General features: G+C 34.4%; 1 protein-coding gene, 1 long non-coding RNA gene and 1 pseudogene across 4 annotated transcripts; 2 read left to right on the top strand and 1 right to left on the bottom strand.

Moving 5' to 3' along the window:
* Positions 1–65933: 65933 nt before the first annotated feature.
* LOC122218860 lies at positions 65934–66043 on the top strand (annotated as a pseudogene).
* Positions 66044–153396: 87353 nt separating this feature from the next.
* Positions 153397–162735, top strand: LOC122217129. Its single transcript, XR_006201297.1, has 3 exons — positions 153397–154068; positions 159923–159978; positions 162589–162735. It is a non-coding gene; the product is annotated as an uncharacterized LOC122217129 (long non-coding RNA).
* Positions 162736–171710: 8975 nt separating this feature from the next.
* Positions 171711–517396, bottom strand: EPHA5 (EPH receptor A5). Of its 3 annotated transcripts, XM_042936273.1 has the most exons (18): positions 517201–517396; positions 484054–484118; positions 437821–438484; positions 336403–336558; positions 332078–332413; positions 264900–265024; positions 257142–257301; positions 249520–249625; positions 224299–224364; positions 214477–214544; positions 212815–212940; positions 211882–212067; positions 198647–198708; positions 197020–197229; positions 193598–193747; positions 184023–184216; positions 180332–180487; positions 171711–172138 (listed from the first exon to the last, which is right to left on the bottom strand). In XM_042936273.1, exons 1-18 carry the CDS (start codon positions 517394–517396, stop codon positions 172033–172035), a joined length of 3132 nt encoding a protein of 1043 aa, XP_042792207.1. In that variant the 3' UTR covers positions 171711–172032. The 3 variants fall into 3 exon arrangements, with proteins under 3 accessions (XP_042792207.1, XP_042792208.1, XP_042792206.1); XM_042936274.1 differs by lacking the exon at positions 224299–224364; XM_042936272.1 differs by lacking the exons at positions 171711–172138; positions 180332–180487; positions 184023–184216; ... (8 more) ...; positions 257142–257301; positions 264900–265024 and adding an exon at positions 322243–322616.
* Positions 517397–576716: the final 59320 nt, after the last annotated feature.

The raw sequence follows: 576716 nt of genomic DNA, 5'->3' as shown, positions 1-576716 counted from the left end.
ATACATAATGGAAACTCAAACTTTGGGGGGGTTAATATTTATCAAAATATTTTTGATTTCCTCATTTTGACTTAATTTGTCTATTTTGGTGATATTATAATAGTTAAATTTAAATTATGAAACCCACAACTTTTGCTATTAGTGTGAAAACATGGCATATTCAAGCTCATATTGACTGTATATTTATGGAATTAAGTGGATTTGTTTTTGGCTTTTTGGAGGTGGCTAATATTTTACAATTGAAATATATATTACATTTTCTAGAATTTGTATTGTTTTTTAGGTAGTTTTCTATGTTTATCTTTTTGAGTTAGATATTTGAGGAAAAGTATCTGTATTTTGTAATAAATGAAGGAGTTAAAAAGTTAAAAGCTCATCCAAAATGACTAAGAATGTATACATATGAATTAACTGTTAAATTTTTAAAAAGTATGGGGCACCTGGGTGGCTCAGTCAGTTGAGCATCCGACTTCGGATTGGGTCATGATCTCGAGGTTCGTGAGTTTGAGCCTCGCATCAGGCTCTGTGCTGATGGCTCAGAGCCTGGAGCCTGTTTCGGATTCTGTGTCTCCCTCTGTTGCTCTCTCTCTCACTCTCTCTCTCTCTCTCTCTCTCAAAAATAAACATTAAAAAAATTTTTAATTTTAAGAAGAATTTTTGCTGGGACACACATTATATGCACATTATAAAAAACATGTACATTATTAACATATGCACATTTAAAAAACATTTGCATATTATTTTTAAAAAACATAAATAAGCTGAATGGTAAAAAGTATCAAGGCACAGAAATTTCCAGTTAAATTACTAGGTACTATGTAAGTAGTCATATCTATAACATAAACCACTTAACTGTGTGCTGTGTGCTGTTAACTCTTCAATTATCTGTAGATGAAGGAGTTCAAAAACATTCATAAGATCTGTCTCCATCATACCTTCCATTGTCATATGTGCTTCCTTTCCTTTCCCTTCCCTACATCCGTACAGATGTCAGAACTCAAGGAAGTGAGGCAGTGAGGGAGAAAGGTGATGCTTGGTGACATCACGGGCAGTACATCTGACAGTAGAGGAAGCCAGTTAGTGGAGGTCGGGCAATATAATATGCATTCATGAAATCATCAGTCCTCTGAGGTTGTTCTTTTATAGTATTATGAGATTTAACTGAAGTATAATTTTGTTATTTAATAATAATAATAATAATAACAATAGAGATTGTCCTTTATTGAAGGTTCACAAGATTTGTAGTAGATTCTTTACTTTTATTATATAACAGGATATTTATAATAACCTTGGAGAATGGAGAGGAAAACAAATTAATATTTTGTGAGTAATTACTGTGTCAGGAACTATTCTAATCACTTTAAATATGTTACTTTATTTAAGACTCATGTGAATATCTTTGAGAGATAAAGAAATTGAGGGTCGCCTGGGTGGCTCAGTCGGTTGGGCATCCGACTTCAGCTCAGGTCACCATCTCGCAGTCCATGAGTTCGAGCCCCACGACAGGCTCTGGGCTGATGGCTCAGAGACTGGAGCCTGCTTCCGATTCTGTGTCTCCCTCTCTCTCTGCCCCTCCCCCATTCATGCTCTGTCTCTCTCTGTCTCAAAAATAAATAAACATTAAAAAAAAATTAAAAAAAAAATTGAATCTGAATGTCACATTATTAGTAAATATCAGTGTCAAGAATTGAATAATATATGGTTTTAAAATTCATGCCCGTTTAATCATAACATGTTGTATATAATGACATAATATGCATTAATTACTTAATTAATTAAATGAAACAGATCAATCTTGTCCATAAGAAAGTGATATACATTTAGTCCAAATATGTATTAGTACCTACTTACTGCAAAATAATTTCCAAGTTGTTGTGGAAATTTAAAAAATAGTTAACCTATGATTCTTATTCTTTTTTTGCTTAGAAGATTATTAGGGAGATAAGACAAAAACAAGAAAAAAATTTAATATTAGCTTTTTTAAGTGTTTAAGAGTGAAGACAGTGAATTCTCCAGGATTTAAATGCAAGGGACATTTTTCTCACTGTTCTGAGGAAAGGGAAGTTTGATCTGGGCTCATAACGTATCCAACCATTTATTTTTTTTCAATTTCACTTAGTTAAGAACAAATTTCAAAGTTCTGGAAACACTGGAGAAGTTTTTCACAGTCTATTCACCTCAAAACAATTATCAGAACCCTTTGTTAGGACTTCTCTACATTAAGGGACAATTGTGGTTAAATATTAAGACACCATTTTCTCACTGATTAATAAGTCACCAGTTCAAAGTACATAATCACACATTTGACCCTATTTTAGTCATCCATCATTCTCAGAACTTTTTAATTTTTACTTCTTTTCAGGTAGTCAGCTCTTTCATTAACGTGAGACATATTTAAATATATACTATGCAAACTGCTACTAATTATTATTCACAATGGGCTGTTGACATTGAGCAACATATTCTGAGACAGATTTGCATACCAGATATCTTTGGGGTAGTGTCTCAAGAATAACTTTTTGTAAAGCACAGTTGGGTAGAGAGAGAAGATGAACTGTAATGCAGTCTCAATAAAGTTTCAGCCCAATCTTACAGAGATCTTTGAAGCTGGAATTGCCTTCAGGGATTAACCTGAGAGTTAACTTCTCTTTATGGGGAGAATAATGAGTGTCTTAATTCTGAAGAGCTTGAAGTATCCCACCGTAGCATTCATTACAGTTGTGAATGACTTTAATCTAATACAGGAATTTCTTAGGAACATTTGAAATTTAATTTTGTTATCCTTTAACAAATGCTGAATTTCTTCTATACTGTGCCTTTTTGATATGTTAATGTTTCTGAGATTAGGATATATCTTGTAATTAATATGTACCTTTAGTTTCTTTTTCTGAAAAGATTTGAAACCAGTATTATGCTTTACAAAAGATCCCATGATAAAATGGAGAAAATAAAGTATGTACAAAATGGTGAAATTTTCAGTAAGACCTCACATCCATAGAAATATATCTGGCCTTAGAGTTTTTTTCTGCTTTGATCCCTTCAAAGCAGATCAAGTATGTGATTGAAATTCTTCCTATGTATTCATGGAGAGATCTTTTACTAGAGTTCTGTTTTGCGGTCTTTCTAAAAATCCCAATTTACTTTTACTTGTGTTGATTCAAATCCTAGCAAGCTAACCTGGGATCATTATTTATTTTATGTTAAATATATATCTTGTAGACTATTACCATCCAGAAATCTTCTTGTAGGCTTCTATTATCTCCATTGATCTTCTCATGATACATTTTTGTATTATCTTTGCTTCCCCCCAATTACCAAACATCATCAGGTATCCTTGACATTTCCCAGGCTAGTACATAACTTCTCTGAGAGGTCTTTTTTTTTTTTCATTGAAAGGAATGTTTTGAAATAGAGTTAGTAGGATTAACAATTTTCAACAAAATTCATATGAAAATCTCCTTAAAATCATGTTGGTTGACCAATGAACTTTTTAAATCCACAGAATGAGAAACTGCATTTGCAAAATATTTGTATAAGAGTGTTTTGTTTTGTTTTGTTTTGTTTTAGTGAAAGCTGTGATATATTCCTCACATGGCATCCAATTAAAATAGTGTGGCAAATCTGGAATCAGCACCTGTTTTTGTTTTTTTTTTTTATTTAATTTTCTAGCCTTTCAGACAACCTATTTATAGCATCCTATAGATGTAGAAAACTTGTAGAGAACAAAAGACTCTATATGATCCCTACACACCCTCACTCCAACTGAATGCTATTAGATATTTCCATAGTAGTAATAGTTTGAAGAGTCCAGTGAAGGGTTAACTCCATTTCTAGAATCTATAGAAGGACAATCTTTATTTCTTTCCACAAAGATTAATGACAAAATTACTAACAGCATAATATTTCACACTCTTTTTCAAGTTCTAGCTTCAAATAATCTTACATTTTCAACACTGATACCCAAAACAAATATCACTCATAGATATATTTAAAGATATATTCTAATTATTTATGTAGACATGACTAAAAACCAAATGGCTTTGGGTTTTGACCCGTGTTTTTAAAAAGATGGCTGAGATCACATGTGGTTGTTCTGATTCATCTCACTTTGCTAAGATCTATGGAGAATGAATGAGTCAATGCAAGACTTAACTTGATTTAAGGTGACCAGTAAAGGTTTGTGTATGCCTTCGAGTAGATTCTCATTAGAAGAAGACTTTGGTTCTAGGGATTACATCTGAATGTAAGAGTCTAGTATGTCACAGTAAGTTACAGTTGATTTGGACGTTATACCAGTCCAGTGGCTCACCATATGACCTCAAATGTTAGCAATCACAATAAGTAACATCATGAACTTTAAGACTCAGAGAAATGAAAAAAAAAAAGTAATTTCTGGAGAGGACAGAAGAATGGAAGTTAAAAAAATCCATGAAATATTTATGGGTTTTCACGTATCATTCTAATAAGAATGCAAATATTGTGAATGCTTTCTACTCATACAGCACTGACATTTACCAAATAGAATTCTGTTATTTGACCTCCTTCTGTAAACATTGACATTGCACTCACATTTATAATAGATTTCTGTCTGTTTTACCACAGTTGAATGTTTCCACCGGGAATGTTATTAGTTATTATGGCTGAAAATGCACCTGCACCAGCTGTGCGGCTAAGCATAAAGAAGGCACCAGCCAAAATCCCGGAGTCTCTTAACAGACCTTTGCTGCATTACTGCCATGGATCCAACATTCATCCTAAACAGCAGGGAAGAAAACTTCTTCCAACACTTCATTTCCATAGAAATGAGGATCTGATTTCTACTCTTGCTTGCCCTCATGGTAGTATCTACTGTTCCTTTCCTTGCATCTGAATCTTTATCATTTATCCATTACTTGTAGACAGTCTCATGTTGTTTTAGTAAAAACTATTATAAAAAGAAGATGAAGTCAATTGAGTCATAGGAACATAGGAATGTGAAGAAAAAAATCAATACAAGCAAGTTTATTTAAAGCACAAAAGCACAAAGGGAATGGGGGAAAGCAAGAGCGTGGTCTATTTTTTTTAAAAACTATTGAGTCATTAACAAAAATTCCATCACTGAGATGTTCTCTGAGATCAGAAACATTTTCCAAATAAATTTCCTGTTTAGATTAAACTCTTGGGTAACTTATATTTTTATAATTTGTGGTTAGTGGGGATGGGGACAGGAGTCAGTTCAAATCAGAGTAAAATGTTAAGAACAGTCTATGCAATAGCCCAAGCTAGAGGAACTAGTAAAACACTCACCCAAAATATGATTTAAAATCATCCTTCTTAGATATTGTCTCTCTGAATCAATAAAGATATTTATAATCCTTAACAAGTTTTTATTACACTATCAACTGGCCTGATTATTTTCAAATACAGTAGCTCAAAGAGGTTATTTTTTATGTTATGCATCTGGTAGTCAATTTTATTGTATTTTATTTCTGAGTTTGTTATTCTGAAAACATTAATCAATATTATATGATAGACCCAATTTCGACTCTGTTGACAACTTTGTGGGTTAGGTTTAAATGAGCAGTCTATTTTTTCCGATCATCATGAAATAAATTTTTGTTGCTGTTGTCTGTTGGAGGAGGTAGTCAGGGGACATTACTGCCAATTTACCCTCAAGCTGGGACTCGGGGAATCAGAGGATCTTCCTCCCCTGTCCTTATGTGCTTTACTTCCCTCCTGGAGCTAGAGGTTCTCTTCAGGACACAGCCTTAAGACAGTTCTGTGTCACTGAGACTATTTGGACTCTACACAAGACCGACCCAGTTAAGGGCTCTGTAGAAACATTTAAGTTTCTGACTGCTGGGTGCTGAGACCTGCTCATCCTGTGTCCACACAAAACAATTCTCACATGTAACTTTCCTTGTTTATGAAACCAGCTACCTGCAATCAGGAATGACCTTCCTCTCATTTCAGTCTCTCCTTGTACTTGCTTTACAAGGCTGGTTTCAAATTTCACCTGGGGAAACTCCTGACATTGCAACCCATTATTCTTGCTCACAAAATTATAAGTTTTCTCATTTGGTTTTGTTTGCGTTAGTTCCAAATAACAGATTCATGACTACTTGAAAATCAGTGGCAAGAAATACATAGATATGAATTCTGGGTCAAAAGCTGAATTAGTTACTATTATTTAGTCAGTAGTTTTTCTCCCAGCTGATATGCTTAAAACACTATGCTGAGGGGTCATTTAGGCACGGGAGACATAATCCCTGCTCTTAAGAAACTTCAAATAAAATAGAGATAACAGATAATCAAAAATGTATTTATAAGTCATTCTGATTATGATAAAATGTGGGTACTTTTTTGTAAATAAAAAAAAATATTTTATTTTCATCCTTACAATAGTTTTCCATGCCACATTGTAAACCTGACACCTGGAATTCCAAAAAGGTTTGAGAAAATATATATAAAACTATAAGACATGGAAGATGATTATTCTAAATGAGACTAATGTGTATGTGTGCACATGTGCACCCATGAACATGTGTGTTTTCTCTGATGGCGTTTTAAAAGAAATGCACACAAAGCAAAACCTGTAACTTATTTCCTAAAATTGTCTCCAACGCCCTTTCACCATCATAATAGCAAAATTGAGCTGGTGACTTCTCTCTCCTCCAGATATTTCAGCACTAGAAACTTCCCACACGCTAGTTTTTCTGCTTCTCCTGGTCAATGCTTCTGTCTGAAAGAATAATCATGTTACCATGCCCAGGCACTAATTAAATTGTGTAACTATAGTCATATTTGATTATAGCTCTTAACTTTATTTTTTAAATTTTTTATGTTTTTATTTATTTTTGAGAGAAAAAGAGAGAGGGAGGGAGCACGAGTGGGGGAGGGGCAGAGAGAGAGGGAGACACAGAATCTGAAGCAGGTTCCAGGCTCTGAGCTGTCAGCACAGAGCCCGATGTAGGGCTCGAACTGACAAACTGTGAAATCATGATCTGAGCCAAAGTCAGACACTTAACCGACTGAGCCACCCAGATGCTCCCCCCTCTTTTTTTTTTTTTTTTTATTTTTAAGAGGAGAATGATACTAACATACATTTTTAAGAAGAGAATGATACTAACGTACATTTTTAAGAGGAAAATGATACTAATGTACATAGTAAGAGTTAAGAATGTTGTAAAGTGTTTTCCAAACATAAGGATGTACAAACTCTTTCAATCATGGTGCTTAATTTGCCTTAATTTCACTTCAATAAAATAAAAGGAAGATGTTGGCCAACCTAATATTTTTTGCTAGAAGATTTAGCCTCCACTTGGATTGGTCCTATGATTTATATTTTGCTTTCTTCTTCACACTATTTTATAAAGTAATTAAATCATGAAAGTGTATTTTATTATTTATTAAATACATATCCACTTGTATATAAAAATAGAAATAGTAAAACAAAAGGTAAAAACTAGGTGTAATATTTCTGTGATTCAATAATTGCAAAACCTAATAAATTTTGATCTAATGTAATGTAGAAAAAAATATTAGAACAAAAGAGAGAAAAAATAGCTTAACCTCTTCATCAATTAATTTCTTTATCTGAAGCAAATTGCTTTATTTGAAGCAAATTTCAAAGCAATTCTCTATATTAGATTCTTGTAGCAGCACCTGTGTGTCTCAGTCAGTTGAGCATCTGGCTTCAGCTCATGTCATGATCTCACGGCTCGTGAGTTCAAGCCCCACATCGGGCTCTGTGCTGACAGCTCAGAGCCTGGAGTGTGCTTCAGATTCTGTGTCTCCCTCTCTCTCTCTGCCCCTCCCCTGCTCACTCTGTCTCTCTCTCTCTCTCCCTCTCAAAAATAAATAAAAACATTAAATATATTTTTAAAATATATTAGATTCTTATAAGGGAAATGTGGAAAATGAGAAAAATTATGATTACCACAGCTTTTGACAGAGGTGAGACTTCATACATTCTGGATATGTAACAAGAATTAAGTGTGTGAATATAATTCAACATAATATAGTTGCAATTAAAATTCTGCCAACTATTATGGTCTTGGGAAAAGCAACCGATCATTGAATAAGAATTAAATTATTCTTAGATGACTTTATGTGTGTCACAGCAGTTGGCGCACTCACTTTATTAATCAGTGCATTCCCATGTCAAAGTACCACTCTTATTACCTAAAAATGACTGTAGAAATAAGTAGTTCCATGCTGCTCATAGCAGCAGATGCCAAAAATTAGAAAATAATGATACAAAATCTAGATGGCCAAAGTTGATAAATATGCTATATGGTATGTTTAGTTATCTTTAAAAATGTATTATATTAGTGGCACCTGGGTGGCTTAGTCGGTTAAGCGTCCAACATCGGCGTGCTGTCTCTCTCTCAAAATAAATAAGTATACTTTAAATAAATAAAAAACTTTAAAAAATTAAAAAGATAAATAAAAATTAGTTCTCTTAGTTTATTGCAATTACAATGAAATTATAAATAGATCTACTTTATGTCAAAAAATAATAGTCTACAAAATAGAATTACAACACAGTTTTGCTGGAGCATTAATTTTCAGATTAGTTTATCAGTGAAAATACCTTCTGCTTGTCCTTTTGCCATTACAGGAACAGCACAAATAAAAGCAACAACAGGGTAAACGACTTACCCTGAGGCATTTACTGTGACAAATGTCATACAAAGCATTATAAAATGTCAAACTCTACTTAACATGCACAGTAACATTAAAGTAGGTATAATTGTTACATACGTGTAGTAAATAAGAAAAGTGAGGTTTGGGGAAGTGATGTACTCCAGATCACAATCATTAGGTGATGGAGTCAGAATTTATTTTATTTTTTTTTTTTTAATTTTTTTAACGTTTATTTATTTTTGAGATAGAGACAGAGCATGAATGGGGGAGGGTCAGAGAGAGGGAGACACAGAATCCGAAACAGGCTCCAGGCTCTGAGCTGTCAGCACAGAGCCCGACGCGGGGCTCGAACTCACGGACCGCGAGATCATGACCTGAGCCGAAGTCGGCCGCCCAACCGACTGAGCCACCCAGGCGCCCCGATGGAGTCAGAATTTAAACTTGCATCTGTGTTGAATAAAGTATATGATATTTAGTTCAGGAGAAAAGAACAATACAGAAAGTTGCCAGTGTTCTATGCCTTGATTTTTCCATTCATTAAACTGATATGTTTTATAATAAAACTGAAACTAAACAACACAGTAAAATCAATTTACCTAGTTTAAGGATTAAGACACGATGAACTGGAATCTGAGCAGTATCCTGTAAGCATAGATTCGAAATCAATCCTTAGCACCACACAACTCAAGGGAACGTAATTTTGAAATATTCAGGACTGTTTTCTCATTTATGAAATAAGAGGACTAGACTAGCTGATATCTAACGTCTTCCTAGAACTAAGATTCTGTCTTATTATTTTCTCAGAACTGTCAAAGAAAGAACCACCAATATGGCCATGAAATGGTGGCTGAGTGAGCTTGTCCTTTAAATCCATGTAATCAGGAGTGCTTGAAGGATTTTCTCTAAATAGTAACATAGTTGTTAATATCTATTAATAACATAATATAAAAATATTGCTCTGACTGGACAGTAGAAATGGCAGGTGTAGAATGAGCAGCACTTGATTTTGAATGACAGTAAAGAACAAAGGAAGGGATGTGCGTCAGCTGAAACAATTTGGGAATAGAAGTAACATTTACTGAAATGGTGAACATTGAAGGGAGGTGGTAAATTTGAGAGGGACAAAGTTGAGTTTTGTTTTGGACATTCGCTACCTGATGAGATGTGTTAAATACTGGACTAGGCACTTCCTTTGAATTATGCAATACATGGAGATAAGGAATATTTAGAGGCTTTAAAATATATTACCAAATTGCCCTTTAAAGAGTATGGATGATGCATCATGTCGACTGGCATTGGATGAGAGTGCTTATTGTTCCACACTATTGCCAGGTGTGAATATTTAATATATGCAAACCTCTTTGCCAGTTTTACAGGATAAAACAAGATGACACTTTTCTTTTTTTTTAATTTTTTTTTTAACGTTTATTTATTTTTGAGACAGAGAGAGACAGAGCATGAACGGGGGAGGGTCAGAGAGAGAGAGACACAGAATCTGAAACAGGCTCCAGGCTCTGAGCTGTCAGCACAGAGCCCGACGCGGGGCTCGAACTCACGGACCGAGAGATCATGACCTGAGCCGAAGTCGGACGCTTAACCGACCGAGCCACCCAGGCGCCCCCAAGATGACACTTTTCAAGGAAGAAATATAATACAAGATTGCTTTAGGAAGCTTGTAAATTTTATCTGAAGATGTCTTAACTGGCTATAAAAAAGGTGAAAAAGTTTATAGAAATTACAAATTTTGAGGTTGACAAATGTTATTTAGGTTGCAAGGCACAGAAATTTCAATTTTTGATTTGGTAAATTTGATGTGATTGTGAAGTCAAAATTTCCTGTATTAGTGACTTGTATTAGTATTAGTAATAACTAAGTATTAGTGACTTGATATATTAGTTATCAATCGCTGCATAACAAATTACCAAAGGCTTAGAGGTATAGAATAATATATATTTATTTTCTCATAATATCCATACATCAGGAATCTAAGTATGTCTTGACTGGAAGCTTGGCTCAGGGATTACAACACTATAATCAAGGCAGCAGCAGGGCTGTGTTTTTTCTGGAGCTCAACGCCCTTTTCAAGCTCACATAGTTGTTGGCTGAATTCAGTTTTTTTTTTTAAGAAATATTTTTATTTGACATAGAGAGAGTGCAAGTGGGGGAGGGGACAGAGGAAGAGAAAGAATCTTAAGCACGCTCAACACTGAGGGTAGAACACATTGTGGGGCTCAATCTTACAACTGCGAGATCATGACCTGAGTCAAAATCAAGTCAGATGTTTAACCAACTGAGCCACCCAGGTGCCCCAAATTCAATTTTTTTATCATTGAAGAACTGAGGGCCCTTGTTTTTTTTGTTTTTTGTTTTGTTTTCTTGTCTGAGTGTCAGCTAAGAGTGCACTCAGCTCCTACCTTCAGGTCTTTGCCATATGGCCCTGTCACAGCATGCAACTTACTTCCTTCTTCAAGACCAGTAAGAAAATCTCACTCTACTCTGTTAAGACAGTCTTATATCTACCAGTTAGAAACAATGTATACACTTTGCTCACACTTAAGGGGAGAAGATTATACCCGAATTTGATTCATTAAAATTGCCCAAGGTGGGGGGCGGCGCCTGGGTGGCTCAGTCGTTTGAGCATCCGACTACGGCTCTGGTCAGATCTCACAGTTTGTGAGTTTGAGCCCCATGACGGGCTCTGTGCTGACAGACCAGAGCCTGGAGCTTGCTTCGTATTCTGTGTCTGCCTCTCTCTCTGCCCCTCCCCTGTTCATTCTCTGTCTCTCTCTGTCTCTCTCTCTCTCTGGATAATAAATAAATTTAAAAAAAATTAAAAACAAAAAAGTTGCCCAAGGGTATATTTATCACACCTAGCCTTCAGGTTACCAAGTCTATTGTTTTTATAGTGCAAATAGAATCACTCTGTGTTTTGGTTAGGACATATGCGGCTGCAAGTGTCAGAATTCCTTTCTGAAAATAAATACAAATTTTAGGGTTATTATCCCACAATGGAAGAACAATAATGGTAGGGCAACTCCAACACTGATGTTGCAGCTTGATGAAGTAGATAGTGATGATGGTGGTTATCATCTCTCCGCCATGCCATCCACAACTTAGCTGTTGCTCTCTCTCCTCAGGGTCACAGATTGGGCTCAGTACGTTCCAGGCTTCTTGTACATCAAGCAAGGAAGAGTCAGAATAACTTTCATTCACTTTTAATAAGAAGGACAATTTCTTAGACTTCTTCGATCCCATTGGCTAGGATTGGATTATATAGTAGTATATAGTAGTAGCCTATATAATATACCAGTATACTAAACTTGTATACTAGTATTACCCTAGTATACCCTAGTAGCAAGGATGTCTGGAAGCATGCAGCATTCTCAGATTCCAAAGTTTTGGAAAGAAATCTTCCATCAAAGATGGGCCATGAGAGCATGGCTGTTGGGTGTAGCAACAGACACTACCTTCATATTATTTAAAAAAAAAATCACTTTTTAATAAAAAGTAACACCTTTAAACCAAAGCTCATATATAGATGCATGTTGTATATAAGAAACTGTAGAATAAACTACACTCTTCCTAAAAGACTCACATTTTCATCCTATCAATAAGAAGCATCTGTTTTATTTCAGTTTCAACTTTGACTCTAACTGAGAAATCTGTTTCTAATCTTTGACATAATGGTTCCTCTGAGAGAAAGGAAATACCAGTGAGATACTTCCCACCCTTCTCACTCCAAACTCACTGGAAACAAACTGTTGTCCTCAAGACATCAAAGAGCCTCACAATTAGAAACCCTGATAAACAACTATGTTTTAGATCTCCTTTCAATATGTTCCATACAATATGTCCATTTAAGTTTCCCATCTAAGGAAGGCTTTGCATGCAAGACAACAGCACATACTTGTTTAAAATGATGCCTTGGCTCAGGTCAAACGGAACTCCCTCCTATTATTCCTACTTAAAAGAAAAATGTCATTTGAAATCCCAAGATAAGGCAACAAATTGGCCATAATTCAATGATGTCTTTGGTTTCATATGACATTTGGCACATTTTAAATCCTCAAACAAAATTGGAGTTTCAAATTACTTGACTATCTTCCTGCATCATGAAAATTGCTTCAAAAGACTTGGAGGCACTAATACATTTAAGATAGAATTTCAGGCTTTCTGTAAACAAGTAATTTCCCTAAGTAGCTAATAAAGTTCTGTGACTTCATTTATTGTACTCTTGTTGATAGATGGGCAAAGAAAATACAAGTGTGTCAAATGATTTTTTTTTTTTTCTGGCAACTGAGTGTTTCAGAAATTCAGTTCTTTCTTTGTAGTATGTATTGTAAACTACTCTTGCTTGTTTTCATTGACAAAAAAAAAAAAAAAAAAAAAAAAAAAAAAAAAAAAAACGTTCCCCAGATGTGCCAAGAAAACAAAAATTAGAAAACAGGATTTAGATAATTAAATAATTAAAACAACACATAATTGCAAATAATAGCTGTAGATAAGGATGATAAATGTTACCCAAAGCTAACACATGTTTTAGATGTGAAGTGGAGGAAATACACTTTTAATCATCAAAAAATACTTTGATATCACATACAATTTATTTCTGGCTCCTCATATAGTAATGCTCTTGTTTTAGTTGTAGTTATTGTTATTTTAATCCAAAATGACTCTAGATGATTCCTGAAGACAACAGTGATTATGGAAAAAATATCATTGCTGAATTTTAAATTAATTTGCTTGCAATCCCTACTTAGATAATAATGTGAAAATACTATTAAATATAAAATTGAAATCATGCAACAAGATAAATTTTTACACAACTTTCTATTTTTTGGACTGTAAGTCATGTCAACTCTTCCATGTCTAGAGCAACCATAATATCTCCCATGTCATTACTTGATCATTCCAGCTAAAGTTAGTTACCTATTCATCTCAGGAACCAATAGCACTTTATCTGTGCTTCTCTACTGACACCATTGTTTTCTGTCATATTATATTTCATTCTTGTTTTATCTATCCATAAGCAGCTTGAGGTTAAGATGTAAGCCTCTCTATCTTCTAAAGCTTCTGCATACTGTTAATGTTACTGATATATAATGACTACATGAATGATTAAATTATATGTTGAATAAGTTGTGAATGCTTTTCTATGGGCAATGATTTCCTAATACCAAAGACTATTTATAGTTATAACGATGGACTTCAATTTACTTCAATGTTTGACAAAATAGATACACATGGTCTAATAGTTATATTGTTATACTACCTCTTCAGGTGATAACTAATTTATGTGGGTTTCTGAGAATGAACATGGGTCAAGATAAAAGGAATGATGCTATCTTAACTAACAATCGATGCTTGTTACAGGTCAGAAACCCTCTACATATTATCTCAGTTAATCAGCAATATAATAGCAGTCAGGCATTATTTTTGTCTTCATTGTACAGATGACAAAGACTTCCCAGTTCACACAACCGGTAAGCAATAAAGGGATTCAAAGCCAGGCAGCTGGGTATCTGATACCATATGCTAAACCATAATTTGAAATGAAAAATCTATAAAAACGATAAAGTTAAGGTGCTACTAAAGTAGACAGACTTACTGCCATCTTCTCTCCCCACCCCTTCTCATAGGGTCACTAAAATTGTGGGTTTTAGTCAACCATTTCAGCTTATCTCAGAGCAAAGAACAAAAACAGACTTCATTCTCTCTGCAGGTAGGCAGATAGATACAAGTGAAGCACAGACAGGTCTAAGTCATTTGCTCAACGCTTCTCCCTCATTCACCTAACAAACAACCTATTCCACCCTTGAGTAAGAGTGCATAGCAGAGAGAAGTTGGGGGTTTTCTGGGTGCATCTCCCTGAGATGGTAACATTAAACCGGGGAAATAGAGAGTTCTCCTCATAGGATTAGACCTCTGGAAATAAAATTGGCTGGGGGAGGTGGGAGAGACAAAATTAACCATTAGGCTAACGGGTATCTGCATAATGTAACCCCAGTGATTCAAAAGATCAGAATAGAAGTGGATGGTGTCAGAAGGCTGTTCAAAACAGTTAAATTAGGAATAGGTTGAGTAAGACTGGGATACAAAAGAAACTCTAAGGAAACTACTCTCAAAGAGATGGGAAACAACAAAATATCATTTGATAAAATTATTACTAATCCCAATGTAAAAAGATAAAAGAAATCAACCAACAGAATTTGTTAATCTGTATAACTTCACTTCCTGAGAGCATTAGGATATATTTCTAAGAAACTTAATTTAAATCAGTATCAAGGACATTATATTAAAAAAACGTATCCTTTAGGGGCGTCTAGGTGGTTCAGTCGGGCCCAGGTCATGATCTCATGGTTTCCATGATTGAGTCCCGGCACCTGTTGGCAGCTCTGCACTGACAGTGGGGGACATGCTTGGGATTCTCTCTCTCCCTCTCTCTCTGCACCTTCCTTGCTCGTGCTCTCTTTCTCTCAAAATAAGTAAACATTAAAAAATGTGTTCTTTAAAATCAAAGACCTTGAGAAACTTTGATACTGGAAACCATATCAGGAACGAAAAGATCTCAATAAAATACCTTTAAGTTGGGACAGATCAGATGCTGAGGCAGCCTTGCTTGGAGGTAAAAGCCTATCAGAATTTGTTCCTGCCTCCCTTAGAACCAATCAGAATATTTCACCAATTCTTTAAGAACCAATCAAAATACTCTGTGCTTAGACTGTGTAATATATGTAACAGATTCAGACCCTGTTTGAGTGTCTATTTAAAGAATTTTTAAATTCCTTAAAAGAATTTAAAGAAACTGCTTCTGAATATAGGTATTTCCTTGTGCCCAACAAATTTAATAATTTAAGCTTTGTAATCAGTTGGTCTCGTTATGTTATCAACAGATTACATAGGAGACTTTCTAGTGAGATGAGTTTTATTTTTAATTACAATAGTAATCGATAATCATTATAAAAATAATTAGAACGGCAAAAATAAAAAAGTTAACTCTTTGAGGGCTTATTTTGTACAAAGTTCTTCTAACTGCTTTACATATATTAACCATTTTAATCATTAGAATAACCAAAGCAGGTACTATTACTACTACCATTTTGATGCACAAAATGAACCGCAGAGATTCATGCATCTTCTGATTTGTGAAGCTCGGTTTGAAGTCAGCTGAACATCTAATAAAAGCTCTCAAAAGCTAATACTATCATAAATTCCACAATATAGATATAACCACTGTTAAGAATTTGTTGTGATTCCCTGAAGAGTTGTTTTCCAAAACAAACATATATAAGTTTTTTTTTTACAAAAATGAAATTATACTACAATATCATTTTATAATCTCTTTTCATACTAAAACTATATTGTCAATATTCTCCTGGGTCATTAACGATTTGAGTTATCATTTTAAGGACAAATTTTGAATTTATCTTAATTATTTAACCAAATCTTATTATGGGATATTATTTCAATTTTTTATTCTTACAAAATACAAAAATTAACAGTATGTACATACATTGTTGTAGAGGTATGCATTTATTTGTTGAAGATAAATTTTAGTTATATATTTTAAATGCATTTTAATTTGTTTAAAGACAACTCTCCAAAGAAATTATTTTTAAAAAATTCACAAGACATAAATAACAAGATTGCCTGTCCCTTCACACTTATTTCACTTCTGTTATAGTATACTTTTTAACACATTTTACAATATGATAAACAACAAACATCTCTTTTAATTGCTACTTTTATTTATAATACTGTTTAATTCTGTATCTTATTCAGTTCTAAGTTTATTTCTAGTGAAACATTTAATAATATATTTGACTTTTTTACAGTATTTTATATATATGTATATATATATATTTGTCTTGATGTTTAAGTTATCTGTGTAATATGAATATTTTAAGTGTGTAATAAATTCATCAAATAAATTCCCAACTCATGAATGGCATGTCAAAATAATTCACTTAAAGGTTTCTATTTCAGTGATTAAAAACTATTGTAAGAAAAATAATCATGATTTGTTTCCAGTTTTTATGATGCCTTAGGATAAAGACTGCAGAGGTGCCTTCCAGAAAGCACTATTCATATAATATTTAGGGGGGAGGGGACACCAATCACTTAATGTTCTAGGTAAGATATTTCCTGAAGTTAAACAACTTCTTGACTCTTCTTAGGGCTTTCCTATCTCCAGGAATATTTAATTGCCTACAAAAATTTTCTCCTGATATTTTTATAGTTTAGTTTTTTCCCAATTAAATTTGTTATATTTATACCTGGAATATATTTTTATTTGAAATATGAGATTTACTTTGATCCTATAAATAGACATTTCAGATTTTCTTTAAAAAGTGAGTTGTTCCATTGTTATATATTTAACTACATTCTTTTCCTTTTGATGTGAAATGTTAACATTTTCTTTTTTTTAATTTTGAGAGAGGGAGAGAGAGAGAGAGCACGAGCTGGGAAAGGCAGAGAGAGGAGAGAGAGAATCCCAAGCAGGCTCCTGCTGTCGGCATGGAGCCCCATGCAGGGCTTGATCTCATGAACCATGAGATCATGACCTGAGCCAAAATCAAGAGTTGACTGCTCATAGACTGAGCCATCCAGGTGCCTCTGTTAACAATTCGTATAATTAAAATTTAACATATATTAACTTGTACTAGGTATGTAGTTCTTTTCATCTCATTCATCGGTCATTTATCTTCAGAGAAGTATCACACTGTTCTAATTGTGGATATTTTCTAATAGGTGTTTTTTTTTTTTAATTTTTTTTTTTAACGTTTATTTATTTTTGAGACAGAGAGAGACAGATCACGAATGGGGGAGGGTCAGAGAGAGGGAGACACAGAATCCGAAACAGGCTCCAGGCTCTGAGCTGTCAGCACAGAGCCCGACGTGGGGCTCGAACTCACGGACCGCGAGATCATGACCTGAGCCGAAGTCAGCTGCTTAACCGACTGAGCCACCCAGGCGCCCCTCTAATAGGTGTTTTTATCTAATAAGATGATACACCCCTTTTCCCACCTCTTCCCCATCCAGACATTCTTATAAAATAAAATAAAATAAAATAAAATAAAATAAAATAAAATAAAATAAAAAAACTTTCTTCAGATTTCTGCTGAGTTAATCTGTGTAAATAAAAGGATCATTTGGTTAAAGTGCAAAGTATGTGGTTTCATGTTCAATTTGTAGTTGACTAATCAGTCATTTAGTAAGTAGATATCAATTACCTTTCCTTCCCTAGGAACCATGCAATCAGTGATCTAAGGATGTACTAGTGGGCAATTAGTTATGAACCTGACTTCATGGAGATTCCAGACTATTAGGGATGGCATACCTTAAGCAACTTATAACAAATACAGTGTGCTAAAAATGAAGTAGAAGAGGTGTTGTTCCTACAAAAGACAGGGGAGTAACGATCAGCAGGGTCAGGGCAAGCCTCTATGAGGAAGTGATGTTTAAACTCTCACACTGGATGTCAGTATACCTTAGTCATAAAAGGTATTAAAAGGGGCAAGTTTTGAAAAGCATATTTTTACGTGTATATTTGTTTACTTTTTATCTTCTCAAAACAGAGTGTAAGCTCCACAAGTGCAGTGTCTGTTTTATTCTTCAGTGCATGCCAGGAACAGAAGGAGAAAGATCAAGTACAGGCAGAGGGAGAGGAGGAGAAGGGAAATGTCTTGTTTGAAAGATGGAAGACAACACTTTTGTAGAATTTAAAAAACCGATTTTGTCTAGAGCACAAGAAGCAGAAGAGAGGCAGATTATGAAGGGTTTTAAAGATCATCTTAAAGAATAAATTTAATTCTTTTTTTAAAAGTTTATTTATTTTTGAGAGAGAGAGCGAGTGAGAGTGGGGGAGGAGCGGAGGGAGACAGAGGATCCAAAGTGGGCTCTCTGCTGACAGCAGAGAGCCCCATGAGGGGTAGAAGTCATGAACCTTGAGATCATGACTTGAGGTGAAACCAAGAGTTGGATGCTTAACTGACTGCATCCCTCAGGTGCCCCAGAATGAATTTAATTCTAACAGCACTGAGAAAATATTGAGAGGTATTAAGAAGGGAAGTAATATTCAGGGTTCTTTTGCTCTTTAAAAATCAATCTGGCTGTAGTCCCAAGTATGGGTTTGATGGACAGGAAGAGAAAACACAGGAATTATGTATTTGGATTAGAACAGTAACAGTGGTTACAGCAAAAATTGGACAGAAGAAGAATTCATACAGGCAGTAGACAAGCAGGATTTGATCTCAAGTTCTATGGCTTGAAAAACCAGGGGTAAATTGAGAAAAAGTGAATTTGATGAGTAAATTATTTGACATGTAAACTTGGAGTATCTATAACATATTTAAGTAGAGATATCAAGAAAGCAGTTAAACCTGAGTCTACTTGAATTTAAATTAAGAGGGACGTCTTTGGTAGAATATTAAGCAATTTTGTAATTATTCTTTATTTGTTCAATATTTGCATTAGTGACCTACAAGATAAGATAAGTTTACCAAATTTTCAGGTGACAAAAATCTAACACCAGTTAATTACATGTGAAATGAAAATAGTAATAGTGTATTTTGTATATGACTAATGTGAGTATTAAATGAGATCATCATCTAGCGCTTGTCTATGAATTGATAAATGCTCAATAAAAGTTCAGTTTGAAATAGCAAGATTCAGAATCAAAATAATATTTTCAGAAAGAAAAAAATGTGATAGAACTGAAGAGATGAAGCTAATAGAAATAACTAGACACAAGCGCAATTGTTTCAAAAGGCAAATTCACCAGTAGAATGGAGAAGTCTTGGACTTATCAGTTCATGAACAAAAGTCCCAGAGACTCCATTGACCAATAGGTCAGTCTGAGGCCACAAGTCACAGTATGAAAGCAGCTTAGATGAAGGAGAACTCTATGGCCTGCACTGGACAGATGGTATGTGATGGATTATCTTCAAAATTTTGTATCACACACAGAAATGCATCCAGAGAATAACCAGGATATTGAAGAACTTAGAAGCGTTTCAGATGAAGAAGTTTTGAAAGAACTAATTGTTTTTCCTAGAAAATAATTCTAGGGAAATAAGAGAAACATGAAAAAAATAGTGCTTAATAGTACTTTCCAGAAAGCAAAATATGAATGACTGGGTGGAATTTTAAGAAACCAATTAGTAAGGAAATATCTGACTTAATATAAAAATTAAATCTATAAAATCTTCCCAAGAAATAAGTTTTCTGTTAGTATAATTATGTGAATGTGGGTATATAGCTTTCTTTAGGAATGTGGTCAGAAATAGATGAGCATCAAAGGCTTTCTATATTTTCAACATAATTTACAAAATCCCATCAATAATATGCAAAAAGAATACATATCAAACTATAATTGTACAGTTGTCAGCACATGTTGACTATGTATGTGTTTCACAGGCTCATTAGAACAGTGAGTATTCTATCCAAGGTGAATACTAAAAGTAACATTTAGTCTACTGTATTAAGTTACATTTAGCTTAGTATACTATAAAGTATACTTACTTTATTTTTTAAAATCACATTTAGTATCTCACAATCTGTTTAAAACCTATTTGTCCCACTAGAGTGATTGTATATCTAAGAACCTGAGTTCAAAATAATAATCATTTGCATTATTATTTGAAGTACCGGGATTGGAATATCTTGAATTATGTCTTATTATTTGGAGTCTACATTTTATAATTTAAGGCTTTCTACTTCAAATCCTCAAAATAAATAACCAAGAAGAAAGCTTTTAAGGTACAAGGGAACTCTAGCCTCTATCTGATCTGTTTCTTTTTCATAGGAAGGGAAGAGTTAAATCTCCAGAAAATAAACAACAAAAATATTTAGCCCATCAATTTGCTCTCAGAGACAGCATGAAGAAACTGAAGCACAGAAACATTGAGTCACTAGTCCAAGGTCACATGGCAAGGATTTGACCTCAGTCAGTGTTGTTATAGAATCTTTATTTTTAATGTATTTTTTAATTATTTTAATGAAATAATTAAAAACTTCTTGTCAAATTGTAAAGGACAAAGTAGATACAGTAAATTTAAAAGATACTGCTTTTGCCCATTTCAAATAGTGAAGGACATATTAAATAATAAAGGGAAAAATGGGAGGCCAAAAATAATGGCTTCAAATTTTATTTGCTCTTTTTTAAAGACTTTGGTAATAAAGAGAATTTTGTCCTAGAAGGCTCCTTAGAATTTCCTTGAGAGGATTTTAAAGGGAGGTTTGAAACACTTGCAAAATGCAGGCCTTTTCTCACCACCTGTAGCAAGATACTTAAAGAAACCTTATCTCATCTAAAGCTGGACACATCACACAAATTTAGCTATTTGGTAACATTACATCGTTGCCATTTTCCTTGACCTTCCACCAGATGGAAAGCATCAACCAGTAATTTTGCTTTGGAAATCCTAATGTTTGTTGTTTTGTTCAAGAGGAAATAGCATATTGTTATATTTTTTCCATCAGTGTCCTTATTATTAAATCAATGATGCCATTTTCCATAAAAAGAGTTCCATGAAAACATAACAATCTCATAAATAAAACAGGCCTAGCTCATCTGGTGAACTGTTTCTTACACATCAAATAGCACCAGATGCTTTAAAGGTACTGGTACTGGGCCACAATGCTATTTTGACCAGATTGTTTATATCACATTCATTCATCCAGTTCTTTCCTTGAATAAATATCATTATTTTGTTAGCCTTTGCACAATTTAAAAGGCTTCTGGTAATTTAATAGTGATTTTTTCCAAAAGGAAGTTAAATATTTAAATCAGTTCCAAATCACGGAAACAGACGAGGGCTACCTAGAAGTAACAGGATTCTCTTCATCTTGTCAGACTTGACAGTATGATTCATTTTAGACCAATAATAGACCAATTGCTATTGTTCAGAAAGATGGGACACTTTACCTTTAAAAAAGTATAGAGGTTTTTTTTCTTGATGAAATTCATGAGCTTCTAGCTCCTTAGCAAAATACAGTGATGGTGACCCACATTAAAGAGATTCAACTGCTAACAAATTAGTGTGGGAAGATATCCATGAATATGGAATCATTGGCTTTTATTCATGTCAGATGAAGAAAGAAAGACATGTTGAGTGTATACAACACAGGCAGACACACGTGCGCGCACACACACACACACACACACACACAATTACTAACAACACTACCACCACCACCATGGTTTAAAAACAGAATAACGTATAATCGTAAGAGACACAGTTTGGTTAGCATTTTTTAAAAGCCATTTTTAGGACTTATAATGCTTTTCTATATTTGATCTTAAAACATTTTTAACATATATCACATATTCTCAGTTAAAATGATATAATTGTAAACATTTAAGGATCAAGTGACCCAAACACTATTATATAAATAATCATAAATAAATAATAATAATTAAATAAATATATAAATAAATGTTTATTTATGAAATAAACAGATGTCAATGAAGTCTTTCTTTACCCTTCACGTTGTGTAAATCTAACTCTGTCAAAATTATTTTACTTTGCATAGCAGGAACATATTATATTCATCCTTGTAAAAATTCATTCCTGATTAGTTTCATATATGAAATTAAAACTTCAAAGTAATCAAAGAATGAGCAACTTTTTGAGTAGTTTTAGTACTATCAAACCAAGTATATGAACTAATTACCTATTATTAGGCAATATTTGGTGAGCACCTATCTGCTAAGATATTTGCTTAGTGTTTTGTTAAAATATTACGTAATCTTACCTAATAAGATTATTGTTGTGTCCATTTTACTGTGAGTTATTACAGTGCTAAGTATTGAGAAAAAGGAAAAAAAGCATAAAGTATGTTTCTAGAACTTAGAAGTTCTATATAGTTTTAAAGAGATATCAAACAAACGATGCCAAAATGTTAGAAAACTTTTTTTTTTTTAATGGTGTAGCAATAGTTTCTAACTCAAAATATTTAAAGATTAGTGTGGACTGGAGCAATGTATTTTGAGTTTGCAGGCCATGTAAAAGCAGAGGTGAATTAGCAAAACAGGTAAAATTTGTGTAATTAAAAGAATAAAACAAATTCCTTCCAAACTGGAGTCCAAGTGTGGCAAAGCACAGAGGCTATCATCCATATTGAATGTAGTTAAAAGAAGTTCCAAAAAGGACAAAGAGATTACAATGGATAATATTGAGAAATAGGATTAAATAGATGAAAGGGAAAACTAGTACCATGCTCTACAAAGCTGAGAGCTTTCCTTTAGATATGATGTAAAAGACCACTGAGAATAGAGTTATATAACAAAAGTTTTACCTGTCTTGATCTATTCAAATAAAATTTAGGTTATATCCAACTATTTAAAGTCCCTTGTGTCGTAAAACATAAATATTTCATTAAAATTACCTCCACTATCTGACTACATTAGGTTCTTTGTTACAGGATATTTTTGCTTGATTTCAAGAGGATTGGGAGGAGAATGGAATTAAGATTGGACCTCAGACATAGAGTTGCAGTATATGTAAACACACATATCAGCGACAGAAGAAGGGATTGAGGGTTCAGTATGAGCCAAGATGGGAAAACATTGAGAGAGAAACATGACTAAAGAAAATATTTCAGTAGTTTCTGGGTGATGCAGTCCATGAATACTCTAGGTTATTCTTTTTTTTTTAATGTTTATTTATTTTTGAGAGACAGAGACAGAGTGCAAGTAGGGGAGGGACAGAGAGAGGGAGACACAGAATCTGGAGCAGGCTGGAGGCTCTGAGCTGTCAGCAGAGAGCCTGATGCAGGGCTTGAACTCACAAACCATAGATTATACCTGAGCCACAGTCAGATTCTTAACTGACTGAGCCATCCAGGGGCCACTACTCTAGGTTATTCTTAGAATTGAACTGTATATAGTAATAAGATCTACATTACACCTCAAGACTTAGGAATTGAAATACAGTGTAGAAATTGGAATTCAAAGTTGGTAGTGTAGTGAATGAGGGATAGGGGAAGAACATTTCTATTCAGACAGCAGGTAGACTGTGTTTAAGATTTCTGTAACTTTAATAAACAACAAACTCCAAGCTTCTCAACTGAATCTAAAAACTAACGAAATGGACAAATATGTATAGACCAATTTAAGATTAGTAAATTCATTTCAACCTTTGATGTTGATTTGATTTCAACAAGGTTATTATCCCTTAACATGAAAGGTAAAGCAGGCTGAAATGAATGCTAAATTAAAACCCAAAATAAAGAGAAATTCTTATTTGGAAGTACTTATGTAATAGGAAACGTCTACCTTCAGTATTTAAAAAAGATACTTAAATTTAATACAAATTTTTAGGGGGCCAATAAATAATATTCAATTATTTGATTCTTTGAACATCATCCAACTTCCCTGTAGATAATGCTTATAAAAAAAAATTAAAACATGCTTCACAATATTTACTGTCTTCTCCATCTCTTTTTCAAATATCTGTTTGATCTAGACATTCCCACAAAGAGCAAAGTGAATGTTTCAAATTATAAGTATGAAGCTCATGGCATTTTCAAAGGCTTTTAATTTGGAGAACATCTTATATTCATTTGGCCTGGAAGAATAGTAAGGGTTACTTTGACCAGCAGCATGTGTGACCAACTTTAAATGCATTGACTACCATTAGCCTTGATGAATTTTTTCCATGTAATTTTTCTAAGGTATTCTCAACCCAGAGAATTTTTAATGTGTAAATACCATAAATTTGTTAATTGACATAATTTTTTGGAAACCCCCATTTAAAATTTTCATGTTCTCATTCTAGATTATCTTCAATAAGCAAGGTATATCTATAATAAATTATTTTCAAAATGGATTTATTTTCCAAGCTATGCAGTATGGGTACATCTTCAATTTATTAAGTTGAATAATGTTTACAAATTGTTTTTCTTGTGAACTCATTTTATTTCAATGAAACAAATATAGTTTAATAAAATCATTATCACTTGTCCATAAATAGCATTGTGTTTGATCACACATAAGTAGACATACTCAATATTTTCACAGAATACTATTTTTATGAAGATGATAAATGCTTTAGCTAATGAGTTATTAGCTTTTATAAAATAAACAATACATGACAACATAATTGATGAATATGATGATATTATTCCTTGTTTATTGATATTTACTAGGCTTTGGTCTATAGCTCAATAGAACTATTCTTTAAAGACCTCACTTTCACAAGTTTCCAATAATGCATATTGGAAAAAAAAAAAAAACCTTCAGATATGTGGAAATGCAGATCCAGTATAAGCCAATAATACTAATTAATTGATCCACTACTTTTTAGAGAAGGAGGTGGAGAAAGAGCAGGAGAGGATTGTTTCATTCTTGCAGGTTTCTCTACCCTAATGGTGTTGCACATTATTTGCCTTTAGTTTCATATTTTCTATCTCTCAGCATAGAAAATAAGATAATGTTTTTTTATCCCTCCCTAATGGCTTTAAATAACAAATTTTGATTATCTAGAATGAGAAAACAAAAAAAAAAAAAAACTGTTGTGTCCAAGAAGAGCAGCAAGATAACATAGCAATAACCTCAACTCTACCACATACTAGCATAAGACCTGACCTCTCTGTTACTCAGGTGTTTTTGTTTGTTTGTTTGCAAAGTGGAAGTAATATTACTTTACTTAAACAGTGATTGTGAGATTGTTGTGAGCACATCAACCTTTAGTTACTGTATTAAATTTCTGTGCTGCATAATAAATTACAAATTTAGCCTCTTAAAACAATACATATTTATCATCTCACAGTTTCAATAGGCCAAGATTCTGGGAATGGCTCATCCAGGTCCCCTGCTCAGTTTCACAAGGTTGCAATCAAGGTGTTGGCTGAAGCTAGGCTTTCATCTGAGGCTTTGAATTTTCTTCCAAGCTGATGTGGTTGTTGGTAGAATTCATTTCCTTACATCTATGCAACACATGGAAATTTGTTTCTTCCAAGCCAACTGGAGACTATTCACAATGGATCTGGATTCTCTTTCATATATTTTCACTAATTAAGTGAGGCCCACCCAGGTAAATCTCCCTTTGATTACCTCGAACTCCACTGATTAGACAATGTAATTATATCTGCAAAAACCCTTTACCTTATAACATAACTTAATCACAGGTGTGAATCATGATCACAGATCTTCTCACATTCAAAGCAAGGTGACTATAAAGGCTGTGTATACCAAGGGATGGGAATCAGAGAGCTTTCTGAGAATATTGCCTACCACAGTTATCTCCTAAAATTGGGTATTTTCATTCTTTCCTTTCTGTATATCTTGTAAGAGTTCACTTTTCTGCCTTGTTAGAGTTGGAGTTAGGTGTTAACTCTTTGGCCAGCAAAATGGGAGAAGTAGTGACATGCATTATATGCATAGAGAAGCTTTAATAATCAATGGAAGCATGCTGGTGATGAAGCATTTGTCAGCCTGTGTCTCCAAGTGATTATAATATGAAGACACTCTGCTCACTCTGGACAGGTAATGTGACTCAGAAACCATTAGTGTATTAAGTCCCTGAGATTTGGGGAATTCTCCTCACTGTAACATAACTATTCTGTCAGAGTATATAAGCCCCATCAACATTTGGCACATAATAAGCATTTATTACATGCAAATTTCATGTTATATGTGCTTCAAATATAGGTACAGTCAACCTACATTCAGAGACTAGTGTTTCAATTTATCACTTATTTTATGAATTGACAGAAAATAAGATATGTATTATTAGAAAATTATTTATTCTAAGAAATACCAAGTAATTGCAGTGAAAATAAAAGAACAAAACCTCACCAATATTGGTAGGGAAATAATTAGTTAACAGTCATACAGGAAAAACCTGATCTATATCTCTATCTACATCTACCTATATATTCTGATTAGCAGGCCTTACGTATTCTTCCTGCTCAGAAAGTCAAGACTGATGGCACTATAGGAAATTCCAGCCCTCAACCAATCAAGCTGGGAATGAGGAAGGACTAAGTGTCAGTTGTATGAACCAAATAGAGGACATATAACAGATGTCATCAATGGCTGCATTGCATGGCACCAGTGCTATAGGAGTTCAAAGTTAGCAAAGGCAGTGTGATAAGGTATTGTAAAGAGAGGCTTCAAGGATAAATTGGGGATCTTGAAAGAAGAAGAAATTTATATTAGCAGAAATTAGAGGGGCTTTTCCTGGAGATGTATTAATAAGGCATTTTTAAGCCAGAGACCATCTTAATTAAAATAAAGCTTGTTAGTTTTCACCACCTCTTTTCTCTCAGATTTACATGTATACAATCGATTGCTAATTGTCTGATGTTTCTCTGTGTTTTTGAAATTACAAACTTGCTGTGTGTGGAAAAGATGCAACATGTGTAAGTACTGTTTGAAAGATCACACAATGTCTGTGTCAATAGTCGTTTATGAAGTGGTACAATAAACACACCTCATAGATGTACAGATCTACCAGTTTTCACAAACTTCCTGCCCCTCATCCAGATAAAGAAATAAGCCCTACCTGTGTTCCCTGGTTGTTATTACATTCTACACCAGGATAACAATTATTCTCACTTTCAAAGTTAAGATTAATTTACTTGATTTTAAATTTTATAGAAACCAAATCATTATTTATTCATTAGTGTCTTTTCTCTTTTGTTCCATGATAAGTTAATAAAATGCATGTATATTTCTGCATGTGAAAACATTTCAGTCTTTTTGTTTCTAGGTAGTGTTCATTGTATAAATATGCCATATGTTTAGTTACCAACTATACTATTGATAGATTTGGGGATTCTTTCCAGTCTTTGGCTATTGAAAAATATGAGCATTCTTGTAAATATCTTTTGATGTCCATTTGTACTCATTTCTGTTGGGAATATGATTGGCAGTAAAATTGCTTGAACATAGGGTCTACATATGGTCAGGTTTAGTAGTGTGAGTTTTACTAAGAGTTTGCGGCCATTTTAACTGCCACCAGTTGTATTTCAGAATTCTAATCATTCAATACCTTGATCAATAAATACTATTACCAGTCTTTTATAAAAATTTTATCCTTTATTTTGAATGTACAATATTACTCATTCTTATTATATATGTATTTTTGTGATGCCTAGTGAGTTTGAGAATATGGTTATATTGAGGTATAATTGACACACAACATTGTATAAGTTTAAAGTGTGTAGCATGTTGATTTGATACATTATATACTGCCATATGATTACCTAGAGAGCTAGCTAACACCTCCACCAAGTTCCATAAACTCCATTTCTTTTTTATGGTAAGAACATTTAAGATCTAATTTCTTAGCAACTTTGAAATATATAACACAGTATCATTAACTATAATCACATGCCGTGTATTAGATCTCCAGAACCTATTTATCTTCTAACTGTAAGTTTGTATGCTTTTAATAGATTATTTTTATACATTTAGATATTCTATTTTATAAAATACCTATTCAATCCTTTATCCATTTAAAAAAAAACAGGTTGTCTATACGTTTGTTGTTGATCTGTAGGAGTTTTATGTGCATTCTCAATATGAGTCCTTTTGTTTTTTGGATTTATGTATTGCATATGTATTTTCCTTTCCTAACACATGTGTTCTCCCTCTTAATGATTCTCTTTTGGTGAACAGAAGTTCTTAATTTTAATAATACCCATTGATCGTACTTTTGTTTATGGTTAGTGTTTTTTGGGTGCTCAGTTTGCAAAAGTTCATTAGAGCCATGTAATGCAGATACACAGTAGGTGTCACTGAAAAAGAGAAAGAGAGAGAGAGAGAGAGAGAGGAAATACTATAATCTTCTTACTTTTTATTACCTATAGCTCAAGCAGTGTATAAACACTGTATTCATCTTGACCGATATTCTAGAAAAGAAGAACACTGTTCCCATAATATTCTATATATTTTATAGACAGAAACATCAACATCATTAAATATCAAGGAAGCTCCCAGGTCTGGAAAGTGTCCCTATTATAAAACAAGCACCTCTAGAGTATAAGCTTTTGGTATCAAGTAGAGTTCTATCTTCTGCTGAATAAACTCAGACTATTGAACCACTGTTCTACAAATCTTCTGAAAGGGGAGACAAACCACTAACATTTGTTTTTCTTCCATCCTCCTGCAGCTCTTGGAGGCATGCTAAATACAATAGTCCCAAATGGCTGCACAGTATGACTTTGGATTTAAGTAATTTCCATTGTGTTGTCTGAGAGAGTGCATCAGTGTCAGATGGAAGGCATACATCCAATATTGTATGGAATTGTTATTGCGAACCACTCCCTGGAATGTTTTTTAAAGGCTGCCCATATGGGGCACCTAGGAGGCTCAGTCAGTTAAGCATCCGACTTTGTCTCAGGTCATGATCTCACAGTTCGTGGGTTCAAGCCCTGTGTCAGGCTCTGTGCTGACAGCTCGGAGCCTGGAGCCTGCTTCAGATTCTCTCTCGCGCGCACTCTCTCTCTCTCTCTCTCTCTGCTCCTCCCCCATTCATCCTCTGTCTCTGTTTCTCAAAAATAAATAAAAGTTTTAAAAAATTTTAAAAAGTCTGCCCATATAGGTCATAGTAAAACAGAGTTAGTTTATCTCCTGCTTTAGTCTCCAATATGTTCATAATCAACTATTAGAAGTCCTAGTTTCTCCACAGTAATAAACCACATTGCCTAAACTCTGAAATAATGAGTTCCATAGGAATGGAGAAGTTTGAACTTTGTCATTCATAAGTAATCCCTGTGCTTCTAGAACTACAGAGGCTAAGCTAGTGTCTATGTTAATGATAAATGCATCCCAACTATTCTTGGTCTTACCATAGGAACTCCCCATCCATCAGCTGAAGTGAAAGCAGGATTGAGAAAAGGAGGAGAGTGTGATTTTTCTTTAAAAAGACAAGAGGATATACCTATTTCTTCAAATTCCCCCACCTTCTCCACTGTAGACTATCAGATGCCTAGAAGCTCATATAAGGCAGAAGTGGATAATGGCCACATCCAACTTTTTAAATATTTGAAGACAGCAGAACAGAAAATCGATAGATGTTGAAGATACCGACATAACTGGTAAATGTTGCAAGCTTTGCAGGTAACTGCAGTTTCTACACAAGTCAAACAATTGTCATTGGGACCTCAGTCCTTTCTAATAATTCCCATTAGACTTCCAGAAGACTCTAGCAGAGATGATAGTTACATATGCTTAATGATATTTGTTAATTCAGATCCTTTTGTTTAGATCAGAGTCCGAAAAATTACAACCTGAGACCAACTTCCTTTGGTTTTGCAGGTCCAGCAAGCTAAAAATACTATACAATTGTTGATGATTACATTTAAATGGTTGTATAAGTACCTACATAATGTCCTCTATTTAATTCATGGTCCATAAATCCTAAGACATTTACTATCTGGCCCTTTAAGAAAAAGCCAAGGTCCTTCTTTAGATTTAGTCAATTCGTATGGCCATGTACAAATGTGACATAAGGACCAAGTTTTTTTTCTTTTTTTCTTCCCATAGAGAGATGTCCTATCTGATTATACCTTTATGAGTTCAGCCATTAAATTTGGTCCCTGAGTCTGTATAAAGGAACATTTTAGTCAGCTACAGAATAGTTTGTTCTATGTCCAGGAGAACCACATGAAAAATATCCATTTGCACACTCTCCAATGCTATGGGCACTCACCAACTCATTGGATTTGATAATGGATGTAGCATTACTATTAATTTGCTCATCCCAAAGGTAAGCTATTCTATCATAAAAGCAAACTCTCCTTTCAGGTGCCATGTCTCATGGAAGAGGCCATCAGTGAGCAAAGTCATCTCTGTGCCTCATGGATGAATATCCATCAACATATGAAGGTAGTAAAAATCTCTGGATCCAGGTGTGTTCTGTAATTGTAAGTGTCAAGAATTAAGTGGGCCTTGTTATACCTTAATGAAGTGATTGAAATAGGACATCTTTTAAGGTCGGTATGCCAGGTTGGAGATTCATGCCTATTACTTCACAGTGTGATAGTCTGTCTCCAATAGGCACTAGAATATCCTAGAAATTGCCCCTTGAGTTCAAAAAGCTTAAAGAACAAAAAGCACAGGTAGAATCTGAGAACTAGTAAAGTCTCATTGTTAAAGCTTTCCACTCAGCTGCAAATTTGTCAGCCTCTTATAACTTCATGGAGTCTGAAGGAGAGAGAAGACTGTAGGGTAGGGCTTATTCATTATTGATGAGTGCACTATTTTCAAGGTTTTTTACCGAAGAAGCCCCAGCTCAAACGTGTCTGCTTTTCTAGTGTCCTGCAGGGGAGGATATAATAAAATTCACAGGAGTAGAATGTACTGTTTCTAATATCCAAAAAGTCCAAATAAGCATTTGGTCTCCTTTTTTTGTGGTTGATATCTACAAGGTTAGCTTATATATTATATTCTTATATTATATTATTATATTATTCTATATTATTATTATATAACTTTCCTTAGCATCAAATGCAATGCAACCAGTTGCCTGGTGATCATTATTAAAATGGCATCATTGTAACAGAATGCCTGCCTATTCATCAAGAATTTACATTGCACAAGATTCATCAAACCAAATGATAACTATGAAAAGATAATCTATGAAAACATTGGGACGATGAAAGCTTGCCAATAAAGGCAGGTATACTTTTTCATTCTTCCTGAAGTGTCAGCCGTATCCAAGAGAACGTGAACCATATCCAAGGTGGTATGTATACCAGGTGTCTGAAGTGGAAGTAATCTGTTTAGTCACTGTTGTGATGTCAGGTACGGTGGGAACAACTATAGCGTCTTTCAGTTTAAACCCTGATAGTCCACAGTAGGGCTCCAAGTAAAGAATCTATCAGTAGTAGAGTAGGTTTGACCCCTGAGTCAGTACTGCAGATATCAGTCGCTTGTTTTTACCCAGTGTTCTCTGCTTTTCCACGTACACCACAATGTTTTCCACATAAAGACCTTTTCACTGTATCACTATGCTCATGTCATTCTCATTCACTGAATCAACCTTTTGTTCAAAGTGCACGTATTTCTTCCTTGTTGTTGGTACCCAGCACAAGTACTGGGAACAATCTCCTGATGGCTGAATACCAGTTGTGAGCTGGCCTCTTCCTAATTTCATCACTAAAGAAAGCCTTTGGCAATGAGCAGCAGAGCCTTGACGTTAAGCATGCCTTCCCCCTCTTTCATTTTTTTGCTTGAAGCACTCAACCTTCTCTCTTTGACAAGACAGTTCTGACCAAGAACATCACCTGTGGCATGAAATCACATATGTAAATGACTGCCATCAGACACTGAGATTTCACTTGAAGCACATAGCAGCATACTTCCTTCATGGTGGCAATTAGCAGTCCTGGAAGGGTCCATAGCAATCAGGCAGTGATGCTGGAACCTTCTTAGCTTGGGAAGTGACTGTCAGAAAGGGTGATAATCTGAAACCCATGTGTGAATATCAAACTCTTCTGCCACTGAACTCGGATCTGCTGAACCACGTATCTGGCAAGCCACCAAAGTGACCATTGGATAAGCTACTATTACCTTCCTAATCTGTCTTTCTTCAGTGATGTTTAAAAATCTAGTCATGAAAGTATTCTTCTCTCTTAACTCCAAGAAGTGTTTCTAATTTTTTTTTTTACATTTCTCACATTTAAATCTTACAGTCCATCTCAAATTGCTTTTGTGTATACAGAATCAAGAAGTCAATATGAGTCTGTGTGGATATGCACATTTAATATATTATATACACACACGTGCACACACACATATATGCACACATATGTACATATTTGCCCATATTAATGAACTCAGGACAATTTATTGGAAGGGCTGTCTTTCCCGAGGAAACTGCTGCTACTGTGGCATATTTGTGAAGTAATTATTATGTAAACTTGTTGTTTGACTCTCTCTTCTTTGGTTTATTTTACTATTCTGCCAACATCAGTCTATCTCATTCACTGTTGCTTTATGATAACTCTTGATATTGTTGGAAGACAATTCTCAGGTAGATTATCATTGTTCTAGTTTAACTTCTCAAAGGTGTTTGTGAACAGTCAAGTGAACAAGTTTAAAAGGTAAGAGAGGATTTCTTTTCCCAGACCAAAGGGAACCTTTGCTTATAACCTAAGAAAGTAGAGGTAGTGTTAATTTCTGGAACAAAGAGCCAGAATACTCACTGTCTGCTATAGATTTGGGGTTCTGTAAGTTTAGGATTCATCTCCTGTAATGCGTGTACTTCTGCATGTGCTAGTGTCATCTGTCCCTTTATGCATCACTTTGTGGGAATTAGGGCTCGGGGAGCTGGCACAAATATGTCGGTGTTTTGGATACTTCTATTGCTATGAATAACGAAGTCCTGACCCAAGGATTGAAGCTTGACTGATTTTGTTATGAGAGTGATAGTAGCCTAAAATGTTAGTTTCCTTCCTTCATTAGGTTGCATCATAACACAAGACCAAAGGTCAAGTTTAAGGTTATAAAGCCATACTGATTTTCAAAGAAGTACATAGAAGCAAACCATAAAAAACCAACAAAATGAATAAGAAAGTGAGATATTACTTTGCTTGAAAATTGAATATAGTCCCATGTTTTGAGTATGTGACTGTGTGCTATGTCCAAAACATATAATAACAAATGTCATATGTTCTAGTCATTGATTCTTTTTATTTTTACATCGACATGGTGATTATTACAATAACATTAAAGAATAATATCTAAGGATTTCATTTTCAGAAATCAAGAAGTAACTCTGGTAGAGTTTTATAGAATTATAAAAGATTAGATGGATGAGATTTAGACCTTTAAATCTATCCATTGTTAACATGATGCAGTTCTTTTTGATTAATTTCACTTTATCTTCTTTTTCCATAGCTGGAAAATGTCCTTATCCATCTTGTCTAGATAAAAAATACCCACAGTTTCTAAAAGCTAAAGAATGCCAGGATTTAGCATTAAAATTTAAAATACAAAGTGTCTCAAAGCAATTAATTAAAGTTGGCTCCGTGTCAGATAAAAGTGCCATGTAATAAAGTCCTTAGAAACTGATGCAAGAATCTAAGAGTTAAAGCAGTTAGTTCTAAGCCTTCCTTCCTACTGATTTAATACGTAGGCAGACAGGGGTTAGTGTTCACCCTCCCACACCCTGCCCCCACACTGCTAAACCAAAGTGTTCTTGCATTTTCATTTCATACCAGATCTTGACATACTTTTGAATTTATTTTACATACTTGGGGAACATGAATACAACTTTATGCTTTCATCCTTTTATAAGACATTCATTATGTGCATTAACTGACAGCTGTGAAATTATCTGCCACTTGTCTCAAATAAAAGCAAGAAAATTCAAAATAGATGTGCATTCTGTACTTAGGCAAATTTCACAGAATCTTCTTTAATTCAAATTTCTCTAGACACTTCTTTTAATATAGGCTTTAAGTACAGTGAATGTGTTCAGTCATTACTACGTATTGAGTGTCTGATGGTTTTTGAAAGCTCGGGAGGCAGTCTACATTTTTCTCACTTGTTTCTAGTGTAACTAGATTTGGCAGCTCTATATGAGTTTTTGCATCTTAAAAAAATCTCCATCTCTGTTGCATTTTATTGTTTTTTAATATTCATTTTGCCATTTAAGTCAAAGTTGTCCAAAAAGAAATCAGTAGTGAGTACATCATTTGCAGCCATTGATGCTGGTACCACTTCCTAAAGATCCTTTTTGGAGATAAATATAAAAAATAATAGCTGGTGGGAAAATTATGTTTCTCTTAGGGAAGACGGTCTGAAAAAATACAAACAGTCATTTTTAGACACAGGTCTTTGTTCTGCTTTTCAGAAAGATAAAGAATATCTGATTAGATCAGAAGGCAAAAACACAGAATTTAAGTAAAACAGAAGCGTTTACAATGAGTAAAAGTGAAAAGCCCTATCCTGGACATTCAACCGTGAAGACTCCCACCCTCTTTTTCACTATTATTTAGGTTCTTACAGCAGTAAATTGCAGGAAACAAAGTAACAGCTGCTCCACAGAGTAAGAGAACGTTCAATCCTTAGTTTTAATTGCATGGGCAAAAACTTCCTTTGTAACATGCTCACATACTTTATCAAATTAATGTGTGCTTTCATGTTTGAGATATTGATATTAGACAGATGGATAAAATACATACATAACAGTGTATCTATCAATAATTAAATCAGCATAAAAATTTAATGGGGCATTATTTTTTTTTTTATTTGACTTCTTTTATCTTGATGGATAGGCTTATATTTACCTAAATAAAAATGTAGGTGAAAAACCTATAATGCTCTTTAACATCTTGTGCTTCCAAGATATTCTTCAAAGGTATGGATCTATCCAGGGTAATGTATCTGCTAAGAAAGTAACCTAATTCACTCCAGTATAGGGCTCCACTTTAGGATTTACCTCAGTTTGTGTGTGTGTGTGTGTGTGTGTGTGTGTGTGTGTGGTGTTGACTAAGTATTAGTAGTAACGCTATTCGTGTTAATTTGTTACTACTACTACTAGTCTCATTTATATGACAAGACAGGAACAGATAATCCCAGAGATAAATATAAAAGCACAACTATAGTAAATACAGTGCAGAGGTATGTTTTAGTGAAAGAATATAACAATGGGATATAACACTCTTGTAGATATCATGGATTGTTTTTAAATGGAAGAATCAATTTAAATGACACCTCAAAGATGATTAGGTGTTAATTAGATTAAGTCTCGGCAAATCCAATAAAAACTATGTCAGTATTTTCGTGAGGTTTGGTATTCTGCTTATACAATTTATTTGGAAAAACAAAGTGTAAGAAGAGCCATATTAATTTTGAAAAACAAGAGAGTAAATTGGAGGAATCTGCCCTACCAAATGCCAAGGTCTAACAATTAAAAATATGATATTAGCCAACAAAGAGATCGTTAGAACAATGGAACTGGATAGAGAAACCAGAAAAGAGCTCATGTTTATAAGGGAATGAAATACGATACAGGGGCATCGCAGAGACCTCTGAAAAGATGGACCATAAAATGCTTCTTGCACAATTGATCCTCCTTATGGGAAAAAAAGGAATTCACACCTGTCATCTTAAACCTTAAGTGTAAGTACCAATTTTAAATTTAGGAATAAATATAATAGACAATCTTTATACAATTGGAGAGTTCTTAAATGAGGCTTAAAAATACAAATTTAAACAAAACATTGATAAATTTGTTTACATTATAATTTGCAACTATTTATATCCATAAAAAAAGCTATCAGAAAAATAAAAGATAATCTCAGGCTTGGAGTATTTGTATCTATATTTTTTTTAATTAAAAATTAAGGAAGAAGTCAACCCAATAGACAAACAAGCAAAATATTTGATTGGACACTTCATAGAAGAGACTAATAACATCTAAAAGGGGCTTAAATTTTCTACTATCACAATGTGACTAAAAACATAGTAAGATTGAGTTTCACACCAAGTGATAACAAAGATGCAGAAAAATGATATGTCTTATTCTGCTAAGGAAATATAAACGGGTATAACTTCAGACAGTATTATGATAATTCCTAGAGTAATTGAAGGTGCATAAACAATGTACGTTACCCACCTGTAAATATATATACAAGAGTTATGCTACATTGTTCATATTAGCATTTGTTTTATTACTCCAAGAAAAGGAAGCATGGTAGAAGGAAGAAAGGATGATAGATGGAAAGAAGGAAGGAAGGAAAGAAGGAGGAAAGGAAAGAAGGAAGGAAGGAAAGAAGGAGGAAAGGAAAGAAGGAAGGAAGGAAAGAAGGAGGAATGGAAGGAAGGAAGGAAGGAAGGAAGGAAGGAAGGAAGGAAGAGAGGGAGGCAGGGAGGGAGGGAGGAAGGAAGGAAGGAAGGGAGGGAGGAAGGAAGGAGGAAAGTTAAAAACCCTAAGTGTGATCTTTACAGGTATGGTAAGGCAACCATGTTGCATTCATACATGAAATATCAAACAGCATTGAAAATGGATAAACTAGCTCTATCTCTCTAAATATGGATGAGCTTTACCAGTAATACTGAGTGTAAAAAAGTAAATTGCCCAAGACTATCTACTCTGATATTTAATGGTATATGGTATGCTCCAATTTACATAACATTTTTAAATATGTAAAGCAATTAAAGCAATAATTTATTGCTTATATTGTGGCACAAAATATTTGTTAAATCTGTGAAATTGATAAGCCTTCAAATCAGAAAACTGGGACTGAGAGTGGGCAGGGAGTAGACAAGATTGGAGTGCCAGGGATTCAACTCTATTGACAATGTTTTATTTCTTAGCCTGAGTGCTGTAAATGATTGTTGGTTATATTTTCTAACGTGAGTGTGTGTGTGTAAGTATGTGTGTCTGACAGGACTTAAACTTGGAGGAAAGGACTTTCCAGACAGAGGAATTTGTGTATACATAGGCCATGAGAGAGGAAGACACAAAGGACCACAAGGCCAATGTGCCCAGGTGGAGGCCTCCAGGGGCAGAGTGTTTGAGATGAGATAGAGGTAGGTAGGAAGATCACACAGCCTTGCTAGCTGTGCTTAAGGGAGCTTTGTTTTCAAAGCTATGGGGAAATATATAAGTGATGTGATCATGTTTTTCTTATAAGACTATAAATTCCCAATTTTATTGTCTAAGAGTGGTTTCTATCTTCCTGATTTTATGGCTATTATCTTAATCTAATCTAATGTAATCCACAATCTAATTTAAGAATATTTGTAATTTAGATACAAATATAATCTACATTTGTACTGTCTTATGCAAAAGTAGGAGACATATAGAAATGTAGAGTGTACTTGCTATTTAACTGGGGAGTTTCCTGTAGATTAGCTTTTCTTGGGACTGAAGTTTCCAAAAGGCAATAGATTATTCCAATAAGGCCATTCATGACCTTAGCACAAAACTTTTTCAACAGCTCGTGTACTAAACCTTTTCCTTTATTACTATGGATTCAACAAATGTATTATTGTCCTCCTGGTCCCTTTTAAGAATTAGCATTGATTTTGATTCCAAAATATGAGAAAGAGTAGTTTATGGATCAACTCTTAAAACAAGATTTTTCACAATGTTTTATTTTTATAATTTAAATAAGTACAGCTTCCTTAAATAGACTGAATGCTTCTTATGATCAGGAATTAGGGTTTTTTTTGTATCTTTTTTCCTCAAATACTACCATTTAGCATATTCTGCATAAATAAGTAGGTGCTAAAGATGTTACACATTGACCAATATTTCTTATGCTTATAGAAACACTTCAATCCTCAAGTCATTTCTACAGTACTTTGGGGGAAATGACACTGCCTCATTTGCTCCATATAAGAGAGTTTTCATTACTCCTGCTTTAGCTTCCTCGTCAGGAAAATAAATGCATGATAGACTTCTTAATGACTGCCAAACTCTTCCAATGAAGCTAAACCCATTTTGCTTCCTAAGTCTTATTCTTCTTCAGCAACTGAAAAACTCTGAGGAATACAACAAAACTTAACGCTCATGATGAATTAGTCCATACATCATTAGAATTGTCACACTGCTGTACTGTTCGTGTAATAGATCTTTGGTGCAAAGGCACGATCCTGATATATTACCCAAAAGGTAGGTTCTTCTGAACAGTGGATTCAGCTTAATAAGAACCTTGCCAATTGTTCGAAAACATAAATTTTCAAAGTGACACCTTATAACAGACCTAATAGCACCTTCTACACAGTAAACAAATAAACAAACTACCTGTTACATAAAGGATATGAAAACACGCTTTGGAGTGCTACATGCAAATATACGATAATGAACAATTACACAAATCTAGACCTTAAAATTTCATAAATATCTATATCTTGTGAAAGTTCAATTAGTAAGAGAATGGGTCATTTAGACGTTATAAACTATCTTAATTTAAATGCTTTTCAGTCTTTTCTTCTACAATTATTTCTATGTATGCACAATATTTCAGATTAACTATTTCAGAGTAAAATATAATGTTGTAAAAGTCATGGTGCAATTTTTTGTCAATATATACTATTTATTTTTCTCTTTCTCGAATATCAGACCCATCATAGGCACAATATTTCAGATTAACTATTTCAGAGTAAAATATAATGTTGTAAAAGTCATGGTGCAATTTTTTGTCAATATATACTATTTATTTTTCTCTTTCTCGAGTATCAGACCCATCATAGGCACAGATTTTCCCCAACTTGCAATGGGGTTATGTCACAATAACCATCATAAATTGAAAATATCGTAAGTTGAAAATGCATTTAACACACCTAACCTACCAAACATCCTAGCTTAGCCTTGCCTACCTTGAGCACGCTCCACTTAGTTTAGCCTAGGGATGGGCAAAATCATCTAACACAAAGCCTATTTTATAATAAAGTGCTGAATATTTCATGGAATTTATCGCATGTGGCACTGAAAGTGAAACACAGAAAGGCAGTCTGGGTACAGACTGGTTGCTTACCCTTGTGATCACAGGGCCGACTGGGAGCCCATGGCACTGCCCCTACTCAGCATCACAAGATGATAGTGTACCACTTAGGGCTAGAATGGGAAAAGATCAAAATTCAAAACGTGAAGTATGGCTTCCACTGAATGTGTACCACTTTTGCACCATCATCAAGTCAAAAAATCATTAAGTTGAGCCATTTTAAATCCTAGACCATGTATAACTCATTACTTGATCTTATTAGAAAATATACATTGGTTCTCCAAGGTTTTCTGGGAATTAAGACCTGGAAGTAAGACTGTTTATTTTAGGATACAGTGTACACTAATAAAACTGAAATTATCCCCCGTATACATGATTGATTATCATTCTTATCCATTCAAATACATGTATTCAGGAAATACAACCAGTCTTTTTTCTAGGAGGTGTTATGACTCTATTATTAAGTCAATGCTACTGAAAATAAGTTAATATTTTTCCAAGTAAACTCTTAATATTCTTTTCACTCTACATGGAGCTTTAATTAGGTCCAAACTTTATTTAATTGCTAAGTATGAATTACTCATTCCAATATCAAAGTCATTCCAAAAACAAGAGTATTAGGTTTTTTCGTAGTATTTGATCTGATTGTGTTCTATCTCCATAAGTTTGTCAGATTTATTTCGAATCATTTTGTTAATACAAGATTCAAAATACCAAATACCATTCAATAAATATTGCAATCTTTCATAAAATATCAGAAGGCCCAGGGATGGGAAAATAATTATCCCACCTCATTCCCTGTGACTTCCTAACTGCCCAGTGGCAGGATCTTCTCTGAAATATGTCTCTACTTCTCACTGGTCCTCCTAGGTCTAGGCTGGAAAACTAAGCATGCTTCTCAGTATAGGAAGTGACATATCTTCAACAAACAGCATTTTCAAAGACATATTTATGAAAAGGAAAGAAGAAAAAGGCCTAACATGTTATCCATTTCTATATTCACATATATCTAATTCATCAATCTATTAGAAATACATCAGATTCCGTAATGTCTTACTTAATTCTAATTTCTTTCATACTTTACATTTTGACATATATTAAACTACTTGGACGAATTATGATTTCCAATAAAGCAGCAATTTAATATAATGGTTTAAAACAATGATTAGATACCAATGCTGGACAATCTTTTTTCTCCTTGAGTATTTTTTGCTGCCCATTTTCTTTTTAAAAATCATAAATGATTGTAAAGGAGAGAAATGGAAGGAGGGAGAGAGAATCTTAAGCAGGCTCCACGCTCAGCGCTAAGCCTGATGCAAGGCTCAATCCCAGGACCCTCAGCTCATAACCTGAGCTGAAATCAAGAGTCAACACTCAACTGACAGAGCCACCCAGGCACTCCTACTGTTAAATTTTAATAATTTCATACAGGGAAGATATTTTCTGTTCTCCTGGACCGGTGCTTTCCTTATATTTCTTTTAATAAATGGCATTGTATCCTTCAACTAACGTCTCAACATTTTTATGCATTTACATAATCACAGTCCACGGAAGTATTGGCTTTTATTTACGTCTATATATGCATGCTTTACATCATTACAAAAAGAACTTAGGTCAACTTATTCTAGTAATACTATTGAGTAGCACATAAAATTAAAAAAAACTGGGGGTGCCTGGGTGGCTGAGTCAGTTAGAGTCCGACTTTGGCTCAGGTCGGGATCTCACGTGAGTTTGAGCCCCGCATCCAACTTGCTGCTGTCAGCAGAGTCCTCTTTGTATCCTCTGTCCCCTTCTCTCTCTCTGCCCCTCTCCCACTCAAGTTCTCCCTCTCAAAATTGAATAAACATTTAACTCCTCCCCCAAATTTTAAAAACTGTGTTTACTAAAAATAAAGATTAAATGTTAAAATAAAACAGAATGTAAACCCTGAACAGAAAAAATCCTACGCAAGTATAAACTTCATTCAAAATTTGATTACAATTGTCTCATCAAGTAAATCTAACAGACATATAAATTACAAGATTCATAGATTCTATTATATTAAGGCTTATAGTTCACCATCAAATGTAGAAATTTGGGTAACACAAAAAAAGTCTTTTTATAGCTTATCATAAATCAGAAATTTACTATTAAATTTCTTACCAACATTTCTACAAAAATATCTTAATTTTTGTTTTCTTATAGGATTCCTCAGTGAAACCTAATGAAGAATAATCTGGTAAATGGATGTTTGTTAATATTCTCTGCTACTTTTCACACTAACAAGCACCAAATAGTCCTTTGCTTCCTTCTTTCCATACTGACATTTCTCATGAAAAACAGTCCAGCTTCCGGTCCAGTCTGTCTAACTCAGAGCCAATCCTCTGAGTAATGAGCTTTGTGCTGTATCTGGGTGTGGCTCCTCTTGGTCCACTGACCTACAAATGTAAAATGTAAGTTATCTACACACACAGACACACACACATACACTCACACACACTACTTTTATTTCTATGGACTATAACCTCAAAAGTGGCTTGTCAAATCAAATTTTAATTATTTTAATTTATGAATTGTAATAAATCACACTTGAACTAGCATATTATATCTTTAACAGCAATATTATAATTTTTACCAATCTAAGTGAAAACTTGCATCAACTCTCTCTGAATTGCATTGTCCAAACTCCTAGAGAGGCATTTCATGTATCTGAAGGTTTTTACATTCACAATCTTGCATTTTGCTTTCTCTACGTTTTCCATTTTTATATTATATCCCTTTTATTCTTTTCCTTTAATTGAATTTTTTACAAATTTTTGGGACACATCATGTGCTGCAAATATTTTTTGAGACTGTTGTTTTTGTTTCTTTTAAAAAATAGAATCTTTTCTACAAAAAAATTATCATATAATAAAATAAACTTTTAATTCTACATTCTGGATTTTTGACTCTGAAAAATTTCCCTTATCTTAAAGCTTACATAAATATTTTATTTCTCACATTCTTTCACTCTTATAGTTTTGTTTTAACACGAGTCTTATAATCTATTTAGTGCTTATTTCCAATATTTTTAGACATGTTTTCTAATTACTTTCAAAAGTATCATCAACATTTTCAGCAGCATGTATACAATAAAATATGATGCAATAAAATGAAGTTTATCATAAATTTATTTTAATATTCATACATGCATGTTCTGCTTATAGATTATCACCTTTTTACATTGATTTGCTTCTTCAGGTACTAACCTTATGTAATATTGTAAATATTATCTGTAGTGTATTTTTCTCCTCAAGTATTAGTTTTAAAGCTCTATTGGAAATCTTGTCATAATTGTTCTTCCAAATAAACTGTATTTTTTTTAGTTCCATGAGAGAAAAAAAATCCAGCTGAAATTCACATCTGAATTTCACTACATGACAAATGTACTAACATACATGTGCTATATCTATGTATTTCCATTCAGTCAGTTCATAAATACTGTCACATAATAATATTATTAAGTTTACCCTTTTCTGTGTTTTCATGTTGTTATCTTTAAATTTATTTTCTTGTGTCTCCTTTATATAGTAAAAAATACGGTCTTATTTTTTGGAGCATATAGACTCCACCCTCTTTCCATAACATAATTTTAATAATGACATTTTATTAATTTTCATATAATTTTAATTTTCTGTTTTAACCTCCTCTTAAATATATAGATTTAAGAATATATATATACACATATAAAATATATACATATAATATATTCAGTATAATATACAGTATATGTATTTACATTTTATATTTACATAATATATTATATAAATAATATATTATATGTATTACTTAATATATATATTTACATAATATTTATTTAAGGACTAAGAGTTGATTGAAAAATGAGATATTTTGTGTAGGGAGATAAAAGTAATACAATAACACTGGTTTTCATTGGTCAAAAAAAGAAAGAAATATAGTTTTTTTCAAATGTAGCAGCTTAATAAAGACTTTAACCTAAATTGATCTCAATGCCACTTCTGCCCAATGGTGAACTGTGAATGTACCTAATAAAGACCATTATCCTTAGATAATCTCTGTTCTGCTGCTCCTTTCCTAGAAAGATAGTTGAGAAGTAGTAATGGGACAGAGAAGAAGAGAAAAAAGAGGAAAAGGATTCTCAATACAAACATCTAGCTCCAAAGTGTTAGATATAAAGGGTCTGGATATTTTAGTCCAGAGTAATAATCAGCCATGATTCAGCTACTTCAGCTATGAGATATATAGGAAAATATAGAAATACAATTAATCAGAGAAATGTCCCCATAACACTTAATTGACAAGTGGTTTTTCCAACGGAACCATTTAAAATAAATTTGCTCTAAAATGAACCTGTTACTGGGGCACTTGGGTGGCTCCATCGGTTCAGCGTCCGACTTCCGCTCCAGTCATGAGCATGATCTCATGGTTTGTGGGTTGGAGTCCCGCATTGGATTCTGTGCTGACAGCTCAGAGACTGGAGCCTGTTTCAGATTCTGTGTCTCCCTCTCTCTCTCTCCCTCCCCCGCTCATGCTCTGTCTCTCTCTCTGTCTCAAACATAAATAAGCATTAAAAAAATTTAAATGAACCTGTTTTTAACTGTATGTTTTGAATCACTATGTAGAATTATTAGAAGTTCATTTAACATGGGAATACTGGTGGTTTCCCTCCAAAAAATTTAGTTCTACAATAATTAATCTCATTATATCTCTCTATATATTAGATATCATAAAAGTACCAACTGGACTAGCTTCTGTCTATAAAAATTTAACTTTAGTTAGTGTCCTACAATTACAATTTTATTCAGAGGAAGTGACAGGTATAAATACAAATCATGAAAAAATTATTTTAAGTCAAACAGAAAAGGTTAGAATGAAACAAATCAAATCACAACCTATTTTATACTAATCAAAATTTTTAATCAGTACACTGTGTAATTTTTAAAATTATAAGCTTTACATTACTTATTTTTTAACCTTTTGGTGATTATATTTATTTCCATGGAACCCATATTCCTTTAACAATGATTGAATGCCTAAATATATGGCAGTATTGATGTGTATTTTAAATTGTTGTAATTTACTGATATCACTTACATAACTGTAAACACCTTGGGTCCAAGAAACAAAAGAAATGGATAAAATCTTGCTATGTCCATGGTGATCATGAATGATAAGTAATTGTTCTTAGGAGTTTTACATATTATTATGGGTCTCAACTTCAAATTTAATATCTTATGAAAAACATTTATAGTTTTCCATAACAGAAAATTGAACTTTTTATAATCAGATTTTGGACACCAGGAACTGTTCCCCCATTTTAGTGTCAAATTATAGAACAATACACTGGAGTAACTGAAAAAGTTGGAGGTCAACTTGATTAAATATATATTTATGTTCTGTAATATGATACGCAGTAAAATTTAGGGGAAGTTTTAAAACTATATATACATAAGTTGTTAAATTTGGGTGAATCTGTTAATTTGTGTTGGTTTATATCTGCAAGAGCTTATGAGTGAAATCTGAAAATGCCCCATACACAAAGGGCAGGAAAAGACCAAAGGAAGAAGCAGGCCACTTCGTGTTGGTAGGTGTTAGGTTTAATATGCAGGGAACTTACATACGAGACTTGATAGTGTGAGTGGTTGCAAGATGAGTGGATCTCTACACTGACACACCAGATTCTTAAAAGCTTAGAAGCATTAACTGTATTCAGTCACCTGTACTGTCCAGAAGAGCATATTTTTGTTATTATTTTTAGATTTCACATAAAAGTGAAGTTATATGGTATTTGTCATTCTCTGAATTTATTCCCTTACCATAATGCTCTCAAGATCCATCCATGTTGTTGCAAATGGCAAGACCTTGTACTTTTTTAGGGCTAAAAATTATTATATGTATTATATATAATATATATGTTATATATTATATATAATGGATATATGTGTATATATAATATATATTAAATATTGTATATATAATGGATATATTATATATATATATATATATAGATCGATAGATAAATGGATACATGAATAATCACATTTTCTTTGTCCCCTCATCCATCAATGGACACTTAGGGTTTTTTTCATATCTCATCTGCTGAAAATAGTGCTGCAGTGAACATGGGGATGCATATATCTTTTTGAGTTAGTATTTTCATTTTCTTTGGATGAATACCCAGAAGTAGAATTGTTGGATCATATGATAGTTCCATTTTTAATTTTCTGAGGAATTTCTATACTGTTTTCTACTGAGCCTGCACCAATTTACATTCCCACCAACAGTTCCTACAAGTTCTCTTCTCTCCACATCCTCACCTTTTTTCTTTTTCTTGTTTTTTCTTACCTTTTTGATATTAGCCATTCTAACAGATGTGAGAAGACATCTCATTGTGGTTTTGATTTGCATTTCCCTGATGAATAATCATGTTAACCATCTTTTCATGTACCTGTTGACCATCTGTATGTCTACTTTGGAAAAATGTTTACTGATATTTTCTGCCCATTTTTAAGCAGATTGCTTGTTTTTTTGTTTTTGATAGGATTTACACTAAATCTATAGATTTCTTTTGGTAGTATGGACATTTTAATAATAGTAGTTCTTCCAATCCATAAGCATGAAATATCTTCCCATTTATTTTATGTCTTCTTTAATTTCCTTTTTTTAATAACTTGTGGTTTTCAGTACATAAGTCTTTCACTTCTTTGGTAAAATTTATTCCTAAGTATGTTATTCTTTTCAGTGGAATTATAAATGGGATTGTTTTCCTAATTTGTCTTTTTGATAGAGTTTTATTAGTGTATGGATGTGCAACAGATTTTTACATATTGGTTTTGTATCCTGCAACATTACTAAATTCACTTATAACAGTTTTTGGATTTGACTCTTTAAGGATTTCTATACAGACATACCTCATTTTATTGTGTTTTAGTTTATTGAGCTTCACAGATGTTGTGTTTTTCCACAAATTAAGGATTTGGGCTAATCCTGTATTAAATAAGTCTATTGGCATAATTTTTTGAACATCATTTGCTCACTTTGTGTCCTTGTGTAGCATTTTGGTACTTCTCACAATATTTCAAACTTTTGTAATCATTACATTTGTTAGGATGATCTGTGATTAGCAATCTTTGATGTTACATTTCTAATCGATTTTGGAGTGCCTCAATCTGCACCCATTAACACAGCAAAGTTAATCAATAAATGTTGGGTGTGTTCTAACTGCTCCACTGACTGGTTGTTCCCTTGTTTCTTTCCCTCTCTTTAAGCCTCCCTATTCCTTAAGACAATGTTAAAATTAGGCCAGTTAATAAACCTACAATGGCCTCTTAATGTTCAGGCAAAAGGAAGAGTCACACCCTTTCACTTTACATCAAAAGTGATTAAGTTTAGTGAGGAAGGCATGTCAAAAGTAAAGAGAGGCCAAAAGCTAGGCCTCTAAGTAATCAAACAGTTGGCTGAACTGTAAATACAAAGGAAAAGTTCTTAGAGAAAATTAAAAAGTGCTATTCCAGTGAACACACAAATGATAAGAAACCATAGCAGACTTGTGCTATTTTTTTTAGGTTTATTTATTTATTTTGAGAGACACAGAAATAGCATGAGTCAAGGAGGGGTAGAGACAGAGGGAGAGAAAATCCCAAGCAGGCTCCGCACTGTCAGCACAGAGCTCAACGAGAAGCTCGAACTCATGAATGCTGAGATCATGATCTGAGCTGAAATCCAGAGCCAGACACTTAACTGAGGCAGCCAGGCACCCAATAACAGCCTTGTTGTCTATATGGAGAAAGTCTTAGTAGTCTGGATAAAAGATAAAACCAGCCAGACATTCACTTAAGGCAAAGCACAATTCACAAAAAGGCCTTAATTCTCTTTAATTCTATAAAGCCTGAGAGATGTGAGGAAGCTGGGAATGAAAAGTTTGAAGCTGGCAGAAGTTGGTTCATGGGGTTTAAGGAAAGAAGCCATTTCCATAACATAAAGTGCAAGGTGAGGCAGAAAGTACTGATATAGAGCCTGCAGCAAGATACTCAGAAGATCTAGCTAAGATAATTAATCAGGATGGCCTCATTAAAAAACAGATTTTCAATGTAGACAAAAGAGCCTTCTCCTGGAAGAAGATACCATGTAAGACTTTTACATCTAGAGGGGAGAAGTCAATACCTAGCTTTAAAGCTTCAAAGGACAGTCTGGCTCTCTTGTTAGGGGCTAATGCTGGTGACTTTAAGTTGAAGTCAGTGCTCATTTTGCATTCCAAAAATCCTAAGTCCCTTAAGAATTATGCTAAATCTACTCCGTCTGTGTTCTAGAAATGGAGTACAAAGCCAGGATAACAGCATATTTGTTTAAACATGATTTATTGGATATTTTAATTCTACTTTTGAAAACTACTGCTCAGAATAAAAGATACCTTTCAAAATATGACTACTCACTGATACTGCACGTGATCACCCAAGAGTTCTGATGCAGATGTATGGTGAAATTAATGGTGTTTTCATGCCTAATACAAAACCTATACTGCAGCCCATGGATCAAGGAGCAACTTCAACTTTCAAGTCTTACTTAAGAAATATACATGGCTGTAGCTGCCATAGATAGTGATTCCTCTGACGGATTTGGGGAAAGTAAATTGAAAACCTTCTAGAAAGGATTCACCATTCTAGATGCTATTAAGAACATCCATGATACATGGAAGTGGTCAAAATATCAACATTCACAGGAGTTTGGAGAAGGTTGATGCCAAAAATTACCCATGACTTCAAGGGGTTCAAGACTTCAGTGGAGGAAGTAATTACAGAAGTGGTGGAAGTAATGAGAATTAGAATTCAAAGTGGAGCCTGAAGCTGTAACTGAGTTGTTGTGATCTCATGATAAAACCTGAAGGACCGAGGAGCTGCTTCCTATGGATGAGCAAAGAAAGTGGTTTCTTGAGATGAAATCTATTTCTGGTCAAGATGCCATGAAGACTGTTGAAATGACAACAATGGATTTAGAATATTACATAAACATTGTTGATAAAGCAGTACCAGGGTTGGAAAGGACTAACTCCAGTTCTGAAAGAAGTTTTACTGCACGTGGAACACTATCAAACAGCAGGGCATGCCACAGAGATACCGTTCATGAAAGGAAGAGTTCATCCATGCAGGAAACTTCACTGTTGTTGCCTTTTTAAAGAAATTGCTACAGCCACCCCAACTTTCAGCAACAATCACCCTGCTCAGTCAGCAGCTATCAAAATCAAGGCAAGACCCTCTGCCAGCAAAAAGATTATGACTCTCACAGAAAGCTCAGATGATGATTAGCATTTTTTATCAAAAGCACTTTTTAATTAAGGTATGTACATTTTAAGACATAATGTTAGTGCACACACATTTTTAAGACAATTCTCTTGTACATAATGCTGTCAGACTACAGTACTGTAAAACATAACTTTGATATGCATTGGAAAACCAAAAAATTCACTTGACTCACTTTATTGCTATATTTGTTTTATTGTGGTAATCTGGAACCAAACCTTCAATTTCTCTAAGGTTTGCCTGTATTGACTCAATTAACCCTTTTTTTAATGTTTATTTATGTATTTTGAGAGAGACAGAACGAGTATTGGAGGGGCAGAGAGAGAAGGAGAGAGAGAGAGAGAACCCAAGCAGGCTTTGCACTGTCCGTGCAGAACCCAATGCAGGGCTCGAACTAATGAACCACAAGATCATGACCCAAGTTGAAACCAAGAATCAGGTGCTTAACTGACAGAGCCACCCAGGCAACCCTTGACTCAACTAATTCTTACCACAAACCTACAACATAGTTAGTTACTAACAGTAGTAAGAAAAGTTTGTAGATGGAAAAAAACTGAGGCATGGAGATTAAGTAACTTGTCCAAGGTCAAACAATTACTAATTCACTTAGAAAGAATTAAATTTAGCACATGCTTATAAAGACCATACATAGAAACCTATGCTAGAATTATTCTCATCATTATTAATTCAGAATGCAAATTTTAGACTCAGATGGCATACTTTAGAAGGACAACTGTCATTGCAGAATGAAAGAAATTAATTATGCAGAGAAAGAAATGGATAATCACTCTAATTAATAACAAAAGACAGGGTTAGAACTCACAAGATAATAGCTCTTTCTGGAAAGCTTTATGATCAGAGAAAATGAAACATCATTTTGAATAAAAAAGTATACTATGTAAAGTATAATCACATTTTGAAATACACACTTTCTACCCTGATGTGCAATGTGACAATATACATCTTTGGAGTAGGAGAATTAATGAACTTAGAAGAAACATGTATTAGTGTTTCATTGTGTATGACCTTAATATTTAAACGTCTTAATTGACATCACTAAATGTTTTCATTCATTGATTTAACAAATATATATGCTGTGTCAGATGATATTCTAAATTCCACTGTTACACTCATGAGGCACATAGTTTTTCTTCTCATGGTGTTTATATTATTTGTGTGTGGGGGGTGTAAGAATAAGCAAGTTAACATAAAATCACAAAATGAACTAGGGGATTTATATAGTGATGTCTTCTGAAAGAAAATAAATAAAACAAGATGACTAGAGAAAAGGGGTTTGAATTAGACTAGGTGGCCAGAGGCTTTACTGAGTAGGTGATATTTCTTCAGAAACAGGAAAGTTAAGGAGGATCCAGCCATATAGAGTTTTGGGGGCCAGAGTGTCCCAGGCAGAAGGATGAACAAAAGCAAAGACTATGAATCAGAAATGAGTCTGGAATGCTTTAGAATCTGGTAGAAGACCACAGTGGACAGAATGAAGAAAGAAAGGCAATGAGTCAGAGAAGCTGACTGAAATCAGATAATCTAGGGCTTTGTGGGTTTGAGATTCTCAAATTAATTTATATTCTGATTGTGATATAAAGTCATTGGATAGTTTGTGTAACTGAACAAAGTATAGAATTTTCATTAAAATTTGTTTGATGTTTATTTATTTTAGAGAGACAGAGAGAGGGACAGACAGAGAGAGAGAAAGCACCAGCAGGGGAGGGCAGAGAGTGAGGGAGACACAAAATCTGAAGCAGGCCTCAGGCTCTGAGCTGTCAGCACAGAGTCCGATGTGGGGCTTGAACTTGTGAACCATGAAATCATGACCCAAGCTGAAGTCTGATGCTTCACCAACTGAGCCACCCAGGTGCCCCTAGAATTTACATTTTAAAATAATCATCCAATTGTCTTTGTAGAGAATAGACTCAGAGAGATGAGAATAGGATTAAGGTAACTAGTTGGTAGTCTATCACAACAGTGAATATGGTCACTTAATTGATGTCCTATAACTGCTGTAAGAAATTAGTAGAACCTTAAAATCGTAGAAATTTATTATCACATAATTCATGATGTCAAAATCCTGAAATAGGCATTACTGGGCTAAAATCAAGGTGTCAATTTGGTTGCTTTCCCTCTGGGGGCTCCAAGAAGAATCTCTTCCATGTCTTTTACAGTTTCTGGAGACCACCCACATTTCTTGGTTCATGGCCCTTTTCCCATCTTCAAAACCAACAATGTTGGTTCCAGTCTTTCTCATAGTACTAACTCCTTGATTCTCTCTCTCCTGCCACTTTTTTTTCAGCTACAAGGATCCTTGTGATTACACTGGACCCACCCAGATAATCCAGGATAACCTTCCATAATGATTAGCAATTTTATTAATTAGTAATCAACAGATTAGAAATCTTGATTCTAGGGCAACCTGGATGGCTCGGTCAGTTAAATGTCTGAGTTTGGCTCAAGTCATGATCTCACCATTCGTGAGTTCCAGCCCTGCACTGGGGCTTTGGATCCTCTGTCTCTCTTTCTCTCTGCCCTTCTCCACTCATGTTTTCTTTCTTTCTTTCTTTCTTTCTTTCTTTCTTTCTTTCTTTCTCTCTCAACACTAAATAAACATTATAAAAATAGAGGTTAAAAAAAATCTTGATTCTGTGCACAACCTGAAATCCTTTTTGCAAATTCCAGAAATTAGGGCATGTACATCTTTGGTGGCCCATTGTTCTGACCACCACTGATGGTAACAATACAAATGGTGAAAGGTGGTCAGACTCAGAATAGGATTTGACAGAACTATGAGGATTTATGGATTCATTGGATGTGGAGCAGGGAGCAAACATTAGTAAAGACAAGATTGCTAACTTTGTGGTGTGAGTGAATGGTGGTACCATTTGCTTACAGTGGGCAGTTCATTATAAGAGGCCTGATTTGGGGGGAGGGATTAAAGCTGGAGATACACATTTTGAAGATTTTGGGCTTAAGTGGTCTTGTTTTGTTTTGTTTTAAAAATGTTCCATTCAGCCCTCTACTCAGCATGCTACAACACTAGCAAATGAATTATTCTTTACTCTTTCTCACATACCTGATTTTCTGATATTTCTTTTATATGTGTCTTCTTCTGTAAATTTTAATTATTTGGTGCTAAACAAAAGAGTAATTTAATGTAGAAAGGAGACATTGCTATCCATCACTCATGTGTTTTGACAATGTAATGAGAAATCTCTTACTTGATTTGCTGTGTCCCTCTTTAATAATGCAGAGTGCTCAGCACAACCCTGTTAGAAAGGCTGCATCAAACTAAGAACTGATAATTACTACTTTTACTTTTAAAGGAAAATCTTAATTTACTCCATCAAAAAAACGAATTTAATTCTAGTAAATGAAGCCTTTAGATCTTCTCAAATTGAAATTATCTATACAAGAAGGGTCACTGCTCTGAGGTTTTTCAAATAACTCACTCAATATGTTAAAAATGAATATTATTGCCATTAAGAGTAGGTAAGCAACTTATATGCATATGCATTTTATCCTTAACTTTCTTGAAGAAGCACATGTAATAAACTAGAAGGACTTTTTATGACAACAAAACATAAAAGTAGCTAAAAAACAAAAGTAGATATGGATACAAATAATTAGTTTCATGTGACTAGCATTGCATTCGCAACTGATTTGACAGAATGGATTTAATACCAATAGGAAGAGATGTTATAGTGGTTTCCTTAAAATATATTGCCACCAATCATGGAATCCCACAGAGCTTGAAACATCATGAAACTGGGTCCCTCAAAGATAGTGGATGACAATAGACTGGGGGAGGGGTACAGCAGTAGAATACCCTTGTATTTAAGAAAAAAGTTTTTATTTTTTTTTAATTTCAAAAGTTTTTAAAGTTTTAAAAGTTTTTATTTATTTATTTTGAGAGAGAGGGTGAGAGAGTGGGCATGTGAGCACAGAAGGGGCAGAGAGAAAGAGAGAATCCTAAGCAGGCTCTGTGCTGTCAGCACAGAGCCCAACTCAGGGCTCAATCTCATGAACCATGAAATCATGACCTAAGTCGATATCCAGAGTTGGATGCTTAACTGACTGAAACACACAGGAACCCCAGGAAATGCTTTTTAAATTGACTATTTATACAAAGTCTTTGGTATAAATGTTTGGTATACTGTGTTTAACAGTATGAAAATTTAACCACCGTTATCATGCATATTCAACCATGTCCATAGGTATAAAGTCATTTGCTTTGATTAACTGAAACATTTTTTACCCCAAAAAGGCAGCAATATTTTGTTTATATAGACTTGGCTGTAGATGACTTATATTTATAAATTCAACTATTTTTAAAGTATATACTATTAATTTTATTCAAATACGTTCATTTTAGTATTTGAAATAGTGAAATCAATTTAGAAAAATCAATGGCAACTCCATTTTGGACAGTTCTGTGAGGAAAATATACTTTAACAAAATTATATCAATAATTGAATCTATTTACTTCAACTGAGTGTCTAGAGAAAGGGGAGTGTGTAAATTTTTAACAGACTGCTCTTATTACTTTGCATTTGACCAAATTAACAGAATTTTTATGTTAAATACTGACATTTCTTAATTACACACACACACACACACACATACACACACACTCGAACATACAAGCAATGTTTTACTAACATTGTAATTTGCTTACTATTTTTGGCTATCATTTATTAAAAGCATTAGATTCTCAGTTAACATACATTTAACAGTGTATTTGTCTCTCATACAAAGTTGTCCTGGTCTAGTGCCTTCTTAAGGCAGCTCCCTTCAAGCAAGCATGACTAGAGGATCCTGGTGGCCTCTTTGTTCTCAGACTCTGGTGTCTCAACAAAAAGCCTTTACGGTCACCACAACAGAGGAAGGAAATGGAGTGAGAGCATTGCCTCTTCCATTTCTCAGCTTGGAAGTAACACTTCATTCCTTTGGACAGAACTAGATCTTTTCATCTAAGTGAAAAGCAGCTTGAGAACTGTACTTTTTCTGTGTGCTCAGTAACAGAAAAACCAAAAGGGATTTGGTGATCACATAACTTGTTCTCTGCCATAGTGATTGCTCTGTGCTGGGCAATGTGTTTTGTTTTTATTATGATAGCCAGGGTTGCTGTTTGTAATATAATGCTTTGTAGCCTCAAAGGATTTTTCAAAGAATTTTTCAGCAAAACTATCCCTCGCTTTATATAAAGTTGGCTTTTTGGGAACCGAAGAGAAATCAAGCAAACCTCAAAAGCACCTCAAAAGCATCTCTAAATACGCTTTGCCTCAGGATAGCATCCTCCCTCTGTGATGCCAGGACACTTGAATAGAGCACTTTCTCTAACCTATTTTAACACAGTACAAATTTCTCTCAGGAGCAGCACCTCTTAGAGTTCTTTTCTCTTATAAAAATATACTTTGTATGAATTAAAGACATAGGGCCAGCTTCTCATCCCCCTTGTAACTCCAGGGGAATACCTACTCATCAGACCTACTTATACTGTATTTCCCTAGAGTTCAGAGAATGAGATTCTGGCCTGCAGTAGTTTATTCTCTTGCCTTAGAGTGCTCTAACTTTTTCTAGGACTTCATAATTTGCCAATCTTATTGTCCCAATTTTCTCTTCTAACATTTCCGTTAAAGTCTGAGCCTTATTACTTCACTTGCCTTCACTGTTATCCCAGACTTCTTTGACACTTAATCTTCTCTACAGTATCGCTGATGCTCTGAGATGCAGGGTTTGTTTGTTTGTTTATTTGAATGTTTGTTTGTTTTTCTATTTTGTCCATATGTGAAGATGAACAACAGTAATGAGGAAAAGGAAATATTTTGGTTTTTAAAAAAATGTTTTCAGTAAACATAGATTGCTGATAGATTTCTTTTCTTTTTTTAGAAAAAGAAAAGCAGTGTTAGAGATCTTCATTTTTTCTTCCTCAGAGTCAGACTAAAACTAATCTTTTTTTTTTATTTCCTTAAAATAAATTCTTATGTAATGTGAAGCAGTTAGCAGGGATTGTGTTATTTGATGAATAATTGATCTGAAAAATATGGCAACTCATTGAAAAATACGAGTTTATCTCTTCAATATTTTTGAAGCAGCTTTTTCATATCATTCTCTAACTGATCTAATTAATCTGGATGTGGAAAATGTTGTCACGACATATAAACATATTCTAAATTTTTATTGGTTTTTTAAATTTGAATTTTCTTGTCTCTAGAATGGGTCACTACCTCTATGCAGCCGCATCTTTCTGTAGATCAATGAACAGACTATAATGAACTCAACTCATTCAGCCCCTTCTACGTGGCTGGTATTGACACTGTTCAAATTAATTGGGATCTATCAGCAAAACAGAAAATATACTCTCCTTCAGATTGGAGATAGGCTAAAAAAAACACAGAAATGAGAAAATAATGTGATATGGCTCTAGGAAAGAAAAACAATGAACAAACAAAAAAAAAATAGAGCAGAGTAAGGAAGCAAAAGTATAGTTTTAAATTAAAAAATCAGAATTAGATTTATTGAGAATGTAATATTTCAGTTATGACTTCAATCAGTGAGGAAGTTATTCTTGCAGAGACATAGGGAGAAAGCACTACGGGCAGAGTAAAGAGCCACTGTAAATGTCCCAAAGGAGGGGCATTCTCAGTATGTGTTAAGTAAGTATGCTGAGGAGGAGGAGGATGTGGTTACAAAGAATAAGCAAGGAGAGAGAATTGGGAAATAAGGTTATCAAGAGAGGAAAGTGCAGATCACATTGGATCTTGGACACATTTTCTGTATTTTGGCTTTCTTGGGGGGGGGGGCAGGGGGTTGGAAACAAAGATCTCTCACAGGGTTTTGAACAGGAAAGACATGGTCTGACTTATCTTTTAAAAGGTTTTCTGTGGCTGCTGTGTTGAGAATAAACAATTGAATGATAGATGCAAGGATCGCATCTATATGGACAGTTAAGGGATGATTACAGTAATTTTAGCAAGAAATGATGGTGACTTCCTGCAGGGCACCTGCAGTGGGCTGGATAGAGTGATCAGATTCTGGTAATATTTTGAAGGTAGAGACACCAGGATATGGCATGAGATTGCCTTTGGAGCATGAAGAAAAGAATGTGTCAAAGATTGCACAGTTTTTAACTAAAAGGTGCAAGGACAGAGTTGTCATTAACTGAGATGAAAAAGGCAATGAGATGAGCAGGGGCTCAGAGGAAGCCCAGAAATTACATTTTTGGTATGTTGAGTTTAAAATTTTTATTAGACATCCTAGCAAAGGTGGGAAGTAGGCACTTGCAAATACAAGTGTGTCCATGGACAAGAAGGCTGAATTGGAATCATAAATGGGGACGTTGTTTGTATATTGATGGTATTATGGTATTTAAGGACAGTGGTTTAAATGATTTTGCTAGGGCAGTGTGTCCAGAGAAAGAAGAGGACCAAGGACTGAGCCCTAGGTTTTTTCTACATTAAAATATTGGGGACGAGAGGCGAGATGAGCAAAAGGCCTAGGGTAGGCAGTGATATTGTAAGAAAACTAGAAGAGGATGTTAACACGAAAGACAAGAGAAGAAAGGGTTTCAAGGAACAGGTGTAATCAGCTTTATCAAATACTAGAGTCAGATGAGCTAAGAAGAGAACTGAGAGCGGAAACTAGATTTAACTATGTAAGGCCATCAGTGAACTTGTCCACAACAGTTTTAATACAGAAAGGCAAGCACCATATTGATCGGAATGGGTTGAATTGTGTCCTCCTAAAAGATATTTAAGTCTTAATCCACAGGGCCCATGAATGTGATTTTATTTGGAAATAGAATCTCTTCAGATGATCAAATTAAGATGAGGTTGGCCTATAATCCAATATGACTATGCTGTTATGAAATGGGGAAATTTGGACATAGAGGCAGATGTTCATAGAAGTGAGGTGATGTGAAGACAGAGGGAGAACACATCTAGAAGCCAAGGAACACCTGAGGATACCAGAAGCTTCCTAGCTTCCTAGACACAGGGAATAGATTCTCCTTCACAACTCTCAGAAAGAACCAATCGTGCCCACACCTTAAATTTGGTCTTCTACCCCCTAGAACTGGGAGCTAATAAATCTCCATTGGTGGGTCAATCAGTTTATGGTACTTTGTTGAAGCAGCCCCAGAAAGCTAGTAGAGTGCACTATGAAAGTTTAAGAGAAGAGGAATTAGAAACAGGAATTAGAAGCACCAGTTAGGGCACCTGGGTGGCTCAGTCAGTTAACTATCCGACTCTTGATTTTGGCTAGGTCATGCTCTCACAGTTCATGAGTTTGAGCCCCACGTTGTTGGGGAATCTCTATTCTCTCTTGGGATTCTCTCTTTCTCTCTGCCACTCCCCTACTCATGCTCAATCTCTTTCTCTCTCTCTCTCTCTCTCTCTCCCCCTCTGTGTGTGTCTCTCTCTCTCAAAATAAAGAAATAATCATTTTAAAAAAGAAAGAAACATTATAGCCCACATGTGATAACTATAGCTATGGTTACAGAAGACAGTTGCTCACGTGGTCTCTATGCCCTTCAATACAAGTACATTCTTTCATTCATATTCAAACAAGTGTTTATTGTGTGATAACTATATGCATTCAACTTTAATAAACACTGCAATGGAAAACTGAGTTACTGGCATCTAATCAGGCTCTCAGAAACTCATGAACTCCTGCTGCATTTCCCTATTTACAATTCGTTCTAAAAATAAGGCTGTTTGATGTGCACCGCCCACCCCTTCCAGTCCCCAGCTTCCTGACTGACTCCATCTCCTGCCTCCCTTCCCCTCCCTCACTCTGTTTCACATTGGTGGATCTCCTCAAAAGTTTTGCACTTGGCACATTGTCTGCCTAGAATGTTCTTACCTGAGGCTCCATGTGATTTCCTCCCTCCCTTTCTTCAGGCCTTTACTCAAAAGACACCTTTTCGGGATGGCTTTTCCTCGTTGAAGCCTACCCAAAATCATAACTGCCCTTCTTCCCACCACACAGATACAAGAGAAAGACATGGCAACACATCAGTAGTAGAAGATTCTCTGTGAAAGACACAAGTGTACCAATAAGAGTAAAATATAAGATATAAATAACATAACAAATATGTACATATAGTAAATAGGTTTTATATAAATCTATATATTCACACGCATATGCATAGGTAGATACATATGTATGTAAGTAAATCCTTCACACTGAAACTAAACTTTTTTTTCAAAACCTGAGAGTGCATTTATAAGGATCTTCTGTATATTAGACCACAAAAGAAATCTCAGTGAATTTGTCCCTCTCTGCCAAATACCATGCATGAAATAGTTTGCAGGAACATGGGTACCACGTAGGAGTAATGGAACCAGGCAGGCAGCACTCTGGGACTACAGCTATAGCAGCTCCCTTGTTTTTGAAAATTGAGAAGAGAACAAGCACTGACCAGACACTAGTGTGTGTTCCTCTTGCAGCTCTGTATTCCCAGCTACCCTGGCTGGCAGGGCAATGACTGCAAGACGGTAAAGGAAGCTTCATTAAAGTGTTGGAAATACCTGGAAGAAGAAGAAGAAGAAGGAGGAGGAGGAGGAGAGGGAGTGGGAGGGGGAGAGGAAGGAGGGGGAGGAGGGGGAGGAGGATAGGGAAGAGAGGAAGACGACTATATTAATTAGTGCTGAATGCCAGAAAGTAATTTCTTCTCGTCTTCTTTTTCTGCTACTCTAGACTTGACATTCTGATTTAGAAATGCCAACGAAACAGAAATTTCTAAAAATTTCACTAAAAACCACTGCCTTGTAACTTTAGATGATTTCTCTTTAGTCAACCTTGACTGAACAAAATTACTGACAGAGTTGACCTTCTTTTCCTGCCCCCATAGTTCCTTTTAAAAACCTGACGGATTGCCTCAATGACTTTCAAAAGGAAAATGGATAGATTAGTAAAAAACATTTTTGGTAAGCATACGCATTTACAAATTTGTACCCCATACACCTCCAAAGGAAGAAATTTGTCATCATTACCATCCCCACTCATCAAACACAGGACAAGTTGTGAAAACAAATGATACCTAAAAGGAACAAAGAAAATCCCAACTCCATTACCACATAGAACTGTTGCTGGAAACACAAAGCTTCTCTTCAAGCTGCTATTTATGGGTATATTAGTGGCTCAGGAAATGGTAAAATTGTTTCATTTTTATACTAGTATACAATTTAGATGTAAAGATGATAATGATTTGTAATGCCCTTATATTTTTTTGTACTGAAGATTTGAGTCTATTACTAAAGAGATCATCTGATAAGCAAATTGTACACATTTTTTTTTCAACGTTTTTTATTTATTTTTGGGACAGAGAGAGACAGAGCATGAACGGGGGAGGGGCAGAGAGAGAGGGAGACACAGAATCAGAAACAGGCTCCAGGCTCCAAGCCATCAGCCCAGAGCCTGACGCGGGGCTCGAACTCACGGACCACGAGATTGTGACCTGGCTGAAGTCAGACGCTTAACCGACTGCGCCACCCAGGCACCCCGCAAATTGTACACATTTTAAAGCCACATTACTAGATTGTGGTCAGTTTGTCTTTCTTTTCCCCCTGGAGTCTCTCTATGTTATTTTGGTTCTTTACACTTATTAATTCTAGCCAGCATTTTTTTTTCCCTCTCCCTGAGCATTAAGCTAACCACAGAATAGACATTTTAACCAAATATCAACTTTAGATGGAACTAAAAATCACATCTGCCACTATTATCTAATCCATAATGGTCTAGGTTAACCACAAAGAGAGTAGTGATTCAGCTTTTGCAATTTGTCAATTTGATTTTATTTTTTTTAATATTCTATGAAGTTAAATAGTAGTATATTTATGGGACAATAATATAATCTTGCATGCCCTTTAATGATTTTAAGTGTATTGTTTTGCTAAGGAAATAACACTAATTTTTTTCTTTCCTAAAAAATGTACTTCACATACAATTTTGTATGAAGAAATATAGAGAGGATAAAGGAATATGTTCGGATAATGATCTCTCATTGAGTGACAAGTCTCAGAAGGAATTGGGCTAATATCTATGAGTGTTTAAGTCAGGAAAACCAATGGGTTCTTCTCACTTAAAGAAATACAACTGTTGTACTGAATTCATACCTTATAAAAAATTTACGTTCTCACAACATTAAAAATAAGGTGATGAATTAGTTCCTTAAACTCTGCTTATGTATGTATGTGCCAGGCACTATTCTATGTTCTAGGGATTAGTGAACAACAGAATTCTTGACCTCAGGGAGCTTCCATGCAAATGTCAGAAACAGGAAGCAAATAATGCAAACAAACAAATATGTAAGAAATGTATTAAGGATCACTATGAAGATGAGGTAGGAGACATCCTAGTTGTTACTGGGAACTGCTCATTCAGAGAACTGAGCAAAGGGTCTGAGCAAGGGAGAGGTGAGGGGCTCAGCCAGAGAAAATTGTATTTGAATCCATACCTCAATGAGGGGAAGTAAGCAAGATGAAAGGAGCCTCGAAAAGTGTATTTCAAACACAGAGAAGAGGAAAGGTAAAACAACCTAATTAGTGCAGATTTACAGAGTCTCAATTCAGGACTCTTAAGTACCAACCATTAACCTAGCCAAAGTAGAACACTGGAACCTTGAACTGGAGACATTTACCATTTGATTCATAAAGAAATATCACTAAATATCTGGAAAATATTTTTAAACACCCCGGCTTCAGACCCATAAGAGTCTATGGTTTCTTTATTATTAATTTTTTTAATTTTAATTTTAATTTTTAAAAAAATTTTAATGTTTATTTTTGAGAGAGCAAGAGACAGTGCAAGGGGCAGAGGGGCAACAAGAGAAGGATACACAGAATCCTCTGAAGCAGGCTTCAGGCTCTGAGCAGTCAGCACAGAGCCTGATGCGGGGCTCGAATCCACAACCATATCACGACCTGAGCCAAAGTCAGATGCCCAACCGACTGAGCCACCCAGGCGTCCAAAGAGTCTATGGTTTCTAAGGGGAAAAGATACCTCTGGAGCTATAGAAAGAAGGAAACTAACAGGCCCCAAAGCAGTGTAAATACCAGGACTGGGTTTAACAAAGTTTACAGTGCCGTGGAAAGTTTAAAAAAAAAAAAAGGAAAAGGAAAAGAAAATAGAAGCTGGGAATTAGAGCCAGGGAAAGGATACACATGAAATATACCTTTTAAAGAGTCAAGCAATTATAACAAAATATGAGATGTTCCTGGGAGATCAGAAAGAGCTAAATCTAGAGAGTAATCACCTTTATCTTTGCAGATCTGACTCAGGTTAGAGGTTATTTCTCATCAAGCAGTAAACAAAATATTATCCTATGGGATTTTCAAACTCTGCACTTTATGAGAAATCTGTAATGCTATTCTGGGTTTTGTTTGTTTGCTTTGAAAGAAACCGGGATAATTGCTTCACAGAAAAGAAGTCAATATAATCAGGATGAAAGACCATATAAGTAGTAATGAAAACTTGGGAGGAGAACCCAACCAAGGTAGACACTCTAAAAATCTGGGTAGTTAAAATTCCTTCTCCCAGTTTTGAAGCCAAACAAAGGAGGGTATGGGGGAAAGGTTAAAACAGAGTCAGTACCATGGCATTTTCAGAAAGGAGGGAGAACCACAGTTCTTTGGAAAAGGCAAAATTTCCAACCACCAGGTCTAAAGAAAAAATTTTTAATTCTTTAATTTCTTGAGTAATGTTACTGCAATGCAAAACACAATCAACATTTATCTAACAAAAAAAGGTCAGGCATTTCATTTGGTTCTTCTTATAACATTCTGTTTTGTATGGTTCTTCTTATAATAACAGTCAAGGACATGTAACACACTGAAGGGAATGTTGTAAAGTTAAAATATTTTACCTGAAAATATTTGGTTTTCTGATGATCAGGCTTTATTGAAGTAGAGTGAAAAGACTGAAAGGACTACATATCTTTCAAAGAAATTCCCTAAATTCCTTTCTTAGCTGGGCTTTTGATAGGAATTTTGAAAGAAAATACTTTATTCTCTTGGAAAAACCTCAATTGTTAGTATGAGGTACAGGTTGAAGTTGCAAACACACACTATATAAATATTATATAATCCTAAAATAAAATAGACATTCCCTATGAAAAGTTAGGACTGCAAGCATAATTTTCAATGATTGATTTTAGGTTAATCAGATTTTTAAAATATTTATTGTTAATGCCTTTCCTTTCTGTATTTAAATCAGTAAATACCAGTCATTTATTTGGGTGCATGATATAATGTAGATTTTGAATGTAAAACATGCAATAATTCCACTTATAACAAAATGGTGATAAACTTCATACATCTTTACGACTAAAATGCTCTATAGTCAGGTATTTGTAATCCTTATTTATGTAATCATGCAGAGATGGTACCAGTTTCTGAGGTCTTTTTTATTTTGCCTTCTTTTTAAACTATTCTTTCTTTCTTGTTGCTACTTTTCTGTTTTAATGGTTCATCAGTGTTAACTCAGTCATATTTTTTGTAGTTTTGTCTTATTTGAAAACAATTATTGATCTTAGTTTTACATCAGTGAGTTTTTTTTTTCTTTTGGCATTTTGACATCTCTCTGTCCCTGCTCGCTGAATATAGGCAGTGAAAGCCAGTACAGGCCAGAGAGAGGAGATTCCAAGGATGATGCAGGATATTCAGGAAATACATCTGAGCCCAGTAGAGCAAACAATGGGCAGATATCCATGTGATACCCTTAAAAGGGTTACAAAAATAATGGCAGCCAAAATAAAATTAAAATGTGTCAAAAACAAAGACAGCTAACATAAAATGTATCAGTGTCTTTTGTAGATTTATTTCCTCTTCCTTTTTGGAAGCCAGAAAATGGAACAGCTTCTTCTCCAAGTCTTGGGCAGCATTTCATGGATATTTTATCAATTTATCCATTGTATCCATTTCACGGATATTTTCAAAAGGAATTGTGGAAAATAAGTTGTGGATATGCTAAATTGTATAAAGTTTAAGAGATCACTTTAGAGCAAGATAGTTCGGTCTTTAAAATGCTAATAGACTGTTGAAATCACCAACAAGAGAAATACAAAACATGACTTTTCCCAAATGGAATAGTTCTTTATCATGTGACATCTATTAATCTTATAGAAGTTTATTGTTTCTTGGAATACGGTTTTAAGAATTTTGCTTTAAAATATCAGTTATCTTCCTGCTGGCTTTTTCTCCTATGTCAATAAGTTGCTCTTAGTAATTCCCAGGGTCCAGAGAGGTTTCCATTTAGCTGTTTGTCATTCTGTTGACTGAATAAAGAAATTGAGTTCTTTGTATATACAAAGGCTTGCATGAATACCAGGGAGCAGTTTAAAATGTATCCAGAGATGAAATGAAAATGTTCTCTTTCCTGATTTCTGATTCAGCATCCACTATTCACAGAAGACTATGCTTTTCTTGTCTTTGAATGACAAAAGAGCGATCTATTTCTCCTATGGGCTTCCCAGTTTGCTATCTCTCATATCACATGACTCACTTGTTTCACCCATTAATAACAGATATCTAATTTTTGTCTTATGCCTAAACTATAATTAAATCATTTTAGCTAATGTCATTTTGGTGATTTACAAATTTTTTAATGTTTATTTAGTTTTGATAGAGAGAGATACAGCGTGTGTGGGGGAGGGGCAGAGAGCAAGGGAGACACAGAATCTGAAGCAGGCTCCAGGCTCTGAGCTGTCAGCACAAAGCCCCACACAGGGCTCGAACTCATGGACCAGGAGATCATGACCTGAGCCAAAGTCGGATGCTCAACTGACTGAGCCACCCAGGTGCCGCTATTTTGGTTATTTTTAAAGCCACAGTTTTGTCCTGTTGCTCCAAACCTTGATTTTAACAGTACCTCCCATTTTTCCTTTTTCTAATCCAAAGAATGTTTGTCGCATAACAGGTGGGGCCCAATTGATAGCAATAGCTGCACATTGCTTTCATACTTGTCTGCTTTTAGATTGCTGTATTTCCCTGATTAATATGGTATGTAGAACTATGATTAATTTGTTTTACTACATCTATTGAGTTAGTAAAGATGTTTAAAATCCATCATTTAATTTAGTTAAGTCATCCTGTATCCCTCAGTAATTTCTTTCTCCCATAATATGTGATATTTTACCAAATTTGGGAATGTTTGTATCTTCTATATTTTGTGCTATTTTATTTATTTATTTTGAGAGAGGGAGAGAGAGAATCCCAAGCAGGCTCCTCACCGACAGTACAGAGCCTGATGCAAACTCAAACTCATGAACTGTGAGATCATGACCTGAGCCCAAACCAAGAGTTAGACACTTAACCAAGATGCCCTTATTTTGTGCTTATTTTAAACTAATATATTCTGATGAACGCAACAGTGATGAAAAATATTCATAAATGGATGTTCCTTGGATTGTTTTCCTTCTAACTACTTAAAAATTTAGCTAAATTAGTAATTTCTCGAGAGTTCTAAATTGCACCTTTCTTTACATCCATAGTAAAAGGTACACAGTTTCCACCCCCCCTTTAATTGACACTTCCTTGAGAAAAAAAATTGATTCATTAATACATATGCTTTTCAGGAAGTATGATTTTATTTTAACCAAGCTCTTCAGAACACAAGCCTTTCTGAAACAGAACACATACCCCACTTTCTTAGTGATTGTACTGCTTTCTGTACATTTATTTCTTTTAAAGCTGGCCAACATGTTTTCCAAATAGTTTCATAGATATACAGAATGTTTTAATAATTATACAATAAAAAGTGTTATGAAATGTGTAATTAAAAATATTTAAAATGTAGTGTTTTCTGGGAATAAAACAGAATCTCATTTTCAGAAATCACTTGCTATCCAAACACACTTAAAACAAATATTGTTCTCAGTTGAAACCATATGTTGAAAGAGTAAAATACTGAAACTAAAAAGAACTGATTCTTAGGAGTAGTAGATGAGTATAAATCCCCAATGAACAAGTCAAATGAATGAACTTATGAATGATGAGTATCTTAAGTCAGAGATCAAATTTATTGATTTTTGTATTACTCTCATAACTTAGTTCAGTGCTAAATGTATATTGAGTAAATGACTAAACAAATACATAAGTATATCAAAATATAACTTCTCTCTCTCTTTTTCCCTCCTCTCCTCCTCTCTAATTATAGCTATTAATATATGGTTTATCTATATGGTTATTTCCTTATATCTAGAGAGACCACATATATGTATATACGCATATGCACACATATATATTTACCTATATGTAAATATAGGTACATACAACACATAGGTGATAACATATATACATAGTAAGAGAGAGGAAACACTCTCACAACATTGGAAATGAGATCAACGTGAAAAATCAAAATGAAAAACAATTCAGATTATCCATTCATGTATTCAAAAATATTTATTTGAAAATGCACTGGAAACTTGCCACATGTATGATTTGTATATAAGTTTAATGCATACCAAGTTTTATAAGGTTAATATCTTCCACTTACTGTATTTCCAATCACACACAGGCACACACAAACACACACACACACACATATTTGCTTTCTTGCATGAAAATATCTCTTCAAGGATAAATATATTGATAAGAAGCTTAAGAATCCATTCTGTCCTTAAGCTAAATGACAATAAGCCAACAATTTGACAAGTTGAAAAAATGTAGAGTGGATAAAAGATTTCCATCTCAACCAATGTTGAAATGAAAACTATCAGGGTCCTAGCGGTCAAGTATATGTGCAGCCAAGCACTGTCCTCCTTTCAGGATGTGAGCAAAATTTGTGACTCTTTCCATTCTGTGAAGAATATAAATCCAGACCAGGCTCCCACTGGCAGATAGAGGGATAGATCTAAAGGAATAAAAGAGATTCATTCAGTTCCCAAAGTCTGTCACTCTTACTCCCAACATCCTCAAAATCACACTGGGAATTTCTGAGGTTAGTTCCTATTCAAGTTCATCCTAGTGATTTTGATACTTTTATCAGCATTACAGCTAGAGGTTGCATTGAAATTCCCTATGATTGATTTTTTTATCAGATAATAATACTACTTTCACAAATTTATAGAATCTAAGTAATATTTATTGCCTCTCAATTGTATTTGCAATGGAAGTGCTGAAGGCACCATGACACCTTGATTAAAAGGATAATGGAATAAGGTCACATGATGACCAGTGTCTCTGACAGTTCTTGAGATTTTAACACAACTAACTGTCTGATAGCAAGGCTGATATCTGACAGCTGCTATGATGAAGAAGGCCAGACTCTGGAAATGATGTATAATTTCTCTTCATTGGCCTTCGGGCATAATAGCTTTACAGAGTCTTATATGACAATTTCTAATGGACAGGTTATACGTAATTCATACACTCAGCGTATTGGATTTTAAATGTTGATAGTTTCTTTTCTACTATTTCAATGCAGCTTCCAAAATATGATTATTTCAACTTTTAATAACAAACTATATTATTTAAATATCATGTACATGTATGTTTGCACACTTGGGTTAGTATCTCTTAAGTATAAATAATAGAAGTGAGATGGCTGGGCTAAAGTAAAAGTACATTTAACATTTGGATAAATATCGCTTCTCGGCCTTTTGGCTAAGATCAAGTGTAGTATCTGTTCTTATCAGTTTAACATTTGGATAAATAGTAACATATCTCCATTTTAGACAGTTGACAAGAATTTACAAGTTCATCAGAGTGACCAAAAAATGTATCTTTTCATATATATTTTAGCCAAAAGAGCATTAGATTAAACTTTTGAAATATTTTCCAAGCAAACAGGTGAAAAGCTGCTATATATTATTAAATGTTTATCTAAAGTCGAGTATGATAACATTTTTTTGTATTGTATTAGATATTTATAATTATTTTTCTATTAACCTTTTTGAAGCCATTTAGATTTTTTTTCTTTTAAATCACAGGTGTGTGTGTGTGTGTGTGTGTGTGTATGACAGCTAAATCACTAGAAACTGCTTAGCCTACCTTTTCTATATGAATGCCACCTGTTGAAGAGAAAAAATATATATAATCATAATCAGCAACAACACACACACACACACACACATAAACAACTATAGCAACTTTTCTTGAGGTACAAACCTCAGAAGTAAAGTCCTTAGAGTAAATAAATAAACAGAATACTTGTAGAAGATTTAATATGCTGGTAGTTTTGTTTTGTTTTGTTTTGTTTTTGTTCAGGAATTCTTATTAGTAAAAAGTTTCAGAGAATTAGGCAGGAAAAGGCTTAGATAATTCATTTACTTCAACAGAACTGCACAGGATGTATGATTGCTAGATTCTAGGAATCTCAGTGGATATTGTGTCCTATTCTCCAACTACAAGTCTAAAAACTTAGAATATTTGACAAATGTTGTATAAAAACAAAAAAAAATAATGTAACCTCTTTGTTGGCAAATAATGAGTCATGATAAACATCCTCAAATGGACATATAAAAAAACATCATTTGAACACACAAAAAAACTATAGGACGGAGCTTCAAGTATTAGAGTAAAAGAATCATACTTATATTTTCAGTATATTTTCTTAGCAGTGTAAAGAATAGTGAAACTAGTATATATGTGAAGAATATATAGAAGAGTTATTACAGTCACCCAGGCATAAAGAATGGTTATCACAGTTGCTCAGGCATAAAGGATGGTAAGGATTCTGAGGTATTAGAGATAGATATGGATAAACAAGGTCATATTAAATGTATTTCAAGATAGAGTTAACAACACTTGGAATGTGAAGGATAGTGAGTGGTGGTACTTAAGGAAAAAAGAAGACATCGTCGGTCATTGAAGATCAATGTCATTATTGATGACATTCTGGTGTGAACTAGCAGATGGTTTTGATACTGGACTGAGACCAGGGATCCTTGGAAAAGGAGAGGGATTTTTGTATTTGTGTTGTTCTGAACTTAGCGAGAGATTAGGAGATATGTTTTGGACAAGACTTTGAATTTCCTGTAAAACAACTCAGATATGTCAAGTATGAAACTTGGATGTCAGAAGAGTGTTCTGAACTGATGATATAAATTTCTAAATAATAGTCATAATTTATTGATGGTATATGATTACTGAACCAGGCAGTGTAGTATGAAAAGAAGGGCCAAGGACAGAACCCTTTAGAGGAGCGATAGAATTTTCGGTGTAGATAGACAGGAGGAGCCAAGAAAGAGACCTAGAAGAAGTTGGGAAGTTATCTGTGAAACAAGAGAAAAGTCAAGAGATTATGGTGTCACACAAGCCAAGAAAAGAAAATTTTCTAGAAGGACAATATTGTCAACTTAAAAAACTAAATGCTTCTGGAAGTTTAACTAGGATAACTGAAAGGGTTCCTTTTTATGGAGCACTGTTTAATCACTGTTAAGTTTAATAAAATCAGGTCTCAAAATTTACATCACTAAGGCCTTAAGCTAGTGGAAGAATAATTTTTAAATAATTTTGACAATAACAATTGTGTGGAAAAACATGTTTATCACAGCTAACATTTGTTCTATAATTTGAGAACAATTAAAAAGATTTTAGATATGCGATAAAACTTAAAATTTAAAGTATACACACAATATTTTTGAAAATACTTTCAACACTGGTGCAAGAATCTACAGAAAGATCAATGGAACAAAATAAATAGACCTGAATTCATTTCTAGTACATTTAAGATCTCAATAAATGATTAAAGAGAAGTGACTAATGAATGGAAAGTCACACATTCTTTCAAGAGTATTGGTATAAAATTTGGCTATCTGAACAAAAATTTATCTAACCATATTGCCAAAAAATTCCAAGATGATTAAGTATTTATGTGCAAAATTCAATAAAAAATTTTAAGCAATTTTTTAGTCCCCCCCCCAAATTATTGGTAATAAAAAATTATTGCTACTAGAAATAGAAAAAGAACTCCCAATTCATTTCATAAAGTTACTATTTTATTTGCAAACTGGATAAGGAAAATTTAAGAAAATTGTAAATTTATATCACTTAGAGATAAATCAAATGTTAGCTTAAAATTCAAAACAGTATACTTAAAAATAATATTCATAATCAAATACCTTATCTCTGAAATACAAAAATCACTGAACATGTTGTACATGTTTCAATGTTATTTACTAAATTACTACTAAACCAATAGTCCAAAAAACAAATCATATTATCACCTCAATAAATATAGGAAAACAAACTTTTGTAAAAGTCCTTTACCTTTTTAAGAAATATTCTCTTAGTGAACTAGGTAATGAAAAGATTGAAGTAAACCCCAATTCAAAGTCATCAAGCAAAAAACCGATTAATAGGACTCTTGCAAAATTAAGGATCTTAACCTTTAGTAAATATTACAGAATACAAATAAAAAGAAGAAAAAATAGAGAAGATATTTGCAGTACTTAGAAGTAACAAAAAAGTTAAAAGAACTCTTGAAAATCTACCGGACACCAAAACGGAGCTGGTGGAGGAGAATTGCAGTGGACAAACGGGCAAAGGTTTGAACAGAAATTCAGAGTGCCAACAAAAGGCAAATAACCACAGAAAGAGATGATCGAACTTATTAAAATTAGAGAAACGTAAATGGAAGCAACAAGGGAACATAACTTTGCTCCCAGAAATTTAGTAAAAATAATAACACAATAATTCTGATAATTCAAGTACAGGCAGGTGCGAAGGCATTCAGGAATTATGTATGCTAACAGAAGTGCTGATTGGCATATCCTTTCTGGAGAGCAATCTAGCAATATTCAGTCAAATTGGATAAAAACGTACCTGTGTTTCTGATTTCCTGCTGCTGGTTATACACACCAAGGAAATTTCCACAAAATTCATAGGGACCTATATAATGATTATTCACACAATCATTTGAAATAGAGGAGTTTTGGAAGGAATCAAGGTGACCCTGTCCGGGAAAATGGGTAAGTAAAACATGTCACATACACATGAAAGAATGCTATAAAGAAGTCAGAATCACCTAACTATGGCATAAATCACATGTAGGGTGTTGTGTGAATAGAAATAAGAAAGAAACTGAGGCTTACAGTATAATTCCATCTATGTAAAATAAAAATACAAAGAAACAAAACTATATGTATATATGTATATACATGACAAGTACACACAGAAGAAAAAGAATATATACGAAACCCATTAGAATGGCCTTTTAGGTGGAACTGAAAAACAGAAGGTAAAAGATTGGAAATATATTGGAATAAAGATATATTGTATATATTAATGTTGCAACCTCCTCCAGAACTCAGCAGTATTAATTGCTCAACTCTCTCTACCTGGAATTTTCTCTCTTTACTTAGGTGATTTTAGTTTAGAGGATTTTCTTAGTATAAATTAGTGAGAGAACTTTTAAAGAATATCATTGATATATGTACACAGAAATTGATAAAGTGTCAGGAAAAAAAGAGAAATGACAAACTGAAAACAATTTGTGCAATAAATATGACAGGCATAGATTTAGCTGTATTGCTATGTAAGTTCTTACACATCATTAAATAAATGCAAAGTTTCTTTAAAATGTGTATGACATTAATAGTCTATTCAAATACAATAAATACAAACGCCAATAAAGAGATTAACAATATCCAATCTTATTCAAAGTCATGCAAATATAAAGAATTTGTGCTTTTTTCACTCAACAATAATATACAATTACGATAATATTCAGTGCTTGCTGGAGAATGGTGAAATAAAAATTAACCAATAATTCTATATGCAAGTTGCGGAATGGCCTATATCAGTCTAAATTTTTAAAAGATCCCATGATGAGCCAAAATGAGGGAAATCAAGCATTGTGACAGATGAAATTTTAACAAATTTAACCAGAAAAAAAAAAGGAGAAAGTCATATCCATTTATCTGTAGGTAAACAAAAGGGTTTGTTGAATAAACATTCTATAAGTAGAACGTGAAGATGTCTAAAATGACTGGTCTTAAGTTTTTCTTCATGTCTGTCCCCATGCTAATTAAGGAAGTTTCCAGGAGCTAAGCCTTACAGAAAAATGCTGTGTGGAGAGCACAAAGCTGTGTGAAAAGCTTACAGGTCAAAAGAGGTCGAACCCACAAAGGGCTCATATAATCAAACACTAAAATTTTGAAAAATGAATTGGAGAAATCATGAGCATACATGGAGTTAAAATGTCAGCATTTTCAATTATTTTCATTATTTTCCCAGTTAGTTGCTTATGTATTCATACCAAATATTAACACTCATTATCTCTTTGTTAATTTCTTTATTTTGTAATTTTTCATCCACAAATATTATGCTTATAATCGCAAATATATTTAGGAAAATATCGTAAGTAAAGTCCACTCATGGGGCGCCTAAGTGGCTCAGTCAGTTAAGCATCCGACTTCGGCTCAGGTCATGCATGATCTTATGGTTCGCGGGTTCGAGCCCCATATCGGGCTCTGTGCTGACAGCTCAGAGCCTCGAGCCTGCTTTAGATTCTGTGTCTCCCTCTCTCTCTGCCCCTCCCCCCTCCCTCCCCCCTCCTCTCTCTCAAAAATAAATAAATATTTTAAAATTTTTTTAAAAAAGAAAAGTCCACTCACAAAAGCCCATTAAGTGAAGAACTCAGTTCAACTTGAGCTCTGTTAGTTGACTTGTGTTCTCAATTTGGAGCATTCAGTTCCCAACTGGTGGTGGGAACTAGGTGGACAGGATGATCTCTGGAATCCAGAAACAAAGAGTGATTTTGGGGAACGAGGACAATGTTTGTGTTCATGGAGAACTAACACCAGTTTAAAGAAAAAAACTTGAAAAAAAGTTTTTATAAAAATTGTCAAAGTATTTTCTTTTAATTTGTGGTTTTAAAATGTTATAAAAGAAGACTATAATATATTAGGACGTTAAAAGTAAGAGAAGAATCAAAGTTTCGCTAATAAGGCACTGGAGTAGTGAGTGACAGGCAATTTCAAACCCAAAATGATTACATCTTTTCACAGAGTTGTCACAGCTTTACCACCAGGGAAACTGTCACATTTTCAGAGAAGCCCCTAATTTAAAAAGAGTTCCTGCCAACTTCTTTCACTTTGTTTTATTTTACCTGACAAAAGTATTTACCTCATGTGATAGGAATAGTCTCACAGTAGTAATTAAGAAAAGGCAATGAACAGAGGTTGGTGGCAAAACACTTTATTATTGATTTTTGGTCATGTCTTCTCATTGTATATATAGCTTATAAACTCAGAATATGACTGCATTTGTGAATTGAATGGGATCTCTAATGAAAATCATAATACTTAGTGTATAATATCTCATAAGCAAAAGTCATTGTGTTTTTCAATGACACACATTCCTTCATTGTGAAAATCTCAAACCTGAATTTAGTACATGAAGTACTGTCAAGTAACACTTTCATTTGAGTCATTGCCCTGCTTTCTTCAAGGTAACTTCATGTTTTTGGTGCCTGTTATTTCACCTTATAAATATATACCAGAGCCTATATTTCCATGACAACACTTTCAGTAGTCAGAAATGGGGAAAATGGAAATATATATTTTTTGATGGCAAATAGTTAGCTAAACCAAAACCATCAACCAAGGATAAGACATATGCTAGAAGATTCTTATACCATATAATAACAGAAAACTTAAGTTCAGTGAAAACAACAAAAAATTTTAATACATTTATATGAGAACTTTATCAAACCAATGGCATTTTGAAAGATCACTCAGTCAAGAAGCATACTAATTGTGTTAGATCGACATATCTCAATGTTCGTTGTACAGTGAGTTTGTGGAATATTAATAAACATTACAGGTTAAAAATGTTTCATGGATGAGGATATCTGGAAATGCTTTTTTTAAATAATGGAAATCATTACTGATGAAGAACTTGTCAGAGCGTTTTCAAGAACTGTCAAGGTCTAGGCTTTTATCTTACTTGTAAAGGTTACAAGTTAGCCGGCTAGTTTCATAGATGCTAGCTAAAGTCTCCTGGTCAGAGACAAATGGCTTTGTAACCCAGGGCACAGCAGGCAGTATGAACATCAGTGTGTTTGCTTCAGTTCCCCTTGCCCTTACGTCCCACAGAGGCAATGTGAACTGGCCCAGAGGAAGCTTGCACGTGCGGTAGGTTGCGTTACAATAGAGGAACCCTAAATGTAGGAAACGTGGATTTGTTACAATAGGCAGTAAACATCCTTCTCCTCTGCTCCTATCTTTTAAGGCTGTTCACTATATAAATATACTTGAAAAGATAGATTAAAAGACATTTTGCACCTCCCTCCAAAAAACATTCAGAAATTCAATATCCCACGGAGAATTATCTCCTAACAATCCCTTAAAATGCTTATTTGCATTGGGAATCTTAAAGATGTACTGGGATTTTCCAAATCTAATTTGAATATGAAAATTGTATGTGTGTGTGTGTGTGTGTGTGTGTGTGTGTGTGTGTGTGTGAAAACCTCTCTTATAGGAGGTAGAAATCAAGGAAAAATTGAAAGAAATCTTTTTCAATTTCGTATGCAGATAAAGATTCCCAGTCAACTTGATATTCTCTTACTATTGCATTCTTAACTATTTTAAGAAATAATAGGAAATGGAACTTTTTTGTGAAGTTTAATTAGTTGCTTAGGTATAATGGTCTGTGTTTGAATCCCAGCTTCAATACTTAACTGTTTAAATGTAGGGGGAATAAGAGGAAAAAACTCTCAGAACTTCATACTTTTGACTGAAATTTTAACTTGTGAATTAATTTCTTGGGTTAAATGACATCATGCATGTAAATAACAATGTTTTAGCTAGTAAATAGTTTTTACAATAAAATATATTATATTATAAAATACTATTTATCAGGGTGCCTATGTGGCTTAGCAGTTAATTGTTCGACTTCAACTCAGGTCATGATCTCGCAGTTTGTGAGTTCGAGGCCCTCGTCGGGCTCTGTGCTGACAGCTCAGAGCCTGAAGCCTGCTTCAGATTCTGTGTCTCCTCCTCTCTCTGCCCTTCCCATACTCATGCTCTGTCTCTCTCTGTCTCTCAATATAAATAAATGTTTAAAAAAATTTAAGAAAATACTATTTATTGTATTATTTTATAAAATATTAAAATTGTATAACTATAAAATAAATCTAAAATTTACCTTATTAAAGTAAGGGTCAACTAGAAACTGAATTAAACGGTATATACATACAGAGGCATATGCAAATACACGCATAAAAAAAATTATGAGAAATACTGGGGTGCCTGAGTGGCTCAATTGGTTAAGCCTCCAATTCTATGTTTGGGCTCAGGTCATGATCTCACCATTTGTGAGACTGAGCCCTAAGTCAGGCTCCAGAGCCTGCTTGGGATTCTATCTTTCCTTCCCTTGCTGCCTCTCCCCTGCTTGCTCTCTTTCTCTCTCTCAGAATAAATAAACATCGAAAAACAGTATTTTTTAAAAGTGACAAACAATAATAAGCAAATTTCAATTTTAACTTTCTTTTTAATTTCATTTTCATTATTTTTTTATTTTTTTGAGAAAGAAAGAGAGTGACAGAGGGACAGAGGGAGAGAGAGAGAGAGAGAGAGAGAGAGAGAGAATCTTAAGCAGTCTCCATGCTCAGTGCTGAATCCAATGTGGGACTCAATCCTGCAGCCCTGGGATAATGACCAGAGCTGAAATCAAGAGTCAGATGCTTAACAGACTGCACCACCCAGGTGCCCTGCGAATTTCAATTTTAAACAAAGGTCAAATATAGGAGAGAAACATCAGCAATAAGAACAAAATATCATTTCATTTAATATCATTTCATTTAAATATTTCACATGCTTTCCCTTGCTTCAGGAGACATATCTAGAAAGAAGTTGTTACAGTTGATGTTAAAGAAGTTATTGTTTGTGTTCCCTTCTAGGATTTTTATGGTTTCAGGTCTGACATTTAGGTCTCTCATCCATTTTGAATTTATTTTTGTGTATAGTGTAAGAAAGTGGTCCAGTTTCATTTTTCTGCATGTTGCCGTCCAGTTTTCACAGTACCACTTGTGGAAGAGACTATCTTTTTCCCATTGGATATTCTTTCCTGCTTTATCAAATACTGATTGACCATTTAGTTGTAGGTTCATTTCTGGGTTTTCTTTCTGTTCCATTGATCTATGTTTCTATTTTTGTACCAGTACATCTTTGTAATATAATTTGAAGTCCAGAATTCTGATGTCTTCAGCTTTGTTTTTCTTTTTTTTTAACTTTTTTTAATGTTTATTTATTCTTGAGAGAGAGAGAGAGAGAGAGAGAGCGGGGGAGTGGCAGAGAGGGAGGGAGACACAGAATCCAAAGCAGGCTCCAGGCTCCCAGCTGTCAGCACAGAGTCTGACTCAAGGCCCTAACACACCAGCCACAAGATCATGACCTGAACCGAAGTCAGAGGCTTAACCGACTGAGCCACCCAGATGCCCCAATTTGTTTTTCTTTTTTAAGGTCGTTTTGACTATCTGGGGCCTTTTGTGGTTCTATATAGATTTTATGATTGTTTGTTCTAGTTCTATGAAAAATGTTGGTGGTATTTTGATAGGGATTATATTAAATGTGCAGATTGCTTTGGGTGGTATAGACACTTTAACAATATTTATTCTTCCAATCCATGATCATGGAATGTCATTCCATTTCCTTGTGACATCCTCTTTCTTTCATCAGAGTTTTACAGTTTTCAGAGTACAGATCTCTCACCTCTTATTTAGGTTTATTCCTAGGTATCTTATTATGTCAGGTGAAATTTTAAAAAGGATTGATTCTTTGAATAAACTTTCTGCTGCTTCATTAATGGTGTGCAAAATGCAACAGATTTTCATATGTTGATTTTGTATCCTGTAACTTTATTGAATTTGTTTACCAGTTCTAGCAGTTTTTTGTGTAGTCTTTTAGGTTTTCTATGTAGAGTTTTCTTCCTTGCCAAGTTGGATGACTTTTATTTCTTTTTGTTGTCTGATTGCTGTGCCTAGCACTTCCAGTACTATGTTAAATAACAATGGTGAGAGTGGACACCCCTCTCTTATTCCTGACTCATAGAGGAAAATCTCTCAGTTTTTCCCATTGAGAATGCTATTAGCTGTAAGTCTTTCATATATGGCCTTTATTATGTTGAGGTATGTTCCCTCTAAACTATTTTGTTGAGGGTTTTTATCATGAGTGGATATTGTACTTTCTCAAATGCTTTTTCTGCATCTATGGAAATGATTATATGGTTCTTAACCTTTCTTTTATTAAAGTTGTGTATCACATTGATTGACTTGGGAATATTGAATCACCCTTGCAGTTCAGGAATAAATCCCATTTGATTGTGATGAATAATTCTTTCAATGCATTTTTAGGTTTCATTCACTAGTATCTTATTGAAAATGTTTGCATCCATGTTCACCAGGGATATTACCTGCATTTCTCTTTTTTAGTGGACTCTTTATCTGGTTTTGGTATCAGGATAATGCTGCCCTCATAGAATAAGTTTGGAAGTTTTTCTCTCTCTTCTATTTTTTTGAATAGTTTAAGAAAAAAGGGGAAAAAAACTATTGGGACTTCGTCAAAATAAAAAGCTTATGCATGGTGAAGGAAGCAATCAACAAACCTAAAAGTCAATCTATGGAATGGGAGAAGATGTGCAAATAAAAATTCTGATAAAAGGTTACTATTCAAAGTATATAAAGAACTTATAAAACTTACCACCCCAAACCCCAAGTAATCCAATAAAAAATGGGCAAAAGACATGAACAGACATTTTTGCAAAGAAGACACATAGATGGCCAATAGACACATGAAAAGATTGTCAACATTACTCATTGAAATGCGAATCAAAACTACAATGAGATATTACCCCACAGCCATCAGAATCACTAAAATCAACAACACAAGAAACAACAGGCATTGGCAAGGATATAGAGAAAAGGGAACCATCTTATACTGTTCATAGGATTGAAAACTGGTGCAGCCACTTTGGAAAACAGTTAAAAATAGAACTACCCTAAAATCCAGCAATTGCACTACTAGGTATTTAGATAAAGAATACAAAAGTACTAATTTGCAGGAGTACATGCATTCCAATGTTTATAGCAGTACTATCTACAATAGCCAAACTATGGAATCAGCCCAAGTATCCATCAACTAACAAATGAATCTTCTTTATTATATTATATAATATATATATATACTATATTATAATTTCTATTATATATAATGGAATATATTATGTTACATTCCATTGTAATATACAATGGAATATTACTCAGTCATGAAGAGAATGAAATCTTGCCATTTGCAACAATATGGATGGAACTAGAGCATATCATGCTAAGTGAAATAAGTCAGTCATTTAAAGACAAATACCATATGCTTTCACCCATGTGTGGAATTTAAGAAACAAAACAAATGAACAAAGGGAAAAAAAGAGAGGGGGCAAACCAAGAAACAGATTCTTAACTATAGAAAACAAACTGATAGTTATCAGAGGGGAGGTTGGTGGAGAAATGGGCTAAATAGGTGATGGAGATTTAGGAGTGTACTTGTTGTGTTGAGCACAGGGTGATGTATGGAAGGGTTAAATTACTGTATTGTATACCTGAAACTAATATATTGTATGTTAACTAACTGGAATTGAAATAAAAAACTTAAAAATTTTTTTGACAATAAAAAAATTTCACTTATTTTTTTAACTTTTTTTTTAATGTTTACTTATTTTTGAGAGAAAGAGAAGAGACAGAGTGTGAGGAGGGGAGGGGCAGAGAGAAGGGGAGTCACAGAATCTGAAGCAGGCTGCAGGCTCTGAATTGTCTGCACAGAGCCCAACACGGTGCTCAAATTCATGAACTGCGAGATCATGACCTGAGCCAAAGTCGGACTCTTAACCAACTGAGCCACCCAGGTGTCCCTATTTCACATATCTTTTTAAATTTCCTGTGTAAGTATGATTTAGAACGCAAGTTGTTAACTGGTCCATCATATTTATAGGCTGGAAACAAAAATATGGATATTATATTCCATGTAAAAGATGTATGGACAACCTATAAGGAATAAGATTGATGCCATTTTTCCTTACTGGTTTAAATAGTTTCATCATACATGCGGAGCATTGTTCCTTCTTCCTGTTAGCTCATATTCTCAGGAGTGTATGAAAATAATGCCAACAAGTCAAGTTTCTATTATTTTTATTATGAATGAATTTTATAATTCATAGGAGCCACAATCATGTTAAACATTAATTGTTTAGAAATGTGCCGAAATAATTTATAATTAGAAAAAACATTTTCTTTATTAAAATCTAAACAAACAGAACATAATGTCTCAACCAAATTCCTTTTAAGATGCATGGGGCTTAGATTAAAATTGACTTTAATGAAATTAGAATAACAGCATCCAAGACTAAATTTTAGACTTAATGTGCTCATTACTTGTGTTATACTCAATCATTTTACTGCAAATTTTTATTTGTATACAGTAGTTAATTAATTCAAAAAAAGATAAGCTTTTTTTCAGTTTTTACTGCTTATTTCTGTTCAATTATTCTAATAAATTAGACAAAGTCAAATGTATTTTTTTCAATGATGCCCTTTTAAAAATTCATATCAAGAAATTGGGCTGGAAGTTGTGAATTGTTTAAACTACCAAAGCTCCAAAATACCTCAGCGGTATTGCCTTTGTTAATGAGTCTGGCATAAGCATTCTCCAGAAAAGGTATTAAGCTGAGGTGTTTTCTGTAAAGTCAATATTCTTACTTGTACTCTTTCCAGATGGCCTTACCCAGGTCATCATTTTTCAGCTGTCCATGAAACAAATGCGAGGCCATCATTTGTTTGGGAATTACTTTGCCAGAATCATTAAGTCCATTTTGAGGGAAGCATGTGGGAATTCCATAATATATTTGAGCTGTGTTTGGGGATATTAATGAAATATTTGAACAGGAAAAATGGCTTAAAATGGGGTGTATCTGCGAATGCAGAAAAAGTAGTTTTTCAAAGCATATTGGCCTGGCTATAAGGCATTAGTTAGTTGAATGCAACTTCTGTTAAATCCTTTGTAGATTCTTGAATATTTATTTAATACAAGAAAATGCAAGCATATATTTTCTATCAAAAGTATCATGTGTGGGGTATTTTTAGATACTTGAAAACAGTTATCATAAGTAAAACAAGAGTAAATAAATTATTTTCAAACACAAAGAGTGAGAAAACCTATGAACGATTGCAGTTGTAAAGATGTGTGTATTTAAATGTTCAAACAAAGTTTCTAAGTACAGATAATGGATCTATTACCCCTGAAAAATAGTTAATTTTTTCAGTTAGCACATAGCTTTTGGATTTAGAAGAAAGGTAAATAGAGTGGTTAGATGTTTAGAGAAAACAGATTTCTGAAATGTAAAATGGTTTCTACTTTCTTAAATATCTTTTAGACTACATATCTATCATCTATCTATCCATCTATCTATCATCTACCTATCTATCATCTATCTATGTATCTATCTATCTATCTGTCTATATGCATGTATCATCTACCTGTTTTTATAGTATGTGCTCAACTGCTGTCATTCACCCGGTTTTTCAACATTGCTTTCTTAGAACCTGAGTTAATCAAAGATTCTGAAATAATTATTTATGTCAAATATCACGATGGTCTTAATTTTGTCCTTATACAGTCATAAAAATTGATACGGCAATTAATATTTTATGGTTCTGTATCATATCAAGATCAGGGAAACAAGTCATGCTGGTTTTTTAAATGAGGCTTTTTTCTTAATAATTTCCATTTTCTAAATAACCTGGTTAAAGTGAAAAACAAAAACAGTTGAATTTCAGTGAAACTGCTCTTGCACAGGTAAAGTATCCATTGTTTTCACCATCAGTGATATTAACTATTACTAGACAATGGAAAAAATATAAGAATCTAGAAAAAAAGGCTTACCTGGGGATAGTACATAGAACGCATACACACAAAAATAACCCCTATCAAATCAAAACTTAAATCAAACTGGTACAAACCTATAAATTAATTTGTATAGAATGAGAGCTATGGGTGCATTGTTTAGAACGCTGGAGTTGTTCATACATGAGTGTGTGTTTCATCCATACACTCATTCATAAAAAAAATAAAACCACAGGATACCTATAATTGGCTAACAACTATGCTAGACATGATGATATAATGTGAGCTAGGCAAATGAGGCCTTTGTTTTTACAGACGGACTTGTAGGAAAAACAGACAAATTAAGATTAAACCAATATAAAAATTGAACCATGAAGTACACTACAATTGAAAGGTACATGGCATTACAAAACCATAAGGCTAAAGAACTTAGTGATGTCTTCCTTGAAGAACTCACAAGTAAATTGAGACTTTAAGGGTGACCAGTAGGAAGCAGACAAAAGGAAGAGCAATCCGTGAGGGAAGAGATTGTCCTTGCTCTGCTCTGTAGCAGGAAGCCTCATGGTGCATGTGAGGAAGAGACGGAAGTCTGCTGTGACTGAAACAGAAGTTGAAGACAGTGTTGAAGGGGAGGAGAAAAAGGAAGATGAGGAACTCATGATGAAGTGCCCTGCATGTCAACATTAAGGATTTTTGTTTTCTGTCCTAAGAGCAGTAGAAAGTCATTGAAGGCTTTATTCAGGGAGGCAAGTTGCAACATAACCATAGTAATTGGAATTTCATTCTAAAAAAAAGATGCCTCTAGTTACATTCTAGAGAACATATTAGGGGAAGGAGGTGAGACAAGTCAAAATTTTGGAAGTTAGAAAACTTTTGCAGCAGGTCAGGTATGAACTATGTGGTTATGGTGGAGGTAGAGAGACAGAAACAGATTTAAAATGTAGTTAGTGGGCAAAAACAGATTTAGTGATGGATTGAATGAGGGGCATAGGAGAGGGGTGAGGAATGATTTCTAGGCTTCTAGTTTTTACAGTGAGCTGGATGGTGGTGCTGTTATCTGAAATACAGAACTCTGGGCTAGCACGATTGGGAAGGCATGGAGGAAGTTGGTGAGTTCAATCTTAGAAATATTGAGTTGAAGCGTCCTTCAAACATCCAAGAGGAACTATCAGAGAATTAAATAAATATATAGATATGGCCCAGAGATGAGCCTTGATGGAGATTTAAATTTGGAAGTTATCTGTATACAGTTGATACTTAATGCTGTGAGTAATGACGAGATTCCCTGGAGAGGAGGTATTGGGGAAAACTGTGTAGAACTCGCTTGAGGAATTCAGGCATTTGAGAAAAAGAGACAGTCTGAGACACATGTGATCTAAGTGGTAGGAAAAACCCAGGGGAAGAGAGTATTGCAGAAAGGAAGGGAATTGGTGAATGCAGGCACTGTTGTTTGAAATTAGAATACAAGCCATGCAAAATATCTTTAGAGTTTAATGATGCAGATATCATAGTTAGCTTAGTGATTCTGAAATGGTAGAGAGAGAGGGATGAAAACTACATGTACAAAGTGCTAGTTTGGGCATATTAATATAAACATTAGGCTCAGGGAATTCATGCATTTGTTATGTAATATGAAATATAATGTAAAGTGAGAAAATTTTTCATCTTGTCGGCCAGAAAAGGGTTCTTTGAATATGTTTGCTATTTAAAACTGATAATTTGGCAGTATTCCAGGCACATAATTTTACATGGGAAACAACACAGGATGGTGATAAGAACCTTGGTCCTGAAGTTATAGCGTATTGAGTCACAGCTACACTTCACATGGCTGGAAATATACATCTATTGTGAACCTCAGTATCTGCCTGAAGAAGTTTAACAGTGGTAACTAACTTAATATCTCAGGGTTGTTTTGAAGATTTAGAAAGGGAAAGAGATAGCAAATGTGTAGGATAATGTTCCTTAGTCTATAACATTGTAAGTAAATAAATTATGTAAGACATGGATTGATCTGATTGTGTGTAATAATATCCTAAATGGTGCCTCTACCTCTGGCCACCCGGTATGCCATCCCATAAATGCTGCCTTTTACCTCCACCATTACCTTCTCTGAACTTTAAGTATTGAATGAAATGCGTATGTCTTATGTCTTTTGTGTCCCCACAGTGCCTAAGATAATACCTTTGGCATAGTACAGCATCACAAATATTTTATTTAGGGGTGCCTGAGTGGCTCAATCGGTTAAACATCCGACTTCGGCTCAGGTCATGATCTCTCACTTCGTGAGTTTGAGCCCCGCGTCAGGTTCTGTGCTGACAGCTCTGAGCCTGGAGCCTGCTACGGAGTCTGCGCCTCCCTCTCTCTCTGCCCCTTCCTCTCTCTCTCTCTCTCTCTCTCTCTCTCTCGCTGTCTCTGTCTCTCTCTCTCTCTCTGTGTCTCTCTCAAAAATAAATAAACATAAAAAAATTATGTTATTTAAATCTCAAAAAAGGTGTTAAATAAATTTATTACGTATTACGTGTTCAGACATACCTAGAGAGCTTCTGCTTCAGTACAGCCATGTCTCATTGTGTTCACACAGTAATTATTTCTTCTGTATGTGTGTGTTAAGCACACACATACAGCATTACTGGCTTTTAAAAATTGTAATTAATTGACGTAAGTAGCTAAAAAGCAAATCAGTCAGTATTGACAATTGAATCCTTTAAACCATGGTGACACATGTATCTGAAGTCAAAAAGCTGGCAAACTGTTATTAAATACACTTACTTGTTCTCTTTTTGAAACACAATTGTATTTTCTCTTCTTTCCTAGCTGCTTTGTTTTCTCCTACGGCTTCCACCTTGAGTCAGTTAAGGATGGCCATGTTTCACTCAGCGCTAAAGGATATACACAGGCTTTGCTTAATAAATACCAAGCTGAAACCTGACAGGAATCAGTTGTGCCCCTCTCCAGACTGATGGGCCCTTTCCGGGAAGCTTTAATGTGCACATAAAATGTCAACTCTCTGAAATAATTTGCAGAAGATTAGTTCCATGGTGATTCAATTTGATAAGAATGGGTATTAAGAGCTACCTCAGTGGACTTATTTGTACCAGGCTGGCTTATTGGTCATTTCCATAAAGATCACTGAAGTGTAGATGATAAACTAGCAGGAGAAACAGCTCTCAAACCACCAGCCCCCAACTATCCTGACCTGGCAGCTCTCTGGTCGCTGAATGTTTTCAGTTTGCTTAATGTATTTCTCTGTTACGTTTATGACCCAGGATTCAGATACTCAGCTATCACTCCAGCCTTTTGGCCTCAAATCAGAGTACCTGAATTCCAATTGTCTTCATCATTTTTTATTTGTTTTTAAATGAGAGACCTGTACTACTATTTGTCATCTTAAAACTAATAAGCAGGAGGAAAATGTCAAAATAGAAAATACTTTTGCCTGTGAATGGTAGGATCATGGATAATGTTTCTGTTTTGTTTCATTCTTTTCATTAAATTTTCTTTGCTTTTCAAATTCTTTGATCATCGGGGGAAAAAAATCACATGAAATGAATTTAAAATGATGAATGAATACTAACACATCAACCACACAGGTCTTTACCCAGAAATAGTAGAACAAGGAATTCTCTCCAACCTAGAAAAGATTCACTATCATTTCAGTTGAGACTATGAGGGCCATCAAAGTATAAAACTTAATATATGAGAAAAATTGTTAAGCAAGCACACACATAAAGAATACTTACCCATAAATAAGGACACATAAAGGATATTTATCACAGTATAGTAGCTTTTACTCAGAAGATCCAGGGATCAAAGGGTATACTTTTCAAATAACACTCAGTGATTGTTTTCTGCAGCTGAGTTTTGTGAACCATTTGTTTTCACCTAAAATCTTTGGAATAAGGCTCACATTCATCCATTTTATTATCTCTTTTTCACCTTCTTGTTTCAGCCCTTTGAGCTTAGAAATTTCCTTTCCTTTCCTTTCCCACACTACTCTCTTCAAATGTTTTCATGCTTCAATTTTAGGGAATCCAACGGAATAGGTTCTACAAAATCAGAAAAACTGAACTCTGAAAGTAGGCCTTTAATATATCAGCATCCACTACTTAGGTGACAACACTAAAATAAGTTAGAAAATTAGTTTTAACAGAGAGGGAGGTAGGCAAACCGTAAGAGACTCTTAAATACAGAGAACAAATTGAGGGTTGATGGGGAGGGTGGGGGAGAGGGGGAATGGGTGATGGGCATTGAGGAGGGCACTTGTTGGGATGAGCACTGAATGTTGTATATAAGCAATGGATCATGGGAATCTACCCCCAAAACCAAGAGCACACTGTATACACTGTATGTTACCCAACTTGATGATAAATTATATTTAAAAAAATAAAGCATATCTTAAAAAAAAGAAAAGAAAATTAGTTTTAATATTACACTTAAAAAAGGCTATGGTTGCCATTTACACAAACCTCACAGGGATGGGTGTAGTGACAATGATCTCAGATGAAAATATTACATAGCCCCCTATCCACATACCCATGTAGCTGAAAGCTATATAAAGGAGGAGCCCTGCTTTTAATCCTTGTTTAGTTACTCTCTTCTTAAGTGTATACAGTAGAGTTAGTGCCAAAGAGTTTTGGGGTTTCTTCACTAGATTTTGTATAAGGAGCATGAGAAGCCCGACTTCTTCCAAGTGGTCCTTATGCTACAGCATTACTGCTTCCCCTGACGCGCTGACCACCCCCACTGTGCAAAGAGCCTGGTTTCGTGCATGCGCTACCGACCCTCGCAGCCCAGGGGCGCTGTTGCTGCCACTGTTCCTATTAATCACACCCTACCAGCTCTCCTGGTACCAAAACTTCACCGAGCTCCACCTGTGCCTTTTCATAGTGATCTAGCTTTGACATACAAGAGATACCCCTGGGACCTCAGAAGCTAAGGGTTATTTATCTTTTTCCTTTATATTTTTATAAAGCTATATTTACCCCTCACCCCAATTCTATCAATTATGTGGTAAAACCACTGTTGTAGGTTTAGATGACAGATTAGTTTTTCTCTAGGACCCACATATGACTTTATAGGTAAGGATTTGAGTGACAAACCACATGGCACTAAGATGATCTCTTCTTCCAAATGTGATACTCATTTGGAGTCAAGTGTGATCCCACTAAATTCATCTGTACTTAATAATATTTGTGAAACACTTAATTTGTGCCAAGTGTGAGTCTAAATACTTGATTAACATGAACCCGTTTGATTGTTACTGCAATTCTAAAAATCAAGTTTTTACTTCATTTCACAGATAAGGAAACTTAGGCAGAGAAAGATTAATTACTTGCTCCAGGTCAGACAACTAATAAAAGCAAGAGTCATGCTTCAGACCCAGGCATGCTGGCTCTAGTTCTGCGCTCTTAGCTACTCTCTTAAGGCAGGCTCTCTCTGACCTAGTGAAAGCAACTCAGTATCTCATGTCAATAAAACACCTGGAAACCTGACCTACCAGTGCACCATACCTTCCAGGTTAATCTGCAAAACAGTCCACTGCATAGGCATCACCCCCTTGAATTGGCTTCAGGCATAAGAAATCGACTACATATGCTCAGCAATTGTTACCATTTTGTTTCAAAGCTGAAACAATTGCTCAAAGGCATGTATCATCTTTCCTTGTACTTCTAAATATATTTTTTAATGTTTATTTATGTTTTGAGAGAGAGAGACAGAGTGTGAGCGGGGGAGGGGCAGAGAGAGAGAGGGAGACACAGTATCTGAAGCAGGTTCCAGGCTCCAAGCTTTCAGCATGGAGCCCGATGCGGGGCTCAAACCCGTGAACCATGAGATCATGATCCGAAGTTGGACGCGTAACCAACTGAGACACCCAGGAGCCCCATCCTTGTACTTCTAAATATTGCTCTTCTAATTGTATCACCTTTGTTTTTGCACAAGCCGGGCAGGTAGAATAGAATTTAAGGCCACAAATTTTGCAGCCAGACTGTCTGGATAGGATTCCAGACTGCTGCTTATTGTGTGACCTTAGGCAAGTTACTTACCTTCTTTGTGGCTCAGTCTTCTCATGTGTAAAATAAGGATAAGAATAGAATTTACTTTATAGGGTTGATATAGGAATTAAATTAGTTAAAGTGTATAAAGCATCTAAATAGTGCCTAGCATGTAGTAAGCATAATGTCGGTGTAAAATTTATCTAAAGTTTGTATAGTATGCTATCATTTTTTATGCTATTAGTTTGATCTTTCCTAATTATTGGATGATTATTATTCATATTTTTCACAGTTGTAGAGGTGCACAGGGTTTGTTCCCTAAGTGTCATAACTATTATTTTAAAAAATCCCATTTATCCAGGCGCACCTGACTGGCTTGTTGGGTTAGGCGTCCAATTCTTGATCTTGGCTCAGGTCATGATCTTGCAGTCATGTGTTCAAGCCCCACACTGGGCTCTGCGCTGATGGTGTGGAGCCTGCTTGGGATTCTGTCTCCCCTTCTCTCTGCCCCCTCACCTGCTTGTACTCTCTCTATATATATCTCAAAATAAATAAACTTAAAAAAAATTCCCATTTATCCATACATTGCTAGGAAGAAGCTAGTTAAAAGGTAAAGACTTAAAAATTGGAATATAGCACCAATTTCTCTGTGTAGTTTATAGCCCCAACTCTGCGTAATTCCATCCAAACTTTTATCCTTTTCTAATTATGTGGGAAACATACACACTGAATATTTCCAAGGGTGGAGTACCAATGAGATACTGGAAACTTTGGTGGTTTATTTATGTATTTACTTATTTACTTATTTGAGAGAGTGCACACAGCTGGGAAAAGGGGCAGAGAAAGAGGGAGAGAATTATAAGCAGGCTTCATGCTCAGCACAGAGCCCAATGTGGGGCTTGACCCCAAGACCCTGGGATCATGACCTGAGGTGAAAATCAACAGTCAGACACTCAACTGCCCCTTGGTGGATTTTTTTTTAACTTTTTGGTTCATACACATACAGGCTGAGAATTAAACATATTTAAGTACCTCAAACAAACCATATTATGACCCATAATTCCATTAATTTTAGCCAGTTAATGTATAATAGGTTGACTTCTGAAATGATGGGCCAAATATATATATATATGTATATATATATGTATATATATATATATATGTATATATATGTATATATATATACATATATATATACATATATATACATATATGTATATATATATTGCATAGCATAAGTAAGCATGCATATAGAACATTTAATTTCTCATGGAAATGTTATTATTTAGTGGTATTTTAAAACTCTGATAAAGTAATAGGATTTGATCATTTGTGATTAGTAATATGCTCACAAACTGAGGTCAAATGTAAGATGATTAGTCAAGTTATATCTAATATTGTTATAATCCTGTGCTATTTAGAAATGTCAACTGAGCAGTAACAAAAAAATTGACACTCCATTTTCTTATCTTTCTTTTAAATGTCATACCAAAGAGCAAAATAGATGTGGGCTGGAGGGTATTTTGAGTTGTTTACAGACTAAAGTTTTTATATATTTATGTCAATATGTACCTGAGCCTCATTTGTATAACATAGCACCCGGTTTCAATGAAATAAAATGCGAACAAGTTGAAACAGCATAAAAGAGAAAGATTTAACGAGGGAACCATGAGAGAGAAGAAAGAGCTTAATGCCTCCAATTCTGCTTCATAAGTTAGTCAAGCTTCTGTCAATTCTCCATTGTACATTCAACTGGGTTAGACTGATAGAAAAAATTGTCCTTTTGTATGGCTCTGTTTTTTACATGTTATTTGATACTTTCAGGTTCTGATTTATCATCTGGCTTTGGAAGCTTCTGACATACATTTACCAGGTTTCCATGGGGGTAATGAAACTCTCTTTATTCCTGTAACATACATTTATTGAAAATTTAAAATGTGACAGTCTCTGTGTTGGGTTCTGAGGTCATAGAAATGTTTACAGAAAACTGAGGAGAATATACACATGCACAGTCACAGTCACTGTGCTAACTTGAAGTCTGAAATATCTGTGAGACATGACAGAAGCTCAGAGGAGAGATACCTAATTCAGAGGGAGGCACTTAGGGAAGGAATCTGGAGGAAGGGAGACAACCCTTCCGAGGTCTGAAGTATCGGCAAGAGCATTTGAGAGTCTGAAGAATGGAGTCTGACAAACATAAGCTTTGAAGTAATTGAATTTCAGTTCTCCCAATAACAGGTTGTTCTTGGCTGGGACACCTATAATACAGAGTTGTTCAGGGTGTTCACTGTACCAATGTCTCTGGTCAAGAAAGCAAGTCTCAGTGACAATCAGCCGAAGCTCTATTAACTAACCCACAGGCTATGGAAAGAGCTGTGGCCGTGCACATTTTTTTTTCTTCTTTTAATGTTTTTTGAGAGAGAGAGAGATGCTTTTAATATTTTTTGAGACAGAGAGAGAGAGAGAGCCAGCGTGAGCAGGGGAGGGACAGAGAGAGAGAGAGAGAGAGAGAGAGAGAGGGACAGAGGATCTGAAGCAGGCTCTGCACTGACAACAAAGTGCCTAATGCGGGGCTTGAACTCAACCTAGAGATCATGACCTGAGCCAAAGTTGGACACTTAAGCGACTGAGTCCCCCAGGCGCCTCAGGGAACACACTTTTCTAAGGCACAGGCACAGGCACAGTTGGGGCTAAGGACAGATCTGAATTTGGATTAGGTACATAACATCATTAGCCCTCAGCTATCTAAACTGAAGTTTTATAATAGTAGTTATTTCACAGTGTTGCTTTGCATATCCCCAGTAACAGCACAATCACTGTTACTGTCATCACAAGAAAAGATGAAAAGGGGAAGATAAACGTGGAAAAGCGTGGTTACCAACACCAGTATTCTTCCAGGTTAGGGTCTCACAATAAAAAAAAAAAAAGATAAAAAAAGAGAAAATATTCTTAGATATGGAATAATTTCATACATGAACTATATCTGACATCCCGAATTCAGAATGTTATTTTTTACTAGATAAAAGTTTTTCTTTACCTTTTGTATTTTTGTGTTATACCTTCTATCCACATTTTATTTCTTTTTAGACTTTCTATTTCTTCTCCTTTCCCTTCACATTCAGTATATAATAGTAAATTGCCAGCCTTGCTAGTGAATATAACTAATGGCAACTAAAAAGCTTCAAAGACCCAAAATATCTACATAGTAGCCACTGAACTTGAACTTTTATATGTGTGTATATATATATATGCAAAATATATATATACAATATATATATAAATATATATATACAATACATATATACAAATATATATAGTATATATATATATGGCTTTGAATCTGCTAATAGATAAATTAACTTTCATTTCAATTTTTCAACAAAACGAAGAATGAAATTTCAAATATCATACACTTTGCCCCTGCTGATTCTGTTTTTTCTTTCTGAACTACTAAGACCAGTACCAGTGCCAAGGAAATGACTCTTTTTGATTAGAAAATAAATGGAAATTGAAGATCTGTCACAATGTATCCAGTAGAATTGCACAAAGCAAAATAATTCTTCAACTCTGTGATGAAAGGATGAGCTCCTTCTGTGATCATCACTTCCTGGGATTGACGAGTTCATGGTTGTGTGGTTTGAAATTAAACTGAGTTCAAAAGTGTGCATTTTTTTTTCTATTTATCTATTGGAGGAAGAAAACTGAAAGGACCAGACCAGTAAGATATCTGTATTACTATGCAACATAAGTCACTATTAATAGATTAAGGAAACAAATGACTGTGGTTGTTAGTAATTTCTCATATTATATGTTACTCAGAAGTCCATAAAATTAAAACAGGGAAATTATCATGATTTTGGTCAACATATTTTGATCTTTGAGTTTTCTGTTGTATCATTATTATATTCATGTTGCTAAGTGTACATGAAAATTTCCTAAATGTATTATTGGAGACTGTGATATATAGCAATTATGGCTAGTCTATATAGAATGTTAAATAAAAATTACAGAGAATAGGGAAACATCCTTATAGTAAATAAAGTGGCAGGTGGAAAAAAAAAGAACATCTTTTCGGGTACTTCTAAGAGTTTAATTCTAAGACAGAAAAAACATGGTGTTAATTCATCAAAAATAGATCATGTTGGGGCATCTGGGTGGCTCAGTCAGTTAAGCCTCCTACTTCAGCTCAGGTCACGATCTCACGGCTCTTGAGTTCAAGCCCCTCATGAGGCTCTGTGCTGACAGCTCGGAGCCTGGAGCCTGCTTTGGATTCTGTGTCTCTCTTGCTGTCCCTCCTCCACTTGCGTTTTCTGTCTCTCTCTCTCAAAATAAATAAATAAACATTAAAAAATTATTATCAAAAATAAAACACAGGTTCTTAATTTGGGAATACTACTTTCTTACTCACCTTCAGTCATTCATTCAGTGTTTCAGTCATGGCCTTTTATGACTATATTGCAAGTCAACATTTATCTGAAAATAGTGTTGTGTCAATTATTTATCTTTTGTTTCTCAGCATTAATACTTTTTCTTTCCTTCCACCATTTCCTTTACTGGTTTGTGAAAAGACTGTTAATTTTACAATGCTGCCTTTAGGTTGCCTGATATTTAGGAGTAACTGCAACTAAACAAGAAGAGGAAGAACACACATACTGTGACAGAGGCTAAGATCTCGATACTGTGACTGCTGGGAATTCATATCCACTTCTTGTGGAGGTGGTGAGAGAGATTTAATTTGTATGAAGGAGAGTTCTTTTGTTAGGCCGAAGTATATTGTTTATATTTGTCGTGTCAGTTGACATAGTTGTAGAATGATGTATTCCAATGCTGAGTAGCCAAAATAGTGTTCTGATTATTTACTAATGCTATCACAGCTCCAAATAGAAGGCCATCAACAGAGATTCGAATGCAGGAGGAGAGGAGAAGGATGTCCTTCTAACTCTTTGTTTACTGTCCTCAATATCATTGCTTAGCAATACCTGTTTCCTCCAACCACTGTAGATGGTTCTCCTCAAGCTCCTTTTTTTTTAATTTTAATTTTTTTTTAATTAACTTTTTTTTTTTAATTTATTTTTGAGAGACAGAGAGAAACAGAGCCTGAGCGGGAGAGGGGCAGAGACAGAGGTAGACACAGAATCCTAAGCAGGCTCGAGGCTCTGAGCTGTCAGCACAGAGTTTGATGTGGGGCTTGAACCCAGGAACTGTGAGATCATGACCTGAGGTGAAGTTGGAAGCTTAAAGGACTGAGCCACCCAGGAGCCCCTTCTCCTTCTTTTTTTTTTTTTTTTTTTAATGTTTATTTATTTATTTTGAGAGTGAGAGAGAAAATCAAAAGGAAGTAGAGGTCATGCACAGGTTTGTTTATGCTTGTCACTAGTGGTTACTCATAACAACTTTTCTCACCATTCAATGGTCAGGTAAATGACCCCTCATCCTCCTCTCAAACTGAAGTAGGTCTGGAACTAAGTTCACCATCCTTTTCTTCCCTGAGTCACCCTACTCACTCCATCTATAACGGGTGTTCTCTACTATATAACTTAACTCCATCATTTTCGAGCCAGTCTGCTAATCATTCAGCTTTATCATACGTTATTCACACTTTCCTTCAAATACAGTACACCACCCTTGGGTATTTGTATTTTTATATCTATGTGTTCTTATTTATTTTAATTTGACAAGTGACATTCCATATACTTAGCACCTCATGCCTTGAATATTTCTTACTAAAATACCAGTCTTCTTCTGTTTTAAATCTTTTAATGTCTTAAATTAGCATTCTCCCATGGTGGCCCAATGCATATACACACCCTACAAGATGAATTCTTAAAGCAGACAAAAAAAAAAAATGGCTTGCTCTCTTTTTTTGAACTTTATGTGTTTCAAATTTATCTATTCTGTGATGCCTAACACCTTCGACCCCTTTATAAAGTTTTTCAAAATCTGACCTGACCCTAAGCAGACAAACCATAACTCCTGCTTTTCTCAAGCCAAACCTATTTCTCCAGCCAAACCATTCTTCTCATTTTCCCTTGTTCCTTACCACTCCTAACAGAATATGTTCTCCAGGTTTAGAATATATTGGACTTTCTAACATTTCGTCCTTCATCTGTATTAAAACAATATATTTTCTCAAACGCAAACTCAATCCCCACCCTCTCTATCATTCTTAATCACAGTGTATGAGTCACAGTAATGATCCTACAGAATTTATTTTCTTTATCATTAATTTGATTACTTAATTACCTGTGGATTTACAGTCTTTGTACTTAACTTAATCAGCAGTGTCTCATGTCTACCTTGATGGAAGCTCCTAACCAGAATTCTTGGAGGTAACCAGTTCTTAAATTTACATATGATTTAGTAAAATGCTCTATGCATGGATGGTGCCTGGCAAATATTTTTTGCATAAACACAGTTCTTATATGTGTCAACTAACAACATTTGACAACAACATAATTCGTTTTGTTCAAGCACTCTTTGATAATACTGATTTAGAATGGATAGTCAAATGAATATTTAGAAAGAAAAAAAAAATTTAAATCAAAATTATCAAATGAAAAGCCACAGAAAGAGGTCTTCCAAATGTGCTTTTGGGGAAAAAAATACCATATGGCTTCAACAACAACAACATCCAATTCCAGACAATTTTGTGTGTGCCTAACAGATTGGAGTTTTGTCACAAATATGTTGGTTAGCTAATGCATTCATTTGACTGTGATTAACTCCTGGATTGTAGCAAACCTGTTTGTGTATGAAATTATGGTTTGGAATGATCACACATTGGCTTGTGATTCAAATAATTTGGTTCGTATGTAGAAAATCCAATGTGCATATGGTATGAATGCTACTTGTAAAATGTAATTCATAGGAAATGGATAGTGAGAGTTTGTGGTGACTTTGTAAATTCACTGACAACTTATTTTGTGACATATGCTAGAAGATGAATGCTTTACATAGCTCACAAAAGAGACTTTCAAACTCTAGATTTTATTTTCTTTATAGACTATAATCAAAAGAATGTGAAGTTATCTCCTTTGAATTCTTTCCTTAATCCTTTGCCTTAATAATTTCAAAAAATTGTGTAAAAGTCTTTTGAAATATTTTTGACTACTCTATGTTCTTGTATGTAGAATATTTGTAATATCCACATTACATGATTTTTAGGAAATGATAGTAAAATTAGGACAAATCTTCAATGCATTAAAATTGAAATACTAATATTGGGTAAGCCAAGGAAGGCTTTGAACGAAAAGTTTACAAGGGTTTTTTGTTTGTTTGTTTATTTGTTTTTTAGCAACCATTTTCTTTAGTTTCATGTATAAAATTTTACTTAGTTAATTAAACTATTTGTAAAGACTTCGATTTCTGGAAATTTGGAGGAAAGCAATCCTAAAAAATTCTTCTGAAAGAAAACACCTAGGAATGTTTGACTTGATGTTTACCTTTAAACCAACTATAGGGGCGCCTGTGTGGCTCAGTCGCTTAAGCATCTGACTTCAGCTCAGGTCACAATCTCTTGGTTTGTGGGTTCAAGCCCCACATCAGGCTCTGTGCTGACAGCTCAGAGCCTGGAGCCTGGTCTGGATTCTGTGTCTCACTCTCTCTCTTGCCCCTCCCCTTCTCACTCTCTCTCTCTCTCTCTCTCAAGAATAAATAAACATTAAAAAAAACTAGAAATCAGTAATAAATATTGTATATGAATTATTGAAATTTCTAAAATAGACATATTTCACCATATAAATATGTGTTGCCCTCCAACCACTATATACCTTGAACATAATATTTTTCCACCCATTCTGTAGTTTCATGCTATGAAGTTATTCTTTAACAGTATCCAAGGTGTAATGCATTTTTATAAGAAAGATGTAACAAAGAGAAAGTACTTCAACTTATTTTAATATAACTGGATAAAAACATTTCAGCCCCATGCTCTTATCCTCCTCACTAGAAAGTCTGCCAATCAGAAAGACTCAAAAAAGATAGAGGAAATTAATTCTACAGTTATTGAGTACTTATTATGTGCCAAATAATCTCTTAAATTTTATAATGGAAAAGTACAGTGAAGGTTTACTTGCATAGTTTCCAAAGGTAATAAATAATGTTGCCCCTTCCGACTTGATATCTTTCCTGGTGTATTCCCAATAGTGGCAACTATTAAAAAGAACTATCCTTCATTCTAGTGTAAAGTCAGAGAACCACACACTGACTTTGGAAAAAATACAATGCTTATTATCATGGAATGACTTACAATATTTTATAAATAATATAATTTTAAATATTAAATGTCATCAGTACAAAACTGTCATTTTTCATTCCATTTACTGAATGTCATTTGAATAGGTGGGTTCAAGATTTTCTTCTGAACTGAAAAATTTGGATAAAAGATATTTGAGTGTGCTCAGAAATAATACCAGATATATAACATGAAAAACAGAAAGTTATTTATGAGAATGAAAGGTTATGAAAATGATTATGGCTTTAAAAAAAGCACAGTATTTCTTTTAAGACTTTAATATTTTAGAAAAATTTTAGATTCATAGAAAAATTAAGAGGAAGATATGAAGATTTCCCATATATTTAGTGCCCACTCATATGCATATCCTCTATTATCAGTATCTCCCAATATTGTGGTACATTTGCTACAATTCGTGAACCAACATTGACACATCGTAATTACCCAAAATTCATAATTCACACTAGGGTCCCTTTTGGTATTGTACATTTTATGGGTTTACACAAATATATAATAACACATATACATCATTTTAGTATCATATAGAGTATTCTTACTGCCCTAAAAACCCTGTTTTGCCTATTCATCCCTCCCACCTCCCTGCCTCAATCCTTGGAAACCACTGATCTTTTTCTGTCTCCATAGTTTTGTCTTTTCCAGAAGATCATATAGTTGGAATCATACAGTAGGTAGCCTTTCAGATTGTCTTCTTTCACATAGTAATATTCATTTAAGCTTCCTTTTAGTATTTGTTATTTGTTTTCATTTGCAATATTCAACTAAGGGCAATTTTTTCACTGAAAATTTTTAAAGAATAACATAGAGTAAATCACGTATGTATTCATAAATTCTAATGATATCACAAAGGTGAAAATGGTGATAGGAAAATTATGCTAAACTTAACATTGCACTTTGAGTCATAGGCTGTCTTTTGCTGTGGTTATCTAAAAGGAACATTCCCTGAGCAAGAGGGATTTCTCAAACAGGCTGATTTTGGACTTGATCTGCATGATCAGCTGTCCTGGGTCTACCGCTTCCCAATCCACACTGAAGATTTTGGACTAATCAGTGTCCACAGTCACATGACTCCATTCTTTATAACAAATATATTTTGCTATATATACACTTCCTATTAGTTCTATATTTCGAGAGGATAGATAGATATGTGTGTGTGTGTACATGGGTGTATATATACCCCCATGGGTATGTACATGGGTGTATAATAGTGTATGTGTGTACATGGGTGTGTATATAATATAAATAGTGATAGATAAATAGAAATATACATGCTATAGATAGATACACATACAGATACAGATATAGACATAACCAGGGATTTTTGAATAACCTTGCCCTTAGTGGTCTGAGGGATTTCAGGTGACAATGGTTTGTCATCTATGAATACTTGGAATTGGTAAATTGTCACAAAGTCTGATAGAACTGGGCTTAAGTCATTCCATTCCCATGAGGCAATTTAAGTCATTTATAACAGGGAAGTGGAATGAAAGCACACAATGTTCCTTTGTCTTTGTTTCCCACATTATGTCATGAGAAATTCTTTCATGCTTGCCACGTTGTGATATCTCTGATGGTGAATAGAGAAGCCAGCCCCTTAGTGATGCAAATGAGAATGAGAAAGTTGTAATTAGATGTCATCACAGTCAATCATCTAGGCATAAAGGAGAGAAGGAGGTTATCTCAAGGGAGAGAAGCAGTGTGTCCAGAGTGTGTCCATTGAAACACAATGCCTTTGTCTACCTTCCTCAAACACAGGATCTGGAATCAAGGATCAGTAACCAAACCTGTTAAGGAAACAGACTTTGTCATCAGAGGACAAGAAAACAAGCACCCATGGTTGTATTTATCATCCCATGTTAGCTTTGGTTGGGGGTGGGTGGTGGTAGTGGTGGGGAAGCTACTTTGGTTTAAAGAAAACAAAATTATTTCTGATCTGCCTCAGTTCTCTGGTGTCTGAGAGTCCCAGTTGGTAAAGGAAACCAACTTATTAACAGAAAATTTGGCAAATTAAAAGGTATCTTTCCTAGCATCATTTCCACAATTCCCTTAAAACAGTATGCTTATCCTAACTCTAAAGATAAAACTTGTGATTTTAAGGGATTAAGTAAGGTCACCCAGCTTCTCAGTGGCCATGCTTTGATTTCTAACAAAGTCTAATTTTAAATCTCAGGCATTTTGGCTAGAGTACACTCATCACTAAGTTAGCCTCCTTCTGTTTCTCCCTGCCAGAATATAAATGCCACAAGGCACAGAGTGGTGTGTGTGTGTGTGTGTGTGTGTGTGTGTGTGTTATATACATGTAACTATATGGGAAGCACTATTCAACTTAATAAATGGAACATCATTTGTGTCTTCTTGTTTTCTATTCTGTCTCATTTCTGTTTTCCATTGGTAAATCTACTAAGGAAGGAAGCAAAAGCAATTATTATTTTGTGTAAAATAATGTACCTTGTAAAAGTTCACAGTTGATTCAGGACTTGAATCTTTCCTCTGATATGAGTCTTGGCCACAGACCACTGAACAGACCAAACCTGAAAAGAATGTCATTTACTTTTGTCAACATTTAGTACTGAAGTATTTAAATATTTCATGTGAGATTTTACTGGTACTAGAATACTTGAGATAACTTTTTGGTGTTCCAAATGAAGTCAATGACCGGTGATATTTACTGCTAGAAAGATAAAAAGAAAATAAATTAATTAAAATAATGATAACATGAATGTCTGCAGTACCTTTCCTTCTAATCCTCTATTAGAAGCTTTTGACAATAAGTTAATTTACTCACAGAATGCTTCTTTATTCCAGTACTATAGCATTTTGTCTCTGTGAAAGAACCACATTTTGGTTTACGAACATTCCTAAACCTTGGGTCTATGTTTAAATGTCAACCTTGAAATGTATTGCATTTCAAAAAGTCAATAGGGTTTCAATTTACTTTTGGTAAATATTTCTTTTATTGGGAGAAAAATAAGAAACTGTTGGAGGATCGATTCTCATGTGGTCACTAATATACTATTTCTTCTAATTTATGTAGAGCCTTATAAAAAGAATACTTTCTGTTTGTCAGTGTCATTGTCTTGGATTTGCGTATGTGCATTCCAAATTCTTGAAAATCAAGCAGTTCTAATAATATATTCTTCCTTAATGGTTAGATTTTTGGTCCATTGTCTGTCTGCTTGTTTATTTTACTTATTTAGGCTGTACAAAATCTGATATTCTGAACCAAAATGATATATCCCATACATTTATACAAGGTTCTCTTTCTAATTTTTTTATTATTTGGAAATGTATGACTTACTGTTTTCCTTTGTGTGTATAGTGCGTGTGTGTGTGTGGTGGAGAGGGTAAGAGTAACCTTTTATGCACCTAGAATGATTTGTTCCCTTTCTCTTCAATTAAACAATACTGTTGTCTGACTTCAATCTTTTCCAGCTGCAAAGAAAGGCCAGTCCATGGCTCAAGAGGGATAGAGTTCAGGAATTGTTTCTTCTGATAAACCTGCAGTTGATTCTCGTGGTCTCTTTCTAAGAAATGGGTCAGATTGGTGAAATGTCATTTTTGTTGTTTGTCTTTTGCAGTTTGTAAACTTGGAATGCTGCAGAAGTTTAAGAGCCAAGAGAATACTGGCATGACTAGAAGGTCACCGTTACCTTAACACATGGGGTGGTGGGTCTCAAAACACTTCAAGTTCAGAGGAAAAGATGTCAAAATGCTTGTGTGCCGAGTTTTAAAACTGCAATAGTTGTATGAGATTATTCTACGAACCTGAACTATGCTCATTTGGTGCTGTACTTCTACAGCTCCTGGTATCCTCTCAAAATGTATTCTATGCGACAACTATATTTTATAGGATATCAACCCTTGTTTATCACTGGAGAGTCTTAGATGCTACTGAGGATTTGGAGAGAAAGCACACTCTGTCAGGAACCCTGCCACAAACACAACCATGTACCCTCTTAACTCTTTTATATTCTGAAATACGGCCTTCACATTTTATTAGGAACACCTAAAGGGTAGGAACTATAATGGTGCCCATTTTACAGATATGAAAAAGCAGACACAGAGAAGCTAAGTCACTTGTTCAAGATCCAACAGCTAATAAATACACAAGCAAGACTTGAACTCAAGAATTCTGGCTCCAGTGAAAAACCTGCTTCTAAATATGAGCATAGCTATGCATTAGTTGAAACAAGTATTCATTTTCTTGGGCTGCCATTACAAAATATCACAAACTGGGTGGTTTCAACACAAGAAATTGATTTTATCACAGTTCAAGGTGCTAGAAGTCTGAGAGTGGGGTGCCAGAGTAGTCAGTTTCTCGTGTTAACTCTCAGTTTGCAGACAGCAACTTGCCTTTGGGTTTTCACATGGTCTTTCATCTGTGTGCACAGAAGGAGAGAGACAGCAGGTGTCTTGTACATCTTTTCCTCTTCTTAAAAAGACATCAGTCCTATCAGATTAAGGTCCTACCCTTTTAACGTTTTTAACATTAACCACCTCCTAAAATGTTCTGTCTCCAATTACAGTAACATTTGGGGATAGGGACTCAACATAAGAATTTTGGCAGGGCTCACAATGTCCTTTTTTAGTCCATGGCAAAAAAATATATAAAAATGTAATATTTAATACTATCTAAAATAATTTCCCTATAAATCTAAATTAATTTACAATTTGTTCAACTAACGTTATTTGTAACCAGACTAAAAAGGTCTCATGGCTCCATTAATACAGACTCTAAAAAAAAAAAAACTTACAAAGCTGAAAAGAGGTCTATAGCTTTTTGGGCAGTCAATGTCTACACTGTATTTTAAAGCAGAAATAATACATCATCTCTATTTTAAAGTGTAAACATGGTATTGGGTATACAAGAAGAGAGTGTGTATTGAGAAGACAAAGCATTTTCTCATCTCATCCTTTTCTTTTTTTTTTTTTTCAATATATGAAATTTATTGTCAAATTGGTTTCCATACAACACCCAGTGCTCATCCCAAAAGGTACCCTCTTCAATACACATCACTCACCCTCCCCTCCCTCCCACTCCCCATCAACCCTCAGTTTGTTCTCAGTTTTTAAGAGTCTCTTATGCTTTGGCTCTCTCTCCCACTCTAACCTCTTTTTTTTTCTTTTTCTTTTTTTCCTTCCCTACCCCCATGGGTTTCTGTTAAGTTTCTCAGGATCCACATAAGAGTGAAAACATATGGTATCTGTCTTTCTCTGTATGGCTTATTTCACTTAGCATAACACTCTCCAGTTCCATCCATGTTGCTACAAAAAGCCACATTTCGTTCTTTCTCATTGCCACATAGTACTCCATTGTGTATATAAACCACAATTCCTTTATCAATTTTGTCTCATCCTTTTCAATATATGTCACATTATCAATAATTATACCTGATTATAAAAATTGGGGACCTAAGATTCACTGTCAACTGAAAATATGGTTCTGTTTACAGATCTGTTTTAGGAACTGTTGCTTCATTTCTGACCTTGTAAAGTGTAGAAAATATACATCATGGAGGAAAAGGTAAAACAAATTGAAATACAGTGCTTGGTTTCCCTAGAGAATTCTATAATGATGATAAGTATGAACAAAGTGTGACTTCAGCTGAAAACCATATAGAGGGAATAGACTTTGATATGGGAGCTCGCCTCTCCAAGTGTGGTCCAGGGATGAGCAACATCAATATCACCAAGGAGCTAATTAGAGATAGAAATTCAGGTCCCACTCCTAGCCTACTGAGTTACAATCCACATTTTTGTCTTCAAAGTCCTCAGGTGAATTAAATGAACATTATTGAATAAAAAGAATTAACATAAGAAATGTGTTCATGCAGTAATGAAAACTGGTGGATGGGCATAAGTCTTGGATTTTTACCTTATTCTGTTCAATTATTATAGAACAGGAATCAAGTGATCTAATTTTTAGAAATTGCATTAGAACTATATAATGCCTCTTCTATTTATTTTTGTTAGTATCTTCAAAAGGGATAATAAGGAAAATGGCTTAGAAAAGTTGGAGCGATTTATTCTTTTAAAAGATAAATTATTGTTATCTTAAGATAGAATCTATTGCTAAGTTAAATCTATTGATTTAAACTTAGAATTCTGCTATAACTAATTCACAATCATGTATTTGATTCAGAGACAAGTTAATCAACAATAGGAAGTAAATATTGAGAGAACTTTCAGAAAAGTTTCCTTAATCAGTCCATTAATTAATAATTCTAAACCTGCTCTATAGATAAAAGTGTACTGGTATAGAAATCAGAAAAGCCAGATTGATATAAAAATAGGATATGTTACCAAAATTTATATAAAAGTAGGTTAGAGTAAACTTTAACTTACCTAAGGGAATTTTCTTTTAATTTTCCCACTTCTCACCATAGTTCCTGGCTCAAAGATGTTGAAAAATAATATTTGACAAAAGAAGGAATGGATTTTTGATAGAACATTTCCTAAAGTGAAAAGAGGGGCTCAAACTTTAACGAGTTGAACAGACATGGATAGACCTCCAAGTCAACATGCTTTCTGGTCCCATGTGGAATAGAGGACTCTTGACTTAAACTGACGGAATTTAGGCAGTGAATTAGTTCCCCATTGCTGCTGTAACAAATTACCACCAATGTAGGGCCTTAAAAGTACAAATGTATCACCTGACAGTACTGGAATCTGGAAGTCTGATATGGTGTAAATGAGTGAACATCAAGGTGTTGGCAAGGCAAAATCCCTTTCTGGAGGCTCTAGGCAAGAATTCACTTTCTTGCCTTTTCAGATTTTAGGTGCCACCTGCGTTCCTTAGCTTTTCAGCTATCTTCCATTTTCAAAGCCAGGAGCAGCGAGCTGAGTCTTTCTCATACCACATCACTCTGACACTAACTATTCTACCTCTTTCTTCCACATTTAGCAACTTGTGTAATTACATTGAGCCCACCCAGATAATTCATGACATGCTTCTTCTTTTAAGATCAGCTGATTTATTTGCAAGCCTAATTCCATCTGCTATCCTAATTTCTCTCTGCCATGTAACATACAGGGTTTAGGACATGATCCTCTTTGGGAAGCCATCATTCTGCCTAATGCTAGGAGAAGTCAAAATGGGGAAGAAACCTCATTGACTTTGTGTATGGAGCCCTTTGGCCAATTTAATGCACTATTACTTCTACCTCTATGCATGAATGTATAGTAGGAATTGTTGAGTTACATGTATGGATTTCCCCATCTTGTACATTTCAGAGGGTATGATCCCAATTGGGAAGAGCTACATGTAAGTTGTGGTACTACCTTTGTGGGCCCACAGCCCTGTGTAGGTGAATGCATCCACATGCCAGGAGAGTGGCACACCCTAATTCCATGGGTCAGAACTCCTGCACTCAGGACTCTTGCAGATCTCACCTCCTCATTTGACTCTTCATCTGTATCCTTTACAATATGTTTTATAATAAACCAGTAAATGTAAGTATAGTGCTTTTCTAAGTTCTGTGAACCATTTTAACCAATTATCAAACCTAAGGAGGAGGTTATATGAACCCCCTGAATTTAGCTGGTTGGTCATACGAGTCTGGTACATCTGGCATATGAAGTGTGGGTAGTCTTGGGGGACTAAATGCTTAACTTCTGGGATCTGCTGCTAACCCCAGTTAGTTAGTGTCAGAGATGATTAAAACTGTAGAACAGCCAGCTGGTGTTCAGAAACTTGGATAATGAATTGTTGGTATAAGGTAAAAAATCAGGAATTTGAGAACATAAGCATTGTGAGTAAAAACAGTTAGTATTAGTTTTTACTAAATGGAACCTCAGGAAATGGAAACATCCTCTACCTGGAAGTATTTCTTTGGGTTCTGGTCTAGTTGCCTCCTTGACACAGCCACCCGGAACATCTATTTTAAAAAGCAGCTATTATTTTGCTACTGGGCCCTGACAGAATTGGAACAAGGATCCACATAAGTCTTGTGACATTGTGACCTAATACACCCATTTTGAGGTCGATCAATTTAGACTGAACTACTGACAAGGTGGGAAAAGGCTCATTTGTCAAATGGAAACTGTATAATCAATAATGGAAGAACTTAGCCACAGTTGTTGTTTTTTTTTTTTTTTTAATATTTATGCATTTATTTTGAGAAAGAGACAGAGATAGAGAGCATGAACAAGGTGGGGGCTAGGGGCAGAGAAAGGGAAAGAGAGAGAATCCAAAGCAGGCTCCGTCCCGTCAGGGCAGAGCCCCACTCAGTGCTCGATCTCATAAACAGTGAGATCATGACCTGCACTGACATCGAGTCAGACATTTAATTGACTGAGCCACCCAGGTTCCCTGAACTTACACATAGTTTCATCTTGACCTTATATGAAATCGCTAATCCTCTGCTGCCTGGGTGAAGCTACTTCTGAATAGGATCTTGATTCACAGAGTTTCCCCTAAATGCCTGGGCCTTTTTCACTATTTACCTAAACTGAAACCCAATGAGATCCTCAGGGCTGCTGAAGAAATTCAACTTCACTGATAGCTATGCATCATCAGAATGGACATGATCACTCTGTTTCACGGATGGAACTCAAGGATATTCTCATAGCTTTGGTTGATACTCTAAATGATTAACCTTGTTATATTTTTTACTGACACTTGGGCTGTTTCCAATGATGTAGCTGTTTTGTCTGCCACTTGATGCCACTTGATGACTAGAGACTGACAGATTGAAAACATCTTCCTCAGGATTATAAATTGGGGAAACAAATCATAGCTGCCAGTTGAACTGTCTGAGTGACTCATGTAGATGCCATGGGAGAGCCTATTCTTGGATGAGCCTGACTGAAATCAAACTACAGTTAAGTCTCCACTACCCAGATTGCCATCCTCGCTTCCTGAATCCATCATTGTGCTAGACATTGAAACACATCCACCATCACAAACTGGGCAGAAAGAAATGTTTTTTCGGCAGAGACTGCTACTACATGTCAGACATGTGACTCCTGTCAGAAGTTGACTCATTTGTTTCATTGTAAAAGATGACACATTTCATGGGGTATGGCCTTTAAACTTCTCCTAGGAAATTGATTACATTGAACCCTTGACCACCACCATCCCCTTTCATAGCTATTAATGGTATTTCTCTGCTGCTGGCATATTTTCAGGTGAAGGTGTTATTCCAGACTGATCAGCTCACTCCACCCCCACTGCATTAGTTTTCTATTGCTGCTATACAAATTATCACAAGCTTAGTGGCTTACAATCACACAAACTTATTATTTTTGAGTTCTGGAGGTAAAACAAACAAACAAAACAAAACAAAAAACTCCGACAAAAAGGCTTAAAAGCTAAAATCAAGGTGTCAGCACGGTTGGTTTCTTGTGAAAACATCAAGAAAAAAATCTGTTCTTGTTTCTTCCAGCTTCTAGAAGCTGTTAACAATCTTTAACTCATTGGCTCATGACTACATTAGTAAAATCTCTGCTTCCATTGTCACATCCTTTTTTTCCTCATCTGCTATAGTGTCTCCCTCTGTCTCACTCTTATAAGAACACCCATGATTACATCATTAGGCCTGCTCAGATAACCCAGGGTAATCACCCATTTCAAGACCATCAACTTAATATTATCTGCATAATTTCTTTGCCATATAAGGTAACATATTCCTAGGTTATTGGGATTAGAGCATGGGCATTTAGGGGAAATGGGCATTATTCTGCCTACCATAGCCAATATTTTGAACCTTAAAAGTAACTTGTGTTATGTTTTTGACTTTCTGGGCTCTTTGCATCATAACAATAGCATGCCTATTCTCACAAAAGCCACTCAATGATGGGCTGAAAATCAAGAATTTAATGGAACCAAAGCTTCCTACCAACCACAGTGATCTAGTATTGATGATCGTTGGGAGAGCCTCTTCAAATACCAACTCAAAATATTTCTGACCTTACTTCTCTCGCCTCTTCCTGGACTACACACTTAGCAAAGCAGTTTGGTCATTGAGTATATCTATGCCCAGAAAAAGATTTTCTCTTCTCTCTTGAATTCTGAGTAATGGTGTATATGAAAGGTGTGGGAGATTATATTATCCTATTTGAAAATTCAAAACTCTTCCCTGACCATTCTTAGGCATGATGATTTTTTTGCTTCTTTCCCCTAATGGCAAACTAGACTGGCCTTGTTCACATACCATGCAGTTAAAGGGATTTAACCTTAATTTTGATTCAGCCACTTGTACTTTTGTTGGACATAGTTCTAGGTCATAAAGATGATGAATATTTGACTAAGTACACTTCTCACTGAATTTCTCTAGAGTGGTCCACATGGGCCAAAGTGGGGAATATAGGTTAGTAGTTACTATAAATTTTATAAAAATGTCCTTGTGCTTTTTTCCCTGATCCTTTTGGGGAAAATATGTGGGTTTGAATAGAATATGATTGGAAATAGGGTGAAGTTATAGCTACTGGAATAACACATATCAATTTTGTGAGGAGCAAACTATCATAGCACCTGGAGAAAAGTACCTTAGATTCAGAGAAATATAGGGGAAGAAGAAATATTAATATCATTTTCTTCCAGGAAAACCTCTGGAGGCTTCCTCAGCAAGGAAAACACCCTGATTTGGCTCTCCCAAACTGTTGCAGATGCATGAAATTTAACTGACTGCAGACTCTGCCATTCTCCGCCAGATGCTTCTGACCACAATTTGATAATCCACTTAATTTTGCTTAAAAACATATTGGAAACAGCAAGACATAGTCCAATTTCCTTCAACTCTCATGTAAAATATCTGCCAGAACCTCTGGATGTCAGCCTCACCCTGTTCCTATAGCTGTCACTCATCTCTCATTCTATAGATGGACAAATGTCATCTAGTCAGTGAACAGAAAAAGAAGACAGGTTGTATTGACTGGCTTTAGGCAATTCTTCCAAAATCATGCACTAAATGTAATTATTCTAACTGACTTGGGAACTCTAAGGCTTACCAGTCAGCTAGAGGCCATGTTGGAGGTGCCATCAACTTGCACTCCCTAAGTGATGTAGGTCAGATCTGCAGATCACTGACAACTATCAACACTCTCCCACCAAGGGCATCATATATATCCCTAGAACCGTACTCCTTGGGGGAAATCAGGAATTAACTTGCCACTATCCCAGAAACATAGTGATCACACCTTACTGGTGGTTAGGAGAAACCTTCAGTGGTTTAAGGAAATACCACAGTAGATCATGTAGTGCTCAAATGTCTGTAGAGATACCTCAAAGATGAAGCTACACTTGGTTACTTGTTGTACGTAGCTAAGTGCTAAACTCCAAAATATATATTCACATCCTAATCCTCAGAAATGATGGATATTATCTTATTGTGACAAAGGATCTTTGCAAATGTAATTTAGTTCAGAATCTTGAGATGAGAAGCTTATCTTGGATTATCCAGGTAGGCTCTAAATCCAATGACAAATGTTTGTGTAAGAGAAAAGCAGAAGTAGATGTGACAGACAGAGGAGCGTAAGGCAATATGACCACAGAGACAGAGATTGGAGTGATCTGGCACTAGAGAGGGAAAGCCTGGAGCCACCAAAAGCTAGGAGAGGCAAGAACAGATCCTTCCCTAGAGCCTGCAGAGAGAGTGCTACCCTGCTAATACCTTGATTTTGGACTCCAGAACTGTAAAATAATAAATTTCTGTTTTTTTAAGTGATCACATTTGTGGTAATTTGTTACAAGAGCCAGAGAAAACAAATACATTCAAGAAAGCGTCCCAGAGGGCTAAATGGCTCATTAATTTTGTGTTTTTTTACAGACAGTTATCTCAAAGAAGGGAGTTGTTTAATTAGAAAAGATCATATGAAATTTGTACTTTACTTTAGTCAAAGTGATCAGTGACACAACCTCGCCCTTGGAGATATTCAGGTCATACTCAGCTCACTGGTCAGGGTTGTTATGAATGATAGATTTACTCCAACTTCCTCCCTAGGAACAAAGGCAGTGGCTGTGCTAATACATCCTGCTGCACTTAGAGAAATACTTTTGCCAAGAGGAAAGTTCAATTCATAAACCTAAAGAGGAGGCCACTTGGTTTTCTAAGGTAGACACTTACAATTCGGTTTATGGGTTTGTTTACCACTTCGGATCCAGGACTCTACATATTTAAGTACATATTTAAGGTCAATATGGCAAGCTAGCCTCATCACACTGCTTAGAATCTTGTTGATTATAGTCTTAATTAAATGCTGACTGGGTAAATTGAACCTTCTCTGTTGTTCAGATTCATCAGAGTAGTCAACAAAATGGCATACCCATGGGAAGATTCACTGGAACCCAAGACAATGGAGTGACAAGGAGTAGATATTGTCAAGGCACATGCTCTCATGTCGCTGAACATCTTACAAGCGGAACTATTGACTGTTTTTTTCTGACAATCTTTTTAAGAGTATATAGAACAAATAGTCTTAGAAGCTAGAGATAATATCTCCCTCCAGAATAAAGGGCAGATGTATTTATAGTCCAGCATGATAAAGATAAAGTTGCCCTCAGGGAAATGTTTACTGACATTATAAAATATTCAGGTTCTCTAAGCTTATTTCTTTCCCGTAATGCACTTCCCTCCATGTGAAGGTGTGATCTGACCCTCCTTCTTTTGTCCTGTAGGGATTACAGCCCAAACAAAATTTGTGGAGCAAATATCACTATTTTAAGTAATAGCCCTTTGTTTCTGATTCAGGAGTCTCTTGGGCCAGCGCCCATGAAGCTAGCTGGCTAACTTGTCAGCTTGTAAGAAGGGTAAAATTTCAGACCTCAGTTCCTTCACTCTTCTTGCTACCGTTCAACACAAAAGGGATGAATTTTATTTTCTACATATTGTACCTCATTAAAAAAATAATTAGTAAGATGGAGTGATTAAAATACAAGGAAACAGTCTTTTGTTTGACTTTTCAAAAACTAAACATGTTTTTCTTTTTATAAAATACAAACCACTTCTGTTCATATTAATCTAAGTTTAGTTCTAAATCAAATACATATATCATCCTACCTTAAGTAAGTTTACTATATTGTACCGGATATTTGTTAAGTTTCATGTAGGATGCTAAGTGTTACGGCAGAAGTAGCGAATGAGGTGCTTGCTCTAGAATTACTTATAAGGGACCTTAGCACAGAGCTGTGTTAATCAATATAAATTAGGGAAGGTTTCTTGGCTCATTACAATGATTATTGAAATTGTGACCTCAGAACCTCTGGAGATACATAGAATCAAATCAGCTGCCATTTAAAAATATATAAAAATTAGGGGCGCCTGGGTAGCTCGGTCGGTTAGGCGTCCGACTTCGGCTCAGGTCACGATCTCGCGGTCCGTGAGTTCGAGCCCCGCGTTGGGCTCTGTGCTGACAGCTCAGAGCCTGGAGCCTGTTTCAGATTCTGTGTCTCCCTCTCTCTGACCCTCCCTTGCTCATGCTCTGTCTCTCTCTGTCTCAAAAATAAATAAACGTTAAAAAAAAATTTAAAAAATATATATATAAAAATTATGAGAAAAATATTAAAATAAGCCATCATAAACTAGAATAACAAATACATTAGTTCGGCCCAACCAAGAAGTATAGCTACAAGAGGCTTGAGCGTTAAGTAGACAGCAACTTGAGTTATTTGGTATGGACTACAAAACTACTCTTTTTGGACTCAGTCTTCTATTTTGTTTTCATGGTACAGGAGGGCTCAGTATGGCATTTGGGGTGTGGAAAACCTGCACCAGGTAATTGTTTGTTGCTGCAGTTTTCACAATTTGGCTTAAATCTCTGAAAAATATACAAATATTCTGAGATGCCACGTTCAGAATTCACTTGGGACTTGCGTTAGTTTTATCTTGATTCTATGACATATTGACACAAACCTCGCAGCTTAAACGGTGTGAATTGAACTTCTTATTCTATGGGTTAGAACTCAGGTCAGAACAGGTCTTGCTGTTAACAGGGCTCTATTTCTTTCTGGAGACTTTCAAAAATTATCAGTTCTCTTGCTCATTTGGGTTGTTGGCAGAATGTTGGTTTTTGCGATTTTCAGACCAGTTGTCAGCTGAGATACATTCCCAACATTTAGAGGCCACCAACAGTGTTGTGTTCATGTCTCCTTCTTCTAAATCAGCAAGAGTGGATTGAGTCTTCTCATGTCACATCTCTCTGCCCTTCTTCCATTGGCATCTCTCCCTGACCAGGCTAGGAAATTTCCTCCTTTAAAGGATTTATGTGATTGGACTGGGCTGTAGTGGAAAACCCAGGGAGATCTCTCAGTCTCCAAGTCCATACCATTAATCAGCATGCAAAATCACTTTTGCACATCACATAAACATTCATAGTTTTCAAAGATTAAGATGTGAACATCTGCAGGAAGGGAGAGTTATTTTGCTTAGCACAGGACCACATAATTGTTCTTGGTGGGTTAGTATTTTACCCATAGGAAGATTTAAAGCTTGATGTAGAAATAATGAAATAAATTAAACACATTAAAAACTCCTTTTATGTTAAGGAATATTCTGTATAATTTCTCTTGGTATTATTATCATATATAATGCTTGAGAGAATATGGCTTCATTGAATAACTATTCTTCCCAAAATATTTTATGATAATATAATATGTATAATTATTATTATAAGTTGAAATTTTACTTAGGTTATAAACTTTACTGGAATGCTTAAATAAACTTAACAATAAAGGTGTTTATAAGCTTAATTTATCAGATTCACAAGTATTATTTAAGTACTTGAGAATATTTATTAGAGTACTTAATAAGAAAACCAAATGTATTAAATATGTAAATGTAGCTTAAAATTTTAGCAAATTTATCTGTTTGTATATGAGAACAGATATTAATCAAAAAAACCACTTAATGTAATTGTTAGAATTTACTAGATTTAGAAACCGAAAAGTAATCCTTATAAGGTGTAAGTAAACATTCCAAAAAGCATAAAGTTTTGAGTTTAATAGTTTGAATCAATAAAATCAAATTTGATTTTAAATGAAAAGAAGTGCCTGAGTAGTATTTTCTGTGCACAGGATACAGAAACGCATGCACACAGTGTTAACAGCTTAACATATCATATGTCTTAGATGGGTACTTAAAAACACCTACAAGTTAGCCAAGCATAGTATAGGAAGGCGGAAGAAGAAGAATAGGGAAGTAGTAAATTAAGTGGCAGGGAAAGAGAAAGGTTGATTGATTGGTTGATTACAACAGTAGCCCAACAAAACAGCTTGTGCAAAGACATCAAGATAGGAGAGCATGGAGCATTCTATACCCTAAGCTGTTGAGATGCCTTGTTGTTTCGTTAAATCAAACAATCTATTATATAAATGGACAGACATTAAATATTTCATTTTAACTTCAAATAAATGCAAGCATGTTTATTCTGAACTTTCTTATAGTATGGCAGCCACAAATTAGAGTTCCATGTAATTTATTTATCATAAATCACATCCAAAATTAATGATCTATACTCCCCAATTTTGTTTTACTAAAAAGTAAAGATATTTGTAGAGCAATGTAATTTCAGCAATATAATTTCCCCCTCTATTTCATAGTTATCCATTTTGCTTAATTTATTAACCCAGCTTCATTACATCTTTCTAAAATATTTAGTTTTCATGTAAATAATCATCTTTTCCTATTCATGTTTCACTGGTACACTCAATAGTTAGTCAAATTATAATAACAATAACATGCATAAATGCATAAAAGGATTTAGAAATAAATATAACATAATTCTGGCAAGGACGAAACTCACTATATTGGGGCAGAAATGCTGGTTTGTGAAAGAAAGAATTCAGAAAATCATGGAGATCTATCAATATGATTTATGGAAAGAATGATGAAACTTAATCTGGCAAAGGGGTAAAGTGGAGCTTGGTTATTTAAAATAATTTACCTCTACCTTGTTGTAAATGTAGCATAGAGTTTGGTAGAGGAAAAGAAGTTCCAAGAATCAGATAATTAAAGACCAAAGTTGCCACAGTATGTAGATTAGCCTGAAGGAAATTTGGGTATGTACTTAATGAACAGTTGCTGTATGATCAAGTGAGGTATGATCACAGAAAGAGGACACGTGGCCCTAAATGATTTAAATCATACTAAGGAAACTGAGAGCCTAGTGAAGTTAAAAATAGCATGCGTTATTTGTTACAGCTCACTAATTTGTGAGCTATTTTTATCTTCTCAGACTTGCAAAGTTACTAATATAATCTCTCTTCAATTGAAAGAAGAAATGATATGAAATCCACAAATTCTACAATTAATAATGCAATTGGAAGAACTGATTCTCTTTTAGGAGTGGATCCTAAAACCATCTGAATTATCTTCTCTCCTGTGGTCTAACCTGATTACGTTCACAACTCTAAAAGTTGTAGGCAGCCTTTGGCTCACCCTGGAAGACTATCAGATATAGTTTTCATGAACTAAAATGAGGAGTATGAAACCACATGTTGTCTCTTTTGGAGTCAATGAGGCTATAGGTAAACAGTGAAAAATGTTCCCTAAAAGAATTGGCCCCTCAAGAAATAGCTTCCTAAGCAGGTGTCTGTTTTCAAAAGTTTTCTTTTATATTAAGACAAAACTAAATCTTTGTAGCTTAATAATTTGCAGGGCTTTGAATCACATACAGCTAATATAAGGTCTCACGGTTACACTAAAATAAAATAATCATCACAATGGAGTATGAACATATGAAAAATCAGTGAAGAATTGGAAAGTAGAGGGAGGAGGGAACAAAGAGAAATGAACAAAGAATAAATCTAAATGACTTCAGGCTTGGTGAGGTTTTTAATTTAGCCAGTGTGTTATCTCATTAGCAAGGTGTCTTGCCCTAGGGGTGTCTCCTTTTTTTTTTTTTTTTTTTTTCTTTTCTGGCTTTAGAAACAAATTACTCAACTGGTCCTCCTGTTACACAGCTCCATCATTGCAATAATACAATTCATGGTTTATAACATGAGGACCAGAGAGAAGAAGGATTGTTCAAATTCACCATGGATAGTATTCCACACAAACTATGTATGTCATTATATTTCTAGAAATGCTGACCTCCCAGTGTATGGTAGATTTTCTCTTTTCATTTGCATTATTTCATCAAAATAATTGAAAAATATCAGATGGATAGTTCATTTCAAACTATGACCTTGGAAATAAGCTACTACTGATTATTTAAGGCCAAATTTATAGTCAGAAATGTTCTGTCCCCATGCGTATCACCAATTTGGAGAGTCAGTACAGTAATGGATAGAATATTTGCTTTAAGTGAATGAAATATTTGCTATATTAGTGCTCTACTAACTAGTTGTGTCATTTTTAATTGCATTAAGTTCCAGCTACACATAAATAACATCATGCTTTAAATTTTTCTATTATTCAAAACAGGCAAAGAACTTTACTTTCCCATAATCGTACAGATCCCTTTGTATACACTCCTACAGAATGTTGATTTCTAATTAAATGTCATACAATCTCTTGGCTGGGAGTACTGCAGAGTGCTAGAATTTCCCCCCTGAATCTGCAGCTGGTTGTGCCACAGGAAATACAAGCCATCCAGTTCCACAGAACTTTTTAAAATGGTTTTATATCAGAGATTGCCGTCCGTTTTCTTTCCAAATAATAGCATTTCTCAGACTTCACTCCTCCGTATATTCTAGGCATAATTTATATGCAAATAGCCTTCTTATTATAAACCTCGATCCTCCTCAGATGAAGCTTACAGAAGATTCTAAATGTACTTTTGGCTTGCTGACAACAAACATATTTAGGAAAGAAAGACTGCAACTTACAAAAGCTTCCTTTCAAAGACTAGGCTGATTTCAAGGCCTCTGAACTAATCAGATAGAATTAGCAGGAAGGAATGGGAGATGCTGAGTGAGGAATGTGCGAAGTGTTAAGAATATCATGGTAGTTTGCTTCCTCTCATGGCCTGACAGCCTTGATCAGCTAATTAGGAAACCTTTACCCAAACTAGTGTTAATTTGTTATTTAACCCCCCATGGGAAATATTCACAGCAAGAAGTCACTTGTGGTAGAATATGTACAGATATTTCGTTTTGAAAACAGGAGAGCCTGGAAAGATACGAGAAGATAAAGGGAGGACATTTCTTAGAAAAGAGCTTATTTTGTTATTTTATGCCATAGAAACAACGATCTTCAGAATGAGAAGAGACATTTACGTGCAATGTGTCAACTTCTGATCATTTGACATATAATGTGAATCATATGGCTGATTTAATACATCTCTTATGCTAAGCATGAAGCTTAATTATATCAGAAATCGCCAAAGCCCCACTGGCTGCTGGGGGCTGACTGACAGGAACAGTATTTACTGTCAGGTTCTATCTGAGCCTGGCTCCTTCATGTCTTAGAGCTTTCATTCATCAGACAGTATGAATGTTAGACCCCATCTCTTGGGATGGGATTTCTTGAATAATAATAGTAAAGCACCTTGTCTAATGATTTACTTATATTTTTTAAAGCTAACTACAGTGGGCAACAGCACAGGAATAAAAGCAATAGCCTGCTTGGAGACCTGATCTTGGATTATTTCATTGAGAACCACAGTTGTTAAGGTAGTTCTCCTTTTTTCTATTATACATTTTTTTTTTTATTTCTGGGAAACAATAGTCTTTCACAAAATCTAAATATTTAGAGAACCCCAGCATATTAAATGGTTCCAGAAATAAAATGCCAATTCAATACATTTAAACCTTGCAAATTATATTTCCCTTTCATTTGAAAGGAAAGTTTTTAGACAAAACATCTAAAAAATCACTTTTAATCTTTCAAAATATTTAAAATGAATTAAAGATAACTTAAAGATTTCCAGGTTAGGATAATGAAGAGGGAAAAAAATAAAAAGCTAATACACACTGCTCACTTATTATATACCGAAAAAGGAGATCAGAATATGTCATCCCAAAATACGCTTGTTTGATGTAAAGATTATTTTGAGCTGAAGGGAACTAAGAATCAATAAAGGCAGGAAAAAAAAAACAAACTCCTTTTCTGCCAACTAAATTTTCCTTTTATTAGAGACAGACTATTATCAGTCCAGAGATATCTGCCAACAAACCTTGTTAAACTAACCTTTATCTTCCTAAAGAAGATACTGACTACCTAGCACTAATAGAACTAACCCCTAGCTCAGTCCCCTAGTCTTGGCAATGAATTCTTCACAAATGTATTGTTTCTTTGTCTCAAAGGTATAAAAAGTCTACTCTGAAAAAAAAAAAAAAAAAAAAAAAAAAAGTCTACTCTGGTCACTTCTTTGGGTCTTTATTTTCTTGTGAAGGCTCCCATGTACATGTAAAAATTCAATAACATTTGTATTCTTTTCTCCTGTTAATCTGTCTGTCAGTTTAATTTTCAGACCTAGCCAAGGATCCTAACAGTTAGGAAATTTTTTTCTTCTTCTACATAAGCATTGTTTTAAGCACTTTCTATGTATTAAATCAGTTAATCCTCACAATAACCATGTGGAGTAGGTTTGTTAGTATCTCCATTGTGCAAATTAGGAAATAAAGGCTCTGGAATTTTAAGCAACTTGCCCAAAGTCATCCATAAGTAGGTGCTCAAAATCCATTCCAAGTTATAAGGCTTTAAAAAGCCTCCAAGGTAGTGTAAGAGGCATTGTATATGATTATCATGATCATTCTTCCATGTGTTCATTGTATTTCCAAAACTCCTTGAATCATTTATTAGCAATTTATGTAGTTCTTTCGGTTACTGCTGTAAGCATGGAATGAACATGCCAGAAAATAATCAACTTTAGCAGACACACCACTACTGAACACCACATTCTTTCTTTACTCTATAGCCGGAAGCCATCTGTGGCTAAATCTGTTCTACTAGCCCTTGTTATTTCCCTCATCCTCTCATTGTTTGGCATGAACTTCAGAATTTAGGTGAGTACTCATTTCCTGTGTAGGCAAGCCTGCCATTATATATATATAGCCTGAGAAAATCTTAAAGAAATACTTACTAAAATGTTTTTAATTCAAACATTGATCTCACAGGTCTTTTTCAAATCCATTGGTTGCCAGTCTAAGAATTAGAAAGCAAAAGAATATGTGCTGGCTACTTAACAAATTAAAATTAATAAAGTTAATGGGGCACCTGTGTGGTTCAGTTGCTTAAGCATCTACACTTTATGTAGGTTCTTGTAACAACCTTGAAATTTACTGTTAATGAGGTTTAAAGAATAGGGAGTGACATGATCTGAACTACATTTCTAAAAGATCAGTCTGTAGGCTGGTTGAAAAATAGACAAAAGGGGGACAAGGTTGCAAAATGAAAGACAAATTAGAAGTCTTTTAATTACGTGAGCTTTACTCAAAAGAAGAACGGCATAGATAATAAAAACTGGTTGGATTCTGGGGCACCTGGGAGGCTCAGTTGGTTAAGTGTCCAAGTTCAGCTCAAGTTGCCATCTTGTGGTTCCTGAGTTCAAGCCCCCTGTCGGGCTCTGTGCTGACAGCTTGGAACTGGAAACTGCTTCGGATTCTGTGTCTCCCTCTCTCTCTGCCTCTCTCTTTCTCTCTCAAAAATAAACAAAGAACAAAAAAAGTAGTTGGATTCTGGGTACATTTTGAACATAGGTTTCAAAGATTACTATTAATTCTACCAATAGAAAATACCAACGGAGGGGTACCTGGGTGGCTCGGTTGATTGAGCATCTGACTTTGACTCAGGTCATGATCTCATGGTTTGTGAGTTCAAGCCCCAGGTCAGGCTCTGTGTTGACAGCTCAGAGCCTGGAGTCTGCTTCAGATTCTGTGTCTCCCTCTCTCTCTGCCCCTCCTCCACTCATGCTCTGTCTCTCTCTCAAAAATAAGTAAACATTAAAAAGAAAGAAAGAAAGAAAGAAAATACCAATGGAGTGGATATGGAGAGTGAGACAAAGAAAGGGGTCAAGAATGATTCTAGGTTCTTGGCTTGAAGAATAGGAAGAATGACTTGCAATTAATTCAGATGAGTAAGAGTGGATTTAGAGGAGGAATGGATTTAGAAGAAGACTGGATTGAGAGGAAGAGTGGATTTAGAGGATGAATTAAAAGTTCATACTTGGACATATTTGTATTGTGGTACCTATTAGACTTCAAGGGCAGATGTCTAATAATAAGTTGGACAGTAAGTCTTCAGTTAAGGGTAACATTCCAGGCTGGAGGAGTAAATTCAGAATCATGGGCATTTACATGATAATTAAGATCATAGATTGGATGAAATTACTAGGGGAAAACAAGACGTCTAAGGAATGATTCTCTAGGGCACTGCAACACATAGAGCTAGGGAGGAAGGAAGGAAGGAAGGAAGGAAGGAAGGAAAAGAAAGAAAGAAAAGAAAGAAAGAAAGAAAGAAAGAAAGAAAGAAAGAAAGAAAAAAGAAAAATAATTAAGTTAAATTATCTGATGGGCCACTGAAAAGAAAATTATAAAACAGAACCCTATCCTGGATTTAACAGTGAGAAGTTGCTGTGGTTCTTAACAAGAGATCTTTTGGCACAGTAGTGGGAGAAATGCTCAAATAAACTGGGTTCAAGAGGAACAAGAATTAGAGTATTAGAAAAACCAAACAAACAGTGAATAATGTAAAACTATCTTGAGTAGACTAAAAGTAACAACCACACTGGCTCAAGGAAAACTTCTCTTTTTTTTTTTTTTTTTTTTCTTTGAAAGCTACTATAGCATGTTATGCTTTGGAGAATGATCCAGCCAATTTTGGAATAAATGAATGGTTCGAGAGAGAGCCAAGGCCAGTTGTTAAAGAACTGTCTTTGAGAAGAAAGGGATCATTAAATTCAGTTTGCAAGTTTGGGCTTTGAAAGGAGAAGGACGTATTCAACTACATGATGGTTCACAATGCCATCAGGACCACCATCTCTGTTTATAGCAAATATTTGGTAACTTGCCCTTCACTACACAAGAATTGTTTCTGTAAAATATAACATCTTCAGGTTTAATTTTAAACCTATCCACGTTATATCATAACTGCAATCAAAATGAGAAATAAAATAATTTATAACAAAACAATAATTATTTTGTTTAATTTCTAGAAAATAATTGCAATGGAAAACCTAATGAAGCAAATGACCACATTGATAAGAGAATCCATGTTTCTATAATAAGCACAAGGACAGATTGGCAGACGTGCATTGTATTTAGACTCAAATACCTCAAATATAATGAGCTACGTTGTTGGGTATGACTTATTCTTCAAAAACTTTTTCAAAAGGTAAAATTTGCTGCACGTTTACTTTCTAAGTAGAATTATGTTCTATTTATATGTGTATGAATGCATGGCAAGACATTCAAAAGTTGGAAGGCATATAGGAAAACACTTTTTTGAGGGCATTACTATCCCATTTGTTGTTTTTATAGGAGTCCTAATCTGCCATCTAAAAGCCAATGTCACCCCTCCTACCAATTATTTCATTTAAAAACACAAAAAAACAAAAATTAGGAATCTCTCAAAGTTAATGTGATTGATGTTAAGAATCACTGATCTATAATAACAAGAATAAAGGCAGTGGAAATGACTCAAGTGCAGGTTGGCTGGCTAAAGTGGGGGTGGGAACAGAGTTAATTCTATACACTAAGTGTGAAAATGTTGGAGGATGTTTTGGGGGTTGAGAAGGAGAGAAAATCTATGAGTAAGAGAGATAATGAATTAAGGAAATGTAGTCGGTTGCTGGAAAGAGTTCTGGGTTCAGATAATGCTGGCGATCCAAAAATGGATGTCAAGCATCATGGCTCTGCAACCTTTCCCTTGTCAAGCTAGTGCCACCAGTTGGATTTAGTCAGGCTTGGGGCTTTTTTTCCAGGTGAGAACAGGAAGGGGGCATTATAGGTAATATAGCAACAAGGTGGAGTATAAAGTGGTTTCGTTCTGGCATAACCTTAAAGATGGAATATTTAGGATGGAAAAAGGGACGATAATCCTAAAAAGTCAATGTATGTCTAGCTGATAGTATAAAAGTCTGATAAGTTGCCACTGAATATACGAAGCCAAAGGGGAGACAGCATCCTGAAAAGAGAACTTGCTTTTAGTTGACTCAAGAAGGTTTGAAAGATAAGGACATAGGGATTTTTCTGCGATAAGTCTGTAGGTTCTAAAGCAAACAATGGAAGAATTTGGAAACTTGAGGTACATTCAGTCATGGTGTTGATAAGAAACAGATGGCATGCTTGGATGAGGCCATCTGAATTTGGGAAGAGATGACTTAAACAAAGGAACTCTTTATAAAAGTCTGGGGAAATTATGAGGGAGTGACAGCAAGGTACTCTTCTTCTAACCCTGACAAGAGGAGGGACCCAGAGAATGAGCAGAATTGCATGAAGAGGCCACCTGACAGAAGCTACGACCTTTAGTCTAGAAAATACTAACCCATAGAGACCCCACAGGGTGAGAGCCTGAGGAATAAATATACCAACCTCATTCTTCCCCCTGTCTCTCCAATCTACTACAGGTGATTCCCGTTGGATGAATCCAATTAGAAGCCAAAGTACAAGGAACATGTTGATGTAGCACATGTTGGTCAGCTGTCTGGGGCACAGAACTAGGGGAAGAAGTCTAGAGAGTGAGTCTGAAGGGGTGGGAGATAAAGTCAGATTATGGGAAGCACAGACCTCGAAAGTCCTAGTTATGAAGAATGACCCAGGAATCTTGGGATTTTGTGTGGTCAAGTGAACAGAAAAAAAAAGGGGGGGTATGATAAAACCAATCCTAATGGTCTCATTGGCAAGTTGTGATGGGTTAGCTGTGAATGTTTGAGTTAGGGGGAGAATACAGAGATAACAAAATCATTAGGAGCATATAAAGTTCTCTGGCCATTTCCAGTTTGTTATGTTTTGTATAATATTCTACTTATATTTAGTTGCATAAAAATTTTTTGATCAATTACAAATGAAAAATTGCTTTTAATGCTTAACAAATAACATCTTAATAATAAAAAGAAGATCTATATTCAGCATTTTTATGAGTTAGGCTATGTTTCGTGTATATGATATGAATTAATTTTGTGATATCTCACACAAAATTCCATAAAGTATGCAATGCTATCATTCTAATTTTCTACCTAAAGAAACTGATGCCGAAAGAAATTAAGTAACCTGCCATGTTTACATAGGTAGTTAATGATAGAGCCAGAATGCAAACCCGCCTTGTATCCACTATAACAAATCTAGCAAACATGCATGAAAATATAATACAATTACATTCACACTCAAACATAAGACAGAGATAATATTAGTACAGAAAAAACCTGAATTAAAACTTATCTTAAGAATGAATTTTCAAAATTTGCATTTTAAAATTAAAACACGAGTAATCTGAAACAATAAGAGCTTTAATTTAATGAGTAAATTCATTACAAATTTTAACTCTACATATAAAAGTAATAGAGTAAGATGATGATGTGTGCAAAATACAGAACCTGACTTTTCAATGAAGTCCCAACTCTGCCACTGATGCTTTAGATAGCTCTCTAAGTTTCCAACGTCTCATCTGTGAAACGGAAATACTAAATGTGTCGAACACATGGCATTGTTATGAAGCATAAATGAGAAATGCAGTCCCCTTAGGAGACTGTCTGGTCAATGATCAATACGTGCTGAGAAAATGATGGTGAGTCAAAAGTTCATATCCTCAAAGATTGAAGGGAGATTCTAACAATAATAAAAATAATAACAATAACAATAATAATATCATCACAAGTATATAGTCACCATAATAATTATTTGTTAAACATACCAGTTTGAACATAAAACTGGTGTTCAGCAAAACAAAATTTTTATGAATATCAAGCATATCATTATCTGATTAGTTCTATATTAATGACACTCATACGTAATCAGTTTAGGTTATCAAATGATCTTTTTTGGTGGAGTTGGAGTTACAAAACAATTGTCAGAAAAGATCATTACAATGACTTAGAGTAGAGAATTAAAAGATATAAGCAGTTCATTTGAAAAGTGATTTAGAGTTACTTACTAAAATTATATATATACATCATATATATATATATATGTATATATATATATATATATATATAATATTTTTTTCCAAAGCTAGAGCCTTAGAAAAAATAAAAACAGTCTTCTGTAACAGTAAAATTACCAGGAAATTGTTAAAACTGAAGTTCTAAGAAAAGGTTAATTTTATTAAAACTACCACCCAATAAGGAATCATGTGTGGAAATTTCCATTTCTCTATATAATAAACTCTTTATTGTATGCTTCCAACTTATTCCTGATACATAAAGACTCTTTAACTCCATGCTATTTGGCATTACATATCTATGACCTGTCCATTCTCAGTGGCTTCTAGATCACAGGCTTCATGCCCAGTAAGTCCTTGCTCTCTGTCATCATTTCTCTAGTGTAGAGACTGTCAAAGCTTGAGCATCCTCGCTCCCTGATGTTTTAAAGCGGCTGATTGCTTTTAATTTTAATTGTGATTTGAATCAACTTACAAGTGTACAGAATGAATAATCAAAAGAACTCAATGGACTAGGATAATGTCTTTTGTTCCAGGAGGCTCTCTTATTAACATTTTGCCTTTTGTATTAACATCTGATTTTGCATTGCCATCTCAGTTCCCATTTTTATGTAAATAATGGCTGACCTCTGGCACTGGATGTGCTGTTAAAAATGCACACTTGGAAGCACATGTATTTACTAATTAGAACTACTCAGAGGCTTTGCGGGAATAGTAAAGAACAGCATCCGTGGCAGTTCAGTTTTCCCACTTTATGCTCATGTTTACATTCTTTATTCACCTGAACTTTATGCATTTAAAAAAATATAGCGTTAAAAAAAAAAAAAAAAAACAAAACAGCACCAAAGACAGCTGGCAAATAATATAATGAAATGTTTCACTGGAACTAAAAGATTCTGAGAGCTGGGTAAATCTAATACAAATTTGAAATCTGACATTGCACTACTAAGTTTATACGTAAGAGAACTTAGACATTTTTTTGTTATTGTGTGGAAGGCTTAAATTTCAAATTTTTAATTACATTAATAGAAATTAATTTACAAAATAAATCTCATAAAGTCATTCTTTAGGATTTTCTAAATGCAATTGATTTTAAATTGATTTCTGCTTGAAAAACATTTAAAAGTCTCATTTTTATTAAATATGAGCCCCTCACACACACAAAAATATATTGTTAGTCTATTTACTTTTGTATTCGAATAGATTAAATATTAACACATTAGCATTTGATTAGCATTTATAGACCATACCTTGTGTTATTGAGAAAAGAGATGTCATAGGACATCTTATTAATGATTTATTAAAGTGAACTACATTTAAAATTAATAATATAATGTAAATAATCAACGTATGAGTTTTTTTAAATAAGATGCTTTAACCATTCAGGGTTTTTTTTTTCTCTCATCTGTTCAAATAAACAGGAATATGAACAGATAATTCACTTCATTAAATCACTCAGTATTTGGACATTTGTGTGTGTGTGTGTGTGTTTGATATTTTAAAAAATAAATTAATGTTTTTTCTGGTACAAATGTAACATATTCTTGGGTTAAAAAACCAGAAAACACAGAAATATGAATTAAGAAAAAGTTGCCCATAAACTAGCAATCAAAGATAATTACTTTTAATAATTTGTTATATAACCTCTCAGACTTGCTTCTATATGTGGGTATGAGTGAGGGATACCCTTTCCCTGCCCCCAAAAATGTGATCAAACTTTTATAATATTTTATAATAATTTGGTTGTTTTAAATTAACATTATATGATAAGTAGTTCATGGGTTGAAAAAGAATTGCTACTACCTTTATAACAGTTACATAGCTTTATATTATGTTGAGGTATCGTAATTTATTTCACGAAATACTTCCCAATTGACATTTTAGTTGTTGCTATCTTGATACCATAAATAATACTGTGAAAAATATTTTTTGTACATCTTTGCACTTTTCCAATTATTTTTCTTTGCATAAATCACTAGAGGTGAAATTGGTAGGTCAAACTGTATGCACATTTTTAATTTTTATGCATATTGCCTTCCAGAAAGGTCAAACAAATTTCCACACTGGTCAGTAGGATGTGATAGTGATTATTTCCACATACCCACTCCAATTAAAGTGGGTTAAAGTGCCAATCAGGAGAAATGATATCTCATTATTTAACTTGCCTTTTTTTTTTAATCACTGATTATTGTGAGCATCTTTACATAAATGCATAGTATACTTTTATAATACTTTTAAAAATATTTATCTGCCATGTATGTGGCAAAGTTTTCCTAGTTATTTTCTTTCCAATAGTTTTATAGTGATGGGTATTATGATTGAGTAGAGAAGCTTTACATTTTTATGAAAGAAATAATATTTAAATTGATTAATCTAATTTTAAGTATAAATGAGTGTGTTGACAATTACTTCCATGGAGTGAATATTTTTTCTTGTATTTACTACTTTAGCTTGGATTCAAAATTCAAGAAGTACTTCTTCTGAAAACAATGTAGCTTTGTACTTTTAGACACTCCTCTACAGCCAAGGAGGATATGCTTGTCTATCTGTAATACAATTTGCAGTAAAAATTACATGCTTGAGTTTCTCCATCCTTTGCTCCCCAGGGCAGAAGACCTCCTTTACCACTTTAATTATGCCTTTTCTCTTCTTCCCATTGCCAAGATTGTTATATTTGTACTGATTGAGCATAGATAGCTCCAACCCATGTATTTTCCTAGATATATTTTGTATTTGTTGTGACAGAACATTTTCTTCAGAAATATTGCACCAGTATCTACTAAGAGGTTATAAAGCTTTAGTTTCTAAAAATATTTTATGGCATTCTGGTAGATATTTTTCCTTAAATAAAAAAATAGTTAAAGCAACTCTAATATGATTGTATATACACTCAAGCTCTTAATGATTTAAACTCAAAAATGGTTAAAGCATTTCCTCTTAGATGAGAGAAGTATTCGAATGCTGTGGCCTAAGGACAAAAGATTTCTCTGTAATAAACATTATTTTAAATGTATTAGTAACTTTTTTTGAAAAAAAAATAATTCTTACTACATGTAAAATTTAAAAAGAAACTGTGTTGAGAAACAAAGACACTTTCTCAGGAAGGGATATTATTGATTTTATATGTGTAATGCTGAAGTAAAACTAGATCAAGGAAGAAAGTGTGAAATAAGAAAACTATATAGTTCTGACCAATCACAGTCATTTCATTTAATTGGAATTGAATAATTATGTTTCTGATTTCTTCATTATACAAATGAGAAAACTCAGACTCTTGATTGAATCAGTCACAATAAAGGCATATGCATGTGTAACGTCAGTCATGTCTGAGCATAGAATAAAAAACATTTTAGATATCTAAAGACTCAAAACAAATATCTCACATGCATCCTTTCTTAGAAATTGTGTGGCAAAAGTGCTTCCAGAAATAAAGGAGCAAAGCAATTAAAACAAAGTATGAAAATCAGAGGATGACCCAACAGAGAAGTCCTAAGATAAAGGAAGTAAAACAGGTCCAGAGAGAAGCCAGATCATAAGGTAGTGGGAAGAAGAGGGATTACAAGGTGAAAAAATGAAAATTGATAGATGAGCTGAAAGAGTTTACCATTTGAAAAACACTACATATCTGACAGGACATGTAGAAAAATGTAATGGCAAGTATACAGACAACTGAACATCTGAAAAAAATAAAACCAGTAACTTCTAGAAAAATACAGATGTATAAGGAAGGAAGTATAATTATACATGGTACACTATGTGGTTCTTCAGTGAACATATTTTACAGATAGTAATAAGAAAAATTCTAATTGCTAGTTTTAATTAAATGACCATATAATTTTACTGGAAGGATGAGAAAAGGGGAAGGTCAGGGTGTGAGAATGGGCTGTGAGAGGTATGTCTTAATGCATCATCACTGCTAAATAGAAGACTCTACAATTGGCAAGACAAAAATAGCAGTAGACCGTAATTTTTTGGAACATAAGATAACTAACAAAACAAACATCTGGAAAGATTGAAAAGAGTTGCCTGTGAGGAACAGAAGGTACAAAGAAATGGGTTAGAGAATGACTCACTCTTATGGAGCTTTTTGTAATATCCTAGCTTAAAAAAAAAAAAATTAATACATGCTTTACCTTGATAAAAACTAATTCAAAATAATTTTTCAAAAGGAAAGATTTCAAACAAAAAACATAACAAGTATGCTACTGCTCAAAACTCGATACAAAAAACATCACAAGTATACTACTGCTCAAAACTCCAAGTTCATCCCTGTCATTAAGAGGAAGTACTTCTGCTCAGCAAACAATTAGTCTAGAACTATTTTAATGTGAAATGCATGTACTTGTAAGACAATGTTCCACTGGCATAAAAAAATTGGATAATACAAGTATTATTTTAATGTAGAAAATTAATATTTTCTGACCCTCTCTATTTTTTTTTTCTGTCAGTCTTTAAACGCCAATTCCCATAACTGACAGTTTATTAGTTCACCTTTTGCCCATTATTTTAATCTTAAGGCAGTTTTGCAGGTAATGTGATTTTAGGCCTCTAAAAAAACTAATTACAGAAAAAATGACTTGACTTCAAAACAATGTTGCACAGAACCCACATTACCAAACCAGTTTTGTTTTTCTTGGCACCAGTAGCTATTATAATCTTTTTTTTTTCCTATTTTTACTTTTTTCTTTCTGTTTAAACTGCATTAATCAAAGTCAAGGTACTCTCAGTTGCTCTATTAAGCCCTATGATAAGACATGAGAGCAATTTAAGAACAGCAATTCTTTGCAATCCTGAGAAGCACATCAATCAAGGAGTTGTGTTCAAAAAGGGAAAACAATGTAACTGGAAGTTAGATCCATTACTTCTATTGTTAAAAAATTAAAAGTAAGTCATCTTTTCTTTTTATTTGTACTTTGGACACGTTAATATAAAAAGAAGCAGTATTGTCTTACAAGGTTACATTAAATTATATTTTGTTGAAATTAACAAAATAGAACAAATTGATGGCATCCTTTACAAAAAGAGACAGACTTCAGTGTTTTGGTGTGTGGAATATAATAAAGCTTTGTTGATGGCAGTAGGAAATCAAGACATTAAAACTTAGGTTAATAAAAAAGCTGTAATTTTGAACATTTTTATTTTTTAATGTTTATTTATTTATTTTGAGAGAGAGAGAAAGGAGGAGAGCAGAAGGAGAGGGAGAGAAAGAATCCCAAGCAGTCTCCACACTCAGCATGTAGCCTGATGTGGGGCTCAATCTCACCAACCATGAGATCATGTCCTGAGCTGAAATCAAGAGTCAGATGCTTAACTGACTGAGCCACCCAGGAGCCCCTTTAATTTTTTTAAATCATTGAAGATAAAATTGAAAAATAGTGAATATAATACAAATTATAAATCAACTGTGAATAGAAGTCAGTACATTAAAAAAATGTTAAGGAGTTGGTCAGGTGTGATCATTTTCAATTTCTAATACTGTTAACAATATAGAGCACAGCTGGAGTAGGGTGATAGTGTGATTTCTTAAAGCCATTTTCAGTCTTCTGATTCTAAGGCAGTTGAGCAAAGACAGATGAGCTAATGCAACATCTGCATAAAATGAATCACTGGCTTGTATAATTATTGAAGTTAATATTTTTCCTATATAAATAGGATTTATTGATTGATTCATCAAATCCCTGCAGCACAAATGCTTTAAACATAACTAAAGTATGTAATATTCACTGTAGAAAATGAAGTACTCTGAATCTACTTATAAGTCAGCAATATTAACCTAAATCTCACCATTAACCATACTCAATGCCAATTTTCTGATTGTCTCTAGGAATATTTAATATTATACTTTTTACAGAAGACAAAGTACAAAATTTCTCTCAATGAGTCTTAATTTTAAGAAATTTTAAATAATTGTGACTTCAGGGTCACCTGGGTAGCTCAGTGGATTTGAGTGTCCAATTCTTGACACCTACTCAGGTTGTGATCTCACAGTTGTGGGTTCAAGCCCCACATTGGGCTCTGCACTGAGTGTGGAGTCTGCTTGGGATTCTCTCTCTCTCCCTCGCTCTCTGCCCCTCCCCCCACCAAAGCAAATGAATTGACTTTAAGAAAATAATTGTTACTTCAAACATCACCTTATTAATTTAAACTAATAAAAATTACACATTTCATTGAAAGAACATGTGTGCTAGTCCAGGCTTTTAAAAATTAGTGTAGATTCAATTCTGACTTCTATGTGAATAATCTATAAATTGGCATTTTCATTTCTTGGTCCACCTCTTTGTCTGAGTCTCTTAATTCTAAATATTTACTGTGTATTTTGATACATTATTATGTTATCAAATTTGTTGTAATTAATTTTGGATATAGCCTTTCTATTGAATATCTTGATTTCTCATACCACCATAGACTCTATTAACTTGTTTTTCAAGTATTTCAAGAATACTCTTGCCTTCAAAATTTTCATGCTTCTATATATTCTGCTGATCACCATTTTAAGTACCTTATATAAAAACAATTCTGATTATGTCAGGTATAGACAGTAAATTTTATGTATTGACATGCTGGGCCACAGTGCCCGGATGATATTTGGTCATGCATTATTTTGGATGTTTCTGTGAAGGTATTCTTTTTGGATTATATTAATATTTAAATCACTGGGCTTTGAGTGAAGCAGATTATCCTCCATAATTACATCATCTGATTAAGTGAAGGTCTTAATAGAGCAAAGACAGATGTCTCCTGAGCTAGAAAGAATTGTTACCAGCAGGCTGTCTTTGGACTTGCACTGCAGCTCCTTCCTGAGTGTCCAGGCTGCTGTGTAGCCTGTTCTGCCACTTGGGTCATATGATGCAATGATATAATGGTCCTTGAAATGTCAGTGGCAGTTAGGGGTGCTGTCAGGTCTCCCATGGGTTTTGGAGAAAAGCCCTGCCAGTCTCAATGGATAATTACTGTCCTTTTGAGGAGTAGCTTTGGTTCTCAATCAGGTCTTGGCAGAGACTAAATATTTAACCATGGGCCACCAAGTAACCATTTGATCTGAGCTACCGATCATGAACTGGGCATTATCTAACTCACCAAACCCTAAAGTACTCCATCATCATATAGAAATGGTAAATATGATGTCTTCCCTGAGAAGGCCCTGGATGCATAGATAAGACACCTATGGTCTCCACTCTTCTACTACCTTTTCTCTCCCAGCCCATACCATGGCCTCTGGGGGAGTTCCCCACCATCAGTTGATAGACCAGAAGATGACTCAGGCCAGATTTACAGGTGGTTCTGCATGATATGAAGACATCACCTGAAAGTAGACAGCTGCAGAACCACAGATCCTTCCTAGGACCAAGTATGAATAAGCAGAGTTGCCAAAGGGTGGATTTGTTGTGGTTAATTTTATGTGTAAACTTGGTTGGGCCATGGTGCCCATATATTTCTGTTTGGTCAAACATGACTCTGGATGTTTCTGTAAAGGTGTTTTTTTGAATAAGGTTAATATTTAAATCGTTGGGGTGCCTGGGTGGCTCAGTGGGATAAGTGTCAGACTTCGGCTCAGGTCATGATTTCATGGTTTGTGAGTTCAAGCTCTGGGCTCTGTGCTGACAGTGCAGAGCCTGGAACCTTCTTCTGAGTCTTTGTTTCCCTCTCTCTCTCTCTCTCTCTGACCCTCCGCACTTGTGCCCTCTTTCTCTCTCTCAAAAATAAATAAACTTAAAAAATAATTTAAAAAGTAAATCATTAAAAAAAACACACACACATACTACCATCATTCTCTGAGTATATTTTGTGCTTCTAATTTCCATGCATTGCTAAAGGAAGTCTTTGACTGAAATTTGTCCCTCCCCACTCCATTCTAACCTACAAAACCCAAATTTATTTTTCAAGGCCAAACTAAAATGTTATATACATCCAGTTCTAAGATAGAGTCAGGCTAAAAAACTGTGTGCTTGAAACTATACTTCCAGTTAAAGAAGCACTGAGCACTCCCAAGGAAACCCAGGGAAAACATGGGAGAAGTTTACAAACATAATTGAATTCGAAATTGAATGTAGAACAAGAGAGAGAACTATCTGTGAACCAAAAGCAGGTCTAGAGAAAGAGGCAGACAAGGAATTGTAATACTTGCTACCCTGAAATCCTTGGCTATTACCCTCAGTTGTTCCAAACTAGATGCTTTGCTACTGATGCTACAGCTCAGGAGCCAATGAAATCAGGTCTGGAAACATTACAAACACAGTTTAAGAAGAAGATGGCATAATTGTGAAACATAATATGACCCACAACTTGGAAAAGACAGACACCAGAAAACAAACACAAAGAGAAAACTATAACTGAAGGAAATACTTAATAGAGAAATCAGATTATAGCTTCAAAATAAAAATGTGTGAAAGTCTGAGAGATAATGAAGGCAATTGCAACTATGGGGGTAGCGGGGAGGAAACAGGAAAAGACTGCAAGAAAATTATGTTATTATATTTATATCTTAGAAAGGAAAAAGACTTCTAATGGAGAATATGGAAGACACAAAACAAATAAGGCAGCTGGATGATTAATCTGAAGAATTATTCTATTTAAGAAAAAAATGTTAACATAATCAAAATATCCCACTTAAAAAAATTAAGAGATATGGAAAACAGATTGAATAAGTTCTGGAATTCAATACAAAATTTAGCAGGAAGAAATAGAAGTAATGGAGAAAAACAGTGTTTGATGAAATAACAGCTATTAATTTTTCAGAACTGAAGAAGAAGGATAATCCTCAGATTCACTATTTAGAACCATTCTTAACCATTCTTATCTACAGAGATAGATAAGCCAGACCCCATCAGCCAGACACCTTTAGCTGGGGAAGTGTACATGTGAAAGGCAGACATGCATGGAATACTAATTCCAAAAATTGTCATCACCATCAACACCCTTTTCAAGTCTCAGATCTCACTATTTTTGTATGTAAAATCTATATGCCAGATCTAAGTCACTTTCCTTTGCTCATCCCATTACTATCCTCATGCTAACAAATTCATTTTTCATGGAGTTCTCAACAACTGCTTGTAAGTAATCAATAAATAATGAATCTGTGAATAAATATCAGACAAAGAGTAAATATAATCCTTGGTGAGCTTGATAAAGGAAACAGAAGTTATTTTAGAGATAAAATTAATATCTGAGCTAAAAAGAAGTCTTAACTAAAGGTTTCAAGAAATAGCAGAGGGGTGCCTTGGTAGCTCAGTCAGTAAAGCTGCCGACTCTTGATTTTGGCTCCAGTCATGATGTCATAGTTCATGGGATCAAGCCTCGAGTGGGGGTCTGCGCTGACAGTGCACGGCCTGTTTGGGATTTTCTCTCTCTCTCTCTGCTCCTCCCCACTTGCTCTGGCAGTCTCTCCCTCTCTCTCTCTCTCAAAATAAATAATAAACATTTAAAAAACAAGAAATGGCAGAAACGCCAATGGCTCGTCTCACATTCTAAATTATGCATAAACATTTAGATTGAATTGGTAACAATGTATATAGATATAGCCTAATTGTAATTTGTCATGAAATACTGAAAACTATATGTATTTGGATGTACCAAAATATACAGATGTTTCTGAGATATTATAGAATTAGACAGGTTAACCTCTATGTACCCTAAGCATTTCTCTTTTTTATTTATTCTCCTCTCTATTTATTCTATATTTATGCAAAGCAAATAGTATGCATAAATTTCATTGTATAATGATATAATACCAAGGTTGAAAGAGTCTTTAAGGGGCGCCTGGGTGGCATCCGACTTCAGTTCAGGTCATGATCTCACAGTCCGTGAGTTTGAACCCTACATCGGGCTCTGTGCTGACAGCTCTGAGCCTGCAGCCTGCTTAGGATTCTGTGTCTCCCTCTCTTTCTGCCCCTCCCCCATTCATGCTTTGTCTCTGTCTCTCTCAAAAATGAATAAACATTAAAAAAAATTTTTTTAAGAGTCTTTGAAAGGATTTTAAATACTCATTCTTCTACATTCATCAGAAAGTAGACTTAGGTTACTCTTTGATAACTGCATATCACTTAGGAAGGTAATTTTAATTTGTGAGTAAGAGAGAAACCAGCAATGGGCTAGGACTAAATATTCTATCATGACAGGCCTCAAATTCTTGGACAGATTAGAGATATATTACATAAACCAGATGCATCCTTTCTCTCTCTTAATACTTTTGAGAGCTCTAAGAATGGGAATGTAGAGCTAGTCTGCTCTTTCAAGGTAATACTCAGCCTTTCTTATCAATGGGGTAGATGACCTTCTGACTGTCAAGACATGTTGTTCTAAACATGGAAGCCATTTTGAATACTCTTTTGTTTTTTCATTCATTCCTTCATATATGTTTTTTTTTTTTTTCATTCCTTCATATATGTTTAGAGTCTACTATATCTACGGAAACAAAGATGAATGGAATAAGTCCTATCTTTATGTTTTGTTGATCTACATGTGAATCAGACTTGAATATATAGATGTATATGAATATGTACATTGAAGTTTCAAAGGGGGAATCTCATAGACATATAAGCAAATTATTAAATGAGGCAGGACTTCATAGTGCATACACTTGAAACAAAATTCATCAGATTGAGAGAGGTGCCCAGGTGAATACCGCATTCCTGCCAGAAGAATGAGTACCTAAAGAGTGTAGAGGCAACAGAGATAATAAGAATTCCAAAAATGTCATGTGTTTAATATATTATAAGAATCCACTTTATGTGTGATTGTGACATGATTGGGCTGTGTCAGATCATCACAGGCCTTGTATGCTAAGGGTTTGTATTTTATTTTAGAGACTATTATACATTATACTATTATATATACACTTAAGCAGCAAGATAGTCTAGTTTCTCTGTCAGTGATATCAATATGGTTGTGGTATCGAACTATGGTTTTCAATTATTTTTTTTTGCATGAGAGTCATTTTTCATATTAGAATACATTGTGATAATTTTGCAGTATCTCAGAGTTGAGAATTCACATCTTGAAGGATGAGTTGAAGAGATGCAAGGCAAAAGGCATGAAGCTGTTTAAAGCAATTCTCAAATTTTAATGTGCATATGGATCACCTGAGCAGCTTGTTAAATGCAAACCAGGATTCTTTAGGTCTGGGAAAGAGCCAAAGATTCTCCATTTATCACAAGCTCCAGCTGAATGTATTGAGTAAGAGTATATTCTTTGTATGTCCAAGTTACAAAGTCCAGTCACTTGTTGTAATCACCGTTCTCCAATTCTGAAGAGAGTGTTTGGTATTTCTCAGGCTAAAAACATAGTAGATATCCTGTATAATAAAAAGAAAAAGAAGCCAAACCCTGAATCCTATGGAATAGCATCTAACACTGCTACCAATTTCAGGGAAATCTCAGAATTTTTGAGTAATTTCTACCCAAATTTATTTCAGAGTGATGACCTAGAATTCAAACACATTAAATGTATACTCCAAAGAGAAATTTTGACTTGCTTCAGAGCTCAAAATGCTTAGAATATTTTGAAAATCGGTATGCATTTTACTTCCTCACCTGTATTGTATGGCTTTAATGAGAATTTCAGGATAATCTTTCCAAATCCCTAGTATCCCTCTTACTTTTATCTCTCAAAGTGAGTCAAAAGGAACATCTAACTATTGCTATTTACATTGATGTGTAAATTTGGTCATACATATTTTATAGAGACATGTACATTTACATGTCATTCAGCTGAAGCAGAGTCACCTGTTTATACCTTGGATACATGTGTGTACCCCACTTAACAGCCTAACAATTGCAGACACCTGCTTAGCATAAGCAGCTTATTAAAATGCAGTGAGGAGAAGAATACCTTTGTGAGCAATTTTCTTATTGTATTAATAATCCTGATAGAAAAACAATGGAACACAGATATGGACCTTTATACTAGTGAACAGTCTAGACTCTTTCAGTATGAGTTGATACAAAGGACTTAATGGTTTCAAAGCAGTTAATGCCCAATGCAAGGGTTCACATTACTAGAAAAGGCAAAAAGGTACAAAGAATGAAAGATTTCACTTTGATTTAAAGAGAAAATTCATGGAAAACAATACAGAATTTTCACTTGGGACCTACATGAATGTTGGGAAGTAATAATATAATTTAGAAAAAATAAACTAAAATAAACCTTTCCCTCTTTTTTTCATTATATGTTTTCAGAATTAGCTCCCTGAATACTGATAAAAAAGAATTAGAGAAACTAAAACACTGACTTTTAAGTAAAGTCAGATCTTATTCTCTGTACTGACCACTTAATTATGACTGAAATCAGTGTTTTCAAATTTTGAGGATACAAGATAAATGTGATGTCAAGAGTGATCATAGATTTTTCTATATAACCCTAAATAATATTAAAGAAATGTAATATTGATGTTTGTTTCACATTTAAAATTACTGCTAATCGTTAAAATCAAGTTTTGTTAATTTATGTTTTAATTATGATATCAGTTAGTAATATATTTTCCTTTTAGCATGCATATAAACAGAGGTGGAAGGACAGGTTTTCAAAGAAGGTCGCAGTCTAGAAACCTGCTTCTGTTTATAGCAAATTTAAAATATTAGATGGAGTTTTGTTTTGACAATTGCGTATCTGTTTGGACATTAAAAACCAGGGAACATCAGACTTTTTGATATCCTTGTCATCTCCCATGAATGACTCTCTACCAGCTGCCACCTCTGTAGAACATACTAGAATCAGAAAAAGAAAAAAAATAAACCACAAAAGTGTGAAAGGTTTTGAAAGAGTATATGATTGCTGGGAATCTGTTCCATGGGATGCTAGGTATTGTTAGCAGACACTTGGGGGCAATCTGGTTCCATAGGGGTGTGTGCCTTTCATTGTCCTTACTGGTCTGTCATGCAACTCTGTACAGACGGAGAGATGCAGTTGATCTCCTCTTCCCCAACCCACCAGGATGGGAGAGATCATTCCAAACATTGCATTTTATTTTCATTTTGAAGTTGACCAATTTCGCATATATTAGCGAATTCGTCTATACACATGTCTATTCTTAGGAATCTTGAACCAGTGTTAGCATCTGACTGGTTCCTTTATCAATTACAGAATGAGATAAGAAGTTTTGACACATCATTGTTTCGAATTTATATGTGAGTCATGATTTTGCCTTTAAAAATGTATATAGTTTTTAGCTCTTGTTGATATAAAGATAGAACCTCTTTTCCTTAAACATCGTTTATCATCCAAATGTTTAGAACATGGAGGTCTGATTGAGAATATACTACACATTACACCCTCCTTGCATATTTTCAAGTTCACATGAGAGTTTCATGCAAGTGAAGACAATTGTTTTGCTATAAAAACTATTGAATTATTAAGTAAAATAGGTCTTCAACAAGGTACATTGAAAAGTCAATTTGGCAAATTGCAATTATCTCACTTTTTTCATATCCTCATCAAATGCTACATCTGTTCTTTTTATGTTCGGGATATTCTATGTGAATAGTTGCCCTTTAACTCTATGCCAGCATTTTTTTCTGTTTACTATGTTGCATATTTATTCAGTATTCTGTGTGATGACTAGCACCCTGCAATTTTAAATATGCTATATACCTTTTTAGTTTTCTTTTCAAGTAACAGGAATCATAGGCATCATTTATACACACTATTTAGAAATTTTAATTTATGATTCAGGAAGTTTAGAATCATAAACCAGACAAGGGGCACCTGGGTGGCTCAGTCGGTTGAGCGGCTGACTTCAGCTCAGGTCATGCTGTTGCGGTCTGTGAGTTCGAGCCCCGTGTCGGGCTCTGTGCTGTCCGTTTGGACCTGGAGCCTGCTTCGGATTCTGTGTCTCCCTCTGTCTCTGCTCCTCCCCTACTCGCGCTCTGTCTCTCTCTGTCTCTCAAAAAATGAATAAACATTAAAAAATTAAAAAATAAATAAGTAAATAAACCAAACAAGATGCAGAGCTTTGTAACCTCTATGCCATAAGTGGGTTACATTTTTAATACTGATGTAATGACGTAGTGAAGGAGGAATTTATGATTCAAACTGAAAAGACGATAACTGTCGTAAAGAACTTGAAAGTAAAAAAGAATGAGCTCTCAAGCATGGGAAGGGGTTAAATTGGGATAGGAGCCTGAATACCATATTTGATGACCAAAATGGAAAAAAAAAAAAAAAATACACACACACACACACACACACACACACACACATATATGTATGATAGTGGCTAATCCTTAAACAATTATATCTATTTCCTCTCTGTAGCATGATGTAAAATCATCAAATGAGACCGAGGCATAACATATACATACATGTTAGAAGGAGGGAATAGTGATAACCTGAAGTCAAATTGCTAGAGTCTTAAATGTTATTTCTTGATTAGGGATGTATTTGTAGGTAATTAAGAATTGTTAAACTTTTTAATCCATTAGGTGATATCATAAGAGCAATGTTAAAAGATATATTCAGTGGATGAAGAAATGGCAATTGAAAATAGGAGAGATTAAGAGCAAATAAATTGGCTAAAAAGTTTTATAATGGTACACTTTCCAGGTCATGAGGGCTGAAGTGAAGTACTTTTAGTGAAAAAATAAAGGTGAAAAAAATAGGGAAAAAACTCATGGAAAATTGAGAAAAGTTTGTAAGATCCTCAGAAGAATAAAACTTCTAGATAGCCGTTTATTCAAAGAAATGTATACTGTGGTATATTATAACCCACAATATTATAAATAGAAGGATTTTCTTCTCTTTTTTATTAAACATCTATCTCTAGGATGTAATTTCACTAATGCTACCTAATATCCATCACTTTATTACATTGTTCTCAATAAGTTCCATAAGCAGATGCTGAAATAATGAAGAGATTTCCAGAAAAAAACAGATATTATCCTTTGTGCAAGCATCACTTTACTCTAAATACATGATGAATTAAACATAAATACCGCAAAGGTAAAATCTGCTGCTGTGTATTTGACACTCGCAAATCACAGAACTCTGTATTGTCTAGCTAGTAAGACCCTTGGCAATCATAATCTCTTCATTTTATAGTAAGGAAAATGAAGCAAAAGATATTAAAACTAAACTAAAGGAAAACAACTTTGTGCAAACGAAAACTACATGCAGTGAGAAAGTTACTTTTTGTTTTGTTTCTTACAAAGTCTTCTTTATTTTTCACCTGGAGGCTTCTGAGATTCAGTTAAAAAACATAACCACCTGAGTCAGGATTCATAGTGTGCTCTCAAGGACTGATTTGCTGGTGGCGTAGAATAAAAATATTTCTCTGTGTAAATGTATAGTCACGTCACTGGAGTTATTTTTTCAGAGCACTTGTAATATGCCTCCTTATATATCCCGATTCGAGTGTTCTGAGACCAATTCTTTGAGAAATTTTGAAGTGCCTCCACTCTCAGATCCCTGCAGTCACTCTTTCCTGGCCTTGCGACAGCCTTGTAAGAATCCACCATTGTTCAAGGATGTGAGAGACATATATGTGACTGCCAGCCTTACCATGCAAAAATTTAAAGACTTCAGAATAGAATCTGTAAGTGTATAATTAACTAATCAGGTTTATTTGAAGATCATGTTTGGGGTTACCTGAGTGGCTCAGTCAGTTATGCATCCAACTCTGGATTTCGGCTCAGGTCATGACCTCAAGGTTCATGAGACTGAGCCCCACATTGGGCTCTGCACTTAAAAAGAGGAGCCTGCTTGGGATTCCCTCTCTCCCTCTCTCTCTGCCATCCCCCACTTGCACTTATGTGCACTCTCTCTCTCTGTTAAAAAGTAAATAAATTAACTTTTAAAAAAGTCATGTTTATAATTAGCTTAAGCATTTAAGATTAGGATTCTGTAAGGTGTATGATATTCATATTATTAGTTTCTTATAAAACATTATTTCTAGGACTTCTTTTGATCCTTCAGGATATGTCAAAAAGAGCCATGTTAAAAAAATAAAATTAATAATTGAGTTGTATATTTTTTTAAGGGTTTGAAATAAAAATATTATAAATAAGATACATATATAATCAACAAAAAACCCAAAATATTTATTTTATCTATCAGCAAGAATATTACCAAGAGCAATGTTAAGAGCTGGTGCTGGCAATTTCTTAGGTTATTGCTGGAAGTTTCCAAAGGAATGCAAGGGTGGGGGTGGGTGGGTAGATGCTGCATGGGAAGCTGGGGCAAGTATTCACTAGCTCCTGTCTTCAATTCCAGTGTCTGTGGGTGCTTTCGCTCCTCTTTTTATTATTATGTGTTTTCCCCTACTTTGTTAAATAAGAGCAAGGTCTTTGGACCATTTATTTTCTTCTCTTTTTGCGTAAACTTGAGGAAGAATTTTATTTTATTTCATTTTTTTAATGTTTATTTATTTTTGAGACAGAGAGAGACAGAGCATGAGCAGGGAAGGGGCAGAGAGAGAGGGAGACACAGAATGTGAAGCAGGCTCCAGGCTCTGAGCTGTCAGCACAGAGCCCAACGCGGGGCTCGAACTCATGAACTGGGAGATCGTGACCTGAGCCAAAGTCGGAGGCTTAACCGACTGAGCCACCCAGGCGCCCCGAAGAAGAATTTTAATGAAGCAACTAGTCTCTCTCTCTCCAAGCATATGCATTGTTAGATTTCTACCTCTTCGATTACTTAACACCCTTAGTCCTTCGTATCTTTTACGTTTATTTGAAAACCTTGCTTCAAAATCAGCATTACATTTTATAGTAACTTTTTGAAAGTGTTTTTTTTTTCTTTTCATAGCACTACTTTAAAAATATTGACTATGTGATTGGGACAAAAACCAAACAAGACCAGAAAGGAAAACAAAAGAGACACCTGTAAATGAAAAGGGAGCAATGGAAATCATTAAGCCACTCACTTGTCCTTCATGGCTGGTGTGGTAGCTGGAAAAATTGTAACAGAAGCTGACTCACTTTGCTGACAAGAGAATATATCTACCCCATTATCAAGGAGAGAACTTTAACTTCCTTAATTTCAATAATGCACCATGGTGAAAACTAAATATATTCTGTACTATTACATTAAAAAATGATGAAGAAAAATGAGTAGAGTTTTAAAAGCTTTTTTAATCTGGTTTCCATGCTTATTCTATTACTGCGTTCCAGTAAGTAGACTTGAATATCTCATCTTCTAGGACGATGGGGTTATTTATTTATTTTTTTAGAGACAGAAAAATAGATTTTATTATGGATCATCCTCCACAGAATGTTCCTTTTGATTGAGTTTTCTCTTCTTAGCATGTGTTAGACAAAAGGATGATAGCAATTAGAGGAATGTGGACTAATCTAACTAAAAATATATATATATTTTAAATTACATCAAGTCTTTATGTTTTACTCTGGTCTGTGATAGAATATCTTAACATAATAGCCAAAGTACCAAAGCAATTTGATTGTACCATTCCTGAGTTGTAACTATGTGTTTGATTGAAAAGTCCAATTTTTAAAATATACATGATAACTTTAGACTATATTATCCAGAAATTGCCCAGAAGTTTCTAGGTATCTTATTAAATTGTTGCATGAGACTGTATGATGTTAAGGAAAAAGAACTGTTTTTGTCTTGCTATTCCAATTCTGAAAAGAAATTTCAGGGTACAGGGAAGACTATTGAAAAAAAAGAGATTAACTATTGGCCCAAATGCAGAGGCCTCTGAAAACTTGTTGATAAGAACTTTAAATAAGATCATATTATAAGATCATCATAGTTATTATATCAAACAAAAATCTAGTAAATGTGTTCTTTAATATTAAAAAACAAACAAACAATAACAAATCCCAAGAATTGCATCAAGAAACTGAGATGAAGCAAAACTATAGGAATGAAATCTACATCTACAGAATCTTTTAGGGAGATTGCAATGGAGAGACAAATGAAGAAAGTTTTCTGTAGAACATCTTTGAGCCTCAGAATTAATAACCAAACACAAATGGTCATTGTTACCTATGTACTATTTGTAAATATGAATTTCCAAAATCTATATGTTTCCTCTTAATAATAGTTTTATTTGCATCCTATTTTTTGTCATTTTAATAATCTACTAACTCCCAGGTAAGTAAAAAATTAACCTCTTACCGAAAGTATGATTAAGGAATGTGGAGTATTACTTATGGTAAAATAAAAGTAATAGTAACTTAAATTATCCTGCACCCTGTACTACCTAATACTAATTGTGATTGTCTTCATATTGGCATTTAGTTTTCAGGGCTATAAAGTTCAATAAATTTGAGCCAGAATCTAGGGTAGTCATCTAAGATACAATAGTGTGCAAGCCTAAGATACAATTTTATGCTATTACTACAATACAACTAGGATAATCATTAAAGATACGATTCTATGCTCATGGAGTTAGAACCTAGTATCAGAGATAGCTATTAACCTAATGAAATCACACTGATAAATGTATACTTTTAAACTCAGGACAGTACTCTAATGCAGTCCTTATGAAATTATAATGCACACACAAATCACTGTGAAGCTTGTTAAAATGTAAATTCCGTGGCAGCAGGTCCAAAGTGGAGTCCAAGATTCTGCATTTTTATCAAGCTTTTTGGTGATGCTGATGCTGCTAGTCCACAAACCACATTTGTTTGAGTAGTGCTTTAGTCAGAGTTCTCTAGAGAAAGAGAACCAGTGGTAGATAGATAGATAGATGATGATAGATAGATAGATAGATAGATGATAGATGATAGATAAATAAAGATAGGTATAAATAAGTATAGATCTATGTGTTGTTATTGTCCTCTATAGCTATCATGTATGTATGCATGTATGTATCATCTATCATCTATCTATCTATCTATCTATCTATCTATCTATCTATCTAATCTATCTGTACCTACCTACCTACCTAGAGAGATTTTATGGAATTGGCTTATGCAATTGTCAGAACTAGAAAATGTGAAAGTCTCATAAGTAGGCTGGAATTTCTAGAAAGAGTCAATGTTTCAGTCTCTAGTCTGAAGGAAGTAGAATTCCTTTCTTTTTGCCAGGACATCAATCTTTTCTCTTAAGGCCTTCAACTGATTGAAAAAGTCTCACACATACCTTGGAGGATAACTGGCTTTATTCAAAGGCTACTAATGATGTAAGTATTAACCACATCTAAAAAACACCTTCATAGCAACATCCAGATTGGTGTTTGACTAAACAAATGGGTACTCTGGCCTGGGCAAAGGAATACATGAAATTAACCACCACAAGTACTAAGGTTCTAAAGCAGAGATGGGCAAAAATTATGGCCTCTGGGCCCAATCTGGCCAATCTCTTGTCTCCTTCTGTACAGCCCACAAGCTAAATGTGGTTTTTATGTTTCTAAAATAGTTGAAAAAGTCAAAAGAAGAATAGTAATTTGTGCCACAAGAAATTTTATAAAACTCAAGTTTCAGTGCAGCTAAATAAAGTTATACTGGAACCCCGCCACACTCATTCACTTACATATTGTGGACAGAGTTGAGCAGTGTAACATAGTATGATACACAAAGCTTAAAAGATATGTCTTACAGGGGCCCCTGGCTGGCTCAGTTTGTTGGGTGTCGAACTTCGGCTCAGGTCATGATCTCACGGTTTGTGAGTTGGAGCCTCACGTTGGGCTCTGTGCTGACAGCTCAGAGCCTGGAGCCTGCTTCAGATTCTGTGTCTCCCTCTCTCTCTGCCCCTCCCCTGCTCACGTTCTGTCTCTCTCTGTCTCTCAATAATAAATAAATGTTAAAAAATTAAAACAAAAAAAAGATCTATCTTACAGAAAAAGTTTGTTGATTCCTGCTTTAAAAGAAAGAATACGGCTTTATGTGAGTAGATGTGACATGAAAATAAAAAGTAGAGACAATAATGGAGAGTAGCTCTCAAGGTTTATGTGCATCAGAGTAATTTAAATCACTTGTTAAAATACAGATTTGGGGCTCCCACTCTGAGACTTTGTAATTTGATATGTCTGGAATGGAACCCCAGAATTTGTTTTTCTACCAAGTTCCAAGTCGATGCTGGTGCTGCCATTCTGGAGACATGATTTGAGATCACTGATCCAGCATATATTTAAGAAACTTCCAACAATTTTTAGCTGGATAAAATAGAATGAACTTGTAAATGAGTCAGGGAAAAGCTGATAGAAGTAAGAGAAAAACCGACATCAGATAAAAGATATTCTACCAAGGGAGAGGGAATAGTCCAACGTATTAAAATGCTGGCAAATTAATAAACTGGTGATTGAAAATAGCCTTTGAGTTTAAGAAAGGAAGTCTCTGCTGGTCCCTCTATAGTGAGGACTGTTCTGGTATACTCTTGGTATATCCTAGAAATACAACTTCTCTGTATCTTTTTATGGGAACTCAAATGCAATAAGATTGAAGTTAATAAATGATACCTACTAAATTATAGTCATGTCATTAGGTAACTTTGTTATATTTGAGACAGTTTTATGTTATCCCATTACATGATAAAATAAATACATGATATTAGAAGAACTAAAACAATTTATTTGGTAGGTACTATTAAAGTTACAATTATAAAAAAATAAACAAAGTTACTATTATAAATAATGAAAGATTTGCACAATTGGGGCAAAGTAAACATAAGTTTTGTTAAATCTGACCTAAACTTTTGGTGCTGTCTACCATTGGCATATAGTATTTTAATCATATTTGAAAAAATAAATTAAAACAGACCCATATTTAAAGCCTAAATAAAACTGGTATGCTTCTGATATCCTCATAAATGAATTACTCCCAAGAAAATGCTTTATTGAGTTCCTTTTCCTAATGGCATGTATGAGTGAAAAAAAAAATTCAACTATCCAAGAGAAAAGGTGGGTTTTCCTTTTCAGATCTTGGTCCCTTTACTTTTTTAGCCATGTAAAATAAGTCAAACACGCCATTACAAAAATAAATGGTCAACTTTCCTTTGCAAATACATTTTATTTATAAAATATGAAAGACATTACAGTCTTTATTGAAAAATAAAACTGTTATAGTTTTGCTGGAATATTTTACCATTAACCGCCTTTCAAAATTATCTGAAAATGACAAAATTCCCTAAATTACAATAAAAATTTTATCTCCCAAATTCACTAGAAGTCACATCTGGAAGATCATCTTATAATATGGTTTTATTTCTTTTCTGCTTGGAAGGTTCCTGTGAGCTTAGAGATTGATGGGACAGGCAAACCTGCAAGTCCACTGGAAAGGCATGTACTGAACAAAAAGACCAGATTTCCCCCATTGTATGCTTATTCTTAGTTAAGGTTTTTTCTTTTTTTTCCTTCTGTGTGGTTGCAAAGGCAAATAGCTATATATACCAAATTCTTACAGATGTGAGTAATAATCTAAACTTTGCTATTTTTTTTAACTATTAAGATAATAGATTGCATTGAATGATTATTTCATAACCACTTTATAGTATCTGTGAAGGTTTTGAATAAATATTTGATTCCATGTGAATGGGATGTGAATTAAAATGCCGAAAATGCTAGCTGTGTGACTCTCACTCCTGCTCTAGCTCATTTGTATTGTCATTGGCTCTTTGGTAGAAATTGGAGCAATTAGGAGAGATGTGATAGGAAGGTGGGGGGGGGGAGTCTTCATTTGAGAAAATAGAATAAGCTGGGGGAAAAGCAAATTAGTGGCAAGCAGGATTGAACCTTAATTTGGAGACTAGACTGTCTCACTTCAATCACTGGCTCCACCACTATGGGATCTTGGGCCAATCAGTTCTTTTTCTTTTTCTTTTTCTTTTTCTTTTTCTTTTTCTTTTTCTTTTTCTTTTTCTTTTTCTTTTTCTTTTTCTTTTTCTTTTTCTTTTTCTTTTTTTTTAATTTATTTTGAGAAAGAGAGGAGAGAGAGAGCAGGGGAGAGAGAGAGAGCGAGCAAAAGAATCCCAAGCAGGCTCCGCGCTCAGTGCAGAGTTGGACAAATTACTTCCACATGCTTTTTCATGGTACATTCAGAAGTAACTGATTCAGGGGAGCCTGGGTGGTTCAGTCGGTTGGGCGTCGACTTTGGCTCAGGTCATGATCTCGCGGTCCGTGAGTTCGAGCCCTGCGTTGGGCTTTGTGCTGACAGCTCAGAGCCTGGAGCCTGTCTCAGATTCTGTGTCTCCCTCTCTCTCTGACCTTCCCCCATTCATGCTCTGTCTCTCTCTGTCTCAAAAATGAATAAACGTTAAAAAAAAAAAAGTGATTCAAAGAGCTATTACGAAATCGAATATAAGCAATTAAAAGGACACCTAGCATCTAATAATCACCCCGATATATTTTATTTTTATTATTATTACCCTCTAGTGCTTTAAAAGACAGCATTAATCATAAAAAAACATAATGACTATCTCTCACTTGTCTAGTTTAAATATATTGTAATTAATTTTTATCAATAACACTAAATGTTTCAAAATAATGGTGTTTCCTCAAAAATTTTGTTATAGTTAGAAAAATATCAATTTTTAAATCTGTGTTGGAGAAACCCCTCCAAATAGTCCTAGCTTAAATTAATTCCTGTTCCTAGTTGAAAAAAAATACAAATACATGTAATTATAAATTATAGTAACAATATAAACTATATTATAATTTAAATGTTCGAAGTCCCATAAAGTTTGTTCAATTTTGTGCACAAAAGATGAGCATTATACACAACACAGAAGAGATATCTGTATTTGTCATTGAGTTATGGAGACAGATTTCCAACTGTTATGCTCTTTGCCGTTCCTCTGCTCTGTACATCTCATCAAGTTTAATTTCTCTGACTTGCTGTTTATGTTATTTATCACACAGTTTCTTCCCTGTATTTTAGGAGAAACTAAAACTGTTTACATATTTTGAAAACATAATTATAAGGAAGCTTTTTACTATAGTGACATTTCCATTCCAGATTCATGTTATAACATTCATTTAATTATCAAATGTGTGTTTGGGGGAAAGCGGATGTAAGGAATTAGCAAAAACCTCCATGATTCCTTTCAGTTTAGGTAGGTAGGTTATGGCGATATGAAACTGACTAGGATGATATCCTATTTTTTAAATGTAAAACTTAAGACTACTTTTTTTAATTTTTAAAATTATAGAGAAGTCATTTAAAAAGTCATTTACCATGTAGTGCAAATAGCATTTATTTCCAAAAATATCTCTTTCTTTATAAAAGTAAAGAATGATGAAAAACACTATATTCTTCAGTTTCCATTACTAAAGTCGAGTAGTCTATTGATAATGAAATAGTTCTAGTCAAACAAAATCAGGTTTAACAAACTTCATATAAGCGATTATTTTTCCACTAACTTTAAAGGCCAAAGGATATTCTGTTATTAAAAATCAGTTTCCTATATGGAATGCACTTACAGAATAGCAAATTTTCCAAAATAATATAAAAAAGAAAATAAATTTCAAGGAATAAAATAATTTCAAGGCAAAGGCAATAACTTTTTGATAAAATATTAACCATGTTGTAATATAGAACACATTCAACCTATTAACGGTTCTGAACTACCATAAAACGTGACCAATAAAAATACAAGTAAAATATAGTGTAGGACACAAATGTTGTCAATTGTCTGTGTTCCAAATGTGCAAGTTTCACTATTTAAACAACTGTGATTTTAACAATGTTTTTTAATTTTTCTCAATTTTTAAAAATAGCATATTATTAGAGCTACCTGTTTTTAACATGAGTAAAACAAAAACAAACATTATTTAATTACATAAGTATTTTTCCAGTTAATGTTACCTGTTTAATAATTACATGGTATGAAATAGCACTCTTATACAGAGTAAAAGAGAGAAGATGACAGAGGAAAAGAAGGAGAATACAGTACCACAGGGAGGGAAAAGGAAAGGGAAAGGTAAGTAGAAGCTACAAACAGCTAATACTGGAGAGAAAAACAAAATGAAGTTTTATGAATATTGAGCATTCTGTTGCAAACCCAGGGATCTAAATAATAAATTCTTAAAATGTGTTCCTTCATTTAAACATATGCTGCCTGTTAAGATGACAGATTTTGCTGGATTTTAGTCCAGTGCTGGAGGAGCATTAGAGAGTTGAAGACATGATTAGTCAAGTACATGAAGGCCAGGAAAACAAAGTTGTTTTAGATCTTTGTATTTTATAAATATCTTGGTTTTTTGTTTGTTTTTCCTATTCTCTTTCTTTCCTGTGGTGGACTTATGACTCTCTCTATATATATTTTTGAGTTTATTTCTTTTTGAGAGAGAGCGAGCGAGCTGGGAAGGGGAAGAGAGAGAGGGAAAGAGAGAATCCCAAGCAGCCTCCACACACTCACTAACTGTGAGATCATGACCTAAGCCAAAATCAAGAGTCAGCCGATTAACCGACTGAGCCATCCCTGCAACCCTATGACTATTTTAATTTCAAACTTCTGACTGAATTTCTGGAAAATGTTGTTTCTAATAGAAAGGTTTGTTTCATTTGCTCACATATATAAACACCCAAAACAACACAGATCAATTTTTACTGTTGTTCTAATCATGTACTTGAATTATTGAGTAATATATGAAACATTTATCAATGTCAGTGGATCGAAAGATCTACTCTTTATGAAACTCCTAATCCAACTCTTTTTGAAAGAGATTGCCCTTTTGTTCATTATGAATTCTGGTGCAAGAGAAAGCATTTAAGAGTATGTTGATGACATGTATCAGATTAATTCAACGTTCTGTATGCCCACCACCTTTTTCAGTTTTTCTTTAATTCTTTAATTAAATTCTTTAATTCTTTAATTCTTTAATGGATTGAAAATAATTTCATCACTATCATCAGTGATAGTTTATGGGAAATGACATAGTTCTCCACAAACAAGGAGTTTGTCTATTTCTCCAGAAGCACATATTTTCCTTAGACAAAATAAATGATTTAAAGGGAACTACTATATAATTAAAACTATACTAATTTCCCTGATATATCCTAATGACCTTGCTTGTCTCCTAAATTAGTTAAGTCCCAGGCCTTTCTTAAAATCCATTCATTCAACAGATGTTTACAGGGTAGCTGATTTTTCCTCTAGGCACAGTGTTGTGCAGTTGAGATGCTGTGGTAAGCACAAATATCATTTGGTGCTCTCTGGACATTACAATCCAGCAGGATAGATAAGATAATTAAAAGTATGTGATTACAGTAAAGTCTGGCAAATGTGTGTCATTCCTCTTACCAAATTGCTTTCTCTTTTTTTAATAAAGATTGAAACTGATTCATTTTTTGTGTAATGCAACACCATCTAAATCATCCTTCTCTTTCCCAAATGATGACTTATTAATCAATTTGTTCTCTCATTGAACTCGGTGTGTCAGTTATTTATCTAGACATGGAAATAATAGCAATAAGCAAAGCAGACATAATCTTTGTTCTTAGAGAGCTTACATTATAGTAGTTAAAACAGACAATAGGCCCAAAAACAAATACATACATGATTTCAAGTAGTAATTAATTCTGTTCAAGCAAGTTATATATAGTTATATATAATTATATATAATTATATAATTATTATAATTATAATTAATCAAGCAAGTTATAGATAAAGAGTCATATGGAGCAGGAAAGAGAAGGTTTGAGCAGAAATCTGATGGAAAAAGAAGAACCATGGAACTCTCTACTGGAAGGAATAGTCCAACAAGAGAAAAGAGGAAGTGGTGAAAGAAACTTGGTATAATTGAGACATGGCAGGAAGACCAAGTCAATGGGACTAGAATTAAGTGAAGAAAATAAAAAACAAAGGCAAAAACAAATTGCAAGATAGATTCAAGGAATTACTGAGGCTACACTCTAATGTTCTGTCAGACATATTTAACAGATTTTGAAACAGAAACCTGTTGTAGAATCTGAGCAGTAGGCTGACATGATATGATTTATTTTTTTTAAATAGAATTCCAATTACTTTATGAAGAATTTGTTTAAGGGAATAAGAATAGAAGCAAGAGGATCAGTTAGTTGGTTTTATATGTAAGAGAAACAGAAGTGATGAGAAATAGTCTAATTTGGAATATATTTTTAATGTAAGGCCCATAGAACTTGCTAAACAATTATATATAGGATATAGGTACAGAGGACAGTAATGATTTCTAGGTTTTGGCATGAGCAACCGAGTGCATGGTTATTCCTTTTACAGAGGTGGTGAAGAGAAAGAGAGAAGCAGGCTTTTGAGCACAAGGATCAACAGTTCTGTTCGGGATCTGTCAGATTCAGGAATTCTCTTATATATCCAAATGGAAACATCAGAAAGACAGTTGAATACATGTCTGTAACTAAAAGAGTGTCAATTCTGAAAGCAAATATTTTGGAGATATTGGCATAGGCAATGTGAAATTACTTACAGGTACAAACCTGAGTATGATTTGAGTGTAGATTGGGCACGGATAAGGAAGAAAGGAATCAGTAATACTTCCAGAGTTATGAGTCTGCTCTAGAAGCTAAGGGCACAAAGTGTTTCAGAAGGGAAAATTTGATACCTCAGAGGTTGAGTAAGAGGTAGACTAAAATTGACTATTGCCTTTGTCAATATGGAGATCACTACTATTTTTACTCCAGTTTGATTTACAAACATACAGTTTGATTGAGTTGACATACATCATTGTATAAGTTTAAGGCATTCAGTATGATAGTTTGATTTACATATATTGTGAAATAATTATCACAACTTTCCTATATATCACACAGCAGTATTAACTATAGTCATCATGTTATGCATTATAACTCTAGTATTTATTTATCTTTACCAAAACCACTGCCTTGGTAACCACACATCTGATCTCCTTTGCTATGATTTTTGTTTTTTTTTTTTAGATTCTACACATAAATCCTATACTATAATATCTGTAGTATTTTGTCTTTCACTGTCTGATTCATTTCTCTTAGCATGATGCCTTCAAAGTCCATCCAAGTGATCACAAATGATAATATTTCTTCATTTTAATATCATCTTTGGAAAAATGTCTATTCAGGTGTTTTGTGTCTTTTCTAATTGGGTTATTTAGTTTTTTGCTGTTGAGTTGTATGAATTTTTTAATATTTCTGATTAATTTCTTATCAGATATATGGCTTGAAATTTTTTCCCCATTTTATATGTTGAGTTTTCACTTCATTGGTAGTTTTATTTGCTGTATAGAGCCTTTTAACTTAATATAATCCCACTTGTCTTTTTTTGTTTGTTTCTTGTGCTCTCGGTGTCCTATCCAAATCATTTCCAAAGGCCATGTCAAAGAGCTTTATATATATATACATATATATGTATATATATATATATATATATATATACATACATATATATATTTCTCTAGGAATTTCATGGCTTCAAGTTTTACATTTAAGTCTTCTATCTATTTTGAATTAATATTTGTGAGCAGTGTATGATAGAGGTCCAATTTCATTCTCTTACATGTGAGTAGCCAATTATCCCAACACCATTTATTGAAGAGTATCTTTTCTCCATTGAGTATTCTTCGCTCCCTTGTCAATTACTCCATGTGCTTGGGTTTAGTTCTGGGTTCTCCATTCTGTTTCATTGGTCTATTTGTCTGTTTTTATGACAGTACCGTACTGTTTTGATGACTATAGCTGTATTGCATAGCTTGAAATCAGGAAATTTGATGACTCCTGCTTTATTCTTCTTTCTCAAGATTTCTTCGGTTATTCAGAGTCTTTTGTGGTTCCACATACATTTTTTCTACTTCTGTAAAAGTAGAAGTAGGAGTATTTTTTTCTACTTGTGTAAAGAGAAAAATGCCATTGGAATCTTGATAGGGATTGCATTGAAGCTATACATGGCTTTTGGTACTATTAACTTTAATATTTATTTTTCCAATTCATGAGCATGGGGTAATTTTCCATGTATTTGTGTCTTCTTCAATTTCTTTATGTTAATATCTTGCAGTTTTGAGAGTATAAAACTTTTACCTCCTTTGCTAAATTTATTTCTAAGTATTTTACTGTTTTTGATGTTATTGTTAAAGGTGATTAATTTTGTTTTCAGAAAATGTATTAAGGTATAGAAACACTACTAAATTTTGTTAATTTTGTATCCTGCAACCAATGAATTCCCATAGACTTTCTCCACTCTTTTTTATTCTTTTTTCTTTTTATTCCTTCAAGTAATTTCCAATGTCCTATTCACACTGATTCTTTCTTCTGCATGGTCAAGTCTGCTTCTGAAACTCTATTGAATTCTTCAGTTTTTGCAATTTTCACTTCTAGGATTTGGACATTTTTGTTTTTTTAATGGTCTCTATTGCTTTGTCAATCATCTTGTTTATTTTCTGAATTTCATTTATTTGCCTGTTTCTCTTTCTTTTTTCTTTTTCTTTTTCCCTTCCTTACTCCCTTCCTCCCTCCATCCCTGTCTTTCTTTCTTTCTTTCTTTCTTTCTTTCTTTCTTTCTTTCTTTCTTTCCTTCTTCTTTCTTTGTAGGTCATTAAACTTCTTTAAGAGGATAATTCTGAATTCTTTGTCCAACAGTTCATAGATTTCTAGTTCTTTAAGGTCGGTTGTTTCAGCTTTATCAATTTCCTTTGGTCACGTCATATTCACCTGTTTTATCCATGATACTTGATTTCTTACATTAATATTTGTGCATTTTATTGATCAGATTCCTTTCCAGACTTTACAGATTTGCTTTAGCAGAGGCAGACCTTCACCAGCCAACCAGTTTGGATTTCTAGGTGTGTTTTCTGGGAATGTCTTTGGGGAAGTGGGGCCTACTATTATGCTTTGTTCATGCTCTGAGGTTAGGGATGGGGAGGTGTGACCCTGGTTAAAAACATTTAAGTAAAGCTGCTTGTTCCCTCCCTAAGCAAGTCTGTAGGATAGGCTTTATTTTTGCCTGGATTCTCTGGTCAAATTGGCAGGACTAGGTACTATATTCAGTTGTAGATAGGATTATGAATTAGTTTTCCTGCCCTGACAAGGCAGCAAAACAAGACTTGCTGCCTATAAGGCTTATTGATTGGGGACCTGAATGAGGCAAGAGTGTGCTTTGAATTCCCTGGTCATGTGAGGTCACTGGTTTTGGGCACTGGTTTTGCTCTGCAGACAGAGAAGGCCATGGGCTGTGCTTTCTGTTTAAGTGCCACAGTAAGTAGGGCTGTTGGATGACCCATACAGTTCCCCATGTGTTCTGGTTAGGTTCCTTGGTCAGGCAGGCTGAAGACTGTATTCAGTCATGAGCACGGCTATGAATTAGTTTTCTTGCTTCACTTGCTTCTTGCACCACTAAGGTCAGTAAAGCTCTTTGTTACCTTAACTAAAGCCAACCCATTCCCCCATTTCATTTGGCCAAACAAGTCCACTGGCTTTTCTCTGCAAACTATTGGCTCTGTCTGCCCTTTTCTCAGTCCAAGCACCACTGGGGCTCACAGCTTTTAGGTGTTCTCATTGGCTTTTCTGGCCAGATGCTGGTGGGCAGTGTTACATCTTTGCTTCTTCATCTGGATGGGAAGGAGAGAGGCTGCTCCAAGCAACTCTCAATTTCCCAAGCAGCCTCTCTAGTTGGGAAGGGCTGAGAGGTATGTTCAGCCTTGACTATGAACTTGTCCCCCTACCTGTGCATAGCACAGAAAAATTCTTTGCTCAGGGGTGATTTGCTCCTCCTGCTGCTGGACTACACAAGTTTTAGGTGTTCCCTCCAGCCTATCTAGCAAGATATAGCTGGAGGATACTCTCCATGGCTCATGGGGCTATGACTTAGCTCCTTGCCTGGCTGTGGGCAAACTAGGCTTTAGGGCTGGCACAACTCCTTGCTTGAGGATCTGAATCAGGCAGATCTGTACTTAGACAAGTTCCTTGATCAGAGCACCCCAACTTGGTTTTGTAGGTGAATAGAACCCCTGGCTGGGATTACTACTGAGGCACAGTTATGAACTCCATCTGCCAAGATCCGGGTGCTGATGGTTGCATACCTCTCCTTGCTTCTCCATCATAGTCAGATTCTCAGTGGTTGAGCTCTGGATATTACTCTGTAATTCTGTTGTGTGCAATCAGAGTAGTGGCTCCCACAAGGTGATCCCGATGCTGGAGAGGGCTGGTTGTCATTCCCCTCCCACCTCCTGCCTGCTTCTCTTTCCCCCCTGGAGGACTTAGAGGCTCAGGGGAGACCTTTCCACATGATGCTGTGCTGGTGTGTGGAAGGGGCAATGTAGTCAACATGTAGCTGCTTTGCTTACTTGCTAATGCAGTCTGTCTTTGTCTCTGAGGTATGGTAGGGAGTTGCTTCAGCCTGGATTCTCTCAGTGGTGTCCTGTTCTTGAATAGTTGTTAGTTGTTCTTGTGATGGGGAGCAAGGTCAGGAATGACATATGACACCATTTTGTGAAATCAGTACTTGTTAGTACTATTAGTGAACTTGACAGAAAAGTCATAATTGAAGTAGAGCATGTGAGTAAGAAGAAGTTATTGTAGGAAACTGTTTAAAAAAAACAACATTGCTACCTAATGATATAGAGAAGTAGAACAGTAACTGGAGAGAGTTAAGGGACTGAGGGATGGTCATTCAGGAAGGAGGATGTTATCACATGTTTACATACTCATGAAAATGACATAACAGAAAAGATAGCATTGATGATGTCATGTGGGGACAGGAGCTTATTTCTGAAGAAAGAAAGAAAAAGAAAGAAAGGAAGAAAGAAAAAAAGAAAGAAAGATCCTTAAATAGGTGAGGGAGATTAAGGTGAATCAACTAGACAGATACAATAAAGATAACTAGGCAATGTTATGAGCCCAGGTGAAATTTGTGGCACTAAATGCACAGTGATCCCATTGACATTGGACTATTTTCCCCAACTCGGGTTCCACAGGCAATTAGAAGACAGTAAATTTAAATAAAGTTGCAGTTTTGCCAACTGAAGAAGATAGAGGGAGGGAGGTCAAATAATTTAAGAGTGCCTGTACATGTGATTTCATGACTAAAATGGAGAATCATGGCATCTAAGTTGGATAAGGAGATTTTGAGATAGTGATTGGTGGTGAAAATGGTACCATTAAAGAATTGGAAAGTGAAGAGCTATGACAATGATTAGGGTAGGTGAGCTGGAAATGTTAGAGAGAGTGGTCAAAGAAGAGCTCACTTTTGTAATATTTTGGAGTTATACAGCTATTCACAATAGGAGTCATGGTATGTGTCTGGGAGGTGGCAATAGAGGTAGGGTGGAAGTAAGTTATTGATAATGACAAACATTGAAAAAAATAAAAGAGAAAGGAATTAGAAGAATCATTTCTTGGGACAATCTGGTACCCAAGGAGTCTGTAAGCTGAATTCCAGTCCAAATTCTACTTCTAACCCTGGGCTCTAGACAGAGGCTAATCTCAATCTGGAAGGAGGAATTGTTTTTTTAATTCATGTACTCAAAGCAAATGCCTCTACTGAAATTTGTATACACAGCAGAGGCCTTTTAAAGTAATTAAAATAAAATAAAATAAAATAAAATAAAATAAAATAAAATAAAATTTGAACAAATATACTCTTTGTGCTAGTAGGCTCTGGTTAGAAATCACCAAATGTGTAGTAAGAAGTGGGGTGTTAAATCTGCCAATGAATGAGAAAGATTGACAGGAATATTTTATAGGACCACACCAAAAAAAGAGAGAAATAATATGTTCTGCTAGCATATCCTTTAAGTGGATTTCAGCTTAAAAGGGAGGTTTAGCTTAGGTTTGGACACAGCTATAAGAACCAAGGAAGATACCATCCTGCTTACAGGCCTTGTGGGTGTAAAATCATCCATCACTTGACCAGACTGCAAGGTAAGGTGTGCCTTGAGATAGTAGCAGATTTCACTTAGATTAAGAAGATGGAGAAAGGTTTTTGTTTTGTTTTGTTTTGTTTTCACAAAACAGTTTGTAGCCTGGCTTTACCACTCACTGAGTGTTACTGAAAATCTTTGTGCCTCAGTTTCTTCATTTGTAATGTGGGAATGATAATGTAATATGGGAATTATATTAAATTGTCAAATTGCTATGGGGTTTAAAAGAACATAAATGTTTCTTAATACATAGAAAACTCTTAAATATGACTTATTTTATTCTTTATTAGATAGTTCTTAGTGTGTTGTTGTTGTTGATATGTGTACATGAGAGAGAAAATGAGGGTAGGTGTGATGTGTGATAAGGTGTGGTTAGTGACAGTCCTACCATGAGAACTCTTACTGGGGAGGTTCCTTCCTAGGTGCATTGCTAATCATTATTCCACCATTCACATGTAAAATCCCTCCCATTTTATGAATATTTGAGACAGATATAATATTCACTACTCACTAAGCTTTTCAGCCACTATTCCTTAACTTTTGAAAAAAGTTTCAAGATTTTTACCCCATCTCATTTTCTTCTTACTCAAGTTTATTTACCCTAACTTTAATGCGTGGAATGGTATCCCAGCCAACACCTAGACTCTTAATTCCTTGGCCTTTCATCCCTGAAATTCTCCACCTTAAAAACATTAAGCGAAACATGTCCAATTACAATAATATCTATGGAGGGTGGTTGAGGTACAGATGGAGATTAGAGGGGAAGCTAACTTCTCTGTATAATTTCTAGTTTGGAACAAAGTCTGGGAGACTGAAAGTAACCACCAATGTCACATATCTTCGGCTTCTCTGATTTCAACAACATGGGTTCCACAACTGCAACTTACACTGAGTCTCTCATCTCAAGGACATGTTTCTCATAGCTTTTCTGCAATGGGAGTTCAATAATTGTTTAACCAGCAGCTAGGGCTGGATGGAAGGGCAGGAATCAAGCCTGATGTTAACATTTGTTGATTTCCATGGCGTAAATATTTTCACTATGACAATTTCAAGCTACTGCATGACATACTGAATGTGTTTCTTGGAAGTCTCACACAGTAGCACTCCATTGTGTTAGCATTCCACCATACAGATAATAGAGAAATGATCATAAGGGGTAGACAATAGAAAGAAAATAATTAGGACAAGATGGATTTTGAGTGTTAATTTCTTTTGTTCTTCATGTTATTAATTATATATTTATGGAATTTTAATTTTTAATGATGCTGTGTTTTACAACAGGATCTCAAAATTCCTGAAATATTTCTGTCCCAAAACAGTCTTTAAGCCATGATCTTCTTCAGAGCCATAACAGACTGGCCCTTTGCATACTAGTGCAGCCCATGAGAATGAGAAAGTTAAAACCCCAAGGTGCAACTCGCAACAAATATGGATGAGAGCTACTATATAGGTAATCCATGATCCCCTGCTTCAAACAGTCATTCGTGGGAGACAATTTTTTACTCTTCCTTGGTGATTCCAGCTGAAACTGATGTAGGCTAGCTGGGTCCAATAACGCAAGGGCCAAGACGATTTTTGGCTTTGTGCAGGATAGAAAACATAAGCCAAAAGGAATTGAGCAGAGTTTCTGAAGACATACAGTGCAGATACAGAGTGTTTGAGAAAACACAAAACTCAGGTTTTGCTTTGGAAGAAACACAAAAAAATAAAAGGTTACAACCAGAAGCCTTCCTAGGAAGTGAACTCAGAAAACAAACAAAACAAAACAAAACAAAACAAAACAAAAAAACAAAAAACAAAGAGTGAGTGTCATCCTTATTTGGGGTCTGGAGTTTTTACTGAAGATTGTGTCCCAGTTCAGTATCTTCTCAGGAATCCAGGAACAAAAAGGAGTGTGTTTAGGTGTCCTCCTTAGATCACTTATGCCCTGAAGCCAGGGGTTTTGATTAGTCCTTGGTCATGGAAAATGTTCAGGATAACGCTACCCTGTCACCACTCCTTAGATGTTATCTGTTTTGCTGGAAGACTCCAAGGAAATCATTAACTCCTCCACCTTTCCAAGAAGGACATACATTATCTGTTCTATAAGGCCTGTATAAGGTGAGGGTGTAGGTCCAAGCAAGAATAAAGCAGAAAAAGGAGCAGAAAAAAGCAGTTTTTTATAGAATCCCTTTAGTTTTTTGGTCTCAAAACCTCAATAAAGCACCCACTCTGATGTTTTTTCCTCTTTTCCTGTCTCACTTTCCCCATTCACCAACATCTTATTTCTTGGAATCTCATAAATAAATGACTTGCAACCCCAACTTTAACCGAGGTTTTGCTTTGGAAGAAACACAAAAAAATAAAAGCTTACAACCAGAAGCATTCCTAGGAAGTAAGAATTCAGAATAAAATTCTGGAACTAGGTCACTCTGTTATCTTAAAGCATAACTACTTATCTGTCTTATCTGTGGGTCGGCCTGCAAGTCTAATACTGACTCTAGGCCAAGATAAGGAGGAGATAGGCTAGCTAGTAGTTTATAATGAGGTATTTAATGCTTGAAACCTTCTCAGCACCTAGAGCCACCTTATTTTTGCTGTTTAGGGATGTGGAGATTGATGGCTTACACCCAGTGAAATCAATTAGCCGCTGGCTTAGGTATATGCCCATTGGGGCATAAAAGTCCCTCCTGGAAACTTTTGCCCCAGCTCTCCTGAAACCAAGATTCCTCATATATGTCTTGGTAGTTCACATTCTGGTTAAAAAGAAAGGACCCTGGGGGTGCCTGGGTGGTTTAGTCGGTTGAGCTTCTGACTTCGACTCAGGTCCTGATCTCGCGGTTTGTGGGTTTGAGCCCCGTTGGGCTCTGTGCTGACAGCTCAGAGTCTGGAGCCTGCCTCAGATTCTGGGTCTCCCTCTCTCTCTCTGCACCCCCCCCCCCCGCCCACCACTCACACTCTGTCTCTCTCTCTCCTTCAAAAATAAATAAACATAAAAAAGAAAAAAAAGAAAGAAAGAAAGAAAGGACTCTGGAAAACTGTGTGTAAAAAATATCTTGGCCTTCCATACTGATCTGCATTTTATTTCTACTGCTCTGTACAAACTTGTTTAGCTTCATTAAAGCCGTACATGAATATACTCTGTGGGGCTTATGAATCCTTTCAATTATCTGCCCTATGTAACCATCAAAGTCTCTCATCTTCAGAACAGAACACAGATCCCATTGCTGATGGTAACTGGCATGCTGTGATGTCACAATTAATAAGAACTTCATCTTAGCTGATTTGGGATAAGGTACAGGCAAAGTGAAATACTGGATTATGGAGTCGTTCTAGCATTCGACTGGTGTGATGTACTACTGGGTAGTAGCAGAGACTGATGATAAGTGACTTCGTGACCTAATGGAGTTTATGGGATTTATCAGTTCTATTAATTCATAAGGTCCAGTGAGTGGAGTAGCAATCCATCATACAACAGAAAAGGTATATTTTGGATCAAGCTTCAGCATATGCAGTGAACCAAAGCCTATTTCATAAAGTGGTGGCACAGTCTCCTTGTTACCCACTTGTGTTCCACTGATATCTCCCAGTTCACACCTCTATTACTTGAGGGTGTTGAAGCTTCTAGAGACCGAGGAAAATTAGAAGCTTATTTCAATAATTGTTTAGCTTGCTGTGTTGGTGTTATCTAAGAATAAGTTGCTGCTGCATTGAGCAGACCTGTGAAAAGAACTCTTGGATGTATACGTATTTTGAAGGAGTGAAAAATGGCCTAAGGTAACAATATATAGAGAATCTGTATACCTTGATAGGTTGGCTTGGGAACCTGGAAAGGCAAAGTAGAAGATTAGAGACAAGGTCATCTGAGAGGCGAATGCCGGCTGGATCTATGGGAATGAGCACACACAGAGAATTTCTGTGTTGCACACCGATCTCCACCACAGAGCATGCAATGTAGAAGAGACACTCATAAACCAGGTACCTGGAGGATGTAACCTAACCCTATCCATGGGTTCTCCAGTGCTGGAATAGTGGGTTCATGTGCAGTAGTCCTGGTGACAAGGATTTAAGTTATGCAGAGCCCGACAGCATTATCCCCTGTACATCATCTCCTTTAAGGTTGATTGAGTTTGCTCCTTTCCTGACAGTAAGTACTTGATATCCAATCACTAAATCAATCACATAACATACCTTCAACCCTTTCACACCCATACTGGATGTAAGTAAACCTGATTACATCCCCTGATTACGGCGTCTCTATCAGAAATTTCAGGGGAGTGCTGATAGTATGCCTGACTTCCTAACGTTGGATGCCACATAACAGAACATCAAACCAAGGATCCAGTTTACAGTGAAGAATTTGTGATTATGAGTGCATGATCACAGAATCCCCGGATTTTACCATAGACCCATCACTCTGAAGTAGTCAGCCAGAGAGATCCCTGGCATGCCCTCATCTGAGGCATCAGATGCGAAATGAAGCACTGCGAAGTTATGCAAATGTCCTCGAAGCTGCAATGTTTATGATAATTCAGGGACTCATTCATGCTGCTGTAGGACCAATAGGTGGGATATCTAGGTTCAGAGACCAAAGGCTGAAAGTCAGATGTATCATCAGACTCAGTGACTGCTAGAGACTGAAACATGCCTGCTCCTCCACACTCCTAATCCATATGTCAAAGTCATAACCCCCAATATCTCAGAATGTGACTGTATTTGGAGACAGGGTCTTTAAAAACTAATTAGGTTAAAATGAGGTCATTAGTGTGTGGCCTAATCCAGTACTAACTGGTGTTATTAGAAGAGGCAATCAGGACACAGACACACACAGAGGGAAGACCATCTGAAGGCAGAGAAGATAAGGCAGCCATCTGCAAGCCAAGAACAGAGTGCTCAGAAGAAACCACCCCATATAGATACCTTGATTTTGGACTTCTAGCTCCAGAATTATGAAATAATAAATTTCTATTGTTTAAGTCACCCAGGTTGTGGCACTTTGTTATGGTAGCCCTAGCAAACTAATACAGTGACCAACATACCTGTGTTTGTATTTGAGCTCTACAATACTGAACATGCCGGTTTGGGATCGGAAAGAAATTATCCTCTCCTGAACCTGAGTTTAGATTACTGAACCAATAGGCAAATGAAATATGACATTGGCAAGCATAACTGACCCTCATTATTAGAAGGAGTTAAGGTTATTCGTACACAATATGGACAAAGAGAAAGATGTCAAGGTTGAAGAAGTCACTGGGGAATGTCTCTGGGCTTCTCTGCTTTTAAATAGGAAATTGCAGCAACCCGTGTGAGAAAAGACCAAGGGAATAAAGAGCTTAGACCCCTCAGAGTTGACAGTGGGTCCCCTACTCAGCCAAGCAATATCCATTTAGAGTGAGGGAAAACTAGAAGGTAGAGATGAACGTCATTTAGGGCTTTGGGTGTAGTTGCAACAGCTTGTTTCTTTTGTGTTATGTCCTTTCTTAGAGATTATGTCTGGTTACTTCCCTGTAACAGAGTGGGCTCTGTGATTTGTGAGGCCCAATTTAGAGTGAAAACACAGATCCCCTTGCTCCAAAAGCAGAAAGATAGAGCGCCTGGGTGGTTCCATCGGTTAAGTGTCTGACTCTTTGTTTCGGCTTAGGTCATGATCTCATGGTTCCTGAACTCAACCCCCATGCCGGGCTCTGTGATGGCAGTGGAGCCTGCTTGTGGTTCTCTCTCTCCCTGTCTCTCTGGCCCTCTCCCACGCATGCTATCTCTGTCTCTCTCAAAATAAATAAAATCTTAAAAAAAGAAAAAGAAAAAAAGAAAAGAAGAAAGAAAATACTGTTAAAAATACTAAAATGCGGCTTAAAAGTTTTTCCTTTCTATTTTCCAATCTCTCTCTTGACCAGTCAGGGTGTTTTAAATTTGCTATTTAATGTGACATTCTCTCCAGTAGGGGGGTAACTACAGGGAAAGTGAAGAGCTTTACAGGCGCCCAGGATGGCCTCTCAACTTAGCATGTGTGTGAATAACATTTGGGATGTCAGGCTGGCCCTTCTGCAAGCTGCAACACTAGCACACCATGCAGGGCAGGAGGATGTGGGTGGGTATTCAATTTTCCTTTTCCTGTCCCATGATGGACAGGTGGCCCACGAGGGATTGCAAGTTTCATGTTGGGAAGCACTGTGTCTCTGCGTTATGGGTGGACTCGTTATGGCTGGTCCCTGCCTCCTTGCCTGCAATGATGCCAGCCAGGACCAGGACTGCAACTGTTATGCTGACTCCATGACGCTGTGGGGCATGCAGCTCAACACCGACTCTCCCGGCACCTGTGCCCAGGCTGCTACAGGGTCAAATGGGGATGGTAGAACATAGGCCTACTTCCATGAATATAATCTGGTTGCTATGGCAGAAGGGAGGACTGGCAAGAATGAGCTGAGGGAGCCAGGGACCTGCAGTGCTAGAGGGAGCCTAGAATCTTTCCCATGGGGGTGGTCAGAGGTGGAATAATTCAGAATCCTACACTCCAAGTACCACTCTTCCATGTTTACCCACACCACCACCCCCTTACCATACCCCCCGCACCCACAACAGAGGCTTCATTGTTCCATCAGATTTCACTTGCAAAATCCAAGTTCAATGATGACAAAAATCAACTTTAAGCACCAAGCCTTACTGAACACAGATCTTGCAGGACTGCACTGGTCACAGGCCACTGAGTCTGGCTTTGTCTCAAAGAATAGAGAGGCCTGAGCAGATCTGAGCAGTGCAAGAGTTGGACGACAGCCAACACCTGTGGTGTCCTAGGTCACATTCCTTTATCTGACTCATTTTATCCGTAGCTGTAGGAATAGTTCTGTCTTGTGGGAAAAGCACTCACCTTGCCTGTGCTATATATAGCTCTACTTCTCTGCTTCAGGGCCATTGCGATAACCAAAGGAACTCACAAACACAAACCTGTGTGCAAATGCGGCATGAAAGTTTGTGGACGAAAAAGCACCTAAGGGCAACTTTCAGTCAGTGTGGGGAAGGAGTGGGTGGACCAAAGCACAGACCTTTCATTTTCCAGAGACTCATTTCTGAGGCATTATCAAAGCTTCCCAGAGATCCTGATGGAAGTGGAACTCTTCTACAGCTTTACCATTTGGCATTTGCTCCTTCCCCCTTCCTCACTCTTGCCTTCTGAAATTATCTCCCAAATAAATCTCTTGTACCCAAATCATTGCTTCGGGCATTCCTTTCTGGGAATGAAAATTAAGATGTGGGTGGGGAGAATGAGCAGCTGATACTATTACCTCCTTTACCTCTGCACCCCTCAATCATTCTCCAGTTCTTTAGCAATAATTCCTAGTAATTTAAATACGTGAATTGTAGTCTTGAATGAAATTCCCAAGGCACGGATTGAGACTTCTAAACCCTGGGGAAATAAAAGCTTCATTTCAAAGCTGCAGTTTCCTTTTTTCCAAAAATCATAAGCCTTCCCACCCCCCTTATTTTTGAGCTCTTTTTCTTTTTTCTCCTTTATTCTGGCATTCTGGTGTAGTCTTAATAATTATCCCTTTAATTCCAAATGTATACAGCAACTAAGCAAACCACTGTTTGGGATGAAATCTTTGAGGTACTAATGGAGTTTTAAACTTCTAAGTCCAGTGTTCTTTTAATAATGTGGATTGATGTCTATGCCTTTTTGAGTCAGGGCTTTGTCAATAAAAATTGTGTTGCTCCTTTTGGGAGAAATGTTTCTTCTCTGGATATAGATTGTAACTGCACTTTGTAGCATGGCAATGCTTTCTTGCGTCGACATCAATGTTTTCATATTTGAACGGTCACTGAGGCCAGAACTAAGATCCAGGGACCTGCAAATGTGATGTGAAAGCTTGGTCTCTGTCTTTGGTCGAGAAATAATCATGAAAAGAACTAGGCTAGATTTATGGAAGCTCACACAGACATACAAGACAAAACATTCTATATTCTAATCATAGTAAGCAGCCACTTCGTCACCCAAGACAGACATTTTGGATTCATCCTTCTCTTCCTAACCAACGGCATTAATCCATCCGTGTGTCCTACTGATTCAACTCCCTTAATTTATTTTTATTAGTTCCTTTCTCTCTATCAGCACCTCCACAACTATATCCTTGGTTGAAACATTTCTCATCCATATCACATACTATATCTCTATTCTAATTTGTTTTTGACTCTTTCTTACCCTAAGATACCCCACACACAAAATAATGTTTAAGACTGTCAGGTCTCTAGATTAGTGTTGTTCCAGTACATCTTTGTACGATGATGGGTTTGTCTGAGACCTACAGTGTCTAATAGGATGACTACCATCAATATGTGAGCATTTGAAATATGGCTGGTGAGACTCAGGACTTATATTTTTAATTTTAAATAAAATTTACAACTAATATGTAAATATAAATTAAAATTTACAATTAAATAACCACATTTGGCTAAGGGCTACCATATTTAACAGTACACTTCTAGAATATAAACTTCATGAAGAGGCCTTTCCTTAGCCATCAGAGAGCAACTATTCTTTCTTACTTGTTCCTAAAACCCCTTGTACACATAATAGTTTACTTATTTATTTTTAACTAGTATGTCTTACACTGATAGGTTATAGCTTCTTAAGGGAAGAAATATTATCCTGAAAATAACAATAAAAATAACAACCTCAAAGCAATAATAGGAGATAGTTAACACTTACCTTCTCTCCCTATGTCTCTTCTTTAGTTTCAGAAAAGATTCCATGAACGGTTCTATTTTCTTAGAAAAGCCATTGGAATAACACCATTTTCTTTGACTCCACCGGTCACTTGTTCTTTATTGGGGGAAGATTCACTGGGTAGCATCATATGTGCTCCTACATGAGATAACTTTGGCTCAAAATTTGGTAACGAAGAATCACATCTTGACCAGGCCTTGGGGCAGCCTTCCCAAAGAAGACTTGGTGACTCAAAAACTGTCCATAATCTTTTCCACCTTCTACTATTACAGAAACTGAATTTGTGAGGTAGACCAAAATCTCCTATGTGAAGAGTGTGTAAATGTCTTTGACATCACCTTTGCAATTTATTTTACTAACAGGTGACTTCCACAGTTTTGATTGGGAGGGGAAAAAATAAAGCTTCAATTTGCTCTCAAATTTAAGCCAGATTCTTCAATTCAGTTGTACCATGGAGCCCTATATATTAGGACTTATAAAGGCTTCATTTAATAATGATCCCTCCCTTTGATTTTTTTTGTCTCAGGCGGGTACCTAGAAAGAAGAATTGATCAGTGTTTGATACCTCTAATTCCCCAAGCCTAATAATCACGAGCAATTATTTAGGACTTACTGTGTGCCACAATGTGATGAATACTCTATTCTTTCTTTCATTCAGACAGTGTGTACTGAATACCTATGCTATTCCAAGAACTGTGCTAGGTAATAAGCATACAACAGTCAGCAAAACAGACCTGGTTTTTGCTTTTATTGAGCTTCTATTCTTTAGGGAAAGACAGATAATAAGCAAACAATAAAATACACAAAGAAAATAAACACATATTTGTGAGGTGCTTCGAAGGAAATAAACACAGTGCCATAATGCAAAACGATGGGGCATGGTGTGATACTTTTAGACAAGTGGAGTAACCCCTGCAGACATTTAATCAGAGACCTTAAGAATAAGAATAATGAGCCATACAAAGTTCTGTGGGAGGAGCGTTCCTGGTATAAGAAACAGTACATACAGAGATCCTGAGGTAGGTAGTAGCTTAAAAATCTGTGTGACAGGGACATAAAGAATATGGGGTGAGCAAAATACTCATAGTAAATTTGTTATTTTCTGTATTGCAGATGAAGAGGCAGAAGCATCGAGATGTAAACTAACACTCCCCAAAGTCACACAGCGAGTGAGTGACAGAGCAAGAATTTGAACTGCATCTATAGGACTCCAGAGTTGATGGGTCAAGATCTTGAGTACCTAACATAATAAATATTTAAACAAAGGGGAGATAAATAAATAAGTGTTGGAGAAGGGATCTATATAGACCATTAAAACGTGTCTGATCAGCCAAAATATCAACACTAGTCTAGATTTAACACAACAAAACTTGTGTTAGAATCCTTTTGTGAGGGGCTCCTGAGTGGCTCAGTCGATTGAGTGACTCACTCCTGATTTTGGCTCAGGTCATGATCTCAGGGTTGGTGGGTTCAAACTCTGCATCAGGCTCTGCTCTGACAGTGCTGAGCCTGCTTGGGATCCTCTTTCTCTACCCTTCCCTTCTCCTCCCATCTCTCTCTCTCTCTCTCTCTCTCTCAAAATCAATAAATAAGCTTAAAAAAATCTTATTTTGAAAACAAACCTATTAGATTTCACATCCATATAGTTTAGTAGTTAGGTGACTTCCTACTATTTTTTTAAAATTGTTCTTTACATGATAAAATCATTGTTTTAGCTACATAGAATTTGTTTAGTGTTAGTATAGTTTTCTACTTAATTCATAGGAGAATAGAAATCAGATTATGTTATCTTTAAGTTCCACCATGTTATGAAGCTATTATTATCAATATCTTTTATCTACTGGCTTTGAGATACAAATAACTTAATCTCCTAGGAGCATATCTCAGAATGACTCCCTAGGACTTAGATTGAACTTTGGAAAAATCAGTGGAAATAGTAAGAGAGTCCTATTACAAATTCTCTGCTTACAGATACAAGAAGTCACTGACTAGAAGATATTCAATTATTACTTTGTCAGGATTTTTTAATATTTTATGGTCTGCAATCCTTTGAGAATTCAATGATGACTTTAAGAATTCTCCATCCAAAATATACATAGACGAATTCTGACGTTTTACAGTTTTTCTGTTCCCAAAAGCTATCATCTAAGGACATTAAATAATATTTTAAAGGGTTAATAATGCTTGCTTTAACGCCTTTGGTTCTGGATCATTTCTCCAGAAATATCTATGTAGTATTTCCATATTTTTACTTATTTCCTGATTTTATGAGTCCTATAAACACAGGTTCCCTCCACTATCCAGAAGTAGAGTATTCCTATGAAACTTTTTATAAGCTGAAATGGCTTAAAGCCAAGACTGTTTTTTGCTTCCCCCAAATTTGCAATATGTCACTTTGCTTTTACCAAAGACCTACATTAGTACTACCTGTTTTTGCTAAATGAAAGAAATCTAAAGAGAATTTTTGTTTTTATCAAAAATCCATTGCCGGTATTAATGTAGGTCTTTCAAAAGAGAGAAGTGATATAAGGTGAACTTTCACAAAATGGAGGATACCTTTATGTATTTTTATTTTTTATACCTTTCCTTCCCCCCCCCCCCATAACATCCTTTTTAAAGTTTAACAAAATGTGTGTGCATGTGTGTGTGGGTGTGTGTGGTGGGGGGAGGTGAGGCTTTCTCGATTTTCAGTCTTATTTCCAGCTCAGTCCTTTCCTCATTCCCTCAGGGTTGATGTGTAGTGGGATGCACTCCTTTCTACAAAGACACTCGTTCTATCAACAGCTTCTTGTTACCCATTTCTTTTTTTCTCAGACCACTTCTATTCCCTAGGTCTATTGCCTTTCTTGGGTTAGAAGATTTGAAAATTTCTATAACTTTTAGTATCAAATGATGCATTTACCAGGAAATGAGAGTAATAAGACCAAGGTCATGGTTCAATTTTTGTTTTAATATTTTATTCAGTAACCTCTTATTTTAAGGCCACATCCTAAGTACCAGAAATTAATGAAATACAGTACAAGTGAGTAAAGTTGATGAATTAGTTTTTTTATGTTTTAGAGCCTAGACCACTCTTTAGCTGCATCACAATTTCGCTTCTGCATTGATCTCCAGGAAAAGCAGGCATGAGTATGGAAGGATTGCATTGATATAGATACAAGGCAGAGTGGATATTTTCTCATCAGTGCTTCCCCAGAGTAGCATTGGTTGAGAAAATATAACATTCTCTTAGTTAACTTGAGAAGTGTTCAGATGGATGACAATCTACTCTTACAATTACCGTGTGGTAGTAATAACTACTACCAGCTAAAAGGGCCCCATGGTCAAACATTTAGGGAATCATTAAACTTAGGTGAGTCTTTGTATTTCTAGAAGAGTTTGTGAAGCTCCAACAGAGGATAATATAAGCGATGTTTTTAAAGCCTATATGACTCTGACTTTTGAATCACATTTCTTATAGAGCACAAAGGAACATTTATTTTTTGGAAGCTTTCTTTTTTTTTTTTTCTTTTTTTAAAAAAAAATTTTTTTTTTTTAACATTTATTTATTTTTGAGACAGAGAGAGACAGAGCATGAACAGGGGAGGGTCACAGAGAGAAGGAGACACAGAATCCGAAACAGGCTCCAGGCTCTGAGCTGTCAGCACAGAGCCCAACGCGGGGCTCAAACCCACGGACCGTGAGATCATGACCTGAGCCAAAGTCGGACGCTTAACCGACTGAGCCACCCAGGCGCCCCTGGAAACTTTCTTTTATACTATGACCATGTGCTTTGACAGGGCATAAAGGAACAGCTCATGATTAAACATGGGAACATTCAGAAAATCCAGAGGAAGATTTGGGTTTTTCACAAAAATTAGATCATGACCCTTGGTGCTTTCTTCAGCATGAGAAAGCAAAGGACTGAGAAGTCTACAATATGCTTCACCTGAAAACACACCTAGATTGCACATTCTTAAATATTTAATTTGATATCCATATTCATTATAATTGTATTTTACATATTTGCAGAGAATAAATGATTGAAAAACATCTGTTGTTTGGTCTGACTTCCATAGCTCACATAGTTAGGGCTGTTACCCATTCCAGGGAACATGCAGTAAATCATTTTACGTTATCCTTCTATCAGAGTGGAAACCCTTCAAGGATTATCCTTTCAAATGATTGTGACTAAATTTTTATTATCTTCAAAAAATTTTTTTCAGCATAATCCAAATCAATTTATTTGCTGACATGGTTCAGAGCACCTTCTCTATAGGGCATATGTAATTGGACAAAGGAAAAGTCAGTCTGATGCTTTCCAATTTTTTTTTCATGGTCCAAATTTATAATAGTGGAAAAATTTTGGATAAAATTGCCATTTAACGTTTATAATTGATCGCTCAATGATGTAAGATTCCCATTCAATTCCCCTCATAAAAATGCATAAAATAAAATACCAAGCAATTGTGTCCTTTTGGTTTGGGGTGATGTATTAAATTTTCTAGGTGACGTTTCCTACTTAGTTACCTTTGAATTTTGCTTATTTTTCTACATCTGCCGGTTATAAGTATGAGAAGCATATTTAATCTGAAACCAATACAATCTTATGATGAGTTTTACGTGATGCTGAGGAGGAAGGGGATTTAAAATATAAATTTTAGATATTTATCTTTGTTACCTTTATACAAGGTAGTATCTTCTACTAGGAGTATGCTAGAAGGTAGAAGTTGTGTTGAAGGTAAAGGTGAGTTGCCATCTGCTGATTTTAAAAGGCATGTATTAGGGGTGCCTGGGTAGCTCACTCCGTTAAGCATCCACTTTTGCCTCATGATCTCGAGGTCTGTGAGTTCAAGCCCCACCTTGGGCTCTGTGCTGACAGCTCAGAGCCTGGAGCCTGCTTTGGAGTCTGTGTCTCCTTCTCTCTCTGCACTTCCCCCATTCGCACTCTGCCTCTCTCTCTCCCACACAAAAGTAAATAAACATTAAAAAAATTTTTTAAAAGCATACATTATAGCTAATTAGAGATCTTCAGTGTAATTTATACACGTGGAGTTATATCTTTGGAGAAATAGACCACTGGTAATTCCGTATGGATTGCTATTCCCATATCTGTGAAAACTGAAAACTTGTGATTTGATCATTTTCAACGGCAGGCCTATGGTATGGAATGGGAAGAGTATTAAAACATAATTCTGCAATTTAAGCATTTAAAAGAAGAGCAGAATAATAAAAGTTAGTGGAATTGATGGAATAAATGGCCAGAAATATAGGCAAAGCTGGAAAGATTGAGTTCTTGGATGCAAAGAAAGGGGGAATAGTTAAAGTGGACCTTTTTAATGCTGTTAAGACATTAGTAAAGATGACATTGGTTACAGAGGGGATATTTGAGCCTGTGACCACTTTTATATAATGACAAAAAAAAACCTCCAATCAATTTCTTTGATTTGTCTATATAAACTATATCTCATAGTAACTAAATAGTTTATAAACAGAGATTGGTCTTTTTAAATGTAGTGTGGCAATTAAATGAAAAAAAGAAAGATGAAAATCACCATTTCAAATGAAAAGTTATTTTTCAATGCTCCTCAATATACATGACTTGTCTTCTTAAAAAAAAAAAAAAAAAAGTTAAACCTGAATCTGACTTATCTAAATCTGTAAGTCTAACTGACAACTTATAGGAAATAAAGGGAACATTTGGATATTAATTCAAATAAACTGTAAAAAAAGTATGATGAAACACCCATTGATGATTGTGTCCATAAAATTTGAATCCATATGATGATTGGATATTTAAAAATATTTTGAAAGATGATGAGTTTTTAGATAGTGTAACAGTAGTATGATTACATTAAAAATAATCCTATTTGGATATACACACTGAAATATTTATTTATGATATGACAAAAAATCTGGGAACATTTTTTAATCTGGGAGAGCAGAGAGTCACTGAAGTTATATACAAAAAAATAAAATGGCCTTGGTTGATAATTGGTGAAGTTGGCTTATATGTATACGGGAATTTATTAAAATTTTATAAACTTTTATATGTGTTTGAAAGTTTGATATCATTAAGTTCAAACAATTATAGAATGAGAAGAAAACTTTGAGCAAGAAGAAAGATTTCAGTGAGGAATATATATATATATATATATATATATATACACATACATATATATATAACATTTACTGATCAATTGTGGTTGGCATTATTTTCACTCTGTATATGTATTCATATTCTTGGATTCTCAGAATAGCCAGATGATTTCCTCATTTAATAAATGACGTACCTGGAAGCCAGGAGATTAAATGGCTTGCCTGAGCTCAAATAGTGACAGATCAGGCTTTGGTATGCTGGCTGCAGACAACCATATGCTATGTACCCCCTCACATACATGGAGAAGGTAGGTGAAGGGAATCATGGACACTGATAGCTGAAGATATTCAAGACCAGGTGCAATTGATGGAACAGATTCCAAACCAGCTAGGAGAACATCATCTGGAAATCAGAGGCAGAGGATAAACTTTAAAAGAGAGCAGGGATGGGGCGCCTGCATGGCTCAGTCGGTTGAGCATCCGACTTCAGCTCAGGTCATGATCTCGAGGTCTGTGAGTTCAAGCCCTGCATCAGACTCTGTGCTGACAGCTCAGAGCCTGGAGCCTGCTTCGGATTCTGTGTCTCCCTCTCTCTCTGCCCCTCTCCCGCTCATGCTTTCTTTGTCAAAAACAAACATTAAAAAAAAAAATTAAAAGAAAGCAGGGATATAGCAACAAAGTATGTGATCTGAGGAAAGTCACTTAGCCTTGTGTGGCCTCCAAAAGAAAAACAGAATAAATGTCTCACCTAAAGGACTGCTGTGAGGACTGAATGAAAATTTTTACTTTCTGAAAATTTAGGATCACTAACAAACTTCAAATTGAAATAAATAATCCCAACACATTAATATTTTTTATTATCAACTTTAAAAAAATTAGAGGGATGACTTAACTCATAACTTTCTATGAAAAAAACAATTATCTATATTTCAACATTTTTGCCAGTTTTATTCTAATTTATTATTTTTGGCTTGCTAATTCAAGTAAAATTGCATTTAATATTTTATATAAAACTCTATTTGATTTAAATGGTTACTGTGAATTTTAATAAATATATATATATATATGTATATATATATATATAAATTACTTTTGCTAACAGTTTGGTAGAGAATCACTAGTAGCTTTCAAATTTCCACAAACAAAATTCAGATATTATAGATGGAAATAAATAATAAATATGTATTGCAATTTTCTGTGCTTGTAGTTGAGGAAATTATGCATATACTAGAAATATACACTGAATTAGATTGTGCTCCTACTCAGTGGAAGAATTACAAATAACAACTATTTTTGATGCCCAAAGTTTGGCTTACTCTAAAAATCAAATATGTTAGAAATGTAATAAGTCAAATCCTGCTTCCCACCCATGGTTTACCCTTCACTTTGTGGAAATGTTCAGGTCATGTTTTTCTTGCTAAACTTCAGTTCCTCCATCAATTAAATTAGAAGATCGGCCTAAATGATTCCATTATCTAGATAGCATCGCCAACATCGTGAAATCAGTACAGTGTAGTAGAAAGCTTATGGATTTGGTCTCAAATAAATGTGGTTTTCATCCTGACTTTGAGAAGCAGTCAGGACTTGGGCAACTTCTTAACAGCTTTGGGTCATGGATTCCTCATTAGTAAAACAGAGACAATATAATGTGTTTCAAAAGTATGTGTAGAAAATTCTAATCCAGAATAGTACATTCTAATTAAATGTTTACTTTCCACCACCACACCATCCCTCCTGTCTGATCGAGGGTGTCCATAAGACTGGGGGGAAAACCCTTTTATCATAAGATTTTTGCGTTTGCAGCAAAGCAGAGACGAGAATACTTGATAACAGAATACTCGGAGTCTTTACATGAGGCTGTTTACTAAATAAATAATATATATACCTTATAATACTGATTCAGTGCATAAGCAAAGGAGTTAGGGATTATTTCCATATGCATGATGATGTCACTTTTCAGGAATGTAAATGCAAAAATTTACAAATATGATTAATTCCCTTGAATACAGCAGATTGCTTCGTATGCTTTTTACAAAAGGAGAGTAATATGATATAATATATACAGAAGAGGGAGCATTTGTACTTGCTGACACGCTTTCTTGTAAGAATGCAACTCCTCCACCCTACGCCATAAGCAGTGAGAAGACGACCAACTAATGCTGGTCAGCAGAAAGTCTCTTTTTGCAGATGGTACACACAGTTTTCTGTTTTTGTTTTTGTTTTTTCAAGTAATGTATTACACTGTCACAAATCAATTTCTAATTAGGCTTCACACAATTATGCTCATGTCCTACAGTCTTCTGTCAAACTCGACTTGCAAAAAATGCTTGAATGCAAAGATTCATGAATATGCCTTTGAAGGAAATGAATGCTGATTGCATTTTAAATATTTAGCATAGGAAATTCAAACATTTTTATTAGAACTGACTGAAATCATTATACAAAGTCTGTAACTTTAAAGTCTTTTGGGGGAGGGTCAAACATGACAATCGGATTTAACTGTATTCAAAGGGTTTTTTTATTTTCTGAAAAAATATAAAATTTCGTATCTTACACTACAAAAACATGTACACAAACGAAATGCACATAGAGCTTCAAATGGGGAAAAGATACAGAAATGCTAATCCTTTCTTGAATTAATGCTCAGGCAAGAATTTGAGATATCCTGATGCCTAGCATAGAATAAGATACTCTATACAGCTGCTTCTGACCTGCCTGAAACTAAGAGAATTTAATAAACATATTAGCAAGTGACTGAGTCTAAATTTTATTCTTAGACTATTATAAATGAAATTTACATACTGTAAAATTATTGAATGTAAAACTATAGCAATCTAAAGATTCACAAATATGTTGACCACTAAAACCTTTACTGTTAATATATCTCAGACTGAATAAACATGATGTATGTTGCCAATTTTTTTCATTTACATTTAGAAGAAATAAATGACATTTGATTCTTATTATTATAGATCAACTCTCTCTTTTTTTTTTTTTTTTAAGAATTGTGTCTTCTCTTAAGCAATAATTTTGTGGTCATTTGAACAAGAACATTCAATCATTCATGTGTAAAAAGATTTTTTTTCATAAACCAACATGAAAAGAAAAGTTAGTATCTTTTTCTCCTTTGATACATTACTATATAATTAACGGCATAATACAGAAAAATATTCCATGTAACCAGCTGTGCTACAGAGTTGAAGCAATGATGACTTATTGTAGTTATTAATTTCCTAAAACTAGCATTTTGTTGTTCATTCATCATCATCATCATCATCATCACATTGTACCTACTTTTTACTTATTTTGATTTGAAACATCTGGCAGGACATAAGCAAAGACAGTTTACTATCATTACTTAGCTTTTTGTTTTCTCATTTTTAGAAAGAAAAAAATGGGAAAAAAGATCTTATTCTATTACGCAACATCATTCATCTAGTAAATTTCTAACATCTGATGCAAATAGCATTTGCCATCCAATGCACCGTTACAAACAAAAATGTCTTCCACAGATAAATATCTCTACTTGTGCTTCTGAACATCCACTTTAAATGGGAGGAAGAATGGTGTTAAAAAAAAATCTTTGACTTTGACACAGAGATTAAATAGTAGACATGCAAACACATAAGTGTTCAACAGATAATAATTTTCATTTTAAACTTAAGATGTGAAACTATCTCTTCACCATTGCACACTGGTTAAGACTCTTTACAAACTAAGTGAAGGATGTTCTGTATTGTTTTGGCAACTCCAAAACTAATAATGCTGGCCACATTTAAGTTTGGACAGAATATTGGAATATAGATTTTACAGTAATCCTACAACTTTAGAACACTGATTTGGTGATTAAAATAGAAGACATAAAAGATCATGCACATTATTTTTTTTAAATGGGAAAATCAGAATCCTCACATTTTTACATACAATTCAGACATTTCAAATGGCCCAGAAGAACACGTGAGCAAGTAGAAAAATTCGGAAACAAATTATGATTGATAAAAGTAGTAACTGAGTGACTTCAACAGGTATCAGTATTTTGAAAAAAATATTTTTCAAAGTTCAACTCTGAGAGTGACTCATGCTTTAAAGGTATTGCTACTTGATAGCTACAATAACATTATGTATTATTTGACAAATCTATCTTATGTGCTAAAATTATTGAGTCTCTGTTTTATTGTTAGTTGTCTGGTGGGTGACAAAATGAACCAAAGGATAAGAAATCACACAATCAAGATTTGTCAAACCTCACCCTGGGTTACTGCCTCACTGCATTTCACAAGAGCTGCCTCTTCTCCCTGTACCACTTCTCACATTTATAGATGAGATTGGCACTTCCCAATTGGTGACATATCCAGTAGTGAATAAATATTTTAGAAGGGAATTCTTTCCTCTTTTTATTTTTATGTATGTATGTATGTATTTATTTATTTTACGTGGGGGAGAGCATATCTTATTTGGAAGTCTCTTTACTTCTTTTAAAATCATATTGACATTCTCAACCAAAATGGGAAAAAAGAATTCTCAACCGAATTGAAATATCGATGAAATCTATGTGTCTAACTTTCATCTCAATTTACGTTCCAAAATGAACACCAAGATTGCGAAGGAATCTGATCCATCCTAATTTGTAATGTTCTTCGAAAAAGAGGAAACCTACATTGTAGCTTTAAGTTCTAGTCACTTATATATACTTTGTGCTGACTTCCCAATCATTTTTGAACACACAAAGTTAGAAGACAATTCAGAAAATATCTTTGTTATGTGTAAATAACTGTGACTCATCCTAACACTTACAATAGTTTATCTTTTAAATCAATATGTCTGTTCCTACTTTGAAGTTTCTCAGTTGTTACTTTATCACTTAAATTCAGTTGTTTTTACAAAATTCAATAAAGTGCAACACAGTCTCCGATTATTTTGTAAAAAAGAATGTTTAGTTCATTTTGTTTCTTGAAATGAACAAAGACATCTTTTATAATAGTGATGCCTGCTTACTTCTGATTTTATCAAGACAATGCTAAATCCACCTTTCTTTACTTTCTCTGAAAATTTCACTAAACTAATAAAGTATACTTGAAGCATATTTTATAAGAACCCATGGTATAGTATAGACCTAGTAAGTATTTATAGCCAAAACTGGACCAAATTAAATATACTAATATACCATCTGAGAGTTGCTTACAACTTTTTCTTTTTTCTTTCTTTCTTTCTTTCTCTTTCTTTTTTTCTTTCTTTCTTTCTTTCTTTCTTTGTCATGTTCTTTAGCAAGGAGTTACTTTACTGCTTAAGTAAAAGGTGGGCAGGGTAGAAAGAAGTTATTTCTTAAGGATTTATTCTTGTATGGGCTAACATTCAAGTAAAACAAGTGCTTGGAAAAGAGAGAGAACACCATTAATATCATGCAGGAATATTTTCTATAGATTCCATTAACCCAGACTACTTCAATATACTATTGCCCTTGATAATCATAAGTAGGCTATACTTTGTTCAAATGCTGTGCTCCTTGAATAATCACGTATCTTTCCATGGTTCTATAAAATGCAATATCATAAAAAATTGTTACTTCACCAAGGAGTCAGTTTTGTTAGAACTCTAATAATAAACCGTATAATTTGTACCACAAATGCCAGTCTTAACCAAATGCGGCACATAAAATGTACACAAAACATATCTTAAGTTCCTTAAGAAAGCCAATTAAATAATACTTTAGACTGGTTTATCAAAGTAAATTCGATTTGATGAAACTGAATACAAGATGAAATTACCAAATGAATAAACAGCCACCAACAAATAAAACTTGTTAAATCTTGAAACAAAGAAAATTCTGAAGGAAATGTGTATATATATATATATATATATATATATATATATATATATTTCATCATTCCATTGCTGCCTTAGTATCAAAATGTCTACAGCTGAACCACAAGGGAAATGGTTACAAAGGATTAACACTTAGGGGTAATGCTTAGTGCTATGTGCCTGGATTTAACAACATTAACAGAAGCCTGCACAGTTAAATCCTTCTACATCCTGCTGAAAATGTGCCCTTCGGTGTCAACTTTGCTTGACAAGGTATTTTCTGGGACTCAGAAAGGTGAAATTTCTTACAGGGGTGCAAGATTAATGGCTAGAAGAACTGCATTGTCACAGATATCACAAAGTGTTTTCAAAAAGCCAAAGGGGATTTAATCTTATAGACATTTCCCGTTAGTGAATAAAGAGATTTAGTAGCTTTTGGACATATGAGAGGAAGAAAGACACAAGCTTGTGTTCAATTTTGTTTTACTGCTTCCCTATTTCTCCTATTCCTATTACACTCTGGAACACTCGTTCCTGTATGTTGCTAAAATTAAAACACTATTAAAAATGCAAGCAGAATGGTAACGCACGCATGTGCAAGCATCACACACGAAACTCCAACTTAAATTGATTCCTGGGTATATAGCAAATGATACAGTATATACACATTTATTACCTAATAGTTTCTAGAAGAGCAACTAAACATAAATTTTATAACACAGAAAAATAAATATACACCCTGTATTGTACTTGTCCTTGATCAAGCAACATATTTATACACTAGTTTCTATAACTTAACGCTGTGTAACAGCATTTTAAAATTACAAAAGAAGGTATCTATTAGGAAATTATCTAATCATATTGCTCTTCAATACACTTATGTAGACAATTCAGACTTGAAGTAAACTTCAGGAAATTGCAGCTTTTGTTAGCCCACAAATGGCTATAAACTTTTCCTTTCAAGTAGATTCTTGGAAGTTTTGAAAGGGGCTGCCTTAATTCAGTCTGTAAAGGTGCTCTATATAGTTATATTTTCATTTATAAAATTTTGTAGAAGTAGTGGAAAGGATTTTCTTGTTGCAACATAAGATCATGTTTAACCTCATGTTTTTATTCTATGCGGGTTATACTTGCTTCATGAAAAACGAAGACACTGAGAGGAAGATAAGGAGATTTTAGTAAAACACTGATTACAAATTCTGTGGCTTGAACCAAGGCTCTCCTAAGGTTTAGAAATCACTGAGTTTTCCCTTTTCCCCCCCTTTTTTTTTGTTAAAATAAATCTCAGGGCTTGTTTACAAAGTGCAGAATCATTCACTTGACGAAGTGACATGAAAAGGAAGTTACAGTGGCACCATCCCATTTACCAGCTGCACCTTCATTTCTTGAAGGCTGTTCATGATCTTCTTCTGGTGACCGACAAGAGTCACTCCAAGCCGTCTCAAATCCCTGTATGAAGAAAGCACACATTGGATGTATGTATTGATTCAATTGGTAGCACACCTCAATACTTTCACGCTGGCAAAGATACAAACATTTTGCAGAAGCTAATTAGATTACAATCCTATATGAGACATCGATATGATACAATCTGATATGAGACATATCGGGTCCAATTTTCAAAGGCAGGCTTCAAAATTGTACCTTGAAAATCTGTTTGCAGTCCAAGAAATATTTAACATAAGGACTGATATAAGATATAATTGCCCCCCACCTCATCTTTTGGACATCATTATTTTGGTGGCACAGATTAGTGGAAAAATAAATTTGCACGCTTACCAATAACATATTTAAATTAAAGGTACAATTTCATTGAATAATTTTGAAAATGTGGACCTACAACAGGAACAAGAACTTTTTTGTTTTGCTAGAAGAAATAGGCATAAAATATACTTTAAAATTTTTACAGTTAAGCAGTCAAAGACCATACTCTTCAAATGACTCAGTCAGTACAATCATTTTATATAACAGATTATCTTTATGGGATAATGATCACTACATTGCTATCAGAACACCTTCAAATATGTAAAACCTTGAATTGTGAGCAACTTGTTCTGCGAGTGTTTTGCAAGACGAGCAAATATTTCTAATAAATTTTAATTGGATAAAGGAAAAATGTTTTGCAATGCCAGTAGTACATGATACCGAATGTCACATGATCACAACTGAGCCAATGCTTCTTGAAATTCACTTTAATATACAAGTGCTTTGGATTACAAGCATGTTTGCAGAATGAATTATGCTCGCAAACCAAGGTTTTACTGGTCTTTTATTTTTTACTTGGAACCCAAAATACCAGAGTTTTCCTCCTTTACCAAATAATATCTAGGCTCTCTTGGCATTTAGAGCATTCTGAAGATTACACACTATCAGAAAGTCTTTTCAACCAAGATATATTTTTACTGTTTCCTTATTCAAAAGAAAATTATAAATGTTTAGATTTCTAAATTAATAGTGTATTATGGAGTTCAAGGTCAGGGCCCATGGTTCCTAATTGTTATTTCATAGGAAATTCAGAAATTCTATTCCCTTGAGGTACATATTTGGTAAATAAAATTATTCAGGTATGTTTGGCAAATAGCAATATTAATTATAGAAAAAAAATAACAATTTAAGATTTTTAGGTGACCAAACTGTTTGCCATGTTATATTTCTTCAGATAATTACCTTATTGAACACATTATGGTAACAGAATATTTGTGCATTCAGTAAATGTATTAACTTCAGATTATCTTAGACTTCCTTAGAATTGAAGACAATGACATTAGAATCATTATATGTAAAATTGGATAGCTTTAGAAACAAGTAAATCTCTTAATTATCAGAGGATAGAAATTTTAGAAATGGGTATTTAGGCTCTACCTATATTAGTATTGGAAATAATTGCTTATTTAAATAATATCTTAGGTTTCTTTGCCCCTTTATGTTTCATTGGTTTTTTATGAGAGTTTCAGGAAATGGAAAGTAGCTAAAAAAAGAAGCAATTGATACTTATGGTGGCAACACAGTTCTTTCTCTCTTAGAATTGAACATGAGAAAATATTAAAACTATAAAACATCAGTGTAAAAAATAAATATATTTATATTATATTATATTATATTATATTATATTATATTATATTATATATTTATTTATAATGGTAGCCATGGAAGATAATCAGCAAAAAGAAAAAGAAAACAGTAAAAATTCACTTTGAAACAAAATCACTATTATTAGTTATGAAATAGACTATAAAATAGTGAGTTACTGACTAGCATGGGAATAAATTTCTCTTTTCAACTACATCAGAACTTCTTAGCTTTTCCCCTGTTAACATTATGGGATAGATAAGTCTTTGTTTTAAGGGCCATCCTGTGCATTATAGAATATCTAGCATCATCTCTGGCCTCTATCCACCAAATACCAGAAGCATTGCACTACTGTTGACCCTTTGTGGTTACAAGACAAAGCTCTTGCCATATGTCCCCTGAATAGCAAAATCTTCCCTAGTTGACAACTATTACACTAATATAAAGATAATAAGTGAGAATTAAGATGTCCTCTTCCTACATGCTGGAAAAATACATAACTCTATGATAATAGATTTCTGTTAATCTTTCATGGATGAGAAAATGAAGTTTACAGAATTTAAATCACTTGAGTAGATGACACAGCTAGTGGGTGTCAGGGCTAGTACTAAAACCAGGAACCTGATACCAAAGTCCATACTCTTTAAAAATTTCTCATTACTCTGAGATCTGATTTTGAACAAAGTACTTTAAATTACAATAATTTCCTCATCCGTAAAATGAGAACTCTGTAGCTATAACATCAAATATCCAAAATTCTAAAGAAAGACAATATTTAATGAAGGAAGCTGAACACATACTACTTTGAGGCTATGGTAACTCAATCTATACCTCATGGCAATTTCAGTTATGAGCTAACCTATACTTCATGGCCGGTCACTAGCATAATTTGGACCTACGTCAGGTGAAAGGGATGAAAATTTCTTAACCTGAAAATAATCATTCTCTGCTAGAGAATTTAAATAATTAATAATTGAAATGGAGTTTTAAAACATATGGTTTATCATATGCCTTATAAACCCACAGGTGATTCTGACAAATACCCATTTGAAAGTACTGATGCTATAGATACATACTTAGACTGCACAACTCATATGGCTAAACCAATTATTAGGAATGAGCTTTTGAAAATAATCATCACAACTTATTCTGAAAGACCTGAAAAAGAAATTATAGGTTTCCCACTGAAACAGCCTGGATTTTGAATATATAATACCGAAATCTTAATTTAAAGTGTGTGTGTGTGTGTGTGTGTGTGTGATGTGCATACATGCGCCCCACATTCCAAACTTGGTTGTTTCACTGATATCAAATCACTGGTTTGACTTATCATTTCCCTTTCTTAATTATATAGTAGCTATATTATACGTAAGTATAACTTCATTCTCTGAAAATAACTTGACCGCAAGAAAGACTCTGGTTCAGTGCTTTTGAAATTTAAAATTTTTATGACATCTATATCCTGCTAAAGGACACATGTTTTGAGGAATTGTATTTGAGTAATAAATGCTGTTATAGAGCTTGTGTTCATAGGCAAATGCAATCTTTCTTCAGAACATTTCATACATCTAGATTTTGGGTTAAATTTGTGTAAATTTCTCCAGTGTGTTAAATATAAGATTTCTTTCAAGGTCACCTTATAATATGATTATCCCCTAAGATGCATACGGAAGGTCAGACCACTGAAATTCTCTCTTCCTCCCTCCCACCTCCTCCTTTCCATGGAAGAAATGGAATTATAAAAACACAACGCGGCATTTTATATATTGCCATAAATTATGTGTGTCTTTAATGGAATGCTGATGTTTTAAAAATCTGACTTGTCATTTCAAAAGCTGTCAAATCAATGCGCAGAGATTTAGAAAATCGCATGAGTATAATGCATGCAATGTCCATATACCTTTATGCAGTGTGATTTTCAGTGAAAAGGTGAGAGAGAAATAAGATCATTTATGCAAGTTAAAGTTGTTCTCGGCAGCAAAGTAGTTCCTTCAAAACTTGTATTTAATATTCTTCTAATTATATTACAAATGACAATTAAAATAGCATTAGAAAAATGTTTTCAATAAAGGTTTATTCCAATATTGCTAAGTGCATTAATGTATTTTAAGTAGTTTTGCTTCATACTTTCATGACTTCTAAGCATTCCTATTTTACTCTTGTACTGCCAAGTACATATTGAATGGTCAATTTAGCAGTAACAATGTGAGAGAAATTTGTTAAAAATTAAAGTATTTAACATTCGATAATGAAGTTGCTGCTCTACTTAACAGTGTTTGCTGAAAAGTTTTTCGAAAATGATGCAAGATATGCTATTTTACTCATCTCATTTTTCTATATAGGAAATTTTACCCAAGGTAAAGTTATAAATGTGTCTCTTTTATAAATATTACACTAAATGTATCATGATCATGTGTAATCTTAAGTAATACCCAAAGCCAATTCTAATGATGATAAACTATGATTCAGCATAGACTTATGAATTTAAACATGATAAGAGGAGTATTGTTACATAAAAAATAACTTGGCTTTTATCAACAAAGCAATATCAGTTTTAGAAAAGCTGCAAATATAATGAACTGGCATTGATGGAATTACATTTCAGCATATTTTCAAATGTTACTCTATAATATTAAACAATGGAAAACGCTGATATTATGATACTAAAATGGCAGAATGAAAACCATAGAGTAACAAGAGGTGTCTAGTTGATATTGGAACAACTCTTGATTATTCAGGATTTAGTTCACCCATCTGTGGATTAGTCATTCCCTCACTACTTCTCCCTTCTGCTTTACACACCTGTTAGCCATATCACTGGTATTTACCCCAGCAACACTGGCTGGATAGGAGAAGGGAGAAGAGAGATTAACAAATATTCACTAAATTTCAGTGTTTATTCTTGTTGTCATAATTTGATCATGCCATTAACGGTATGCTTGAAATTTTTTGGTTCATTTAAAGATTCCTGATAATCATTTATATATCTACTATACAAGATAAATACATTTACATTTGGCAAAGATTAACCATGTTTGGTCATGATTTTCAGTGAGTGAGACATAGTGATGGTTGGACTAGAAACTTTAGCTTAATTATGTAGAATGAAGAGGATACTAAGTACTCCCATGTGTATTTTAGGTGTGTAATACATTATTCATAATGTCTTTATTGATAAGATAAAAACTCTGCTTGAATTGGTGTGCATAAATTTTGGCCCTAGATTTGTGAAACTTCCATTTTAGTAGTTGAAGACCCCATTTGAATAAATGATACTAACATAAACCTCTTCAGTTTACACACAATTGGCATAATATTTAAATTCACTGGATTTTGTTCGTCTTCTGAATAATCAAAAGTTGACAGTGCTGGTCTGACAAGAAGTTTAAAAAGCAGTGGTAATACTGTCCTTAATACAGGTTTTTGGATTCAATTTGCAACTCACCTCAAGCTTAACAATTCCCCCTGTCAACCACAATTCACTGCATTTACACACCATAGTACAGATTGCACCATTACTGCCACAACAATTGTTCTGTGTATTGTACACAGAATAGCAAAGTTTAGGCACAGAGATGGCAGACAGAAACATCTAAAGTTGAAAACCACATTGCCGAACACATTTTAACTCTAAGATTGTTAACCTGTTCATTTTCTTTCCACATTAAGCCATATATGTATGTTACTGGCAAGAAATAAACAAACAAAAGAAAGAGTAAGAAGAAAGAACTAAAGAAAGAAAGAAAGAAAGAAAGAAAGAAAGAAAGAAAGAAAGAAAGAAAGAAAGAAAGAAGTAAGGAAATCGCAAACAAAATTAAACCTTTATGATGGAAAATTTTTATCAAAGTCAGCAGTTCTGAAAAATTGTAATATTTTCTCTCCCTTTTTTTGAACCCAATATAAGAACAAATTTGATGGCACATATTTTTCTAATTTAATTATATGGAAATTTGATCTTTTGCCTTATATTAATTGTTCTTAACTGCACAAATATTCACTAAATTTCAGTGTTTATTCTTGTCATAATTTGATCATGCCATTAATCATGATTTGATCATGCCCCCCCCAAGTATTTATTACAGGTATACTTTCAGTTCTCAATTTCTATTATTCCTTGGCAATAATGTGGACAATAATATTTATTGTATTATTATAGCATATGCAGCCTCCATAAAATTAGTATTAAATATTGGGTAAAGGCCATGTGTAAAAAATCATTATCTTAAGTGTTTAAGAGCTTGTCTTTGTCTTTGCTGATATCCCAGCTCCTTTGCTGTGTGCCTTTAATAATTATTTTGGTGAAAGGCGAGCAAAATGCACAGATAGTCTTTTTCGTATATTCCTGACCAAACAAGTAACTGATTACTCACTGTTCTGTGAGTTATTTAAATAACATTTTGATAAATGTGTTCTTGCCAAACAGGAAGAATGTGGTCAAAACCACAATAAACAAGAGGACATATATTTAAAGGTGTGGGACTCCAAGGAATCAGCTTCACTGGATTTGAGGTTTGCTGGCTCAGTTCATGGTAAAGAATATGTTTATTGGCCCAGGAGTCTGAAGCAACTGATACATGGAGATAAACATCTCTGAACATGAAGATTTTAGCACAGTTTCCAAATTTCACTTTACTCTTCCGGTTAAGGTAAATGAATCAAAAGACAAAATATCAGAAAAGAGGCAATATAGCCAGAGGCAACAAGATAGCAGAGTAATGGAGACAAAGAGAAGAAACTGAACCAAGTAGAGAAAAATTGATCAGATAAAAACTACCGGAGAATAGAAATGGGTTGGAGAACCATAATTAGAAGAGAGAAGAAGGCTTTAAGTCTTTAAACAAAACATACAAAATGAGAGTTTGGGGATAGAGGAGCTGACAATAAAGATGAGCGAAAATAATTAAAATCAACAAATGAAACGCTAAAATACAATGCTAAGATATTCAACATATTTCTAGTATTTGGGGGCCCCAAAGAGATAAAGTAAAACAGAGGTAGTTAATGCAAAACCATTATTTGTGATTAAAATTATTCTGTGAAGGGAGGAGCAAAAAGATAGTGGATGTATATATATACATATATATATATATATATATATATATATATATATATGTATATACATACACACACACATAGGTATATGTGCTATTTTAATAAAAAAAGAGACATCATTTAATGCAAATAATTTTATTATATATTTACAAGTAATCTGACATTGGGTAGAAGAAATACCTACAGTATCATTTTAATATAAAATGACAAATGACTTTAATAAATTAAAATGACCATTTTTACTGAAAAATTAAATAGCAATCATGTAAAAATAGTTTTAAATTATCAACAAAATTTTGTTTACTATTTTAAATATAGCACAAATGAGTTCTTTGAGTGTTGAAAGAAATAGTGGGCAAAGCATACGTGTCATCAAATAGATACAATTTGGAGGCGATGGTGAAGATGACGTTCAGCAACATAAGAGAGCATGCTGAGTAGTGATTTTAGGTCCAGCATTATAGGGATGAGGATAAGAAATGTTGAGAATGTGACATTAACTGGTGACAAATGATGGTACCCTGTTACCTTTCGTGTGGACTGGCAGTGAGTTCAATGAGTCAAAGAATGCCAGAATAGAAATGGTGAGTGCTCAGTGTTAATATTATGTGAAGTAATGGAATAAGGACTGTGGTTTAGTGCTTTAGAATGTTCTACCATGTTCTAATCCTCACAACAATATTTTAACCTTTGAATTTGTAGGTAATTTAAAGTAAGTTGTCATCATATTCATAGGTTAAAACATTATTCATGTTAATGTAAGCTAGATGGAACCACCATAACAACAGTTAATTTTCACAAATAACAAATATTAGGCTAAAATAATTACACATACAGAGTATATAATAAAATACAAACAACTTACAACCTTAAAGAATTTAATGCTTAACTCTAGTGATTTTTATTTAATAAGATTTGATAAATTTTATCTTAAACGTGCAAACAGAAAAGGGCACAATTGGTTCCACTGAGATTGTACCAAATAACAAATCAGAGGCAGAATCTAATATATCCTTGGATTACAAGAATATAAGGTGCACCACTTAGAGATTAAATGAGATTCCTGCCTGGGAAGCTTTGTTTAAGCTGTTGCTACCCGGGTATTCATCATAGCCCAAATTTAAGAATATGTTTTGCTGTTATGTAGGACTAGCCACACCAATTGTGCTTACAGTTTGTTTTGTAATTACATTCATATAACATAGGTTCCAGTATAAAAACTTCATCAAGAAAACATCTTTTCCACAACACAAAATACCAGTATTTTGCCAAGGAGCTGTTATTCCAATTATTCAAATATTCAAATGCTATTTGTTTGAAGCAAAGAAGCAAAGATACTGGCCACAAGTAGCATTAACCATGCAGTTGTTAACAATACAGGCTAAAAAAGAACAGGCTTCTTTGAAAGCTGTCACACATGGGCAAAGGTTAACTGATTTCCCTTGACCTCATCCAGATTGGATTCCAAACAATTTTTCTCGCCCCAGCAATTATGTAAAAATTATCAGAAAAATTACTCACTCCAAGGTCACCTGAGCCACAGCGTCCATTGAACTGTATCCATTTTCCATGAAAATCTCTGTATACCGGCCCATTTTGATCGCTTCTAGCCATTCACCTACTGATCTGTAGGCCCCAGATCCCAGTGGGCCATGTTCTGCCAATAAATTAGATACCCTAAAACACAGAGCACATCAATATTAAAAGTAACATTTTCATGTCTCTTATTATAAATTGTAATATTAGCTCACTATCAAGGGATTTTTGGGTTTATGGAAGAAAATAATTTAAAATATAGAACACAAACTTAGTCTATTCAGATTTTTTTTCTACTCATAGTCAATGAAAACTTATGATGGCTTAATAAGTAAATGTTCTGTAATATAAAACATTAGCTGAAAATTCCATTAGATGTATTTACTTCCTCCTATTGTATTTTGTTTATAAAAATAATACAGAAAATGCTGCTAAAATTAGATATGAGGGATAATTTGTGTCAGCCCAATTGTTCCTAGACATTGCTAGAGAAACTCATGCTCGTTTAAGCTAATTTCTCAGGAAGTCCAGAAGTTATTTATCCTGTATTTTACACTCTTAAAAAATGTGCTTGTTAACTTGGCCCAGGAGTAATAGAATTTTGAAAACAAAATGTAACCCCAAATACTTTAGAAAACTGAATGGGATTAACCAACCAGGAGATACTCTTAGCTGTACTAGACTCATATTTTTTGTCTAATAATAATAATGATACAATTATGAGAACCATTTCTGGAAATACATCCGAAGTAAATGACTAGGAAAAATGACAAAAAGTACTTGTACCATTTTTTACTAGTGGGAATGAATGCCAAAAACAATTTAAATGTCCATCAGGGGGATTTGCCTCAGTAAATTTCAACCATAAGATATAGGACAAATACATTTCTTTTGATTCATTGTCTCTGTACTTTCTCACACTCTGTTTACACTTCAACCTATTCCAGTATATTTCCTTCCAAAACAATTCTATAAAAATTTCTCTCACTGTGGTGAGGAATGATTTTTATTTTGCCGAAATCTATAAATATTTCTTATCTGCAAAATGATTGACTCCTCAGAAATTTTCAACATCCACCTCCACCACCTCTCTTTTGAATTCCTATGTTGTCTCACAAAGTTTTGAATAATTCTCTCTTTCTTGGCTACCAGGACATTGAATTTCCCTTGGCATCTTTTAAACTTCCTTTGCCGATTACTCCTTTCCCTGGCTTTAAAATTTGGCTCTGTATCTTCTCAGCTCAGGCTAAAATTCCACTCTAGGTAATTTTACCCATTTTTATGCTTCAAGTGGCATCTATTTTTCTCCAATTTTTACCCCCAGCCCAAGTGTCTCATGTATTCCTGTAGCTACTTACACCTCCATATTTCTCATAGGAATATTGCCCCAACATGTCTGAAAACACACTTGTCATCTTTTTCACATCCAATTCCTCCTGCAGTCTTCTGCGTTCTAGAATATGATACAACAGTTCACTCCTTCCTTGTCCTCAGTCCCCTCACAATCAATCATTATGTGTGCTATCCATTCTACTTCCAATATATCACATATCTGATCACTCCTCTATCTCACTTGTTGCCACTTTAGTTGAAGACATCATCATGGCATATCTGCCAACTACTCTAGCCTCTGAGTTATCCTCTAAATTCTATCCTCACTCTGCTGCACAGCCAAGGTTCTTTTTTAATGTTTTTTATTTTGTTCAATATCTTCCTCCTCCAATAGTGTGTTGTTCAATGCTGTATACTCAGCACCTATCCCACAGGATGACATGATGTGGACATGAACATGAATCTGAACATGAATATTGGCTGAGTAAATGGGTATCTTGTGATTTGTAGCCTTTAAGTAATAGGGGTCAAAGATTTTATGAAGGTAGAAATACAGAAAAAAATAGTTGGAGAGTAGGATCTTGAAGTTGACATTATGGAGGAGTTGCGATTTTTAGTAACAGCAAAATCTAGAACATGACGCTGAGAAGGAGAGTTCATGGTAGGCTAGAGACCAAAATTGAGAGATATTCAAACATCATCTACATGGCTACTGAAATCACCAAGCTTTGTGACATGGGTGAGAATAAATACAGGTTAAGACAATGACCAGGAGCTAACATCTTCTAGAATTAGGATTTGTAGATGACCGAATAAAAATGTGTAGTAAGTGCTATAGTCTTCAGCCAAATCTGTTTAAATGAAACCTAGCAAGATGATTCTATATATTGCACACACACACAAAAAGAAAAAAATTTGGAGACTCTTAAACTGTTCTTAATCTATAATGATACCAATATAAACTAACACAATTTAGATCATCAAAATGTCTCTTTATAATTTCTTTTCTTTAGGTCCCTTTAGACAACATAATTCAAATAAGTAGATGAAAGAAATGCTTACATTTTTACATGACAATAAATAACTTAAAGGCAGATATTTCAGTAGCAACATAAGGAATATTCACTAAGAAGATAAATTCTCCAGTTGCTACTACAGAAAGTTAATGATGCTTGAACAGAAGTTGAAGTTTCATTCTTCATTTGTATTTAAAAATGACTTTTTGCCTAATAAACAAATGTTATGTCAGAATCATAGAACTTATGTAACTTTATCAACAGATTGTTTCTCATTTAGTTCATGCTAATAGGAGGCCAATTTGGTTACACTTCTTGTAAAAATAAAGATCTGACTCAAATATAGTGAAAATAACATTCTGGCAATTTTTCTTAAGTACAGAGTCAAACTGATTTATTTTTTGTGAGGATAATTCTGTAATTTATCACGTCAAAGAGAAAAACATGTTTTACAAATATGTAACGTTGTTTAAGTATATTCATGTGCATTCAGAAAAATTGTTTTAAGTATTCATTTGTGGGGCGCCTGGTGGCTCAGTCGCATAAGTGTCTGACTCTTGGTTTGGGTTGAGGTCATGATCTCAGGGTTGGTAAGACTGAGCCCTGGGTCATCAGGCTCTTCACTAATAGCACAGAGTCTGCTAGGGATTCTCTCCCTCCTTCTCCCTCTCCCTCTCCTTCTCTCTCTCTCGCTCTCTCTCTACATAAACAAATAAACTTAAAAAAAATTAGAAATAAAGAAGTAAAAATGCTCATTTATTCACACAAATTTATTCATTTATCAGTTTTAAGTTTTGTTCCAATTGCACAGTAAGTGATTCACCAAGTATCTGTGTACAACCAGATGGGAGCAAAGAATCTCTAAAGGAGTTGTCATTGTTTATAAAATATGGCAGACACTAAAGTCTATTATAAAGAAACCAAAGAGTAATTATTGTTAGATATCTCTGGTTTAAGTCTATCAGTGCTCACTTGGCTATCTCTATGATCTTATAATTTTATTTTGACCCATCCACACTAATGTGAGATCCAAAACACATGAAAATACACACATTTGAGTTTTTTATAATGTTATCTGAACTTGGCTGTAGTTAACATTTTACTGAAACTGGCATTTACACTGGTAGATTAGGCATAGATACTTTCAATTTGATTATTTATATTTCATTGTAAGAGAGTAATATTACGCAAAAACTGTATTTAAATAAATTAGTGTCATACAGATCCATAGATTAACGTGTGTACTGAAATGATGTTATTGATTTAATATTCATGGCATCAAGTTGAATTAGCTATATTAGGAAAAGCTCTCAGGTCTGGCTTTTTACCTGCTCGATGCATTAACCAGCGTCTTCAAGCTACTTGGGTTACGTATCAGCTTATCCAACATGTTGACAATTTCATCAAACTTGGGCCTGCTATTTCGGTCTTTCTGCCAGCAATCCAGCATTAACTGGTAGAGAGCAGCAGGACAGTCCATGGGGCTTGGCAGACGGTAGCCTTCCTCCACTGCTTTAATCACCTGCGTAAAGCAAAACAGAGCCATACTCAATACCACAAACAGTACAGAATAGCTTGAGAAATTTCCTACTATCCAACTTTCATTCTGTCTTAGTCTTACTCTTGCACTGATAACCAGCATCGTTCTCTCTCAAATCTCTGATTACTTCTATTTGCTGCAAAATAAAACAACAATAACAAAAAGTAAATATGTTATCACAATGTTAAAAGATATTTTCTTCACATATTATAAAGAAAATAAGTGGTAATCATTTTTACATAAAATCTTGATGAAGGGTGATTTGTAACATTAACTGACATAAAAATAATGTTCATGTTTTATTTATTTATCCTTGCATTCTGGAACCAAATAGGGATTAGAGTTTTTTAGTGATTTCTCTGAAAAGTTAATGTCTTTGTAATGAAAAATTATGGGCAGATCCACATTTTTTAAAGCAATAGAACTGCAATTTTACTTCAAAAGAGACTTTTGGAGGGTAAATGATGGATAAGTCAAAGGCTAAATTAGCATAACTGTCTCATGTATCATTTAATAATGTCAGAGTCTGGCTGTTTATTATCATCTACTGATTTCTGTCAGGAATTTGGAATGACTGCATAAGTAGCACAGGCATTACAAACATCATCGATTTTAAATAAAACCACACATGTGAGTATTGTCTAATTGCGAAATTGTTTCATCAAAAACATTCATAATGTTGCTGCTGCCATCAAAATGTCTAACTAAGAAGAAATTCGTTTATGCTTCTGAACATAATGCAGGTTTTATTCTAGAAAATTCAAATATTTAAGTGATCCCCAAATCAATAATAATAAACATAGTTCTCAAATTCCTGTTGTGGATATTTCCTTAAATATTAATTACATTTTTTGAGAAAGACTTTAGATTTGATTTGACAAATGAAAAAATATAAATGATGATTAGAATAGGAAATTTACAAAAAAAAATCTTGCAAGATTGGAACGAAAGAGTCTCTCAATGGTAAAGAAAATGGCACCTGCACAAAAGCAGGAGCACATAGAAAGAAGATGAAATGGTATATTTAAGGGAACTTTATGGCCTAGAGGTAGCAGGTAGAGAGAAAGTGTTTAAGTTCAAACCTATCACACTGGATGGTTGTTACTATTTACTTTAGCTAAACACATTCATGGGGGGAGAGAATGTTGTCAAGTATAATTTGGGGCTTGTTTTGTTTGGAGTGCATGGGGAACACCCAGACGACACTTGGCAGGAATCTGGTTAGGGTACAGGAGATATTTGAGATGAAAATGTAAATGTGAGAGTCATCATGACTTGGTTATAGCTTGAAGTCAGGTGTGGTATATATCTACCCAGGAAGGGCATGAAATAAAAGTTCCTGACAAGCACAAATAGTTAAGTTCAGGCACTTCAAGGACTCAAGGACTCCAAAAAATAAATGGTCAAATAACTGAATAACTATGAGTGAAACTCCTGAGAGTCACTCACCACTTTAGTTAACTTAACTCAAAACAGCATAAAAAATTAAATGGCAAACCATGGTAGAAATTATTACAAGAACTAAAACATATGGTTAGCCTCTTTAACGTGTTAAAAGTGGATGCATATTGAGAAATAACATGATAAAACAACAGATTCATGAGGAACAGATACTAATCAAAAATTTGCAAAAGAGGGGCGCCTGGGTGGCGCAGTCGGTTAAGCGTCCGACTTCAGCCAGGTCACGATCTCGCGGTCCGTGAGTTCGAGCCCCGCGTCGGGCTCTGGGTTGATGGCTCAGAGCCTGGAGCCTGCTTCCGATTCTGTGTCTCCCTCTCTCTCTGCCCCTCCCCCGTTCATGCTCTGTCTCTCTCTGTCCCAAAAATAAAAAAAATAAAAAAAATAAAAAAAAAATTTGCAAAAGAAAAAAATGCTAAATAAATTTTGAGAAAACATTTATTCTCACTGGTGATCAATAAAAGAATAGATAGTGAAAGAATAAAAAGTACTATTTATAATTATATATTAATAAAAGTTCATTTATGTATTAGTTTGCTTATTAGAAGACTTCCCATTGCTGATGATAACAGCAATAGCAGTCATCTTTAATAACGTGAGTACCAAAATAAAATGCCCTAATACAGTTTGTCACGAAATATTTCAGTATGCAGTGAGAACAGTGATTTTTACTTATTTAAAACCTGACTTGTTTCATAATGAATTTTCCCTAAAGCTGCTACCAATAAGCTCTCTTTTTTCTTTAACACCTATGCTTTTAAAAATATTGTCTTTCTTTCACTGAGTAGCTAGTCTTCACATGTGAGTGTGAAATGAGTAAATGAAACCAAGCCACTAGTTTTAAAGGAATTTTATGAGTTATTTGATTTGAGATGTAATTTCTAGACTATATTACTTAATCAACTTTATTTTCAGGCAAATTTATAAATAGAAATATAATACCATGTCTCTAAGTTAACCTCAGTACTTGGTCCAGGAAATTAGGTCATTTAATTTAATTCTAAATTCATCTTTAGAATTTATCTTCAAAATATATTTAAACTATAACTTGAGATTTTATATTCCGACATATTGAATTTTGTTTTTCATTTTTAACTACATTCCCTTCATAGTTTGGGGGAGAAATGAATGTATTAGTGCTCTGGTGGTTTGTGAAATGCTTGAAATATATCAAAGTGCAATTCAGGCTATTCATTTTATTACACAGTTTATAATGTATAGCTAAATGAATCATAATCTCCATTGACTTTCTTATTACCATTACATTTGTTAAGGTAGACAGTCGAGATAAACAAAGGAAAGAAAGAGAAAAAAGAAACAGACAACCAGAAGTTTTACAGATTATCTGGCACCTGTTCATATGGGCTACATCTGAAATGTTATTATAAGCTACGCATTTTCTTGGCATTGACATGTAAATCAGTCGTCTAAACACAATTTTAAAAATGCTGCTTCTCTTAATACATAAAACTTCAATACTGAGCACCCGATATGGCACTATTCACTTGGTGGCCAGTTGACTTCACTGGGCCCATTTTGTCATGTAAGGGTCAGTGGCTTCATCCTTTCAGGTACATATACCTATTCTGGGTACGATTTGCTTTTGCTGCCCACAGAGCCTCAACCACCATTACAAGCTTTGCAATACTTGATCCACAAACACTGAATCCCACACAGCATATCACTCAATGAGGGCACCCACTTCCTAGTGAAGAATGTGTGAGTATCAAATACTCAGTGATGTACTGGTAAATATTTAACAACAGGCTCTCCTTGGTGGGGAGGACATATTGTATTGTTTACTTGTTTATATGGTATAAATACTCCCTCCAGGTCGATTGCAAACTGTCAACATGATCTCATTCTGAAAATCTGCTAGCTGGTACAAGGGTGGTACCAGCAACCACTGCACATAGTACGTCATAAATTCATCCATAAGGCATTTAAGCTGCTTTCGCACAGTTGGGGCAGGGAAAAATACTGCGAACCCTAGGTGATACACTTGGGACTTCTTGTTACTCTTTTGTAATAACTGTGGCCTGAAAAGGCTAACCCCAAGAATGAAAGATGGATCCAGGCTACTAGTTGAGCCACCATGACCTGCCATATTGATAAATGAGGGGAATCCAGAATGGATAGTGAAGGAAGGAGAGGCAAAGGACCAGGTGAGGTCCTGAGATCAACTGAAACCACAGGGACTACAGTTCAGTTCATAACCTGCCTCTTCTGAGTTTCCACTTAGATAGAAAAACCCATAGAATCATGAAACAGATGCTCCTGGAACCTGTGTGGGGAAGTAGGTCCGTGCTGCAAAAGGTGAAGAGCATGGAAATCATGAAAATTTGTCTCTCAGATCTTTACCTGCTGGATGCTAATTAATCAACAACCCTTAACCCTAAACTTTCTAAAACCATCATCACATTTACACCAAAGCCAGGCTTTGCAAAGGTTACTTCCAGTCAATTATTGAGCATGGCAGTGATAATAAGATAGGCTCATTTCTATGTGACCCCTATGACAGACAATGTTTTCACAGTCTGACATCTCTCCCAGCTGTCCCGCATTCCTCTTCCTTACAAGAATTTCTCCTTAATAATACTAATGTATATCTAATTCCTTCTTGGAATAGGTTTCTTGCAGGACCTAGACTAGCACAGGCATTATATCATAAGCACTACAACACAAATTGTATATATAATATCTATATTCATCATCATCATATATTTGTAAGATAGTAACTATTATATGCATTTCATAGATGAAATGTACGAGACTCCAGAAAGTTAAGTAATTGCCTGTGTTTACACAACCAAGAAGTAGCAGTGGTAAGATTTACAGGCAAGTCTCTCCGGCAAGCAAACCTGTGATCTTCCCATCCTGATGCTGAGTCTCACCATTGGAACTAGAAACAACTACCTTCCAACTAAATAATTTGGGAGAGTTATAGATCTCACTCCATGGAATCAGATTTCTTGCTCCACAAGAAAAAAAAATATCTACAATTAAAATGTGCTATTTTGGAAAGGAGTGCATTCTTCATCACAGGAGATGTAAAAATGTAAGTTGGATAACTGAGTGGCAGGAATTTTGTAGGTGGAATTTGAGCATCAGCAGTGTGTTTTGATGAATTAAGTTTAACTAAGGTGTGAGCGCCTATGTTGCTAGGTATTTACTTGAAATCTCACACATGAGTCATTTTGTTACTGTGAGATATGAGGCTTTTCAGAAGTGACTGGAGTTTAAGAATATATTCTTGGAAATAATCTCAGATACCAAAGAAATAGTTCTGGATATACCCATTTTTTTCGTAGGATTTATTTTCTGTTTCCAATATTATTAAAGATATATAGAGTATATCTTTTTCTTAGTACATCAATCTTAGATCAGTAGCATTCCAGAGATTAAAGACATCTTAAAAATCCTCTATTCAAGTCCATTCCCTTTGTAATCATTGAAATTGACCAAGAGTTATAGATTCCAAAATGACTGGCTTTTAGTTCAAGATTTTTGGTTTTTGTTTTTGCTGTTGTTGTTAAATAGAAAGGTACAGGACTTTTGAACTGAATATGGATATTTCTTTATGTATCGCTTACTCCAAAGGGATAAGAGTTGAAATGAGGTTACCAGTCACTAAAATAATTGCTTTTCTCTCAGAGCAGGCACCATTATCCTTGCAAGACTAATATTATCTTCAAAGACCAATATTTTTCAAATACACTCATTGTAGATATTATTATACTAAGGCTATTAAGTCAAATAATTTGTTCACTGTCAAATCTTGGTAATTTTCAGTATTTATATGGGACCTAAGTTCCTCACACTTTAATTATAACATGCTGTGTGTTATCATAAAATATTATTTTTGTTTTACCATAAAATATTTCAGAAATATAAGATATGTGTATCTTTTTTTGTCCCATCAGAAATTACAACAAAGAATAGAAGGAGGACGAGAGGCACGCCCCGTACAAAGTAGGCTGATATCCTTTTGGGGTCAAAAATTCTTCCTGCCTTAGAGTAAGATCTAGGCCAGCAGAAATAGTAATAGAAAACAGTCAAAAAAAGAACAAAGAACAAAAGTAATTCTAACATAAGAAGACTGAAAAACAGATAAATGAGTTTCTAAAACATTTTGTAATCTATGTGCTTAGTGTAGTGTACATATTCATATATTTCCCAATAAATGCAAGAGTAAAACACTGTTACTAAGTATAAAAATGCAATGCAATTAAGTCTCTTTTTATTTGGGTCTGGATTTTAAGTTCAGAAAAATGTTGCCATTTAAAATGTTTGCTATCAATAAAGAAGCCTCTACTGACCTCAAGATATTATCTTAGCTTCCTAAGCTTGAATCAGAGTTCACGGTCTGGTATTAAAATTATCTTCATCATTCTGGTTTATTTTTATGATGTGCTGTTATGTTTTTTCTCTGTGATGACAGAGGCAATCCTAAATCAAAATAAACCCACTGCAGCATTCTGTCCCCTTGACATGGTGGAAGATCTCCTCTGGGAGATTTAGAATATTCTGCATGTCTTGGCAGTGTAATATTTTCATGATGCAAAGCCTTTAAGAAGTAGATAGTATCTGGAATGTAGAGATTATGGGATATATCATTCAAAACACCAAATCAGTACTTCTATTTTGTTCTCTGAGAGTTTGTTTCCAAAGAAATATTCAGTGATCATGGTGTTCAAATACAGATCTGTCATGTTTCTTAAATACAAATTTGGATAGCAATTGAGGAAATCAAACTTAGTGCTATATGTAGAAGCTAAATGCTACTAACAATTGTGAACCTGCTTCGAAAATACATAGCATCTATTGTACAATTTATTAAAAGCAGACAGAAAGATCTGAAATTTTATAATCATTTACTTTAAACCTTATCTAGATTCTTGGTAAACCTAGTCAAAGCCAAAATATTAGTTTTTATTATAATTTCCTGAGAATATTATATCAGCACTCCCTTTTATTTTCTAAATAGTTTGAATTAAAGTTATCTGAGAGTGTATCAAAACTCTCAAATGGCTAAAATCAGAAAGAAAAAAAAAAACGTGTCTCAAATCCTTCATACTTCCTTGTTTCTATGTCCCTCTTAGTGTAATTTTATATTGTCCATTCACAATAGGCAGTGTGATTGCCCTAAATATGGGATTGGCCACTGCAACTGGCCTGATTATTGGATTGGCCAATGTAATTTTATGCTACTGGATGAGATGCAATAGGGATCATTCTTGCCCTTCAGTCACTTGACAGATGAGCTCACATCTACACTAGTCTACTGGTCTCCAGAGGAAGATAAAGGTCACGTGGATTAGAGCCACAGTATGCCAGTATAGAGCAACCAACACCACTGCCAACATGAGCAAGCCCAGTCACGATCAACAAAAACTATGAGCATTTACATACCATCATGTTCTACTCTGGTCTATAATTTTATTTGTGACAGATGCAACTATATCACATAAAATTGCCAATAATGTAGATAACAATGCTACACATATCATACACTAGTTGGGAAGGACTAATAATTCTGAGTTACAGAATGAGAATTGAAAAGAAGTTAACTAGGTAAATAAGGGACCAATGTTTTCCTTGGCATGGCAGAATAAAATACTTTCACAACAATTAAAGGACAGAATGGCATTAAAATAAGTCTTAAGAAAAGTTAGAAGCCAACTGTGAAGTGCTCGGTAGTTCAAGTTAGCATTTGGCATTTATCTGGAGAAAAGTAAGTAGCAAACAGGTCTGGTCTTCCTTCAGGTTATAAAAATCCAGAGTTGAATTTCAGTTGAAGATTTTATATTCATCCAGATGGCTGATCTAGGATCATTGGTTGAAAATGGAAGGGAAGAAGCAGACATTGATTTAATTGGAGATAGTGTGGTAGTTTGGTACACAATTTTAGAGAATCATGGTGAAATTTCTGGTGCTACTTTTATTATTTTTTTGTGACCTTAAGAAAGTCATTTAATCTCTCTAAATTCAGTTTCTTAACTGCAAAACAAGAATTACAATAGCATGTCTCTGATGAGAGATGGACAATAGGAATTCAATGATACAGTTTTTTTTTTAACAGCAATAGCCCTAAAATTGTAAAGCTGAAGTGAATAGATACTATGTTCTCCCAAATTTAGAGAAACATAAGCCAGCACTCCTTCCCCTAAACCAAGTGAGTAGGACACAAAGAAAACCGATTGTAGCAATTTTAGATAACTACAAAAAGGGTTCACTGCCTTGCCATAGGCTTGTTAGGGGGTGGGAATGCATTAAGCCCAATTTACTGTTACTTATCAGAGAAGAATGCTATGAAATAAGTCTTAGAAAAGCCAACGTGTGACCTTGACATCTCACCAGGAGATATTGGAAGAAGGCAGGCTGGCTGGAGCAGTCTACAACAGTAGTCCAAAAAGGGAACAATGGCAGAGCATCCAACCAGAATAGGTTTCCCTCTCAGGTGAAGTACACATGTGCACTGGACAGCAAGAGACTGTGAGATTGGGAGCAGACAGCAAGTGAGGTGAACCCTGGAAGTAAGTTGGCATAAGACACCCTCCTCCTCTGGTGACCGTCCCCAGGGGTCCTTTCAAGAGCTCCGACACATACTTCACTAGAGAACCAACGTTTGGGTATTTGACCTGTGGGAGGCATCAACAACTAGCAAAAAAAAAAAAAAAAATCTTGCCCTTTCTTTTCTACATACCCATCAAGGGCAATTCTGAAAAATCTAGATACAAACTTTGCCAAAGGAGGAAGAGGAGCAAAAATGGGACCATTCTTCCTTCTCTAGGTACCGAGGGTCAGGCTGGCCTTGTGGTTGTGGAAAACACTTTGAAATGGATATGGCATTGGCTTTGATTTAGACTGGACTTGAATTTTTATATCTGAAATTGAATCTTAATTACTGGCATGGGACTGTTGTTTCAACAAAATGAGGCTGAAGAGCTGTAGGATCTGTCTAATAACCCCTGAAGGCATAGGAGTGGGAGATTTTACAGAGCATGGATGAAAGAAATAATTGGAGGAAAAAAATAAATGTTTTAAATCAGTATGCTGTTGAGTTAAGATTGCTCCATATACTGGTTTTATAAAGAAGTAACGAGACAGTTGACAAAGCACTTAAGACAGTATGTGGCACATAGTTAGGGTTCAATATATGTTAGCTGCTTTTACAGTTGTTGTTACTTGAAGGGAAAATATCAAATTTCAACGTGATCCAAAATGGGAAGGCTGTATTGAATAGTAACAATGGAAAATTACAAAAGCAAAGACCAAAGAGCCATGTGTCAGGCATCACATAATAAATATTCTGAACTTGAATAGAAGAATCTTTCATAGTTACTTTAATTTTAGGATTCTATTATTCTAAGTGTGAATTATTTTTCCATGTAAGAAAAAAATCTGTTTTCCTCCATATTAGACAGTCCAACTCTTCTTACATTTTTTTAAATTAAAAAAAACAAAAATTATTATTTTTATCCCCTAAAAGCATCCACTATTACATCAATATCATTCATCCTTTCAGTTTGGAGTATTAGCTGTCTTTATCAAATGCAAATCATGAAAACGTGGCTGTCAGTATTCATTCTCTGATGGCTTCTTCTTCATCTTTGAAAATAATACTGACATCAAATGAGTGAACCCATCACTATAGTACAGCTAAAACTGTCTGGCAAGGGACTAAGCTTTTATGTAACAGTAACTTACTTTCTTTTGTACTAACTCATTTTGAGTTTCTGCATAAAGGCTATTTCAACAACAATAAAACAGATCAGAGGGTAAGCAAAGTATTTCATTTTTTTAAGCAACTGTCATTTTGAGAAATGAAAAAAGATTCTTTCTTCCAACTCAGAGAACAAAACATTTCATTCTAAACTCGAGGGAGAGTAGTTCCATACTTACGTCTTGATTGGTCATCTCCCAATAGGGTCTCTCCCCATAAGACACAACCTCCCACATCACGATTCCATAGCTCCAGACATCACTGGCAGAGGTAAACTTTCGGAAAGCTATAGCTTCTGGGGCCGTCCATCTGATTGGAATTTTGCCTCCCTAAAATTGAAAAAGAATACAAGAATTCCCACATACTTCAAGCACATTTGGGGATATTGCTGCCTCACTAGAAAGATCTAGAAAGAGATGTAGCATTTTTAAGTGAATCTGTTTGACAGCATGCAGTCTCTTTTCACATACCTCAGCCCGTAAGCACTTGTAGACTGACTACTAATTGGCTGTCCGGAAGGTTTCTGGTTTAAATTCTATTTGACTACTGGAACACATACAGGACCCACATCTCAATTACAGTATCAGGATGGCAACTCAAAGAGGGGAAAGCAGGCAGTCAAGCAAATCAATAAGGTAAACTTTCATGACTTTCTAACAGAGAGTAAAGGACTTAAAATCCCAGGGTAGTTTTTTTCTTCCTTTCTTTAACATAGGAATTGTAAATGGAAAGTCTTGATTGCTGAATGCAACCCTGAGAAGTTTAACAGTAAGACAAACATGAAAATCAGATATAATTATATTTCCCCCCGACATTGTGCAATTTCTTTTAGACTTGATTTCTCTTATTTTCTGCCAACATATTTTGGTGTTTTTTCTGTTACATACTGTTTTTGTTTTTACCTAAGAGATAGGTATCTCACTTAATTTAACCAAATTAAAAATTATTGAAATTAGATTGCGGGGAAAAATTTATGACATGATACCAAGTTTGGAGTTTTTTCATGGTAAAAAAAAATTGGTTTGGTAGATTTCCTCTTAGTTCACAAAATAAACACTTTTATATCCTTCCAGCAAAGTTAGGAAACCAAACATTTCATCCATAAGCAAAAATATATTAAAGGGGGAGGGTACAGGATTTGAATATTTTCTTGCAGAAAAGATTAACTTATGCCTTCCCATTTTGCAGAGAGGGAATGATTTAATTCATACAGTAGGGAAAAAATGGAACTTAAGGAAATAACAGCTTCATGTAACATTTGAAGTTGTTCTGTGAGCTGAAGTTAATTTGAACTATTCAATCTATGTTTAAATTATTTGTTCCTTAGATATATGGTAACACCACTTTAAAAAGACTTTCCTGATACATACTTTTGTTAATTAAATATTCATAGGTAAGATTATATCATTAGGCTTGGCCGTGTGTCACTGTGATATTCTATAACGATATAATTACAGAATTAGTTATATTCTATAACTAACTATACTATTCCTCTCAAAATTGTAGATTGTCAATTACTTTAAACTTCAGCCTAGAACTTTTCTCCTGGTCCTCTGACCATCATATTTGACATCGCTATTATCTGAAGTTCCCTTACCTTCTCATCTCTCAATATACGGATTTTCCATAAACTGCTATTATGACCCATTTCAAAGAAGTAAGTCTTGAAGGTCTTGGGATCTCTGCCTCCCCTCTCCTCGCTTCCCCCCCACCCCGGCCCCCAGCATGATACATTAACACACACCTTGACAAATCTGTTTTATGCATTTAACTAAGATATCAACCAATCATACTGGGAATGGATTTGTCTATAAACTCCTTCTTGCTTAGGCCAAGTTTATTAAGTGTAACAGTAATCCCAACGGAATTCTTAATTGAGGTTTCACTTAATGCAAATAATGAAAATGACAATTAGCTTTAGAAGAGGAGGGATATCCCATCAATTAATTTATTGATTTATTAAGCTAATCATTAAAAGGCTTTGTTTGCTTAGATAAGTTACTCTTGGACTTCAGTATAGTACAGTCCCTAAATATCCATGAATCACAAAGCAGCAGCTGAGAAAAAAAAGCCTTATAATCTATGAAAAGAGTTTATCGTTAGACTGCGAGTAGAAGTAATTTTATTTTATTTTATTTTATTTTTAACGTTTTATTTATTTTTGAGACAGAGAGAGACAGAGCATGAACAGGGGAGGGGCAGAGAGAGAGGGAGACACAGAATCAGAAGCAGGCTCCAGGCTCTGAGCCATCAGCCCAGAGCCCGACGCGGGGCTCGAACTCACAGACCGCGAGATCGTGACCTGCGCTGAAGTCGGACGCTTAACCGACTGAGCCACCCAGGCGCCCCTTTTTTTAAAATTTTTTTGAAGTAATTTTAAATAATTGAATTAAATAAGCAATGTGTAACATATCTGTCTTAAGAATGTGAGATGACTGGGGCGCCTGGATGGCTCAGTCGGTTAAGTATCTGAACTTGGCTCAGGTCATGATCTCACAGTTTGTGAGCTTGAGCTGTGCTCACAACTCAGAGCCTGGAGCCTGCTTCAGATTCTGTGGCTCCCTCTTTCTCTGCCCCTCCCTGCTCTTGCACTCTGTCTCTCTCTCAAAAATAAATAAACATTAAAAAAAATTTTAAAAAAATGTGAGATGCCAAAAGTGTCCTTCTGTATTGACACAACAGTTAACCAAATCTTATAGTGAAAAAGATACAATGATAAATTTTTAGCTTCACAAGGAGTTGGAAGATTGAGGATATTTAACTTCATGTTTTCTTGACATTGAAAGATTTAGAATTAAACACAGTTTATGATAAGGGATTCAAACTCAAAAGGTGCATGCAATACATAGAATGCTCCAAAAATTCTCTTACACCAATACCCACAGTTTTCCACAGAAAGAATTGTCAGATATATACCATATCGATTCAGGAAGCAATTACTTTGCTGGAAAAGGGTGTTGATTTATGCTAATTATGACAATATGAGTTAGTGGCCAGCTTTCCATAAATGTGGGCTTAGCAGTTAATATAGCATGCCAGGAAAGTAATTAGGCATTAAAATACTTCCAGTGAATCAAAACTTTTTGAAGAAATAGTTATTTTATTCCCTACCATGTGAGTCCTTAAAAGGCAGGCTTAGGTATTTCATTTCTGTATTTGTTTTACAAATGAGGACACTGTGGTGCAGAGAGTTTAAGCTTCCCAATGTTATACATGTTTATATATTCATATATACATATATAATATTTATTTGTTTTAGTTAGGAAATTCTCTAACTTTCTCTTTTACATTTAAAACTCTGTATGTACAATTTTCGAAGCGTTGTATTCACTCTGACCTCAAAGTTTTTGTTTTCAGTATCTGTAAGGGGAAAAAAAAAAGAAATCTTGTGACCCATATGGTGACTACTTTACTTATTTGAGTTTAATATACAAATTTGCTGCTATCCAACCTGTAGAATGATTACATTTTTTACACCATCCCTTTTTCTCTCTGTCTTCCTATGGGAAAGCAATGTTCTTTTTACTATTTCCTTTAAACACCTTTAAAAATTAAACATGTCTAGTCTAGTGTTTCAGAAATGCATTCTGTTAGATCTTACCCTGGTGGTGTAGGCTGCCTCGGGATCGTCTTCCAGCACCCTGGAAAGTCCAAAGTCAGACACTTTGCACACAAGGTTACTGTTGATTAAGATGTTTCTGGCAGCAAGGTCTCTATGCACGTAGCCCATGTCGGAAAGGTACTTCATTCCCGCAGCGATGCCTCTCAGCATGCCAACAAGCTGAATCACAGTGAATTGCCCATCGTTTTTCTGTAGAAACGATGTAGAAATATTAGTCCTGTGGCAATAATTACTGGGGGAAAATTTGAAAGGATCTTCCTTCAAACGCCAAATTAATAGTATCACCAAATTCATATGCCATTCCTAGCTGAAGGAAAATGGAAAAAGTTATGAAATATTTTGTTAATTTTGTAACATTTACCAGTCCTCTGCTTGGTCAAAGCAGATCAAGACTTTGAAAGCTCTTGTCAAAAATCTCATTTAGTTGCCCTTTTCTGCATTGTAATTCCTTTACTCTCAGTAATCAGAGGAGAATGTTCATCACTCCAACTTAGCACCTGCCTTAGATGAACATGGCACATTTTTGAGGTGCTTTAAAATAAGTTAGCTGGATAGGCATATTGGAGTAAAAAAGAAGTGGCTGGAGGAGACAAAGGAGTTTCTTTAACAACAGATGGGAGAAAGATCACTGAGCAATGACCAGACAACATTAGCATTTCTTAGAAGCTTGCTGTCTTTGTCAAGGGCACTGAATTCACTGCAGGTACATGGAATAAGGCCCAACTAATGATTAATTTGAAATAAAGGAATGATATAATCTTAAGAGACTAGAGAACTTGAAGATACGTATAAGAAATTTGACAACAGAATCTGGTAGAGTCTGGAGATTAGAAGAAAACTTTGCTTATCAGTAGACAGCTGTCCTCTTCAATGCACCGGTCCTTGGAATAATCCTCAAGAAAGTCATTGTCCCATCACCTCGCCTAATCAGTAGTAATAGTTGCTACACTAAATGTGAAAACCTGCCAGCCTACAGGTTTAATCAGGCCTGCAAACATGTTACATTGTCCGGCACAAGCTATTTAGTAATATAATGAGTTGCCAACAATTAAAATTTGGACACTTGCACATAAAAACAAAACAATATTTTTCCTGGGACCCAGAAGATCTGACAACATTAGTGATACCATCTATTATCATATAATCATTCCACTGGTAAAAGTGGTGGCTGACCCTCAGATGGATTATAAGTCTATTGGGTCCCTTCATTACTACAGAAAAGTTGCATAGACCTTTTACACATTTTTTTCCTTGTTCTACCTGACATTATATACTCTGAAAAACTTACTATTTGTAAAAAAGCTTCTTTTTTTTCCTTTTCTTTCCTTCTGTCTTTTTCTTTGTTTTCTTCCTTTTTCTCCCCTTTCATTTTTTGGGGGGCAAATTAACATATATTTAAAGAAAACTATGGGGACATATAGTTTGGATTTGTTTACATTTCTGAAAAGGACAATTTTCAGACCAAAGTTTATTTTTGGAGTATAAACATTCTGACCCCCGAAATTTCTATTTCAAAATTCTGCTTTACAGTGACTCAATTTCAACTTCAACATCATAGTCAATATACAAATAACACTTTGAATAATTAAGTTGGTCTCAAACCTACCTTTAAAAATGTATCTAAAGAGCCATTTTCCATGTACTCTGTCACTATCATCACGGGTTTGCCTGAAAAGAAAACATGGTATGAACTGTAATGTTTTGATTTGGCATTCCTATCTAGGAAACGTTTGCCATAAGTTATTACTTCTTCCAAATTATATATATTCTTTTAAAAAATGTCCTCTTTGAGTAGCAAGTAAATTCATGACATGATGATATCTTAGTGTAATGGGAAAGTATCATAAGAATAATAATAGATTGACATTTAAGATATAAAAATACACAATTTTCAATATTAAAGTCAGTTTGTCAAAAATAGTTTAAGGCTGCATTTTAGTTTAATACAGGTAATGATATAATATGCCAAATAACATCCAGCAAAGAACTGTGAACATATTTATCTTTCCCACAATTCTGAATAAAAATTCCTGTCTATCTGTCCTGCATCCGACCCCTTTAATATAGGCTGTATTTTCCTAACTTTATTTCTATGTTCTTATAACTCCTTTCCTCATGGATACATCCTTTTTCCTCTCTGTCACACACACTCTCTATCAGCCCAAATTTTTTTCATTCCTCAAAACTCTGTTCTATGGCTTTTGGGTGGGGGAATGGGCTAAATGGGTGATGGGCATTAAGGAGGGCACTTGTTGAGATGAGCACTGGGTGTTATATGTAAGTGATGAATCACTAAATTCTACTCTTGAAATCATTATTACATTACATGTCAACTAACTTTAATTTAAATAAATATTAAAAATTAAAACAAAACTGTTCTAATTTCTCTTGCTATCTGGAAATTTCTCTAGCAATCACTGTTTCCTCCCCTTTCATGTCTGATATAGAAATGCAACCTAGAGGTCAGCTGGACAGATTCTGAAGTCATGCTGCATGGCTTTGAATGCCAGATCAATCACTTATGATGCAATCTTGAGCAAATCATTTATTATCTTTGTGCCTCAGTTTTCTCATCTGTAAGATAAGGGTATTAATGTCACCTACTTCACAGAGTTGTGGTAAGTATCCAGCAAGTCATATGGTTATGCAAGTCATTTTGAATAGTGCTGGCCAGTTAGAATTTGATGTTTTGTTATTTTATAAACTTTACCTATGTATCTATGGTTTAAATTTCTTGCTGGATATAGGTTGACTAACAGAATAGATCATATTTTATCTTCCTTAAAATTATGGCACTTTGTATATAATGTATCTGTGATACAAGATGAAAAATACATGATCAGGGGCACCTGGGTGGCTCAGTCAGTTAAGCACCAATTCTTGATCTCGGCTCCAGTCATGACCTCATGATTCCTGAATTGGAGTCCCTCACTGGGCTCTGTGCTGATAGTGTGGAGTCTGCTTCAGATTCTGTCTCTCCCTCTCTTTTTGCTCATCCCCTACTCATGATCTCTCACTCAAAATAAACAGATAAACTTAAAAAAATACAAGATCGGGGTGCCTGGATGGCTCAGTAGGTTAAGCGTCTGACTTCAGCTCAGGTCATGATCTCATGGTCCATGAGTTCGAGCATGAGTCGGGCTCTGTGCTGACAGCTCAGAGCCTGGAGCCTGCTTCAGATTCTGTATCTCCCTCTCTCTCTGCCCCTCCCCTGCTCTCTCTCTCTCTCTCTGTCTCTCTCAAAAATAAATAAACATTAAAAAATATATAAGATCAAAAATCCTTATTATATGAGAAAATATCTAAAACATGATTGTTAGTTTTATCACTCTACATTGACCTCACTATATTTTAAAACATGCCCCTTTACTAATTTAGTAAAAGCATGTTACATAAAATTTGTGTTAAAATATTTTTTGTTTAAATTATTTGTTACATTTGTGTTAAATTTTGTGTTAAATTATTTGTTAAATTTGTGTTAAAATATTTGTGTTTAAAATATTTTGAGTTAAGTAAAAGGATACCTTATGTCAGAAAAATTGCTATCTTGGATGTCTATTAATTAACTTTTTGTATTATGAAGAGAAACACTTAAACAATCAGAACATGTTGGGATGAGCACTGGTTGTTGTATGGAAACCAATTTGACAATAAATTTCATATGTTAAAAAAAATAATCATAAAATGCATTATAATTAACATAATAGCATTCTCCAGAAAAACATCTGTATTTTACTGAAGAAGTGATTCATTCAACCCATAGAATTATAAATTACATATTTATTCATACAACATTATCTAGAAGTGCAAATAAAGCTATAGAAAGTTAGACAATTACATATGACAAAGAAATAAGTAGGAAGAAAAAGGATTTTTTCATGTCAAGATCACTTAAAAGTTACTATTTAGAATAATAAGGTAGTACTAATTTCTTACTCAGATAATTATCTTTTTAAAAACATACTTCAGAAGCAATATTCTTTTAATTGAATGTGATGAGTATATTACAAATCTAGACACATTTCTCTCTTCCTCTTTAATGTTTAGAAAAGTATTTAAAAATTTTGTCTAAAATAATTCCTTTGGCATACGTTTGTAGACGCCTACGTTTGGTGAAACATCACATATGCAGAGAACAAACACTAGAGAGGGAGAGTCATCATTTGATCTGAACCTTGAAGACTGAAGGGGACACCCCTGTAATCAAAGGTAACATATTCCAGGAAGAAGAGGCAACATGTGCCAAGAAATCTTGTCATGAAAGAACCCATCAAGCTCAAATATGGCTAAAGCCCTGGATTTTTGCCTTGTCAATTAGGAAGTGATAGGAGATGAGTTGGGAAACAAGTTTCTTAAAACCTGACTGGGCATACAATACCTTAGTAAAATGAATAAATAAATAAATAAATAAATAAATAAATAAATAAACTCATAATGTATTTGCAAGTGCCTGTGACAGCACAAGAGAAGAAAAGATTATTTTTTTTTAAATTAGTTTTTAATTGTAATCTAAGCTCATGAATAGAGAAGTGTTTCCAGTTTAACTTTATTTTAATTATATTGCCACACCCATTTTAATTCAACTTTTAAAATAAACATAATTCTGCTTTGGACCTTTTTAGTCACATTCTCACATCTCAGAGCCCATTTTAGCCTTTCTTTAATGTCGAAGCTCCCTCCCCCCACCCTTTTTTTTTTCCCCCAAACTTCACAACTAATATACTTCCCCAGGGGTAATGGCCAAAATATGTGATAACTGCTTTGGCACAGGTACCTATGTGTCAGAAGTTACACCAGCCACAATGCTGGAGTATCCTAGAATGTCCTGCTATACCAGACCATCATCCCTTCATTTGCCTGATTTCGGGGATTCAGAAGTCACCAGGGATGAAACTGAGTAGGTATATAAAGGGGACACGTGGGTAACTATGCACCAGCTTTTTATCAAACACTATAGAAATATTTCAATAAATTTACAGCTAATAGAGCCAAAGAGTGTGTACTTGCTAAACATTAGCCCTGATCCAACTAGAAGGAGGCCTCCATTTTCTGGAATCAATCAGGGTAGCTCTTTTATTTTGACTTTGACTCTCACTTACAGAAATCCAATGAGGAAACTGTCATAGTATAATTGGAATTGGAAGAACTGATTTCTAGAAGATATCCAGAGAATATAGTATTAGCTTTTCCTCATTGGCATCTCTCAGCGCATACCATGTAAGTAGATGTCTTGTCCATCAGACTGAAACCCTGATTCTTGTCTATCATTATCTACTCTACCCCAAGACCTTTATAATTGCAGCATCTTCCCTATCTTCTGACTTATAAAACTTTCAGTTTCTTTCTACTCTCTTTTTCTAGAATTTCTTCATTCTATCTACCCTCTCATTTGTTGGACTCTGTTTTTACCATTATGGGTTAGTGGTAAATATTTAGTACTGCTCACCCAAGGTCTACCGAGTAGAAATTGGATAGAATCCCCTTATAAAAACATCTTTTTCTTGGGTAAATTTGTTCCTTAAATTCAATCCAAATTCACTAAGCTTAGAAGAAAAATGTATACTCTAAAAAGAATGAACTGATCAGAAGACTTATTGACATTGAAAAATATACATTTGGAAAGAAAAAAATAAATGATTACATTTTGGGGAAATGGGCACCTGGCATTTGTTCTATAAGATTTCCTAGATCTCATCACCTAGTTCCAAAAGTCAGATTAATTATTTATGACAGTGTAGGTTGTAATGTCAATAACAAAAATGTTATTTGAGAAATATAATAGGAAACTAAAATACTTCTCACATTTTAGAAAATGGGAGAAAAGCAATTAAAATGAATGTTTGCAAACAAGCATGATCTTCTTTTGTTGACAAGAATAAGACACTTCAGGACCCATTCGATTATTTTTCATGCTTGAGTCATTTTAATGCTAATTATATTTAGTTTGGCTATGTTTTGTCTCAGTTCCTGCTAGCCTGCAAGAATGACATAGCAATAATTAATGTGGCTTACTCTAACCCTTGTAAATTCAATAAAACTGTATAAATCATTTTCCATTATCCAGCTCGAAGTACAAAGAGTAGATTTGCCAATAATTTTGAAAGCATATTATCAAAAATCTATATAAAAAGAGCTCATAAAGCATGTCAAAACATGATTCTAATCATAGAGTGGAGTTTTTATACTACTTTATATTATTTATCAAAGACCTAGCCCAGAGTCTAAGTAGTAATAGAAACACATTATTTGTGGAATTCACCAATCTTATATTTTAATCATTCAGTATTGATAATCATAAAAAGAGCTACAATTTATGGATTTATTGAATTCTCACTTTTTACAGGGCAGTGTTATTTTTAATTTTATTAAATTCCATAATAGTGATATTATAAAAGACTTTTTCAGAAAAAGAAGAGTGAGATTTAAAAAACAGATTGAATACATAACTTGGGTTGATGAGTATGAATATATAAGAACCAAAGTTGGGAATCGCATTATGTCCATTTGACTATAAAAGCTATTTTACTTTCCTCCGTACTAAGATGCCTATGATTTCAAAATACTAATTTTAAATTTTATTTTATAATCTCACAACTATTTACTCTTTTGTGTTAATACAAGCTTGGTAATCATGACTATGACATGATAAACTATCCAACTACTAATGACAGATCTGGTAGGAATTTAGCTTCTCTCAATAAATAATATATCCTTACATAGGACTATTACTTATATACGTTCTGAGTGGTCTGAAGTGTTATATGGTGAAATAAATGGTCTCGGATTCTATTTAGTTATTTTTTTTTAACGTTTATTTATTTTTGAGACAGAGAGAGACAGAGCATGAATGGGGGAGGGTCAGAGAGAAAGGGAGACACAGAATCTGAAACAGGCTCCAGGCTCTGAGCAGTCAGCACAGAGCCCGACGCGGGGCTCGAACTCCCAGACCACGAGATCATGACCTGAGCCGAAGTCGGCCACTTAACCGACTGAGCCACCCAGGCGCCCCTCTTGGATTATATTTATATGAGGTATCTAAAGGAGTAAACCCATAGAAACAAAAAGTGGAAAGACTCTTGATTTCAGTACAGGACATGATCTCACGTTTTTGTGAGTTTGAGCCTTCCATCAGGCTCTCTGCACTGACTGCACTCATGGAGCCTGCTTGGAATTCTCCCTCTCTCTCTGCCCCTCTTCCATTTGAGCTCTCTCTGTCTCTCTCAAAATAAATTAGTAAAATTTTAAAAAAAGGGGCTCTCATATTTTAATTCCATTATGGTCCTTAGTTGTTGGTTAACAATTTAGGGAAAAATAATTTATAACACTATATAATATTAATTTGGTGAAAGATGATAAAATCAAAAGTCTACATACATTACCTGAGATGGGATGATGAAAATACCAAATGTTTCTATAAATAAAAATTCCAAACTTTCCATAATATCCTCTTTTATTTCAGATTGTTTACACTGATAGAAACTTTTTCATCAGATGCTCATTTCTAAAATTAAAAATGAATTGGAATTGTTCTGACATTAGTGAAGGTAGATAATTACTTTTGGATTCAGAAAATATGGACTTTTCAGAGGAAGTGGGAATCCAAGAATTAAGAAATCTGACAGCTTTGTTTTATTAATGAAAATACTTTAAAAATACATTTACTAATAAACAGTTATTTATAGTAATAACAATTTATAGTAATTACTAATAAATAGTAATTTATTAGTTTTTGTTTCTATATTCTATAATTTTTTTTTTTCAGATGAGCAGGATTTATATATCAGGAAGAGCACTTGTAAATATCTAATAATTATTTTTCATATATTTTTTCAACCTCTTTTTATGTCCTAACAAATAAAAACAGGTACTGAATTAATGAGCTGGCTTTTATATCTATTTCAGCTGTAAATATATTTCCATCATGGTTTGTCACTGGTTCATAGAATTTGTTTCATTTCATGAAATGGATGATGCAAAATTCAAGCATACTCATACTTCAAACATTTTCATTTTTAAGTCCATCTTCAGACAGAACATCAGTCATTGGATCCTTCTCAAATATAAGTGGTTCGAAACTAAACTACTGATTACCAACCACAGCCTTGCTCCTCCCAGACTTTTTCCTGTAAATGGCAATTCCTCTCTTTGAGAAACTAATGACAAATAATTTATAATTATTGTTGACTCCTCTCTTTTTCTCACACTCCATATCTGAATCACAAGAAGTCTTACTGTAATTGTCTTCAAAATATCTAAGAATGCAACTACTACTCTCCATCTTGCTAGATCAGTACCCTGATCTAATCCATAAGGAGGTCTGAATAATGTCAGTAGCTTTCCCATGGTCTCTCTGCTTGGACATTGGCTCCTACCATCTACACTTAATACAGAAGCCTGACTGATCCTGTTAACATTGATAATAGACTCCGTCACATCTTGGTTCTAAAGGCTGCAAAGATCAGATTAAGAGATGGTCTTCATAGGGACCAAAGAGGGTGTGCAGTATCTATCCTCCTGCTCTACCTTCAGATTAGCTTCCTCCAGACTCCTCTCCTTCATTCCACTGAAGCAAAAATGCCCTTGATATTTTTGAGTATCCCATGAAAGTTCCATTTGAGACTTGGGGGTCCTTATTTCTATAACATTCTGTTCCTAGATATCTGTAAGCCCACACCTTCACTTCATTCAAGCCTTATCAGAGAGGGTTTTCACTAAATAAAATAGAAATCACTAACCCTCAGTAGAAGCAATCCCTAGTTTCTTCACCTAGCTTTATTTTCTCATTAAATATATCATGAATGTATTTACTCACTTAATTTCTGTCTCCCCCACCCAAAATAAATTTTATAAAGGCAGGAACTCAGTCTCTTTATCTCTGCTGTATCGTGCTGATCAATATTGATAGACATGTATTATGTGACCAGTTAATATCTTTGAATAAATTAATGTTTGTCAAGTGTATACTGAATGATAAAATATGAGATTGGTAATGTGCGCTATTTAAGAGCTTGGGTTTGGAAGTTATGTAAAACTCTTTTAAAATGTGGCATTATCATATACTAGTTTTATGATACTGGGTAAGGTATTTAATCTCTTTAAAGTTAATTTTTCCTATCTGTAAAATAAGAACAAATACTTTTGTCTAAAAAAATACATTATTTTGCAGATTAGAGATAATATAGAAGGAGAATTAAGCTCAGTAAATTTTTAAAGTAATGTTAATGATTGTAGTAGTAATAACTGTTATATGCAAGATCTTGTGAAAAGATTCTCAAGCAATTTCCTTCATATGAATTTTAATTTTTTTCTAAACAATTGTGGTTTTAAAGAATAAAGTTTTAACAATAAAATACAAACTATATATCACTCTAGCTAGTTTTCACTGTTTACAAAACTGCATTAAGTCATCTACTCATTTAATACCGTTCATGTCTAGCCCTGTGATAGAGACTGGGGGGGGGCGGCTATAAACATGTATCAGTTTCAAGAAGCTCATTTTGTAGTACGGATGATAAAGCATGTAGAGAGATAATTATGATATCATGCATAGCAAGACAAAGTGCAGAGCAATGCAACTAGAGTGTATATGATTGTCTCTGGCTGAGAATTTATTCATTCAACAAATATATGAAATGCTACACATTCTCAGCACTGATCTAGGAATACCAGGTGAGCAAGATAACAAAACTTCTGCATTTAGAGGCTTAAATTCCAATGTAGGACCAGGAAGCTTTCCTTTACTGAGCTATTTGTACAACTGGGAAGTTTTCTTTTACTGAGCTATTCAACACTATTTAGTGATTACTGTATGCAAGGCAGACACTGAGGATAGAAAGGAAAATGAAGATAAATGACACCAATCTAATGGAGAAAGCCACATTTGAATTAATCTTGAAGGTCAAGTAGAGCTGAAGAAAGTGGAGAGGACATTCTAGGGCTGAATGAAGTGTTTCAAAGGGACAGAACAAGAACTAGGTAGAGTTTTTCTGGAAAGGAAATAGTGGAATGTGAGTCATGGCCAAAATTATACCAGGTTAAGCAACAAAGTATATGTTTTTTGCTTCGTTTATTTGCTTGTTTGGTGATTAAGCATCAGAGGAAAGCAGTGATTAAGTAAAATCTACCTTGGGATAGTATGTATGGAGGGGCTAATGTGAGAAAATACAAAAATAGGAAGACTTGCTTGAAGATTGCTTGAAATAGCTCAGGATAATGTATAATATATAATAAAATCGAAGTGACTTTATAAGATAGAATGAAATACTATAGTTGAAGGTAATTACAAATTTATAAAATAAGTCAAGAATTGTCTGACAATGTAAATAATTAATTGTCATTGAAGGTGCCATCTACTCAGACGTAGAAATAAAAAGAAATAGGGAGAGATTTCTCTAAAGTTCCTTTAATATTTTGTTTAAATTGATTAATTTTACAGAAGAACTAAACTTATTTGTACTCGATCCTGGATTAAGAAATATAACTATGAATCACTTTAAGATTCAAAAGAAACATTCCTTTAGTCAACTTCGATAATAATTTCCAGGAGTATGGAAAAATAAGTCTTAAAGAACTAAAGATGCTGTGATGGGAAAATTTGATATTTTTATTTTATTTTTTAATCTCTTTAAATATAAAAGTTGGCACTGTATATATTACATGAAAGCATACTGCACTGTGGATAAGTCAATTAAGGCAGGGCCTTTGGGTTTTTTACATCATTTCTCATGAAATCTCTCTAGAATATATAACTATTTATGATATGCCCTATTTAACAACACATCAGAGAAGGAATTTGAATTCAGGCCCATGTTTCTGGCACATAGGGCAGTGATACCAGAAAGATGAAGGTTCGTGATGACATCATCCATAGAAGCGCTACTTCAGACTCCCTCCCTCAGCTTCAATCAGAAAAATAACACGATTCAGTTGCACTTATGTCTCATTATCTGTGTGCTGCAGGTTGAGAATAATTGTTGAATAAATTAGCATCAGATCAGAGAGCATGAAATTAAGGACACAAATAAAGTGAGTTGCAACATGGTAAATTAAAAACAAGTTGAAGACTTCCTCAGTTGAACATCAAGAGGTACATTTATTAAGGGGAATGCAGTCTGAGTTCACATAGAATATAAGACAGAATTATTTTAAATATTTTCCTTTTGCTTCATGCGTATGTGTAGTTTCAGGGTAGCAACATCAAATAGAACATTCAATTAGGAGACTAGAAATTTCAAATCTGTATTCCCAACCACAGTACTGTTTTTAAGACCAAAATGTACAAAATTTAGGTAGGATCATTTGTTGATAACGACACTTAATTTTAAAACAAGGTTTTCGGGGCACCTGGGTGGCTCAGTCAGTTAAATGACCCACTCTTGATGTTGGCTCAGGTTATGATCTCATGGTTTGTGGGATCGAGCCCCATGTCGGCCTCTATGCTGACAATGTGGAGCCTGCTTGGATTCTCTGTCCCTCTCCTGCTCTCTCCTTCTCTCTCTCTTGAAATAAATAAATAAAAATTAAAAATGAAAATAAGCGCAAATAAAGGTTTCAAGTGCATATAAAGTACATGACAAATTTATTTTTTAAATGTTTATTTAGTTTTGAGAAAGAAAGAAAGTGTGAGCAGGGAAGGGGCAGAGATAGAGGGGGACAGAGGATCTGAAGCAGGCTGTGTGCTGACAGCAGAGAGCCAGATGTGGGACTTGAACTCATAAACCATGAGACCATGACCTAAGCCAAAGTTGGATGATTAACCGACTGAGCCACCCAGACATCCCAGTATGTGACAAATTTAGTTGACTTAATATAAAAGATTTAGTTATCTTAGTTTGTCTCAGTCAGGACCCATTCACATTAAACAAGTTCTGTAATAAATCAGGAGTCTATAAAAGTAGGTAGTATTAGTTAAAATTATTTTAGGGTATTGTCCACTAGTATCTAATGCATTAACTTAGATTAAAATAAACATACCACTATACATACATAAACTACTATAATTACCTGCAGATTTTTTCACATATATACCTAACACAAAAATATATCTGAATTTAATCTGTACAACAGTCTTACAAGTTAGGTATGACTTCCCCCTTTTTTTGGTGATATTGAAGCTCAAGGTGTTTAAGTAAGGTGCCCATAGATTGGTTTAGCATTAAGTGTAATAGGCTTACATAAATTTATAGGACATTGTCTTTATCTTTGACAAGCAGACATTTTTTAGGTAAGAGTTAAAAATATATGCAACATGGAAAAAATTAAATGAAAGATCTGAGTAAGAATTTTGGACATAGGAAGGATCATTATAGACATTTGCAAAAATTTGTACATTGGCACAGTATTCAAAAGAAGGAGGGATTACTTCATGGTGAAGTGGTGAGGGATTGTCTCATGGATGTGATGTGATTTGAACAGGATTTTGAAGGAACTGAAAAGGTAGTAAATACAACGGTGTAAATTTCAGAGGAAGAAGCAATGTAGGCAGATCAAAATATCAAGCATGTTAAAATGGACTAAAAGACATGGCATATGAAGGAGTTCAGAACACAGGAACAGATATAATGGGAAAGTGATACCTATATATCTGTTAGTACCCTGCCATGCCTGTCCTAAACTTTATCTGTATTAATTCATGTCCCTTTTACATCGCTAGGAGCTATCCTTATCTCTTATCATTGATGAGGAAACTATGGTTCTGAATGTTTAGCTGACTTGTGCAAAGTCACATCGTTTATGGCAGAACCAAAATTATAATATATGGCTAGATCCATAGTCCATGTTCTTGACCACTATGCAATACTGTCTTCCATAGTAATAATAGCGACCTGGCACTGTTCTAAACATTACATTCATTATCTGAACTCATTCCAGAAGGTAGACTTGCTGTCTAAGAGCTTCACGTTTACCATGGGTAATAAAAAGTCATGGTTAGAGTTTATTTGAGGAAGTTAAATTTGGCAGTCGTATTAAGGATGAGATGAAGACATGACATGTATTCAGTATTTGCCTACTATTATTATCATGAATATAATTAATAACTACATTTTATATTAGATAGTATCATTAATGCATAGGAAAATATAATAATCACTTACTAGTATAATTCTTGAACCTATAGTATCTGGCACCACATGCTATCACTGATGTCCTTTTAAAGTCCTTTTCCTCAGATAAAATGTGGTCATGTTCAAATTCAGATTTCATTTAATTGCACTGGTGACCATTTTTTTTCCACACCGTATTCTTATTTCGAATATTCCTGCTCATTCATCACTGGGTATAAGTTTTGTAAAATATTTAATTTCTTAGTTACTAAAAAACCATATTTTTCCTTGTTCTCTACCTGTCTCTCTCTCGTCCCTGTCTCTCCTCTCATCTCTCTGTAAGAACCTATTTGTTCTGATAAGAATTAAGGATGCCCTTGCTCCAGTAATACCCTCTTTGGGTTACTGTCAAGGGGACAATAACGTATGGGTATGTACTCAAATGGAAGAAGAAACAAATCTAAATTTTGAAGAAACCCACATGTCTGTAGGTCATTTTATTCTTCTACTACATTCCTCTGTGAGAATTTTTACTGGAAGTGTGTATTTCTTTTGAGACACGGGAAAAAAAAAAAACAATCTCCTAGCAATACAAGCTGATTCAAAAGTTCAGACAATCAACAACACAATAATGTTACTGTGGTCTGTTTCAGGACTTCTAAAGGGATTCTACATTCTCATCTGTGACCTATTGTGAATATATGATGATTTGGGAATTCAATCGTTATTTACCAGGTAAATATTTTGAGTTGTTTCTTTTGTCTGCGTTGCAAAAAAGTTGTATATTGTTTCTGCTCTGTTTTCCATATTTAAAAATTAAATAAGTGGATATCCAACCCACTTATGTCAATAAGTGACGGAAGTCGATACCCAATCAAATGAAATTACTTAGTAGATTCACAGCATTTATTGAATACATATTGCTGCTATGCATATTTGGCACATATAATTTAAAAATTGATTAACAGCAATGGGAAGGGGAACAAATTATTGAAAGCAAGTCTAAAGAATATTCCCTGATTAAATTTCTAGATGATTTAGAAAGTGGTAAGTAGGGTATGAGGGACAAAGGAAGGAATGAGAGCACATAGACATAGCAAAGACTAAATGAATTTAAATAAAATAAAGACCTTAGTTATGTCACTCGAAAATACTTTATTGGATAGCTGAAAAATTACTGGAACTCTTTATACTGGGAAGCTCGCCACATAACCACATTAATGACACACATACACGTTTAAAAGAGATGTGAAACTCTAGATATTTTTGAGTACAAATTAGATTTTCTTTAAGAAAATAATTAATCTCAAGGAACTTTTCCAGTTGTCTGTGGCTGACTGCTGCTTTCCCTAAAATTATTAAACCACCTATGGTTATAGTAATCCTATTAAATGTTAAACTTCAATGCCTCAATCAAAATATTGAAGTTAATATTTTATTAGGATAAAAAGTGAAGAGTCAGAAGAAAAAGCAATGTTGATACATTTACGGCTCCTTTAATTTGGATACATTTTTCTCTGGCAGTGAATTCATAGTACATGAGTTAATACATATGTTTTGAAAAACTCAATAGAAATTCAGGTTCATTGATGATCAATGACTTTGACAAAACTCTACTAAAATACAGGACAATTAGTATTAATGCCAATTAAATTGTTAATAACATTACTGTGGCTATTTTTCTTTTTATCCTGAAATTAATAATAACCTAATAGAAGAAACCCAGATGTTCATAATACATGCAAACACACACACACACACACACACACACACATTCATAATTTGCTACTGTACTTACTTTTGGTCACAACACCTTCTAAGTGGATGATGTTAGGATGATCAAACTGCCCCATGATACTTGCTTCACCCAGGAAATCTCGACGTTGCTTTTCTGTATAGCCTACTTTGAGGGTTTTGATTGCCACAGGTAATTCCCTTTTTCCTGGAAGTTTCAACCGTCCACTACAAACTTCACCAAATTCACCTTGTGATAAAGATGAAAAAAACCCCACAAACTCATTTCAAATCCTTACTCTATGAATACACTAAAGCCCTATTAAGGTAGAGACAAAACAGAATTGAAATGGGAGTCCAACTTTGTTATCAGGGTTAAGAAGTGGTGCTTTGGGGAAAATCATCTACAGGTGATCATTAAACACTCTGGGGGTTATTAGCTTCATTCATCTCACCTACAAAAACCTTAATGAAAACATTAGAAAGAAATTAAATGCAACTGATTGAAAATCACTCGCATCTTCCTTCTGTGTCTACACTAGCAGTGCCTTAATTACTGAGAAGGGAAAAGGAGAAAAGTTTATAGCAGGACAAAAAGGGAATAATTTCAAGGAAGAGATGACTCATAAATAGAGTATCTGAGTGCTTAAATTATGTAAATAGTTTTGGGCATTACAGATTATATAAGGAATGAAAGAAACAGTAGATGATAAAACACTATACACTTTATAATGTATATAAATATGTATAAAATATACATACTTTTGCTACTTTATTTATTTATTTATTTATTTATTTATTTAATAAAGCAAACATTTGCTGGTTTAAATATGAGCTCCACAGAGGGAAGCATTAAAATATGATCAATTACCTACCACTTTGAAAGCAAGTCGATTACAAAAGATTAAAAACATTCTTTGTTAGATCAGGACATTGACATATTACATTCTATAATATAAACACAACTTAAAAGTCCAAGTTAAACACACTATTGTACCTGCTCCAATAACTCTTTCAATGGTGATGCATGAAGCTTCTATCTCCTTGGCAAATTCATGGACAGCTTGATTGGGATCCTCATAGGTGTGTGGATCAATATAAGTTCTTACTCCTGGCAATTTAACTGGAAACATAAATGTGCATTAAAATATAAGTGCTTGTGATGAATGAATGGAATCACAAACATTATTAACATGCACCTCTGGCTTAAATTCCTAACTCCTAGAAATGGCCAAGCTGTAAGGACAGCCCCTCTCCTGAGTTATAGGAGTCATTTGTACAGCTATGTCACTTACATAATTTTAAGAAATCTGGATTGTTGGCCTGTGCAAGAAATGCATATATGACAACATATTTGAAAAGGCACATCACTGATGTTCAGAGAGTCAGTGCCTGAGGCAAACTAAGATAATTTTTTTTTACTAAACTTGGCAATGAAATGTTAGTGAGTTATTTGTTGCTTTGTTATTCTGTTTCACTTAAAATGCCTTCACAGAGGGGCACCTGTGTGGTTCAGTCTGTTGAGCGTCAGACTTCCGCTCAGGTCATGATATCACGGTGTGTGGGTTCAAGCCCCGCGTCGGGCTCTGTGCTGACAGCTAGGAGCCTGGAGCCTGCTTCAGATTCTGTGTCTCCCTCTCTCTCTGCCCCTCCTCTGCTCTCTCTCTCTCTCTCAAATAAATTTTTTAAAAAAATTAAAAAAAAAATAAAATGCCATCACAGATGGTTACTTTTGGTTTCAGAAAAAATAATTTAAAATAATTTTTCTGAAGTTTTGGTCCAGTAAGACTGACACAGAACTAAAAGAAAAGTTCAACTTGTCATACCTCTGTTACTGCATGACTTTATACAAGACTCTAATGTTCTATGAGCCTCAGTTTCATCACATTTAAAGACTACCAATTTCACAGGGTCTTTTTTTTTTTTTTTGAGGATAAATACCATTAAATAAGATGGGAACTATGATAATAGACTCAATATTTTGCAGCATGAATTATGGCTTTAATGGCTTTGATTTTTATAGTCACAGAAGAGTGACAAAAACACAAGAAATTCTTCTCGTAATTTACTTAACAAATCAACTAACACTGTACTATTTATTAAAAATGCACATATTAAAATACCATTAATTAGAACTCATTTAGGCTAATTTATAATGCATGTTATAAAAACTTGATTTTCTGCGTTTTTAAAAAGGATAGTCTTTTTCAAATCATCGAATGAAGCTTGTTGCTACCGGATCTGCTCAGGGAAATTCTTGCTATCATGCTAGAGGAAGAAAAAAAAAAATACTGAGAAATTTTATTCATTTAATCTGATGGTGTTATTGAACCATAGATTTCTACTGACTGTGTTGCAAGAAATTAGAATCGACCTGGAAATTTGGTTTGAAATATAACAGCTTTTTATATTGATTGAAATTTTTTTTAAGTAATTATAATGAAGGTATGCTTTAAAAAATCTAATAAACCATCCAGCTGTTGTCTAGGGTCAACCAGCAGTGCCCCCAAGCCCATATGCTTTATGGAATGTAACATAACACATTGTTTTAAACAAAATATTTTGGTCAGTTATTACATCTCCTTGTCTGAAAATGAACCAAAATAACAATAAAATCTCTTCTATTTTGTTTTCTTTTGATTTTTCACAATTTGCTTACTGTGCCCATTATGAAAATGCATCTTTTCCTCTTCTGGATCTTGCTTTGCTTTGCTGTAACCACACCGCCTGGAACAGAGTAAGCTACAATTAGCTACATCTCCAAATGTTGAATCACGTGAAGCCCAGAAGCATGAAACGCAATTGAAATGAGTGCAGCCCTGACTGATTTTCACACCAGCATCGTGTAAAAACACCAGTCCTTCTTTTGGATGAGTCATATTTCCCAAACCAGCGTCTCTCACTCTTGCCCAGATTTCACGGAGAAGTCTGAAGCCATCCAGACCCATTTAAAACAAACAAACAAAAAACCCCCCCAAAACCCTTCACCATACACCAGACACCAGACATGTTTCTGTTCTTTTTCATTCTTAAATTTTTTTGTCACCTCAGAAGACTTTTTACAGAATGAATTGCCCAAAATAGTTTCTATTGAATTAGTATCTTACTCTATCATTTTTTTTTCTCTTGTTTTGGAGTTTTGAAGTAAAGTTGCTCTTCTCCACTCAGTCTACTTAGATCACTACCAAATTTACCGTAATCTGCAACTTCTCTCAGTGCAGCCCCACTTCCCAAATTTTATTCTCTCCTGTTTTACTCAACTACTTACTAATTTACCAGTCTTTGAAACCTGCTCTTGTTGCTGAAAAAAAAAATCTGTGCTTGGAGGTTCACTAATGACAGTCACCTCATGACTTTATCTTAGTTTTTAATTATTCATGATGGACTGAAATCTCTACTCCTTTTGGCATGCTTCTTACTTCTCTCTTCTACCATCAATCCATTCATTTCCATCCATTTAATTAATACCTCTATTCTGATTTAATTCTTTTGAAAGTTACACTCTTGTCCCTCATAGATTTATTTTACAGGAGTATTCCACTGGCATACAGACTCAATAGGTCTGAAAAACAAATCAGTATATTTCTCTTTACTTTCAATCTTGATCCATTGCCTTCTTTTCCTGTTACTAACATTGGCAAGGCCTTGGTCCCTTTAAGAACAAAGCCATATTCTCCTGTACTTCACAACAAATTAGTTGCCAAATCTCAAGCATTGTATAACGTAAAAGTCTTACAATTCATCTCTTCTTTTTCATTAGGTCTACTGCGTCTTCAATTAAGGCTTTGTTATTTTTCTTTTGGATTGCAGTAAGTGCCTCTGAACAGATGCCCCTGCATTCTGTAACTGTTGTCCTAAATTCTACAAGACATGGCTGTAGCCAGGTTACTGTAAATAAGGTACCTTTCTGTGTTGTTAGCTGTCTCCTGCAAAATCTTCCATAAAATAATAAGGTGTGGATTCCTAAATATAGCCCTCATGCATATTTCCTACATTTTCTCTGTTATCTTCAAGTATACTGAACTATCTTCAGGTCTTCAAGATATTTCCCCATGTTTCCACAATGTGCATATGCTGGTTCCAACACCTAGAATGCTGTTCGTAACAATTTTCAGTTATCAAAGTCTAGTTCAATTTTTGCCTCCTTCATGCTTTTGTTTCTGATACCCCAACATAATGCCCTATTTCCCAATAGCTTTCTGAACCCAATAGCTTTCTGTACCCCTCTCACATTGTGATTCCCATTTCAATGCAACATAATCATTTCAATATGTTTTCTGGGTCTCTTACTCATTGTCAGTTTCTTGAACGGCAGAAACTAGCATTTACCTATAAATTTCTGCAGTGACCCAGCGTCTGTCTCAGAGTTAGCACCAAAAATATTTGTCACATTGATGAATGGATACATGAATGAATGAATGATATTTTGATTGCGTCTACACAATGACAAGTGTTTGGAGAAGAAATATGCTGATGAATACTAAATTGATGTGGTACATGATTAACCATACAACATTAAAACAACTGACAAAAATGAAAATATTTAAATTACTTTTAGTGAAATTCTAAGGAAGTGAATTTATTCTTCATAAGCTCCATAACAAAATTGAATTTATTAAAAACAAAATTTCCATTTATTTCTACATAAAAAATATACAGCCAAAATGGCAGACTGACAAAATATTTTCATTACAAAGTTGGTTGAAAACTACTATGTGATGTAAATGAAGTGTTCAATCAACACATACAAACGAGGACTCTTCCTTGTTTATATATTCTATGTTATTTCTTAAATATGTCTCTATTTTGATGGAAAAATAAAACCTATTTTATTCTATATCATTTCCTAGTGCATAATTACATATGTATTTTGCAAAGTAGATAACACAACCCATCTTTGTGTCATTTTTGAAAGAAAAATACAATTATTTTTGTTTTATCATGTTGAAGAACTGGCAATTTACTAATAAAATACAGCTAGTGAAATCTGAAGAAATTTGAAGTAATAACTTAATAGATATGCTGTTCTCAGGTGAGGAAAAATACACAATGGGGATGTGGTGGCTTTTCAAATTTTACTCATAACACTTAGATAGCTGCATTAGTCATCCAAGAGTCCTTAAGACATCTTGAATCAACTTACTGCAGTGAAATGGAGAGAAAAAAAAATACATAAAATCATACTAAAATTACATTTTGTGTGAAATTTATTTTAATGCATTGTTCATAATTTTTCTAGATACTGTGTTATTCTTTCAATCTTTAATTCATGTGTCTCTAGAGAGAAGTTACTGTTACTTTTGAAAATCAATGTTCTAAATAAAATTGTGTAAAATCATCCTGAGATTTATGTTATTTAAATAATACTGACAAAAAAACTTTGTTAGAAGAATTCTAAAGAGACCTGAAAAGTATACAAGTTGTTTCAGTTTACTTTAGAAAACAAACATTCAGTCTACCTTCTACTCTCCTACCTTCAAAAGAAAAAAAAAGAAAAGAGCTTTCAAACCTGTATCGTCAAATAGTCTTTATCATTAAATAAGCCTCATGGATGTTTAAATTGCATGCAGGTTCCTCATATGAAAATGGAAATAAAACCTTGGATCTCATCTAAAAAAGGGATTTGGGAATACCTTGGTGAGGACTGGTTAACATTTTAATACCTAGGGTGAGAGTCAGGAGGGCAATAGAAAGGAGTTATTTTTGACTACGGGCATCTCGGGAGCTCTATAACATATACGGCTGCATGTCACATTAACATATAAAATTAAGTTCTGGAACCCCCCAAAGCATCATTAAAACAAGCCTCAACAAGATACAGCAAGTAAAAGTGCAGCTGGCAGATACTGGCACCAAGCAGCGGCTCAGCCTCACTAACAAAGCATTGCAGGATGCCTGTTCATTCAGCATCATCATCTGTACCTGCTCCAGATGCATAATTTTAACCCATCAGACAAACAGTCAATAAATATGCCATTCTGTACATAAATTATGCCTCCTACCTTCTGGAACTGATTTTTTTTTTTTTCTGAGTGGAAAAGAAACCGTTTCTTCATTTTGCTCCATATCACAATTTTAATGAGCTTTGATATCATTGTACTAAAAATATCTTTAGTGTTTCTAGTTAGAGGAATCATTTTCTAGTCATTTATACTTATTTTCTCCTAGAGAACAATACCGTCTTACTGTTTAGTAGTAGAGGTGGGCATGAGAAATCATATTAAATGTAGGTGTAATTCATAATCATTAATTAATATTTATTAAAAAGTCCTAGCGAGACAGTTAATAGGTAAATATAACAATGACTTTATAGGTCATTTAGAAATCAGTCTATTTTCTCCCATACTTACCCTAAGAATTTGGGTAATGCATCCTTGATGATGTTAATTCTGATCTTAAAAATTTGGCCCCAACCATGACATCTAAATTTGGATATCTGAGATTTCCATAATATATGAAAGAGCAAGCAATAATCTTTATGTATGTATGTATGTATGTATGTATGTATGTATGTGCCAATGAGTAATTTGGTTCTTGGATGGAAATTAAGAATTTGATAATGAATTAGAGGTATGAATATCAAGCCCTCCTGAGTCCCAAGCAATGCAGAGAATCAGTAATTTATTAAATGGCACCCTTATGGCCAATGAGGAAAGATGAGTGAATGCAAGAGCCAAGGGAGATCATAAATCCTTGCTCAACTATAGCTTCCACAGAATCAGAGTTTTCCATTACTTTTGCCTACAGATAAACACTGAAAAATCACTTTTTTTTTCCCCACTAAATTCTAAATTAGGTGGGGAGGGGTGCAATGATGGGAGAATAAATAGTTCTGCAGTTTGATTTCTTTAAAAGAGTGAGCATATGCAGTCCCTAGCTCAGAAACGGAAACTCTGATCTTGTTCCTCTATTTTCCAGATTAAGAAATGCTTTACCTATATTTTAAAGGAAAAATATTCTTAAGGCAACAAATTGTAGCATACACAGAGGCAGTATGTTTTGCTTACGGAAAATAAAATCTCCTTGTAATTTAAATCTCTTTAAAAACTGCATTTCTCGGGGCGCCTGGGTGGCTCAGTCGGTTAAGTGGCCCACTTCGGCTCAGGTCATGATCTCACGGTCCGTGAGTTCGAGCCCCGTGTCGGGCTCTGTGCTGACAGCTCAGAGCCTGGAGCCTGTTTCAGATTCTGTCTCCCTCTCTTTGACCCTCCCCCGTTCATGCTCTGTCTCTCTCTGTCTCAAAAATAAATAAATAAACGTTAAAAAAATTAAAAAAATAAAAATAAAAACTGCATTTCTCCATATATGCACACTTTCTTATTCATAAATAATAGTGACCTCAACCACCATGTAATGTGTAAGACTTTTATTGCTGGAACTTAAAAAGCATAAGTTACATATCTTGAGGAAATAGTCTGACTTTTTCACTTCAGGATTCTCTCCAACTGAACAAAAGTAGTTTTAATAAAAGCTCAGCTAATTCAGCCTCATAAAATAAAGAGGCATATAAACATGTTTATTAATATATCTAATGAATAATGGAAATAGGTTAGGTTTTGTTTTTGGGGACAACATTCTTCAATAAGAATGTGAATTGAAAATGTAGTGAAATGCGACTTTGGATATTTAGGCTCTATTGCTAGCAGGATCTTGACTCTCATTCATATAGTTCACATTGGTGTATTAGAGTACTGTGTTTTTTGAGTTCCTTAAAGATAGATTTCAGTTATACAAACAATGCAAGTGATCCATTATTGTTTACTGAAAATGCTCACACATACTTTTCGAGAGACAAGGTACTCAGTTGAAAATCACACTTTCCTTGGGATTTGGGAATGGAATGATGATACCACACAAAACAAGGACCTAGCTTGCGAGGTCCCATCTCACATTCTATCAAGATACTAACCACTCTGTGATTAAAGTCAGCATGAGACACTAACTTATTTCTTATTTTATGCTTTACATACCATTTGTAATTTCTACATTTTAAAAGACAAAGAAAAAAGAATACCTTGGAAATTACACATTCCAAAATGGTATAGTACCTATGAATTTGTAAACTTTTCGTGAAGGAACTCTTGAAATCATTTTAGAATTAGCAATACGAAGACTTGTACAATTTCAAATACCTCAAAAAACTCAAAGACGAATTACAGACTTTTCAATATTGAGTTGAATTTTAATTGACTTAGAATTTTGATATAAAAACACATTTCATAAAGTATGACATGTGAAGATTGTCTTCCTGTTTTCAGTAAATTTTGTTCTAATGTGAGAGTAAGTAATATCTCTTAATTTTTAAACTATTTCATGGGTATGACCACTGAATTTCTCAATTAGAGTAGGTCCACTGAGTAACCCCTATTGTCTGTGGTTCTACAAGTATTATAAAAAGGGATTTTGGAACAGTTCAGAGTTGTGTTTTACATAGGAAGCCTTCAAATGGAATTGGAGATATATATATATATATATATATATATATATATATATATAGTAAGCAAGACTCGCATCTGCCTTCTATGAGCACTTTAAATTTTTTTTTTTTTAACGTTTATTTATTTTTGAGACAGAGAGAGACAGAGCATGAACGGGGGAGGGTCAGAGAGAGAGGGAGACACAGAATCTGAAACAGGCTCCAGGCTCTGAGCTGTCAGCACAGAGCCCGACGCGGGGCTTGAACTCACGGACCGCGAGATCATGACCTGAGCCGAAGTCGGACGCTTAACCAACTGAGCCACCCAGGCGCCCCTCTATGAGCACTTTAAATGAGGGTCTAGAATTAGAAGACATAATTTTGTTTTCTGTCTCTTTCTTAAATCTATAAAATGGGATAGTATTTCCACATTCCTCCCTGGCAGAAATGTTGTGAAGAGGAATGAAATAATCTCTGTTGCACGTATATGAAAATAAAAATTTGTTTACTTCAAATTTTAAGAAACTTTCACCTAATATAGAGAAAGAAAAATAGTTTATTGAAACATTAAGACAATGTTCCAATGTAATTTTGTGATCTTTTTGGTCAGAGAAATTTGTTTTGGTTTTGGTTTTGGTCTTAACCTCTGCATTATGAGAGAAGCTAAAGTTTTCGCCTCATATCTCTGATTAATAATATTTAAGAAACTCTTTAAAAATGACACTGATATCCTAAAAAAAGCACAGGATAGGTAAATGAACATTTAATGCTTTGTTTTTGGAATATAAAACTCCATTTCTCTTGCCACATGAACACTTCAGAAAAAATAGTAAGTGGTATACGAAAACACTTGAAAAGCATGAAAATTAATGAATGAAGAAAATAGTCTAGCATATGTTTGAATTTAAGAAACACAAGAAAAGGCTATTTTGGGACCATGAGATCTTTCAGATGGACTTAAAAAAATATTATGCTATAAACATATTTTGCTGTTTGTAAACATAAACACAAATGAATATTAAGGGATAAATTATAATACTATTCTAGAAATTACATACATTAACATCTTACTTGCACTAAAAAACAATTTATTCAACATTGGGTATTTGTAAAAATAGATTTTTTTTGAGAAGTAAAATAATAGAATCTCAAACCAGCTGTGATGGCATATGGTCAAAGATCAAAGCTAAAAATGTAGGCAATATTGGGCATGGTGTAACTAAAATTTAGGCATCAGGTTTCATTCAGAAATATCACAGAAATATCTTCTATCAGTGGGTAGAGAAATATTACAGAAATATCTTCTATCATTGGATAGATTTAAGTCAATGAAGAAAGAGTATTTGGAATATTAACATTATTATATATCTGTACAGATTTCATAACAAGTGGGCAAGTAGAGTGATGAAGAATACTTTGAGATCAAAGGTGGCAACATCGAATTACCAATATCATCTTATAAATGACACATCATGTATTTGAAATACATTTGGTTTTCTAATGGAAGATAGAGCAAAGCTCAGAACTCTGGAGCATTGAGGAAGTTTTAATATAGTTGAACTGTAGAACCAAAGACCTAAATCAATGTCTTCAAAATTATGCTTCTCAGATCCTGAGATTTCCATAAGGTATATCAAGGTACCTTTAAAAGCCAGTAAATTTACAGTGGGCAATTTTAATGTATTTGCGTTGCATTATATTAAGGTCAAAACCAACCACACATGAGTGGTCTTTCCAGGAATGAAAAACAGTGACATTCCAATATCCCCAAATGTCTAACAACCTTTGTTCTGTAATTGTAAATATGTCTATTCACAAATGATGATGATAGAGACTTTCCTTTGAAAATTTTTATGTGGTAATTGACTTATACTGATATGATTATACATATGAAATTAGGTGATAAGATTTCAGTCAAGATTTTTCAGTATTTTACTGACTCTACTAGGAAAATTATTCTTCTCAGCCTTTAATTTCCATTATAAAAGATTGTTTTCTCATCAATGCTTTAATCTAAACAAATACTATGTTTAACTGAAACTACTTAGTGACTTAAAATTCAATTATAAAATGGAGTTTCAGAAAGCTGTTTAACAATAAACATATTTGAAGCTTCCATTCTTTCCCAGTAGTAATTTTGGACAACTCTCTTACAGTCTAATTATATAAGATAAATTATGTTTGTTTCTTTGCTTTATTTTGTTTCATTTCACTAAGAATGCATTAAAAACATTCTGGATCTTTCATATATTTTTCCACAAAAACTGTTGGTATTTTATTAAGTATCTAAGCATATTTGTGGCTAAATCATTCATTCATTCATTCATTCAGTGTACGCACACATACATACACACATAAATATACATACACACACAAATCCCTCACTGCCTCCACAACTGCTAGCATTATTTGAAAAAAAATATTAGAAAAATGACTGTGTTATCTTAGGGTTTTTTGTGAAGGAAGCATTCTGCCTTTCCACTTTTCCTTAAATCAAGCATTTAAGATCTAGCTAAAGTTTGTTTTTGCCAATACTTCTAAGTCATGTCTTCATGAATGTTCATACTCTCATTATCTTTGAGATTTACTTCAAGGTAGGCCTGGATTTTGATCTTTTTTTCCAAGATGTAAAATCTGCCTATTCTGCATCAATGATGATTTATCTTTTATGACAATTCTACTTAAGACTCAAGTAGCTTGAACAATTCAGCAACCATTTTTGTTTGTTTGTTTTAGCTTTTCATACAGCAGTTTAAAAAAAATCACAGTGTAAAGCCATATTTATGTTATACTTTAGCCATTGCCAGATTTCAGGAATTTGTGGTTTGTCATCAAAGCCCCATGCTCATAAAAGAATTTGTGGAGTAAATGAAATCATGTGGAATAAATCTCTGCTTTCACATTAACCTCAAAATTTTCCTTCAAATACACAATTTTCAAAAGGTTGAGAAAAAGATCTCTGATTTTTGGCAACCTGCTTGTAACTTTCTCCTGTTCTCAGAAGATCACTGATATCCACTCCACCATTTCTCACATGTACACACGCATGCATACATATTCACACCAGTTTTTGTAATCAACAAAAATTAATTTACACCTAGAGAATACAAGTTACAATTTACAGTACCCCAAGGAAGCCCTATACTTCTCTAAAATGCATTTCAGAATATCTTTTCCCAGCAAGTTTTACCTACAGATAAGAGCTCAATACAGTAGTACAGCGATGTAGAATCTTTAATCTGGGAAGAAATTATCTACATTATTTCACTTTTAACATGATAGCACACTATTGTTCAGGAGTCCCTCTAAATCTGTGAATAGAGCTCTCTGATATTTTAGCCTAGCCTATAGTTTTATAGCTATAACCCAGATATATATTTAGGATTTGCATTTGTAAGTAATTAAGACTAGCCCTTTGGACCCTGATCTCCAATATGTGCATATTTTTTACTTCACCAGTATCAAATTAGAAATATCACTTCAAATATCTGAAATTATTCACACTTAAAATATTGAAAAAACATTTAAAATTACATGTGGTTCTGTTCTCCAATGCCACATATATCCACAATGATTACCAAAAAAAAAAAAAAAAAAAAAAAAATTCCAGTTAAGTTATGGTCATTCCATGGTTCTTAGAGAGAAATGGTGATTTGAAATAGCATTTCGTCAAGAGGTAGCATTCCATTTCCATATATGATATGATTTTCATCTTAATGGAACAACAAACACACAAACATGTTAAATGTGAAACAGATGCTACGATCTACAATCTTACAGCTTCTGGTTTAAATCAGGACCACAGTAAAAGCTTTGGAAGAGAAGTATGAATGCTTGAGATAAGGATGATGTGCTCTATGTATATTTTATTGACAATTATCCCTTGTGAAATCACTTAAGATTCCCCTTTGGAAATTGGTTTCCATCTACTCTCCTTTTAGGCATACCTGGTGCACTAACTGTTAAAATGTACACAAATGGAGGGAAAAAAAAAAAAGGAATGCTGACAATAATACATAGAGGTGGGACATTACATAGGAGTGAAAGCGGGAGGGGAACACTAACCATATTAGGCTTGGATGGGCAACAGCGCACAGGGAAGAAGCCCTTCCACAGCCACATTCGCAGCAACTGAAAAGCAAACAAGAGAGCCCAAGATAAGGAAGAGATCCCACTCCCTCAGTATAGCATAAAGACACTATGAATTTAGACAGGTGTCAGCTTTGCTTTTCAAAAGCAAAATCCCTAAATGCATTACAATGAAACTTCTTCCACAATGCCTTTCAAATTAAAAAGCATTTTATGGATTTAAGAAATACAGAGCTATATTAAATAGTTATTTTTATTTTTCTTAAAATGCTTATTCAGTATGAAATATAATGAGCCAATGTATTTGATTATGCAATTAATATAGACATACAAATAAAAATGTAAGCCCACTTAAATATATCTTTCCTCAGGAATTCCTACAAAATTTATATTCAGAAGACATGCTAAATTGTCCTTTAAATACATGTTTGCATAGAACCTATAAATTTAGGAGGGAGAGTAATGTCCTGCCCATTTGACCCACTGATTTCTTATGCCAGTGGCATTATTTATTACAGCTTATCGAGATGTTATGCTTACATGACTTCTCCAATCACCTATGGAAGGCTACCAATTTAAATTTACATATTCAGGTTTAAAAAATGCATCTCCAAATATATATTTGTAGAGCTATTGCTATATTAAAAAAAGCAAACTACATATAATACATGCACTTTTCTGGATACTGCAACATTCAAGATTCTTTCAAATTTTTCACATATTCATAAAAAATCCAGAAAATACCAAGTAAATTATTTTATAAAATGCACTTTGTTGTTAGAAACCACATAAACTGATCACAGGATATAACATAGAATTTATTTAGTGCTTCAATGCATTCATTTGTCTATATATTTTATGAATAGCATTCATAGTGATTTCAAGAGAACTGAGAAATGAGCTCAGCAATGATACCATAAACCAGCAGGCCAAGGGTTTTTTTTCTAAAATCTGTCTGTTTTGAACTTTAATTACTTGAAATGTATCTACTCTATTTTATAACAAATAAAGAGAAGAAAATAAAATATAAACATACAACAAATTTGGAAATGCTAACAAAGGTAGGCAAATATTTCCAAATTAAATTTCAATGGGTCTTTTTCAAAGGAAAAGTAGGCAATGTTTTATATATATTTTTTTTTCTTTTTTTTTTTTTCGGAAAACTGATGATGTTTTAATTTTTAGGACTAGTAATTGTCTGGAAATTTGACTGTCACTAAAGTGAAATCCTAGTAAATAAAAATGGTTCCTGTGACATTTACTTCCTATTTGACTATTTATTGTAATACATTTTTTAAAATATGCCAAAACTTATTTCACTGTGGAGATAATGAAATACAAAGTTACAGGATATCAAAATACTGAAATACTTAAAGATTAGGTAAAATATCTGTGAAATACTTTGGCAGATCTTGATATATTTCTTTGTAATTCCATTTATTTCATAAATATCTTAAACACTGATCTCTTCTATAAATTAATTTTCCTAATGTTTCTTTTTATATTAGCACTCAGATTATGGGTTGATAAACTACAGCCCATGAACCAAAACTAGCCCCCCACTTATTTTTGTAAATGCAGTGTTGTTAGAACACTGCCACACTCTACTTGTTATTTGTGGCTTGTTTAGTGTTGTTCTGACATAGTTGAGTAGTTATGATGGAGAATGTACGGTCTGCAAAGGCTAAAACACTTACTATCTGTCCTTAAAGAATGTTTGACTTCTTTTCTTAGACTATCAGTTTCCTAAGATGAGGATGATTCTTTAATCGTTTTATTTCTTCACAGTTTAAACGAAATGAATGACATCCGCAAGTAGTCAGTGCTTTACTGTAACTGATATTAACAATGGCACAATTATTTAAATTTACTGATAGCTATGAATGTGGAAAGTTTGCATGTATGTGTTAATTTCAAACAACACATTTTCAACTCCATCAGTAATAAATAATAATTGTTGACAAATGTATCTATTTTTCAGTGATTAATAAAAAAGGATGATGTCATCTCCTAATAAAGTACAAACATACTTCTAGTTCAGGGTACACTGTTTATAAACTCATGTAGAATTGTGTTTAGGAAGGTGATAACTTCACTGTGGTCGGCCATTACCTATTAGGATTTCATAGTCAGCCAGTGTTCTGAGACTCCAAAAACACACGAATGATTCTAAAAATAATATTTTTTCAGTCCTCTTAATTTGAAAATTATAATAAGATTTTTTTCTTATAGTTTAATACATACACACACATACACACACATACACATGCAATTCGCAGTAACGCCAAATCCACGAAGAACTTAAACCACCATACTTAGCACTAAGATTTTAAAGTTTTAATAAACTTTAATCAAAAATATGAAATCATGTAAAATCAAACACTTGTGCTACTGCTTTTATCTGAGTCATTGCTTTAGATTTGCACTGATAGTGTCTTTGACTTGTTTTAAGTGGCATAAATAAATTACCTTGGACAAGTTAGTTAACCTCTTTGTGTTTCAGTTGACAGCTATAAAATAGAAATAATAATGGATCCTATCTCAAAGGTTTTTTAAAAATGAAGTGAGAATACATAAATTCACTTAGATCAATATCTGGCATATCATGCATTTTGGGAGAAGAGTGGTAGCTTATTCCTCTTAGTAATATCATACTTAGAGTGACAAACTAGATACTTATTATCTCAGATGAATTAGCTTTTTGATGATCCATATAATATCATCATACTAAGTATTTCCATTTACAATGTAACTAAATAGCTAATTATATTCAGACCGATTCATATAAATACAAAATGGTCAATGTAATTTTTTTTGGAAAAACTCAGTTCTACAAAATATATTTTGTAAGGATTTAGTGATCATAGCACCCTATGTATTATTCTGTTATCAAGAAGATTAAAACTGAAGTTCCTTTTCTATGAATATCTAAAGCAGTATAGCCACCCCCCCCCCCAAGTAAATATTTTAAAATAAAGTCTGAGGATGCTGTCACAGTAACACCTCAGCACCAGATGGTATACGTGTTCTTTCCTTAATCAATACATACTTGAAGTACAGGTTGAAAATGCTTACAAGCCTCAGAGATAATTTAGAAATAGAAACCAAAATGTGCTAGAAATAGCAGCCAATCTAATTTATGTGAGCTATGGTTCAACACAGCACATCTGCATTCTCATCAGTTTTTAGCACCTGGAAGTCTGTAAGTAACGGCACGCAGCTATAACAAGTTTTATCCAAGTTTAAAATAGTTTAGCTCTCCCAGGCTTATAATGAAAAACTGCTGGTCTTTGTTTTAACAAGATATTTCGATTTGTCCTTCGGAAGATTAAAATATGATAACAGAAGCTCTCCAGACCCAAAAAAGATTCAAATGAAATTACTTTAGCCAGGACTTACACAGAGTTGATCAATACATGCACGAAGTGTGTCAGTGTAAGTAAGATAACCTCCCTCCTACCAAAGCAAGGTGATTATAACTCTAGGGAAGAAATTCTCAAAGATACTAGATCAGAGAACCAAGACTACAGGCTATGGATAAATGATTTAAATTCTTAAACAAGAGATCATACAAACAGAAAAGAAGAACACTAAGATCTTAATAGATGAATGAGAGAAAAGCAGGAAGAGTAATTTCACAAAACAGGTACTTTAATCAGGTAACAAATATTTTCAGTTTACTGATTAAAAAAAACTTAAAAAAGGTAAGAAAACCAAAAGGTTCTGTAGTTTCCCCATTTATAAATAACTTATGTTCTTTTTTTAGAATTTATTTTTTTGTTTATTTAATTTTGAGAGAGAGAGACAGAGTGCAAGCAGGGGAAGGACAGAGAGAAATAGACAGAATCAGAAGCAGGCTCCAGGCTCTGAGCCATCAGCACAGAGCCTGATGTGGGACTCAAACTCACAGACTGGAAGGTCATGACCTGAGCCCAAGTCGAATGCCTAACCAGCTGAGCCACCCAGCCACCCCTGTGGTTTCCCCATTTAAAATAAAACAACAACAACAGATGGTACTCAGTGGTAGAGAAAACAGAGTGGCGCTTAGGCCACCCTGAAAAGTGAATCAATCCTTTAGGAAACAATCCTCCAAAACCTATCAAAGAGCAAGACACCACTGTATAGCAAAAGAATGAAGATTATGGCGTTTGTAGTCAAACTAGGGGCAGTCCTGGATGTATCCATTACTATATGTATAGTCTGGGTAAACCAGGCATTGATGTAAATGAGATAATAGTGGAGACTCTACGACAAGGCAGTTTTGAAGAATGAGTTTCATAATCCAGTGTGAGGCTCTTCACATTGTCCCAGATTCAAAGTGACAGCTTTGAAGTTTTAAAACTGACAATATTATAATAATCTGGTCCTGGGGCAAAGAATGAGGTACAGAAAATATACATGAGTCTGGGTATATTAAAGGAACTAAATAGCTAATGAATATTTTGAAATAAACAAATTATATTTGTGGAATCTATGATGTGATGAAAATCAATAAGGTATATATAATATTTAATTAGTGTGTAGAGAAATAAAATGGCAACAAGTATTTTTTTAAGAGCTATTGTTGGATTGTTAAATTAATTAGCATTATGGGGTGATTTTAATTTTCTCTGCAGTTTTTGGGGGTTATTTCATTTTATAATTTTAAGAAAATGATACAAATTATTTAAACAATTCCAATTATGATGTTTATCACAATATGCTGTCATTTACACTCTATCAGTTTTTAAATGATGAAAATAATTTAGATGTGTAACAAATATTTAAAACAGAAGAGCTGAGGAAATTGTTCACTGATAGTTAACATTGACAATGTTAATTGTCTTCCAGATTTAAAAAAAAATCTTGTAATGCTGTATCTTTTGCATCTGTGTCTTAATTCCCTGCCCTCTTTTAAGACTTAGTACTGATTTCCGGTTGAAGCCAGGCTAAAACCCTGCAGAAATCTTTTGCAAAAACTGAGCGAGGGATAAAAAGCATAATTATAATGTATGTGGCTCCCAAACTCTACTCTTCATTCTCCATGCTTCTGGCACAAAGGCATAAAATTATTCCACCCTGAAAAGAAGGTAATGCAAAATGGTTATAAAGAACTTTTTTTTAAATTTATTTTTTTTCTAAATTGTGATTTTGAGTTACTCTGAGGGGAACACCACATCTAATACATATGTTGGGATTTATGTGTGCAATTCAATCACTATTTCCAAGTCGTAGTCTAGACAAATTAGAAAAAGATATAGTTATATGCCGTAATTTTTCAATCTTTTTTCTAGTTCTCTGCTTTATTCTCATTCTAGAGCTTCTTATCCCCCAGCAACGGTTACAGGTGCCTCCCTATTATCCCCTGGGATGCTTTACTAACAATAGTCCTGCCTAAGTACAAGTCCCTGGTAGATGGGTTTAAAACATTAGTGGGGAAAAAAATAAGAGAAACATCAGTGTATCTCTTAGTCTTACCTAATCAAGTTCCAAGCATTCTCATATCTTTCTGTGAAATAATAAGAAACATATATAGTATCTGCTTCTCAGTTTCTGACACAGAATTCCTAAAATCCTTGTATATAGGGGTACTAAGAGAATCTTTTGTTCTAACATTTATCTTCGACCCCAGTTCCTGGCACAGAGCTCCTAAAACTCTTGTAATTTCCTAAGTGATAAGAGCATTAGGAGCATTTCTCATTCTATATTTGGTCTTTGACCTTGTTTCTTAACACAAAGCTCTTAAATCTCTAGGAATTTCCTGGGTGATAAAAATTTCTTTTGTACTAATGAAATGGCTCTTGGTGGTTTCCTAGATGGAGGCTGGTCACCAGAAACACCTAGGTCATGATTAGAAGTATGGAATTTTCAGGGACACCTGGGTGGCTCAGTTGGTTAAGCATCTGACTCTTGATTGCTCAGATCATGATCTGACAGTTTTGAGATAAAGCTCCACACTGGGCTCTGTGCCTGCTTGGAGCCTGGTTCAGATTCTCTCTCTCTCTTTCTCTCTCTCTCTCTCTCTCTCTCTTTCTCTCTCTTTCCCTCTCTCTCTCTCTCTCTCCACCCCTCTCTGATGCTCACACACAGGTGCTTTCTCTCTCTCTCAAAAAAAAATTAAAAATAGTTAGAAGTATGGAATTTTCAGTTACACCCCTCACTCTCCAGAGAGGGGAAAAGGGCTAGAAAAGGAGTTAGTGATCAATCATGCCTACATCATGAAGCCTCCATAGAAATCCCAAGTCCAGAGTCCAGAGAGCTTCTCATTTGCTGAACACATCCATGTACTAGGAGGGTGATTTACCTCAACTCCATGGGCTAGAAGCTTTTGCACTTGGGACTCTTCCAGACCTTGTCCTATGTTTCTCTTCAACTGGCTACTCATCTTAAAACTTAAAAGTTGTTGTGGAGAACCCTGCTATAACCTTTCTTTCTTTCTCCACAAATAGCCTGTTACCAGGTTAAAAAAAAATCTGATCAATTAATTCACAATAAATTACATACCTCACTTAAAATGCCTCCATATGGGTCAAGCCCTTACTGTAGCAAAATATAGCAAATTCTGTTCCAAAGTATTAAAGGATAGGTGCCATAACATTACTCAATGACCCAAACTCTACTATTAGTCAATTAGTCAAAGACACGTATAAAATAGAGATAAAATCATATAAGTGACTAAGGTAAAGTTTACATAATTATACATACTTCAAAGATTCATAAAATAAAGACAAATCCCCAAACTCTACCAATCTAAGTGTGCCATATGCAGCCATCCCTCAAGGATAAAAGTCACAAAAGCAAACAAACAAAAACCTACTGACTTTAACTTTGGAATCAGGAACTCTTTTTATTTCTTACTCTGAAAATGACTATTAGGACCTAGAAGGAAAGCATGATGTGAGTTATCTTTAGACAACATTTCAATTGATCTATTTTCCCAAGGTATATTTTAATGAAGATTTCTATATTTCTTTTAATCATTCTCATAGGCCAAATATCATTACAAAACAGGTTCTTTTTCCATGAATGCCACAGGTAAAGCCACTGATGCAACTAGAAAATGTTATTGAACATGTTAGATTCAGTCTGCTTATTCCAGGATATATTTAGGAAATCAAAATGAATTTTACCAAATATTAACCACCTTTGTAAATTTTTTTGCTGCAGTAGTGGACACAATAATTCTCCTTATTAGCAAACATTTACTAACAATCTATGTGCTGTGCTTTAAGAATAAGAAATTATATAAAAACAAGTTTGAAACCACATTGTGCAATAATTCTATACCTAGCCACAGATTAGAGCAACAGGTGATATTTAAACCAACTAACAAACAAAAACCAATGCCCAGGCCTCACCCTAGAACAATTAAGTCAAAATATTGTAGCTTGGTTGTGGGACCCAGGTATCATTATTTTTCAAAAGCTGTCAGTGGATTCTAAATTTCCTCCAGATTGACACCGCTGATCCAATAGGTGCTCAATAAATACTTCTTGAATTGAATGTTGTGTCTTATAATAGTCTTAGGGGAATTTGCCTAATGAATACAAAAGGAAAGGTTATTAATTAGCATATTAATGGTCTGCTGTTAATAAAAACTTCTGAAGTGTCTAGAGGTGCCTAAAAACAATTTTTTCTCTGGTAAGTACTTTAAATAATTCTCCAGAAATCTGTAACCATACAACCATGTAAACCATGAAGACTGGTTTGTTAAGTAACTGTAAATTACATTGTATTCTCTACCTTTTTAAACCACAAGTTTTTTTTCCTAATATTTATCCTTACACGTTTAATTGCTAAGTTTAATGTTTCACGACAGATTCTTTTGAACTTCTATATTTCTATATTAGCTACTTGGATTAAAGTGTAGTCATAATATCTCAAAAATAGCAACACTATAAAATTATCTGTATTCAGCTTCTCTATTTCTCCCTTGTGTCTATTGGACCACAGACTTACATATAGTTATATGAAAGCAAACTCAGTTTTGCCACAGATTTGTCAGAAGAGCTTTCAAGAAGTGGATATCTTGATATAAAAGATTTTCTTTGAACTGTTACTGAACTGGAGTAAACCAGAACCACATCTATATTTATTTACATAATTTTACATGTTACATAGACATATATATCATATTTGTATAAAAGAAAGCTCATGCCTTTAATGAAGCAGGAAGAACGGAGATCAGGATAGGGAGGGTCACAGGTAGAGGCTGTGAAGGCCTTGTAGATGTCTAGGGAGTCACAGTAAACTGAACACGCTATGTGCATTCATTCTTATACACCTTCCTTAATGCTCACTATCAACAAACTCAAAATTCCTCTTCATCCTTCAGGTCCAGCTTAAATTTACCATTTCTGTAACAATACTTCTGTATTCATCAAGGAGAAAATAACCATACCCTCTATTTATTCTTGTACCAATTGTTAAAAATACAATACTAACTGTTACATTCAAATGACATGTGTGACTATTCAACTGCCCATGCTATGAAAGTAGGAAGCATATCAAAGACTCAAATCCCATTAAAAAAGCAAACCCTACAGGTCACCAAGGTCAGACAAATCTACTTTGGTGAGCCATAACAAAAAGAGGTTACAGGATCTATCAAGTACTTATGCAAAAGGCTGCTCTGGTGCAATATTTTGAACAGAAAAATCACATTTCACCTTTTGATACATCGCTTAAATGTTTTTATATTACTCAAATTTGAAGATTAGATGTCCCTACTATATTGTTATACACTTACGTGTATACATTTATATATGACATATGTATTTACATATACATGAAAATATGTAGAAATATATACATATTTACATATATATATATATATATGTATATATGTAAGCTATAATTTAGATATGGTCAATAAAACACTAATGTCTTTTTACTATATTTGGACTACATACTTTTATCACCTATCTGTGATGTTTTGGTTTTAATTTTGAAGCCGGTATCCATCTTGTCAGCTCTTGTCAGATGGAAAAATGTACATTATAAATCATATCACCCTAGGCATGGCCCAAATGGCTAAAGAACATGTAGGCTGAGGCCCAAGGGAAAGGAATGCTTGCTTATTATTCAAAGAAAGTGTAGGATAAGTAGTTAATCAGCACTATCCTAAAGATAGATATAGATAATGATATATATAATGATAATGATATATATAATGATATATAATGATATATATAATGATATATAATATATAATGATATATAATATATAATATATAATATATAATATATAATATATAATATATAACATATAACATATAACATATAATATATAATATATAACATATAATATATAACATATAATATATAATATATAATGAAGTCTCTAACAGGAAGAATAAAGATTTTCTTTCTTTCTTTTTCTTTCTTTCTTCCTTTCTTTCTTTTTCTTCCTTTTCTTTCTTTTCTTTCTTTGATTTCAAGTCTCTTGATATGGAAAAGACCTCTGGCAAGCAGAAGTGGTGCCAGAACACCTGTTAACATGACCTCCTGGGCTTCTGGTAAATGGTGTCCACCTTTTCGAAAGACCCCTGCCCCAAATTTTGCCCCTAAAATCCTCACTTGCAAGCCATCAGGGAGTGTGAGACTTTTGAGGACAAGCTTCCTATTCTCCTGTGTAGTACCACACCAATAAATCACCTATCTTTTTTCACTGCAGAAGCTTGGTGTCAGTCTTTATTGGCTTGCTGTGCATTTGATAGACAAACTCTCGATCAGTCCAGTTATAATCTGCTGAAAACTCATCAAGTGGCAAATAGGAAGTAGAACCTGGTATGCATTGCATAGGTAGGGGACAAACTATAAACTTTGATCTGACCTCAAAAATCGGCAAACGGGTAGGGAAAGGAAAAGTTTGATATTAAGAACCACTAAAAATGCAAAAAAAAAAATTTTTTTTTCACCTTTGTCTCAATTTCAATCCCCCCTCTTTTTTTTTTCTTTCCTCTATCCCTGTTTTCTGGCATTGGAAAGACATATCATTTCTTAACTTGCCTGATAAAACAAAATTCTTCTTAAACAATTTCTATCCTCTCACTGCAAAATTACATGGTTTCTTTCATTAACCTATAAAATTCAAAGTGTTACTGATTTTAAATAGTTATTTATCTGATCACTTACTAAAAGCAATTCACAGTATATTCATGGCTGCACTCCTTAAATTTTTCACTCCTTTTTAATTTTTCTTCATTATTGAACACTCATCTTATAAAAAGACCTGTACTACTATTTAGTGAAATGTGTGAGAGACTGAATGTACAAAGGGACAATGGCTAGACCAAAAAAAAAAAAAACAAAAACAAAACAGAACTCTGATGCCAGACCTGCAGCAACCAGTCTAGGAAGCCAAACCACAAGCTCTGTAGCAACTGACCTGAGTGATCAATTAGTCAGACTTTATCAATAAATACCAGCTTCACTAACTTTTGTCCATTCTAAGTAGAAGACACCAAACATGCCCCCACAAGCAATCCCACAGGATGTTCCGCTTCTAGTTAGCCCACCTCCAGCTATCCCATGCCAATAGCCTCCAATCAGGGAAAAACTGAAGCCTTCCCTTCTCTTCATTTTAAAGCTTTACACTCCACTGCCTGCCGTTGGGTTTCTGCCAGATGCAAGTGATGGTGGCTGATCCCCTTGCTATAGCAACTTCTTAATAAATAGCCTTTGCTTGTTCTCATTTGGGTGTTTTTGTTTATTTCCACAGATGAGATAACTTTACTAGTTCAATACAGGAAAATTGCATAGATTTATCCTCACAATCAACTGGCATCTTAGTTCTGTTCTGGCACAATAATAATGTTGATACACAAAATACTGAATCATGTTGCTTTCTCCTACAGGATGATGCCGTCACTGGGCAAACATCAATTACCTCCATTTATAGAAGCCGAAAGATACTGTGAGCTCCTTCCACTGAGCTTTTCCCTCCCAGTCATTTCATTGTTGAAACAGGTCTATCTGTAAAGCCTCTTTGAGAAGAGTATATGACTCTTATGACTAACCTGCTTGTGCTTAGCTACTTTAGGTTTTAATTTATTTTGAGAGAAGTAGAGAGGAAAAACTAAGAACGGATAAGGTTGCAAAAAAGTGATGCTAATTTTGCCAGCTTAAAAAAATATTTTAAGCATAGTAACATTTGTTTTAAACAGCCATTTGTCTTAATGTAGAATAATATCAATTAAAAATGAGTGGGTCAAAAAAGAAGATATTAATCAAAGAAATAAGCCACTATGTAAGTTCTGACCTACTTAGCTCCCTCCATTATGGCTGTTGAATATTTTTTCAGAGTTGAATCATTTATAGCAGCATTAAATTTATAAGGTAGAGGAGTTAGAAGGACTAATGTTTAAATTTAATTATTTCACACTCAAATAATTAAAGTAATTGTGGAAGTATACTCAAATTATCAAAATATAAGAACTGTGTTTATTTTGTGATAAACAGGAGAACTGAATTAATTATGAGATTGATTTAACAAGAAACTAAGTGTTCATTTTCACATCAAACTATTCAAATTCCATGTAAGCACATTTTGTTTTCTATTCATACGGGTCAGTAACATTGAAATCATATATTACAGAAGTTGCCATAAGTTTTAAAACTTGAATATGGGCATGCCAGGGTGACTCATTCGGTTAAGCCTCTGACTCTGATTTCAGCTCAGGTCATGATGTCACAGTTCATGAGATCAAGCCCATAGCAGGCTCTGAGGTGACAGCACAGAGGCTGCTTAGGATTCTCTCCCTCTCTCTTTGCCTCTCCTGCTTGCACAGGCTATCTGTGTTTCTCTGAAAATAATTAAACATTTAAAAAGTTTTCAAAAAAATTGAATATAATGGTAATAAATGCTAACTATTTTAATGTACACATATATATAACAATGGTCAATTATGATTGCAATTGTTTTTTATACATATAATTGTATATCAATGTATGGACCCATAAGAGTACTTATATAAAATACTTGTAATTATGACTATATGTGATTTCCCAACAGTTATTTGCTAGACCAAACAATGAAACACATTTTAAAATTATATTTAAACTAACATGATCCTGGACCAAATTAGATTAGAATGTTTTGCTAGCCCAGAGGCAGTATAGATAAAAGAATATCTATATAGACACTTACTTAGTATATACTACAGGTGAAGACCTGAAACAATTTTGGGAGAGAGTGATAAACAGTTCTTATACTCACATAAATTTGTAGAAAATATCAATTTAGATTCCCCAAAAGGTACAATTAACAACTGTATCACATGCAAAACAAATGTTACTAAAAAGTAAACAAATCTTGACACTTCTAATGATGTGTCTTTAGTATACAAAGAACTAAGATTCCACTAGTCCAAGTGGGTAAAGAGTATGCATATTTAATTTATAAAACATGTAATAAAATAACTAATGAGTACAGTTATTGCATATATATTAATAAGCCTATTAAATTTCAAAAATAAAAAAAGAAATGCAATTAAAAATACAGAATATTTTTCTTCTATTAAATTAACAGACTGGCTAGTTTGTGACCCATTAGGTAGTGTCATACACTGTTGGGGGAATGGTAATTCGTGCAATGATTTACAATTTGTCATTTGTCATTTGATACATTTGTCAATTTGTATCAACAATCTTAAAAATATTCGTATTCACTATCCTTACATTGAATTATACAAATATGTTCTAAGGACATTAAAGATTGAAATATTAACCCCTCTCCCTCATAACAATGACAACAGAAGAAAAGAAACAAACAAAACCAAAGGGACAGCATATGGGAAAAGTTAGACATTAGAATATAAAAGACTTCCTAAATTTGCTTTTAAAATTTACACAGGAAAACTTTATATGATGATGTTACATCAAAGAAAAACAGAAAATAAAATTATAAATTATGAACTCAACTATATATATGTAAAGATCTTAAGTATGTAGGGCCAAACATGAATATTGATTGCCTCTGGTGGATAAATATGATTAATTTTCTTCCTGCATTTTGTCTTGCATATTTTATATAATTTTTAATCAGAAAATTAAGAAATGCAAGCATAAATAAAATACCAACTAGTAAGAAATTAGGACAATCATTGTAACCATGCCAACTAACTAACACACAGTGTAAAAAGCAGACTGAAATGTATAGAAAAGGCTGGCTGCAAGAGATCTTGGTAAGGTCAAAAAAATCAGGACGTTCATGTAAGGAAATGGCCATTAATCTAAAGTCAAAGATATGTTGGAGCATTGCTAAAGCAGCCCAGCAATTCACATATTTGAGGTCTAAGGAATTATACAGTGGGTGAGCAGATGGAAGGAAGCAAGATTGACAGTGATAGTCACTTCAGGACGTATGATGTACTGAGACGATCCCCTGATAGACTTCCAAATCAGGTTATTTAGGAGTCCCCTTAGAGTGGAGTGTTTTCAAAGGGTTGGAGACATAGCAACTGGTTCCAGTCACCCTGGCTTTGGGAACTGATGGAAACAAAGGGCCAAACTACACAGGTTCCAACCAGAGAGATGAGATGTTCAGAAGGACCTTCCATTTCAATTTCTGGAATGCACATTTACAAGCCTCAGAACTTGGGCAGAAAAATATTAGGTGGTAAAATAGACATCTATTTGGAATTCAAAATGCCAGAGGGGAGGAGGGTTGGGGATGATGAAATAGATGCAGGAGATTAAAAGGTACAAACATCCAGTTATAAAGTAAATGTCATGGGGACAAAAAGCACAGCATAAAAAATGTAGTCAATAATATTGTAATAGATTTGTATGGTGACAGATGATAACTAGATTTACCAGGGTGGACATTTCATACTGCATATAATTGTTGAAACACTATGTCCTGCACCTGAAACCAGTATAATATTGCATGTCAATTATACTTCAATTAAAAAAATAAGTAATAAATAAAAACTAATACGCCATTGGTTAACATCCAGCAACCATAAGGTTTAAATTAATTTTCAAATGATGAAAAAATACAAACATTTGGAGTAAAAATGATCTATAATGACTGTTTTATAAAACTATAAAAAAAAAAGTAGCTATTTTCCTATTGGAGCTGGAGAGTATGTACTAGCACTGGTTTGAAATGATTAATTATAGTTTTTTCAGATTCCAAGAAAGGCTGGGTTTATCTTGGCCATGACATTCCAAATGGCTAGAGAAGAGGTAAATCTAGCAGACCACAACATGTACACATGAAAGAGCTGGAATAGGAATAGATCAGAAAGAGTCAGATATTGACATCAAAATAAATCATCAAGAGGTCCTCATGTACTAGAAAACATCATACAAATGTAAAATTCTGGTTTATCATATATTTGTCTCATCAAAATTTATGTATAATCAAAGTTCAACATTACTTATCATGTACATATTAAATTCATGCTGATTTGATGATAACTTGTTAGATTTTTACACCATCTTTTTCACGATGGGACAGAAATTAGGCATTTTGGGTGGCTCAATTTCACCTTAAAATTTTCCTGAGGATGATTGGACCTGTAGATTGGCTTTTTCCTGGTTATTATACTTGTAGAAAATTAAGAAAACCAGAATAATTCTACAGATTTAATATCTACACTGTTAAAATATTTATGCTGAACTTGGTATCCTTAAAAAAGTAGCATGTGTTACTGGCATATATGATGTCACAAACAACTTTAGCAGTGAGGATTTATAGTAAGATTCTAGTGTATCTAAGAAAAATAATATCAACAGAAAATATTTCACTTAATTTTATATTTCTACATATTTTTAAACATGTTTGTTTAAATATTTGCTCTGTGATTGGATGTTCTGTTTACTTTATATTCTTTTGTGTACTATTTCTCCATATCTGTGCCAGATATCTCTCTGTACGAAATAGTGAAAGTATCAATCAAAGTATTAAATGATTAAAGTAATGAACAAGCAAAATTACATGACTTCAATTGAAACTCAGATTCGTTTTTTTTTAAACGTGGGCACTATTTATATATCACCTATGGGTATAATCAGTTTAAACCAATGCCTAGCACATATCTTTCAGGAAAATCAATGAAATAGGCATAGAAGTGTCCAAGTGGCACTAGGGCCACTCAATGCCAGAGGTATGGAGAGCTCTTGGAGGTGGAGAAGAGGGGCTTGTGAGATTCGAGAGAATTTTTGAATCCTATGAAAGCTTCAGCCTGGAGAGACACTGAAGAGGAATTATAATGTTGGTGTAAGAACATCCTAAGAACACCTAAAAAACAGACAGTCTTTCCTTCACTAAACACCACAAAGAGGTCCCACTTTCCCCACTTGGTATCTTGTCTTTCAAGATGGAAGTGGCAGTGTGAAGAGCAGGCAAACAGCAAGCAAGCAAACAAACAAACAACCTACAATAAACTTCGACCATCTTTCTGGCCTTTGGATCTACCTTGGCTCAAGAGAACTCAACAAACAATGACCAGGATAGAGATGTGGAACCCAATGCCAGACCATAAGAATGGGAAGAAAAGATAACGGGTCATTTAAAAAAAAAAACAAAACAAAACAAATAAAACAGGGATTTAAAGAACAAAAGCCCCAAATAATCATTACAATTCACCGATGTTATGCAGTATTGATGGCTTCAAAAGAGCAGAGTAATGCCTGTAGACTATTCAGAGCAAATTCCTGCCGAAGACCCACCACAGGGGAGTATGCCAGTTTTCTGTGAGATTAAAAAGTCAGGGGAGTAGGAAATAATGAGAAGCAAGGAGTGAGCGATAGTAAAAAGAATTTTGGTAAGCAAAATAATTAGGATATAATATGTTTTGTAGCACTAAAACTACCACAGACATCAGATATATTTGAAGTCAATTCCTCTACATGGCACAATAAAGAATGCAGCTGTTTGAAATTGAGTTGCTAATCCATTAGAAACATTTCTTTCTTTGCAGGTTTATGAAAGTTTTTAAAAAGAGCACAGATCTTAAACAAATGGGGTTTTTAGCTGGAGTTTAAAATCATTTGGAGCATTTTACTGTTATTTGCTTCATTTTTCAGCAATGGATATATTCCTAGACATGGCTCAGGAAATTAACGGGGTTTTGTTGAATAGATGGGCTACCCTTTGGCATAGCGTAGTGCTATTGATTTTTCTCTGTAGAGCTGGATATCAGGTTCCTGGGAGAGCCTGTGTGGGCTCTGAGAGATGTAGTAAGATTCCCAGAAACCTAGCAGAGTCCTCTGTCAGAGCATAGTGTCTGCTGGCATGCTAGCATTTTCTCTTTCACATTTTATAGAAATAGAGCTTTTGGGCAAATAGAGCTTCAGACAAAAAGTGTATTTTGCTCTCTTGTATTAGGCTTTTGACCTGCTTTATGCTTCATACTTGATGAAATCTGAGTCTTTAGATTCTTTGCTATAATAATATATATATATTTTTTGCAAATCAATGATATTAACTTATCTCCGTGTCATAGAATTTTTCCTCCAAAATGTTTGCCTCAATATAACTTCCTGAGAGTTGCCGTGATGTTTACGTGTTTGATCTGTGAGAAATCGCAGGTGGGATATTCAATAATGTTGAGCAATTGAACCAGTAACTCTCTTGGGTTCAGTTTCCTAGGACGATTTACTTCCCACAGTGGGCAATTAGTTGTTGCTATGCTCCTCGTCTTTCTGGCACTACTGTGTCCTGATCCCCATTTGTCAGTTATTAATAAATTATGATCTTCTCTCTAATTATCTTTGATTCAGAGCCTTTGAAGAAAAAAGCATGTAATCATGAGAAAATAGAAGGAATAACAACTCTCAGATATTAAATCAATACACATGCCTGGATTTATTACAGTTTCATAAAGTCACATCTGCTAATTCATAAGCCACTGAGATTTGCTTTTAATGAGAGCTTTCCTAAAATCAGTATTTACATGTGTGATTATAAATATTTGGCTATTTACCATTATTTTAAATTAGGATAGAATGAGACAAAATATTTCCACACAATATTTTTCTTACCAAAACGTACCAAGTTCTGAAACTACATAATTGTAATGATGTTAGAAATGCTAAATATACTAACATATTCATGATACTCATAATCTGAAGAGAATCAGGAGAGAAATCAAACCTGTTGACCTACATTATTATTAATAAAAACTATCGCCACTTGATGCTACCAGGTGTATCATCATTCTGGCATCTGGATGCCCAGATGTCGAATGAATAATATAAGCTAGTGAAGACTTCTTCTTCCTATGTAATACTTCTTTGAAATCACTGCATTTATTTTGTGATAGCACAAAAATTTCAGTAATCAGGAAGAAAGCACATTTATGTGTTAGGTATTCTATTACACTCTTATCAGTGTTGCTAATTATTTTCCAAACTATCAACATTAATAGGAAAAAACGAGACAAAGCACTTCAAATGGAGACTGATGTACGGTTTATCCTTAATTCAATAATTTATGAGGTAGGTTATGTGGAGAGACACAGAAATCTTTATCTTTTATCTTTCACTTACTGAAGAAGAAAGATGTTTACTCAATATACTATAATTTGCAGTTGAAAGTGTTAAATTTCATGATAACTACTGATATATTGTTCTGAGACTTCATTGGAAGGAAAAAGGCTTTGGCTAAGAGAATTAAGGAAGATTTTGTGATAGAAAACGATGCTGAATGTAGATCTTGACATGTGGGTAAGGTTTAAATACTGAGAGATGAAATGCAGCATAAGAAAAAGGCACGGAGCGAGAGCCTCTTTCCACATTTTCAGTTCTTATGCTGTGTATGAGACTGGCCCTGTCTGCAGATTCAGGTGTGAGCTCCTACCGTGCTGGGCCATACAGTGTAACCTCTCCATCCTCTTCCTAGTTAAGGTCTCAAGTGTTATCAATTGACTTAAGTCTGTGGAGCTGGGTTTTGGGTTCCTGTCAGAACCTGTACCATATGGGCTCTGAGAGTGAAAGGCAAGAACTCTAAAGTCAGAGCTGGGGTCAATACAGCGACCATTCCTTCTTCAGTGATCCAATAACTGTCTGGTCTCCTGCCATCTCAAGGGCCACTCCTCAGTCTCTTTCACCAGATCTTTCTCTTTCACTCTCAGTGTCAGTGTTGATGGGCTCCATCCAAATAATCTCATTTTGATGAGTGGCTTTAAATATCACATTTGTGCCACAGCACTCTTCAATCATGTGCCTCCATATTGCATAGCAGACACTATCTTAGTACCTAGATCAATAAGTGTCTGTACTTTGGATTTTTTTTTTTTTTTATACATCTCTGGAACGTTTCACCTATATGATCTATAATTCTCTTTTAGAATAAGTCACTTTGAATTTGGCTTCTGTCATATGCAACCAAAGGAGTCTAGGTCAAAAAAAAAAAAACATAGTGGTAATGCTGGAAGGTATTTTCAGGAATCCTGAACTCCAGCTTCATTCCTCCAATAATGAGATCACTGGGCATTCACTGAGAATCTACACTATAATCTGTTTATTCATGATGAGCACATATCTATCAGAGGAGACATATATAGAATGATGAACTAAAAGTACTTCAGTTGGGAAAAAAAAAACAGTTTTGAGGAAACACAGAGGCAAAATTAATCAGTTTTCACAAAATGAGGAATGGTCATAAAGTTGGTGATATTTAATGTGTTGATTCTAGAATAAATAACTTATCTGTACAATTTTCCAGTGAAGGACTGGTGAATAATTCATTAAAATCCAATATATTATTTATTTACCTTAGTGTCAAGAAATCACTGGCATTAATTTCTAAAAGGTGTTTTATTTATATTACTGGCCAGTTTAGGGGCACTTGGGTGGCTCATTCAGTTAAGCTTCCTACTCTTGATTTAGGCTCAGGTCATGATCTCATGGTATGTGAGTTCAAGTCCCAGGTTGGTCTCTGTGCTGACAGGGTGGAACCTACTTGGGATTCTCTCTCTCCCTCTCTCTCTGCCCCTCCCCTGCTCTGTCTGTCTCTCTCTATCTCTCGAGATAAATAAGTAAGTAAATAAGTAAGTAAATAAATAAATAGAATTATATATTGCTGATCAGTGTGGAAAGGTTTTAAATGTTAATTAATACCATTATTTTTGGCAATAGAGAATCAGTGACTTTGTATACAAGAATTCAGAGTTTCACTAAGATCATACAGTTTAAAGCTTTACAAGTCATGGGGGAAGCTGTCTAATGAAGAACTAAGTCCTAAAGTCAGAGCTGCATTCAAGCCCCAGGCCCCCACTAACTAACTGTATATAGTAATTTATATTCTAGACATTTTCTCAGAAGGAAAAAAATAACCCATGGATAAGGATCTCTGCCATCTTGGATCTTTAGACAAAAAATTAACACAAGAAATATACTTTTAGTAATATAATGGCAATTAAGTGTCATGAAGAGTCAAATCAAGGTAAGAGAGATCTGATATGCAGCAGAAGGAATCATGGGCTATGATTTTAGTTAGCTCGATTGAGAGGATGGGATTTTGTAAAGACTTGAAAGCTGGAGGAAGCCACGTGCTTCTCTGGGGCAAGGGAGCTCTAGGCCACAGGAAGAGCCAGTGCAAAAGCCTCAAGCCTGCACCATTTTTACAATGGTCAAGAAACGGAAAGAAGATAATTTTATCAAGCATAAATTGAAGATAGAACTAATACTGAGACATAGTTGTGTGAAATATTACACGTACAACCCTTGGAACAATGCCTAGTAGGTAGTATGTAATTCATGCTAGACCTTATTGTACTTATTATTACCAACATTATTACTGTGTTATTCCATTAGGCAAAGAGGCTTCTCTGAAGGTTTTATAATACTTCATGCCCTTTAAAAATCACTCACTTAGGAAGCTATTACGCTTTGATATCAAAAGTAGGCAGAGCTCTGGCACTTGTCTGAATTAAATTACACTCACAATGCCTGCATATTTTTTTTTTTATTTTGACTCCAAATAAGTTTGAAGGAAAGTTTCTAAGTCCAGTGGATTTTACCATCAAAACCACTGTTTTTCCTAACCATTGTTTTTCCTAACATAAGAAATGTGACAGGCATGTAATAAGAACTCATTTTTTTTTTTTTTTTTAGTTAATGAATCAGATCACCATTGTGGTAGAAAGAAAAAAAAGTTACCATTTAGGAGGATTCTAATTTAAACCCTCTTTTTTATCCATAGCTGTTGTAATTCTGTTTATGAAATTCTGTCCATTGATCTGACCACGAAATTAAAGTGGAAACACTTTGAGAAAAGAACATTATCTTCTTATTTCACATGCCTGGACTTATCTTGGTGTTTGATGTGCAACAGATGTTCAATAAATGTTTGTAATATATGAATAATATGTCATTTACAACGTGTTATACATTAAGAGATTTGAACCAATTTACAAAAGGCTAAATTTGAATAGTATTTTTAAGTAAAAAAAAAAAAAAAAACAAAAAAACCAAAAAACCCTGAAGCAACATCTTACCTAAATCTACTAGTTTTTTTTTTCCTTGAAATTTCTAACATGGTCTCAGTATCTTAATTTTGATAGGTTAGCCTTCAAGTACACTATCCACTGAAGAATTTTTGCCTCAGAAAACTATGAGACATTTCAAGTCAATTGAGTTCCAATTGTTTAATAAACAAAGAGAGAAATAAGAGTTAGTGGTCATACATGGAGCTACAGGATTTGAACACGAACAGGACAAACAAGGGGAGATCTCTTGCTGAGAAAATAATCATTTTTACAATAAGCCGTGACTCAGACTCGATTTATAATCTCAGGAGCATCATAGTATTAAAGTCATACATTAGTAATCTTAAAATCACACCCAAGGTTAAGCAGCTTGAGGAAATTCTTCTACCTTTTCTTCTGCCCCATAGGTTTTTTATTTTGTTTTCCATTTCTAAAATTGGTAAACAGATTTAACTTCTTTGTACTTACATGCAAAAATAAGTGGAAATGTGTGGGAGTGCATGTATATAATGTTTGTATCTTTGACTCCTGAGCATACATGTGGCATTGATTGAAATAAAAATCAAATCTCTACAATTTTCTTAAAAAATAAATTCATGAGTGTGTAATAAATAAGGGATCAGAAACAAAGTATTAAAATATACTGTTTAAAACCAGGTTGTCTATGTTGACCAAGGTTCAAAGAAGAAATAGTTTTTCTACACTGAAAGATGTTTTCCTTTATATGTTCAGTACCAGTAGGTCCTGTTAATTTAAGCTTTATATCAGGTTAAGAAGTATCCAGTAATCAAGAATTAGGCCTCAAGCTTGAAATGGAGACGTTGGAAAAAAAGTAACTTAATATAATCAAGATCATCTTTAAAGGAAAGGAAAATAGAAGAAGGACACTGTAAAAGACTTTCTCAAACATGTAACTGGAAGTGTGGAGATGACAATCAGTGATGAAAAGTTTGTTCATTAAATAATTTATATCTATAAAGTAGTATATATAAGGGGAAAAACTCAATAAACTTAGTATATAATAAGAAAGTTATCAATGTGCATTGTCATTACTGATAAAAGAGAAAGATTAAAAAACAATTACAACATGCTGTGCATATCAGGAGGCTTAATTTATATCCATTCTAGGGTAATTAGCTCATAGTTTGCTAAGGACATGTCAATTGTTTTGTACTGCAATAAAAAATCCATTTAAAATTAATGGTGAAGAAAGTAAAAACGAGAATCTAAACCCTGCAGAAAATGCTCTGTGGAATATTTAGCACCTTTAAACAGGAAGATCACACAAATTCTAAGATTGATAGAATCCTAAGGTGTTATAATTCTTCTGTTTTTTTAAATGGAACTTTTTCCTTCAAGATGGATATTTGCCTATATTATTTTAAACTCTATCTAAGTAGAAAGACTCCAAGAGGTTTCGGTGTAATCAATTTTAGCCTAAAAAGATTAGAAAGTCTCTATATTTGATTTATGTTTTATCTTTCAATTTATTTTAGAATAAAAAAGATAATTTTTTCTTTGAAGTAGATTAGTCCCATAGTATTCAATATGTTATAATCTTCATTTTTTTTGATCTGGTCTGAATAGAAATACAAATCACCAGTGAATATGTGTCTTCAAGACGTACTTTCTCCAGGGTCCAAACGACATAAATTTCCAATATATATTACATTCAAGTGATATTAATATTTTTTCTATATATAAAAATTAATTCATCTTTATCACCACTGAGGAGTCAAATTATTTGCAATTAAAAGACATTTTACCTAGGAGCAAATATCTGGTTTTTAATATAGTCAAGAGGTTAAAAGTGACAAAAAAAAGTTCAGAGTGAGAGGATAAAGTCATTATATTTTTGTGGATGTTTATCAGTCATATTTTGGCAAAGACAGGAGGGAGAAACATATATAATTCAATGTCTTCAGACCATTCCTAGAACAGTTTTTTTTTCAATAATTTGTCAGTATTCATAAATAATTTCCCACATATTATTAGGTTTTGGCCACATTTCTTCATTTATGTTTTCCTTTATTTGACAAATCTTTATTGAGTTAATTCAGGACACTGGGTACTATGAGATGGATATGGTTTTCTTAGTCCAGACAAAAATTATGAAGCTCATTGTCTTAAATGAGATAGGCAAAGACCTTTAAGAATCATTTAATTTAGCTTTTGAATAAGTATACTTATGTAAAACAACATAAAATAACTTATACATGAAAAATACAAATGGCCAGATATGTTTTTATCATAAGACAAATGCCCCCTTAAATTCAAGAATATCCACTCCAAAAAATGAAGTAATGAAAATTTCATGCAAAAAAATTGCTGGTAAAAAAAATATAAATCTCAGAGTTTGGGGGATAAAATTTGTTTTCCCTTAAGTTGGAAATTCCTAGTCCCTGTATAGTAAGTACCATTAAGAAAAATTTAATATGAATACATGATGCACAAATTCATAAGGTATTGCTATTTTTAAAAAGTAATGTACTTCCACAAGACAATGTATACAAAAAATTATCTTAGCAAGTCACAGATTTAGTTCTGTTAAAAATTAAGCTTTGTATCTTGGGTGTAGCTGTGATTCTAGTACAACTGAGAAATTACACTAAAATTTAATTATTCTCATGCAGCAAACCCAAGTACATATGGAATTTATGTGGTGCGTGTGTGTGCACATGGACACTAGAGCATTGTTATCCTTCAGTTATCAAGTAATGGGTAAATTAAATCTTCTCTCAAACACTTCATCTAATGCTACAGATACATATGTATCTGTATACATATGTATATATGTATACGTGTGTGTGTGTGTGTGTGTGTGTGTGTGTGTGTGTGTGTTGGGGAAGAAAAATTTTTGAGAACAGTGGCTGATTCACATACAAGTAAGCAAGAATCCATAGCTGAATGTCATCAGTAAATTCACATTAACAATACTTAGGTTAAATAAATATACTGTGGCTAAGTATACAATAAGATATATTCTATATATATTTGATTTGTCCTTTAATAAACCCTCAAACATACAGACTTATTGGATTCTAGATCTTGATCTTTCCTTCTGTTTTATTCACTTCCTCTAAGTGTGGACATAACAAATACATCTTCTTATAATCCCCACGTCCCTAACTATAACTAACACTTCCGGATTTATTGGAAATGAAGAAGCCAACTCATACCTCAGTCAGAAGTAAAGAAATGATATTACAAACCAGCTCTGCAATTGTATCATAGTTATCTATCCTTTTGAGGTAGAAAAGACTCATATCACGTGGAAGGTTCCTTAACAGTTACCAGACAATTAACTTATTTGACCAAAATCTGAGCAAGTTTTCATGACAACATTTTTATCTCCCAGGAAGCAGGGACATCATCAGAGCATTCTCCCCAGGTGACTTCAGAGAAGAACGAACAGTGGGGTACCAGCCAGCCAGCTTTCTGGTCCAATAGGCTAGCTGTCCTCAAAAGAACACAAACTGCTTCCTACCTAGAAATTCTAAAAGTGCATCACTGCTATTCTCGCATTAAACATAAGTGATGATTTCTATACACATTCTTAAGAAAATTTTGAACATTCTTAAATAAACAGGAACTAGAAGAAAAGGAATTTTCATATACAAAAAGAAAGGATGTTCAAAGGAATATATTCAACAATGTTTTATGAAAATAAATTACTGTAATTTAAGGCTATAGTTATAAATCTTTTCAGAATATAATATGCAGTATATTGAAAAGTGCCCAATTCTGTATATTTATGAGTTGAATATGTGCTGAAGCATCAAAAGTAAGTAAGTAGAACAGTAACAAAATTAATATGAATATTGATTTCCTGACCTTTTTTTTTTTGGACCTTACATAACAATTTCACATATTTGTGCAAGTCTAAATATTTCCATGAAGACTCTCATCAAGTTATCTGCAATAGTCTACCACCAACACATTTTCAAATGGATGGCACTAATTACTGAATGTCCCTTCTGACAGTGGCCTAGTGAAAAATAGAAACATGTTTGTGGTAGGGATACAGTGCGCTCATGCCTTGATTCATTTACTTATTGTTATTTTAAAAATCTTTTTGAAGGTTGATTATGCTCAGCTCAGTGTCAGGAAATACTTTCTACAGAAGTTCTTCTTGGGTCTCTATCTCTTGTTTTTGTTCACAATAAAAAAAGTAGATGTGCAACACACATGTTAATGTATCTATTGATACAATATTCAGTGCAATTCACTGCAAATCCGTACACTCTATGATTGATGTAGTCGGGCTGAAATCATCCAGAAGCTGAAAATAAAAGCAGTCATTAAAAAGGGTTGTTTATTTCTCTGTTTTCCAGAGTGTCTGCTTCATATCCATCACCCTGTTAGGAAAGAATCCTGGCTAAGTAGAATTATTAGTATTATTCTTATGTATCTACCAGGCACAGGCATAGGTCTTCCCTAACACTAAAACTGAAATGACTATAAATATTTTTGAGACAAAATGAATCAGATTTAAAAAACTGTATCAGAAAAAATATGGTTAAAGATAGAATCAATAATACCAAGTTATTAATTATCTTGTGAAGATAGCATACCTGAAAAGGAGAAATTGTGTGCTTAAATGTTAGCCCTCATATGGACAAGGCAATGCTTAAAAATATCTCTTATATTGTGGTTATCTACTGACATATTTGCTTGCCTGATTTGTTTTGGGATGTGCTTAACAGCCAAATGGTCAGATCAAGGTAAAGAAGAGATCAGCTGCAAAAGTTCAAAATCACAGCTTCCTCTCTTACCTTCCACTGAGGAGGAAGCCGATAACCACTGCCAACAAAATGACTCCCACTGTCACAGACACAGCAATTATAGGAATCTGGCTTTGATCGCTGGAGGCTGCAACTGCTGATAGAAGACACAGAAAACGGAGCCCGCGGTTAAAGAGATCATATGCATTCAAATAAGAGCTGCTTAATAGTCGGTAATCGATGCATGGTTTAAACAATTCACCCACACTTGGCCGAGATTTCCCCCTAATATCTCTGCTCAATGGTGTGTAATTGAAAAGACATCTTTAGGAGAAAATATTTACTCTCCAAATGGAAATTTGAAAGAATCACTAAGTCACTGATTATTTCCTTGTCATCATAAAAAATGAATGTAATTGTTTGCATAGTATTTATCTAGGGATCTTAGGTTTGCAAGATAAAATGAAACTTAGTCCTTGATACCAAACCCCTTACTCTAAAAGGAGGTGCTAAGTATCCGAGATTTGACATTTTAGAGTTTGCATGTGGCTGTTTCTAGGAGAAAAGTCTTGACACCTCAGACAGGGTTTTTTTCCCATAGACATATGTTGAAGTCCAAAATATTGCGGTTATGGCTTCAGTGAAGTTAATATCATATTCTGAATATAATTTTGAAAATCATAATTTCTAGCAGAATATCATCCGTGAGTATACTTTATATATAGGACTACGTTTTGAAAAATATCAAGACATACACTTAGAACTTTGAGAAGTCTACAGTAAGATTAAATTCATTTACATCATACTTTTTAAATACATGGATTTAGATGAAATATTATATATTTTAACTGTACAATTACCATAATAAAAGGAATACGGACCTGTTAAGATAGTTGTACCTAAATAAGTATGGGGATATTTCTTTCATGCTGATATCTGCACTGTGTTAGAATAAGAACGCTACAGAGCAAAATTAATTTTACTAATGTTCTCAAGAAACCCTCAATAAGATACCTACCATGCTATTGTTTAACAATATCATCACTTTGATTAATTCAGAGTGGCATTAGTTACCCTCTTAACAAATTTTAAGTCGTCAAGAGTAATAACAACTATAATTTCCCTGTTAGAACCCTTTACCAGCTATTGGCCCCATCAATAGTTTTGGACATCCAAACACTTCCCTTTCTATTCTTGTCACCTCTCCCTTGATTCTTTCAAACCAAAATTGACTTACTCTCTGACCACTTCTTGCATTTGATCTACAATTTGATCTTTTAGACCTGTCTTCAGACCCAATATCACTAGTAGCTTGTTCATGTACAAGAAAGACTCTTATTGACATTCTAAATCTATGTTCTTACCCTCCCTTTTCTTGGGTAATAATAGTTGCAGTTCAATGGTTCTTTATCTTGATTTTCTCCTTTATTCTCTGATATTGAGATCTGTGGTAGGGAATTTAAAACTGCTGAGCAGTATAAATGCGTAGGGCAAATCTACTCCACTATCACTAGTAACCTTCCCCAAGGTTTGCTTTATTAGTCTCTAAACTCAGATTACTTATAGCATTGCTTTTCTCGGTTCTTTAATTTTCTTTTTGGCAAGAGGCAATGTTTCTAGAAAAAATCATGCAGACATGGTCCACACACAATCAATGTTATTTTTATTAGGCTCTAACTGCTCTTCCAATATTTTTTATTCTTTCTTCTTAATTTCCTAATAAAATCATCATAATGAGTCTTCCTTATTTTCTCAAAACACTAATCTATTATGATTTCTCATGTTTCAATAATGTTAAACTGTATAGATTAAAGAGCAATCAAGTCTGAACTCTATGGTTAAATAAAACTGGATGGTTATGTAGTTTCCTTTGCTTCACCTAACTCCAATGTTAGAATCCTTCCTATCTCTTCCAAGACCTGGCTCCTTCAAAGGTCTCCCTCCAGGAGATCTTTTATCCAGGAGTCAATTATAGGCTACTTGTCTGCTACCTCCAAGCCTGAACAGATAATTCTTCTTAGTGGAAACAAATCCTTATACCTAAACTTACTGATGTTGGTTCAACTTAAATTTGAAAACAGGTCCAACATTTACTAGGGATATAGGCCAAAGCAAAGTATTTAACTTTATCAAGGCTCATTTCATTAATCTCCAAACAGGAATAATTTTCCTGGATCATTATAATTCCATTTAGAGATAATATTTAGCACAGTGCTTCTACTATTGACAGCCTTAAATAATTAGTAGATATTATTTTTACACATTGTTATCTTCTGCTTTATTGAATTATTCTTTCTTATTTAACACCTTGATTGTTATCTAGAGCAGTATTGTTATTTTTATTTATGTATTATTTATTATTATCTGATAACCAACATTATTAAATTCCCTCTGCAACTTATCTTCTTCTGCCTTTGAGTTCTATGCATGACATTCTTGCTAAACACAATGAGTGCTCTTCCATTTACTTTACCATGCATCATAAGGTATTTGCCTTTGTTGAACATAAACTTCAACCTTGAGGCTCTGCTTCATCTTGGTTTGTAGAACATCAGATGAGGCGTTTTTCCCCTTTTCTCCCCACACTGAAGCTCTACTTTGTCAGTTCTGTTGGCTCCACATTCTCTCCCTACATCTTCTGCATGAAAAATTCCTGATGAATGCTCCTGATCCTCCACACTTCTCTCCTTACTCTTTAATCTTTTTCTGTCTTTCTCCCTTCCTGCTTCCTTTTCTCTCTACCTTTTATGGGTACTTTTATGCTTTATGACATCAGTTAACTCTAAGCTCATGAGTCCCAAATTTATATTTACAACTCTTACTTTACTTCACTTCAAAGCATGACCCTATTAAAAAAACAAAAACAAAAACTACTTTCCTTTTATTTGGATTCATTTTCATATACAAATAGCATTTTTATACCACATCCACCCCAAGGACATTAACAAAAACACATCAATAAATAAACACCATAAATCAAACCACAAACCAGACTAATTTGATCTCTTTTCTTCTGGTTTCTTTTAACTATCACTGAATTTTTCTTAACTCCTACTTGGCCATTAATTACCAAACATTTTTGTGTTTCTTCTGTTTTTTCCCACAAACTATATTTTTTTGTCCAACACTCACCTATTTGATTCAAATCTACTGGACTATTGTTCACTGGTTTTATAAATGTTTCCTTTGCCTTCTATGTGTTCACATAAATATCCAAAAATATCACTTTGATCATGTTTCTCTGATCAAAAATTTAATAAATGCCTACTACCTATAAAAAAATTCCCAAATTCTCCATCTAGACTTCAAAAGCCCTTTTAAACAAATTCTAACAAATCTTTCTGGTCTCAATGGGCCATTTTGGGAACTCTGAGATACTATTTTGGAGAAAGGGGGCATGATCAATCAGAGGTAGGGATAAAAACAGGGCAATTTCTGGCTAACCAAACTATTAATTTTGAGAAAAAAAATACTCGTGCTTAGTACTGTCAAATGCTTCATTTTTAACAATTGACAAGATCTAATCTAACAATATATTAAAATATGCACCTAGGTATGGGATATTAGCTTGCAATAAAATATTTTTAATGGCATACTAAAAATTTCAAATGATTAATACATTTTATGAAAATATTTTGTTAATAATGCCAAATCACAAACATTCACATTTACATTTTTTCCTCTACCGTTCACTTAAATCAGATAGTTTTGTATAATAGATAATTAAATCAAGGGTCTATGAGGAAGAATTTCAATAATACATTTTCATTTTTTAAAAAATGTGCAGCTTTGGGGTGCCTGGGTGGCTCAGTCAGTTGAGCATCTGACTTCGGCCCAGGTCATGATCTCATGGTTCATGGGTTCAAGCCCTGTGTCAGACTCTGTGCTGATGCCTCAGGGCCTGGAGCCTGCTTTGGATTCTGTGTCTCCCTCTCTCTCTCTGCCCCTCCCTAGCTCATGCTCGCTCTCTCTCTGTCAAAAAAAAATAAACTTTAAGAAAAAATGTGCAGCTTTTCCTAAGTTCCTTGATGGGCTTTAATTATTTTATTATTTCAAATGTATTAATTATTTTGTGAGCTATTTCTAATAAAAAATAATTCATCAAGATTTTATGCTATTTGTTCATTGTTTGCCCTGACAGCATCAATTATATCCCCAATATATCAACTAACTTGAAAATATATAGAATTGATAAGGTAATGTCAATGTCTTCATACATTTTCATTCTTTAGCACCAGAGGAAAAAAAATTATAAGCACAGTATGATCCATGATTATTACTTTAATATATCATTAAGTTTTTTAATCTTTAAAGATAACAAATTTCTAGTCACTCACATTTCCTATTTTTTTAATCCGTGATGTATTTTTGGAAGAATAGTTAAGGAATGTTTTGGGAATGCTTAAAAGCAAATTTGGGGCAATGTAACACACTACTATTAAAATAATATTAATTATAGACACTAATATTTTTTAGTAAATAATGTTTATTTTTCAATAACTATATACTTACATTATCCTGGGGAACTTTAAGCTAGTATATACTGAGAAGTCATGTTGCTTATCTCATTTTGTTTCTCATACTCCATATTGTGTAGATATTCTCCACATTTTAGCTATATATTTAGATAGTTAATCATGAATCTGAAAAGATTTGTTAAAGCCATATTATGAGGGTTTTTGAAGGCCCAGCTGAAAATTTGGGGTCTTTCTTCCACAGCTGTAACTATCTATTCATTTTCTTGATTAAGATAATTTGATCAAAGCCATAATTTTTGATATGCAATATGAGCACATACGAATTAATGGGGAAATTTAGAACAACCTGGGTGGGAAATACACACATGAAAAGATGGTGAACATCATTAGCCAACAGGGATTTCAAATTAAAACCATAATGAGATATCACCAGCCACCTGTCCAAAATGCCTAAAAGAAAAATACAGTGATAACAGCAAATGCTGATGAGGATGTGGAGAAACTGATCACTCATACATGGGTGCATTGCTGGTAGGACTGTAAAATAGTACAGCCACCCTGGAAACTCGTTTGGCAGTTTCCCACAAAATTCAAAATTAAACATAAAATTGCCATATGATATAGCAATTGTACTCTTGGGTATTTATCCCAGGTAAATGAAAACTTAGGTTGATGTAAAAACATGTCAATGAATATTCACAGCACCTTACTGGTACTAGCAAAGATTGGTACCAGCCCAGATGTCCTTCAATAGGTGAATTGTTAAACAAATTGTGGCCCACACATACCATAGAATACTACTCAACAACACCAAAAAAGAAGCAAGCAACTTGCATGAATCTCTAGGAAATTATACTGAGTGAAAAAAGTCAATTCTAAACTAAAAGGTTGCATACTGTATGATTCCATTTATGGAACATTTCTGAAATGTCAAAATTTTAGAAATGAATGTTTAGAAATTAGTGGTTGTCAGTGATTAGTTATGGGACAGGAGCTGCTCCCAAAGGCAGTTGGTATAGTTATAATAGGTCAACCCGAAGGAACTTTATGGTGTTGGCACTGTGAAGTATCTTGACTATGATGGTAGATATACAAACCTACACAACTGACCAAATTGTATCGAACTTAATGCACACACACACACACACACACACACACGCCTACATCATACACACATAAAAAAGGGTACAAGGAAAGTTGAGTAAGATTGGTGGATTGCATCAATGTCAATATCCTGATTGTGATCTTATGCTATAGTTATGCAAAATGTTACCATTGGGAGAAACTGAAAAAATTGTACAAGAGTTCACTCTGTATTATTCCCTACAACTTCATGTGAAACTACACTTATCTTAATAAAAATATAATTTAAAACAGAGAATAACTTTATTTCAGCAATTTGGTTATACAGATTTGAATCAAGTAGGTAAGAAATGGATAAAAGGAAGTAATGAATTGGAGAAAAAATCATAAAAGAAGCATGAGAGTGTGGGTAAATCTTGGTGAGTGGGAGTTAAGGAAGGTTCAGTGATAGTCTCAAAGTTTCAAGAGAATTTATGTTAAAAGAAACCAGATAAAAGAGCTAACTTGATTGGCTGGATAGTTTCATTCATGCTAGGTTTATTTGCTGGTGTGTTTTAACATTGCTGTTGGGAAAAGGAATGATATATGGGGCCAATTTTAAAGATTTATTTGTATGCATAACAAAATTAAAATAGAATGGATACTATGCAGTTATAAGATAGAAACTAAAGCTTGAGAAAGAATAGTTTAAGATTTTCCACCCAAATCCTCATTTTAAATAGTCTTTCTAAAATAAAGATTTTTGCATTCCTGTGTTTATGTTTGCATTTGGTTTTAGGACTATATTAATGACATATGTGATAATATACATGAAAAAGAAAAGCCCATCATAAAAATTTTATGACCTATGTATAATATAAATTAAATATTATAAATTTTAAAAACTAATCAATGAATAACATCATGCATCATTATTATGAATTAAGTATCCAATTAGAAAAGTCTTTTTACAATAAAAACGAATGAAATCATGCCATTTGCAGCAACATGGATGGAACTGGATGGTATTATGCTGAGTGAAATAAGTCAGTCAGAGGACAGATATGTTTTCATTCATATGTGGATCTTGAGAAACTTAACAGAAGACCATAGGGGAAGGGAAGGAGAAAAAATAGTTACAAACAGAGAGGGAGGGAGGCAAACCACAGAGACTCTTAAATACAGAGAACAAACTGAGGGTGGATGCGGGGTGGGGGAGAGGGGAAAATGGGTGATGGGCATTGAGGAGGGCACTTGTTGGGATGAGCACTGGGTGTTGTATGTAAGCCAATTTGACCATAAATTATATTCATAAAAAAAGGAAAAGTCTTTTTAAAGTGTATGTTCAAGATAATGATTTTCAGTTACCTGAATGATAAGATAGTTTTCACTTAGTAATGGTGACTCACTAAAGCCAATATTCTTAACTGTGACCTACCAAATGAAAATACATACACCCACATATTTGACATTTCACACTACTCCTAGTGTTATTTTCTTCATAACAAAACTTTTATTGTCTTCTTCTAATCTTACTTTTAATGCATGCTCTAGGACAAGTAATCAATATTTTGTTTGACATTAAAGAGAAAAACGTTTTATGCTATTTTATTTGAAAAAAAATGGTGCAAGAAGTGTTTTCCAGAAACATTTCTAGATCCTTCACTCAGAGATGCTGCCAGAGATGTTGATTTTTTAAAACAATCAGATTGGTTGCTGAGAGCACTATTTTCTTGCCAAACTTAATACTAACAAATGCTCCCTGTAGAATTTTCATAGAAAGACTAAGCCTGGTAGAATTGTTCAATAAAACAAGTAAAAATAAATGGCAATAATTCAATAAAGTATGGCAGCCGTGGAAGGAAAGTCTTTAAAAGCAAGGTTTAAACATTTCTTAAGGATCTCCTGATGTTTCATCTCCCAGTAGACTAAATGTGATGAGGAGTAAGGACCGATGTGTTAACCTACTAACCTACCATAATAGCATGACAGATGCTTCCTACCTGAAGGGGTCATGCCTGGGAGAGAGAGGACCAGGAGACTGACAGAATGCCCGGAGAGAGTATTGATCCACTGACTCTTTTCTGGTAACCATTACAGAGACATGAGTTGACAGTAATTAAAATGACTTACACACTGGGATGGTTTCAAACTCAAATCTTCGACTGAAGACACCATAGCCTGCTGCTGTGCGTGCTCGAATTTGGAAGACGTATACTGAAGCTGGCTTCAAGCCCTCTGCAGTTACAGTTGTCTCTTTAGATTTGATAATTGTATAGCTGGTTTCTTGGTCCTTGGATTACACATGTACATACAATAAAAAAGTCAACACGTGAATTACCAATGACAACAAAACTTAGAATCATAAATCAGAAAATAAATCAGAAACTAATAGACTTGCTATTAGTACACATGCAATCTTTTAGAAAAAAAAAAAACTATACATCCTAGGTGTGCTATCTACATGATATCTAAAAGTGTTTTCTAGAACTCAGAATTGGTGGGTAACATGTTCTCCACTCATCCACCATACTTGTCTTTGGCAGAAATAAATTTGTAAACTTTTAAACATGATTTTCAGGAGATAAAATTTTTTAACATGTGTTTTTTTTGAAAGAGAGAGCGTGAAGGGGAGGGGGAGAGAGAGAATCCCAAGCAAGGTCCATGCTGTTATCACGAACACCGATATGGGGCTCAAACTCACGAATCATGAGATCATGACCTGAGCCAAAACCAAGAGTCAGTCACTTAACCCACTGAGCCACCCAGGCACCCCTGCAGGAGATAAATTATTTTACAGACTCTATTTTAGTACTGGTATTCATATGCTTATGTTTCTTATAAATATTTTATTGGAGCACATCTAACATGTTGCCTGTTCATGGAGTAAGGTGACAATGTTTCATATATCACCAGGTAAGTCTTATGCTTTATATCTTTGGTGAGTTTCATTTCTAATTATATTTAGGGCTCGGGAGAAGGAATGAGTACTTGACTGGAGAAATTTAATTTCAATTCATTAAGTCCAAATGGATTACTAAAGAAAAACTGCAAACAAACTTTTTTTAAAAAATTTTTAAACACTTTCTATTTTTTCACGTTTATGTGTTTGAGCTGGATGAGTAGTGAATGGAGATGCAGTGAAAACAAAATCACTTTAAAGATACTTTTAGAAACGAAAACAAATAGGAAACTGTTCCTATTTTGACTGCTACCAAAATCTAGACTAACTGTCCGTAATTTATCTCTGAGATTACCACACTGAGTAGAAAATCTTAGACCTACAAAGATCTAAACACACAAAGTCCCTGTTTTGAACTTTCTTGTCCCTTCTATTTTTCTGTGTGAATTCTTGGCTAACGATGTTTTTGGCTGATGGTGTTTCTACACTTAATACATTTCTGATGGATATTAAAGAATGAATTCATGAGAGATAATGGTCAGAGTTTTTTTTCCCTCTGTTTGTGGGAACTGTCTCTATTTACAGTATCTTGATTGATGACTATAAACCATCATTTTCAAGATATTTCAGAGAATTTTATTTTATAATTAAAAACATGTATTGATTATTTTTTAAAATATAATGGGAATAAGATGTAAAGGATTTTTTTCTGAAATGAGAAAAGAATTGAAAACAAGAATATAACAATTCTTTCTCAAGCCCTCTAATAGGGAATATGGTTATTAGTTAATCTTAATAACACTATTAAAATGCAAAATAAATGCAAACCATGCTTTCATGTTGCATGTAACTTCAACTTCCCTTGAAATTTACAATCGATAGCAGCATGCCATGTTGTGACTTTAGTGTGTACACTGAAATCACGTGCTAAAATAACACAAGTCCATGTTTACTTTTATCTTCAGTTTCCTTAGGATTGGGGTAGAAACTGATGCCTGGATATTCTCATAGAGATACTATAAGAATAAGTAAGTAATGCACATGAAAACATTTAATAAGCTATAAAGCTATGTTTTCATTGCCATTATTATTTGAAATTTTTTCTAATTGGACACATCAAAGTCCACTGGCAGTCATGTTCTACAGAACATGTACCACCAGTAAAATCTAAACTATACAACCTATTAGCATTTATTTGTTTTAAAGCAGGTTTACCATTCCTCATTTAATATAGTCAAACATATAGAATTATCTTAGGGTTAAATGTATCCCAATTTCCATCTAAATAGAAATGTTCTAATTTTTTTTTTTAATGTTTATTTTTGAGAGAGGGAGACAGAGTGTGAGTGGGGGAGGGGCAGGGAGAGAGGAATGTTTATTTTTGAGAGAGGGAGACAGAGTGCGAGTGGGGGAGGGGCAGGGAGAGAGGGAGACACAGAATCTGAAACAAGCTCCAGACACCGAGCTGTCAGCACAGAACCTGATGTAGGGCTTGAACCCACGAACCCTGTGATCACGACCTGAGCCCAAGTTAGATGCTTAACTGACTGAGCCACCCAGGGGCCTGGGATATTCTAATTTCTAATGCAAATAGGCTTTCTGATTCATTCTATGTGAACAATTATTTTTTTTAAATTTTTTCAGTTCACATATTCAATTTAACTGCCGAATCTTTATGGTATAGGAAATATTATTAGAGTCTTACAAAGAATTTAAACTAGGGTCATTAAAGCCTATAAAATTTTACCTAGTAATGTCAGTCATTTTCTTTATTCCCATTCACTGACTTTCTCCTATATACTCTATTATCCCTTCTCTACACTAGGAAAAAAACAGTAAAAAAAGCACACAATTTCTTGATGTGTTCCTTTTAAAAGAGCTAAACTATTACTAGAAACTATTGTACTTACTCATGCTCTCTGGCTGCTCAAGCTTGTGACTGAATATGCAAGAATTATATTCAATAAAATTAGTGAGAATTTCAGTGAGAAATGTTAACTTGCATTTTGTTTAAAGATAAGCTGGTGTAAAAATCTAGACAAAACCAAAGTTTCTGATATATTTGTTATAATTATGATTTTTACATAAAATATTGACATTTATTGGGGTGCGTGGGTGGCTCAGTCAGTTAAGTTTCCAACTCTTGATTTTGGCTCAGGTCACAAGCTCATGGTTGGTGAGTTTGAGACCTGCACTGGGCTCCATGCTGACACTGAGACTCCTGCTTGGGATTCTCTCTCTCCCTCTCTCTGCCCCTCCCCTGCTTGTGTGTGCTTTCTCTCTCTCTCTCTCTCTCAAAATAAATAAATAAACTTAAAAAAAGTTAACATTTATTATAGAAATGGAGAAGGTTTTTTTTTTATAAATGAACAAGGAATATCAGTGTTAGAATTCAAGTCATGCTGTTGTCTAATGAAGAGTGTAAATATGGATACACAACTCAACTTCAATTTTTTCTTCTTTAAAATGGGAAGAATTATTTATCAAGCACAGTGTGAGCACATAGAGATGGAAATAGAGATGATGTACATAACACCAAGCTCAATCTCCGTAACATAACAGTTTCTAGGTAAATTTGACTTGAGTCTGTAGCATGATGGCAAATTTAATAAAAAGAGAAAAAAAATTTAAAAGCTTCTTGTAAATTCCTAATAATTGAGGGATGCTTGGGTGGCTCATTCAGTTAAGCGTCTGACTTTGGGTCGGGACATGATCTTGCAGTTCGTGAGTTTGAGCCCCATGTCAGGCTATGTGCTGACAGCTCAGAGCCTGGAGTCTGCTTCAGATTCTGCCTCCCTCTCTCTGTGCCCTCCCCCACTCACACTCTGTCTTTGTTTCTCTCTCTCAAAAATAAACATAAAAAAAATTAAACTCCTAACTACTGAATTCAGAATTGATATGTTTTGTAAAATTATTATAAGTTGATACTTTGGCCAAACAGGGGGGAAATTCCCATTACAAGGAAACTGGCATGCTGCTCCTTGAAATAATGCGTGATCTAATATCAATTGCACAAAATGACACAACATTCTGATTTATATATTAACATTATGTGTATCTCAGTGGTTCCTTATCTGAGTTCTAGTTGTACTTTGTCTCTCTGGGGTAGTCAAATGCTATATAATCAGAGGTACTCACCAAAGCATGTATCTAAGGGATTGAAAACCAAAAATGCACATTTTGAATTACCTAAGTAGCTTCCAAAATTTGCTTCTGTCCCACTCCTTTTAGTCATTGCTGTACTATAATTTCCTTCATATCACAAACTCTATATACACATCTTCAACACCCACGACCATCAGGCTGCCAAATCCTGGTCAGGGCAATGGCTTTTGCTGCCTTCATACTCCTGCTGAGCAAATGAGCTACATTCCCCAGCTGCTTAGCAAACACTGTTCACATGCAGCGAGGGGAGGGCCTGGGCAGAAGGAGCCAGCTGGCAAACACCCTGCCAAGGGGCAGCTTCCCTTTGCCTCTGCCTTTAATTAAGAGATGGCAATGGGCCCATCACCATGCAGGAGCAGAGAGGCCCAATGACCTCTATTAGAGCAGGGCAATCGCAGGCAGAAATGCCAGCTGGCAAATGCATGAGCCCTGGAAAGCTCTGCCACCTGTGTCTGGACAAGAGCCATCCAATAAAACGGTGGTGTCATTCTGAAGGTTCAAAATGAGCTCTGGAAACCTATAAGCACCCCCACCTCAATCCATGCTATAAAAACTCATTATCCTTTTTTTTTCCTTCTGAAAGTGTTAAAAAAAAAACCTTTCATGTATTTTATTAGTATGCTCAATAATTTTGCTTGGCAAAAATTTCTGGGAATTAAGATTTTCACTGTAAAAAGGAAAACACTGACCAAAAGAAGTTAATGACTTCCCCCAAATAACATATTATATAAAGGTTTCACTGCTTTTAACGGATGTAAGTTGGCAACTTTCTATTCATTTACTGAAACTACGTACAGAAATATTTTTCCCAAATTATTTTTTCTTACATTGAGTTATGCAGATAATAGGATGTATTAATACAGCATTAAATATAAAATATTAAACACAGAACTAAGTTTTCATGAAATAAGTATATTTAAAAAAATTGAACTTTCAAGAAAATAATGCCACGTGTAGAAAATTCATTAGAAGGAATATTAAGAGAAAGACTCCCCCACCACTTGGTTGAGAAACTTTTTTTTTTAATGGAAGCAGTAGCTTACAGAAAAAAAAAGACAAATCCTTGCATTTATTGAGTATTACATATATGAAACTTATGTATATGCTGAGGAGTAATAGTGAAAACAATGAAAGATTACTCATAAGGGGGTAAAATAGGATAATATCATTAGAAACAATAAAGAAAATCAAACCTTGGTCCAACTAGTTGCTTCAGGGGAAGAAAAACTATAAAGAAAAATAACTCCCTGTCAAAGTTTAGTCCTCTTGCTGTTGAACTTTATTTCATCTAAGATGTATATTCAAATAAAGAGTTTTGGTGAACTGCTATTTTTCTCTGATTTTTTTAATACTCCCTTTTATTTATCTAGTTTTTTTTAAAGAAGGCTCTATGCCCAATGTGGGGCTTGAACTCATGACCCCAAGATAAAGGATGGCATGCTCCACTGGCTGAGCCAGCCAACACCCCTGGGGCATATTTATTTTTAAATGCCATTATGCATTTCAACTTTTTAAAAAATAAAGTTCATTGACAATAAATATTTAGAAACTTAAAATATTTACAAAATATTCAGTCTATATATTCAGCTTTGTGTTAGTATACCATATTAAAATTTACAAAAAAAAAAAGTAAATAAGGAATGTAAATCTTAATTTAACAAATTATTTTTGGATACATCATGCATTTAAATTGTAGACCTCTAGAATTTACAATGCAATTTGGACTACTACTCCCAGAAAAATAAGAATCAATGAGGATTATTAATGTAACCACATTTTCCTTGATTTACCGTATTATTTTTTATAACAAATAGTATAAATGAGATCCCAACACAATATTTTTTAAAATTTTATTTTTAATAATCTCTCCACCCACTGTGGGGCTTGAGCTCACAAAGTCAAGATCAAAAGTCACATGTTCCATCAGCTGAGCCAGCCAGGTGCCCCTATCCCAACATAATTTTGTCTCACGGGTATTTGAGGATATGTTTTTATGAAATAGAAGTATCTTCATTTATGGTCTCTAATGATCAAACAGTCATTTGTAATGCTACCAGCAAGTCATTCCTAGAAGGATGACTACTTCAAAAGTAGTAATTAACAGTTTATTCACCTATTTAGAAAATCAATATAAGAACATTTTATAGGCATTCAAAACCTAGAAAGGATGTGTAGACAGCCCCTTTGTCCCCCACTACTGTTTTTACCCTCTGTCATTATCTTTTGGTAATTGTTAAATCAGCGAGTGAAATAAGCAATTAAAAAAAAATCTCGATGGGGCACCTGGGTGGCTCAGTGGGTTGGGCCTCTGGCTTTGGTTCAGGTCATGATCTCATGGTTCGTGGGTTCCAGCCTGGCATTGGGCTCTGTGCTGACAGCTCAGAGCCTGGAGCCTGCTTCAGATTCTGTGTCCCCCTCTCTCTCTGCCCCTCCCCCACTCACACTCTGTCTCTCTCTCCAAAATAAAAAACATTACATTTTTTTAAAAAAAATCTGTATAATGCTAGGCATTAATTTAACATATTTCAATGTATTTACCTATACTCTTCCTTCTACACATGTACACAGAATGTTGAATTTTTAAGTAACTTTCATTAATAGGATATAAGTACTTTTTCTGATATTTTTGCATTATTGCTAGGAAAACCACTTATTCCCTCTCTCTTTTCCGATGTCCTAGCCTGGACAATTTCTGTGGCATTGCAAAGTAAGTTTTTAACTTCTTCCTACCCTCTTCACTATCCCTCTAAGAGAAGGAGTAATGGCTCCATGAGGTTAAGGAAAGCAAATTGAGCAGGTGTGGCTGAGTCCTTTCTTTTTCTTTTGGGATCTGCTTCTCTGCATATGTTTCTAATCTTTTCTACTCCTACTTACATAGGATACATACTCTCAGTCAGAGTTTCCTACCCATCAGTGATAGTCTGGTTTGAGCACACTTCTATATCTCCTCTACTAGAAGCTAGGTTGTTTTAAGGAATGTTTGCTATTCAGATCCAGACTCATTAAAAAATCAAAGTAAAATGGGGGTGGGAAATGTAGGAAGACCCCTGGTGACTACATATCCAAGCTATATCACCTTTATATTCCATCTGTACTATTTCTTTATCAATAGCTCACTTGGTTGTGAATTCAGGAAAGAGGAAGAGGGATAACTATTGCCTTTAGATCTCACAACTATTATGTCAAAACATGCAAGAGTGGGCCTAAGGAAAAGAGAAATTGAGAAAATGTAGAGAATGTGAGGCATACAATTCTGATTTTGTGCCCTCAAATTTTAAAATAAAGTTTACAATACAGTATTAGATTTTTGATATGGATTTTAAAATTATATTTTATATTCATATCTTATCTACCCATATCTCCTCAAGAGCATAGGTTTTATGCAGTGTTAATGGCCATAACCATATGTGTTTTTCCCTGTCGTACATGGCAGTCACTGGTGAAGGTCAAGAACTTAAGTGCAACACCTCAAAATGTCCCATGACTTCATTTTTTAATACTGTGAAACCTAGTTAAGCTGATTAGACTCTATGGCAGTAGTGTGCATCATAAACTATTTGGCATTAATGGAATACAAATAGAATGCTCCCTATACACGTCTAGCCTCCATAATCATGTCATTGATTTACACACAAAATTGCAACATACATTTCTAAAAATTGGATAATTGCAGTTGTTAAAGTGAAACAAAGAAGGAGGAGAAGGAGAAGGAGAGGAAGGGAAGGGGAAGAAGGAGGGGAGAGGGAGGGTGAAGAGAATGAGGAGGAGAAGGAGGAAAGGAGAAGGAGAAGAAGAAATGACATTCTTTATTCTATTAGTCTCACCTTCTCAAAATATTTAATTTCATACTCCAGGATGATTCCATTGGGACGATCTGGCTCTTGCCAAGACAAAGAGATACTGTTTTTTGCAATCTTCCCCTTTTTCACATTGGTGACTGGAGAGGGGGCTGCAAAATAGTATAAATAAAGAATTGCATGATTAACAGAGTCCTGAAATTACAAGGTGGTATAATTTATAATGGCATTCTTAGTATATAATATAATTATACACTAACAATTTAGCAAAAAACTGAATAAACAATTAAATTTTCTTTTAACCTGAAAACAATTTTACTTTCTCTATGTAATAAAAATATTTATAGATTGTAAAGTGTGTTACAAATATAAATCAAGTATCTTGAGAATTTTTTTAAAACTATAGTCATATAGAATCCTACATCTACATTTTTTTCTTTGAAGTTTAGAAACATAAATGAACTATATTACTCTTCTTATGGAATAAAGATGTTTTTGATGACCTTATATATCCTCCAGGTTTCTAAAATGTATTGACTCTGTATAATATATCCCATTAAGCTAGTACACATGATTATCTATATTACCATATTTTCACAATATTAAGATTCTTTTATAATTTTATAATGATATGGGTCCTATAATCCTTGATAAAATCATATCTTAAATATAGTGAGGTTTGCCTTCAAACATGTTATTAAACTTGTAATATTTCTTGAAAACAATAGCAGAAAAAAATCTGATCTGAAAGATTTTCCTCTAAAGTAAGGAGCAAGAAAATGATGCCTATTCCTACAACGTTTATTAAATGCAATATTAGAAGTTATAGCCCCAGCAATTAGGCAAGAAAAGGAAATAAAAGACATCCAAATTGGAAAATAAGTAAATGTGTCATTATTTGCAGATGACATGATACTTACTATATATAGAAAAAGCTAAAGACTCTACCAAAAATGCTATCAAAACTAAAATTAATTTAATCAAGTTCCAGGATATAAAATGAACACACAGAAATCTATTGTGTTCCTATACACTAATAATGAACTACCAGAAAGAGAAATTAAGAGATCACAGCTATAGTTACATTAAAAAAGATAAAATACTAAAGAATAAAATTAATCAAAGAGGTGAAAGGTCTGTATAAGACACTGAAGAAAGAAATTGAGGACAACACAAATAAATGGAACGATATGCTGCACTCATGGACTGGAGGAATTAATTTTGTTAAAATTTCCACACCACCTATAGCAATCTACAGATTCAGTGCAATCCTTATCAAAACATGAATGACATTTTTCATAGAATTATAACAAATAATCCTAAAATGCATACAGAATCACAAAACACACCAAATAGCCAAAGCAATAACAAAACTGGGTGTATCGTACTTCTTGATTTCAAACTACACTACAAAGATACAGTAATCAAAATGGTATGATACTGGAACAAAAACAGAAATATAAATCTATGGAACAGAACAGAAAGTCCAGATATGAATATACACATACATGGCCAATTAATTTATGACACGTGAAGAAAGAACATACAATGGGAACGGATAGTCTTTTCAATAAACCAAGTGAAAGGATGAAACTGGACTATTATCTTGCGCCATACACAAAAATTAACTAAAAATCCATTAAAGACATGAATATAAGATTTGAAACTATAAAACTCCTAGAAAAACACAGACATTATTCTTAGTGATTTTTTTTAGATATTTTTACCTCCTCAGGCAAAAGCATAAAAGCAAAATTTTTAAATTTTTAAAAATGTTTATTTATTTTTGAGAAAGAGAGATAGAGAGCAAAGTAAGGGGAGGGGCAGGGAGAGAGGGAGACACAGAATCCGAAGCAGGCTCCAGGCTGTGAGCTGTCAGCACAGAGCCCTACACAGGGCTCAAACTCATGAACTGTGAGATCATGACGTGAGCTGAAGTCGGAGGCTAAACTGAGTGAGCCACCCAGGCACCCCAAAAAACAAACTTTAAAAAAAATAATGGGATTTTGAGGCCCTGGGTGTCTCAGTTAAGAGTCCGACTCTTGATCTCAGCTCAGGTCATGATCTCATGGTAAATGGGTTCGAGCTCTGCATCCACCTCTGCACTGATAGTGGAGAGCATGATTGAGATTCTGTTTCCCTGTCTCTGCCCCTTCTCCCCACCCCTGTCTCTCAAAATAAATAAGTAAACTTAAAAATAATGGACCTACATCAAACTATAAAACCTTTGCACAGTGAAGGCAACTGTCAACAAAATGAAAAGTCAACCTACTGAATAAGAGAAGTTACTTGCAAATGATATATCTGATGAGGGGTTATATGCAAAATATATAAAGAACTCATACAACTCAACAACAACAACAACAACAGCAACAACAGCAAAACATAACCCGATTAAAACAAAAGTGGAGAGGAGACTTGAAGAAACTCATTTCCAAAGAAGACACACAGATAGCCAACAAGCACATTAGAAGATGTTCAACATCACTAATCATCATAAAAATGCACATCAAAACCACAATGAGATACCACTTCATACCTGTCAGAATAGCTATTATCAAAAGGACAAGAAATAACAAGTGTTGGCAAAGAGATGAGAAAAGGGAACTCTCATGTACTGTTGGTAGATAAACTGGTACAGCTGTTATGAAAACAATATGGTGGGGTACCTGGATGGTTCAGTCGGTTAAGCACCTGACTTCGGCTCAGGTCATGATCTGTGCTAAAAGCTCAGAGCCTGGAGCCTCCTTCAAGTTCTGTGTCTCCCTCTCTCTCTGCCCCTCTCCCACTCATGCTCTGCCTCTTTGTCTCAAAAATAAAGAAACGTTAAAAAAAAATTAAAAAGAAATAAAAAGAAAACAACATGGGGATTCCTCAAAAAATTAAAGAATAGAACTACCATAATGTCTAGCAATTCCTCTTCTGGGTATTTATCCAAAAAAGGGTGAAAACACTAATTTGAAAAGATCTTTATGTTCATTGCAGCATTATTGACAATAACTAAGATAAAGAAGCAGCCTAAGTGTCCATCATTAGATGAAAAGTTATAAAATATGTTATATGTTATACTATATGTGTTATACACTATAAAGATATATATGTATGTATATATATATTTACTTATGTGATACATATGGTATATGCCTGGTATATATGTATGTGTATGTTTGTGCGTGTGCATGTGTGTATATGTGTATACACACATGGAATATTAGCCATAGGAAAATGAAAGCTTGTCATTTGTGACAATGTGGATAGACCTAAAGCGTAGTATACTAAATGAAATAAGTCTGACAGAGAAAGACAAATATGATTTCACTTATATGTGGAATTAAAAAAATAAAACAGAAAACAGAAACAGGCTAAATGATACAGAGAATAAACTAGCAGTTGTTAAAGAGCTGAGAGACAGGGAAATGGGTGAAATAGGTGAAGGGGACTAAAAGGTATCAACTTACAGTTATAAAATAAATAAGTCAGGGGGATGCAATATAATCAATAATATTGTAATGAGTTTGTACAGTGACAGATGGTAACTTGACCTATTGTGGTGATCATTTCATAATGTATAAAAATATTGACTATCTTTTGCACTTGAAACTAATATAATATTGTATGTCAGTTAAAGTTTCATAAAAAATTCCTTCATTTCCATCTCCCTCAAATATTTTATTAGAAGTCACAATTACTTACGATGTTCATTGCTATCTGTCAGTGCCTATTACATGGCTTTCCTAATGAAAATAGAAAATATATGCTATTTTAGATGTGTCTGGATTCCAATAATGTGGATACTTGATTTAACATCCGTTTTGTCAATCTATGGATATTTGTATAGATTCTGGGTGTGACAATACAAATATGTGATGGCTAGTATCTTTCTTGATGTAAGTGATCATTGCCTTTGCAATTTTTAGCTTTGATAAGACACAGGAAAGACTATCGTGGACTAATGAGTGGTGTGCGTGTGCACGTGTGTGTGCATGTGTGTAGAGAAAAGGAGAGTAATAATATATATTATATATTATATGTATATTATATGTATAATGCACATATAAGGTAGAAAAGATGCCAGCCATAGGGAATAGTGTATAGCCAGAGTCATAGCCCTATCTGAACAACATCAAACATCTGGTGAGATCAAGTTATATATACCTATATGCAATTTACATATTATATATAGAATTTAGATATACTTTATATTATAGCATACATATGATATATAAATATATATAATTTACTCACTAAACAGTAAAAGACAAATCCAAAACTGCATACAAGGATTCACATCTTCTGGCACCCTGTATCTTTTCTTACTTCATCTCCTGCTAGCTCTGTCCCGGCTGTCTGTTCTTAGGGCACCTCAGACACACTTCTGCCTAAGGACTTGGTATTCCAGCATCAGAGGTGCTTCTCACCCTGACTTCTCCAAGGCTTTCTCCCTCTTCTGTGGTTTTCTCACTGAGACCTTGTCTGTCCACTCTATGATTTGAGTAACCAATTTTCACCCTTGCCCCTCTCTCCTCACCATGCCCTCTGCTCCTTCAGGATTTTATTTTTCTCCTTAGCTCTTGTACTTGCAGTACCTGATACACATATCTGAATTACAGATTTGTTTTTTTCAATCCCTCAAGTAGAATGTCATTTTTATGAGGACAGGGATATTTTTTATTTATTCATTGTTGAATTCTTATATCTAGAACAATGCCTGGGATAGAGGAGAGTCTAATATATATGTATGGAACAAATGATTGATAACAATCAAAGTGATATCTATAAAACCTTTTAACATTATTTTATTGTGTCAACAAAATCAACTATGAAACTCAAGGGTGAAGTATGTCTTTCATACACATACTAAAATAAATGGAAACAGATACAACCTGTAGGAAACAAAACTTAGTTAACTGTCTAGTGTTTCATATACCCATAATAGGGTGATAATGACTTTGTAACTTGAATGTGTAATTTTTTATTCTTATAATCACAGGCTTTATGATATTCAGGTTCAGAGGGTTCATATATTCAGTTTTATCTTGTTTTCTCAAACATATCCAGTTCCTCAGAGTTTTCTGCAATAATAAAGAACGCTCACTGTGCATATAAACCAAAATTCTCTAAAAGTACCTTTGAAATTGCAGTTTGTTTACTTTTATGGAAATTGTAATTGACAGGTAGTTCTCACAGTCATATTTTGGCATAGGTTCAAAGTCCTTATTGGTTTCCCAATGAGGGAAAGTCACGCCATAGTTGGCACTATGGAAGAAGCATCCAGAAGACAAGGAAACAAGAAAAGAGTAAGCTATGGACTCTGTACTTTATCATAGTGTTTATAGCAAAATAGCAAATATACAGAAGTAGAAACAGTAACAAGTTGATGATACTGCCCCTTTTCTATTCATAAATTGAATTTAATATGTATGCTCCATGAAGGTTGGAATTAATTTGGTTTAGCTCACTGCTATAAAAAAAAATTCCAGAAAGTTACTTGGCATCTAGAAATCTCATAAATATCTGTTGAACGGGTGCATGGCTGAATGAATGGAAATACATACATGATCATGTATGACATCATCGGACAAAACTGAGTTTGTCTCATCTTAAGTGCATACACTAGGATCTTATGATTTGGGAATTTGTGTTTTATTTTAAAATTTAACCAATCCTTTAAAAAAATAATAAACCATTTCAAAGTGAGGTTATCAACTAAATATTAACATAGATATAATTAGCCTGAAGTGGAATACTTTGTTATTTACCTCCATCAGAGTTAAACAGAAATTGTGTAGCTTTCAAAGATAACTCTATTTAAAAAGCACCATTGTTTTCCAGACTGGGTTTTCTCAGAGGCTAAATAGCATTCTTTACAGCTTGGTCAGAGTGGGGAGAGAAGACCACACTCAGGTTAGAATAGTTTAGGAGTAAAGTTCAGAAATAATTTCCTCTGTGACAACACCTCTCTGACTCATTTGGGTAAAGCTGATGAAAGTGGGGACACTGACAGCTCCTGAGGACATAATGATGATGCGCAGTGCTTTACTTTTGTAAAGTATTTTACAGATATTACGCACATTAAAATGACTGCAATTGGCGCCTGGATGGCTCAGTCAGTTAAGCACTGGACTCTTGATTTTGGCTCAGGTCATGATCTCAGGGTGGTGGAATCAAGCCCCTGTGTGGAGCCTGCTTGGGATTCTCTCTCCCTCTCCTTCTGTCCAATCCCCATTCATGTTCTCGCTGTCTCTCTCTCTGTCTCAATAATGATAATGATAATAATAATAATAACTGTAAGCAGATTTGTCAGCATCAAGGGCATGTTTAATTTATGTTAGTCATCTTCCCACTGATACCGTTAACTCATTCTTTGCCTGTTGGAGCTTTCATGAAGTGAGCATGGCACAAAATGAGAACGATGACTTAGAGCATTTCTGCTTGTAAACTTTTGTTGAATGATGTTAAATCATAAAAGTATTACTGCCATAGGGTAGGAAGAACAAAAATACTAAAGAAATCACGTTGTGAACAGAACAAAACAATTTATGTAACTTCTGAATTTCACATTTTGGGTCTGTGAGAACATTCCATTTATTTCTGTATTACAGCTTCAGTGGTGGAGCTGACATTTAAACTAATAGTATGATAAGCAAGGTACTGATCCTTCGGGCTAGTTACAGTTCCCATTATGGGTTAATGTTTTTGTCTGTTTGTTTAATTTATTTTAATTTAAAGTATTTTTACATTTATAGAAAGATAATAAAGAGAGTACAGGAAGTTCCCACATACACCACACTTAGTGTCTCCTATTAGGAATATCTCACAACAGTGTAAACAGTACATCTGTCACAATTAATGAAATTATATTAACACATTATTATTAACTAAAGTCCATACTTTATTCCGATTTCCTTAGTTTTTATTTATTATCTTTGTTCTGTCCCAAGATTCCACCCAGTATACGAGATCACATGGTATAGTCGCCGTGTCTCCTTAGGATCGTCTTGGCTGCAATACTTTCTCAGACTTTGTATGATTTGGTGCTTTTGACATTTTTTTTTTTTCAGTATACTGATAAGAATTAGAATACCTCTCAATCATTATAGATTTGATGTTTCTCTCATGATTAGAGTTATGAGGTTTTTGGGGTAAAGCTCCTTTTTATTACATCATATCAAGGGTACATGCTATCAGTATACCATCACTGTTAGGTTAACCTTGATTGCCCAACTGCAGTAGTGTTGATCAAGTTTCTTTTTCCAGTTTTCCATACTTTAATCTTTGGAAGGAAGTCACTATGTACAGCCTGCACTTAAGGAATGGGGAGTATACTGTACTTCCTTGAGGCCAGAGTATTTGCATAAGTTATCTGCATATGAGATTTGTCCATTCTTCCTTATTTGTTTGTTTGTTTAATCACATATTTATATCAATGTAAACGCAAAGAATTTTTTTATACATTGGTATAAAATCTAATACTTTATTTTGCAACTCAAATTGTTAAAACTTTGACCATTGATTTACTCTTTCAGTCTCTCTGATACACCCTTATCATTGTGGGTTTGTTGGTTTTCTTATATATATATATACATATATATAAATACATATATATATTTGTATTTAATATATTTATATTATATTTATATTATTACATATTATATAATATATAATATATTATAAATATATTAAATTATATTATTATGGTCAGAGTGGGAAGACCACACTCAGGTTAGAATAGAATATATATAGAATATATATAAATATATACATATTATATAATAATATAATTATATATATAATATTATATATATAATATAATTATATATTATATTATAAATTAATATTTAATTTATATATGAATATATAATATAATATATATTATATATATTTTATTTACTTTATGGCACTACTAGATCAGATGCACCCAGTTCTAGAATCAGTCCTTTCTCCAAAGACCGCTGGCTTCTTCTATTGGAGAATGTTATTAGAAACCAAGATCCAGATATGCTCTTTGCTACTGGGGTGTCATGGCTTCTCCTTTCAAGTCATAGAGCTGGGAACTAAATGTGTTTATGTCAACCTGTGTATATCTATAGATATATACTTATATCTACATACATATGAATATTAAATGAAACATGAGTATATACTGATATTACCAACTCTAATCAGTTACTACACAGGTCATCATAGCTTCCACACTAGTTATGTATAACCTCACATTCCAACAGTGGTTCCAACCATCTACCGAACATTTACTTAATTGTTCAATTCTAGTATATATGTCTAGTGGTTAAAGTATTGCTAATCTCTGTCTGTTTGACTTATTGATAATGATATAACTAGAAATCACTAAAATCTCAGCAGCTCAAGCAATGATATACAAAACCCTGCCATCATTATGTAAAGCAGAATGTGTCCTACCTCTTCAAATATGGAAACCTAGCTTAAGGTACACTATTCCCACATGGAAAGAGTGCCATGACATAGCTTTCAAGTCAAACAAAACTGGCTTCAAATCCTTTGGCAGCCAATCATTTTTCTAGCTGTGTGATCCTGTTTAGGTTACTTAACCTCTATAAATGTCCTTTTTATATTTAAAGTAGTAACAGTGATACAAACTCATCTTTTTGTAATGTTGAAATATGATTCTCTTTGTATAATATCAGATATAGGGTGGGTGCCAAATAAATACCCTTTGTAATAATATCAGTTGTAAAATATCAGTCAGTTGTTTCAGAAGACTTCAATAATGGATTCTCCATAATTCTTAAATGATTCCATCAATCAAAATCATTTCTAGCCTCTTCTCTGAACTTGTCACTGTTCTAAATGTTGGGTGAGATCAAAAGGCAGAGTACCTGTAGAGAGAAGATGTTTTGATATTCTACATCCAGTGAATTTCATGAATCTATAGTAATAAATACTTATAGGCAAACTTCCTTGATAATTATAGATTTTTTTATTGCACTGAAAAGGTTTTGAATTTTGAAGTGACTAATAGTTTACTTAGGATAGAATGTCTATAAAAATAAGAGAATGAATATGATGAAAACATAAAACGTAATTGTGTTAAGTGGAATAAGAAAATACCATTCATCAGTCACTTGCCCAATGTTATTTGTGTAGACAAAAATAGATTATAGACAGAACCATGAATTTATTACTTGTATTTAAAAATAATATATCTCCATGCATTTGACTTATCTACCTATATTTTGAATCTTAAAGCTTTGAGAAAGCCAAACAAGACAACATTGAAATCCTTTCAGTCTGTGACAGTCCATGAATGTGTTAAAACTTCCTCAGACGGCACTTCTTTTACTCTCCTACAAAAGTCCCTCTACATGAGTAATGTATTAGTTATTTGCATACAATTTCTAAAAAAAAATACAAGTATCTAATAACTGATTCTGAGGTCAAAATTTGGACATCTGGGTTGTAACTATCTGCCAGCTGGAAGCCACCCCTTATCCCTGCCATGCATAATTCATCATATTTAGGAGCTTCTTATTATCCAGGTTGGCCTGGACCAATTTTTCCTAAAAATATCGATCATTAATTTTCTTTCCAGGAAGTTCTGAATCAGGTGGTCAGACTGGGGCCAAGTTTTAACAAAGACTCTCTAACTGAATCATTTTACTAGTAAAATTTGGGAATCACTAATGGTAAACCATGCTAAGATTAGTTATTTTTTTAACCTAATTATATAAATTTAGAAAACTGAGGTTAGAAACTGGATTAGTGCTAATGTTCTGTGAACTGCTGCTGTCCTAAACCTTTAGCTCACTATTATTGACTGTTATACCCTGATCTCTGTCACTATATTTGTCTTTCTTCATTTGGGTATTATTCTTTCCTATATTTAATATTTTCCTGATCCATTAGTATTTTTGGTAAAGATTTGTTTGCTCATTCATACATAATCTGGTTTAGTCCAACTACAATATGCAAGCTGGTGCAGCTACTCTGGAGAACAGTATGGAGGTTCCTCAAAAAGCTAAAAATAGAACTACCCTACAACCCAGCAATTGCACTACTAGGTATTTATCCAAGAGATACAAGTATGCTGTTTCAAAGGGACACATGCACCCCCATGTTTATAGCAGCACTATCAACAATAGCCAAAGTATGGAAAGAGCCCGAATGTCCATCGATGGATGAATGGATGAAGAAGAAGTGGTATATATATACAATGGAGTATTACTCAGGAATCAAAAAGAATGAAATCTTGCCATTTGCAACTACGTGGATGGAATTGGAGGGTATTATGATAAGTGAAATGAGTCAGTCAGAGAAAGACAAAAATCATACAACTTCACTCATATGAGGACTTTAAAAGACAAACAGATGAACATAAGAAAAGGGAAACAAAAATAATATAAAAACAGGGAGGGGGACAAAACAGAAGAGACTCATAAATATGGAGAACAAACTGAGGGTTGCTGGAGGGGTTGTGGGAGGGGGGATGGGCTAAATGGGAGAGGGGCACTAAGGAATCTATTCCTGAAATCATTGTTGCACTATATGCTAACTAATTTGGATGTAAATTTAAAAAAGTAAAAAAGAAAATTAAAAAAAGAAAAAAATAACAAAAAAAAAATGCTTCAAACTGAGCCTTTAGAGCATGTGAGCTAATATTTGGATAGTGCTGAGAACAATGTTTGCAAAGAGCAGAAATTATGCCAGTTTTAAAGCTTTAGAGTAAACATCTATTATTTGAAGGTAAAAAAATAAGATTTTTTTAAATTAATGAGAAATACAGTTTAATTAAATTACAAACATATCTGAAGTTGTTAAAATGGAAAAGTAAGGCATATATTTTGAAATATATACACACTCACTACATATTATGTCATAAATTTTGTATCTCATATTATATACAGAATATAAATTATACATACACACACACACACACACACACACACACACAAACTTATTCTGCATATAATATATACTTATCACTACGTTGTCATTTGATGCTACTGGACCAAGAAAAATAACTTCAGTGCATTCTCAACACACCTGGTATCCAGGCTCTCTTCTAAAGAAAGAGGGCATTTTAGCAGTTTCTTTCTCAAATAAAAATTCAATCTGCTCATTCAGACAAAACCTACAATCATTCCATTTTAAGAGCCTGCAACAGGATCTTTTGATATATGAGCTCAGTGAAGTTTTGAAAGACCATACCACAAAAACCTGGCCTTAAATGTCAGTAGTTGTAGAGAGGTGATATCCTTTTTGATAAAAAGAACCTATGAACTAAAACGTCCCATTAGGTATGGTGTGTTTTTTTTTCAAAGACTTGAAAATCATAAGATATTGAAAATTAATTGTTTTCAGTAGGAAATAAAGGCAACTTAATTGCAAAGAAGTAATTTTTGGCATGATCAGACTTAATAGTATTAAACCATATGCTTCAAATATCATTTTGAAGTCATATTCACAATGGTGTTAATTAGAAAAGTAAATGGCAATAATAAAAATAGACAACTATATCACTGGCATTTATAGTCACCATTTTCCAAAACAATCATGCAAATTACAAAAACAAATATTAAATGTAACAATGTGTAAAATGACAACATGCCTCTGTCTGGATAACAAAATTAATCCCACATCAAATAAATTATCATAGAATTTGTTTTCCATTTATTCCTTATTACTCTGTAATGGAATTTTTAGTACACAAAGTGGTCTTCATGTCAATGATTATTTAATCTCAATAACCACAGTACCCATTTTATGAGAAACAGAGTTTAAACAATTTTTACAGTATCCTTTAAAAAAATTATGTCTAGTAAATGATGTGGCACAGTTGGAAAACCTTAATCAACCCAGTATTATTCAGTTACATTATATTCAAGGACTATAGTTCTATGTATAATTTTCAATATTGTTTATCCATATTAAACCTTAATAGAAGGTATGATATTGAGTTTTTTAGGTGGATACATAGTAATTAGGTTAACACACTTAAAATTCATATTCTTTTTTTCATAAAAAATAATGTCTTCTTATAAATACACATTATAAAAGGACTTAACCACAGAAAAATCCACTAACAGTAACAAAGACATACAGTGGAAACTGCAATTCAAATCTTAATTACTTCAAGATTTTCACAGTCAAAACTAGTCTGATCTAGCATTTTAAAGAATAAAATAAATACATTATAAATATAAGTAGCTCACGTTTTATCCTTTATCATTTCCCATTGTTCTTAATTTTACATAGCTATGCAAGTAACAGGAATTATTTAATTCAACAAAAATCATGATAATAAGTTATCATTTATTACTTATGGTTTTAAAAAATACATATTAGATTCCTAATATATCATTAAAATTCAAGGCCACCACAACTTCTTTCTCTAAATATATTCTCTCCAAGGCCATCTGACAATACTCCTTTAAAATCTGAAATTGTGCCAGTGGAAGCAAACAAAATTTAAAGTTTATGACTACAAAATAACCAGAGAGAACTGAGTGATACTTATCAGCTGATCTCATAAACATCTCATTCACATATCTTAAAATAGTGTAATTTCTAGCAGTGACATGACAGCTTATAACTAGAAAGAATACAAGATTAGTGATTACAGCTAGTCAACCTTTTAAAGTCCAGAGGAAAGCCAAATCAAGATGTTCTGTTCCAAATTAGTAATGCTATCAGATATTTAATTTGTTGGTCCTTACCATGGGACTAATTTTCAGGGACTCAAATCCACATATTCTCCAAGTTGTGGAAAATCTTAGCCAATATTCAAGAGGCAGGTAAACCCGTTTTGTACTTACAGTTATCACACAGAAATTCTGAAGGCCAACAAAATAAAGCACTATCCATTTGTCATCAGAGGATCAAACGACATAAAAGGTCCATATTTTTGGTTCCCCTGGAATAGTAGTTTGTGTTCACATTTACCAAAAAACAATATCAAACAAACAAACAAACAAACAAAATTCTGGTTGTAAAATGCCCAAGATGATATATTTTGTAAAATTTCAGTTATTAGAAAGAACTAAGTCCAAAGTTTGCTTTGACAAATGTTTAACAAATGTTGGCTAAATAAATGAACAAATACATTTATGGATGTATAAATGGATAAAGCAGCTATTGTAATTACCTCACAATGATGACATATTGCATTTATAGTAAATATTATGTGCTTTAAAGTCTAAGCACTTTATACACATTAAATCATTCAATCCTTCTAACATCCTTAGGAAGTAAGGACTAATACCATCCCCTTCTGAAGTACCAAGAAGTTAAGTAACTTATCCAATCAGCCCATCAGGAATTGGCAGATCTAAGAAGTCTAGCTTCAGAATTTGCATTCTTAAATAGTGTACCATAGAGCAATGAAAGAATCTTTCATAATAGAGATGCTACACTCAGTACTTACTTGAGCATCAAATTATATTAAAGATTACTCACAATATCTAATTTTCCTTTACCTAGCTCAATGTCTTAATTTTCATTCAATTCCTATAGTGTCTTCCAAAGCTGATTACAGAAAACAAAATGTAAACAACCAATCTGTAATAAAAAAAAAATAGGCAACCCTTTATTGTCGTACACACAATATGCACTTGGTGATATATAATTGTGTCTATTCTGAGTTGCATAACCTAAAGCAATTGTTCAAAACAATTTTAACTACCCTAACACACCTAGAATAAAACATACAAATGTGTGAGAGCTCCCTATATATACTTCCATACTGATGAAACCTAAAAATTTTCTTCTTAGAAAAAAGCCCTAAGGTAAATCACAATCTTTACAAGCATTAACGGTACATAGGTAAAGACTGCTCTCCATGTGTGACACTACAGACCAGATGGACTACGGATTTTGAGCACTTTTTTGCAAGCTAGATGCAATTCAGTCTTCTCCGCCACTCAGAAATTCACAGTTAAACTCTTTGAGGCAAATATTATCATACAGAGAACCATGAATATCCTCTAATTTGTATATATTTAATAAATACATATTTCACAACGTTGAAGCTTTAGGGTAAATAAATAATAACTTGCAAGGAGTTACACTGGAACAATCAGGGTCTGTGCTACAGAGTAACACAGAAAGGATGTGGAAGTGTCATGTAAATCTCTCCTTTCTATTTCCCAGCATATTCCTTTCCCCAAGTCTCAAACCATCTACCTCTCTCTCTATCACAGGGTCTTTTAAGAGGCCCCCTGAGGGAAAAAGAATGGTATCAGAAATCCTCCACTCATCTTCCTTCCCTTCCTTCTTTCATAATTGCTGAAAAACCAGTATGTGTCAGAGACTAGTCACTTGGATTATCTCAGTCAACAACTCCACGTGTCCTGGCAAGTGATCATAAAATTGGAATATTAAAAATAAATTATTTGGGAGAGTATTATACACCACAAATACAGAAAGTTAAACTATTCCTCTATTTACCTGCTTCCCAGACTACATAAGTCTTGAGTACAGTGAGTGGCCTAATTTGTCTTTATATCCTCTGTTACTAGAAAAAAGATAAGCACATGGTAGGTGCCTAAGGGGGGTTGGGGGGTGGAATCGAATCAATCAAGAAGCCAGTGAAACAAGAAACTGCTACAAAATACTGTTGACAAGTGGTGAAGATGTAATATCATCATTAAAAACATAATAGAACCTTGGTTTTTCAAAATCTATGGGTGAGACTGACAAATGCCATTGTTACTTTTCTGTTAGCTTTTATTTAAATGCCAAAAGGGAGTAAACTTGAGTTCAGTTAACCTTAACAAGTTCATTCTCTCTTATGAGTAAAAATGAAACCAGATTAACAAATTATTATGAATAGAAGGGACAATCAGGGCAGGTGAAAATTACTAAGAATTACAATAAATATAATTTTATTGTGCTTTTCAAAGACATGGTTATCACATAATCGCCTGTTATGCAGAAAAATCACTATACATACAGAAGTGAAACAAGGCATAGACATTTGTGACCCAACAAAATCATTTAAAAATAGTGGAAGCAAAGTTCATTTGCATCTCTTTATAATGTCTACAGTTAATTAGTGGAAACAACAGTCAGGAGATTTCATAAGTTCTGGTTGAGAATTATCTTATGTAGCCCTATATTGCCGTGTTGAGTTCTTCTCTCAACTAAACATTTCGTCATTTTTCTTCATCATTGACATTAGTCCATTAGCTTTCACTTTCTACTACTGCTTTTATATCTGCCTAGAGCATACTGTATCTTATTTTTTGAGAAAGCAGGTAAAAAATGTTATACAAATTGATAAATTTATATAATATATAATACACTAATACATATATAAATGTATATGTGCAAATATAAATATATGCATATGTAACTATATAATGCATAAATATATATGTAAGTATATTTAGTGCATCTATGTTTTCAGTACTAATAGCTCATAAGCAGTGAAGTTAGGATTTAAACCCAGATATGTCTGATTCTAAAGATAACTCACCTGCTACTTCTATATATAAATGAGGCATACTTTGAATTAATTTTACTAAGCATCTCATTATATAGATATACTTATGACTATATATTATATATACACAGATTATATGTATTAATATACCATATGTATATATCTGAATATATGTACGTTACACACACACATATATACATATATATAATAATAACTTCACCCACTGATTTCAAAGCATCATATGTGATTAAGTACCTAACCCAAAGCAAAATAAGGAAATATTAGGCACAATTTAGGACTGAAGTAGATTCTTTATAGTTCACTAAAATACCACATGATGTTTATTTTTAATATAGTTTTTTGTATTTTTGTGACCTTAAAAATGACTTCAATAATATAAACATATTGCTTGTTCTGTAACAATAGAATCCAGACATAATCAAGGTAAAATTTAGGGAAGGCTCCATATTAAAAAGTAATACATACACAACAAAATATCCCAAGGCCCTAATTATTAGAGCTTAATTTGGTGAAACCAAGACCTAAGGCCATGCTAATATTTTTGATAGTTCCTTAAAATGTGTTATGATAAACATACCTTGGCTACAATATTGGCCTATAATGCTTGATTTCATTCTCCCAGACAGTCAGACACAAAGACACATTTTAACATAGCCCTGGCACATATGTTTCCTATTACCTGTCATAACTACCACATGCTTAGTGACTTAAAAACAAACAAACAAACAAACAAACAAATGTATTCTCATGAAGAGGGAAAAAGTCTAAAATAAAGGTATGGATAGAGCTGCATTCCTTCTGAAGGTTTCAGAAAGAAATTATTCCCTTGCCTTCTCCGCTTTCTAGAGGGTTCCACTTCCATGTCTCTAGCCCCTTCTACCTTCCAAGCATACCACTCCTGCCTCTGGTTCCACAGACATATCTTTCTCTACTTCTAACTCTATTGCCTCTTTTTTTATAAGGGCTGTCGTAATTATATTGGGCCCACACCAATAATACAGGGTAATCGTTCAATCTTAAAATCCGTAACTTAATCACATCCACAAAGTTCTCTTTGCCATGTAAAGTAGCATATTCAGTGATTTCAGGGACTAGGATAGAAACATTTTTGTAGGGCCATTATTCAACCTACCACATGTATACATATTCTGTATATAATTGGTTGGGTTTTATCTGTACCACTTTATAGGCTTTGCCTTTCCACATAATAATATGTTTTAAGCCAATATATTTATGATAACATCTCTGTTATGGAACTGTCAAATGCACCTACTCAATTATATTTTATATACATATTTCCAAACACTTTCCATAGAGTTAAACACAGTACATTAATATCTCACTTGCATTCATTTATGCAGGTTTTTTTTTCTCGAAAATTCATCGAATTCTCTTTGAAACAGTACAAAGTATTAAAAAAAACATTCCTTTGCTTCACCTCCAAATCACTTTTCCATTCATAACGTGCCTTCTACAGAAATTACTACAATCTTCTATCAAATGTTTATAAATTCTAATTGAGGAAGCAGAAATTTCCCCCTTGAATTAAATTGTTACGTTAAAACTAAAATGATTACTAATATTTATTAGACCATGAACTACCCAACCCAGGGAATGCTCTGTTCAGAAGTAATTTTTGTGACTTTTCCAGTTTCTTCAATTAAATGCTCCAACCAGACACAATGCTGTATTAAGATATAATAATTAAAATGAAGTATGTAAACGACACAACACAAAAAATATGGGTCCCTATAATTTCTCCATTATCTTCTTATCTTCCTTGTATACAAATTGTGGCATATAGAGGTAAAGGAATTTAACATCAACAGCCAATATTACATTATAATGACCACATAAAAGAAAAGGCAAATCAAATCTTGACTATAATTTCCAAATCGTGACTAACACTTGGTCCTAAACTAAATATGGACCCTAGGCAAGTTCATGAACTTTCACGATGTTTTATTAACACATAATTAATCATAACTTATTGTCATTGAGAGTTTAAGATTTGTGTCACAGGTGTTTGGGATCAGTATTTGCTTTGTATCCACTGTTATAGGTTTCCCAGCACAGAGAGGAAGTAGTTGCATTGATTAGACCACACCTATGGGCCAAGAATAATATTTGCAGAATTTACTTGAAGAAGTATGCTTGAAGGCATAATAGTTGTAATAGCATTTATATGGTCTTTTTCATCTTCAAAGGATTTTTTAAGTGTAGCACAAACTAAGAAATCAAAATATTACAGACCTTGATACTAACTCACATGACCATAGAGAGCTGGGATATCCAACTGGATTGACAGATCCTAGAAATATTCTGAAGCATTTTTCTAGAGATAGGCTGTTTACTCCCTACTCTTTGTTCTCTGAAAAGTTCTTATGGTTACTAAAAACAGATCAGAGAATAAGTAGAACTTCCATTCTGGCTCTGCTACTATTTTAGCATTAGGAGCAAATCACTGAGCCTTTTTATATGTAAAATTAACATTGTAGAGCAGGGTATCTCTGCTATTTTCTCTGATACTTAAAAAAAATTCTATAAGCATAGCAATGAAGTACTGGGAGGAAAAAGAAAAGTCCTTCTGGAATTGATCAGAGAAGCCCTGATACACGGTAATGTGTCTTGACCATCAGGCTAATTAAATATCTGCATTAATGAAAATTACCTAATCTAAAAATTTTTAAACATGTTTTTTTTTCAACTCTTGGGTCCTAAATATTTGTTATACTGTGAGTATTGAATTTAAACACTTCATCACTTGATAATAAACACTATATTATTCTCAGTGGAGAAGGATAACAACAGTTAATTATGTAATAGTCTGATACAAGAACAAGTTCTATTTATTGAGACCAACTAAGTAGCTTTAGAGAGGAGAGTTGCTGAAATCGACCTATAGTTACAGGATGTAGGTCATTTGGGGTAGCTTCATCTTTTGAGGCGAAGTGGATCTGATGAAATAGAACTAGAAAATGTGGAGACTCTATACAGATAATTTTAATGAAATGATTTGTATTCTTCAAATATAGTATTTAATATTTTGGAGAAATGTTTTTGTTTTCTGATCAACTATTTATCAAAGTCTACTAATGTAGTGTTACAAACAAGAACAAAAAGTGTAACTAATCAAGGGACAGACATCTTCTTAGAGGCACTTTCCTATTAAATCTATATCTGTTCCCTTCTATTTTAAAACTCTACTTAGACAATACAAGGGCACCTGGGTGGCTCAGTCTGTTAAGCATCTGACTTTGGCTCAGGTCATGGTCTCGTGGTTCGTGAGTTCAAGCCCCACATCAGACTCTATGCTGACAGCTCAGAGCCTGGAGCCTGCTTTGGATTCTGTGTGTGTGTCTCTCCCTACCCCTCCCCTTCTCGTTCTCTGTCTCTGTCTGTCTCTCAAAAATAAGTAAACATTAAAAAAAAATTTAAAAATACTTTACTTACACAATCCAATGGTTTATTTCCTTATAATTAAATCATCTCCATATAAAAATGATGGAGGTATTGATGGGGTGATCCAGAGAGTCTGATAAAACAAAACAAAACAAAACAACCCCAAAGAGTCTGATAAAACAAAGATAATTTGGCCCCACATGTGTGTCAGAAGTTCCCTAACTTGAGACAAAATTAAATATTTTTCATTTCACAATATGCATGAAATTCAGTAAAATATTCTTAGATTCAGTAGCACTGTAGATATTTTTAAATGTGCATATTTTAAACAGTCAAATCAGCATGAAATCATACAAATATAGGAATTACCGCAACCATGACTAACTTTGGCTATTTAGACATGAGATTATCTATCCATAACTAACTTGCACCTACTGGGACTTGGAGAGTTTAATGACTTTTTGATCAATTACATAATGCCTAAGGTTGTTTTTTCCCCATAATTCAGTACTCATCTCTTTTCTTTTTATCCTCTCATGAGTAAATGGTACCAGGCTTTTGATCTGTATATTTCCATCACAATAACATGGTAAGGGAGGAAAGAAATCTCTTTTTACAGTGTTCATTGCCAGGAATTTATGAATGATGTGCTAATTTTTGTAAGTGTGCCTAAATACAGTGAAAGGGTGATTTCATGAATATTTACACAAGATAAAAATATATTTAAAAAACAATATTTTCACTTTCCCTTTTTATCCACACATTACAAAGACATCTTTCTCAGACTTATTCTAGAATCTTAGCTCAGAATATTCTTGCGAAGAAGGCAAACAGAGCTGTCATACTGGGCTTATAAATTCTCACAAAGAATCTCTGGCTTCCTGCCAATCAGAGACTATTTCTTATTGTATTCAGTGGCCATCAGTCCTAACAAGTTCTGGGAAACCTTTCCAAGAGGGCCTTAAGCCCTCTTAACATTTGTTCTTCATTAATAAAAAGACATCAAATTTTGGATAATCCATAAAGAGTAATAAAAGACTTTCCATTTTTATTAAATATTAACATGATACAATTGATAATATTTTACTAAACTTCACAACCAATGATACTTTTATAAAAAAAAATCTATAATTAAGAATTGACCTAAATTTCTGATGTAGAAGCAAATTACCAATGCTGCTAATGACAAATTCATTCACAGGATTTCAACTCTGTTACTTCCCAGTATGAAACTGGATTCCATCTTGGATTCTAGAATTAATTTGGAATCCAACTTAAGTTCTGTCCAAAAGTAGTGGCATCAGAAATCCTACTAGTGTCTTACTGTATTCATTTGTAAGATTGGGATTATGTTTGTCTCACTTAACTCCAAGGTCATAGGTATTTGAAGCCATATTAAATTTAATATTAACACAATAAAAATCTCTATATTAAAAAACACATTGATGTACAGAGCTAAAATTTAAGCATCCATTTCCTTTTTCTTTCCTGTGGTGTCTTATCAAATCTCAAAGGCTTCATACTGGTCCCTTTTAAAAAAGTGGCAGAAATGAAATCCTCTGGTTTCAGAATTGAAAACAGTATTTATCTGTTCATAAAACATCATAGTAGAATCATTCTTCCATTTAATTAATTACTTGCAGAGAAGCTACCATTTGCCAGGCACTATTTTAATTGCTGGAAAACAGCAGTGAACAACATAACCAAGTCTCATGCTTTTGTGAAGCTACATTCAAAATACTATTGATTTATCTATAAACCATTAATGTAATGATCAAGAGACCACCAAGAATAATCATACCATTAACTCAAATATTCTAGTGATATCAGTTAGTGTGTCACATTTGTTTTTTCAACCTATTCTTACGTGAATTCCTCCCCCCATACCCCCCACATCAGTTAAATCAATCAAGCAAGCTCATTTACCTCTCAGAATTATATATATGAATATAATTATCAATGTAAATGTGAAAGTATATACATGTATAAATATACATACATACATACATACATACATGTATATATTTTTATGTATTTTCATCTTGTTTGGAATGACCTCCCATATCTGGCTTCTAAAATATGAGCTGAAGACTGTGGAAACAAAAAGGAAGGTAGTGAATAACCACATGGGATTGAGGAGCATTATGAAAGAATTTAAATAAAGAAATACATGAGCTAAAGCTTAAAATGGAAATTTTTCCATCAGATAAAAAGGGCAAGGACCATTTGGACTGAAGGAATATAAGTACAATGACTAAGTGCTAAGAAAATGTTATATCACACTTCGTGATGTTTGCATGAAGGATATGCATTGTAGGCAAAAGCAGGAAAGAAAGCTGGAATAAGAGTTAAAAACCAGATAATATGCTGTATCACTGATGTTATAATTAGGATAGTTTGTATTGTCATTGTTATTATTATTATTAAAATTTTATTTTTGGTGTAAAACCAGTGCCTCCAATAGATTATGAGCTTTTGAAGATAGTGACTGGTCTTTTACAATTTTATTTTATTTTATTTTTAAAATATTTATTTATTTTTGTTTTAAAGAGAGATACAGAGTATGAACAGGGGAAGGGCACAGACAGAGGGAGACACGGAATCCAAAGCAGGCTCCAGGTTCTGAATTGTCAGCACAGAGCTGACACGGGGTTCAAACTCACGAACAGTGAGACCATGACCTCAGCCGAAGTTGGATGCCCAATCAACTTAGTCATCCAGGTGCCCCAAAGTCTTCTACAGTTTTACGCCCTACTTCCTGATACAAGCAATTGTACACAGGAATCACTTGGTAAATGTTTGTGATTGCTATTACTAACACTGCTGCAGTTGGTGCTGATGGCACATGCAATTTATTTCATTGTTATTAAACAATGAAATTAATACAATTGCTTAATAACAATGAAAAGATCTATAGAAATCAAGTGAGATTGAAATGGCTTGGTGGGGACTGCTTTCAGTTGGGACTTGAATGATAGGATATGAATAAGTAGAAAATAAGAGAGAAAAGGAATTTAAACAAACAAACAAAAAAATGTCCAAAGGCTCATATATGCAAAATAGCAAAATGGAGAAAGTATATGCACATTAAAGATACTGTCTTCTGGATTGAAGTACTTCACTAATAAATGTTTGGATAATAAATTTAGATAGTTACGCCAGGTCCAAAGTACTAAAGATTTTGTAAATTAGACTGAGGTTAAATTGTATTGTAAATAAGAAAATACACATGCACAGGTACATGTGAACACACACACAGTCTATTTGCACAATTATAAAGAAACTACCATCATGAAAATGGCACAGTAAGATGATATCCCCGCCAAACCGTGTAGGATATCTGGGATGGAAAGGAGATTGGTGGATCAAATGAGGTGGTAAGAAACCATAAAATCATTGCTCTTCATAGGAAAAGAAGAAAAGATAATTGGGCCCTGATCAATTGTACTATCTTTTCTTAAATAAAGTGTGTTCTTTTTCCAAGGGAATTACAATGCTCTAACTGCTCAAACTCAAACCCTACAACCACTACCCCCAGATAGCTTATGAAAAATAATTACATACCCAGTTGAAAACTTCAAGGATATCATGCTCCCTATATCCAAATATTAAACTGATCACAAATTAATCACAAATTAAATTGATGACAAATATCCACTGAGTCACTTTAAGTTGTTTTTTTTTAAATCTTTCCTCATCTTTATTACAATGCTACCATAGTTCAAGGCCTTGCAATCTTGCTAGACAACTTAAACTGCCACTAGTTGGTACAGGGTTGTCATCACCTATGAAGTTCAAAGCCCTTAACTTGGCATACAAAGAGCTTGACCCTATGCTTCTGGTAACACCTTCTTTCATTACCCTATCAGACGCATGTTATGCCAGCCATCAAGATTTTTCTGTTCAACTGACTGAGTACAACATTTCAAAAGTCTGGAGGCCAACAGTAGAGACAAATTCCACAGAGATATCAAGCATGTTTGGAACTGAAAAATTAATTTTTAGAGTTAGCTACAAGATGGCTAGTGGTTTTAGACTTAAAAAAAAAGAAAAGGGAAAAAAACCTAAGAATATTAGCTTACATGAGTAAAAAATAAAAAGGAAATTAAAATTAAGTTATAACCTCAAGAGATTATAATATTGTATAATTATGAAAGAGAAGTGAAGACAAAGAAATCTTGCTGAGTAAGAGGCCAGTAAAAGAGACAGATGGAGATGGTTTACGTTATAAACAGACGAAAGAGCTTACATTCATACACGCTTGTATAAACTCTACTCTGAATTCACTAAAACACAGCAAACGCTTATGTATACTAACTGTTGTAAATCCGAAAACAACCCCATGAGGTAGGCACTGGTATTGTGCCCATTTTACATATGGGAATACTGAAGTAGCAAGAGGCTACTAAATGGTACTGGATTGATCGAAGCCGGAGAATGTGAAATCAGAGTCTACATGTTTCATCACTGAGGCTACCATTCTATATTGCAGGAGTTGTGTCTAGAAGAGGCAGGACAACTTGGAATACTTAGTTACTTCAGATATGTACAAGTTGCTTTATATTCCTTCAAGAAATCCAGATATTTAGCATCGTAGTATTGCTTAAACTTATCATACAAGTTAGGTTAGTCAATGCATATTTTAGTTGTTTCTAATTCCTAACATAAATGGTACATGATCTTCATTCAACATAAAAACATTTTTCTTCCCCGTCCCCCCCCCCAACTATGAGATACCAAGAATCAGGATCCATTACTCTTTAAAATTCTACATAGTCTAACAGTTCTTACTTGCAAAGGCTGGTTGAAGCCTCTTTCTTAAATCTGAACAGAATTACAAGATTCTGACGGTAAGTGACATAAAAAACATTTGAGTTAGGAAGAAAATGTATGTGAATCCATGATCAAGTAACCATAATGCAGATAACAGGGTATTTTAGCTTGTCTTCTTAGCCGTTTGAGCTGATTATATTCATGATCTTTTTCAAAACTACCCTGATTTATTCTAGTAATTGCAGTAGCATAGTTCAACTTGTGTGCGATATGCATTTATTAGTCTATTTTCTCTTATGTTTGCATTTACCAAAAGGAAAGCAAAATGATTGGGATCAACTGTATTTAATTGACATAGGCAAAATAAATATGTTTGATGTTTTTAAAAAGTAGGAAATACACTTACATTATAGGAATTTCTGTTATGTGGGTAGCTATGGTATTGTATGTGCTTTATTTCATTAATTTTTTGCAAAGCTTATAGGTTGCGCTAACTGCTTATTTTCTAGCTATCAAAAATAATATTTCTCTTCACAGATACTTGCCAGTAATATCACAAGATGTTCTGACATTGAGTCTTTGTAAATGTTACTGTAATATTTACATACAACAGAGTTTAAAGGAAAATAGTTAAGTAAAACAGAGTTCTTTGTCTCTTAATAATCTTTAAATAATTATTTGAAAATAATTATTTCCAATATCAGTAATATTTCCATTAACATCATTAGGCATTTATGCACAGTCAAGATTAATATTACTAAAAAGGTTTCACATAGATGTTATCAAACAAAATAAATAAAGTGTTCTCTGGGTTATTAATTCAACAAAGGTCTTTATAATGTATGAATAATACACTAAGAAGGAAACATTGCTATAAAAGAGGAGATTCCGGAGGAGAGACTGAGATCTGGATAAATATTGTACTTTAATACTATGTCTACAAAGTTGTAGTAATAATGATGCAGAAAGAATAAGATTATGGAAAATATATGAATCTATTGTTTTTATAAAATATATTAATATTTTCCCTAAATTTTTGCAAAGAAAAACAAACACAGGGTGGAATTCTCTGTTCTTGTCAGAAGAGATATAAATTTATTTTCTATTAATTTATAATAGAAACACATATTTCAATTAAATGAGTTCTGTCTGTTATTTTTCAATAGATATTTCCAACATTATTTTTTTTTTGAGCTACATTAATGTTAAGGTTTGACCTTCCTCACTACTGTGTCTGTAGATGCCCCCTTTTAAAGCTATTGAATGTCAAAACACATCACACCAAATCTGACAATCACAAGTTCAAAGGCTTATTACTCACCCAGTCATTTGCAAATCAAGAGGTATCTTTGGGGGAGGGAGGGGTACCACTACAAGGAGGGTTCTCATGTCTGGGAGGAGAGAGAGAAGAGAGAAAAGAAGGAAAGCCGAGTCTCAAGAGCCATTTTGTTAGCCATTTTCACTGTTATGTGTTTGGGCTGTAGTTTGGAAAGAAAGATGAGAAGAAGCTGATGGTTGCCTTGTGTGCAACTTATTAAGCATTGTAGAAGCAAGTAGGGCTGGGATTTCTGTCTATCATCTGCCACGGCCTTTATTAACTGTTCATCCAAATGTTATTTTACTGTGAGTGACTTATTGCCTCCAAACTTATTTCTCCACCATTTAACTATCAAAAATATATTCACTGTTTCAGACATAGAAAGTTAACAATTTTCAAGATGATAAGGCTTGTCAATATACTTGCTTCTTGATATTTATTTCAATAATAATCAATTTCAATTTACCATATTATTTCAATTTACCAATAATTTCAATTTACCATATTATTTATATCATCAGCACATTCTAACACTACTAAAAATGAATAATATAGAGTAGTTAATTGAAAAATGCAAATAACCAATAAATATGAAAAAAAGTGCTTTGCTTCATGTAGATTAAATCATTACTGATCCAGTTGGCAAAATTAAAAAAAATCTAAAATCATCTTATATTGGGGTGCCTGAGTGGCTCAGTCAGTTAAGCGTCCGACTTTGGCTCAGGTCATGATATGGTTCTTGGGTTTGAGCCACACATTGGGCTCTATTCTGACAGCTCAGAGCCTGGAGCCTGTTTTGGATTCTGTCTCCCTCTCTCTGCCCCTCACGTGCTCACTCTTTCTCAAAAGCAAATAAACATTAAAAATATTTTAAATAATAAAAATAAAATCATCTTATATTATTAATGGTGTGAGAAAGCCAATACTTCCATAGTTCATTTGTAAACTCACAAGCTTTTTCAAAAAGTAAGTTTATAATATTTACTTAATTTAAAATGTACAGGGGCGCCTGAGTGGCTCAGTCGGTTGAGCTTCCGAATTCTGCTCAGGTCAAGATCTCACTTTCATGGGTTCAAGCCTTGCGTTGGGCTCTGTGCTGACAGCTCAGACCCTGGAGCCTGCTTTGGACTCAGTGTTTCCCTCTCTCTCTGCCCTTTCCCTGCTCGTGCTCTGTTCCTCTCTGTCTCTTAAAAAAATAAAATAAAACATTGAAAAAAAATAATATCATGTATATGCCTACAGAAATTTATCTTTACCACTAAGTAAACATAGGTGTAAATTAATGCTTACTCTAGTATTATTTATAAGAGGGGAAAATAAAAGAGATAAGAAGAAAGAAATAAAGGGAGAGAAAAATAAAGGAAAAAAGGGAGAAAAACAAAGGTTGGAGGAGAAAAAGAACAATCTGAATGACAGAATATTCACAGTATATCCATTCTATGGAATATACTACAACTGTTAAATAGAGCTAGGTAGGTTATATGTAAATACTAACTTGGAAGGTTCTGCAAAAAATGTTGAGAAAAAAATTAGTTTGGAACATTTGGAAACACCTAAGTCGCCATGGTGAAAATCTGTCTCAATTTGGAAATATGATCTAGGCTATTTGAGTAATCATCAAGAAAAACTACCAGTTAACGAACTCAATTGGACCTGAGTGTATCTTTGTTGTAATGTAAGCACAGGTCTAGATCTTTTTATTCTAACAGATATAGGGCTTTTGCTAAGTGTCAGGATTCCTAGGCATTTTACATGGATTACTTCATTTAATATTTCTTGTAACCCCATGAGTTAGATACTATTATCCCATGTAATATCTAAGTAAATAAATGAAGTACAAATTCCTAAATAAAATGTCCAATGTCATTCAATTTGTAAGAAGTTCCATACAGTCTGACTACAGAAATTTAGTCTTTACCTCTATACTATACTGACTCCACAGATCTTTAGATGAGCACTGACCTATGTAGACACAAGGTGTGTGTGTGTGTGTGTGTGTGTGTGTGTGTGTGTGTGCAGGAACTGGGCCTACAAATATGTAAATATCTATAAATAATAATACATTCAAATAATAATACTTCTTACTCCACATAAATACATTACATTTTTTAAAACCTGAATTCTAGAAATAATAGAGCAGAATAAGTAAAAATGCCTACCATAACCATATTTCTTCTTAGAGATAATTTGTAGCCACATTGCGTCCTCTGGAAAACCATCATTATTTGGTACTGCCCTGTAAGGTGAGAAGAGCTAAGAGGCAGCGGAGGGTAAGTGACTTGTCTGTAGTCACACAGTCACTGCCTGACACTCGGGATGACAACTCACAAGTCTCAGATCTCTACTGAGTTCACCAGATCATGGACATTTATACAGTGAACTTCAGAAGTTAGAAACCCTTTCAAGTTCCTATTTGAACAAACTATATTTTCCAACAGTTCTTTTCAAAGAATAATGCTAGAAACCTCAAATGCCTCAGCAACTTGCTTTTTAGAAGGGCAAATCAGAAATGTCAGGTGTAGTGGATGAGAAGATCCTGCTGCAGTATCCTGGGGTTTGCCCTAGTTATTTTCAACTTGTCTAGACTAAGACGCTATACTTCACAGTTGTGTCTGCTTTTCATTATTTTTTTAAGGGTATCCATTTATAAATCTTTCCTATCTGAATTACATAAAGCTGACCAAGTTTTTCTAAACTATAAATAATTTTATCTGCACAAAATTACCATAATTGTATTAGTTGGGGTTCAATTAGAAAAAAAAAAAAACAAAACACTTAACAGAGGGAATTTAATCCAGGAAGCTGTTTACACTGGTGTAGAAATGTTGAATTAGATAAAAAGGAAATATTGAGCTAACACAGGGACAAGAACTAATTATTCTTGTAGCAGCTATAATCCTACATCAAAGAGAGAAAATCAGGGGATATCAGAACCAAGAACCTGGCTGCTGCTAGTATGTCAGGGGCTTGGAGAAGGGCCTCTGAAGGGGTGTGGTGAGGCTGGTTTGGGGAATGCCTACAGAAGTTGGAGGGTGGAACCAACTGCTTCTGTGGAGACAAAGAACAATTACTAGAGTAGTGATGCCTGGAACAGCAAGCAAGTGGGAAAGATAACTCTTCCCTCCAACTGTCCTTCAATCTCCCTTTATTGCCTCCAGTTGATGGAATCTGATGGGAAGCCACTGGGCAAGAGTGAAACATTTTGCTGGGTCTCAGCCCTAGCATGGAAAAACTGACAATAGTAGGGTGGAATCACATTAGAGACAAAAGTTTGGGTTGTGTGGTGTGTATGTGTGTATGTGTGTGTGTGTGTGTGTGTGTGTGCATGTGAGTGTGTAGGGAAGGAGATGAGGAATACACATAAATATGTGTGGGCTTCCTATAATTTTGGTTTGTACTAGAACAATAAATATTGCTTAGTAACTGATGGTTGACTTGTACTTGAAAGCCTTTCATGGTTGACTTGTATATTAAAAGATAATATACTAACACCTCCACCAAGTAATAAGGTTGTATATATAATGGAAGCAGTTTCAGTTTTACAACAGCACAAAACAAACTTAAATTCCAGTTGTGCCACTTCCTAGCTGAGTAATATAGGAAAAACTACTTACCTAATCTTAACTTCTTTTCATCTTTATAAAATCAAGATAGTATCCGTTTTTAAGTTGTTATAAAGATTAAAGACACCATATTTATATAAGCTAGCCAATGCCTCTTACATAGTAATGCCCAATGTAATATTAATGCTGTTGATAGTAAGCACTTCCATTTGAATAATCTTATTTAGTCTTCATAAAATCCCAGTAGAGAGAAGAACTCAAACCCTATTGAACACTTACAGATGAAGATTTATAGAGATGATCTTTGTTATGGCTATGAGATATACATACTGTCTTGTTTTTCCATATAAGAAGAATTAAGTTTGGATGGTGGAAGTAATACTCAATTCTGCACAGTTATCATTCAAAGCCATTGTATTTTTGTTGTGGTGATGGTGGTCATTGTTTTTGTTGGTTTTCAGATTGTTTTGATTACAGGTCTAGAAATAATACATTCACCTGTATAAAATCTCATGAATTTAGCTAAAATGGATGGTGGGGCACAACCACGGGATTTACTTTTTCTTTCTGGATCAAACACATGTTTTATTTATTTATTTATTTATTTATTTATTTATTTATTTAGTATTTTATTTTGCTTGCCACTGTAGCCAGTATTCATTTTTTTCTTGGTATTTCTACATATTACCTCATTGGCCACCTTGTCACTATTTATTTAAAAAGAAAATAGCAACTCCAATTACTGACACATTTGGCTTGGCTGCTTTTAGGAGTAATATATTTTTTTCTCAAGAGTTAAAATTCTTCTGTCCTTAGATATTTATTTTGCCCATTAGAAAGTATAAAAACACAGGCCTTTATTCTCAATTTCTGTGTGGAGTAAGTATTTAACACATTTCATTTTGTGAACCAATTCAGAAAAGCAAGGCAAAGAAATAGTGATGGGCTTTTGAAAAGTTGTATACAGCTCTCAATTTTGCTGTTTTATCATTAATCTTTACTTTTAATAAATGAAAAAAAAACCTCCTTTGAATTCCCTTTCTACTTTGTAGATGCTTTTTATTTTCCTTGACCATGTCTGGGGTATATATTTTATACAATATCAATAGGCCAAGATTGTGGTAACTTTAAATCAGTCTTTTTAAAATAGCCTTTTGATTTTAGTGTTTTGATATATGACTAAAATTATGATATATGTACACTTCAACTTTCACACAAATTGTTCAGAGTAATTGAGAGTTTCTTCTTTTAATGTGTTATAATAATTTTCATAAGTGAATGGGGAAATACATTTACGTTTTAAGATGCTAAATGATATTTAATCAATTTAATTATAAGTGTAGAAGAGTGTTGATAATGACAGATAGAAGAGGTCAGTTTAAAAAAATAATAAATATCAAAAGACCTTCAAATATCGCTCCTTTATGAGCATATTTAATTGCCCAAACACCTTCTTGGTCAGTGAAGATGGCAACAATATTGTGAGCAATTTCGAGGAAATTTATCGTCAAGAAAGCTAACTAAATTTGCAACTGCTGCTTTGCACACCAAAATTTTAGCTATTCCATAGAGAATTAGCTATAAAAATGAAATATTAGTATATAATATATGAGACGTAGAGGTTCATCATTTTTTATTACAAGCAGTTTTCACTTCACCACACTAAATAGAATATGTGTACTCTAGTCTTAACTTGCAAGCCTGAAAGAAGTGAGTTGTGCCATCTAAAATTTTACCACTTTTTATTTTCCTATGGATCGGTGGGCCATTCATATACTCAGTGACCTTCTCCTTGCCAGAATACACTCACTGAATTCATCATTCAAACTAACAAAAGGATTAATGTTCTTGTACAAAAATATTCATCTTAGTTCAAATAGCTGTGCTTCAAATTCACTACTTCAAATCCAAATGGAAGCACGACCACAAATAGCAAGACCAGCAATTTCTTTATTTAACTCTTCTGGTAGTTCAAGTGATGGAAGTGCTAGAAATGCCTATTAAATACTGAGTCCATTCTGAAATTTAACATTCAAAATGTATATCCATCTTTACTAACATTTTCATGCAGACCAACACCTTCTCTCCTGGATCCTGCAATAACACCAGTTAAAACTGGGGGCCCTTCTTCCACACTAGCCACACAGCTATTAGCCGTAAAGGTGTCAAATTGATGTTTGTGAAAACCAAAGTTCAGATCACGTCAACCATGACGGTAAACCATGTTTAACATACTCATTGTATTTTTAATAAAATAAGAAATTTCCAAAATGATGAATATAGATGTTTGCTTATTTAAATTGTATCAGTTGTTTGTTAATTACTTCCTAAGTATATGTACTATTGTCAGCTTTATGGTCTTAGTATGAATTACTTTATATAGCATCTAGTGTAAGGCCAAAAAAATGTCTATTTACAATATAATGTTGCAATAATCATTCAGAGAATTTATTTCTTTATTCACACAATCATTCATTTGCTTATTCAATAAATGCATATTTTTTTACCTACATTTTGCTAGGAGCTTTTGCTAGGACACCACAACAATAAACAGAAAGAAACAATCATTGACCTCAGAACTTACATTCTAATGAGAGATATGGACAAGAATGAAAGGTTGTTACAATGTAGCACTATGGGAATTAACTACTGTGGTATCATAGTGTACCACACAAGCACATGTGTAGAACACCTCTTGCAGAGGAAGAAGCAGGCGAGTTTCACCAAAGAAAATGACTTATAAATCCAGATATGAATAATGTGCAGATATAAGCTATTTAAAGGAGTACAGGGAATATATTACAACAAAAAGGACATCTTGTGTGTATGTGTGTGTGTATGTGTGTGTGAGAGAGAGACAGACAGAGAGAGAGAGAGAGAGAGAGAGAGCCCCAGCATATGATGTTTCAATATGGCGGCAACACCAATTATGAAATGAGAGGATTTGAGGCTAGTGAGGTAACAGGGACAAATGACATAGAGCCAATAAACTACACTAAGGAGTTTGAATATATCTAAAAATAATTGGGGATATTTAATAGTTACAATTAAAGATTGCTATCAGGATGCTGGGTGGCTCAGTTAAGTGACTGACTCTTGATTTCAGCTCAGGTTGTGATCTCAGGATTTGTGAGATGGAGCCCTGCACTGTCAGCACAATGCCTGCTTAGTATTCTCTCTCTCCTTCTTCTTCTGTCCTTCCCCTGTTCTTTCTCTCTCTCTCTCTCTCTCTCAAAATAAATAAACTTAAAAAAATAAATAGTGATATCACAAAGCCCGCATTTTAAAAAGCTTACTTTGCTTACATGAAAACATTACATTCAAGTGTGTGTCAGGAGATAATAAACCTGTTAAAAGGTAACAGAAATTTCCATTCATGTATCTGCTGTTGAGTGGAGACCATGATACTTACTTAGATATTACAAATACTTCTGCAAATAAATAAACACTATGACATTCAATGTACTTTAGACACCATTATGGTTGATATCAAACAAATTTATTGTTCCTTTTGTCTCAGTTGTTACTCTGAAAAGGGGGGGTTTAGAGGAGGTACCTATGATAGATAGATAGTTCATATATAAAGTATATATTATAATTCCAAAGACTGTACTTCAGAGTGACACAATTTAATTGCTTTTTATTGAAGTAGAAATTGCTAAAATCTAGAGATGGCTGAAACTAAATATACTAAATACTAAATATTATTTTTCCCTAGACAACTTAAATTAAAAATGGACACTCATGACTCATTCCTTGCCAACACAGACAGGTGAACATGTTGAGTTCTTTGTTTCAGATCATCCCACTGGCTTGTGAAAAGCTCAAGATTTGACAAGAAGTGAACTAAAAAGTTATTGGGAATTTCTGGTATTCCTTGAATAAATTTATCCTTGTCTGTCAAAGAAAATACAGATAAAAGGAGATCTAGAAGATGGATCTGAAGAAATTACAACAAAATGAAAATATTTTAATATGACCTCTTAAGTAGGAACAGGCATGGGAGATATTATGAGAAAAATCAGAATTTATCTAACATGAGTTTCAAAAGAAGAGAACAGGAAGAGCCAGGAGAAGACAAGATTTGAAGAAACAAAGGTGACCAATTTCCAAAACTGGCAAATATCATATACCCTCATTTTACCAATTTTACTGTGTTTTAAGAACTAGATGTGAAAATAATCTCAACATCAATTTTATCATATGGAAAATTTAAAAACCACAAATATAAGAAACATTTTAAGATATCCAGAAAAGAAGACCATTTACAAATAAGCTACAATTTACACTGAAAATAGGCTATTCCTTAGAACAATGAGAAGTAAATCAACAGAAATGAAAAAAATTATGTATTTTGTCAACATTTGGCAAAAGAATAGAAGAGCCACAAACCCCATCATCACCAAAAAAAAAGAAAGAGGATACAAACATCACAGATTATCCATAGTTACTATAACTATTACATTATAATTATTAAAAATAAATGAAAGAAACACAATGGTGAGTCTAGGAAAAGAGTCATGTATATATGAGTGCATTATATTACAGTGGCATTATTAAAAGTCCATAAGGAAATAATAAATGATTTAAGAAATGTCATCAAGAAAATGAATCATTTGTGTTAACGTGACATCAGAATCATAACATACAATAAAATAAATTATAGATGAATTAAAGGCCTTTACGTGAAAATCCAAATATAAATTTTGAGATAAAAATATATCTTTAAAAATTAGTTTTTTTAACTGACAGAGGAAGTACAAACTATAAGGAAATGATTGAAAATTTTGAACATGTTAAAAAAATAATGTGTAACAAAATTTAAAACCAATAAAATTACTATCTAGTGAAGGTAAATTTAAAAAATATATTCCAACATAAGAATGGTTTAAAAATTACTAGTCAATTCATAGAATAAACCCAAATCCCAAAAGTTATATGACAAGTTTTAATACCTTTTAAAAAATCAGGAAAATTCAAATAAAAACAAAATGAGCTACCTTTGACACTCAAAATTTAAGCATTCCTGAGAATTTGAGGCATCTTTCTCACTGATTTACATTAAAAAAAATTGTATACTCTGAAATTTGAAAACATGAGAAAATTTAAAACAGAAGAAATCTAATTCTATGCATTAGATCCAAAGATTGTAATGGAAAAAGAAGTTGGCAAATCTCACTTTTCTTCAGTGAAGGAATAGATATACTGTGTTATAATCATATGGCAACTATTATATTCAGTAAGATTGATATTAGATATTGTTATGAATTGAATTACATCCCCCCACAAAGATGTTGAGTCCTAATACCCAGTGCCTATGAATGTGATCTGACTTGGAAATGTGATTAGGGTGGATCCTAATCTAATATGACTGTATTTTATAAATAGGAGAAATTTAGACCCTCTGTGAAGGTGAGAACACCTTGTGAAGAGTGGGGTTATTACTGACCTAAGCCAAAGAACTATCAGAAATATCATGCCCCTTTCAATATCACCTTGATATTGCAATTCTAGCCTTCAGAAATTTGAGACAATAAATTTCTATTGTTAAAGCCATGAAGCTTGTGGTACTTTGTTTGGTCAGTCTTAGCAAACTAACTGAGGTATCAACCTGGAATAGTTTTAAAAGCATTGAAAAAGCAAGATGTTAGAATGTGCAACATCAAGAGTGAAACTTAACATGAGTTATGGACTTAGGGTAATTATGATGTGTCACTGTTGGTTTGTCAACTGCAACAAACATACCACTCTGGTGGGTGATGTTGATAATAGGGGAGGCTTTGCATATGTAGGGGTAGGAGGTATACGGGAATCTTTGTACTTGCCTCTCAATTTTGCTGTCAACCTATAGCTGTGCGAAAAAATTAAGTGTGTACCAAAAATAAAAAAGATGAAAAATTCAAGGTATATAAAATGTTAAAGTATGTATTTATTGAGGACTATATTTGCAGTAAAACTACAAAAACACACATGCAAACAGTACACACACACTTCAGGATCTTGGTTTCTTTTAGGAAGAAACTGAAGAAGAAAGAATCAGAGTCAATTTAACTATAGAATTTTTGTTATCCTTTTTTATTTTATTTTATTTTTTTTGTTATCCTTTTTTAGAGAGTTAAAGATAATTTAAGCTAACGAGAATAAATGTTTCTATGTATTTCAGTTTATTATTAAGTACATTAATTCACATATACTTTTTAAAAAATTGTTTCACCATTACAAATTACTATAATTGAAAGTGAAACACAGAGCACTATATTACTCTACATTTCAATGTCCAGTGGACCACGATCCATAAGCAGTATTCTATAGGTAAAACCACTGTGGCCATGACACGGAGGGACTGATATTTAGAACAAGGTAAAAATCTAGTTGTCATTTGTGTTACTTGTACATTCAAAGCAGAATGGAACATGTGTGATCATGTGAAATATTAGAAATAACAACTTTTGCCCTTCTAATTATGAATTGTATGAAATTATTAAATTGGAGATAATGATCAAAATATTAAAATACTGTTCTTTGAACTAAAAAACAACAGTGACACACTAACAAATTAATACAACTGTCTGAACAGAATGAAGTCACCGACATACTGATTTCTCCATTTAATTTCCCAGCCAATGTATTTATTCACTTCTGATCTCAGAAAAGAATATACTACTCCTAAAGAACTTTAAAATATTTGTGACAAAGAATTCATGGGTACAGATTCTAAGTTACTTTTTCCTCGTCTGTTCTCTGACTTAAAATTGAAACGCAAATAGTGCTTTGCTCTTTAAGTATAACTTTATACAATCTTAAAAGAGTCTTCATGCATGAGGGAAAATGACTCTCCCGTTTTGACTAATGCCTGAAGCATTTAACAGTAAAACCTTATTCCTTACTGCAGACCCTCTAATGATACTTCAAAGACTTACAAAACACCCCAGAGGTTGTTCAGAAGTGCCCATCCTTCCGTGATAAAACCGGGCTAACAGATCAGGTGGCTTCAGTCACTTTTGTATGAGTAGCTTCTTTCTGTGGATATTTTGCATCACAAGTATTGACTATTCAAAAGGCAATAGTAGTTTTAAATTTTTTTTAAGAATAGAAGAAAGAAAGAGGAAAACCATACTTGTTCTTATACCACATTCCTAAGTATCTTCAAAATACATGTGTTATTTCTACAAAAGAAAATAAATAATTTGTCCAAAATTCTGAAACAATATCACTCTATTACATGTTAATCACACTTTACAAACCCAACTATCTACCAAAGTAAACACTTTCATTTTTGCTAGCCATTAATTATAGCGATTCAAGGTGTATTAACTCAAAGTTATATGAAAACTATATTTAAGAAACAATTCTGCACCTAAATATGACATTCAAAGTATAGAATAGCACTTATAATAACTGAATTTATAACTAAGAAAGAAACAACAATATAAAACAAGAATCAAATCAAATATATTTCTGAGCCTGGTAGAACTATTTTATCAAAAGCACTATTAAAATTATGGCAACGGTTCATAGCTATAGTCAAGAGCTCTTAACACAGGATTTTTCTCCCCACTGAATAATAGCATTAACACAGCAAGACCTCTGGCACAAGGACAGTAGGCCTTATATTGTGGTCAGATACATATAAATAGGCTATTTCAGATGTTTACCACCTGAATGTTTATTTCTGATGTTGCCAATTAAGAGAAGGGGTGAACGACCAAGAATGGGAGGAGTCTGTGAAAACCTGCAGGAGAAAGCAGGCAGGGAATATTCAAAAAGCACTGGGGGACAAGGGGGTGGGGGATGTCCTTCTTTTTTTTTCCTCTAGTTTAATTGTTATAATTTTCTCCTGTAAATTTCCAATGGTCATATTACTTTTTTTAATTTAATACAATTTTCCAGCTTGATTGAAGTACGATTGACAGATAACAGTTGTACATATTAAAGGTGTGCAACAATGATGATTTAATATACGTAGACATGATCACCATAATCAAGCTAATAATGTATCTGTCACAAAATCATATGAGTTTGAGAGTTAAAACTCATATCTCATTTCATTAAAATAATTTCAGAGATGAAGATGATATTTGATTAGGTGAGTAGAGGAAATCTATCCAGTCAGTATTTTAGAATCATTAGGAAAATGGACTGTAGAGATAAAACAAAAATCCACTGAATGTGTCATGTACTTTCAGCATATACTCAAAATGGTGTGAACAATATCAATATATTTTACTGGTGAGTTTTTTGTTAAACCAGTTCAGTAATTTCTACTTAGTGTAGCAGTAGTAAAAATTTATAATCTATTTCTGTATAATTCTTTAAACAGGAGATTAATACACATTTCTTTCTACATGAAATATTTACCTTTTACAATAAATGTCAAATAGATTAATATGCCTATTCTTAAAGTAAGTAAAAATGTAATTCATATAAAAACTTTAATGCTAAGGTATGAAAACTTATTGTGTAGTATTCATCAATTTACACACACACACACACACACACACACACACTGAAAAAAACAGCAGGAAAAGGGATAGCTACTTTAAGTAAGCTCGTGACAGAGACAGATTATTGTTTAAAGCAAAGTATATTCACTAGCTCAGCTAAAACACAAAATACAACAAAATAAATAATAAATATTCCATGGCTGTGGGAATTCATAAATTAAAAATTACACAGCGAAGTTTTAATGTCTGCACATTCACTTAAACTGTCATTTTCCTTGAATGCAAGTAATAAAACTAAAATGAGTGAGTAATGTATGTGTTTAAATTGAAAGGAGGAGAGCAGGAATGATGAAGAAATTAGAGTGATCAAAAACGTCACATCCAAAAACAGCTTTGCACTCTATTAATTCTGGTTTCTTTTTAGCATCTACATATTTTTAGTAAAATAACAAACATTTTTTTAAAGAAGAAGAAAAAAAATCCCCTTCAGAAAAGAAGAAAGTTGTGCTGAGCTGGTCAGCATTGATTTTCTTTCCTAGGTTTTCCATTCTCACTGAGCAATAGTTTCTAGGAAATGCTTTCTCCTGTCTTTCTCCATATAAACAATGTTCTACATACTTAGGAAAAAATTTTTAAAGGAAGCTTGTGGTAATAAATGAGCATAATTTTTTGAACTATAATGAAAAAAAGAAATGTTTTATTTTCAAATGCCTTCACCTTCCAAGTAACTATTGTAAGTTAAATGCACACAGGTTTGCAATTTTGCATTCCATGGTTAACCATTTTCTGATACTCATAATGTAAGCTATTTTTGTCTCTAATTTTTCTATATTAGCACATGTGAAAATTATAGGTACTTTAAAATCCTAGTTAAAAAAGATAAATTGTCCTTAAATTGTTTATGTATAGAAATCATATTACAAAATTAGCATAGTAAAATCTAAGCAAACACGAAATATTCCACTGAGTATTGAGATTTTTTTAATATGTTTGATTTATTTGTTACCTATCTTTCTTTCCAAAAGAAGTGAAAATAAATCAATGTTAAGATTTTGATTTTTCTGCTAACTCTTTGGATCAATGAAATTTCCCTGGTAAAGCACAGAATTTCAAAAAAATAATGAAGAACTGGAAGAAAAACTATTTATTAAATTTACTGAATTAATAGTACCTAAATACAGATTACTGTGAGCAATATTCTTACCTCACAAAAACAGCATGGTTTTTCCTAATACCATCAAATCATAATATATTCTAGATTCTATAAACAGACAAATACATTAGATACAGCATTTTCAATACAAAACTTGGCCAAAGTGACAACCTTTCTTGAGAATTGAGAAAATTTAGAACCGAAATTTATATGTAGAGAACGAAAGAAAGAATGAGAGAGGGGTGGAACATAATGATTTGATCAGCTACTAGGCTAGCAAATCATTGCTTTCTCTATCAAGCTAACTTGAGTCATGTAATTGTGACTCAAGAACTCCATGTGCACAAAGCTAAGTTTTGGTGGTGAGAACAGTTGTGGGCAATCATTTAAGTAAAAATTACCAGGTTTCTAATTATCAACCATGTTTCTTGGGCATTTGCTTAGTTATGAAAATTTTCAAGGACATTTTTAATCTCATGTATTTGATTGCAAAAAAAAAATGCCAGCAATGGAAGTGCTGAGGAGAAAAGATGTACAGTTGTTATGGGAAAAACAGATGAAAAATTAGTGGTGATCAAAAGGAAAACATTATATATTCATATATGTTGCAATAATTAGATACCAAACCAAGAAAAATTCTGAAGGGCAAAGAGCAAATTCTGCAGCATGCAAAAAGTTTCGGTCCTATGCAATGTTCAATGAACCTCAGCAAATATGGAAGAAAAGTAAATCCTCAAATGGAAAATCTTTCCATATATGTTTATGAAGCTCAGATCAATGTCAGATGCCCACTAGACAAAACTTAATGCAGGAAGGCTAAGACTTGTTCACTAGGATTTGTTCTATTTAAAAAACAAGGATGATGAAAATCTACTCATCTTTATGTGTACAAACTAAATTTGGAAAGATTTTTTCCTCCTCGAGGAAAGATCAGATTTGAGAGCCATTCACAAGTGCATTCTTCTCCTACTTAACTGGGTAGTAAAGGCTGCCAAAAGGAAAGTTGGGAGGAGAGAGAGACTTGTTTAAAGGAAACCATGAATCAGTATGAATAACTACTATGCAAATTTTCTTGAAAATAGGGGCAATCAGAGTGAATGCCTGAACAGTGTTCTGCCAGTCTGGCACTGAAAGACCTCTCAGAAAACAGCAAAGGGGATTTCTATACCAGAGGCAGATCTTTACTGCTTTGCCTAACTTTGGCAGAGTTCACAGTACTAATTTCTGTGGTTCTATTTCTGAATCCTTCTTTACCCTGTACTTCAATATTCTTTTCCTTCGGAATGGAAGAAAAAGAAATAGTATAAAATACCCTATGATTCTAAACATGCTGTGGTAGCTGTTCTGTTTTCTCCAATTTGTTTAAAGACTAATAAAAAGGAAAAACATGCACTTTGTTTTAGAATCATTGATGAAATGTTAATGCTGATTAGTGTGTCACAAGAAGATTGTATTTTTAACTAATCACGTATGCTGCTTAATTTATGATGGGAGCGCTTGAAGGGAGCCAAGTAATTAATGGGTCTTGGAAATGTTTAATTAAAATTTTAATCAACATAAAAGGTGCATAAAACACAATTATTTTAGTCAAATATGATTCTATCAAAGTATATCAGCTATAAACGGAAAAAGCATGCTAAATAAACACACACACACAACACACCGCTATTAGTTGATTTATAATATGTCACCTATCCACTTTATCAAACTTGATTAGTAATAAATGAAAATTTTCTTTCCATTTCAAGCCATGGAAGCACGTTGATACACATGAAACCATTACTTTCTTCCTTTCAATCTGATTAAACTGTTCAGTACATGAAAATGCATAACCCCAAGATTATATTTGCTATCTCACTGCAGCAGTAAATATCATACACATTATAAATATCATTATTTTATTAGGGTGTGATGTAAATCAGTGTAACCCACAAAGGACAGATAGAAAGAAATGATAACCATAGAACTGACCTTCCGAATACACTAATATTATTTTTCTCAGAGGTAGGAAAAAAAGGGTACTCTCACTTGTGGACTCATTTCTTCAGTAAGAAGTGAAGGGGGAGGAGTACTTTGAGTGTTACATAAAGAAACTGCACTGTGTTTGGTTACTGGAAAGGAATCTGGTATCAGCTTGCCTGGCTTGCAGACTGATCTTCTGCTAGCAAGCTCTGTGACTTAGGCAAGTTACCTAACTCAGTGTCCTCAACTGTTAAATGGGGAAAACACTATACCTAAATTATAGTGTCCTTAAAAGGACTGAAAGGTTTATTTTATGAAAGCAAAATAAGTATTCTATAAGATATATAAATAAATAATGATTTATTCTTCCCCTGTTTCTTGCACTATTGAAATAAATTTCTCCTTGAATTAAAAAAAAATAATTTTTGTTTATTTTTGAGAGACAGAGACAGAGTGGGAGTAGGAGAGGGATTGGGGCAGAGAGAGAGTGTGACACAGAATCCGAAGCAGGCTCCGGGCTCTGAGCTGTCAGCACAGAGCCCGATGCGGGGCTTGAACCCACAAACCGCAAGATCAGGACCTGATGCGAAGTCGGATGCTTAACCAACTGAGCCACCCAGGAGCCCCAATAAATTTCTCTCTGATTTAACAATATATTCTATTTATGTTAGCTAATATCTGTTAAGAATCATTTTTTTAAGTTTTTAAAAAAAACTATTTTGAGTGAGAAAGAGAAGAAGAAAGAGAGGGGCAGATAGAAAGAGGAAGAGGGAGAATCTTAAGTAGGCTCTGCACTGTGAGTACAGAGCCCGACATGGGGCTCAACCTTATGAACTGTGAGATAGTGACATGAGCTGAAATCAAGAGTTAGCTGCTTAACCACTGAGCCACCTAGGTGCCCTACTAAGAATCATTTTTAAATAGATATCCCAGAAGAAGAGTCAAGAGCTCATATTTTCAAACCAGTGTGTTTTCCTACATGCATTACTGCTTTTCTGTTCGCTGAGGAGTCTCATAACCTAAAGCAGTGGTTTGCTAAGCATAACTCAGCACATACTACATAAGAATTAGTGTACACAATTATTAAAAATATACTTTAACCTACACTACATCTACTACATCAGGAGCCTAGATTTTTTTTTTGAAATGCCAGTGTAACATACAAATATACGAAATTTAGATTCATTTTTTAGGAGTTGCTTAAGAGTAACCTTCTTAAATGGGGTCCCTATAATACGATAAATGACTATAGAAACTTTCACTGTAAGGAATTTTTTCACGTTAAATTTTTTTCTTTTCAATTATTTTGTCTTAAAAAAAGTTGAAGGAATAAAGTTAGTTTCATAGTAAGAAACATTAATGTATTTTTAATGCCTACAGAATTAAATAAAATATTTCTATTTTAGTATTAAAGCCCTTCAAAATCTTGTACCAACACACTTTTCAAAACATATAGTCTCATTGTCTCACATACAGCATCATCAAACTAGAGCATTTTAAATTCTTTATATGCTCCTGGACATACCAGTTCTCTGCTTTTACAGAGTATAATTCCACAGGCTGGCATGTTCTTTTCAATCTCAAGACATCTAGATTCTACCTTTATTTCATGACCTTATTCAAATACCATCTCCTTCATAAAACCTTTTGATTCTCTCATCTGGAAATAATTACTATAGCTTCTGAATGTCCACATTAATTTGTTAATCTCCTTAATAAAAACTACTTACAACTCTATCTTCTAGTTGCTTGTATATATCTGTAATTTCTCCTATTAAACTTTATACTCACTGAAGGCAGGAGATATGGTTTATTTCAGCATTTCAAATATTGTCTAGGACGGTATCTTTCTAATAGTAGGTATTCACAATTATTACAAACTAAAATGAATGAACAGAAATAAAGCTAATGTAAGTATCATCTATACATGATTCAATCTTTTATATAATTTGTCATTTACTGATAAGATTTATTTATGCCTGCTTCACTCTATCTAGGATATGAGATTGTATTACTATTAGATGAGTTAACATCTGCATTAATATGAATTTGAATATAAAGTTATTTCTTCCAAATATTAATTTTTCAGTAATTGTAAGTGCCTATGCCATATAATGAAAATGCATGTGAATTTTCACACCTGGTTTTTCAAGAGACTAGGAATCAGTCATGATTCCTGACTAGGAATCAGGATGGTTCCTGATGAATCATCAGGAATGTTTTCACATTCTGAAACCTGCAAACAAGGTCAGCAAGGAAAGCTTAATCAGAAATCTCAATTATTTTGGTTCTTGCCTGTGGAGATTATATAAGGGCCAATTACGTACTATACACACCCAAGGAGTATAATAATCATATTCTATATTTAGTTTAGTTCCTACTTCAAATTGGACCTAGAAACTAAGCAAGAGAGATAATGCATCTCACTAAAGGGCTTCAATTCGAATTTTCTGATCTAACCTTCACAAGTTGTCATATCCGATCACTACAATGAAAACTAAAGAAAAAGTAAAACGGCAATTTAAAAAATTAAGCCATGGGACACCTGGATGGCTCAGTCAGTTAAGAGGCCCACTCTTGATTTCTGCTCAGGTCATGATCTCACCATGAGTTGGAATCCTATGTCAGGCTCTGTGCTGGAGCCTGTTTGGGATCCTCTCCTCTCTCTCTCTCTCTCTCTCTCTCTCTCTCTCTAGCCTTTCTCAAAGTAAATGAATAAACATTAACAAATAATAATTAAAAACTTAAAAATTAAGCCAGATTTATGGGAAACTACTTTCCAGTTTTCCTCAAGTGTGGTATATAATGCACAATTATTGCTCTCTGGGGATTTTCATATATCTTTCATATATCTGTATTTATAAATATTTCTATTTTACCAATTGCACAATGGAAGTATGAATGATTAGATGGAGATAAGGCCATCCTTTCTTATGAGGGTGTCAAGTCAGTGGTCTTAACCGTCTAGTCATATGTGGGAGATTTACTTCTAAGCACGATTATTTTCAAATTTTCTTGTTACTTCTTTCATGCAGGATATTAAAAGAGTGAAATATATAGCATAATGATATGCAGTTCGTTGAGGTTATTTACCACTACAAATATTGCTTATATTTCCAAATATAGGAAAAATAAAATAAAAATCTAAATTTGTGTAAGCATTTAAAGTCTCTCTTTTGTTATAATGGGAATTAAAGAAACACCAAGCCACTAGAGTCAATGTTGGGGACTTAGAAATTTTTACAATGGAAACCTAAGGAAGAAGTAACTTAAAATCAGCAAAATCCAAGAAGAATCAATAAAGGTAAAATACATTTGTTGATCACCAAAAATATAGTTACCCAATCCAACATGGTTAAGACATACACATACACCTAAACAAACAAACAAACAAACAAAGGTGGGAGTGGGCTTGGTACCTAGAGCTATTATTATGAATAATAGCTATTATTATGAAACCCTACCAAAATCTTATTTTGAAATAATCCACCCTCTCTATGGAATTATCTTTGAACCTCAGCCTGGGAAATTTGAAAATAATATATTCTTAAACTCTCTTTCCAGTTGAAATACAATATCTTGAAAATAATCATGCTTGGATTTTTTAAAAAATATACACACATACATGTACATAGATCCTGGTAATGGAAATATATTTAGGAAGATTAAATATGTATGTGCTACAGAATATAACACTATGTAGTCTATTTTCAAATACGTACTATTTTATATTACATTCACACTACCAAATAAGAGTTTAAACACCTGACTGGAGATATCCAGACATAGTTTGAATCTCAGTTCCATTATTAAGTAATACTACTAAAAAAATTGCTTAGTTTCCTTATGCTTCAGTTTTCTTACCTTTAAATGAAAACTGCACTTGGGAAACTAGAGAATTAAATAAGTACTGAATGTAAATTACTGAGCCTTGTGGGTGGAACATACTAAAAACTCAATAACTTTTAGTTATAAATAATGACTTTTCAAGGTCAACAGCTATATAGAGTGTATACACAACAACAGCACATTTAAATATTTTACATAATATGCAGGTATTTGAAATATAGTATTACTCATTATCTTCACAGATAGGTTAATAGAAACAAATAAACTTCTAGGTGTTTACAGTAACTTTTTCAAATAATTTGCATTTGTTTGACATCTGGGAATTAGTTAATTAAACTAAATGTATGTTTCTCTCATTGTCTATAATAGTAATGGTAGAAGAGGTTGTTTGTATTTGTGTGTGAACATGTAACTGTGTGTGTGTATGTATACATATTTGAGTGTGTGCATGTTTGAGATGAAATAAGAGGGATGAAGAATTAGATTATACAGCAAATTTTATTAGAGATAGTATTTTTTGTGATTTGGTACTCAGGTTTCATATGTAAACATTTCACAATAATTATACTGTGAGCAGTCACTGATTTACTATCAATGTCGTATGTTCTATGTGTGATAAAATATCCACAAACACTTAGAAAAAAACATAAACATTTACTATAAATTTTTGCATGATCAATGCACTTTCATTTATTATGAATATCTCTTCAATGCTATACCACATCCCTGAATTTTAACATTTTGAGATTTGCATTCACTTATTAACAAACCAACAATTATACTGTCTTTCTCTCTCTGAAAAATAAATAAAACATTTTAAAAAAATTTTAAAAGGGGCGCCTGGGTGGCTGAGTTGGTTAAGCATTGACTTCTGCTAAGGTCATGATCTCGCGGTTCGCGAGTTCGAGCCCTGCTTGGGGCTCTGTACTGTCAGCTCGGAGCCTTGGAGCCTGCTTCGGATTCTGTGTCTCCCTCTCTCTCTGCCCTTCCTCTGCTCGCACTCTGTCTCTCTCTCTCTCTCTCTCTCTCTCAAAAACAAATAAAACATTTAAAATAATTTTTAAAAACAAACCAACAATTACCAAAAAGAGATGTACTGCAAATCCACAGGTAGCCATCAAGACTACAGTAAAGTCTAAACCTAGGATGTTTTGTGCTGAGGATTTTAAGTCTAGGCACAATTAATGATATCTTTATATCAATATATCATTATATCCTTATTTGGCTATCTAATTTTGTTGTTTTTATGTTTGTTGTATGTTTGCATGTTTGTTTTTCTGTAATTTATTCATAGATACTAAATCACTGTAAATGACAAGTATTTGCACAGAAAAGTTATATATCTAAATTTACCATTCTTTCAAAGGACTTCCATTTTGCTCTAGCATATTTTTGACATTCAGGTTTGCTGAACATATAACAGGTAAATTAATAATGATTCCTCAACATTATCTTGTGTTATTTTTTAAAGTATTTATTTTAATATATTATTCATACAAAAATTTCACTAAAACGTATCACAAAAGAGCAGATTAATGGAGGAGATGGAAAATAAAGGCTATTAGTCAAACCATCTAGCTTATAATGCTATAACTCATGACTTTCATAAAAGATATATAAACTTTGCAGCCTCAGATACAAATGGCACATTTAATGGGTAGGACAAAACTTCACTGACAGCTTCAAAATGGGGTACATTTAAAAATGAGAGATAAAAATCTTAAGCTTTAGAATATGGACATAAAAATGTTATGAAATACAAGAAAGAACAGAATGAGAATAAAAGCTAATGATACATTATCATGAAAGAAACTCAGGTCCGGTCTGCAGAGATACAGTGACATAATATAATTAATATTGAATAATTATGCAGTTAGCCAAGGAGAACATGGCTGTACTGGAGGAATTAAGCACATGCATACCAAAGAGGATGAAGAGAGTTTGACAGACTGACAGAGTGATCTAGATGATGATGAAGTAATGTTCATTAAGTGCTTAAAGTAGTTGGAGTATTTTGTAAACACACCAGAGATACTGGCTATTTTTTTGATTGCCGATCAAAGAAATTTGGTGACTTAGAACAGCAATGATTTACTATTTCTCATAATTCTAAGCATTGGCTGGGTGATTCATCTGCTGTTCTTTACTGGAATTACTGTCATGGGTACATTTATTTTGCACAACTCTTGGGCAGTAGGCTTATTCCACATTGCCTCACCCCCAAAATTAGGGCTTCCTGTGGGAAGGTTGGAGGAGCCCTCTTTCTTCAGGTGCTCTCACATCCTCAAGAAAGCTAGAGCAGACTTCTTCAGAACATGTTCCAAGAGGGTGGGAGAGAAAGCTGTAGGTCTTTAGAAGCCTTGGACACAGAATTTACATATCACTTCCACTGCATTCTATAGTCAACAAAAGTCACAAACAGGCCCAGGTATAAGGGTTGGAGAAATAGACTCTACCTCTGGATGGAAGGAGTTTTAAGAATTTATGGCCATGTTTTTATATCCTACCACAGCCATTATTTTTACTCTAGAAATTAGAAGCTTAAACAAATCTCTATGTACATATAGAAAAAAGAAAGCAAACACTTTATTGAGGGTTCTAAAAAAGTTATGATAATAAATGCAATCTTGAGAATATAAAATGATACTTAATAGCCATGACCCATAAGAAAATAATTTTAATATTTCCTCAAAAGATCAGTGTATAGTACACAGAAGTGAGTATCATTTTATATTTTTATTGTTGAGGTTGTAACTTATGTTTACTATTTGACAAAAAGAAATATTGCGAAATGCAAATATGCATATATAATTTATATTTGCAAATAAACTGAAGAGTACTGGTAACACTTCTTTCAATGAAGATGTGATCACTTGTAATATATGTGTTCTTCTGTAATGCACATTTATTCATTCCATATCCCAGACAAAGCCATTGGGAAGCCATTCAACACAGAGGATTCTTTACTTGGGCATTTAATAGTGACATTAACAAGGATGGAATTCCTGGTTTCAGTGATATCTGTAAATCTTTTTGTCCAAATTGGATTTTATTTATTTTATATGCCATAGCAATGAGTTTGAAACAAGTCTACGGAAGTTGTAAGAAACATCACTTTTGTTAATAAAAAATCTTCCAAGCAGTAGGAATCTTTTTAAGTCAGTATTTGTAGTATTAGAAATGAAAAGCATCAAAGAGATCAACGAGGTGAAATGTGAAGAGCACCCACCGACTGGGAATTCTGGGGACATGGGTGCCACAGCACTGGACCTTTCAATGACTGAGTAGCCTTTGACAATTACTTAATGCTCTACTGTCCTCATTTAAACATAAATCCATTTAGATGTTGTCAAAAGTCATTGTCTACAATGTGAATCATACAAAAAACCTTTATGGGATTTTTCTCTTGTCATTTAGTTATTTATTTTACATGACTATTTTTCTCTTGGCCTAGGTAGGAATATATTTAAGATTTAATGCCAGACAATGCGTGCCTATGTGCACAGAGATTCTGAGAAGGAATAAAAAAGCTATGGCCACAACTCTTAAATGTAGACATCAAAGACGACTCTGCAAATTAGTGCAAAATCTTTCCTTACTCTTAAATTTAAAATTCATCTATAAATTTCTTCTTCACTAATTAAGGCTAAACAAATGATTTTGTTAATCTACTTGTTTTTGCACACACACAGAAAAAAAATCCCACACCCATTAAAGAGTGTAATAATCTGAAATGTACTTTTACTTCTAGACCTCCTAAAGCTGTGCCTTTCACCTATTTGAAGAAGAGCAAAGCCATAGTTTCAGAGTATGATGAAGAATACAAATGAAACTCCAGGCATATACTAAATAAAGTAATAAATACTTGAAAATGTACAGCACAGGAGTTCTGCAAATGTGCACTGATTGGCCTCAGTTTTATTCATTATAAATAATTAAGTTTGAAAACTCGTCAGTCTTCTCTTATGTAGATTATTTTCTATAATTTTTTCTTCATATTCAGAGCCAATTTTAAGTGACTGGAGTGCCTACAAATTAAAAAGAAGATATGTGAATTCTGCCTCAAGGAACTGATAAAGCAACACAAAGGACAAGCAGCCACTTTTATTTTAAGGCACTTAATTAACCTAACCTAAATAGATAATAATTTACACAATCTTACAAAGAATTAAAAGAACCAAAAGCTGTGATAGTTTCACCTAACAATGATTTTGATGTAACACCTTATGAAATAATTTAATTGTGGAGTTGAATAATGCATGCACCATGAGGTACAACAGTATTTTAACTGTTTTAAGAGGAAATCAGGCAAGATTATTTAAAATGAAGAAACTGTGACTGTAAGTTGGCAAAATTAGGATAATTCCATCTGAATACCAAAGTTGCTTTTGGGTGCCTGAAGAGTCAGGAAGAACTGGTCTTAGTATTTACAGGAGATCAGGTCTCTACTGATAAAATGAGATTAAAAAATAATTCCTGATTTTGAAAATTAATAACATTTCAATGAATGGCATTCATTTACTTAATCATTTAAACTACTTATGAACATTTATTATATATTAGAACCATTCAGGACACTGAGGATTCAGTTATGAATAAAGCATGTATAATCTCTGCCCTTAAGCAGCTTAAAGCATAGGGGGAGTGACTTATGAGAAAGCAAATTGCAACACATTTGTATGTAAGGGAAGAAAGTGCCAGAACTCTGAAGTGAGGCCTCATCTCAGATTTGATGAATCAAAGACAGCTTCCTTAAAGAAGTCAGAGTAGATAAAAGATAAAGATTGAGTAGGAGCTAATCAATCAAAAAGTGGAGGTAGTAAGAGGCTAGGGGATGTCTCTCACGTGGGGTCCTCTGATGTCCAATTATGTAATGACATCTTTTAATGCAAGGTAAGCACATAATTTGAGCAAAAAGAAGAGGTCATTGTTTTGCTTGATAAAACAATATATCTTGGGATTTTCAAAGACAAATATGTATTTGTAAAAATACACCTTTCAAGAATTTTAGTTATTCATGCATTAACTCATTCTTCTAGCAATAATAAATAATTATCAAGTTCTTCCTATGTACAAGTACCTTTCTCGGCAAGAAATTATAGTAAACTTCCTGCATTAAGGGAACTTACATTCTCAAGGTGAGACAAAAAGTATACAAACTAAATAATTTATACAGTGTTAGAAAGTGATATGTGCTGTGAAAAAAAAACTCAATATGTGGAATAAAAAAGGTCAGAGTGAGGGAGATTGTGCATGTGTGTGTGTGTGTGTGCGTGTGTGCATGCACACCCATGCAAAAGCATATACATACAATTTCAAACAGGATGTCATGAAACACTTCGGAAAAAATATTTGAGAAAAATGTATTTATGATGTTAAAGTTGAAAGATGTATGGATATTTGAGGGAAGATGGTTTTAGGCGGAAGTAACAGCAACTATAAAAGTCCTGAGGCTGCTACATTCCTGGGAAGTTCAGTGATAAGCAAGGAGGCAACTGTACCTGGAAAGTAAGTGGGTAAAAAAGTATTGGGAGATGAGGTCAGCCAGAGAAGCAGTAAAAGTCCAGACACTACAGATCCATGTCTTTTACTTTGAGCAAGATAGGGAGTCAGTAGAATGTTTTGAGCAAGGAAGTGATATCATTTGACACATTTTAAAGAGATACCTGTGGCTGCTATGTGGAAAATAAATTATAAAGATCTGAAAGAAAAATAAAGGGATTAATTAGGAAACCACTGCAATAATTTAGTTACAAAATAACAGGTTTGAATCACAGTACTAACAATGGAATGGGTGGGAAATAACTGAATTATACATTCATTTAAGTATAGAATGGGTAGGATTTAGTGATGGTTGGGTGTGGAGAAGAGGGAGGAAAAACATCTAAAAGGACTCCAAGATTATGGCCACTCCCAAACATTTCCTGCTGATAAATGATTGTAAGCGGAGACTTTTTGTACAGGTTACTTCTCTCTCTCTTAATTTTTTTGGGCAACAATCCTGTTATTAAAGTCAGATACTTAGGCAGGATGGAGTCATTCTTTCTGTAGTACTTCCCTTCCCTTCTAGGTAAGCCACCCCAGTGTATTTGAGCTGATAGTTGTCCACATGAGTTCCCCACATATTTTTCACATCTGGGAGCAGAAAGCATAAATGAGACATGCAAAAGTGACAGCCCCTTAACCACCAATGAGATAAACAAGGTAGTTATTCAAAAAATATATAAAAGAGATGGCACTCAAGCAGAATGAGACTTTACTTTGCCATTTGCTTCCAAATGGACCATACCCATAACAAACCTAAGCAAATTGATGAACTTGTCTTCCATTCAGTGGGATAAGCAAGAGAGAAATGGTTTAATGACAACCAGTCAGAACAACACGTATGAATGTCAGAAAGCACTAGAGAGCTTCCATGCCTAGAAAATAAACCAGAGGCATTAATGTGATTGCAGAATCTTTTGGACTGGACCAGCCTTGTGACTTTTTTCAGCCAGTAGAAAGCAACATGTGACATCTTATTTTTCTTGGAAACCCGACTTCAGCAGAGACAAACTACAGATTGAAAGACCATATGGAGAAAAGCCCAGATATCCCAACTGAGTCTTTCCTAAATAAGTCAGTTTGCTGATTCAATGTAATCACAAGGGTGCATAAGAATGAAGAAGGAGGCAGAAGAGGAAGTCAGGGAAAGGAAATGCAAAAAGGGCTTAAGCCAACATTGCTGGCTTAGAGGTTGGAGAGGGGCCCACAAGCTGAAGAATGCAGGCATCTTCTAGAAGCTGCAAAGACAGCTTATGACCCCCAAGAGAAAACATGGCTTTGTGGAGATTCTTGATTTTATCCTAATGAGATCCCGTTGGACTCTGACTTAACAGAAATTTATGCTAAAAATTTATGTTGTTTAAGACACTAATTTTGTGCTAATTTGTTGCAACAGCCATAGAAACCTAATATAGTCAACTATCCAACCAACAGCTGTGTAGGAAGGAGTAAGTAGTCTGAGGCAAGATGAAATACCTAGCAGATATGTAGACTGATGAACAAAAATAGTCATTTACTGGGGCACCTGGGTGACTCTGTTGGCGTTAGAATTTGGCTACAATTTGGCTCAGGTCATGATCCTGTGTTTCGTGAGTTCCAGCCCTGCATCAGGTTCTGTGCTGACAGCTCAGAGCCTGGAACCTGCTTCAGATTCTGTGTCTCCTTCTCTCTCTCTGGCCCTCCCCTACTCATGTTCTATCTGTCTCTCTCAAAAATAAACATTAAAAAAATAGTCATTTATTATAGGTGAAATAGATAAAGGGAGTTAAGGATATATTTGTGATGAATCCTAAGAAATATATAGGACTGCTGACTCATCATATTGTAAAAAAAATAAAAAATAGTTATTTTAAGTCACTGAATTTGAGTGAGTTTGCTATATATCCACAGTCATGCATGTTTGTGGAGTGAAATATCCTAATTTTTTTTTTGAGAAAAGAAAAGTCTCCAGGGCAGAACTTTGAGGACTAAAAATGTACAAATTGATGGGTATAATAAAATAAATTACAAAATGAAATGCAAAAAAAAATCCAAAAAAGAAATTTGTTTTTCAAAAAAGAAGGGCTAGGTGTTCCAGGAGCTGAGTGTTTCATGAAGACACTTGAAATACTATTAGACAATCTTTCATAAAACATTTATGGATTAGAATAAAGAACACTGCATGTGGCCAAGAAAACAAGCTGAGTTCTAATCCCCAAGTGCATTCCGTGTACCCTCTATTGTGCCACAGTTTCAGTTTTGACGGGATTGACTCTGGGGCATTCTTGGAAAGGCCAAGGGGTGGTCTATGGGGAATGCACCAGTTGGTTTATTCCCAACACCTCGTCACAGTGATGGGTTCAATTCAGTCTTTCAAGCTGGCCCCTGTTAATGAAATCTAGGAGTCTTGGTTGATAAATGGAGGACAAGGAATTTCCTTCTTTCTGGTATGATGTGTTATATGAGGTCTGGAATTTGCTACAGCTATTTTACTACCATGGGAGAATTCCATCCTCAGCCAAAGCAGATCCAGAAGAAGGTTAAGCAGTATAAATCTTGGAAAAACAGAGCCTGATCCATGACCAAACTCTTCCTGAAACGTGTACCTTTCAATGATGAAATATATTTTCTGTATTGTTTAAATACATTCTAGTTGAAGTTATGTTACTTGCAACTTCCTGGCTACTGTAGAGTCAGGCAACTATGACTTTAAAGCTCTAGTCTATTACTTGTGTGCAAAATAGAGAAACAGCTTAAATATTTCAATGAATTGGTATGAGGAATAAATAAGATAATGAATGGGTGATCTCTTCTGTTTTTTGTATTTTAGAAAATATCATGTATGAAAAAAAATGGCTCTTATATAGGAGAATTCAAAAACCAAAGTCATGGTTGTATTAGATGAATGTGAAATCCATTTAGTTTCTCAGAACAAAAGGTAAGGGTTGAATGCAGGTGAGGAATGTGAGGGCTATTGCATTATTATTTGGGAGAGGACCAGTTTCAGGAATAAAGGATAAATTACGTTGTTATTTCCAATCTCACCAAAAATATTTTAGATATTTTGTTAAAGAGATGTAGTTAACATGTCTCTATAAAATTGGAACAACTTGGCATATAGAGTCACGTGTTTCTACTACAATCATTATTATTATTGCCAACATTTTTAAGTGTAAAAAACATTTAGTCAAGAATTTTATGATAAATTTTGATTCAATATGAAAAGAACTATTCACAATGCTAAGACAAAACAAATAAAATCAAGGAAGGGTAAACTGTTGTTAAACCAGAGTCTAATTGTACTATCAAGGTCATTTTCTAACAAAACAAACAGTAGTTGTTTTTCAAAACAGTCATGGTTAGTCCTTATAAAATTTCATACAATTTTGAGTCCAAAAATCTCATCTCATATGGAATTAACTAAAAAAGACTGTGAGATATCTTGTAAACACATAATAGTAGAACATTTATTTTCTCTGCTGCCTTATAATAATTAAGTTTGTGAATACTTTATCTACAATAACCAAGTTTGTGAATACCATCTCTAACCACCAACTTTGTGAATATTGTCTCTAATAACCAACTTTGTGAATACTATCACTAATAACCACGTTTGTGAATACTATCTGTACAATAACCAAATTTGTGAATACTATCTTCCCAATTAAAGGCAGCAGAGTAACATACAGTGTTGGATTTCTTCTTTAAAAGAGATAAAGTAATGGTAGGGCCAGAAATATTAATAATAAGACTTTAAAAAGTAAAGTCATGCTACATGACATTAAAGTCTCCTACCAACTACATAAGGTGTGATGCACAGTTTTAAGGGGCAACCCACTGATGTTTTCAGTCCTAATCCCCTGAGATGTATACATAAATCCCATGGACAACTGAATGACTAGTGTCTCTCTGAAAGTATCAATATCAGCATCATATTAAAAATGTTAAAAATTACTCATTTAATTTTTGAATCCTTTTATTCTCACACATAATTTTGATTGTTTAAAAAATAAATCACTAAGCTACTACCACAATTCCCATTACCATGATAACTTTGAAATACTACCAATTTACTTTTTAGAGACAGTTTTTTTTTTTTCTGTATAAAATAGAACTATTTCAGTGATATGGGTGGCTCAGTCAGTTAAGCATCCAATTCTTGATTTTGGCTCAGGTCATGATCTCCTGGTTCATGGGATCAAGCCCCATGTCAGGCTCCATGCTTGGGATGCGGATGCTCTCTCTCCCTCTGTCTCTCTCTGCCCCTCCCCCCATTAGAGAGAGTGCTTTCTGTCTCAAAATAAATGAACTTAAAAAAATTAAAAACAACTAAAATAAAATAGAAGTATTTCCCTTAATATCTATAGAGGGTTAGTTAAGTATAACTAATAACAAAGGAAGACTTATTAATAAGAGTAGACTATTGGGGCACCTGGGTGACTCAGTTGGTTGAGCATCTGACTTAGACTCAGGTCATGATCTCACAGTTTGTGAGTTCGAACCCCACGTCGGGCTCTGTGCTGGCAGCTCAGAGCCTGAAGCCTGCTTCGGATTCTATCTTCCTCTCTTTCTGCCCTTCCTCTGCTCACTCTGTCTCTCAAAAATAAATAAACTAGAACAATAAACAAAAAAATAAACAAAAGAAATAAACAAAAAAATTAGAAAAAAGTAAGAGACTATTGATGACAGAAATTATAACCTGAAAGATTAATACTTTATAGGATAATAAAAGTTTTCATCTTTGAATATCATTTACTATTTTATCAGGGAAAAATAAAAACTACTTAAAAAATAGAGATCCTCTAAATTCACTTTATTACTTTTTTCAAACTTTTTGAGTATCGTTGGCACACAATGTTACATTAGTTTCAGTTGTACGGCAGTGATTCAATATCTCTGTATGTTATGTTCACCACAAGTATAGCCACCCTCTGTCACCATATGTTATTGCAATATTATTGATTCTATTTATTCCTATGACTTATTCGTTCCATAAATGGGAGCCAGTTTCCCTCATTCCTCTTCACCAATTTTGCTCATTTTTCCAACCCCTGTTCCTCTGGCAACCATCAGTTTGTTCTGTGTATTTACAGGTTTGATTTTGCTTTTTGTTTGTCTGTGTACTCATTTGTCTTGTTTTCATTTTTCACATAGGAGTGAAATCATATATTTGCTTTTGCACTTAGCATAATATCCTCTAGGTCCATCTATGCTCTCAGAAATGTCAAAATCTCATTTTTAATGCTGCATAATATTCTAATGTATGTATAGGTGTATATTTATTCATTTATCTAGTGATGAACACATAGGTTGCTCCATATCTTATCTCTACACAGAAGGGTATATATATCTTTTTGAATTAGTGCTTTCATTTTCTTTGAGTAAATACCCAGCAGTGGAATTATTGGGTCAAATGGTATTTCTATGTTTAATTTTTTGAGCCCCGCCCCCAATACAGTTTTCCACAGTGGCTGTACCAGTTTACATTCCCACCAAGAGTGCACGAAAGTTACTTTTTCTCCACATCCTTGCCAATACTTGTTATTTTTTGTCCTTTTTTAGTAATTCTGACACGTACTTTGAATAGGCAGATATAACTAAAGCAGAAAAACTGCACAATTGCAATAATATTTATTTATATTTGATCTGTACCACACAAGTCTAAAGGAAATCATTGCTTTATTCATAATTTAAACATCAGTTTGCAAAGCCTCCTAAGCTTGAAGATTAAATAAACTAGCCTCTCTTTTTTTACTAATGGAGGAAAATTTGTAAAAAGTAAGATCAAAAAGCTAGCACTCAAAGTATATTTTGTTTAATGGAAAATATTCCTATCTTCAAAAAAAGTCCTCAAGTTAGATGCTTGTTTTGATAAAGAAGATACTGGGACCATCGTGTCAAGCTACAAAATAGCTTGTTCAGCTGCATTCCAAAAATGTGTCAAATATACTTTCAATTATTAATAAAATTAGATATACTTTCAATTATTAATATAATTAGATAGAACAGAGTAAATGAAAGTGCTCTCCACAGTCAAATAATCTTAGGATATTTTTTTTCTCACTTCATTTTGTGTTAGTATATCACTCAACAATAGGCCATTATCAGTAAAGATTATTATGCTTTCTTGATGTTTACCAAACAAGGCATGACCATTTAAATAGACATAAAGGCAGTTAAAAAGTGGTTTGTCAACTATTTTTAATAAATGAACCTGTATATCATGACTAAGTGGATTTGAATGAACGACTTTACAGATGTACATGTGATAAAGGAGACAAAATAGAAAAAAAAAGATAATGTGAAGTCAACAAGTCAATACATAATGTCATTCAGAGATGAATCTGATGCTATTATTTCTCAGTTTAATATCCAAATTGTCATTAATTCTTTTCTAATTGTTTTCCTTTTTAGACCTTATTTAATTCTTCAGTAGGCAGATAAAATAGTGTAAGGATGAAACATGTCTTCAAATACTTGTGTACCTTTTAGAATGCTCAATAGAGTATAATGAATGCAGGAGGTACTGAATAAATATTGCGTATTTGAATGCATGACAGTCCATTTTGGGAAAATAACATGAACAAGTCATTCCAATAAATTGTGCAAAAAATTCGTATTCTAAGTAAACTTTGTTTTGAACTTAATAGACAATTCAGGCATATGCTTAATTTAAACATGATTTTGCATCTATGGTTTCACTATTATAATACATCTAAAGAGCACACCAAGAAGATTTACATGATACCAGGCCATTGGGAATGCTTTTGAAACTTAGTTCTCAAGGACTAGTAATAAAGGGCAATGGCAATTCAGAGTAAAGGTTCTAAAGAAATTGATATTCTATGCATATCAATCTACAATATGCATCTTTACGCAAATAAGTTCATAGCATACATGCCAATGAGATAAATGATTGAATAGTTCAAATGCTGAGCTGCTCTGATTCTGAGCTGAGCCACAAGAATGTTTGATGGTTCACAGAGGAAATGGATCATTGACCATGTTTCTGTTGAATAGGAAATCAGCTTGCAACCAGAACTGACAGGAAAGAGCAGTTTAAAACCAGCTTGCAGGTGAGCAATGGGCAAAATAGAGTAACTAGATTAGAGGGAAAGAATAGTATTAACAAAATCCTTGCTGGTGTGAAAACAGACTGTCAGCAGATATTTTGTAGACAGCTTTAGGGAAAAAGCAACATCAAGCAAACCTGATTAAGGAGTTGTCACTATTTGCGTAGAGAGGAAGGATAGGAAAGAAATATCAGAACCTCTCACAAGTATCATTGTTTTCAAATGGGGCCAAACCTACCCTGCAGCAGAATCATTAGCTGTGTGTGTGTGTGTGTGTGTGTGTGTGTGTGTGTGTGTGTGTATGTATCAGAGAGAAAGAGAGAGAGAGAGACAGACAGAGAGACAGAGACAGAGACAGAAACAGAGAGAGAGACAGAGAGACAGAGAGAGAATATGTAGATTATCAGGCCCTTCTGTGGATATATTGAATCACAAATTGAGGTGTGGAGTCCTTAAACACATTAAGACTGAAAATATCATGTATTGCCCTTAAATGGCACAGCAATCATTACATAAAATTCTTCTCTAGAATGGGTTCAATCATCCTCAGTGAATTCTTTTGTCAAGATTGGAGTGTCTAAAGAAGAGAGGTTAAGAAAGCAGGCACACCAGCAAATTGGTGGACCTTAAATAACGATATTTTATTTTAAAGTCCTGGAGAACATAAACCTATGAATTACAATTAGGGCTCTGCCTCTGGATCCTTAATTTATAAATAAATAAATAAATAAATAACACCCAACACAAACAAAAATTTGGTTCAGAATTTTTTGAAGACTTCCAAAAATCTTTAAAACACATTATACATCAACATTACTACCAGTAACTGGAATTATAACACTAATTTGCATAATATGGAAACCCATTCATTTATAAACTGAACAAACACAAGTGTTAGGCACTGTTGTGACCCTAAGGCAAGTCCAGAAACATAGACGAGAGAAAATAGTTACAGTGCTTCGTGCTTCAAGTTATTTTTAGAGAGGTATGTCTAAGCTGGAAAGCAGAGAAAGCTTTTCTCCTGGAAGCAGCAATTTAAGCAGATTGGAAAACTGAGCTATCTAGGACAATGATGTAAAGAAACAGGTTTCAGGTAAAGGAAATAGCATGTGCAATATTCACTAGTGATTCAGAGTATCATAGCTCCAGGGAAGAATTTCTTAGTTTAGGTTCCTATTCCCTCACTTACTAGATTTGTGACCTTGGGCAAAGCACTTCACATCTTTAAACGTCAGTTTCTTCATCCTAAAAATGGGAATAATAATAATATTATGTCATGAAGATATTGCTAGGATCAAATAAGAAAACGCAAATCAAGTTCTTCACATGGCAATGTGCACACAGTAAGTGCTGAAACATGTTAGCCATCACTGTCTCTGTCGTTGTCAGCACAGTCTGTAGGAGGAAGAGAGGAAACAGAAGGCTCTCAAGTGCCTTTTAGAAACCAAATCTTTCACAAGTTTCTAAAGCCACTGAACCGAACAAGAATTTTGATAGTTTCTGAAAATATTTACCCCATCCACTAATCCTTGGGATGAATTATGTGCAAACTAATCAGATTAGAGCCTCATCTTTGAGCTATGTTTTCAGAACAGCACATAGGCATAGGAACAAGCACAGAACTTGCACCTCACATAAGTCAAATTTCCATGTAGATGGGTGGCTTCAGTTGGCAAAATTAGAAGCTTCTTTTGGTAGCCAAAATAATAATCTGGTCACAGAAGCATCTGTGTGTGGACAATGTAGAGATGTCCATGATATGTAATTAAACAACATTTGTCTCTTAGATAGTTTTCCTTCAAAACTTTAATAATGGACCAAAATTAGTATTGATCCACACACAATAATGATGTAATTAACAAAATTCATATTTTTTTCCTAATATATTTGGATTCAGATAAGTATTGTCTGTTTTCTTTTTTGTTTGTGTGGCTTTTTGTTTGTTAGTTTTTATGAGCTTTCAGTCTGATTTTTATTTTTATTTATTATTATTATTTTTTTAAATTTTCAAGGTGTTTTCCACATTCTTGCTCTTACTTTGATGATTTTATTTTCTTGTTTCTTTACATTATTGCTCTGGATATTTTATCAAAGTTAGAAAAAATTCAATGCTAATATAAAACCCAATGTTTTAGGAAATCATTGAAGATAGAGTCACTATTGGAAAATAATTTTCTTGTTTACTCCTCCAACCTTGAAGCAGCTCCTTTTTTTATCTGTTGAGTTAGAGATTGTATGTGTTTATTTTTGCCTTTGAATGTTTTTTTTTCCTTGTATCTTATTTACTTCCTCCCTGAGTTTGTCGATATAATACTTGTAAATTCTAAAACCTATTTATCTCATAGTTCTCCCATGGACTGACAGTATCTAGAAAATTATTGAAAGTCTTCTTAAAATGCTGCTATTTAACATTTATTAATACTTTATTACATGCTAGGCATTACACTAATTGTTTTGTAGACAGTAACTCATTTAATCCTTGCAACCATCTTATGTCATAGACACTATCATTTAGTGTCTGGTAGGTCTAAATAACTTACCCAAGTCACACAGCTAGTAAGTGGCAAAGACAGTATGGAAACCAGAAAGTTTGGCTCCACAATCTAGAAATTTAACCAACATACTAATCCACTGCTCTGTGCAACAGATTAACACACACGTGCACACACACAGTTTCTATTCTGTGTTTCATTTTCAAGGCAATAAAACTTTATTAAGTACATGGTGCAGTGAAATGGGAAAAGAACTGAAAATGTGGTCTACTAGTTTTATTGTTTTCTTTTTTCTTTTCTTTTTTCTAAAAGAAAATTTGTATATACTGAATGAAATTCACTATATTAGGACTTTAAAATGAAAACAGAATGTTCACAGATTGGGTACTCAGAGAATCCAGAGCTCTGTTACTGGGTGAGCTGATAATGTAGAGTATAGTGAATGTGTGATGGTTACAAGCAGCACATCAGATGGCCAAAAGCCACATGGGTAGATCCACAAAATATTTAGATTATGGTGAAAAATGAGTAGATAGAATGAAAAATTTAATATACCATTAAATTAAAATAAAAATGTTTACAATATTAAATAAACATTTGATACGAATACTTATAAACAACGACAGAAAACACCACAACATATTAAGAATCTGCTCTTTCATGTATGAAAATGACAGATTTGAGACAATAGCAGTACATAAGAAAATCAATAAACCAGGTGAGAGCCTTGTGTAGTTCAAAGATAGTAATGTGCCATGAGTTGAGACAACTTATTAACTCAACCCTCAACACTTGAAATGCAAATATTTATATATATTAAAGACATAAAATATATCACATAAAATTCATATATATATGAATATATAAATATGCATATATATGAATATATATATACATATGTATACATATACATATACACACATATATACACATATATATGTAAGAACAAAGGAAGGGAGGAAGAAAAGAGAAACAGAAAAAAGGAAGGAAGGAAGGGGAAAAGAAAGAGTTTGGATAAACAAATCTTAATTACTCAAACAAACAAATTTTCCCAAAATATTAGAGATAACTTGTCTAGCAATTGTCATGTAGTAATTTTCATTCAAATTTGAATAAATTCATTGTATATCATCGTTTGAATGGCACTTTATGTATTTATAAAACTGACATAGGTACCTTATATCTCCAACATAGAAATAAGAACTCAAAAAAATCCAGGTTCCTTTTCTGCTACGAAAAGGCATATATTTTGAGATCCATCAAACAGACTTGCCCAGGGAAGATACAGATTCAGATAGGCAACTTAAGAAACCAGGTTCTTCATGAAGTTCTCATTTTTTTTTTTTTTTTGGCTTTCTACTGATGAAGATGGTAGCAAAATATGAATATTTTCTGGTAACAATACTGAAGTCTTTTCAGTACAAGTTTGAGACTGAAATATCAATGCTACTAGGGGCAACAGTAATGACAATAAAGTCAAGTCCCCCACCACAATAAAGTCAAGTCAAGTGGTCTGCTTGACCACCGCAGTCGCAATGTTTCCCTTCATCAGGTCAACTTGGCGGTAGAGTATTGAGCATTTATTCTGGAAACATAGCCTCTAATCTTTGAATCTCTTCTTCTCTATGATTGTATGAGCCACTTAATATCCTGTATTAAAGACCTCTTATGTTTAAACCAGCCAAAGTAGACTTTGTTCATAAGAAAATGGACATTATAAACAAAAATTATTCCCAAAAGAGAAATGTTTTGGGTAACAGTCTTAAAGGGAATGGGAATAAAGAACCTATGACGTCACTTAGCTGTATCTCAATGGAGCAAAGGCCTATTTAGTATTAAGGACTGATAATATAACAATACCTGGCATACATTTCATCAGCCGTGGTCACCTCAAATAAAGTGCTTCTTGAAGGTAATGTTTTGGGTGACAAAATACCACCTGTTTTAGTACTATAAAAGCATGAGAAATAGAAATATGGGAAGAATTGGTTGTATCCAACTGTACTACCGAATTTAAAGAAATAAACTTAAAATTTAAATTTTCAGCTCCAACTGTCTTGAGCTGCCAAAAGTCCTCTTACAGTGAAAAGGATAACAGAGCTACAAATAAAAATCCAAGTCTTATTCCACAGAGTTTCTGAATTGTAAAAATGATTGAACTTACTGCATCACTTTAGGAGGAAATGAGGCCACTGATTGGAAAAAAAGTGAAATCCTGAGCACTGGAATGCAGATATGTGGAAGAATTCAGATGATTCAAAATACTATCAACTTCTAAAACTTACAGAGTCTGTCTTGCTACCTGATTCAGCTGTTCCACATGTGACTGAGGAAGTGGTTCCTTCATGTCTTCATTACCAAGCCCACACCTTATCTAAGATTGTTAATTGATAGATGGACGCAATTCTCTTCCTGACCAAACCTATTACTCCATCTGAACTCAGGATACTGACATAAATTTGAAAGCCAGTTATCTAGTCATATGGAGGCAAGAAGCTTCTTGGATATGAAACTCTCAAGATTCTATAACTTAAGTTTGCCCAAGGTTAGAAAATATGTGTAAAAATGGATTTTATGAGTTTCTCAGATGCATAGGGGCTAGAAGCAATGTAATTCCAGCTAGTATAAATGCATGATTAACGATTCTGGATTCAATGTGCTTCTCCAGGTCACTGGCACGAGTGCTAAATGTTTCTTCAATTTGTTGACCAAAATCTGGATTGAAAGGTGGCTAATGTTAAATAATGTTCAAAAACTTGGAATTCCTTGGTTTAATGTAGAAGAAGGTATTAAATGACCTGCTGAAATAGAAGTGTTAAAGTGGATTTATTTTTCAAGGCTTATGAAACTCCCCACTAATTGTAACTTTAGGAAAGGCCCAGAAGACATTTTCCTTATCATAATGATAAGAAATAAATTCGCAGTGCCACATGTATAAACAAAATCTCCATCATTTCTATTCTCTGTACTTGAGAACACAGAAGTTGAAGCTGCAGTGAAATAATAAGGGTGATTGCCCTTCACGAAGGATTGTGCAATAGCAACATATGTTAATATTGTCCATCTGCCTTTCAGCTTTTCTGAAAAGTATTTCTGACCATTTCTAAATAAATAAAGAGGGGGAGGGGTAAATGACCAAACCTTTTACCAGTTATTGAATCCTGTGCCTGAGCTAGCATTAATCCCTATGTATTCAGAAACACTGATCTGAGTGGATGTTATGGAGGTAATGTGATTAAATAAGATTCAGCCCAGAGCCCATATTACAATTGGCATAGTGATGCCTTCTCCATCCTATCCTTTGACCCTTTCACCAGTTCACTGGTGTATATTGGAAAATTTACCTTGCACATGGAAGAAAGCTTTCTTTGTCTTTGAGCCCCATTGAAACAAAAGCTGTAAAACTATAGTAATGGCCAAACTAAAGTATCTCCATCCTACCAAAAGAGTAAGCACAAATCTTTATTGTATCTCTGTAGAAATCAGTGCCACCATAAAAAAATATAGAAGAATAAAGAATGTGAGTCATGAACTTATTTTAAATGACTTGTTTGGTCTGAGTAGAAGACCAACAATCTTGGCAAACAACATATTTAATCAGGTGGTGATTACAAATACAGCCAATATGATGTCTCCACTGGCAAAAAAAATCAACAAATACCTTCACCTTTGTTTAGTAATGGTCTAACAAGTGACAATGAACTTTTTCTTTAACATCTCAATAAACAGAAACCACCAGAAAACATTTTTTGCCACTTTGGCAAGAGCAACAATTTACTTTCACTGTCTTGTTTCAGCATTCTCTTAAATTTCCAGGTCTACAGCATAATTTGGTCTTCAGGGAACCCTGATCATCTCAACATCCTATGTTACATCATGCTGGTCAACTGCACGAAAGGCATCAAACTGAAAGTACTTGATTAAATGGGATTATCGTGTACCCCAGATACCTTTACAAGAACCAAGAAATAAAAACCATCAAAATATAGGGACATCTTTCTTAGTGATATTTCTGATAGTCTGGACAGGTTGGGCCATCTCCTCCAAAATGTTTGCTGCATTTTACAAATCATATCATGTCAACTAAGCCCTCTGAGGACAGAATCTAGAAGCCTAAGATTAATTCAAAACAATTAAAGTTTGGTCTGTTTTACCCCAGAATTAAAATTCTATCCCTTTGCATACTAAAATGTTAGTGATTTCCTTGTCTTTTTTTTTTTGTTTTTTTTTGTTTTTTTTGTTTTTGTTTTGGTTAGAATGAGCTTATTCTTTCTTGGGATAAAATATACATTTGTATATATTTAAATATATACATATTTTATATACACATATAAATACATATATAAATTTTAGCATTTGCTAGTGTGCCTAGTGCAAAATTATTTTAAAATAAAAACATTAAAAATATGTTTATAGAAGACTATAATAATGCATACAATTTTGTGAGCAGATAATGAAACTTAAAAATATTTGCTTTCAATGGAATTTTAATTTTCACACTATGTATTGATGTATCACTCACTCTCTATCCATATATCTATACATTCAATCATGTATCCATGTAACTAGAAGATTGAGAAACTCAGTCAATATTATCCCTTTTTTAAGTTTAAGAATTTTAAATAATTCATGGTTTGCATATTCATCATTTTATCCACTTTGCAACCTATTTGTTAAGAGATCCTTATATAATTAACATATTCCCAATGAATTTTCCTATCATTTCCTCCTTCTCCACAGATAGTATTCCTTTACCACATGTAAATTACTTTTTTTTTTCTTATTCTTTCACTTTCAGATGTGTTTCTTTTTCTTGGCCATGAAAATCATCACAATTTTACAATGCTTTCCTATCAACCTCAGTACTATTTGCTTCATTTTATAAGGAACATACAGTCCAACTAATTCCAGTATTCAGCTTTTCTTAAAACTTTATATTTTGTTTTTGTTTTGCTTTATTCTTTAAGTAATCTCTACACCCAACGTGGGGCTCAAAGTCATGACCCAGAAATCAACTGACCACTGACTGAGCCAGCCAGGTGTCCCAAACTTATATTTTGACCTTACTATTAAATTGCATGTAAAAAGTACCATTTGAATTTAGACAACTTCTCGCAAGAGTAAGATACTAGACTTCATAATAATATAATGACTGGGAAAATGTTTTAAATACTGTATAAAACTAGGGTTACCTAGTTAGCTAGGGTTACCTAATCAATTTCAGTTCCTAGTTTAATGCAAGGTTCCCATCTTACAAAAAAAATTGCTATTTTTCTTCTTGTACTTTATAAATATAATTTTGAATCTAGGTAATTCATACTATGCACTAAAACTGTAGTAGATGACTGATGCCCAGCCAGTCTGTGACCATCTCAAGTGACCTCGAGGAGAAACCAAAAACAAGACAAACCAGAAAATAAGTTAAGTGGAGGCATGCAGGCAATGTTTTTGAATAATCTGATAAGAAACAAACATAATGTATTAAGATGACGTAAGGGTCTTTCACATCTCTATGTGGAATTCAGTAAACCTTAATTTTTACCAGACCAATTATACCTAGTGACACGCAACTATATGATGGAGAACTGCTTGCAAGGATAAATACCCATTCCCTTTTTGCATAGAATTCTCTGTAAACTGACATGCTTTGGAGCAATTCTTAAGACCAATTTGAAATACTGTCTTCTGGGCTATAGTCCACAGTAAGACAATGAATAAAACATTTATTAACCTATTTTAAGGATGGCTTTTTATTGTAGTCAACAACATATTGTGGTCATGTCACAAAAAATAAGTCAATCAGAAAATGCCAAAACAAATTACAAATCTGAAACAAATTAAGAAATGCATTTCTCAAAAAGAAGTCCTTAAAAGATTGAAAATAAAGTTAAAATTCGCTGAAAGAAATTTTATATAAAAAACACATATGACACAAATAATTTTCTTTAATTTAATGCTTAAAATATTCAAATATTAAAAACTACTAAGCCCACTTTCTATTATGCTGGTAATTGATAAATATGCATCAATAATTATTCAATATAAGACTTCTTAGGAGGTATTTGAAGTTTACAATTTTGGTGAAAATTGAGACTTTGGTTCACCTAAAATGTCAGATACTGAGAAAAATGTCTTCTTGTTTTGATTTTTTTTTTTTTGATAGATTTGCAAGCCTTTGGCAGTATGTGTACCCTGAGAACTCAGAAAAAATCAGCAACCAAGAGTCAACAAAACATTTGTTCTAAATACAAATGTTTGTTTTACATGATAGCAGTGCCTTGAACAGTTGGATGAAAATTATTCTTTCATGGTATTTAAGGTATTTATACATCAAAACCACACTTTACAGTCTGAACAGACTACCAAGTCAAAGACAACTAGAGCAAATATTTATTAGTACGTTATCTTAAATATATACAGTCATTTCCTATATATAGTTCAGCAGAGAAATATCTTTCAAGTAAGTTGAGGTTATGCAAACTAGAAATTATTCTCCCTGAGGAACATAACTCTCAGTGATTGTATTCAGTCATTGAATACATATTCAAACATGTTTTCAATATGTTAATGGAAGATTCATACACAGAACCATGTAAAGTTGAAAGATGTTACATGAGAAACCTGAAATCACATGCTGTAAAGTCAGTGTTCTTCTGATGTGGGAAGACAGTTTGCATTTACTGAACACTTGTGCCATCTAGATACTGTGATGGAATATCGACATACACCAGTATTGCCAGCAGCTGACTCTATTGTGAAAGAAAACTTAATTTTCACTATTTCTATCCAGTTCTTTAACACTTTTGTTAGTTCCACCTTAGGTTAGGGAGTAAATGGAGAAAAATATAAATGATTCATTTAAGGAAGTGGTATTTATGTGTGCAATGTTTTCTCTAAGAATAAAAAAAATGCTGTGGACATCTATGCAACATGGACAAGAATATCTAGACTATTTAGAATAATTCATAATAAATTACTCAATTAATTTCATGTTAGCCAGGCTGCTCTTGAACACTTCCCTTGATTTGATCAGTCAGAAACAACTATGAACTCGACTGCATGCACTTTTTGATCTTAAGAAGTAATGGCTTGATTTACCTGACACATTCAACAATTCAAATTATTTTGGCCAAGATGTGATTACCGACAGCATTCTCCAGTCAACCAAGTCATTCTACAACCTACAAACTTACACTAATGTTTATATGAACTAAGTCCAAAACGATTCAGCCAAACATATCCTATTTCATTGTGAGTACTGCTAGCAACGATGTCTTCACTGATGAAAGTCCACCTGGTGCGCTAATGAGATGGCGATTTTATGCCCATGGACTGAGAGCTGTGGCCAGGGAATAGAGGGAAGTGACATTTAATGCCTCATCCCACCCAGATACCCCATTGTTGACAAAAACAAGTCATAAATTATCCATAGGCTTTGAATAATTCTTCTTACAAAACAGGTTGAATTTTAATTTAATCATAGTTTATCTTTGGTTTTTATTTTACCAGGAAAGACGCCCTCTATATTGATTTACTTAAAATGGAATATCTGAGTGGAAACTATGGGGGAATTTTAGCACAAGCAGACCTGAATTCTCTACCGTCTAATAATTACTCTCGAGAAATTTCAAGAGCTTTATATGGAACATAAATGTGTTTTCATGTATAGTTCACAGTTATTCTAATTTTGATAAGTGGATTTGGCAAAGAAAAATTCATTTTGTACGTTTTTATTATTATAATAATAGAAATGACAAGAAAAGCCTATTTCAATATGTAAAGAAAATTCAGCTGTGGTGCCAAACAAACAAGCAAACAGAACCCGATTGATTATCTGTTAAATTAATAAAATAAACAAAAAACATGAAGTAAAGAAAACAACAAAATATGTAGATTTGAGCTATGATAATTGCATGTGTGAAATTTGAGATAAAATTTTGCTACGAATGAGCCAAAAATGTCTTTTTAGTAATAAAAAAAATTCAATGGAAAATTACCTTATTCTTAACCCCCTGTCCATGGATGAGAGTGCTAAGAAAGCCCTAGCTTTTATTTTTATAGGAAGCATTTTGAGATGTATTCTACTTTAAGTCCTGGCCCTCTGGTTTATGAGAAGTTCTCTTATAGATCTCACAGTTTAGCCCTCACTTAGCTACGGAGAAAGTTGACAGAGCTCGGCCCAAGGTACATGATTTGGTTGGACATCACACTTACCTGCTTGATTTGTGGTTACATTTACAGACACATATTGCCGGGCTCCTGGGCTCAAGTCGGACACTCCATTCACTGCCTCAATCTCAAAGGTATAGTTTGTGTGAGCGAGCAGATCCACCATCATGACAGAGGTGTTTTTCAGGCCGATTTGCCGGGGGAGGTACCTGACATGACCTCCACACTCGTCACACACACCTGCATGGGAGTTGCACTTCTTGCATGCAATATAATATGAGACATCTTTCCTTCCACCAGTGTCAGCAGGGGGAATCCATTCCAGAAAGACACTAGTTTCATTAACATTTGAGATGGCATTCCGAGGAGCAGAGGGGGGTCCTGGTTTGCAAAGTAAAGTGAGAAAAACATATTTTAAGATGACAACATTAAGCATTGTTTACTACACAAGTCCCTGGTCTGAAGAAAAAAAAAATAGATTTGCAATCAATCTTTTAAGTAGGGAGAATGCAACAGTCATCAATTTGTAATAAGCGAAAAATCTTTTTCGGGTTTTGTAGGGACAATAGTGGGATTTATACCCTATAGGAATAACTTATCTTGGCATTGCTATAACTACTCATTTCGTTAAAACAGATGTTTTGCTTACTGTAAATATAAGGAAGTATGAAGTAAAACTATGTATGCAAAAATAATGTTATATAAAAAATTATACATTCAAAAAGTGGTAAGTCCTTTGGCAAATCCAAGGAAAAATTCTCCTTGGGGATTGAACTGATTACTTCCTCATTGAGATCTGTCCCAGTAACCTAGGAAATACACATGAAGGATTTACTAAGCAATGAGCACAAGTGAAAATAGGATTTGCCAGTGTGGTTCTTGACTACAAATTTTGCAGCAAGTAAAACAGCCTTAGCTTACCTCAAAATAAATTGCATATCCACAGATAAATCACCAACAGCATTTGAAATCTCTCTCATGTGTCAAGAAAAATCTAAAGTAGTCGGACACTACAATGTGTAATAAAACTTCACTTACTTTAATATTGTTTTAGTACTATGGCTCTGTAAACTGTGAATTTTACTTAATGGGAAATCAGAAATATATTTTATAAATAACTCTCAAAAACACCATGAGGGTAAGAATGAAAGTGTTCAGATCTTGAAGGATCAGCAGAATGAGGATATATAAGTAATAACAATATCTTTTGTATGTTACTTTATTTCTGAAACTAATAATTAGCTTACTGAAGAGAACTAAAATCAATTCTATATCAGCTGTGACAACTGTATACCATGCTGGTGGAGGGTGTTGATTAGGGGGGAGGCTTTGCATGTGTGTGGGCCAGGAGTATATGGAAAGTCTCTGCCTTTCTCTGAATGTTGTTGTGAACCTAAAACTGCTATAAAAAATTAAGTCTTTTAAAAAAGGAATTGCATAATGTCTATTTTACAGTTGATTACCAAATACTTAGCGTTATAACTTCAGTTAGGTGTTAATGTTATATGGTCAGATGTTCCCAAAGTAAAAATACATTTTTATTTGTTTCAGAGTTGACAAGTAAAGATTTCCCAACAGAGAACAGAATGGACTATAGTGGTAGCTGAATGGTTCATAGGCATAAATTAAGCTGTTTGGGATGGCATAGCCTATTTATCTTAATATTTTTTGTTTTAAACATAGAGATTATTATTAATTTCTACCTAACATTCATTAAGCCATGACTGTTGAAGACTAAATTTAAATAAGGTGATTAAAAAAAAGCTACCTGGTATTTACAAAATGTCTTTTAAATTAAAGGACCCCATAACCCAAAAGTTGTCATTTTTGGCAAAATAATCCCCACCTTGACTACATTTATGGATGAACTCTGTGAATTTTGCCATACATACAACCTCACACATTTCAACACAAAACAGTTACTTTTAAGTTGAAACAATTACTTAAGATGGAAATACAAGTCTTAATTTTTTACTGATTTAATAGTGGAAAGTTACGGAGAAAATGTTGTTTGAGGTCAAAATGTTACAGGTTTACTTCTGAAGTGAAGGTAAACAGACTTGAAATATGTCTCGTTCAGAAAGATATCAAACTTTTTTTCCTCCCTGCCAACTGAAATGAAACCAAATTTAACACCTTTCCTCTAAATCTGTACAAATACATCAGAGTCTGACTCTCCCTTTTCTTCTGGTTGTGCCAGTAACAGTCCCTCAAAATTTTGTGGGGACACATCTGCCTCTTAATGTGAAAAGGAAACTCAAATTCAAGTGAAGCCCTAAAGTAGAGGTAGAAAGTAGCAGCTCAGATGGTCATACACCTAAAAATAATGTAATGAAATTCCACAGCCTGCTAATACATGTGATATGTGAACCAAAACAGGGCTACGTACCCTTGATTTAAGCAGATTCATCAGAAACTTTTTTGTTTTTCTTTTCCTATAAGTTTATAACATTCTATTTTCCAGATTTAGATAGAAAGATAGATAGATAGATAGATAGATGATAGATAGAAGGAATTGGAACCATAAATTTAATTCGAAAGATCCAAAGTGAAAGAAAAATTCAAGATACTCATGTGAACATGAGAACATCAATCAAGCCACCCATTCAAGGGAAACATTTGCAGTATTTGTGGTGTTATGAATGCAACTAAAAACGGAACGCATGCACTCACAGAATATATGTTAGCAAGATCTTCTATACAAGTCCCAACAGTCTTTTGAGAAATGTGTACAAATTAGTGTTCTTTTGAAACACAGTATTAGAAATTCACACACCTGGAAACAGAAAATTTGAAGCCTCAAGTCCTTTAAGAGGACGAAGCAGTCCTTGCCACCAGAGCACAGTCTCATCCCAAACCTAACAAACTTACAGAAAGGGAGACTCAATTCTGTGCTGAGAAAGAGAAAGATCATGGCTGGATCACTTAAAGAAAATAATTATTAGGAAACTAAGGAAATTTAAAAGATAATTCAAGACATGGTTTTCTCTCCCTAATTTACCAGCCTATTGTCTATCCACATTTCCCTCTACTTGGACATCCTTTTGCTCTGAATAATTGAAATCATCTCTACTGTAACCAAAGTGTATCACTTTCAATCATAGTTTTATCTCCTCTATTCAAATGGAACCTCCCCAAAGTGTATACAATAATGTCTATTTGAATAGGAGTTGTTTATAATTAGTAACCATCTAACTCGTAAAACTATCAGTCTGGTGATAAAAGAATTGTCTTTCGCAATACAAAGCTAATTAATATCAATGATTTGAGAAATTATGAAAATATGTCTCACTGACACTATGGAATTCAGCCCTTGAAATTCAGATAAAATTTCAGTTTGTGACAATTTATTAAAGGAATTGTATTCCTATTTATATTTAATAGTAGAATGAATGTCCTAGAATAAATACTAAATTTCAAAAAGTTTTGTCATCATCTTTGAGAGCGACGACATCTTCCTGGGATCAAAAATAATAAAACAAGGCAAGGTCATGGATATTGAATGTAATGAGGAGAGGGGATTTACTTTCTTCCCTTTCATTTTGAGTTTTTGTTTCATTTGCCATAGACTCTGAATGTGGAAAATTTATGAAAGGATTTCTGTCAAATACATAAATGTGCTTCTTTCTCAGAAATCTGTGGAATGCTAGAAAAACAAAACACCAAAGACATTGAAGAATGTGGATGTTTCCACTGCGAAGGTTGGAATTAAATATTTACTATTCATTATTCTTATGATATGATTATGTGCTATAATTAATTAGAGTTAGGGGCACTCCCTAATAAGAAACATGACAACTGCTTGAAAGTCCTAGCTAAAAATTTGGTTTTATATTTGACTCCTAAATCCTATTTGCCAACCCTCACCACTCCATGTGGTGTTTCCTACCTTTTTTTATAGATGACCTTCTCACTGGCCCTTGTAGTTTAGTGTGGCAGATAAGAAAAAAAAAAAAAAAAGGCACAAGTGCCATTTATTGTATGCTTATGTGATCAGAAGCCTGGGTTGGGAGAAGAATGAAAAAAAAAAATTACTGTGAATAGCGAAGTGGGTTCATCAAAGTCATGTTTAGCCATCCTGAACACTAAAAGAAATCACAAAATAAAATAAAATATACTTTATCTGTCTTAGATGTTGAATTTGAAATTAGGGAAAATGAATGCTTCTAACAGCGAGTGATAAAAGAGACTCAAACTTTCCAAAGCTTACTCAAGAAAATCAAGATTTGGTAAAAAAAAATAGCTATTTTGGAAGATTAAACATTATGCCTGTTTTAGAGAAAATGGTGATAGAATGCAACAGGCTTCATCATGCTCTTTCTTCGGAGTGGTGAAAGTTCGGATCACCAAGTATCAGTGGGTTTCCTTACTTGTGCATGCCATTGTGGGTGGATCAGACTCCCTCCTGAAATAATCCTTTTCACAGACACAAGAGGTTGAAGCTTCCTCATGGGTAAAACTGTGAGGTGGACATTTGCTGCAGGTCTGGCTGTGAGGTGAGGCTTTGAAGAACCCAGGTCTGCACACTGTCAAAAGAAATAAGAGACTAAGCTTTTCCTTGGAACAGATGCAGTGTTTGTTTGGTGAATAATGCCATTATTTTGACTAGTATACACAGATTACATATAACACAATATTTGCATTAATTTCAAAAGTGTTTCACAAGCTTCGGAATCATAAATACCAGCCTATTCATTCAGATAATCAAATATTTAAGTATTTAAATTAAACATGTCTGGAATATGTGTATTTTCAGTGACTTCTATGCTGCAGGAGCTTATAAGAAATTATATTATGAAAAACAAATACTTATATGTACTTAAAACTTAGGTAGTCTTTTGAGTATAGTTTTCATTAACTCTGTTATTAATACAAGTGTGTTGAAGAAATGCTAATTTTCCCCGATGCTCATAGAACAGTAAGGTGCATAGTAGGTGCTTGAAATTTTGTTATTAAATTAATTAATTAATTGATAATTAGTAGGTGTTAAGAGCTTCATAAATTTTGTTATACTTGGGAGAAAGCATGGGTGAGCTGGTGTATCATTCACATTATATTGATTTCAGGAGGAGTCCGATGTTAGGCATTTACTTTACATTTTACTCCATTTTAGAACTATTTGATTCAACAAAGCATCTATTCTGATATAAGTCATATTTATACTGTACAAATTATTATGATCTATAAAGGATAGAAAATGTGTCTTACTCAATTTTACATTCATAATACTTATCACAGTGTTCGACCACAGTAGGCGATCCTAAATTGTTATGTAACACATAAATGAATGAAAGACATAGCATGAAGATTGTGACTGAACTATTCAGAATCACATAAAGAAAATGTTCTTTGGGTATCTGTGTTAACATTTCTGTTGGTGGTCAAATAAGTGTTAATAGAGTTTATCTTTTTTTTTAAATTTCTGCTCATTCCCTAACCTCTGGTATCTTTCTTTCTTCTGCATGGCTAATAAAACCAAACTTTTATTCCAACTTTCAATATGTGGGCCAATTGAAAACCACCAAACTGATGGTTTGATTACCTTTTAGGGCTTAGATTACATAAAACTAATCAACCGTATATATCTTTTCTACTTTCAGAATTCAGTACATACACTTATGAGCATTTATTCAGGCATCAATGGAAATTTGCTAAAGCTTAAAGGGGAACTTGTATTTCAACAGAAAATTTTGATAGACATAATGAATTTTGGCTAATTTTCATGTGCTATAAATGATTTGGGTTTTTAGTAATCCGTGCTAAGGCTTTTTGCCATCACCATGAATAATCAGGAATTGACAAAAATGAGAAGGGACTTTTTTCAGTAGATCTAATTATAGCGATAGCAAAGCCTTAATGCTCTTATAAATTCAGAGAGAATGTGAAGGTATTTGAAAGATAAGAAGAGCTTTTTGATAGTATTAGGGACATTCTTGTAGTCAAATGATTAGGAAAAGATTTAAAATATTATTTTTCTTGTAATAGGATTGCTGTAGCAGCCAACACCATTCATTGCTAAGTTATCCATTTTTTCTTCTTTCATCCTCTACAGTAAAACCATTCTCACTTTAAACACTATTTATTTTCAAAGACATGAAGTGTCAATCCACAATTCTGCCTATTTGGAAATAAGTGATCATTTATGAAACAAAAGGCATTTATTTTCTTTTAGTGAATGCCTGTTAACTTAAAAACTTATTTTGATACCATATACAACACTGTTATTTAACCTTCCATAGAAACTTTGAAAACAGAAAGAAATGTAAAAGTAAGTTAAGGTGGTAAGTGTATCTTTCTCACCAGCAGTTCAACAAAATCCTTTCAGCAGATGAGTAGGACAGAAATTTTGCTTGGTACTAGGTTACAGAGGTAAATAAGATAGACATGTCTCTGCCTTTATGATTCTTAACAGTATTACATGAATAATTATAAATATGATTATGATAGAAAAAAAGAAAGAGCATGGAAGTGAAAATTGATACCTAATTTAGACTGGAATATCAAAAAGACTTCTTAAGGAAGCTAAGCCTCTGCTGAGATTAAAACAAAAAATTAAAAAGGAAAATTATCCAATTTGCATTTGCATTAAGGGGGGGCATTAGAATGCATTAATGTGCATTAGAGGGGCAAAATCCTTGCAAACAAATTAAACCGGTGGACAGCAAACGAGGAGATAGAGAAAACTAAAAGATCAGGGTGATAGTAGACTTAAAATGGCAGAGATAAAGTTAGAGAGGGAAAAGGATACCAGGTCACACCTTAGAGGTTTTATTGTTTGAGGTCATTACACAAATTTTAAGCAGGGAAATACTGAGATCACAATGATGTTTGACAGATCAGCGTGGGTAATGGATTAGAGAGGAATAAGGATGGAGCCATTTTCTCAGAGAACTCCAGGTATGAAATGAGTTTGGGGGAAGATAATGATTATGCTTAAGGTATTATTTATTTTGAGGTTAAAGAAATTCACATAACGGTATAGAGAGGAAAACTGTGAGCTCAATGTTGTCCAAGAAAAAAAAATACATGTATATGTAATTATTCATTGCCTTCAAATCATGGCCCCCAATCCAAATGGGACCTACAATGCTGCAAGACAATTTTAGTATTATTTCCTTAGTTAACTTTGGTTTTCAGCACCAGCATGATTATTTTGTAGCTTCTCCTCTCTCTTCTTATTCCTTAGAAGCTCTATTCCTTTGTGATCTCTGGCTGGTACATTTTTCTGTGTGCTGAGAAAATAGAAGTCATTAAAGAAACTTGCTTATTTTCCGATCACCAAATCTCCAAACCTATGTGCACTTGTAGCCACCCTCTCTCCCTTCTTTCTTATGAAAAATTGAAATGTGTTTTTGCTTTTACCAATGAAAAGTATCTTTATTTGAATTAAGAACCTCATCTCTACTCTCTGAGAGTAATCTTTCAAATTATCTACTATCCCTTTTACATACTCAGTTTCTCTCTCTCTCTCTCTTTCTCTCTCTCTATCTCTCTCTCTTTCTCTTAATCTCTGTCTCTCACCTAGTCATTCATACGACCTCAATACAGTTTTCCAGAATTTTTCAATGGAAACAAAGTGAAGCACAACAAACAAATAACAACAATAAACTATCAATCTCACTTGATCTCAGTTCTCTCTGTAGCTATCAAACAGTTTTGCTACCCTTCAGAACACAATTTCTTAAATTATTTTTCCATACATGCATCTCTAGTTCCTATTTTAAATCACACATTGGCATAGTCCACTCCCCTGAAACTGGTTTTGTTAAGATTGCAGTCATCTTGTTGCCATACTTCTCAACAGCATTAGATCATGTCATTTTTGGGAAATTCCAATTAATTTTATTACAAAATGCTAGCATAGTCTGCAAGTTTCCACACAAAAAGAAATCCTTCAAATATGGTCTTCTGCCACACTCACTGTCTCCATCCATACTAATCTACTTATAATTTCTTGCACTTGGGAAACTCTTCTATCTGCTTCTAAATATTGCAGGAAAAGCATTCTAACCAAAGAAGAAGAAGTGTAAGAAAAAGTTTGTAGTCCATGATAAGGACTTTGGATTTAATCTGAATGCATTTGGAAAAAACTGGGTTTTTTTTGTTTTTGTTTTTTTTTTTTTTTTTGAGGACACTCCTTCTGTCAAGCACTGTGGCAAGGGATATTTATATTGTGGTCAGAAAATAAAATTTGTACTTGGAAGTACCGTGAACCCACAACATATATGGGGAGGCCAAAAATAAAAAGTGATAATCAAAAGAAGCAAAATTGACCTTTTTTTGCATTTTAATTACGGCCATATTTAACAAATAATTATTAAGGTGAGTATTAAAATTTCTTTTAATTCCATCTCGATATCGTTTACTTAAACAGTTAAACATAAAGGCAGCTTCTGGAGCAAAGTTTTGTCAAATAATAATTGTATGTTGCCTAAACATTATTTAGAAAATATTACGCAGGTCTATTTAAGTTGAAAGAGGAGTAGGAGACAAAAACTGTATCCTATTTGAATATGCTTCATGAAACTGATTAGGCAATCCTCTGGAGAGAAGGAAACTTTTTTTTTTTTTTTTTTGGAAGGAAGGAAGGAAACTATTTTTAATAATTCCTTTACTGTCCATGCTCCAAGGCTCTTTTTAAGTGCTACCTTTTCCATGATATTTGTGATGATGTCCATGGCTATATAATCTGTCCTTACACATCTTTTACATCTAGAAACTATTTATTTAATATCTATCTTATGGCATATAGCAAAATTTTTGTCAGTTTTATGTGTAGGAATATTCACCTGCTCCCAACTCTACATAAACATTCTGGAGAATAGAAACAGTTCATTTGATTTTCATCATTTGTAACATAATTCAATGTATTGAGTACACATTCAGCAACATTTATTGGATGGATAAATAGTATATTTGTGTCCTTCTCAGGGTCAAAATGACACAGCAGAACTTAATAAAAGCTGATGAAGCTAAATTATTTAAATATTAACTCTTGGCAAGTAAATAATAATATGTGTTAGTTACATCTACACTGACTACTTTAGAAGTTTTACATAAGCTACCAACATTCCAGCTTTCATAGTTATCACTTAGAAAATTAGGATGTTAATTACACCTATTAAAATAGTTTTAAAAATCTAAACAAATATACATCATCAGTATATGAATTTCATTTGTTAAAGTTGTAAAATGGTGCTACCTAATCTAATGAGAAAAATTTTGTAAGTTCTCAAAATTGTCAAAAATGTTTAAACTGATAATTTAGGATTTTTTCCCCACACTTTTTTATTGTCAATTAAATTATTCTTAATGTTTCCAAAAAACTTTAGCCTTAAACGTTCATCACCCTTGGAGTACCTAAGTGAATTCATCTTACAATTCAGGAACATGGTCACCAACAAAAAATTGTAATGTACAAAATACTGGTTAGTAATATTGAATATTATCATTCTCCTCACTAGAATTAAAATATACAGATCATTTTAAAATACATCCATATATATAAAGAAATGGGAATAGAAATGCACAAACTGTTTTTGTCGATATTGTTCAAGATATAATTAATCTTCAAAGTGTTATTGGATTTATCCAATTATGCTTTATTAAGAATGACAGAAAATCACTATGAGCAAGAGTTTCACCACAGTTCTATTATATGTGAATTATTGGAGGATATAAACAAAATCAAATTTACTTTTTATACAGATTTTTTTAAATGAAGTGCCCACAAGATAGTTCAGCTCAAATTTAAAAGATGCGTTTATTAAGAAAATCAGCATAATATAGCATAAGATTACAACTAAAAATAATCCGATAATATGTATACCAAAATTAAGATGATAGATTTATCTTTATATTTAAAATATATCCCAAGCATTAAAAAAAACTGATAATGAGTTAAAACAATGATACATTAAAAGAAGTTTTGAAGTAGGAATTCTATTTTTTAATGTAAGTTATTGTGAAATTGGCTAATATACAGTGTGTACAGTGTGCTCTTGGGTTTGGAAGTAGGAACTCTAAAACTTGACAACATCTTTTGAATGCTTGCACACAGAAATATGAGAAAGATACTACTCAAGAATTTAAAAAAGCTTGTTAGTTAGAATACAACTTTAGATGGTTAAAATAAATAAGCTGATTTTAACATTGTAAAATATCAGAGAAGAAAAGAACAGTATATTTTTATTTTTTATTTTAATACCAGCTTAGTTAACCCTTACACAGGGTTATAGTAGTTACAGGCATACAAGATAGTGATTCAACAATTATATACACTATTAGTCAGTGCTCACCATGATAAATGTACTTTTAATCCCCTTTTCACCTACTTCATTCCCTCCCACGCCTCCCTTCTGACATGCTGTATTTATTTTTTGATATGCTTTATTTTAAATGAGTACACTCAATTAAAGTTTTTTTTTTTTCGATAAGAATATTTTTTACTTGATGCATACTTCAGAATACATGGTTCTAAAAGATATACATAAAATTTCTATCTAAGAAAAGTGGAATATACGTTTTCCTCAAGTACACATGGAATTCCCTGGTTAAATATAAAAAAACAGATGTAACAAATTTAAGAAGACTGAAATCATACCAAGTATATTTTCCAACCTCAATGGTACAAAACTGAAGATCAACAATAAAGCAAAGCTGGAATACATATAATGCAAATATTAAATATTTAATATGTAAATATTAAACAACACACAACTGCACAAGCTGTGGGCCAAATAAGAAATCAAATGGAAAATCAAAAATATATCTCCAAAACAAAAGAAACAGGAAACATAATATTTCCAAACCTATAAGATACAGCAAAAATATACCTTAGCATGAAATTCATGCTAAAATGCCTGCATTAAAAAAAAAAAGAAAAGTTAAACAATTTAACATTATACCACAAAGAATTTAAAAAATAAAAAAAAAAAACTTAGCTGAAATTTAGTAGAGGGAGGAAATAAAGAAAAATCAGAAATAAATAAAATAGAAACCAGAATAAACAACAACAATATTGAAAGAAATAAGTAAAAACAAACAAAGTTTGCAATGTTTTAACTACATTAACTAACAAATAAGGCAGAATACTCAAAAACCAAAATGAGAAATAGAAGAGAAAATAATATAACAGATAACCACAGAAATACATAGTATGACAGCAGATTACTATAAGTAATTATATGCCAATAAATCAGACAGTTTAGAAAAAAAGGCCAGATAATTCCTAAAAATACACATTACCAAGATTAAATCATGAATCTTGATTCCAAGAAATAGGAAATCTTCTTAGACCAATAAAAAGCATGGAGGTTAAATTAGGAATAAAAAAAAAAACAAAAAACAAACAAACAAAAAAACCTCCCAGCATAGAAAAGCCCAAGACTACATGGTCTCATTGGTAGATTCTATCAAACATTAAAAAAAATAATAATAATTAATGATAATCTTTATCAAAATCTTACAAATAATGGAATAGAGGGAACTTATTCAAAATTGTTCCATGAGGCCAATACTACCCTGATACCAAAGCAGGATAAAAGCGATATAAGAACAAAAATGTCTAGTTTGTCCCATATAAGGATTGTTACTGAGAAATTCTTGTGGCATCCATTTGTACGATAAATGTTTCTCTATACCCTCAGTTTCCATCTGCAGGTGTCTTTAGGCCTATAACAAGTCTCTTATAGGCACCATATAGATGAGTCTTACTTTTTAATCTATTCTGAAATTGTATGTCTTTTGATTGGAGTGTTCAGTCCATTTGCACTCAAAGTGATTATTGATGATATGTACTTACTATTATTTTACTTTTTTTTTCATTGTTTAGTCAGATTTTCTCTGATCATTTCTTGCCTTGGCACTTTGGTCTCTCCTTTGCATCTCTCTTTCTATTCTGAATGATAGTCTTGCTGGATAGAGTATTTTTGGCTACAGATTTTTTCCCATTCAGCACTTTGAATATTTCATGCCACTCTCTTCTGGCTTGCCAAGTTTCTGTTGAGAAATTTCCAGCTAGGCTTATGGATTTTCTCTTGTAAGTTAAGGACTTCTTTTGTCTTGTTGCTTTTAAGATTTTATTCTTTATTACTATATTTTGCAAATTTAATTACAATATACCTTGGTATTGGCCTGCTCTTGTTGATTTTGATGGAAGTTCTTTGTACCTCCTGGATCTGGATGTCTGTTTCTTATCCCAGATTATGGAAGTTTTCTGCTATTATTTCTTGAAATAAATTCTCTGCCCCCTTTCCCTTTCTTCTTCTTCTGGGACTGTATGATAGGAATGTAATTACATTTGGTGCAGTCACTGAGTTCCCTAAGTCAATTATTGTGTTACATAATTCTTTCTCTCTTTTATTCAGCTTCACTATTTTTCATTATTTTGTCTTCTAGGTCACTAATTCATTCCTCTGCTTCTTCTAGCCTTGTGTTCATTGCATCAATCCTCTTTCCAATCTCATTTATTACATTGTTCATCTCTATTTAATTCTTTTCTTTAACTATTTTATCTCTATGGTGAGGGTCTCAGTGATGTCTTCCATTGTTTCCTCAAGCCCAGGGAGTATCCTTATGATCGTTGCCTTAAATTGTCCATCAGGCATGTTACTTATATGTGATTTGCTTAGATCTCTGGCTGTGATATTATCTTGTTCTTTCATTTGGAATGAATTCCTGTGTTTTGGCATTTTATCTAAGTCTCTGCTTTCTTCTCTGTATTAGATAAACCAGTTTTGTCTCCTGTTCCTGAAAGTAATGGCCTTATGCAGAGGAGGTCATGTAGTGCCAGGTGGCTGCTCTATCCTTTAGGCCAGGCATCTGCAGGGGTGCTCCTTGCCTGGTGGGGGCAGTGCTTTGTCCCTAGCTTGAATGTGGTGAATTTTAACTAGATGTGCTCTGCTATAATTGTGGAATTAAATCTGACACCAACTCTACCAGAACTGAGGCCCTGCAGAACTTTCTGGTTGGGAGATGTGGTGTAGACAGGGGTTTGTGCTGGTCTTCTGGGGTAGGAGCACACTGCACTGGGACTGAGGCAAGGCAGTGACTGAGGAAGGCAGTCTGGCCAGAGTGCAGGGAAATGGAGCTTGGTGTAAGAAAGTGGAGCAACCAACATCAGCACTGTGCTATATCTCCCACTGGTGCCAGTGGTTCTGTGTTTATGCTGAGGGGTAGGGGAGGGCAATGGTGCTGGTCAGCTCCTCTGTTCCAGGAGAGGTGTCCCTGTGAACTCTGCCTCCCAAGGACCTTTCTGAGAGGAGTGAATTTTCTTCCCACTGTGTGCCCTAGGCATTCTTCAGATTGCTATTTCCATGCTGTGGGCCCCTGGCTTGTCTGCCTGCCTTCTCTCCAGGAGCAGGGCAGTGCCATCCCAATGCTGTCTCAGCCAAGTCCACTAATCTTTAAAACTCCAGGTTTTAAGGCCCACTGTTTGCAAGAACTCATGAAATTCAGCCCCTCTTGTTTTCTAAGCTGTGGGGAAAACATTTTCTTTGTGCATTCCCCTGTGCACTCTTCTCTGTCTAGATCTTCTCAGCAATCATGGCTCCCTCGTCTTCACAGCAGTTGCAAGCTATTTCTCCCCTAAACTATGTCACTGCACTTCCTACCCTTTTGGATATGGCCTCTTCTCTCCCTTTAGTTATAGAGTTGTTTTTTTTTTTTTTTTTCAGTCTTCTGGAAGATTTCTAGAGTATGTAGGGTGATTTGATAGTTATTTGTGTTTGCGGGACAAGAGGAGGGTCTTCCCTTTCTACTGCCATTCTGGGGACTTCTTCTAGAACAAGAACACTATTGATAAATACATTCTCTCTCTCTCTCTCTCTCGCTCTTTCTCTCTCTCTATTTATATGTTTATAATTTAGGCCTCCCAAATATTAACATAAAATCCAATAAATTAAATGGTAATTATAAATGAAGAGTAAAATTAATTGCTACATATCCCTTATATATTCATTCGTTCAATATATGTAATGAGCCATGCTTATGTGTCATGAACTGTACTGGACACTGGATATGCGTACCTAATTAAAACCTGTTCATCGCCATCATGCCATTAAATAACTCAGTCATTTGTAACAATTGGTTACACATATTTTGTCTGGCACATATTTAGAGTTTCATTGATTGTTTAATATTGTTTAATATAAATACACACATTAAAAAAAACTCAAATGACACTCAAAATGACACTCAAAAATGACAATTGTCAAAATGACAATTCAAAAATAGCGTCATGTGTGGGCATGTGTGTGTTTGTGTGTGTACAGAGACAAAACCTCATGGTCCCTCAGTAAGATACTAAACATATCTTCCAATTAAAAATAAAATACAGATGTGTAACTTTAGAAACTTTAGGATTGTATCACTTTAACATTTTAATGTTTCTAAATCTGTATCTTTTATACATCTTTTATACAAAATATATTCTATTTTTTATAGAAATACTGTATCATGCAGTGTCAGTGATCAATTGTAATACTGACCCACCTCCCATAGTTCAGATAAGAAACTATCACTTCTTCTACAGTTTAGAAAAGACCAGAATATCCTTAATTTTAGTAAAAATGTATTCTATACCAATATCTCTTCCTACTTTATGTCTAAGATTAGCATTTATATACTTCATAACTTATAGCTAACAAAATTAGAAAATACTCAAAATTTAAAACATACTGAAGAAAATAAATATCAATATAACCAATTTATAAGCTAGGATGGAATGTTTTCTTTGCTCAAGTAAAGCATGTTGATTCAATTGTATTTTGTTCCATGTTGTATGGAAACCAATTTGACAATAAATTTCATTAAAAAAGTATTAATTCACAAGGGGTACGTTTCAGAAGATAAAATAGTTAAATTTTAGTTTCATAAGTCTAAATACCAAGAAACTTGCATAGTATCCTTAGAGAACATTCTACAGTGATATGACAATATGTTTCTCCACCTTGGCAACACAGACATGCTTAAGATACAGTAACAAACCATGAGGCTCCTTGTGGTTTGGAATGGACTGACACATGACCCCTAAGCTGTGGAGAGTTGTAAGTCATATTACCATTTTATATTTATCTAGCTGAATCTCCATTAAAATAAAAGATACATAATTTCAGCGATTTTTCAAAGACTTCTACAACCTATCTACATAAGAATGAATATTTATTAGAGATAATAAAACTCATGGTATCTCTCAAAGCAGAGATTATTTTCTCCCTTAGTTACTGATGGATTGAAATTCTCTATAATAACACATTATGATAGCTAATTTTAAAGTTTTAATTATTAATTTCACTGGATATTTTTCATATCTCTGTAGTTTCCATAGATACTTAAGGTGCTGAACAGTTTTGCTCGCCCAAACAAATACATATGAATCAATTCAGATCAGCATTCTTCAGTAATAGTGTGTGTAGGATATGTATGGAAGTGCGTGTGTATATGTGTACAAAACACTATTGATATCTGGTTACATATTTTCCCTTTTATTAACATTTTACTTAAAGATTGAAAAGGATACATTGAAGGATTTAGGAGAAGTTAGTATAAAATATTTTTGAACTAAACATACCTTCTCTACCTTTAAACATTATCCTTACTTTTTCATGGATACAAACAAAGAGTTATATATCTAAACAAGAGTTAATCTTGACATCAACAAACACCATATGCAATTGTTTTATTGTATCATTTTGGTCCTATGAACAACTTTGCTTTTCAACAGTGTCTCACAATTTAAATTCTTTGTGAGTTAGGAAGCATGAACTATCAAATATGTTTGAAGAATCCAGATCTCAGTGAATTTGTAATTTACAAAATCAGAAAAATAGTAATTAATTTTAATCAAATTAAATGACTTTTGAATTTTAAATGATAAATCTTCTGGTTCTATTTTTTATTATGCATTCAATCAGTGAAAGGATTAAAACTGAAAATAAAAATCCAGGAGATGACTAGATTATGAAACATTGATTTTAGAATTCCTTTTTAGAATACTTAAATTCTGTTTAGAGTATCTAAAAGTTAGCACCATGCCTTGAAAATATTTTAAACATATTTTTGTGGGTTAATTCATTTCCAAAATGCATAATTCTTTTATATCTTCCCAAGAAAAATTAATGTTTATAATTATTCTATAAGTTTAGAGAAAAGCCAGCAATCTATGCTTTTGAGAATAAACATATTATGGAAAACTATACAAAAGGGGAAATCTGTAGATAAATGCTATCTTACCTATAACACAGCACAAAGTTTAGCATTTGTTTATTGATAAAAGGACATATTTTCTCTAAATTAAAAGGTAACCAAGTGCCCCACTTACATTTTTCTCTCCTTATAGACACAGATAATTTTTCTGTACAAATTGCTGGAATCTGATGCCATCTAGGCCTTTTCACGTTATTTCAAATTGAATATGTTAAAAAAAATTAAACATTGATGAATATCACAAAATAATCTTATCAGTCTTTAGTGTTTTTCTTCATTATTGAATGATTCAATCCATGTGCTTTTCTGACGATTATTTGTGACAATATGTTTACTGCTTTGATAGAAGGGATGTATTGTTTAAATATTAAGCTAGATGCTTTATCTTGTAATTGAAAGAAAACCTTATAGCCTGTGTATTTGATTTGATGTATCCATTATGTCTAGAATCAGGTAGTGAAAGGCAGTTTGTTTACCTCATGTCTGTATGGTCATAAAATAAGTCCAGTTATGAATCATGAAGAGAATATGTTCCAGTTAATGCAATAAAACTTCCATGAAGGGATAAAAACATCCAACATAATATACGTTTTGAAAGTATATGCAAGGTCTGACTCAGGGTCTTGGCCTTGACAGCTAAGGTAAAAATAGTGATTTCTGTTATGAACATTTCTCCTTGTACCATTGGTCATTACACCTTAGTTCAGTAACTCAGAAGACAATACTGGCTGTGTAACAAAATAATATCTCCTCTGATAAGATGAAAAAGTACACATTAAATATGTACTTTTTTAAAATAAAGAATAAACCATTATATGTAGTATAAATGCATTTGTGATTACATTCTCTCTTTACAAACCAAACAACCACAACAAAAGGAAAATGTATTTCTCAGTACAGTCACAGAATTACTGCCCTGAATGATTATAATTTAAGTAAAACTTTAACGATGTAGTTCTTTAAGAAGCATAGATAGATATAGAGAGATTACCTATAAAAAGTGTTTGAAAACTATAACTTGACTTAAAACAAAATTTTTTTTAAAAAAATTGCCCTGATAATTTGTGGGAAAGTATACCTGGAGTAGAAGATAGAGCTAATTTTTAGCTAAGAATATATATATATGTGTATACATAGATAAATGCTTTGCTTTTTTTCCAAGACTCAAGACTATATGTGAGTGTATAATCTCACATATATATATATATATATATGTGTGTGTATATATGTATGTATATATATATATATGTGTATCTATATATATGTGTGTACACACACACACATATATATACACATATATATATACAGTGAAGTATAAAGAACACATAAGTCATGCGGTCATTCTAATTCAGTTTTCTGCAAATTGTACACTGAGAATTGAAGTGAATTAAACCATTTTGCAAGTGTTCAATTCATATCTATGAAATATTCTTCTTCCAAATTGAAGGTCTGTGACTTAGCAAAAGTAATTGATTAGTGCAAGTTCATTTGGTTAAAGCACTCATCTAGTTGTCCCTAATTTTCAGTGTGCAAGTGTTCTACTGAGTCTCAAATTAAACTATTTCAGATGTCATCATTAGGGGCAAAATTCTTTACTCACAGAATGGGAACCCCATGCCCAAAATGACTTGGTAAATAACTTTAAAAATAAACCTTATTTCTAAAACTTTGACTCAGGCAAACTCTCATATGTATTTCATACCATCATATATTACATTATTTTTATTTGTCTATGTTTAGTTCATACATTTTTTCTTGTTAGTTTATTGTGATCAGTACTATAAAATCATTCAGTCATCCCTAGCATTTATTTTTATGCCCTAGCTATCTGGCAATCTCAATTTCAAAACCAGAATTGGCCTTGGCTTTTTTTCAGAAGCCAGAGCAGGAAGAAAAAGGAAGCCAGAAAAACAATAACTCTAAATGGTTGATCTCAGGGATGATTAGAAAGCAGTTTCTTTATTTTGTAATATGGAAACTTAGACTTTTGGGTTATAATCGTAACCCAAATTAGATTATATTTTAAAGCATATTCCTTTTCCATTGTCATTTTATGATTATCCCTATTCTACCACTGTGTCATCAAATGTCCTCTTTTATAGCCACATAACATAGAGATAATAATAACAATAGTCATACTAATAAAACAAACTGACATATATTCAGCATGTCCACTAGGGCCAGTTAGTCACTGGAACGCTACACAGATCCCTATCATTTAATTAGTACAATGATGATATGAAGTCAGTGGATTAATATTTCCATTTTATAGCTACAAGGCTAAGCAATCCACCTAAGACCTTACAACCGGCCAGTATTAAGTGGTGAATCTGGGAGTTCAGCACAGATGTATTTGGTAACACAGCTCAGCTTTCTCACTGTTACTCTGGAGAAAGCAGACCTTGAGGCACTGCACTGTCTTTCTTGTTCTTGGGTAATAGTCACTCTATCTAACTAACCGTTCTCAAGGATTGAGGATTTCTCAGAACATTTTAAATGTATTGTATGTGATATAGACTGCTATTAGCCAGATCGTAATTCATTATTTTTTTTTTCTTATTACTGTGTTCTCCATAGTGCTTGTTCTTAACTCTCTCACTCTATGTAGCCACACACGCTCTCTTCTTTGGTTAGAAGAACATAGATTTCTAGGTCACACAGACTTGAGTTTAAATCTTAGCAATTTTACATTGTATCTATATGACCCTTGAGAGATACTTTATAACCTTGAGTCTAAATTTACTTACCTGTAAAATATGGATATTTTAAGTATTTAATTGGAATATATATGTATATATATATATATATATATATATATATATATATAATATTTATGTTATATGTAATACACATGCACCCATAAATGTGTAGCATAGAGCTTGACAGAGAATAAGCACTCAATAAATGATACTCTTTAAAAAGCTATTATAACAAATAGTATTAATATGCCAATGGTCATCAAAGTATAGTTGCCTCTATAGCTGTCTAGTTGGATTCAAAACAATTAATATCTCACAATGCCAGGACTGTAGCAGTGGCCATGACTTTGGACTGCCACATGACAGACATAATCCACACACTTGTTAGACTTCTTCATAATGCTCAACAGTAATTCCTTTTACTTCCCTTTCTTTTTCCATTGAAGGAACTAAAACTTGGGTGATAGTAAAAATTGGGTGGGGAGTAAAAACTAAAACTTGGGTGATAGGATACTTCCTGTATCCTAAAGTACACAGGAAGAAAAACATTTCAGGACTTTAAGCCGTTTAACCAAGATACAAAGATTTAACAGCCTGCCTAAAATCATATAGAAGTTAAGGGCTAGAATTTTGGCTTCTGGTTCCAATGTTATACTTTTTAGAATGTATTATTAAACTATTCTCAGAAGGATCATAAAGCATGTTTAAGACAAAAATGAATCTAATAGAACCAAAAGCCATTGAAAACACTTGCTGTCATTGATCTTTTATCCTTTTCACTCTCTTCTCTCAAACATCTCACAGCTGTCTTTACTAATGTCATCCACTCCAGATTTAGATGGACATCACAATATCAGAAGTCTGAGAAGAATGCTGAATGGGCATAAACAAATTCAAAATTTTCACTTCCTTTGAATTTAAAACTTTAAGAGACTATAGCATTTATAAGGTTTATCTTTTTAGTACAATCAGACATAAACTTCTATAAGGCTAAAATTTGAGCCACTTTCCTTCCTCAAGCATAAAAATTCTCAAAAGTTTATCTTTGTGGGCTTCTAAAGATGTAGACTATATTAATTTTCTTATGATTTTGTAGCATAATATCACAATTTTAGAGAAACTGTTTTAAATAACTACAACTTGAATAAAATGAATAGCTAGTCTAAAAATTACAGGTGATGGAAAAATTACAGGCTAATGAAAGCATATGCGTGTTATAGAACCTCGTGTTCTATGTTTCTTTTTTCTTCTTTTTCTTTTCTTTCCTTTTCTTCCCCCCACCTTTTTTTTTACATTTTTACACCATGAACCTACTATACTGATTTATACTTTCACAGCATGAAACCTATGTTGATATTGAAAGGAGGACATTAGTTGTGGACTAAATGTTTATGCTCCCTCAAAATTCTTGCTGTAAAGCCCTAATTTCTAATGTAATGCTATTAAGAGGTGGGGCCTTTGGGAGGTAATTAGAGATAGATGAGGCCTTGAGGAAGACGCCCTCATGATGGGATTAGTAGCCTTATCAGAAGAGAGAGAGACACACAAACACGTCCCTGTTTTTCTCTCCCTGTGCATGCACTGAGGAAAAAACAAAGGTCATTAAGATATAGTGAGACAATGGCCAGTTGCAAGTCAGGAGGAGAGCCCTCACTAGGAAACAAATGAGGTAGCACCTTGATTTTATACTTCTCAGCCTCCAGAACTATTAGAAATAAATTTATCCTGTCTAAATTACCCATCTATGGCATTTGGTTATGACAACCTGAGCTAACATACTATTAAAGAAATGTGTGTGGGGGGAGGTTGGGGGGTGGTTGTTTGTTTGGGATAATGTTGGTTAAAGTACATGTTTTAAGAATTATCTTTATATGAGATCTTTGAAATCTCATGACAGTACCTCAAGAATATCCCTCAAGCATATATGTGTTAAAAACACTATCCTTGTTTAAAAAAAGAAGTGTCTTATGTGAATACCATTTGTAATGATCAGGTTTTATATCTTACAGGTATCTGTATGGTAATGGTGAGATTTTGCCAATGAGACTACATCAAATAATGTTTGCAAAACACTAATTTCTAAAAGTTTCGATTCATCATGCTGTAAAACACTGTGCATGTGTGCATGTGTCTGTGACTCAACAAGACATTCAGAATCATGTAATATCTTTCCACTCCATATCTCCAAGTCTATAGAAACCTACAGTCTTAAAAGACAATGAAAAAGTAACTTAATTTCAAATGCCATAAGAAAAGTTTTATAAATCTTAGCTGACAGTGGGTAAATCACACAAAAATTTTTAGACAGTTATTCTATTCATATAAGACATCACTAATTAGTATCTCAGACTATTACAATGTGTTTTTTTAATGTTTCATTTTTATTTTTGAGAGAGAGCGTGTGCATGCTCGCGCGCACGCGCACACACACACACACACACACACACACACGTGGGAGAAAGGCAGAGAGAGAGAGAGAGAGAGAGAGAGAGAGAGAGGGAAACAGAGGATTTGAAGCTGGGCCTGCGCTGACAGCAGAGAGCCTGACGCTGGGCTCAACTCACGAAATGTGATCATGAACTGGTCAAGAACTGAGCCTAAGAAATCAAGAGTTGGATCCTTAACCAAATGAGCTGCCCAGGCCCCCCAATACTTTGGTTTTTAAATAGTGTATGTTACATAAAAGTTATTTTGTTTAAGGTTATTTATTTCCAAAATTCTAGACAAATATAATCTAATTTTCCCAATCGTAACTGATATTCTTTTCTCTGCTGCTTCATTTCTAGTACATCTCTCATCTTCTGTATATTTCACTCTATCACGTAAGGTGGGGTTCCATGCGCACTTGGATTAAATCATTATGACAGTTTATTGAGTGCTCTATCCCAGGCATATATACAGTTATGTATGAGGGTGAAAAATACACAAGTTTGATAGGTGTCACAATAGGGTTTTGAGGACCAAAACATAGTAAAATCACTCAGTGGTGGGGAGTGTAAAGGAGTCATGGTAGGCCACTTAAATTATGCCTATGTTTAAATGTGAATTAAAAAGTCACTTAATGAATCAAGTATGGACAGGTTGGGTATCACTGAGGAGATGACTGAGCAAAGATGGAGCAAAGGAAGCAAATAGGTTATTCAAGTATGAGCCTAGAGAGAACATGACTCTAATGAAGCAGCATGGTATTTCATGGAACAGAAAGAAAGGAAGCCAGAGTTGCTGGAGCAGGGTGACTGAAATAAAGTATATTAAGGGATGTGGTCAAATGGGTAACAGGCAACAGATCATGAAAGGCTTTGAAGGCTATTGTAAAAACTATTAGTCTTAGGACAGTGATATAATATGATTTTAAAGGATCACTGTGACTTCTGTCTTAAGAACTGATTTTAATGAATAAAGAGGGACATCAAGGAAAAAAGCTGAGGCTGCTATTATAATCCACCAGAAAGATGATGCTGGTTTGGTTCAGGGAAGTAGCAGTGGAAGTGGTTTGAAACCAATGGATGCTTCAAATACTTGAAGGTAGAGACAACAGCATTTGCTGGCTGATTGGATGTGCAGTGTAGGATGAAGACAGGAGTAAACCATGGTTTGAAAAACTGAAAGGATGAAATTGTCCTCATGTGATATGGAGAAGTTTGCAGATAGTACAGGTTTTCAGAAGAGATGGGGGATTCAGTTTTAGACATATTATATGTATGAAGCATGAGACATTCCGGTGACTGTGTCAACTATGAAGCTGGATAAATGACTGGGGAATTTAAGAAAGAAGTCCGGGCTAGAGTGATCCCAGAGTGAGTGAGTATTTAGGCCATGGGACTGAAGAAAACCTCCATGGGGAACAATGTGAATGAAGAAGAGAACATGGCCCTTCAATATCCAACACACAAAATTCCAGACACTGTTGGTCATCTTTGGCTGGGTGCTTAGGACATGGAGATACTACCAAGAGACTCAACAGATAGCTTTTAGCTTTTTATGTATTAATTTTGTGTCTTCAAAATTCTGACTCATTTACTAAGATACACTTAAGTTCATTTCCTCGGTTAAAACTCTCAAGAAATCCATTGAGGTAAATAACATCATGTTTATTTTACACTTAAATCATCTATACTCCTGAAATATACCCAAGAGCTGAGAATCTCAGCTCTGGTCAATTAGAAGTCTGTCCCCCAAACTGCTATTATCCTTTACATTCTCTTTGTCCCAGAAAGGATTCTGACTCTGTCGGCCTTCTTTCTCAGGAAGAATCTTAGCCCCACTCTCTCTTTCCCACTTTCCTTTTGTTTTCAAAGGAAAATCCACACTCAGTTGGACGGACAAGTGTCAGCTGGCTTCGCACTTTCACAATTTTTATTCAGAGATGGCCAAAACTAAACAATATCTTAAATTGTTTGAGGGGGCATATATTTGTTTCCCTTTAAAATTGTAAGCTTCTCTTCAGGTCATCATGGCATTTTAAAAAGTTTATATATTTTTGAGAAAGACAGAGAATAGGGGAAGGGCAGAGAAAGAGGGAGAGGTAGAGAATCCCAAGCAGGCTCTGCATTGTCAGTGTATAGCCCAATGCGGGGCTTGAACTCACGAACCGTGAGGTCATGACTTGAGCCCAAGAAATGAAGAATCGGACGCTTAACTGATGCTTAACCAGCCTTCCCTCATCATGGAATTTTTATAAAAGAATTATGGTGGAAATTGACAGGGAAAAAAATTAAAAATTAATTTTTGGAACACAGTCATTATGTCACAATACTTAAAGCTTCTTATTAAAATGCACTAAATCTGGGGCGCCTGGGTGGCGCAGTCGGTTAAGCGTCCGACTTCAGCCAGGTCGCGATCTCGCGGTCTGTGAGTTCGAGCCCCGCGTCAGGCTCTGGGCTGATGGCTCGGAGCCTGGAGCCTGTTTCCGATTCTGTGTCTCCCTCTCTCTCTTCCCCTCCCCCATTCATGGTCTGTCTCTCTCTGTCCCAAAAATAAATAAAAAACGTTGAAAAAAAATAAAATGCACTAAATCTACTAAATAAATTTAGGAATAGAGTAATAATATAATACAGTAATAATAATAATATAATATAGTAATAGTAATATAAGTTACTATTAAGAATATTTAACATATCAGTAAGTATGTATTGCCAGTGATAAGTGAACATACAGAGAAAATAAATTTAAGAAATAAAACTGTCATAAACTGTATTAAGTTTAATAAAGATGTTAATAGAAATTTTAAATATAAAGGCTGTAGTAGTACATATACCATTTATAATGAATCATTAATCCAATATATCATGAACATGAAACATAAATGAATACACCTAACATTTTCAAATCTATCCTGTATGCAAACATTAAAAATCTAATGACAAAATTCAGGGAAAAAAATCTCTGAGTTTTCCAAAGCCAGATGTGTGCTGGTTTATTAGAACGGAGAGTCTTTAGTCCTATGATCAAGCGTGCCATACAGATTTGACTCTGAGCCTGAAGACAAAGAGAGATTCTCGAATGATGATGTGGTTTGGACAATTGGAGTAATTTGTGGTTAGGAAATATGACATTTGGGAGAACTTATTTTGATGATTTATGTCATATGTGTTTGCTCTACCCACATTTTAGGGCTCAGGTCTAAAGCAATAAGAAGTTACAAATGGTTTTCAGAAACAACTAAATATTGCTGATAGGTTTTCAATCATGTAAGCACATAAATGGTAAGAATTTTTTTTAATTTTTTTAATGTTTATTTATTTTTGAGAGGGAGAGCAAGTGCAAATAGGGGAGGGGCAGAGAGAGGGAGTCACTGAATCTGAAGCAGGCTTCAGGCTCTGAGCTGTCATCACAGAGCCTGCTGTGGGGCTCGAACCCACAGACCGTGAGATCATGACCTGAGCTGAAGTCGGACGCTTAACCAACTTAATCCAGGTGCCCCAAGAAGTTTTTATTTTTTATAAACTAGTCTTCAGACATATTTGATACTTAAAGTTGAAATGAAATCACTCCTAATTATAATAAATTATATTTTATAGTAGAGTATTCCACATAAAAATTTCTAGGCACTTCTGAATCTTAACATTTTTCATGTTGGTTCTCTTTAAGGCAAGTGAAATGATGCCCCCAAACAGGAATAAACTGAAACAACTGTCCACCAGTTAAAATTTTTAGAAATGTATCTCAATAACTAATCTTTTTTTGGTTTTTAAAATCATTTCAACATGTATTGTAATTTTGCTCATGAGAATAAAAAAAATCAGCAGGATATCACTTCTTATATTTATCCACATAATAAAAATCAATATTCATTTATTGAATGCTGATATATGTGCCAGTGCTTTACGTATATCATCACATTTTACCTACCATTTCATCTCTTACCATATGAGTCATCTTCTCAATATAACTCTCTCTGTACATCCCCCCTTTTACTGATCCCAGATCCCTTACTTCCATAACTTCTGAAAATTTACTATTGCGATTCTTGGTCTATTTCAAATTATAAGCAAACTCTACCATATCCTCAATCTCTTTTCATATTCCCTTTACCTGTTAGCTCTAAAAAAACATGATTCTTTCCTGATGACACTAATTGTCCAGTGGTAATGGTTAGCTCTTTCACATGCTCTCCTACCAATGGGTTTCTACTGTATTAAGTGCCCCCTTTGTTTTTCACTGTACTTTCTAGAACTTTCTGTCTGTGGCAGATTTTATTTTTCACAGTGACTGCTCCAAGATCTCTCATGGTATCTTGTTTATGTTTTTATGTATTTATTTATTTGTTTTACTTGATTTTTAGAGAGAGGGCACACAAGCAGGGAAGAGAGGCAAAGGGAATGAAAGAATCTTAAGCAGGCTCTTTTGCTCAGTGCTCAGCATTATGCAGGGCCTCATCTCATGACCCTGCGATCATGACCTGAGCTGAAATCAAGAATCATATGCTCAATGGACTGATCCACCCAGGTACCTCTATCTATCTATCTATCTATCTATCTATCTATCTATCTATCTCTATCATCTATCTATCTATCCATCTATTTGTCTAGCTGTCCATCTATCCATCCATCCACTTATTCATTCATTCATTTTTTGACTGATCTGAGTAGGGAGAGGCAAAGAGAGAGGAGAAAGAATTCCAAGCAGGCTCTGCACTGTCAGCCAAGAGCCTGACCTGGGGCTCCATCCCACCAACCTTGAGATCATGACCTGAGCTGAAATCGAGGGTCAGAAGCTCATGGGATTGAGCCACTCAGGTGCCCCTGCATTTTTTGAATCTAAGTTTCTACCCAAGTTAAGGAAAGCTGAGCTTGTGAAATAAGTGTTATAGAAATGCCAAACCTAAACTCGTCTGGTCCTAATCATTTGTGAGTCACTGTTGCTAATGTTTGCCCATTAGGGAAGCAAAAGCAAACATTTTCCTTCCTTTTCTTTATGCAGCCCATCCACCATCCCCACCCTGACAAATCCATTTCCCATTGCCTGCCATAAACATTTTATAAAGTACTAGCCTGCAGCAAGTACGGCAGCAGCTGTTCAGCCCACTGTGCCTCCCAGAGTTAGAGCTGCTAGAGATTGATTTGTGAAGTTCTGATACTGAAAATCACAATGTAACTTAACTTTTCCCTCCGTCTCAAATTTCACAGTCCTTCTGAAAATTATTTTTGGTTAACGCATAGCTATAATGCTAACAACACACACCTCTGGAACTTAAACCAAAAGGGAAGGGTCTAAGATCTCACTGATTTAAATGTGCTACAGGTGCGGAAAAATCTGAGGCGTGACCTGGCCCTGCTTCTAACGTGTTCTGTACCTTCCAAGAAGGCTCTGATTCTTTTGTGTCCCAATTCTTAAAGCATATTACAGGATCGGGATTTTCTGCTTCCTTCTTGGTCTGCTGGGTCTTCTAAGTAATTACTAATTGTAAATGAACTATATAAATGTACATATTATCAAGGATTACACTCGGTGTACTCAAAGTTAACACTCTCTTATACCTTCCTTATCATTTTCATCTGCCTTTCATAACTAGCAAGCAAAAGACTTCTCTGTATTTAAATATAATTAAAAGAGCAATTCTGACCCTTCTCCAAATCTTCTCTGTCATTAAAATTAGCTATCCAGGGTACTGAGACTTGCAAGTAGATTTTTAAATAACATAGGGGCTCTGTGATTAATACAGAACAGGTTTAAAGTGTCACCCAATACATTCAGTATTTACATTGCAGAAACCTCTATGTTTCCTGAGCACAGATATGTGAATGACATAAGGTTTTAAATCAGTGTAACAGAACCAGCAGAGGCACTGGTTTAATTCATTACTGACAGAAGGCTGGTTGTGTCACACACCATCATCTACCCATGAGGCTTTCCTCACACAGACTGTGTGATCTGTCCTTCAGTGACTCTTCACTGCTATTTCCTATGTATCCAATTCACTTCAGCTGAAATAATTCAATGCAACTTATCCAACAGTCCGAATAAGGTAGTCTCACATTACACACTTTATTTTAAATCGCTTACTCACACTGTAAGTGACATCCTGGGGCTTGAAAGTATATCAAGGGAGTCTAAAAAGCATGATCAACAAGAACCAAAGGGTATAAGGGAAAAGCATCAGGTGGCTGCTAATTTAGGACCAGTCAGTGGACTTCATTTTTTTTTCATACTCTCATCTTGCCAATCTTAATACTTAATCACAGATGATCAGTAGACTACTACTATATACATATTATGTATTATTATTATTAACATAGTAATTATTTTTAATATTATATATATAACTGAAATGTATATTTAACATGATATATGATACAGTATATAACATATTATAGTATAGTGTAACATATTGTATTATTCTTGAAGCTCATAAATATCGCATTAGAAAACTTTATTCTTCCTTTGTGGCATAGTTCTGCATGCAAAATAATCCCTAATTATACACTCTCAATATTGGCATGGTGCTTTGAACCAGCAAAGCAAGAAAACAGAGATTGGGGGTACTCTTTCATTGGGCCTGATATTTCACCTGTCTTTGCCATTGTAATGGTGGATCTGGTTAATTTTCCTATAGTTCTTTGCTATCGGTCTTTGTAAACAGTAAATGACAAGATGCCCAGCTAACTGGGATAAAAGACATGTATGACAGAAACAAAGTTGTTCTGCCATGTGATTAAAAAGAAATTTATAACAAAATGCGCAAATAGGAAAGTGGTTTTAAATTGAGTTTATAAATCTGATGCTGCACAATCTTTTCCTTTATGAAATTATGTGTATATCAGAAACCAGGAGTTATCAATGTGGAACTGAGGCTTTACATAGATAATAAAAAGCACATTCCAAATAGCTTTGGTGAATTTTCAGATTCCTCTTGATTTTTTTAGTTGCTTCTAGCTCCTCCTGAGAAAAAGAAAACTAGGACTACGAGATTTGAATACACAGGATGCCTACAGGCAAAGTTTCAGGTTCAAAGGAGTTTTTTTTCTAACCTAGAACAAAGAAAGGGAAAATGGATGGGTGAGCAACTTTCATATCACAAGAGTGAAGATTATGAAACCCGCACCACAAACTCCTTTGAAAGCTTAGGTGTAGATATCAAACTCCAAAATGCCTAGAAATAATTTAAAAAATTGACTAGACAAATAATTTAGTCTCTCCTTCCAAGCAAATTTGTAAACATATGTGAAAATCTTATTGTCCACATTGCTTTCACTATTATTTTTCTTTCACTCTATTTTTGATTGTTCACAGTGAAATTAAAATACATATGGATGAAATTTTAAAGATAAAATATTTTGAAGTGGCTGAATCAAAGGAGAAGGGAACCTAGACACAGAGCCTAAAGAACTGAATAGATACTGTGCTTTGTTTACTTAGCCAGAGATGACTGGGTAGACAAAGAAGTGATTCTTTTAAATCTTAACACATGAGATCTTTTATTATTGCCTTACACATATATTCTAACGAACATGTATTTCTCTGCTATTTGTGGTCTATATATTTACATACCACTTACCACTTTGCTCAGTTTTATAATTAATTGTCTGCCTCTATACTTTCTCTGCAAACTCTAAACTTCTAAGATCAAAGCTGTGTTGCATGTATTTCAGCATTCCTGTTTGGAGCCAGTCAGATTTTGCTTGAATTAGCCAAATAGCATATTATAAAATAACCTCTAGGTAAAGGAAATTAAGTATCTGTAGATGCATATATAGTACATTTTATGATTTTTATAAGCTGTGCAATTTCAATGTACTTAGCTTTGAATAAAGTCCTGGTCATTTTCCATTCAATGAATAAATGGTGTTTTTTTTGAGTACTCACACTAATATTTTCTGAAGGGTTGGGGGTGATGGGATTGTATGGTAGCTGAAACACTGAGTATATAAGTAATATGACAGATCTACTAGCTTCTCCTACAAACCAAAGGAAAGGCTCCTAAAATTTCTGTTTTAAGTATCTAATCCTTCAAAACAAAGTAGCTAATCCTTCAAAGAAAATCTGTTCTACTCTGCAATGCTATATATCAACAATGCAATAGTATATATACATATATACACATATAGATATACATATATATATATATATATATATGTATATACATATAGTGTGTGTGTGTGTGTGTGTGAAGCAATGTCTAATTTTTTTCCTTTCTTAAAAATATCCCCCATACCATGTCATCTCCTAAGTTCCATGTAGAGTCCTACAGTATGTATCCTGTTCTTTAATGAGAACCTATATTTGAAGGTAGTAGAAGAATTTTTAAAGCTTAAAATTATGTAGTTTTCCATCTCGTAAAAAGATTATTAACTAGATATTGCTTGGGACTGCTGTATTAATGGAGGGACATTTGGCAGGCAGCACTATGATACATTTTAAAAGTCACCTTTATGATTATGGCTTAAAACATAAACAATTTATTATAATTTTATTCATTCATTCATTCACTCTCAAATCTTTGATTATTTTGTCCCAGGGCTATGAAATGATAATAATATAATTTAAAATGACAGTAGTAAATTTTATCATGAATCTGATATATATAGCTTTTCATATTTAGGCTAGAACATTTTCATACAATGTATTTTTTCTTCTGTCTATAGCAGTTATCAATCTGTTTGCTACAAGTCTCCTCCTGCTCTTAAACTATAGAGATACACATCTGCGGCCCATTTAAGTAACCTACTACACCCTTTGGAACCATTGAAAAGCTATTTACTATACTCTAAAGAGCAGTGATTTCTGTCTCAAAGTGTTCACATTTAAAAGTACAGACTTCCTCAAATGAAAAACATAAAGAAATAAAAACACAATGACCTTAGTAAAACACACAGACTCATCATTTTTTCAAAGAGAGCCCCCTGGCATGAATAAACCATAAATATACCGATATAGGAATAGTATAAGAATAATCAAAGCTATAGCATATCTTCATTTCTTTACTTCAAACAAGTATCATGGGATTTTTAAGAATCCCTTCTATATCTTTCTCTGAGGCACCAAACAAAGATGTTTTGGAAATCTCTTGGTAGCTGGGTATTATGTTAGGCATTGAGGTTACATAGATGAAGAAGCCTTCGTTTAACTTGTTTCTTCAGGTTATCGGGCAAATTACCCTCTCTGAATACCAATTGCCTTATAAACATAGCATGATACTACTATCTATCCCGGTAAATTGTTGTAATGAATCACATCAGTATCTAACCCAATATTTGGCTATAGTATTCAATTGATGGTAAGTATCGTTATTTTTCATATATCAAAAGTTATAGGTTATCTGATAAAATTTCAGAGTTGAAATAATTTTAAAAGTGAAAAATATAATACAAATAGGGAGAGAAATGCAACTGTCTCAGACACACCAGGATAACACGCTCACACTATATGACTGTTCTAAGCGCCAGCAACACAAAGGGCAGTAAGCCAGAATATTTAACAAATAAAACAAAATAGAAACAGGCTCATAAAGACAGAGAACAAACTGGTGGTTTCCCAATGGAAGCGGATGAGGAGAGGGGAAAATACACGAGTGGGATTAAGAAGTGCAAGCTTCCAATTATAAAATTAATAAATCACAGAGTTGTAAAATACAACAGAAAGGAACATAGTCAAAAATATTACATTAACTTTTGTATGCTAACAGATGATAACTACATTTATTGTGATGTGCATTTCATAATATATACAAATATCGAATCACTATCTTGTACATGTGAAACTAATAGTCAACTATACTTCAATTTAAAAAAACTGCCCCTTTAAGCTGGCTATAATCAAATGGCAAGCACAGGAGCAAAACATTAAAGCAACCTGTCAATTGTAATTCTAATTTGATTTCATAGAATTATGATGCTCTCAAAATAATTTTATTTCTTGTGCGCTATTAGAAATTTATACCTTATAAAGACTTACATCTTATAAAGTCTAAAAGAAGACAGGTTAACCGCAATTTCTTATTAGAATAAATATCTACAATTGTTCAATATCAGTAAGGAAAATAAAATTACCAGGATTTTTGATATCAATTTAAGTTCCTCAAAATGCCACGAAAGCCACACTGTTTATCTGTAGGCCATTTCAACCATATACCAACTGCATCAGATGACTAAATTTTCTGCAGTCTCAGTTCTACATTCTTAGAAAAATGTAGAATCTCTCTCATTTACTTTCTTTTAATCTTACTCGTCACAATTGATTCAGTTGATAAATTTCCAAAGTATATTAATAGGAATTTCAGAAAGCAAAACAGAAAAAACCTCTACTGTGACTAAACATGAAAAACATGTACATTCTCATGCGTAGTTGGGAAAGTGTGGATTTTAGCTACCATTTTGCAGACATCAGGCTGCAAACCATTTAAAATATTGATATTACCTGACAATTGGTGAGCAAGTGGTAAAAACAGAATTTGTGAATAGTCCTAAGAACAAGCACACTTTGGAAAAACATGGCAAATATCTGCTTAAATTCCCCATTTGTTATGTCTATGTATATCTAGTAGAGAAACATTTATATATGTGCCAACAGCCATGCATTAAAAAGCTTATTGTGCTATTCCTTGTAATAGTGAGAAAATGAGAAATGATCTATCGTGGAATATTATACTACAATAAAATTAAAATTAATTTGATATTTATTCATCAAAGGGATAAATTATGAAGATATTATGTTGGTGGGAAAAAAGAGTTGTAAAATTGTACATATTTTCAATTTACCTAAATTTTGTGAAACTAACAAAACATTAGATACAAAACATTATTATATACTAGAGATACATCCACTCCCCCCCACGCACACACATACACATACACACAATTACACACTGTAATTACAAAAATGCATAACTTCAGGATAGTGTTACCTTTGGAAATGTTTAGGACCTAGGATAAAAAGTAGTGTCTCAACTTTACTTTTTAAAAGAAAAAAATAACCAAACGAAACCAAACTAACAAAACCCAAACCATTTCTTTCTAAAATTAGACTTATATTTTCAACCAATAATTTCATTGTTTTGTATAAAAATCTGAGAGTGATAACTTTGTTGGAACTAGAATGTGCTAGGGAGTAATGTTCTGGGCATCCTTATTTTTAATCATTTTAGTGAATAAAATAAATGTTCAAGGGTTTAGTATTATTTGTTCATTTATTTTATTATGTTGATAGAAGTTTAAGATATTGTCAGCTCGAAAGTAAATCATTTGACCAGTAAGTGGAGAATATAAAATATGTTTCCTAAACCATTTCTTACATAATGAGAGACAATCTCATTGATAAAATATTTGGTGCTGTGAGCCAAAACACCACTGAAGAAATGAGTAGTTTCTAAATTTAGGCTAATTAACTGAAAATTGGATAAAGAAAAATATAATGAGCTTTAATTTTAGCAAAAATTTAAAAAAATCATTATTTTAGTTTAAAGAGTCTAATTTATCTACTCAAGTACATTTTATGCACAGGAAATGTGGTTAAGTCATTTCTTCCTCTGTCCTCCTTCCATCTCTAAGACTAAAACAAACAAAAACAAAAACAAAAACAAAAACAAAACAAAAAACTTTGGTTTCCTCTGTTGCTTAAAAAAACCCAGAAAAGCAAATGTAGAAATTCAATCTATACAGCCACTCATTCATTAAACTCCATCTTGTAATGTTTAATCTTAGAATATTCAAGAGAGAAATAGGTAGTTCAGGATACCCAGTGATTTATATGCTGCATACTTGTCGACAAATATGCAGGGCAGGGATTATTTTCATTTCTTTTTGTTTCATGTTGTTTTTCCCATCTTTGGTTGCATCTGAATTTTAATTCTGTTCACATTCTGCTGTTTGTAGGAAAGTGGCCTGAAGCGGACAGCAAGAAGAGAGCAGTAAATGGAGCACGTAAATCACTCCTTCCCCAGTTCCATCGCCGATTTAAAGAGCATCCTGGCACTAATGCTTGAAAATAATATACTGCCGAGCCCAGCACAGCAGAGGGACTCTACTTCAAATTATAGGATAGTCCAGGTGACCGTGCAATTACAATTAACCTCCTGCCCACAACGTCAGTGATAAACAGTCATGCAAGAGATGGCTCTAGGAAAGTACTCAGGTAATGCAAAAGCAATTTCTGAGGTTTTAGTGTTTAAAAAATATTTTCAATTAAAACATCTCACAACTTCAAACATTGGTTTCCTGATGAATGCAATAGTTTTTTTTTTTTTCTATTAAACCAGCTATATGATAGGACAAAATAAAAACAACTGAAAAAATGTCTGACACATAATATGTGCACACAACATGTTTCTGAAAAGATTATAAAGCGTATTTGCAGAAATCCACAATCTTTCTAACCCCCAAGCATATGTCCAATATTTGAAAGAGTTTTGCTAAGCATATTTTTTGCCAAATCAGGTTTATATGAAATAGTAACTACACTGATACACTAACATCAATGACATTAAATTTATTGTTTCCTTTGAGGTTTATAAACATATTCATATGTGTGTATGTATGTATGTGTCCATATATATGCATATAATGCATGCACATAGATGTAGTGTATCAGGTTGTGTTTATCCTTCATATAGAGAGTCAGAGAATAAGATAGTGAAAGAAATATTGTATGTGTATACTTGGTCTTTCCACTATAGATATTCATAATTTTCATTGTGCACATGTGCTGCAGGGAGTATGGCCAGAGTCGCAAAAGATGAGTCCGCAAACAAAGTGCAGTTAAGTGAAGGTCCTCATACTCCAGTGGGAATGAGGCCCCTACTCCAGAATGAAGCTTCTTTTTATTAGGATAATTGCTAAAGACTACGTGCATAAAGTCAGCTAAGCAAGTGTGTTAATCAATCTAATGGTTTAGCTTTTCAAGGTTGAATTTCGAGTTAATTGGTTTCTATAACACTAGGAAGGGTCAGGTGTGAAGGAGGATCCGGCCCTTGACAATGTTAATGGCTCTAGGAGTTCCTTACCAGCGGCAGCGGTATTCAGCTGTGTAAACATGTCCCAAGGCCTTGTACCTTCTCAGGCCTTCTCTTTTTAAGTCTTTTCCTTTGATGCTTCTCTCCTGCATCTCCCATACATATGGCAGATTCGAACCTCATGAATGTGTGTAACTGCTTATTAATAAATGTCATACTTTAACAAATCTCTGTTGAGGGGCACCTGAGTGGCTCAGTCGGTTAAGCATCCGACTTCGGCTCAGGTCATGATCTCACAGTTAGTGAGTTCAAGCCCAGCATTGGGCTCTGTGTTGACAGCTCAGAGTCTGGAGCCGGCTTCAGACTGTGTCTCCCTCTCTCTAGGTCTCTCCCCTGCATGCACTCTGTCTCTCTCTCCTTCAAAATAAACATTAAAAAAGAAAAAATTAAAAAAAAAAATCTGTTGAGACAAGAATCTTCCAATCTTGAATCACAAAAGTATGCTCGCATACATAAACTGGAACTATGATATGGACATACATAACCTTTACTCTACTAATACAGACCTAGATGGAACACAATAAATTAAACTGATATAGTGTTGTTAATTATAATAAAGGTTTCCAAGGAACTCAACCATCCATTCTTACAAAGCTCTGGTAGGTGTCATTAATGAACTAAAACCTACCATTAGAAAGCAATGTTTTCTAATTCAAAATGACATTATAATCATACAAATTTAGAAACATTGATATTGAAGGTTGACACCAATATGGGTAAATAAGATGATTAAGAAAGCAAGTAAAAGTCAACAATTAAAAAAATAATAATTTGTATTATTTATTGTGAAAGGTGCAGGTGAATACAAAGCGGTATAATAAAATGACTGTTTTCAGATTTCTTGTCTTCTAGCTAGGGGAACGAATTTATCATAGAGTTTTTAAAAAGAAAATAAATGCAGTTAGTACAAACTGTCTCAAAAAGTGGATTTCAAGAATAATTTACACAGTTAAAGAAAATTTACGGAGCTTTTAGGGTTAAAGCTATGCCAAGTAATAACAGAAAAAGCATAATCTTAAAACAGGTAAAAGGAACAGAATAACAGGTCATAGATTTAATGATTGTTACTGTAAGGAGTTGATTCCAAATATGATGATGAAGGGCCGTGAAAATAAGACAGAGATATTTCAAATTCAACTGGTGGAAAATACCTAGCCATTGTTCACGTGTGTGTAAACGTGTGCATTTTTATGTGTGTATGTATGTTGTGTGTTTTTGTATAGGACAGTAAAGGAATAATGTGATCAACATAGAACTAAGGATTAAAAATTTTTTTTTTACATTTATTTATTTTTGAGAGACAGAGAGAGACAGAGCACAAGTGGGGGAGGGGCAGAGAGAGAAGGAGATACAGAATCTGAAGCAGGCTCCAGGCTCTGAGCTGTCAGCACAGAGCCCGATGCAGGGCTCAAACTTAAAAACTGTGAGATCATAACCTGAGCTGAAGTCAGACACTCAACCAGCTGAGCCACCCAGGAGCCCCTAGAACTAAGGATTTTTTTTAATGGATGACCAGGTAGAAATTCATCATAAACTGTAGAAATTGCTGAATAAGTTGTGGAATAAATCCAGCATAAATTGATAGCCTTTATTAGGATAATAGCTTATCTTGATAGATAAAATAGGTGTAAGGCAATTTCTAAATGACAGACATCCAATAATTTTCTTAAGTATTTGACTTTATATAAATAACCTAACCTCTCTAAGCCTCAGCCTCCCAATTGTGTATTATTGACTCAAATGCATAATAATACCATGGTGAAGACAGCCAGCTCTCTATTCACCAATTCTCCCCTTTTATCTGAGCAACAGAATCTATATATTGGGTGTGACAGTGTGCCTAGTTATAAAGCCACATTTATCACCTCTCTTCATAGAATTGAGGTGGGGAGAATGCAATGAGATAAAGGTGGATTTTGTGTGTTACTTCCAGAAAACTGCTTTAAATAGTGCTGACTTAACTGGAAGGTATGTCTTCTCTTCTTTTTGCCCTTTTCTCCTTTTTCCTGCTTAGAATATGGATTTGGTGGTTGGTAATCCAGAGGTCATCTAAGGCTAAGCCAAAAAGTTCTTTAAGAATGAAAGCTATATAAGCAGGATGGCTTTGCAAAACGACAAGGATCTGAGTACCTGATAATAAAGAAGTAACACATCAGTCCTGGGCTGAGTATCCCCAGGCTTCTTTTACAAGAGAGAAAAACATTTTCACTTGTTTAGGCAATGAAACTTATTTTAGTCTGTTGGACTTTCACTTAAGCCCTGTCCCATAGGATTATTGTCTTAAATGAGGCCAAGTCTATATAGGGCAAAGAAATCTCTGTGTTTCATATTTGAAGTCTGACCTTAAATATTTCTTCAGAGTCCTTCCTAGATGGCTTAATGTAAAATAATGTCTCCTATTTTTCTTTCCCTTTATAGCATTTATCACAATTGACAAATATCTTTGTATTGGTTTACTTTTCTCATCTTTCTCTTTATTTTATTCTATGAAATAGGGGAAAGTAAATAAACTTAAGAAATTGACACAGAGCGGTGATTAATAAACATACCTTGGTTAAGCAAATGAATAGCACATTAAAATGAAGCTCTTGATTTTCTCTTAAAAATCCTGCATAAACTAAATAATATTTTCCACAATGACTACATTTTAATTAATTTAATTTTTCAAATGTTTTTTATTTCTTTTTGAGAGAAAGAGAGAGAGCAGAGCATAAGTGAGGAAGGGGCAGAGAGAGAGGGAGATACAGAATCCTAAGCAGGCTCCAGGTTCTGAGCTATCAGCACAGAGCCCAGCGCAGGGCTTGAACCGGCAGCTGTGAGATCATGACCTGAGCCGAAGTCAGACACTTAACCAACTGAACCACCCAGGCACCCCTGCATTTTAAAAAATAGAAAAAACTTTCACTTACTTCCAGTTCATTATCAATTAGCAATGAAATGTAATGTTTTTTTTTAATCTCTCATGAAATGATGAAAACTCAAGACACTTCAACCAGCATCATTCTCTATTTGAAAGAACTTTATTTAAATATTTTCTTAAGTTGTATTTTAGTGATATTATTATATCCAATTCACTTAGACATAATTTAGTGAACAGGTTTTCTTAAATATAAAAGGGTCAATATAATAACAGACTGTTAAGTAGCTTTACACTATTTTGAAGTTTAAACTTTCCATTAACTCCATTATTCTGAAATTCCTTTCTGTTTGCAGTTTCCTGGATTTTGTCTTACCCTTTCAATATCATCAGTGAATTCTTCTACTATCTCTTTTTCTTTTGTACATCCTAATTCTCTTTGAATCTGTCATTGGTTTTATTGTCTTCTCTCTATATACTCCCCACTTAATAATTTTACATAATTGATAAACTCACTTAGCTCGTAAAAAGAAGTGTAACCTCTACATACATGATTTCCAAAATCACAGTTTTCAGTTCTGAGCTCTTTCCAACTATAGGTATGCTTTTGCTATGGACTTTTTAAGAGTCACATTTTATTGCCTTCAATACCATCATGTAAATAGCCATTTGTCAGATGCTGTTCATTTCTATAATTCTCAACAATCTTTTTCTTCTGTCTGCTACATTTTGGTCAAAAGCACAACTGTGCTAAAAACATAAATGAATGAATGAATGTCCATTTTGGCTTTTCCTTACCTTGCTGTATACACACTCAGTCAAGCTTCCCATTAATATTTCTTGTATGAATAACATCACACCCTTCCCACTTCAATTATTCTCATTCAGACCCTCATTCAAAATACCAAATCATATTGAGACAAACGATTCTGTAAAAGTAACTAAGATAAGACAGTCTTTATGCTTTTTATCCTTGGTAAATTTGCTGCTTGAGGCTTTACAAATGTTAAAAGTCAATTTACTCAAGATGTTATTTTTCCATTTGGAAGATTCTCTGCATTAGTTTTACATGCACATAGAATTTTAAAATTTATAAAAACTGTTTCACTGTAAAATGACTAAATAAGCTAGTTAGATGAATAATAATATCTTTATTTTAATATTTGAAACTCAGGCTTGACCTGATTAAATCATTGATCAAAGTGACACATATATATAAGTGTTTGAATTAGAACTTATGTTTCTGCATTTCTATACTTTTGTCTGATAAAATACCAGTGTATTATCTAGTATTTTCTTTTATTATTTGATGAGGAGCAGTGTATTATATCTAAAACTATGAATATCAACTTTGAAATTACTCTATCAAGAGAGCTTTTCAACCAAGCAACAGAGAAGGGTTTAGCTAAGAAGAGTGCTTCACATTCTATACTCTGCAGTACAATGCTGGTTCTCCAGAAAGATCAGTAATAAAATTAAGAAAACTAATACAAAATATCTGTGCCAAATGTATTTACTTTACTCAATAATTCATAAATGTTTCAAGTTTCCAAATACGTATCATACTTCCTATTAAATCATTCTTTGAAAAAAGTTTAAGAAATTAACACATACTTTTATGATCTTCTGTAAAAGTAGCTGCATATTTTTGGTGAAATTGAAACTTGTCTTATATTTGAATTTATGAAATTTTAAGTATTTATTTACATTTTTAAAAATCAAAATAAAAGCTTCATGATATCTCTTTGACATTGTCTACATGCTTGAGATTTGTAAAACAATTTGTTTACACAAATTAAGAACATTTGGGAAAAGTTGTGTCCATAAATTAAAATTAATTTACAGAATTTTCTATTTTCATTCAACCTACAATAACACACTGCTAAAACAAAATAAAGGGGCATTTTTTCCAACGATAATAAAGTATAATTGACAAAACTGTAATATATTTAAAGTGCACAACATTATGACTTGGTACACTGTGAAAAGTTTCTGACAATCAACTTAGTAAATACACCACACTTCACATAGTTATATTAATTATCTATTTTAGGGGAGTGAATGCTTAAATCTACTCTTTTAGCACATTTTGATTACATGATAGAGTATTAGCAACTAGTTACCATGTTACACATTAGATCATGAGATCTTATCTTGTAAATGAAAGTTTATATCCTTTTATCAACCTCACTCTGTGTCCCTGATCACCTGGCAACCACCACTTTGAGTTTAAATTTATTTATTTATTTATTTAGTTAGTTAGTTATAAAGATTTCATTTATAGGTGATATTGTGAAGTATTTGTCTTTTTCTGTCTGCCTTATTTCACTTACCCTAATGACCTCCGATTCATCAATGTTGGTAGCAAGTGGCTGGATTTTATTCACTTTGTTTACTCATTTATCTATCAATAGACACTTAGGTTGTTTCTATTCCTTGGATACCATAAAAAATGTTTCAATAAACATGGGAATAGGATATCTCTTTCAGATAGTGATTTAATTTTCTTTGGATATGTTCCCAGAGGTATAATTGCTGGATCACATGGTAATTCTATATTTCATTTCTTGGGGAAGCTCCATTCTATTATCCATAATGGCCATACCTGTTCACATTCCTAGCAACACAGGGGTGCTAAAAGGGAGCATTATTTACCTTGTGAAATACATTTCAACTATAAAAAGGAAACAAAATGAAAATTCAAATCTATAATGTCTTTTCACTTCTGATACTTTTTAGATTGTTCACATTTCCTACAGTAACCAAGAGGATGAAGATATCTTTGAAAGTTTTTATATCAATGTTATTCCATGTGTACACATATTATTTACTTCATGGGCAACTTTTGCCAAAGATTTGGAGCATGATTTCAAATATATCACATAGGTTGACTGAGACTTTGAGAGGTATGTTTTTCCTATAGATGCAATATTCGTATCTTTGAATCAAGATTATTTTAGATGAGAGATATAACACATCAGTTACAATAAAACATGCTGAAGTAGATATATCATGTTCCTTGGAAAAGTGGCCATTATAGATGACAACCTGTTAATATGGACTCTAATGTTTGTAACAGAAAGTTTTTCTTTAGTTCTAGTTTCTCTTTCAGTGGAAATGGTCAATCAAGCAAAATCTGTGATTATATTTTGTGATGTATTTTGAAAAATTTTTTAAGTTCTGAATTTATTCACTTACGAGTAAATTCCTTTGTTCGATGCCAGGAAGTAGCTTTCCCTTGCTGTTGAACAGGGTTTGCGTGCCACAGATAGTTTTGTGGAATATCACACTATTAAACATGAATTTCTATGTAGGAACTAAAATGAAATAATGGATTTGTTTTATTTTATCTATTTTTCCTTATTATTTGCCATGGGCTTTCCTTCTACTCCACTAATATTATATAATTGCTAATGAGATAATTGTAGTATTAGATAACTTGCTCTGCTTCCCTGACATGATTAAAGGTCTTCTATGTCTGTCTGAGAGATAATGACAGAAAAAATACAAAATCACAAGACACAGATGGATGCTGTAGTGAGGTAAAAGGGATGTATAGAACAGTACGGTGGCTCTTTTTCCACAACTGGAAAATTTTGAAGAACTTTATGCCCTAGAATAAGGATTTCCAAGTAAATTCAATTTCTGAATTTTGAAGAACAGATGGATGCATTCATTTACTGACCTTACCTTTTTAGAATAGATCTATTCATTCAATTTCTCAGTCCATAAAAGCTAGTATTATAAATTTCTTAGATCTGGCAATTAATTACTCTTAATTATTGTGTCCAAACTATTCAATTCTATATTTCAAAGTTTTAGAAAAATTCAATATGTGTAAAATGTCAAGACAGTATTTTGAGTATTCCATTCTTTAATACTGAGTTGAGGGTGTTAAAAAATACTGATAACACCATAGTTTTAAAATGGATGTTATATACTAGAATGTAGAAATTATTGGTCTAGTGAAAGGAAAATGGTATGATCAATTTAGAAAAAATGTCAATTATACCCGGTATACAGATAGCTAAAGAGTCAGAGGATAGCAGACAGTATTTTGACTAGAAAAATCAACCTAATTGAACTAATTGCTGAGTTTTGCCTTTAAGTATATACATAATAAAGCAGGTAGTACAGAAAATTATTAAAAATGTGAATATACCCACAAAAATAGTACAAACCAAATGTAACAAAGATTGTGGTAGCCACAAAGCAAATTATCAGTGTTTTCAGTAATTGATCAAAAATTTTTAAAATGTTGAACATACCTTAAAATCTGTTTTATACTGTGAACTATCCTAATATTATGCATATAGTTTTCAATAGATAAATGGACGATCTCATTCTTGTACTCCTATACCTTTTAGATACATGTTTATATATCATGGTAATTGGCTCTCTTCCACACATCTGAGAGAAGGAAAATATTCAAAGTTTCTAATTTTCAACATCTTTACAAGAAAAAAACTAAGAGAATTTTAAATCCATTGCCTCCATCATCAATTAGCTACAAAAAAATCTTTTTAAAAATCAAAAAGGCAATTATAGAATTACAGTTTTTGAAATGTGTTCAAACGGCCAATTGGCCTCATGAAGTGTAAGTGGAGACCTAACCTTTGCAGGTGCTCTCACATAGACACAATTTAGTTAGCAATACTTTTAATTAATATCACTCTTTTCTGGTAGGTAAAGTTATCCAATTAGGTATTATGGTTTTACAATAAAACATGTGTAAAGGAAAGTTTTTATTGTCTTTGTAAGTCTCTTCACTTAGTAAATTTTTAAAAAAACACATTGGAATTTCATGGAGCAGCATGCTTTATAAGAACATTAAAAATACTTAATAAGCAGTATTATTTGTAATAGCAATAAATTATCAAATCATTTCATGCTTTTAACACACATTATACTTGATCAATACATTAATTTATTAATTATTATTTGCATTTTTAGCCTATTCTGAGTATCATAGTATACTTTATACTACTTAGAAAAGGTGGATCTATATCTATCCCACAGTGCTTTGGTGCAGACAATTGCCCTTTCCTGATTTCTTTTGAAGCAAACAGATAATAATTTATCACTATGATCTGACTTCTTTCAGTTCATATAACTTCTCTGAAGTATGACAGGCATAAAATCTATTGATTCCTACTGAATGGCAACAACACTGCATCTGACAAGATCTTATAGGAAAACAAACTCCCAATTCCATAATATAGAGATTCCATTCCTGGTGAGCTATTATATGAGTAAAACCACACACATTTTGTTAATTGTCTGAGGTAAAACACAACTTTCTCACATCCACTAGAAAGATTACTCCAGTAACTTTTGAGCAGTAAATTCTATTGTACTTTTGGAGGCAGAAATTTTTCTTAAACGTTCCTTAGGTCATTGCATTCTAGATATATATTTAAAGATATTGTTGAAATAGATTAAATTTGGTTTTGAATCAAATGCTAAATAGTAGTCCCAAAGTGTGTATGTGCGCAACAATTTAACAATTTCATCTACATAAAATTAAACATTTATACTCTTTCAATTTGAGAGAAGGAAAATCTAATATATAGAAGATTTAAATTCGTTGTTCACACAGAAGAAACTCTGGAAGGAAAAATTTATGAAAATCTTTACATTCAGATCTCAGATTAATAGCTACGCATGACACCCAAAGGAAAACGAAAACTGAAATTAATGAAGTTTGGTTGCAAGTATCCTACACTTGATTTATCATGCAATATAAAATTGGTGCCTGTCTTAGAATGGTGTTACTGTGATAACAACCCAGTTTTACATCTTTTAAATTGTAAGCGAATTAATCATTTTTCATATTCTAATTGGGTCAGACTATGACTTCAAGGGACAAAATTTCCATAATACCCTTGGGATTCAAAAATTAGAACATATTTCTCACATGAGAGAGATGGGGAATATCTGTATTTTCCCTGTGGTAGAAATAAAGGAATGTACTGAACCAAATTCATTTTCAGTTATAAGAAATTAGGATATGGACCACTTATTTTCCAATTGATTCTTCATAATTCAACTGAGCATGGGCTTATATCTAAATTGGAACATTATCATCTTAAACTTATGGAATAAAACCAATGTGCATCATTAAGTCTTGCAGTTACTATATAACTAGGTGATAAGTAGGAGATACTTTGTGAAAATATATGGCATAGGAAAATCTTAGTTTTCCAGATAACAAAGTTAAGGTGCACCTTGCCATTGTGGCACCAAGCCCCTGCAACTGTAGCAAAGCCTGCAAAAGAATGTTCATCTATCCTACAACACACATTCCCAAATAAACAAAATGCCCAGAAATAAATGTCTAATAAATATGTTCAGTGTCACAGTCTTCATAAGGACTGGATTCTCTCAATTTAGAACAATTTATCATTTGCATCGTATTAAGTGTGGACTTTTCTACATATTTGATATACCTAAGAATCCAAAAGTGATTTCAGGATCAATCCACAAGAGACAATTCTGAATCTTGCATAAAAGTGATGGGAATTTCTATATTGGGACTTCTGAGTCTAGTCCATCGATGTCTTCCTTAATAGTTTATTTAAAATTTTTTAAGTAAATAGTTAAGTTTTTGAGATCTTACAGAGTTCAGATCTTAAAAAACAGAAATAAAGCGAAATATCCAGGAAAAACTGAAAATAAGTATTCTAGCACAACTGCTCTTACTAAATATGTATACTGGAAATGGAAGACTCAGAGATTTCTGTATATCGTTCTCTCACCCTTTTATATCCACAATAATACACATTTGGAGACTGAAAGTAATCATCATAAAAGAACCTTACAAACAAGAGAGTCACACACACACAAGTCATATTCACAAACATAGATTCACCTACATAGGGATGCCTTATTTAAAAAATGCTCTCATCTTCTACTTTCCTTTTTAATTTTTAACAAAATAAAATAACATCTCCAAAAGAATAGAGGTCTAAGGATGTATATATCCTAGTTGCCAAGTAACCTAATTCTGTATTTCAAAAATGTAAAACCTTTAGTCCCACCTTCTCATGTTAAAAAAAACAAATTGGAAAACTTGAATACAAACGAAAAAAAGTAGCTCTGTTAGCGCCAACTTCATAGAAAACGTCCAGGGCTCTAACTGAAACTATCACTCTGATCTTCTTCAACTAGTAGAGACTTTCTCATTGACAGAAGATTGGTTATGTTCACAGTCAACTTTGATTGCAGATCCATATTTAATAAACAATCTCCTCACCTTCCACTCCCCTCTTATTCTAATCCTTAGCCCTGAATACAAAAATATCACTTATGACTGATTCTGCCTTGTCCTGTAGCCTATTCCCATAGCATCTAGGAGAAGTTACTTACTATGGGAAAGCTAACCCAATGGTTAATCGAGAGATACACTACCTAGGATTTGTATAAAGGAACAAGAAAAGGCAAACAAAACAAAACAAAACAAATTGACAGTTGGAGTCAAAAGTAGAGACAGACACCTGACCCATGAATCTATACTATTCTCTATTCTTACTCATACAGCTTCCTGAGTTTTAGTTACGTGTATTGGTACCCAGCTAGTGAAAACATTTCTCAACATGACTTTCAGATAGATGTGATCAGATGCTCATGTTCAGGCAGATTAGACATGAGAGAAAATGAGCCTTATAACTTCCTATATATCTCCATAAGCTGAAGGTACCACTCTGGGCTTCTTTTGTTTCCTTGTCTCTGAGTGAAAAAAAGTGGTGAGGAAAGTAGCAACTGCTGTAATCTACAGTGATTAGCATCCCATGTTGAGGACTGTGGAGATTTTCTACAAGCCAGCATCCCTTCATGATATCAGAAAGTGTAGTCTGCCTACCCACACGTGATTGTTAGCTAAGAGAAAAGGAGTTCCCCTCTTGTTTGAGCTGATGTGTTTTATGTTTCTTTGTTTTGAGGGTAGCCTGAAGCCTATTTAATACAAATACAACCCATTTAATATAAATTTAAGTTAATGAATGTCATTAACTTAGTATTAAGATTAAAAACTAAACCAACTGGAAGTAGAGAGGCATTATAATGAATGGGAGAAAAAGAGGTTCTGAGTCCAAACAAACTGACTGGATTAGAACCCAGTTATCCCATTTGCTAGCAGGGAAACGTGGAAAAAAGAATCTCTCCTTGTCTCAAATTCTATAGTTCTAAGGGAGGATAAGAGTATCCTTCTCGAGAATTTGATAAGATTTACAAATTCATGCAAAGTAAAATAGACTGTAACCTGCCAAGCAGTAGATGCCCAAAATATGCTAGCAATTACTCTGGCTGGTAGGGGAAAATTCAGTTTCCTAAGCACCTGTGGCTGAGGGTCCCTCTTTCCCACTCTCCCTAGGACCAGGTCCCTCCATTTTTGCTTGAATGCTAGTGAGTCAAATCCACATCCTAAATCCCCTTTCATTCCAATAAGCATAAAGCTCCCATTCCTTTCGACCACCAGGCAGAAAAACTGACAGGCAAATCCTGGTTCTGGATGACTTTAACTTTTAAACAAATTTAGACTTTGTAGAGATATTTATCCTAAAACATGATATAGGCCAGACAGGAATTTCAAAAAGTTTTGAATCAGTGTATTAATGATAAGCACTTTTATTAAGGGCAGCCATAGGCTGTAGAAACATGTAGCAAGAATAACGTAGCTTGTACTATTGAAGAAATGGCATGAAGTGTACAAATGGCTTCACCATAGAGCATTTCTTGTCACTCCTATGAGATGCTCAGAGCTCACCTGAAGTGTCCATGGGTCTAGAAAAAGATGGAAAATTTACTCTCCTTTCTTTTAGCTATAAAAGATATTAATTACATATGGTATTACATAGTTCCTTGTATTCCATCATTATTCTATCCAAGAATGGGTCAAAGATGTCATGCTACAAGTTTACTAAAAATATATAACTACAATTCTTAAAATGTCAACTGAAACGAAGTAGAAAAAGAAGGAGGAAAAGGCAGAGTATGGGGTAAAGAGGAGGACAAAGAAGATAAAAAATGAAGAAAAACACTTGTTCAAATATAATTTATTAAGGGAGTGAAGACAGGCCTTTTATGTGTCAGTTGGCATAAAGAAGACACAAATGATGTCTGAATATGACAAAATAATCCTTCTTTAATTGTTTTTAAGCAGATGTGAAATAAAAATATAGCCATAATCCATTTGCTTATATAATCATGTTCAATAGTTTGTTAAAATTATACTGCAAACAGATGAAGGGAAAAGTATGCTCTGATAGCTGTTCTAAGAGTTTGAAAACAGCTGCAATTTGATGTTACACTCTCACTGAAAAATACCTTCCAATTCAATGATATCAGAGAAACAGTTTTTGAGGAAATAAGGAGGTTTTAATTTAGACTTATCAACTTTTTAAAGAAAGTTTATTGAAAGCATACAGTTTTCAAAACCTGAATAATTCTGCTAAAGCTTCATTCTTTGTCATTGTTATTGTTATTATTGTAAATCATATTAGTGATGATACCACTTTTTTGCTCCCTTTTATAATCATACCAGAAGCTAAATAATAAGCTAAGTATCAATGAACCTTATTTGACAATAAAATGTGCACACATCTGCTACATATTTATAAATGCTTTTGAAAGGCTATGCTATTCTGAGATCATTCTTTCAACATAAAATGTACAAAAATAAGCTTATGTAATGTGATCTTTCTACAAGGATACTCTACTGATGAGAAGAAATACTGGGGAAGACAGCACCATGCACGAAATTAATCACACTGAAACAAATGTCAGAAATTCACAGACACTTATCATGACTGTCATAAACAAATGAGTAGCAATAAGAAATGTGTCAATACTCTATTTCACTGCACAGTAGTTTTCCCTGATCCATGGTTTCACTTTCCATGTTTAACAGTTACTGTGGTCAATTGTGGTCTGGAAGCAGAGATCCTTCTTCTGACGTATGCTCAAAAGGTCAATAGTAGCCTCATGCCATGTCACAATGCTTACACCATTCATCTCTCTTCATCTTTCCATGTAGGCATTTTACCACATCATCACAAGAAGTCATGTAAGTACAGCACGAGAAGATATTTTGGGAAAGAAAAAAAAGAGACTGCATCCACACAACTTTTATTACAGCCTATTATAATTGTTTTATTTTATTATTAGTTATTGCTGTTATTCTCTTACTGTGCTTCATCTGTAAATTAAACTTTATCATAGGTATGTATGCATAGGAAAAACACAGTATAGATAGGGCTCAGTACAATTTATGGTTTCAGTCATATATTGAGGGTCTTAGAATGCATCTCCTGTGGATAAGGGGGACAATTGTACAAAACAAAGGATATATTATTAAAGCCAAAAAAGTATTCTAAAAAGCATATTTTCTAAGGGGAAGAAATATGAGCACGAAAATGCATTTTTTCCAAAATAATGAAGTTGTCTCTTGTATTGCACACTTTATGTGAACAATGGGATTGATCTGACACCCGTCTAACTTTGTCACTGGCAATTCAGTAGTTGAATAAGCAATCATTTTTGCCCTCTCTGAATCGTTTAGTCTTCCCCGAATTTGGTGCCCAGAGGATGTCTTTTCAGTGAGTGTTTCAAAGAATAATTTATATGTTGACAATCTGAAAAACTATAGTAACACTAAAAAGCAGAGCAGCATGTTCAGTGTTTTATGTAGTATGAAGAGGAACATTTCAAAAGGTTCCTGAAAACATGAATTTAAGATAGCAGGTTCCTCTTACAGCACTAATCATACAATCATTCAAATACTGCAGGGATTTATTTAACATCTTGCTGGTTTCCCCTAGGCTCTTAGGTGCCACATTGCAAGACAGAAAGTCAAGTGTACTTCATGTAACCTTCTCTGCCGCCTTTTCTCTCATTTTTCTTTCTGTAATGGTCTGTCGTTTGCAAGCCCCCCTCCCCAACCCACCAAATGCTAGAATCTCATAGCAGTCACTTTTTTTTTTTTTTTTTATGAAAAATCCTTTTTAAGTGTTAGTCCCTGAACACATTGAAGTGGTAGTCACATCTGCCTGGTGGCTTCTGTTTAATGGGAGGAAAGGCACACTTTTCCGCAAAGGAAACGCCTTGAAGATGACTTGAGCTGGAGACATCAAAGTGCCACTGTAAGCCCCTCTCTGCCTTGCTGTCTCTCTCTGACCCCCAACCTTCCCCTCCCTTCCTCCCTCCCTTCTCCTACTCTCCCCCTCCCTCCCTGTGCTCCTCCCTTCTCTCCTTCTATTTCTCCTTACCACCTTCTCTCTTCTTCTCTTTATTTTGTTCAACTTTTAAGAAAAATACGCTGTTCAGGTTTTTTTTTTGTTTTCCCTAAGTTTCCAACCTGTGTTCCTTCTCTAAACTATGTTTAAACAGACAGGACTGAAAATTCAATCATGAAAAACTACTTTATGTTCATAAAAGCATGCAGATACTATTGTTATTAAAACCTTCATCATCAAAGCAGCAAAATTTTACCCAGGCTCAATTTTTTTTTTCCTGCCCTAGTAATGTTCGTACTGCTAATTGAATGTCATATGATGTCAACAAATCAGGCGTCTATGATCCTCTGAGTGTGTCCTTGCTATCTTCTCTTCTTTTTTTTTTTTTTTTTTTTGTTACATTTTTCTCTCTGCTTATATGATCTGGATGGGATTTCAAATGGGATAACTTACTGAAGGCAGTCCCCATGGATCTGGTAATTCCCAAAAAGATGGGATCTCCATTTTCCAAAGTAGCCCATCATTCCTAGTCAGATAACTACAAAGATCCTTGTCTTGACCAACATATCTCAAAGCAGAAAGACAAAGTCATGCGATGCTAAGTCTTGAACAGTGCTTATCAAAAATAAATTCTTATCAGTCATTTCTCAGATCTAGAAGTCCAGAAGGGAGAAAAAATTTATAGAATTTAAATACTAGCACAAAAATGTGACATAGTAAGATATGGAAAAAATAGAAAACACAAAACAAAGAATGCTAGAGCTCAAACTAAGTATAAACACCATAAGAGAGCAAGGTGCAAATGGAAAATGAAAAATACTTTTGAGTAATGGATGATTTTCTACGTGACAAAAGATCTTATAAGTGCAACACATATAAACTACCACTCTCTTTAGGTCCAACAGAAGCTTGCATATGGGGCCAGTGATTCAGTTTGCTAGGATCAGTGCACATGGTCTGAAATAAAAACCTGTTGGCAATCGGGTTCCAATGGCAGTAGGCCATGAGTGACAATCAGACAAAATCTACTGCAGGAATCAACTGTAGAGCAAGACTGGAATGGTGAAATGCCACATTCACTATACTCAGTGGTACCTCTAAAGCAGGGGTCTGTAAAGTCCAGATAGTAAATATTTATAACTTGACGAACCAGGTTTCTGTTACAAATACTCAACACTGAGTTGTAGCTTGAAAACAGGAATACACAATATGTAAATGAATGAGCTCTAAGTGGGATTCAGTCCTGCATTTGATGACCCCTATTACTAAAAAGCACATCTTAGTAAACATTTTAAATTATTTAATTATTTTTAATTCTTATTTTATGAGTACATGGAGAGGTGCTCAGGGTTGGGAGTGCTGGGGCGCTCACTTCTGAGTGTCATGTATCATAAACCCATAAACAGCTTCTGTGGTAGAAGCATTTTGAGAATCTAATAAACTAAGAAAGTTGCAGCTCCTGGACACCAATGTAAACAACTATGTATGTATCCCACCATTAATACTTCTTTATATACTGGACATAATCAAAAGCATCAGGAAAAGCCATATTAAGAAATTAAAAGTTGTGATTAAAAAGGAGGCCTGCTTGGGAATACAGCTCATTGCAAATTTGCATACATGTCTATTTTTCTAGATTTAAATAAGCAATCTATTTTTCTAAGGACTCTTGCTTGTTTTTAAACACTTAGTTTTCTCTGTAGATCAGTATCTCCTGAATGGGGCACACTTGCGGATATTTTAGCAGCTGTCCATTGATTATAAAAAGTGATTTTTAATTTTTAATTTTGTTCAGTTAGCAACTGAAACTCTAATTTCATGACGTTAAAGGCACCTGAAAATCATCGATTTTCTTAATCTCATCAGTATATTAAGAACACTTTACAATGTACATGCACTTCAAGATCCCTAAAGTCTAATTCTACCAAAAAAAAAAAAGTTGGCATTATTACTGTAAATAACCATTGAGTTTCTATCAATCACTAACAGCAATGTTGTTTTTAGGAGGGAACACTTTCTAAAAATGTTTACTAATTCAAAACAACTCTGCCCAACTTGCAAAGTAACCTGTATGTGTAATACCTTTGTTGAAAATTTCAACCCCTTCCCCAACAGAATCATTCATAAGTTCCCATGTGACTGGAAGCAACAGTTCTATAATGGAAATGTCACTGCAACCTTAAATATAGCATTCACCACCGTGAAAACTGTAATAACAGATGCTCACAAATGCCTGGTGTGATGAATCAATGCAGAGAAAGGAGAGAAAGAGGTCTGTGTAGGTGTCTGTGTGGAATGGGAGTGAAGAGTGCCTTACAAACACAGGAGTAAACAGATGGCAATGACGGAGGCATGCTGGGGCAAATTTGACTTTTTACACCCTGGGACTTCTCTGCTACCTGCAGTTACCTATACATCAATTGGACAAAATAATGAAGATTCAAAGGCAAGTAGGAAAAAAAAGAAAGAATCAAGAATGACTTTATTGCTATTACTTTGGTGATGAGAACAAAAGAAAATAGGAAATAAAAAAGAGTAAATGAGACAGAGAAGTTATTTTTAAAAAGGTCAGTCAATATACATTGACTAGGCTCTCTGACATATTCCACGGTCTAAAGTAGTTCATAATCCATTAATTTTTTTCTTACTGTTGTATTAAACAATGTTCTAGGTAGTAGAGAAAGACTGAAAAATACGCTTGTAATTCCCTTTTTATTATGATAAAATAGATAATTCAAGCTAACTTTCCCTTTTAGAAAAAGAAAATAGGAAAGCAGGACAAAATACATAACCCAAAATAACCAGGACTCCGAAACAGTGCTAGCCCAAAACAACAAGCAGTATCAACTGATCTGTAGGGACTAGAGTATTGACATTAACAGGCATAGATATTAAATAACTATGAATACAACTACTTTTAAATAACTATATAAACTATGTTCAATGAGAAAAATATAAGAATAATATTTTGTTTAGAAATACAGAAAATGTATTAAAAATCAGAATATATAACAAACTTAGGGACTCAGTAGATGGGACAACAGAAAATTAGACAAAGTAGAAGAAAAAGTGGACTGAAACATAAGTAAGAGGGGAAAAATTCCAGATTGAAATACAGAAACAGAGATGAATGAAAAATATAGAAGAAAAATATGAGACACAGAAAATACACTAAGAACTAATGTATCTCTAATTGGAGTTGGAGAAAAGGAGGAGAGATAAAATGACTCAGAAGTAAAATAAGGCAATGGCTAAGAAATTCCCAAACTTAATAAAAGATGTGAAACCACAAATTCAAGTCGGTCTAGTAATTCCAAGCATGTGAATATAAATTAATACATTTCGGGAAATTGTTGTCTCTGTTTCATGTTTCTGCGTGTCTTAGAAGCAGAAGCACTAACTGGTTTTGTTCTAGACTTTTACATGGATGCTTGGATAGCAAACAGCCTTGAATAATAAGAGTTAGTGCCTCACTCTGGAGAAAGGGGAGGTTTCTGCATGCTCCATTATAACAAAGGTAAAGCTATGAACTCTCATGTTTCTTCACCTCAAGGTGTCTCACCTGAAATGCAACCCACTGAGTGCAGGTGTCATGAGGCCCTTGGCATTGCTACCTGGGATTTAAGGCTCCGGAAAATAGCATAATCCTAATAGTCTCCTTAGTGGTAATATTGTGAATAACAAAGTCCTTGCCTGTATCCTAGAAGCATCCTGTCTTCTGCCAAAATGCATGAAACTGTGGCAAGATAATTGTTTTAGCTTCAAAGTCAAGTAAAAAATAGCAAACCTTTCACAATTATTGATATATACATATGTATATACATACACACATATATATATTTACACATATACATTTACATATATATATACATATATGCATTTCAATACACACTTCAATACACATAATGAAATACACATTTCAATAGAAATTGTGGAACTGAGAAGATAGTAGCATGATATCAAGTCTTAGAAGAAAACTCTGGCAATCTAGAGTTCTTCAATCAGCAAAAATGTCCTCAATATTCAAGGTGATTTTCAGATAAACAAATAGAGAATATTTATTACCACCAGACTCACACTTAAGGAATTCTAAAAAGTATGCTTCTGGCAGCAGTAATATGACTATAAATGGAAGCCCTCAGATGCAGGAATGATGACAAATAGCAAAAATGTATATATGGCAAAATTTAAGTTAATTTATACATCATGTATGTTGTTAGAAATATAAAACCGATTAAAATAAAAGACAGCAATGGCATTAAGTTTGGAAAAGAGTTGGTGGTACTAAATGTTCTAAGGTGATCTTTTTTCGGGGACGAAAGAAACTTCCTCATTTTTACTCATAATTGTTACACTAGTTTATAACAAGTAATGTTGGTTAATCTTGCTCTTAAGTTCAGAGTCCTAAAAACTGAGCTATTCCTATGTAGGTAGTACAATTATTTGGATCATCAGAAAGAAGCTAGTGGTTAATTAACTATATGTTAACATTTTTTAAAAATATTTATCAAGCTTGTACTTGCATGTATAGTTTGGCAATTTTCTTCTACAAACTAGAGGAAGAGCAGCACACAACACTGTAAATGACATTCACCTTAAACAAGCTAAGCAATGATTTAGGCTTCAGTACATTTCTACCTGTCTCCTCAGCGATACTGTGTTCTCATAGAGCAGGGGGAAAAAAGACACCAACCCCACTAATGAAGCTGTTGGGCCCTGTGGCCTGATGTCGGAACAGCCGACGCTGACTTCATCAGCATTTAAGTTACAGGAGCAGAGAATGTTTTCTAGTTGAGCATTGTTCCAGTTCTTTGAACAGACTGCCATGGATTCCTGGAGCTTGACCACATTACAATTTTCACACTTAGCAACTGTAAAATTGTTAAAGCGATATCTTTCCACACGGTTTATCCTTTATTACTGCGAAGTTTGGCATACCACCTTAGTTACGGGCTTTAAATGCCACTTTCATCACTTCCCAGGGTAACCTTGGCCATGAAATCGGAAAATCAGATCATTTTCTGGTCCGTTTTCTTCTTTTTCTTTGGATGAGATTAGATTTTGCTACGGTTGACTGACAAATCTCATTTAGGATTCAAGGAGAGGCCCGGGCCCGACCTCTTTAAGAAGTGGGAGGTGAGATGTCTTAGGCAGTGATGAGGAAGAAAGGACCAATTTCAACTCATCACACAAAGGCAATTAGTGATTAATTCACACTGTGAGACAAAAATACTTGTAAAAGTGTTTCTTAGCGTCAGGTCACAACATTAGTTAAAATTCTTTAAAAATACCAATCATGTTCAAGGGTTTTCCTCTGCATGTTTTGTTTTCCTTTCAGATTATATTTCTAGGTCTGTTGAAAGGTAAAGCACAAACCAAAATTGTTTTTACCTGATTAAATGTGTTCCATGATGAATAGGAAAAAAATAATATTTTATTTTAAGAAAGAACAAACATAAATCCAAAATAGATACATTTCCTATGAAATGTTAACTTAAGGCCAATTGTTTTATTATTCAAGAACATAATGATTAGTTGCTGGGTGGTACATATTCCAGATATTGATATTGCCTGCTTTGGGGACATTTATTCATTGCAGATAGGTGAAAAAGTGTGGTTGGATAAAGGATGAAAATAATAATTGATAAATGCTTCAAAATTAATATTATGTATTCTAGACTTTGCTCTTTGAGTAGAGTACGTTTAAAATCTCAAAGATGAGTTTAGGGATGAGCTGGCATTTTGAAATCTATGTCCTACACAAATTTACATTAAACTGATTGAAAGAAGAAAGTCAACTAGATATATTATCATGAGAATTTGAGTAAGTAAATGGATCAATGGGGCATTGAAGCCATCTTCTTTTCTTTAGAGAATTGTTCAACATTGAAAGGCCATTTGATTCAAATATGCAAACTTGGAAGAAGAATGGTATCTTTAAAGAGCTACTGGCTTCAAATGGCTGTTCCTTTATGTTGATTTTTCCTTACTTCCTTGTTTCTTTCTAAATTTCTTGGCTCAGTCAGTTAGGCATCCTTCTTGATTCAGATCATGATCTTAAGATTCATGAGATAGAGCCCCGCATCAGGCTCTGAGCTGACAGTGTGGAGCCTGTTTGGAATTCTCTCTCCCTCTCTCTCTCTCTCTCTCTCTCAAAATAAATAAACATTTAAAAAATAATTTAAAAAAACTGCTTTTTCTGACTAGCTGCATTTCTAGGAACTGTCAGTGTATCACATTTTATATCACTTAGGCTCTAGTTACTTCAATAAGAACTTTTAGATGTCCTCAATTTCTCTTTAGATATCTTTAGTTTCTGATGTGTTTCCAGTCAATTTGAGGCTCTAGCCAAATACCTAGTAAAAGAATAAGCTGAAATCCATTTCTAAAATGTTATATGAGGGGCGCCTGGGTGGCTCAGTCCGTTAAGCGTCCGACTTCGGCTCAGGTCACGATCTCTCGGTATGTGAGTTCGAGCCCCGCGTCGGGCTCTGTGCTGACTGCTCAGAGCCTGGAGCCTGTTTCAGATTCTGTGTCTCCCTCTCTCTCTGACCCTCCCCCGTTCATGCTCTGTCTCTGTCTCAAAAATAAATAAACATTAAAAAAATAAATAAATAAATAAAATGTTATATGAGGAAGAAGTGTGGATCACAGGAGCTTGAATAAAGTGCTAAATAAATATTTGTGAAATTGGGCCATCTCCCTTAATCTCTCTAGCTGTATAAATACTGCAGTGCACATAGCAAGTATTCATATGTAGGACTCAAATGTTTTGAAATCAATTATATGCAAAGATTCTCAGCTGCCTAAAAGCTTAGTTTTCTCCAAAATGGAAAATCTTTTAGTAATACGGCATATACACTACCCTAATGGAAAACTCCACTGACGTTTGATTTTATTTTACATATTAGGTGAATTTCTGAGAAGTGGTGCAAAGCAAGCATATGTATAAAAGGGAAAAAAAATCTCAGTGGGTTTCATTATACTTTCGGTTAGATATCTCTTAGCAAAAGATCTTGTCTTTGGTACATGAGAAAAATTATTATGTACCTAGGAATCTCAAGGTTCATTTCAGAAAGTACTCCTCTTTTATCCCTATGCTTCTAATATCATATACACTTTGAAGATGCTAGGCAAGTAAGGGAAGAAAAATCTCTAAAATTTGCATTTCTGCAAATCTCAAAGATATACACCCTCACTTAAAATCTCATATATGTATGAATATTAAAATACAGCATCTATACAATTTCCATTTTGTTTATGATTCTCATTAATTTCACGATACTATTACGTAGTGGGCTGAAATTTTGACTATGCTGTCCATGATATCAGTAACATTCAGCTCTATTTTATTTATCAAATAATAATTATTTTCAAGTATATGCAAATTAATTTGTCTTAAAAGTTAATAACATGCTACAGGATATACAAATGAGAGATATGATGGTATTTGACCAAAATATTTGATAGTTGGGCAAGGAAAAAGGTGGTAAAAGAAAAATAAATACATGGGTAATTACAATAAAAGTATACTATAGATGTCATTTCTCCTAAAACTGTACTTTATTTTTTTTTCAGGTACTTAGTCTGTATTTTATTAATAAACGATTCCCCTCTGTGTGGTCAATGGATTTAGCAACCATTGAATATATTTCCATGGTGCATATTCTTTTATTGTATTAAAAGAGTTCTCTCATTCTAAAGATAGATATACAAATTATCAGATTATTTTTCATGTAGCCAATATTTAGCTAGAATTTACCCTATCTCAACAATTGTTTTAAGTCTGCGTTATATAATTGAGAGGTGAGTATCTCGGTCGCTGGACCCCCAGCACAGTTTTCTCTGTGCTTTCAGTCAGTTGATAATGTTTCAGAGACAGAGAAAATTCACTTCTAGGTATAAAATGTCAGCACTTTCCTCCTATAGAACAGAGTAGATTTTTGACATTTTTGTCCATTTCAGGCAAGTTATATACATATTCTATATAGGTTGTTCTGTGCTTTGTGCCTAGTTGGGTTTCAGTATAAATTGGATTCCAGTAACCTAAAGGTGTCTATTTTTCTCAGTGTCTTCCTAAAACATTGAGAATACTCTGTGACCCAACCTTTTTACTTCCAGGTGCATCTTCAAAGCAATGGATTCATGTGTTCAGGTTTTGCAGATTTAGAATAATTAAAGAAAGGGTATGGCAGCTGGGAATCATTGGGAAGAAATGTCAAAGGCTGTATTTGTACACATCAGCATGACTCAAAATACTGATTTGAAAATAGTGTTTTAAATATATACCTTGGATCCTAGATCCTAATTTCACTTAAAAAAAAAATGCTCCCCTCTCCATCTATGGCTATCAGTTCAAAACAATAGAGTGAAACTCTATCACTTATGGTTTTCAAAGCAAATAAGGTTTCTTTATTTTTTATTTCATGTATTTTACTAATTTGACATACTGTTCAAAGCTAGGCTACTTCACCAAACTCTTAGGAGATCATTCAAATATTCTGACAACTGACAGTAACTGATTAGTTAGTGTGAATTTTTATACTCAGTCATGTGGCCAAACTAATGCTACAAAGAGATATATGCTGTATTCAGACTGTCAAATAGAAGCACGAAGACAACATCCAGGAGACAGTATTTTTCATGTGGCATTTTTCAATCTGTATTTGTTTAGAAGCTTTTTTTTTTAAATTTTGTGTAAGTCATTATCAAATACAAGGGGGAAAAAGCTATGGAAAATATACAAAGCTTTCCAAATTTTCAGGATTTTACTTTTCAAATCACAACACCATTTACCTCAATTCCAACTACATATTTTTTTAATGCAAGTCAAAAAAATGCTCTACTGTTGGTGAACATATGCAGGCTTCACCAAATTCTACTGATATTTTATAATGTCACTTAGACCTGTAGCCTCAGCAGCCTTTCTTTATTGAGAAAACACATCTTTCTACTGACATATCAGTTTTGAAAACGTATAAAGCCAATTTGATGGCAAGTGTGGATATGTGTTATTTCATGACCAGTCAGATTAAATGGAACAGCCTCAAGAGATCCTGCAAGAACTATTATGATGTCAATAAAATGTTCCATGAGTGGCAGGGCTAAGCCCAGGACAATTCCCCCTCTCACTACTGGGAGTCCAGTCACATGCTGAGGGCACTCTGAGGAGTACTCAGCAGGATTAGAAATAGCCTCAGCATGACCAATATAATTTCTTCTCTCCAGAAAAATAAGCATTTAACAAGTGGGGCCAAGGAGAAATATTGAATTAGAAGGATTAAGCTATGTTTCTACCACTAACAATAAATTTGTGTTTGGTAAAAACACTTTATCCAACTGTATTATATACATGGTGATCTAAAGGCACATTGGGGAACAATTTCATAGAATTTAGAGGATTCTAAGGACTTTAAAGATTAATATAATAATATTAATTGATATTAGGTTTATCTCTAATGCTATTTTCAGGGTATGGGTAACATTTAGTAAATAGACTACAGGACTTAGCTTGATTTTATTTTAACTATAGACAATTGGCCTATAATATGTTAGAGTCTAGGAAAAGAAAAGAACTAGATCCGCATCATTTTTGCCTCCTTGCATTGGCTAAGATCAGAGTAAGTATTTATTAAAAGCTATCACATCCAAAGGTTAGTAATGGACAATTCTGTAGTCTTAAAATCAATCAGTGATCTATTCCAATTCCATATGAAGTGAATTTTCCTTCACTTTCTGTACACTTTCTGTACTTTCTGTCATTAACTGATACAAATCCTGTGTCTTTTCTTTATTTAGGTGACTATAGGTCTCATTTTCTCTAGTTTCCTATTTTATGAAGTGTGTGCTAAAACTTAGAAACAGATTAGAAAAGTAGGACTGATGCAAAAATTAACTAAGGTTCACATGGAATATTTTAGGCTTCACTATTAGGGCTAAAAATGAAAATAGACTTGGGAAAGGGACATGGTAATAGAGGCTGTAGCAGATCATTTCTCATACATCATTTATACTAGTGTATAAATGTTTTCTCTCACTTTGTTACCACACACCTTAACCTCATAAATTTATTTATGAATGTTTGGGGGCAGAGATGTTGGAAATCATTGTGAAGCACAAATGATCTATAACTAATATCATTAAAAATTTAAAGTTAGCTAAGTACTTTTATCAACCCTGAGCCATAATTATTTAATAAACATTAAATTTATAATTATTATCACCAGCATTCATTCAGCAAATATATTTATAGTATTTATGATGTGCCAGCCTTTGATCTGGGTACTGAGGCCACAACGGTATACAGAATAGAAAAATAATAAAATCATGAAAACAAATTCATGGATATTATCTCACTAAGTCCTTAATCCAGGAGGCCAGACAGATACCTGCATTAAACAAGAAGTTTTGATAAGGAGGTAAAAGGCAGAGCCAGTCAAGCACATGTCAAGGAGGAAGAAAGCTTCAGAGGTGGATAAATAGGAAAGGAGCTGAAACTTTGGGGTAATGTGAGAAAAAAATGTAGCAATGTTCCTACATCATTGATTACTGAAATGATTCTCAAATTTCCAAGCCAACATTCTTCATAAGCGCTACCACTCAAAAAATTTATTTTCTGTCTTTCTCTACTAGGTGTGTGTAAGTGTAATTATATGTGCATTGATTGATATAACAGATCGTACCTGCATCAAGTTACACTTGATGTGTATTTAAATTTCCCACAATTCGTTGATAAAAATGAAACCTAAAATGCACATTGATATTATTTAGGAAAAATTAAATATAGCAACATTAGAATATTTCTTTTATCTCATGTCTTCCAGTTGACCATTTTATTGGTCTTCATTTTTGATATGTGTGTGTATGCGTATCTATATTTTTGTAGTATTTATTGAACACCTTTATGTGCTAAGCACAACACAGACATAATTATTACAAATGCATTTAGTCATTTTGGGAATCTATTCTTAGGTCCTTTTTGCAAGAAAAGAAAATAATTATAGAATGTCTTTTACTAGAACTTAAACCCAGGTTTTCTGCCTGGACACCTAACATTTTATTCAGGATTTCAAAGTTTGCCCAAAGCAAATTTCATTACAGAATTCTTAAAAATAAAAGATAAGGATTGTCTCTAAAACAGGTAATAATTACCTGATACATTTCTTTTCTCTTTTATTAAAATAAAGTTTCTCAAAGATAAAGCATTTCATTGTAAATTTCACCCATTTCTCATTTATCATTCTTCAGTCACCTTCTCTGATTCATTTGTTTATTTAGTTTTGAACAACTGGCTTTAACTTAGAATCTGGAGCATTATTACAGACACCCATAAAGATATCTAAAGCCCACAAAAACAGAGAAACCTTGTTCATAATTTTAGCAATCATTGTAAAAGAAATCTGTAAGGCTTTGAATGAAAGCAGTTAAATTGTCAATTCCCACAGCTGTCACATGAGCAGTGAGCAGTGAAGTTCCCCATCCATAGTACACTTTGTAAATCAGCCAGCTCCTCTTGGGCAGGAAATCATCTGTTTCTGAAGAGTTCGCACAATCCTTTCTCCCAACAGAAACCTTGAGGTTTCTCTGTGGTCTGTCCGCAAAATAGTGATTTCACAGGCTCTTCATTTTTAATAAATATTAGCCAGCAGACCTCCCTGGGCTGGTTCCCCAGTGTCCTGAGCCACTGCAAGGGCATGCGGGCTTCTGTGAAATCCCTGTGGGTATGCGGATGTGCTGAAGGTTTTAGAATGAATGCCTTAAAAAAATGCTGCCAGCAATTTCAGTGACTTCCAAACTGAATTTATTCATACCATATAGCTGCAAAACAATTCTGTACTGACTTTGCAGTTGCTGGCCATTTTCTTTTATGTGGCTGATTTCTGATGGTGTGAAATGTCTTGATTACTGAAAAAGCATGTTTTCCATGAGAGTATTAGTTTTAAAATTTTGTATATGTGTTTTTACAAAAGTAAAAATTCTACAGTTTAAGTGCTGGTGCATAAGCATATTATTTAATTTCATAGATATCTAATGGGATACAGTTCAAATATAACCTCTCACTCACACACAAAAAAAAACCAAAAAACAAAAACAAAAACAAAACAAACAAACAAAAAAAAACCCAAACATTGGCAGTTCAGTTGAGAATGGTCAATTTCTGTGGCATGCTAGGGAAATGTGAAGTATTATAGTTGATTAAACCATGGAACTTATAGCTCACTCTTTTGAATCAAATTGATTGCTTCTATCAGGTACCCCCAAAACCCTCAGAGAATGTAGAACGATTATTTGGCTATTGCCATAGTCACATAAGTCTTTTCAAATAAGGAATCTCTGAAGGAAAATTGACACATTTAATCCAGATACCTGTTTTGCATTTCTATAGGCTGTTTTCTGTGTGCGGTTTAGCAATGTAATTTTCTGAAAGCTAGGTTTCCTCTACAAAAGAATATACTTAGCCATTGTTCTGTATCACAACTTAATTTCCACCCCATAGGAATAAAGATTTTCTTCCTTTCCTGTATTATTCTGAAGATCTTTCAAATAATTTTATTTTCAAAATCATAATATCTTCACTCTATCACATGAATAGTGAAATATTACATGCATGTATTTATCACTTTTATGATTAATACCCTTATCCTTATATTACAGTTGCCCAGTCCACTTTGGGAAAGATACGGAAAGGCAATTGTGTTTCTTTTTATTTCAATTCACTGTCAGTTTTCTGTGCCCTCCTACTAGTGCAAAGCTGCATTTTAAATGGCAGTTGCTGGAGTCACTGGAAACCTATTCTGTGAGTAGGAGTAGAGAAATGATAAAGGTAATACAATCTCTAGCTTAACCCTAAATCTTTGTGTTCACACAAGTATCCTAGAGTTAACACTCTCTATCTGTAAAGTGACTCAAAGGCATTCTGAGGATAAATGAACTTATACAGAATATAGATGATATGCCTTCAGTGTTTTGTTTTTTATTTTTTTTAATGTTTATTTTTGAGAGAGAGAAAGAAAGAGAGACAGAGAGAGAGAGAGAGACAAAGCGTGAGCGGGGGAAGAGCAGAGAGGGAGACACAGAATCTGAAGTAGGTTCCAGGCTCTGAGCTGTCAGCACAGAGCCTGACACTGTGCTGGAACTCACAAACCATGAGATCATGACCTAAGCTGAAATTGGACGCTTAACCACCCAGATGCCCTGCCTTCAGTGTTTTAAATAAAAATGTTTCTAAGTGAATGCAGTGCTTTGATTATGGTTAAAATGCTCCATGTTGATTTTTCAAATAATTTTTTTAGGGATCTTTTGCCCATCTACATATAGTCCTTCAAATCATTAATTCATAAGCTCTTGATTCTAATAAAGCTCTTGTATTGAAAAAAAATGTAACTTCAAATCAATTTTATGATTAGGTACAAGGCATTTACTGTTATCAGTTAAGAACTGGAATTCAAACTCAAATTTCTACACAGGATGACTTTTAGGGCTTGGAATTATGGACAAAGAATTTTCTCAGTACCCACAGTGACATTGTTAAGAGACAAAAGTACACATATTTAAAAAACAAAAAACTCAATTTCTCTGTTCCTTAAAACAAATGAGTTTTTAAATACATTCCTGACGTAAAATGGGTAAGAGCTCTCAGATGCCTATACCCATGATACCAGTATTATTGGAATGTCAAACACTTTGTTAGGCAATCTGCCAGCAGTAAGTACAATTACCGATGCTATTCACAGTCATCGGCATATGGGCTTTCCGAGGTAGTGTCCGTTGTCCCTCTGTGCAGATTCATCTTTCATAAGCTAGAGCAGGCAGGAGGTAAAACTGAGTACAGTGTGCTGAGGCATGGCAACACTTCTGAATTTAGGCTGTTCATAGTGATTCAATGATCTCCTGGTCAATTCCTTATTTCTCACAAGTATATAAACACATGGAGAGTAAAAGCAGAAAGTAAGAGCAACAAGAGCATTAGGCCACTGAATTTAAGACATATTGTATTGTATTGATTCAAACTGTTTCAATGCCTCAACTCGTCACTAAGTCCATGCACCTCCATTATGTTAAAAGCCAAATACATGTATTGATCTGTGGTAAATTTCTTGGAAACCATAGGGTAGAATGAACCACAAAAGGCTGGGGGGAAAACATTCTAGGAAATAATTTTTAAGCAAGACTGATATACCAGCAAATTGAAGATACACATAAGTGCTTAAAAATAATTGCTTTGCTGCTCTCAATACAGTAGAATCTCTATGGACTCCCACTGGAGTGTAACACCACGTAAGGCATTTATGGTGACCATTCAGTTTGTTCAGGATTAACCTAATCAATATCTGTAATCTAGTTAACTGTGTTTATGAGAAAGTTTGCACCTTCAATTGAATAAAAGAGCTCTTGATTTTTCTGATTATTTGAAATTTTGAGTCAAATTTGAGGGTCATTGGTCATCATTCCTTGAAAGAACCAGATTTGCTAAGCATTGAAATTATGCTATGGACACAACTGGTTGGCATTCCTCAACTGTGATCCAAGTAAACTTGGTGGTCCATAATTTCAAACGGATATTTTTTTGTAGTTTTATTTCAATGATAATTTTTGGCAATTGATGTAAGTCATTTATAAATTTCCTACTCCTGCTGAAGAGTGCTACTTTTGCATTTGTGTTTAGAATTTTATTGGCACTAAGTGACCAGAGTTTATTTTTACCTTGTAAGGCCATGCTTCTCAATTGTTTTTCTTGCACAATTTTAAGAACCTGAATGTTTATGAATGCTTGTAGACCTTTAGGGACTACTTGAATTGCCTCAAGTTTAAGGGAAAATGCAATTAGCTCTCCTTGAAACTAGATTTCATATTAACATAAGAAAAGAATCTTTAGATACTTGGGGTTATTTTCATAGTCAATTCATATAAAAATTTCATAAGGGAATTTTGTAACTAGATGTACATGCATGGGTAAGACATATGGTTCATTATGCAAGCGGGTCACAGAGAATATGCATACCAAAACATTCTTGACCTACTGAAGATAGTAATTTTCCCCCCACTATATTACAATTGTCAAAAGGCAAGCTTTTTTCAAACTTCAAAGAAATTATTTTCTCAGAAAATTTCACAAGTTTTCAAGACATTAAAGCCGTTGATTAATTAAAAATACTGCACATAGAACTTTTGCTTTAGTTAAAATATTGTGATCGTAGTAAAATACACTTTCAAGAAGACATGATATAAATTCATTTCCTGTACTCTTTTCTTTCTCCTCCTATCCCCATTTTAAAAAATTATACATGGTTTATATGGAACACTTGACTGATTCTTACTTTAGGGCTCCATCTTGCAGAACTGTCCCTTTTCCAAAACTTGCTGAATTTTATTTCTTGGGTGTTGCTAATGTGTTGATGGCTGATGAAAGCTTAACTGATTACTCTTAACAGAAAATATTTATAAGAGTGAACTTTAAGAGTGATCTTGAGTTCTTCCATCAAAGAAGTGGAAAATAGAGCATTCAGAATTATTTAGAGGCATAGAGTGTTTCAACATTTTTCAATCACGGCACACAAGTAGCTTCTTATTCTGACAGGGAGGAATGTAGTTATTTTTTTAAAAAAGCTGTTAACAAGAAATCACATTATGGTTAGGTTTTAGAAATTAGAACCACAATAATAAGCTACTAAATTTGCAGATTTATTAGCAAGTTTCTCAAGATATCATTCTTATGGGATGATAAGAAATAATCAGCATAAAACTTCCAATATATGTAGCAGAAAATAGCAAAACCGCATGCCCAGTTCTTAATCAGTGTGAAAACTAATGACTTGAGGTGAGCACTTTTTTGATGAGAATATTTTTAAATTAGCACATGAAAACATAGTTAAGGTTTTAATTAAAGCTCTTTCCCCCACTTTTGTCCTATTGGAAAATCTTACATGGGCAATGAGAGTTTTATATACAAAACTGTACGAACTAAATGATTTCAAAAGCATGTTTTCAGAATCCATCCATCTGTTCAGAAAAATCCAAGGCTAGTAAATCAAAACAAGTACCATAACATATTCCACAATTACTAGAAATCTTCCTCTCAAGCTATATTTTTTTGTCCCACATCCCTTGTAAATTTCTGGGTACTAAATGTTAAACTAATTTATCATCTGTTTTCTCTCTGTTTACTCTTTGCTATGCTTAATAAATAATTTTAATGTTTATTTTGAGAGAGAGCACATATGCATGCACATGTGTGCGTATTCACACATATGCCTGCACACGCACGTGCGCATGCGGGCGCGCGCACACACACACACACACACACACACACACACACGAGTGGGGGGAGTGGGAGGGGAGGGAGTCCCAAGCAGGCTCTGTGCTCTCAGTGCAGAGCCAGACACAGGGCTTAGGACCCTCAGATCATGACCGGAGCCAAAATCAAGAGTCTGACACTTAACTGACTGAGCCACCCAGGTGTCCCACTATGCTTAATAATTTTTTAAACAAAAAAGGAAGATATCTTTTAGTCCAGAGTTTACCTCTGCATACATATTTATTTTTTTTTAATTTTTTTTAACATTTATTTATCATTGAGAGACAGAGAGAGACAGAGCGTGAGCAGGGGAGGGGCAGAGAGAGAGGGAGACACAGAATCTGAAGCAGGCTCCAGGCTCTGAGCTGTCAGCACAGAGCCCGATGAGGGGCTCAACTCACAAACCCAGAGATCATAACCTGAGCCAAAGTCAGACGCTTAACCGACTGAGCCACCCAGGTGCCCCTCTGCATACATATTTCAACTTGTGATTTCACTATCCCAAATAACTCCAGAGAAAGGTGTTTCTTATATACTAATTGGTAGTGCTCTTAGAAATATAATATAGATACCAAATAGCTCAGAAGCAAATTATCCAAAGAAGTTCTTCAACCTCAAAAGAAGCTCTGTATAAAATGTTAGAACCACTTCAACTAACCTTTCTAAATTTTAGGTCCTATTCATTTGTGGGTAATTGTTTGGAGTCTCACTAGAAAGTTAAATATTACACCAAGAGATTACCAACATTAATCATTCCTTTTCTCCCTCATTTCCATGTGATTTTGAACTTTGTTTGAATCTATAAATTGCTTGTATACATTTGTTTTCTATATACCTTCCCGTGTGTGTGTGTGTGTGTGTGTGTGTGTGTGTGTTTTGTCATATCCCTTTAGAAGCAAGTGTGAATGATAGCTTAGTTCAGCCCTAATTACACTGGTCCTATTTCTATAAACTTCATACCCTTTCTATACCTTTCTTCATGTACAAGTTATTCAAAACTCAGTCAACAAAGTAGCTGGTATTCCTTTGAAATATTTCATACATTTTGAGATGTGGCTGACCTCACAAGGTAGATTAATATTTGCTTAACTGCAAAAAATAAAGCATAACCAAGATTAAGCAATATACAGTAAAATCTTGGATGGTGAGTAACTTGTTCTGCGAGTGTTTTGCAAGACAAGCAAACATTTCTAATAAATTTTAACTTGATAAACAAGCAATGTCTTGGAATACAAGCAGTATGTGATGCCTAACATCACATGATCACAACTGAGCCAGTGGTTCTTCTCTCTTTCTCTCTTGCTGTGGGATTGTGGGTGATCATCTCCCATGTTTGGATGCTCAGTCTCAGACCACAGTGTTTGGCAGAAATCGGTAATTTTTCAGAACACTGGAAGGTGCCCACAACTGGTGCTAGTGTATTTTTTGCCACTTCAAAGCACCTAGGGACAGTCCTTTGCTTTTCCATACAAGAGTGAGCTTAGGAATGCTTTGCTTCATTCTAGGTCAGGCTGCCTGTGGATATAGACCCTTTCTTCTGATGCCTTATTGCCAGTTACATTAAATACAGTATAAGAGTTTATTAATACTGTACTGTAGTCAACATCCATGCAAGCATATACAATGGCCCCCATGCAGAAAAAGATTCCATTGAGCCAACAGATAGCAGTGATTCAGTTAGCAGTAGTGATAGTCATCCTACAAAAAACCCTCCTCTCTCCCCTCTCCCTCACACCAGCCACAAAAAGCTTTCAAAGGTAAGTGCAAGTTAATTTTTCTTTATACTTTGTACTTTCTTTCTTATTTTGTATCATATTACAGTTTGTATCATTTTTATATGAATATTTTTGGGTTGTAGAAAGTATCATCTGAATTTCCATTAAGTCTTTTGGGAAAATTGGGTTTGATATATAAGCGCTTTATGTTACCAGCATGTTTCTAGAATGGATTATGCTCCCAAACCAAGGTTTTACTGTATGTACATTTAGGTTGGTGTATATATATATACATATACACTTACAGAAACAATTAACACTGCAAGGAATGGCATCACTCATCAACTGTCTATATTTCCTATTATTGGTATTCTAATACTCAGTGTTCTATATTTTGAAATATATTCACTGTTAATTTATGATACTATTTCACACAATTGTATCCTGAAACAAGTCTTACGGTTTTCTATAATTGTTCCTTATTAATTACACAGAATCTATCACCAAATATTATATAGCTAATTAAAATATTAGATAAGGGCCTGGCCAAGTATAGAAGGTATTTTATAGATAGCTCCCTAACATTCTTCATATTCAATTGCAATGTACTACTACGTGTTACCTCACAAGGTTCCCTAAAAATTCACTGCAAGGAACTAAGACTTTTCTAAAACACCTTTACATAACAAACTTTTTTAGGAGATAAGCTGCAATGTTAGTGGTGACCCATTTGCTAAATAGATCAACTAATAGAACTTTCTCCACCTAAATCTTTTATCTTTAAGCAATCTTGGGAAAAGAGCACTTTAAATTTGGTGCCTAGTATATTCAAACTAATTTTACTCTTTTTAAGCCTTCACAAAGCAATTTCTAAACTTGTACTCTTACATAACAAAGAGATTCATGAACTTATAACTATGTGTTCCAGAAAAATTTAATAAAAGATTTCTAATATGACCTTAAAAATTTTTGCTTTGCTCAGTTTTCGATTTACCCTATTCTACCCCAAAATTTTTTGGTCAATTTCAATTTCAGAAAATGTAGGAATCCGTTAGTAATGTTGTTTTCACAACTAATACTTCAAATAATATTTTACTTTCATCAAATTTAGAAAACCTGCACATGTGTAAGGCAAAATAAACAGAATAGCAGAAAGCAATAACTTTTATTTTTTTCATTTTTTCAATCTTACTGTTTTTTTTTTAATTCCAGCATAGTTAACATACAGTGTTATATTAGTTTCTGATGTATTATAGAGTGATTCAACAATTCTATACATAGTGCTTGTCATAATAAGTGTACTATTTAATCCCCCATTTCACCCATCCCTCACCCACCTCCCCTCTGGTAACATCAGTTTGTTCTCTGTAGTTGACTCTGTTTCTTGGTTTCTCTCTCTCTCTCTCTCTCTCTCTTTTTATTCTGTGTGTTCATTTGTTTCGTCTCTTTATTTATTTTTTTTTATTGGAAGCAATTATATTTCTTTTCATTTCTTTTCTTTTAAATTCCAGGGTAGTTAACATACATATATTCCTTTCAGGTGTACAACATAGTGATTCAGCACTTCCATACATCACCCCCAGTACTCATCATAACATGTGCACTCCTTAGTTCTCTCACCTATTTCACCCTTCTCCCCCACTCCATCCCATCTCCTCTCTTGTAACCATAAGTTTGTTCTCTAGGGTTAAGAACCTGTTTCTTGGTTCATCTCTCTCTTTCTCTCTCTCTCTCTTCCTTTTTTTTCCTTTGCTCACTTGTTTCTTAAATACCATGGGACGGAAATCATATGGTATTTGTATTTCTCTAATTTATTTCACTCAGCATTATACTCTAGCTCCATCCATGTTAAAGAACAAGATAAAACTTTAAACTTTAAAGTTTCTCTCTAAAACTAAGAGAATTCTAAACTCTAGTTAATATACATATACATAATATACATATACAGAAACTTCTCTTTAAAACTAAGAGAATTCTAAACTCTAATATACATATACAGTGAATATATATTTGACAATGAAAATAGAACCAAAAATATTCTAAAAAGACTGATTTATATTATAATAAAAATTGAACAGAACATAAGTTAAATATTAATTTGAATTAAAAAACTCTATGAGTTTATAATTTTTTTAAAAAATTATAAATTTTATTTCCCATCATACCTTAGAAGCATAACTAGAAGACTATTTCTATCTCATTTTTTTCACTCTGATGATATTTTTAATTCAAATTTGGGGTACGTCGGAAATTCTGTGATGTTTAATGTAGCCAATTCTTGGGTTTTGACCTTGAATTCTCCCCTTCCTTCAAAATATCCTTTCAAACTTGTCTTTCAGAATTTCACTACCCTTTGCATTACAAAGAGACCTCTGTGGGGGCCCTACTTTTACAACATAGAAATATGGTAATTAAGAGCTTGCTGCCCCTATTTTTCTCATGACTGTGTAACTGGAAGACAATGGGGTCTCCTCTTTCTGTTTAGCAATTCCATTCATGCAACAAAGATGTTCAGTGTACTTGTCACAATATAATAACAGTCTAAATGGATTAAATTGCAGTGTGTATTAAACACACAATTCTCTCTGGCAGATGTGTATAGATATGATGCAGGACATCACTTAACACTTCATATTCAATTGCAATACACAACGTAACACCTCACAGGGTTCCATAAAAATCCATTTCAAGAAACTAAGACTCTTCTGAAACACCTTTTCACAACAAACTTTTTCAGGAATTAAGGCCACAGTGTCAATGTTGAACCATTCGCTAAATCAATTTCATGCCCTTTCTTCAACTCTACCTACCACCTTCTTTTTTCTTTGTTTCTGTCATTCTGTATTTTTTTTTGATGGAAATCCAGACAGGCAGCACAGTGCTACCCCACTTTCATTCACGGTGAAGGCACTGAGTGTGTAGGCCCTAAAGCTCTGAGGTGGCTAGAGACATCTGTCAGTTAGCAACGCCTATTTCTGTCCGTGGCAGGCCTTGTCTGTATTGCACCACTCACATCTTTAACGGGAGTAAAATGCAACTGAGAGCACACTAATTATTATACATTGTTTTTTTCCTGCCAAAAGTGTAACATACTAGATACCACTTAAGATATATAGTGGTTGTTTTGGAAAACAGGCTTTTAACCATTTCTTTATTTTTTTGGTAATCTCTTTATCTTTTTAGAATGTAGGTTTATGTTTTTTAATGGGAATTTCAGGAATGTATATTTATGTATGATCATGCTCTCCTAGGTCTCACATGCTTAGTATAAAGAACCACAGTGAAGACACACACTCACTCCACATTTTTATTTGTGCATTCATCAAACTGGCAATTAACAGACACTTGAAAATATTTCTAATATGCTATGAAAGCAAAAGGAATAAAACAATAATTTTGCTTTTCATGAGTCATAATAATAGAAGACTTTGTTGTTTCTTGAAAAGCTGTGGTTTTTAGAATTTCATTACTTGAGACATAAACAGATAAACCTGGTGGAGTATTTACCACCAGAAATGAACTTCTTAGTAACCCTACTTCCATCAATCAACAAAGATGCAACAAAACACTGGTGCTCTTTTCTAATTTTTAACTGGTCTTGAAATGGCTATAATATTTCAAACCCACACTCCTTGCCTTAGCATAAACATATTTTTTTTATTGAAGTGTAGCTGACATACAATATTATATCAGTTTCAAGGTACAACATAGTGACTCAACATTTATATACATTAGAAAGTGAACATCATGATAAATCTTACTACCATCTGTCATCACACAAAATTATTACAATATTATTAACTGCATTCTGCACCCCAAACTATATTCCCTGTGCTGTACACTGCACCCCCTTATTTATTTACTTTATAACTGGAAGAAAAACATATTTTAAATGGCCGACATATTGCCACATGTAAGCTAATACCAATAACACCAGAGTTGAGGCTCTGGGTATATATTAAGGAAAAGAGATAGCCTAAGAAAAGGTCTCTGGCAAAAAAAAAAAATAATAATAATAATAAATGCTCAGGTTCAAATTGGTTCAGATCCACCCTTTGTCAGTGTCTGGCATCTGAGATTGATTAAAAACTGAATGAAATAAAATACAACATTATTTAGAATGACTCATACAGGAATATAGTATGTAACATCTGAATATGTGTCTAAAAGCGTATTTTGCAAGGAGCATTAAATATAGACTATGGTTGTGTCTGTTAACCAAAGAGCTTGAGAAGTATGCTCCACCCACCATTAGTGTTACTCAAAATATGGATCAGTGCATGTTTCTATGTTGGGGTGAATGGGAGACTTTTCCATAATTTGTTACTTTCATTGATGTTGTCTTATACTTTCATATTTACATTCATCCTTCGTTCTGACTCTCCTGTTTTACATTCTGCCAATTGGTAAACTAATCTTTGACTGTTTTTCTTAGGTATAATGAATTACGGGCCGGTTTTCATTCTCAATGTCTTGGAGTAAGAATAATGGAAATCAATTTACATTCATGAATAATCAACATTGAAAAGATGCTTCTATTTTTTGTCAAAAACAAATAATTTATGTACTCTCTTTTGTCATGGGACAAATTTGTGGTCCTCACTCCACATCTTTTTATCTGCTCTAGAGAAAATGTATGTGTGCACTTCAAATGGCAAATGTCCTTTTCTAACAACTTTCAAATTTTGCTAAGGTAGATATCTTTTGGGGGAAGTAAAAGATCTATGATGTGATTCCAACAGCCGTTGTTGAGGGAGAATCATGGAAATAGACTTATTTTGCTTAATAACATAATAATTAAATAGAGAGCACTTTCTACATACTTACCACAATTGTAGCTACCAAAATATTATTGCATTTTATTTAATAATCTTCAATCATGAAAAATGTTGCCCTGTGATAGCAAAGATGAGATTAACTCATAATTTGTCATAAAATATCAAATAGTCATTTATATATTTGGACTACAATTCTATTAAAAAAAATTTAACGTTTATTTATTTTTGAGACAGAGAGAGACAGAGCATGAATGGGGGAGGGGCAGAGAGAGAGGGAGACACAGAATCCAAAGCAGGCTCCAGGATCTGAGCCATCAGCCCAAGAGCCCGACGCGGGGCTCGAACTCACGGACCGTGAGATCGTGACCTGAGCTGAAGTCGGATGCTTAACCTACTGAGCCACCCAGGCGCCCCTACAATTCTATTTTAAATACCAACTATAACAAATGTGCAAAAGGAAGACAGATAGTTTTATTAATGGTTAATACAATCAACCCATTGTTACTTAATATCCAATCTTCATTCTTCAATATTGTAATTCATGTCACCTTGAGGAAAACAGCAGAAGTTGTGAAATGACTATCATTCAATTTACAGAGGAGAAATTCTTTCAGGAAAGTACTTGTCTTAAAAAGCAAAAATATATTAATGGGAATGATATCCTAAAAATGTATCTATGTTGCTTTTTCTTAAAATAAATTACATTCTCATACATAATGAAAGGGGGCACCTGGGTAGTTCAGTCAGTTGAGAGTCGGACTTCAGCTCAGGTCATGATCTCAAGGTTTGAGCCCCCACGTCGGGCTCGCTGCTGTCAGCACAGACCACACTTCCAATCCTCTACCCCCTTCTCTCTGCCTCTACCCTGCTTGTGCTCTCTCTCTCAAAAAGTAAATAAAACATTATTTTTTTAAATAATGAAAGAAAGTGCATCTACCTTCAATGAAGTTTTCAATTTTATCAATATTATATTACTTGCAAGATCATCAAAGGTATTCTTCTAGTGATCGTCAGTTTAATCTATTAAGAATCGTTAATCTTTAAGAATCAGCATATATTCTTACACTAAATGACTTTTTCTTTATCATGATGTACATTTAGAAATTTATTTTGTTTAAATTTTCTAAGCATAATGAGAGAACAATATTGAAACATTTGAAAAGCAGTATCCAACTCACCAATTCTACTTCAGAGAATAATTTACTTATCTAGGCAAACATGTAACTGTCATAAACATATACTTTGAAAATAGATTAATAACCACTGAAGTTATCAGAATATTAAGGGAAATAAAAAAAAATATAGGTTAAGTTCATTGTATTCAAGTAAGTATTTTTAGAAGTTTTTTTATGTTTATTTATTTATTTTTGAGACAGAGAGTTTGAGCATCGGAGGGACAGAGAGAGAGGGAGATAGAGAATCCAAAGCAGGCTTGGAGCTGTCAGAACAGAGCCCAACATGAGGTTAGAACTCAAGAACCATGAGATCATGACCTGAGCCAAAGCTGGCCACTTAACCAACTGAAACACCCAGGTGCCCCAGTATTTTTAAAGTTTTACCCCAAATAAAATATGTACAAAGCCAGTGCAATAATATTTTGTAAATGTGGAATTAATTGGTTTCTATCATGAATTTAAATGTCCATTTTTGTTTTGTATGAACTAATCCAACTATTTTCCAAGTTTTTTTTTATTGATTTAAAATTAAGAGGGAAAAGTAAGTGTGCACGTTAAGGATCATAAAAGAGAAAAATCAATGTGTTAACACAATAAAACTTTCATATACTTCTGCTCCTCCCAAGTTATTAAAACAATATTGTATTTGAGGTTTCAAATTTGATTTTTTAGAGCATATGAATATTTATCGGACAACTTTAATTAGAATCAGGTAAATTAAAAGCAAGTCAATTCAGAATGTTTTTGCTGATTAAAGATATACATTATTCTTTTTTTATTGAAAACATGCATAAAAATTGGAATATAGTTCATATATGAAAGAAATAAAAATAAATGTGACCATAAACCATTCACCTGTTATGGGAACATACAAATAAAAAAAATAAATAATGTTTTTATATTTAATATGGGTAAAAGTTCTGCCATTTCACCTCAAAATTAAGTATCTGAAAGTTAACTAAGTAAATTAGTAAATTGCCTAATACAATGATTACTAATCCTTGTTTGGTACACCCTCATCTTCCAATCCTGAAGGAAAAAAGAACACCCAAAAAACCTTTAGATTTTAATCAGACATTTGGTAAAATTTGAAGATCTTCTTGCTATAGAAGTTGCCCCCTCTAACAAAAATATATACAGCCTAAAATTTCCATGTAAGCAACACAATATTTACTAAATAGATCTGTGTGTGTGTGTATGTAATTTCCATTCAGTAGGGAGGAAGGTCTATAGCTACATATCACAGATTAGAAAGGAAGCTAGACCATTGGACAACTGGGTAGTTTAAATGTTTCATGAGTTCGGAGTTCTTCCCACTCCAAGATATGCTTCATTCTCTAGTAAAAGATGATAAGACCAAACCTCTACATATATTATTAATTTCAGATCACATCAGGATCAGACACTTATGCAATTCATAAAGTATTAAAAACTAGAAAATTTTAAAATCAGAAATATCAGACTATTTTATTCAACCTCAATGGGGCATTAATGAAGTCAAAGAGTCAGTGTAAGACAAGAGGTACCATTTGGCTTTCTGAATCTATTCCCTATAGTCTTAAGTTTTGCTATGTTTGGTTGAAAGTCTCCTGTGTGATGGCCTTGAGCTATTTGGACCACCTGTTTCCACTCTTCCCTCATACACATATACTTATGAATGTTCTTCTGATCCTCCTTTTCTGAGCCTTGAAATAGATGAATGCTCTAGTCATCATTCCTTTCCAGAATAGCCTTTACAAACCATCTAAGTTGTATTGCTCTAGGATAAAAAAAAGGTCACTGCTTAAGGATGAAGATCAGCTAAAGAACAGATACGCTATCACCTTTTTAAGGTGGAAGACATAACTAATTATGAGTGTTCTGTAATATTCTGTCTCTAAAAACCACAATATTCTTAGGCAGCATTTCATTAGCTATGTATATTTTAAACCATTAGCATGATTTTTTTTTTAAATTGCTTAAAATTTATTTATTTTTGAGAGAGACAGAGACAGGATGAGCAGAGGAGGGGCAGAGAGAGAGGGAGAGAGAGAATCCCAAGCAGGCTCCATATTGCCAGCACAGAGTCCGATGTGGGACTCAAACTCAGGAAACCGTGAGATCATGACCTGAGCCGAAACCAAGAGTCAGATGCCTAACTGACTAAGCCACCCAGGAGCCCCTACCATTAGCATGATTTTTATAATTCACTCTATAACTATACCATAGATTCTTCAGTTAAAGCCAATAAAGAGAAAATTCTTAATATTAAATTAATTTATCATATTTTAATACAAAAATTAAGATATACATTTAGGAGAAGGCAGTGGCAATGAAAGCAGCAAGTAAAGAAAATGTAATTGTTTCTGGAGAGACTGGACATGACATAACTGAGAGAAATAAGACCCAAATATTCACTGGTTTGGTTTCATTTCCTCCTCCTCTTCCATTTCAAAATCCACCTTCTTTCTTTCTTCCCTCCCTCACTCCTCCTCTTACCTTAGTAAATAGAACATTCCTTTCTGGAAACATTTCTTCATGAGAGAAAGTGGCAAGGAAGAAACAGAGAAATATAGAAAGATTTACTGGAATAGTGGAAAGGGGAAGATAGGGGTAAGGTGACTATATCTTAAAGTACCTTAAAAAGTAATCCTTAATGATTATAATGCACAAAGTAGCCCATCTGCAAGTAATATGGTCCACTTAACAGGAAAAATGCACAATATGGCTTACTTAGAAGTAAAAATCAAATTCAAAGAAACTACATTCCCTAAAAGCTCTAAATCAATAGGTTTAAAATAGATATAATGCAGTACCATAAAATTTATAAGAGGACTATCATGAAATGGTCTGCTTGAGAAGGTAAATGAAACTGTTAATGCGTCAATTCTTTAACATTTTCTTACTAAGTACCAAGGCTTAAATAGCACTGAAAATAATAATTTCAAGGAATTTAAGGGAAGGAGGTTTGCTTCTCAAACAACATTGATTACCATTTGTATTTATGTTTTCCAATCTTTATTTGCTTAACTCCAGCACTCACAAGAATCCAGTTTTTAACTTAAGATGATTTTTGAGGTCTTATGTGTACATCATTTTGCAATACAAATGTGTATTTTGGTCACAGGAATTAGTCTTTGTGTGTGTGTTTTTTAACTTTTGTTTTGTTTTTCAATGTATTCAGAATTTTGGTTCTTACAGTTGCACAATACTATGTCAATATTTGTATCCAAAGTTAAGTCATATTTTCAAATATTATTTCTCTATTGTGAAATAAACAAATTAGAATAAGCCTTCTAAAATCATGCTATGTTATTCCTTATTTGAAATATAACTCGCCAAAATAATTAATATAATTTATACTTTTTACATCAACTTACTCCCTCTTTTAAAGTAAAGTTTTAATTAACAAAAATGTTGCAACTGAAGCACATACTGATATGAAAGGGTTAGAATATTCTTATTTCCCTATTCCTTTTCTGGTCTTATATATGAATATAAGTTTAGAAATAACTCTGATCCTAATGAAGATTTTAATGATTTCCATATTGTAATACAACTATAAAGTATGAATCATTTTCTCAGTTGTCAAATATCTCTTTATAGAGCTCTGATGAAAATATGCAAGTTTCTAAGGAGTAGAGAATAAATAATTCAATTATACAATAAGGGTAACTCTGAAATTTAGTTCTTTGAATAATGACTTTGAATAATGCTTTCTGTTTGTTTTTATTGACTGGTGATGAATTTCTCATGTTCCTTTTTAATCTCATCCCTAAATAATGATGTTGCTTTTAGGCTCAAATCAAAAGTACACAGGATTGCTTTTACTCTTCAGAAAGTTTCTCTCAAAGTCATTCTGCAATAAGTTTTAAGTGTATTTTTATTGATAGAAGAATTTTATTATTTATGATAATGTAATCATACTTATTTATGTTATTTTATCACTTTAATATATGATTTGACTTCCAATGCAATCATTCTAGAGATGAATATGTGGTCTAGAAACAGAATCAAGTCTCTGTATTTAAACCCAAGCCCTCACCACATCTAATAGCTTTGAAGAATGAATCATTCCAGTAATACATGAAATAAAGAAAAAGAATTTAGACATTTAGGGCACAAGACATGCTTATCAATTTCTGTCCCCTTTAATAATATAATGAGCCATATGTTAGCTGAAAAGTTTGCATAGCAATTGTGGCTGTAAATCTAGATCTCTGGCAAAGAGTTTCTCTCAGTTTATGTATACGGAATATGACAAGCATGTGTGTGTAGAAACATAAAAAAACGTAAAATGTGTCCTTCACTCTCAGTTATTTATGTAATAATAATTATCACAGCAATCCTGTTAAGGTAGACTTGAATATATTTCAAAACCTTTAAAATACTCAGACATCTTCATACTTTTAGGGAAAATAATTAGAAAATAAATGAAGAAAATAATTAGACCTCACCTGAGGAAAGCACCAGCACCCTAGAAACTTGATGGGAAAGCAAGGGTTTTTGGTGGATGCACTAAGCTCTGCCTCTAAGCTTCCCAGCCTGCTCTTCCTTACAGGTCCTAGATCTGAGCTGCAGCCTCCGGTTGGGTCCCCAGTCTCCATCCAGCCAAACTTTCTGCAGACTGGCTGCCCCCACTGCCTATATCCTTCTATCCTGGCCATTTCTCTGCCTACTGGGGTCTTGTGCAATTTGGTGTTTGTGTAAACTAATACTCTTATTTGTGTAGTTTTTAGTCAAGGTGAGAGTTTTGTAAAAATATCTTCAGTCCTAAAAAGGTTTTTCCTGCAATTCCAACCCAAAGTTTTACATATTTTCTTCTATTCATTTTACTACTCACTAAATGTATCAATATGACAATTCACTCCCTTTACTTTTCCACACTCTTAAAATACTATTTTGGCTTTCCATTTGAGAAAAAAATGAACCATAGATCTGTTCGATAAAACATTAAATTTTATAAAAAAGAGAATAATTAGAAATGCAGGTAAATATTTGTTTAAATGGAAACTTAGTGAAATTTTATTCACAAGGAAGTAGTCTACATGTTTAATAATAGGCAAATTATAAAATAAATTGCTAATATATATTTATAATTGCAGAATATTAGGTAGCCATTACAAATCATTTCTTCAGAGAGTGCTGAATTGTCCCAGCAGAATGCACCAGTAATACTCCAGGGATGCTAAGTGTTTCTGTGAAAGTCCATCATCAATTGACTTTTCTTATAAATCCCTTGAAACTTCTGATGGGTTCTCTGGATCCTACCTTCCAGTTCAAGATCAGAGTAGAGATATGGTAACTTGAAATCCCTGGTCTTACTGGACAGTGTTTCCTTTCTAGAGATAAGGTAAAGAGGCTGGTATAGGAGTGTAATTTGGACAAATTCTCTTCCACAAAGTAAGGTCTAACTTGGAAAAAGACTATTGCTACCTCTCAAAAAGGATAAATCCAGGGAAATCATCTAAAAATTTGAGAAATTTTAGGAAGGAATAATCAACACAATGCACATACAACCTGGAACAATTAAGTAGATCAGAAAGAAGCTCAAAATGAATCACCACAAAATGAATCTTTTCCAGTGAAATTTGGCAGGTCATATTTTATAGCATCCCTACTGCCCAACACCTTGGATTGTCAGAAATCTTAGGACTCCTCTTGCTGCACAAATCCCACCCCACGGCAACTTCATGACGTAGAAATCATCTAGTCTCTCCACCTACTGCTACCATAACTCAACATGGAGATGCTAGCTTATCTGAAAACTCTACTACTTAGTGAAACTATCTATATGAAAATATCTATTCAGGGTCTCTGTTTTCCCTCTAACCCTCTGTAAAGAGATGGAAATGTTATATTTAGCATTGCAGTGGTTTATTTTTTCTCATAAATTATGCCAATTCTTTCCCTCCCCCTCCCCCTATGAAAAGATCAAATCTATATTCAGATTTAGTACTCAATATTTTTAAAACCCCTATTAATAAATCCAATAGCAAATTCACACCACTATCCTAAGGTAATGAGGATTCTATTAGAAATAATTATGTAAGATTGACCAAAGGCATGACATTTTATAATTTTGCTATAAACTTTTGGTTACTAAAAACATCTCCAGGACAGAGCTCTTCACCCACATGGAAAAAATGGCGAAGTATAAAAATAAGACAAGTGTAAGGCATGTAGTATGTGAATGTGCAATTATCATTCACCCAAGGAAGCACAGTCTTTATACTCATCTGTCTCAACTTTGATTCATCCAGTAGGTTAAGTGCCATTCTTAAATTATACACAAATTCAAATGTAAAACATAAAAAACATAACTCCTTGTTACCAGAGACTTTGGTATATTTTCCTTATTTCTTACTATGGATTGTCACTTATTTTATAACTCTATTCACTTGGGAGATCTCTCACCCCAGACACATATGAAAAGTTCGTGAAGTTAGGACAGGCAGACATTTGGAGTAGCACCACTGGGAATTCAGGAGTTGACTTCATACTCAATGCAAATGCTCAGTCCCTTGCTACCTCACTCCACGTCCATCAGTCTGAATGACATTTCTCTCTCCGCACAGAGATGAATTTTTTACACCACAGAAATAAAAAAAAAAAATCCTATTTTTCTTAAACACGTATAAATCATTCAAACATGGTTGCTAATAGAATGTCTGCATGTGCATTTTACTTCTAACCAAAGAAAGAAGCATTGCTAAAAATCGTATCTGAAGGTAAGGTTTATTTTTATAATTATTATTGTTTTATTCTCCCAATACAGATTTAAGATTAATTTGCTATCACCATAATTTTAATCTCTTAAGAGTAGGTTTTGCAGCAACTGCATATATATTGTTTTTCAAAACTTGTATGAGAATCCCTGTTTTTAAAGGACCATTGTCTATTAGACTTGAGTATTGCAAGGTATCTTCTTTAATTAATACTTTTAGTTATGTTCATTCATGTAATAATTAGGCATTTCCTTTCCAAGGCTTTTTATAAATCAGTGACAATTACATCATTTTTATGAATTATAAAAACATTTGCTATATCATGCATGCATGATAATAGCATATGAAGTAACTTACTATGCATCTGTGGAGGCTCATAAGCAATTCATGTGCTGTTTAAAGACTAATGCAGGAAAAACCCTCCCATGGTCAGTTAAGTTACATAATTATAATGTAAGCACAATTTATTTGTTGTTCCTTTACCTAAAAGTTCTGAGCAAATTTAGTATATACACTATTATTATTTTAATTTGATTTTTTTAATGTTTATTTATTTTTGAGAGAGCACACGCGTGAGTGGGGGAGGGGCAGAGAGAGAGGAAGACACAGAACCAGACGCAAGCTCCAGGCTCCAAGCTGTCAGCACAAAGCCTGACGCGGGGCTAGAACTCACAAACCGTGAGATCATGACCTGAGCCAGAGTCGGACACTTAACCGACTGAGCCACCCAGGCGCCCCAACATTTTAATTTGAAACTGACTAGATTATTTACAACTGAGGTTTCATTTTAGTCAAAAACATTACATCAAACATGAAGAAATGCAACTACCTACCTATAATCTAAAGTATCAGTTGAAATACAGCTACAATTTCTGGAAATCGGTTTACAGAAAAAAGGTCAAATGGGAAGTATGTGCCGAGCATGAATACTGGAGTGTCTTGACAAAATTGGGTCACATTTCTGTCAGACCAGGCTGGCTGTTACCAGTCAGGCTGGAAATAGTCTCTATGAACTCAGTAACCTTTTGTTCTTTGTTCACCTTGTGTCCCTAGTAGAATATCTAGCACTTGTCTTCAATTAATTAAATACAAGGTATTTACAAATAATTTTATGCATGAAAATGGGTTATTTCTTGGGCTCTCTCTATGAATATACTTCTACTTACATCTAATTTTTATTTCTAACTCTTATCTCTATCTGATCTCCACACCCTTCCCAAACGTGTAATTGAAGTCTTGTAGGGTATTTCTCATATAACACTCTCCGAAATATAACTCCATTCCCACCCCAGCTGTTTTTTGTATTAGATACATCCTGCACATACAGCAGCTTTACTGTTTGTTACTTCCAAACTTTTACATTCAGAAAAATTATGGTTGTAGTTCTTCCTCCTAATTTTTCCCCTTCCCTCTCTTCCATAGAAAGGTCAGTAACAGATAGCATGAGTAGAGGACAAGCAGGCTGGAAAGGCACAGATAAGCCAAGAACTCAGTGCTCAGCCTCTCCACTGCCATCACCAGAGGCACAAGCTGGGGCAGCTGCAGTTCATCTTTAAGGAACCGGGGTATGGTGGGTCTTGGCAGTCCCAGTGAGCAGAGGGAGACAGACATATAGGTGAAATCACTGTCCTACTTGCACATGCTCTGCATGATCTGAGCCATCGCTATGTGTTCAGTGCAGAATTCAGACAGTAATTGATGCAGTGCAAATTTGTAAAGACTTCCATTATGTAATGAATGTATTTAAAGTCTTATACGGGTAAAGATTTCACTGTTTGCAATTAAAAGCATGTATGCTGTTTGATTTTTGTCTTATAAAAGGGGGGGGGAGGACAGAAAAGACACAGTAGAGGGGCCCCTGGGTGGCTCTGTCAGTTAAGCCTCTGACTCTTAATTTCTGCTCAGGTAATGACCTCACAATTTGTGGGATTGAGCCCCATGTGGGGCTCAGAGCTGACATCATGGAGGCTGCTTGGGATTCTCTCTCTCCCTCTCTCTCTCTGTGCCTCCCACGCTTGTATGTGTGCACGTACTCACTCTCTCTCTCAAAATAAATAAACAAAAATTAAAAAAAAGCATTAGAAAACAGGTTTTTGAAGTTTACTGATAAATACATGGATGATATTTAGCATCAAGACAGGCAATAATTTGGAAACAAAATAAACAAAAATAAAATAAAATAAATAAGAGAGAACTACACAAAGGTACCCTTAATGTTGCCTTTTATTCATTCTAAAATATCTCCAGAGTCTATAATTACAGTCTTCTTGTGTAGAGAATTCCATATTGACAGGAAATGCTATAGCTTGCTATTAAAAATGATAAGAGCATATTTTTGGAAATAATCAAATATTATACTAATAAGGCCCTCAATCAGACCTTAAGCTAGAAAATGCACTTTAATGTGAAAAACAATGATTTTATTTGGTGTCTTGAAATGTCAGTATATGACAGAAATGACTATATGAGCATACTTTTATAGCCAGTAGGTATTTTACTTTCTTTAGACTTTAAACACATTTTTTGAGATTATTCAAAAATCTTATGGGAAAACCTATTCCTTTAACTACAAAATAATTAAATAAGCATTTTGACGTGAAAATGTAGAATTTCTACTATTTCATCTCAGTATGTTGCCAGTGTTATATGTATAAGTACCTACCATTTCAGGGCAGGGGCTGTGCAGCTTAACGTTCGAAACAAGATATATGAATATTGAAACAAATGAGTCCCATGATATCTATAATGCTTTGTGATATATAATTGATGCTTTCAAAATATTTCTTAATTATGAAATTAGAAATATAGTTCCTCTTATTACTCATTGTATTTGTTTTCCCCATACTTCAGAAAGATTCTTTAGCCCTATAGGATCAAATCCACCAGTACTTAAAGGTTCCACTCAGTGTGATTCAAACCTGATCATTTCCACTTTTTAAAGAGTTGATTTCTAATCAGTTATGTATCAACTAAGAAAACTGCAACAATAAATTTTGGTTTTTGGTTTTTTTTTCTGGGCAGAGTAATTTCAAACCAACAGTAATAAGACTTCTTGAGCTAGCCTACCAATGTACACACACCTCAAAGGGTTAAAAATAATTCTTCAGTGATGATTCTCACTTAAAGAACAAGTAACTTAGATGAATGCAATGCTGAGTGTGCAACAACAGTAGAAGGTTGTTTCTATATTGAAAATTTTAATTCCATATACTAGTCATTCAGAAAACATCCTAGAGTATATGATTCATGGTAAAAGTACATAAAGTACTAAGCCTGATAATAATACAACAATTTCATTTTCAAAAAGAAAAATAATTTTAGAACCAAGTTCTAAAACTTGAATAACGTTCAGTCACTTATAAAGAAAAACATTCTATCTCTCAGTACTTAATTTTTGAAAAAATTTTGTTACCTTACTTAATATGCTTAGGTCTTCCTCAACTAACAATGGGGTTACATCCCAATAAACCAATGTAAGTTGAAAATATCGTAAGTTGAAAATGCATTTAGCACTCCTAACCTAATGAACATCATAGCGTAGTACAAATGCTCAGAACACTTATATTTGCCTATAGTTGGGCAAAATTCTCCAATACAAAGCCTATTTTATAACAAAGTATTGATAAAGTATTGAATATCTCATGTAACTTACTGAATATTGTACTGAAGGTGAAAAATAGAATGGTTGTATGCGTACAGAATGATTATAAATGTAGCGGTTGTTTACCCTCATGATGGTGTGCCTGAGTGGGAGCTATGGCACGAAAGAGGATCAATCATATATCACTGTCCAGGAAAAGGCCAAAATTTGAAGTATGGTTTCTACCAAATGTGAATCACTGGTCACCACTGTGCAGTCAAAACCATGGTAGCTAGTTGAAACATTGTATGGCAGAGACTGTCTATAAATATATAAAGCTAAAGATAAAATTATTAGTTTACAGTTGCTATAACTATAAAGCCAAATAATTTTACAAAGTTAATATAAATAAAACTATAGAACCAGTAAAATTCAAATTAACAATACTAATTAATGTGACAGATCATGCTATTTAGCTGAAACTAAAATGCTGTGTTCAAATATGCTGTCATTACATGGGGAACTTTTCTTTTTCTAAAATTTTGCTTATTTATTTTGAGAGAGACTGACACAGCGAGAGCCGAGGAGGGGCAGAGAGAGGGAAAGAGAGAGAATCCCAAGAAGTCTCCAGGCTGCCACCTGTGTAGCCTGATGTGGGACTTGAACTCACCAACTGTGAGATCATGACATGAGCCAAAACCAAGAATGAATCTCTTAACCGACTGAGACACCCAGGAACTCCAGGGGAACTTTTGAGTTTAATCAAAGTGATGATTCAATTATTTTGAAACTATTCTATAGTTAAAGGTTGTAAAACATTTATCCACACAATGAACACTATTTTCATTTGAATTTTGGTTGGTCATGCGTCATTTACAAATGACCTGGCTCTATTCTTTTACCTTTACTTTGAATAATTAATATTTAAGAAAACTGAATTTGAATAAAGGGTTACTTTTAAACAGTACATGAGCAGACCTAAATAAAATGCACATTCTGCCAGTACTCAGATTTAGAACATATTTACATTACTTTTTGCTATGGTATGAATGTTTGCACCCCTGTTCCCCAATTTATATTGAAACCTTAACGTCCAAAGATGATGGTATCAGTAGGGACCGTCTTTGAAAGGTCTTAAAGCCATGAAGGTTGAGTCCTGATTGGAATAGATGACATATTAAAGAGACTTCAGAGGGAGTCTTTTCCACCATGGACTCCGTGAGAAATCTGCAGTCTGTACCCAGGAAAGGGTTTTCATCAGATACCAAATTTGCCACCATGGTCACCCTGGACTTCCCAGCCTCCTGAACTGTGAGAAATAAATGTGTTTGTTTATACACCACCCAATCTCTGGTATTTCATATAGCACCCGGAAGCACTAAGACACTTTTTAAGATTTTTGTGGAAATTAAAATATAACCCATAAATCCCTAATAAATGATCTTTAAGGATCAGAGGAATGTCTAGGAAACTCATTCTAAAAAGTACTGTACTAAGCCAATCTGTCTTTCAAAGAGAGAATGGAGGCTTTGGCAAGTAACGTGACTTAACCATAGTCACCTGTTTCCAGCAGAGATGGTTTCTGAAACACCATTAACCATCTATGTCTTCATTCATCATCAGTCTGGGTTCTTCGAAACTTAAATTGGTATCTTTCCTTCCATGGATTTTTACAGATTATGTTGACTAAAGGTAATGAGTTGTAAAATATGTCAGCCATTAGGATGTATTTTCTTAAAACATTTTATTTATTTATTTATTTATTTATTTATTTATTTATTTATTTATTTATTTTGAGAGAGACAGAGAGAGAGCTGGGGACGGACAGAGAAAGAGGGAGAGGAGAATTCCAAGTGGCTCCATGCTATCAGTGCAAAGCCTGAGTTGGGGCTCAATCTCACGAACTGTGAGATCATGACCTGAGATGAAATCAAGAGTTAAATGCTTAACCTACTTAGCCACCCATGCTCTCCAATAAGGATATTTTGAATTTCTGTTTGTCTTAACTGCAGCATGCTAAAATTCTGTATCAGATCTTGAGTTAGAAATGTCAATTTATTTCCTTCCTTCAGTAAAAAAAAAATAGGCTGGGAATAATTAATTCATTGACATAATGAGTATTTCATACCAGTTTAATGGATGGTTTCTAAAAAGGCTTTGTATGATATGCTGAAGTCATAAGATAAATATTCAAAAGTTTTAACAAGGTTTTGTTCGTAATTCTCTGCACTTAGACATTCTAACAATCACATAAGCAATAAAATTAACTTGAAAAGGTGAAAAATATCCATGCTTGATTATATGGAAGTATATACAGGTGTGAGAGTAAAGCTTTTTTTTTTCCTTTTTCTGCAAATAAACTTCCTCTTCAACTACACAGTACCTGGATTGCCATAAACATTTTTAATTGATGTAGGAAAGAAAGAAAGAAAGAAAGAAAGAAAGAAAGAAAGAAAGAAAGAAAGAAAGAAATGTCCTCAATGTGTTCTGAAGGAAAGAATGACTTAATAGATTGAAACCAACATTATTAACATGGTAACTTAGTGTAGAAGTTTCCTTGAGACAAACAATTTATGACTAATATTTTCCAGATTATAGTTCTATTCTTAGAATAGAACTTCCTAAGACAGGGAAGCAGGTATTTTTACCTATACCCTGTATAACTTTCCATTTAAAATTTTAGACTCAGACTAAATTAGATGGAAAGTTCTGCATCAGGTAAACAAAACTGATATTCCTTACTCATAAAATATTTTCTGTTAGTTTTTCTCTTCCTCTGGAAGTCAAAGACTAAATCATTGTTTGAATATTAGAAGTGACTGGTGATTGGAAAAGAAAAGAAGAAGAGAAAAGAAAAGAAAAGAAAAGAGAAAAGAAAAGAAAAGAAAAGAAAAGAAAAGAAAAGAAGAGAAAAGAAAAGAAAAGAAGAGAAAAGAAAAGAAAAGAAAAAAAAGAATCTCAAAAATTTTCCTAATCATACCTATGAGGGAAAAAAATCATTTGTTTATGGACAAATTATCAAAAAGCAATAAACTGAAGTGTCTTGCTATAGCCAAAATTTGTTTTAACAACTGATCTCCAGGCAAGTGAAGGTTACAAAGCAATCTATGAAATCGACATGTATAGTCCCTGTTGAAAAATAAAATGTTAAAATTACATGTTAACATCTGTTGCAACTGTCTTGCATCTGTGCTGTTTGTGGTTAATCTTAATGATCCGACTTCTGAAAAGTAAGGAAAAGGAGAAATTTATCAATTTATCTGATTTAATTAAAATTTTGTCTGCAGTGATGTAAAATGAAGGAAAATGAGAATTAGGATTCGTGCTATAGGACTATCTTTTGATTCTACAACTTTGGATTACATAATAGATAATCATTTCTGTGTTGCCCTCTTGCTGTTACTTCGCTTCCTTTTTTTCTATTTTTTAAAAAATGTTTATTTATTATTGAGAGACAGAACAAGACAGAGCATGAGCATGGGAGGGGCAGAGAGAGGAGGAGACACAGAATTTGAAGCAGGCTTCAAGCTCTGAGCTGTCAGCACACAGACCGACATGGGGCTTGAACCCACCAACTGCAAGATCATGACCTGAGCTGAAGTTGGATGCCCAACTGCCTGAGCCACCCAGGTGTCTCACTTCTCTTCCTTTTTCCTATCTTTGTCTCCTTTATATAAGAGAAGGGGACATACAGGAACAAAAATGGAGACAAGGATGTTCTTTCCTTGTTCTTAATTTTGCAATAGAAGTCATATTACAGTGTTGGTCAACAGATATATATTATTTGCAAATGTATACGCATGGTTATTTAAATTCAAATAAAAATATATTTAAGGCATAGGTCAGTCATTGTTCCAGGTACTACTGTTTCATAAAGTCTCTGTTATCAGGTAGTTTACATTCTACTGAGAGAGAGAAGATGAATTAATAATTTTATAAATATATGAGAAGAATGTGTGTTAAAAATAATTATTCCAGGGGCGCCTGGGTGGCTCAGTCAGTTAAGTGTCCGACTTCATCTTACGGCTTGTGGGTTCAAGCCCCACATCAGGTTCTGTGCTGACAGCTCAGACCTGGAGTCTGCTTCAGATTCTGTGTCTCCCTCTCTCTCTGTTCCTCAGCTTCTCGTGCTCTGTCTCTCTCTCAAAAGAAATAAACATTAAATTTTTAAAAAATTAAAAAAAAAACCTGCAATAAGAAACAATAACTTGCATTCATTGTCTTGAAAGTTTATGTCCTTTTATAGAAGAGAACATTGGTTTTTAATCTTGTTGTCTACTTTTCTAGATGGGATGGCATGGCATCTTCAGAATACTTAAAGTACAAGAGCTAAAGTATGTATCACCAATGTAATTCAGTAAAATTAAATATGACAATAGTTTATCAAGGTTTTGTTATAAGAAGAACAACAATTTGTAGTCGATAAAAACTCAGCAGAATAAAAGCCTGATTGCAGTGATGAATAATGCATATTGCCTATGGTACTAATTAACCTTGTACTCCAGTAAGATATTATAGAACAATAAGGCTAATTTGAATGTGGTCCAGTACTTTTCCCCATGGCTTGTGGTTATCACCCTTCATAACGTAAAATTTTATTTGTTAAATGAGAAAAATATATTTCTTGTTTTTCACATAAAATGATGAAAATAATGAAAAAATGAAATCATATATAAAATCATGCATTTCCATGTATATAATATGTAATATGCTAAGTATAAATAAAATGTGCTCAATATAAATAAGATACAGGGTTTATAAGTAAATTGAATAACAATATACATTAAATTGGGGAAAGAATCAGCTAAAATATTAATATATGATCACTCCAACTGGACATGGGGATCCCTTTCGTTTATATCTGATCCTTCTACTCATGTAACTAAGAATTTTACTCTTCCTTTTAAAATAATAAAATGAATTAAATGGACAGGTATATCTAAAAGCTATAATCGGGATATTTTCTTCCAACATAAACTCCTATCAATTTATTTAAAATATAATGTGTTTCTCTTTGTGACTAAATCGCTGTGGAGAGACAGTCATAATGACGCTTAGGAAGAGGTAAATTATCTTCAACTGAAAATGTCAATCTTTAATGTTTTAATTATACTATTTAAGCTATTATTTGTGTATTTTTAAATTTAAAAATAATACTTCAAATCCCTATTTCAAAAAAAATCTCTTGCAAAAGCTTGATGATGAAGATCTTCCTAGATTTTGGATGGCTCCCATGTCCTCTTCCAAAAAAATGCTCAAATGTGACAAAGTACATCTGTACAAATGAACCTGTTCTCTGTTGCATGTTTAAAAGGAAACAAGAGGAGCTGAGTGTGAGCAAAAACGAAGTATCTAGTAGGAACGAGTTTCTACTAGATTTCATATTAATATACTTTTGAATGGAAATACTGCTTTGTTCATAACAATTTGTGTTTGCTTTTAGACAGAGTTTGCATATATGTAAATGTCATTCTTAATGGAAATTCTTTGAATTTCAATTATTCTCTTTGTGAGAAAAAAGTATCAAGTGCCTAAGCATGCTAGAGATTTTCAATCAAAAGAATAGCCCATGAATATATTGTTATGAAGTCTACTTAAATTTTTATTTATCACTCATATAATGATCACACATAAGGTCTTTTTTTTCTTTTTAGCTGGTTATCTCTTGAAGGAAAAATCAAGGAATAATGAATGCTTATAAAACTGTGCTGGTCTCTCCGTTGCCAGTATGATATAAGGGTTAAGAACAGAGACTCTGAGGGCACCTGGGTAGCTCAGTCTGTTAAGTGGCCAACTCCTGGTTTTGGTTCAGGTCACGCTCTCACGGTTTCATGGATTCGAGGCCTGCATTGGGCACCACACTCACAGTGTGGATCCTGCTTGGAATTCTCTGTCTCCCTCTCTCTGTGTCCTCCCCGACTCACACTGTCTCTATCTCTCTGAAATAAATAAATAAACTTAACAAAGAAAAAAAGAACAGAGACTCTGAGGCAAATGGCCTAAGCTTTTACCCAACTTCACTACTTACTGACTAAACCTTGTTACATAAATTGTCTGTAAAAAGATAAAAATTATATCTGATTCATAGGGTTTGTGTGTGTTTCTGTGAGGGCTAAATTATATAATAAATATGCAGTTCTTAGAAGAGGATGTGGCACACAGAACTTGCTATAAAAGTATTAGACATGTTGTTATTATTATAATTATTATTAATACCACCTTCAATATCCTTGAATCACTATCTCTAATGATAGAACAAATAGCATGAGTTTTTTTTACAGAAAATTTCTACACACATTTAACAAATATTCATGAGTCAAGCAATGTCTTTATATATCATAAGAGTATATAGTTCTTTGTCCTTTCTTTACAGGGAAACAATCAAGTTTCTTCTGAAAGAGGCATAAGAAGTAAAATTTCAAAAATAGCTTTCTTTTGAGGAATTAATGTAGGGTTCTCTCAAAAAGTAAACTTTTTTTTTTTGAGAGAAAGAGAGAGAGAGCAAGCAGAGGAGGGACAGAGAGAGAGGGAGGGAAAGAGAATCCCAAGCAGGCTCTGCACTATTAGCACAGAGCCTGACAAGGGGCTCAAAACCACAAACCGGGAGTCATGACCTGAGCCCAAACCAAGAGTCACATGCTTAACTCACTGAGCCACCCAGGTGCCCCTCACAAAGTAGAACTTTAAATGAGGGCAATAATTTATAATAGAGAAATTTATAATAAAGGGAGGAAAGAAAGAAATTAAGAGAGGTTATAAGTAGAAGTAATCAAAACAATGAAAGACGTAAGTGGCTTTAGAAATGAATAATTAAGATTTGGATAAAAGAAAAAAAGAAAAAAAAACATAACCTGGCTTTAAATCTTGTCTGGGAGTTGGGCCTCAGAGTTTTTCAAGGTCAAATGCTACTTCATGAGGAAAAATATGTGCTACGTGTGTTTTAATTAACCATAAGAGCTGAAGTATTCAGTACTTTCCTGGGTTTAAATAGGATATATTCATGTTAGCAATAGAAAAGCTAAAATGACAGAATATAATTAAAAAAACAAATCTTTTTGTTTCCAAGACCAAAGCAAGTGAGACTTCTCTGAAAATAACATGGAAATGTGAAGTTTAATGGAAACCAGTTACATTTGGTTTGTGTCTGTCCTTTCCATACAGAAAGTATGGAACATTTTGTTGTAATCAGCTATTACAAATCTACAAGCTCTAAAGAGCATTTATGAACTATGTTATGAATTAGAAACCGATTGGACAAAATAAAGAAAAAGAACATATCTTTTTCTATAGCAGCCAGAGACATAGCTCTCTCTTTTTTTTTTTTTGACCTTATTATGTAAGACTAGCAATATTTATAATTCTAAAACTGTAAAAAGGAAAGACCTCAAGCTTTAACTTGAAATACACTGAAAAATCTGAAAGTTACTATCTTTGGAAGATGAAAATAGGGGTTCCCAAAAGCAGACAAAAAAGAGGAAAGAAGAAGAGAAGAAAGGAGAGGGATAAGAGAGAAGGATCGGGGGACGGCGGTAATATTCTTAGGGAATTTGTGTCCAGTCATATTTCTTCATTTCCTAGATTATTTTCATGACGTAAGCAATGAGGAAGTATCATTAATATATCAATAGTGTGTGAACACATATATATTATTTTTAGATCATGTGAAACTACATCTTTTGTACTTCCTAAGTGGTCACACATTAGCAGTTTTTTTTATAATTGGATCAGATTTAATTAATTTTTTCCTACCAAAAGTAAATAACATATTCAATTTATATGATAATTATACAATCTTGATTTTGGTTATAATTCTTAGTATTACTGACTACATCAATACCTAAACAGAATTAGTTCTGTTTATACCTTTTTCTACAATTATTACCAAATATTGATCTTTGAATGTGACCAACTTTAAGTCAAATACCAGTTATTGCTAAAAAAAGTCACAGTTATTATTTTTTTCCACATCAGTGCTACAATCTTCATCACATTTGTCCTTTCTTCCCCACATAACTCTAATAATTAAAGTTTCACTTCCTTTTTAATTAAAAAATAAAATGTGGGGGCACCTGGGTGGCTCAGTCTGTTAAGCATCTGACTTCAGCTCAGGTCATGATCCTACAGTCTGTGGGTTCAAACCCCATGTCTGGCTCTGTGCTAACAGCTCAGAGCCTGAAGCCTGTTTGGATTCTGTGTCTCCGTCTGTCTGTCTCTCCTCCGCTCATGCTCTGTCTCTCTCAAAAAATAAACATCAAAATTTTTTTTTAAAAAAATCAAATAAATAAAATGTAACTTCTGGTGACTTGGGATAATATGCTTTTTGCTCAAAGTTAATATGCATTGAAGCCAAACAAATCTTTATTCAAAGCTAACCATCAACTCAGGGTGCTTGCAATCAAATTTAGTCTATATCAGCCTCAGTTTCTTCAAATATAAAATAGAAACAACAGTATATATCTGGCAGGGTTATTGTCAGAATTGAATTGCCTTCCATATACTTGGCATATAGCTGGGTCTAATAATACATAAATATGAACTTTTTTTTTCCTGTAACAGTTCTGTTTTACCCATTAGAGCATAAGAATGTTTGCCCTTACAATTAAGCTGATTGTTTAATTTAAGTCAGTTGAAAGAGAAATGAATATTATTTTTTATTGTACTATTTTATTTATGAAAGTCTGTCAGGATTGGTGGGAGATGAAGAATCATTTCGTTTCTTTATTGCGGAGAGGAAAACCTAAAGATCCAACCAGGTCCATGAGGCACAGAGAGCGTTCCCAAGCCTGAATCCTGAGAAGTCTCCTCACTCACATTATACAGTCCAGTTTGTTTTCTTCCATACCACATACCCAAACAAAGCAAAACCAACAAAACCAGCAAAACAAAATTTGAATAAAATGACACGCAAATACTCCGAAAGCCAAAACATCTTTCTTAAAGCCTCCTATAATATTTACAGGAGAATACCAGCAAGGCAAAGTAACTCATGTACACAAGAATGCACAAAGCAAAACAGTCAGTAGTGGATTGAGAGATCTTCACCCACGGACCCATGCTCTCCTCAAACATAACATGACTATGAGGTTTATTCCAAAAGTTGGTGTTTCCCCTCCTATGTGGATGTTTGCACAGAAAACACGGAATAACTTCTACTTTGGTTCCTGATTATTTGCTTGTGTAGCCTAATGACAGGGCTTTTACTGTCCAAGGTAAGACCCTCAGAACCCTAACATGTTCTTCTCACTCCTCTTTGCTCACTCAGTCTTGCTTTGTTTTAGGTCTTCCATTCTTCTGACCCTTTGTTATGCCTCCTTTCTAGCCACCTTAAATTGTCTTTCCCAGTCCTCAGTGTGAGGTCAGACGTGGGGACAAGAATCTTCCAGATGACTCTGGTGGCTCCTAGGTCTTTCTGGGGTGCCAGTGTTCCTAATGTACATTATAGTGCAGCTGCCAAGGGCAACAGACTAATAGGCACACATGTGATCTGCATCAAGCTCCCAAATTAAGTGAAGCTTAAGTATTATAACGGAGAACACATGGTGGAAAAACACAGCCTCAGAAACAGGCACACCTGAGTCAAAATGTCAGGTCGCCACTTTCTAGTTTTAGTTTGAGTGATCTAAACAAAATTACCATGAATTTCAGTTGGTCTAGAAACTATGCCTCACAGGATGTTGTCAGCTTAAAAGAGAGAATGTGAATAAAATATTTAACAGTATCGGCACATGGTAGGTCTTTGCAATCATATCAACCCTTCTTCGGCTTTATCATCCCATTTAAGACATCCTGAGGGGCACCTCGGTAGCTCAGTCGGTTAAGCGTCCGACTCTTGATTTCGGCTCGGGTCATGATCTCACAGTTGTGAGACTGAGCCCCGCATCAGGCTCTGTTCTGAGCATGGAGCCTGGTTAGGATTCCTTTTCTCTTTTCTCTCTGCCTCTCCCCTGCTCGTGCACTCTCTCTTTCTCTCAAAATAAATAAATAATCATTTAAAAAAAAAGATATCCTGACAATTCTGGTGTTTGGAACCTTAGGCCTTACTTCTTGGGATCCCTATTATTTCTAAGCTCTAGCTTTTGACACTCACTTGAAAGTCAAACTATTCCCTTTGGCCCACTTTGTATTTTCTAGGAACAAGGTCCTTTTCCCCTCAACTTTAATTCCATTCTCTTCTAACTTCAGATGAAAATAACAAGTTCTCCTGAGGTCTGATCATGGAAATGCTTGGACCAGTCTTTTCACTGATGGTACAGGTTGCCCTTGATTAAGACATTCACCTTCATCAGATTCTTTCAAAACTCCGGTATCTGTCAACCTTTGTGCTTCCTGAATGCCAGGTTTTTCTTCAGTCCCGGATCAATGTGTTATTAATTGACTCTCCATTCCTGTCACATATATTTAAATACTTGTAATATGCCCTGTTGGTCCAGTTTGTTTTCCCCTCAAATTGAGATAAAGATTTTCACACTTAACTTACTTATACAAACCCACACACTCAAAAACCTCCTTAGTCTTTAAATAAGTCCCTGACATGCATAGCTGACCTGGTGCAGACTGTCCTCCACAGAATATGCTCCCATTTCCCAGTGTCCTGCGTCTGCTAAGAGGGTAGGTCACCATCCCTGGGTGGTGGTAGAGCCACCAACAGATGATAGAACAAGTGACAAAAACAAAAAAAACCTCAAGCACTTCTTCTAGGGTTATCTCTCACTGAAACTGCTTTTAACTTTTAAAGCTATTTAAATAGCATGTACAGAGGAATTTCTTTCTGCCAGGTACAAAGCTTCATCAGCCTCCACTCTTTAAAATCGAATCCAGGTTTTGAAATCATAAACAATACTTTTATTGTGGGAGATGGTTAACATTTTTTTCCCCTGTGGATTATTTCTAATGTTATGAACTGAGAGCAGTAACATCTCTGGTCTGGCAATAAAGCATGGAAGAAATCAAACTATAAAAATCAAGTGCTATCCCTGGGAATTATTTTAAAGAAACTGCTAACAGATGTTTTCCTCTTGTCCACAGTGGGAAAAATTTCCTACTTTGGATTTAACTTCGTTTTCACCCGAAGAGTGAAGTTCCCCAAGTTTAAGTGCATTATCTATTGCTCCTGTCCGTGTGGATTTGAACAGGACCGACTTGACTTAAGTTGGCTCTATTATTACTTTTTAAATTCCCCCACAACCCCTCTTTGCAACCACTGACTGTGTCAAAGAAAGCTACTGCTGTCACAAAGCAAGGCGTACTCACTGTTGTGACATTTTCATTTATCTGGGCAGGAGCATGCTTGAAAGGACACTGCCTAGTTCTAAGTAAAGTATGGAAGACAATCAAGCCCAGTTAAGCAAACCAGGGTTGACATATTAAATCATGCTTGAACCAAGAGAGCAACAACAGATGACACACAAAACCTTCTAAAGAGAATTTTAAATAAATAAATAATACAGGTCAGTCCGGTTCTAAAAAAAGAAGCTTTTAGCATTGGAAGATACTGGGAATAGGTGGATATTAGAAATCCTTCACAGGAGCACGTAATTATGTTGCTTTTTGACGGTAAAATATAAAACTGGAGGTATAGTGTTGGAAAGGAAAGCATGAGCAGAACCCTGGAAAACCTTGGTGAGATCACATCACTTCCAATCTATAAAGTGGAAAATAAAATTCTGATAGTCCCACCCTTTATTTAAGAAATGTCCTAATGGAATCCTTTCAAAGTGCTTTGAATTCATCAGAGGCAAAGCCCTTATGCATATGGAGTAGTGTGTTATTATTCTCCTTCACAATCACACAGCAGGAACTTTGGAAGCATTCATTCTCCAAGTCTGATTCCTGCTAACAATTCCATCAAAGAAATGGAGTTATCCATCAGTCAAATTATCATCTGCCCTAATTGTTACTTCCCACAAACTGTGGCTCTTCGTTCTTTCCTTTCCTTTTTTTAACCTATACCTTAAGGGCACTCAAATGAGCAGGATATCTTCAAGCTCAGCACAGATCAGAGCATATCAACAAATCACTTCAGTTCTTATACACGAATTCCTACTGGCCAGTCTTGAATGCAGACAAAACACTTAAACACCAAAGAGAATAAAATACTAGAAGATAAGATGTGACCCACATCCAAAACCAGAAACAATAAAGGATACAAAAGCACTTTTCATGTAATGAAAGCAAGTTATGAGATCATGGAGAGCTTAGAATTCATATTTTTATTGGTACAGTTAAAGAATGATACACTTTCTAGAAAGAACTATGCCAGGGCGTGTTGCCCCATGCCTTCCTGCTTTATAATAACTTGCATGTCCTTTTGGACTAATGTACAAGTGAAACTGAAAGGCAACAAATTATATCATTTAGGTAAGTAGCATACTTACCTTATCTTCTGTAAGTAGTGTAAACTAACTATATTAATAAATCAATTAGACTGATACCTACAGGTAAGCTTCTTTTTTGTTACTTAGAAAGTTAGTGTTCTGGGCAACCATTAAAAGTGGTTAAACAGAATTTTCAAGGTTACTCCATACAGGAGGTGCACTAAATAAACATATACAGTTAGAGCACAAAACATTTAACATATTAATTGTAATAGAAATATGGCCTTAAAAAATTAGTGCTTTTTATTCATTAATCCTGATATTATCATTGAGGCTCTCTGTGATTACAAACTACAAATCAATCATTGTAATTAATTGTGCTTATATACTGTACAAAGCACAGTAGGAGAATGAAGAATCTCAAGTTAAATATACAATTCTAATCCTAAATCTGAACATCCAAAAGGTAAAAGGAAACATGAAAATGATCCAGCGACACCTAGAAATGCTAAATTAAACAAGACCAAAGATTAGGGTTTGTTTTGTTTTGTTTTGTTTTTTCAATGTAGGGAAGTTATAAGAAAAGCATATATATATATATATATATATATATATATATTTTTTTTTTTTTTTTTTTTTTTTTTTTTTTTAAGTGTCGGACAGGTGGGCCACAGGGGGCAGAAACACAGAGGGACTTAAAGCACGGTTTGCTAAGCAGCCTGCTGGAGCTAAGCCTGCTGTTCTCCAGGCCAGGTGGGGTCAGGTGGGGGACTGGATTTGAATACTCCAGGCTCTAAGAAAAAGAGCCATAACATTCTGTTAAGTGGGGTGCCCTTCAGAAAGCCCGAAACCTTGAAGAGCTGGCTATCCCCTCAAAAGCCACAGAGAAAAACAATGCCCACGTGCACAAGGACAGCCAAAGAGGCTTCTGTGTGCATAACCTCTTGATGGGGGGAAGAGATCAATCTTTAAGAATCAAAATCTGTGGCGTTCCCTGTGTGAAGTTTTGGTGTGTAAATTTACACTAGCCTCCAAAAGCCAGCAAATTTTATTGCTAAATATTACAATATTTCTCAATCCCGGCTGTACACATTACAAACTACCTGGGGATCTTTAAAAAAAAGTAGTGATAACCTGGCTGGTACTACACAATGAGATCAGAATTTCTTGTAGGGGTGTCCAGCAATTCTATGGTTTAAATTATTTTGTTGCACTATAATTGTTGAGAATAGTAGAATTACATAAAAGTTGGTCCCAATAATAGGAGGAAAGGCTAAATCATGTAAGGAACTCCTGTGAGTCAATGACAAAAAACAAGCATCCCATAAATGAATAGGTAAATTCATAAGTTGGAGTGATTAGAACATTGGTGCCACTTGTATTTTTTCTCTACTTTGCTGTGGTTTGATTGTTCCCCTAATTTTCTGATATTGTCTGTTTATTATAATAGTAGAAATAATAGATAGTAAGTATGGGATTTCTAAGTCAAGATGCAATTAGCAGATACTAAAAAAGGAAAATAGTATCATTAGACCTAATACTGTCAAAAGCTATATAACTACAATCTATATCAAAAAGCCATATTAAGGAAGTTCTGGAGAAGGAGATAAAGATAAAATTAATGCATAATAGTTCTGAAACAACATGAATAGTGAAATATCTTGACAAGTATCCAAAGGGATTAGGATAAATGTATTTCTTACATAGTTGTATGGTCCTAATTTACGTAGCTATATGGTTTTATGGAGTTATATGGTCCTAATTTATTTGTACCTCAGTTTCCAAATATGTAAAACAAAGAAAAGAACATTCACTTCAAGAGTCCTTTAAATCAGTGCTTCTCAAAGTTGAATGTATGGAAAAAAGCACCAAGGGATCTTGCTGAAATGTAGATTCTGATTCAGTTTTTCTGGGGTGGGACCTGAAATTCCTCATTTCTAAAAAATTAGGTCATGCGGATGTTGCTGGTCCATATAACATTCCTGAAATAGGCAGACTTTATATGCATTTACAGGCAGATTTTGTATGTGTATATTGTATTATTAAGGATTTCACAGAGGAGGAATGTTAAGCTCAGTTTGGTTTTATATTTGTCCACAGTCACACATTTATGAAACGGAAGAGTAAGATTTGAACTGAGGGCTGCATCTTAAGCAGCCTTCAGATTTAAGATTGTAAGTTTGCTTAATTATTTTATGAAAGGGTTGGCTACTTCATTTCTTAACATCTGCATTAAGTTTTTTGAATTTTTTTTGCTCTTGAAAATCTGAAAGCAGACACTGAGATGTTTGCTGAATTACACTCAGAGTTTTCAACATTAAGTTTCTCTGTACACACAATTTTTTCCATGAGAGCTATATTGATTTGTGTTACCAAACTTCATGAAAGTCCTTTTCCTACTATCCAAATAATAAGAAAAGAAGCAAACAATAAAACAAAAGAGAGTATGTTTTAATTTCCTTGTAATACTTGAATCAACTCAATACATAAATTAAGATATGGCCTTCATAAGATCTGTAATTATTTTTGTTCTAATAATTATCATTCTATACTAACATTATAATAAAAGGACCCTATGCAGTGCATCTCATGTTAACAAATGTTTATCATCAAGAGGTGTTTTGTACAGTGCAAGCCACTTGAGCATAAATATAATCATTAATTCTCTATCCATATGATCATGATGGAGCTCCAGTTCATTAATGTTATAATCCATTTGCACGGTAACAATACAGAATGTTCCATCAGCATAATAAAATATCCTAGAGATCTACCCAAACCAGTTATTAGAATTACTATACGTATGAAGTATAGCATTCATGTGTTACATTTATTCTCTCTCCCTCTGTCTCCGTCTCTCCTTCTATATATACATAGATAGATAGATGATAGATAGATAGATAGATAGATAGATAGATAGACAGATAGATATGAAAAGAGAGATGGGGGAAGGAGGGAGGGACTCAAGACTATTGCTAGTATAATGTCTTTTATGAGTGAGAAAGTAAGGGTGCAAATAAAGATTAAAAGTTTGTCTAGGAGACAAACAGACCAGTTTGTTAGAGTATTTAGTTCTTTTTCCTTTCTTCCATTGCCAAGTCTCCCTGTTTTGTTATGCACATAAGGCAGAAGATTCACCAGTTACTAGCCATTGTTGGATCAATGAAACATCAAATTCTTAAAAAACAAAAACCTTTCAAACTTTCAGTGAATGTAATAATTTCCAAGGAGCCACCCACTGAAAATACTGAATTATTTCATGTTTGATATGTCTGTGTTTGACCATAGATATTAGGAATTCTCTATCCTTAAGATAGTATACTATGTATATGAACAGACTCTTTTAGCAGGTAATTCTAGGAATTTGTAGCTCTTTTATTACTCTAATTTTAATATGCAAATACACTTTAAAATATAATTTTAGAAAGAAAAAAGATATACATAAAATTGATTAATGTAATACAACGGATCTCTGCACTGAAAGCTCCTTCTGCTTGTTATGCCATCTGTATATCTTTACATCGTTGTTTTTTGTTTTGTTTTGTTTGTTTTGTTTTGTTTTGTTTTACTCCACATTTAGGTTAAACATCACTTTTCAGAGAACTATTTTCTTACTTCCCTACCTAAACTTACACACTCACACTGCCATTAGCAACTCTCATAAACTGCAACTGTAGATGTGAATCTATATGTATGTTTGTATACCTATGTGTCTGCATTCCTAGGATACAGGAATTGTATACATGGAATACAGTGCTAAGTATAATAATAAAGAATGAATCGTAATAGGTAATCAGGAAGCAAATATTCTTTATAAAAGAGATTCTAATATATTTACATAGTTTTCATCATCCAATAAATAAAAATGTAGGATTATCATTTGATAAATGATACTGCTCAAGAATATAATTTCTAGGTTGAGAAAACTCGAGAATTTTCTAACCTGAAACTACACTGTATTTGGCAATTGACAAACATATACTCCTGTAAATACATTTTATTTTTAATGAGAGCTATAAGAAGTAGCTAATGTTTGCTGAATAAGTACAGTGTGCTAGGAAGTAAGTAATTTCCATGTAATGTCTCATAGTATTGCTATGACTTAGAGATGAAGGAAACAAGGAGTGGAGAGATTCGAAGACGTACACAGGGATACAGTGCTGATAAACGGCAGAGACAGGATTGGAATACAGGCATTCTGGCCAGAATCCACGTGTTCAAACCACTAGAGTATGCTGCCTCTCACAAGCAGCATGTTCCCTACGATATCCAAGTTAAATCAGTCATATTTCCAAATGTACACATCCTTCGTTCTGCAGAATTTTAAGAAAAAGATTCACTTTTGCAAAGACAACCAGTCTATAGACATATTTAGTTTTTAGCAGCACATCTACTTACATGGACAATTAGTGGTTCTGACCTGGTTAGAATTATGCCCCCAGGGATCATTTAGCACTCTGTGGAGGCATTTTTTGATTATCAAAGTGGGGAGGGGTGTCCTACTACATCTAGTGGATTAGAGGCCAGTGATTCTGGAAATATCCTACAATGACTAGGACTACCCCGTCACTCAACAAAAAATATCAATAGTAAACAGTGGCCCCAAATATCAATAGCACCAGTGTTGAGAAACCCTGATTTAGAAAAAAACAAAAAAACAAAAACAAAAATAAATGCAAAGTATGCTCTAAAACTGTGACATAACTAATCCAAAACTATTAAGGAGGAGTTAAAACAAAAAAGAAACAATTTCATTATTCTCATATATAATACCTACCAATGGATGAAATGATTTAACCACTAACTTGTCTTGGTCATGGTTCTCAGAAGCAGGACACACATACACACACACACACACACACACACACACACACACGCACCACTGATATTCTGTACTTCCACAAATACCATCTTTTGTTAAAATTTTGAAATTAAAATCAGTTTCCTTTTGTTGTATAAAAGAGCATACCAAATAGAACCAAAAAGTTCAACCCCTTTGATGTTCTTTGGTAATGTGCCTAATTAAAAATAACTAGGCTCTCTAGTGCATAATTACACAAGCACCTAATACTCTATATTTCCAGTCAATTTTGTTTCAAACATAAATATGCACCAGAAGTATGAATGATCGACATACTACTCCCTGCAGTATCTGGACTGTTTCTGAATCAAGGCTTTTTCTTGAGCTCAGTATTTGCACTACATTTTCCTTGCTATGCAATCATCTCCCAGTTGGACAATTAATAAGTGCTTTTTCTCCACAGCCCTTGGCATGTAACCTCGCTTACCCTGTGTTTTAGCATGCACTATATACCTTCTTCACTCTGACTGGTTTTGGCAGTGACCCACAATCTAAATCTCTTTCCTCCATTTGATATAAGTGAAACTATAATTATCTAGGGGTAATTTCAAATTACTACTTCATTCCACTAGCAACTGATGAAGATTAGTGGTCTTGCCTTGCATCTGAGTAAGTCAGCAACATAATCACAAGAGAACTCAGCAGGCAACATTTGATTCATGTGAACTCAATTACTTCTGTCAAACACATTCACTTCAATAAAAAGCAGAAACTTCCAAAATGAGGTTTTGCTAATAATTTTGTACTCAAAAAAAAATTTCATATGACTCTTAAGGGGCAAAAATAGCATGAATTTCATCAGAAATAATAATAAATAACAAGTAGGAAAACATACTTGTATAAATAGATTTAATACATTATTAGTTTCTGAAAGAACATTTCAAAGAAATAAATTTGTATACTTTAAACAGTTTATTATTGAAAATATGGGCATAGAAGTAAGCCTTAGAAAAATAAATAGATTCTATATTTTAAATTAATACAATAGAAACAAGAGTTTTTGTTACCTCATTAAAAGCAGGGTATTATGGGAAAGGTAGTTAATTTCTCTTAAAGGAAATTAAATAAAGGGATAAGAAGATGATACAGCATGAGTTGTTAAACAGACAGAGATTCCTGAATTACTTCTTGGTTGTCTTCTGGATTGAAATCATATGTTAATGAGCTGCCTAGCATTCTGAGTCGTGATTGTTTAGTCTCTAAAACTAGTTGTGTCAACTCCATCATGCCCTGCATCTCTATACCAGGTCACATGAGCAACTACCTGGTCATATCCTAGTACAGGCTTAGTAAATATTAACATATGATGATGATTAAAACAGATCTATTCACGCTTCAGCTTCTTAATATAGTTATATCCTTAATTAAATCCCAACATATTTTGATTAGCAAAGAAACAGTAATTAAATGTAAGTGTATAATAAGTGTATATTATAAATACATTTCAGGATGTGATTTCTAAGGTCTAAATCACTAAGATGGTCTCTATCACAGTTAATATGTCATATGCCAACCATATATGGTTTAACACACAGAACTTGAACATTTGGCTTGATGATCTTAGGACTAAGAAATGACTGGTTTAAGAGACACTTTGTCAATTTTGTGACTGAAGAGACTTTCTACAAATAAATACAAAGGTTAAAAAAAAAAGGAAATCAATACAGGGGTACCTGGAGACTCAGTTGAGCGTCCAACTCTTGATTTCACCTTGGATCATGATCTTGCAGACATGGGTTCGAGCCTCACGAGGGGCTATGCACTAAGTGCAGAGACTGCTTGGGATTCTCTCTCTCTCTCTCTCTCTCTCTCTCTCTCTTTCTTCCCCTTCCCGCTTATGCTCTCTCTCTCAAAATAAATAAATAAACATTTAAAAAAAAAAAGAAACCAATATAGTAGTTTGCCTTTATCCACTCTTTTGTTTTCGGTGTTTTTAGTTACATGCAGTCAACCACAGTCCAGACTCAGATGATTCTCCTGACATACTGTCAGAAGTTCAGTAGTAGCCTAATGATAGATCACAGTGCCTACATCATTCCCCTCATTTCATCTCCTCATGTAGGCATTTTATCATCTCACATCATCACAAGAAGGGTGAGTAAAGTACAAGATATTTTAAGAGAGACATCTCATTCACATAACTTATTACAGTATATTATTATAGTGTTACATTTTATTATTAGTTGTGGTTAGTCTCTTACTGTGCCTCATTTAAACATTAGACTTTATCATAGGAAAAAGCATAGTATATATAGGGTTTGGTATATATGCAATTTCAGCCATCCCTGAGGGTCCTGGAACGTAACCTCCTCAGATAAAGGAGCAGTACTATAATTTTAAAGCACAATCTTCTTTTATACCTTTGCCCATTCTATTTTCTCCTGAATTTACTTCTCTACCTCTCGACTTATGGTTTCTTTCTTATTTCTTAAGATAACCTTCAGCATCCCTACCATCAAGGAGTGTGTGATCTAGTGGGAGTAAAGACAGTCATTAATCAAATAATTAATTAACAAAAGATGCAATATCATAACTCTAAATGGTTCAATGAAGGGAAGACACAGAAGTAAATAACAGAGAGGCCTAACTTTGAAGAGTCAGGGAGAGTTTCCCTGAGGAAGGGGTGTTGGAGGACACCCCTGAAGGATTAGTATGAGTTAATCAGGCGTGAAGTAGATACAAGAATGTTTCAGGGCAAGAGAACAGATTCATAGAACAAGTAGTATAAGTCAGCAAACTGCTCTTGAGAAGGTGAAAAAAAGAAGCCAGTGTGACTAGTGTAGAGAGAAGAGGAGGAAGCATAGTTTAAGAAGTGTCTGAGGCAAAACCATGCAGGATCTTAAGTTACTGTAAAAAATTTACCTTAATGGGCAACCATTGAAGTATTTGAAGTTTGTGGTGGGGTTAAGTGGGGACAGCGAAGGATGGGTGTGCAAAACCACGAGATTTGCATTTCTGTAGAGGTGATACACTCACATGGCTCAAAAATCAAACTATTATATAAAGTCATTCCTTATATTTGAAAGTAAAGTTCCAACAAGACATACTTATAGATTGGAAGAAAAGAAATAGAGAAAAGTGGATGATTTTAAGAGACAGCCTGGAGGTGATTTCTATGAATATTTTGTGATAAATAGGACCCAGGTAGCAAGTAGGAAGGAGATGTTAGGAATGATTCCTAGATTTCTGCCCTAACAAGAATAGTTTAAAAACATCAAGATCCACATTTAATGGTTTGAGGATAGCATATTAAGATCACAGAATTATTTAAAGTTATGATGGAATTTTATATGCCACACACAGGGACATTTACATTTGCATATTCTTATTACGTGTAGATATAAATGTCTCAGGAATATCTGTGATACCTTAATTCTCCAAAATCAGCATTCAAAACTTATTTATTCATTCAATTAAGTAGGTTATTTATAGGGTAAACATTTGAAACTCCTCATAGAGTGGCCACATGCCATCTGTATTTTGGAAAACACCAAGAGGCACTATTCAAACGGACTATGTTGCGTAGAACACCCTCTGGGGCTGGGTAGTTCACTATTTTCATGACCCCACAACCTTTGTTCCTATTACCAGGGTAAGATAATAAATGAGTTTAGACAGACCAGCCTAGTGAAGTTTTCTACAATGTAGCTAGCCTCTCTGATTTACCCCACTGTCTCTCAGTTAGGTTTCTAACTGAGTGTGGGAAGAGAAAGATATGCATTGAACGCCTGGATTGAGAAACATTCTGTCAGAACACTACTTCCCAAGATACTTTCATGACAAGCATGCAGAGAACGTTTTAATCCCAGCGAAATAAATAATTAGCTTCTAAAAAGGCAGAGGTCTTTTATACCCTCGGTCCATCTGGATGAAGACAAAGGTCACTGTGTTCTGCACTGAACTGACCACATACCATTCTCTAAAGTGACATAAACAATCAAATATAGCATGTTGCTTTGTAATATTAGAAAATGAAATTTTGAAAATGTAAGATTTATATTATAAATATTTTAAACAAAATAATGAAATGTATTCAACAGATTATGCTTAATCTCCTGCTTTGATTCTACAATTACATATATCTTCACGTTACACTCAGAGAGCCGTTCAAAAGAAAAGTTAAGATAATGTTAGTTAGAACTTTCTTTCACATCTAATCCCAAATAAAATACAATTAACTTCCCTGGAAAGTTAAAAATGATTTCCAAAACATAATTGTGATTTAATAAAACTTCGCATATATGTATGTACATATATAAAGGTATAGAGAGTTGTAGACACCATAAACTTAATTGTAGATGATATTGTAGGGATACAGAATATGAGCTGATGAGGAAAAAGAAGTTTTCATTTATTTATTTTTGAGAGAGAGAGTGCAAGTGAGCGAGGAAGAGAGACAGACAGAGAGAGAGAGAGAGAGAGAAAGAGAATCCCACAAGGTGCAGAGAGAGCGGGAGAGAGAGTGCAGAGCCTGGAGCAGGGTGCAAGCTCATGAACCGTGAGATCATGACCTGAGTCAAATTCGGATGCTTTCATCAACTGCACCACCCAGGTGCCCTGAAAAAATTTTTTTTAAATGCTGCAGTGTGTTTCTAGAGAGAAATAATTAATCAAAATCACTATGATTTACAGGCAATTTCCCTAGTTTTGATCCCCTGGATCTATAATCAATTTGCAGTCAGGCCTGAACAAACTTGAGCAAGTCTGATTCACATTATATAGTGGATTTTGAAAAAAAAAAGTACTTGAAGCTACCAGGTGGGATAAGGGTACTTCTCGGCATTTGGTTTTCTCTTCAGTTAATAAGTCTCATTACCTATTTAGCATGTGCACAGCATGGTAGAAAAAGGTTCATAAGGATGAATGAATTTTTTTAAGTAAAAATGTTTTCTTCCTCATAAACTGTTCTTCACTTTGACATAAAGTAAAACCCTGTTCCCCAAAGCCATTGACAAACATCTAAGTTTAACTCACCACATTGTGGACAAAAGAAGGATATTTTCAAATGAAGGGGATAGCATACATGATCACATTTCAATTAAGAAAATAAAACAAAAAAAATTCTGCAAGTATAAATTGATTTGAAATAAGCGTTTTGTGTTGGCTCCATCTCCAAAGTTATTTTCTCAGGTACTACTTATTATGCATTCAATACTGACTTGTAAATTTTTAAAAATTTTTTAATGTTTATTTATTTTTGAGAGAGAGAGCACGAGCAGGAGAGGGGCAGAGAACGAGGGAGACATAGAATCCGAAGCAGGCTCCAGGCTCTGAGCTGTCAGCACAGAGCCCCACATGGGTTTGAGCCCATGGACTGCAAGATCATGACCTGAGCCTAAGCTGGACACTTAACCGACTGAGCCATCCAGGCACCCCTGACTTGCAAATTTTTAAAAGCGAACTTGTAATAACAATTATATGTGAACAACACGCTGACCAGCATTTTCGTATGGGGTTCATATGGCTGAACTTATTTCTGAAGAACTTTTTAAAGGCAGTTAAAAGCATGCCAAACAAGTCACATCTAACACATGCATTTGAATTTTATATAGCAAGGTAAGGTTACTATTTTCTCTTCGTGGAGAGACAATACTTTGTAGCAGACAATACTCACACAAAGAAATAATCCTTTGGTTTGAGTTGCTCAAGATAAAACTTCTGAAAGTAAAATGAATATGAAATACTACACTGCAAGTAAGACACTCTGTGTGTATTAATTATGTATATTCAGTAAAATATTACATTAAATCTTTGATCGTTGCCAGAAATTTTAAAATTCTGAGAAGAGAAAAATCAAACTTGGAGAGAAATAATCTCCATAAATTAGCAAAGTAAAAGGTCATCTGCTCATAATCATTGGAGGAAATACATATACGTGATCCAACTGGTGCAGACAGTTCCTGCAGATCTGCAGGCAAATTCTTACCTTGACAGGTGCCATTTTTCTCCTCATATCCTGCCTTGCACATGCATTTCCCGATGGGCACCAGCCACTCCCCTTCAGCGCTGCAGTGCATTTTGGGTGGTTCGTCTGTCACAGAATGGTTGACACAGGAACCTGACACTTCAAGCAACTGCGAGGAGTCAGCTCCAGTGATTGTGTCAGGGAACACAGCCAAGTGACGTACCACAGAAGGGCATTTTTTATAGTACACACGCACAGAAACCAGAGCAATGCAAGCACCCACATCTTGAAAGGCAAGATAAAATCCTTTCTTGCTTAGAGGTCCTACATCTCTGACCTCTGTATTCAGTTTCATAACGCGGTCACCAAGATCAAGCTCTGTAAAGCTTTCATCGGCAGCAATGGTATCAATTTTGATGTACTGGTTTTCCTTGATGTTTCTCCCATTCTCATCATCCGACTCAAAGTAATACATGTTAAAGGTTTCCTTACAGGTTCCCAATCCTCCAGGAAGACTGTTGCAGTCACGCAGAGTAAACTTGAGTTCTATAAAGATTCTGGAAGCACCTTCATTGGAAATCCAACTGGTCAAAAGCCAGTTATTCTGATTCTGTTCCATAACTTTGCATACTTGGTATGTGTGGATAGGGGCATAATTTTCATCAACTTCGCCAATCTCCTCCCACTATATAATGTAAAATAGAAAGAAAATTTTTTTTAATATTTAGAAAATAGCTAGTAAACATAGTCAAAGGAAACTATTTCAGATCTAGAAATTTCTGCCGCCTTCCTCTATGGTATCAGAAGAGGAAGCTCTATAATGAGAACTTTAAAAATACCTTTTAGATTAAGTAAATTAATAGCACATTAGTCACTGTAACTCAAAAGTTAACACACACACATTTCAGGGGAAAAAGAGCATGTATTTCAGAGAAAAAGAAGAAACTGCATGTGGGTGCAGTTAACAAGCAGTGAAAGGATGTATATTTGGAAGAAAGTGAAGTATAAAAGCTAAGAAAGTAGATAAAATGTGACAGAAAAAAGAAGTACATTAAAAAAAAGACAACAGTAAAAAAGCAGTAAATATGGAAAAGAAGGGATAAAGAAACATGTGAATCCACATTTATTTAATTCTGGCATGTTACAAATAACACATCAATGTAATAAAATGTGAGAGAAAATTCATTACTTTAAAAATTAAAAATAGATGCTTATTTCATTGAACCAATCTGTTTAGGATTCTTTTGCAAATTGGATAGCTAAACTTATTCATAGATTTATCTATGAAATATAAGCCTAGAGACAGATATAAAATAGAGACAAAAATTATATATGAAGAACCTTGTCATTTTGAATACTGAGTTCTTATTATATCCTGGGAATGCATTAATTCTTTTTACCAATTCATTATTTTATGAATAATGACATTAAGAGTTTGGAATATATATAAGGTACAGAAAAAATTAAGCATGACTTATATAGCTTCCAAAATATTAGGTCAAAGAGATCTAAACTTACCTCTTTCCCAATAAAATTCCAGCTTTTAGACTTTCAGTGTACCATAATCACTTTCTAAACAATATAGAACCAAGTTTTTATTCTCCATAAGGATGTTATTATAATTTAGGGAGTTTTTTAAACTTGTACAGAATCTGTGTACAAAACTGTGTGTGTATATAAATATATATATATATATATATATATATATATATATATATATGGATATATGTATATCCTTAAAAATGATCCTGAAACACAAAGAGCATTGAAATCATACTGACTTTCAATAAATCCAGAGTTCGATTTCAGACTTTAAATATAGATAATAAACTTCATAAACTTCATCTCTTTAGACATGAATTTAAATAGAGCATTATTTCTTGATTCTGCTCAACTGACAAAGATGTGAAAAATGGGGAGTCACAAGGGATGCACATAAATCGTGTACCTCAGATGGTCCCTCTCAAAATTCTAGCTGCCATCAGACAAGCATAAGTAAAATGTGCTAATGAGCGAAAACTGCTGAGCTCCTTAAATTCACAAGAGAAAGACATCAAGATTTTATCTTAACCACTTTCACATCATGGTGTTATGTGAAGCCTTAGTTCTTTCATTTAATCTCACTTTTGTCTTCTCTCAAAATGTACATAAACTCTACTTAGCCTCGGATTTCCAAAACAGCTTTCTCTTTCAGCAATCTGTCACTAAACTATTTACATTAGCTTCCTGAAGTGATCCAGCTATAAATCTCTTTATTATAAATGGTTACTGAATGCCATTATTAATATTTCATGCAAAAGAGCACATCAACTAACCAAATAAAAATAATACAAATGATCAACTTACTGTACCAAAACTAAATAGATATATATTCTTTGAATTAGTAAAATGGAAAATGGCATCAACAAATTTTTTCTCTGAAAAAAAAAGAAAATCAAAATGCTATATTATCTGTTTTAGATTATTTTATCACAGTCTTCCAATACAAAACACAGGTTTCAAATCTTTGACCTTAAATCATTTACAAAAAAAAAAAAAAACCAAAAACTATTTCTGCATCATATATTCCAATACAACACTGCTAGCAAGTAGGAGGAATTGGACAAGTAAGAGGGATCAGAGAAACAGCATCTTCCAGGATTATAAATTAAGCAATTCACAGTCTTTGTACAAAGTCCAAGGTACCACAAATATTATTAAAAATGCAAGCCAAGCAGCACTCGACAAGACAGCTTAATAGTTACTGCTTCAGGTGATAATTTCAAAGTATGTGCATAAGCAGCTACTTCTCTGAATATTCTTAATTAAGAAGAGAAAAACTATAATTTTCTTTGATGTTATAATCTATCATGGTGGGATTTTATTTATTTTTCTTTTCAAGTGTCCAAAATATAAATGGAGGCTCACATTTTCTATTTTTAATGAGGGAACAGAAAGACTTTAATTTAAATAATTATAGCCATAAGCCATTCAGAGAATCAACTGGGTAATACATACATTTTCCCATAAATATCTGCTCCTATGTACAGCAATATGCTAAGAAACAGACAAAAAAAATCATTTATTTTGGTTTGAGTAGTTGAAATAAAACTTTGAATTCTTACAAGTTTTCTTCCTTTTTAATACCAAGTGGTCCTCTTGCTGTCCTCAGCAAAAAATAACATCAATGAGGAAGAAACAAAGGGGGTGAAAAGAAAGTAACACAAACCAAGAAATTAAGAATGTGGCAGGTCTGGAGTCCGGAAGATGGCGGCGTAGGAGGACGCGGGGCTCACAGCGCGTCCTGCCGATCACTTAGATTCCACCTACACCTGCCTAAAGAACCCAGAAAACCGCCAGAGGATTAGCAGAAGGGAGTCTCCGGAGTCAAGCGCAGACGAGAGGCCCACGGTAGAGGGTAGGAAGGGCGGTGAGGCGGTGCGCGCTCCACGGACTGGCGGGAGGGAGCCGGGGCGGAGGGGCGGCTCGCCGGCCAAGCAGAGCCCCCGAGTCTGGCTGGCAAAAGCGGAGGGGCCGGACAGACTGTGTTCCGACAGCAAGCGCAACTTAGCGTCTGGGAGGTCATAAGTTAACAGCTCTGCTCGGAAAGCGGGAAGGCTGGAGGACAAAGGGAGGGAGAGCTGCTGAGCCCCCTGACGGCAGAGCTCAGCTTGGCGGGGAACAAAGGCGCCAGCGCCATCTCCCCCGCCTATCCCCCAGCCAAAATCCCAAAGGGAACCAGTTCCTGCCAGGGAACTTGCTCGCTCCGCGCAAACACCCAACTCTGTGCTTCTGCGGAGCCAAACCTCCGGCAGCGGATCTGACTCCCTCCCGCTGCCACAGGGCTCCTCCTGAAGTGGATCACCTAAGGAGAAGCGAGCTAAGCCTGCCCCTCCACCCCCCGTGCACCTTGCCTACCCACCCCAGCTAATACGCCAGATCCCCAGCAACACAAGCCTGGCAGTGTGCAAGTAGCCCAGACGGGACACGCCTCCCCACAGTGAATCCGCCCCTACGAGAGGGGAAGAGAAGGCACACACCAGTCTGACTGTGGCCCCAGCGGTGGGCTGGGGGCAGACATCGGGTCGGACTGCGGCCCCGCCCACCAACTCCAGTTATACACCACAGCACAGGGGAAGTGCACTGCAGGTCCTCACCACGCCAGGGACTCTCCAAAATGACCAAACGGAAGAATTCCCCTCAGAAGAATCTCCAGGAAATAACAACAGCTAATGAACTGATCAAAAAGGATTTAAATAATATAACAGAAAGTGAATTTAGAATAATAGTCATAAAATTAATCGCTGGGCTTGAAAACAGTATACAGGACAGCAGAGAATCTCTTGCCACAAAGATCGAGGGACTAAGGAACAGTCACGAGGAGTTGAAAAACGCTTTAAACGAATTGCAAAACAAAATGGAATCCACGATGGCTCGGCTTGAAGAGGCAGAGGAGAGAATAGGTGAACTAGAAGATAAAGTTATGGAGAAAGAGGAAGCTGAAAGAAAGAGAGATAAAAAAATCCAGGAGTATGAGGGGAAAATTAGAGAACTAAGTGATACACTAAAAAAAAATAATATACGCATAATTGGTATCCCAGAGGAGGAAGAGAGAGGGAAGGGTGCTGAAGGGGTACTTGAACAAATTATAGCTGAGAACTTCCCTGAACTGGGGAAGGAAAAAGGCATTGAAATCCAAGAGGCACAGAGAACTCCCTTCAGACGTAACTTGAATCGATCTTCTGCACGACATATCATAGTGAAACTGGCAAAATACAAGGATAAAGAGAAAATTCTGAAAGCAGCAAGGGATAAACGTGCCCTCACATATAAAGGGAGACCTATAAGACTCGTGACTGATCTCTCCTTTGAAACTTGGCAGGCCAGAAAGGCTTGGCACGATATCTACAGTGTGCTAAACAGCAAAAATATGCAGCCGAGAATCCTTTATCCAGCAAGTCTGTCATTTAGAATAGAAGGAGAGATAAAGGTCTTCCCAAACAAACAAAAACTGAAGGAATTTGTCACCACGAAACCAGCCCTACAAGAGATCCTAAGGGGGATCCTGTGAGACAAAGTACCAGAGACATCACTACAAGCATAAAACCTACAGACATCACAATGACTCTAAACCCATATCTTTCTATAATAACACTGAATGTAAATGGATTAAATGCGCCAACTAAAAGACATAGGGTATCAGAATGGATAAAAAAACAAGACCCATCTATTTGCTGTCTACAAGAGACTCATTTTAGATCTGAGGACACCTTTAGATTGAGAGTGAGGGGATGGAGAACTATTTATCATGCTCCTGGAAGCCAAAAGAAAGCTGGAGTAGCCATACTTATATCAGACAAACTAGACTTTAAATTAAAGGCTGTAACAAGAGATGAAGAAGGGCATTATATAATAATCACAGGGTCTATCCACCAGGAAGAGCTAACTATTATAAATGTCTATGCGCCAAATACCCGAGCCCCCAGATATATAAAACAATTACTCATAAACATAAGCAACCTTATTGATAAGAATGTGGTCATTGCAGGGGACTTTAACACCCCACTTACAGAAATGGATAGATCATCTAGACACACAGTCAATAAAGAAACAAGGGCCCTGAATGATACATTGGATCAGATGGACTTGACAGATATATTTAGAACTCTGCATCCCAAAGCAACAGAATATACTTTCTTCTCGAGTGCACATGGAACATTCTCCAAGATAGATCATATACTGGGTCACAAAACAGCCCTTCATAAGTTTACAAGAATTGAAATTATACCATGCATACTTTCAGACCACAATGCTATGAAGCTTGAAATCAACCACAGGAAAAAGTCTGGAAAACCTCCAAAAGCATGGAGGTTAAAGAACACCCTACTAACGAATGAGTGGGTCAACCAGGCAATTAGAGAAGAAATTAAAACATATATGGAAACAAACGAAAATGAAAATACAACAATCCAAACGCTTTGGGATGCAGCGAAGGCAGTCCTGAGAGGAAAATACATTGCAATCCAGGCCTATCTCAAGAAACAAGAAAAATCCCAAATACAAAATCTAACAGCACACCTAAAGGAAATAGAAGCAGAACAGCAAAGGCAGCCTAAACCCAGCAGCAGAAGAGAAATAATAAAGATCAGAGCAGAAATAAACAATATAGAATCTAAAAAAACTGTAGAGCAGATCAACGAAACCAAGAGTTGGTTTTTTGAAAAAATAAACAAAATTGACAAACCTCTAGCCAGGCTTCTCAAAAAGAAAAGGGAGATGACCCAAATAGATAAAATCATGAATGAAAATGGAATGATTACAACCAATCCCTCAGAGATACAAACAATTATCAGGGAATACTATGAAAAATTATATGCCAGCAAATTGGACAACCTGTAAGAAATGGACAAATTTCTAAACACCCACACTCTTCCAAAACTCAATCAGGAGGAAATAGAAAGCTTGAACAGACCCATAACCAGCGAAGAAATTGAATCGGTTATCAAAAATCTCCCAACAAATAAGAGTCCAGGACCAGATGGCTTCCCAGGGGAGTTCTACCAGACATTTAAAGCAGAGATAATACCTATCCTTCTCAAGCTATTCCAAGAAATAGAAAGGGAAGGAAAACTTCCAGACTCATTCTATGAAGCCAGTATTACTTTGATTCCTAAACCAGACAGAGACCCAGTAAAAAAAGAGAACTACAGGCCAATATCCCTGATGAATATGGATGCAAAAATTCTTAATAAGATACTAGCAAATCGAATTCAACAGCATATAAAAAGAATTATTCACCATGATCAAGTGGGATTCATTCCTGGGATGCAGGGCTGGTTCAACATTCGCAAATCGATCAACGTGATACATCACATTAACAAAAAAAAAGAGAAGAACCATATGATCCTGTCAATCGATGCAGAAAAGGCCTTTGACAAAATCCAGCACCCTTTCTTAATAAAAACCCTTGAGAAAGTCGGGATAGAAGGAACATACTTAAAGATCATAAAGGCCATTTATGAAAAGCCCACAGCTAACATCATCCTCAACGGGGAAAAACTGAGAGCTTTTTCCCTGAGATCAGGAACACGACAGGGATGCCCACTGTCACCGCTGCTGTTCAATATAGTGCTGGAAGTTCTAGCATCAGCAATCAGACAACAAAAGGAAATCAAAGGCATCAAAATTGGCAAAGATGAAGTCAAGCTTTCGCTTTTTGCAGATGACATGATATTATACATGGAAAATCCGATAGACTCCACCAAAAGTCTGCTAGAACTGATACATGAATTCAGCAAAGTTGCAGGATACAAAATCAATGTGCAGAAATCAGTTGCATTCTTATACACTAACAATGAAGCAACAGAAAGACAAATGAAGAAACTGATCCCATTCACAATTGCACCAAGAAGCATAAAATACCTAGGAATAAATCTAACCAAAGATGTAAAAGATCTGTATGCTGAAAACTATAGAAAGCTTATGCAGGTAATTGAAGAAGATATAAAGAAATGGAAAGACATTCCCTGCTCATGGATTGGAAGAATAAATATTGTCAAAATGTCAATACTACCCAAAGCTATCTACACATTCAATGCAATCCCAATCAAAATTGCACCAGCATTCTTCTCGAAACTAGAACAAGCAATCCTAAAATTCATATGGAACCACAAAAGGCCCCGAATAGCCAAAGTAATTTTGAAGAAGAAGACCAAAGCAGGAGGCATCACAATCCCAGACTTTAGCCTCTACTACAAAGCTGTCATCATCAAGACAGCATGGTATTGGCATAAAAACAGACACATAGACCAATGGAATAGAATAGAAACCCCAGAACTAGACCCACAAACGTATGGCCAACTCATCTTTGACAAAGCAGGAAAGAACATCCAATGGAAAAAAGACAGTCTCTTTAACAAATGGTGCTGGGAGAACTGGACAGCAACATGCAGAAGGTTGAAACTAGACCACTTTCTCACACCATTCACAAAAATAAACTCAAAATGGATAAAGGACCTGAATGTGAGACAGAAAACCATCAAAACCTTAGAGGAGAAAGCAGGAAAAGACCTCTCTGACCTCAGCCGTAGCAATCTCTTACTCGGCACATCCCCAAAGGCAAGGGAATTAAAAGCAAAAGTGAATTACTGGGACCTTATGAAGATAAAAAGCTTCTGCACAGCAAAGGAAACAACCAACAAAACTAAAAGGCAACCAACGGAATGGGAAAAGATATTTGCAAATGACACATCGGACAAAGGGCTAGTATCCAAAATCTATAAAGAGCTCATCAAACTCCACACCCGAAAAACAAATAACCCAGTGAAGAAATGGGCAGAAAACATGAATAGACACTTCTCTAAAGAAGACATCCGGATGGCCAACAGGCACATGAAAAGATGTTCAACGTCGCTCCTTATCAGGGAAATACAAATCAAAACCACACTCAGATACCACCTCACGCCAGTCAGAGTGGCCAAAATGAAGAAATCAGGAGACTATAGATGCTGGAGAGGATGTGGAGAAACAGGAACCCTCTTGCACTGTTGGTGGGAATGCAAATTGGTGCAGCCGCTCTGGAAAGCAGTGTGGAGGTTCCTCAGAAAATTAAAAATAGACCTACCCTATGACCCAGCAATAGCACTGCTAGGAATTTATCCAAGGGATACAGGAGTACTGATGCATAGGGGCACCTGTACCCCAATGTTTATAGCAGCACTCTCAACAATAGCCAAATTATGGAAAGAGCCTAAATGTCCATCAACTGATGAATGGATAAAGAAATTGTGGTTTATATACACAATGGAATACTACGTGGCAATGAGAAAAAATGAAATATGGCCTTTTGTAGCAACATGGATGGAACTGGAGAGTGTGATGCTAAGTGAAATAAGCCATACAGAGAAAGACAGATACCATATGGTTTCACTCTTATGTGGATCCTGAGAAACATAACAGAAACCCATGGGGGAGGGGAAGGAAAAAAAAAAAAAAAGAGGTTAGAGTGGGAGAGAGCCAAAGCATTAGAGACTGTTAAAAACTGAGAACAAACTGAGGGTTGATGGGGGGTGGGAGGGAGGGCAGGGTGGGAGGGAGGGCAGGGTGGGTGATGGGTATTGAGGAGGGCACCTTTTGGGATGAGCACTGGGTGTTGTATGGAAACAAATTTGACAGTAAATTTCATATATTAAAAAATAAAAAAATAAAAAAAAAAAAAAAAAAAAAAAAAAAGAATGTGGCAGGTCTATTCCTAGACACTTTGTCAAATGTCATGTCAAGGAAACTGTAGTGGTTTAATGAAGGCCACAGACAGAAAACATGGTATTTGGGGTTCAGTTTTGTTGAATTGTTATGATCCCATGGTTTAATAAAAGTATTTGTTGCTCCTTGATTACTACAAGCAATGTGCCTGGACATTTTGGAAACACGATCACTGCAATATGGTGGCTGTAGTCCTTTCTTCAGGTCTGGCCACTCCTCAAGAGCCATCCTCTGATCCCACATTTTTCTCTACGTTTGTTTCCTCCTTACTCACATTTCTTTGTTTTAAGATTAAAGAACTGGTTTTACACAGTCAGCTTAGGCTGACTTGATTTCTTTCCCAGATGCATGGGCTTGCTCCTTTTCCTGCTGGGCACTAAAATCTCTAAGTCAGTTGCGTTCCAATCCTATGCCTGACCTGGCATCACAAGCCAGCCATAGTCATCAGAGCAGTGGCGAACAAAAGGACTTCTTTTAATATCCATATGTATATCAAAATAAACATACAAAACTTGGAGTTACCGACTTTTCCTACCCAAACTATTAAGAACTACTTTTTTTAAAAAAATTTTTAAATGTTTATTTATTTTTGAGAGAGACAGAGACAGAATGCGAGTGGGTTGGGGCAGAGAGAAAGGCACAGAATCTGAAGCAGGCTCCAGGTTCCGAGCTGTCAGCACAGAGCCTGACACTGGGCTTGAACTCAGGAGCTGTGAGATCATGACCTGAGCCAAAGTCGGACGCTCAACTGACTGAGCCAGCCAGGAGACCCAAGAACTGCTTTTCCTTGACTACCTTTCTCATTGGGCTAGTAGGTTTCTTGCCCCAAGCTCTGATGGTCTCTTACCTTGTCAGCGAGGTTCCCATTTACTATCCTCTAGCCTATACTTCACATCTCTTTCCTTCAGAACTTAAAAGTACTGTCTCAGGACACACAACCCAGCTGGAACCTTCCCTTATATTCCATCTTCAAATACACAGTAGGAATCATCATGTGAACAGTCTCGATTTGGACCTTGCAAGTTATCAGGGGGTGCTTATTGCCCAGTTCTGTTTTCAATATTGTGTTTCTATGTATCTTTCTTCCACAGAAGGAAGTAAAGAGGCCTAAATAGAAATATGTGATTGGTTTTGTACGGAGGAAATATTATCAGCCTGAAGCCCCAGTTATAATCTCTGCTCTTACCTTACATAGATACATAAACCGAGACCCCACCACTGGCACTGGTTACTCAAACTATAGAGAGAATTGAAACTCTCTATTCTAGTCATTTAATGTCTAATATAAAATATTAGTAGGGATCTTAAGAGATCTGGACCTACTGTTCATTTTAGAAATGAGAAAATTGAAAACTAGACAAAAGAAAAGATTTTCTCAAACTCACAGATGACAACCCTGTCCATCTGACCATCCCCTCTACCTGTATCTACATCTGTCTTCTTCTTGGCACATTTCTGTCCTTGGTGTGAGTATTTGTGTGTGGGATTCCTTGATTCACTATCATCAACTGCTACCCCAGTAGGTAAAAATGAAATTCACATTTTTTTTCAGCATCATATAACTATAAACTTTTCTTTTCTTCTTTTCTTTTACTCTTTTCAATTTCTCTTTCTTTCTTTTCCTTTCCTTTTTTTCTTTCCTTTCCTTTTCTTTCTTTTCTTTTCTCTTTTCTCTTCTTTCTTTGTTTTTTTTTTATTTTCTTTCTTTTTCTTCCTTCCTTTCTCCCTCAGTATACACACAAATATATATTTTTAATACTCCGAAACACAAATATGAGAGTAGAGATTTAGTTGCCTTGTTCTCTACTATATCTCAGAGTCTGATACCACAGGGCACAGATTAGCACACCTGATAAATATTTCATATGAATGAATATCAAACATGTATACATTCCTTAGCCCAGAGATCTGCTAATTCAAAATATGAAATAATTCATACATGGTAAATAAATGGTTGCATGATTTGTCTTCTGTGTTTGTTTGAATAATGATACAATTTGTTCTGTGTAAACTGTCTGAATTTTATAAATTTAAAAAAGAAAGACAGCTTATAAATTCATGTTTTTTTGAAAATTAGTCTTCAATATAAAGCTCTAAGCATTTAAGACATTTTCTTTATTTTAATAATTTATACAATTACTTTGAGTTCAGTTTTGTATATCAACCTGTAGAACTATTTTTCATTAGCATCACATTTTAAAATTTTAACATATAGATCAGTTTAGATATCTTATTTTTTACCATAATATGTTTTAAAATATTGTTTTCACTTTTCACTCACTTTCTTCACTATTCTATGCATATATACAAATTAAATTAAAAATTCAGAATATAGCATATCAGTTAGTGGCACTATACTTTCATATTTCAGTCAAACAATATTAGGACTCTCTTAGTGATCCTCTTTGGCAGAGTAGTATAAAAATACAGTTAAGAATCAATTACTTCTAGTTTTACTCTGAATACCCAAAGTATAACTTTGTAGCAATATCTTGTTTACTACATGTTTCTTTGAATATAGGAATAATTGCCTATTATCCTTTAATATCACAATATTTTATATGATGCCTTTTGGGTTTTTTTTTGTTTATTTACTGATTTATTTTTAAGACAGAGAGAGACAGAGCATGAGTGGGATAAGACAGACAGAGGGAGACACAGAATCTGAAGTAGGCTCCAGGCTCTGAGCTGTCAGCACAGAGCCCAACGCGGGGCTCGAACTCACGAACTGTGATATCATGACCTGAGCTGAAGTTGGATGCTCAACCGACTGAGCCACCCAGGCGCCCCAAGTATGATGTCTTTTGAAATGCTCCAAAAAGAAATTAATTCCAGGCTTCCCATTATATTTAAAATACATTTAGATGTCATCTGCTATGATTTGCAGCGTGTGTGTGTGTGTGTGTGTGTTTGTGTGTGTGTGTCTGAGTGTTGTATGTTTGCTAACTTCACTGAAAGGAATCTAATCTAAAATTACTAATTAACTGTTGTTTTTAAAAGAGCAGTACCTTTCCATAATCTTAGAAAGTGCCTGGGAAATAGTTTGACAATGTGCCCAAATTTGGAGGTAAGGCACTTAACCTATTATAACTAGTGAGCAACACATTCCAATTGTTACCTCATAATATGTTTACTTAAAGTATAGAATTTCTGGAAGCTTCCTGCTACACAAAAATCAGAGGAAATACAATATAAAATAATCATAAACTTCAAACACACTAAAGATGTTCATTATTTCATGTTATTTTTTTCTATTATTTTGGTCTACTATACTGATTAAAATTAGGCAAAATACATTCAAGTAAAGACCTAAATGAATTGTTTTTTTTTTGTTTTACCCAGGTGCATAATTAACAATTACTAATATTCTTCCCCATAACATTTTATAAGACTTACTATGCTCACATAAAATCATTATCTTTTTCCTTTCTGTTGGAGGTACAATTGATCTCACTCATCTGGTGTGCCTGCAAAAGTCAGCCATAACCTAAGACATTCAATCCAGGACATTTCCTCTGAAAGAAACTAAGCCAGAAAATCCTCAAAGAATTAAGTGATTTAGGAACAAAATTAATGGCACAAAAAGTGAGGAATCCTATTATTGTTGGGACAAACTTTTTTTTTTAATCTGATAGTTATTATTAACTTTTGATGTGTTACTATCAACCACAAACCATTCCTCATTAGGAATTGTATTATTGTATTATTATGACTGGTGCATGTTGGGCATAAATAGGAGGTCCTAGTGGGCCTGCCTGTTCAATGGCTGCCCCATGCTTAAACACAGAGTCAAATAGGAGATCAAACTTCATCTTGGGTCATAAATGCTTTGAAAACATTTTGTTGTAATTCAGATGTAATCCTTGTAGATGTTAAAACCTCTCAACTAATATAGTACAGGAAGAAAAGCTTAGAGCTACAGTGAGTCAACTGACATTTGAGAAAATTAATACTCTCATTACACACCACGTGCATGACATAATCGTAAGGAACACAACTATATCATTTTGTAGATAAGTAAACGGAGCCTTAGAGTGATTGTCATACTAAGCAGTGCCACATTAATATGTTTGACATTGTTTTCTCCTATTGAAGGGATAAAGTTATAATGCATAAATTTTGGTGGCACTTGAGATCATTTTAGCCAACAAAAGAGAAAACTTGTCATAAACTAATAAACTAGGTAATTTTGTTTTCAAAAGATAAGATTGTGGGCTGTTGTTGTAAAATTACAACACTCATTCTTCCTTGATCAATTTCCTGAATTTTGGATCAAGACCATGCACAGTCCTTTGAATAACAGAAGCATCTTGGTTTTTATGCTCAATCATAAGGACAAAATTATTTAAAAGGAATAAATACATAGCATAGAGTTGCTGTTTCCAAACTTCAATTTATCTAATAGCTATGGTTCTGTAGTAAATAAATATGACAAAATATATAGACTTTCTACAAAAATAATTTCAATCAACAATCTTATTCCATTTCCTCAATAATGTCTTAGTGGAAAAAGATTGCAACAGATAGGCATTTGATGTACTTAAAACATCTTTAAAATTCACGAGTATGATATAGAAATACTGTTGGAAATGGCTCAGTTAATTTTCTGTGTATGAATAAAGGTGAAGTCAATTACTTTATTGACCATGGAATAGTACAAATATTTATGGGCTCAAACTCAATTCATGAAACAAATTAAAACACTTGAAAAAAACAGAAATTAAAATTTCAAGTTTATATGAATATTTTCATAGGGAAATCCATAGACAATTGAGAATCTGTACACAGCACTAAACATGAATGGCAAAGAGTATATTTTTTCCCCTAGAAAAATAATTCATAGTTTTTTTTCTTTTCTTTAATGCTGCAGTCAGTAACTTTTTAAAAAAGGAAAGAATAAATGAAAAGAAAGAAAAAAATGAATTCTTCATTTGTTAAAAAAAAAATATCCAAGTGCAGAAGAAATGAATTGGAGAGGGAAAAATCAAAAGGACCATATTAGACAAAATATTCACAGAAAAGGTCATGATTTTAGCAAAAATTAGTACTTCCTAGTAAATACTGTGATGAACATAATCTAAAAACAAAATGCATATATCATGATTGCTTATAAATGAATTGTTATTCCTCATTTAAAAAGACATATACTAAATAGTTTCATATAAAATAATAAAAAAATGTCATAAATACTTCAAGTTTTAAAATCTGGCTTTTTTCCTTCAAAAATTCACTTAGGAAAATGTATGGTCAATGGTCAATGATAATTTAAAAGGTAGCTAAGTGGGTAAGTATGCCTGAAATTAACAAACTAATAAACTGAATTAAAATCTTAAATGATCTCATTAGTGTTTCATTAAAAAGCAGTCCCATTAAATATGGTGCCTGTTATCTAGTTTGTCAGTGATTTTGTGCCATGAGCTATAATTTTAAAAGAAGCAAATAAAAACAAATAGATTTATAACCCCGTGATCTAGTTTAGGTCCATTTCAGTTACACTGTAAATGAACATCATGCTTAAGCTACAGTGGCTTACCACTATCTATTTTCTATCATGTTATACCAAGAGATGGTCAGTCCAACATTTGGTAACATGTAAAACCGTGGGAATATTAATAGTCTTTCATGTGATATAACAAAAATGTTTATGTTACAATGAAAGTTCTATCCTTTCTAAAGAAATGCCCATGATCTCAATTACATACTTAAGCAAGAGTATATACTTAACTATGAATATTTTAAGATCTAAGAAGTCATATGTTTCTTCTGTTTCAGGATTTCACAGTGGACACACACATGTGTACATAAATACATGCACACACACACACACACACACACACTAAAGAATTCCTTCATGACAGTCTCTGTGAGATGTTAGAAATGGTCTTCCTAGTGTTATTTAAATGTATATGGTCTCCAGGCGCCTGGGTGGCTTGGTTGGTTAAGCGTCCGACTTCGGCTCAGGTCATGATCTCACGGTCTGTGAGTTCGAGCCCCGCGTCAGGCTCTGTGCTGATAGCTCAGAGCCTGGAGCCTGTTTCCGATTCTGTGTCTCCCTCTCTCTCTGCCCCTCCCCTGTTCATGCTCTGTCTCTCTCTGTCTCAAAAATAAATAAACGTTGGGGCGCCTGGGTGGCGCAGTCGGTTAAGCGTCCGACTTCAGCCAGGTCACGATCTCGTGGTCCGTGAGTTCGAGCCCCGCGACGATCTCGCGGTCCGTGAGTTCGAGCCCCGCGTCAGGCTCTGGGCTGATGGCTCGGAGCCTGGAGCCTGTTTCCGATTCTGTGTCTCCCTCTCTCTCTGACCCTCCCCCGTTCATGCTCTGTCTCTCTCTGTCCCAAAAATAAATAAAAAACGTTGAAAAAAAAAATTTAAAAAAAAAAAATAAATAAATAAATAAACGTTAAAAAAATTTAAAAAAAAATTAAAAAAATGTATATGGTCTCAATAATACTTAAAATTTCAGAGTGTCATTACTAATCTCTTTAATATAAATATTGTCCTTTCATAGCAGCTAAAAATTCTGTGGGGAAGCTTTCTTTTCCAAGCAACATGAAAGTTTCAGTAAATGAGAAAAAAAAAATAAACTATTTTACTTGGGATTCAATTTAATGAAAATAAAGTATATTAACCTTTGGTGCACTTAATGTTTCAGGCAAAATAGATACAATTATATCCTTGCTATTCTGGCAAGACAAATAAAGGTTCAGTAAACTATTTGTGACTCTGGATTATTTATCCAGCCTATAAAATATACCAGAACATATAATGTTATCCGTATTCTCTAGTCTGGTCTCATTTATCCCGGTCTCATTTCTCAATAGATAATATTGCACTTATGGTGTAGGCCTTGACAACAACACTCAAATCAATTTCAATTTTCACATTAATCATATTCTTGTAATCAGTGGCTATTCAACACAAATTTCCATCCCATTTTTTTGTTGTTGTTGGGAAACAGCCACAATTTAAGCTTATTCAAATTTGAAGGATTATATTGCCATAATATGGACTAAAGTCCACTGAATTCTCTGGCCACAACTGTATTAATGAAATTCTGTAGAAATGGAGGTGGTCTATGTTTAGCTTGTTGTCCAGTCTGGAGCTTGAACTTCCATAGGGAATAGTTTTACTGTTCAGAATCCCCGTGCTTCTTTCTTTGATATGGAAATAAAAGTAGGAACAGTCATATTTCAAAATATGAGTCCATTGCAAATCCCTCCTCCTGCATTTGTTGAGCCTTGTCTGGCCAATAAATTGATTTAACAAAATACAGCTCTTTGAATAAAAGCACACATTTCTTTTTTTTAATTTTATTTATTTTGAGAAAGAGAGAGAGAGAGGCAGAAAAAGAAAGGGAAGGACAGAGAAGGGGGGAGAGAGAGAATCCCAAGCAGGCTCCAAGCTCTCGGCATGGACCTAGTCATAGGGCTCAATCTCATGAACCGTGAGACCATGACCTGAGCCAAAATCAACAGTCGAGAGTCGAATGCTTAACCGAGCCACTCAGGAGCCCAAAAAGTACACATTTCTTACCAAAAACTTAACATGGACATTCAAAATGTTTAGTGATAGTTCTAAAATGACAATTTCAAAATGTCAGTGTCTATGTTTACATGTTTTTGATCATTAGTTTAATGCAAATTTAATTTTGAACTATATTATAGACTGGAAATTGATAACAAGGAACACTATCTGAAGACAGGGATGACTAATCTTTACAGAAGCTATTTTACCTATCAATTCAATCTAAATATTTTTATTGAATTTTATTAACTCTGTAATTTGGAAGTAACTCTGAAAAATGATTTTTCTAAGAATTCTAGGCAAATATGAAATCTTTACAGCATTAGTGGAACTGCAACAGTAGAGAAGATAAATCTTACATTTGTTCTACCTACTTGGGTCTTCTGCACACATGTTTTTCTTTTCTTCTTCTCTTCATATATTGTTTCTTTCTCTTTGTTTCATATATTATTTCTTCTCTCTCAAGAAATTGTCTCTTTCTTAGATTAGTAACCATAAATGGGAATATTGAAATTAATTTTGTACTGTGATTTTAATCTCGAAATTAAAATAAGTTATTAACTGCCTTTCTATCTGCTTATCAATGCAATACCCTTCACCAGTATATTCTAGTAATTAGAAACATAACAGGTAAATCTAGTTATTATACAGATATAGACTTTTTTAGTCTAATGAAACCTACATGTTATTTGACACTTCCCTATCTACTTGTAGATGAGCAAACAAGACCCTTGATATGATAAAAAATATATTCATAATTACAAGAAGTAATTCTCTATGATATTCTTTTATTCTTTTGTTTGCTATACAACTGATAGTTCACCCGGTATATAACTAACAGTTCCTAATAAAGATGGCTCAGTAAGCTCCTGGGCATCTCAAGCTCTTTAATAATATTTCTCCATTCAAATTTCAGTTGGTTATACTTAATAAAGAATAAATCTATATACAATTAAATGTGTATTTATTAGGAGAAAAGTAGGCAGGTATAGAATCAAGTTTTAGAAAGGTTATAAGGAACAAGGAATCTTCTATGTAGCTGCTGGGAGTATGCATTAGTATCCAAATTTGGGGAGCTATCTGGCAGTACGTGGCAAATTATGATTTTTTTCACTAGCATTTTCATATGTGACTGGAAATACATAAGTCAAGATGTTACCTCCAACGTTGTTGGCCAAACATTGGGGCCAAACATTGGCCAAATAAGAAACAATGTACATGCCATTAATAAGAATGAATAAAATGTGTTATATTTATACTATATAACATTGTACAAGAGTTAACATTAATTCCTTTATGTGAAGGTTGCAAATACATGATATGGGGAAAATGAAAAATTTTTGAAACACTAAAATTTTAACTATATTCTTAAACATAAATAAAACACACATATACACATGAGAGAGAGAAAGGAGAGAATTGAGAGATATAGGGATGAAAGTGTAGGATAAAATGTTACATGATTAGTGAACAATATCAATAATGTTTGGAATTCAGATATATCTGACTTCAAAGCTCATGTTTTAATTCACTGCATCATGATGTCTCCCAGAGGAAGACAGAGTTTGTGTGAAAATAGTCATTCCGATGCAAACTAATAAATGGAGTAAAAGAAAGTCACTCTTCTGGTACTTTCCAAGGCACAGCCATATTTTTTTTATTCCCAAAATTCTACTCTGTACTTTATTTTTGTTTCTTTTTAACTCTGAAATAAAGCTAAAGTAGTTATTAAATACTGTCACTCAAAGTACTTTCCATGCAACTAAAATCCCACTAAATGTTTTGTGTTCCCACTAAATGTACATAAGTAAATGTTCTTAATTTTTATTTGTTTATTTTTAATTCCAGTATAACTGATATACACTGTTTTATTAGTTTCAGGTGCACAAAATAGTGATTCAACAATTCTATACATTACTCAGTGCTCATTACAATGAGTGTACTCTTTTTTTTTAAGTTTATTTATTTTAAGGGGTGCCTGGGTGGCTCACTCGTTTGGGTGTTCGACTTTAGCTCAGGTCATGATCTCCTGGGTCATGAGTTTGAGCCCCACATCAGGCTCTGTGCTGACAGCTCAGAGCCTGGAGCTTGCTTCGGATTCTGTGTCTCCTTCTCTGTCTGTCTCCCCCCACTCGCACTCTGTCTCTGTCTCTCTCAAAAATAAACAAAGAAAGAAAGAAAGAAAGAAAGAAAGAAAGAAAGAAAGCTCATTTATTTTTGGGAAAGAGAGAGAGAGAGAGAGAGACAGCAGGGGAGGAGCAGAGAGAGAGGAAGACACAGAATCTGAAGCAGGCTCCAGTCTCTGAGCTGTCAGCACAGAGCCCGACACAGGACTCAAACTCACAAACCCTGAGATCATGACCTGAGCTGAAGCTGACTCTTAACCGAGACACCCAGGTGCTCCACAATGAGTATACTCTTAATCCCCATCACCTGTTTCACTCATCCCCCCACCCACCTCTCCTCTAGCAACTACCAGTTTGTTCTCTATAAGTAAGTCTATTTTTTGTTTGTATTTCTTCCCATGTTCATTTGTTTTGTCTTTCTCTGATTGCCTTATTTCACTTAGCTTTTTACTCTTTAAATCCATCCATCTTGTTGGAAATGGCAGATTTCATTCTGAGTAATATTCCATTGTATACATATATAAACCACATATTCTTTATCTATTCATCTAAGGATGGACATTTGGGCTGCTTCCATATCCTGGCTATTGTAAACAATGTTGCAGTAAACATAGGGGTACATACATCTTTGCAATCTTTTATATTGTAAACAAATGTTTTTAGCAAGGCAACTGTGGAATTCTTCCTAGTGTATCCTTTTCTAAGATATTAAAATCAAAAGCTTTGAGAGCTCTCTACATATGTATAATCTGCATAGTATACACATCTGTATAGTAAAGCTAGACAGTAAATTATCCCATTAAAATATGCATTTATAATTTTCCACACTCATTGCCAAAGAACTCATTTATTTGTAACACATATGAGCATTCTGCTGAACACTCCACAGCAAATAATTTGGGAAATTCTAAGTTATGGTGTTGACTGACAATTGCTTTGTTGTACCTACCCACTAGGATGCCATATTATAACGTCTTAAATTCTGGCTACTCCACTGTGACATATTTTTCATAGTACCTAATTTATATTCCTTTGTCAGTTTACATGTCTGTATCCTCCAACTGATTCACTCAATGACAAAGAAACTTGTTGTCAATTGCATATCCCCAATGTTTAGAATTATGCCAGGAGAGTTGTACAAACTCAATGCATATCTATTGAGGGTACATACATACGAATGAAAGAATGAATAAGTGAATAAATGAATGAAAATAAAAACAGCCATTTGATTTACTGCTTTACTCAGTGATGTGCTGGGACCTACAGCAAGGGAACAGAAAGAACTTTCAAGTGAGTTATTTCTCTCTCCTTTTTCTAGAAGCAATTTAGTCAGAGCACACTTGGCATGTCAACCCTGAAATGTTGCCAGCCTTTTGCTCTGGCCACTATTTTATTCCTCTCAATAATAACTCCCACCAGAAGAATGGCAAGGAAAGAGAGAGAAGGTTAAACTGAATTCTGTCAAATGTTGTTAAGAGTTGGCAGCTCCAGGAAAGGTTTTATACCAAAGAGAATTGAATCTAGTGGAAAAGGAGGCTACCTGAGTCACTGTGAATTTCATTTGTTTGTATTTCATGTATCTCTGTTCCTAATTATCACTGGTAAGTGACAAGTCGGCAAGCCCATGGAGGTCTCAGAAGGTTATAAAATTGTATTAAATGGTTAAAGCCCAACATTTAAAAACATCAGTGATTAATGCAAAGCAAAGCACAGTGTATTTATTTCATGTGATGTTGAGGCTTGCTCTAACTAGCTTCTTTTCTTTTCTCATAAAATAAGATATAATGGTATCTGAAATTTCTATCATGACAAGGTCTAATTGGTTAGGCTAAATGTAAAGTTCGAATGCTGGAACATAGATTCTCTTTCACTCACCCCCACATCCATAAACAAACAAACAAAAAATGTATATATGAGCCCCTACTGACTGCAGTTCACACAATTTGGTTCACCTGGCCCAAATGAAGAACGTAAGTTGTAAGATGAAATAGAAAAGTTTCTCTGCTATATATCTGATAAACAAGATTTAGAATCTCGGTAACTTTTCGATTATATTTAATTGCAACCCTTTTAAAAAGTACATCAAATCAAAAAAATGCTAAAACTTTAATAATTCCAAAAATGTAACAAAGTAAATACTTATTGGAAATTTTTAAAAAGCAGAAAAATGTTTTATAGATCTCAAGATGCATAATGAAATTTTTTGCTTTAACTGAAAGTCTCAGTGTACTACTTCTAAGTCACAAGAATTTACAGCCATGTTTTAAAGCTAACCACCTTATAGTATCATCAAGGCAGAAACACTCTTGTCAATTAAAAAAAAAATTAAATGTTTTCTTTATTTTAGAGAGAGAGACAGAGAGGGAAAGACAGGACACAAAGCAGGCTCCAGGCTCTGAACTGTCATCGCAGAGCCCAATGAGGGGCTCAAACTCACAGACTGGGAGATCATGACCTGAGCCTAAGCAGAATGCTTAACCAACTAAGCTACTCAGGTGGCAAAGAAACACTTCCCTGATGATCTTTCTCTAAATAGTTACTTTACACTTTCATATAACCTTACTGCTGACACTGTTCATTCTTGCAATGATTTTTTTTAACTTTTTAATTTTTTTAAATGTTTATTTATAGAAAGAGGCAGAGCATGAGCAGGGGAGGGGCAGAGAGAGTGGGAAACACAGAATCAAAAGCAGGTTCCAGGCTCTGAGCTGTCAGCACAGAGCCCTACATGAGGCTCATATCCTCGAACCCAACCGCGAGATCATGACCTGAGCTGATGTCAGACGCTTAACCGACTGAGCCACCCAGGCACCCCCTTGCAATGATTTTTACAGAATAATTAATATGCCTCAATCATTTAGTTTAATGTTTTTCTCACATTCAACAACAAAGTATATACCTATGTTTATGAGATGACCGCATTTATAATTCTGATATGTTGCCATATTTAAACATTCTTTTTATAACTAAGTAGAGCTAGCAAGCAAGTAAAATACATACTTGTTCTAGTCACAGGAGTATGCCACAAAGAGATCCATGAAAAAAATAAACTGAGCATATTGACAACCTGCCAACTATTTGCACACGTACACTCATTGATAACACTCCACACTAATCTATATAAACAACTTAATGCTCCCTACATAAAAATGATGTCTAACAGTGACCGAAAATTATATTTGAGAAGTTAATATTCTTCAGAATTTCATAAACCAGTATTAGATAAACATACAAATATACATAATTTTAAGGATTTTAAAAAATCTGGACTCTCTTTGTTAGAAGAAAGACATTAAAAGAGGAGCTTTGGTATTTAATAATACAATGTAAATTGTTACCCAAGTTAGATTTACTAACCATAAAGAATATTTTAACTACAAAAACTATACATTGATATTAAATAATTGAATTTGATTTATGCAGCCTAGTTTTGAAAATGTACCTCTAAATGGAAAATGAATAATGACTGAGGCAACTTTTTCCTATTTAAACTACCTTAACTCATTTTTTTTCTCAGCTAAAATACCTTAAAGGTGACATTATTAAACATTCAGCAAGAGATGTACCAAGTAAGTCTCATGTATGTGTATATATATATATATATATATATATATATATATATATATATGGGCCAGGTTTTCCTAGGTAATATCTGTATGCACAGAATTCCCATTCAATTTAATGGGGTCATGCTTACATAAACACACACACACACACACACACACACACACACACACACACACACACACCAGAGCTTAACACGTATATATATAAAAACTACTCAGTCTCTTTTTTCTTATTTCATTCTAAAATATTTTTTCATACTAATATCTCTTCTTTTTTTCTTAATTGATAATACAACTGTAGAGTTCCTACTTTCTTTATTCCCCGGCTCAATTTAGAGACCTACAAAGAGGTTTCTAAACACTGGCTTAATCGTCAATCATACAAATACTTCTAGTGGTTATTAAAAACAAAGATTTTAGGGTATGACACATGACCTACAGAATCCAGGGACCCAGGAATATGTATTTTAATTATATATGATGATTAATATTTTTTAAAAATGTATTAAAAACTTAAAATGTGCATAGAACTTTTCTAAATATTCTACATATTTTAACACACCAGGATCCAGTGAGGAAGCTATTGTTATTTGGATGGGAAAACTAGTAAAGTTAATGAGTTGTGGGGCTGTAGTTCCGGTAGTATTACATCAGAGTCCTGACTCTTGACCTTTTGGCATTTAAGCAGCCTCTCTTGGTGTGTCAAATGTCTAACTAGATTCCTATAAAAATGCCCAATAAATGTGAATGACCTATACTACACTGATCACAAATAGTTACACTGTGCTTGTTTCCCAAATTAAGCAAAAAGTTCCATGAGAAAAGGATTACCATATATTCATATTTTGGATCCTTCAGCAAGATACTTGAGTTCTTTGTAGACGTTTGTTGAATTGATTCTTCTTTTCAAATCCTCCAAGTAGAAATCACAAGGAAACTTACACTATGCACAAAGGAAACATTACATAGCAAGCCTTCCTTTCATGATATAGCCTATTCTGTCATCTGACCTACTTTCTCCAACATCCCAAGCCTATTTCTTAGGCTTGGGCTTAGCCTCTTTCTTAGGCTAAGAAAAACGATTTTTATGAGAAATGATTCTTGTCACCATTAGCCATTCTATTTTTTTTATTTTAGGATTTTGAACATATTTATGTTCCTAAATTTACTATTTAAGGATGTCTGTGGTTGACATTATAGAAAGCTAAACAAAATGGTCAAAACTATAGCTCATCTTAGTATAAGGCCCAGATAACATCCAGGTTTCAGGTCTGGAAATACAGAGAAAGAAACTAAATTGGTTTGAAAAGAATTTATTCCCTTTCCCTCAAGTTTATTCACTTTCCTTCAATCTATATGCATACTATTCTTTCAAATATATTAAGAATCAAATTAACACAATGTTCCTTCATTATAATGGAATCCTATTCAGCTTGGTTTTTTGTTTTTTTTCCTATGAGCAAGTGACTACCATTTTTCAGCTAGCTTACAGAGATATGTTACATTTTAAATTTGTTTCAGTTTTTAAATCTACTTTATTTATATTTTGTTTATGAGAGCTATATAGAATTGACAATCATTCAAAATCTCCTATCTATAGGTTTATATAACCCTTTCTAGAAGAATCAAAGTCAAATAGTATTTCAGTTCTTTAATGGGATTACATATATTGCTGTGAGATGAAAGCAGACTGTGAAATTTTGTTTAGCTAACAGTTTGCTAAAACAGAAAAGAAATTAAGATTTTCTGGGACAGGGGTCCCTGGGTGGCTCAGTCAGTTAAGTGCCTGACTTCGGCTCAGGTCACGATCTTTCAGTTCATGGGTTCAAGCCCAGCATCTGGCTCTGTGCTGACAGCTCAGAGCCTGGAGCTTGCCTTGGATTCTGTGTCTCCCTCTCTCTTTGTTCCTCCCCCAACTCACGCTCTCGCTCTCTCTCTCTCTCTCTCTCAAAAATAAATAAACATTAAAAAAATTAAAAAAAAAAGATTTTCTGGGACAAAAAAGAAACAAATGTACTCAGAAAATAATCCAGGTAACTTGAAGAATCAGATAATGGATTTTCACAAACTTATAAAGGTCTCAATGCCTTCCCCATTCATGAATACAAAGTGTAAAAACAGAAGGTGATATGGTCTTTCTTTCTTACAGATAGAAAGGAGGAAGAACAGGAAGTGAGGAATGAATATTCAGGGAGTAACATGCTTCAATACTTACACGTGTATCAGACATTCATATGTATCTCTATGAACGGATTTTTTTCCACAATATATTGAAACTCATTAGGAAAAGCAATGGAGTAATTGCTAACCTCAGACATTGGTCTTGGAAAAATGATTCTCACCTTAATCACCATAGAGCCAAGTTTGAATAATGAACACTGCAGTCATGTTTAATGAGGTTGAAGACAAAAAAAAAATGGAATAAGAACATTAAGGGGAACATCACTTATTTTTTTTACAAATTGCTTCCTTCTTTACATATGCTAGCTATGACAATACGCACCAACTCGGGAGACACCTACACCCACAAGTTGTAAATATTATGTGGCCAGAAGTGGGGTGGAGTTAACAAATGTATTGGTACAATGACTAGATTTTCAACTTTATGAAAGTGAAGGTAAGACATTTAATTTTTAAGATATTTGATTTCCAATGTCAAATACAGTTATTGGTGCACAATAAGCAGGTGAGTATGTTTATGAATTAATATTTATAACCCATATCCTCCATTAGACTATGAGCAACATGAAGTTTTTCTTTCATTTCTCCATTTATAATATGCATACCACCAGAACAAAAAAGGTTTATAATAAATATTATTTCATTGAACAAATGAATGGAGGCACCAAAACCAAAGTGAAAAATGTCCAGAAATCATAATCCATTAGAAAAATTAAGATCCAGAACTAGATGGGGCACCTGAGTGGCTCGGTCGGTTAAGCATCCAACTTCGGCTCAGGTCATGCTCTCATGGTTCATGGGTTCGAGCCCTGTGTTGGGCTCTGTGCTGACAGCTCAGAGACTGGAGCCTGCTTCGGATTCTGTGTCTCCCTCTCTTTCTGCCCCTCTCCCGCTTGTGCTCTGTTTCTCTCTCTCAAAAATAAATAAACATTAAAAAATAAAAAATAAAAAAGATCCAGAACTAGAAATAAAATCATGTGTCCAGAGACAAGAATATGAGTTCAAATATTGAGGTACTCACAGAAAACCCTTCCACAGGGTCCTAGCATGTAATGTTTTTATTAGAATTTCTACCATGTTGGCACATTTAATCCTGGAATAATCTTCTGGGTATTTTCCTATATCTAATATTTGGTTGTATGTGCCTGTATGTGGATGTGTTTCTGAGCTTGTTAGAAATTTGGGAAAACATAGGGTGGGTGCATTGGGCACAAACATTACCATCAGTACTCTGACTTCGGGGAGAGGCTACAGTCCATTAAGTTCTCCGATTAAAGTTTCACTTAGATTCTATTTTGCTGAAACCTAAGGAGTATGATTAAACCTTAGATAAAAGTCTTCAGGTTAAAATTATTCAGTCAGGCCTAACATGCTCTAAGAATCCTGTGTAAGTATATTCTGTTCAGATTGCTTTATTTTACAAAAGGGTAACTTTTTTGTTTAGAATCACCTTTAAATTAAGTATTTTATTTGGCATAGTCTACAAAGATGAACTGTAATTTTATTACACTTTTGATTAAACCTACCAAGTAGGATACGCTGAGTTAGAAAAGATAGTAAGCATCACAGCAGTGTCAATTTTCTCGAAAACTACTTACGCTTTAGTTTATTTGTTTACATATGGACCTAGGCAAATTTACCAGAATGTGTCCTAGGCAGAGTAAACATGGCTGATTCGGAAAAACCACAGACAAGAGGTCAGGTGTTCCAGTCTGTGAAGATACAAATTTTACATCATTCCCAAACATTAGCTAATGGAACATGACAAAGTGCTTACTAATTCTTAAGGAAATGAGAAAAATGTATTAGGTATTTCATAACACCAAATTTGTTCAATTTATTGTAATATTCTTTATTTTGGGATTATATGTTTCTTATTAGTTTGGAATTCGAATTCTTTTTTTTTTTTAATGAAACAATAGTGATAATAGAGGGTAGTCATAATAGTGACGAGTTTTTATTTAAGGAGTGCTTTGAGTTTAATTTTTAAATTACTGATTGCTGCATAGCACAATTACAATTCTAGGAGAGACTTGTTGGGTTTTGTCTGTGAAAAAGAAGAAATGAATGATGTCTCCCAGAATTAAATTGGTCTGGCTTCTGAGGAAAACTGTGCACAGTATTTGAACTTCAAGTTTATGTAGTTTCAATTATTAATAAGAGCAGAAAAGTTGGTGTGTCATGTTAGAGATTCAGCAAGACTGGGAACTCTCAAATAATGTATTAATACTTAATTTTAAGGGTATATATTCTTTATGTAACAATTTATTATTTATTATTATCCAAATCAACTGATTTGGATAACATGACTTTAGGCAGTTTAGCTTATGAAAAGGTAGCACTCTCAAGTTATTTGTAACTACCCTATCTAAATTTTAAGAATCATATATCCATAATAAAACACTTTTATTAAAAGAGGTTGTGTTCCTAGGCCATAAGTCTCACATGAGGCTATTAACTTATGCAGTATATAATTAATGTATATGATATCATTTCTATGAGAAGCACATTTGAAGTTATAATTGAGGATGCCTAGTACTCACAGCTCTTTACAATAATCCCAGGGATCTGAAATATATTTCTGAAAATGAGGAAAATTTTCCCTTCCAACCACACATTCACTTAGTCATTCATTCATTCAGCAATTATACTGATGATGTACTATGCTCTGGAGACACACTAGTGATCAAGAAAGACAATCACATGTTTCTTACATTATATTTATAACTAAGACACTCTCAAAGGAGGTATATAATAGTAAGATATCACATATAATGTTGGATTTCTGATAATTACTATAAAGGAAATATTAAGTCTCTGTTATGGCTTTCCAAGATGGCTACATGAAGCAGGAGGCTCCAGGATTTGGAATTCTAAGCACCATCAAAAAGGCTACTTCATGGAGACTGAGGCATAAAAACTCTGTAGTAAGTGCCTCCATAACGCCTGTCTGAATAGGACTCTTTCTTCTTTATCACATAATGGTATTAGATCATATCTACCTATTATTGAGTGTCATATAATGTAACAAAAATTCATAATGAAATTACATTAAAGTGCTTTGACAGCAGTATGGCAACTAGTATAATTAACAATAGAAACTTCAGAAAATGCCAAAACGTATATATTTGCTCCATCAGTAACTAATGAATAATGGACAACAAAGGTAAAATCCATGATCTAATAGCTAACTTCACATTTCACTGTTAGCAATTATAATACAGATCAGAAACTAGGAAATCCAAATTCAGCCAAAAAACCTGGAGAGATTTATGATAATGGAGGTAAGAGTCAAGTAGAAAAAACAATTATGCTTCAGAAAAAGTTAAATAGGAGATAAAATAATTACATAATAAAATTTTTATTGAATTAGTTCAAATGCAAAGGCAATCTTGGTGACGTTTCAAAAACAAAAATTGAATACTTTTAAGTTTACTTGTAATTTTTGATGCTTTTCATAGTAGTCATTCACAAATTTATTGAGTGTGGTTGCCACACATGATGGATGTGTGGCTTGCCAACTATAGATGGGACAAGAACATTCATTTACTGCTATTAAGAACTGCATTTCTGGGGTGCCTTGGTGGCTCAGTTGGTTAAGCATCTTACTTGATTTTGATTCAGGTCATGATCTCAAGTCAAACTCAACATTGGGCTCTGCAATGACAGTGCGGAGCCTGCTGGGAATTCTCACTCTCCTCCTCTCTCTGCCCCTCCCCCCCCCCCCACTCTCTCATTTTCTCTTTCTCTCAAAACAAATAAATAAAACTTCAAAAAAAAAAACTCAAATAAAAAAGAACTGCCTTTCTTTTTAAAATTGTAACAGAACAAATTCCCATTGTTATCTTTCTCTTCATATTTTGATATATTCAAAGGTAGACAGATGTCTTTAAGGGCATGAATTATGGGAAATAATTTCATTCTCTAAGGAATTTAACAAATTCAATAAATAAAATGGGCATTTAAAATAGCTGTTATTTAAAAATAGCAATTGGCAAAAATGAAATGGCCACGTCAGATTTCAACATTCAGTGCACATTATTGTTCCTGTTACTATAGCACTAATGATATTTAAGATTTAGATACCTAAGAAAACAGGATTTTCCCTTATGATGGAACAAAGTAAGTTTGATAGTATGTGCTCTCCCACATAAATTATAGAATGTAAAAGAAGTATATAGAGTTATGTTGTGGGGGGAAATCCATTAAATGTAACAATAGACTGAGATAATAGAGAAAGCCATGTAAAGAGTACTGTGCCTCATAAATCTATTTTTCTAAAATTTCCAATTTATTATATAAAATATATAAAATGACTATTTGTCTTTTTACATGAATGTACAGATAACACACATCTATGATGGATTTTCATGTTACCAATGCACCTCGTGTCATGTGCGGATGCAATCATAGAGTATATAATAAAGAAAGTAAGCTGTTACGTTCTCCAGTCACCAAATGATGCCAGCTATGACATTCAGAAATATTAAGATATCAAGCACTTAAACGGTGCTTAATATCTTTCCTAGTTCTCCTATGAGGTAAGTCAATATTCTCATCTCCAGAAAGATTTAGTAATTGACCTACCTGACCTAATTCACAAAAGGAGGCCACTGCAAAAAATGAGCTAAATTTAAAAATCTCCTTGTCACTGTGGTTGCAGCTACATGATAATAAATGGTCCACAGTATAATAAATGATTCAATTTACAGTTAAAAATAAGTATCACCAGCTGATTTTGGTATCTAAATATGGTGATACTAAAAATCAGTATCACCACTGATTTTGGTATCACCAGCTGATACAACCAGCATCTGGATCCCAGTATATTGTGGGTTTGTTAGCAGTTATTTTGATATTTATTTAAAGAATGTGATTCAATAAATGTTAACGGAATATCACATAGCTAAGTTATACTTTGAGTAACAATTTTACATTTTGAAAAGAGGATCAGGTAAAACAGTCCTTGATATTTAAATTTGTCACTGGCAGTGGAGAAATAAAACACTAATTTACTGCAATGACAAAAAAATATTTTTTATTTCTGAGGTTTGATAAATACTGCAGCAGAAGCCCAACATATGATTAAATAAAAGAATTACTTCCTATATTCCCCAAAGTCCTTAGAAAATATCACTATTAGCTACTGCATTATTTTGATAGAATATTTAAATATTATTCATCTCAATTTGGAATCCAAAGTTCACTGTTAAAAACCTTTACAAGACTTGAACCATTTTATGTATTCAATTGTATAATGATATAATCTCCAGTCCTAACACTTGTTTTTTAAAAAATCAATGTTTATTGCATCTTTGTATCTTGAATGCCTAGTGTAATTCTACAACATCAAATGACTTGTTGTATAAATATTTGCTGGACAAATTGATGAATATATAAACCTACAGCTGCATCAAGAAATTAAGTTCAATGGCATCATTTCAAGGTTATATGCAAGGTCATCTAATTTCAAATCAAAGTTTTACCTAGGAAATCCACTTCTGCATGTAATAGACTTTTATAAGACACTAGGTCAATATAACTTTCTGTGGGATTTCACATGGTTTCTTTCTCTGTCCTACCAACAAGCAATAGATGAGATTATATAGATGTTTAATTAAAGTACAAGCTAAATGAATTATTTAGTTTCTTATTTATGTAGATGAAAAGGGAATTTCTTTCACTGACCCTTGGAAAAAGTAGATCTGAAATCTTCTCCAAGGGAGTTTGAATGTCTAGCTCCCTGCATCTCTTTAATATGGATGTAGAATAAGCCTAATATGGCCCATTCAACTAGGTGGAGGCTATACTTCTCAGAGGCAGACAAGCAAGTTGTTATTATGGTGCCTTAGACAAAATTTCCAGCCATGTATAGGAAAGTGATTTTTAGGCACTGTTCCATATGCCATTATTATAAAGGACAAAAACAAATTCCTTTACTCCTATTTCTATGTATCATTGCATTCAAATAGGTTTTAAAAGAACAAGTTACTGATTTGAATAAAATGTTTCCTACACTGTGTTCTACTGAGCATTCTTCATGAAGATGTTACAGTGGGTGAAATGTTTCCTGATCAAATGTGGGATAGCATGCATGGCCATTAATATGTTAAAGGCTTAGTATAATGCAGTAGGTAGAGAAAAAATGTTTAATTCCATTTAATATTTCTCAAACTTATTTGAGTATAGAACTCCTTTTGCTTAACACATTTATTTCCTGTTTCAGACAATCTCTAGTACAACCTCACTTTGAGAAATATTGGGCATTAATTCAAGAGTTCTAGCCCTCCTTATTTGCCTAAAAGTCTGTCTTGTTTAGTAAATATATATTCACTTTATGAAATTTGTAGTTTGAGCAGGAAAGAGACAGAGAGAAAGAGAAAAAGAATGGGGAAGGGGAAAGGGAGAGAGAGGGGAAAAGCTAGAGAGAGAGAGAGAGAGAGAGAGAGAGAGAGGGATATTTCCCATGTTCTCATGTTCTAGTTGCCTTTTCTGTGTTTGACCACATTATACCTTATTACTCTTTTAGAAAAAATAGAAATTGACACTTGTCTTAATTCAGGTTCTATAACAAATACTATAGACTAGGTGGCTTCAACAACAAATATTTCTCACAGTTCTAGAGGCTGGAAAGGCTAAGATCAAGGCCCCAGCAGATTTAGTGTCTGGTGAGCTCCTGCTTCCTGGCTTGTAGATGGACACCTTCTTGCTATAGTCTTATATGGCAGAGAGAGAAAGAAAGGAATAGAGATGGAAAGGCATACAGAGAAAGAGAAAGAGAATGAGAGAGAGAGAATGAGAGAGAGCAACCTTTCCCCTGACTCTTCTTTTAAGAGTACTATTTCCATCCTGAGAGCTCCACTCTCTAGAGCTAATGACCTCCTGAAAGCCTCACTTCCTCAAACCACCAACATTAGGATTTTAATACATGAATGGGGGGTGGTACAAACATTCAGTACAGAGCAGGGCCTAAATTATCAAACTTCAACAAATTCACACCCCTCAGGTCTCAGATTTGACCACCCCATCCAGAAGCACAGAATGGATTTCTTCATTACATTTACACAAATTCCAACTATGAACTAATTCTAGTGTTAATATCCTTCTTACATATTATAATCACTTATTCTGTTAGATTTCAAATAAGAATCAGAACCATAAAACCATAAAATTTGGGCACTAAAAGAATCTTAATAATTACCAACAATTATTCTTTAATACATGAGTAAACTGAGATAATTAAGGTTTGGAACAACTCACAAATTGTTATCATTATTGTTTGTTATATTGTTACTGCTGCTGTTTTTGTGGTGATGGTTTTCAGTTTCAGACTACATGAATTCATTTTTAAAATACAATCTTTAAAGTATATTGGAAATGTTGACCATAATGTCTAATACTATGAAGAACCCCAACTATAAAGTCCTATGGTTCATTCATTATTTTTCACAGCTTGTCCTAAAATTTCCATCTGAGGATGTGGAGAGAGTGCATAAAAGAATATTCAATTCAATATTTTACTGATTGAGTATATGATACTGTATCTTTACAACCATTTCCACTTTCCAAGAGTGATACAATATATATGTAGATGTCAGAAATGAACTTCAGTGCACTAATGAGTAATGCAACTATGAAAATCACTTATGACTGGCTAGTTAGAAAGCATTATCAATATGTGATGACATGATAGCTACCTCTCACCTTCTAGATTAATGATATTCGGTAGCACTTTTGGGAACCACATTAATTTTCCTGATATTAGCACTGAAATTATATATGCTATTTTTTATCATAACAACCTTAAACTATATATTTTAGGAATGTAAAATAATTCCAAAATTATAACATGATATAAGTACCATATACTATCATTATGGTTAATTACCTTCAAAAATCTGACATCAAAATGAACAGTAAACCAGAGAATCTTGTTTAATGAAATGACTTCATCTCTCAGGATTATACTCATCATTATGCCTTTAATTGTGCAGACCGGAAGCACTTGTGGCACAAACTTGGTAATCTTGGATTATTTGAATAACTTATAATCTCACCAGAGCTTATGATTCATTGGATTATAATATATTTGCATGTTATAATCCACTAAAAGCCCATGCATGCCCAAATATACAAGCTCTGTTTAAAATGAAACTTCTCTGGGGCACCTGGGTGGCCCAGTGGGTTGGTTAAGCGTCAGGACTTCAGCTCAGTTCATGATCTCACGGTTCTTGAGTTTGAGCCTAGCATTGGGATCTCTGCTGTCAGCACAAAGCTCACTTCAGATTTTCTGTCCCCTTCTCTCTCTGCCCCTTCCCTGCTTTCCCTCTCTCTCTCCCTCTCTCTCTCTCTTTCTCTCTCTCTCCAAAATAAATAAACATTAACAAAAAATTTTTAAAGAATGAAATGAAACTTCTCCAACAGCTTTGGCATCTGTCCTGTCTTTATGTATATAACATAGAGTGGAATAAATGAAGTATTAAGTTAGACATCCTTGAGGCACATGAATGCTATTTCCATTATCTGTGTTCCAGATCAAATATTAAGAAATAAAGCCGAATTGGAATGTATTTTCTGAATAAGTTCAGGTCCATGCTCTATGGCACTAATTGGTCATAATAACATAAAAACATTTTGGAAGTGTTAAACTCATGTAAGGAAATCCCACATAAGGAAAGCAGTATTAATCGATGGAAAATATTGCCTTCCTCTTTTGTTATTACATTTTTGTATCTGTAACTTGCTTCTAAGCAACAGACTTGGCTTTAGATGCAGCACAGGGACTTTCAGAACCAGGTCAGCAATCAAAAGGGTGATTTTCTTGGGCTCTACGGAAACGATGAGCTAATAGGATGCTATTGGTTTTATGCCTACTCATAATACCTAGATGTAGACAGAAATACACAGCCAAAGTAGCTTGGAAGCACAGAGATATTTGTGTCACAGAAAAGAATGATAAGAACAGCACAGGGAATATAGTCAATAATACTGTAATACACTCTGAGCCTTTCAAAATGTATATAATTGTTGAATCGTGATATTGTACGCATGAAACTAATTTAACACTATATGTCAACTATACTTCAATTAAAAATTAAAATATAAAGAATGATAAGAACCAAAAGATATAAAACCAACAGGTACAATGAAGCCCAAAATACAAGAATAGTGGAACAAGTTATATCAAGATTTTAAATAACTCAAATAGACCAATTAAAGACGATTATCTATAAGTCAAACAGACCACTCCAATAAAATTACTGAATGCTGGGTAAAATTCATATGTATTGTAGAAATCAGGCTTTGTAGACATGATAGAAATTATATACTGAAATGACTAATTTCATTGCAAATTTTTAGAATAAGATATTTTACATTAGTGATTGTTTTAAAACTAGATTAATTTTATGAGAACACAACTTTATATTGAGGAAAATGCATCCTCATCAGAATTCCTAACGGACACCAGTTGAGATGGAGCCCAGATACTTTTTAACACTCTCCTTATAGCAGAGATGTTCACCAACAGCTACATCTAAACTTATATTCCACAATTTTATCTTCCTCCGTCAACCCAGCTACGGATGTTTGCAAAAGTGATAGACAGCTGAACCAAGTGGAACCCATCAAAATCTTTCTATGTGGAATTTGGAACATTCCCAGTATGATTATGTCTTTTTAATATAGGAGATGAAATTTGGAATTGTGGAAAAACCATGTGCAAAGTGAAGCAAAAGAGTCTGGTGTGCAGATAGAAGAATGAGGAAACAACAGGCCAGAAGCAGGGATGAGAGAGAGAGAGAGAGAGAGAGAGAGAGAGAGAGAGAGAGAGAAGCCACCACCCTGTTCATGAGAGCTTGCCCAGTCAATTGGTTTAATTATTTCAAGAGTTCAACTGACCTTGGATTTTCTGAGTTAACCACAAATTCTGTTCTTTCTCTTCAACTAGCTAAAGTCTAGTTGACATTGCTTGAAAATTGATCAACAGAATAATAAATAGCTAAAGCAACTTTAGTTATCTGGACAATTTACAAAGTTAGAATACCTCTTGGAAATTATTGTTTTAAGTATAATATTTTATTTTAATAATGTTTGAATAAAATATTTTCCCTATATCCTATTTAAGAGAAAAAGCAAAACAACACTTAAGTCCTTTTGAAGACAGAGACTATTTATTTGGTATATGCCCATCATTGTACTCCTGCTCTAGGTTAAAGATATGCGTATCTTTTTTCAGAGTTTTCAATTTTCAGAGGGTTAAACTTTCATAGATATTTTTAAGACCACTGTCTTAATCTGTTCAAACCGCTATTACAAAATGCCATGGACTGGGAAGGTTATTTAGGAGTAGAAATTTATTTCTCGCAGTTCTGGAGGCTGGAAGTCTGGGATCAGGGTGGCATGATGGTTGGCTGAGGGACTGGTTACAGGTCTCAGACTTCTCACTGTGTCCTCACATTCCAGAAGGAGGCTGGCTAGCTGTCTGGCATCCCTTTTATTAGAGCCTGAATCCTATTCATGAGAGCTCCACTCATGACTTAAGCACATCCCACAGGTCCTACCTCCTCAAGCCACCACACTAGGGCACTAGGATGTCAACATATGGTTTTTGGTGAGTAAGACATTCAGACCACAGCACCCACCAATCTACAAAATGATCATTCATTCTGCTTTTGATAACCATTTCCTTACTTCACTGTAAATTTTTCACATCTTACTACTATTAGTGCACATTCCTGTTTTGTTCAGTGAAAGTGAATTGTTCGTCAGTGAAAAACAATTAAATGCTTTAGAAAACTTTATGTGTGCACTACCATGTAAATGGCTAGGTGACTTTTGGCAAAACCTCTTAAGTCTTCATTAGCAAAGAATCTTGATGCTTCATTTAACAAGTGAATATATTTTTCCATCTTTAGGTTTTAAGTAAAATTTAGTTCAAATATACTTAGTAAGACAATGGTCAAGACATGAAAACATTATAAGTGTATCAGTCACTAAGTACCTCCTGGGAAAAATAAAAATAAGAACCAAACCCAAGAACAGAAGCCAAGATAAAAAGTAATAGCAATCGCACACACCATTTAATAAAGGCCAGGCAGTGTGCTAAACATTGCAATGTTATCCCATTCTAATCCTTATAAGAACATTGTGCAGTAGGTAGTCTTATACATAATTTATAGATGAAGTAGAGATACTGAGATGAACCAATTTGCTACACATTAAGTAATAAGGGGTGGAGCCAGATTTGTAATCTAGATTAGCTGTGTTCAAAGTCTCCATGTTAACCACACTGCTTCTAAGGGAGCCAATATTTACATGAAATTAGTAATTTGGATTGAGCCCCAGGGAGAGGAGACCCTAGAGTTGTATATATGTCTGTGCAATAGGCTAGAGGTAGAAATTTATATAAATTCTTCAAGGAGTTAAGTACAGAGAAATGAGTTCATTCGGGCAAAAGTGTGGTGGGATATTATTAGATCACAAAGATAGCAGCGGCTATGCTCTGGAGGACAGAGATCCCAGGCTGAGCAGTCTGGACCATCACTTTCTGCATTAGTGCCCGTAATGAATAGTATTAAAGAAAAAAGAGAGGGGGCGGGGAAAGAATAAGGCAATGAATAGCAAAAGCCTCAAAAACTTCAAACACAGAGAGGAGTCTTGAGCATTCTCTCTCCCCCTGCTGCCTTTAATGGAAATAATCAACAGGAATGCTGGATGATTACAGTATATTTTTTCTCTGTGGGAGAGGGAGATTATGTACTCAGAACCATAAAGCATTTTGCTTGCAAAATTAATTCAAATTGACTTGCATGGGAGCACTGTCACATGAATTGAAAACAGCTGAAGAATGGTTAGGGAAAAAAAAAAAAGATTATGATAAACAGCAATCAAATTACTCAGAAAAGTACCTAGTGTTTGGACCCTGGGGACCTCTGCAAGGCCCAGTTTTATTTAACACCTTCATTAATGAATGGGAAGATGGAAATAAAAAAATCATCATATTCACATATGGAAACTGGTACAAATACCCATGAGAGCAGACATTTTTTTCTTTTCAGAAGGAAAAGGATTTTAGGCCCAGATTTTACATGGACCACATTATTTGGCAAAGAAAATCTAGACAGAAACCTAGAAATCCTCATATGCATAACGAGGAAAGGGAAATATGAGGACCTGGTATGAAACAGGTGGAAACTATATCGGGAAATGACTGTTTGATGCAAGTGTGTGCCCAGGTGTCTCACATCACAGGCAAGGTGACAGTAACTTGCATATGACTCTTTAGAAATGATCTGAAACTGTTCACATTTATGCTCCCTGCTTGTTATACAGACCGATGGAAAAAGTCACTGAAAAAGGAACAAGTGGGAAGAATTAAGTGTTTGGATAGAAAGCTAGACAAAGTGTTGCATATGGATAACATACCTGTACATATTGCAATCTGGAGGAAAAAAGAGATAGAGGTTGAGATGGAGGGAAGAAGAAGGATTTCACAGCACGATTTGCCAAAAGGGAGGAAAATAATTAAGTCCTAGAGCCATACTTTGCTGAGGAAGTGGGACTTAAACTGCAGTCTGAAGGATGAAGCCTTTAGCTAGCCGATTGCAGGTAGGTTAAGGAGGATTAGCAAAAGGATTTTGTGGATAAAGGTCATTTTCCAGTTTATATTTGTGAGTATCCTTATAATGTGGGAAAGTGTTTTGAGAGCCTCGAAAAAAGAAAATATTTGCAATATTTTATAGTTACTTTGAACACATAAACAATGTAATACCAAATAAATAAATAATACATGCATGTCTCAAACTCACTTTGCAGGAATATACTGTGACTATTGCTAATTCATTCAATTTAATTGCACATATCAAAGACTAAATACATTTGTCTCATATGCCAAGGCAGAGCTGGACATTTTAAAGAACTTTCTTCATAATTGCTAAGTTTCCATGTGGGAAATCTAAATGCAAAATTGTGCTTCTTCTAAACTTCAGTGTATGCTTAATGACTATCTTGAATTCCTTAAATTATTTATCTTAATTACCATACGGGTTGGGTGTTCTTTTTGTTTTCTAAAAAATAATGAATACAAAGCTACTTTGGAACAGGATTGTTCTTCATTATACTGGCATTTGCATTATATAGTATAATATCCATTCCCTTTAGAATTATTTTCTATCACTGTCCAAATAAAGTGCTTTTCTATATCCACTAATGTGTTCTTTTTTACCCACTTCAGCATTACATTAATCTTTATTAGCCTCTCCATGCTCAGTGTGGGCCTCAATGCTTGTCATTATCTTTCCTCTCCTTCAGTGGAAAGCAAAGCCAAAATAAAATTCTGGCAAAATCTACCGTGATCATAACCAAGATACAAGAGATTATCAGCGCTCAAATATTTCTCTTCATCCTTCACTTTTCATTTTTGGAAAGGTAAATCACACAACAAAACCCCCATATATCCTTTTGGAAAAAAATCTGTGTATCAGAATAGAAAACCCAGTTTAAGTTTTTCTTGATTCAAGTGAATCCACATACAACACTAATAATGTATTCACAGTCCAATTTGAATCATCTGAATTTGAGTCATTTTCAACTTCACAAGTAAATACACGGGTTCTCTAGCTCAAAGAAATCAGAAAATAGAACAAAGTGACACTAAAACAACAAAAGGCACAAACTCCTGTTTTTGAAGTGTCTTGTATGGAAGACTATTTTGTTCTTTCTCCCCCAGGCAGAGAGCAGGTTACTGTTTGTCTTTTAGTACAAATATGATTTAATCTGAAATCTTTCTCAAATGAGTAAATTATTGTAAATGATCCTAATAACCCCTATGATCAGCATAAGAAAGGATTTTACAATAATGTTTACCTTACTTGACTGAAAAAAAGACAGCAAAAATAAAAGAAGAGCTTCAGGACAATTCAGAGGTGATACCCAGGGGAATGTAATGGCTTGCCAATTGTGTGCTACAGGAAGTACAGAGAATTCAGTGGGGAAATGGCAGGTTCCACCAAAGCAAAGGAGGCAGGTGTACCTTGTGATCTTTTGTAACCACAATATATGGGAAGAAAGAGCAACAGTGGAATTTCTGAGAAGTAAGAGCATAATCTGCTCTAAACAAACATCATGACCATTAATTTTATTCTCATAAGTATAAGCCTTGAAAACACTTGCTAAAATTTTTTAGGAAACAATGTTGTTTACAGCTATGCCTACACTATATAGATTAATCAATATTAAATGTTCCAGAATATGACAAAAATAAATGTAATGTAATTAGAAGGGAGCAAAATACACCTTCAGGGTGTGTATAAATAGGCTGATGAAGCTATGGATACAAGACTGATGATTTAAGAGAAGAAAAAAGAGAGAGAGAGAGAGAGAGAGAGAAAACTTAAGTGAGAAAAGAGTTTCAGCCGAATCATTCAACCAGAAAATTGGGATAAATGTATTGCTATGAAGATTGCTCATCTATTCTAAATACTTTCATAATTTTAATTGGAATGGGATTTATATACAACATAACTTTTACCTTTAAAGAAAAATACTTACGTTCTTAAAGGTTTTGCTTATCTTTTTCTAAAGTCTAGTTGTGAAATTTTCCACTATACGTGCCATTTACTGGGAAAGTGAAGATTTGCAGAAATGGAGTTCTTAAAATTATGGGACAGTGTTAATTCCAAAATTCCTAAATTGGGCATCAAAAAATAGAGGGACATTTTATGATAATAATATATCACTATCAAATCACAAAAAGACACGGAGGAACCTTAAATGCATCTTGCTAAGTGAAGGAAGCCAATGTGAATAGGCTATATACTGTGTGATTCCAACTACACGGCATTCTGGAAATGGAGACTGTAAAGAGATCAGTATTTGCCAGGGACTAGAAAGGAAAGAGAGAGGATGGGAGCAAGGAATGAAGAAGTGGAACAGAGGGGATATTTAGAGCAGTGAAATCATTCCTTATGATACTGTAATGGTACATACATATCCTTGTATATTTGTCAAAACCAACAGAATGTAAAACAAAAAAGAGTGAACCTTAATAAAAACTATTTTATGCTGAGGTTCTCAAACTTTTATATTACTCATTTGAGAAAGATTTCAGATTAAATCATATTTGTACTAAAAGAGAGACAGTAACCTGCTCTCTGCCTGGGGGAGAGAGAGCCCCCATGTGGGGCTTTAACCCATGAACTTGGAGATCATGACCTGAGCCAAAGTCAGACGCTTAACCGACTGAGCCACCCAGGCATCTCAAGGTACGAAAATTCTTAAAGTCTACTGACTTCATCCGATAAAGTCAAATGCCAAAGTGACAGGTGAGTGGTTATTGCATTTAACTACCAAAATGTTGCTTTCTGGCTATATTTGAAAATAGCAATGGAGAAGCAGCTTTTAATTCAGCCAGCATCTCTCTATTGTTTTGATAGTTTACGAATCAAGTGGTGCATCAAAATACATTATTTTATCTTAAAAACAACACTGCAAGACAGATAACGTTCCTACCTAACATTTAGGAAAGCTAAGGTTCACAGAAGCCTCAAAACCACTAGTGAATTACAAGTATAGCTAGAAGTTAAGTTAATTCATCTTTTTAGCTACCTGTTTGTATAATTATACATATATATATATATATATACATATGTATAATTATGTATATATATACACACACAATATAACAAATGCAACTTATACTTTTGAGCACCTATGTGCTATACATTTTGTCAAATACTTATGACCTGGCAATGAACAGAATGCAACCCACTCTGGCCCATTTAAAAATGTTTAAGGTGAATTTTCTCTTCAGCATCAATTCCTCTTTTATATAAACTAGAAATCTGGGAACCATCCAGAACCTAGTCATATCTCTGGAGACCTAACTGTTTGGAAGACTTCGCCTCTGGTTTAAAATAATCAGTCTCGTGGAATACCTGGGCTTGAAATAGATTTAGTCTCTTACCAGCTGCTTAACCTTGGGCAATTCACTTACCCTTACTGAGCCTCATTTTCCTCATCTACAAGAAGAATACTAAGTACCATTCTTGCATCGCCATTGTTAGTATTAAATGAATTTATGTACATGCAAAAGTACTTTTTCATGGGAAGACAATTAGAAACAGTGATATGATACCACATGTGCCAAAGGCAATACAGGTGGTCTTCCCAGTGCAGTACAAACTATCAGAGTGACCTTGAGCAAATACTGTCACCTCTCTGCCACTTTTGCACACTACAGAAAGAAAAGATAAGACTAGAAATTATTTCATGTACCTCATTGGTCTCACGCTTTGGTTACTCATTCTATAAATAATAATGTTGCCTCAAGATCCAAGACTTCAGGGACTTTTGTTTTCTTCAGTGCTCTACCCCCAGGGCCTACAAGAGTCACTGACACATACTAAGTGCCCAATACATTTCTGTTGAGTGAATGAATGAATGAATGAATGAATGCAGAAAATTTGTGTTTGCATAAAAGCAAACCTTGCTACAGCATAGTATTTCTAGGTATGTCCAGAATAAAAAATCGAAGGAAAATTCAATTAACTACCATGAGGTATGTGTGCATGATACAAGTGCATGCATGCGCGCACACACACATACACACACACACACACACAGTCTCTCTCATATACAGTGGCTAAATTTGGGCACATGCTGAAGCCCAAATTCAAATGATGTGTCTTGATTAAGGTAAAGTACTCAAAATCTATTAAGAAACTATCTCAGCATGTAATAATCATAGATTTTTTTTAAAAAAAAATATGAAATAAAAGAAAATCCTGATGATTTTACACTCTAAAATAGTGCCAGGGTGCCTGAGTGGCTCAGTCCATTAAGCATCCTACTCGATTTCAGCTCAGGTCACGATCTCATCATATAGGGCCCTAGGTAGGACTCAGTGCTGACAGTGCAGAGCCTGCTTAGGATTCTGTCTCCCTCTCTTTCTGCTCCACTCCAGCTCCCCACGCTCACTCTCACTGTCTCTCAAAATAAAAAAAAGTATTTATTTTGAGAGAGAGAGAGAGTGTGTGAGCATGGGAAAGGCAGAGAAAGAGACAGAGAGAGAGAGAGGGAGAGAGAGAATCCTAACCAGGCTCCACACTGTCAGCACAGGGCCTGACGCGGGGCTCAAACTCATGAACTGTGAGATCATGACCTGAGCCAAAACCAAGATCTGGACACCTAACCAGCTGAACCACTCAGGTGCCACAAAATAATTAAATAAACTAAAAAAATAAAATAAAATAAAACATATAAAATGAAATAAAATAAAATAAAATAAAATAAAATAAAATAAAATAGTGCTAACATTACAGACTGAGTACTTAAATGAGTAAAGAGTATGAGATGGAAATTGATTCAAATAAGATAATTTTCGTACAGTCACAAAACAGCAGCCTTTACTCAGATTTGAGCTATTGAGGTCATAGAAAGCTGCTAGTTCCAGCATTCTGAAACTTCCAGCTAAACAGAGAAGCTAAACAGAGAAGCTGGACATTCAGATTTCGTATGAAATCTCCCAATCTTTAAGTGCTGGCAATGAATTCAAGTGGATATATTTATATGGAAAAACAAACAAAAACCTTTTAGATATCTTGGTATGATAAAACTAGAAATGCAATAGAAGGTCAAAGGAAAAATATTTACTGAGAGCCATCACTGTGCAAAATTCTACTTTCAGTTCTAATTTTAAATCTTTATGCAAAACTATATCGCAGTAACTTATGCTCCATTTTATAAATTTAAAAACAATAAACTAAGTTATCCTTCCAATACATGTTTATTGAACTTCTCTTATATGTCAGGACCTGAGCCAACTTGTAGAAACACTGTAGAGTAGTAAATATGAGATCCCTAGAAGTATCCCAGGAGCTGACAAGCATAGAAGTGTCATGGGAGCCGGGCGCCTGGTGGCTTAGTCGGGTAAGCTTCCGACTTTGGCTCAGGTTGTGATCTCATGGCTTGTGGGCCCGAGCCCCGCGTCGGGCTCTGTGCTGACAGCCCAGAGCCTGAGGCCTGCTTCAGACTCTGTGTCTCCTTCTGTCTCTGCCCCTCCCCAACATGTGTTCTGTCTCTTTCTGTCTTTCAAAAATAAATAAATGTAAAAAAAAAATTCAGAAGTGTCATGGGAGCAATGATTGTTTCTTTTTTTTTTAATTTTTTTTAACATTTATTCATTTCTGAGAGACAGAGACAGAGCATGAGCTGGAAGGGGCAGAGAGAGAGACACAGAGTCTGAAGCAGGCTCCAGAGTCTGAGCTGTCAGCACAGAGCCTGACGTGAGGCTCGAACTCAGGAGCTAACTCAGGAACTGTGAGATCATGACCTGAACCGAAGCTGGATCCAGGTGCCCCAGAAATGATTGCTTCTAACAAGCGTATGGAACATGTGCATGACTTTAATTTCTCCTAAATACTTGCCTAGTTCTTAGGTGCAGATTTGGGGTAAATAGATAAAATATTCATTCCTAAGGTCTGAAGTTCAGGAAAATGTTCTGGAAAAAAAAAAAGAATATTCTTATTTACTTAGTATCATAAAGGCTTTCAGAATGGTGGAGCTCTAAGTTAGATCAAATCAAGACAGCCGTATAAGAGCAGTCTTCCAGGAAGCTATCAGATCAAATAATGACAATTCCCCAGGATCGAGTCTTTGAAGAATTTCTGGTCCCACTCTGCACTCTAGTGCCTGCTAGCCTGCTGCTTTTTACCTTGACAGCAGGTTTTTGGTTTTTCAATGCTACTTCACAGCTAGAGAGGAAGGAAAGGACATAAGGCACATCAAAATGCTAAAGCCATTAAAAGAAAAAAAAAGAAATATCAACTTCCAAATAATAAAAAAAAAATTAACTTAATTCAACCTTTAAAACAATCTTAAATCTTAAAGCTAGTGCAGTTCTAACAAGTTGCAGTCATTTTTCTTGAATAGATGTTTCCTGTATTGCTCCAAGACCAGTTAATTTCCAGAGTCCTGGAAAATAGATTCTGACAATGTTTGCCAGTTATCTCACAGCTTTTACGGAGGAGAATATTTGTAGAGGCCCTTACTCCACAGTTTTTGATGACATTGCTTGGATGATCTATATGTCACCTAGAATTGTGTTGCTTATCTAATCATAAATGGAACAGCCAGAGCGCCTGGATGGGCAGTCGGTTAAGCATCAGACTCTTGGTTTCCGCTCAGGTCATGATCTCATGAGTGGTGAGATTGAGCCCCTGGATCCAGCTGACATTTCAGAACCTGCTTGGATTCTCTCTCTCCCTCTCTCTCCGCCCCTCCCCCACTTGCATGTGTGTGCTATCAAAATAAACAAACTTTAGGAAAAAACAGCAAAATCAACACTATAATAATGATAATGGAAAGAAAAAGAAAGCACAAAGTAGTCAGAATGACTGGAAAGAGCTCATTCTGAATATAAAAGGACTATGTTTTTATAAAGGATACAGTAGTGTTTTATACAAAATTCATGTACAAAATTGAATAATTCCCCCCCCAATTTTTAGCTGCAAAAGCAACTACAAATCAGATTTATCCTTAAACATGCAGTTTGCCAAACCTTTTCTGAGTAACTTCTGAACAGAAAGAGGACACACACAAAACTACATTCAAAGGGAATATGACATATTTTCTCAGGCTGTTAAAAAAATAACTTCAACCCCACCTATCAGCTACCTTCTCAATTTAAAATATTTATGCAATAAATCATTTTTGGTATGCGAAAAAATGCAGAGTACAAAATATACCTATAGGTTTTCATCCAGCCATCTACTTGTATAGGGGTGACCATAGATGAAAGAAAGAAAATAATTCTAGATGAGAGGTGGGAGGAAGAAAACAGAAAAGAAGAAGGAAGAACATAAGAAAGATAAAAGAGATACAGACTAAGAATATATACCACTACTTGGTACTGGCTGTATCTGGGTGTTACTATTCTTTTTCTTTTTAACTTATATTTACGTCCTAATATCTTAACAATCTGCTAATACGACTTTATTTATAGTATATCTCTAAATGCAGCCATAATTTTTAACAAGCAAAAAGAAATACTATGCTTTTTTAATTGTTAATATATTTTAATGCTTATTTATTTATTTTGGGAGAGAGAGTGCAAGCAAGGGAGGGACAGAGAGAAGGAGAGAGAGAATCCCAAGCAGACTTGCACTGTCAGTGCAGAGCCCAATGCGGGGGATGGAATTCATAAACTGTGAGATCATGACCTGAACCTAAATCAAAAGTTGGATGCTCAGCTGACTGTACCACCCAGGCACCCCAGAAGTATCATCTTAATGAAAGAAGAGAAACCACACTGAGATTAAGATGTTAGCATACAAATGATTATGATTTCAAACAATTAATACTACTTGTTTTACCTCCATAATAACTCTCTGTGTAAAGGGCTGAATAACATACCTGATTTTCTCATCAAGTTAAAAAAAAAATCAAGTTTTAGGGGCGCCTGGGTGGCTCAGTCGGTTGAGGGTCCGACTTCAGCTCAGGTCACGATCTCACGGTCTGTGAGTTCGAGCCCCGTGTCGGGCTCTGGGCTGATGGCTCAGAGCCTGGAGCTTGCTTCCGATTCTGTGTCTCCCTCTCTCTCTGCCCCTCCCCCATTCGTGCTCTGTCTCTCTCAGTCTCAAAAATAAATAAACATTAAAAAAAAATTTAAAAAAAATCAAGTTTTAGCTATTTGGGTTATGGTAATATTCGATTACTTAATTAAACTTAAATTAACCTTTAAGTCACATGAACTATTATTAGTGTGAATAATATTCTAAATTAATTACATATATACACTATACTATACAGTTTTAAGTATCCAAATTGTTTAAATTATTTTCTCAAAATTCAGTATTGAAATATATTATTTGTGTTTGCTACAAAATGACTGTATACTGAATCTGGACAGTTTTAGTTTGAAAATTATGGAATAGTTAAATGTTTAAGTTATTAGATAATAAAAATCTCTCAAAATCTAAATTGTTTTTAATGTAATAGTCAATTAATACAGTTAATATTTTCTGCAAAATATGATTTTATGTCACAATATGTTACACATTCATTTTCTATCTGATAATAAAGATGTATTTTTAATTGAGCAGAAGATAATTCAATACTTTTTCATATAATCTATGCATTAAGATTGTTAGTATAAATACACGAACAAGCATATTGTTTTAAAAATGGCTTACCTAATTTTTACCCAAAACATTTTATTTCTAATGTACACCAGTAAAATAAATTACTAATAAAAACAACTTCTGGTTATAAAAATCTTCCAATGAAGCACCTTTTCTGAAAGCTTTCACTGAAGAAAAATTCAAGAATTGAAAGAAAACCTGTGACTGATGACAGACTTGACAGTCTGAGGCACTTTTAATCTTTGTAAAATTTAAAGGAATTTCTTACAATATTTTTATTCCCTAATATAGCGAATGAAATACAATATAAAGTGCATTTGATCAACACTGGTAATTGATATGTTAACTTTTATTTCCTATTCAATATAACCAGGATAATAGCAAATCAAAATATCTCCAGTGAATTTTTGTGTATGACATTTAACAAGATGTCTACTCAGGTAGTTTAAGTTGTAGGGAAAATTTTATAAAGGCTTACCCCATTTTTTGGAAAAGCAATCCATCCCAAGTCCCCCATGACAGTACGTGAATCCAATAAATTCACTGAAAGAAAAAGAATACAAAACTGAGTCAAATGTATAAAAAAGCATCACTATTTTCATAGTGTTATTAAGAGTGCATATTTCTTACATAAATGGAGTTAGATTAAGTATTCATTATGATGAATACAAGAGTGATAATTCAGTGAAAACATTATTTGAATGCAAGAGAATAAGTGATTTTGAATAAACATTTGGAAAACAATTACAGAAAATATAAACAAGTCATTACTCTACGTGCTCTTTTTTGTCAAACAAGGATAAAGGAAAAGAACTGGTAATAAGAAAAAGAAAAAAATGAAGGTCCACAGAAAACCGTATAAAGACCAAGCCACTTCTTTAATGGCTCTAAATTCGGGGATTAAGCTGCCATAACTTTGTGACTAAACATACTGTATTTTAATGTTATAAAGCAATTAACAAATAATTTACATTAAATAAAAATAAGCTATTCCCAAGCTTGTAAGATTTTTTCGTGATATTAACTGAAATCTGTAATCCAAATTGCAAATTAAATTAAGAAATAAATCTACACACCTTTAACCAATCCAAGAAAATTATAGTAGCTTTCAGAGTTGTTGCTATAGCTAACTGTCCACTGCATTCCCCAAAATATCAGCTACTTACAAATAACCATAGTCTAAAATGTGCTTCTTATAGAACTATCAACTACATTTTTGAAATGCAGACCTCAATTATGGCTGGATTTCCTAAATTTCGGGGAACTCCAAGAATAAAAGTCTTTTTTTTAATTATATGAAATTTATTGTCAAATTAGTTTCAATATCATCATTCCAAAAGGAAGCCACGAAACAGTATGTACATACACGTGCACCCACACTCATCCACATACACACACAGTGTTTATATTTCAACAGGCTTGCCTATTCTTCTCTCCCCCTAAATTAAACTTAATTAAGGATACTGAACAGTCAAACTGCTTCAGACCTGGATCACAGATCATTATCTTTTCAGCCTATTATGCCTAACCCAAATGATCTACGTAGCCCAACATGCAGCTAAACCACTTTGAATGAGCATGGCATATGGACCCAAAAGGAAAACAACTGGGTTAATCCTAGTTGGAGGTACTAAAGCTTCTTTAAACTACATTCAAGAACCACTATGTTGAAATGCCATCAATTCTAAAAAAAAGATTCTATCTGTAGTATAAAGCTGGAGTAGTAAAGTAGTAATAGTTGATAGGTTGGAAAATGTGTTACAATACTCCTATAAGAAAATTTAAGGTAAAATTATTACAATCAAGGACATTAGGATCATAAGTTAAATTAAAAAAATTAGGTACTGTAGAAATTATGTGCATTTAAGCCTTATTATCCATTGATTTATTTCATATAACATTTGCAAACATGTATATCTTATATGCTAATTTAATAGTCTCTAATAATAGTAGTAATATAAAGATAAATCTAAAGTTTTAAGTTCTAGAAAACACAGATATACACTCAATACCACATATATATGAAAACCTTTTATGATGTGTATGTATTTAATAAACTTGTCTATTTCCCTCATTAGGTTCTGAGCTCTTTAAAAATCCATGCCTATAGAATGTCTATCATCTTTAGGCTACACATATAGTGGCTTTAGAGAATAATAAAACAATTTGTTGGATTATTCTTTTTTAGAAGAAATTGGCCTAGCTGAAAAACTATTGTTTCAAACAGTAAAGACAATAAACAAACCAAAACTGTTCCATTACCCACTGACCTTGCAAATACACCAGCCATCCCACTAAATCTAATTTTTTAGTTACATCCATACTCTTTTTATTCTATTGTTGGCTTTTCTAGTCTCCATGGGAATAAAGCTACATTAAACTTAAATGTCCTTGTCCTCATTTTAGTTTTTCTGGGACACTAGGGCTATGTCTAGACATGACTAAATACCAGGGGAGTACAGAACCTAAATCATTATGTTTATTCATCCTTATGATTCATTTGATTCACCTTTGATATTGAGCAGCAGTGTATCTGTGTAGACCTGATAAAGTAGAGCAAATCAGCAAGCTAAAGGCCTTCTACTACGATGGCAGTCGAACTGAACTTAATCCTGTGGTGGCAAACTGATGTGAATAGGAATTCTAGGAATTCCTAACTAGCCTGCCAGGAGAAACACAGCATTCCTTATAGACCTCTTAATAACATGTGGATCTTCAAATATTCATTATTAACAACACATTTCCAGATGTCTTTCTAAAATTTAGTTCCTTTCGCTTGAATTAACTTTAACCTGAATCACTATTCTTTTTTTTTTTTTGGCTTAAAAGGTATATGTGTGTGAAATTAAATGAATAAATTCAAAATACTAGGTAGGCTGTTAATACAATGTATTAGGTGCTTTCAACATTGGAATACATTACCAAACACATGAGAATACCCATCATAGGAATGCACATTATCTTTCTTATGAAGACTTTGTCAAAACTTTTTCTTCAGATAAATAGACACATATGTCACTTCCTACTACTGTTTAAAACTGTTTTTTCTTTTTGAAACAGATGTTTTCATAAAATTCACAATGTTAAGAAGATACTTATACATATGATTACAAAATTGGAAATTGAAAAAAGGGTAAAATTAGATGTTTCAGGCAATTACTTGCAGGTTGATATATCATAATTTTGTTCATATAATTCAGAGGAAATTGGAATTTGATGCCTCAGGAAAAATAATTAAAATTATAGCTAGATAGGTAGATAGAGATATTTACATGAAGATAGAAATATAGATATATATAGAGAGAGATGTAGAGATTATATAAATGTAGAGATACAGAATGTTAGCTCTCTACAAAATCTCCCAAGTTTTACACATGCTGTTTTAGCTGTCTCAGATGCCCTTTCCGCCATTTGAATTTCTAAGCTCTTCATTTGTCCAATAACACATATTTCAGGAACTGTTTTCTCCCAGAAGCCATCCTAGTCCTCTTTCCTAAACCTAGGTAAGCTATTATTACTGAATCTTCTATTAGCACCCAATTATTAGCTCCAAAACACTGAATATACGGAATTGTACTGTTGCCTTAAAGGAATACCACGTTTGACTCATGCCTCTGAACCTAGCTTGCACTCAGAACAGCTGAATAGCTGTTTGTCTTATTAATGAATCATTTGGTCAGTGGGCAGATCAGGAGGGTGTGTCTGAATCAACATACACCAGTGATTCTCAACATGGGCATCCAATAATATCTGGAGACATTCCTGATTGTCATAACTGGAGGGTGGGAGGAATATTTGCTACTGGCTTTTCATGGGAAGAAACCAGGTATGCAGCTAAGCATTTCTTAATGCACAGCAAAACTTTCCCCACTCCCCAGTAAGTAATTATGTGGCTTAAATTTCACTAGTGCCAAAGTTAAGAAACCCTGGTATACACCTATGATGCTACCAGAAAATCTCTACTTTCACATTCTTTGACCAGTAGTACAGCAGTAACATGATATTCATTAATAGAAGTTAGCACATTTGGATGCGTTCCTTATAAATTAAAACTAAGGAAATAAGAGTAAAAAAAATTGAAGTCTTATTTAAGGGGAAATAGATTGTTCTTATTACCCAACACCCTTAAATTATTCTTCACATAACTAATATAACTGTTATTACAAGTGTTCTTATTTATCCTCTAATAATTTCCCAACATTTATGATGGCATGCATGAAAAAACACTATGACACTGATATTATTAATGCCTCCATTTCCCCCACTACTTAAGCTAGTTACATAAAAAACAGAAGTTTAGACATAGAATATACATAAATGTGAATTTTCAGAACTTCATTACCCAATCTCATTACCGAATTTATTAAAAGGGGAGATTGGCAGTAATGGAGCACAGTCACTAAGTATCTTCTGTGCAACAATTACAGTAATTAAATTGTTCTGAACAGTATATATGCTTGTTGTAAATTGCAATGAATACACAATGAGTATTGATCTTCATTGTACAACTTAATTAAAACTTGTCTGGGAGAAGCCACTAATGAATATAATTAGAGGGAATGTTTGATACCACAGTTACTCCGGGAGACATTAATTAGATATCAGAAATTTTATGGAAAATGTTTTTATTCTATTATTTATATTTTAAAATAAAGCTACACTATTAGACTGAAAGACAGTCTTCAAGGTCATTTCCCTCAGCCATTATATAATTACAATGAAGATGGGCATATTGGTTGGTATTCTCATCAGTAATTAAGAAGGCTGATTCTCCAGGAGAAATAACTCTTCAGGGGTCAATGAGTATATAGTCTATTACAAATTCCTAAAGTTAATATAGGGAGAAAAAAGACTCACTACTGTAAGAACTTTTTAATAAGTAAAAATAAGTTAACTGTCCAACCAAATAACAGATTATAATGATTATAATTGAAATTAACTCAAACTAATCTTAAGCATGCTTTAATTTCATTACTACACACTAATAATTTTAATGCTTTCTTTCACAAACAGAAAGCTTTTAAAGAATTTACTTCCAGAAAAGCCAGAGAGTTGCTAACTCATTCTTTTGGTTGCGATTCAAGGGCGGGGAAAAGAAAGGATAGAATGAGTAAATTGGAATATGTATAAGAAGATTCCTAAGTTTTCAACTTCACACACTGTAACAATTAAAGATTAATTTGAGTCAATAATTCAAATATGCTCTTCAATAATCATAACTTTCAAATATTCATAACTTTCCATATATCGTTCTGATTCCATATTTTTCTCCTTAATATCTTGCTAATATTAGTCATAAAATGTGGAAAAAATTTATTGGATTCTCCAGGAACACACTGGGATGAAGGTGTTTTGAAACTTTAAAGAGTTAAAAGACAGCTCAAGGGGGACCGTAGGTGGGTCATTCGATTAAATGTCCAACTTTGGCTCAGGGCATGATCTCATGGTTTGTTGAGTTCAAGCCGCACATCAGGCTCTGCACTGAGAGTGTGGTGCCTGCTTGGGACTCTCTCTCTCTCTCTCTCTCTCTCTCTCTCTATCCCCCCCACTCCCTCTGTCCCTCCCCCGCTCGTGTGCATGTGCTCTCTTTCTCTCAAATTAAACAAATTTTACAAAAAGACAGCTCTAGGACACTCAATCCCAGCACCATCAGTGTTCAAGGCCTTGAGAGAATCTGTGATCCTTATAAAATAAAGACCCAGAAGCATATTCTTACTCGTATATTGTTTCTGTCTTTCCCGTGATCTTTACATAAACATAATTGTAATGGTATTGGGACCTCCACTACAGTATAAAGATAGAATACTTTGGATTAGTAGCAGATAAAATAGCATTCTCTTTCTTTGAAAGCATTGACTCAAAGCCCCATTGCATACAGTAGAATTTTGATAGATGCTTATTTATTGATTTCCATTTAACAATATCAGAAAAGCTACTGGATTCAATTATAGCACACATTTTACTGATCTGCGGGAACAAACCCCAGATGTACAGCTGTCCAGCCTCTCTCCATGGTCCCATTCAGCACAGATGTGATTTCTTGCTTCCAGGCTAAATTTTATAATTTGACAACTGCTGCAGGGAACAAAGAACAGTTGACAATATGACTGCAGGGAAAGAGTACATGTGTTTCCCATTGGAAAACTTAATTTGTAAATTTGGTAAAAATTATGTTATAAGTTTAGAAGTGTTATGTAGATTTCTGGGATCCCTTTACTTGAAGGCAAAATTCCATAACCAACAGTATTTCTGCAGACAACAAATGGGAGATTTTTTTTTTTTTTTAATTCTGAGCAACCCATGTGCACAATCTTTTCCAGGAAAAAAAAATGAAAGAATATGGAGAAAGGAATTTATTCAGTGCATACTATGCGTCAGATATTGTATCAAATAACTTCCATTGAATCTTCCCAATAAACCTATAGGCTCACTACGAACACTGACAGCTTGCAGTCTCATTCAGAGCCCAGCAGGGAAATCAAGGAAAGAAGAAAGCATCAAGTAATACTTAAAGTCTTCATGACAAACTACAAGCCCTGATTATGGATTCTCACAAACAAGTTCCTTACTTAAAACCTGGATGTAAGATACTTTGATTACAACCATCTACCTCCATGGACATTCAAGGGCCATGAACTAAACCCTAATTATGAATGAACATACTTTATTTGTACATAAAGTATGGCTAGTGAACACTGCTTGAGAAAAATATCATAATCATGTATATATAAACATATATATGTGTGTGTATATATATGCATAATTATATATTATATATATATATGTATATATATATATACATATATATATATAATTAACTAACAGTGGCCTCAAGCCATCAACATTACCTAATAAGTCTATTGTCTTTGGGAAATCAGTTCTGTCATAAATTAAATTACTTTGTAAAGTTTTAGTTAAAATGTTAAAAATAAATCTCATATTCTCTTCCAGCTAATGCCCTCATCTAAATTCAAATTATTAAATGAGTTGTCAACACTCCTATCTATTTCTGCATATCCTCTTCATTCTTCTCCTAATCCACTGTAATTTGGATTCAAACCCGCTATTTTTACCAAAACTTCTGTTACCAAGTTTATTTGTGATAATCACATAGCTCTGAGTTCCTAATTTGGCAGTATTTGGCCATGACCCCCAGGGACAAACTCTCTCATCTTTTATCTTCAGGGACAATATATTTCTGTGACTTTCTTCTACTTGTCTAGCTACTTCTTTCCATTATAAGCTACTGTTCCTGTACTTACCTTCAAACCTTGGCTTTGATTAATACTCTATTTTTCTGGACTGATTACACTTCTCATTCTATACCAATGATTCTTGCCTAAGATATAAGAAAGGAATAAAAATAAAAGAAGAAGCAAAAGAATTTGGAAAGAACAAGTGTCTTGGTACCACTCCATACATACTGAATTAGACTGTTTAGAATGGAAAATGATTGGTAAATTTTTTTGTTGATTGTTTGCTTGCTTTAATAGTCATATTAGCATATGTCCTAACATAAGGACCCATGTAGAGAGGCTCATGAATTGCTGTCTTCAGTTACAATGTAGATGTTGATGATCCTCGCAAATCCATATATTTTGTCTATTTCTTTCTCCTTAAATCCCGATCAATTTATAAAGCTGCCTACTGGCTTTCAACACATTTATGATATCCAGTCATCCCCAAATGCACAAAGTATCTTCCCTGCACAACAACAAGCAAACATCTCCTGCTATGTTCCCTAGTTCAGTGAATGCAATGTCAAAAAACTACTTGTTCTATCCAGAATTCAGTGAGTAATCTTTGTCTCCCTTTACCTTTACTCCCCCAGCAAATCAGTGACCAAATCCCACCCATTCCAACTATATCCTGTATCTAACTCTCTAAACTGCCTGTTCTGTTTCCTTCCACAGCATAACCATTCTAGCCAAATTCATGCCATAATTTTTCACTTGAAAAATATCTTAACTGGTGTCTTAGTAGAAAGGCATGATCCCTAACAATTTCCTCAAAACATTGCTTTCAGAAAGATCTTTCTAGGCAACTAATACGATCGTGTCACTCCCCTACTTCAAACCTTATCGTTATGTTTCATTTTTTAATACAAGTCCTTCCAGGGTTGGTCTCCATTTTCCTCTCCAGTTTCATTCAGGCTTTTCCCTCCTTTATTTTCCACAATTTGGCAATCCCCAACTTATTTTCAGTTCCATTATGTGGTTTCACTATTGATTCAGTTCTGTCCAATGAGCTCTGAAGGAGACCTGAAGCCAAGGGAGTTTTGGAGAAGAAAATATTAGAAAAGGAAACTCCTGGCTGCTTTGAAAGTTGCTGGGTATGGGTGTGTTTCCTGGATCTGATGCAGCCATCTACAGAAAATAAGGAGAATCAGCAGGAGAGCAAAACCTACAGATTAAGGTTGGCAGAATGAAGGGTTGGGAAGTATCTGGTTCCAAATTATATCATAGAGTAGCTAATCCATCTAAATTTGAAACTTGCTTCTCTTAGGACTTTCTGTTATGTCAGAAAAAAATCAATTTTGTTGCTTAATCCACTGAGGAAGTGATTTGCTGTTATTTGCAGAGGAAGACATCCTTACTGATACAATTGCTAAGTGGCAGAATTTGAAGGCAAACTCCAGTCTCTTTTATTCCAGGGTCTGCTCTTCTTCTATCCTGTCTTGGTACCTCTAATATTCTACTAACGGAATTCCAATAGTATTTCCAAATGAGTGACTTAAGCTCAGATTATTTATCTTTGAAATGATATCTAAAATGAGCTTCGTTCCCTTAAATCTTAATATATTATGCTTAATTGTTGACTACAAAGCATGACTGTTGCCTTTAATGGTTTCAAAATATTTTCATTTCTATTGATTTTGTTATTTTTCTTTTTCTTCATTTTGTTTCAAAATATTTTTCATATGGTAGGGAGAAGTGTTAGCCACTGCTCTTTGTACACTAAGCAGTAGGATTTCATACTAAGAAGCATAAAACTCTGAAGGAAGCATAAAACAATCAGAAATGTATACTAAAACCTTCTGAATTGTTAATATATTCTGAAATTGTAAATTCATGGAGATGGCAAGGAGGAATTCAGAATTAGTATCCACTGTTAGTCCATACAAAGTTTTTAGGCAAAGGTAACACTGAGATCCATTGACAGCTAAATTATGACTAATGAGCAGTCTGCTACATTCACAGGACACATGGCATGAAAAGAGCAAAACCATATGGTTTTCAGCAGCTACCTTGTCAGGTGTGGTAACCAAACTTGTCAAATCTTACATATTGTTTTCATTCTAAAGAGAAAAGTCAACATTAGATGACATAACAGGCTTGAAAATCATCACATCACAAAATACACTCATTTAGTAGCTGCTCAGTTCCACACCACACTGTGTATATATGAAGCTGTTCCTTACAAAATAGCATAAATCTTTAACAGTTGAAATAAATGTGCTTATTCACAATTCACTTTTTGAATGGTTCACCGCACAGAGAATATTCATTAATTCTATGGTTCTGATTTGCTACTATGTAAGCTTGTGGAAATGATTTTACTTTGAGGGACTCAATTTTCATATCTTTAATATCAGTGATTGAAACTAATAAAGTTATATGTGTCTGTGCTTAATATATGTTGTATCACTTAGTCTTAGCAATGATCCTTTGGTATGTTTTTCCCCCATTTTTCAGATAAGGAAATTGAAGTGGAGAAAAGTTAAATAAGGCAGTGGTCCAAGGTCCCAGAGCTAATAAGCACACAGCTGGAATATAAATCCAAGCCTTATCTAACTCCAAAGCTCTTGCTCTTGCTTCTATATCACACTTGCCCGATGTTGGACTTGCTGAATCCAAAGGTTTACTCCTTTGAAACTCTTAACTCTTATACCTCAATGAGTTTTATTAGATCAATGAATTCTGAATAATATGTTACAGAAGCCAGCATCTACCATAACATTCTAATAGTACTGTATATAAGATGGAAACCTTCAGATATATTAATCCAAACAGAAAAATCATTAGTTTTTCCTGGGCTAAATCACAGTTTAGTATCAAATTTCCAACAAGATTCAAGTTAGTTACAAGATTCCTGAAAACCAAAGGGTGAGCAACAAAATCATTATGAACTCTCTTTTCTTAATTTTTAATTTTGCTATTCATTATGCTTTGCACATGTTAACTGGGGGCAAAACAGAGCATATATTTGTCCAAGTATACTTTGTCCTTAGATGCCAAAAAGCACATAAAAACAGAATGTTAAATATATGCAAAGCTGATTCTTTGTTTTGGATGCATCCTTACCCCAGTCCCTAATTATCCCTAATGCTTGACTGAAATCCCACAAACTGCAAAACAATCTATATAATCATTAGCTTTCAAGCCTTCAGGGTAGGATAAATGATGATTGAATCTGAACATGAACTAAAACAGGAACTTGCACAAAATCACAGAATGCATTTTAAGGTGATGGCATTTCCAAAAAAAATGAGTAAAAACTTGGGTAGCCCAGTAGCCCTTTTTGTAAAATGAGAAGTGACCCAAATTTTTGCTGTCAGCTGAAGTCATTATGCTCATTATCAGTGTTATAGTTCAGTTAAAATTTAATTCCGATGTAAACCCTACATAATAATTCTTTATTACCTAAAATATTTTTAAAAACCTATATACTAAAAAAATGGGTGGGTAGTGATTTATCATGAAAAACCAGTCAAAATGTACAGCAATACAGACATAAGTATGAACAAATATTCTGCCCAATAACATTAGGTGGCTGAATATAAACAGTTCAGTACCCAGCCCTAATTACCCATCTCGAAATAGCTGGCAGCATTCAAGACAACAGGAAAGTAATTTTTAAGTTAGTTTATTAAATACAGTGAGTTCTATATCTTATAGGATGTTAAGATTGATGATCTAATAGCAGTTATGCTTGCCCAGTTAACCTGGTGCCTAAACTCTACTTTTTTAAATCAAAATGTAACCTCAGTACTTGGCTATTTCTCCTTTTACAAAGTAAAAAAAAGGAAAAGGAGAAAAAGAAATAAAGCAAAGGTACTTTCACTTTTCTGTGGTATTGTCAAAGATGCTTTCTTTGCCTATTAATTATTTACTTTCTTTCTCCTTCCTTGGTATTGGATTCTTACCAATAAGAATCCAATTGCTGAGTTTGGACTAGCGATGTGTCTAGTACCAGACAATGGGTCACGTATGGCATTAACAAAAAATGATAATCATGTCTTTATTATCTTAGCCTCTGTTGAATCTGGTAGCCTTGTTATGTAGATCCAGCTAATGAGATATAAACAGAAATCTGCTTTCCAGTCTGGAAATGTTTTGTTGTCTAGCTGAAGGAATAGTGCAGCTGAGATGATTCTTGGCTCTTCTCTTTCTCTTCTTGTTCTGAACTGGATGTGATGTTTGGAGATGTATCATCCTTCTTGCAATGATGAGGCAATAAGCTTGAGAGTAAGGCCAAAAAAACCCATCAATGATTCCAGTCCCGACATCATTAAACACTGAACCCAAATCACCAAATTTCTACCCTGAAACTTCTTTCCCAGACATATGAAAGACAAGCCCCCTACATCTAAGTCACTATTGAACTTTTTTTTTCTGTTCCCTGCAACCTAATTCAATCCTACATAATACAGATAATATATGAGCAATTGTGGAAAAAGTATAGCTCACTGCCTTAACTTCTATTTCAATTCTATGGAATATGGCACCATCAATGAGTGAGGGTTCACTCGTTCAACAAATATTTATTTAACACCTATTTAAGTACCCAGAACTGTCCTAGGTCCTAGGATACATCAGTGAAGAAAACAGGTAATATCTTGCTGATTGTTCAGAGTTCTCATTGCTTGGTCCTGAGACTAGACTTTTGCTTGAATGTACATTACTTGTGAAATAATCCTCCTATGTCCCCTGAGTCAGACTCTTTTTTATGTATACATATATACGTGTATATGTATATATATACATATATATGTGTGTATATATATATATATGTATATATATATATATATAATGTTTTGAAACACATTCAAAATGAGTATAGTATTTTTTTAAATGTAAAGGGGGTATTAACCATACACCTGGAGGATCAGTCCTGATATCAATGGCTCTATCATGTACTATATAACAAACTATACTTAGAATATCTTTTTCGTTTGCATTTTTGTATTTGCTTTATAACTCTCTAAAGTATCTATCTTATATTTCCTTATTGTATATAGTGTTATCTGAATTCTAATATACATCACCTTCAGCCTTAGCACATTTTTATACTTTTCTTTTTGAGATTAATAATAAAAAACACATTTATATAGCATTTTCTGAGTGTTAGTCATTTACATGTGTCATCTGTATCTATCTACATATATATATTTATATATTTATATCTATATTTACATATATAAAGATTTTATTATTTTTTAAAAGTGTGATGTTTCTATAATCAGCAGTAGGATCATTTATAGCGCTCTTTAGGAATGTAAATCCACTGGCTCCTTCTAAAACCTACAAAATTAGGATATTAGGTGGAGCCCAGGAAACTGCATCTTAGAAAATCCCCACCATGCAAGTGATTCTTATATTCAATTCAAGTCAGACAACATTAGAACTGGGCTATGCTCTGTTCAGTATGGCAAATCTACCTATCACACAGTTGGATGCTGCGGCAATATCAAATTGCCATAAGTCTGGAAAAGGTAACTCTTGATCTTTGTACTGATACCACTGCAGGCTGACATCACCCAGGCCACACATTTAACTTTGAGTAGCTCTGTTCTATGTGAGGCTTTCTAACAAGAGTCAGAATTTATCTAGAGATAAATTCTATAGCTTCCCAGGTTCTAAACTCAGAGATTTCCAAAGAACTTTAATGAATTTTCATCAGTAAGTCTAGGAGGGTCCAAGACATGGTATATTTAACAATGTTTTGAGGTTGTGATGAGCACCTATAGGTTAGGATACTAAGTTTGAACTCTTGGTTCAAACTAAACCTGACTACATATTATAATTTGTTTTTCAGTTAGTCTGTCAGAAAGCTACAAGTCAGGATCATAGCATACTGATCTTCTATGCAACTTTCCTTTTATATTTTAACATAGCGGTCTTCATACTCAATTCAACATGGCCCTGTGGTTCTAAAGAGATGTCTCAGAGGCACAAACAGATAAAAAGAGGGAGAGGTGAAAACACAGCCAAGAAACCCAACAACTCTGTTATTATCTGCTTCACATACTGAGCTTCCACAGTGACTTCTTTTGAATGAGTTTCTACGGCTTAAAAAAAAAAAAAGAGTTTGAAAACCATTACTAATATGGTGTCCTTGGCTTTCAACAGTGACTTACATAAGAACCTATTAAATGCAAATCAGTTCTCTGTATTTTGAAAAATTGTTAAGACTATTCTTCGTGCATTGTTCAATACCCCCAAACACAAATACCACTGTGACCAGCTTCTCTCAAATCCCAGAGTCAGGAAAAAAAATGTTTTTTGGTTTTTGGTTTTTGGGTTTTTTTTTTTGCTGATATAAATGGACAAGTTTTCTACCAGGAAATGACAGCCATCTAACAGAAAGTTGTACTTAAATATTTCTTTTTCAATTGCTTTAGCACTGATGATAGTGAGATTTTCTTAATAGAAGCTTTCCATGTCTCTATATACATTGCTTATATTTGTGTGATTACTATATTATTTTCTTATGAAACATGTGATTTTTGAAATAAAACATGATTCTTTCATTGGAAATGGTATTACAATGGTATGCACAAATAAAGTATAAATCATAATACAAAGTACATTCATATATATACAACCTCTAGCATAGTGGGTGGAACAAAGAGCTTCAGCATCAAACACACCTGACTCCTATCCTGTCAATTCATTTTCTGTGTAACTCAATGCATGTTACTTGATTTCTCTCAAACCCAATCTCTTACCAACAAACTGGGAATAATGATATCCAGTTCATGAGGTTTCTGAGAATTAAAGATTATGAGGCAATAGCATTTATCATTATTATCCTTCCCATCTAGAGAAGGAATCACTTCAAAGATTTCTCAGCTAAATATAACACAATATCCACCCCCTGATATTTCTGATATATATTTTAGAATAAATAAATATATGTCCAAAAGGGATAGTTCATTAAATATACTAACTAGACACTGGTTAGAATTAAATACACTAACCAAACATTAACCGAGCTCTACTTAAAAAGCCACTCATCATTACATTTTAAACTTTCTCCCTTAAGTTTATTTTTTAATGTCATTCTACTCACATGGTTATATTATCCATTTTACTACTATATTAAGAATTCTTACCAAGTTCTAAATCTAAACTGCTTCATAAAGTAAGTGACAGTCTAAATAATCCAGGAAATCTAGAACAAATGAAAGAGTAAATCTATCCCCTCCCAAGAAATTTAAACCATTAAGAAACAGATGTTTTATATTAATTGTTTTTCTAGAGGTAAAAATACATCATGCTTAAAGCAGAAAAAATTATTTTAGTTGGCGGATAGTGGCTCAGGTCATATGAATTCTGAGAATTTCTCATAAGAAAGAATGGAGTGGGGGGAGAAGCAACAGCAGATGAAAGCACAAAGAGACAGAGGCCACAAGATACCTACTAATTATTTTCTAGTCGTGTTCTAATTAGTAGAACTTTCTTCTCATTGATATTTTTTGGTAAACTTAAAGTATTGTACTGCCAAATTTCTTGTTGTTAACTTGTTTGGGTTGGCAAAATCATACAATCCTTGTCAACTTCTTAGTTTAGAAAAGACTTTAAAATGCCAGAAACTCTAAGCTATTAGTGACAAATTTAGGAAAAGAGTTACACTGACTCTACCAACAAAACAGCAATGAGGTGAGACTGGTTGTGGTTAAAAGTCATGTCTTTAAATAAATGAAGACATGACTTAACATTCATTCATTAAAAATAAATTCATAGAGTGTAACATACTTGGTTCATACTTGGTTCATTCATTCCATATGGAATGTCAGGCATTGAGGTTTGCTGTCACTAAGTTTACAGACAGGCAAATCTTTCTTCATATTGATGCATGTGGTAAAGGCAGAAACAAACAAACAAACAAACAAAAAACCTACTGCCACTTATCTTGAAATTAACTTGCTTTGGTTGGCAAATCATATTAACTCTGCTAATGGGAAATCCTTAGTTTAGAAGAGAATTTGTCTTTGATTAACATTTACTTTTTACAATGATTTCTATTCTGATCCAATACCAGAACTGTGCAAACAAGGAAAAACTCAATTTCAGTTCAGTGGTAAAAGCTACACATGGAATAAGAATTGGCACAGAACCTTCCTTGGAAGAAACTAGGGAAGGGTCTTACCATATAGACTTAGGCATAAGGATCAAGTTACTTAGGGAAGTTACTTAGGTGAAGGCGGGAGCTGAGTGTTCCCTACCAAGCACCCAGAATCTAGTGTACTGACAGCGGGTGTCCTACACGGGAGCCTTGGAATGTGGAGACAGGAGGGAAGTAGCAGGAGAAATGGGCCACAAGCAAATCACTGAGAGCTTTGTACTCAGGCTCAGGAGTTTAGATTGTAACATAAGGTCACTGGAGAGCCACTGAAAGATTTACACAGGGAGTAAACAAGGGCTGCTTGAGCAATTGAACTAAAGTCAAGTGTGTTTCTTCTGGCATTTCCTTTTACAATAGATACTAGACAGTACTCACTAATGCAGAAAATTAGCCCTTGCTAAATATCAGAATGCCAAACCACGCTATATTTTTTTAGTGGATGTAATATTTAACACATATAATGTTTATTACGTACCAAAACTTTTAACAAAACACTACAGATGTGAATTCACTTAATTTTTGCAAGTCTAAATTGCATTAATATTTCCATTTTACAAACAAGAAAGCCGAGGCACAGGTAGGTTTTCTAACTTTCCCTAAGTCACACTGCTCTAAGTGGTTCAGCCAGGCTCCCGAGCCTGTACTCTTTCAACTCTGCCTTTTGAAGTCAAGTCCTGGTTCTATAGTTACAAGCCATTTGCTTTACAACTAGTTCTGATTTTTTAATAGATCAAACTTTCTTGTCTTGGTTCCTTTGTTTATGATACTGATTTATACAGGCTTTTTTTATGAGATGCTCATAAAACAATAGAAGTTAGAACACTTGGTAAACTATAGAGTAGTTTAATAATGTAAACTACATCAAAATGATTTTAAAATATTTAATATAACCCTGTATATAAAAAGAAAAAAAAACTGCACTACTCAAGGGGTTGACTCGGATAGAAGACAAAGGTAAACATGTTTCTCACTGAAGCTTTTAGTCCCATCACTTTTACAAAGAAGTAGAATTACTTAAAAAATATAATACCATGAGTTAAAGCAAAACTGTATTTTCAAAACTACCCTCTATTCCCAAGATAGCAAAGGGCAATGATCAGCAATAGATAACACTCTGCAAAGGAGGATTTCTTTTTCTTTGTTTTTTAGTATACTTTTTTCCAGTTTTATTGAGAAATAATTGACATACATCACTACACAGACATACCTCATTTTACTGCACTTCACTTTATTGTGCATTGTAGATACTGTATTTTTTACAGATTGAAGGTCTGTCAACCCTGCATCCAGAAAGTCTATCAGCGACATTTTGTTGACAGCATTTGCTCACTTTGTGTCTTTGTGTCACATTTTGGTAATTCTTGTAATAATTTGAACTTTTTCATTATTATTTTTTTTGTTCCGGTAATCTATAATCACCCATCTTTGGTGTTACTATTGTAATTGTTTTGAAATGCCACAAACTACGCCCACATAAGATAGCAAACTTAATTGATAAATATTGTGTGTGTTCTGACTACTCCACTGATCAACCACATACCCCTCTCTCCCTCTCCTCTGGCCTCCCTATTCCCTGAGACACCACAATACTGAAATTAGGCCAACTAATAACCCTAAGTTTCAAGTGAAATGAAGAGTTGTATATCTCTCACAAATCCAAAGCTAAAAATGATTAAGCTTAGTAAGGGAGGCATGTCAAAAATGGAGGTAAGTCAAAAAGGTAGGCCTCTTGCACAAAAGCACTAGCCAAATTGTGACTACAAAGGAAATGTTCTTGAAGGAAATAAAAGTGCTGCCCAGTGAACACATGAATGATAAGAAGCAAAACAACCTCTTTGCTGATATGAGGAAACATTTTAGGGATCTGGATTAGAAGATCAAACCAGTCACAACAGTTCCTTAAACTAAAGCCTAATCCAGAGCAAGGTCATAAGTGGTTAGATGCTAGTAGAGATTGTTTCATGAAGTTTAAGGAAAGAAGCTACTTCCATAACATAAAAATGCAAGATAATGCAGCAAAGCACTGCGATAGAAGCTGCAGCAAGCTATCCAGAAGATCTAGTGAAGTTAATCAGTAGAAGTGACTATATTAAACAACAAATATTCAATGTAGACAAGCAACATTATATTGAAGAAGACATCATCTAGGACTTTTGTAGCTCGAGAGGAGAAATCAATGACTGGCTTCAAAGCTTCCAAGGACAGACTGACTCCTTTGTTCTAGAATTAAAGCAGCTAGTGACTACACATTGAAGTAAATACTCATCTACCATTCTGAAAATCCTAGGGCCCTTAAATCTACTCTAAATATGCTCTGCCTCTGCTCTGGAAATGCAACAACAAAGCACGGATGACAACAGCACATCTGTTTATAACATGGCTTATTGAATATTTTAAGTTCACTGTTGAGATCTATTGCCCAGGGGAAAAAAAAAAAATCTTTCAAAATACTATTGCTCATTGACAATGCATGGGATCACCCAAGATCTCTGATGGAGATGTGCAATGAAATTAATGTGGTTTTGATACCTAATAACACAATATCCATTCTGCAGCCCATGGATCAAGGAGTAATGTTCATTTTTAAGTCTTATTATTTAAGAAATACATTTCATAAGGCTATAGTGGCCATGGACAGTGATTTGTCTAATGGATTTGGGCAAAGTAAATTGAAAGCTTTCTGGAAAGGATTCACCATTCTAGATGCCATTAAGAACATTCATGATTCATGGGAAGAAGTCAAAATATCAACATTCATAAGAGTTTGGAGGAAGTTGACTTCAAACCTCATGGATGACTTTGAGGTGTGAAGACTTCAATGGAGGAGGTCACAGCAGATGTGGTGGAAATAGCAAGAGAACTAGAATTAGACGTGGAGCCTGAAGATGTGACTGAATTGCTGTAATCCCATGATAAAACTTTAATAGATGAGGAATTGCTTCTTATGCATGAGCAAAGAAAGTGTCTTCTTGAGATGGAATCTACTCCTGGTGAAGATTGTTTAAATGGCAAAGGATTAGAATATTACATAAACTAAGTTGATAAAACAATGGCTGAGTTTGAGAAGATTGACTCCAATTTGAAAGTTCCATCATGGATAAAATGCTATCAAGCAGCATTTCATACTACAGACAAATCATTCAGGAAAGGAAAATTCCATCTATGTGGCAAACGTCATTGTTGTCTTATTTTTATTTTTATTTCATTGTTGTCTTATTTTAAGAAATTGCTACAGCCATCCCTATCAGCAACCACCACCCTGATCAGTCAGCAGCTGTCAACATTAGGTAAGACACTTTACCAGTAAAAAGATTACAATTTGCTGAAAGGTCACATGATGGCTAGCAATAAAGTATTTTTAATTAAGGTATGTACATTTTTTAGACATAATGTTATTGTACACTTAATGAAGTAAAGTACAGTGTAAATATAACTTATATACACTGGGAAACCCAAAAAATCATTTGTCTTGCTTTATTGTGATATTTGCTTTATTGTGGTACTCTGGAACTAAAACTGCAATATCTCTAAGGTATGTGTATATTGATAGGTAAGGACTCAATTACTGCAATTTTGTTAATTTCTGAATGTTTTGTAGATCCATTGTTCCTTGTTTCTCATCCACTCCTGTGTGTGTTTTTATGGCTTTTGGTAACAGTATGATTTGACTTCATCATGATTTTCTTTTGCGTAATTACCACAGGATATTCCCTTGAGGTTACCATGAGGTTTACCTAAACTATTTTAAGGTTATAATACCATATTTTAAACTGATAACAACTTAACTTCAATATAATTCCTTTAAAATTTTTTTTCTTTAATGTTTATTTACTTTTGAGAGACAGAATGTGAGCAGGGGAGGGACAGGGAGACAGGGAGGCACAGAATCTGAAGCAGGATCCAGGCTCTGAGCTATCAGCACAGAGCCTGACATGGGACTCTAACTCACAAGCCGTGAGATCATGACCTGAGCTGAAGTCAGACGCTTAACTGACTGAGCCACCCAGGCGCCCCAACTTCAATATAATTCCTAAACTTTATACTTTTACTTTTCCTCCCTCGCACATTTTAGAGTATTGCTGTTACAATTTACATGCTTTTTAAATTGTGTAAGTAAAAACACATTAATGCAGTTATGGTTATTTGTTATTACTTTAAAAAAAAACTTTTAAACTTAGAGTTGTAAGTAAATTATGCACCATTATTACCATATTACAGAATCTAACTATGACTATATATATATATACCACTACTAGTGAAATTCACACTACTTTTTCATGTTTTTACGTTGTTAATTAACATTCTTTTACTTCCACTCACATAATTCCCTTTAGCACTTCTGGTAAGGCAAGTCTGGTGATAATAGAACTCTCTCAAGGGGTGCCTAGTGGCTCAGTCAGTTGAGAGTCTGACCCTTGATTTTGGCTCAGGTCATGATCCCAGGGTTATGGGATCCAGCCCCACATTAGGCTTCACACTCAGCATGGAGTCTGCTTAAGACTCTCTCCCTCTCTCTGCCTCTGCCCTCTCCCTGGCTCACACTCTAGATCTCTTAAAAATACATTAACAAACAAACAAATAAACTCCCTCAGCTTTTGTTTCTGAAGGACAGCTTTGCTGGGTATAGAATTCCTGGTTGACAGTTATTTTCTTCCTGTATTTTGAATATGTCATCTCTCCTGGCCTGAAATGTTTCTGTTGAGAAGTCTGATGATGGTCTTACGGAGGATCCCTTGTACGTAATTTCTCTCTTTTCTTCTGCTGCCCTTAAAATTATTTCCTAACCTCTGACTTTTAAAATTTCAATTATAATGTGTTTCAGTGAAGCCCTATTTGGGTTAAATCTATTTGAGGTCTTTTGGGCCTTAGGGACCTGGATGTCTATTTCTCTCTACAAGTTCAGAACATCTGCAGACATTGCTACTTAAATATACATTCTGTCCCTTTCTTTTGGTCTTCTCCTTTTGGAATTTCCATAATATGAATATTGCTTCTTTTCACTGTATCCCATAATTCTTGTGGGCTTGCTTTCATTTCTTTTTTTTTTTCTTTCTTTCTTTCTTTCTTTCTTTCTTTCTTTCTTTCTTTCTCTCTTTCCTTTCTTTCTTCCTTTCTCCTTCCTTCCTTCCTTCCTTCCTTCCTTCCTTCCTCTCTTTCTTTTTCTTCTCTGGGTAATTTCTAATGTCCTATCTTCCAGGTTGCTGATTCCTTCTTTGAAATGGCTGAGTCTACTTTTGAGAATTTCTATTGAATTCTGCAGTACAGTTATTGTGTTTTTCTTTTCTGAGAGTGAAAGAGAGCATGAGTGGGAGAGGAGCAGAGGGGGAGAGAAAGAGAATCCTAAGCAGGCTTCATGCCCAATGTGGAGCCTGATGTGAGGCTTGATCCCATGACCATGAGATCAAGACTTAAGCCAAAATCAAGAGTCGGCCATTCAGCTGACTGAGTCACCTAGGCACCCCTGTATTTTTCAGTTTGAGGAATTCTATGTGTTTGTTTTTGATAGTTGCTGTTTCATTGTCAAACTTCTTTGTTTTGTTCATGCATTGTTTTCCCAATTTCTTTTACTCTGATTTCTTTGTCTCACAGTTCATAGATCTACATTTATTTAGGGCCCATTATTAAAGCTTTATTAGATGTCTTTGGTGATGTTACATTTACCTGATTTTATTTGTGATCCTGGATTCCTTACATTGGTATCTGCACATTTGAGTAATGGGCTCCTCTTCCAGACTTTACTGATTTGCTTTGACAGAGATAGTTATTCACCAGTCAGCTCAGTTGGCATTTTTGTGTGTGTCCAATGGTAATGTCCTTGGGCAGGTGAAGCCTGCTATTATGGTCTATTTTTAAGAGAGGCAACTGTTTGAGTCCTGAGGATGGGGATGGGGCTTGTACTGCTTTCTGAGAACAGTTGGATAGGACTGCTGGCTTTGTTGCCTACCCAAGTGAGGCTGTTGGATGGGCTCCACAGTTGCCTGAATTCTCCAGTCAGGTTTACTAAATGGTCAGGAAAGGATACAGGGATGTACAGCTTGTGGTTTTCAGACCTGAATCTGGGAAGACTGTGCACTGAATTCCTTGGTCAAGTGAGGCCACCAGTTTTGTTTCACAGATGGGGAAAGACTGTGCTCTCTGTTAAGTGCTACTGTATGTAGGGCTATTGGATGGGCTACACAGTTTCCTGGGTGCTCCAGTTATGTTTCCTGGTTGGACAAGTCAAAGGATGTATTTAGCACTGAGCAGAAACACAAATTAAATTCCCTGTTTGCGTGGAAGAAGCAACTCTAAAGCCAATAAACATTTTATTTGTTCTCTTAACTCAAGCTGAACCATAGCTGAAGTCTCTTAACAGAACAGAGCCAATGGCTTTGCTCTGCAAACTACTGGCTTTGCCTGGCTGCCTCTCAACTTCAGCTCTGCTGGGCTACACAGCCTCCAGGAGTTGTCTCTAGCCTTTCTGACCAGTTGGGACCATAAGACACTTTCCACAGAAAGTAGGGCTAGGATTCAGCTCCCTGACTGGAGATGGGCAAACTGAACTCTAGGGCTGTCAAAACTCCTCCTCTGAGGATCCAAATCAGACAGATCTCTTCCCTTCCCTGTTTCCTAGTGAAGTACACTTCTCACTTGGCTCTGCAGATGAGCAAAACCCTTGGTTAGAGTTACTCTTCGGGCACTACAGGTATGAACTTTGTCTGCCATGATCCATGTGCTGGTTGTTGCAGTCCCCTTCCCCTTTCTCCATGGCAGGAAGATTCCCAGTGACCGAAGCCCACGGATTCTCCTGCAGTTCCCATGGTGTGAGATCAGTGCAGGGGCTCCTACAAAAGTGACTCACAATGCTGGGGGAATCTTGTCCCCTCTGGGTTCTCTTTTCCCACTGGAGGAACCAGAGCTCAGGGGAGACCTCTCTGCATTGTGCTGCACTGGCGTGGGGAGAGGAAATGTGGTCAAGGTGTAGCTGTTTGTCTAATCCTTCCAGTGTAGTCTGTCTTGGTCTATGTGGTTTGTGGAGGTGCTTTGGCCTCAACCAATATTCTAGGATTTTCTCAATTGTGTCTTGTTCTTGAATAGTTGCTAGTTGTTCTTGTGAGGGGGACAGAAGTCACTGACAACATATGTCACCATCTTAGTGCCATCATTCCTCCAAGAGACTTTCTTAATGGGATTTCAGGTATACAAAGCTATTTCTAGAGTTTAGTGTGGGCTAGGGATTGGGAACTGGGTTGCTTATATACTAAAGCAACAGAAAACAATTTAAAAAGTAAAGAATACATGCTCTGAAGTGGAAAGGGAGCAATGTATAGGAAGAGATCTTGCCTTGTGCTAATGGGGTTCTGGGCAATGAAGAGAGGAGATGTCAACATGGGGCATATCAGCACAAGAGTCTTTGAGCATTTTATCAGGTATTTATTGCGATGGAAAAAAAAATCCAGAGCAGCGAACGACCTGAATAGAAAATATCCCCTGGACAGTACATGAATTTTTGTGTGTACTTTTATGACATTTCCCACTGTCTGGAAGGCGCCATTACTTAGATAGGGAGGGCAAGAGTAACTGTGGATATCTGGAAGAGTTTAGTCTATGGTCTCTCCTGGCATAGAAGAGTTGGTAAGAGCAGTGCTGGAGTCAAATATACCTGGGATTGAATGCAAATCTCTGCCACTTTCACATTTGTAACTGTGGGTAAGTTATTTAACCATTTCCTGTTCACTTTCCTCGTGTAAAACAGAAATATACTATTATTATTATTATTTCATAGGCTTGTTTTGAGGAAAAGAAATAAATTTATATATAAACTACTTAGTACAAATGTCTGGCACAATGTATGCCAATAATCAATGTTATCTATAATTATGGTTTACAGGTATGTGTACTCATTTACACGCAAATAGTCATACATTTCATAAACAGTTCTAAATACAGTACATTCTAAACTTCCTTTCACCTGTTTATGTTCACCTATGTACAAAGGATAAGCCTTCACAGAATTCTATAGAAACTTTTCTGAAAGTATAAAAAATATCTATTTCCTAGTACTATTTCAAATTCTGAATATAATTGAACAGACCAGAAAATTGTATATTTCAGACTAAAACAGTGATGTCAAATTTTAATGTCAGACATTTGTTTCAGGAAACTTCTAAGAATGTAATTCTCTGAACTATCCACTGGGTCATTTCAATGACTATCTACTTATCTATTTATCTATCTATCTACTAGGTAAAACCGGCAACATACTACGCTAGAACTAAATACCTAAAATATTTAAAAATATCTCTTGATATATTTTGTGGCTAATAAGCAACATGTGACCTCTACCTGGGTAATAATGAGGTAAAATGCAATATTTACAACCCATGATCCTTATACTGACGGTTTTCTATTTCCTAATCAAATCCCAGTATTCAATAGCAAATAATGAGGAAACAAGCATAAAATTCAAATAACATCATGTCATTGATTTTTATCTCAGACAGCTCTATGGAATATTTTCACATGAAATACTTCTTTTAGACTGTTCTCCTGTCCTAGTTTCCTTTTAATCATCCAGTGCAAGACAGATGATGACCTGTAATTGTGAAATCTTTTCTCAAATAGCCCATATTTCATAGTGGGGGGAAAGACAGGGCTTTAGATCTGTGGCATACCTGCTTTGCTCTAGGAATTTTATCAGGCAACATATACACATTATTATTTTATTTTCACAACAACCTTGTGAGTGGGTGTTAATACTTCATTTGAACTATGTGGAATCTGAGGTAGATGGTTCAAGACCATTCCACTAATACAGGGTAGAGCTCATTTCATGGTCTTTACATCTCCCCATTCTGCACTACCCAGTAAGAAGCACAATTATTGTGAAGTTAATTAAAATTAAGCTATAGGGCCTTCAAGGACATGGGCCACTTCGATGCCAGTGAGGCACTAGAGAAGTGTTCACCAAATCCATAATTCTGTTAGATTTGCAAAAGTGAGATATTTTTATATTCCTTGTCTTAAGGAAGTTTCCTCACATAGTATAAGCCTAGAAACAAAACGGCTGCACACAGTTCTTTCATGTATCCTGCTCCTTACCAGGCAAGTGAGGTGTCTGCATGCATGCACTGTGTGGGGCTTTAATCAGCACACTCCCAGGACTTTCATTTGTGAAGTGCTCCACCAAATTAGAAAGTTGTTTCATGTTGCTTGTTCTCCACAACAATTACGTAAAGCAGGCAGTACCAAATTACAAATAAATGAACTGCAGTCAAGAAAAACAAACAAACAAACAAACAAAACCTAAATGAGTGTCCACAGAACTTCAGGTTGATAAGCAATGGAGATTAGCCAAAAACAAAACCAAACCAAAATCAAACGAACAAACAAAAACAAGATGAGTTTGTTTTTGAATTTCAAAGTCTGAGTTTTTCTCTTTGCTTCTTTTTCTGTAATTTTATGACATTTAATCATTTTCCAACTTTTGTTTCATAAGCTTACATCAAAAAGCAGTGGGTCGGCTCGGTGGCTCAGTCCGTTAAGCATCTGACTTTAGACATGTCATGATCTCATGGTCTGTGTGTCCGAGCCCCACGTCAGGCTCTGTGCTGACAACACAGAGCCTGGAGCCCGCTTCAAGTTCTGTGTCTCCCTCTCTCTGCCCCTCCTCCACCCCTGCTCACATATTCTCTCTCTCTTTCTCTCTCAAAAATAAATAAACATTAAAAACAAGCAAAAACAAAAAACAGAAAAATAAAACAGTGACTCGCAATCTGCAAGACTAAGTGGTTCTATTGTTATTGTTGCTCCCCAGCCCCTGCCAGAGAAATCAAATAGGATGCTTTGAAACTGGACATGGTTCAAACCCTTCAGACACAGCAGTTTCCAAGTATTTTCTGGTTTTCTCAGAAGGCTGCTTGTACACCCTTGTAGGAGACTCATTACACTGCCCAGAGTAAAACTCTTGAGGGAGAAGGGAGTCCACTGCTATCTTCCATAAGACCAGGTGGCCAGCCTCACCTGTCCAGCTAGCACACAAGGCAAGGGAGGACTCTGGGTGAAAGCCAGGATTTGGCTCGAAGAGAAAGCTCCTGCTGAGGACTGCTGGGCTGAACCAGTGCCAGCCGGATCTACCTGCTGAGTTTGTCTTTACACAGAAAAGACATTAACAAGCATCCTGGAACAAGAAGTTACAGCCAATGCAAAGAAAATAAGTGAGCTATCTTATAAGAAACACAAAACTCACAGAGACATCTTAAATTCCTGTATTTCTGATTTATGAATTAAGTAAACAATCTGCTCTTTACCTTTAGAGACTGGGTCCCATGATTTATTTAACAGGAAACTATTGCTTGTCACCTAATTTGACATCATGACTTCTTTGGGGGTGTTAAAACATAACCAGTGTGGGTTATTATCCTCTTATCTTACTTTGACTTTGTAGGATTGGAGAGTCTGACAGGAAAGGTGGGAAGGAGGAGGGTTGGAGAGAGAGAGAAAGGGGGGAAGGAAGTGAAGGAGGAAGGGAGGCACTGAAGGAAAGAGGGCGGGGAGGGAGATGAGACAGATAAAAATAAGAGTGTGACATTATTATAAGGAAAAAAAAGACACTACCCATCTCTGAGTAAAAGAACAGACTGTATTTTCTCTAAATCTTCCAATACTTAGCCCGAAACATGTTTCCAAGTAAGAACATTTTCTCACAAAGCATATGCAAAATATTTCAAGCCTCAGGTTTTGGCTCTTTGATTTATTTTTTTATTTCATTTTATTTTATTTTATTTTATTTTATTTTATTTTTTACCAGAATCATTTACTTAACAGAGTTATGGGCTCAGTTTAGTTAGAACTGAAGACATGTGTAATGGATGGAAAAGATGGCCTGGGCAATAGTCCAGCAACTAAAACAGAATTAGAATCATCACAGACACTTTAATCCCAATTATTTAATCTGCGGGGTGTCTAACACCACAAGTATTTGGCATGACTCAACAAAACAGTAGAGTTTACAGAGAAATAGAGGAAGAAAAAAAACTAAATTGATGAAATAAAAATGAACTAAAGAGCTTTTTTTTTTTTTTTCATTAGGCTAGGATCTATATCCTCAAAGTGAAATAAATATAAAATTAGAATCTGTGTTGTGTGGAGAGAGGAGGATTAATGGTATTTTCAAAAATAACATATAAAATAAAACCCAAGCACATTATTAATATCAATGTCATAATGATACCACCTTGATATCCCTCCCCACTCTTTCTTCCAGCCTCACCATGACCTGTCTACACACCCCAAAACATTTACACGTGCACCTGCACCATCACCTGGCCAAATTACTGCATTCTGCTTAATAAATGTACATTTATGTAGTAAATGATTACAGCCATGAACACATGAGGAAAGAATCCATGACCTAGGGTCAACTTTTGACTAACAAAGTTTTGTAAGTTCTCTAATAGTTTATGAAACAATTCAAATGATATTAATAAAGTAACACATAAGCTGATTAGGAACTAAAGACTGTGGTTCCTACCGGAAAAGAAGAGCTAGAATAAAGCTTAATAATTACAAACAGAACCTACTAGGTTTTCTGCAACTCAAATGCATTGTAAATGGTATTCTAATTTTTTTTAATGTTTTTCTTTTTTAGAGAGAGAGAGAGAGAGAGCAGAGGAGGGGCAGAGAGAAGGAGACACAGAATCTAAAACAGGCTCCAGGCGCCAAGCTGTCAGCACAGAGCCCGATATGGGGCCGGAACAGAGGAACCATGAGATCATGACCTGAGCTGAAGTCAGACACTTCACCAACTGAGCCACCCAGGCGCCCCTGTAAATGGTATTCTAAAGGCAAAGCTCACACACGTTTTTAAAGAGGATTTTCCAGCAATTTCTAAATAATAGAAATGACTCCTTAGGGTTTCTTTACATCAATAAAGATAAAAAAATATTTAAAAATTACACTAAGTTAAATGACAATAAATATCATCATGCTAAACCACAGAGTTTTCAAAAACTTCAAGTGGTATACCTACTAAATTAGTTTTACTTTACGTCTTTGTAACACCTGACATTCTCATTGGAGAAGATGAAATATTTGAGTTTTACAAAAAACAAAACAAAACAAAAAAGCAAGACCATAAATTATTACACTTTTCACCAGACACAATTCTAATTATTAAGTACCTTACAGTACTTTTCCTGTTTATATATTTATGTTTTTGCTTTCACTAACAGATTATAATCAGTAAGAATTTAAGAAGGTAATGAAAGAAGCTAAAAGGGAATTTAAAAATCTCTATATCTCATGAAATTCATTCGTTAGAATTACATTTTAAATCATTTCATTGTTTTTTATCACTATTATAATATACATTTTAAATCAGAGCTACCCCTTGATTTTCTGTGATCAGAATACATGTGATTAATAAATCCTATATATGTGAAATCTATAGCATCAGAAGAAAGATGAAAATTCCAATCAACTTTTAATACTCAACAATACCTGTGCCACTATCTATTTGTACCATGATTTACAAACAGCAATTTCATACTACAATTTATGGTGTTACTGATCCCACTATTTTTGTGGAAAGGTCTTCATTATGACACCTTGCATATGTTAATAAACATATTACCAATAATGAACTATTGTCCAAAATTTGAATTTAAAATTTTAAACATTGTTTCTTCATCAAAATAAATTTTTGTCTTGTTCAAACACTATAAAATCTATTTCATTAATTATGAATAAACAAATATCTGGAAAGTCAGAAACTAAAAAGAGAAAAGTAAATATATGATAAAGGGAGATTCTCCTAAATACTCATGCTAATTGTTTCAAAAGTTAAAACCAAACATTTAAGAGTGAATCATTTAGTTTTTAATTTAAACATTAATAGAACCAATAGGAGATTTCCAAAAGATTTCAGTGAGTAACTGTCAAATCTTCCAGTTTTCTAATTGCTACATGGTGCTTTAAAAATTATTATGAGTAGATCAGAGTTTCTCTTATTTGTCTATTTCTTATATCAAATACATCTTACTGAATAAAACCATTGTGTCTATTACTTCAAAGATATATAGTATTAAGCTTTTTAAAAATATATAAAATATTTTAATGTGTACTTACAAAGCCTTTAGAATTCATTTTATTTTTTAGATATGTTTGTACACACTTATAGAAACTAAGTGTACCGCCTTGTCTGGGATAAAATATGGGATAAAATTTTTACTGTGAATTAAAAATACTATTAGGTGTGCTTATGTATACAATAGACTACGATAACTCCTTTGAAGAAATCACCAACTGATTATATAGATTGTGATAAAATAACAAAATACGTATTTACCCAGTAGAGCAACCAATAGGAGCTATTCTGCTCAACAGATAAATACATATCCACTAGAGATTCTAACTGCAAGAATCATTCTGAGTCTCTAAGGTGACAATTTACATTTTTAGCTTTCATATTGCCTTTTTAGTAGAAATTCACTCTTTCTTGAAAGGGAAAAAAGGACAAATATCACAATCAATTTTTAATGGTTTATAATCATCAAGGCTGCATATTCAAACTTCATGTAATTTTGATGCTTTATGAAAACAACTGTGAAACTATTTTAAGATAGTCAAGAATGCCATAAATCATATTTGAGTATTTAGGTACCTCTGCTAATTCAAATCAAAACTACTCATTAGTAGAATGAAATATACTTGGTAATTTAAGTGCAAAAAATAAAGAGTTATCAATACTTTTTTACATTAGTTATTTCTTTAAGACATTAGCAGCATATTTTTCTTTTTAAAAAGAACATTAAGTTTGACTCATATATGTAAAAACAGCTATAATTAGTTAATAAAATATAATAATGCACATTATAGTCTATTTTTACAGTCAAAGGTAGGAAGCTTTCTTCTAAATGAAAGAGAAATTAAGTAGTCATTCAAGCAAATACATAAGAAAGCACTCAAACAAAGGAGATTCAAGTCAACAGCAAAAACGTAGTGAATACAACTAAAGCATAGTCATTTTCTCAACTGTAGCAATATTGAATTAAGTCAAATATTTAAATAGTTTGAGAATGTTTGTCTATAAATAGCTATACATGTAATTTTGACATTTTGTGCAGATTCTCTAAACGATCACATTTTGTAGAGAAGATTATTAATAATATAAATAATGGTAAGTTTAGTAATGCATTTCTAAGTATAAACAAATAAACCCTTTTCCCATACCAACTGTAACCTATGTGGATTGAAATAAAGAATTAATAGTATTGATAACTCATAATTATACAAGAATATTTTCAATAAAAGGAGAAATTTCCATTGTAAATGCAGGAATTGTCCACCTTCTTCTCTGTCTTATGTGAGGAAATGAAATCCTCTCACCTGTCACCCTGACACCCAAGATCTCTGTTTATCTCAAAAAAAATTTTAAAATTAAAGAGTCAACCCTCTGCCCCCCTTTCATGTCTTATAAAGCAAAAAGTCAAAACTCTTGATGGTCTGTTCTACTTCCAACCATCTAAGATTACAAATGGGTAATTGCTCTCTTTTTTCGTTTAGGAGTGTCCTGGTGAGGGAATGATTTTAACTGTCCCTTTTCTGTGGGGTCCTGCCGGTTTATCTAAAAAGAAATGAATTATAACAGGATGACAAGGCCACAAAACAAAGCCATTTGGTTTTACAAATCTATTATGTCCTCCAATCTGTTTTATGGGCCTGGTCCTATTATAAACCAAGAAAAACCCTAAAACAAACTCCGTTTTCCTTTCTTTCCATTGAAAACATCTACAATTTTATGATTGTTTAACAGTTTAGCCTAAAATTTTTTCACTCTGTGTGTGTACATGTGTATTTTTTTTCCCCAAAGAGCACCTCCACCCCACTTTCTCAAACATACAAAACATTCAGAGACAAGAAACCGGACTTTTCAAACACAAACTGCTGACAACTGTCAGAAGCACTTTACTGGGACATTACTGACTGTAGCTTCAATGAATTAAGCTTGATTCACTGCGGGTGAATCATTTTCAATGCAGAGCTGTTCAGCAGTAATTGGCCAAGAATCCCTGCTGTGAAAAGCACTTGTCAAATAATGCTTGTTTACAAATATATCTCCAGACAGCAAAAAGTGGCAGTTACTGAATAAGTTCAGGGCCACCTCCAATATTCCTAACAGTGGACATGCTCCCTTTTCTTATTAAATCTATTAGCATTTTCACTTGTTGATATACTTGCTAATATTTGTCCTGCTTGATCAATCTTAGAAGTTTCTTGCTAAATATGCCTCTGAAGTATTTTATAATAAAAGTTTTTTTGCATTACACTGCAGTTCAAAGGTTTCTTCCACATGTAATTTATGGCTAATGTATGCAAAAAGACAACTAAAGGTATATTTATCTTATCTTAGAATTCACTCTAAAGAGTACATTTTTTTCCTCCAACTGTCTTTTATCCAACATATCCTAACATGTATTCCATCTCAATTTAAGATTCTAGATATATGTTTGGCTTTTCCTTTTCAGTTCTGCTTATTTATGCCTACCAAGGTTAAAATTTTAAAATGACTGGAATAAAAATTATAAATGTAAATTCACATTTATTTCTATTTGCCTTGAATTTTTTTCTCACATGCTGGGAGCATTCATATTATACACATATATAACATTATATATATATATACACATATATACACGCACACACATATATATACATACTATATATATATATACACATATATATACATATACTATATATATATATATACACACACACATATACACACACACACACACACACACACTAGTCTATAGCATCTATGGTTTGCAAAAGCAAAGTATATGTGAGCAAGTTATTAATGGATGCAGCACATACATCCAGTCATTCTGTCCCTGATCTTCCAAGACCTTCCAGAAATAATCAAAAACAAACTTAAAAACCCCAATTGGAATCTTTAAATAAACAAACTGCTCTTATTAATATCTTAATATAATATTGTTCGATTTATAATAACTCTTACAGGCACAAACAAAAAGGGGAGAACATAAATTTTATACAAGAATAGAAGTAATGGTCTGAGATGATACTAATGGAAAGATGTAAAACTGTTGGGTAGAAATGGGATGAATGAGGCGAAGTCATATAATTAATACGATTTTGTTTCCTATTATGTGAAATAGTGATAGACCCCTGCAATCCCCACCTCACTATAGCCCAAGTTTTGCCGTGTGTTGGACTAGCTGGCGAAATGACAATACAACCTGTGGGTGTTAGGTCTGTGATGTTAACCAGTCTACCTTCCCCAGGATTTGAGCTCTGCTTACAACACCTTAAGAGATCGGTGCTATTTCCTAGCTTCCCTCCATTTCCCTCTGCCTCTTCCTCCCGGCGCAATCTCAGCCCTTGTGCCCATTCAGCGTCACCCTCCCGGAGAATTTTTTTCCTTCCCTAACCATGAGCTTCTACTCCCTTTCATCTCTACATAAACCCCTTCCCTCATCACACCTGGGAGAGAAATTGAAATATAATGGGAACAGGAAAGCATGATTGGCACTACTACTACTATTACTCTTTAAATCCAAACCAGGATGCCCCTTCCGGTGGAATAAGGCAGTTAATAAAAGGTCTTCAAACCTTGTCATAATCCTCCGGACTTCTAACATAATGAATCTAACATGAGAGGTTAATAAAAGGACTAGTAGTACTTAAAACACTTCTCCAACTTTATCGGGAAGGGGGAAAAATGCAGATTGCTTGGGTTGAGCACGGGAGATCGTCGATAGCCAGACGACTAGATAGGTAGGTAGGTTAGGTAGACAGACGGACAGAGTGAGCTACGCAGAATCCTTAAATCAGATTTAAAACAATAAATTGTAAGGATTACAGACAGAAGTTCATGGGGTGGGGCAGGGATCTGGATCTGCCCTGCTTTCACACGGTTCCTACAGAGCTGGCAGTGCTCCTAAACCAGCTCAGCGCCTTCTCCTCCAGCCACACAACCCGTGCAAGTCACGAGGACACACACGACCCCGAGGCTGCTGCTTCATCTTTCCGGTCCAGCGTCCCCTGCCCTAGGAGTGGAAGGGATTTTTTTTTAAGGTTCTGTGCCTCACTCTTGGCATCCGGAGCCTCAAATCGAAATCCCAGTATTCCAGGAAGAGGGGAGGAGGGGTTTTTGATATTTTCGTCGCGAGGCTGACGGTTTCTTGCACCCAGATCTGGATCTGAGATGCTGCTCCCTCACCCCCCACCCCCACCCTAGAGGAATGAGCCCTGGAGCTCAGACCCAAGCGCGTTCCGGGCGTGCGAGAGGAGCGAGCGCGGCCGGAGCCGACCCGGGGCCGAGGGCTGCCGGCCGGGCGGTGGCGGCTCCGGGGCTGAGCACCGCTCCGAGAGCAGGGAGTGTCGCACAGGTGCTGTTCCCGCGAAACCCGCCCTACTCGCCCAGGAGAAAGAAGGGGCAGCTTTCAGGGTCCGGAGCGCAGGATTGGGGGTGGGGCGGGGGCTGAGGGACTCCGGGATCCGGAGCCGGCTGGAGCGGGGCTTTTCCCTCGCGGAGAGACTAGCCCCGGTGGGTCTGAGCAGCAACTTCCTGGCAGCGACACTCCACCTCCCTTCCGCCTCCCGTGGCATCCCACCTTCCCGCCTTCCACTTTGGTGTAATGATGAGCCCCCAAAGTGAAGGGCACCCCACGGTGTGGGGGCGCCTTCTGTCCTTCGCCCTTCCCCTCCCTAGAGAAATAACAGCTCTTGCCACCCACCCCAGAATAGCATGTGGCGATGCCCTAAATAACAGCTTCCAGAAGGCACTTCCCCCAAAATAAAAGCAGCCGGCCACCCCCACAATATTTCCCATCACTGGCCCCAAATAACGATTCTAAAAGCCCACCGCTCCCGAAATCGTCGCCGCTGAGCTTCGAACAGTTCTCACTCCCTCCAGCCCGAAATGTCACTTCCCCACGCGTTTAAGTGAGAACCAGCCGCACCCAACCTTCCCGCGTGGGTCTCAGACCTCTCTTTGCCCCCGCTTGCAACTTCCCAGCACCCCCCCCCCCCCGACCAGACTCGGTCCACACGCAGGGTAGTCGCACAGCGCTCCGCACCTCTTGTCAAACAATGCAACCAAGCACAGCAGAGGGGGCGAAAAGGCTAGCGAAAGCGGACAAATGTTAATTCGTGATGCGGGTTGAGATTTCGTCCGCGGCAGCAGCGTCCAGGGCGCCCCGACCCGCACTTCCAGGCCCCGCCTCGCCCCTCCGCCCCAGGTCGCTGCCGTCCCCACCCCCAACACTACCTTCGTTGCTGGGGCTGGCCAGGAGGGTCCGGAGCGCGGCGCACAGGAGAAGGCACGTCCAGAGGGGGGCCCTGCGAGGTACGGAGTAGCAGCCGGCCAGAGACGCAGGGGTGCTGGGGTGGCCGCCGCCGCCGCCACCGCCGCCGTTGCCCGGGGGCCTCCGGCGTCCCGCACCCGGGGGCCCCGAGCCCCGCATCTTCTCCTGGCTGCCTCCGCCGCTGCTGTCCCGCGCGGCTCAGTCCGCGGCCCCGGACTCGCGGAGGGGGCGAGGGAGGCTCGCGACTCCTGTGCGTTCCCCGTGGGGTCCTCCGCCTTCTGGCACGCGGCTCTTCCAAATGCGGGAACCACGGATCCTCTGAGACGGCCGAAGTTTGCTTCTGGCTCCTCTCTCCCTCCTCTTCGGTGGGCTTAAATTAAATACTAGTTATGGGTGATAGTGCAGCTCTGCACTGGACCCAAGGGTGTCGAGAAGGTCCCGGGTCCTGTTTCTCTGCCTCTGAAGACTTTTAAGGATTGAGGTCTCTAAAATGCCCCTGGGGGAAAGCTAAAGGTTCCTTTTCAGTCTTCAGGGCTGAAACGAAGGTAAGGAAGACAGGTCATCTTCAGTCAAGAAGAAATCCTCCGTAAAAAGAGGAGGAAAGGGCAGGGTGGCTAAGGATAAAGGAAAGGAGTTCAGAAAATACAGGGTGGGGAGAATACGAGAGGCGAGCAAAGGAAAAGATCCAGAGTTCAGAGGCTGGCAGGAGGAAACAGCTGCGGGCTGAGCGCCGACGAGGGGAGGTGGTGGCGGCGGCAAGCGGGCAGGCGCGCGGAGCCCGGCGGCGGCAGCCCGGAGCTGCTGCGGTTCCCGCGGCTCGGGGAGGAAGCGGTGTGCGCGCGACTGGGAGGACGAGGTTGAAACTGCACCGCCACGGCGCGCTCCTGCTGTGTCTGGAGCTCCGTCGTCTCTTCTGCCTCCCCGCTCTGCACCTCCCACCCGCCTCCCTCCTCCTCCTCCCAGCTCCCCCGCCCTCTGCTGCTCGCTGCCTCGCCAGTGAGAATCTACTGTAAGTGTGAGTTGCTTAGACGAAGTCACACACTCGCGGAGGGAAGTAATCTGAAGGCTGCTGTGGTGAGTGTTGCCTAGCGGTCTCCGGGAGAGGCGCGTGTTCCTCCCCGGATAATTAGGGCGCAGAATTCTCCTGACGGTGCCTGCGAAGACTGGGGCTCCCGGGAGGCGGAAGGGAAATCAGCCTTAGGTTCAGCCGGCAGCCCTTGGAGAAGCGGGTCCTTTGGTTTGGCACAGTGCCTGCTGCCCATCGCAGGCTTGTGGCATCAACAACCTTGTCGTCACATAGCCACGTATTCGCAGAGGTTGTGCTGGTCCGTGGCTAGTTTCTTAAACACCCATATCACTCACTGCTGCTCACCCTTTCTATTCTTCCAATACTTTTGGCAGCTGGGATGGGATAATTAGTCAACATTTTTTTCAGAAGTAAATTGTCGAATTTCTAAATATAGACACCGTGGCTATGATTGAAATTTCAGAGAGTCAAAGAATTCGACTTCCTGAATTTTGCAGTGTGCCAGGTACTTTACGATATATTGATTTAATTTATTAATTTCATTGATAGGATGTGTTAGTTTTGAGAAATTATATGATATGAAGCTATATGCAGTTAATTCCAGTGAAATTAGCATGGGTCAAATAATTTCAGGGTTTAAAAAATACTATTTTAATTTTGTGTGTTCTGCATCGAGAAACTTACAAAACAATTACAAAAAAAGCAGTTTAAAACAATTGACTTTCTATGCTTCACCTCTATTATGTATTCTCTTCCTTTAATATTTTTCTTCAATTTTCTCATTCATTCTCTCTAAGAGATAACATCTGAAAGGCAGTTGTAATAAATACTGCAAATAAAGCATCTACAAAAAAGTGTGAGTTCAGAAGAAAGGTATCTTGTTTAATTTGGTGTATAGTAACTACTGTGAAAATTCGGTTTGCATTCACACCTAATGAAGGAGAGTCAGCTCACCAGCTCTGACATCTAGAGCCTGTTTGTCTTCACAATAAATTTCTCATCATCTTTAGCTGATGACATTTGTTTCTTGTTTAAATATTTGCGGTAAAGATGAAAGAATAAAGAAGCAGTGATGCAATTTTATAAAGAGATAGAAGCTTATCTTTGATTTTCTTTTTTCCTGAAATGTTTTGGCACCAGAAATCTAAAAGCAGCTTCTTTCCATTATAGTGTGCTCCAAATGCATGAAGCAAATTTAAAGAAATGGCAGTGAATCAGCCTTTCAGTTTGGCAAAAACCTCATGGTGAGATGCAGAGTTGAATTTTATGTTTCTATTTGAAGACCATTCAAAATGTAAGCTCCTCCCTCCAAATTATAGTTGAATTACTTAAAAAAAAAATATATATCTAAACAATCAACTAAGTTATCTAAAACCTACAGATAGGTAATAATGATAATGTGAAACATAGGCAGTTTAATTGGGCTTTGAAATTGTTGCCTTACCTCTATAGACCTCAGTATCCTCATCAGTAAAATGAGGGATTTGGAGAAAATGATCAAGTTCGCTTCTCTTCCATATCCTTTGCACTTCTATGTTACTGCCCTTGTCACCTATCACCAAATGTTTACTCTTAACCTCAAAATTATTAAATTTCTTCAGCCTGACATTGAAAGTCTTCTACTACAAAGATCTTAAGTAAAATTTCCATTTTGTTGTACCTTAAAATTTGAAATACACTGTTCCCTAAATTGCCTCATACCTTTGTTTTTATGTCTGTCACTCCATCCTATAGAAGTTTCACCCCTAAAAAATTTAACACTCTCCCCACACACACGAACTCACACATACACATCTTTCTCATCTAAAATCCTACCCGGGGTCCAAAGAGAATGGACATTCTATACTGTTGTTATTCACAAAAAGAAGTGATTCGGTTCTCCTTCTCAAAGTATTCATAGCTTATGATTTATGTCAATCAACATAATGGCAATATTTTCTGAATGAAAAACTGGAACAAGTTAGCTAACAACTATAAGCATATATATTGAGATAAAAATAATTTAAAGTTGGGTATGTCAAAGAAAACTTAGTAGTTTTCACTATGTTGGCTAATTATGTTATCCCCCACTCAAGATAGTTAACTCCTTCTTAAGTGACTAAGACCACAGAATGCCAAATCCTTCATGTTTTTCACCTTAAATGGCAGCCATCTTTCTCATGGTTGTTTAAAAATATTTGTTGCATGTCCTTAAAAGAATGAACAGCTGTAAAATAGAGCCCCGCTTACAGCAATGAAAGAGTTAATCAGACAAGTTAAGGAGGATGGTTTGGTTTGGGCCTCAGTCTCAAAAGAGATCTTATATTTGGCCATTTGTTGATTTCTTGGAACGTAAATACTCTTAGCATACTCACATTGGACCACAGTATTGCACGAAAACTAGATTTGTCTTTTTCCTTCATACTACTGCTTTGCACAAGAAAAGGCTAAACCATCAGTAGGAGCTTAGAAGTCCTATTGTTTGCTTTTCTTTTGCTTGGGATAACTGCTGTGGCCTCAAAAGGTGAATGTGGCTGATGTCTCCTAGATCTCACCTTGGATTTGGCTTTTTACTAAGCTTTCGTGAAGCAGAGAAATTCAGAATCACATTGATTAGACACCTGGGAAGGTTACTACCCTATAAAGGTATTACAGTTAAGTTCAAGGTATTAATAAGCCTAAATATCTTTACTGCATTCAAAGTAGAACAACAAAAACAATTATACTAAGCAGAATTGCTAGTAATTACTGATGATTGCTATGTGTGAAGCATTATATCATGTTTTACATTAATTATTTTACTTAATACTGACATTTTAACCACATTGTTGGTATAATTATTAGCCCCATGTTTATGAAGAGAAGACTAAGGAAATGAGGTTAGGCAACCTGAGTAGTTTCACAGCTGCTAAGACATGGGAATTTTAGCCCATGGCATTGGCTCTCTGAGGAAAATTGTAATGTAATGGAAATAAAGAATAAATTTGATAACCAGTCATTCAGAAATGAAAAAAAAAAAAGAGGACTGTCCCCAAATTCTGCATTAATGGAACAATTAATGAATAAAAAATACTTCAATTTTTAAGTTCACTTAAATCCAAAAGCAATAGCCAAATAATATATAGTACAGGTCAGATAAATGAATAGGAGAAAACAAGAAACAAGTGATCCTATATAAGCATTATTTGGAGAAAAAGGCTGTCTTCTGTAAACAAAAACACACATACAATCTGTGTACAATGGAGAGACAATAGACCAAATCAAGAAAATAAACAGTAAGGTGTGTAGACAGATAATATTAATACAAACAGCACAAAACCCATGTAAACTATGGTAGAAAACATAAGCAACAGTCTTTATGAAAATAATGTAAGTAAAACATCATAAACCAAAGAGCATTTTTTTCTAAAATATTATGTATTATTGGCAATTTTTTACATAATTGTTTTAAATGTTTGTCACTTAGCTGCATGCTTTCTTTCAGAGAATTTTGTGAAAAAAAAACAAAAGCAAAGCAAACTTTTAATCCATGGTAGATTTTAGATATGAAATTATAAGATAGCTTAATGGAACTGTAATATGTACTAATGAAGTTAATTTTTCAAGTCCATGATTTCCTGAGGAGGATACATATATGGTGATGTTAATTATTTTGACCCCAAAGGAAAAGGCTGACTAAAATATATTTAAGCAATCAATAGCTCTTAAAGTTCACAACCAAGAAAATGCTAATGTATTCATTATTTTATGTTGCATTTTAATTTAATTAACATAAAACAGATAATAGTTTAATTTTTGTTCATAGTTATCTTGTTTAAGAATTTTTCTGAAGTCCTCGAATCACTTTTATCTACTAATTACCCACATTTTTGCTATTAATGTTCAATTTAATTGTATTTCAATTTAATTTATTATTAAATGAGTATTTAACTTAAAAAATAAAGAATAAATAGCTTTGTAATTAGTTAATGAGGGTTTAATATATAAATTATTTTATTACTTAACAAGTTTAAGGAAAAAAACCAGCCTGTTAGGGCAGTGAAACTATCATGTATGATGCTGTCATGGTGGAATATGACATTATATACTTGTCAAAATGTATTACATGTACCACACCAAGAGTGAACCCTAATGTAAACTATGGACTTTAGTTAATAACAGTGTCTCAATATTGGCTTATCAGTTGTAATAAATGTCACCTTTACACCTTAAAAAATATAAACATATTGGCATCATAATGAGCCGTCATTTTTTGTGTTTTCTATGAATATCAAGAACATAATAAAATCTTCCTCTGTCAATGACTATTAATAGAGAATATTGTAGCAAAGAATAAGGAGCAAGATATTTAAATAAATTAGAGTGAGCCCAAGAGCCACTGGTTTTTACTGTTGTTGGAGGTTGGTTTATTCTCTAATCATTCTGTGATCAATGTGTGAGGGCTATTGACATTTGAGTGAAGCGGGAGGCCAATGCTGCTATAGTTGATGAGGAACCAAACTGACTTTGGTTGTTCTTTGGTTGTTGTTTGCCTCCAGCATCTTGGATAAGTGGCATCCTATGAAGATGTGAACAATGAAATAATAAGGACTCTCAGGGCTGAAGAAGTCAGAAAAGCGTGCTCAGAAGGGTCCCAAGATTGAAGTGATACACTGTGAGTGACTCACTTCACTTAAAACTCACCTATTCTAACCATCTTCTGGATTCCAGAAGTGCATGCTGTTATATGAAAAATAAGTTGTAGCATTTTTCATATTCGAAAGAAGGTTTTTTTTTTATTACATTCAGTGCATATACTCACTTGAAATTCATAAATAAGGACACCTGGGTGGCTCAGTCGGTTGAGCATCCGACTTTGGCTCAGGTCATGATCTCATAATTCATGAGTTCGAGCCCCACTTCGGGCTCACTGCTGTCAGCCTGTCAGCACAGAGCTTGCTTCAGATCCCCTGTCCTCCTCTCTCTGCCCCTTCCCTGTTTGCACTCTCCCAAAAATAAATAAATATTTAAAAAAAAGAAATTCATAAATAATCCACTCATAGGAACACATATTTTATAACTAGCTATAGTTTACTAGGGGAAAAACTGATAAATTTACCCAATGGCATAAATAAATAAGGGTTGTATATGTGATCAAGCTTTTGATAAATGCGTGATTGGTTGTCCCAAACTGTCCCAAATTGGTTGTCTCTGGAAAGGCTTCTAGGTAAAAGCTAGCAATGATAATCTCATGTACTCTCATACTCTGTTGCTGGGAAGTGAATTTAGAATATCTCTTGTAGGGTGGTTTTGCAAAATCAAATGTTTTTAAAATGTGGTAGCTTTATATTTAGCAGTTAGAGATTTTAAATTTTAAGCAAACACATTAATTAAAATGGGTTAAAAGATGAAACATAATGGTATTTTTAAAGTTTTTGTTTCAATTCCAGTTAGTTAACATATGGGGTAGTATTGGTTTCGGGGATGCAATATAGTGACTCAACACTCCCATACCACACCCGGTGCTCATCATTACAAGTGCACTCCTTAATCTCCATCACCTATTTAACTCATCCCCCACTCAGCTCCTTTTGAGTAACCATCAGTTTGTTTTCTACTTAAGACTCTGTTTCTTGGTTTGTCTTGCTCTCTATTTTTGCTTTCCTCTTTTATTTTGTTTCATAACTTTCATACGTGAATGAAATCATATGGTATTTGTCTTTCTCTGACTTATTTCACTTAGCATAATACTCTCTAGCTCCATTCCTGTTAAGGCAAATGGCAAAATTTCATTCATTCTTATGGCCGAGTAATAGCCTAGTGCACATGTATATGTACCACTTCCTTATGCAGTCATCAGTTGATAGACACTTGTGCTATTTCCATAATTTGGCTATTGTAGTAATGCTGCTATAAACATCAAGGTGCATGTATCCCTTTGAATGAGTATTTTTGTATTCTTTGGGTGAATACCTAGTGCAATTGCTGGATCTTAGGGTAGTTCTACTTTTAACTTTTTGAGGAACCTCCATAATGTTTTCCAGAGTGGCTGTTTGCATTCCCACCAACAGAGCAAGAGGGTTCCCCTTTATCCACATCATCCCCAACACTTGTTTATGGTGGTTCTGATTTTAGTCATTCTGACATGTGTGATGTAATATTGCATTGTAGCTTTGATTTTCAGTTCCCTGACAATCAGTCATGTTGAGCATCTTTTCATGTGTCTGTTGGCCATCTGTATGTCTTCTTTGGAAATATGTCTATTCATGTCTTCTGCCCATTTTTTAATTGGACTATTCATTTTTTTGGGTGTTGTGTTTTATAGGTTCTTTGTATATTTGGGATACTAACCATTTGTCAGATATGTCATTTGCAAATATCTTCTCCAATTCCATAGGTTGTTTTTTCCTTTTGCTGTTTGTTTTCTGCACTGTGCAGAAGCTTTTTATTTTGATGTAGTCTCAGTAGTTTAGTTTTGTTTTTGTTTCCCTTGCTTCAGGAGACGTATCTAGAAAACTGTTTCTATAGCCAATGTCAGAGAATTACTGCCTGTGGTCTCTTCTAGTATTTTCATGGTTTCAGGTCTCATATTTAGATCCTTAATCCATTTTGGATTTATTTTTGTGTATAATGTAAGAAAGCCCAGTTTCATTCTTTTGCATGTTGCTGTCTAGTTTTCCAACACCATTTGTTGAAGAAATTGTCTTTGGATTGGAAATTCTTTGGATATTCTTTCCTGATTTTTTTAAATGTAATTGACCATATAGTTGTGAGTTTATTTCTGAGTTATCTATTCTGTTTCATTGATCTATGTGTTTATTTTGTGCCAGCACCATACTCTTTTGATTACTATAGCTTTGTAATATAACTTTATGTCCATAATTATGATTCCTCTATCTCTGCTTTTCTTTGTCAAGACTGCTTTTCAGGGTTTTCTGTGGCTGCATATAGAACAATATTGTTTGTTCTAGCTGTGTGAAAATACTGTTGGTACTTTGATAGGGATTGCATTAAATGTATAGATTGCATTAAATGTATAGATATGTTGCTTTGGGTGGTATAGACATTTTAACGATATTTGCTCTCCAATCCATGAACATAGGATGTCTTTCTATTTTATTTGTGTCATCTTCAATTTCTTTCATCAGTGTTTTATCATTTTCAGAGTACAGATCTTTCACCTCTTTGGTTAGGTTTATTCATAGGTATCTTATTGGTTTTGGTACAATTGTAAATGGGATTGATTCCTTAGTTTCTCTTTCTGTTGCTTACATTATTGGTGTATAGAAATGCAACAGATTCCTGTATGTTGATTTTATATCCTGAGAATTTACTGAATTTGTTTATCCTTTCTAACAGTTTTTGGGTGGAGTTATTCAGTTTTCTGTATAGAGTATCATGTCATCTGCAAATGGTGAAAATTTTATCTCTTCTTGTTGATTTGTATGCTTTTTGATTTTTATTTGTTGTCTGATTGCTGTATCTAGGATTTCCAGTACTATGTTAAATAAAAGCGGTGAGAGTGGACATCCCTATCTTGTTCCTGACCATAGTGGAAAAGCTCTCAGATTTTCCACATAGAGGATTATATTAGCTGTGGGTTTTTCATATGTGGCCTTTATTGTGTTGAATTATGTTTTCCCTAAACCTACTTTTTTTGAGAGTTTTTACATAAATGGATGTTGTACTTTGTCAAATGCTTTTTCTGAAATGCATTTATTGAAATGATCATATGATTTTTATCTTTTCTTTTATTAATGCGGTGTGTCTCATTGTTTGATTTGCAAATATTGAACCATTCGTGCAACCCAGTAATAAATCCCACTTCATCAAGGTTAGTGATTTTTTAATATATATTCTTGGATCAGTTTGCTGGTATTTTATTGAGAATTTTGCATCCATGTTCATCAGAGATTTTGGCCTGTAGTCTCTTTCTTAATGGAGTCTTTGTCTGGTTTTGGTATCAGGGTAATGCTGGTCTCATAGAACGAATTTGAAAATTTTCTTTCATTTTCCGTTTTTTGGAAAAGTTTGAAAAGAGTAGGTTTCTTTAAATGTTTGGTAGAATTTGCTTGTGAAGCCATCTGGTCTTGGACTTTTGTTTTTTGGGAGTTACTGATACAGTTTCTTTGCTGGGGATATAAAATGTACAGAAATTGGTTGCATTTCTATACACCAATAATGAAGCAACAGAAAGAGAAATCAAGAAATTGATCCCACTTACAATTCCACCAAGACCCATAAAATACCTAGGAATAAGCCTAACCAAAGATATAAAAGATCTGTTATGCCAAAAACTATAGAAAACTTATGAAACAAATTGATGAAGACACAAAGAAATGGAAAAAATATTCCATGTTCATGGATTGGAAGAACAAATATTGTTCATATGTCAATACTACCCAAAGCAATCTACACATTCAATGCAATCCCAATCAAAATTGCACTGGTATTCTTCTCAGAGCTAGAACAAACAATCCTAAAATTTGTATGGAATCACAAAAGACCCCGAATAGCCAAAGTAATGTTGAAAAAGAAAACCAAAGTGGGAGGCATCACAATCCCAGACTTTAGCTTCAATTACAAAGCTGTAATCATCAAGGCAGTATGATATTAGCACAAAAACAGACACATAGACCAATGGAATAGAATAAAGAACCCAGAACTGGACCCACAAATGTATGGCCAACTAATCTTTGACAAAACAGGAAAGAGTATCCAATGGAAAAAAGACAGTCTCTTTAGCAAATGGTGCTGGTTGAACTAGACAGCAACATGCAGAAGAATGAAACTGTAACACTTTATTACACCACACACAAAAATAAACTCAAAATGGATAAAAGACCTAAGTGCGAGACAGGAAACCATCAAAACCCTAGAGGAGAAAAACAGGCAACAACCTCTATGACCTCAGCCACAGCAACTTCTTACTCAACACTTCTCCAAAGGCAAGGGGAAATAAAAGCAAAAATGAACTATTGGGACCTCATCAAGATTAAAAGCTTCTGCACTGCAAAGGAAACAATCAACAAAACTAAAAGACAACAGATGAAGTGGGAAAAGATATTTCCAAATGACATATCAGATAAAGGGTTAGTATCCAAAATCTGTAAAGAATTTACCAAACTCAATATCTGAAAAAAAATCCAGTGAAGAAATGGGCACTCTCACCACTTCTTTTCCAAAGAAGACACCTAGATGGCCACAGACACATGAAAAGATGCTCAACATGGCTCATCATCAGGAAAATGCAAATCAAAACCACACTAAAATACCACTTCCCACCCGTCAGAGTGGCTAAAATTAACAACTCAGGAAACAAAAGATGTTAGCGAGGATGTGGAGAAATGGGAACCCTCTTGCACTATTGGTGGGAATGCAAACTGGTGCAGCCAATCTGGAAAACAGTGTGGATGTTCCTCAAAAATTAAAAATAGAACTACCCTACTACCCAGCAATAGTACTACTAGGAATTTATCCAAAGGATACAGGAGTGCTGATTCACAGGGGCACATGTACACCAATGTTTATAGCAGTGCTTTCAACAATAACCAAATTATGGAAAGAGCCCAAATTTCCATCAACTGATGAATGAATAAAGATGTGGCCTATATATACAATGGAATACTACTTGGCAATGAGAAAGAATGAAATCTTTCCATTTGCAACAATGTGGATGGAACTGGAGGGTATTATGCTAGGTGAAATAAGTTATTCAGAGAAGGACAGATATCATATGTTTTCATATGTGGAATTTGAGAAACTTAACAAAAGACCATAGGAGAAGGGAAGAGGGAAGAAAATAGTTTCAAACAGAGAGGAAGGCAAACCATAAGAGACTCTTAAATACAGAGAACAAACTGAGGGTTTATGGGAGGGTCAGGGGAGAGGGGAAAATGGGTGATGGGCATGGAGGAGGGCACCTGTTGGGATGAGCACTGGGTGTTGTAGGTAGGCGATGAATCATGGGCATCTACTCCTAAAGTCAAGAGCACACTGTATACACTGTATGTTAGCTAAGTTGACAGTAAATTATATTTATAAATAAAAAAATAAAATTTATTTGCTGGTTATAAGTCTGCTCAAGTTTTCTATTCCTTCTTCTTTCAGTTTTGGTAGTTTATATGCTTGTAGAAATTTATCCATTTCTTCTAGGCTGTCCAGTTTGTTGGCATATAATTTAGCATAATATTCTCTTACAATTGTTTTTATCTTTCTGCAGTGTTGGTTGTTATTTGTGATTTCATTTATTTGAGTCTTTTTTATTTTTGGTAAGCCTGGGTAGAGGTTTATAAATGTTATTAATTTTTTAAACAAGTGCCTGGTTTCATTGATATGTTCCATTGTATTTTTAGTTTCTATATTTATTTCTATTCTAATCTTTATTATGTCCTTCCTTCTGCTGGTGTTACCTTCATTTGTTGTTCTTTTTCTAGCTCCTTTAGGTGTAACACTAGGTGGCTTATTTGTTTCTTTTTTGTTTTTTGAGGTAAGCCTGCATTGCTATATGCTTCCTTCTCAGCACTGATTTTCCTGCATCCCAAAGATTTGGGGCTGTTCTATTTTCATTTTCATTTGTTTCCATGCTTTTTTCTATTTCTTCTTTGATTTCCTGGTTGATCCATTCATTTTTAGTAGCATGTATTAGTGGTCTTCCCAGATTTTTTCTTGTGGTTGATTTCTAGTTGCATAGTGTTGTGGTCAGAAAAGGTGCATCGTATGACTTCAGTCTTTTTGTATTTATTGAGTCCTGTTTTGTGATCAGACATGAGAACTATTCTGGAGAATGTACCATGTGCACTTGAAAAGAATGCATATTCTGCTGCTTTAGGGTGGAGTGTTCTTAGCATATCTGTTAAATCCATCTGGTCCACTGTCTAATTCAAAGCCATTGTTTCCTTATTTATTTTCTGTTTAGATGATCTGTCCATTGATGTAAGTGGAGTGTTAAATTCCCCCACTATTATTGTATTATTATCAATTAGTTCCTTTATGTCTGTTATTAATTTATATATTTTGGTGCTTGGAAGCACCAAATGTTGCTATGTTGGGTGCATAAATATTTACAATAGTTATACCTTGCTGTTGGATTGACCCCTTTATTATTTTATAGTGCCCTTCTTTGTCTCTTGTTACAATCTTTGATTTAAAGTCTAGTTTTTCCTTTTTTTTAAAGTTTATTTATTTATTTATTTTTGAGAGACAGAGAAAGAGAGAGAGAAAGAGAGAGAGCACAATCTGGGGAGGGGCATAGAGAGAGGGAAACAAAGAATCTGAAGTAGGCTCCAGGCTCTGAACTGTCAGCACAGAGCCTGACGTGGAGCCTGAACCCATGAACTGTGAGATGATGACCTGAGCTGAAGTCAAATGTTCAAGTGACAGAGCCACCCAGGTGTCTCTAAAGTCTAGTTTTTCCAGGGGCACATGGGTGGGTCAGTCGGTTAAGCATCCAACTTCAGCTCAGGTCATGATCTCACAGCACATGAGTTTGAGCCCCATTTCAGGCTCTGGGCTGACAGCTTGGAGCCTGGATCCTGCTTTGGATTCTCTGTCTCCCTCTCTCTCTCTCTCTCCCTCCCCTACTTCAATTCTCTCTCTCTCTTTCTCTCTCTGTCTCTCTCTCTCTCAAAAATAAATAAACATTAAAAAAAAAAACCTTTAAAGTCTGGTTTTTCCAATGTAAGTATTGCTACTCCAGCTTTCTTTTGATGCCCATTTGCATGATAAATATTTTTCCATCCCTTCACTTTCAATCTGGAGGTGTCTTTAGTTACAAAATGAGTAACTTATTTTCTTTTGTTTGTTTGTTTTTGTTTTTGTTTTTGTTTTTAATTCATTCTGACACCCTATGTCTTTTGATCAGAGAGTTTAGTCCATTAACATTCAAAGTAATTATTGATAGAAAATATTTATTATAATTATAATTTACTAAATTATCTATTTATTATGTATTTATTTCCATTTTATTACTTGTTTTCTCATTTTTTTCTGATCCTTTCTTATCTTTGGTCTCTCTTTTCTAAAATTTTTTTTTAACATTTATTTATTTTTGAGAGACAGAAAGAGACAGAGTGTGAGCAGGGAGGGGCAGAAAGAGAAGGAGACACGGGATCTAAAACAGGCTCCAGGCTCTGAGCAAGCTGTCACAATAAAGCCAGACATGGGGCTCGCACCCAGGAACCATGAGATCATGACCTGAGCTGAAGTCAGACGCTTAATAGACTGAGCCACCCAGGCACCCTTAGTCTCTCCTTTCAACTCAGAGCCACCTTTAATATTCTTGCAGGGTTGGTTTTATGGTCATGAACTTCTTTAGTTTTTGTTGGTCTGGGAAACACTTTGTGTTCCCTTCTATTTTGAATGATACTTACTGGATAGAATATTCTTGCTGCAGATTTTTCCCATTCAGCACTTTGAATATATCATGCCAGTCCCTTCTGGCTTGTCATGTTTCTGTTGAGAAATCTCCAAGTAGCCTTATGGATTTTCCTTTGTAAGTTAAGGACTTCTTTTTTCTTACTACTTTTAGGTTTGTTTTTTTTTTTATCACTATATTTTGCAAATTTAATTACAATATGTCTTGGTGTTGTCCTGCTTTTGTTGATTTTGTTGGGAGATCTCTGTGCCTCCTAGATCTGGATGTCTGTTTCCTTCTCCAGCTTAGGGACGTTTTCAGCTACTATTTGTTCAAACAAATTTTCTGCCCCCTTTTCTTTCTCTTCTTCTTCTAGGACTCCTATAATAGGAATGCTATGACATTTGAAGGAGTCACTAAGTTCCCTAAGTCTATCCTTGTCTTGTGTAATTCTTTTTTCTCTTTTTTCCATCTTGATTACTTTCCATGACTCTGTGTTCTAGGTCACTAATTTGGTCATCTGCTTCTTCCAGTTTGCTGTTCATTGCATCAAGCCTGTTTCTAATCTCGTTTATTGTACTCTTCATCTCTGATTCTTTTTTCTTTTATCTCTAAGGTAAGGGTCTGACTCATGTCTTCTTTTCTCAAGCGCAGTGAGCATCTTTTTGATTGTTGCTTTAAATTCTCTATCAGGGATGTTACTTATATCTGATTTGCTTAGATATCTGCCCATGACCTTATCTTGTTCTTTTATTTGAGATAAATTCCTCTATCTTGTCATTTTGTCTGAGTTTCTGCCTTCTTCTCTGTGTTATAAAAGCCAGTTATGTCTCCTGTTCCTAAAAGTAATGGCTTTATGTAGAAGAAGTCATGTAGTGCCTAGGGCCTGGTGCTTCAGCAAGTGTTTTTGGTGCGTACTGTGTGTGCTCTGCTTTTGTTTTTTGGCTGCTTTATCCTTCAATCCAATTGTCTATAGTGGGTCTTCTTGCATGCTGTGAGCAGTGTTTGGTGCCTGGCCTATATGTGATGAGTTTTACTAGGTGTGCTCTGGTCTGCTTGTGAAATGAGACCTGACACCAACTCCACCAGAACTGAGTCCCTGTAGAACTCTCTGGTCAGGAGATGTGGTGTGGACAGGGTTTTGTGTTGGTCTCTTGGGGTGGGGCCCACTGCACTGGTACTGAGGCAAGTGTGACTGAGAAGGGCAGTTCCACCAAAGTGTAGGGGTGTGGGGTTTGGTGTAAGCAATTTGGGAAGCCAATGTGGGTGCTGCACTGTTTCCTGCAGGTTGGTGAGCTTATGCTGAGGGGTGGGAGAGGAAAACATCTCAAGCCAACTGCTTTGTTCCTGGAGAGGTGTCTCTATGAATGTTGCCTTTCAGGGAAGCACTCATATAAGAGCAAATACTCTGCCCTCTTTGGCACCAGGCATTTTTCAGATCACTGTTTCCATGCTATTTACATCTAGGTTGTTTGCCTGCCTTCTCTCCATGAGCAGGGCAGTGCTCTCCTGGATCTATCCCATCCAAGCCTGCTGACCTTTAAAACTCCAGACTTTGGGGTACCTGAGTGGCTCAGTCGGTTAAGTGTCTGACTTTGGCTCAGGTCATGATCTCATAGCTCATGGGTTCAAGCCTTGTCAGGCTGACCGCTCAGAGACTGTAACCTGCTTTGGATTCTGTTTCTCCTTCTCTTTCTGTCCCTCCCTCCATGCTCTCTCTTTCTCTCTCTCTCAAAAACAAATAAACATGAAAAAAATAAAAAAATAAATAAAACTCTAGACTTTAAGCCCCACTGGTTGCAAGAACTTATGAAATTCAGCCCTTTTCATTTTCCAAGCCAGTGGCTTTGCAGAAACATTCTCCTTGTACATTCCCCTGTGTGCTCCTCTCTCTCTCTCTCCTCCATCTCCAAGACCACATCTCCCTTGCCTCTGTAGTACCCATAATCTGTTTCTCCCCTAAACCACATCTCTGCACTTCCTACCTTATTTCATGTGGCTTCTTCTCTCTCTTTGGTTGTGAAGTTTGTTCTATCAGTCTTTAGGTCAATTTTGGAGGTATTTAAGATATTTTGACAGTTATCTAGTTGTATTTATGGGATGAGGCAAGACTTGGATCCTCCTACTCCACCACCATCTTCCTTTCTCTCCATAATGTTATTTTTAATGGATAAAAATCAGAAATTAATGTTCATTAAGAAGTATTACATACATATGTATAATAATGAAACACCATGGAACGATTTAAATGTTTGGAAAAATATATACATAAAAAGAAAGTTCTGAAGTATCATATTATAAAGACACAATATAAAGCATTTTTTTTTAATTTGGAAAGTTACGTGTCATTAATGGCATCTGTATATGATTGATGGGATAATTTGGATTTATTTTTCTACTTGTTTTTGAATAAAATAATTTCTTAAATTTTCATCTCATTTTTGAGAGAGAGAGATAGAGAGCACAAATGCAAGAGAGCCAGAGAGAAAGGGAGGTACAGAATCTGTAGCAGGCTCCAGGTTCTGAGCTGTCAGCACAAAGCATTAAGTGAGGCTCGAACCCACAAACTGTGAGATCATGACCCAATGTGAAGTTGTATGCTTAACCAACTGAGCCACCCAGGTGCCTCTTATTTTTCTACTTTTAATTTTTATATTTTATGTAATTAGCACTTATTACTTGTATAACCATGGAAACATAGAAATAAAAAATATCCCAGAAGAAAATGTGTATTCATTCATACATACAAACATACACATACAGATGCACAACAGGGAAGGAAGAAATAAGAGGAGGAAAGGAATAAGGAGAGTTGAAATACAGTGATGATGAAAAGCCTTATATGACCACAAATTAGGAAGTAAAATTCTTTCAATTAGCTCCTGCCCCTATTCTGAAAACAGGAGGATGTAATCACTTTTGTGGTATGTCCACTACATTTTCAAGTATTCTGACAATGTTGGGAGGTTGTGTACCTCATTTTCCAATGAATTTCTTGGTGGAGTTTCCAGCACCCCCACTTGATTGATGGCAGTTCTGCTCTTATTTTCTTTCCATACTGGTTTACTTCATAACTGGCAATGTCCCTGTTCCTTTGCTCCAATAAGTGTGGGCTTTGAATAGCTAATTTTCTCAACCTCGTGAAAAGAGAGGAGGATTGTATCACATAAACACTAAATATTGATATTTGACTTCATTGTTCCAAAATTTGATCACAGAGAATTTTTCTGAAGCAATACTTTTCAAACTCTTTCTTGGTATCCATTTTCCTGGCTTCCTCCTTTTCACTCTTCTTCACCTTTCCCTTCTTCAAGCACCTTTTAAATACCTGTCTTTTCAATTAAACAGAAGACTTCCAAATTCATTTTCTTCAGTAATCTTATGCCCAGATTTTCTCAGCAAATATAACTAAAAAAAACCCCAAAAAACATAGAAAGGTTTTTCCAGTTCTATGGGCTCAAAATAGAGCCAGCTTCTGAAGTAGCACCTTTTCCTACATGTTTCCTCCATGCTTTTATAAATTTTATAAAAACATGAAAGCTTTACAGATACAACAAATATATATCATTAACTACTTTTGAGTGATAAAACAACATAAGATAAATAAAAAAAATGTTAGTAATGGTTTGTAGTAAATCTAGTTGATTTAATCAAAGATACTATGAGAATTTTTTGGCTGTAAATTGAAAATGAATTTAACTGTAAGTACTGATGGACTCTGAGGAAGAACATGACTCAATAAAGGGCCTAAGCATGAACATAAATCACAAATTGAAATAGTTGTTTAGGATCTACCAACAATTTTTATTGTTAAGCCTGAAATTTTTAGAAAATGGAAGTTAATAAAAATATGAAAATGGGTGCCTTATTTTATAAATGTATATTTAAATATTAATTAAACAAAGGACTTTAATTTTTTCTAGAGAACAAAAAACCTAGGTAAATGTATATAAATTTTCCTTTACTTACACAAAATATATTCCCAGTGTTATTGTGTCCTATAATCAGATTCCATTCCATGTTTACCAACAATAATAAATATAACCAAAAAGGCAAAATGGGAATGCATATTTAATATTAAAGCAAAACAAAACAAAACACCTCCAAGCTCTTTTTTCATAGGCATGTATATGGAGCCTTCCTGCAGACTTATTTATACAGTGAACTAGTCTGAGCACAACAGCTTTTGAAGGCCTCCCATTGGAAGGTGAATCGAAGTGAACATTCGTACCTTCAAAATGTGACAGTCCCAAAATGAAAACTTTAAAGCATTGGATTGCCTCTTAAAATTCTGCCTATCAAAATTATTTTACTATAAGTGAATTTTTGTAGACATTCATTTTGAAGTAATTATAGATTCACAAGACATTGCATAGAAATGTACAAAGTTCTGTGAACCTGTCCCCATATTCCTAAATCTCCCCAATGTTAATGTAATGGCACATTTGCAATACAATATTAAAACCATGAAATTGATATTGGCATAATTTATAGCACTTATTCACATTTCAGCAGGTATACATGCACTTGTGTGTATGTGTATGCAATTTTATTACATGTGTATGTAGCCTTGTATAACCTCCAGGAAAATCAAACACTTGTACCATCACCAAAATATCCCCTCATGCTCTCTTTATAGCTGCATATATCCCTCACCTCTAGCCCTTGGAAACCACTAATAGATTATTTTCCACTTATGTTTTATGCTATTTCACAATGTTACATAAGTGGAATTATGCAGTATGTACCCTTTTGAGATTGGCTTTTTTCATTCAACATAAATTCCTTGAGGTTCATCCAAATTTTATATATCTAAATATAGATCTATCTATATCTGTATATCTATATATAATTTGTTTTTATTGCTGAGTAGTATTCCGTGGTATTAAGGTACCACAATTTGTTTAACCATATCACTCACTGAAGGATATTTGAGCTTTGGGCTATTACAAATAAAGCTGCTATTAATATTTGCATACAATGTGTGAAAATAATATTCATATCTTTGGAGTAAATGCCCAAGAGTACAGTTTGGGGCCATATATGGTAAGTCAGCTTTCATCATTAATTTTTAAAGATATGTGGTTTATGACCACTCTAATTACATGTCCAAGTTATCCAACAACAACAATAACAACAACAGAAACAGGATGAATCAGATCCAGTTTTATAATAAATTTCTTTAAAAAGAAAATATTAGGACACACAAAAATATTCCACATAAACACGAAACATCGTAAAATGGTCAATGAGATGTTGAATAAATAAGAATGTCTGAAGGAGACAGTTTTAAAAATCAAATCAATAAATTTATATATAAATCTATAATAATATATTTTATATTTAAATTCAAGTATCTTAGTGGATAACTAGTTATCTTAATGAAATAATATCACACAAACTTGTACTTCCTTGATTTACTCAAAAATATATTCTTCAACTTCATTCTCTCTTCTTAAAAAAAAAAAAAAAATTGTTTTAGACTCTTAACACTTATACCCGAATGAGTAACTCATATCACTTCGTCCCAAACTGACATTTCAAAAGATGAGTTCAAATACATTTGCAGAGATATTTTTGAGTTCATTCAAGCTGAGCAGTGCTTCTTATCTTTTGAAATGTCAGGCGGCTGGTCTGAGGAAAATGGAAACAGATTTCTTTTTTAACATCACACATGTGGGCATAGGATTATGACTTGGTTTCTCCAACCACACTGTTGGAAAAATATCATATTTATTTGTGAACAAAGGCCTTTCTTTTCCAGAAGAAAGAAGAAAGAGAGAGAGAGAGAGAGAAAGAGAAGAGAAGAGAAAGAGAGAAAGAGAGGAATAAAGAAAAGGAAAAGTAAAAATCAGCCATTTTAATTAATTTGTATTGGGAGTTTTATCTGAAGTTCCTTTTTTGTATCTTTCCATTTTAGATTTCTAATCACTTTAAGTAGGTTAAAACTTGTATTATCATGCAGTAATGTAGTAGTATGAAAATTCAAAATCTCTGTAATGTAGACCAAATATAGGATTTTTGAAACCTAAATTTGACATTAGACGTATATTTAAATTGCAAAAAAAACATATAAAATATTCATATAACCTTAACCCCACATGAATAAATATTTACAGAACGCTTTATTTTCCTAAAAGCATTAAAAATACTGATGAACTTGTGCACTGTATAAAGGTAGCAGATTGAATACATGCATCCACTTTAGATTGCCTCTGAAACTCTACTAAAATTACTAGTAAAAGGATTTACAAAATTAGTAATGGATTAAAATACAAACACAAAGTCATAAGGAGAAAGAAAACAAAAAAGGAGATAACAAAAATATTTTGGAAGATGGACTATATTTGGATGAGGGATAAATAATCTAAGAGGCCCAAGAAAGTTGAAGCCTAAGCAGTAGTGAGGGAAAAAAAATAAGCAGTCAATTTTCTTTTCAAAATTTTATCTCATTTTACTTAACATACAGGGTTAGTTTCAGGTGTACAATATCATGATTCAACAATTCCATACATCATTCAGTGCGCATCACGACAAGTGCACTCCTTAATCCTCCTCACCTGTTTAACCCACCTCCCTTCTAATAACCATCAGTGTGCTCTCAATAGTTAAGAGCCTATTTCTTGGATCCTTTCTAATTCTTTTTTCCCCTTGTTCATTTGTTTTGTTTCTTACATTCCACAGTTGAGTGAGATCACGTGGTATTTGTCTTTCTCTGACTGGCTTATTTCGCTTAACATTATACTCTGTAGCTCCATACATGTTGTTGCAAATGGCAAGATTTCATTCTTTTTACGTAAGCAGGCTGATTTTTCCTCTGAATCCAAAGAAGACTCTGAAATTTATGGCATTAGATAACTCTGATAGTGGAATAATGGAACAAAAATATGACTTTCAACTGAAAATGTGTTTTGAAAAGAATCGGATTCACAGATCCTATTCCTTAATCTGTGCTGTTAAGTATATTTCCCTCTACCTTACCTCACTCAAATCTGGAGTTTTATTCTCTGAAAAAAGTTAAACAGAAGTCCCTGTTCTAGTTTATATCAGTATGAGTGAAGATAAGAATAGTGTCCTGCATATTATGTATTATATTAATTGTTTAATATTAGAGGCAACAAATTGCCGCAACACTCAGTTGATTGAAACAACATTGATCTCTTCAAGGTTTCTGTAGATTTGGAAATTGGACACAGCTTAGTTGTATTGTGTGAATTATGTCTCTCAGGAGCTGAAATCGAGGTATTGGATGGAGCTATAGTTATTTTGATACTCAACTGGTGAAGGACCTACTTCTGAACTCACTCACTTTGTCATTGGCAGGATTTGCTTCCTTGTGGCCTCTTTGTCAGAGACTATCCTGAGTTCCTCACCATGTGAGTCTCTTCCACATTACATCTTACCTCATCGATGTGAGCAAGTGAGAAGGTAAAAGATTGTGTAAGCAAGAAAAGAGTTATAATTTTTACAACCTAATTTCTAAAACTACATTCTATCACTTTTGCCTATTCAATACATTAGAAGCAGTCACTAGGTCAACCTACACTCAAGAGGAAGGAAGTACACAGAATATGAATATCAAGTGAGGTAAGGGAGACATCTTAGGAAATATGGCCACTACATATGACTTTTGTGTATGGAACTCCAGAAGTGCCAGACTTCCTTGCCCACTCTGTTTTAAACCTATGAAACAGGAACAAGACATAAAAATAGAGTAGTAAAAAAAAAAGTTTTTGAAAATTAAATATAATTGAAATGAAAACTCAACAGAAGGATTGACTAGACAGTGAAGAAAATGAAGCAAGGAAAAGTGTAAGGTAGCAGAGTAAATATAAGAAATCCAGAGGACTTGCTGGAAAGTCAAACCTTCTAAAATAATAATTCCAGGGGCACCTCGGTGGCTCAGTTAGTTAAGCGTCTGACTTCAGCTCAGGTCATAATCTTGCAATTCATGAGTTCAAGCCCCACGTGGGGTTCTGTCCTGACAGCTCAGAACCTAAGCCTGCTTCAGATTCTGTCTCCCTCTCTTTCTGCCCCTCCCCTGCTCACACTCTGTCTCTCTCTCAAAGATAAATAAACATTAAAAATTAAAAAAAAAAAAAAATAATAATTCCAGAGGGGAGAAAAGATAATGAAAGAAAATCATCCAAGAGATAATTAAATTAAAACCTATAAATATTAAGGATACAAGTGAGGATACTGAAAGCTCACAACCCATACCAAGGAATCAGTAAAATGACTAAAAATAGGGTTAGGCAAAGACACAGTTAGGGCATTTCAGGACAATGATGAAAAAAAAAAAAAAAAAGAAGAGTCTATTAGCTACTAAAAGGAGAGAGAAAAACATTACAAAAGATACATAAAAATTCAGGAATTGGAATTACTTTTGTTATCGTCTATTATTTTAATTTATTTTTTATTGAAGTAAAATTAACATGCAATCTTGTATTAGTTTCAGGTGTACAGGATATTGATTCAAGAATTCTATACATTATTCAGTGCTCACCACAATAGGTGTAGTCACATTGGTCATCATACAACATTGTTACAATATTATTGAGTATATTCTCTATGCTGTACTTTTCATCTTTGTGCCTTATTTATTTTATACCTCTAAGTTTGTAACTCTTAATCATCTTTATCTATTTCACCCATTCCACCACCACCTCCCTTCTGGCAACCACCAGTCAGCTCTCTGTATTTAAGAGCGTGTTTGTTCACTTGTTTTATTTTTTAGATTTCACATAAAAGTGAAATAATATAGTATTCGTTTTTCTCTGACTTAGCTCACTTAGCTTAATACCTTTAAGTGTGTGAATAGCAACACTGGTAAATAGAACAAAATGGAGCAATGTCTTCAAAACTTGTAAGAAAAAATATTTCCAATCTGAAATTTTACATCCAGCTGAATTATCAATATGTGTGAAGATCAAATAAATTTGTTCTTTAGTACTTCCCACCTGATTTTTCTTAGGAAGGTACTGGATAATATACTCAACCTAAATCAAGGTATAAACTAATAAGTAATTACATGTTTATTCTGAAAATATGTCTCCAGCACAGAAGTAAAGGGAATAGGATTCTCAGAACATGGTCAAGGATGATCCCAAGATGAAATCTGTATTCCTGGTATGGAGGCCAAACCATTCTGATCAGAGAGATCAGAAGACAGTTGAAAAGATTTCTTTCAGAAAGTAAAATTGATAAAATGCCTGATGCATGCTAATGCAAGGAAAAGAGTGATAAAATTAATTAATAAATTAGGGTTATTTTAGTGATAGGAAAAATAAGACAGTTTTTAAGGAAAATAAAGTTTTAGGCAAAAGACAACTAATAATGTGATACCTCTTGAATGACCATCTGATAGCATTCACATAATAACAAAACGATGCAAATGCAGAATGTAGATCTAACAATAATGTTGATAAATAGGAGTGACTGAAGGATGTGATGGAATGTTATAGAGGGGAATGATGAAAAAGAACCAAATCTTTATCTTTATTATTTCAAAATCAATAGATAATGTACAATCTTAAAAAACTGGTATGTTGAAGCATATTTAATGCTGTATATTTAATTTAGATATATATAGATATATACCAAAATAATCAGCTAATGAGTCAAAATGGTTGATTTTGGAAATACAGAAGTCAGGGGCAGAGACACTGAACAACTCCTTTATTAGTAAACTTTTTGAACTTTGTGAGTCTTTAAGTTATATGCATTTATAACTGATTAAAGTAAAACTAGAATAAATATAGTTTGTGTGGTTTTAAGTATTTCACAAATATATAACAAATCATATATAACTTCCTTTAATTTGTAATTTTACTGTTAGCATTATATTTTCAACATTTTTACATATAAATAAAGTATCTCTTTCAGTTAGTTGTGTAGTTTTACAGTATTCTGATACGTGGGTTAAGGCATAATTTAATTATCCATTTTATTTCCACTGTTGTCAATGTAATGAAGACTCTTGCACATGTTTTGTCAAAGTCCATCTAAGCTTATACACCTGGAAATGGAATAAAAAGATCATAAGTGTAAGATTAAGATTTCAACCTTATCTAGATATTGTCAACATGTTCTCCATAATGTCGGTAATGTTTTTCAATCGTGAAATACTTCAATTTGGCAACTGATGAATATTGTAGCCTCTGTCTTCTCCAAAGTGAAGTAGTTCCTTTGACAACTGATTTTTCAGTAAACTGTTCATTTACTTTATTTTTAAATTTCTGTAGTGACTTTTTTCTAAAGACTTCATGAAGTTTCCTCTTTTTTTTTTCTTATGCAACAATAAAGGCAGGAGGACAGTGAAGCAAAGTCAATAGAGGTTTAACAAAAAAATGATTGTGATTGAAAACTGTTATGTCCTTCAAAGATATGGTTCATGTGTGAAGGAAACACTAAGTCCTGTAGAACTTCAAAAGAATAGCGCTCAAAAAGATTTTCATTAAAACATTTTGGATGAAGTTTTCTGTATCACCAAGTGATAAGAAATGGCTATGAACATCAAGTAGGTAAAAATTAAGATAAATGTGTAAAAATCCTAAAGTCTATGGGAAAGGGTAAGGTCTTAATGCATATAAATAACTATTAGAATTATAACTCCGAAAGTGAATCTTTAAGTGTAAAAAATAATTTATCTGGAAAGATATATTTTATCTTTATCTTGAAACATACATTTATTTTTTTTTAATATAGAGCTTGTGGCCTCACAATAAAATAAATATGAACTGGAAAAATGTTAGGGAAATAATGTAAGGAAAATGAGTAAAAGAGTCTAAAAATAAACTGTCTTATTTAATATAAATATAACTCATTTTTTTAAAACAAATCTTAAAGTCTTAAGGAGCTGAATTGAAATTAGCACCTTAATGTTTGAATCTGCAGAAGGAATTAAGTTAGTGAAACAAAAGATGGAACAAAAAGAAACCCCTGAAATGCATAAAATGCAAATCATAAAATAAAAGTACGCAAGAGACCAAATACAGTGTTATGGAAGTAACTATGAGCAGCTTAAATTCCTTGATTAAAAGTTAAGGTACTCAAACTGAATAACAGGGAAAACTAGTATTGGTGATTCATGGGTGATTTCTCATAGAAAATGTCCTTTCAAACAAAACCTGAAGGATAAGACAGTTTTAAAATGATTTAGATAATTTTGAAATTATCCAATTTCAAATATAAAAGGAAATATAAGAGGAAATGAGAAAATACAAGATGTTAGCACTGGGATGGAATACAATATCTTTTGGACTTCCCTGACTGCAGGATTGTTTCTCATCCTACAATGATCTTCTCAAATACCACTTATTTTTTAAGTATTTACCAACAGGCCAAAACCTTAAAGAATAAATGACTCCACCTGCAATTTAGTATTATTTCCAAGGTAACATTTAGAGTTGGTGATACTGATGACTCTTTCCTGTACTACATAAAGTCTTTAATGGCAGAAAACATGTACTAGTAATTTTTGCTGACAATGTCTAGAATAATCTGAGATATAATAATGTGTATATAATCAAGCCATGTTTATGAGATGAGTTAAATTGATAATTTAAATGTTCTAAGCCTTCTTATTTATAGATGAGAACTTTTCACAAATTATCATACTTTGTGATTTTGTGGTAACTACTCTGTATTAAAATCATGTCTAATGCATACATCTTTAAATGTGTTAAGAATCTTTCAAACTCCAAGATGGTGGTATATGTACTTGCAAAATGTTAAAAAAAATACTGACTTTTAAGTATCTTTGCATTTTAAAAGGCATACAGATTTTCAATGTGGTGACACAAAATATATTTAAATAATATAGATAAAAATAAGTACACAATGCATTTTTCCCTATTTACTTTTTCCTGTCTTCTTACTTAACAGTCTTTAATGGGTTATATTTTGAATGAGTAGCAAACCTGGAAAAGACACAATATGAAGCAAACTACTCTAAAGCTTTTTAGCATTACTCTAAGGAAATCACAAAAGTCAACTATTAAATCTAGATTAGTGCTTGGCTGTGGGTTTATGTTGGGCTATTATTGTAAAGTGCAATATGTTTTTCCTTCTAGCTTAATGAAAGTTTTTTTACAGTATCTTGTGTATCAATTTTAAATAGAAGTCTAAATTAAAAAGAAAAAAAACTTGTTTCAGTTATGAGTAACTGAATCACCATCATTTTATTCTATTTAAGTAAAAAGAAGTTAACTTTTAGTTAATAACATATTCTGGAAAGATAAATATTAAATACAAATGAAACTATGTATATGTATATAATTATTGTTCAAGTTTGCACACAAGTACTGATAAAATTGTGTTTGCAAGTGTGGCTGAAAATGTTCCATGCCTAATAAAGAGCCTTTTTCACAATTTTTACAATTTTTTCCTATAGCCATTTCTAGAACTGTATTTTTAATTGTTTTCAAGTCAGTTTTAGCCTCAATCTTATCGTCCAGTCTGTTCACATATGCCTTAGCTTGAGAATTGCTAATTAGTGCAGACAAATTCATTTATTCCTTCTGGTTCTTTTTCAGGTGTTTCTGTGTTCTAAGTTGTATGGCTTTTGCTTTGAGTTGTATAGTACTTACTTTGTATTCAGTCTGTCTGGATTGCAGTTCTTAAATCTGATATAAGGAACTAGATCAAAGTTATTTTAAGTATCCATTGTTAATATTAAAGCACACTGATAGTTCAAGTCATGCATTTTCTAGAAATTAAGTGTCTATAATTTGGTCATCAGTGAAATATAAATATTATTTGTTCCATGTTTGTTAACCTGAAGCATATGCATTCATGGTAATGCTATCACTAAACTGAACACTTGCCCAGAGCTATAGGACACAGCCACAAAAAATCTTATATGCAAACTCTGTATCTGTGAAGGAATTGATGAATATAGCTATGGCCAACTTGTAAAATTGGCAAAGAGGCCAGTCTTTTTTGTTTTTTGGTTTTGTTGTTGTTGTTGTTGTTGTTTTCCTGCAGAGGCCTCTGCTTCTCTGTGGTAGGAATGCCAGCTTGAGACAAAGCAGTGTTCAGGTCATGACTCAAATATTTTGGAAGTTCTGTTGGAATTTATATTAAGAACATTGCTGGGAAATGACTTACTTGGAAGAAAATTGTGTCTAATTACGTATCTTTTGCCAATCTTTACATGTTGTTGTTCCAAAAAATCATTGTCTTTAATTATTTACATATAAGTTATGTGAGAATCATAATATCATTTACAACTATTTACACACGTAGAATAGCATAATTATGATGTCATAAGCATCTTTGGAAATAGACTGTCCCCAAGCCTCACTGCTTCTTCTATATTTGCCATCTAGTGCAAACTATAGAGAGGAAATAAAGCTGACACAATTTCTAGATAGGTAGCTACTAAGCTATTGATTTTTTATCCTATAAGAAAGTTGACACTAGTGCTTTCTCTAGACTAGTGTTCCTCCAAATTTTTTGATACGACATCCCATCATTAAAATATTTTTGTACAAAAATTCCAAAATACATTTATTTATTTGTAAATCATATATACATGCTTCTTACTAATGCAAGTATGTACATTATAAGCGACAACAAAATACAGAGGTGTCAAAAATGATAAAACTTATTTTAAATATTTCATTAATTACATAACTACACATAATTCACATTGTCTTTTCACAATTTGGAATTTTTTGCCATCCTCCTGTCATGTCAGTTTAAACCATCACTGTTTTTGTCTTGCAGCGTGGCTTACCAGAAGATTCGACTTGATTTCTGCCATTTTCTGATGTTTGTTCATGTTTGGATTATTAATCGTATATTATCTTTAATGCATGTGAAGTTGGCAGAAGTCTTTGTAGTCTACTTGTCCATTTTGTGAATATTGTATTAAAACTACAAAACATATAGTGTGTAAATCCATTCAACTGTGCACATGCAAACTTCAGTAAGTTGAAAAATGCTGAGGCAAATATAAGATTAAGTGTGACATTGTCAATCATTCCAGGATGTGGAACTTCTACTCTACACAGGACATATCGCATGCCATCTGTGACATGTGACCCCCCCCCCCAAAAAAAAGGGACTAAGCAAGGAAACAGTGTCAGTCTGCATATTCAAATTCTCCAAGGGATTGTCTCCAGTTTGCAGACAGCCTCCTTAGACCAGTTGTCTTCCAACTGGGGTATACATAGCCTGGGGTTATAAGATACAAGCACAGATGGTTTTAAGAAAATTAATTTCCTGATCCTCACTTCCATATGGATTCCTTCCTAAGACTGATAAGGTTTCTGAGTGAAGCAGTTTCTTCCCTACATCTACTTTCTCTAATACATTTATCTATACTTTATACTAAAAGGGATGCTTCCCACCCATTCTAAGGCTAATTGTTGTTCCAGCATGTAAAATTCTCCAGTGTTTCTCTCACACTTTCTCTCTCTCTCTCTCTCTCTCTCTCTCTCTCTCTCTCTCTGGTACATATACAGAGGACAAACTAGATTTTTGTGTTAGAGTTGAGAAAATGAATGACTTTAATGATGTGAAGACAAACGCTTTTTAAGGTGGTTTCCAATTCATACTTTTCAAGAGTTGAAGGAGAACCAAATTTAGTTATCAGATGACAGATGATGAAATATTTTTTTAATGGAAATCAGCATGAGATTTTTGGCACAAAACTCAGAAGAGGTTCAAAGAATTGAGTTATAGGCTTATAACAAGTCTGTACAAAAATATTTACTTAGATGGACATAGTTTCTTCATCCTCAGACCTATGTTTTAAAATAAAAAAATACAATGGATGTTCAACTCCACATTATTCTCACAATAAATAGTATTCATCCATGGATACATGATAGGATATCTTTGATCAATTATCCATTACATTTATATATAATAGGAAAGATGTCAACCTAAAATAATTTTTAATATTTACTGTCTTATGCTTATAGGAAACTTTAAAAATGAAGAGAAACAATAAAAGTCTTTCAGCAAAGACTCAAGTGTATTGTATATATTCGAATAAAATTTGATGGAAGAATTGGGATTGAATGTGATCTAAAGAAGTAAAAACCATTCAATATTACACATGCCCATGTATTTCTTTTAAATTAGTGACGTTTTGTATCAAGTCATTATGATATTTAGATACCATTAGATATAATTTTAAAAATTGACATAACCTGTCCATTTTTAAATGGCAATATTTAATGACACAAAATTCCAAAATTTCTAGCTCTTTTGAACTGTAGAAACTCTCTTGAAAATACTTGTTTTATTCTAAATCCTTATAGGGGATATATGGGGGAAAATACTTTTAAAAACCACTGCTTTACACATGCACTATCATTATAGCATCTGCTTATTATCAGAAGTTAATAGTCTTGGAATATAAGATCCAGTTAGATTTTAGACACCAGATAATAGTAGGAAAGAGAGGGAAAAAGAATAAATATGAGAGAATGATAGGAGGTTTTTAGATCTGATGTAAAGCCAATAGTTATTTCACACATATAAGTTTAATTACTGCTACACCTGAATTCAATGGATAATAATTCTGTGTAGTGCCTCCTTGAATTGCTACCTAGTAGATCATGTGCTTGAGGATACTCTTCCATGTCAAAGTAAACTTTAAAAAATGTAATTGTTTTGGGGCGCCTGCATAACTCAGTCAGTTAAGTGTTGGATTCTTGATTTCAGCCCAGGTCATGATCTCATGGTTCATGAGTTCAGGTCTCGTGTCGGGCTCCACGCTGATGGTGTGGAGCCTGCCTATGATTCTTTCTCTGCCTCTTCAGTGCGCGCGCTCTCTCTCTCTCTCTCAAAATAAATAAATAAATAAACTTTAAAAATGCAATTGTTTTATTATAATTACTACTACCAACATAGTACTATATAGATGTTTAGAGCATTGTATTTTTCATGAGTCACCATCAGCCACAGCCCCACAGGTCAGACTTGTAAAGCCGTATGTGATTTCAACAACCATTCTGGATAAGTTGACTACATTATCTTAAAAGAATATTATTTTATATTTTAAAATCTTGCTTTCATTGATGCTTCCAAATAATTCCAGATACCAAACTGCTGTTTTTATATCTTTGCCTTATATTAAGAGGAAAACCTCATTTTAAGCTCTCTTTGTTTCTAATTGGTAAGAAAAAAAGTTTTTCAATAAATAAAAAATCACACAGATGCGTACACATATTGCATTTTAGAATGAGGACATAATGAACCAGCATTATTCACTTAGGGAACATGGAAAAAAATAACTGATTAAAAATAATCCCATTATCTAAATGCCACAGTCCACACGGATGTACTGTAAGAGTGGGTAGAAAACTGGAAAATATGAAATTCAATAGGTAATATTTTAATGAAAGATAGAACATTTTGTTATGAAGAGTCAGCCCTAATGATATTTTTGAAAAGCTTTTTGATAATGACAAATTTTCATATTTATTTTGATAAGAATATTAAAATAAGAGAGGTAGCATCTATGATATTGGATGGTTTTCTTTGTGCTCTTTATTTTACATATGCTATTATTCTTTCTAATGTCTATATTCTTTTTGACTACATTTCTTTTGTGCTATCTACTCATATCTAATGTCTGTGAATCTCTGACTGTATTTTCTCCATTTTGTTTTTCTTCCTGGTCATACAACTAGACTGTGTTTTCCAGGCTCCTTTTCAGTGATGTGTGGCCACTTGACTTAAGTCCAGCTTATTGAATATGAAGTAATCCGTTCCCCTTCCCAGAGTAGAGAATAAACAGCCTCGAACCTGAGGCTATGCTCTTCCCATCAGTTGGCTGAAAACAGTGGAATTCAAAGACTTATAGGCCAGTGAAGCCATGGTCTGGCAAGACCCTGGGGATGACAGTGCAGAGCAGTACCCCATGAGGTACTTCCCTCTCTGTGATTTAACCAAGAAATAAACTATTTATGTGAAACCAGTGAGATTTAGTAGCTCATTTCTTAAATCAGTTAGCTTTTGCCTACTTGGGCTAATATATCATTTTGTAGGTACCTTTGACCTTAGATGCTTATCCTTTCAAACCACCCTTTTTATCATTGTCAAATAATCTTTATATCAAAGAGCTGTTTTATGGCTGCTTATTTCTAAATTGTTGCTTTGGCTCACTATTCTATTACGGTTCCCATTTTGACCCTGATGCCTCAATTTAAAAAAAAAGTTGTTCATTTTTGGGAGAGAGAGAGAGAGAGAGAGCATGAACAGGGTCGAAGGGCAGAGAGAGGGAGACATAGAATCTAAAGCAGGCTTCAGGTTCTGAGCTGTCAGCACAGAACCCGACACAGGGCTTAAACTCACAAGCTGTGAGATCATCACCTGAGCCGAAGTTGGACGCTTAACTGACTTAGCCACCCAGGTGCCCCTGATTCCTCAATATTTTAATGTTTGTTTTAGGACTTCCTTTTCCATGGTTCCTTCATCATGGAGTCCCTGGCTTTTCTTTCTCTACAGAAATCTCAACTTTCCTTCCAGATCCTGGTAAAGTTCTTCACTCTGTTTTTTCTGATTATCCCCATCTCCTTTCCCATATTAGGTCCTTCTCCACAAACCCACAAACCCTCCTTCTATCATTCTGGTCTTCACTCATCTGGTCCTCCTTGCTCTTCTCCCAATGCACGGAGTTTATTCCCTGACTGCACCTGCATTTATTTACCCATTTTCCTGAAACTCTCTTACCCTAAAAATTTTCATACTTTTCACCCTCCTTTCATGCAGATCTCTTCTTATGTGATATCTCTCAGAAAAAACTTCCCTGATTGTCCTGTTTCAAACAATTCTCCCAAAAGGCTGTCATGCAACATCCCCTTATTTTGCTTTATTTTTTCCAGCATTTATAATCTTATCTGATATTTGATATACCTGTTTATTTTTTCACTTTCTGTTCCCTCCTCTAGAATATAAGCTTGCCCAGAGTATAGGACCAGTCTAATCCAGCACCCAGAACAGTGCCTGCCATATAATTGGAGCTCAATAAACATCTTTTCATTAAAGAGATGAATGAATCAATAAAACTATCCTTCTGGAATCCTATATTAATGGTGGTTAAAACCAAAACCACTTTTGATACCTTTCACGTGCATTGCCTCATTTGAGCCTCTCTATCTTTTGCATATTTGACGAGAGATGTATACAATGAATCTCAAAATTACCCTGTTATGAAATTGCAGTGACAGAGTAGGAATCCATGTCTTTTGACTCTGGACCCAGTAAAATTATCACAACAATATGTACATACCATCAGATAGTATGCAGATTCAGTCTTCACTATAATACCTGACTCTTGCCTGTTTGGTATTTCACCATTATTTTAATATGTACTATTTCTATAACTAAATTCTAAGCTTAATGGAAGAAAGGATCCTATCTTAACATCATTGTAAGGGGTTACATTTCCTCAAATACTTCCATTGATTTGCTCACTTATTGATTTATTTTTTCAGAAGCTTACATCCAGTATTAATTGAAAATTTGGTTTAAAAATAACTCGGTTCTCTGATAATACATTTTCTACACATTGAAAACTATCTTTTTAGCCTTTTTAAAATTAAAATACATACATAATGAAATAATGACAGTGTTTTATGTTCTGTGAACACCAATAAAAACTCAAAGCTCTTAGTCCTATGGCATATCTACTTAGTTTGAAGTGAATACTGTTTAAATAAATTAATTGAATAAATACATAATTAAATGTAATTTTATCATGTCTTTCTTTGAGCAACACACCATGTGCCACAAAATGCTGCTACCTTTCACACATTGGGTGGCCTTCATTTGTATTTAGACATATTTTTCCTCATGTAAAATGTTCCCAAATAGTTGTAAAGCAGTAAGATGAATAATTTAACATTGTGGTCATAATTTATGCTGCACCTCCTAAACAAAGAAAAAGCAGGGGCGCCTGGGTGGCTCAGTCAGTTGAGCATCCAACTTCGGCTCAGGTCATGATCTCATGGCTCATGGGTTCAAGCCCTGTGTCAGGCTCTGTGCTGACAGCTCAGAGCCTGGAGCCTGCTTCGGATTCTGTGTCTCGCTCTCTCTCTGCCCCTCCCCTGCTCATTGCTCTGTCTCTCTCTGTCTCAAAAATAAATAAAACTTGAAATTAAAAAAAAAAGAAAGAAAGAAAAGAAAAAGCAGTCTCCCCTCCATTAAGTTGTATAAACTGGTATAGGGTTTGCATCTAAATACAATGCTTGCACTGAAGCACAGTAGAAAGTCTTCCTAGGGATTGGCCTGTTTGAGATTTTCTTATGTACTTTTACACTCTGCTTTGGGATTGCACATTGTTGGTCTTGTTGAGTCTTAGGTTTTCCCTAACTAGCTTTTGTACAAGTGTATTACTATCTTTTAACCATTCAAGATGTTTTATAATCAGCTTTTCTAAAAGGGAAAAATAACTATATATTTCCTGAACCTTTGATTTCAAATATTAACTTCACTTGAGATATTTTCCTCTGAATTAGAAACCTTTTCCAGGATCACTGTTTTATAAAATAACACCTTCTTTTACAACTTTTATCCCATAGCCTCCTTTATTCCCCTTCACAGCACCTATGCCACCTGATATATATTAAATGTTTTATTTTCTTATTCTCCACCTTCCTCTTCTAGAATGATAAGCTCCATGAAACCAGGCACTACTGTTACTGGGTCCTGGGTGCCTTGGTTGGTTAAGCGCCACAGTCTGGCTCAAGTCATGATCTCTGTTCCTGAGTTCAAGCCTCATGTCCAGCACTGTGCTGATGGCTCAGGGTCTGGAGTCTGCTGGAGGAACTCTGTGTCTGCCTCTCTGTCTGTCTCTGTCCCACTCGTGCTCTCTCTCTCACTCTCTCTCAAAAATAAATAAAAATTAAAAAAATTATTTTATCCCTATGTCCCAGCACATAGTATGATCAATCAACACTTACTGAATGAATGGATGAATAGACAGATGAATTCATGTTTCAGTTCTAATTCACTGTGTCCCAGGAGAAGTATTTGGCATAGAAAATTAACTATGTTGAATCTACCAAGTTTCAAAAAGATTTGTCACACTTCCATGTTCTTTATTAGTAGATTTACAATCCCAAATGAAAACTAAGTTACATATATTAGAAAAAAAGGTGAAAAGTGGAGCATAAACCTGTGCTCAATTATTTAATTGTATGATCTTAATATTTAAATACAAATGAAACAATTAACCCATTTTTTTATACTCTTTAAAGTCACAAGTCATAGTTTATTCCTGTTCTGTCACGTACATTTCTGGCAAGATGATTTGAGTTCTGATTTAGAAACACTGGCAACTTATTTTAAAATAGTATATTTGTTCCTCTCTAGTGAGATGTGTGAGACACAGAAATAGAACATTGTGTGATGGAACAGATGCTGTAGCAATGGTGAGTTTATATGAGGATGCTGATGACAGATGCCACCTTAGAACATTAGCCAATAGAAAAGTATGGGTATTACTGTTTACTGTTACTGAAAATGAGCTGGGCTATGGACAACCCTGAATGCACAATCTCACGATAAATATCCAAATTTAACTTAAAAGGAAATAAAAACAAATTTATTTTAAGGTAGGTATGGTGAACCACCTCAATGTTTTTTCCTTATAGAAGTGCTTTATTCTCTATGGCAAGAAGAGACAAACTAAAATAAAATTTACTTGGAACAGAATTCATCTGAAGATAGTTAAGTAATTTTGAAGATTAAACCAAACACAAATTGTTCAGTACAGAAGGTATTTGTTGTAATAGTGATAAACATATTGACTAGAATTTTTTTTTCTTCTTTGGGCAGCTAACCAATATGAATGGTTGAAATCTTATTAAAATTAATTGGAGCTTATCATTCTAGAAAAATCCAATTATTTTGTAATTGCAGAATTAATGCCTTATTCTACATTACTAAAAATAAATGTGCAATTCACTTAAAATATTTTTACTTGGATAGCTTTAATATAGTTGTATTTATCATAGGAGACTTTTGATCTGCAAATGTAAAATAAACTGAAAATCAGTATATTTTGGTCATTTTACAATCCTGTCAGCATTCAATTTAACCAGGGTTTCTATCATTGATTATTTCAACAGCAGAGGTAACTCAAATGAACAACTTATATTTGCTTTGCTCCAGTATGTCAAGTTTGAGGGACCCTAAACACACACTCAGAGACAAGAACTTGGGTATGTGTAATGTATATGAAAGGTGATCTCAGGAAGTGCAAGTAAGAAAGTGTGAGGCAGGGAAGAGAAGCTAGCATTAATATTATTGCTGTTTTAGAGTTCAGGCTTAGTCCTCTAAGGACCCTCTGGGAAACTGGATCAGGATTTAAATCATCCTTCCAGAAAAAGGGAGATCTTGCTTGCACTGATTCTCTGAAGACCCTAGTCCTCATTGTCTGAGGGTTAACTGAGGAACACTAACTCCCTAAAACTTACAAGTTGTCTCTAACTGTATCCAAGCAAGTTTTCAGGTACCAACAAAATCTTCAACAATACTGTATTATATTCTTAAAATTTACTAAGAGAGTAGATCTTATGTTTAGTGGATATGTCTATGGCCTTGATAGTGGTGATGGTTTCATGGGTGTACCCTTATCCCCAAACTTAAGAAATTGTATACATTGAATATGTACAACCTTTTACACATCAATCATACCTTAGTCAAGTGGTTAAAAAAGTCCTCAAAAGACAAAATAAAAGGATTTAAACGAAAAGCTGAGGGTGGGCTGGAAACCGTCAGCTAAAATTGCTGGGGAAGTCAGTGGGTGAGAGTATATGGGAGGGGGCAGCAATAGCATCGCTATAGAGACTTTTGTCTTTTTCTGCATCAAGGTCAATGGACGTGTGTGTGTGTGTGTGTGTGTGTGTGTGTGTTATCTGTGTATTTGTGTGTATTGTAATTTTGCTTTAATAGAAACAATTGTCAAAATCTTAAAAATCAATGCTAGTAAAGTTTCCAGAAATTAGTAATTTCAACACAAATGTTAGCATATGACAATAACTCTTGATAGGCTAATTTTGCTACTATTAACATTTTCCTCTTACTGCAGAAGTATAATGCTTATACAGGAAAAACTCTTAAAAATAGGGATAGCGGAAATGTCATTACTGAATACAGAGGTGATTTTCTTTTTATTTGTTTTTGTCCTAGTGTTCCCTAAATTTTCCTCTCTAAAAATTGGCATAAATACTTTCCTCTTCATAAGAGGAACAGGATTAAATTCACATTAACTTAATTGCCTTGTAGTTTCAGAAACTAGATTTCCATCTACCAATATAGAATTTCGAATATATTCTAAATAGTTTCCTATGTTTACCTTGAGACAGTTAATTTCTTTTCCTCTTTCTTTCTTTCTCCCTTTCTTTCTTTCTTTTTTCAGTTATGTCAGGGGTCAAGGGAAAAAAAAGAGAAAAAATAACTTGCTACATTTCTTTGGAGCAAAAAAGAATCACTATAGCTTGAACTGTGTCCAGATCTGCTTTCCACCATCTCTAAAATACTTGCAGTCTAAGCTCATATAAATGCCATTGAGTGAAGGGAAAAGGTCAGGGGAAAGCTTGTGGCTGCCCCTTTGTTCAACTTCCAGTCATGCTAATCTGTGTACAGGCCTATCCCTTGAGGCTCAAACTCTTCCTTGAAAATCTCGGCTTCGGTTTCATTCACTTTTAGTGAAAGAATATTTTCTGAAACTCTAGGATATATTGAAGGTCAAAGGCAAAGCTAAACAGGTAATGCCACTGGGTCTTTCCAATAACAGATACAAATTTACTATGGATTTGTAGTGGATTTTTCTCACATCAGTTTTTTTTTCTTTTAATATCAATAATATAAAGAACAAAGTTACTATACTCTTTCTATGCTCCTCACAATCAGTAGGATAAGCATTATCTCTAAATAATACTAAAGCTTCCAACAGAATGATCAAAGCTTGTAGAATTTTGAAAAATTATCAGTGGTTTCTAAAAACACATTAAAAGTATGAGTTTCTGGGATAGATGTCATGTGTATGTCCAAATGATCCCTTTCCTATTGTTGCCAGTCCATATGGAGTGTTACATTATTTTTAGAACACGTCTGTGTCCAAAGCATATAAGCAAGGGATTGGAAAAGACCCAATATAACACCAGCCAATTAATCTGCAACTTGAAATTAAATCTTGAAGAGCTAGGCATTCTACTTAAAACAAATAGCAGCTAAAGGAAATAGTGTCAGCCAATTCTGAGGGTCAAAATTACAGACTTGAAGAACAGGGGTGCCAGGTGGCTCAGTTGGTTAAGTATCTGACTTCGACTTAGGTCATGATCTCTCGATTTGTGAGTTTGAAGCCTGCATCGGGCTCTGTGCTGAAAGCTCAGAGTTTTGAGCCTGCTTCAGATTCTGTGTCTCCCTGTCTCTCCCTGACGCTTTCCTGTTCACGCTCTGTCTCTCTCTCTCTCTCAAAAAATTACTAAACATTAAAAAAATTAAAGAGTAAATACAAAATTATCCAGAATGTAGGTGTAAAAAGGATAAAATTAGGGAATAATTGGAATAGTCAGGATGCATTAAGTGGTACTTGGACTGTAGGCAAGAATCTTCTCACTTGCTTTCTTCAGTTACTGGACATGCTAATGTATCACCTTAGTTTAAGGCTGCAGGAGAATGGAGATGGAAAATTTCAGAGGTTCCAAATAATTCATGAAAGAATATAGGGATTTTAGGTGTTTGACACCATTTTGAAACCCAATGCATGAATTGAAAGAAAGATTTTACTTGTACTTGGAGAGTCTCTATATCAGGGATACTGTACTGTTTCTACTTTTCTGTAAGCTTACATTGGCCTTCTTAAAAGCACATCTCTTAAAACTATTGACTGAAGATGAAGTCTGAATGGGATATTGTGACTAAATTTATGATTATTTAACATTCTAGGACCCAGTGTTCTTCCTTGGAGAATAGGGTTCAGCCAAATATTTTTCTGCAGTGCAATGACATTTTTCCTCTCATGGAAGAACACTGTCTCTGTCCATAGCTTTCACTGTAAAATTATTTTTAAGGTCTAACAGAGGAACCATAAGATTGCAAACAGGCCCATCAATAAAGACCATCTGTGAATTAAAATTTGAACCTATGGCCACTATAGTTCCTACAGAGTCTAGTTTAAATATAATATATCATGCTTCTTTTTTTTTTTTTAATTTTTTTTAATGTTTATTTATTTTTGAGACAGAGAGAGACAGAGCATGAGCGGGGGAGGGGCAGAGAGAGAGGGAGACACAGAATCGGAAGCAGGCCCCAGGCCCTGAGCCATCAGCCCTGAGCCATCAGCCCAGAGCCCGACGCGGGGCTCGAACTCATGAACCGTGAGATCGTGACCTGAGCTGAAGTCGGACGCTCAACCGACTGAGCCATCCAGGCGCCCCATCATGCTTCTTAATAAATATTAAACTCATCATTGATGGGTAGGCAAATAGGAAGTTTAATGAATCCATAAAAAACGCAACTAATCAAAACCAAAAAAAAATTAATGAACTTAAACGTGGACACAAATTTCAGTGAGAAAAAACAAACTCAATGGGGAAGTCAAATGTGTGAATCATGACACTCTAAATATATACAAATAAAATGAAAATTTAGCACATCTTCTGAATTTCACCATAATAGTCAATTTGGCTAGGCAATGGTGCTCAGACATTGGGTCAAACACCACTAGATGTTTCTGGGAAGGTATTTTTCAAAAATATGAGTAACATTTAAATTAGTAGGTTCTGAGTAAAGCAGATTACATTCCACAATGTGGATGGGCCTGATCCAATCAGCTGAAGGCCTTAAGAAAAAAAGATGAGGTCCTCTGGGGAAGAAGAAATTCTGCCTCTAGATTCCCTTTGGACAGGAGACTACAACATCAGCTCTTCCCTGGGTCTCTGGCTTACTGGCCTGACCTGCAGATTTTAGATTTGCCACTCACCACAATTTCCTGAGACAACTGCTCAAAATCTCTCTCTCTCTCTCTCTCTTTCTACACACATGCACTGTCTCTCTCTCTCTCTCACACACACACACACATACACACACACATTCTAGTGGGTCTGTTTCTTTGGAGAATCCTGACTAATATGGTCATTATTTTTTTAATATTTATTTATTTTTGACAGAGAGAGTGGGGGAGGGGCAGATAGCGAGGGAGACACAGAATCTGAAGCAGGCTTCAGGCTCTGAGCTGTCAGCACAGAGCCTGATGTGGGGCTTGAACTCACAAATAGATTGTGACCTGAGCTGAAGTCAGACACTTAACCAAATGAGCCACCTAGGTACCCCATGTGGTTGCTATTTTGAGTCATAATAGTAAAATAAAGGTGACCAGAACTTCAGAGAGGCACTATGGTGGGTAGGAATTTAATTCCTCAGTTTAAATTCTGTTCCCCTTTTACTAATTATGTATTCGCGAGCAGCTTAGCCTTTCAGAGTATTAATTTCTTGGTCTGTAAAATGAGATCATAGGTAAGATGTGGCAAACAAATGCTTCAAGAGTCATAGCATGTTTTGAGGATTGACTGGAAAAATAATTCATGAGAATTCCTTAAAACAGTGATTTCATACAGTAAGTGCTTACATGGTATTCCTTTTCTCTATAATATAGAACAATCATAAGTACTCTCTATTGTTAAAATTATTGATTTTAGCATATTGCATGAGATCAAACCATCTCAGAATTGTAAAGATGCTCTTACATTATCAATCACAATAGAAATTGATGTAAGCAGTAAAGGGATATGCTATTTTGATGGTAACAGATTGAATAAAAAATCTATGAATTTATTGTATATATATTATGTCTATATATTTTATTTATGTAAAATATATTATATATATATATATGTTTACAGAGTAATGAGAAGTAACAAATGATAGAGTTTAAAAATCACCATTTTTATAACATTCCATGTTACAATCCATTTGACTATATATAATCAGTGGATGCTAAAATCATTACATGAAACTGACCGAGAGCAAGATATAAGCAAGGCGCTTGTTATCACTCCACTTATTCATTGTAAATTTTAAAAATACACCTTCTAAAGTGATTAAATTCAGGATAATTCTTAGAATTTCATCCTTATACCATCATATTCCTGATGGAGTACAATATAAAGTACCTAACGATACCTAAGAAATATGAATCCTCAAAATGTTTAATCTGAATCTATTCCAGCCCCAATGCCTAATGTTCACTTATAAGAAATATAGTAGATAAAAGAACCAGAGTAATATTTCCATGAGGAAACAATCACACATATCCAGAATGAAGGATATTCTCCAAAATAACTGGACTAAAACAATCAATGTCTAAAAAAATATGAGTAGATTATTCCATATTGAGACAAGATTATAAAGGAATAAAGGGATACATATGTATCTTACCAAATAGAAAAGCTGTGGGGCATCTGGGTGGCTCAGTCAGTTAAGCATCTGACTTTGGCTCAGGTCATGATCTCATGTTTCGTGAGTTCAAGCCCCGTGTCGGGCTCTGTGCTGACAGCTCAGAGCCTGGAGCCTACTTCGGATTCTGTCTTCCTCTCTCTCTGCTCCTTCCCTGCTCATGCTCTGTCTCTCTCTCTCCTTCAAAAAATAATTTTAAAAAAATTAAAAAGAAACAAATAGAAAAGATGTGTATTATTAGTAATAGAACCTCTTAAAAATTATGATCAGAGAATTGGCATAATTAATTGGGCTTTTTCAGAAATGTCACTCATTCAACAATATGGAAACATGATAGGTTTTGTCATAGTGGTACTGTGAGAGGAGAGGAGGGCTTAAAATATGTAAGTTAGGAAAAATTAAAATGTGGGATCTTAGACTTGGTGCTTGATTAAATGTAATTTGTGAAGAAATAGTGAGCCAAACATCCTAGAATCTGCCTTGAATGGGGGCCTTTGTATTAAAATTGCATGTGTGCGATCTAGGTAGAGATGCCTCTTTAGAGAAAGGATTTGGGCATCAACTGCTTATACACAGTGACTACAATTTCAGGAGGAGATGAAATCTCCTAGGAGAGTATAGTTAGAAGATAGCTGAAAATTGAACTATGTAGCACATTGTATTAGTTTATTACTACTATGGCAAATTATCACAAAATTAGTTGCTTAAAACAGCATAAGTTTATTATTCTCTTATAGGTCTGGAGGTCAGAAGTCTGAAGCAAGCTTGATAGGGTTAAAATCAAATTGTCTGCAGAGTTGCTTCCTTCTGAAGGTTTCAAGGAAGAATTTGTTTCTTGCTTCTTTCAGTTTCTAGAAGCTGTCTACTTCCTTGGCTTGTGACTGGATCACTCCAATCTCTGCTTCCTTCATGGCATTGCCATTCTCTCTGTCTCTTCTTCTGTAGTCAAATATGCCTTCATCTCCTTATATGAACACTTGTGATTGTATTTGGTGCACCTAGATAATCCAAGATGATCCCTGCATCTTTCAGGTTCTGAGCCTTAATTGTATCTGCAAAGTTCCTCTTACCATGCAAGGAAATATATTCTCAGGCTCTGGGGATCCATGCATTGATACCTTGGGGGACCATCATTCTGCCTACAGCCCAAATCAACACACAAACTCATGGACTAAGAGAAGTTTTTATGAAAACTGATAGAGACAGAGATATAGAGAAAAAGAAAGGTGAAAAATAAAGAAATGGAGACACTGCTGCCATGTTAACCAAAGATGGTAACTTCATAAAAGAGTACTTTCCACACAACTGCAAACAGACCATGCACTTCTGCTTCCTGATAATACTAATCATGTCTCTTTGCAAAATTCTTAGCATACATGAATTTAAACAGAGGTTTCTCTCAGTTTCACTAGCATTTTTAATCGGAATTGTTAGGCTGACCTTATCTTCTCCTGCTCAAATTCAGCTTTGGAGATGGGCATATATTCCTGAGATGCAGATCTTGGAACATGTTCCAAATTTTATTAGACCACTGAAGTATAGGGATTTGGCATTCCAATTAGACCACATGCACCCACATATGTTGATGTGGATAGCATTTTATTTAATCATTTTACTAATGATTTTTGGATGGCCAGTAAGTGCCAAGTATACCAGAGGCGCAGTGTTCACTCTCATTAAGAAGTTTACATTCTATAGGATTTGACCAAGACACACACACACACTCTTGCTCTCTCTCACACTCATGTAATCAATTCTAAGACGCTACTGATTGTAAGATACAGCATTATTTTATATAATGCCACAAAATTAAAAATTTTACTATCGAATTGTACCATAACATTAAAACATCATTCCATTTATATTAGGTGCATTTGTAATTCCGGAGATATTATATTTTGGGAATTTAATGTGTCCTCATTAATAAAATGTAGTGGTTCAATCTATTGCATATTGCTGTTTAAACACAGAGGGGTGCTCAAATTAATTGAAGTAAGGAGATTAGTAAGGTTGGACTGGATAGGAGATTGTCTACTCAAAGGGAAAGAAGTTATCAGGATACGACCGAAACAGATTGCTTTGGTTTGTCTGCTTTGTCCTCTTGGCTATCACTTGACAGAGATATCAGACGAAAGAGAAGAAAGAATGCAAAATTTAGTTTCAGTCTTGATTTAGATCTAATCTCCAGAATTTACGCTTGAAGAATAAGGGAGATATAGCAATATACAACTGGGGAAATCAGGACACTGAAGAGTCAATATTACTTTTTCATATTTGGCCTGGTTAGATTCACTGGGCTCTGATTGGCTCTCACATGGTTTAAGTCTGCTAGACAATATTGCTCGAGCACTGGCTTGCTGGATAATTAAGTGGAGTATAAAATTTAAGGAAAACAATCAACAAATTCATGGAAGCATGAAAGATACTGCCTTTCTTTGGGGAGTTTTAAATATTTTGTTATTGTTGACACATATAAGTAAAACCTTGGATTGAGAGTAACTTGTTCTGCAAGTGTTCTGCAAGATGAGCAAACATTTCTAATAAATCTTAACTTGAAAAACAAGTGATGTCTTGCAATACAAGTAGTACATGATGCCAAACATCACATGATCACAACTGAGCCAATGGTTCTCTCTCTCACTCACTGAGGGATTATGAGTGATCGTCTCCCATGCTCGGATGCTCAGTCTCAGGCCTCAGTGTTAGGCAGAAATCAGTGATTTTTCAGAATGTTGGATTTGCAAATGGAATTGTTTCTCTATATAATCGCTACTAAAATACATTTGTTTCGAAAAATACATTTTTTTTTCTAAAAGCTTTACAAAGTGTGCATGAAGCTTCAGAGATACTTCTTGAGGTATACTTGATCACCCTGGGGATAGTTCATGAAAACAGAGCGTGTTTTTTCTAACAAAAATCAAGATAAAATGTGATCCACATTTCAAAGGAACTCTTACTTGTTCTACCTAAGCACTGTTGATAGTAAAGATGGTCTGGTTTCAGTCATGGAAAGAACATCCCCATTACCTGCTTCATCCATACAGCACTTTATTATTTGTCAGGCGTGTGAGGATACTCAATATTAATGATGATACTGATTGTGGCAAGAGCATACTGATGACTTAAAGCCTTTGAAATGTCATATATACTCATGCCTACGTGAAATTGATAGGTATGTATGTTCAAAATATAAAATCACATTTTTTCAAATAAGATAAAATAAAATAAAATAAAATAAAATAAAATAAAATAAAATAAAATAAAATAAATAAAATTTCAAGTAAAATGAAAGCTAAGCAGCTTCACTGTGGTCAGTGCTGTTGATCATATGGAAAACACCCTATTAATTTATTTCCAACTTATTTTAGTAATTAACAATTTCAGAATATAATATAACAATTTGATTGTGTAGTGTAGAGGTGGAGCTGGGAAATAAACTCAGTCTCATTGGTTTCCAACACCTGAGATTTTCAACTGTGACTTCTCAGGTGCAAATTCCAAAATTTTCAGTTTCAAATCTGTGCAGGCAAAAAGAGCAGAAAAAAAAATCCGACTACAGAGGGTAATAAGTGAAATAAGGTTATTTCTTTTAAAGGATTTAGAAATCTAACGTGGATGATTACTTAGGTTTTTTTAAATAATTTTTTTAAAGTTTATTTATATATCTTGAGAGAGATAGCATGAGCAGGAGAGGAACAGATAAAAAGAGAGAGAGAGAATCCCAAGCAGACTCTGCACTGTCAGCACAGAGCCCAATGCGGGGCTCGAACTCACCAACTGTGAGATCATGACCTGAGCTGAAATTGAGTCAGACACATAACCGACTGAGCCACACAGGTGTCCCTGACTAATTAGTCTTGATGGTCTCTGTTTCAAAGAGAACTTAAAGAGATAGAAGTGGTGCTGGTGAAAAAGAGTATCTCTCTTGTTGGTCTCACTACCATTATCATCATTGTGCCTCTGAGTAGCTATCAGGAAACACTACACAGGGAACAATAAGGAAATAATTTAATGTTTTATGTCAGGTAAGCTACTCAGGGAGATATGCTGGAACAACAGAACAACATTGGACAGAGAAAAAAAATGTTTAGATTGGTAGTAAAAAATGCAAATCCACTTGTCAGAAAGATAATGTCTATAGTTAACAACTGTTCAAATAGAAGCCTTACAGCAAAGCTCAGCAAACTTTTCTGTAAAGAGAGACAGTAAATATTTCTGGTCCATATGGTCTGCATTGCAACTACTCAAGTCTACCATCCTAGCATGAAAATAACAACGGACCATATGTGAATGAATGGGTGTGGCTGTGTTCCAAAAACTTTATTTACAGAAGCAAGGGGAGAGTCATATTTGGATCTCACACCTTAGCTTACCAATTTCTGTTTTAAATGATTAGGTTGAATGTGAGCTGTATTCAAAATAGAAGTGAGAGCCAGGAAGGTGAGCAAACCATTGCATTAGTTGGTCAAACTACCTAGGTAGTAGTGGTATTCAGAATCAGACAGAACAACACATCTTAATTCTCAGTGAGCTATCTGCTTTGTCCAGGCAGGTTTTATGAATCCTGGTTGAAAAGGACAGTCTGAAACATACGGCCAGCCTCTAATTCCACTGGGGATAAAATCATCCAAACAAAAAGTCCATGTCAAGGATAAATAATGAAGACAGTGAGCTTACCTGAATGTATTCAACACAGTGGCCCACAGCAACAAGAGAGGTGCACTATGCTAATTGCTGCTAAATTTATTTCAGATCCCATGTCCTGCTACCACCATATACTAATCAAACATGCTTGCCCAGGGATGAGTCCAAGAACTACATAGAACTGAGCCACTGTAATTTCTATAAAGACAGCACATCATTATTTGCTGTTGTATCGTGAGAATACATACAACAGTGCCTGGTACATGATAGGCATTTAATGACTATTAAATTGAGTGCCTAGCACCTGACAACTATTAAAAATAGTTCCAGTAGAAGTTAGTAAATTAATACCACAGCTTTCTTAGTATTTGCCCCCCCTTATAATATCATATGTAAAATTCTGCTGATAGACAATCAACGTCCTTTGTCACTTTAATTCCAAAACATGTTACATTTCATATACTTATATTTACATATTTAATTCTGAGTCATGACTATAGTAGTAAAAAAATTCCTAGACGATGAAGGATATGGAGAGGTTGGCCTACTGATTAACATTATAGGGTAATGATGAACATTGAAATTTAATTTTTCATCTCCTCTTGTCACTCCCTCTTTAGCCATTTTAGGGTTACCATCCATGAAGTAGCAGATTGATTAAGTTCTACTTTAAATAACCCTTCACTTGAAGTGGAAATCAGTCAGCCTTGTTGAAGGAACTCCTAAGCAGAAAGGGGAAAAAAATGAAATCCCAGGATATTAGGGAGCAATTGAGTATTTAAAGAATCATTCAAAGGAGACCCTCTATATGCACTATCATAAGCAAATTTATCTATATTAAAAAAATGAAGAGCTGAGTCAACGCAGGCAGGAATTGAATATGTCATTTTATAGAGTCTCAATATAACAAAAATGAAACATGCATCACTAATCCACCTTGCCAGCTTATACAGCTTTTGAGAGTGAAAGGCTCTTAGTAATAACATTAATTATTATTAAATATTATTAGCTTAGTGGTGCAGAGAATATAAACACCAATATTTACAGTCTTTTGGTAAAATGTACTTTTATTTTTTAGGACATCCTAAAATTGGCTATCAATTTATAACACAACATATTGTAGAATTGCCATTTAATAATTTTTAGAACTAGCTAGAGTGAGCCATTCCCTCTCAAATGGCATGTGTTCCATTTTCTGTCTTATCCTCATCTTCACCACCTGCTAGTAGTGTTTCAGGCAACAAAACAACAGTGTTCTAAGCAGACAGTACAGCCTCCTCCAAAATGGTAACAATTCAGATGGTTCACAATACGACAAAACCTTCAAGACTATGATAAATGTTTTTTATTTATTTTTTATTTTTTTCTTTTCTTCTTTTAATGTTTAAACTTTGGATTGTAAAGGGTGATTAAAAATTCTCTTGGGGTGTGCATGTGTACATATGGAAGTATAGATTAAAAAACAGAGTTGAATTAAATATATCTTAGTCTACCTTTAATGATACATATGTGTTGAATCAGTTCTCTGCCATCCAGAAGTTAACTATTTTGTTTGGCCTTATTTTATGTGTCTGGCTTTCTAACTATTTTATTCATTTTTTCTGTGAATAAATTGTTCTTTTTTTCCAGGTGGAAAGCGTCTTAGTCTTCTCAGGCTACTCTAACAAAATACCAAAGACTGAGTGACTTATAAACAACAGATATTTCTTTCTCAGTTCTGGAGGGTGAGAAGTCCAACATCAAGGGGCCAGCAGATTCAGTGTCTAGTTGGGGACCCCATCCTGGTTCACGGCCATCCATGTTTACACTGTGTTCTCACCCGGCATAAATGGATTAAGATCCTTCTGGGGCCTCTTTTATAAGGGTACTAGTACCATTCATGAGGGCTTTGCTCTCATTACCTAATCAACTCCAAAAGCCACACCTCCTGATGCCATCACCTTGGGATTAGAATTTCAACATTTGAAATTTGGGGGTGGAGGGCACAAATGCTCGGTTTGTGGCAGAAAGTAATCCCCAGCATTAATTATGCTCTTTTTTCTTTAAATGAAAGTCTTTTATCAATAATAAGAAATTTTGATGATAGATAAATATTTTGGAAGGAGTAAAAGCAACAAATAGTGAACAATGATTCCACTTAACAGTGTATTTTGAATACTGAATTACTGAATAATGATTCCACTTACAATATATTTTGAATACTGAATGGCTTGCCATACTGTTTAAACAGTATATTTAGAATGTATTGTTGGTAGAAAAATGTATTTAGGACTTTCTCAATTATTGATGTCTTGTAGGTATTGTATGTTTTGCATATTAAAGAAAGGAAAACGTATTAATTTTAAGAAGAGCAAAAAGCAACATTTTAAACAAAATATAAAATAAGAAAATGTTTTTAATTGATCTCTATACTCGTAAGGGAATAAATAAAATTAAGGGACACACAATTTTTAGGAACTAAACAGTTATGAGTCCCCTTTTATCTTCAAGGAAATAAACATGAGTGCAGGTTGGGCTGAATAGGATTTTATTCACTAACAACTTTAGAAATAAAACTGTGTGGGTAGGTTTCATAATTTTATACCAATTCCACTGGAATGAAGTAAAGATTTGAATGAGTTAAGAAAGTAAGAAATTATATTATAGTGCTTTAGTATTTTGAGATGAAAAATAGTCAAAGGATAGATATTAACAAGGCCAACATTGAAATTATTCAAATATTCATTTTTTACACTGACCTACAAAATGCAAGGGGAAATTATAAAGTAGATATTATTTTACATACTAAAAATTCAATTTAATTAAATAAAATTATTTAAGCACCAACATTTGAAAGATAATATGCTAAGTGATGAGTACACAGAAATAAATGACTCAATGCCCAACTTCAAGAATTCACAGTTGATTAGGAAGACAAATCACACCAATTATGACATTACAATGTGATAATGAAATACCAACACCCAACTACTAAAGTATACAAAATTGAAAAAAAAAAAAGAGAGAGAGAGATAAAGAGAGAGAGAGCGCACGCACGCACACGTGAGAGAGATTGAAGAAAACAACATTAGTGAAGATTTAGAGCAACTGGAGCTCTCATAGAGTGCCAAAAGGAACCTAAGATGGTACAGCCCCTTAAGAAAACAGCTTGGTAGTTTCTTAACCTGTTAAATATACAGCTACAATATGATCCAGCCATTCCACTTCCCTGTATCCAAAATAAAATATATGTCCATACAAATAATTCTGAGTAAATGTTCACATCATAATTATTTGTAATAGCCAAAAACTTGAAACAACTCAAATGCCCACAAAAAATTGAATGGTTAAGCAATCTGTGAGATATTTATACAAAAGAATACTTCTCAATAATGAGTTATTGCTGTATAGAACAATGTGGATGAATATTAAAATAATTATATTCAGTGAGAAGCCAGACAAGATGGTAAATTCCATATGAAGACATTCATAAGAAATTTTTTTAATTAACAAAAATTTGTTAATTTATTTTTGAGAGAGAAAGAGACAGAGCATGAGTAGGGAAGACAGAGAGAGGGAGACACAGAATCCAAAGCAGGGTCGAGGCTCTAAGCTGTCAGCACAGAACAATACGTGGGACTCAAACTCATGGGCCATGAGATCATGACCTGAGCCGAAGCTGAATGCTTAACCCACTGAGCCATGAAGGTGCCCATTTAAAAAATAAGAATAATGTTTATTTTTGAGAGGGAGAGAGAGAACATGAGCAGAGGAGGGGCAGAGAAAGGAGACACAGAATCTGAAGCAGAGAGACAGAAAGAGCGGGAGAGAGAGAGAGAGAGAGAGAGAAAGAATGTGAGCAGGGGAGGGGCAGAGAGAGAAGGAGACACAATCTGAAGCAGGCTTTTGCATATGAGCCATCAGCACAGAGCTTGATGCAGGGCTTGAACTCATCAATCGTGAGGTCATGACCTGAGCCCAAGTCGGATGCTTAACCAACTGAGCCACCCAGGCGCCCATATACAAATTTTTTAAAGCACACTAATTTATAGTGTCAGAAAGCAATTCAATGACTACCTATTTGGAGATGGCAACAAATGTGAGGATAGAATTACTAAGAGGTAAAAGAAAACTTACACAAGTGTTGGATGTGTTATCATTTTAATGGTTTAATGAGTTTATATGTTGAAACTTATTACATTGTAGATATTTTTCTCATTTTTAATTGAAGTATAGTTGATAATGTTATATTAGTTTCAAGTGTACAACATAAGTGTTTTGAAATTCTATACTTTACCTAATGCTCACCATGATTAGTGTAATTACAAAGTCATTACAATATTGTTGACTATATTTCCTATGCCATACCTTTCATCCCCATGAATTACTCACTTTATAACTGGAATTCGTACCTCTTAGTCCCCTTCACCTATTTTGCCCATGCCACTATCCACCTCCATTCTGGCAATCACTAGTTTGTTCTCTCTATTTATGGGTCTGTTTTGTTTGTTTATTCATTTGTTTTGTTGTTTAGACTCCACATATAAGTGAAATAAAATGGTATTTGCCTTTCTATCTGACTCATTTCACTTAGCATAATACCCTCTAGATCCATCCATGTTGCTTCAAGTGACAAGATTTTATTCTTTTTTATGGCCAAGTAATTTTCCATTGTGTGTATGTGTGTATACATACATTGTATGTGTGTGTTTGTATCTATCACATCTTCTTTATTCATTCATTTATCAATGAACTCTTAAGCTGCTTCCCTATCTTGGTTATTATAAATAATGTTAATGCTGCAATAAACATAATGGTGCACATATCTTTTCAAATTATTGTTTTAATTTTCTTGGGATAAATACCCAGTACTAAAAGTACTGGATCATATGGTATTTATATTTTTGGTATTTATATTTTTAATTTTGGGGGAAAACTATCATACTGTTTTGCATAGTGGCTGTACCTATATACATTCCCACCAACAATGCACAAGGTTCCCTTTTCTTCACATCCTCCCCAACACTTGTTATTTCTTGTCTTTTTTATAATAGCCACTCTGACTGGTGTGAGGTGGTATCTCATTGTGGTTTTGATTTGCATTTCCCTGGTGATTAGTGATGTTGAGCATCTTTTCATGTGACTGTTGGCTATTTGGATGTTTTCTTTGGTGAAATGTCTGTTCAGGTCCCCTGCCCATTTTTTAATCAGAATATTTGTGTTTTTTTGATGTTGAGTCAATCCCTTATGAGGTGTATTGTATGCAAATACTTCTCCCATTCCATAGGTTGTAGTTTTGTTCTGTTGATGGTTTCCTTCACTGCACAAAAGGTTTTTATTTTGGTGTAGTCCCAACCTACTATTTTGGCTTTTGGCTTTTGTTTCCCTTGCCTGAAGAGATATATCTGGAAAAATGTTGCCAGGGCTGATGTCCAAGAGATTACTGCCTACATATTCCTTTAGAAGTTTTATGGTTTCAGGTCCTACATTTAGCTCTTTAATACATTTTGGGTTTATTTCTGTGTATAATGTAAGAAAGTGGTCCAGTTTCATTCTTTTACATGTAGCTGTCCAGTTTTCCCAAAACCATTTATGGAAGAGACTGTCTTTTTGCCACCGTATATTCTTGCTTTCCTTGTTGTATATTAATGACCATATAAACCTGGGTTTATTTCTGGGATTTCTATTCTGTTCCTTTTATCTATGTGTATATTTTTGTGCCAGTACTATATGGTTTCTATTATCATAGTTTGTAGTATAGCTTAAAATCTGGGATTCTGGAGTAGATTATATATTAACTATACTTCAATAAAGGAGATAAAACAAAAGAAAAGACCAAGAAAATATATTTTTAAATTATTTCAAAGGCATTTGACTGTTAAAAGCAAAAAGTAATTAATTATTAAACACTACCTTGGGGTTTTCAACATAAGTAGACATAAAGTATATGATATAAATTGCACAACAGAAGGTGCAGGAGAACTATACTATTGCAACTTCCCTATATTTCACACTGAGTACTATAATTTTAACCTGTAAATGGTGTGTATTACAATCCCTAGAATAAGAAGGTTAGATATAGATATACAGATACATACACACACATGTACACACACACACACACACACACACACACACAGTGGTGTAATAGTGACTAGAGAAACCAGAAATATGCCCACATGTATATGGATCTTTTCAAAAAATGGTACTGGTTCCACTATACATATATATATATATATATATATATATATATATATATATATATGGAAAGAAAACAACTATAAACCTTACTTTACACAATACACAGAAACTAATTCAAGAGGGATAATAGCCTTATCTGTAAAAGCTAAAACAATAAAGCATTTAGAATAACAACGACAAGACTATCTTCATGACTTATACCATTAGTCATCAGAGAAATATATATTGAAACCATAACAAGATACTACTAGAAATCTACTAGAGAGGTTAAATGTATAAAGGCTGACAACACTCAAATGTCAATGATTATGTGGACCTACTAGAACTCTTACATTCATTGTTGATGGGAATGTAAATGTTATAATTACTTTGGAAATAAAGGTTTGGAAATTCTTACAAAGTAAATATTTGATCCAGCAATCCTATTTCCAGGTAGTAATAATAATAAAAAAAAAAAAACACTGGTCCAGAGAAAGATTTTATACCCAAATATTCACAGCAGTTTCATAACAGCCCAAAACTATAAGTAACCCAAATGCCAATCATCAGGAAAATGGATAAATGATGTGTGGTATATTAATATCATGAGTCAATATTATGCAAAAAAAACCCCAAAAAATTATTGATACACACAACATGGATGAAATGTATAGACATTATGGTGAACCAAAGAATCTGCACACATAATAGTACATACATATGATTCAATGTATAAGAAGTCCTAGAACAGGCAAAGCTAATTTATAGTGAGAAAAAGTCATGGTTGTCTATGAGTTCAAGGATAACTGACCAGCAAAGAACATGAGAAATATCTGGACTGATGAAAATATTCTATGTTTTTACAGGAAGTGTGGATCATATGTACCCATTTATCAAAATTATGTATTTCATACTATGCATTTCAGTTTATTCAGATGATATCTGAAAAACTGAATAATGGTGTAAAGAGTAGTTGGAGAAAGACTAAATAAGGATATTTGATCACAAATACTGATGCTTTTTGTAGCTCAGTAGTGGATACATGAGGATTAATTATATTATAATTAAAACTCTCCATACTAAAATGTTTAAAAGGATTAAAGTATATGAGTTCCATAATGGAGAGCACATGTGTTTGTATGGGGGGAGGGGAGACAGTGATAATTATTGCAGAAAATCAAGGCTAAGGAAAGTACCTTCATGGAGAATAAAACTGGAAAACCTTAAGAAACAAAAGACCATACAAGATTATTAGCTTCTCTTTTTTTATAATATGCTAATCAGCAGGAGCATCGATGTGTGAGTAAGAAGACAGAGAGATTTATGTATTAGAGAGACTCAGGTTTGTATTTTTGTTCTTCTTTATTAGCTTTGTTACTTTGCGCAGAGCAATTAACCTTTCTGAGCTTCAGTTTATTCAACTCTAAAATGAGATTAATTATCTGTAACTCCAAAGGTGGCGATGAGAATATGGCAACCTTAACATATTGTAAGCATTTACTACATTGCATGAAGTTTAGTACATATTAAAGGAAATTCGTTTTCCTCAGTTTGCAGCCCACCCTTTGCTATCATCCCGGCCCCTTAAAGAAGCTATAGGAAAGTAGGAGTTACATTATATCGTTTAAATTAATCCACATATACTTCTAGTCTTGGGAAACAAAGGTCAAGATATAAAAGAATAATACGGTGGAAAGAAAATCAGATTTACAGTCAGGCTGGGACTGTCTTAGTTACTACTAGCTGTGCAGCTTTAAGTAAGACTACTGTGAAATGAATATAATAACTAAATCGCGGGATTAAATGAAATACTGTGATAAAATTCCTTGAATAGTGGTGTTTTGTATATATTTGTCACTAAACAAATTGAAGCTACTTTTATTATTAACATCAAATAAGTGCTACTACAAAGGCTTGTTTTGTTGTTCAATTACTTGTAATCTATACAAAGTCTAGATTGGAAATAAAGTTTTATAGACTAACTGGTCTGTGTGAAGACTTTTCAATTGACAAATTGAGTCCTAGAGTTTTGTGAGAACCAAGGACACATACTTGTAATTCTGAATAGGAGCTTTTCCTCACCAATACATAGGGCAAAATATCCTTTATGTCAGTTCTTGAGGCCCTGAATCCGAGGAATTAGAATAAGTTATTTTGCAAGCATAGTGGCCCACATAGTTTAACTAGAGCAAAAGTAGCAAAGCAAAAATTTAAGGAGATTTATATGATTGAGCGTATTTAGCAAAAACTGGAGACTGAGAGTGAAGAAATCTGTCCTGATGCTGAAAGCTGTAACTCTGAAGAGTTGAGTGATGTTATCAAAGCAGCATATAAAGAAGATGGATTTTGGGCCACCTGGGTGGCTCAGTCAGTTAGGCGTCAACTTCAGCTGAGGTCATGATTTCACAGTTTGTGAGTTCGAGCCCCGTGTTGGACTCTGTGCTGACAGCTCAGAGCCTGGACCCTACTTCATATTCTGTGTCTCCCTCTCTCTGCCCCTTTCCTTCCCCTGCTCTTTTTAAGTCCCTCTCTCTCAAATATAAGTAAACATTAAAAAAAAATAATTAAAAAAAAGAAGATGGCTTTTTAGCTATCATTTAGGATTAAGCTGGGAAGAAATATTTTTTTTAAGTTTATTTATTTTGAGAAAGAGAGGGAGGGAGGGAGGGAGGGAAGGACAGAGAGAGAGAGAGAAGAAGAAAGAGAATCCCAAGCAGGCTCCACGCTATCAGTGCAGAACCCGACATGGGCTCAATTCCACAAAACATGAGATCATGACCTGAGCCCAAATCGAGAGCCAGAGGCTTAACCAACCGAGTCACCTGGGCACCCCATAAATCTTAAGTTTGTGACAAAAGTATTATTGTAGCACGTGTCATTTGTTAATACACCTTGCAAGATCTTAGAAAATAAAGTCCATTTTTACTATTTGTAATAAATATACAATAGTACTGGATTTCTGATTCAGCTATAACTTTTTAGGACTGGGCAAAAACTCTAATGTCTGAAATATTTTTGGCCTATCTGTTCCTTTCAAAACCTGAAAAACAATTACTATAACATAAGGTACAATGATTCAAGTGACCTATATTAAATTTCTTTGGGAATGTCTGTCAGATATCTGGGAGAAGGGACTCCATAAAATAATGAATAATTTAAAGAATTAAATTATAATTAACAAATATAAGAACACCATAGTTGAGAAACAAAAGACTTACCTGAAGTATCTTACAAGGTGAAAGAGAATAGCTGGGAGGGGGGGGCGGGGGTGGTGCCTGGGTGGCTCAGTCAGTTGAGCATCTGACTTTGACTCAGGTCCTGATTTAAGGTTGTGAGTTCAAGCCCTACATCTGGTTACTGCTGCTGTTACTGCAGAGCTTGCTTCACTTCCTCAGATCTTCTGTCCCCCTTTCTCTGCCCCTTCCCTGCTCCTGCTCTCTCTTTCCCAAAAATAAATAAAAATTTAAAAAAGAGAGAATAGCTAGGTTTTTGTGGTCATAAGAACATAAGGCAACATATCTCATATTTAAAGCTCCCCTATAGACAGAAAGAAAGAAAGAAAGAAAGAAAGAAAGAAAGAAAGAAAGAAAGAAAGAAAGAAAGAAAGGAGGGAGGGAGAACCAGACCAATATTTTCCTGAATATAGACATAAAAGCCCTCAACACAATAAAAGCATATCAAATCTCATGATATATAAAAAAATATTCTCAATCACTACCAAGTGGGATTTATTTTAGGAATGCAAGGTTGATTTTATATTTTAGTAATATTTAACGTAATATACTATGTGACTTCTTCAATAGGCTCAGGAAAAGCATTTCACAAAATCCAACATCCATTCATAATAATTCAACAAAATAAGAACAGAAAGGAATTTCATCAACATCATGAACTGTATGTAAAACCTATAGCTAATATCATACTCAGTGGTGAAAGAATGATTTTTTTATAAAGACCAGGAAAAAGAGTTACATCTCTGCTCTTAATACTTATTTTCAACACTTACAAGAAGTTCTTAAAATCATTAAATTGTACACTTACATCCAATCTAATCGATGGCATACAAATTTTACCTCAAAAAAAAAACCTCTCAAATATTTAAGAAGGCAAATCAATCACCTTTATTATTTCACTTTATTTATAATTTCCTGTAGCATTAGAGATATGGAACATAATTTTTTTTCAATATTTGCTATGTTGGATAATGAGATGATTAAAAATGCAGGAACTGAAACTTCGCATAAAATTGATAAAACAGAAGTTCAAATTACCTTACTCAGATGTTGAAAATTTAAGCATGCTAATTGCTCATTATTGTAAATATTCATTAATATTCACTATATTTTTTGGTCAAATTTATCTGGCTCTCCCAATAGCAATAACCTTACACCAATAAGTCAATATTTTCAAGTCACAAGCTAAATTATATATATATATATACATATATATATATACATATATACATATATATATACACATATATACATATATATATATACATATATGCGTATATATATATACATATATATAACTTTCATTTAAAATACCATACCATATTAAGGTGGGGGGGGCACCTGGGTGGCTCTGTTGGTTAAGCGTCTGACTTCGGCTCATGTCATGATCTCATGGTTTGTGGGTTCAAGCCCCATGTCCTAGCGGACAGCCAGGAGCCTGAAGCCTCCTTCAGATTCTGTGACTCCCTCTCTCTCTGTCCTTCCCCTGCTCACACTCTGCCTCTCTCTCAAAATTAAATAAACATTTTAAAAATTAAAATAAAATAAAATAAATAAAATACGATAAGATAAAATAAAATAAAATACCATATTAAGGGAAGCCTGGATGGATCAGACCGTTAAGTGTCAGCCTTTTAGTTTCAGCTCAGGTCATGATCTCAGTTTCATGAGTTTGAGTCATGCATTGGGCTCTGTGATGGCGGTATGGAGCCTGCTCGGGATTCTCATTCTTTCTCTCTCTTTGCTCCTCCCCCACCTGCACTGTCTTTGTATCTTTCAAAACAAATAAATGAACTTAAAAAAATACCATATTAAATATTTACATAGGTAACATAAATGTATATTCTGATAAAATTGATTTTAAAATATAGGCATACATTTTAGCATCTTCTATTATAATCATTTATATATAGCTAACATCATATTTATCATATTTTATTAGAATAGTATTTGTACAATATTGTTTAAAAAGGAGGGCATAAAATAATATTACAATCAATAAATGCAAATAAAGCATGTGGACAGTTCAGTGTTCAAAGTCCTTGTAAATATAAGATAACTATTGCTCAAATACATTAGTATTATTTATTTGCAATATCTAGGCTTTGGGTGGGCAGAAATAATAGGAAAGCATTTTGTTGATGGTAGTGCTTTCTTTTTTCAATTGATAATCTTTCAGTATCAAATCAACAAGGAATACAAATGTTTACTCCAAGAAGAGACTTAAAAAAAAAAGTAGTGACTATAGTAATAAGTGGTATGAAATGATTCGGGACCTTTTTTACCCAAGCTGAAAAAGTCTAATTAACTTCTATCTTTTGCAAATGCCCTCTAAGAATATATCTGGTAAATTCACTGATTGCTATTGCAATCTACTTGAGGGCAGGCTATGATCCTTATACTATTTTACACTAACAACTCATATTCTGCCATATTGAGTGATTTCCTGGATATTATTAATGGGATATTATCTGTTCAAAATGTACATTGAAATCATATTTATAATTAAATTGTCAAAAGTATTATGTCATTTAAAAACTATACTTATTTTTAGCAAATCTTTGCAAAAAAATTCTATGAAATACTCAATCTCTCAATATCTTTGTTAATTTTGAGTTCTAGTAGACAATATTAGCTCATTAACAAGCAATTCAGAAATGCATCTGTAAGTGGAATACTGAAAAGAAACACATAGATATACATATACAATGATTTTATGTCTATTATTAAGTACTGTTGTATTAATAGAGACATCTGAAAGTTATGACCTATTCATTAATGAGTATCAACAATTTTGATACTAACCATGACCAATGAAACAATGTGGAACTTTGACAAAGCCATTTAATTTCTCTGGATCATATGCGGCTGATAATAAAATAATTAAAAATTATGTTAGCCACAAGTTTTCAGAGTATGACTGGAAGGACACTCTGGATTGTAAAACATTTAAAAATTTTTAATGAAAATGATGATACTGCGATTTTAATAAAGTGAAAATGAAAGGCACAGACTATGTTCTCATTCAACAGAGACATATTTAAGTTTGTTCTATTTTAACATAATACTTGATATGGTTAAGTTATATCAAGATATAATGTGAGAATGTAAAATGTTAGGATAGAAGCTAAAGAATTACTTTTTTTTATTTTATAGAAAATCATAAAAACAAATCCCTCAATTCCCAACAATAAGGCCTCCAAGGAAAGAAAAAGCACCCACTATCCTGCCATAAGCTTAATATTACTTTAAGATTACTTTAAGCATAAGCAAAGATTACTCTTTGATGTAATCTTGCAACACTGGTGGTAGGATTTCAAAGAACTATCTTGGCTTAACTCCTAACCCTAAACCTTAAGTCTTGGTGCCTTGACTGAAAACAATCCTTCTTGTTCTGGGGCACCACTCTTGTCTATGTAATACAGAGAAACTTACTTTGCATATGGAATGGTAATATTAAATAAACACTGGAGGAACTGTTTTTGAACTTCCAGAGGATTCCTCTAGTATTATTTAATTACTTAAACCATTTTGACTTACATTTTCTATATGATTTGAGGAAGAGGTCCAACTTCATTCTATTACCTGTGGCTATACACTGTCAAGTCCACTTCATTGATCTACATGGATCTATTCATAAACCATTTCTCTTGATTACTGAACTTTAGAGTAAGATATGACATCAGCACGTGTTAACTCTGCAGCATTTTTTTTTAACATTGGTTTGGATACTCAAGTTTCCTTTGTATTTCCATATAAAGTTTGGCAACAGCTTGTCAATTTCTGTTAAAAAGCTGGAATATTTAGAAGATTTCATTGAATTGCTAGAATTTTAATCTCACATCCACTAGTCAGTATGACTTGAAGAAAAACATATTCACTTTAGTAAAGAATGGGTTCAAACCTAATCAATCATCAAAAACTGCCATATAAAGAAGATGTTCTATACAATCAAATGGTAACCACAAATCAAAAACCAGTAAGAGATGTGCAAAAAATAAGAGTCTAAATATATCAAGAAAGAAAGCCAGTTAACTGTGAGAGAAGAGAGCAAGAGAAGAAAGGAACACAGAAAAACTACAAAAACAGCCATAAAACAAGTAACAAAATTAAAATAACTACAAACCTATCAATAGTTACTTTGAATGTAAACGGACTAAACATTCCTATCAAAATAACAGAGACTGAATGGATAAAAAAGCAAGACCCACCTATATGCTGCCAATAACAGACTACTTTCAGACCTGTAAACATATGCAGATTCAGTGTAATGAATAGAAAAACATTTACCATGCAAATGGATGTGAAAAGAAAGCTAAGGTAGCAATACTTATGTTGAACAAAACAGACTTTAAAACAAGGACTGTAACAAGAGACCAAGAAGGACACCATACAACCATAAAGGGAACCATCCAACAAGATATAACAATTGTAAATAGTTATGAGCCCAACATGAAAGCACCCAAATAGATAAAGCAATTATTAATAAACATAAAGAAAGTAATCGATGGTAAGACAATAATACTAGAGATGGTTAACACCACACTTCCATCAATGGACAAATCATCCAAACAGAAAATGAACAAGAAAACAGTGGCTTTGAATGACACATTGAACCAGATGGATTTAACAGATATATTCAGAACATTCTATCTGAAAACATCAGAATACACATTCTTTTCAAATGCACATGGAACATTCTCCAGAATAGATTACATATTAGGCCATGAGACAAATCTCAACAAATTCAAAAAGATTGAAGTCATACTATGCATCTTTTGTGACCAATGATAACTAGAAATCAACTACAAGAAAAAAATCTGAAAAGAGCACAAATACCAGGAAGTTAAATAACATGCTACTGAACAACAAATGGATCAACTAAGAAATCAAAGAGGAAATCAAAAAATACATGGAGACAAATGAAAATGAAAACACAAGGGTTCCAAATCTTTGGGATGCAGCAAAAGTAGTTCTAAGAGGGAAGTTTATACCCATTCAAGCCTTATCTCAAGAAGCAAAAAACAAAACAAAACTAAATCAAATAAACAACTTAACCTTACACCTAAAGGAGCTTAAAAAAGAAGATAAGCAAACCCAAAACCAGTAAAAGGAAGGATATAATAAAAGATCAGAGCAGAAATAAATGAAATAGAAACAAAAACATCCCCAACACCAACAAAAACACAATAGAACAGGTCAATGAAACCAAAAAGATCAACATTATAAAAGACAGAGACAGAGAGAAAAAGGGAGAGACAAAGAGAGATAAAAAACAAACAAAACAACTTACAAAAACAAAACAAAACAAAACAAAAACAGAAATGAAACAGGACAAATAGCCAACACCACAGAAATACAAAAGATTATAAGAAAATATTGTGAAAAATTATATGCCAACAAGTTGTACAACCTGGAAGAAATGGATAAACTCCTAGAAACATATAACCTACCAAAACTGAATCAAGAAGAAATAGAAAATTTGAATAGACCGATTACCAGCAATGAAATTGAATCAGTAATCAAAAAACTCCCAAAAAACAGAAGTACAGGATCAGACAGTGTGTAGCTGAATTCCACCAAACAGTTAAAGAGTTAATACCTATTTTCTTAAACTTTTCCAAAAAATAAAGGAGGAGGGAAATCTTCCGTTGTATGGGGACACCATTACCCTGA

The sequence above is a fragment of the Panthera leo genome, chromosome B1 (genome assembly GCF_018350215.1).
Source record: "Panthera leo isolate Ple1 chromosome B1, P.leo_Ple1_pat1.1, whole genome shotgun sequence".
Lineage (NCBI taxonomy): Eukaryota > Metazoa > Chordata > Mammalia > Carnivora > Felidae > Panthera > Panthera leo.
The sequence above is the reverse complement of the archived record's forward strand: the minus strand, read 5'-3'. Positions and strand labels throughout refer to the sequence as shown.

Coding starts and splice junctions, on each gene's coding strand:
- EPHA5 (XM_042936273.1), bottom strand. CDS start 517,396: ATGCGGGGCTCGGGGCCCCCGGGTGCGGGACGCCGGAGGCCCCCGGGC. Junction 257,302..264,899: donor AAATTAAATATTTTGAGAAG/GTGAGACTAATA, acceptor GTGTAATCCAAG/GACCAAGAAACCAGCTATAC. Junction 197,230..198,646: donor CTTTAGATACATTTTTAAAG/GTAGGTTTGAGA, acceptor TCGTTTCTACAG/AAAAACGATGGGCAATTCAC.